We start from the raw sequence: 576,716 nt of genomic DNA on the forward strand, positions 1-576,716 counted from the left end.
AGGTGGGAGGGAAGAAACTGCAAAAGGCATTTTGCCATTGTTTATTAGAAAATTTCAGCTTAATCCGTTGCCTATATGGTACATGCATTTCATTTAACTTTGCTATACTGTATATATTGTATATATACTGGACAAATGAGGCCTGATTTTATAATATCTAGTCTAGATATTAAAGAGGTTGCCAATGCAAAAAAAAAAAAACCTAGAGTAGAGAGTGTGTTCAAAGAAGAATCAAAGATCTTGAAAAGAGAGAGGTATTCTTGAAAGTGTTTGCCATCTATTGTCCTAGGACCCCAGGTTGACAGGTATAAATATTGAAGGAAAAAAACTAGAAAACAGAAATAGTGTCTCAATGCAATGCTCTCAACTTTTATTATGTTTAATATGCTTGTTCTTGAAATCAATATAATAAAGATGGAGAAAATTTGTCCTTCTTATTCTGCTTCCCAGAATATTTGTGAAACGGAGTGAGATTCCTTAAAATAAGAAATGTTAGCATTGAGGCTTCTACAACAAAAGTTGCATAAAGGAACCAAATAATGAGAAGTTAAATGCAAGGCACCTTTCCCTTCCTCTTTTCTCAAGCCACCCTCCATCCCAGAGAGTCGTGGTCTCACAGACATAGCGTTGGAGGCCTATGGGTCCCTCTGCTAGAAACTGGGACAGGCACGTCTCCTAAATCATTCCTAGGCAGTAGGCTCTCCCAAGCCCTTGTCCTGACAAGTCTGCGTAAGACCTTTAAAAGCAAGCTCTGATTGCAGAGTGTGTCAAAAATAACCCCATTTCAAAGACTGGATGCCTTACTTATCACTAGGGTGGGTGTCATGCTGTGGATGCTTTCTACCTCATGAAAAAATACATTAATTATCTGGCTTTTAGAACGTTCTTACTTGGATAAGAAATCTCCATACTACACATTTACCATCATTGTCTAGTGAGCACAAAATTTCTAGACACATTTCCTTGGTCCCCAGACATTCTGGCTTATGCAATATGAATCAATGGTCGGCTGGTGTCCCACTAAAACTGTCCCAGGTTATTCTCACATCTAAGTGGAAAAAAATTAATTATTCCAATCAGTAAAAGACTCAAACAAGACAAAATGAGTATCAGACATGAAGAATACTTAGTAGTCTGAGCATTTTTATATGAAATATATAAATGATATGAAATATAATAGAGCAAATGCTCATGCACCTACCACGGACTTAAATAAAGCATCTAAGTACCTACCACAAACTTTAATAAAGCATAAAGCATTCCAGGGGAAGTTCCTTGGTACCACTCCCAGCAGCATCCCTTCCCCTCCTTCCTAAGTTATCTCCTCCTCTCTGAGTTTGGTGGTTCTCATTCCCATGCATTTGTTTATATTTTTAGTGCACATGCTTGCAGATTTAAATTATCCTACTATATGCATTCTTCAACAATTTTCTTTTTCTGTTCAACACTAGTTTGTAATATTCATCCATGTTCAAACATAGTCCTGGCTTATTTCTTTTCACCGCTGTGTAGCATTCCAGCATATGAATATAGTAACACAACTTATTTCTTTGTTTTATCACATACCACATTATTTACATATCTATTCTCCTATTGCTAGATGTTTAGGTTATTTCCAACAGTTTGCTATTACCACCAAAGCCACTTTAGACATTCCTCTTATGTCTCCTTGGGCACACACACAGTTTCCCTGGGGTATAAACCTAAGAGGGGAATTCCTGGATCATCATGCTATATACCTTCAGCATTGCTAGGTATTGCACAACTGTTTCAAAAGACATTAAACCTATTTCCACTTTTTTTACATGAAGCCTCACTCTGTCACTCAGGCTGGAGTGCAATGGTGCGATCTCGGCTCACTGCAACCTCTGCCTCCCAAGTTCAAATGATCCTCCTGCCTCAGCCTCCTGAGTAGCTGGGATTACAAACACACACCACCATGCCCAGCTAATTTTTGTATTTTTAGTAGAGATGGGTTTCACCATGTTGGGCAGGCTGGTCTCGAACTCCTGACCTCAAGTAATCCCCCACCTCGGTTTCCCAAAGTGCTGGGATTACTAGTGTGAGCCACAGCACCCGGCCTAGGTGAATATCTTTATCCTCTTATTTCATGACTGGTCAGTGGTTTGGAGCTGTCATTAGTTAAGTTCAATAGTCCTTTAAATTTTGCCCTTTGAGACAGAATTCTTGTTTCTTCTTTTGACTCATACGGGACTCAAAGCTTTCTTGTCTCCCCCATTTTTCTCACTTCATTCTTCACACTAAAATGCTCCCACCACTTCCCTCTCCCCTTTATAGATCTTAACAGCTCTCCACATTAAAATGCCTCCTGTTCTTTTTGCAGTAGTGAATTTCATAGATAATAAACCTAAGATACACAAAAATGTAACTTTTTAAATTTTCCTATAACTAAGCTTAATTTCTGACAATCAGCCTACATGTTTTCCAAACCAGAAAATAAAACAAAATTAGTGTCCTGGTAAATGTGGTTAAATTAGTTATTACTAAGTTATTTCAGAAGTTGTTAGCCAAATTTAGAGTTCTGCTTTTCCCTCTCCTTCTTCTACGGAAAAAAAATTTATGTTTGGAGGTAGAGGGTAGTTATTGGCATTACTGACCAACAACACTGAATTTACTAAAGTGGAGGCCATTTTTAACCTTGACAAGACCTATTTTGGTAGACTGATCACAAAAGTTCTGCCTGCAGAGACTGCAAGAGAGACAAGGAAATTATCTGGAGATGGTAAATATAGTCAACTATTTTAGGAGTTTACCATTACAGAGGGAAAAAATGGGCAGTATCTGAGGTAGAATGTGGCAGCAAAGTATAAAATGTGAGACATTATAGAAAAGAAAGGAAAACTGATGATGAGTGTGGGGTGGGAACAGACAGAACCCAGGAGTTCAAACAGTTCATCCCTAGTAACAGGAGGAAGGCAGGATATGCAGACACAGATGCAGATGGTCTGGCACAGGTAGCACCGTTGTTAGGGTCAGAGTGCTGGAAGGAGTGCGTGGGAAAGATGGAAGGTGGTGGTTAGTTGGTGAGATGCCTGTAATTGTGATTATGAAAAGTACCCAATTATTGGTAAAGACAAGTCCTAAGGCATGATCACTAAAGCAATCAACTGGGGGAGAGTGAAACACAGGAGCACTGAAGAAAAGAAGAGGTAGTCCGTGTGGTTATTAAAATCACCAGAAATTGAAAGGAGTGGCAATGAAGACTGAGGACCTAAACATGTCAAGATGTGAGGTGAAACATAAGTGACCCAGAAGCTGACAAGTGACCACAACAAGGAGGAGCAATCAATGAGTTAGTTTACCACCATACCACCACGGGTTTCCAGGGTCTGAATACATTCCACCCCTTGTGAACTGCCTTCTCTCTCTGAGTATGGCATCTCAGACACAGGCCCCCTTCTCTGAAATGGATACATTTGCAATGGTGAGGTCTCCAGTCAGGCAGCCCACTTCAATTGTCTTCATTGCTATTCCCTCTTTGACATCTGAAGCAGGCCTAGGTTCTGTTGAGGCACACAGCCTCTACTCAGTCTTTCTCTCAGGAAGCCAGCTTGCCTTGCCTTCCTTGGAGTCCCTAGCTCTTGAGGCATGCAATTAAGTTAGGTAATGCACATAAATTACTTAACACAGAGCAAGCGATTTAGTCATCTCTCAGTGTTTGTTATTTTTAGTCTCCCATCTAGAAATTATCCTTCTTGAAAGATTCTTAGCATAGTGGTCAAATGAGGTCTGCAATCAGATTGCTCAGGTTCCAGACCCCACTCCACTTTTCTCACTGTGAAATGTCAGCAATTTATTTAACTGCACCTCAGTTTCCTCCTCTGTAACTGGAGCTACTAATAGTAACTACTTCTCTTTTGCTTTAAGAATTATGTGAGTTAATGCATGTGAAGCACTTAGAAATGTGCTTGGGGCCGAGCGCAGTGGCCAACGCCTGTAATCCAGCATTTGGGGAGGCCGAGGTGGACAGATGACGAGGTCAGGAGATTGAGACTATCCTGGCTAACACAGTGAAACCCTGTCTCTACTAAAAATACAAAAAAAATTAGCCGGGCGTGGTGGCAGGTGCCTGTAGTCCCAGCTACTCAGGAGGCTGAGGCAGGAGAATGGGTGAACCCAGGAGGTGGAGCTTCCAGTGAGCGGAGATCGTGCCACTGCACTCCAGCCTGGGCGACAGAGCGAGGTTCCATCTCAAAAAAAAAAAAAAAAGGGAAATGTGCTTGGGACATCATCTGTAACCAATGAAACCTAGCAATGATAATGGACATGATTATTATAATTACTGTAAATCTTTTCATAAAGTCTGTGTGAGGATTGATACTGCCCAAACCATGTCCTGTTCCTCAAAGCTTTGTGTTCCGTCTGCTTTTGAGTTATCTGGGCCCTCAGTGAGTTGTGTGGCTTTCATGGGAGTAGAAACTTTGCTCTCAGCCACCTCTTCTGCAGCACTGGGATCTGGCTCCACTTCCTCTAGTGTCCATACACATCTGTGTTCTCCCCACCCCTTTCATACAGCCCCAGCTGAGTTTTTAAATCTTCAACCTACTACTTTAAAAGTTTGATTTTCCATCCTATCATTGGTGAGGCCAACAGCGTCTGTTCTATCAGTGAATACTCCTTCCCTTTTCCTTCATTCCCAGTGCTCTGGTTTTGGCACCATGAAGAGAACCTAAGTTTTTAAACTGCACCTTCCAATGTCATTCTAAGTGGCTGTGAACCATGGCAGTAGAAAGTATGCCTATACCTGAGGGCTGCTAGCTCACCTCTTCATTCTGACTGTCTTCATGGCAGGTACAATGCCGACACATGGTTGTGTGCTAGACCTCACTCATCACTAAGATGCTCAAAATCAACAAATCGCTACCATGGTCCAGTTCTTCTGTTATATACAGGTTCCCACGCTGCCGCAAATCTCACTGAATTCCGCTTGTCTACCTAATAGTTTCTAAGACTTTATCTGATACAGTTGGCCATCCATATCCATGTGTTCCACATGCATGAATTCATCCAACCACAGATTGAAAATATTTGGGAAAAAATGGATGGTTGCTTCTGTACTGAACATGCACAAACTTTGTTTCTTGACACTATTACCTAAACGAGACAGTATAATAAGTATTTACATAGCATTTATACTGTACTAGGTATTATTTATAATTATAGAGTTGATTTAAAGTTATACAGGAGGTGGGGCAAGAAGCAGCGGTTCACACATATAACCCTAGCGCTTTGGGAGGCTTAGGAAGGTGAATTGCTTGAGGCCAGGAGTTTGAGACCAACCGGAGCAACACAGCAAAACCTATCTCCACAAAAAAAAATTTTTAAATAAGCCCGGTGTAGTGGTACATGCCTGTAGTCTTAGCTACTTGGAAGGCTAAGGCAGGAGGATTCCTTAAGTCCAGGAGTTCAAATCTGCAGTGAGCTGTGAATGCCACTGCACTCCAGCCTGGACAACAGAGGGAGACTCTGTCTCTTAAAAAATACATAAATATAATAAAAGTATTTTTTAAAAATAAAGTATATGGGAGGATTTCAATAAGTTATATATAAATACTGCACCATTTTGTATAATGAACTTGAGCATTCATGGATTTTGGTATTCACGGGGAGTTCCTGGAACCAAACCCCCATAGATAATGGGGGACAACTATATATCTGAACATTGTAATTAAATATTTGTGCCTTGCAAACATAATGGTGATTATAAAGTAATTACTTTTCAGAGACACATATTTGGGTCTAATGTATAACATCTGATATAGCTTTATATAGTTCCTCAAATAAGTAAATTTCTAATTGAAGAGTTTGGTGATATTTTTTCTTCCTAAAATATAACATACTACAGCCCTAAGTACAAGATAAAGATGTGAACTGAGTAGGCTATAAAGTTCCTTTCAGTTGTAACCTTTCTGTGATTCTAAACATAGGTACATTTTATGAATAATTTTTTAAATTCACCTTTTTTGCTAAAAATTATAAACAAGTCTTATATATTTTGCAAAATAATTGAGCATCATCTAATCTATATTGGATGTGCTTTAATAATTTGGTAAAAATATGGCCAGGCATGGTGGCTCACGCCTGTAATCTCAGCACTTTGGAAGGCCGAGGCGGGCAGATCACAAGGTCAGGAGTTCGAGGTCAGGAGTTTGAGACCAGCCTGGCCAGCATGGTGAAACCCCGTCTCTACTAAAAATACAAAAAAAAATTAGCTGAGCATGGTGGCACATGCCTGTAGTCCCAGCTACTCAAGAGGCTGAGGCAGGAGAATCGCTTGAACCCGGGAGGTAGAGGTTGGAGTGAGCCGAGATCACGCCACTGCACTCCAGCCTGGGTGATAGAGTGAGACTCTGTCTCAAAACAAAAATTGGTAAAAATACAATCATATGGTGACAAAATGAGCTAATTATTAATGTACACTAGTAAGTTAAGACACCATAAACAAGAAAAATAAGAGTGCTTTACTAAATTCTACATACTCTAAATTTTATGTCTAAAAATATTTAATTATTTTATTATTAATAGTGAATGCAGCTTACAAATTATTATTAAAGTAAAATTGGTGTTTGATGAGTACAACGGTAATATATCAATAGTTACTATATCCGTAATGTTCTTTTCCACCTCTGGTGCAATGTGAGCTCTTTGGAACATGGCCTTATCAGCTGCTGATTCTGGGACTCACTTGGCCCTGTGAGCATCCCTCTGGACTCTGGCCAAACAGCCTGAGGGAACTTTTGTTCTCAGTGGGCATTAGATATACGGAAAAAGATAAAAAAAGACAGCCATCTTACCACAACTATTCTGAAAATTCACTTGACTCACTTTTTAAAGTACAAAGACTATGATGTTGTTTTGTAATTGGGCTGACGGGTAAAGATGTTCTCAAAGATACCTGCAGGATATTTACAAAATTTTTTCCACAGTAAATCTTGTATGGGATGATTCCTTCATGTATGCAAAAGTGGTCACTCACAAGGAAGAACTTCCCAGAGAGTAGAGTCAGGGATCATGGAAAACAGTGGATTAAAAAAGTCCTTCTCAGGCAGCAGCATTGGGTCTAATTGTGGAACTGTGCCCAATGTCAGGGCAGACAGGACTCCTCAGGCATTCCCTGCAGGGTGTCACCAAGTGCTGGATCAATGACTGCTGTGTGATTCTCACTCTTTCCTTTTCTCAGTGGAAGTGCCCTATACCTACTATATCACTGTGTAATGTGTGGCTAGAATACAAAAACCTTGTCCTTTTGATTCAGAAGTTGGCCACACCCTGCCCTGTTGGAAAAATGACTGCAGTTCATCCTGAGATGCTCAACTTGAAGTGGCAGCCAGTAACAAGATGGGACTTTTGGGCTCTTGCCCATGGGGAGGGTGTCTTCTCTAAGTGGGAAGAAGGGGGAAATGGATATTTGGTATCCAGAAGGGTGAATTTGACTCAGATGGCTAGTTAACCACCACACCCATCTTCTCTCCTTCCTGGGCCCTCAGCAAGACAATATTCCTCAGTCTCAGACACAGTTGGATTTTTGCAACCCAAAAGAATATGAGTGACTCCCTTACTTGGCCCATAAAAACTTTTTCACAAAATCCTCCATCCCCTCTTCTCACATCTGCTGACTGGATGTCAACATCCAGGGCAAACAAGGAAACCAGGGGGAGAAGATAGCAATAAACAGCTAGAAAATAGTAGCACTGAAATTCAAACTCAAATTTCACGTTTGATAGATGGTCTTTAAACTAATTGCCTAATTAGCATATCTACTTGGCTGCCTAATAGACAACTCGAATTTGTCCAGATATGTCCAAAACATAGCTTGTAAATATCCTACCTGATCTTCACCCCTAGCCTTCTTCCACCTTGATTAACAGTCCCACTATTCAGAGTTACTCTGGCCTAAAACCTAAGAGTCTTCTTTAATCCCTCTTTCCCTCATGCCCACATAAGTGCAACAGAAAATCCAAGTTGTTCCTCAAAACTGGCACTAATCTCAAATGTTATCCTAAATCCGATCACTGTTCATCACCTCCTTTACAACCCCCCTCACCCACAGCACTATCACCTCTGAACCACTACAAGGCATCCTAAGAGCTTCCACTCCCCCACACCTGCTCTAATAGCCTCTTTACACAAAAAAGTCAGAATGACCTTCTTGATGCATAATTCAGATCATGTTTCCCCTGCTTAAAACCAACCAATGTCTTCCCATTTTGCAAACAACACAGCCCAAACTCAGCACAACCTTCAAAGCCCCCAGGGACTGGCCAAGCCCTCTTCAACTGCACCTTCTACTACATGACCTTAGTATGTTTGAGGAAAAGCAAGAAGGCCAAGGTGATTAGAGAATGGGAAGTGACTACTACCCACTAGTCATGACTCTCTAATCAACTTGGCCTTCTTGCTGCTTCTCAAACATGCCAAGATCATTGCCATCTATGTCAGTCAGGAATGCAACAGGACAATTCAAAAAGGGATTGTTTACAAAGATGTGAGCAGCAAAACCAATAAGGAATGGTTAGTCTCCCAGGGCTAGCAACAGTGGAAAGCCATTTTAATTGCTAGAACTAAAAATAATTAATATTGTTCATTTATGTGCTTATAGCCTGTGTCTACAACTAATTCAACAAGTGAGAATTTCTCTGTCTTAATTACAATTGCATCTTTCCCCCTTCCCTGACCAGTGCCTAGCATAATGCTTAGTGAGTGGTAGATGCTCTGTAAATGTAGACCAGGCTGAAAGAACCGCTACACAATAGCTTCTTCTATCTTATGCTCTTCTAGCCCAATTCAAATCTATTCAACACTCAATTGTAGGATGTCCTTCTCAGTCCCTAAGCCAATGGGAAATATCCACTCTACTGGTGCCTTCTCTGACTGTGTCCTGGTCTTTAATTGGTGCTAATGTGTGTGTGTGTGTATATATATATATATACAATATATAATTATATATATTTTTATATAAATTATATGTAATTTATTATATATAATTTTATATTTATATTTTTATATACATATTTTATATATTTATAATTATATATTACATATATAATATATAATATGCTATACATAATATATATTATATAATGTGTAATATATAATATATAATAAATATATAATATATAATATATTATATATAATAATATATAATATATTATATATTATATATAATACATTATATGTTATATTATATATTATATAATATAATATATTATATATTATATAATATTATATATTATATAATATATAATATATTATAATATATAATATTATATATTATATAATATACATAATATATAATTTTTATATAATTTTTATATAATTATATGTAATTTTTATATAATTTTATATAATTCTATATAATTATATATAATTTTATACAATTATAAAATATATAATTATATATAAATATATATTATAATTTATATTTTTTTAATGTAAAGTGACAGAATAGCTTCATGAGGCCACTGTTCTTCAGATAGAGATCAGTTATTCTAAACACATAAGTCACCTTGTTTTAGACACTTCCCAAATTCACTCCTATAATAAACAATCGGGAATGAGTACACCTAAAACTCAAGCTGGACTTAAGAAATTAGACTATACCTGTGATTTCTAATATGATCCATAACTTGATAAAGATCTCAGTTTCTGGTTTAATTTTATATGAATAGAAACAAGGATTCCTAAAGGGCTTTGAATAACGTGCTCTGAGAATTAAAAGATAAATTATCTAAGGGATATGATTATATCTTCTTCTGGGGTTCTAAGAAAATTTTTCCGTCTTTATAGAAGGGTGTTTGGTTTACCAAGAGTAAAATTTTGATAGCAAGCAAAAGTTGTTTATCTTGAAATAGCGCACACAATGACCACATCTTTGAGAGAAGAAGATTGCCTGCTAATACCTTACCGAGTCTACTAAAAGATGTACCATATTAAATCAATAGATAGTGACTCATCTACAATGGAGTATGAATTACAGCAAATGACTGACAGGCCCACTCTTCTAATCTCCCAGTTGTGTTTATGTGATAGTCTAAATCACATCAGCCAACTATGGCCCTTTGGTCAAATTTATTTATTTACAAATAAAAAACTTTATTTGTAAATAAAGTTTTATTGGGGCCAGGCGTACTGGCTCACACCTGTAATCCCAGCACTTTGGGAGGCGGAGGCAGGCAGATCACCTGAGGTCTGTAGTTCGAGACCAGCCTGGCCAACACGGTAAAACCCCATTTCTACAAAAAATACAAAAATTATCCAGGCGTGGTGGCTCGTGCCTGTAGTCCCAGCTACTGGAGAGGTGGAGGTTGCAGTGAGCCGAGATTATGCCACTGCACTCCAGCCTGGGTGACAGAGTGAGATCCTGACTCAAAAAAAACAAAACAAAAAATAAATAAATAAGTTTTATTGGAACACAGTTATGAGATCATTCATTTAAATATGTGTTGTCTCTGGCTGCTTTTGCACTACAACAGCAAGCAGAGTTGAGAAGTTGTGGAAGAGAACATATGGCCCAGAAAACCTAAAATATTTTTTATCTAGCCCTTTATAGAAACAGTTTAGCTTTCTAAAACAGAAAACAATTAGTCACTATTCCTAATGCTTGGGATGGGGATAAGGACGAGCAGGGTCTGACAGCAGACGTTCCCAGGATGATATGATATGTGGAATACATGGTATGCAAAAATACAGCCTATATTTTTAGGCCATCTCTTGACTGTATCAAAGAAGTTCTTAAACTAATATGCAAGATTAATTGATGCTCTGTCAGACATTTTTGAAGTCCCCTACTGGTTATTTTTGTGGTCACTTAGAGGCCTGGAAATACTGATTCAAATTCCATGTTAACCATTTTGCTATCCTTACCAGGCTCACAGGTAATTGTTAGTACGTCCTTCTCAGCCCCTGAGCCAATGGGAAGTATTAGGCTGACTTGGTGCCAGCAGCACATTATCAACTCTACTGGTAAGGAGAGTGTGGTCTATTCCACCAGGTGGCCTTCCAACATTCCACCTAGTGGTAGACTATCCACCCCAAGGGAATTATGCAGTGGCCACGACTAAAGGCAGGCTGCAAACATGACAGCCACAAAAACAAGGTTGGATTTGCTTGGTGGCACCCCATGTTATGTGGCCCATGCATCTACCTATCTCTTCCTCCTTGTCTACTTCTTTCATGGGCCCTCAATGTTAAAACCAGAAAAGGCAGGTGGTTCTTGTCAAATTCTGTCATCAATAGGATCAGCTTATCTTCTTCACTATTATGATTTTATTCAATCATAGGAGATACCGGGTGTGTTTTCTTATGAAGCTCAAAAATTACTTAAATGATGTGTTTATTCTTTCAACAAATATGCATTAACCTTCCAACTATGTAGCAAACACTTTCCCAGGCACAAGGAATAGAGTGCTAAAGAAGACTAAGTCCCTGCCTTCAGGAATCCTTCATTCTAATAAGTATATTCTAGTCTTGCTCATTGAGAAAGATGTATATTGTGTTTTTAAGCAAATAAACCAATAAATATAACTTTTAAGAAGGGATACGTGTCATGGAGAAAATAAAGCAGGGTCTAGGGTTATATAATTGTAGGGATGAGTTAATTTTAGTAAGGTTAGTCACAGAAGGTATCTCTGTAAAGATTGACTTGAGAAACCAAGGTGAATACGGATAGAAAGAATAAGAAATGCAGCTGAAGAGGTGGACAGGGTCATGGGAAGGAGTTTGAATTTTATTTTAAAGGTGTGGAGAAGCCAGCAGAGGATTGAGGCAGGAGAATAACATCATCTGACTTGATGTCTAAAAGTAAAACTATGGTTGCTGCATGGAAAATAGAAAGTAAGCAGCAAGAGTGAATGCAGTTAGATCTGCTTAGGAAGCTGTTCTAATTGTGGCTGGGAATGCAGGGGTGGTGATGAAGATTACTAGCAGTTGGATTCCATATACATTCTGGAGATAGTTCCAGATAAATTCAATGTGGGATAAGGAAAAGAAAGGAGTCAAGGATGACTCCTAGGTTTCTGATCTGAGAGCTGTGTAAGTGGTTAAGTGGCCACATTTCAGCCACGTCTTCTCAGAAGACCTTGTCCCACATCTTTGTCCCTATTCCCACGTACTGGCTCAGTGCACAGCACTCAGTGATGACAACCACCACCCACGATGGGCTTAGGGGACGGTGCACATTCACACAGTGTGGGTGGCAGTTTGTCTAAAAACCCAAGTATCTCTCCACTCAGGGAAATTTTTTTCTTCACGGAACCAGCTTCCTCTCCTTTCTTCATTCAACTCTTATTCACCTTTCAGGCCTGATTCAATTTTTATCTTTAATTTTTTTATTCTTCATTTTTTGTTTTTTTGTTTTGTTTTGTTTTGTTTTGTTTGAGATAGAGTCTCACTCTTTCGCCCAGGCTGGAATGAAGTGGGGCAATCTCAGCTCACTGCAACCTCTGCCCCACTGGTTCAAGTGATTCTCCTGCCTCAGCCTCCCAAGTAGATGGGATTACAGGTGCCTACCACCACGCCAGGCTAATTTTTGTATTTTTAGTATAGATGGGGTTTCCCCATGTTGGCCTGGCTGGTCTCAAACTCCTGACCTCAGGTGACCTGCCCACCTCGGCCTCCCAAAGTGCTGGGATTATAGAGCCACCATGCCTGGCCTCTGATTCAATTTTTAATTCATGTCTTCCCTACCACCACTACCTCGAACTAGGCTAGCCCCCATGCACACCCCAGTAAACATCCTAAAAGGCAGTCAGGTGCACTGGCTAGGAGTATCAGTTGGCAAACGTTTTTTGTAAAGTGTCAGCCAGGTAGTAAATATTTTAGACTTTATAGGACATAAAACAATTTCTATCACATATTGTTTTTTACAATGCTTTATAAATGTAAAAACTATTCTTGGCTCACCAGCTATGCAAAAACAGGCCCAGATTAGGCTGGAAGGCCATAGTTTACCAACCCTTGGTTAAGAGTATGGCTCACACAGACTGTGTGGGATTGAATCCTGGCTCTGCATCTACTTAGTTGTGAGGCCTCAGACAAGCCTCAACCTCTCTATGCCTTGGCTTCCTGATGGGAGACAATTCACCATGGATTCCTCTCATTTCTGCACATCTTTGTCATGAACTATTTTTTCGAAGATATTTATATAGAGAACAGCCTTGGAAGAGAGAGTGCTTCCCTCTGCAGTAAAGAGCAGCCTTGTTTACGGTCAAGTATAACAATGATAATATCTCCCTCTAAGAAAAAGAGTGGGTCTGCTTCAGCCCATCATAAAAGATTTGGGTTCCCTGATCTCAGTACTCCTCAGCTGTGATACAGACCCACTGTATGCACATCTGGAAACCTGAAGTCCATGAGGTCTATGCCACCCAATATGTCTTCGGTAATAAAGTCCTTTGTCTCTGACACAGGAGTCTCATGATTTTTGCCAGCTTCCATCTAACTGATTAGGTTATAACTAGGGTAAAATCTCAGATCCTTCAAAGTTCCTGACATTACTTCATAAATAATACATTTATAGGCAAAACAGGGAGATCCTGACTCTGCCAAAAAATTTTTCAATTTTTTTAATTTAAAATAATAATGATATATTTATAGAGTTCAAAAAAATAAATATGTGATAGAGATTGTATATGTCCTATAAAGTCTAAAATATTTACTCCCTGGCTGACATAGGATTATGGTATAGATTAAATAAGCAAATACAGGCTGGGTGTGGTGGCTGATGCTTGTAATTCGAGCACTTTGGGAGGACAAGGCAGGTGGATTGCTTGAGTTCAGGAGTTTGAGACCAGCCTGGGCAACATGGCAAAACCCCATCTCTACAAAAATTACAAATTTGCTGGGTGTAGTGGTACATGCCTGTAGTCCCAACTACTTGGGGAGGCTGAAGTGGAAGGATTGCTTGAGCCCCGAAGTCGAGGCTGCAGTGAGCTGAGATCACGCCACAGCACTCTAGCCTGGGTGACAAAGCAAGACCCAGTCTGAAAAAAAAAAAAAAATTAGGCCAGGGACGGTGGCTAACGCCTGTAATCCCAGCACTTTGGGAGGCCGAGGCAGGCAGATCACGAGGTCAAGAGATCGAGACCATCCTGGTAAACATGGTGAAACCCTGTCTCTACTAAAAATACAAAAATTAGCTGAGCATGGTGGTGTGTGCCTGTAGCCCCAGCTACTCAGGAGGCTAAGGCAGGAGAATCGCTTGAACCCGGGAGGCAGAGGTTGCAGTGAGCAGAGATCGTGCCACTGCACTCCAGCTTAGTGACAGAACGAGACTCCATCTCAAAAACAAAAAATTAAATAAGCAGATAAAGTTTGCACTTTGAACTGTTCTTGGCACAGTTTCTAAATTATGTAAATTTCAGCTATTATTAATATTATGACTCTTTGTTCTTGTTCTTCATAGCAAATTATCACAATTCCAATTTATATACTCATTGTTGTAATGTTTGGTTTATTGCCTTACTCCTCACTAAATTATAGACTCTATGAGGCCACCAAGAGGGCACCTAGTAGGTATTCAAAGTACTTATCAAATGAAATAATAAAGTGTCTTCTAACTTTTCTTCCATAATTTCAACTATCTGTCTTTCTGCACTAAGTTCTGGGAAATTCATTGGCACCATATTTCAGCTTATAAAGTTATTTTTCCTCCATGTCCAGTCTACTTACAAACTTAAAGTTTATTTTTTCATACTGTTTTGGTAACTTGTTCTTTTTTTTTCTTTATTCTTTTGAGACAGTCTCATTCTGTCACCCAGCTGGAGTGCAGTGGCGTGATCTCTGCTCATTGCAGCCTCCACCTCCTGGGTTCAAGCAATTCTCCTGCCTCAGCCTCCTGAATAGCTAGGACTACAGGTGTGCAACACCCAGCTAATGTTTGTGTTTTTAGTAGAGATGGGGTTTCATCATATTGGCCAGGCTGGTCTCGAACTCCTGACCTTAAGTGATCCTTAAGTCATCCGCCTGCCCTGGCCTCCCAAAATGCTGGGATTATGAGTATGAGCCACCAGCGCTTGGCCCAGAGTAGCCTAGAAATGTTTTGTGAGTGCAACATAATCTCAATCATTTCTAGAAATACTGAAAATTTAAGTTATCTAATTTTCTAAATTATCTGTTTTCTCAGTAACTATTTACTAATTATTCTTCATTCTTCTTCTTCATGCTAATGTCTGATGATTTTTAATTATCTATTCAAGTTTATAAATAAGAAGTGTTTTTAGCTAGTGTTCTAAAGTCACTGTGTCCTTTGCAGTGTGAATACCTAGCTGAGAGCAGAGCACTGGCCATGGTGAGTGGACAGCAAAGTGCAGCCAGGAAAATCACCTTTCATGCTTCTTGGGGAACTTGCTTTCAGAATGTGAGAGACTGTGTCCATTTTGGTGGCTAGAACCTGAACTATCTCTCTTCGAGATTATACTCTGACATTCCGTCTCCCAAGGGAGGCACTCCCCACTTTCTGGTCTTTAATAACAAGGCTGTCTCTAGCTATAGCCTAGAAGAGGAATACCCATTTGGGCACTCTCTGGGCCTGACCTTATTCCAGCCATTTTGGAACTAATGACCCCACCCTCTGCCCCATAATCTACTCTTCTCCACTGCTTCTTCCCCCCACAGCTACTAACGACTCTAGTCTTGAGGATTTTTTCAAGGTTCTTTCAAAAAAACTCAATTTTCCAATAGTCTCTTCCTCTACTATATTGCTTTTTAGGATCTTTACCTTTGCCAAAGATCGAATCCCATGCTTTATGTCTCCCAGAAATCCCTCATTGTTTCTGGTTTGCGGATGGCAATGTGAATGTTTTCCAGTGCTGCTACAGATCTTGCTCTTTAACTGCATGGCATTTTGAAAGGAGCGGAGATAAAAGTGTGTACTGAGTAGACACCCATCTTGAAACAGAATGGCTGTTTAGCATTTAAACATGCTAAAGTCTCTCCTGGTTTTTTTTTTTTTTAATTATTTTTGCCTTTCAAAATAGGTGATCACACACACCTTCTCCATTTTCTCATTTTCCATCTTACTCCAGCACAGTCAGGCTCTGTCTCCAGAAGTCCATCAAAAGTATTATTGCCAAGGTCTTAAGAACCTTCTTGCCACTAAAGCCAATGGATACTTTTAAGTCCACGTATTTCTTGTAGCATTTGACAACGTAACCATCATTACTTTCATGAAATGCTCTCATCCCTCAGTTTCTCTGATAACGAACATTCCAGATTTTTCCTCCCACCTTTCCCACAGTACTTTCTCACCTACTCTCATCTTCTTTCTCAGGGGTTCCAAAATTCTTCTTGTTTTGTTTTACTGTTTGTTTGTTTTTGTTTCATTCTCTTCACTCCCTGAGTCATCCACTCAATGGCTTCAATTCTCTCTATATGCTGATGCCTCTTGGACTCTCAGACATACCTTCAGGCTAAAGCTTGTTCTTGAGAACATCAAACTACCATTTGGATATCCCATTGGCACCTCAGATTCAGCTCATCCAAAACTGAATTTATCACCTCCCTGGCATTAAATCTATTTTGTCTGGTTTCTTATTTCATCAAATACCCCCCCAGTTGCCAAGTCCGAATCTCTTCCCATATTCCCCACAACACTTCCCCACACATTTATCCCCTTAATATTTTTCAAGCCTTCCTGCCTCCTTCCATTCTTTCTGAATTGGACATTGTTGATTCCACACCCAGCATCTATCTCCTCTTCATTCTTCCTAATAAAACCCAGTTCTGGTGTCTGCCTCTTCCCCATGCAGCCCACATGCCTCCAAGGACATTGATCTCAACCTCAGCTTCAGGAATTAGCCTGATTGGCTAAGAATAAGCCATTCTCCTGGGCAGTGGTCAGTTTAGGAACTGGGTTGGAATGTACTTTGGCCAATAAGAGTCAGGGAGAGGCTGGAAGAGAATTCTGACTTGTAGGATATTTCTCATTCTTCTGGGAATGCTTCAAGAATGGACCTCTCAATTCCTCTAGACATTTCATGTGTAGAATATAGAGTTTGGACTTGATGTAATAATTTTGCAGCCAAATCCTAAGAAAAAAGCAATGAATAAAAGAAAAACTAGGGTCTGGGAGCAGCAATGTCTGTGATGTGCTCTAGGAGAGGCAGGGAGAGCAGGCCAGACCAAAGAGTGTGGTCTGGGCTGCAGATGTCACATGGCCTGTACTTTGGACTGTGATGCATACCTATGCTTGCTATGTCACATTCCCTGTGGACTTCATGACTGGGGCTATGGGATACCACCTGGAATAGTTCATCAGGGAAAAGGATCTGAGGCCTGTGGAGGAGAAGAAGAGCATCTCAGAGCAATGGGAGGATCACAAGCTCGGTGAGCTGCTTGGCAAGGAGCACACCCAGGTGATGAGCCTTAAGGGCCAGCTGGAATTTTCCCTGAAGCTGTCCTTAGCAGAAACCGCCCAGAAAAGAATTAATGGAGGACACAAGACCCTTTGGTCTTACTGTGGGCCATGACTGGTCCTGCCACTGTGTCCACCCAGCCCCAGAATTCACCTCTGATCTGCTTTGTTGCTTACCCTGGCCCCTCCCACACCTCACAGCCACACACACACTGGCTGCTCCTTGATGGCAGGCAGACCCAGCAGCCGCTGAGGGCCAGTGAAAAGGAAGGCCCTAGAGGGTTCTGGCTGAAAACTGCATCTGTTGTATAGTGGCCACAAATGTTCAGGCTTCCAAGCCTATGGGTGCACTGCGGGGAAGAGTGTTATGAAATGCACACTGACTGTCAGTCTCTGTGGGAAAGCAGTTTGGCCTCGAGCAAGAATGGATGGGATGTGGGTGTTGCCTTGAGAAGGGATCGTTACTTGTCTATTTTCAGTTTGCAATGGGAAGAATTCAAAAATCTATCTGGCCAGGCATGGTGGCTCATGCCTGTAACCCTAACACTTGGGACAGTTGAGGAGAGAGGATTGCTTGAGCCCAGGAGTTTGAGGCCAGCCTGGGCAACACAGCGAGACAGACCTCATCTCTAGAAAAAATTCAAGAATAGGCCAGGCGCGGTGGCTCACGCCTGTAATCCCAGCACTTTGGGAGGCTGAGGCGGGTGGATCGCCTGAGGTCAGGAGTTCAAGACTAGCCTGGCAAACATAGTGAAACCCCGTCTCTACTAAAAATATTTTTTTAAAGATTAGCTGGGCGTGGTGGCAGGTGCCTATAATCCCAGCTACTAGGGAGGCTGAGGCAGGAAAATCGCTTGAACCTAGGAGGCAGAGGTTGCAGTGAGCCGAGATCATGCCATTGCACTCCAGCCTCGGCAACAAGAGTGAAACTCCATCTCAAAAAAAAAAAAAAAAAAAAAAATACAAGAATAGGCAAGTATGGTGGCACATCCCTATGTAGTCTCAGCTACTAGAGAGACGGAGGCGGGAGTATCACCTAAGCCCTTGGGAGGCCAAGGCAGCAGTGAGCCATGATGGCACCATTGCACTCCAGCCTGGACGACAGAGGGAGACTCTCTCAAAAAAAAAAAAAAAAAACTACCTGGCTCCCTTCACTAGTTTGCCAAAAAAATTAAATTGAATTACTCCGAACTTACTACATAAACCGTCTTTCAGTATGTGTCTCGTCAAAGTCGGTAAAATGATACTTATATAATGATGTACTTTGTCTTTAGAAGCAGAGTAAGAATGACCTGCAAAATAGCTTTTAAAAAAATACTGATTTCTATCACTCAGTTTTCTCAAAGAAATGTACATTTTAAACTCACTGACAATTTCAAGATTAATTATCTTCCTGAAGGGAGATAACAATAGACAGCAATTATAGCTAGAAGTTGCAAAACAAAGAATTTATGATTTTCAATTATTGTTGTATGTGTGTGGTTATTGTTTTACCTTTTATTTAACAATAAGTTGTGTTTAACATAATCTGATTCTTTCCTTTGACACTTTAAAGATCTATCAAGTACTTTTGTCACTGCTTTTGCCTTGGTTTTTGCTTTTGGATTGCCTATTCCTGATTAACAGAAGCTTGATGTCTCTGGTTTGGAAGTGAATCAGAATGCTGTTGTTTAATAATGGGACGCTGAGCAGTTGACACTTTGCTGGGCTAACATCTTTTCAACGAAATGATTACATCTACTGCACATCAATCACTTGACATAACCAAAATAAAACCAGCTAAATAAAAAAAAAATTTTTAAAGAATGACCTAGACTTTTTCTCTTGTGGTCAAACAGATTGCAACTGTGAAGAAGTGGGTCAATGACAATCAACATGTACCTGAGTATGGCTTATATAATAAATAATCTCATCTTTATGCAAGAATGTGGTGGTGGCTCATGCGGAACAACAAAAACCTGAATAACGGGTTCTTGTGAGGGCCTGGTTTCCAGGGCTGGACAATAGGAGAATCATTTAGGATAGACTTTAGTTTAGATTAGGACAAAATCCTGGACCAAAAGACTGAAAAGATCGTTTAGGTACTTGAACAGTATCCTGGAACCGAAGAAACTGAATGTGAAAATTTATTATTAAAAAGTCAAAACCAAACCAGTAACAACTGATTCTAAAGCCAGTCTTTCAATCAATTCTATGTATCTATGATTACCTAACAAACACAAGGTCCTTGCCAGTAGACTAGAATCATCATTGTCTCTAGAACTGTGTTCATATTGAATTCTAGAAGGCTGTATTCAGCCTGTACTGATTAATCACATAAAATGCAACTAGAAAGTCAGAATGGGGTGAGGCAGAGGCTTACTGCCTTTTATAACATATGCCACGCTGTATGCATCCTTCATAGAGTTGGATTTAAATATATACACGCAAGCATGCAAACAAGAGACCCCAAGGTTATTCTCAAAATCTGGAGGTGGGAAGGGTGCGAGCCAACTGGCAACCATCTAGAAGACAGTCAGCTATTCACAATTAAGGACACTCTCTCATTCATAAATTCTCACCCCCACCCCAGAAAAAGTTTACATTGTATATACCATATTGTTTATAACTATTACTCTTTTTATGCCCTTTGGGGGGCCTAATACATTTTTTAAATTAAACATAATGTTTAAGTAACTATGTCTAAATAACAAATAATACATGCAATTTTAGATAAGATGGTGTCACAAAATTACCAAAGTTTCTTGTTAGGAATAAATAAAGTACATTTAATGGACAAACATTTACTGAGTATCCACAATGTGCAAAGCACTGTGTAAGGCCATCCCAGGTGTGAAGAAACATCAAATAAGACAGACATGGCACCGGGCACAGTGGCTCATGCCTGTAATCCCAGCACTTTGGGAGGTCGAGGTGGACAGATTACCTGAGATCAGGAGTTCGAGACCAGCTTGGCCAACATGGTGAAACCCCGTCTCTACTAAAAATACAAAAATTAGCCGGGTGTGGTGGCAGGCACCTGTAATCTCAGCTACTCGGGAGGCTGAGGCAGGAGAATCGCTTGAACCCAGGAGGCAGAGGTTGCAGTGAGCCAAGATCGCCCCATTGTACTCCAGCCTGGGTGACAAAAGCGAAACTCCGTTTCCAAAAAGCAAAAGAAAAAAAAAAAAAACAGACATGGTCCTTGCCTTCATGGCCCAAGTGCCACCTTCCTGGGGAAGTTCTTGATCTTATTAGGAACTATAATTAGGAAATGAAATCAAGATTTTAAAAATATATAGGAACTTCATGGATGCATTTATTTTGTACTGAAATTATATGTGCAGAATCAAGACAATAAATTTTCTTGCCCTAATAAATAAAAAATGTGGTAAAACAGGCCAATAAGATTTTAAAGATTTGAAGCTGATGCTCCTAACATTAGAAGTTACAAAGTATTAGAGGTTGAAGCTCATGTTTTTTTCCTTTATTTCCAGCCAGTGTACATCAATGTGCTTGATCATAGCTAAAATGTTCCACGTGTAACTCTTGCTTTTCTACGTCACCCCAGCCAGAGAAATCAAGAATGACAGATGGAGATACAGATGGTAACTGAACCAACTTTGTCTCTGAACCGCTTTATTATCCTGTGGCTTTGGGCAACTTACTTAATCATCTCTGTGCCTGTTTCCTCATCCACAAAATATGAACAACAAGAATGATTAAGAGTAAAGCCCCTGACCAGGTGCAGTGGCTAACGCCTGTAATCCCAACACTTTGGGAGGCCAAGGCGGGTGGATCACCCGAGGTCAGGAGTTCAAGACCAGCCTGACCAACATGGAGAAACCCCATCTCTACTAAAAAACACAAAATTAGCCGGGCGTGGTGGCACACATCTGTAGTCCCAGCTACTCGGGAGGATGAGGCAGGAGAATCACTTGAACCCAGGAGGCGGAGGTTGCAGTGAGCCGAGATCGCACCATTGCACTCTAGCCTGGGCAACAAGAGCGAAACTCCATCTCACAAAAAAAAAAAAAAAGAGTAAAGCACCTAATCAAAACTACATTTAGAGACCCTCTCATGCCAGTCAGAATGGCAATTATTAAAAAGTGAAGAAACAACAGGTGCTGGTGAGGTCGCAGAGAAAAAGGAATGCTTTTACACTGTTGGTGGGAGTATAAATTAGTTCAACCATTGTAAAAGACAGTACAGCAATTACTTAGAGATCTAGAAGCAGAAATACCATTTGACCCAGCAATGCCATTACTGTGTATATACCCAAAGGAATACAGATGATTCCATTATTATATAAAGATACATGCATGAGTATGTTCATTGCTGCACTATTCACAATAGCAAAGATATGAAACCAACCCAAATGCCCATCAATGATAGGCTGGAGAAAGAAAATGTGGTACATATACACTATGGAATACTATGCAGCCATACAAAGGAATGAGATCATGTCCTTTGCAGGGAGATGGATGGAGCAGGGAGCCGTTATCCTCAGCAAATTAACACAGGAACAGAAAACCAAACACTGCATGTTCTCACTTATAAGTGGGAGCTGAACAATGAGAACACATGGGCACATTGGGGGAACAACACACACTGGGGCCTGTCAGTGGGGCAGGGGGAGGGAGAGCATCAGGAAGAATAGCTAGTGGATGCTCAGCTTAATTCCTGGGTGATGGGTTGATTTGTGCAGCAAACCACTATGGCACATGTATACCTATGTAACAAACCTGCACATCCTGCACATGTACCTTGGAGCTTAAAAGTTGAAGAAAAAAAAGAAAAAGAAAAAGAAATGAGTAAAGTCCCTGACACATGCTGAAGTACTCAAGAGGGAAATAATCATCATATCTAGAATTTGCTCTAAACTATTAAAGAAAAAAAGGCACTTGGAGGTAGAGGAGGAGCAACAGATGAAACAAGAATAGACATCAATTGGTAATTGTTAAAGCTGGGTGATTAGGAACATGGGCATTCAAGTTTTGAATGTATTTGAAATTTTCCATAATAAAAAGTTAAAATAAATATATACACTTAAAATAGCACATAAAATTACTATAACAACAAGCCTGACAATCTGGACCACACCATCTTCACTCATTATAGAACTGCTTTCATTGAGAATCATAAGAAACCAAGTCTACTTGTTTGAGCAATGTTGTCAGGGATGCTGTGTATCCTATCACACTGGCTTCCATGGGGATCCACAGAAAAATACTTTTTAGGTCTTTATGCCAGGACAAGCTGGTGTAGTTACTCATTTCTGAGTTAGGCACTCTGTGAATCTTACGTTTCTCTTTACTCTACAATCCACCTTAGCAACTACTCCAGACCCTAGTTCTAGAGATCACCAATGCCCATTCAATCCACAATTTTACTGCAGTTTGATTGTGACCTTGCCCTATGTATCTCCATCTGGCTGTTTATTTGTATCCTCTAAAACATCCTTTGTGTCCAGGGGCAGTGGCTCATGCCTGTAAATCTGCACTTTGAGAGGCCAAGGCAGGTGGATCACTTGATGCGAGGAGCTCCAGACCAGCCTGGCCAACATAACAAAACCCTGTCTCTACTAAAAATACAAAAATTAGCCAGGCACAGTGGTGCGTGTCTGTCATCCCAGCTACCAGGGAGGCTGAGGCACAAGGATCGCCTGAACCCAGGAGGCAGAGGTTGCAGTGAGCCGAGATCGCACCACTGCACTCCAGCCGGGGTAACAGAGTGAGACTCTGTCAAAAAAAAAAAAAAAAAATCCTTCTTTATAATGAACTGGTAAATGAGTTTCCCTGAGTTCTGTGAACAGCTCCTGCAAATTAATCATACCTAAAAACAGGGCCAGGGGAACTTCAACTTGGAGTGGATCAGCCAGAAGTTCCAGAGCCTGGACTTGCGACTGGTATCTGAAGGAGGGGGCAGTTTGGGGACAGAGCCCCCAACCTATGGAAGCTAAAGCAACCTCCAGGCAGATAGTGTCAGATTTCAATTGAATTACAGGACACCTAGAGCTAGTGTCTGCTACTTGGCATGTGGGGAAAAAACCCCACTCATTTGGTCACGAACTTGATGGCTATTGTGGAGTGAAAGAATAGAAAAAAAACTCAGTATTTTTTTTTCGTCTCACAAAGGGGAAGTTGGAATAATCCTTGTGGTGTTGAAATGGAATTTTAGGTATCAATAGAAACTCATAGTTTTTACTGGATAAATAGATACCAGTGGGTGTGGGTGTGAGTGTGTGTATTATATAAATATCTATATATTATATAGGTAGAGATACACACATATATACATACATATACATATATCTCCTACTTCAGAATTAGTTTCCTATTGGTACTGTAACAAATTACCACAAACTTAGTAGTTTAAAACAAAACAAATTTATTCTTTTACAGTTCTGGAGGACAGAAGTCTAAAATCAAGGACCTCAGAAGAGAATCTGTTCTCCTTCTCTTTGATTCTTCCCTCTCTCTCATAAGAACCCTGTGATTATACCAGGCCCACCCAGATAAACCAGGGTAATTATCTCAGGACCCTTAACTTCATCCACAAAGTTCCTTTTGAATGTAAGGTAATATATTCACAGGTTCCAGGATTAAGACATGGGCAGCCACTTTTCTATGTACCACAAATAAATATATATATATAATATATAAATATACATTTATATATATTTATATATATTATATATATTTATATATATATTATATATATTTATATGTAAATACACACACATACCTGTATATACACACATACATATATTCCCTAGTCCTCACTCTTCTAGGCTGAGAAGGCCTAGAAGCCATGGTACTCACTGGCAATGAGCACACTACTTCCCCAGCTCCTTATTTCTAAATACCATACTCCATCAACAGGAACCAGAGCTCCTCAGAGACATGGTTGATTTTAGAACGGGGGCACGGAAAACATAAGGTTAGCCAGAATATCTTTTTCTGACAGGAAATGAGAAAAGGCTAACCACCATGGGGACATGGAAAAAGAACACAGGAACCAGCTTGAAAGGTCTTCCCCTGGTCAAATCTTGTACAATTTAAACATCAAAATAAACAGCATTCATAACAGACTATAACCCATAGGATAAAATAAGAATCCATGAATTCATAGTATTATAAATAAATAAATAAATGGGAGAGAAAGGGAAAGCTCTTACAGTAAAATGACTAATAAATGTAGCAGGAATGATGGTATCAGAAACTCACCACAAAAGTAATAAGTTACAAGCAAGAATTGTCAGGGGATGCTTAAACTAGTAGATGAAAGTTTAATGAGACAATGGATATTTATATAGTGTCAAGGCATCTCCCACAAGATACTTATTCATGACAATGGAAAAAAATCATAACTTTATGGTGAGGAACCTGGCAGACACCACCCTAATGAAATGGTCACTGTTAACATCACCAATAGCAGGATATATCAACATCATATGCCTCATGATATGACACAACATGGCTTCATTGGTAATGCTGGCAAAACCGCAGAACCTGCACACCCAAACTAAGGGAGACCCTATAAAATTACAGGCCTGTTGTCTTAAAAAATGTCAAGGTCATGAAAGATAAGTTTTTTGGATTTAAAGAGATTCAAGAGGTGGCTGGCAAGATGGCTGAATAGGAATAGCTCGTCTGCAGCTCCCAGCAAGATCAGTGCAGAAGGTGGGTGATTTCTGCATTTCCAACTGAGGTACCCAGCTCATCTCATTGGGACTGGTTAGACAGTGGATGCAGCCCAGAGAGGGCTAGCCAAATCAGGGTGGGGCATCACCTCACCTGAGAAGCACAAGGGGTCAGGGAACTCCCTCCCATAGCCAAGGAAAGCCTTGAGGGACTGTGCCATGAGGAATGGTGCATTCCAGCCCAGATACTACACTTTTCGTATGATCTTTGCAACCCACAGACCAGGAGATTCCCTCAGGTGCCTACACCACCAGGGCCCTGGGTTTCAAGCACAAAACTCAGCAGCCATCTGGGGAGATACCGAGCTAGCTGCAGGAGTTTTTTTTCATACCCAGTGACACCTGGAACCCCAGCAAGACAGAACCGTTCACTCCCCTGGAAAAAGGGTTGAAGCCAGAGAGCCGAGTGGTCTAGCTCAGCAGATCCTACCCCCACAGAGCCCAGCAAGCTAAGATCCACTGGCTTGAAATTCTCGCTGCCAGTACATCAGTCTGAAGTCAATCCAGGATGCTCAAGGTTGGTGGGGGGAGGGGCATCCGCCATTACTGAGGCTTCAGTAGGTGGTTTACCCCTCACACTGTGAACAAAGCTACAGGGAAGTTCAAACTGGGCGAAGCCCACTGCAGCTTGGCAAAGCTGCTGTAGCCAGAATGCCTCTCTAGATTCCTCCTCCCTGCACAGGGCATCTCTGAAAGAAAGGCAGCAGCCCCAGTCAGGGGCTCATAGATAAAACTCCCATCATCCTGGGACAGAGCACCTGGGGGAAGGGGTGGCTGTGGGTGCAGCTTCAGCAGACTGGAACGTTCCTGCCTGCTGGCTCTGAAGAGAGCAGGGATCTCCCAGAACAGTGCTCAAGCTCTGCTAAGGGACAGACTACCTCCTCAAGTGGATCCCTGACCCCTGTGCCTCTTGACTGGGAGATACCTCCCAGCAGGGGTCAACAGACACCTGATACAGGAGAGCTCCAGCTGGCATCTGGTGGGTGCCCCTCTGGGACAAAGCTTCCACAGGAAGGAACAGGGAGCAATCTTTGCTGTTCTGCAGCCTCCGCTGCTGATACGCAGGCAAACAGGGTCTGGAGTGGACCTCCAGAAAACTCGAACAGACCTGCAGTAGATGGGCATGACTGTTAGAAGGAAAACTAACAAACAGAAAGGAATAAGATCAATATCAAGAAAAAGGATGTCCACACCAAAACCCCATCTGAAGGTCACCAACATCAAAGATGAAACATAGGTAAATCCACGAAGATGAGGAAAAAACCAGAGCAAAAAGGCTGAAAATTCCAAAAACCAGAATGCCTCTTCTCCTCCAAAGGATAACAACTCCTCACCAGCAAGGGAACAAAACTGGAAGAATGAGTTTGATGAACTGAGAGAAGTAGGCTTCAGAAAGTGGGTAATAACAAACTCCTCTGAGCTAAAAGAGCATGTTCTAACCCAATGCAAGGAAGTTAAGAAACTTGAAGGGTACAGGAATTGCTAATTAGAATAACCAGTTTAAAGAAAAACATACATTACCTGATGGAGCCGAAAAACACAGCATGAGAACTTAGTGAAGCATACACAAGTATCAACAGCCAAGTCAATCAAGCAGAAGAAAGGATATCAGAGATTCAAGATCAACTTAATGAAATAAAGAGTGAAGACAAGATTAGAGAAAAAAATGAAAAGGAACGAACAAAGCCTCCAAGAAATATGGGATTATATGAAAAGACCAAACCTACGTTTGATTGGTGTACTTTAAAGTGACGGGGAGAATGGAATCAAGCTGGAAAACAGTCTTCAGGGTATAATCCAGGAGAACTTCCCCAACCTAGCAAGACAGGCCAACATTCAAATTCAGGAAATACAGAGAACACCACTAAGAAACTCCTCGAGAAGAGAAACCCCAAGACACATAATCGTCAGATTTACCAAGGTTGAAATGAAGAAAAAAAATGAGAAACCCTAAAAGCCAGAAGAGAGTGGGGGCCAATATTCAACATTCTTAAAATAATTTTCAACCCAGAATTTCATATTCAGCCAAACTAAGATTCAGAAGTGAAGGAGAAATAAAATCCTTTGCAGACAAGGAAATGCTGAGAGATTTTGTCACCACCAGGCCTGCCTTACAAGAACTCCTGAAGGAAGCACTAAACATGGAAAGGAACAACCGGTACCAGTCACTGCAAAAACATGTAAAATTGTAAAGACCATCCACACTATGAAGAAACTGCATCAACTAACAGGCAAAATAACCAGCAAGCATCACAATGGCAGGATGAAATTCACACATAACAATATTAACCTTAAATGTAAATGGGCTAAATGCCTCAATTTAAAAGACACAGACTGGCAAATTGGATGAAAAGTCAAGACCCATCGGTATGCTGTATACAGGAGACCCATCTCACATGCAAAGACACACATAGGCTCAAAATAAAGAGATGGAGGAGTATTTACTAAGCAAATGGAAAGCAAAAAAAAGCAGAGGTTGCAATCCTAGTTTCTGATAAAACAGACTTTAAACCAACAAAGATCAAAAGAGACAAAGAAGGGCATTACATAATGGTAAAGGGATTCATGCAACAAAAAGAGCTAACTATCCTAAACATATATGCACCCAATAGAAGAGCACCCAGATTCATAAAGCAAGTCCTTAGAGACCTACAAAGAGACTTACACTCCCACACAATAATAGTGGGAGACTTTAACACCCCACGGTCAATATTAGACAGATCAATGAGATAGAAAATTAACAAGCATATCCAGGACTTGAACTCAGCTCTGGACCAAGCAGACCTAATAGACATCTACAGCTCTCCACCACAAATCAAGAGAATATACATTCTTCTCAGCACCACATAGCACTTATTCTAAAATTGACCACACAATTGGAAGTAAAACACTCCTCAGCAAATGCAAAAGAACTAAAATCATAACAGTCTCTCAGACCACAGCGCAACCAAAGTAGAACTCAGGATTAAGAAACTCACTCAAAACCACTCAACTACATGGAAACTGAACAACCTGCTACTGAATGACTACTGGGTAAATAATGAAATTAAGGCAGAAATAAATAAGTTATTTGAAACCAATGAGAACAAAAACACAACATACCAGAATCTCTGGAACACAGCTAAAACAGTGTTTAGAGGGAAATTTATAGCACTAAATGCCCACAGGAGAAAGTAGGAAAGATCTAAAATCAACACATTAACATCAAAATTAAAAGAACTGGAGAAGCAAGAGCAAACAAATTCAAAAGCTAGCAGAAGACAAGAAATAACTAAGATCAGAGCAGAACTGAAGGAGATAGAGACATAAAAAACCCTTCAAAAAATCAATAAATCAAGAAGCTAATTTTCTGAAAAGATTAACGAAATAGAATGCTAGCCAGACTAATAAAGAAGAAAAGAGAGAAGAATCAAATAGACACAATAAAAAATAATAATGGGGATATCACCACTGATCCCACAGAAATACAAAGAATACTATAAACACCTCTACGCAAATAAACTAGAAAATCTAGAAGAAACTGATAAATTCCTGGACATATACACTCTCCCAAGACTAAACCAGGAAGAAGTTGAATCCCTAAATGCATCAATAACAAGTTCTTAAATTGAGGCAGTAATTAGTAGCCTGCCAAACAAAAAAGCCCAGGACAAGACAGATTCACAGCAGAATTCTACCTGAGGTAAAAAGAGTAGCTGGTACCATTCCTTCTGAAACTCTTTCAAACAATAGAAAAAGAGGGACACCACCCTAACTAATTTTATGAGGCCAGCACCATCCTGGTAACAAAACCTGGCAGAGACACAACAAAAAAAGAAAATTCCAGGTCAATATCCCTGATGAACATAGATGCAAAAATCCTCAATAAAATACTGGCAAACCAAATCCAGCAGCATATCAAAAACCTTATTCACCACGATCAAGTTGGCTTCATCCCTGGGATGCAATGTTGCTTCAACACGTGCAATTCAATAAATGTAATCTATCACATAAATAGAACCAATGACAAAAACCACGATTACCTCAACAGATGCAGAAAAGGCCTTTGGTAAAATTCAACACCACTTCATGCTAAAAACTCTCAATAAACTAGATATTGATGGAACATGTCTCAAAATAATAAGAGCTATTTATGACAAACCCACAGCCAAGATCATACTGACCACGCAAAAGCTGGAAGCATTCTCTTTGAAAACCGGCACAAGACAAGGATGCCCTCTCCCATGCCTCCTATTCAACATACTATTGGAAGTTCTGGCCAGGGCAATCAGGCAAGAGAAAGAAATGAAGTGTATTCAAATAGAAAAAGAGCAAGTCAAATTGTGTCTGTTTGCAGATGACATGATTGTGTATTTAGAAAACCCCATCATCTCAGCACAAAATCTCCTTAAGCTAATAAGAAAGTTCAGCAAAGTCTCAGGATATGAAATCAATGTGCAAAAATCACAAGCATTCCTATACACCAATAATAGACAGAGAGCCAAATCATAAGTGAACTCCCATTCACAATTGCTACAAACAGAATAAAATACCTAGGAATACAACTTACAAGGGATGTGAAGGACTTCTTCAAGGAGAACTACAAACCACTGCTCAAGGAAATAAGAAAGGACACAAACAAATGAGAAAACATTCCATGCTCATGGATAGGAAGAATCAATATCATGAAAATCGCCATACTGCCCAAAGTAATTTATGGATTCAATGCTATCCCCATCAAGCTACCATTGACTTTCTTCACAGAATTGGAAAAAACTACTTTAAATTTCATATGGAACCAAAAGAGAGCCCACATAGCTAAGACAATCCTAAGCAAAAAGAGCAAAGCTAGAGGCATCAAGCTACCTGACCTCAAACTATACTACAAGGCTACAGTAACCAAAACAGCATGGTACTTGTGCCAAAACAGATATATAGACCAATGCAACAGAACAAAGACCTCAGAAATGACACCACACATCTACAACAATCTGAACTTTGACAAACCTGACACAAACAAACAATGGGAAAAGGATTCCCTATTTTATAAATGGTGTTGAGAAAACTGGCTAGCCACGTGCAGAAAACTGCAACTGGACCCCTTCCTTACACCTTATAAAAAAATCAACTCAAGATGGATTAAAGACTTAAACATGGCTGGATGCAGTAGCTCACGCCTGTAATCCCAGCACTTTGAGAGGCCGAGGCAGGCGGATCATGAGGTCAGGAGATCGAGACCATCCTGGCGGACATGGTGAAACCCTGTCTCAACTAAAAATACAAAAAATTAGCCAGGCGTACTGGCGGGCACCTGTAGTCCCAGCTACTTGGGAGGTTGAGGCAGGAGAATGGCGTGAACCTGGGAGGTGGAGCTTGCAGCGAGATGAGATCGTGCCACTGCACTCCAGCCTGGGCGACAGAGCAAGACTCCATCTCAAAAAAAAAAAAAAAGACTTTAACATAAGACCTAAAACCATAAAAACCCTAGAAGGAAACCTAGGCAATATCATTCAGGACATAGGCATGGGCAAAGACTTCATGACTAAAACACCAAAAGTGATGGCAACAAAAGCCAAAACTGACAAATGGGATCTAAGTAAACTAAAGAGCATCTGCACACCAAAAGAAACTATCATCAGAGTGAACAGGCAACCTACAGAATGGGAGAAAAATTTTGCAGTCTATCCATCTGACAAATGGCTAATATCCAGAATCTACAAAGAACTTAAACAAATTTACAAGAAAAAAACAAACAACCCCATCAAAAAGTGGGCAAAGTAGTCTGTTTGAACAGACACTTCCCCAAAAAAAGACATTTATGCAGCCAACAAGCATATGAAAAAATGTTCATCATCACTGGTCATTAGAGAAATGCAAATCAAAACCACAATGAGATAGCATCTCATGCCAGTTACAATGGTGATCATTAAAAAGTCAGGAAATGGCCGGGTGCGGTGGCTCAAGCCTGTAATCCCAGCACTTTGGGAGGCTGATGCAGGCAGATCACGAGGTCAGGAGATTGAGACCATCCTGCCTAACACGGTGAAACCCCGTCTTTACTAAAAATACAAAAAATTAGCCAGGCATGGTGGCAGGTGCCTGTAGTCCCAGCTACTCGGGAGGCTGAGGCAGGAGAATGGCATGAACCTGGTAGCCAGAGCTTGCAGTGAGCGCAGATCATGCCACTGCACTCCAGCCTGGGTGACAGAGCGAGACTCTATCTCAAAAAAAATGAAATAAAATAAAATCAGGAAACAACAGATAATGGAGAGGATGTGGAGAAATAGGAACACTTTTACACTGTTGGTGAAAGTGTAAATTACTTCAACCATTGTGGAAGACAGTGTGACAATTCCTCAAGGATCTACAACCAGAAATACCATTTGACCCAGCAATCCCATTACTGGGTATATGCCCAAAAAATTATACATTATCCTACTATAAACACAGATACACAGTATGTTTATTACAGCACTATTCACAATAGCAAAGTCTTGGAACCAATCCAAATGCCCATCAATGATAGTCTGGATAAAGAAAATGTGGCGATATTCAGAGAAGGACTGTGTGGTAGATAGAGCTCCCTCTCCCCTCTCCCCTCTCCCCTCTCCCCTCCCCCCTCCCCCCTCTCCCCTCTCCCCTCTTTCCACGGTCTCCCTCTGATGCCGAGCCGAAGCTGGACGGTACTGCTGCCATCTCAGCTCACTGCAACCTCCCTGCCCGATTCTCCTGCCTCAGCCTGCCGAGTGCCTGCGATTGCAGGCGTGCGCCGCCACGCCTGACTGTTTTTCGTATTTTTTTGGTGGAGATGGGGTTTCGATGTGTCGGCTGGGCTGGTCTCCAGCTCCTAACCGCGAGTGATCCGCCAGCCTCGGCCTCCCGAGGTGCCGGGATTGCAGACGGAGTCTCGTTAACTCAGTGCTCAATGGCGCCCAGGCTGGAGTGCAGTGGCGTGATCTCGGCTCGCTACAACCACCTCCCAGCCGCCTGCCTTGGCCTCCCTAAGTGCCGAGATTGCAGCCTCTGCCTGGCAGCCACCCCGTCTGGGAAGTGAGGAGCGTCTCCGCCTGACTGCCCATCGTCTGGGATGTGAGGAGCCCCTCTGCCTGGCTGCCCAGTCTGGAAAGTGAGGAGCGTCTCTGCCCGGCCGCCATCCCATCTAGGAAGTGAGGAGCGCCTCTTCCCGGCCGCCATCACATCTGGGAAGTGAGGAGCGTCTCTGCCCGGCCGCCCATCGTCTGAGATGTGGGGAGCACCTCTGCCCTGCCGCCCCGTCTGGGATGTGAGGAGTGTCTCTGCCCGGCCGCCCTGTCTGAGAAGTGAGGAGACCCTCTGCCTGGCAACCGCCCCGTCTGAGAAGTGAGGAGCCCCTCCGCCCGGCAGCCACCCCGTCTGAGAAGTGAGGAGCGTCCTCCCTCCTCGTCTGGGAGGGAGGTGGGGGGGTCAGCCCCCTGCCCGGCCAGCCGCCCCGTCCGGGAGGTGAGGGGCACCTCTGCCCGGCCGCCCCTACCGGGAAGTGAGGAGCCCCTCTGCCCGGCCAGCCGCCTCGTCCGGGAGGGAGGTGGGGGGGTCAGCCCCCCGCCTGGCCAGCCGCCCCGTCCGGGAGGCGAGGGGTGCCTCTGCCCGGCCGCCCCTACTGGGAAGTGAGGAGCCCCTCTGCCCGGCCAGCCGCCCCGTCCGGGAGGGAGGTGGGGGGTCAGCCCCCCGCACGGCCAGCCGCCCCGTCCGGGAGGGAGGTGGGGGGGTCAGCCCCCCGCCCGGCCAGCCGCCCCGTCCGGGAGGGAGGTGGGGGGATCAGCCCCCCGCCCGGCCAGCCGCCCTGTCCGGGAGGTGAGGGGCGCCTCTGCCCGGCCGCCCCTACCGGGAAGTGAGGAGCCCCTCTGCCCGGCCAGCCGCCCCCTCCGGGAGGGAGGTGGGGGGGTCAGCCCCCCGCCGGGCCAGCCGCCCCGTCGGGGAAGTGAGGGGCGCCTCTGCCCGGCCGCCCCTACTGGGAAATGAGGAGCCCCTCTGCCCGGCCAGCCGCCCTGTCCGGGAGGGAGGTGGGGGGTCAGCCCCCCGCCCGGCCAGCCGCCCTGTCCGGGAGGGAGGTGGGGGGTCAGCCCCCCGCCCAGCCAGCCGCCCCGTCCGGGAGGTGAGGGGCGCTTCTGCCCGGCCGCCCCTACTGGGAAGTGAGGAGCTCCTCTGCCCGGCCACCACCCCATCTGGGAGGTGTACTCAACAGCTCATTGAGAACGGGCCATGAAGACAATGGCGGTTTTGTGGACTAGAAAGGGGGGAAAGGTGGGGAAAAGATTGAGAAATCGGATGGTTGCTGTGTCTGTGTAGAAAGAGGTAGACATGGGAGACTTTTCATTTTGTTCTGTACTAAGAAAAATTCTTCTGCCTTGGGATCCTGTTGATCTGTGACCTTACCCCCAACCCTGTGCTCTCTGAAACATGTGCTGTATCCACTCAGGGTTGAATGGATTAAGGGCGGTGCAAGATGTGCTTTGTTAAACAGATGCTTGAAGGCAGCATGTTCGTTAAGAGTCATCACCACTCCTTAATCTCAAGTACCCAGGGACACAAACACTGCGGAAGGCCGCAGGGTCCTCTGCCTAGGAAAACCAGAGAACTTTTTTCACTTGTTTATCTGCTGACCTTCCCTCCACTATTGTCCTGTGACCCTGCCAAATCCCCCTCTGCGAGAAACACCCAAGAATGATCAATAAAAAAGAAAAAAAAAAAAAAAAGAAAATGTGGCACAGATACACCATGGAATACTATGCAGCCATAAAAAAGGATGAGTTCATGTCCTTTGCAGGGACATGGATGAAGCTGGAAACCATCATTCTCAGCAAACTGACACAGGAACAGAAAACCAAACACCGCATGTTCTCACTCATAAGTGGGAGTTGAACACTGAGAACACATGGACACAGGGAGGGGAACATCACACACTGGGGCCTGTCAGGGAGTAGGGGGCTAGGCGAGGGATAGCATTAGGAGAAATACTTAATGTAGATGAGAGGTTGATGGGTGCAGCAAACCACCATGGCAAGTGTATACAACAAACCTGCATTTTCTGTACATGTATCCCAGAACTTAAAGTGTAATAATAATAATTTTAAAAAAGGGTCAGGCGCTGTGGCTCACCCCTGTAATCGCAGCACTTTGGGAGGCCGAGGTGGATGGATCACAAGGTCAGGAGATCGAGACCATCCTGGCTAACACAGTGAAACCCCCTCTCTACTAAAAATATAAAAATACAAAAAATTAGTGAGGCGTGGTGGCGGGTGCCTGTAGTCCCAGCTACTCGAAAGGCTGAGGCAGGAGAATGGCGTGAACCCAGGAGGCGGAGCTTGCAGTGAGCTGAGATTGCACCACTGCACTCCAGCCTGGGCAACAGACAGAGTGAGACTCCATCTAAAAAAAAAAAAAAAAAAAAAAAAAAAGGGATTAAAGAGATGATAACTAAATGCATTGAACCCTGGAGCAGAAAGATATTTTTCCCTTTATTATAATGGACATTGGTGGGACAATAAGTGGAATTTCAGATTTGTAGATTAGATAACAGTATCCATGTTGATTTTCTGATTTTGATTGCTGTATGATTACATTGAATAATGTTTTGAGGAAACACACTGAAGTGTTTAGGGATAAATAAGCATGATGTCTGCAATTTACTCTCAATGGCTTAGAAAAAATAATTATGTCTATACATAGAGAAAGAATGATAAAGCAAATTCAGTAATTAATCTGGAAAAAGGATATACATTTTTGTAACTTCTGTTTTAAATCTGAAGGACCAAGTAAAATGGTGGATTACAGAGTGGAAAGAAAGCCCTTCCATTTGTGAGTGCCTAACAGCAGGTTGTGCCTGGGCCCGCCTCTGTCGGCCCCTTAATCTGCCCCAAACATTCAGACATTAGTGTTACCAAAACACCAGGGTTTTGGTCTAAGTCCTGCTGCTCTCCACACAGAAAGCCAATCAGTATTGCCAAGACACACAGAAAGACAATGAGTATTGCCAAGGAAGAAAACTTTAACTGGGTGCTGCAGCCAAGGAGATGGAAGCTCAATCACAAATCCATTTTTCTGATTGACTAAAATTAGGGATTTATATAGCAGGGAAGAAATGTAACAATGTGTAAGAAAACAGGAACTAGTGAGGGGCAAGGAAGCAATCATGATGATTGAGGGGTCCAAATGTCATTGTCAGGATGTGGTGATCTGGTAAGTTTCAGTTTTGATACTTTTTTTGAGAGGCCTGAAGGTCATTTCCTGAGGAAGCGTCTCAGATAAAACAAAGTAAGTTTCAAGCTTTAAGACCAGAAGGTCAATTTCTATGTTTATCCAAAAAACTGTCTTTGGCACTATTAAGTTGATGTCAGTCCAGGCCCCCTTTTTATTTATCAATTCCTCAGTCATGGGGAATCTGGTCGTTAATCTTTCTGACTGTTTCGTGCTGAGGAGGGGTGTCCTGGGCACCTCTATAACACAGGTGACCTCATGGCCACCCAGGAATCAAAGGTTAATCTAATACTATAGTTAATCTAATACTATAGTTTTCTTCTGAAACAATCTTTCTCTCTCCAGGCCCCCTGACAATTCCACCAAAGGCAAATCACAGCAGGACCAATCTACCTGCAAAATAAGCTTCAGTCCCATAGACTTGGCCTGATTACCCACACAAAGTGCAGCAAGAATCATTGTCTACATAGGCGCTCCTAAACTGGCTTTGTTGGAACATCTCAGAAGGCCATTTCAAACAAGGCCCACAGAAAGTAACCAGTTCCTCCAACTGTGTCCCATTATAAAAGAAAACACGTTGTTATTAACCATATTCCCAATTAATATTCACAAATAGTTTACAAATTCAGGAGAAATTAAACAATGCCTCAAATTCTGTTTATAAAAGTATACTCTACTCAATATACTTAAAGTATACTTACAGGCTATAAATAGCTCAAAAGAAAAAAATTTTCCAGACTCTGAAAAACAAAACAAAAAGAATAAGCAATATTTCAAAGGAAAATAGCCATACAAAATTATTTCTGTCATCCATTAATTCAGTCCACGCAATTAACTCCTGCTCTGCTTCATATTGGGTTAGCAATCTTTACGAACACATCAGCCTTTCAATTAATGCCCTGAAAGTTTTCTCTCAAATCCAATGGCACACCCAAAGTTATCAGAAACCTCCATTCAAGAGTCCTTTTTGTGAACTACTCCAAAGAAACAAGCCCTGGACTGTAGCTGATATATCAATTTTTTGAAAAGGATCAAAGCAAACATCAATTGTGGATGACAAAAGTCTTAAGATAGCCATAATCAAAGACACAGTTGACAAGGAAATTTGGTTATTTCTGTGGCATACAATTTGACATGATAACCATAATTATTACTGACAAAATATGTTAAGACATATCAGAATTTCAGGAACATGATACAATCCTGGAACACATATTAACAACATATCTGTATAAATATAACCCAAAGAAAGTTAAATACCACCTCACATTTGACAATGCTTCCTATATAATTCTAACATAACAAGTACGCCTACTGTCTCTCTTGGACTTCAGGGAACATGAATATCCGAACAGGTAGTGTAAGTTCAAAAAGTCTGAATTTAGAACTTGAAATTTTGCTATTGGAAAATCTGTCAAATATAAAAGGTTTAACACACGTGATATCTCAAAATAGGATCACAAGTTACTATAAAATAGTCATTCATTTAGCCAAAATTATAATACAAAAACATCTTCTATTTGATAAAAAGGAGATTCAGTTTCCCAAACAATAAGCCCTAATAAAGACAGCATGAGACCAACTAAACCTGTCTCTCCCGACTCCATTTTCTTCCTGCAGTTCACTCAAAAGGTAAATGAAATCTGTTATCTCTTATTAATATTACACAAACATTTTGTTCAAAAGAGAAAACCAAAATTTTACCCTTGTATGGTATATAATTAACACTAAAGCTAAGTTTAATAAAACTTTATAAACAAATGTATCTGATTTTAATCAGTTTGACTATAAGGTAAGATTTCCCTAAACCTTTTATAATGTTTTACAACTTTCTATTAAAGAGCACATCAATGTTCCAGGAAAACCCTGTTATTCTGACACACGGTCCCAGACACTGGCTTTGCATCACTGGCTTTTGATATTAATGTTTAATTTATAGAAACACCTTAAACTAATCTTATCCCTCAAAATATGCCCTTACGATCTAACGGGTCCAACTCTTCCACAATACTCCCTGGGCTTAGAGGGATTGAATCATTTTAATTTCTGGCCCCATGTCTCACGAAAACTGGTTATTTGGTCAATCACCTTCTCCTGGTACTTAAGATGAGGCTTCAACTTGTGTCAATGCTCAAGATTTAGCAGAGGTCAATGATTTTTTCAGACCCAGGAGTCAAAGCTCTGTAACTTAACAGCACACAGATTAGTTAATAGGAAATTTACGCAACAGAAAGTCATATCATTCCTTCTACTGTTACAAATTAAAACAATGTGATTTGTTGTTTAGGAGTTACTGCCTGCAGCACTTCAAACCACTGTATTAAAGTAGTTAGGTTACACATTGCATAGGCCTAATTGCTAGTATTCTAGTGACAAAACTGTGACCAAAAGCATCATAAAGTGATAGGTTCTATACCAAACTTACCAAAGTAAGACAGCTAACTTTTCTATTTTAAAAAAATGGTAAGCACAAATATCAGTTTTGAAAATTCAGTAAGAATAAATACTCTTCCTTCACTTAAATATTATACAACAAAACAGGGACAAAGTAAGAACGAGCACACAATAATTTCTTCTCAGCTATTTTAAAAGAGCATCATCACACATTTCCCAAGATTGGTTTCTAGATACAGTACTGATAACTGATTAGGTAATTTTCATAACCAAAAATCTTCAGATTAGCGCAACCCTTATATACACTGTGTTTCCAAGTACACACAGGAAGGCCCATCAGGGATAAATGGCTTGGGATCACCAATCAGTAGAAAGTCTCACATCTTTTATTACTACTTAATCCAAGTGAATGTTACTTAATTTTAATAATGTTCAACACAACTAAAGTAGTTTGAGAGAAATCCCAATCAACATAATTTCCTTAAAGATAAGGCCAATTTTTCCTGAACCTTAAAACTTTGTATCCATATCGGTTTTTCCTCATTAAAGGGTAAGATCTGAAACCAACTCAAGTTATTGATTGAAGAGAATTACCTTGGAAATAAACACCATTTAAATATTTCTGCTCTCATCTACTTTCCAAATAACGAAATGTATAATGTACTATTTCTGTTCAGAACTTAAGTCTTTTGTTTTACTTTTTCCAGGAACCTTAAAGCTCTTGTAGCTCTCTAGATCATTAGTGGTAAGAAGAAACAAGAAAATTTTAAATGGCTGGTGTGCTCTACCAATTTTTCCAGGCTTGACAACTGCAGCTTAGGAATTCTAGATAAACAGAACAAATAATGAATTGTTACAAATGCATAGGAAACAAAATGGCTATTCATAAAGCCAAATAAAAGCATTCCATTAGAAACTAAAAAAATCAATGGTTTTATACATGTATATATAAGTAAAACCCAAAAAAAAAAAAAAGAGCAAATAAATGAAAATCAGAAGCGAAGACAAACAAGAAACCAACCCCAAGTTTTTCTCCTACTCAGTTTACCTTGGAAGCTAAAGTGTTACCTAGAGCCAAATAAACCCCCCCCACACACACACACACAAGGTAGATATTTTGTTCCAGGTATGTAAATTAATGTCTTTAAGTCCACCAATACCACTGTACATTTTGTACATTAAGAAATTCACTTTAGGCACATGACCAGTAAGTATTTTAGTGCTAGTACTATCTATACAGTGTAAAACAAAGCAATGCAAACATATATGTGAAATTCGGCTCCATGTTAAACCTGGCTCCATGTTAAATCTTGCTTCATGCTTAACTATATTAAAAAAGAATTGCCAAACTGCAAATGTATTTCTTCATAATATTTATTTTATTTTCATCAAAACTAAGTGCTTTAAACAACAGCATTTAACTGAGCTTTAAACTAAGAGCATTTAAACAAATGTTTAAATGCTATGTTAATTAGCCAAATTTCTCCAATTTTCTATCAGGTTTTAAAGAATATTATCTAAACTTTTTCAACTTTCTATCTTCTCTGTATGTGCACAAATATAGACATACAGAGAAGTAGTAAGAAAACGGTGTATGACTTACACAGACCACCTATATGACATGTTTGGACTTTCTGTTTTGTCCTAAATTTTTTTTTTTTTTTTGAGACGGAGTCTTGCTCTGTCGCCCAGGCTGGAGTGCAGTGGTGCGATCTTAGCTCACTGCAAGCTCCACCTCCCGGGTTCACGCCTTCTCCCGCCTCAGCCTCCCAGCTAGCTGAGACTACAGGCACACGCCACAACACCTGGCTAATTTTGTTATTGTATTTTTAGTACAGACAGCGTTTCACTGTGTTAGCCTGGATGGTCTCGATCTCCTGATCTTGTAATCCACCCGCCTTGGCCTCCCAAAGTGCTGGGATTACAGGCATAAGCCACTGCACCCGGCCAATTATTTTTTTTAATAACCAGTCATTTTATTTTAGGACAAAAATTCACCATACAAGATCCTTTCTCATACAAAATTCTTCTCTTTTCTTTATAACTTTCCTTACCAAACATACATCTTCATATCTGTAACTTTCTTCACATCTCTCTCCCCCATTTACTGGTTCTTTACTACCTTATTTTATAAATAACTTTTTGCAAGTCCATAATTTGAATTAACCTTTAGATAACTTTCGAATTAGACAAAATTATTCTTTTTCTAACAACACATCTTTATGGCACATCTTATATAAGGAATTATATATTAACTATAATTGTGATCATTAGTAACCTTAAATTTTATTGAAAATGTCCTTGAAATATCCGATATCAGCACTTTGTAGAGGAGAACAATTACACAATTTTTAGAAATTGTGTAAAGATCTCTTAGGAGATTTAGAAAGATCTCTTAGGAGATCTTTTCTTCAAATGTTGTCTGCGGTAAATTTTTCTACTCCAGTAGGAAACTTGCCCATTTTATACCATTGCACAATGTCCAGATTTATGGACATTTTCTCTAGTCAGCTCATTAAGAGAGAGAGATTTTTTCTTCAGGTTGGAAAACTCTTCCTCCCAATAGATGTGTACACTGTTACAAGTAACCGTAAACCCCAGTGTTAACTGGATCACTTAAAGGGAATTTACTGACTCACCGATAACTGATCAGAGTTCCAGCTTCATTCCTCCGGGGCTGCCTGGGTTCTGCTTTTTTCCTCTTAACAATTTTGTCCTCAGGCTGCTTTCTACCATAGCGGCAGATGTCTGCCAACAGCAATCAGGGCTGTATGTTTCTTCAATCACATCCAAAGAAAGAGAAAATATTATCACTAAACCAAAATACTAAACGGAAGTCTCAAACCTTCTGACTGTACATCTTAGGTCACACACCACCCCTGAACCAATCCTACAAACACCATAGGTGATACACACTGTCAAAGACAAAGAGTAGATGTCCACAATAAGCTGTTCTTTCTCGTTTATAACACTTCTTTCACCTAGTAATAATCAGCTACCATTTACTCGATGCATACTGTGTGCTGCCTCTTCAATCTTTTGGCCATTTAAACTACAGGAAACTGGGTTATCTTCAGGTTACCTTAGTTATGGGAGTGTATGGAAAACATTAATGGGAAGGTGAAAGCGCAGCAAACCACTTCAGCAGTTAACAGAAAGGCTCTCAGAGCACTGGACCGCCAATCAGGAAACAGCAGCAGCTCTGGGATTCGACCACAGATTCTCTGGCGTGCTCTTGGGGAAAGGGTGGCCTCGGGCCCCCTACTCTACAGAGTCTCCTCCCACGGCTGCCCAGCTCCCTGGCCGACTATCTTGCCTCCACCACATCACCATCAGTACCGAGCGGCTGTAGGGCAGAGCTGTCCAGGGACCTCCTCACAGCCTCCAGAGTCAAGAAATGCCTCCTCAGGGAAGCCCTCTACCGCATCCCTGACCTGTGAGTCACGGAGCTCCCGGGCACCATGCTAGCCACAAATGCCTAAGGAGCCCCCCGGAACCAGCTGTGGGTCCCGCAGGCACTCGCAGGCTAGCGGACACCTTTGGAGGACTGAGGGACCTGTCCTGCAATCCAATGCTCTCCTCACTCTCACAAGATTTTACAGACGTGGAAACCGAGGCCCGAGGCCCCAAGGGGTAATCGGCCCGCGTTCCCATGCCAATAACCGGCAGTGGCGGGACCCACACCTACTCCGTGACCTGCAGGCCCAGGGGTCAAGCCCCAGGTAGAACGTCTACACGGACTCCGCCTTTAGCGCCGTGCGGGGAACCTTCTCCCGGACGCAGACACGGAAGCGGAAGTGCTGCCGAGCTGTAGCTATGGAGACGTGGGGGGCGGGCCGCCCGGAGAGCGCGACCTTTGACCTGCAGTAGAGCCTACGTCAGAGGCTGGCGCAAACAGAAGTGCAGCGGTGGCGGCGGCTGGTTGCGGGCCGGCGGCGGGCTGGCGGAGATGGAGGTAACTCAGGTCGGGCCCACTGCCTCCCATCAAGCCTTCCGCGCCGCGATTTGGGATGTGGGAGTGGGCCCGATGGGAGGGCGCAGTAGTCTCCCTCTTGGTGCCCCGAAGCCCGCGCTGCCGTCGCCTCCCCATCTTTCGTAAACTCCATCCCTGGGGGTTACCTGCCCCGTAGAGCCCGTTTGTGTACGAATTGCCACGGCGACCGCCTCCGTCCGCCCTCATTCTCTGTCTCACGAGGCTTTCCACCACTTGATTCCATAGAAGGTTTTTCCCTGTAAGGGTTCTACGCGTTCCGTGTGGAATTAGGAAAAGAGTTCTTCTGACACCTGGGTTTGATTTTATTTTGCAGGATCTTGTTCAAGATGGGGTGGCTTCACCAGCTACCCCTGGGACCGGGAAATCTAAGGTGAAGAGAATACTTGAATAGCGGGCTTCCTGAAGAGTGGAAGGGTGATGAATTGGAAAACTTTGGCATGGGGAAGGGGGGCGCTGATTTTTTTTTAAAATAGCCTTGCTCCAAGGGATCTCAATTTTAGTGTGCGCAGTCGCCCATTTCCTGTTTCTCCCCCGCCCACCCCGATATAGAAAGACTTTTTGTTTACTTCCTGCTCCTGGTTAGCACTGCTGGGAGATCCTGCTATTTTTCGAACATAAAGCAGTCTAAGAAGGTTTATATAGTGGTGTAGTGGAAGGAGCAGTGACATAGGGTAGGAATCAAGGGATTCTGATCTGTGGGCTCCAGTTTCTACATTGCCAAAGAGTTTAATTAGTCCAGTTTTATGGCCCTGTACAATGTTTAACATTCAGTCATTCTAAATGATAGTGGTTTATTGCTAAGGTTTATTGTGTGCATGCTAAATTTCTGGCGCTTGCCTAACCACTCAGTTCCTTCGTTTAAGCTTCATAATAACCATGAGATAGGTACTGTTGTTACCCTCCTTTTACAGATGAGAAACCTGAGACCACAGGCTTAAGCAATTTTCTCAAGTGGTAAAGCTCAATTTTTTAATTAAAGCCTGAATGTTACCCGGTTCATCTTGCTGCTGTAATTATGCTTAAATTTTCTTGTGACCAAAGACTTGCAGCCTTGAATACAATGAAATAATTTTACAGCTCCAAGGAATTTTAAGTAGCATTAGCTCCAACCTACTGATTTTACAATTAAATCAAAAGCTACCAATGTCAACATGTAACATTAGCTATAAGAGGATATGGCCTGGTTTTTACGTTTCATAGTAGTTGCATAACTAATTTTTAGTAGTTGCATAGCAATTACAGAATTGACGTTGCATTTGCTGATTTTAAAAAATGTGGCCGGGCGCGGTGGGTCACGCCTGTAATCCCAACACTTTGGGAGGCCGAGGCGGGCGGATCACCTGAGGTCAGGAGTTTGAGACCAGCCTGGCCAACATGGTGAAACCCCGTCTCTACTAAAAATACAAAAATTAGCCGGGCGTGGTAGCGGGCGCCTATGATCCCAGCTATTTGGGAGGCTGAGGCAGGAGAATTGCTTGAACCTGGGAGGCAGAGGTTGCAGTGAGCCAAGATCGTGTCATGCACTCCGGCCTGGGCAATAGAGCGAGACTCTGTCGCAAAAAAAAAAAAAATGTGGAACAAAGTATGCGGTTGGCATAAAGATTTATTTTGTAGAATGTTTTTGTTTTCTAGCAGACATTGTTTCTTTTTTGTGGTATACTAGAAACATGAGTTATAACAAGTTGGTAACATGACCACATCTTTCAGCTGGAAACATTGCCCAAAGAAGACCTCATCAAGTTTGCCAAGAAACAGATGATGCTAATACAGAAAGCTAAATCAAGGTGTACAGGTATTGGGTTGAAAATACTCATCTTGATCACAGTCTCTTTAATCGTGGTTTAAAATGGTAGTTTTTAAAATAATGCATTGGCTTGTTTTTGTTTTGTTTTCCAGTGATTCCAAGTATACCTTAGTGTAGTAGAATCTGTCATTTAACATTCTAAAAATTTACCTCTGATTTCTAAATTATTCCCACATCTCTAAACCACAGTGACTTTTGAGTTGTTAAAGTCAGGGAGGAGGATTTTTAAAGTTTGTGTAAGTTAAGTGTGTTTTTCCTTCATGTAGACTTTAGATTCTTCTGAGTTCTGAGTAAAGCGTTTTTTCAAGAGAAGTCAGTTGAAATGTTAGAGACAGAAGATAAGCCCAAAGAGATGGAAAGCTTCCTCAATTAAAATAATAAAAGACTTCCATTTATAGATATTGAAGTATGTTTATCTGCTGAAGTTGATTGATTCCCTATTCAGTTTTCTTTTTATTCCAGAAGGAAAAAGATCTTAGCATCCTTTTTTTTTAGTATATGTACATGAGCTCTTGAATTTCCAGTGACTTATAAATATTAACTGCTTAGCCTAAAAGCTAAGACTTATTTTCTATTAGAAAAGATAAAAGTGTGTCTTGGGAGTTTGGATCACCTTGCAATGAAGAGAATAATTTATTTGGAAAGAAGTTCTAGGCCTGAGATCTATGTATTTGCTAATGAAACACTTAGATTAACGTTTCTTTTCTCTCTTTTTTTTTTTTTTTCCAAGACGGAGTCTCGCTCTTCTTGGCCAGGCTGGAGTGCAGTGGCGCAATCTCGGCTTACTGCAACCTCCCCTTCCCGGGTTCAAGCGATTCTCCTGCCTCGGCCTCCCGAGTAACTGGGACTGCAGGCACCCACCACCATGCCTGGCTAATTTTTTTATTTTTAGTAGAGACGAGGTTTCACCATGTTGGCCAGGCTGTTCTCGATAACGTTTATTCTTAATATGTGATTGTTGCTTTAAGGTTATATAGTAAGATGTACTTACAGGTGAAATAATATGATGTCTGGGGTATGCTTGAAAATTATCAGATGGATAAGAAAAGCAGTGAAGGAGGAAGTGAGTACAGGTTGGGAGGAAACAAAATTGGCCATGTAATGCTGAAGTATAGTGATGAGTGCAGAGATTAATCATACTATTCTGCTTAAATATATTCTAATTTGCAGATTTTTGGGGGGTTTTGTGAGAATGTACTTATCAGTTTCCCAGTAATTATGTTCTTTATTTCTGAACCAGAGTCCTTTATTTTTTAATTGTTTAGAATTGGAGAAAGAAATTGAAGAACTCAAATCAAAACCTGTTACTGAAGGAACTGGTGATATTATTAAGGTAATTATTACGTTGGGAAATGTCTAAAGAGAAATAAAATTTCCCTGAGGATTGTCAGTCTGCTAGAGGCTATCTGGCTTTCTGTCTCTGTTCTACTTCCTCTCTGCCTTGGTTGTTTTTACCTATCTGATTCACTGTAAAAAGAGTGGGTTAATGACCTCTGGGTCTCTTTCTGTTCTGAAATTATTATTCTACTCTCTTCCCACGTATTTTCTTTTTTCTTTCTTTCTTTTTTTTTTTTTTTTTATTTTTTTTGAGATGGAGTCTCACTCTGTCACCAGGCTGAAGTACAGTGGTGCGATCTTGGCTCACTGTAACCTCTGCCTCCCGAGTTCAAGCGATTCTCCTGCCTCAGCCTTCCAAATAGCTGGGACTACAGGCGCACGCCACCACGCCCAGTTAATTTTTATATTTTAAGTAGAGACGGGATTTCACCATGTTGGCCAAGATGATCTTGCTCTCTTGACCTCACCATCCGCCCGCCTCAGCCTCCCAAAGTGCTGGGATTACAGGCGTGAGCCACCACGCCCAGCCCATATTTTCTAATTATGGTTGTTACTTCATTCTCTGCTCTTCCCCAGCCCCCTGAAAACCTGGCCATGCTCAGGACTTAAGTGATTTTAGGTGTACAGTATATAATCTATAGATAGATCCATATCCCTGGACATGTCTACTGACCCAGATCTCACAGTTGTGTTTCCCTCTCACACATTTCACTTATCTCATCAAACTCAACCAAATTGCTTCCCTTGGTTAGACCAGTGGCACCACAGTTTTTTATACCTTTTGACTTTAGAGACACTTTAACTTCTCTGTTTCCTTTATTCTCTATATGTGTCAGTCACCAGAGATCTATCATAGCTTTAAGATATTGTTCCAGTTTATCTTTTTTCTCTCTATTTCTATGGCTTTATGTTAAACACATCAAATACTTAACCTATTTCAATAAAAACCTCACTGGGTTCTTTTTCTCTTTTTAGTCTTATATAATACTGCCAGATAACAAAATATTGTTTTTATTCCCCGTTTAAAAACCTGAGTTGCAGGCCAAATGCAATGGCTCACACCTGTAATCCCAGCACTTTGGGAGGCCAAGGTGGGAGGATCACTTGAGGTCAGGAGTTTGAGATCAGCCTAGCCAGCATGGTGAAACCCTGTCTGTACTAAAAATACAACATTTAGCTGGGCGTGATTGCCCACACCTGAAATCCCAACTACTCAGGAGGCTGAGGCACAAGGATTGCTTGAACCCAGGAGGCAGAAGTTGCAATGAGTTGAGATCGAGCCACTGTACTCCAGCCTGGGCAACACAGCAAGACTCCGTTTGAAAAAAAAAAAAAAATCTGAGTTGCTTATTCTTATTTCCACTCCCTTAATGCTAACAAATGCTTTTTCATTCCCTCACTTTCATTCCCCGCCTTAGGCCAAGCTTCTGTAAAGTTTCTTTTACATCTCAGAGCTCTGAAATACTATTTTCACTGCTTTTGCATAATATCCGTTGGTTATATATTTATTTATTTTTATTTATTTATTTATTTTGAGACAGAGTCTCCCCTTGTCGCCCAGGCTGGAGTGCAGTGGCACAATCTCGGCTCACCGCAAGCTCCGCCTCCTGGGTTGACGCCATTCTCCTGCCTCAGCCTCCCGAGTAGCTGGGACTACAGGCACCCGCCACCATGCCTGGCTAATTTTTTGTATTTCTAGTAGAGACAGGGTTTCACCACGTTAGCCAGGATGGTCTCGATCTCCTGACCTCGTGATCCACCTGCCTCGTCCTCCCGAAGTGCTGGGATTACGGGCGTGAGCCACTGCGCCCAGCCTGGTTATGTATTATCTTATTTTCTCATCAGTGGCTCCCCACTTGTGAGCAGTGAACTATTGAGGGACTCCCAGAGAGTTATTACAAGGGGTCTTTAAATCCATATGCATGTCACACAGTATCATTTTGTTCTTTATTTAGTTACAGTGTATGAAGCCAGAATGATGTGCACAAGTGTCATTTCATTTTATGATGTACTGTTTCATTTAAGTATTACTGAGTTCACAGTAGTCTTCTTTGTATATTTAGTCACTATATGTTTTCTTAATCCATGATAGCCACAGTACAACTATATGGTAATTAAGGAAGAAGGTCGATAACACCCAGACTGCCTGAGTCAGGCTTTCAAATCCTTGTTCATCTACTGACCAGCTGTGTGACCTTGACTAAGTTTCTTAAATTCTTTCTCTATGATTCAGTTTTGTCATCTGTAGAACAGCGATAATAATACTTTCTGTTTGTAGGATTGAGGTACAAACAGGATTGATGTAGAAATGTAGGATTGATAAGGTAATATATCTACTGCACATAGAACTGGGTTGGTCACATAAGTACCCAATAATTGTTAGTTATCATTGTTATTACTACCATGTATTATTTCTGGGGGATTTTTTTTTTCTTGAGATAGGGTTTCTCCCTATCGCCCAGGCTGGAGTGCAGTGGCGTGATCTCCGCTCACTGCAACCTCTAGAGTGTTAGAAAACACTCTAGAAAGTTTTTTATCCGTTAACTCTTATAATACTTTTTACAGAATTGCATTTCAGAATAAGAACATTTAAATATCTACCTGCTGTTTCCTCCTTATCACTCATCAATGTATTCTCCCACTGTCAAAACTACTCCTAAAGACAAGATTAGAAAATTTCAGCCAGGCTCGGTGGCTCACATCTGTAATCCCAGCACTTTGGGAGGCTGAGGCGGACAGATCACCTGAGGTCAGGAATTGGAGACCAGCCTGGCCAACTTGGTGAAACCCCATCTCTACTCAAAATACAAAAATTAACCAGGCATGGTGGCACGTGCTTATAGCCCAAGCTACTCGGTAGCTGAGGCAGAAGAATCGCTTGAACCGAGGAGGCAGAGGTTGCAGTGAGCTGAGATAGTGCCACTGCACTACAGCCTGAGCAACAGAGTGAGACTCCGTCTCAAGAAAAAAAAAAAATTCTCCAAGTTAGCCAACTTTACCTTTAAGGTTTTTTTTCTTTTCCTTCTTTTTTTTTCCTGATCCATTATATTTATACGTATTCATGGGGTACATGTGAAATTTTGTTAAATGCATAGAATATATAATCATTAAATCAGAGTATTTAGTATCCACACCCAGGTATTTATCATATATATGTGTTGGGTACATTTCAAGTCTTCTGGCTATTTTGAAAAATATTTATCTTTCCCTGTCTTAGATTTTACTTAACATAATGACCTCCAGCTCCATCCATATTCCTGGAAATGGCGTGATCTTATTCTTTTTTATGGGCATATAGTATTCCATTGTGTATATACACCACATTTATCCATTCATCCTTTGATGGGCACTTAAGTTGATTTCATGTATTTGCTATTGTGAGTAGTGCTGCAATAAACACAGGAGTGCATATATCCCTTTGTTATATTGATTTCTTTTCAATGACTACCAATATTGGGGTTTTTGGATTGTATGGTAGCTCTATTTTTAGTTTGAGAAATCCCCTACTGTTTTCTTTTTTTTGAGACGGAGTCTTGCTCTGTCGCCCAGGCTGTAGTGCAGTGGCACGATCTTGGCTCACTGCAAGCTCTGCCTTCCAGGTTCACACCATTCTTCTGCCTCAGCATCCTGAGTAGCTGGGACTACAGGTGCTGGCCACCAAGCCTGGCTAATTTTTTGTATTTTTTAGTAGAGATGGGGTTTCACCATATTAGCCAGGATGGTCTCGATCCCCTGACCACTTTGGGAGCCAGCCTCGGCCTCCCAAAGTGTTGGGATTACAGGCATGAGCCACCGCTCCTGGCCTGAGAAATCCCCAACTGTTTTGTATAGTGACTATACTTACCTACACTTCCACCAACAGTGTAGAAGAGTTCTTTCTCCACATTGTCATCAATATCTGTTACTTTTTTTCTTCTTAATAGCCATTCCTTATTGTGGTTTTGATTTGCATATCCCTGATGATTAGTGATATTGAGTATTTTATCATATACTACTTGGCCATTTCTTTGTCTTTTAAGAAATGTCTATTCATGTCCCTTGCCTGTTTTTTAATGGGGTTATTTTTTAATGTTGTGTTGTTTGAGTTCCTTGTATACTCTGGATATTAGTCCCATATTGGATGAGTAGATTGCAAATATTTTGTCCCATTTAAGAGGTTGTCTTCTTCATGCTGTTGATTGTTTCTTTTGCTATGCAGAAGCTTTTTAGCCTATAATCTCAGCATTAAGGGAAGCCATGGCAGGAGGATCACTTGAGCCGAGCAGTTTGAGACCAGCCTGAGAAACATAGCAAGATCCGTTTCTACAAAAAAATATAAATTAGCCAGACATGGTGGAACATGCCTGTAGTCCCATCTTCTTGGGATGCTGAGATAGGAAGATCACTTGATCCCAGGAGGTTGAGGCTGCTGTGAGCCATAATCACACTTACTGCACTCCAGCCTGGGTGACAGAGGGAGCCCTTACATAAAAAAAAAAAAAAAAAAAAAATTTAAGATGCCTTTCAGTTTAATGTAGTCCTATTTGTCTGTTTTTGTTGCCTGGGCTTTTGAGATCTTGGCCATAAAATCTTTGCCTAGACCAATGTCTTGATGCATTTGCCCTGTGTTTTCTTCTTCTAGTTTTACACTTTTGGGTCTTACATATAAGTCTTTAATCTATTTTTGTTGATATTTGTATCAACTAAATGGTGAGAGATAGGGACTCACTTTCATTCTTCTGCATATAGTTACCTGGATTTCCTGGCACCATTTGTTGAAGAGGGTGTCGTTTGCCCAGTGTGTGTTCTTAATGGCATTGTCGAAGATCGGTTGTCTATAAATATGAGGATTTAATTTTGGGTTCTCTATTTTGTTCCATTGGTCTGTATGCTTGTTTATATACCAATACTTTGTTGCTTTGGTTTCTATAGCCTCGTAATATGTTTTGAAGTCAAGTAGAATGATGCCGCCGCTTTATTTTTTAACTCAGAATTTCTTTAGCTTTTCTGGCTTTTTTTTTTGGTTTCATGAAAACATTAGGATTCTTTTTTCTGTTTCTTTGAAAAATGGTGTTGGTATTTTAATAGGGATTTCATTGAACTGTACATTAGTTTGGATAGTATGATCATTTTAACAATATTCTGTGAGCATGAAATGTCTTCCTGCTTATTTGTGTTCTCTTCAGTTTCTTTCATCTGTGTTTTTGTAGTTTTCATTATAGAGATCTTACACTTCTTTGGCTTTTGTTTGAGCTACTGTAAAAGGTGTTGCCTTCTTGATTTCCTTTTTTAGCTATTTTATTGTTGGTATATAGAAATGCTACTGGTTTTTGTATGTTGAGTTTGTATCCAGCAACCTTACTGAATTTATCAGCTCTAAGAGTTTTTTGATAGTCTTTTGTCATCTGTAGAGAGGGACAGTTTAACTTCCATGTTTCCAGTTTGGATGTCGTTTATTTCTTTCTCTTGCCTAATTGTTCTGGCTAGGACTGTCAGTCCCATGTTGAATAGTAGTGGTGAAAGTAGGCATCTTTGTCTTCAGTTCTTAGAGGAAAGATTTTCAGCTTTTCCCCATTTTTGTGTGATGTTAATGTGAGTTTGTCATATGTGGCCTTTATTATTTTGAGGTATAATCCTTCTGTGCCTAGTTTGCTAAGAGTTTTTATCCTGAAGGGTGTTGAATTTTATGAATTCCTTTTTCTGCGTCTAGTGAGATGACATACGACTTTTGCCCTTTATTCTGTTGATGTGATATGTCACATTGATTTGCATATATTGAACCATCCTTGCATCCCTCGAATAAATTCATTTGATCATGGTGTATTATCTTTTCAATGTGCTGTTAGATTTGGTTTGCTAGTATTTTGCTGAGGATTTTTGCATTGGTGTTCATCAGGGATATTGGTTGTTGCTTTCTTTTTTTTTTTTTTTTTTTTTTTTTTTGCTGTGTCCTTGTCTGGTTTTGGTATCAGGGTAGCACCAGCTTTCTAGAATGAGTTAGGGAAAATTGCCACCTCTTCAGTATTTTGGAGTAGTTTCAGGAGGATTGGTATTAGGTCTTTATACATTTGGTAGAATTCAGTGTGCATCCATCTGGTTCTGGGCTTTTCTTTGTGGGGAGACTTTTTATTACTGATTCGTTCTTGCTACTCATTATTAATTTGTTCAGGTTTTCTATTTTTTCCTGGATTTTTCTTTGATAGGTTGTATGTTTCCAGAAATTTATCCATTTCCTCTAGGTTTTCCAGTTTGTGAGTGCATAGCTGTTCATAATATTCTCTGATGGTCTATTTATTTCTATGAGAACGGTTGTAATGTCTCCTTTTTCATTTCTGATTTTATTTAGGTCTTCTTTTTTGTTGTTGTTAGCCTAACTAGTAGTTTATCAATTTTGTTTATCTTTTTGAAGAACAAGCTTTTCATTTTGTTGATCCTCTGCCTTTTTTAAAAGTCTCTATTTCATTTAGTTCTGCTTTGATCTTTATTAGTCGTTTCCTTCTGCTAATTTTGGGTTTGGCTTGTTCTTTCTGGTTCATTGAGGTAAATCATTAGATTGTTTGAAATCTTTTTACTTTTTGGATGTAGGCGTTTATTGCCATGAACTTACCTATTCATGTCCTGCTTTTGTTGTATCACACAGGTTTTGTGATACAAAAAATCACATAGGTTTTGTGATACAAAAGCACTGCTTTTGTTGTATCACATAGGTTTTGGTATGTTGTAGTTTCCATTTTCATTTGTTCCAAGAAATTTTTTGATTTTCATTTTAATTTCCTTATTGACCCATGGTCATTTGAGACCATGTTACTTAATTTTCATGTATTTCTGTCACTTCCAAAGTTCCCCTTGGTACTGATTTCTAATATTCCATTGTAGTTCGAGAACATACTTGATATGATTTTGATTTTTAAAAATTTGTTGAGAATGATTTTGTGGCCTAACATATGGTCTTTTCTGAAGAATGAATGTTTCATGTGCTGTTGAGAAAAATATGTATTCTGCAGCTGTTGGATAAAATGTTCTATAAACATCTGTTAGGTCCATTTGGTCTAAAGTCCGGTTTAAATGCAATGTTTCTTTGTTAATTTTCTGTCTAGATGATCTGTCTAATGCTGAGAGTGGGGTGAGTTTGCCCAGTACTATTGCACTGGAGTCTCTCTCTCTCTAGATCTAGTAATAACTTGCTTTAGGAATCTGGGTGCTCCAGTGTCAGGTTCATATATGTTTAGAATTGTTACATCTTTTTGCTGGTTTGATTCCTTTGCCATTAGATAATGACCTTCTTTGTCTTTTTTTTTTTTTTTTTTTTTTACTATTTTTGACTTAAAGTCTGTTTTATCTAAGTATAGCTACTCAGGAGCCTGAGGCAGAAGAATCGCTTGAACCCGGAATGCAGAGGTTGTAGTGAGCGGAGATCACGCCGCTGCCAGGCTGGAGTGCAGTGGCGCAATCTCGGCTCACTGCAGTCTCTGCCTCCTGGGTTCAAGTGATCCTGCCTTAGCCTCCCAAGTAGCTAGGATTACAGCTGTCTGCCACCATGCCCAGCTAATTTTTTGTATTTTTGGTAGAGATGGGGTTTCACCATGTTGGCCAGGCTGGTCTTGAGCTCCTGACCTCAGGTGATCCACCCGTCTCAGCTTCCCAAAGTGCTGGGATTACAAGCATGAGCCACCGTGCCTGGCCACTAAATAGATTTTCTAATCCTTTTGTTCTCTCTGCTCATTTGGTTTCTATTTGCATGGAATATCTTTTTCCATGCTTTAACTTTCAGTCTGTATGTCTCTTTACAGGGAAAGTGCATTTTTTGTGGGCAGCACGTAGTCGGATTATGTTTTTTATCCTTTTAGCCAGCCTGTATCTTTTAAGAGGAGAGCTTAACTCCATTGACATGCAGTTATTAATTATATGTGAGCCTTTTTTCTGTCATATTAATGGTTTTCTGGTTGCTTTATATATTCTTTGTTCCTTTCTCTTATTGTTTGTTATACTGGTTTGCTGTCTTTTTATGGTAGTACCATTTGAGTCCTTTCTCTTCCTTATTTGTGTGTTGCTTTACCACTGAGTTTTCTATTTGTGTGTGTTTTTATGATCATAAATATCATCCCTTCACTTTCAGGTTTAGGACTTCTTGAACATTTCTTGTAGGTCTGGTCTAGTGATAATGAATTCCCTCAGCTTTTGCTTGTCTGGAGAAGACTTTATTTCTCCTTCACTTATGAAGGATAATTTTGCCGATTATAGTATCTTTGTGATATGGTTTGGATTTGTGTCCCTGCCCAAATTTCATGTCAAATTGTAATCTTCAGTGTTGGAGGCGAGGCCTAGTGGGAAGTGACTGGATCATGGGGATGAACATGAACTTCCTCCTTGCTTTTCTCATGATAGTGAGTGACTTCTCACGAGATGTGGTTGTTTAAAAGTGTGTAGCATTTTCGCCTTCACTCTCTTCCTCCTGCTCTGACCCTGTAAGATGTGCCTCCTTCCTCTTTGCCTTCTGCCATGATTGTAAGTTTCCTGAGGCCTCCCCAGCCATGCTTCCTATGCAGCTTGAAGAACCATGAGCCAATTTAATCTCTTTTCTTTATAAATTACCCAGGCTCAGATAGTTCTTTACAGCAGTGCAAGATCAGACTAATACACTTTGGCTGGGAGTTTTTCCTTCAGCATTTCGAATATATCATTCTCTTATCTCCAATGAATATATTATTCTCTTTTCTCTTCTCTTTTCTCTGGGTCTGTAAGCTTCCTACTGAGAAACCTGCTGTAAGTCTGATGGGGGTTCCTTTATAGGTGACTAGATGCTTTTCTCTTTGCTGAATTTTTTTTTTCCTCTTTGCTGTTTTTAGAATTCTCTTTGTCTTTGATTTATGGCAGTGGACTATAAATATGCCATGGAGAATACCTTTTTGCATTGTATTTGTTTGGGGATACCTGGGCCTCCTATATCTGGATGTCTACCTCTCTTGCTAGACTTGGTGAGTTTTCATGTATTATTTCACTATTTCACTAAATAGGTTTTCTGGTATTTTTTGGTTTTGTTTTGTTTTCGAGGCATAGTTTCACTCTTGTGGCCCAGGCTGGAGTGCAGTGGCGCAATCTCGGCTCACTGCACCCTCCACCTCCTGGGTTCAAGTGATCCTGCCTCAGCCTCCCAAGTAGCTGGGATTACAGCCATCTGCCACCATGCCCAGCTAATTTTTTGTATTTTTAGTAGAGACGAGGTTTCACCATGTTGGCCAGGCTGGTCTTGAGCTCAGGACCTCAGGTGATCCACCTGCCTCAGCTTCCCAAAGTTCTGGGATTACAAGCATGAGCCACTGTGCCTGGCCACTAAATAGGTTTTCTTTTTTTTTTCTTTTTTTTTTTTTGAGACAGAGTCTTGCTCGTTCGCCCAGGCCGGACTGCAGTGGCCTATCTCGGCTCACTGCAAGCTCCGCCTCCCGGGTTCACACCCTTCTCCTGCCTCAGCCTCCCAAGTAGCTGGGACTACAGGCACCCACCACCGCCCCCAGCTAATTTTTTTTTGTATTTTAGTAGAGACGGGGTTTCACCCTGTTAGCCAGGATGGTCTTGATCTCCTGACCTCGTGATCCGCCCGCCTCGGCCTCCCAAAGTGCTGGGATTACAGGCGTGAGCCACCGCACCCGGCCACTAAATAGGTTTTCTAATCCTTTTGTTCTCTCTTTGCTTTGAGATACCCCAGTAATTCAAATAAATATTTGGAGGCCGGGCGCAGTGGCTCACGCCTGTAATCCCAGCACTTTGGGAGGCCGAGGCGGGCAGATCATGAGGTCAGGAGATCGAGACCACCCCGGCTAACACAGTGAAACCCCGTCTCTACTAAAAAATACAAAAAAATTAGCTGGGTGTGGTGGCAGGCGCCTGTAGTCCCAGCTACTCGGGAGGCTGAGGCAGGAGAATGGCGTGAACCCGGGAGGCAGAGCTTGCAGTGAGCCGAGATCGTGCCACTGCACTTCAGCCTGGGGGGCAGAGTGAGACTCAGTCTCAAAAAAAAAAAAATAAAAATAAATAAATATTTGGTCACTTTATGGAGTTGCATATGTCACAAAGACTTCGCTTCTTTTTTTTTTTTTTTTTTTTTTTTTGAGACAGAGTCTTGCTCTGTCGCCCAGGCTGGAGTGCAATGACGTGATCTCGGCTCACTGCAACCTCTACCTCCTGGGTTCAAGCGATTTTCCTGCCTCAAGCTCGTGAGTAGCTGGGATTACAGATGCCCATCACCACGCCCAGCTAATTTCTGTAATTTAATAGAGACAGGGTTTCACCGTGTTGGCCAGGCTGGTCTTGAACTCATGACCTCAGATGATCCACCTGCCTTGGCCTCCCAAAGTGCTGGGATTACAGGCATGAGCCACTGCATCTGGCCGACTTTGCTCATTTTTAAAAATTCTTTTACCCTTATTTTTTTTTTTGACTATATCAGAAAAAAAAGACCTGTCTTTAAGTTCTGACATTCTTTTGCTTGATCTAGTCCATTGTTGCAGCTTTTGAATGTATTTTGTTTTTTATTCTATGAATTCTTCAGTTCTAGAATTTCTATGTGGTTCTTTTTTTCTGATATCTATTCTCTGGTAAATTTGTCATTCATATCCTGAATTGTTTTTCTGATTTCTTTGTATTGTTTTTTGGAAACTTTTTGTATCTCACTGAGCTCCTTTAGTATCAAAATTTTGAATTCTTTTTCCAGGATCTTATGAATTTCTTTTAGATTGAGATCTGTTGCTAGAGAATTATTGTGTTCCTTTGGAGATGTCATATTTCCATGCTTTTTAATGTTTTCTATGTCCTTTACCTTGATATCTGTGCATCTGGTGTAATAGTCACTTTTTCCAGTTTTTTTAATTTACTTTTGTAGGGAAGAACTTTTTCCTGAAGATGTATCTTTAGTATTGCTTGGGTAGAGCACAGTGGCTTTGATTCTAGGTGGGTGCAATAGCGTAGGATCAGTATGACTTATTTGGCTGTAAACAGCATCAGTGGTGTCTGTGATTTCATCAGTGACTTAGGGTGCAGTTGTTAGTGGAGGCTGTGGTAAAGTTTTGCTGGGGCCTGGAATGCCAAGTATGCCAGTCTTCAGGTCGCAGTGGTGGTAGTTGTGGATTGAGCATGCCTGTCCCTGGGCCCCAGAGTGTGTCTGCTGGCACCAGTGTTAGCAGGCCAATTCTTGAGCCTCCAGGTAGCTTGATCAGGTGCTGGGAATGGCAGCAGTGGGCCAGGCTGTTGGGTGGGTTCTTGAGCCCCTGGGCAGTGGATGTAGCATGGGAAATGGCAACAGCAGTGGTGGGACAACCCTCTGGGTCCTAACTGATCAGCATTGGTTTTGGCAGTGACTGTGATTTGTTGATTGGGCCAGTCTCCATATCCACAGGTGGTGCATGGCAATGAGTGCCAGCTGTGGTGGTAGCAGCAGGTTAAGTGGGCCCTATCTCAGGCCCCAGGTTGAGTGCGCAGGTGCCACTGGTAATGGACTGGGCTGGACAATACCTAGTCCCCTGGACATTGCTCTCAGGTACTGGTAGGGGCTGGAGCCAGGACAGGCTGTGTGCCCTTAGGTTCCTCGGTGGTGCGTAAAGATGCCGGCTGTGGTTTATAAGGGTGGGGTGAGTGTCCCAGGCCACCAGCAGAATGTTCAGGTGGAGACAGCAGCATGTTGTGTCGCTGCTACTGAGGAGAGTGAAGTTGCTTCCCCTGGGAGCAGCCATAGGTAGGCAGCATCACCTGTGCGTCGGCCCACAGCGGTCTTTAGCTACAGCAGCTGCAGGCAGTGGAATTTGTCCTCAGGGTTCATGAGAATGCTCAGCCACCCCTCTGCATGGTTAGAAGGGGCAAGATTGCCACCCGTGCTGCCACCTCAGCCCAGGTTGCCGGGCAAGACATAATCCAGTGGAGTGGAGGCCATGGCACTGTGCTGCCACTTTTCAAAACTCAGGGGCTTGTGGGGACAGCGTGAGCTCTCTGGAGCAATGCCTTCATGCAGCTTTCAGGAAACTCCCTTTGTGAGTCTTGGGACCCACAGGGGTCAAGGGACCCTTCTATGGCTAGGATTGTAGAAGTCTGCAACAGGAATGTGGACAGCTGAGAGTCTCTCACTTAGCCTTTCTGAGCATTGGGGAATTTCTCTCTTCTCCCAGCCAACTGTAGCTGAGCAGGCTGCCTTGCTTCCTTCTCTTTCCTTATGTTTTAGGCCATTTTTGCATTGCTATGAAGAAATACCAGAGGTCTATGGGAAAAATGGAAGGATGGAAGGAAGGAGGGAGGGAGGGAGACGGGAGGGATGGAGACCTGAGACTGGGTAATTAATAAGAAAAGAGTTTTAATTGGTTCATCGTTCTGCAGGCTGTTCAGGAAGCATAGTTTTGACATCTGCTTGACTTCTAGGGAGGCCTCCAGGAGCTTTTATGGCAGAAGGCAAAGGGGAAGCAGGCACGTCACATGGCGAAAGCAGGAGCAAGTGAGAGAGCACTGTGGGAAGAGGTGCCACACACTTTAAACAACCAAATCTTGTGAACTCAGAGTGAGAGCTCACTTTTCACCAAGGGAATGGCCCAAGCCATTCATGAGGAATCCACCCCCATGATCCAAACACCTCCCACCAGACCCCACTGCCAACATTGGGGATTACATTTCAACATGAGATTTGGGTGGGGACAAATTTCCAAACTATATCACCTTAAGGTGTTTTCCGTCACTTCTCTGTTGAATTTGTGTTCTCTCTGGGATGATCTATATGTATGTAATTATCTACTCACTATTTTGGTTCATAGTGGAGGAGGTAAGTAAGAGATGCCTCTAATCAGCCACCTTTTGAAGCCCTCTCCTAACCTTGATCTCAGAGTATTGATTTTTTGAAAACTTTTTATTTCAATAGCTTTTGGGGTACAAGAGGTTTTTTGTTACATGGATGAATTATATAGTGGTGAAGTCTGAGATTTTAGTGCACCCATCACCAGAGTAGTGAACATTATACCTAATGTGTAGTTTTTTATCCCTAGCTCCCCTTCCACCCTCCCTCTTTTGAGTCTCTAACATCCATTATATCACTCTGTATGGCTTTGCATACTCATCGCTTAGCTCCTACTTATAAGTGGGAATATATATGGTTTTTGGTTTTACTTCACTTAGAATAATGGCCTCTAGCTCCATCCAAGTTGCCTAAAAACACATTATTTCATTCCTTTTTATGGCTGAGTAGTATTCTATAAGTCATTTTGGATTGCTGGATTGAATAATAGATCTATGTTTAGCTCTTTAAGGTATCTCCATACTGTTTTCCATAGAAGTTGTACTAATTTGCATTCCCACCAGCGGTGTATAAGTGTTCCCTTTTCCCCACATCCACGCAAACATCTGTTGTTTTTGACTTTTTTTGAAACGTCGTCTCTCTCTGTCGCCCAGGCCGGGGTGCAGTGGCACAATCTCGGCTCACCGCAACCTCTGCTTCCCAGGTTCAAGCTGTTCTCCCTCAGTCTCCTGTGTAGCTGGGATTAAGGTGGTATCTCACTGTGGCTTTAAGTTGCATTTCCCTGATGATTATGATGTTGAGCATTTTTTAATATGTTTGTTGGCCATTTTTATATATCCTTTTCAGAAATGTCTATTCATGTCCTTTGCCCACTTTTTAATGGGATTATTTGGGGTTTTTTATTGCTGATTTGTTGAGTCCTTGTAGATTCTGGATACTAGTCCTTTGTCAGATGCGTAGTTTGCAAATACTTTCTCCCATTGTGTGAGTGGTCTCTACTCTGTTGATTATTTCTTTTGCTGTGCAGAAGCTAATTAAAAAGTTTAGTTTTTATTTCGGTAGCTTTTGGGGTATAAGCAATTAAACCAAAAAGTTTAATTAGGTCCCATTTATTTGTTTTTGTTTTTGTTACATTTGCTTTTGAGGTATTAGTCATGAATTCTTTGCCTAGGCCAGGTTATTGATTTAATATTAAAACATGTTATCCTGACCACTCAAGTCTGAGAAGGTAACAATTTAAGAAAATTATTTTGGGAGTGATGTTAACAGGTGTTCATCCCTTACTCAACTGCTACAAGTAAGTTCTCTATTTTAGAAGACTCATATAGCAATATAATAATATGTTCTCTACATTTCTGGAAAACTGAAAAGGCTTTCTTGCTAAGTTATATCACTTTTTTGGGAAAGTACACTGGAAAAACCTATAGCTTTTAATAGAAACTTTTATGTTCTTTATATAACGTGTTAAAATGTATGTCCTTACGAGTTTAAATTATGACTAAAACTTCTGGTAGACATCTTCTAGTGCATTAAAATACAATCTTAGTTTCATTGCAAACCTCACACGTTTGACTTTTAAAGAAGGACTAAGGAACCATATTTCTCATGTCAAAATTTGAGGTGCACAGTATTACAGTTAATATTTATGCTGCTTCTAAATGCAAGAAGCATGAAAAGATTTCATGTTAAGATACTTGAATTTCTAGTCCATATCACTGTTAATAATTTCTCTTTTAAGCTGAAATCAAATTTGTATTTCCTAAGAAATTCTGTCCATTCTGTGCTTCTCGTTTTTAAGGTTTTTTTTTTTAATAGTTGTTTGCATTTAGCCTGTATATATAGATCTCCTAAAATTAATTTATTTAGACTTCCGATACTTACCAATCAGAAGTTTATATTGCAATACTTATATATAATGTGAAAAAACTAATTTTAAAATTCAGGTTGTTTTAACCAAAGTCATATGCACATAATTTTTTATACTAAATTCTAAATAACTTATAATACCCAATAACTTCTGAAAATTATCTCTGTATTTCTAAATAATACACCTATACTGCTGTTACTTGATTTATCAGTTCTAAAACTTCCTGTTACAACAGATGAAAATCTAGCTGTCTTTCACCACCCCTTCTACTTTCCAAATGATCAAACAGATTAAATAATCTTTGTTTTATCTTTATTCCTGGTACCTGGCTTCTGTCTTCCTGTACTTGTGGGCAGGCTTTTTGTGATGATCCTATGAACCTCTACACTGCTTACTTCTATTGGCCCCCTGTTCTTTGCTAGGTCACATGTCATTCACTCTCTGGGTTGACCGTCTCATTTTGGTAGAGCACATTCTTCTGTAACTTCCTAAGAATAAATACATGTAGGTAAATTTTTGTATTGTCTTGTATTTAAATATTCCTTTATTCTACTCTCATGTTTGAATGATAGCTGTAACTTGATATAGAACTCTGAATTTTTCTACATCTGTTTTGGTTTTGTTTTCTTAAATAATAAAGTTTTAAAATTAGTATTATTTCATCTAAGAAGTTTAGACATAGCAGTTCTCAGGCTGGTGCAGTCTTCCAGTGATGTCATCAGGACCCAGACACTCTTCATCCCTGTGCTCCTGCATCCTCATCCTGTTGATCTGAAAAATCAGGGGTTTTAGGTTTTAGCTTTTATACTGTCTGTAGAAAAGGCAGGCAAGAAAGAATGTGTTGATTATGGAAGTTGAAGGAGACAGTCTATAGAGTATGCCACAAAACTTTCTAGAATGCTCATCTAGATTTATATTTGCAATAGAGTTTTTCCTTTTTCTCAGTAGAGTTTTTCCTTTTGTCTAAGAAAAAATGTCATTCACTTTTAATTTTTCCATCATTGTATTAAAATTTCTATTTGATGTTAAATATTTCGTTTCAAAGAGCTCATTCTTGATATATGAATATTCTTTTTTCATCTTATTTAAAGATTCAACAAGTTCTATAATCTTTCTGAGCCAATAAATTTATGCTGTCTTGGACTTTACTTCTGCCTCCTTTGCATTGTCTCCATTTCCTTCCAATTTAATTATTTGTGATATAATCATATGTGAACCCCCCCAAAAGCTAGGATCTTTAAAATAATAGGACATCTTACGGTGTAATCCTCACCCCCTTGCTACTCCACCCCCCCAGTTTCCCACACCCCAGGAAACCATAATCCTAAGTCCCATGTTCATCATTCCTTTTCCTTTTATAAAGTTTTATTGCATTTATAAGTATCATTTTATAATTTTTTTCATTTTAGTTTTTAACTTCACTAAAAGGGTATCATGTTGTTTGTAATGTATTAGGACTTTTTGCACTTAATATTTTTCTAAAGCTCATCTGTATCATTGCATGCCACCATGCTGCTATAGAGTATGACACTGTATTACAATAACAGTTCACTCATGAACTAGACTGTTAATAGAATAGTTTATGAATGACAAGGAGGAAAACTAGGTTCCCTCAATAAAAATCTCAGGGAGACAATTTTCACTCAGTCTTGGGTAGCACTTTGTAATAACTAGAGCATATAAATCTGCTGCATACTGCCCAGAATACAGTCACCTCTGATCATGAGATTCAAACAGAGGCTGGTTCAGCATGAACTAGACTGCTAATGGATGTTGGGGTTGTGCCAAGATTTATGCGCTGTACGTCTCCTTTATAAATGTGCAAAGGATTCTTAATAAGTAAACGGGTGGAATCTTTGCATCAAAAGTTACATGAAGGTTCAACCTCAGGAGATAGTGCCAAACCACTATTAAGTATTTGAAATAACTTCTGCCAGCAATATACAAGGAATGCTATGGAACCATATCCTCTCCAGCACTAGGTATTGTCATACATTTTTATTTTTGCCAATCAAATAGGTGTGAAATGATAGATCATGTGGTCTGGATTGAGAGTATTCTTTTTGTCTATAACATCCATTTTCTTCTTTTTTTTTTTTTTTTAAGATGAAGTCTTGCTCTGTCGCCAGCCTGGAGTGCAGTGGCATGATCTCAGCTCACTGCAACCTCTGCCTTCCAGGTTCAAGCGATTCCTCTGTCCCAGCCTCCCAAATAGCTGGGATTACAGGCACATGCCACCACGCCCAGCTAATTTTTTGTATTTTAATAGAGACAGGATTTCACCATGTTGGCCAACACAGTCTTGATCTCCTGACCTCGTGACCCGCCCACCTCAGCCTCCCAAAGTGCTGGGATTACAGGCATCAGCCACCACACCCGGCCAACATCCATTTTCTTAATGGGCCAGTGGGTTTCTTATTGGTTTGTAGAATTTTTTAAAATACATATTTGTTGTTATTTTTGTTGTTTGTGTAGTAAATATCTTCTCCCAGCTTATGGTTTCTTTTTTATTTATTTATTTATTTTTTGAGACAGAGTCTCACTCTGTCACCCAGGCTGGAGTGCAATGGGGCAATCCTGGCTTATTGCAAGCTCCATCTCCCGGGTTCACGCCATTCTTCTGCCTCAGCCTCCCGAGTAGCTGGGAGTACAGGCGCCCACCACCACACCCGACTAATTTTTTGTATTTTTAGTAGAGATGGGGTTTCACTATGTTAGCCAGGATGGTCTCAATCTCCTGACCTCATGATCCGCCCGCCTCAACCTCCCAAAATGCTGGGATTACAGACATGAGCTACCTGCACCCGGCCAGCTTATGGTTTCTTGAGTTTAAAGCTGTGTTTTTGACATTTAAATCTTAATCCATCTGGAGTTTATTTGTTTATAATATGGTATGAAGTCTTTTTTAATATCAATTAACTTTTTCAACCTTAATTATTGAATAGTCTTTCTCCATTAATCTAATATTATGGTTAAAAATATGTTTGCGTTTGTCTGAACTTGTTTTCTATTCCATTGGTTGTCTGTGCCTTTGCCGATACTATATTGTCTTTATTATTTTTCTATAGCCTTATAGTAAATCATGATATCTAGGAGAGTAAGTCCTCTCTTTGTTCTCTTCAAAAGTATCCTGGCTATTCTTGGTTTTTTACTTTCCCATATACGTTTAGAATTTTGTCATATTCCATGAAAAACTTCATTGCGATTAATTGGAATTGCGTGGAATCTGTAGTTATAATTTCCCCTGTGGAACGCCTTCACACATCTTTTGGTAAAGTTTTTCCTAGACTCTTGATATTCTTTGATACCATTGTAAATGCTGTCTTCTTTGTAATTATATTTTCTAAATATTTGCTACTAGTATCCAAAAATGGAACTGACTTTGTATATTAATCCTATATCTACTTTGTGAAACTCTGTTGTTTCTAATTACCTATGGATTCTTCTAGATTTTTTATATAAACAGTCATACCATCTGAAAAACCATTTCTTTTTTAATCTTTATGCCTCATGTCTTTTTTTTTTATTTATTTTTGAGACACAGCCTCGCCTGTTACCTAGGCTCAAACATGATCCTCCCACTTGCATCTCCCAAAGTGTTGGGATTGCAGGCATGAGCCACCACTCCTGGCCACCTCCTGTCTTTTTAAAGCTTTATTTTACAGGCTAGGGTATTTAATACAATGTTAATTAGCAATAGTGATAGTGTACTAATGTTTTATTTAGGATTTTTGCATTTAGATTTGTCATAAAATGGGTCTTTGATTTTTCCTTTCTGTAAGTACTTGGATATTGGTTTAAAGTTATGCTGATTTTATAGAATAACTTGGGGATTATTCTTGCTTTTTATTTTGTCTGAACGAGTTTGTATGAAATTGGGATGATCTGTCCCTTGAAAATTTGATAGAACTCACCTTAAAAACCATCTATTCCTCCTGTTTTCTTTGGTGGACAATTTTTAACTATTTGATTTTTAAATATAGTATTATGCTTCTTAAATTTTTTGTGAGTCAGTAAAGCTTTATTTTTAAAGGAATTGTTATCCATTTCCATTGAGTTTTCATTATTATTGACAAATAGTTATTCATAATAATTTTCTTTTTCTTTTTTTTTTTGACACATAGTCTTGCTCTGTCACCCAGGCTGGAGTACAGTGGAGTGATCTTGGCTCGCTGCAACCCCCACCTCCTGGGTTCAAGCAATTCTCCTGCCTTAGCCTCCAGGGTAGCTGGGACTACAGGCACCCACCACCACACCCAGCTAATTTTCTTTGTATTTTTTAGTAGAGACAGAGTTTCACCATGTTGCCCAGGCTGGTCTTGAACTCCTGACCTCAAGTGATCTGCCCACCTCTGCCTCCCAAAGTGCTAGGATTACAGGCGTGAGCCACCATCCCCGACTTACGTAGATGTGCTTCCTTTTACACTGTATTATTTTTTGGAACTTCTGTCTTTTGATCAGTTTTACTAAAAGGTGTCTATTTTGATAGCTGTGTTAAAAGAGCTGACTCTTGGCTTATTGATTTTTTTTCCCATCTCATTAATTTCCTCTTTAATTTCTGCAGAGAATAACCTGTCTCTGAGGGAGGAAGGACATAGATATTTCTTGCTTACTCTCTGACTGGTCCCTATTCAGATTGTTGACCAATCACCAATTTTTGAGCCCCACACATGACACCTCCCTCCACAATATCTGTTGCCTCCAATTCTGAGTATTTCAGTTCTGCAGAATATTTGCCAGGTTCTCATGTGTTTCCTTGTGCAGGTCCTTAGGTTATAGCTTTCTTCCTGCTTCTAATTCAGTTCATCCTCCTCCGTAATTCAGTTTTCCAAAGATGTGTTGAAATTTCTCTTATCCTTATATCTTTTCTCCTTTTCTCTTTGCTCAATGTGTTCTACCTTTTAAAATCTCTTATTCTCACTTCAGTGTGTTTTGAAAAGGTCAGGAGATAATTACGCATGTGGTCAATCCACCATTTTTTAACCCCAGGCAAATAAATCTTGTTCTAAAACAGGCATTAACTGAACGTCTGGATGCTCTTCTTCTGGAAAAAGCAGAAACTGAGCAACGGTGTCTTTCTCTGAAAAAGGAAAATATAAAAATGAAGCAAGAGGTTGAGGTAAGTCAATATTTTAGTGTTCTTTTCTTTTTTATTAACATATAGTGTAGTCATTAATTTTAGAGGTAAGACTTTAAAAAGCATCTAATCTGATTAATATTTTATAATATAAACAAAGAAACCGAGATTGAGATTTTAAAGGAAAAATAACTGAATCACCTAACTATACAGCAACAGAGGTGACATTTACTTTTGTTGCATTATCTTTTTATAGCTATAATGCCATCTTTACTAAAAGCGAAAAAAAGTAAGTTGATTTTCACACACGACTAAATACCATTATCTCTTTAGTTCTACGGTATTCAGAGGCATTTCTTGCCTATTTCTTGCCTATTAGGTCTGGGCTAGTTTGAGTAATAGATTTAATATTGTACATATATATTGTCATACTTTAGATAGGCAGCACCTAAGGAGAGTTATTGGAATATTAGTATCATGTTTCTCCAAATTCATTTCTGCTCATTTACTTTTCTCTCTACTTAGCTTGTGGCTAATATTTTTCCTAAGGTCAGAGGCTCCTTTTGTCTTACTTAAATAATTTATGTGTGCTTATTTTTTGTAATAGGATTCTGTAACAAAGATGGGAGATGCACATAAGGAGTTGGAACAATCACATATAAACTATGTGAAAGAAATTGAAAATTTGAAAAATGAGTTGATGGCAGTACGTTCCAATTACAGTGAAGACAAAGCTAACTTACAAAAGCAACTGGAAGAAGCAATGAATACGCAATTAGAACTTTCAGAACAACTTAAATTTCAGAACAACTCTGAAGATAATGTTAAAAAACTACAAGAAGAGATTGAGAAAATTAGGCCAGGCTTTGAGGAGCAAATTTTATATCTGCAAAAGCAATTAGACGCTACCACTGATGAAAAGAAGGAAACAGTTACTCAACTCCAAAATATCATTGAGGCTAATTCTCAGCATTACCAAAAAAATATTAATAGTTTGCAGGAAGAGCTTTTACAGTTGAAAGCTATACACCAAGAAGAGGTGAAAGAATTGATGTGCCAGATTGAAGCATCAGCTAAGGAACATGAAGCAGAGATAAATAAGTTGAACGAGCTAAAAGAGAACTTAGTAAAACAATGTGAGGCAAGTGAAAAGAACATCCAGAAGAAGTATGAATGTGAGTTAGAAAATTTAAGGAAAGCCACCTCAAATGCAAACCAAGACAATCAGATATGTTCTATTCTCTTGCAAGAAAATACATTTGTAGAACAAGTAGTAAATGAAAAAGTCAAACACTTAGAAGATACCTTAAAAGAACTTGAATCTCAACACAGTATCTTAAAAGATGAGGTAACTTATATGAATAATCTTAAGTTAAAACTTGAAATGGATGCTCAACATATAAAGGATGAGTTTTTTCATGAACGGGAAGACTTAGAGTTTAAAATTAATGAATTATTACTAGCTAAAGAAGAACAGGGCTGTGTAATTGAAAAATTAAAATCTGAGCTAGCAGGTTTAAATAAACAGTTTTGCTATACTGTAGAACAGCATAACAAAGAAGTACGGAGTCTTAAGGAACAACATCAAAAAGAAATATCAGAACTAAATGAGACATTTTTGTCAGATTCAGAAAAAGAAAAATTAACATTAATGTTTGAAATACAGGGTCTTAAGGAACAGTGTGAAAACCTACAGCAAGAAAAGCAAGAAGCAATTTTAAATTATGAGAGTTTACGAGAGATTATGGAAATTTTACAAACAGAACTGGGGGAATCTGCTGGAAAAATAAGTCAAGAGTTTGAATCAATGAAGCAACAGCAAGCATCTGATGTTCATGAACTGCAGCAGAAGCTCAGAACTGCTTTTACTGAAAAAGATGCCCTTCTCGAAACTGTGAATCGCCTCCAGGGAGAAAATGAAAAGTTACTATCTCAACAAGAATTGGTACCAGAACTTGAAAATACCATAAAGAACCTTCAAGAAAAGAATGGAGTATACTTACTTAGTCTCAGTCAAAGAGATACCATGTTAAAAGAATTAGAAGGAAAGATAAATTCTCTTACTGAGGAAAAAGATGATTTTATAAATAAACTGAAAAATTCCCATGAAGAAATGGATAATTTCCGTAAGAAATGTGAAAGGGAAGAAAGATTGATTCTTGAACTTGGGAAGAAAGTAGAGCAAACAACCCAGTACAACAGTGAACTAGAACAAAAGGTAAATGAATTAACAGGAGGACTAGAGGAGACTTTAAAAGAAAAGGATCAAAATGACCAAAAACTAGAAAAACTTATGGTTCAAATGAAAGTTCTCTCTGAAGACAAAGAAGTATTGTCAGCTGAAGTGAAGTCTCTTTATGAGGAAAACAATAAACTCAGTTCAGAAAAAAGACAGTTGAGTAGGGATTTGGAGGGTTTTTTGTCTCAAAAAGAAGATGTTATCCTTAAAGAACATATTACTGAATTAGAAAAGAAACTTCAGTTAATGGTTGAAGAGCAAGATAATTTAAATAAACTGCTTGAAAATGAGCAAGTTCAGAAGTTATTTGTTAAAACTCAGTTGTTTGGTTTTCTTAAAGAAATGGGGTCAGAAGTTTCAGAAGACAGTGAAGAGAAAGATGTTGTTAATGTCCTACAGGCAGTCAGTGAATCCTTGGCAAAAATAAATGAGGAAAAATGCAACCTGGCTTTTCAGCGTGATGAAAAAGTATTAGAGTTAGAAAAAGAGATTAAGTGCCTTCAAGAAGAGAGTGTAGTTCAGTGTGAAGAACTTAAGTCTTTATTGAGAGACTATGAGCAAGAGAAAGTTCTCTTAAGGAAAGAGTTAGAAGAAATACAGTCAGAAAAAGAGGCCCTGCAGTCTGATCTTCTAGAAATGAAGAATGCTAATGAAAAAACAAGGCTTGAAAATCAGAATCTTTTAATTCAAGTTGAAGAAGTATCTCAAACATGTAGCAAAAGTGAAATCCATAATGAAAAAGAAAAATGTTTTATAAAGGAACATGAAAACCTAAAGCCACTACTAGAACAAAAAGAATTACGAGATAGGAGAGCAGAGTTGATACTATTAAAGGTACCATTCATTTGAATTCTATTGTTTCAAATAAATTCTTAGTTCAACTCTAAAATATATACGTTAAACATTTTTACACCTTGACGTCAAAAGTAAATTTTTACCATTTAAGCTCAAGTGGCAACTTTCTGAAAAGTGCATTAGACATTTCCATGTTGTATGTCCAGTTTATTACATTTATTTTTGGGGAGTTTTAGATACTTTTAAAATCTTGAGTTTATAGAAGATTAAATGATTAGGGGTTTAAATGTCTTGATCAGAAGTTTATTAGTCACTAGCAAAACAACTAAACATGAAAAAACTTGAGTTTCATTCTCGTGTGATATGCTTAGTTATTTTTTGTAAAGAGCACTTTTAAGTAAGAGAGCTGTGGTGGTATTGCTAAAATTTTAGGGTTTTCTTTAAAAATTAAAGATTAAAAATCGTTTAATCTTTTCCTTATTACACATGTATTTAATGTATCAGGTTGTTTATCTTGGCCTTGGTTACTATTTTTTTTTTAATAGTAAATGCCATATGCATAGTAAGGTCAGTATTAATTTTCTGGTCTAACAAGGGAAAATCTGTTGACCAAATTGGTTTCTGTAGGAATTCTCTTTGATAGTGATTTTCTTATGCTTAACATGATGGCCAGTTCATTATGGAAAATGAATTCTGATTCTGGTTTTTGTTTTGTTTTGTGTTTTTTTTTCCCCTGTAAAATCTAGGATTCCTTAGCGAAATCACCTTCTGTAAAAAATGATCCTCTGTCTTCAGTAAAAGAGTTGGAAGAAAAAATAGGTAACTATGCTTTTGCAGATGTTGTCACAATTAATTAGACAGATTCTTGTTAGTGTTAGAATAGATTGGGAAATATAGTAGCCAAATAATGAGTTGTTAAAAACACAGTTCGTAGCTGTCTTTTCCTCGAGCTCACATTCTTGCCCCTCTAACACCTGTTTGCCTTCTCTTTCAAAAGTGTTACTTTCTATTGTTTAACCCAAGCAAGATTGGTGTGATTTATAAATGGCTTCCTGATTTATTTTGGGTTTTTCATTCATTTAGCAAATTTTATTTAAATGCCCAACTATTCTAGACCCTGGTGATAGAAAAGTGGTTGAGGTACAGACCATGTGCTCAAAGATCTCACTGTTGTTTGAGGTGTGGACAAGATACAGTACTAACAGCATAGGAACTTAACACTGTTTTGAGTTTAAAAAAAAAAAAAAAAAAAGCAGCGTAGAATAGGGTTTTCAGCCAAGTCTTGAAGAATGAGAAATTTTACACAGGAAGAAAGGTATTCTAGGAAGAAGGAAGAGCAGGTGCTTGTAGGTTGATATATAGTACTAGGAAGTTCCTGGAGAGGTAGGAGCCTGATCATAAACACACTAGTATGATTGATATGCAGAGGAGTTAGGACTTTATCTTATCCATTTATTCCTCACAGTAACATTATAGGATAGCTCTTTTATTCCCATATAAGAATCAGGAAATGAAGACTTAGAAGTATGTAATGTGCCAATGATCCCTGAATTTAGTGCCCTATTAGATTAGGGTAAGGGAAGTTGAAGAGTTTAGAATGACTCCCAGTTGTCTATAATGGGTGATTGGGGCAGATTGGGATGTTCAGTTTTAGAAGTAAGTTTAAATACCAGTCCAAGTAAAGATGTTAGAATGCTATGCAAATCTGGAGTTAAGGGGAGAGAGCTAAGCTAGAGATAAAATACTTGTAGTTAAAGAGTGGTCATTAAAAGCCAGGAGAGGCCGAGTGCGGTGGCTCACGCCTGTAATCCCAGCACTTTGGGAGGCCTAAGCGGACGGATCATGAGGTCAGGAGATTGAGACCATCCTGGCTAACACGGTGAAACCCCGTCTCTACTAAAAATAAAAAAAAAAAAAATTAGCCGGGCGTTGTGGCGGGCGCTTGTAGTCACAGCTACTCGGGAGGCTGAGGCAGGAATATGGCATGAACCCGGGAGGCAGAGCTTGCAGTGAGCCGAGATCATGCCACTGCACTCCAGCCTGGGCGACAGAGCGAGACTCCGTCTCAAAAAAATAAATAAATAAAGCCGGGAGATTCAAATTACCAAGGGAGGATAGCCAAAAGATGGAGACCAGAGACATTTTTCCATTCATGTAAACATAGAGAAGATAGAGACAACACAGGAAATTGAGAAGGAACAGCTAGTAAGGTAGGAAAACCTGGAACATAAAATGTCTTGAAAGCTAAGGCAAGTGACATGGAAGTGAAAGAAGTGCTTCAAGAGGGAAAAAGCCACTGCTAGTACTGCTGATGTATCAAATAAGATGAGTACTGAGACCTGACCACTGCGTTAAGCAACATAGAGGTCAGTGTCCATGACATGCTGGAACCAGAGCTTGATTGCAGTTGGTTCTAGAAAAAAATGGGGGAGGCAGTGTTTGAGAGCATATATAGACAACTCTTTTCAAGGGATTTGCTATAGGGAGAAAAAAAGCGATGGGACAAAACCAGAGGGACCGGGTGGTTTAATTTTTTTATTTTAGAGGGGCAGTGTGGTTTAATTTTTTATTTTATGGGAAGAGTAACAGCATGTTTAAGATGTTCACCTGTCCCCTACCCTCTTTAACTGCTTTCACTATTTGTTCCTGGCCTTAATTTCGTGATGATAATTTTTCTTGTTGCATGTTTATAAAATACTAGGAAAAAATCGACTAGAAAGGGGAAAATTATTGCTGCAGAAGAAGGAGGGAGAATTGTTGCTCTGATGCTTGAGTAGGTAATGAGACGCAGGATGAAATGCAGATGTGGAACAATTGGCCTTTGCTCCGCACACAGACACTTCACTATGGCAGCGAGAGGGAAGGCACCGGTGCAAGTAAATTAATAGGCCAGGACAGAAATTCAGATCATAACTGAATTTTTAGAAACAAATACCAAGAAGTCCTGAACTCAGGAGTTCAAGCTAAAGAAGTTAACAGAGAGATCAATATTGGATAGGTAAAACATATTACAGGTTTAGTTGTGAAAATCAGACCCAGCAGCCAAGAGGAGGAGTGCACTTATGGAGCATAAATGTTGATCTGCATCTGATATCTCTGATACTTGATCCTAATTTGCACACTATCACCTAAAGTCCTAGCATACCTGCATTTCCAGGAAATCTAATGAGAAAGAAGTTCTGAAAGCCTTTAATTCCTAGAAACATGAAACGGCTAGAAAAAAGTAGACTATTTTGGAGGATTAAAGACAATGGAAACTTTTTACATTGTTTGTCTCACATAATGAATAAAATTCCACTTTAAAAAATGATATTACTGTTTTTACTGCTTATTTTAATATCAAATTACCAATTTTGTGCTCCCAAATAATCTAGGGCTAAAATAAGCAAGTAATTTGAATTTTTTCCTTTTGAGTTCGTATGTAATCCATTTATTTTCTATTTTTAGAAAATCTGGAAAAAGAATGCAAAGAAAAGGAGGAGAAAATAAATAAGATAAAATTAGTTGCCGTAAAGGCAAAGAAAGAACTAGATTCCAGCAGAAAAGAGGTGAGCTGACTTTAAAAATGTAAGATTCAGGAATCTTACATTTTTAAAAATCAAGAGTTTTTCTATCCATTAAAAAAAAACAAAAACCTCTTTAATTTTACTTGTGTTTAAAACAGACCCAGACTGTGAAGGAAGAACTTGAATCTCTTCGATCAGAAAAGGACCAGTTATCTGCTTCCATGAGAGATCTCATTCAAGGAGCAGAAAGCTATAAGGTAAAAAATAGTCATTTTAATAACAAGTTATAAAAGTTGTAATAATAACTTCTAAGTTAAGAAATGTAGTGGAAATGTAAAACTATTGTCAACAAAACAATCACCTTGTATTTTTTAGTAAATCTTTATTCTGTTTTGGGGTGCAATGTAATAGAATCCTAATATCAAGATTTTAAAGTGGTTAAGCTTTAAATAGCGGCTTGCTTTTTTTTTTTTTTTTTTTTGGATGAAGTTTCTCTCTGTCGCCCAGGCTGGAGTGCAGTGGCTCAATCTTGGCTCACTGCACCCTCTGCCCCCAGGTTCCAGCAATTCTCCTGCCACAGGCTCCCGAGTAGCTGGGACTACAGGTGCGCGCCACCATGCCCGGCTAGTTTTTGTGTTTTTAGTAGAGACGGGGTTTCACCATGCTGGCCAGGCTGGTCTTGAACTCCTGACCTCGTGATCCACCTACCTCGGCCTCCCAAAGTGCTAGGATTACAGGCATGCGCCACCACACCTGGCCTAAATAGTGCCTTTAAATTGTTGTTTATAAAAGTAAAATTTTGTTTTGGGATTTCCTAATAAAATCAGTAACAAAAAGATAACCTATTCCTACTGTGATTATTTAATATTGTTCTGGCCAAGTGAATAAACCTGAAGCTTAAACAAGGTGAAGCATTGTTATTTGGAGGCAATATGCTTGTTTACCTTAGTAACATGAAAATGTATTATTAAAAAGATAAGAATTAAAAATTAAAGTATGTTTACCTTAGTAACATGAAAATGTATTATTAAAAAGATAAGAATTAAAAATTAAAGTACAACAAAATCACTGAATGCAAGATAAACATCACTACATTTCTTCAGGTATTCGTTCAGCAAATGTTATGTGGCAGACTGACTTCTGAGTTCTGGGGCAGGTTGGAGGTCAACCAAATAGACTTGAGTTCCTATCCTCTTAGGACTTAAAAAAATCCCAATGGCAATAACAGGCAAACATACAAAAATAGAAGATACATACTGTGTAGAAAAGTAAGGTGGGTAGGGAGAAGAGAGTGAGTGGTAATCAGGCGGGATTTGATGAAAAAAAATATCCCACAGCAGCCATAAAATCCAATCTTAGGAAGCACTTAAATGAGAAGTTTTGGCACTTAATGAAGAAAACTGCAAAACTTATATAGGATGACTATTATTTGAACTATCAGTTCTGAGATTGGTTTATAAATTCTAAGAGAAATTCATTGAAAATTGTAGATTTTTTTTGGCTGGATCTTGACAGAATTCTAAGTTTTAAGTAAAAACTAGCAAGAGTAGCTAAATTTTTTTTTAAATGAAAAGAAAAAAGTGACATCCTACTCAAAGAGACACTGAAACTTATCACAGAGTTACAGTAATGTGGTAGAATTCTGATGCAAGAATGGTACAGATTAATGTAGCAGAAGAGATAGATACTTCTGCATAACAACAAACAGGTGCCAGGCTCTCTTCTAAGCACTTTACATATCTCAATACACTTAATTCTCAAAACAACCCCCAAGTATATTAGCATCAACACTTTACAAGTGAGGACTCTGAGGCATAAATAGATGAAGGAACTCAAAGTCACAGACTCCGATTTCTTAAGAGACCTCAGGGTCACAGAACAAGTAACAGAGCAGAGCTGAAATTTTAATTCAGGGAGTCTCGTTCCAGATCTATTGTTTCACCAACTAAGCTATACCATCTCAGTAAAGTTTGAAACAGAAACCAATGAAGAAAGAAATTCCTTGTAAGGAATTAGGTTTTTATTTCACTCCACATACCAAAATTTATTCTGGATGGATTAAAAAATTTTGTGAAAAATATTTTTTAAAAACCTAGAATGAAATACTTGATCCTTTAACTGACTTCTGCATACAAAAGACTTTTTCAAACTTTAGATACTAAATTTCGACCAGGTGCAGTTGCTCACGCCTGTAATTCTAGCACTTTGGGAGGCCAAGGTGGGTGAGTCACTTGAGGCCAGGAGTTTGAGATCAGCCTGGCCAACACAGCGAAACCCTGTCTCTACAAAATATACAAAATTTAGCTGAGCATGGTGGCACACACCTGTAGTCCTAGCTACTCTAATGGCCGAGGCACGAGAATCACTTGAACCTGGAAGGTGGCAGTTGCAGTGAGCGGAGATTGTACCACTGCACCCCTACCTAAAGTATTTTAACAAATTACAAAGGAAAAGATTGATAGATTTAACTATTTGAAATTGATATGCCTGGTCTACCTCTGGAAGAAATTAATAGATTATAGGGTCTCTTAAAATGTAAAGAAGCAAGTTCCTTGTGTAACTTGCTCTTATGAAGAAGCCCATATATAAATTTTAAATGGGTTTTTTAATGGATTTGTAAGATCTTTATATATAAACATACTAATTCTTTGTCATGTATAAATTTAAATTTTCAAATTTCATTACCATATTTTCATATGTAATATAAACTTACGTATAAAAATGTGACAGGATTTAAGGTAGAACCAGAGGTGCTGAAATGTTTAAGAATGTTGATCGCTTTTAAAAACACATGTACCTACGCTCTATTAGGTTCTTCAGGATGCATCATTTAAAGATACTGAGTAATTTTTGGAGCTTGTTAATTTGGCTAGTTTTTTCAGTGTTCATATCACTTGTAATAACTTGTATCAGTTTATTAAAAGATCTGAACACACAGGAGTCCTAGAGGGACAATAATTTGTAATTATTCAGATGTTTAGAAGTGTCTACCCTACATAAGGAAAGTAGACTCTTGTATGCATGGCATTCATTTTTGTTCCAAGACTCTCCTTAGGAATAATACTTGATTAAAATCAGAATTTCCCAAAGGGAGCCATTATTTATTATGCCTTGGCATAGCAATTCAGTTTTTACAGCTATTGACAGCAGTTGGAACCAGAATGAGTAAAAATGAAGAAGGCCAGATAGAGACTAAGAGGATAAATATCTCTGATTTCTAGAGGAGCCTACCCAAATACTAAACAAGCACAGGATCTTCTTTCTATGGAAAAGAAAAGACCCTAGTGATACCTCAACCCTGTATGCATGTGTGCCAAGAAGTAGCAGACTCAGATAAATAAACATAGAAAAACATACTTTGGGAGGCCGTGGCTTGAGGATTGCCTGAGGTCAGGAGTTGGAGACCAGTCTGGCCACATGGTGAAACCCCATCTCTAATAAAAAATACAAAAAAAATTAGCTGGACGTGGTGGCTGAGGTAGAATTGCTTGAACCAGGGAGGTGGAGGCTGCAGTGAGCTGAGATCACGCCACTGCACTCCAGACTAGCGACAGAGCGAGACAACGTCTCAAAAAAAAATAAAAAATAAGCCAGATTCTAGATTCCCAAGTCTTGTCTTCTGCCACTGAAATCACTAAATGGACAGACTATGAAATCAAAATTCAGATTGTAACAGTCAGCCACCAGTTGAGTCAAATAATTGACCATGTGTAAATGAGAATTAGAAACAAAAGTGCGTTAGTCAAGGATCCGATCTGGGAAGCAAGAGCCAGGCATGGTGGCTCACACCTGTTATCCTAGCACTTTGGGAGACCTAGGCAGGCAGATTGCCTGAGCTCAGGAGTTTGAGACCAGCCTGGGCTACATGGTGAAACCCTGTCTCTACTAAAACTGCAAATATTAGTTGGCTGTAGTGGCACACACCTATAGTCCCAGCTACTTGGGAGGCTGAGGGAGGAGAATCGCTTGAACCCAGGAGACAGAGGTTACAGTGAGCTGAGGTTGCGCCACTGCACTCCAGCCTGGGCGACAGAGCAAGACCCCGTCTCAAAAAAAAGATTTCGCAAGCACGATCCAAAAGAGCATAAATGCCACACAAGACCCAGCAGAGGCCGGGCTCAGTGGCTCATGCCTGTAATTCCAACACTTTGGGAGGCTTGAGGCATGCGGATCATCTGAGGTCAATTCAAGACCAGCCTGGCCAACATGGTGAAACCCCATCTCTACTAAAAATACAAAAATTAGCCAGGTGTGGTGGCACATGCCTGTAATCCCAACTACCCCGGAGGCTGAGGCAGGAGAATCATTGGAACTCGGGAGGCGAAGGCTGCGGTGAGCCAAGGTCGCGCCACTGCACTCCAGCCTGGCGACAGAGCGAGACTCCATCTCAAAAAAAAAAAAAAAAACGAAAAACCCCACCAGAGAAGCCTGCGGAGGTGAGCCAAGGACACAAGAGGTCCAGGTCCACAGGCAGGCACTGCCAGGCTTCACAGTCCTCTTGGTTAATGTCGTTTCTCTGTTATGCATAATATCTCAGTGGAACTTCCAAATATAAACTTTGCAAGAAAACATGAACAATGTGCTAGCAATAAAACCATAATTAGATACCACCTCACATCAGTCAGGATGGCTACTATTAAAAAGTCAAAAAAATAACAGGTGCTGGTAAGGTTGCAGAGAAAAAGGAACACTTACGCTTTTGGTGGGAGTGTAAATTAGTTCAGCCATTGTGGAAAACAGATTCCTCAAAGACCTAAAAACAGAAATACCATTTGACCCAGCAATCCCATTACTGGGTATATACCCAAAGGAATGTGAGTCATTGTGTCATAAAGACACATGTTACATGTATGTTCTCTGCAGCACTATTCATGATAGCAAAGACGTGGAATCAATCGAAAGGCCTGTCAGTGGTAGACTGGATAAAGAAAATTGGTATATATACACCATGGAATACTACACAGCCATAAAAAAATATGAGATTATGTCCTTTGCAGGGACATGTATGAAGCTGGAAGCCACTATCCTTAGCAAACTAATGGAGGAACGGAAAACTAAATACCACATGTTCTCACTTATAAGTGGGAGCTAAATGATGAGAACACATGGACACATACAGAGGAACAGCAGACACTGGGGCCTAACAGAAGGTGGAGGGGTAGGAGGAGGGAGAGGATCAGGAAAAATAACTAATGGGTACTAGGCTTAATACTTGGATGGTGAAATAATCTGTACAACAAACCCCTGTGACACAAGTTTGCCTACATAACTAACCTGCACATGGACCCCTGAACTTAAAAGTTAAAAATTTTTTTAAAAACACCATTTTGCTAGTAATTTTGCAGGCACATTTATGGGAAGAATAGAAGTTTTCCAGAAACAAAGGCAAAAACAGGATTTATAAGGAAAGAGAGAGAGAGAAAAACATAAAGAACTACATGCAGTCTCGAAACTGAATCTCATTTACATATTTTGGTGGATAACCTAATTAGCTTGTGTGTGGCAAAAAAGTCTGATCATTCTGTCCTTCAGTAGGCCAACTAGGAATATCAAAGAAAATTCAGTTGTCTTTGGATTCTTCAGGAAATATTGAAAGTGTCACTGCAGAGTGTGAGAGACTAAATCTATGAATGTCTTCCAGTGTTCTTTCATTAGCACCTTTACCTTATATTAGGTCAGGCCTGGAATATTTCTCTCATTAGAATTCTTCAGGTGGAGTTAGGTATCCAGGTTAAACTTTTTATCCTCTGTCCTTAAATTGTGTTTATTAAATGTTGTATCTATCCTTAAATTGTGTTTACACTTCAGAAGTTCATTTTTGTTAATGAGTAGAATATTTAACCTTGGAGCTATTATATTGTTTATATTTAAAATTTTCTTCTTCTTTCATATATTTCCCCCACTCTCCAATACTAAAAGTTACCCAAAATGTGCTAATTTTATTACCTAATGCCAGTTAGGTATTCTGTTCAACTTGGGTAAATATTTTAAGCATCCAGAATGGACTCATGAATCTTAAGGTGGCTTGATGATGAAGTCTGACCTGTTGAATGCAAAATAATATACCAAAGTTAAATCCTTCTTTTATTGAAGAATCTTTTATTAGAATATGAAAAGCAGTCAGAGCAACTGGATGTGGAAAAAGAACGTGCTAATAATTTTGAGCATCGTATTGAAGACCTTACAAGACAATTAAGAAATTCGACTTTGCAGGTAATTTTTTAATCCAAAAATGAAAACTATAACAGATATATTTTAATCTCAATACTTTTTGCATAAAAAATATAGTCAGAAACAGAATTTATTCCCCCCCCCCTACTTTACCCTCCTTCCCACTTAGGAGAGAAGAATAAGACGAAACAGCTAGCAACTATCTTGCTTATTATTCTAATCTCAGTTCCCCTAGAGGGTTGCTTGTTTGTTTGGGGGTTTGTTTGTTTTTCGTTTCTGCTCTTTGCTCTGCCAGTGCACCTGGTCTCTTGTAAGGTTTACCATATTAGTATTTCAATGACAGATTTTAAAACTGATTCTTAATATTATCGTTCTGTAGCATGGACTTGGAAATCTTCATTTGTCACACTATGCCAATATTCTCATTAATGTACCTGTTCATTCTTCCTCTGCTGTATATGTTTTTTGCATGTTTATAGTAATGAATCATTTGTCATTTCAGTGTGAAACAATAAATTCTGATAATGAAGATCTCCTGGCTCGTATTGAGACACTACAGTCTAATGCCAAATTATTAGAAGTACAGATTTTAGAAGTCCAGAGAGCCAAAGCAATGGTAGACAAAGAATTAGAAGCTGAAAAACTTCAGAAAGAACAGAAGATAAAGGTAAAAACAATCCTATGAGATTGATTCACATATATATGATGCATTTACCAAAATATTATTTAAATGAAGGGAAGACTTACTAAGAGTAGCATTTATGAATACAGCAGAGTTCATTAATTCCTTAATACCAACCATAAATTTGAGAATCCATGCTGTGATTTGGGGTGTATATATTTTAAACATTGAAATATTACCAAACTTTTTGTATTTTAGCATGTCAGATTTATTTTATTTTATTTTTTTGAGACGGAGTCTCGCTCTGTCACCCAGGCTGGAGTGCAGTGGCACAATCTCAGCTCACCGCAAGCTCCACCTCCTGGGTTCATGCCATTCTCCTGCCTCAGCCTCCCGAGTAGCTGGGATTACAGGCACTCACCACCATGCCCAGCTAATTTTCCGTGTGTGTTTTTAGTGGAGACGGGGTTTCACTGTGTTAGCCAGCATGGTCTCAATCTCCTGACCTTGTGATCCACCCGCCTCGGCCTCCCAAAGTGCTGGGATTACAGGTGTGAGACACCACGCCCGGCCGTCAGATTTATTTTAAAGCCCCTTAAAAATACCTTTTTAATGTTGGTTGGGTGGTGTGGGTTGTTTTTATTTTTAATTTCAGGAACATGCCACTACTGTAAATGAACTTGAAGAACTTCAGGTACAACTTCAAAAGGAAAAGAAACAGCTTCAGAAAACCATGCAAGAATTAGAGCTGGTTAAAAAGGTAAAATAAAACACTAGGATCAAAATTGATGTAATATTCACATTGTTCTGTTTTGTTGTTCTGTTTGTTCTGTTGTCTCTGCAATCTCACTCTGTGGCCCAGGCTGGAGTGCAGTGGCATGATCTCGGCTCACTGCAACCTCCGCCTCCCGAGTTCAAGCAGTTCTTGTGCCTCAGCCTCCCAAGTAGCCGAGATTCCACGCATGCGTCACCACACCCGGCTAATTTTTTGTATTTTGGGTAGAGATGGAGTTTCACCAATTTGGTTAGGCTCGTCTGGAACTCCTGACCTCAAATGATCCGCCCATCTCAGCCTCCCAAAGTGCTAGGATTACAGGTGTGAGCCACCGCACTCAGCCTGCATTGTTAAACTATTCTATACATGTTGAAAAGGAATATTTTAGAATGTTACTTGTGGTACTAAAATAATGCTTTATAAATTATTTGCTCAAAAAATTGAAAATTTAACTTCTCTAAGTACCAGTCCTTTCAGAAGAATCTAGGCTCCTGAGTTACAAGATTTTGGTTTGACAGTTCATTTTGTATACATGATTGTTGTATGACACATTAAGATTTAATTAATGTCAAAGCTTGAAATTTGTATTATACTTAAAACTTTGGCTGACTTTACTCCCGCAAAGATGAGGCTAAAAAGAAATGTACTGTAAGAGCCACTTGACATATTAGTATTTTATAAATAAGAGCTCTGCAAGCTACAGCTGCTAGTTGTAGTTAGTTATAATGAAATAAAATGAAACTAAGAAAGTTGGGTTAAACTATTAGAAAATATTTTGTGAAATTAAAAAGTAGAAAATATCCAACTCCTCATTTCTTTGTTACAGTGTAAACGATTTCAGTATTACAGAAAAGCACCCATTTATTGCTGTGGCATCATTTTAGCAATTTTACAAATGAAAAAAAAAATTTACAAATGAACTCATCTACTATTGTGTAAATCTTTTACTTATAAAATGTGCAGGATGCCCAACAAACCACATTGATGAATATGGAAATAGCTGATTATGAACGTTTGATGAAAGAACTAAATCAAAAGTTAACTAATAAAAACAACAAGATAGAAGATTTGGAGCAAGAAATAAAAATTCAAAAACAGAAACAAGAAACCCTACAAGAAGAAATAAGTGAGTTAAAGAAAATTCACTTTACTTTTTAATTATTTCATCATAACAACTTGATTTGGTGGGGGGCATTACTTGTTTATTTCACCAGTCTTTCACTGTCAGTCAGGTGTTTAACACGGTGATAAATGTTACTGGGGACCCAGAATGGGTGTAAAACTGTTTGCCATTAAGATGTTTGTAGTCCACATTTATTCACTTTAACATTTCTTAAGTACCTTGCTGTTTCCTGGTCTGGGTTAACTAAGATTGTCTGTGGGTTGTAATTGTTACAGCCGGGAGTTGGGTACAGTAGAGTTTATGGCACTGTTGTTACTACTGTCACATATGTTTGAAGTATTCCATAATAAAAAGCTAAAACAGGCTTAAAGACAAGCCAATACAAAGAAGACATATTTGTGTATTTAAATTCACTGATAAAAATTGTTAAATCTTTTTCTGCTGAAATTATTTCTTGTGCTAGCTTCATTACAGTCTTCAGTACAACAATATGAAGAAAAAAACACCAAAATCAAGCAATTGCTTGTGAAAACCAAAAAGGAACTGGCAGATTCAAAGCAAGCAGTACGTTAATTTTTCAGTGTCATATTTAGTACTTATTCATAATTTATTTATGAGTAACATTAAAAAAAATCTAACCAAGATTCTCATTCTATAGGAAACTGATCACTTAATACTTCAGGCATCTTTAAAAGGTGAGCTGGAGGCAAGCCAGCAGCAAGTAGAAGTCTATAAAGTAAGGGTTTTACTTTTTAAGATTAAAAAAATGTTTTTTCATGTAGAAGTGAGGTACCATTTAGAGATTTTATTAATTATCCGATAACGATATCTAGAAAGATTCCTCAACATTTTGAGGAAGTTACAACAATAAATCAAGTCTGGCATATAACTGGAGTATATTGTTTAGCTCAAGCTAGATTATTTTCATGTATTTGGAAATTCGTAATATACTATAGAATAGTGCAAAATAAAATAAGCCTGCATCTGAACTTAATGCTATTGCAGTCACAAGGAACAGTTTATAAAATGATTTTATACGTTTGCTATGTTTGTGTATATTTTTATATATATAATGTCTTGAAGTATTTAAACATTGTATGTTAAATATGTAGTCTGGGATTTTCTTTTTTTTGAATTGATGTTGGTTTAAGAAAAGATAACTTAGAAAATGTTCTACTTGTCTCTACTTTTTCAATAATAATACATAAAAATATTTCACTACTTAATTATGCCTTATTTGTACTTATGTCTCAAACCTAAAGTTTGTATTTTAAGGAAAACCTCTTTAACTAGTGAAGATAGGATTTGCTAAAGCTAAATTTAAAGATTTACCCCCAGATACAGCTGGCTGAAATAACATCAGAGAGGCACAAAATCCACGAGCACCTGAAAACCTCTGCGGAACAGCACCAGCGTACGCTAAGTGCATACCAGCAGAGAGTGACAGCACTACAGGAAGAGAGCCGTGCTGCCAAGGTGCGTTCTTCAGGGCAGCCACAGCAAGCCACTGGGATTTTATTATCAGCAAGTCATTGGTTTACTCCAGGGCTGTGCTCTGCCTTTTTAGTATTTTCCTGTTAAGAGCACTTACTAGATTAAGACCTGTTCAGTTAATCTGGCTTTAACCCCAATCCCATGCCAACCCTAATCGTTAAGTTGGATCACTTTTTTTGCCAAAAGGAAAAACATGATGTTTTTTCCATTTCAACCTTGTTTTGCAATTTATGTGTCACTTATTTATAAAACTTTTTTTATTAGAAACGTGTTACAGTTCTTAGGGCTAAATGATTATAAAATAACATTTTAATAGCATGGCTGTGGGGGCCTACTTTCTTGTCATCATCCAAAACAGAGACAGTGCAGTGGTTGTGTTAGATGGAGGTCTTATTTAAGCAATCATGGCAACACTGTTGTGGGAGTTTACAGATCACTTCAAGAAAGTGGAAGACCTAGAACTTAACACTTAACCACCCTGTTTTGAAAACTGAAGTTCAAATAACTTAATTTCTGAGTTAATTTTTCTCAAATTTATAAAAAGAGGGGATATCATAAGAGAAAATGTTTATAAAGTTCCAAAAGCACATAGTGTCACTATAAAATGTATGGTTAGTAAATTAATCTACCAGGGTAGAAGACATGGTAGAAACGGATCTCTTATCAGAAAATATGTATTATTGAGAGGCCTTTAAAAAGTGTAAGGCCTCCCAACATGAAGACCTGATAAATGTTGGAGGCAATGGATATTCTAATTACCCTGATTTGCTTATTAGACATTGTATGCATCCATCAAAATACCACATGCACCCCATAAATATGTACAATTATGTATCAATTAAAAAGAAAATTTTTTAAGTGTAAAGCCAACAGAAGTATGCTTTTTAGCAAGGTTAATCAAGAAACCAAAAAGAATGTCAGCCATTTTTCTCATTTTCAAAAACAGGTTTTTATCTCAATTTGTTAATCTCTGAAAGAAAATAGAAGGACCCTGTTAAAATAGAAAACGTTTCTCTCTTTTAAATGTTATAGGCAGAACAAGCTACTATAACCTCTGAATTTGAGAGCTACAAAGTCCGAGTTCATAATGTTCTAAAACAACAGAAAAATAAATCTATGTCTCAGACTGAAACTGAGGGCGCTAAACAAGAAAGGTAAAGTCTAAATTAAATATGCAGAGTTTTCCTCCCACAATGCAGGTTCTTCACCAAGTAGATTGAAAATCCTATTATGATTTTTTTTTTTTTTTTTTTTTTTTTTGAGACAGACTTTCGGTCTTGTTGCCCAGGCTGGAGTGCAGTGGTGCAATCTCAGCTCACTGCCACTTCGCTTCCCGGGTTCAAGCGATTCTCCTGCTTCAACCTCCTGAGTAGCTGGGATTACAGGCGTGTACCATCATACCCAGCTAATTTTTGTATTTTTTATTAGAGACAGGGTTTCACCATGTTGGCCAGGCCGGTCTCAAACTCCTGACCTCAGATGATCCACCCGCCTCAGCCTCTCAGAGTGCTGGAATTATAGACGTGAGCCACAGCACCCAGCCTAAAATTCTATTATGATTTTTAACTGTGAAATTATGTATATTGTTACCAAAGAGAACGGAATTTCTTGGCTTCACTGTGTCTGCAGACAGTAACAGGGAAACTTCATTACAAAGAACACTGTTGCAACCTCTAAAATTAGATGTTAAAGTGCACAGTGAAGCCAGGATATGAGATAATAGGCTAACAGTTCAATCTTAATAAGATCTTGTCGTGGTAGAAATAACAGGCATTAAAATTACATTATGATTTATTTTTCCAATTTTGAAAATTTAGAAGTAAAAATTAAAATGCTAAGTACACTTATTTGCCATTTAGTTAAACAGAAGTTGCTTTAAAATGTTTCACTTATTTCAAAAATTTTAAATTTAGTACTGAATTTTGGTCTAGAATTAAACTTTTCTTATTTATGACCATTTCAGTTCTATTTGAATGGTATATTGTTTATGCTGCTTTAAAACTAGCATACAGATCCTGTTTGTACTGGGAGTAAGAGAGAGAGAGGGCATTCCATGGCATCTGTGTTGAGTGGTTCAGTATTCAAAGCAGTTTTACATCTGGCTCTTACTGTTCTAAACAAGACTAATTATTCTGAAATTTGTGTATGTTTATGTTTCTGTTACTTTCATTTAGGAATCTATTAAATATAGAGACTGTAGATTGAAACATGGTATTTTCTTTCCAGTAGCTCATTATATAAAGGGGAAATTAGATACTGATACATTTCATAAATATAAATGTTACCATTTTCAAGAGCCATTTTTGACCATGCCTAAATTTTGAGTTCACATTACATGAATGTAAATGTTTTGTGTTCCTTCTACTTTCTTATAAATACATTTTTTAAAAAAAGAAACTAATAGTGTATTGTACTCATTGTGGCAGAATCAGGATTTTAACTATCTCCACCTAGTGTTTTTTCCAAGTCTAAAAAGACCTGCTCTTCTTCAGGGATTATCTTTCACTGTAACTTGGTCTGACATACCATTCTTATAACAACAATTTAAGAACTGTGTGAGTGCGCCAGGCATGGCGGTTCACACCTGTAATCCCAGCACTTTGGGAGTCCAAGGCTGGCGGATCACCTGAGGTCAGGAGTTCAAGACCAACCTGACCAACATGGTGAAACGCTGTCTCTACTAAAAATAAAAAATTAGCTGAGCGTGGTGGTGGGTGCCTGTAGTCCTAGCTACTTGGGAGGCTGAGGCAGGAGGATCACTTGAACCTGGGAGGCGGAAGCTGCAGTGAGCCAAGATTGAGCCACTGCACTCCAGCCTGGGCAACAGAGCCAGACTCCATCTCAAAAAAAAAAAATAGTGTGAGGTTTTTTCTTTAACTGACATAGTCCTGTAACATAAATAGGCTATTTTGATGCCCCTTTTTGAATATGAAATTTTAAATTTTAGAGAAATTTTTTGTAAATCTGTAGTGCCTAAGATTTTAAATCTGGCTATAATATCTTTTGTATTATATTTAATCCTAGTCTTGAATTCTTCTATTATATTTCGTTTAGAATCATCCAAGAGTATGGCATTGAAAGGTTAAATGGTTAAACTATATTTAAAACCACAAAATCAAATTCACCTTTTTCAAAAAATTTTAAAACTGTGTATTTCTGTTTTAGGGAACATCTGGAAATGCTGATTGACCAGCTAAAAATCAAATTACAAGATAGCCAAAATAACTTACAGATTAATGTATCTGAACTTCAAACATTGCAGTCTGAACATGATACACTGCTAGAAAGGCACAACAAGATGCTGCAGGAAACTGTGTCCAAAGAGGCAGAACTCCGGGAAAAGTAAGACTGTTAGCAGCACTAACGCTGTACCAGACAGCAATGTATTTCTCTGTTGAAACTTCTAATATGTTGATCCTTGAGATAAATGCAGATTAGAAAATAAAAAATAGACATTTCTAAAGGCTTGGAAACTTTGCTTTATCTACCTTAGAGCTTCGCCTTTTACATTGCTTTTGTATTTTGCATTTTTAAGAACAATTAATGTCTATCTGCTCATCCAGTATTCTGTGTCTCCTACAGCCTTCTTGGCTAGGATGTTTCTCTAAAAAAACAAACAAAAACATACTACTTTCCAACCCAAGTATCAAATCATAAGCATTTTTTTTTTCTAGAAGAAAACACCCAAATAGTTGCTAACTGAAAAAGAATATGCAACTTATCTTTGCAATTCTGTCTTCAATTTGTCATATTTTGTTCACTGTAATACTTTAAATAGACATTAGAAGTATTGGCAAAATAAATAGATTATTGTGAACAAGAAGTTTTCAACTCCTGTGATAAAGAAATTGGGTAGTAGGAGTATTAGGCTGAGGAAAAGAATTCTTCATTGAGCATCTTTTATCAAGGGTGTTAAGATAATTTTATCACAGATTTGCTTATATAATATATACCTAATCTTATGCTAATCTGAAAAATGAAAGCAGGTTTAGCTTTTTGTGGCTTCTGTCTGTTAACAGTGTAATTTGCATGTTAATCATGTAAACCAAAAGTTTCAGGGAAGATGTACCAGTTTTCTAACTGCCTATCACCAGGGTTTACCATGAGATTATCTTATATATAGTGATGTTTGCTTGATATTCTCCAACACTTATTCTTTTGGAAAGTTATTGCAAATTACATTGCTAACACAAATAAAGTACTGTTGATTCCTCTAAAGTAATTCAGTCTTTCAGTAAGTGTTTTTTGAGCACCTACTATGTGCCAGTCACTTTTCATAGCATTTTGAGGTATCTTTAGGAGTCTTTCCTCTTCTTCAGAAATATTAAAAACTAATGGTATTGTTACTGTCTGTGCCCAAGTATGAGGAAATAGCCTTCTCTTTATGTAGTCTCCACTTTTAAAAAATGTTTTAATATTCATACTTTATCTATAGCAGATTGTGAAAATGGTTCCAGAGGAATGTGATAATTAGGCTAATTAATATCTGTATTACGCAGAGACTACAGTTAATATAAACACCTCTGTAACAACTGAGACAGAACAGTGAACTTCCATCAGCACAATCATTCTGATTCCAGATGGGGGGTTTAAGCATTTAGCTTTCAAATTGGTAAATTCATAAATATCAGTGATACTGCCTGAGAATAGACACTTTACCCACCTCTAATTTTTATCCTGCTTAGACTATTTTTGTAACCTCTGATGGTTCTTCCTTTGCTTTCTTGGTAGATATTGTTTGAAAAAAATGCTTGCAGAGAAATTTGTATACACTAGTATTTTCTAGATTCATTAATCAGTATGAACTTAGTAATTAAGATTTCTTTTCTGAAACATGGTATTTTATTGCATTTCTCCTTTCAGCCACTAAACCCTGTTTGAAACCTTGTATGGTGCGCATATGTGTAGCAGGTAGAAAAAATATCTTGGAAAAGTACAGACTAAACTGTTAACAACGTTTATCTACCTGTGGAATTGGGATTTTATCCTGCCAGGCATGAGAGTAATTAATAAGGGGCTTTTACTTTTTTCTCTGATGGCTTTTGTATTTTTTATATTTTTATGAGAGAATTCTGTGGATCCCCTGTATAAAAGGAAATTTATTTATTTATTATTTTTTTTTTTTTTACCAAAGCCAAACATATAAAACATGAAAACTACAGGTAAACCATTAAAAGTGATGGTTCCCAAATTGTAGGCCCACTGGTTAGTTTCAGGCTGAGTACATAAAAATCACATTGAAAACTACTAAAAGTAGGGAATTCCTAGAACCACTACTGAGATCCTGATTCAGTGGGTGTAACATGAAAATTAGACATCTCTGTTTTCAACAAGGTACTCCAGTGATTCTCATGTGCAGTGAGATTTGAAATAGCTATAGTAAGCCAAGTCTGTGTTTGTTGTGGTTTATGTTAATCAACTCAAAAATGGATACTTTCCTCTAAAGTTTTCTGAGTAAATCAGAAGAGTGTGAGTTTTTTTTTTTTTTAATGTTTTCAGGGTAGTAGATAAAAGGGAGATTAATCTTACATTCATGTGAGTTACCACATACGATGATGTGAAGAAGTGGACTAATTAAAAGTATAATTATTTTATGCTTTAAATATAATCCTATTTTCTGATGAACCATGAAAGAAGTTCCTAGTCTGGACAACACAACACAGTTTCTTAACTGGGGTTCTTCATCTGAAATGTGTAACACAGATTATTTGAACTAGATGACAGCCAGTGTCAGTTCTCATCAAGTTATTTCACAATGAGTACAGTGTAGGTATGTAGGAGAGAAGTTGATTCATACCTTCAGTAGAGGTCTTAGAGCTAATTCTCTTGCAGAACCCAGTTGAGAAAGGCTAGGTCAGCATATAAAGTTGAAAGATCTTCTGTAACTAAGTTTCTCATCTTTCAGATTGTGTTCAATACAGTCAGAGAACATGATGATGAAATCTGAACATACACAGATTGTGAGTCAGCTAACATCCCAGAACGAGGTCCTTCGAAATAGCTTCCGAGATCAAGTGCGACATTTGCAGGAAGAACACAGAAAGACAGTGGAGACATTACAGCAGCAGCTCTCCAAGATGGAAGCACAGCTCTTCCAGCTTAAGAATGAACCGACCACAAGAAGTATGTATGTACACATGGAAATATTAGTTGTTCATGTTTTCATGCATTTGTCTCTTAAATACATTCTTCACAAATTCATAAGAAAGAAAATTTACTAGGTGTCACCAGTGTCAAATCTGTGATTAATGAATTTTGGATTTGCTTACTAGAAAGATAATTGAACCATCTGAATCCTTCCCTCTTCATTATACTTACAGAAGTCTGTATAACCTCTGAGAATGCTGACTTTGATGTATTCCTTACCCTCAATGGAAAGGAGTATTTCTTTTTCTCTGACTTAAATATCCTCTGTCAGTCTCATGACATGTCTTTTTTTTGAGACGGAGTCTCGCTGTGTCGCCCAGGCTGGAGTGCAGTGGCGCGATCTCGGCTCACTGCAAGCTCCACCTCCTGAGTTCAGGCCATTTTCCTGCCTCAGCTTTCCGAGCAGCTGGGACTACAGGTGCCTACCACCAGGCCGGCTAATTTTTTGTATTTTTAGTAGAAACGCAGTTTCACTGTGTTAGCCAGGATAGTCTCGATCTCCTGACCTCGTGATCCACACGCCTCAGCCTCCCAAAATGCTGGGATTACAGGCATGAGCCACTGCGCCTGGCCAACACATGTCTTAATTCTAGTATTCACCAGATTTCTTTCGTGTTCTCCGTTGTTAGACATCAAATTTGTCTACTTTTTAAATAGAAACATTAGATAGAGCAAGGAACTTAGAAACAAGCGGCACTGAATGTGTTAGAACTGCATAACCAATATAGCTTGTTTGCTTTCACATTTACAACTAGTTGGAGTTTTAGTTCAGCCGCACCCAGTATCTTCCATTCTGCTTCCAGGAAGAAATGGAAAAATGTCAGCCATGATGATGCAGTATTTTAGTAGCAAGTTGATGGTGTTTTGGTTTCCCATGGGACATATTGTCACTGGAGCATTAGCCGCTATCGCTCACTTATTAGGGTAAAAAAGCAACTTCAGAAGAATTTAACATATGCCAACGAATCAACAAAGGAAGTAATCAGCCAGGGCAAAGGTCGCACAAGAGATTGTAATCTAGCAATCAGCAGTCAGCTTACCAGAAACCCAGGAAAAAGCTTCAAAAAGGGCAGTCAGGACTAAGGCAACTTAATGAAATGCAAAATAAATGAAATCTGAAGTTTAAAAATCTAGATTACAATTCTGGTTTCTAACTCAGTTATGAGACCTTGGGCAAAGTCATTAAATTTCTCTGAACTTCAGATTTTGGGGAGTCAATAAACCAATACATGTCAAAGGGCCTGATAAACTTGACAGTTTAGACCAGGCGTGGTGTCTCACCCCTGCAATCTCAGCACTTTGGGAGGCCAAGGCGGGTGGATCACATGAGGCCATGAGTTTGAGACCAGTCTGAACAACATGGTGAAATCCCATCTCTATTAAAAATACAAAAATTATCTGGGCAGGATGGCATGCACCCGGAAGTCCCAGCTACTTGTGGGGCTGAGGTGGGAGGATGGCTTGAGCCTGGGAGGCAGAGGTTGCTGTGAGCCAAGATCGTGCCACTGCACTCCAACCTGTGTGACAGAGTGAGACCCTGTCTCAGAAAAAATAAAAAACACTATACAGTTTATCAGCAAACAGGAAAGTCTTGCTAGACAATGTAATTGATTAGTTCCGTGCCCTGGATTCTGGGCTCTTACTGTATGAGCACTGTAGGTGTGAGCAGCAACAATTAAGAAGCTGCAGAGGTAAAGGTATAAGGGCAGTGATTGAGGATGTCTGCCAAGCAGATTTCAGCAAGTGTGTTTCAAGAAGTATGCAGCAATCTGAAATACCTAATCCTGAAAAATTGCTAGAATCTAGTCTTTTAATTTTGGCCAGTATTTAGCAGTAGTTTGGCCCTCTACTCTAAATTAATAAAAAATAAGTAGTACTATATTATGAGCTGTGTTATCTAACAGTTTATCTTAGCTAGTAGCAATTAATTTATAGCTTCTATTAAAATGAGTAACGTATTTAAAAGTTTGATTACTAAGTTTTTGTTTGTTTGTTTTGTTTTTGAGCTGGAGTCTCACTCTGTCGCCAGGCTGGAGTGCAGTGGCGTGATCTTGACTCACTGCAACCTCCGCCTCCTGGTTTCCAGCAATTCTCTGCCTCAGCCTCCCCAGCAGCTGGGATTACAGGCACCTGCCACCGTGCCTGGCTAATTTTTGTATTTTTAGTAGAGATAGGGTTTCACCATCTTGGCCAGGCTGGTCTTGAACTTGCTGACCTCGTGATCTACCCACCTTAGCCTCCCAAACTGCTAGGATTACAGATTTGAGCCACCACGCCCGGCCTTGATGACTAAATTTTAAGAAATGCTTTAGCAATTCTTCATACACCTTTCACTTATCTTATAGTTACTTAATTCCTCTACTCTTATCATTTGATATTTTCATTTTATTGTGTATCTCTGTAAGGCCAAATCAATAGATTTTGAACAATCTCACACTTAACCTTTAAAAAAAATCTAATAGGCCCAGTTTCCTCTCAACAATCTTTGAAGAACCTTCGAGAAAGGAGAAACACAGACCTCCCGCTTCTAGACATGCACGCTGTAACCCGGGAAGAGGGAGAAGGCATGGAGACAACTGATACGGAGTCTGTGTCTTCCGCCAGCACATACACACAGTCTTTAGAGCAGCTGCTTAACTCTCCCGAAACTAAACTTGGTATGTTACTCTGTCTAAATATGTTTTTCTTATTTAATTTCACTGTCTTATTTAATTACTATTGCTTTAAGTTACATATGCTTTTTGGGGGTGCTCCAATAAAATTTCTTTCAATATTCCACTACCTGTTTGTATTAGGGTTCTCTAGAGGGACAGGGCTAATTGGATGGTTGGATGGATGGATGGGATGGATGGATGGATGCTTATTAAGTATTACCTTACACGATCACTAGGCCATCTGCAGACTGAGGAGCAACGAGAGCCAGTCCAAGTTCCAAAACTGAAGAACTAGGAGTGTGATGTTCAAGGGCAGGAAGCATCCAGCACAGGAGAAAGATGTAGGTTGGGAGGCTAGGCCAGTCTCGCCTTTTCAGGTTTTTCTGCCTGCTTTATATTCGCTGGCAGCTGATTAGATGGTACCTACCAGATAAAGGGTGGGTCTGCCTTCCCCAGCCCACTGACTCAAATGTTAATCTCCTTTGGCAACACCCTCACAGACAACACTCAGGATTAATACTTTGCATCCTTTAATCCAATCAATTTGACACCTAGTATTAACCATCACACTGTCCAAATGGAAAAATTATTAAACAAATCTTTTTTAAAATAAAATGCTAGCTCTTGCCCTAGGCTTGAACCATAAATAAGTGGTGGGAAGTTTATAGTCACAAATAGGTGGTGGGTATTAGACAGCAGGATGAACTATCCTCTCACCCTTCCAAGAAACTGACAGTTTCAGTTTATTCCTCTTGATGAAGTAATGCTAAATTTTTGTAGTGATGTTTTGGTATATTTTATTACCTGTAATTAATATTACTGTTCAGAATTTAGGGGGAATCTGTCATCTTCCTGAAACTTCAGAATCACCTGGAGTAAGGGTCATTTGTATTCATGGTCACTGACCACGTGGGGTAGAAGCTACAAGTCATGGTTCCTTCAGGCAAAGTTAATAGCGGTGACATGGAGGCATCATGATAGAGCAGCAGACTCCAGAAGCCAATTTGACTTTGTGATTTCTGCAAAAATTACCTGTCAACTGTGAGCCTGTTTCATCGTCTGTCAAGTTTGAATAATGATACCTACCCCACCTGATAGAAGATTCTTATGAGGGAACATGATACGTGACCAGTAAATGTTAATGCTTTCCTTATACGTGAAATGATATAAAATATTGGAATATTAATAGATGGGAAGAAGATGTGTAATAAAACTGTCTATAAACACAATTCTGACAAATTTCAGAACTGGGACTCATAGGGCTTGTATTCAGTTAGATGACATGCTTTACAATAGAGATACTGTTTTATTTGTGTCACCTATAACATATAATCTGTTGATTGAGGTATGCTGAATAGATGAATGGCAAAGAAAGCAGACCTATAAAATATCACATAGTAAGATATTTATATTTAGATTTTTCTTATTTAGAGTCTTCATCTGTAATGTATGATTTTGAAAATTAATTCTTGGAACAACATCTTGCAGAGCCTCCATTATGGCATGCTGAATTTACCAAAGAAGAATTGGTTCAGAAGCTCAGTTCCACCACAAAAAGTGCAGATCACTTAAACGGCCTGCTTCGGGAAACAGAAGCAACCAATGCAATCCTTATGGAGCAAATTAAGGTGAGATCAGAAAACCTGGCCACCGTGAAAACTGCCAGTTTGGTTTTCTTGACCCTCCATACACATGCACGATCTCAGCTCACTGCATGAGCCACCGCATCCTGCCAAAATACTTCTTTTACACCTATTACATAAAGATTATTTCTTAATTCCTACTTTTTCTAAGAAACCGTAATAGATTTAGAAACTAGAGAGATGTTCACAAAGCATTGTTCACATATGCTTAAATAAAACTTAAATGGGTGTGAGTCTTTGAATTCTAAAGATAACCAGTGAATTTAAATTATTCAACTGATATTTATAGTACTGAACTACTAAACAGTTTTCAGGTGGAGATGGCAAAGTGGCATGGGAAGTTTTTCCTGTTTAAAGTAGACACCAGAAACATCTAGGAATGTTGCAGGACAGTTGAGGATTACTCAAATGAGGTATTTCCACCCTGGCTCACTGATAAATCACCCCTCAGAATATAGTCATACTGCTTATTGAGGAGTTCTTATGACCCAGGCCCTGGACTTTACATACATTATTTAATCTCATCACTGGTTGGGAGAAAAATTGAAGCTGGTAAATGGTGGAACAAAATTTAAACTCATAGCTGTCTGAAAAGTACATGCATTTTCCCTGTACTTTGCTGCTCCTAATAGATCTGTCCTGCACTGTGCAAGGCCACTAGCTATCCTTGTCAGATTATTTTAAAGCTGAATTCAGTTATTTTCAGTAAATTGTATATATCATGACATTCCACCATTAAATACTTCAGTATGCATCTCTATAAAATAACATTTTCCGACTAATAAAAACATTATCATAGCTAACAAATCACTAACTAGCCCAGTAAACCTAAATGACTTATTTAAGTGTTATATTTTCTTTTTTTTTTTTTTGAGATAGAGTCTCGCTCTGTCACCAGGTTTGGGGTGCAGTGGTGCAATCTCAGCTCACTGCAATCTCCGCCTCCCAGGTTCAAGCAATTCCCCTGCCTCAGCCTCCCGAGTAGCTGGGACTGCAGGCACGCACCACCATGCCTGGCTAATTTTTTTTATTTTACTAGAGACACGGTTTCACCATGTTGGCCAGGACGGTCTGAATCTCCTGACCTCGTGATCTGCCTGCCTCAGCCTCCCAAAGTGTTGGGATTACAGGCATGAGCCACCAAGCCTGGCCAAATGTTATATTTCCATAAATTTATACTCTCTTCATGATTTCTTAGTCTTCTTTATTGTCACTTTTTTAAGTGGTCCTAGGTTTGAGGACAAAGTTCGCTAACTTTCTTGCCTAACCTAAAATGAAAATATACTAAAAGCTATGGCTTGGTTTCAACCTGAAAATCTTCCTCAAAGACTTGAACATGATATTACCTTTTTTATATCGTTCTTTGCCTCATTTCTCTGATAGTGTTTTACATTGTCTTATATTCCTGAATTTTCACTGTGTCTGAACTTTTGATTAAGTGCCGTTCACTGTGGACGTCTTAACTGCCTGGGACTTCAGGAACAGGGTAGGGGCAGGGGGTTAGTGGAGGCTCCCGATATTCCCCTCAGCCCATTTTCAGAGCCCCATGCCATACTGGCTTAGTTTCTATCGAAAGTGGAAGGCAGAGGGAACATGTTGGTACCAACCCATGGCTCCAGTTAGTTGCTCCTCATGGAGACGTTCCATCAGTTCCCCAGCTTTCACCTCCATTTCCATGATACCCTGTGCTTCTGAGACAAGAACTCCAGTATTTACACAGGATGCATCCTCTCCTCTTGTCAGTGATACTTGGTAAGCTGCTGGACTGACTCATTTCCACCTCTTCATCTGTTTCTCGTGAGAATTTCTTGATGTGTCTCATCTACTTTTTCTCCTCTTGTATTAGCTTGTTGCTTTTCTACTTCACCCCTCTTCCTTCCAACCCCAAATAGCTTAGGACAATGGAGTCATATAGCCCAACACTTGGTTCATATGCAGCAATCCACTTTCTAGGCAAATGCAGCTTTGAAACTATCTCATAGTTGGAGTTCCGGTTTTCGTGTCAAATGGATTTTATATGGTGACGTCATAAACTCCTTTGAAATGCATACAGCTGCTGTAGTTAACTGAATTCCTTCCTTTATTGCCATATGGAGGGAAGGGGGAAATTTGGGGGGAAGAGAAGAAAAATACATGAGTTCAGTCTGCCATATTTAATCAGAAGCTCCTAAAGCCCATTTTTAACTCATTTCTCTAACACCAGCTTCTCAAAAGTGAAATAAGAAGATTGGAAAGGAATCAAGAGCGAGAGAAGTCTGCAGCTAACCTGGAATACTTGAAGAACGTCTTGCTGCAGTTCATTTTCTTGAAACCAGGTAGTGAAAGAGAGAGACTTCTTCCTGTTATAAATACGATGTTGCAGCTCAGCCCTGAAGAAAAGGGAAAACTTGCTGCGGTTGCTCAAGGTGGGTAAAAGGAGAGTCTCAGAACTTCTGACTTCTAACTTAAACTAAACAGCCTGGTGGTTGAGAAGTTGTCTGTATGTGTAACTTTTCAATTTTGCTCATTTGAATTGGGTCTGTCATATGAGTAGGCCGTGACTAGATTTGAAAAGCTGACTTTTTAACATCTTGAGGCAACTGTAGTACATTTATATAATTTTAACGTTCAGCAAAATACAATAAGTGCTTAGCTTGATCTTCTAGCTCTTTGAAAATTGGATTTTTATCCTGGTGTTGAGTTCTGGTGTTCAGCTGAACGTGGTTTTGTTTTAAATTCTACTTTTTAAAAAATGTTTATTAGCTTGTTCCTTTTCTACTTCACCCCTCTTCCTTCCTCCAACCCCAAATAGCCTAAGACAATGGAGTCATATAGCCCAACACTTGGTCTATATACAGCAGTCCACTTTCTAGGCAAATGCAATTTTAAAACTGTGCCATAGGCCAGGTGCTGGTGGTTCACGCCTATAATCCCACCACTTTGGGAGGCCAAGGCAGGCGGATCACAAGATCAAGATACCGAGACCATCCTGGCCAACATGGTGAAATCTCGTCTCTACTAAAAATACAAAAATTAGCTGGACGTGGTGGCATGCGCCTGTAGTCCCAGCTACTCAGGAGGCTGAGGCAGGAGAATTGCTCAAACGCAGGAGGCGGAGGTTGCAGTGAGCTGTCACGCCACTGTACTCCAGCCTGACGGCAGAGCGAGACTGCATCTCAAAAAAAAAAAAAAAAACTATGATGTAGTTAGAGTTGGTTTCCATGTCAGATGGATTTAATACTGTGATGTCATTAACCTCTTTGAAATGCTTCATATACAACTGCTATAGTTAACTGAATTCAAGCTGCATCTTAAGAATTATGGTTTCATTTTTGTTTTAGTTTTAAATTACTTTTATTTTTGACATTTACAAGCATACAAGGAAGACACTATAATCTCTCTTGAGTTGTCACCCATCTCTAACAGTTTTCAACTCGGACAATCTTTTGGCGTAAATAGGGGAGAGTTATAGACTTAAATCCCACACATCATTTCTTTCCCCAGTGAATAATTCAATGTTTATTGGATTTCTCTGTCACCTATACCTAGTTTATGTTCATTTTGCCTATGTTATTGTGAATGTCTTTTTATAGTATCCTAAATAGGGCTCATATATTGCATTTGGTTGATGTTCCTTAAGCTTTATTTTGTTGTTGTGTTTTTGTTTGTTTGAGACGTAGTGTTGCTCTGTCACCCTGGCTCGAGTGCAGTGGTCCAATCATGGCTCACTGCAACCTCCGCCTCCCGGATTCAAGCGATTCTCCTGCCTCAGCCTCCCCAGCAGCTGGGACTACAGATGCACGCCAGCTAATTTTTCTATTTTTAGTAGAGACGAGGTTTCACCATGTTGGCTAGGATGGTCTCAATCTCCTGACCTTGTGATCTGCCCGCCTTGGCCTCCCAAAGTGCTGGGATTACAGGTGTGAGCCACCACGCCCGGCCATTTTGTTGTTTTTTCATCTATAACAATTATATATATAAATATATTTTTAATGTGCCACTTATTAATTGAAGAAAGTGGTCATTTATGCTATAGCAGTCCTATATTTGGGTTTTAATCATTACAGGGTAACACTGAACTTGTTCCAATTGCCTATAAATAGGAAGATCCAGGTGCAATTGGGTGGGATGGTGGACAAAAACACATCATAGATGGTATTGTGTGCTTTCTAAGACATCAGGAGGCCCAGAATGTCCAGACATCTTACTTTTGACTGATTGACCTTATCTAGTTGGTGCTCTTTAACATGTTCCCCATCCCCTGTAAATCCTAATAACTAAACTGATAGGAGTCATCCTCAAAATTGAGCAGGCATATGAATCATCTGGTATACTTACTAAAATTCCAATTGCTGGTCCCCAATTTCTGACCCAAGATTCTGCATTTTTAGCAATTTGTTGCTGATACTTCTGGTCTGGGGCCCATACCTTGAGAAACCCTGGTCTAGAGGCCTGATAAGATTCAGGCTTAATTTTTTTTACAGACATACTTCATAAGTAGTATTGATAGTTTCTTTGAATCTGGTTTTTTATAATCTTTCTAATGATGAAGGAGGAATGTTCTCAATACTGACAGTAATCTCAGTTCTTCAAACTATAGGATAGGTTTCTATAGCCACAATAGTATTTTCGTCACAAGGGCCCAAATAAGAATACATCATGTATATTTTTAGTAGTTATTCAAATTACAAATTCACTGTCTTTAATTTATTCTAACAAAAGTAAACCTAATTTTATGGTTATAAAAAAGAAGAAATCTAGTCACCTAAGAGTAAAACTGCCCCTATAAAAAAACAAGACAGAAATCTCAAAATTATAACTAATTTTATAGTTATAAAATTAACCAGGACTTTAAGAACGTTTGCATTTTAAAATTAAAGTTTTCAAAAGTTTTCAATACAACAATGATATTGTTGAGTATCTCAAAATACTCAGCATGTCTAACAGGCCTCTTTTAAAAGCTCAGCATGTTTAATGTAGATGTTGCTAACGTCCAGGTGGCTCCTGTAAGTTAAGGGTCCATTGATTTAGAAGTTCTAAAAGAGACTAACCTAAGGGATACCAATAACAGATATTTTTAAAGAATTTCATAGAGGAGATATGCATTAGAAACCCAGAACTCTAAGATGTGCATTTGTTAAGTCCTGTAAACAGACAGGAAAACACATTTAAATTAGTTTGCCCTTTAAAGATTATTTACTACTTGTCTCTTATCAATGTGAGTACATAAAAAAGACCTTATTACAATTAAAAACAATGATGGTTTAGCAGCAGATTTAGATACCTTACATTCTCTCTTTAAGAGAGAGAATGTAAGGCCTGGTGCAGTGGCTCACACCTGTAATCCAGCACTTTGGGAGGCTGAGGAGGGTAGATCACCTGAGGTCAGGAGTTCGAGACCAGCCTGGCCAACATGGTGAAACCCCGTCTCTACTCAGAATACAAAAATTAGCTGGGCGTGGTGGCGCATGCCTGTAATCCCAGCTACTTGGGAGGCTGAGGTAGGAGAATCGCTTGAACCCAGGAGGCAGAGGTTGCAGTGAGCCGAGATGGTGCCATTGCACTCCAGCCCGAGCAACAAGAGCAAAACCCTGTCTCAAAAAAAAAAAAAGAATGTAAACTACAAGATGGTTCAAAAGAAATTACACAGAATTCAGCATGGGAGAAACAAAAAACAATAGTGGGAAAAGACATCAAACATGTTTTTACTAATCGAAGTTCTAAAAGGAGAGACAAGAATACAGCACAGATAATATATGAAGAGAATGGCTGGAAATCTTTCAGAACTGTTGAAGGATATCTATCGACAGATTGAAAACCCCAATAAAATCTCAAACAGTATTAAAAAAAAAAAAAGAAGAAATCTACTTCTAGTCACATAAGAGTAAAACTGCCCCTAAAAAAGACAGACAGAAATCTCAAAAGCAGCCAGAGAAAGAAGACACATTGCCTCACAATAGACTTCTCAACAGCATTGGTGTAATACTATCTCATGTACTAAAAGAAATAACTGCCAACCTTTTATATTTTCCAAGATCTCTTCTGGAAAACAAAAACTTTAAGAATCTGCCTTCACTGAAAATTCTTAATGATGTACTTCAAGCAAAAAGAAAATTTCCTAGGTAAAAGGTCTAAGATGCAAGAAAGAAAGACATGCAAAGGAAACTTACCACCATATTACAGATATGGACTGTCAGTCTGACTGGTCACACTAGGGGCATTTTGTTACCAAGGCCTTGAAAATAATAACCAACACTGCATACATGAGGGATGCCAGAAGAAAGGTCTGAGAGCCACTCTTCCTGGCACTGAAGGAAACAGGGCCCATCAGAGCAAACAAGTACCTTTTGCCTCTTTCATCTCCTTGGAAGCAAATGTTTATAATCTCTGGTTTTGTGTAAAGTTTATAACAGTGTTTTTCATTCAGGTTGCTACCTATTAGTGGATGGTGAAATTAATTTGGTGGGTCACATTCAGAATATTTTTTTAAAATCAAAAGAATACAAGCTGGGCTCAGTGACTCACACCTGTAAGCCCAACAGTTTGGGAAGACCAGGCAGGAGGATTGCTTGAGAACAGGAGTTCAGAATCAGCCTGAGCAACATGGTGAGACCCTATGTCTGCAAAAATTTTAAAATATGCCAGATCTGGTGGCATGTGTCCATAGTCCTAGCTACTCAGGAGGCTAAGGCAGCAGGATTGTTATAAGGAGTTTGAGGCTGCAGTCAAACTTCTGGTCGAAATCCTGGTCATGCCACTGCATTTCAGCCTGGGCAACAGAGTAAAACCCCATCTTTAAAAAAAAATTAAGAAATAAAAATAATATGTCAAACATTAGAATATGTTGCATCTAGTAAGGGTAAGCAATTTCTTGAAACTCTACATATATACATGAGTGTTGGTAAATACCTGACTGTATCATCAGCTCTAGATATAAAATGTTTATGATGTTGGCTGTAAGTTAATGAGGAATAGTTTTCCTTTCTGTGGGTTTGGGTGTATTTGGGAAACATTAGCTTAGGGGGTAAAGTAGGTTACCCAACTCGGAAAAGCAGCATCAAAGTCCTTATAATAAACACATATTAGGGGCCCAACTTAAATTTCAAGCAGATGTCATGAGCTGCTCAGAGTAGCGTGTTACAACTCTGTGTTATAAGGTAAAATGACTTAGAGTGTAACAGTAGTCCCCAAACAATGTCAAATAGACACTGGTAAGTATAGATTGCTCCTCTCCTTGCATCACAAATGTTAATTCACCTTGCCCCCACACGCATTAAAACTCAGCATATTTCACAAATTGAGTGTTTCATTTCTATTTGAGATAGACTTACGGTAAGTCAGTTTTGCTCCCCAAATAAGTTAGCCATATAGTACTTCTATATGCAAAATTTGAATCTCAATTTTACTACTCAAGCAGGAAGTAAAAGTCATTTTTCTGTATCTTCTTTGCTCCCAGACTGCGTTACAGTTTACAGATCTGAATATTGTCACTTGTACACCATACATACACAGAGGTCTAAAATTCTCTACAAGTAAATAAAGATGAAAAAAAAGCCCAGCAACCCAATAGGAAAATAGGCCAAGCCTGTTATAGGCTTTTTGATCATCTCCAGACTGGCAGGAAGAGAATGCATACTCACACTGTAAGTGCCTGATTTGATTTGCAGAGGATATAGAACCTTATCAGAAAACAACCTTCCAAGGCAAGAGCAAATGCATCCTATCTCAGCACAGCTTTTCTCCAATTCTTATTTACCTAAGGAGATGAATAGCTGCCAGGAACATTGTTTGCACAAGGGCAGGAGCCTGCCAGACCTGAGAACACAGCAAAATTTTTATTTTGTCAAAAATCTTATATTCAGCTTACACCATTCATTTCAGGGGAACATACAACAGTCTGCATTTCAGTTTAGGGAAATGTTTACAGTCGTCTGGTTCTCTTTATTCTTGGGAACAAGGTTACCTCACTTGAAATACATAACCAGTGCCAAGTTGTCCATCCCTAAGCAATATCGCTTCCTCCTACTTTCTAGAAGTTCTTCAGATTGTGGAAGACAGACTTCTCAGAATTCTTTGCCCTCATTCCCTCCTCCAGAAATTCATGCTTTTGTATAATCTCTTCCCCTTGAGAGCCAGTAGGCTAACCTAATGAGTTATTTTTAACCAGTAGACTACAGCAAAAATGATAGATTACAAGAGATTGTGGTTTCTATCTTGCCAGCGGACTCTGTCTTCTCTGCTTGCACACTTTGTTGAAGCAAGCTACCATCCCAGAGGCAAGGAACACAGGCCATCAGTTTAGCGGCCTTGAGGAACTAAATTCTTCCAACTACCACATAAGTTTGGAATTAGATTCTTCTCCAGTCCAGCCTTCAGATGAGACCCCAGCCATGCCAACATCTTGATTGCAGCCCTGTGAGAGACCTTGAAATAGAACCATTTCTGATCTCCTGACCCACAGAAACTGTGAAATAAATATGTGTTAAGGTACTAAGTTTGTAGTAATTTGTTACGCAGCAGATTGTAAATAACACGCAGATAAAACCAGACAGAACAGAAAAATAAAATGGCTTTAACTCTAGAAAATTTCCCCATGTAAAATTTTGAAAATGCTACTCTGCCTAAGGTCAAACTGTCATACATATATACGTATGAAAACACAGAAAGGTGTCTGGAAGGATAATACCAAATTAAATCTTTATCCAAGAGGAATGAAAACCAGTATTCACACAAAAACCTATGCACAAACCTTGTGAATATATGAAAAACCAGTGAATTATGCACTTTAAAAAGGTGAATTATGTGGTATATGAATTATATCTCCAAAACATTTAATTAAAAACCTGTACACAATTATTCATAGAAACTTTCTTTAAAATTGCTAAAAACGAGGAAGATCTGAGTTATCCTTCAAATGGCAAATGAATAAACTGGTACAGCCATGCAATTGAATACTGCTCAGCAATAAAAAAGAGTGCACTGCCAGTACAGCAACATGGATAATTCTCAAATGCCTTATGCCAGTTGACAGAGGTCAGACTCAAAATACTATGTACAGTGTGATTCTACTTATATGACACTCTGAAAAAAGCAGAACTATAAGGACAGAAAACAGGTTAGTGGTTGCTAAGGAGTGGGAGAAGCAGCCAGGGAGAACTTTGAGGAGGTAAAAATGTGTCAGGCCTTTGTCGGTGGTGGTACGTAACTGTGCATTTGTCAAGACTCAGTGCTATACACTGAAAAGGGCAGGTTTTACTATAAGTAAGTTGTACCTCAATAAACATGATTTTTAAATGATTAAAACTTTGGTTTTTGTTTGTTTTGGTTCAGTTTTAAGGTTTACCATAAATCTATTGGTTTTAGATTCTAAGTTGTATATAAGCTTCTGTTTTAAAAGAATTTTTTTTTAAATCCTCTTATCGTCAACAATACTTAGTTGTGCTGGAAATTTTATTTTGGAATTGTTTAATGGAGAAAAATAATGTTCAAGAACAGACATTGATTCATAACATCAAAGTATATTGTGAGAAGACGGTATTTCAGAATAGAGGAAGAATTTCTTATGTGCTGGTAGGATTGTTTGTAAATAATCATTTCTGCATGATTTTCATAGCTGGATTTCTTTAATAAAGCCATTTAAAGGTTAAGTTCTAGATTGCTTCATGTTGCTTATCAATGTTTTAAAGTTAAAATATAAAATTAGCTGTTAAGTTGGCTCAACCGGAAATTCAGTATATCCTTTAAAAAGAGAAATTTAGTAAGTAATATGTCTAAAGAATGACATATGGATGGGTACAGTGGCTCGTGACTGTAATCCCAACAATGTGAGGCTGAAGTGGGAGGATCACTTGAGCCCAGGAATTTGAGACCAGCCTGGAAAACAGTGAGACCCGCATCTCTACAAAAAAACAAAAAATTACCCAGGCATGGTGGCACACACCTTGTGGTCCCAGTTACTTGGGAGACTGAGGTGGGAGAATCACTTGAGCCTGGGAGATCAAGGCTGCATTGAAGTCTCATCACGCCACTGCACTCCAGCCTGGGTGACAGAGCAAGACCCTGTCTCAAAAAAAAAGAACGCCCCCCCCCCCAAAAAAAAGGCATGTAATCAGTAAAAAACACATTATTTGCTTATATTGTAGAGTGGTTCTAAAATATAGATTTTTACATTGAGAAATTTTAATACTCTCTTTTTTCTTTTTTTTTTTGTTTTACTTTCCAAAGGTGAGGAAGAAAATGCTTCCCGTTCTTCTGGATGGGCATCCTATCTTCATAGTTGGTCTGGACTTCGATAGGTTGATGGAAGGAATATTTTTATTAACCAAATAGAATCTATTTACAAAAATGGTTCATGTATATTACCACCATTCTTTTGTCAAAAGTGTGTATATATGTTTGCATCTACATATATTTGTACTATATGACAGATGTATTTTAAAAGTTTCATCTTGAAGTAAAAGTACAACAGCTTGAAGTGTTGATACCAGGCCACAGCTCTCTAACTCATGTGATCTCCCATGCATGCTGCCAGAATAAAACCACCAGGAATGAATTCACTCCCCACTTCTCTGGAACCTCAGGACCCGCCCATTTCTCGGCAGTACTGTGAATTTTGAAGTTAAACTAAATTTTGGTACCATACCAACTGGAATTTAGGCTTTAAAAATAATGTTTCAAGGCCAGGTGTGGTGATTCATGCCTAAAATCCCACTACTTTGGGAGGCTGAGGCTGGAGAATCGCTTGAGGCTAGTGAGCTGTGATTGTACCACTGCACTCCAGCTCGGGGAACAGAGCGAGACCTTGTCTCTAAAAATAATAATAGTAATAAAAATAACGTTTTATGACTATTTATTGCAAGGTCAGATTTACAGATTGTTATAAATTGTTGAGAAACTTGTGATTAGAATATGAAGGAAAAAGCTTTGTTGGTAAAAGTGACATGTTAAGGGGCTATGAAGTAAATATGCTGCAGTGAATTATGCTAAGTTAAAATATAGTTTAGTTATTTGCTTTAAAATAAACTCTTCTTTTTTTCTTTATACTATCTCAAAACTCATTATGTTGTCAGAGCCCTAGAGCTGGCTAGTGTAACACTGACTATGAATAGGTGGGCCCACCACTTGAGTTGAGGTGATTTCATGGTGTCTTTCCAGGCTCTTGATAGGTTGTCACTGCATGCAAGCCATGAATCTGTTTTGAGAATCCTCTCCATTTTCCCAAATAAAAACCTATCCCAACAGTGACTATATCACTCAGCATTGGATCTAAATATAAAACTGGTGCTTTCAGTGTTTTTGGCAGATAGTGTTCCATAAGCTTTCCATCAGAAGGGATTTTAGACACCTTAGAGGTCCGTGCTACATCTTCACAGTTCCTCTGAATGACCTTAGTTGGTAGTGTTACTTGCCTTTGACACCTCTGCATATGTTTTAATGACTAGATCCAAACTGTGTTGTTCTTAAATCAAAAATTGGATAATTTTTAATATTTATGTGTTAATCACACAGTATGCTCTCTGAAGTTCTCTTAAGCCTTCAGTTTATACTCTTAATTTTCTTTCTGAGCTGGGGAACTGACTTTGCACTTTGGTTACACAGAACATTGGTTTCCAATTTAGTTTAACTGAAATTTGCTGCTGATATGTTGAGTTTGTTCTTTAAAATATATCTCATATATCTCGTCTTTCCTCCTGTCTTAGAAGAACAGACCTAACTAGTGAATGTATGAATGAAAATGCATCTATTTCAGAGCTGACATGAAGAGTTTAGTTTTTTTACTTTATAAACTGTGAATATGAGTATGCCAGCTGCATACGATGTAACTAACCATATTTAAATATATTTCACTTTCTCTTTGACTTTAGACCTTTTGAAGTCTGTATAAACTTGTTTTGAAATATAGTCTCTACTTAAGAATGTCATAACAAAATACTTTTTTGCATGATAAAAAATTTCTTTGATTACAAAAGGCATATTCTTTCATGGTTTCTGCAATGAGAGGAAGTGTAATGATTATTTTAATATTTCTATTAAATATGTTTAACTGTATATTTTTATGGCTGCTCTTTTATGTTAGACACTATCTCTTTGGGGTTGTTAATTGGTTTCTGAAAGGGAACTTCAAACTCCTTTACTACTGACCTTACACGATTGGTCCCTATTAGGTTGTCGAGAGAACATCGACCAACTCTTTGATACCCACCAGGTAGACCGTAGTACCTGCCATGTCTGACACCCTGCATCCAGCTAAAACCAGAAACAGCGCTGGGCCTCCCTGTGGACAAGACATTGATTTGACCAGAAGCAGATGTCTGACTAAGGCTGCCAACCAAAGGGTGGCCTTAGATGAAGGGCTTTGTTCAGTTAGGGGCAGAGGTCATTAATTTTTTTTATTTTATTTATTTATTTTTTTTTTTTTGAGAGAGTCTTGCTCTGTCGCCCAGGCTGGAGTGCAATGGCACGATCTCGGCTCACTGCAAGCTCTGCCTCCCAGGTTCACGCCATTCTCCTGCCTCAGCCTCCTAAGTAGCTGGGACTACAGGCGCCCGCCACCACACCTGGCTAATTTTTTGTATTTTTAGTAGAGACGGGGTTTCACCGTGTTAGCCAGGATGGTCTCGATCTCCTGGAGGTAATTAATTTATTTGGATGTTTGGACTAGGAGATGGGGAGAGACAGAGCAGAAAGAGAAACACAGATGCCGCAAGGAGGAACAGAGCTAACCCTGCATAGGACTGGATACAGAAGCCAGACCAAGAGAGGCATCTAGTGAGAAGCAGCTCTTCAGCCCTGGGCCTGGTGCACACATCACTCCTTGGTTTCTAAGAACCAAATTTGGCCCAGCACAGTGGCTCATGCCTGTAATCCCAGCACCTTGGGAGACCAAAGCAGGTAGATCATGAGGTCAAGAGATCAAGACCATCCTGGCCAACATGGTGAAACCCCGTCTCTACTAAAAACACAAAAAAAAATCAGCTGGGCACGGTGGTGTGCACCTGTAGTTCTAGCTACTTGGGAGGCTGAGGCAGGAAAATCACTTGAACCCGGGAGGCAGAGTCCAGTGAGCCGAGATCACACTACTGCACTCCAGCCTGGCGACAGAGTGAGACTCCGTCAAAAAATAAAAATAAAGCCAAATTCATACAGTCCCTGAGGAGTGGGAACTGATGCACATCTCTTGTATACAATAAGCTATGCTTGTGCTCTGAACAGTGTAAGATTGAGAATTGTATTCCTTTAAAGAAAGTTTGGCAGAACTGTAACTGAATTACTAACAAGGCACTGAGAAGGCATACCGTACTTTGTATGGTATTTGGCGAATGGCATAACACATCAAAAAATTGGTTGTATCATATGATTAAATTGCAATGTGATGATTTCAACTTGGTGGAAGACTTCTACTTCGTCTTGGTATCTGAAAATCCCCTTTGCTTCAAACTTAATACACACCAAGGAAAACAACCTGATACCATTTTGCAAGTGTCTTTGAGCTAATGGTTTTTCATGGGTATTAAAAAGCATTGGGTTATTTATGTATAATTACGTAGAAAGAAAATGTTTGTTCCATTCAAGATACAGTTACACGAAAAGGCATCTAGTTGTGACCTTCAAATTATTACTTATATACCTATAGAAAATTCCTATAAATAGGCTGGGCGCGATGGCTCACACCTGTCATCCCGGCAGTTAGGGAGGCCAGGGTGGGCAGATCACCTGAGGTCAGGAGTCCAAGACCAGCCTGGCCAATATGGTGAAAACTTGTCTCTACGAAAAATACAAAAATTAGCCAGGCATGTTGGCCCATGCCTGTAGTCCCAGCTACTCAGCAGGCTGAGGTAGGAGAATCGCTTGAACTCGGGAGGGGAGGCTGCAGTGAGCCAAGATCACACACCACTGCACTCCAGCCTGGGCAACAAAGTGAGACCCCCATCTCAAATAAGGAAAGAAAATTCCTATGAAGAAACACTATACCTCTGAGTTTCAATAATAGAGATGATTAACCCAGTTTCCCTGCAAGGATGTGCTCACTGTGAACAGATGTAGTGGTTACCACTCCAGATGTCTGCCTAGCATTTGAGACAACAGTCTCTGTCACCCCTGCCTCTCTCTGGGAACTTCTGCCCCACCACCATACAGAGGGGCAGTAGGCCCAGCCATAATCAACTGAAACAGATACAGAGTTATGACCTGAGCCTAGGCAATTAGGTTTTCTCAGGAATATGGATCTGGGACTAAAGAACTCAGCATCTTCCTGTGACTGGAATTGTAGCATGTAAGTACAGAAGCTTTGGAGTGCCCAGAAAGAGCAGAGAAAGCCAGCCAAGAGAGTGCCAGGTTTAAGTTGACAGAAGAGGTCAACAAAATGGTGAAGTGAGTGTTCTGGGGACCTGAGAATCAAGGGACTGGATTCTGTACAATGTCTCTGCATCGTCATAGTAAACTTCCTACACGTACTTTGAAAGTAAATATCAGATAATTTGGAGCACAGTATAATGGTAAAGTATAAACTGTGAACTTACACAAGGACACCACAATTTCCGCCTCACTGACGAACAACTTGGGGCATGTTCTTCTTGACTGCTCTGAGCCCCCATTTCTTTATCTGTAAAAAGGAAATAAATTACATAGTTGTGAGTTATTGGATGACATCATAAAACCCAGCACAGAGGGCCGGACGCGGTGGCTCACGCCTGTAATCCCAGCACTTTGGGAGGCCACGGTGGGCGTATCACGAGGTCAGGAGATCGGGACCATCCTGGCTAACACGGTGAAACCCCATCTCTACTAAAAATACAAAAAATCAGCCAGGTGTAGTGGCGGGTGCCTGTAGTCCCAGCTACTTGGGAGGCTGAGGCAGGAGAATGGCGTGAACCCAGGAGGCAGAGCTTGCAGTGAGCCAAGATTGCACCACTGCACTCCAGCCTGGGCAACAGAACAATACCCCATCTCAAAAACAAACAAAACAAAAACAGCACAGAGTAGGCATGCCAGCATTCTCTCCCTTCTCAGCCTACAAAAAGATTTATCAATTTACCTCATTTTCTTCTGTTCCTTGTTCTGACCTCAGTGCATGACCCATAGCACCAAGTGTTACTGTCGTTTATGAGTGAACAGTTGAGTTAATAAGGAAATAAATTGAATGTTTTCTAGCATTTTGACCTTAACTTATTTTTTAAAACTTTGTACCTCCCAGAGCTGGGAAGAGATTCCAGATTTCCCGACTTAGTCCAGAATCATGACTAATGCTGGACTTCGTCTATAGCTCTTATTGAAATGTCAGAAAACATTTTTTCCCCAAAAACTATTAACTGATAAATTTATAGCATCAAACTGCATTTTTTAAAGGAGGCTTTTTGTTTTTTCTTTTTTGAGAGAGAGTCTTGCTCTGTCGCCCAGGCTGGAGTGCCTTGGCATAGTGTCAGTTCTCTGCAATCTCTGCCTCCCAGTCTCAGGTGATTCTCCTGCCTCAGCCTCCCAAGTAGCTGGGACTACAGGTGTGCACCACCACATCCGGTTGATTTTTGTTTGTTTGTTTTTGGTAGAGACGGGGTTTTGCCATGTTACCTAGGCTGATCTTGAACTCCTGGACTCAAGTGATCCACCCACCTCGGCCTCCCAAAGTGCTGAGATTTCAGGTGTTAGCCACCACACCTGGCTAAAAGAGACTTTTTTTTTTTTTTTTTTGAGACGAGTGTCGCTCTGTCGCCAGGCTGGAGTGCAGTGGGATAGTCTCACCTCACTGCAACCTCCACCTCCTGGGTTCAAGTGATTCTCCTGCCTCAGCCTCCCGAGTAGCTGGGACTACAGGCACGCGCCACCACGCCCGGCTAATTTTTTGTATTTTTAGTAGAGATGGAGTTTCACTGTGTTAGCCAGGATGATCTCGATCTCCTGACCTCATGATCTGTCCGCCTTGGCCTCCCAAAGTGCTGGGATTACAGGCGTGAGCCACCGCACCCAGCCCATGCGCAGCTAATTTTTTTTTTTTTTTTTTTTTTTTTTTGATTTTAGTAGAGACAAGGTTTCACCATGTTGCCCAGGCTGGTCTTGAACTCCTGAGTGCAGGCAATCCGCCCACCTCACCCTCCCAAAGTGCTAGGATTACAGGTGTTTGGTTTTTTGTTTGGTTTTCAAGCAACCTTTCTAAATTTTGCTATGCTCACTCTTTCTTCACATGTTGGTACTGGCTAGATACAGATTTTGCTTTCCTATTGGAGACTTTTGAGAGCTGGCTATCCCCTCTTGCTCCTTTTCTTTTTTCTCTTCCCTACTTCCAAGTTTCTTGCTCTTTTTCTTACCCCATAAGTTACCAGAAATTCATACCCCCTCGAGAGGGCTTTTTGTTTGAACTTCAGTCTTTGGTTTCATCAACTTTTCTAAGGAAATTGATCTGTTAATCAAAGTTGGCTTGCTTGACTTCAGAATATCTGTATTATTCAGTGATGTGTTTTTCTGGTTGCTTTGTTTGAGGATAGTGTAAATATCACCCATTGCATAGCTATGGCAGTGACATAAATCTAGCAGCGTAAGATCGAGAAAAGCTAGAAGTCCCACCACAGATTGTATTTCAGTGAAAGGGATTCTTTTTAACTGCTTATAAAACTAAAGAAAACTTATAAACATGGAAAACAATTATTAAACCCACCATATGCTCATACTGATATTAAATGGTGTGCCAGATTCTAGAAAGAGTTACCTTTTGGTAAGAGCACTGCTTGTTAACTATAGTTGATTGCTTTAGATGTCTAGTGTGTACACAAAAGCATGAATTTTATTCCTTATAACCAAAGTAGAAACCTACTCTCAGCAATTTGACAAAAGGTTTACATTACTTATTTTAGTGTAGTTTAAGATTACAGTAAGATGCAATTCCCAAAGAGTGAAATATAAGGCTGGGCGTGGTGATCACGCCTGTAATCCTAACACTTTGGGAGGTTGAGGCGGGTGGATCACCTGAGGTCAGGAGTTCAAGACCAGCCTGGCCAACATGACGAAACCCCGTCTCTACTAAAAAATACAACAATTAGCCAGATGTGGTGGTGCGCACCTGTAATCCCAGCTACTAGGGAGGCTGAGGCAGGAGAATCACTTGAACCTGGGCGGGGCAGAGGCTGGAATGAGCTGAGATCATGCCATTGCACTCCAGCCTGGGCGCACTCTCAAAAAAAAAAAAAAGTGCAATATAACTTTTCACAAAATATGGAACTGTGGTAGTCTAGAACAATGTCTCAGTATACCTCCTACACGAAGTATAATAGTAAATATCTGTATTTGGTGGCATAATATGTTCTTAGTATAAACCAAAAACACATGCTGAGCATTGGACATTGTCCAATGTTTAATTCATATGATTCATTCTGAGTTTCTGACTGAGATCATTCTTTCAGACTATGTGTATTTCTCCTGGGATCCATAAAATATGCAGCCCTAACATGATTTCATTTTTGTTTCCTTTCCTGGAAAAGGAGAAATCATTCAGATCAGCTTTCATATTGCCTTATAGACGATGACTTCAAAATAGTTTGAAAGGGACTCCTTTGTTCTAGAACTGCTCTAACACAGTAGCCACTAGCCACATGTGGCTATTGAAAGATTGAAATGTGGTTATTCCAAATCAGGATGTACAGTAAATATAAAATACACACCAGATTTCAAAGGCTTACATGAAAAAAGTAATGTGAAATGTCTCACTAGTAGTTTTTATAGTGATTACATGTTGAAATTTTAACATTGTGAACATATTAGTTTAAATAAAATGTATTGTGAAAATTAATTTCATGTTTCTATTTACTTTTGATAAAAGTACTACTAGAGGCTGGGTGTGGTGGCTCACTCCTGTAATCCCAGCACTTTGGGAGGCTGAGGTGGGAGGATCACGAGGTCAGGAGACCGAGACCATCCTGGCTAACACGGTGAAACCCCGTCTCTACTAAAAACACAAAAAATTAGCCAGGAGTGGTGGCAGGCACCTGTAGTCCCAGCTACTAGGGAGGCTGAGGCAGGAGAATGGCACGAACCCGGGAGGCGGAGCTTGCAGTGAGCTGAGATCGTGCCACGGCACTCCAGCCTGGGCTTCAGAGCGAGAATCCGTCTCCGAAAAAGAAACACTACTAGCACATTTTTAAATTACTTGTAGTGATCTCATTTGTAACACATTACATTTCAATCGTATACTGCTTTTCTAAAGAGTCACTGCTAAGCCCTGAAATTAACTCCAAATACCTCCCTGGAATACAGTGCCAAGGCAGGGGCTTCCTTGAACTTCAACCTCTAAAAGTAAGCAAGAATTGAGAAATATCTTCTGCTTTGAAAAATATTCACTCCCCAACCCTAATACATCAATTAAATATTATTTGGGGGCTAACTAAGCTCCTATTTTAAAATGTAAATTGAAGAAATTAGGCCAGAGTCATTCCCATCTTAGTGCCAATCATATAATCAGATAATTACATTGCTCTTTCCCTAAAGCCTGTTTAGTTTTTTTGTTTGCTGGTTTTGTTGTTGTTGGGTTTTAAAATTTGTTTTTGTTGTTGTTGTTGTTGTTTTGAGATGGATACTCACTGTGTCACCCAGGCTAGAGTGCAGTGGCATGATCTCTGCTCAGTGCAACCTCCAACTCCTGGGTTCAAGCGATTCTCCTGCCTCAGTCTCCTGAGTAGCTGGGACTATAGGTGCATGCCACCACGCCCGTCTAATTTTTTTGGTTTTTGGGGGGTTTTTTGTTTTTTTTTGTTTGTTTTGAGACAGTCTCGCTGTTTCCCAGGCTGGAGTGCAGTGGCACGATCTCGGCTCACTGCAACCTCCACTTCCGAGGTTCAAGCAATTCTCCTGCCTCAGCCTCCCAAGTAGCTGGGACTACAGGTGCATGCCATTATGCCTGGCTAATTTTTTGTATTTTTAGCAGAGATGGGGTTTCGCCATGTTGGCCAAACTGGTCTCAAACTTCTGGCCTCAGGTGATCCAGCCGTCTCAGATCAAAGTGCTGGGATTCCAGGCATGAGCCACCACTCACAGCTCGCTAAGGCCTTCTGCCAAGACAAATTAGCTCTTAGAGAACCACAGGATTCCTCTTGTAATGTATTACAAACTAAAGTCTTACCTACTCTTGAAGAGTAGAAAACATGAAAAAGTTCTGTGTTAGCCCTTAGAATAATTAAAAATTCATAAGCTCTGAAATAAATACAGGTAATAAAATTATTGCATATGACAAAACAAAAGTTTAAATTGGCGTTTGTAAACTCCGCATGAAAGCCAGGTTTCTCACTACTAGAAAAAGAAAAAAAGTTATGAATAAGCCAAGAATTCCAGAATGAATCCTGTGGTGCCAAATATATGTTAACTACAAGGAATAAGAGTGACCTTACATTGGAAACACCTTAACCATGGGCCAAGGTTAAAGATATAACAGCATTCTCACACCCCTTGCACAGCTACCCCCAATGTTAACATAACTGTTAACAAATTATCAAAACTAAGAAATTCGTCTTGGTATAGTATCACTAACTAAACTCCAGACCTCAGTCAGGTTTTCCCAGTCTTTCCTTCAGTGTCCTTCCTCTGTTTCAGGATTCAATCCACGATCCTTGACACTTGGTACTTTGTCGGATGTCCCACTGTATGTGTTTGTTTGATGTTTTCCCATGATTAGGGATAGACACTGCAAGACTCAGAGCTACTTTACAAAGAAGCCTCTAGGGAGCTCCCCAGAAAAGACAAGGGAGACAACACAATGACACTAGAGGAAATTTTAGCCTCTGACATCCATGACTATATAGCAAAGAGTAAACAAAGCCTAACTCCTAGCCAGAGAAACAAAATCTCATACTAAAGCCTTATTTAACTCAGTTCCTTTCACCCAGTACATCATATACAGCCTCAAACAAAAAATTACAAAGCATACTAAAAGAAAAGAAACCCCACACTTTGAAGAGACAGAGCAAGCATCAGAACCAGACTCAGATATGAAAGAAATATTGGAAGTATCCAACCAGGAATTTAAAATAACTAAGATTAACATGCTAGGGGCTCTAATGTAAAAACGGCATAACATGCAAGAACAGATGGGTAATGTAAGCAAAGAGATAAAAACACTAAGAAGAAATAAAAATGAAATACTAGAAATAAAAAACACCCTAACAGAAATGAAGAATGCCTTTGATGGGTTCATCAAAAGAATGGATATGGCCAATGAAAGAATCAGTGAGCTCGAAGAGATGTCAATAGATACTTCAAAAGCTGACACACAATCAGAAAAAAGAATGAAAAAGAAAAAACAGAAGAAGAGTCAAGAACTGTGAGACAATTACAAAAGGTGGAACATGGAGACTTTTTGGAAATATCAGAAAGAGAAGAAAAAGAGAAAGAAAGCCAGGCGTGGTGGCTTACGTCTATAATCCCCGCACTTTGGGAGGCTGAGGCGGGCAGATCACAAGGTCAGGAGATCGAGACCATCCTGGCTAACACAGTGAAACCCTGTCTCTACTAAAAATACAAAAAATTAGCGGGGCGTGGTGGCAGGCGCCTGTAGTCCCAGCTACTCAGGAGACTGAGGCAGGAGAATGGCATGAACCTGGCAGGAGGAGCTTGCATTGAGCTGAGATCATGCCACTGCACTCCAGCCTGGGCAACAGAGCAAGACTCCGTCTCAAAAAAAAAAAAAAAAAAAAAAAAAAGAGAAAGAAACAGAAGAAACATTTGAAGCAACAGTGACTGAAAATTTCCCCAAATTAATGATAGATAAAGCTATGGTCTGAATGTTTGTGTCTCCTCAAAAGTTATATTGGAACTTAATCCTCAATATGATAGTACTGAGGTGGGGCTTTTGGGAGTCAATCAGGTTATGAGGGCTCTATCCTCAGGACAGAGATTAGTGCACTTATGAAAGAAGCCCCAGGGAATTAGCTAGCCCCTGACACCATGTGAGGACAAAGCCAGAATGTGCCATCTATGAGGAAGCAGGGCCTCACCAGACACTGCTAGTGCCTTGGTCTTGGACATCACAGCCCCTAGAACTGTGAGAAATAAATTTCTGTTGTTTATAAACTCTCCAGTTCATGATATTTTTGTCACAGCAGCCCAAATGAACTAAGGTAGACATAAAGGAACAGATCCAGGAAGCTCAAAAAACACCATTTAGGATAAATAACAAAAATGCTACATCGAGGTATATCTTTTCTTTTTTTTCTAAGGTGGAGTTTCGCTCTTGTTGCCCAGGCTAGAGTGCAATGGTGCAATCTCAGCTCACTGCAGCCTCTGCCTCCTGGGTTCAAGCGATTATCCTGCCTCAGCCTCCCAAGTAGCTGGGATTACAGGCCTCCGCCACTAAGCCCAGCTAATTTTTTGTATTTTTAGTAGAGATGGGGTTTCACCATGTTGGCCAGGCTGGTCTCGAACTCCTGGCCTCAGGTGATCTGCCCGCCTTGGCCTCCCAAAGTGCTGGGATTACAGGCATGAGCCACTGGGCCTGCCTAAGTATATCTTATCTAGACACAGATCTCACTCCTTTCACAAAAATTAACTCAAAATGGATCATACACCTAAATGTAACATGCAACACTACAGAATTCCTAGAAGATAACATAGGAGAAAACTTAGGTGACCTTAGATTTGGTGATGACTTTTTAGATATAACATCAAAAACACGACTCATAAAAGAAAAAATTGGTAAGTTGGACTTCACTAAAATTAAATTTTTCTGCTCACAAAGGACACTGTTAAGAGAATGAAAAGGTAAGCCATTAAATGGGAAAAAAATCTTTGCAAAAAATAGTTCTTTATATATGATATATATTAATATATATCATATATAATATTATATGATATATAATAATATATATCATATATAATATTATATATGATATATATTCTGAAAAAGGCAAAACCATAGAAACAGTAAGAAGTTCAGTGGTTGCCAGGAGTTAGGAGTTGGGGGCGGGGAGGGTAGATAAATGGTGAAGAACAGCTGATTTTTAGGGTAGTGAAACTATTCTGTTTGATTCTGTTATGATGAATACATGTCATTATACATTTGTCAAAACCCGTAGACTATACAACACCAAGAATGAACTCTAATGTAATCCACAAAGGACTATTGTTAATAAAGTTTTAATAATGGCTCATCAACTATAACAAATGTACTATACTAATGCAAGATGTTAATAATAAGGGAAACGGGGGTGGGAGGGTTTGGGGTAAGAGGGCATATGGGAATTCTCTTCTGTTTGCTCACTTTTCTGATAAGCTGAAATTGTTCAAACAATAAAATGTATTATTAATAGTTTTCAAAATTTCACTCGATGGGCTACATAGCAGAATGCAGATGACAATGATAGAAGTTTGTGAACTTGACGACAGATTAGAAATGGTAGACCTAAATCCTACCAAATCAATAATTACATTAAATGTAAATGGTCTAAATATACCAACTGTAATGCAGAGATTGTCAGACTACATTAAACAGACAAGACCTGAGTACATGCTATTTATACGAAAATCACTTTCAATATAAAGACTTAATTGATTAAAAGAATGGGCTGGGCTTGGTGGCTCACACCTGTAACCCCAGCACTTTGGGAGGCCGAGGCAGGCAGATCACAAGGTCAGGAGACTGACATCATCCTGGCTAACACAGTGAAACCCTGTCGCTACTAAAAATACAAAAAATTAGCCAGGCATAATGGCACGCACCTGTAGTCCCAGCTACTTGGGAGGCTGAGGCAGGAGAATCGCTTGAACCTCGGAGGTGGAGGTTGCACTGAGCTGAGATCGTGCCACTGCACTCCAGCCTGGGTGACAGAGTGAGACTTCATATCAAAAATATATATATAGAAAAATAAAATTAAAAGTGGAAAAATGCAAATACTAATCAAAGGAAATTAGGCTGGGTGTGGTGGCTTACACCTGTAACTCTAGCACTTTGGGAGGCCAAGGCAGGAAGACTTCTTGAGGCTAGGAGTTCCGGACCAGCCTGGGCAACAGAATGAGATCCCTTCTCTACAAATGAAAAAAAAAAATTTAAATAGCCCAGCATGGTGGCATGCATGGTATAATGTACCCTAGCTACTTGGGAGGCTAAGGTGGGAGGATCACTTGAGCTCAGTAGTTTGAGGTTACAGCAAGCTATGATCACACCACTGCACTCCAGCCTGGGCAACAGAATGAGACCCTGTATCTAAAAAAATAAGCAAAAGAAAAAGGAAATGAGAGTGTCTATATTAATATCAAAGCAGACTTCAAACAAAGATGATTACCATGAATAAAGAAGGATATTACATAATTATTAAAGGGTCAATTCAACAAGAAGACATAACAATCATAAATGTGTAAATGTAATTCCATAGTAAAAGGAATCAGGAGGCTTGAGAGATGCTTATTTCAGGTCTGGGGTAAGGAATGTACAAAGTGAACCAGGACTAATGAAGTTATATTAAAACTCCAAAAGACGAAAAGAGTCATTTAAAAGACTAATGGAGTCATATGAAAAGGTCCCAGGAGCTAACAGAAAGGACTCCCCTTGGCCAAATCTGGAACATTTTGACAGTTTGAGCATCAATAAGAATAATGAACCATAATTGACTAGAAGACATTTAAAGCATAAAAATTCTTGAGTCCATAATCATACTCAATAAAGATGAAAACAAACCATCTTATTCATCACTGATGGGGGTGGCTGTTATTCAAGTTCTTATTCTAAAACTTGGTAATTAAAGGTAAATAAAGAATAATGTATTCTTTCTCTGCAGTGGAACTAAGTTTTAGATACAAAATAACCCCAGTGGATGAGGGAAAGTTCTTTAGAGGTAAGAATGACAGTTAATAAATGTAGAAAAAAGAAGATAATTTAATCATCATTTTGCAACTTCTAATTAAGTAACTGATGTGAGAAAGAATCATTACTGCACGCTAAAACCATTAAGGGAAAGATGTCAAAGATCTCAGTGTTTCAACCCATAGAATACTTTCCAGTGGCAAGAAGGTAAATCGATAGTTAACCCTATAATCTTAGAATCTCTAATAGTGGGTACACTAGATATTATGTGAAGAAAATGGCATCAGGCTGGGCGTGGTGGCTCATGCCTGTAATCCCAGCACTTTGGGAGGCAGAGGTGGGTGGATTACCTAAGGTCAGGAGTTCGAGACCAGCCTGGCCAATATGGTGAAACCCCATCTCTACTAAAAATACAAAAACTTTCTGGGCGTGGTGGCGAGCACCTGTAATCCCAGCTACGTGGGAGGCTGAGGAAGGAGAATCACTTGAACCCAGGAGGTGGAGGTTGCAGTGAGCCGAGATCGTGCCACTGCACTCCAGCCTGGGTGACAAGAGTGAAACTCCATAAGAAAGAAAGAAAAAGAAAGAAAAGAAAGAAAGAAAGAAAGAAAGAAAGAAAGAAAGAAAGAAAGAAAGAAAGAAAATGATATCGATGGTGAAGAATTGTTGTCCAACATGTTTAATATAATTGTGTTCAAGCCTAAAATTCTGCTTTACTGGAAATAAAAGAGAATACAGTTAAAGGACACCATGAGGAAACAATCAGATAAATACAGTAAGTGAGAACATTGACCCAACTTCTATAAGTCAACTGGCTAGGTCTCTCCAATAAGTTCAAAGTCAAGAAAAAAAAAGGGGGGGCCAGGTACTACACTTGATTTTTAAAAAGCTTAGAGACAAACAATGAAATGCAATCTATGCTCCTTAATTAGAACCCTATTTAAACAAACCAGCTCTCAAAGACATTTTTTGGGGTCAAAAAGGGAAAGGTGAATATAGTCTGGTTATTAGACAACATTTAGAAAGCACTGTTACTTGTGTTAGGTGTGAAAATTGTGTGATTATATTGTGAAAGAATTCGTTCTTTAAAAAAGATGCATTCTAAAGTATTTAGGGGTGAAAAGTTTAAAGTAATTTACTTCAAACTACAGTGAAAAAAATTTAAACACTGCAAAATATTAACTGCTAAATCTAGATAGTGGCTTTATAATATTCACAGATGAGCATATTTCCTTTAAATTTCTATGTGCTTAAAATTTTTCATGTTAAGTAATATATGTATTACATTGGGATGCATATAACTATGATTGACAGAAAATAACACTAAAAGTGCAAGATCACTGATTCTATCTAGGAAGTAGGATTATAGGGACTTCAATTTTCAAGTTAGCTTTTTTTTTTTGAGACGGAGTCTTGCTCTATCACCCAGGCTAGAGTGCACTGGCGCAATCTCAGCTCCCTGCAAGCTCCACCTCCCGGGTTCACACCATTCTCCTGCCTCAGCTGGGACTACAGGCACTCGCCACCATACCCGGCTAATTTTTTTTGTATTTTTAGTAGACACAGGGCTTCACCGTGTTAGCCAGGATGGTCTCGATCTCCTGACCTCGTGATCTGCCCGCCTCAGCCTCCCAAAGTGCTGGGATTACAGGGTGTGAGTCACCGCACCTGGCCCAGTATTTGTCCTTTTTATGATTTGCTTCTTTCACTTAGTGTAACGTTCTCAAGGTTGATCCATTTTGCAGCATAAGTCAGAATTTCCTTCCTTTTTTTTTTTGAGATGGAGTCTTGCTCTTGTTGCCCAGACTGGACTGCAATGGCATGATCTTGGCTCACTGCAACCTCCACCTACTGGGTTCAAGTGATTCTCCTGCCTCAGCCTCCGGAGTAGCTTGAACTATAGGCGCCAGCCACCATGCCCAGCTAATTTTTGTATTTTCAGTAGAGATGGGGTTTTACCATGTTGGCCAGGTTGGTCTCGAACTCCTGACCTCAGGTGATCTGTCTGCCTTGGCCTCCCAAAGTGCTGGTGTTACAGGCATGAGCCACCACGCCCAGCCAGAATTTCCTTTTTAAGGGTGAATAGATAAATATTCCATTGTATGAATGTACCACATTTTATTTATCCATTTATCCATTTCTGGACATTTGGGTGGTTTCCACCTTTCATCTATTGTGAATAATGCTACTATGAATGTGCACATGCAAATATCTCTTCAAGACCTTGCTTTCACTTCTTTGGGATATAGATCCAGAAGTGGAATTGCTAGATCACATGGCAACTGTATCTTGAATTTTTTAAAGAACTGCCTTACTGCTTTCCACAGGAGCTGCACCATTTTACATTCCCTCCAACAGTGCACAAGGGTTCCAATTTCTCCACATCCTTACTAACATTATTTTCTGTTTTTTTGATAGTAGCCATCTGAAAGGGTACGAGGTATATCTCACCATGGTTTTGATTTGCATTTCCCTAATGATTAGTGATGTTGAGCATTTTTTCATATACTTATTGGCTATTCTTATTTAACAGCTGCAGAGTATTCCTGGTAGAAACCGTAATTTACTTAAACAATGTCCTGGATAAATAAACTTTCTCAGTTCTTAAAAACAAAACTGCAATGACTCTCCTTGTACATTCGTCTGTTTTCAATTTTTTTTTTTTTTTTTTTGAGACGGAGTCTCACTCTGTCACCCAGGCTGGAGTGCAGTGGCACGATCTCAGCTTAGGGGAGGAGACCACCCCTCATATTGTCTTATGCCCAATTTCTGCCTCTAAAGAAAGAAAAAGTAAAAACTAAAAGGCAGAAATGAAATCCACAAGCAGACAGCCCGGCGCCACACCCTAGGCCTGGTAGTTAAAGATCGACCTCTGACCTAATCGGTTATGTTATCTATAGATTACAGACACTGTATAGAAAAGCACTGTGAAAATCCCTATCCTGTTTTGTTCCGGTCTAATTACTGGTGCATGCAGCCCCCAGTTACATACCCCCTGCTTGCTCAATCGATCACGACCCTCTCACGTACACCCCCTTAGAGTTGTGAGCCCTTAAAAAGGACAGGAATTGCTCACTCGGGGCGCTTGGCCCTTGAGACAGGAGCCTTGCTGATGCCCCCGGCCAGATAAACCCCTTCCTTCAACTCGGTGTCTGAGGAGTTTTGTCTGCGGCTCATCCTGCTACAGGCTCATTGCAAGTTCCGCCTCCTGGATTCACGCCATTCTCCTGCCTCAGCCTCCCAAGTATCTGGGACTACAGGCGCACACCATCATGCCCAGCATTTTTTTTTTTTTTTTAGTAGAGACGGGGTTTCACCGTGTTAGCCAGGACGGTCTCAATCTCCCGACCTCGTGATCTGTCTGCCTTGGCCTCCCAAAGTGCTGGAATTACAGGCCTGAGCCACCGCGCGGCCGTTTTCAATTTTTAAAAACTTTTTTATTACAGAAATGTTCACATATACACTAAAGTAGACAAGCTAATATAAAGAATGTAATGTATTTATGAGGTAGTTTCAAGTTATCAACCCACATTCCCCACCCCTACATTTTAAAGTAAATTTCAGTGATATCATTTAGTGTACAGATAGTTGCCTAGGGATCTTTAAAATTTGTTCTTTCTTTTTTTTTTTTTTTTTTTTTTTGAATCGGGGTCTCACCCTGTCACCCAGGCTGCAGTGCAGTGGTCCAATTATAGCTGGCTGGAACTACAGGTGCACGCCACCATGCCCAGCTAATTTTTAAATTTTTTTTTTTTTTGTAGAGACAAGGCAGGGGGGTCTCCCTTTTCTTCCCAGGCTGGTCTTGGACTCCTAACCTCAAGGGATCCTCCTGCTTCGACCTCCAAAAGTGCTGGGATTACAGGTGTGAGACACCATGCCCAAATTTGTACATTCTTTTGGTGTACATATAAGAATACATTTGTAAGATAAATTCCAAAATATGAATATCTTGGGTCAAGGAAGAGCTGAATTTTACATTGATAGCTATTGCCCACTTGTTCTTTACAAAGCGTGTATGGATTTATACTCCTATCAACAATAAATTAGCCAGGCATGCTGACGTGCACTCGTAAACCCTGCTATTCAAAAGGATAGTTGAAGTCCAAGAGTTCAAGACCAGTGTGGGTAACATAGAGAGGCCTCCTCTAGGGGAGGAAAAAAGGGTTTCCCTATATCCTCATCAAAACAATATATAGTCAAACTTTTCATCTTTGCATTTGTGAAAAATCGTATTTTATTTTTGTTTTATGATACTTTAAGAAATCATTTGTATTTTTCTGTAGAAACCTGTTTTTCTCTGAGTTGAACATTTTTGTACTGATTTTTTTAATAATTAGAACTTTTTTAATAATTTAGAACTTTTTGTCATACATTTTACAAATATTTTTCTTGGTTGGGGTTTGTTATATTTATTTGCTATGCAGAAAATTTAGATTTCTATGTAGTTACATTTATCAATTTTTATTTATTTATTTAGAGACAGAGTCTCGCTCTGTCGCCCAGGCTGGAGTGCAATGGCACGATCTCGGCTCACTGCAACCTCTGTCTCCCAGGTTCAAGTAATTCTCCTGCCTCAGCCTCCCAAGTAGCTGGGATTACAGGAACCCCGCCACCACAACCGGTGAAATTTTTGTATTTTTAGTAGAGATGGGGTTTCACCATGTTGGTCAGGCTAGTCTCAAACTCCTGACCAACATGATCCACTCACCTCAGCCTCTCCAAGTGCTGGGATTACACGCGTGAGTCACCGTGCCCGGCCTACATTTATCAATTTTTAATTTTATGGTTTATATGCTCTTTGAAAAGTCTCTCACCACTCCAACCTTACTTTTGTTTTTTTCCCTTGTTTTCTTCTGGTATTTTCATAACCTCTCTCTTTTTTTTTTTTTTTCTAGAACACTTAACTATTTGCTTTGTTTGGAATTTACTTTCATATGAGGACATCAAATAGATCCAGTGTTTTCCTCCGACATGCCTCGACTGGCAGGAGACCAAAGTTTTCATTCTATTACTAGAGAGTAGGTATAGTTACAGAATCAGGTATCCTGAGAGAGATCATTTATGCCCAGGATGAATAACCTGTCTTATCTATTAGATCCTTTGGAGATTTCACTTTTTTTTTTTTTTTTTTGGGACGGAGCCTGTTACCTAGGCTGGAGTGCAGTGGCGCGATCTCCCAGCTCACCACAACCTCCGCCTCCCAAGTTCAAGCGATTCTCCTGCCTCAGCCTCCCGAGTAGCTGGGATTACAGGCATGTGCCACCACCACGCCCAGCTAATTTTGTATTTTTAGTAGAGACGGGGTTTCTCCATGTTGGTCAGGCTGGTCTCGAACTCCTGACCTCAGGTGATCCGCCTGCCTCAGCCTCCCAAAGTGCTGGGATTACAGGCGTGAGCCACTGCGCCGGCCCCAAAATTTCAGGTTTTCATAGATGGAATGGGTGAAGAAAATGAGAGCTAGCAAGTTAGAACAGGATGCAGAGGCAAGACTGGAAACTCTCCAAGAAAGGTTAACTTTTCTTAACTCACAAGTTAAACAAAGCCTGCAGGCTCCATGCGGAGCTCAGGCACCCAGCGGTGACCGATCCAGACCAGGTCCTCCCGGAAGCCTGGCCTGCCCGACAGAGCCTTACCACAGAGCCCCCTCAGGCGTCCTCGCCAGGACGGGGCGGAACCCTGTGTAGGTCCCACCTCCGGGACGAAGGCCGCTGCCAGGGCCGCGCAGCCACGCGAGTGGAATCAGAGGAGCCTCGAGGCAAGGAGAGCCGGGCCCCGCTCCCTGCGCCCGTCACCGCCATCCTTGTTGTAGGGAACTCGGCCCCCGAGCCGCCGCCGCACTCCGTGGGCTCCCAATGAGCCCCTACCCCCGCCACCCGCTGCGTTTGCGCTAGCCTCCTAGACTAGCCTGGGGTGTTGAGATGGGGGCGGGCCCGAGCCACGGGTTGGGGCGGGGTCTGACGCGCGCCCCGCCCCGCAACGCCCCGCCCCCCCGCGCCTACCTCTCCAGTCCGCGCCCTTCGGCGCCCGTCCCGCCAGTCCCCGCCCCTCCTTGCCCAGCAGCTCCCGCCCCTCCCCCGCCTTCCCGCGCGGTTCGCCTCGCCTTCCCCCGCCTCCCGCGCCCCCGCGCGACCCGCCCCTGGCCTTCCTCCCCTTCCTGCTCCGGGCCCGCCAGTAGCCGGCCGCGGCGGCGAGGGACTAGGACGCGGCTAGAGCGGCGCCGGGAGACGAGGGGCTGAGAGACGGCGGCGGCCGAAAGCGGAGAGATGCTGGGCGTGGCGGCCGGGATGACCCACAGGTACGGGCCGCGCCGCGCGGCGCCCGCCACGTCCGCCCTGCAGCTGCCGGCGGGCCTTCGGGCCGGGCCGGGCCGGGCCGGGCCTGGCGCGGGCGGGCGGCCGGGCTTTCCCCGCGGCCTCCCCCGGGCGGCCCGGAGCCCCGACCCCCAGCGCTCGGGTGGCGGCGTGGCTGCGTGCGGGCCCGCGGAGGAGACGGCTGCTGTTCACTCCCGGGTGTCCGCGGTGGCACAGGCGCTGACGCCGCCCCGCTGCTCCGAGAGTTCCATAAGACAAATCAGTATTTGCCGAGCTAATCATTTATCTTCTAGCAGTAGGGATCAGCGGGTCGCAGACGTCTTGGTCTCAGGACCCCTCTTGGGACTACAGGACCTGGAATGGTGGCTATCTCCATAGACTGTACTAGAAAGGAAAACCGAGTAACTCATTGAATAAATCCGTGGTATGTTAGCGTACATACCACATTTTTATGCAACATAGGGTTTTGCTAAAACAAAAGAGTTCGTGGGACGACTGGCGTCCTTTACAGTTTGCGAATCTCTTGAGTTGTCTGACTTAGTAGAGACAACTACGTTCTCCCATCTGCTTTGCAGTTCAGTCTGTTGCGGTATGTTTTCATATGAAGAAAATCTGATCTTACACAGATGTGTAGTTGGAAAAGTGAGTACTGACTTAATAGCTGTTTCAGATAATTATGGGTATTCTTTATTACTACACCAAAACTACGTAAGTGGAAGTTTCTCAAAGGCTGGTTTGGACGTGGAATCTGAAGCTACTGTCAGCGGACTTTTCACACAGTTTCGTTAAAATTCCTTGGTCTGTCTTGCAGTTTGAATGCAGCTGAAGCTCCTGTCAATGGCCTTTGCACACAGTTACGTTAAAATTCCTTGGTCTGTCTTGCAGTTTGAATGCAGCTGTTACCCATTGTAACACCATATATTTGTCGTTTGGAAGATATTGGCTCACTGAGTTTGGCAGATCTCAAGCTGACGCATTTCACTAATAGCGCCGAATAACATTCGTTACCATCGCTGTTGATTTCATTGGGAAAGTCTTTATGTTAAAAGCCGTCAGATACAAGGTGGTGTTTACAAGTTTTCCAAAATTCTAATTTTCGGTTGAAAGCTTGCTTTTTATCATTGGGAGCAAAATATTGTCAATTGTTTTCCTCAAAGTGACAGACTCACTTTGTTCAGTTTCAAGGAAATGTCCGGCAATACAGGTTTAAATAACCCTAGTTTGTCAAGTGTTCTTTCCCGTAAAAATGGTATTTCATGACACAAGCAAGTTAATTCAGCTCATCGCTCTATTACAGAAGTGCACACCTGCCATTTGGTCACAAGTAACAAAAAAGAGTCAAAGCTCAAGATTTGATAACAATAATTTGTACTCCTTCATCATGGACTTTTTTCCTTAAAAAAAAGTATTGACTAGTAAGTTGATATAAAATTTAAAGTATTTGTGAGATATTAAGAATAACGGATATGTAGTGTAATAAAGGAGATAATAGTTTCCTTTTAAGACCTTCAAACCTCTCTGGTCCAGTGTCTCTCCGCATCCTATCCCCTTCCCATCCTGAATTTACCATTAGTAATTTACTTTTTGGAGGGAGAGTAATAAGTTCATTCAAATTATTGTGCATCCGTAACCATCATACATGTCCAGAAATCTTTATCTTACAAAACTGAAACTCTGTACTTATTAAACAATAATTCTCCATTCCCCTCCTCCCGCCAGTCCCTGGCAGCCATCATTTTAATTTCTGTCTATGACTTTGACTACTGCTGGTACCTCATATCTCATGTAAGTGGAATCATACACTATTTGTTGTGCATGTCATAGTTTGTTCCTTTTTGTTGCTCAGTAGTGCTCCATGGTATGGATGTACAGCAGTTTAACTGTTCACATGTTTGAAGGACATTCAGGCTGTTAGTTTTGGGCTATTAAGAAAGCTACTACGAACAAATAGACAGGTGTTTGTTGCTGTTTTTGAGACAGTGTCTTGCTTAGTCACCCAGACTGGAGTGGAATGCAGTAGCATGATCATGACTTACTGCACCCTAGACGTCCCAGGCTGAAGCAATCCTTCCACCTCAGTCCCCCGAGTAGTTGGGACTACAGACACACGCCACCATGCCTGGATACTTTTTGTATTTTTTTGGTAGAGACAGGGTTTCGCCATGTTGTCCAGGCTAGTCTGGGGGTCCCAAACTCCTGGGTTCCAGCAGTCCACCCACCTCAGCCTCCCAAAGTGCTGGAATTTTAGAGCCACTGTGCTCAGCCTGTCTAAGTTTTATGTGAATGTAACTTTTCCTTTTCTGGGATAAATGTCCAAGAGTGTGCAATTGTCAGGTTGTACAGAAATCTATGTTTAGTTTTTTGAGAAACTGACAGTTTTTTTCCAGCATGACTGTACCATTTCACTTAAAAAGTGAAATTGACATTATTTTCCTGTGAGTACATAAAGGTAAAGAATTCAGAGACAGTACCACGGCCCTCTTTAGTGCTAAGCGGCCAGCAGTTGTACCGACTGTTGTTTTTGCACTATCTGTGTGTCAACACAGTGCACAATGCTACAGTGACTTCTTAGGAATATCTTAGTATGATGAAAATAGTTTTGATCTCTCGGATCCCTTAAAAAGGTCTTGGAGACCCTCAGGAGTTCAAGGCCATACTTTAAGAACCACTGTTAAAGACATAATCCTAAATGATGAAGGATATGCAGGTATTGGGGATATTTAAAAAGGAACAAATACAAGGTTTCTCTTAAAATTGCTCTTGAATGCTTGTGGTAGTGTGTGCCTTGTAGTTTAGGCTAGTTTTAGTAGGATGTAATAACTAAGACTTGGACCACCATGGAAGAAGCAACTTTCTGCCTTGCAGGATTTTCCCTGATAAGAAAATGGCCAGTGCCATTATGAAGAGGGAAAATGCCATGGGCCTAAGTGTATTCACACTTTTCAGTGTTCTGTGCCTGTTTGTATGGTGAGAAAATCGAACTGTTGATTTTTAAGAAAGCTAAGGAAAGTTTGGTGGTACAAAAGATCATTTCAGTTCTGGTGGTTCCGTTTTTTGCAGGCTTAGAGAAAACTGTCCATCAGGATTGTGCTGTCTTGATTTTATTTGATCATTCCCACCCTTTTTTCCCTTTGCTGTAGCCCCTTGACCTGTCTCCTGGGCAGTTCTTTCCTTTGCTAAATGTGAGTACAACAAGTAGGCTTTCCTTTCCTCCTAGAGAGGGGGACCTTGGAGCCCCTCCACTGGGTCAGAGAAACTTCCATAGCTTTAGCAGATCAGTAACAGGAGAGCCGAGCTTTACTCTGAAAGCCTCTATTTTCAATAATGTTGTGTTTGCTCTTTGGATAATCATTTAAATAAATAAACCTCAGTATAGGTCATGTTCTTACCTAGGTTTGCACTTAAATAGAAGGAAAAACATCTCAAACCATTTTGTTAGTTTTATAGTTCTCGTAACTACACTTTAAGCTGTGGTTTTCCACCCACAGGGATGTCGTCTATATTATATGCTGGACTGTTGCCACATTGTCTTCCAAACACTTTAATTTTAAGACACTTGAGAAGCAGGAGCTGCACTACCTGTTGCCATATACTGTGCATTCTTCAGCAACAGAGGTTTTCTTTTCACTCTTTCTGATATAATCTCATCTCTTTTATTTGATCATATCACACATTTCCACCCTGGAGCTTACTGCAGGAATGAGTAAGGGAGTCATTTTCCTGCATCTTTTTTCACGTTGGAGCACGTTTTGGAGCTTGATGAGTCTTCAGTGACATTTAACAGTGGGGCGGGACAGCTGCAGATAAAGCAAGTGCTGAAGAGTGCATTCTGTGAGAGGTAGGAAGAAAGGTGAAGGCAGTAGTTCAGCTGCTGGGAGTATGTGCTTGGCAGTGAGAGGCACGGGACTCAGCATCAGCACACCAGGAATCCAGGGCTTTCAGGATGTCTGAGTAGCAGGCAAGGTAAAGCAAGATAACAGACAACATGCATTTACAAATAATGTTTACACATACTTTCCCTTTCTACAAAAATGGAATCATAGTCATACTATTCTGCAATTGCTTTTTTTAGTATTAAAAAAGTTACGGAAAACATGCAAAACAAAATTTACTATTTTAACCATTTTTAAGTGTACAGTTCTGTGGCATTATGTACATTGACGTTGCTGTGCAACCATCACTACCCTTCCTTCCAAGAACTTTTTCATCTTCCCAAACTGAAACTCTGTGACCTGTAAATACCAACTCCCCATTTCTTGCAATTGCTTTTTTACTTCAACAAGCTGTCTTAGAGTGGTGTATCTGGGTTTACCTTATGTTTTTTAACCTTAGTTTTAATGGCTGCATAGTATTTCACAGTGTACATGTGATATGATTTGTACATCCAGTCCTTGACTAGTGGTTATTTGGGTTCTATTTTTTAATTATCACAAACACTTTGAACATCTCTGCCAGAGTGTTTTTTGTTTTGTTTTGTTTTTGAGACAAGGTCTCACTCTGTCACCCAGGCTGGAGTAAAGTGGTGCAATCATGGCTCACTGCAGCCTCAACCTCCTGGGGTCAGGTGATCCTTTCGCCTTAGACTTCTGAGTAGCTGGGACAACAGGTACATGCCACTATGCCCGGCTAATATTTTGTATTTTTTGTAGTGACAGGGTTTCCCCCATCTTGCCCAGCCTAGTGTTGAATTCCTGGCCTCAAGCGATCCGCCTTCCTCGGCCTCTCAAAGTTCTGGGATTACAGGCGCGAGCCACTGCACCCAGCTACCAGAGTTTTCATAGCTTTCTGAGTGTAGAGTTAGTATGTGCATGAGTGTTTGGGTCCATGTTCTAGTCCTAGTTCTGTCCCTTCATGGCTCTTTGACTTTGGCCCTGTCAGCGTCTTTAAGCCTCAGATTCTTAATTTATAAAATAATCCCACCTATCTCAGAGGTTGTTGTGATAACTAAATATGAAGGCAAATGCAAATATTTCTGAAAGCATACCGATGAAATTTTTAGTGATTGTTGCTTCTGGAGAGGGAGTCTAGGCACCTGAGAATCCAGGATGAGAGGGACATTTTTTTGTTGTATAGCTTTTTGTACTGTTTTGATTTTTAAAATCATGTGTATGTTTTCATTTTTAAACCATTTAACACCATGCCAGGAACATAGTAGATGCTCAATGAAGTCATCGTTTCCCATCATCCTGGTTCTTTTCCCCCGGACTTATACTGCTGCTAATGGCACCTAACATGGTTGCTTTTGTTTCTTCCTGTCCTTCCCTCCCTATAGCCACCTTCTTGCTGAGTTCTTACCTTCGAATTTTCTCTTGAATCCATTGTTTTCTTTTTTCACTCCTTTCTTACTGATTTCCTTTTCACCCTGGTTCTGAAAATCTTTCAAATGAACATAAGATGATAGTATTAAGACTGGGAAAGACTTGAGAGAATGCAGAGCCAGTGTCCTGTGGACTGTAAACTTATTCCAACTGGCTGGAAAAAAAAAATCTATGCACATACTAAGTGTTTGAAGTGGAACAAATAATGTTTTGTGAATGTTTCTAATTTTCATTTAAATGGTGATAAAGTACAGATTCCTTTTTTTTTGAGACGGAGTCTTGCTCTGTTGCCCAGGCTGGAGTGCAGTGGCATGATCTTGGCTCACTGCAAGCTCCACCTCCCGGGTTCACGTCATTCTCCTGCCTCAGCTTCCCAAGTAGCTAGGACTACAGGCGCCTGCCACAACACCTGGCTAATTTTTTGTATTTTTAGTAAAGACGGAGTTTCACCGTGTTAGCCAGGATGGTCTCGACCTCCTGACCTTGTGATCTGCCCGCCTCGGCCTCCCAAAGTGCTGGGATTACAGACTTGAGCCACCGCGCCTGGCTGATAAAGTACAGATTCTTTTAAAGGGTTTGTGGAATTCGTGGTAGTATTTATATAGTGCATGCTTTATCTGTTAACGTGCTAAAAAGACAATCATGGTGATATGAAGATCTAAGAAAATTTATTTAACCTTTAAAAAGTGGGTTTATGTGTGAAAAAGTTGGAAGCTACTGAACTCATGCACTTTAGTGGGTCCCCTGCATTAGCCCTTTATTTAAATACACTGCGTCTTTATTTTACAGGACAGGATTTGCCTAGAAGGTAAAATAGTTTATTCGAGGCCGAAAGTCAGTTAACAGCAGGGTTAGGAATACAGCCCAAGATGTGGTTGTATTGTGGGGTCTCCTCTGCTATATTACGTTGGTTTGCTCTGTTACTTTATTCACATTGCATTGTTACAGTTTGTTGTATGTATATATTTTATCTTTTTGTCTACAGTATATAGTAAATACCTTGAGGACCAAGACCTATAGCTGAGCCCATTAACATAGTACATTTGGAAATGTCTGAATGAATTATGGATATTGGCCCAGAATTGTTCTCTTACAGGTGTCCTGGATGTCAGTCTCTTTCAAGTGATTCCTTTTGAAGAACACTTCAAAAGTGTTGTTGAAGACCTGGTATTCCTAGCCACATGTGCTGGTGCTTGCAACTTTTTCCTCCCCAGAGAGATCCCTTCCTATTGACGGGCTTCCTTACCAATGCATCAGCTGAGTGACAAATGTTACCAGCTACTTAAACAGATATGTTTATTTCTCATTGGTAAATGTAGTTGTTGTTTTGTTTTTGTTTGCTTACTTTTAAAGCTGGGCACATTGCTGTCCATTTTAAAATTTGCCTTGTTAATACAGTGAGGAAGGGAGGGAGAATGGACATTGGGTAGGCAGTTGCAGCTTTTGCCACAGCTAGCTGTTTCTCCTTCTCAGTGCAGTAGATTCAACAGGATTTGTTTTTCTGTGCAGGTACAGTGCAGGTGCACCTGACTGATCTGTCATCCCTGTTGGTTTCAGATTTTTCTAAAGAACTACTTTGGTCACATGTTTTCAAAATATTGAGAAGCTGCTTATTGCCTGTCAAGTAGGTCCAAACTCCAGCGCCTGGAATTTAAGGCTGTTTGTGATCTGGCCCAACCCATCTTCATAGCCTTGTCACACACTGTTTCCTTAGCCTTTGTCTCTCTAACCCACTGCCTTTTTCTGAAAATGATGATTTCCTGCCTCGGTGCTGTTCATGCCCTTCTCTGGGCCTGGAAAATCATCATCTTTTGTGTTTTCTTGGCAGCTGGGACAAAATTGCCACTTCTCTCATAAAATAACGAATTCCTGGAGCATTAATTTAGCCCCCGCTGTGTAGTAGGGAATTAGGGATTCAGAGCTTTTTCTGTTTTCCCAAAGCATTTTGAATTCTTTTTTGGTAATTACCAATTTCTGTTTTGTTTTATAGTTTTTTGTATATATGTCTAAGCTTTTCTGCCAAAGTGTAATCTCTGGAAGTAAAGGAATGTCTTAATCAAATTTGTTAAATATCCAAAGAAAAACAAGCTGGACAGTAGGCTTTATTTCTCCTTTTATTTGTTAGTGAATCGAAAAGTTCAGGGCTAGCTCTGTTTAGTGTCTTTGACGTTGTTTGAATAAATTCACGAAACTTTGAGTAAGACAGGATCATTTTCTTTGGTTTAGCTTGACTCTACAGTGTATTACAGACTGCTGGCAGAGACCCAACATCATGAAACATTTAGGAGAAATTCAGATGATATTTAGGCATCCTTGTTTAGTTTCCTCCTAGGCCACTCTTTTGGAAACTCGGTTAGTCATAACCACCTTCTCTTAATTACCTACTTCCACACAAATACCTTAAGGATATTGTTTTATATAATCTTACCATCACAGCCACACCATGAAGTAGGACCTTTATATCTATTTTACAGATAAGAAAACCAAGCTCAAGAGGTTAAGAACTCACCAAGTCATACAATTAGTGACAGCTGGGGTTCATACGGAAGTGCCCTGTAGAGCCCTGTGTCTCCTCACTTCATGTCACTGGTCAAGAAGAGGTCACAGCTGCTAATTGTTTTTCCAAGTCTCAAGGCTTTTTCTTGGCATGTCCAGACAACCTATCCAGTTTTACTCCCTACTACCCTTACGCTTATATCATCTTATTGCCAACCATACCACAGTCCTTCTTTCTGAACTTGATTTTTGTTACTCTGCTAGGAGTAGCCTTTCCTTTTTTAAGGGGGTAGGAGTTCCCAAGTCTTACAACTCAAGTCCCAGCTTAAACTCCTCTGTCTTGAAGATGACTTCCTTGGCTGCTTCAACACCTATTAGGCTTTCTTTTCTTGACCTCCTGGAGAATGCATTGGGTAAGATGCAGTTCTTTACCCAAATTTAATGTGTCTGTATTTGTGTGCAACACACAAACTTCATTATTTTTATTTGAACTCTTGGCTGTGCTTGCATATGTGAAAGTGATATTTACAAATTTTGGAACACATCTTTCAATACAGTTTGTGTCCATTATATACACTGTACTATGCTATAGGGCATGGAGTATACAGCTGTAATAGAGTGAAGGACACATTGTCTAATATTGTAGCTTTGTGTGTACAAGTCCCATAAGAGACTGTTTAAAAAAGTCTTTTAGAAATTTCACTGGGCATGGTGGCTCACACCTGTAATCTCAGCACTTTGGGAGGCTGAGGTGAGAGGATCGCTTGAGCCCAGGAGTTCAAGATGAGCCTGGGCAACATAGTGGTACCTCATCTCTACAAAAAAATTTAAAATTAGCTGGGCATGGTGGCACGTGCCCGTAGTCCTGTGGCAGGCTAGGTCTCACTAATGCAGGCCTCCATAACAACTGTTTCAATACTGACTGAGTGGTTAAGTGAAATAGTAAAAGCTAAACAAGTCAGTGCCCTTATCAAAGGCTGGAGTGTAACAGAAACCTACCAAGAGTTTTGCCTAGGCCTTTCCTGGGCCTTAAAGCATGACAAAATAACAAGAATTCTTAACAGGACCCTTTTAGGATTAAACAAATTTTATTGTGGGTCTGAAGAAACTCCCCAAACCTCTGTGATTTAGTAGGAGACAAGGGTAATCACCTCAGCACCTGGACCCATTTAGATGAAGTAAATTTACTGAGGATCCAGAAGAAGGTCTCCAGCACTCAGACCTTAGTTATAGATTAAAAGAAGTTAATCACTTACATCTTCAGGTGAATGCACACTTACACGTAGACATATAGCTTAGAAGGTAGATAAGCTCTGGAAAACTGCAATTTTGAGTTGGTCTGGTGATAATTTCCAGGCCTTCTCCCTGTAACTGGTTGCAGAAATAAAAACTCTCTTCCTCCCCTGTTCATCTGCATCTCGTTATTGGGCCACGAGAAATAGCAGCCCAACCCTCAGTTTGGTCCAGGAACAGTCCCAGCTACTCAGGAGGCTGAGGTGGGAGGATCACTTGAGCCTGGGAGGTTGAGTCTTGCCACTGCACTCCAGCCTGGGCAACACAGCAAGACTCTTTCTTTCTCTGTCTTTCTCTCCCTCTCTCTTTTCTGTCTTCTCTCTTTCCCTGTCTCTCTCAAAAAAGTAAAAAGAAATTTAAAGGAGGAAGTGGTAATTTGTTACTAGTTATTATAGATTAGTTGTTACTTATTGAAGACATTAGGACCAGTCAAATATTATTGGATTCTTAGCAGGTAGAGGTGTATTGGTCATCGTAGGGTTCAACCAGAGGCCTGGCTTATTTGGAATGTTGTAGGGAAAATTCAAGAATCAGGGAGAACAGTGCTCTCAAAACATGGGCTGCAGACTTCTCATGGCATGGGGTTCATGCTAAAAATGCTGATTGCTCAGCCTCATCCCATACTTCTTGAGGAATGTATGTCATGAAATCTATGCTTTTTAATTTTTTATTATGGAGGATTTCAAACATATACAAAAATACAGAGAATAATATGTCTCTGTGTGTTTCTGCTCAGCTTCAACAATTATTATTTTATTTATTTATTTTTGAGGCGATGTTTTTGCTCTGTTGTCCAGGCTGGAGTGCACTGGTGCTCTTGGTTCATTGCAACCTCTGCCTCTTGGGTTCAAGCGATTCTCCTGCCTCAGCCTCCCAAGTAGCTGCGATTACAGGTGCCTACCACCATGCCTGGCTAATTTTTGTATTTTTAGTAGAGACGGGTTTTCACCATGTGGGCCAGGCTGGTCTCAAACTCTTAACCTCAGGTCATCCACCCACTTTGGCCTCCCAAAGTGCTAGGATTACAGGTGTGAGCCACCACACTGGGCCAGCCTCAATAATTATTAACTGATGGTAAATCTTTGACTGAAGGCCAATATTTTTTCACTCTTCTCTCCCCTGTGTCATATCGTAGAGATTTTAATATGTATCCTTAAAAGATAAGGACTCTTCAAAAAACTGTTTAAACATAACCTCAGCATCACACCTGAAAAAGATGAGTAGTAATTCCTTGATATCATCAACTACACAGTGTTTAAATTTCTGTTTATCCCAAACATCAATTTTATTTTGTGGTTTTTCTAAATTGAGATCTGAATAAGGTTCACAAATTTGATAGGTTGATAAGTCTTTTAGTCTCTTTTAACATATAAGTACACCTTTCATCTTTTTCTTTTCTCTTGTGATTTTGTTGTTGCTGTTGTTGAAGAAATTGCGTGGTTATCTTGAAGAATTTCCTGCCATCTGGATTTACCAGCTTATATCCTCAGGGTATATGGTTTAACATCCTCATATATATAGTTTTGTTGCCCAGGCAGGAGTGCAGTGGCTTGATGTCGGCTCACTGCAACCTCCGCCTCCCGGGTTCAAGCGATTCTCCTGCTTCAGCCTCCCAAGTAGCTGGGATTACAGGCATCCACCACCTCGCCTAGCTAATTTTTTGTATTTTTAATAGAGACGCGGTTTCACCATGTTGGCCTGGCTGGTCTTGAACTCCTGACCTCGGTGATCCACCTGCCTCGCCTCGGCTTCCCAAAGTGCAGGGATTACAGGCCTGAGTCACCGTGCCGGTGCATCCTCTATTATATTAATATATTCTATAAATTGGTAGTTGGATCTAAAAAAGCAGTTCTCAGTTCTTGGTCTTGGGACCACTTTACTCTCTTAAAAATTATTGAAGACTGCTGTGTCTTTTGGAAATAGGTAACTTGTTTGATCTTAAGGGCTCATAGCTGGAGGAGAACTTGCCTCAGGATGAATGGTGCCTTGAGTCTTACCCATATCTGATTCAGATGCACCTCTTTCGTAATAAATGGGAAAATGACAGAACTATTTTACCTCACAGGCTGTACAAAAACAGGGACAGGCTGGTTTGGCCTCTGGACCCCACTATGCAGACTTTCAATCTGGATGATTATTAATGCATTGAGGGTTTCAAAGATGGAAATATTCTAATTGTTATTGAAGACATTGCAGGTCCTAGCTGCTGTACTTCTAAAAAGAGAAGCCCTCCTTAACTATTTAGTAATCTGATGATACAATCTGACAGATTACACATCACTCTTATGTTGTTAGCATGTAATCCTGTCTAGTCTCCTACTTAATAATATGTGTATTGCCTTAGCATATATCACTTTAGTATAATACTGGTTATAGAATCTGTGCTCCAAAAGTACATTGTCTGTGGTATCTAGATAGTCCTTAACTTTTGGATGCTTTAGGTTTACAGAGTACTAAATTAGGGTTGAGGTGTCACTTTCTGATTTGGACTAGTGATTGTTTTCCCTTGCTCTCGGGCTGCCGCCTTTTTTTTTTTTTTTTTTTTTTTTTTTTAGGAGACAGAGTCTTACTCTGTCCTCGAGGCTGGAGTGTGTGCAGTGGATCGATCATAGCTCACTGTAAACCTTGAACTCCTGGGCTTCAGGGTTCCTCCTGCCTCAGCCTCCCAAAATGCTGGGATTACAGGTGTGAGCCACGGTGCCTGGGCCGCCCTCCTACTCTGTAAGTGCATGTTGCTCTTGTACTATGAGCCCCTCTGGTTAGGATGGCCTCTGCACTTCTTGGAAGTCCACTGGAATGGTGATAACTTCCCACTCATATTAAGTGATCCCTGTTCATTGGCTGATTGGCATTCCATCATTAATGTTTGGGTCATTTATAGCTAAACCAGCAGAGCCTAGTGGATCATTCTCTAGCCAGCCTGTCTAATTTGAGTGATCTTTTTTTTTTTTTTAAAGACAATGGTATAAATAGTTTTATGTTAAATATCATACAGACTTTGAAATGTTCAATGAAAGATAGAAGGAAGATAATCTCTAAAGGGCAAAGTAAGTTGGTTATGGAGACTTCCATAAAGCACCTGTAAATCATTTGGGTGTCAATACTGTGCATGTTTTATAATGGAGAATAAAGTTTCCTTAATGATGCTTGTGTTTGAAGTATAACGTTTTGCTTTTCAGTAATGGTCTCCCTGACTATAATTGTGTCTATAACTTTAGTCTGTTACGGAAAAAATGAAATGGCTGATAGATAAGAGTTCTGATTTCATTATGAGGTAAGAAGAAGGGTTGATGGAGTTCACTGGGGGAGTTGTGGTTTGAAGTTGTTTAATGTAAATTTTGAATAAAGGTTTTACCTTGCGCTTTGGATTGCAAAGGTGCAGTTAGACTTTGACTTCAACACAAAACTGGTGTGCTTCCACACTTACTGATAGTGGTGTTAAACTTTTAAGTTGCTGGGAAATAGGCCAAGTCCTGTTGTGAATTGGGTGGTGGATAGTCAGGCAGGACATCCTTAGGGATTGCCCTGCTGTACCCTTCATCACCAAGGGATGGTGTAGGGCAGAGGTGGAATTGATGAGGTTGAGGGTGTCTTTCTCTTCAAACCCTTAGAACATGATGCTTAGTGTCTCCAGCATAGATCACTTTGCTAACAGCTGGCTCCAAGAGGGTGGACACTCTCTTGGGTGGGGTAGTTCTCTCATAGCTGGGCCCACAACCCAGATGCAGAAAGAGACAGGTAAAAATGACAGGTGCTAAGCCCATAATTAGCCAAGAGGGACCGTTGGCAGTTTGACTTATGTCTTCTATCCAGTTGAGATTTGTTCTTTGAGTGTCCTAGAAGCTAAAGCATAGGAATATAGGTTAAAATTTAGCCTGGTTCCTCAGGCTTGTGTTGAACGCCTCTTTCTGTTATTCTAATGGGAAGTTTCAGAACAAAACAATTATTCATTCTCCACTTTCAAATTTTTCCTTGATAGAGTGTGTGGAGGAAATGGTGCCCAAAATACCAGCGTTTAAGGTCATTGCCTACATTAGAATATATCGGTTCTCTTGGGTTTTACTGGATTGCTGTCAGAATACTTCTTTCTTTAGAATACAATACGGACTTTGTCATATTGAAGCATGTTTTAGGGTCTATATAGTAGTCTTAATTAGAATCTGGAGATGGAGTAATTCATCCGTCAAATGAGCAGCCTTTTGTTTTAGGAGTGTGGGTAGTGATATTTTTGCAATAGCCATGAAACCTTTGTAAACATGGCTAGAGACTGGTTTTCTCTTTTTAAAAATGGGTACAAGAAAGTAGGAGCTTTGTGACTAGCCCCATGAAATCTGGAAAGCTGTGTTCGCACTTAGCCCATTTCAGGTCATTGAATGTGTTTACATGACTGAGGATAATGATGAAAAAATGTGGTTAAAGATTTTAAAATGATGGATATCTAGGACACTAGGTTACCTGGTTAATAAGATGATGAGAATTACAATGATATAACTTTGAGGTGGGTGTAAGGGTAATTTCTGAAACAATTTTAACAATGTTTGGGTTTTGTTTTTTTTTTTTTCAATGCTGGCTAACCCACATCAGGAATTGAGAACTTTTTTGTCTTTTGGGCATTTGCCAGATCTATACAAAGCATGAAACATCTACAGATGTCTGTTTAACACAATTTCTTTATACTTCGTAATGGAATGTTTTAACCCTGAGCATGTGGTATATACTGTATGAAATGTACTTTGTTTTAGACCTGAGTTTTCCAGTATTCGTCAGGTGCTTTCCCTTTGGGAGTGGTATTCATGATGACAGAGGACATTGGTGAAGTGTAGAATGTGATGCTTAATTTTAATACAGAACTGTCTATTGAGTTTGATGAAAAACAAAACAAGTTCCAGCAATTCCTCAAAATTTCAGAGGTCTGTTCCATGCTCTCCCCACCAGCCCCCCTGGCAAAGGGTCATTTTGGGACCGTGAGAACAGACAAAAACCACATCTCTGATAATTTGCTCATTCATTTAGAATGCTTTCTATGACGGAAGTTACGGCGATAGGTTTTGGAATGTGGAGGGTGATGGGAACTCCAAGGATATAAGGCATGGGAACTCTAAGAACATAAGGCTTGGGAACTTTTTAGAAATGAAGTTTTGTTTTGCACTGTCATGCTTTCCAGGATAAAGCATTACTGGAGATTAGCTGAACAAATGAGATGAAAGCCAAAATATGCAGTTGGATATTTTAGATAAATTTTGATAAGACGTTACTTTCTAAGAATATAGCACTTTACAAAAAGCTACCTATGCTTTTTGAGATACTTAAAAATCTCATGCTCATGGGACAGTGCATTGCATATAGTAGCCATTCAGTGAATACTTGTCAAATGAATAAATAATGATGCACAGTATATTTTATTTGGTATATATGGCTTTTTGTTTGGTTTAGTGAAGTATATTTGTGGGTAGTTGCTAATAAGTAACCTTTCAGTTGACTTGACATTAAATTAGACATGGATTATTTCAATAATAATGTACAAGTAAAGTGTTTCTTTTTTTTTTTTTTTTTTTTTTTTTTTTTTTTTGAGATGCAGTGTCGCTCTGTCACCCAGACTGGAGTGTAGTGGCATGATCTCGGCTCACTGCAACCTCTGCCTCCCGGGTTCAAGCAATTCTCCTGCCTCGCCCTCCCTAGTAGCTGGGACTACAGGCGTGTACCACCATGCCCAGCTAATTTTTGTGTTTTTAGTAGAGACAGGGTTTCCCCATGTTGGCCAGGATGGTAAGTACAGTGTTTGCTTTCTCCATTAGGAGGCAATGCAGGAACAAGTTATTTGATATGGGAAGAGGCTATATTTTAGATAAATGAAGCTTCCAGATTACTGGATTAAATTTTTTAGCTGAAACATTAATTTTTTTCTTATGAATTTCCTCAACTTTCCATATTAATATATAACTTCAATTCCAAGTGGAATTCTTTTGGTAAAATGGACAGAATTATTATGAAGTTCGTTGAGAGGAATAAACAGGCAAGAATAGCAAAAAGCTAATTATTAAGAAGAAAGACAAATGGATAAAACCTGTTAGTAAAATAATTTGTCAGTATGTGTCAAGTTTAAAATGATTTGTAACTTGTAATTTGTAATTTCTACTTTTGTTAATCAAATCTAAGAACGTGTGGAGAAAACTGGGTGTGAGTAGATTTTGGTAGCATTATTTATACTACCAGAAAGTTTGAAACTATGTAGATAATAAAAGGATCACTTAAAATGCCTGATGATATCCTAGAGTTTAGTGAAATTATATAATATTTATCATATTTATTAAAGCTTTGTAATATTTTAATGTCATGATATATTATTCAGAAAAACAGGATGTGAAACTATAAATATGGTATGATTAGAACTTTATAATGTTTAAACATAAAATGACTAGGAAAAATACAAAGTGTTTTTTTAAAAATAAACAGCTGGCCGGGCGCGGTGGCTCACCCCTGTAATCCCAGCACTTTGGGAGGTTTAGGTAGGAGGATCATGAGGTCAGGAGATCGAGACCATCCTGACTAACACGGTGAAACCCCATCTCTACTATAAATACAAAAAAAAAATTAGCCGGGCGCGGTGGCAGGTGCCTGTAGTCCCAGCTACTCAGGAGGCTGAGGCAGGAGAATAGCGTGAACCTGGGAGGCGGAGCTTGCAGTGAGCCAAGATCACGCCACTGCACTCCAGCCTGGGTGACAGAGCGAGACTCCATCTCAAAAAAATAATAATAATAAAAAAATAAAAAATAAAGCCCAGGCACGGTGGCTCACGCCTGTAATCCCAGCACTTTGGGAGGCCGAGGCAGGCGGATCACAAGGTCAGGAGATCGAGACCATCCTAGCTAACACAGTGAAACCCCATCTCTACTAAAAATACAAAAAATTAGTCGGGCGTGGTGGCGGGTGCCTGTAGTCCCAGTTACTTGGGAGGCTGAGGCAGGGGAATGGCGTGAACCTGGGAGGCAGAGCGTGAAGTGAGCTGAGATTGTGCCACTGTACTCCAGCCTGGGCGGCAGAGAGAGACTCCGTCTCAAAAAAAAAAAAAAAAAAAAAAAACCCAGCTTTAGGCCAGGTGCAGTGGCTCATGCCTGTAATCCCAGCACTTTGGGAGGCCGAGGTGGGAGGATTGCTTGAGGCCAGAAGTTTGAGACCAGCCTGGGCAACATAACAAGACCTCATCTCTACAAAAAAAAATTGTTTTCTAATTCAGCTGGGCGTGGTGGCACACACTTGTAGTCCCAGCTGATTGGGAGGCTGAGGTGCGAGGATCACTTGAGCCCAGGAAGTTGGGTGCAGTGAGCTGTGAGTGCACCACTGCACTCCAGCCTGGGCGACAGAGCAAGAGCCTACCTCAAGAAACAAAAACAAACCCACACACAGCTTCGTTGAAGTATAATTTAAATACTATAAAATTCACTTGTTGCAAGTGTATAAGGCTTTTATGTATTTATACAGTTGCACAATCATTACAACAATGCTGTTTGAGAATATTTTCATCACTCCAAAGTTCACTCATACTATATATATAAATATATATTTTATATAATAGATTTGATTTATAATATAAATATATAATGTATTATGTATTATATATTTATATATAACTGTATATTTTATATTTATATATTTAACTATAATATAATTATATAGTTAAGTATATATAGTATATATAATATATAGTTAACACACTCTATATACATATATATGCGCACACACACACACACACACACACACACACACGAGACCTCTGTAATTCTCACAAATCCTGGACGTTCAGATTGAAAATGATCCAAAATGTATATATGTATATATACGTGTATATGTACATATATGTATATATGTACATATACACGTATATATACATATATACACATATATACGTATATATACACATATATACATATATACACTGTATACATACACTAGTATATATGTATATAGTATATGTATAATGTATATGATATACAATATACATATATACCTATGTATATTGTATATGATATACAATATACATATATACCTATGTATATATGTATATGATATACAATATACATATATACACATATACTGTATATATACTATGTAGTATATATTTATACATATGTATATATGTGTATATACATGTATATGTGTGTATATGTATATATGTGTATGTGTGTATGTATATGTGTGTGTGTGTGTGTGTGTATATATATATATATATATATATATATATATATATATGGAGGAACCATGCCTCAGATCATTTTCAATCTGAACGTCCAGGATTTGTGAGAAGTACAGAGGTCTCTAGTTTGTGTATATGTGTGTGTATGTGTGTATATATACATATGTATATTGAGAGAGTTAACTATATATTATATATACTATATATACTTAACTATATAATTATAGTTAAACATATAAATATAAAATATACAGTTATATAAATATATAATACATAATACATTAGTTATATATACTATATATACTACATATACTATACGTATAGTATATATATAAAACTATATATACTATACGTATAGTATATATATAACTATACGTATAGTATATATATAAAACTATATATACTATACGTATAGTATATACTATACTATATACTATATATACTTAACTATAATTGTATATAGTTAAAAATATAAATATAAAATATACAGTTAAATATATTAATATATAATAGTAATACATTACAGTTACATATAATATATAAATAAAATATATATATCTTATATATATTTATATATATACACTATGAGTGAACTTTGGGGTGTATATATATATATTTTGGGTGTGTGTGTGTGTGTGTATGTGTGTTTTTGGAGACAGGGTGTTGCTCTGTCGGCCATACTGCATGATCACCACTCACTGCAGCCTTGACCTCCCAGGCTGAAGCAATCCTCCCAAGTAGCTGGGACTACAGGCATGTGCCACCATGACAAGCTAATTTTTACATTTTTTTGTAGAGATAAGGTTGCACCATGTTGCCCAGGCTAGTCTGGAACTCCTGGCCTCAAGCAATCCTTTCAGCTTGGCCTCCCAAAGTGCTGGAATTACAGACATGAGCCACTGTGCCTAGTCCAATTTAACTATAAACACCAGAAATTTCTTCAGTACTTAGTTTCTGAGGCATAGAGATAGATTGGGGAAAATGAAGGATATTAATCTGAGAATCCTTTGTCACGGCCATATCCAATGAAAAATAAACGAAGTTTAATCAGGATGGCTCTGAAGAAGGTACCAGTGCATGAGAAATCACTGTGGACAGTGATGGGATGTTAAAGAGAAAAGCATAAAAAGAGTCATAATTCATGTGGGCCTCCTCCTTACATAAGAGAATATGCTGCCACTTTCTAGCATGGTCTTCCATGCTCTCTCCTGGACACAATTTGTAGGGTTCAAGGTTTCCTTCTCTCACTGCCCAGATGCAGCCTGGGTGCAGATAAATATCTTTTGAGGGAGAGAGTTAGTACTTGTCTGGGGCTCACTGCCGTTTGTGTGCTTTTAACTGTTGGTCCTTTTTAAAATCATTGCTCCACGATTGAAGCAAATGACCTTTAACTGTTATATAAACTTGGAGAGCCAGTTGAGGACAGTGCTTTATGCTTGGCAGGAGTAAGTGCAGGTCATAATAGAAGCTTTTTAGCAGTGGATTCTGGGCTAAAGTTTCTCTAGGAAAGGCCCAGGATCACACAATCCCAAAATACTAGAGTTAGAAGAGACTTTAGAGAACTATCCAGCTCTCTTTCATTAGAAATAATGATAGTTTTGCATTGACATTCCTATTTTGTGGTCTTCTCTCTGCTTGGAAGGAAAATCCCTTGCTTTGCAAAACACTCTTATTAGTGCCATAAACTACTAAGGAACAGGAAATTCCAAATTGCATGCTAGTACAGACCCAGACGAGCCTTCCCAGAATCTCTGGGGAACTGGCTTCAGGCCATGCACCCCCAGAACTGCTGTGATGACTCTGTCGGATATTAGAGTATATGGAGGAGCCATGCCTGAGATCATTTTCAATCTGAACATCCAGGATTTGTGAGAATTACAGAGGTCTCTGGTGTATGGGGAAAACTGGGATTACTTTTCTACCATACAGAGAACTTCGAATGATAGGGACAAACATTTGTGTAGTGTTTGATGATATAGATAGGCATGATTATCCTCATTCTCTTTTATTTTTTTAGATAAGCAAACCAAGACTCAGGAAATACTTGTTTACTCACATAGTTGGTTGGTAAAATGACAAAGCTGATATTGAGACCTGGGCCCTGGAATTTCCGATCCTATGCATTTTCTGTAGCATTACATTTTCTCTGGGAAATCCATTCAATGGTGGGGAACACCTTGTTATTCTGAAGCCAAGGAAATTGCCAGGAGAGGATAGAAGAGGTGGAGGAGGAATGACAGCTCTTGGTGGGGTCAGTGGTATTGAGATCCTGTGGAAAATCTAGGAGATGCTGCTACTTATTTCCTGTGTATTCACTTGATACCTATTGCCCTTTACATCTTCTTCAGTATGAGCCAGACTAACCCATGGCTCCACTTCATCCCAGACTCTAGAGCCTACACTCTATTCCCGAGGACTGGTCACCTTCTCCCCCTGTACTTGGCATGGTGTCCCATTGGGGTAGTGCTACTGAAGGACAGTCTCTGAAGAAGAGTATCTTCCTTATTCTTGGGGTAGAAGCTCTTAACATAGATGGGGTGATAAAATGCAAGAGATTTATAACGGCTTGCCATTAGAGCTAGAGTATATTATTTATCACCATTGATTATTTTGCCAAATGTTTTTGTTTAAAAAGCTTCTTAGTTTCTGGATGCCTCAGGGTAATTTGTCACCTGCACCATTCAATATCCGTGCCATTACAGCTGAGAGGAGTGTGCTGGCCTCTAATGTTCAGAGCGCAGCTGGCAACCAGCCTGACAAAAGTACATGACATGACGCTCTCAGGAGGCGGCCAGACACCCTGGTCACTAGGGGAGGTGTGCTCTTTAGGTAAGGGACACACAAACCATTGTTGAATAGCTCCTGTGTGCAGAGCGGGACCAGGAGCATAATCGTTATCTGGAAGCTTATTGAAGATGTAGAATCTTGGGCCCTATCTATATCAGACCTACCAAATCCGGATCTGTGTTGTAGTGAGATCCTCTGGGAGTTCATGTGCATTAAAGTTTGAGAAACACAGGAATAGTGGACAGTGCTGGCTGCCTATCAGCATCCATTTCCTTTGTCTTTCCTAATAACGAGATGCACATTTTCTTCGGTTACTTCCCCTTCACCCTTAGCCATGAGAATCCATTCTTTAAGTAGGTGAGAGCATGGTTTTCCCGTGGTGACTGTTTATGGTCTAGAGGTATCCACATGATCTGGGTTGGCTCAGTCATAAGGAAAGACTTTATTTTTTGAGGGGGGAGGGGGAAGCATTTTCCTTCACATCCAGAATGAGAGAGCAAATAATGAAGCATAGCTGTGACCGTATTTCCACTGGCAGCCATTCTGTGACCTTGAGGGGATCAATCTTGAGGTGAGTCTGACACTGAAGTTGTCAGAGCAGAAAGACAGAAGGAACCTGCATTTTTGGTTCTGGCACTCACCTGCTGGTCATAGGATCCAGGCCTGGATCTCTCTCTGCCTCTCATCTCATAGTTCTGTGTGATAATAAATTTTCCCATGGTTTATGCCAGTTTGACTTTGGGTTTTCTGATTTCCTGCCGCTGGAAGCATCCTAGTCTGCTTCGGTAATGAGCACTCTGAGCACAAGGTGCTGTGTGCGTGGTCCTCTTGTGAAAGGCCTACATTCTCAGGTGCTCCTAGGCTTTTCTCCTAGTCTTGTGAATTGTGCTTTTACCCTGTGGTGATTATTCCACTGTTCACACGAAAGTTGGTGGAGGGAGAGGAAAGCTATAAGGGCAGAGTAGAGTTGGGAGGCTGTCCTGAGGGAAGGCAGGCTTGCACTCAGAAGTGCTGTGTGCTGGACTGTGGGGTGAGCCAGGCTGCAGTTGGCTGGCTGTGGAGCCCACTGGCTGGAGTGCTGGTCCATGCTTTGCTCCTCATTTGGTGTTTGAACCTCAGTTTCCTTATCTGTAAAATAGAATCCTAATGAAATAGTGGAGGTAGATTGGAAATGCTTTGAAAACTTGACTCTTTTTTGCCCGGTTTAATTATCCTGGGTTTTTTTTTTCCTTTTTTGCTATAGCAAAATATAAATAACACAAAATTTACCATCATAATCATTTTTTTTAATATTATTTTATTTTTATTGCTCATTCTTGGGTGTTTCTCACAGAGGGGGATTTGGCAGGGTCATAGGACACTAGTGGAGGGAAGGTCAGCAGACAAACAAGTGAACAAAGGTCTCTGGTTTTCCTAGGCAGAGTGTTTGTGTCCCTGGGTACTTGAGATTAGGGAGTGGTGATGACTCTTAACGAGCATGCTGCCTTCAAGCATCTGTTTAACAAAGCACATCTTGCACCGCCCTTAATCCTTTTAACCCTGAGTGGACACAGCACATGTTTCAGAGAGCACAGGGTTGGGGGTAAGGTCATAGATCAACAGGATCCCAAGGCAGAAGAATTTTTCTTAGTACAGAACAAAATGAAAAGTCTCCCGTGTCTACTTCTTTCTACACAGACACGGCAACCATCCGATTTCTCAATCTTTTCCCCACCTTGCCCCCCTTTCTACTCCAGAAAACCGCCATCGTCATCATGGCCCATTCTCAATGAGCTGTTGGGTACACCTCCCAGACGGGGTGGTGGCCGGGCAGAGGGGCTCCTCACTTCCCAGTAGGGGCGGCCGGGCAGAGGCGCCCCTCAGCTCCCGGACCGGGTGGCTGGCCAGGCGGGGGGCTGACCCCCCCATCTCCCTCCCGGACGGGGCGGCTGGCCGGGTGGGCGGCTGACCCCCCCACCTCCCTCCCAGACGGGGCGGCTGGCCGGGCATGGGGCTGAGCCCCCCACCTCCCTCCCGGACGGGGCGGCTGGCCAGGCGGGGGGATGACCCCCCCACCTCCCTCCCGGATGGAGCGGCTGGCCGGGCGGAGGGCTGAGCCCCCCCACCTCCCTCCCAGACGAGGCGGCTGGCCGGGCAGAGGGGCTCCTCACTTCCCAGTAGGGGCGTCCGGGCAGAGGCGCCCCTCACCTCCCGGACGGGGCGGCTGGCCAGGCGGGGGGCTGAGCCCCCCACCTCCCTCCCGGACGGGGCGGCTGGCCGGGTGGGGGGCTGACCCCCCCACCTCCTTCCCGGACGGGACGGCTGGCCGGGTGGGGGGCTGACCCCCCCACCTCCCTCCCGGACGGGGCAGCTGGCTGGACAGAGGGGCTCCTCACTTCCAGTAGGGGCGGCCGGGCAGAGGCGCCCCTCAGCTCCCAGACCGGGTGGCTGGCCAGGCGGGGGGCTGACCCCCCCATCTCCCTCCCGGATGGGGCGGCTGGCCGGGCGGGGGGCTGACCCCCCCACCTCCTTCCCGGACGGGGCAGCTGGCCGGGCGGGGGGCTGAGCCCCCCACCTCCCTCCCGGACGGGGCGGCTGGCCGGGTGGGGGGCTGACCCCCCCACCTCCCTCCCGGACGGGGCGGCTGGCCGGGCAGAGGGGCTCCTCACTTCCCAGTAGGGGCGGCCGGGCAGAGGCGCCCCTCACCTCCCGGACGGGGCGGCTGACCGGGCGGGGGGCTGAGCCCCCCCACCTCCCTCCCGGACGGGGCGGCTGGCCGGGTTGGGGGGCTGACCCTCCCCACCTCCCTCCCAGATGGAGTGGCTGGCTGGGCGGGGGGCTGACCCCCCCACCTCCCTCCCAGACGGGACGGCTGGCCGGGTGGGGGGCTGACCCCCCCACCTCCCTCCCGGACGGGGCGGCTGGCTGGGCAGAGGGGCTCCTGGCTGGGCAGAGGGGCTCCTCACTTCCCAGTAGGGGCGGCCGGGCAGAGGCACCCCTCACCTCCCGGACGGGGCGGCTGGCCGGGCGGGGGGCTGACCCCCACCTCCCTCCCGGACGGGGTGGCTGCCGGGCAGAGACGCTCCTCACTTCCCAGACAGGGTGGCAGCCAGGCGGAGGGGCTCCTCACTTCTCAGACGGGGCGGTTGCCAGGCGGAGGGTCTCCTTACTTCTCAGACGGGGCGGCCGGGCAGAGACGCTCCTCACCTCCCAGACGGGGTCGCGGCCGGGCCGAGGCACTCCTCACATCCCAGACGGGGCGGCGGGGCAGAGGCACTCCCCACATCTCAGACGATGGGCTGCCGGGCAGAGACGCTCCTCACTTCCTAGATGGGATGGCGGCTGGGACGAGGCGCTCCTCACTTCCCAGGTGGGATGGCGGCCGGGCAGAGACACTCCTCACTTTCCAGACTGGGCAGCCAGGCAGAGGGGCTCCTCACATCCCAGACGATGGGCAGCCAGGCAGAGAACGCTCCTCACTTCCCAGACGGGGTGGCGGCCGGGCAGAGGCTGCAATCTCGGCACTTTGGGGGGCCAAGGCAGGCGGCTGGGAGGTGGAGGCCGTAGCGAGCCGAGATCACGCCACTGCACTCCAGCCTGGGCACCATTGAGCACTGAGTGAATGAGACTCCGTCTGTAATCCCGGCACCTCGGGAGGCCGAGGCTGGCGGATCACTCGTGGCTAGGAGCTGGAGACCAGTCCGGCTAACACAGCGAAACCCCGTCCCCACCAAAAAAACACGAAAACCAGTCAGGCGTAGCGGCGTGCGCCTGCAATCGCAGGCACTCGGCAGGCTGAGGCAGGAGAATCAGGCAGGGAGGCTGCAGCGAGCCGAGATGGCAGCAGTACAGTCCACCTTCGGCCCGGCATGAGAGGGAGACCGTGGAAAGGAGAGGGAGAGGGAGACGGGAGAGGGAGAGGGAGACAGAAGAGGGAGAGGGAGACGGGAGAGGGAGAGGGAGACGGGAGAGGGAGAGGGAGACTGGAGAGGGAGCCATCATAATATTTTTAAGTGTATAATTCAGTGACAGTAACTTCACATTCACAATGCGATTAAACAATAACTCCCATTCTGCCTTGCCCCCAGCCCCTAGTAACTTCTGTTCTACTTTTTGTCTCTATGAATTTGCCTACTCTAGGTACGTCATATAAGTAGAATCATATATTTTTATCCTTTTGTGTCTTGCTAATTTTACTTGGCATAATGTCCCCAAGGTTCATCCATGTTGTAGCTGTATCAGAATTGTGTTCCTTTTTATGGCTGAATAATATTCCATTGTATGTATATACTGTACTTGTTTATCCATTTATCTGTTGATGGACACTTGGGTGATTTTCACCTTTTGGCTATTGTGAGTAATGTCACTTATGAACACTTGAGTACTGTGAGCACTGGTGTACAAATATCTGTTTGAGTCCCTGCTTTTAATTCTTTTGGGCATATACCTAGGAGTGGAGTTGCTGGATCATATGGTAATTCTGTGTTTACCTTTTAGGACCTGTCAAACTGTTGAAAACTTAACTCTTATGTTATTTATATTTTCAGACATAGATTGGAAGATGGACTTATGCTTTTTCTCTTTCTCTCCTTTCCTTCCCTCCCTTCCTTTGTTGGAGGCTGAAAGAATGAGGGTCGGTGATCAACTCAGTATACCACTGGAGGCTATATGAGTAAACAGCAAACTGTTCTCATGAATGCAGAATGTTAGCAAGCTGACAACTGCGTCTGCCGCCCAGAAGGAATGCTGAGGGCAGTCACGCCCCAGGCACAGTGTTGCTTGTGATTAGGCAAATCTGAAGCCTGTTAGCAATAATGTGAACCTGTGATCAGTCAAGCAGCTGACCAATCGTTACCTACTCCTCCCTGCTCTTTCTACCCAATAAATACAAAGGCTGTAGAAGCTCAGGGCTGCCTTTGCTCACTAGAAGCAAGGATCCCCCTGACCCCTTCTTTAAAACAGTTTCTTTTTTGTTTTCATTTCTGCGTTCATCCCCCTTCGTTCAGTCCTGTAGTAACTGTCACTACCTACCTACCTTTGTTCCTTCCTTCTCCCCTACCCTTGACATACAGGGTCTCACTGTGTCTCCCAGGCTAGAGTGCAGTAGAGCCATCACAGCTCACTGCAGCCTCAACCTCCTGAGCTTAAGCGATCCTCCCACCTCAGCCTCCTGAGTAGCTGGGACCACAGGCGCACACTACCATGCCTGGCTAATTTTTCATTTTTTGTAGAGACGGTGTCTCTCTATGTTGCCCAGACTGGTCTTGAACTCCTGGGCTCAAGTGTTGCTCCTGCCTCAGCCTCCCAAAATGTTGAGATTACAAGTGTGAGCCAACATGCCCAGCCTTTTTTTCTTAAGACTAGAGTTTTTCATTGGTTGAGAGGACTTGGTAATTTTAACATGGAACTTCTGAACTGACCATTTTATAAGATATCGAACATACGATCAGATTCATATTTTACCCTCATTAATCAAAAAATAGTAGGAACTTTTTTTTTTTTGAGAGACCTAGTCTTGCTCTGTTGCCCTGGCTAGAGTGCAGTGGCGCAATCTGGGCTCACTGCAACCTCTACCTCCCATGTTCAAGCAGTTCTTCTGCCTCAGCCTCCCTAGTAGCTGGGACTACAGGTACGTGCCACCACGCCCAGCTAATTTTTGTATTTTTGATAGAGATGGGGTTTCACCATGTTGCCCAGGCTGGTCTCAAACTCCTGACCTCAGGTGATCCACCTGCCTCAGCCTCCCAAAGTGCTAGAATTACAGGCATAGGCCACCACGCCCAGTTGGAATTTTCTGTAAAGTTTCAAAGATTTAAGTGAACGTGATTCTTGAAGTTGTTGATTTCAAGGTACCCAACTTTGTGTGTGAGAACAAATTGGTTTATTTCTACTAATAAGTACAATGTTATCTTTATGATCTGTGAAAAACAAAAGGCTGAATGTATGAAGGGGAAATTATGGATATAAAATACAAGATCTCACAGTTCTATTAATACTTTCTAGCAAACAGACTATTTAATACCTAAAAATTGTAAGTATAGGACTACGAAGAAAGCCATTATGAGAATTCCTGTTACAGTATCTCTGAAACATACTAGAAGGTAATTATAGATTTAAAATGGATTGCCCTTTCTTTCCTTGAAATTGTAGGATCGGTTATATCAGCCCACCTGAAGATTTGTGCATTTTTTTCTTTTTTTTTTTTTGAGACGGAGTCTTGTTCTGTCGCCCAGGCTGGAGTGCAGTGGCACAATCTTGGCTCACTGCAAGCTCCACCTCGTGGGTTCACGCCATTCTCCTGCCTCAAACTCCCAAGTAGCTGGGACTACAGGTGCCTGCCACCATGCCTGGCTAATTTTTTAGTAGAGATGGGGTTTCACTGTGTTAGCCAGGATGGTCTCGATCTTCTGACCTCGTGATCCGCCTGCCTCAGCCTCCCAAAGTGCTGGGATTACAGGTGTGAGCCACCACACCAGGACGATTTGTGCGTTTTTATAGTACTCTAAATGCCTTTGTTGCACTGGCATTTCTCATCTTTTGTTAGATGTGAATAAATTGACAGTCTATAGAGTGCATTGGAGACAAATATCCTTTTACATCAACTGCGAGAAAACTTTTAAGAATATATTTATTTATTTATTTTTAATTTTTTTTTTTTGAGATGGAGTCTTACTCTGTCACCCAGGCTGGAATGCAGTGGTGCGATCTCAGCTCACTGCAACCTCCGCCTCCTGGGTTCAAGCAATTCTCTTGCCTCAGCCTCTCGAGTAGCTGGGCCTACAGTTGTATGCCACCACACCTGGCTAATTTTTTTGTTTTTGGTAGAGACGGGGTTTCACCATGTTGGCCAGGCTGGTCCCAAACTCCTGACCTCAGGTGATCCACCCGCCTTGGTCTCCCAAAGTGCTGGGATTACAGGCGTGAGCCACTGTGCCCGGCCAAGAACATATTTAAATGTACAAAAATAACTCTTCAGAAACTGCCAAGGCGCCGGGGGCAGCTTCTGATTCCCACCATTAGGACAGGCTGAGCAAGGAGCTAAATATCACTTCCACGAAATTATTCTGTATGGGATAATTTATATACCCTTAGACACTGGCTTTAATTCAGAGTTTGCACATAAAGTTCTCTGTAGAAGGCTATGAAGATACATAATCACAATATCCCTTGACATCCATGGATGTGAGAAATGCTAGCCTGGAAAATGTGAGAATTGGTTCCTGAGAATTTTTAAATGTCCTCAGCGACATTAAAACACTTCAAAATAACTTGTAAAAATGTGTTGTTCTAGAGTGATTTGCATTACATGTAATTTTAAAAGTTTATTAGTCTGTAAATATGAGTTGATTTTAATTGCCTGTGATACATAATTACTTATGTTCCATAAGGAATAAGAAAATAAGACTTTCTCATTGCGGTCTTATAATCAGCTCTCTTAATTTTTAAAAACTATTACTTTTAGTTTGCAGCACAATGCTAGGTTTATATTAGAAACTATAATTATGAAGAAGCATGATAAAATCTAATCTCTTTATAGGATCACATTCTTCACATTTAAAAGACATTTTTCTATTACCCTCTCCCTCAAATGAAACCTCTGTGAAACTGGAAATATTCTGTCTTCGATGTGCTTGTTATAGAATCTCTATCAGTCTTCAACATACATTTGTGAGAAGTGTGTGGCGTGTGTAGGTATGTGGGTGTGTGTCCTTTCATAATATTTTTAGTGAGTTGATCAACATTTAAACTGGCAAACAATTATAAACTGGTTTGACACTAAAGCAGCCTTAAAAACTGTTATCTGAAAGTCACTCTGAGCACAAATATTTATTCCATGGACTGTCGTAGGTGCTGGGGAGTCAGCAGTGAACAAGTAGAGCCCACCTGCCAGCCCCACCACCTCCCATGGAGTCCTGGGTTCTCCCCACGTTGGAGCATCCTTTGCTCCCTCATTTCCTGCCTGAGGAAGAGGTGGTGGAGAATGCCTTCCTGGTGCCTTTCCTGCGGGGAGTTGTTCAACTGTGTATTCTCAGGGCCAGCAGATGATGGGCCACAGGGTGGGTGTCCACAGGTATTTTTTGAGTGGATGATGAGGTTGCTGTCACCTCTCAACTGGACTGTTTTATTAGCTTCCTAACGAGTTTCCCTCACTGCCCCTCACCAGCTCCAGTCTATTCTTAACACAGCAGCCAAAGTGATCTTGTTAAAATTTACTAAGTCAGATCCTGTCAGTCTGGTTCAAAGCCCTCCAGTGGATCTCCATTTTACCCTAAGGAAAAGCCGTAGTCTTTAGAGAGACCCATGAGGCCTCACAGTGTTTGGCCCCCTGCTGCCCTCTGATCTCATCTCCTACTGTTCTTCCCCTCATTCATTCCCCTTTATCCACGTCTGTCCCCTAGGTGTTTCTCAAACTCACCAGTCGGGCTTCCATCCCAGAGGCTTTCACCAGCTGTTCCTACCCAAAGACTGTGGCAGAGCTCACTCCTTCACCTCCTCTGGGAGGTCCTCCGTAACTGTCCTATCAAAAATTGCCCTGACACTCCTGATTGCCCCCTCCCTGCTTGCTTTTCTCCTGACACTTAGAATATAAATGTCTCTTTGTTCACTGCTAAACACAAACACACACACAGAGCTTCGATGGGTGGATAGATGGATTTTAATTTTGTTGTCATGTCTGTCCTTACTATAAGCCTCACCATGGCAAGAGTTTTTCTGTTTTGTTCATCGTATCCACAACAGCTGGAAGAGTGCCTGTTAGTGCACCCAGTTAATATTTGTCAAATTAATTTTAAAAACTCTTAACCAGCATTTCTGCCTGAAGTATACTTTTAGTAGGGTCAGAATGATGCCTTCTGTGTGTCTGTGTGTGCTTTGATAAATAACCATTGGTTTTGCCACACTGTAGCTCAATGCTAATTGGTCTGATTCTGTTACCAATGGGTCAGAAGAAAGGTTGAGCCCCTGTCTTTCCTGATAAACCCAGTAGCTCAGTGAAAAAAATCAGCTGCATTTGTCATTTGGCTGCAAAGTGCAAACACCAGTACAGACCTTACTCTCAGTTGTGTTGGTATTTGTCACTTATCTGCTGTTGGAATCTCTCACTCTGTGGGTATTTTGTTTGAGAAATCTCCAAACTGCTTTCCACAGTGGCTGAACTAATTTCCATTCCCACCAGCAGTGTATAGTGTTCCTTTTCTCTGCAGCCTCACCAGCATCTGTTATTTTCTGACTGTGCTTAATCTGTTTGAATCTCTGTTTAACACAGTGTATCTTCATAAGTGGCCTATGAAGTAGGTACTATTATTAGCCCATCTGACAGATAAGAAACCCAAGGTTTAGAAAGGCTAAGCAGTGTGATCAAGGTCATGTGGTAAATTAATAATAATTTGTATTGAGGCAGAACCAATGCAGTGTATGTGTGTGTGTGTTAGGGGTGGGGGTGTATGCATCTATGTGTGTGTAGAGGGAGAAAGATATACCTCATTTTATTGCACTTCACAGATATTGCATATTTTACAAATTGAAGGATTGTAAAACCCTACGTCAAGCAAGTCTGTTGGTGCCATTTTTCCAACAGCATGTGCTCACTTCATGTCTGTGTGTCACACTTTGGTAATTCTCACAATATTTCAAACTTCTTTGTTATGATTATATGTTGTGGTTCTCTGTGATCAGCAGTGTTTTTTTTTTTGTTTTTTTTTTTTGAGGCGGAGTCTCATTCTGTTGCCAGGCTGGAGTGCAGTGGCGTGATGTTGGCTCAACTGCAACTTCTGCCTCCTGGGTTCAAGCAACTCTCATGCCTCAGCCTCCTGAGTAGCTGGGACTACAGGCTCATGCCACCATGCCCAGCTAATTTTTGTACTTTGTAGTAGAGACAGGGTTTCACCATGTTGGCCAGAATGGTCTCAATCTCTTGACCTCGTGATCCACCCACCTTGGCCTCCCAAAGTGCTGGGATTACAGGCGTGAGCCACCATGCCCGGCCAGTGATCAGCAGTCTTTTATGTTACCATTGTAATTGTTTTGAGATACCACAAAAATGCACCCAAATAAGATATCACACTCAATTGATAAATGTTGTATGTGTTCTAACTGCTATACTTACTGGCCATTTGCCGATCTCTCACCCTCTCCTTGGGCCTCCCTATTCCCTGAGACACAACAATATTGAAATTAGACCAATTAATAACCCTATAATAATCTTTTAAGTGTTACAGTGAAAGGAAGAATCACACATCTCTCACTTTAAATCAAAAGCGAGAAACAAGTAAGCTTAGTGAGGAAGGCATGTTGAAAGCCAAGATAGGCTGAAAGCTAAGCCTCTTGCACCAGTTAGCCAAGTTGGGAATACAAAGGAAAAGTTCTTGAAAAAGTGCTACTTGAAAAAGTGAAAACACAAATGATAAGACAGCAAAACAGCTTTATTGCTGATACATGGAAAGTTTTAGTGGTTTGAATGGGACATAAAACCAGCCACAACATTCCCTTAAGTCAAAACCTAATCCAAAGCAAGGCCCTAACTCTTCAATTCTGTGAAGGTGGAGAGAGGTGAGGAAGCTGCAGAAGAAAAGTTGGAAAGTTAGTAGAAGTTCATTCATGAAGCTTGAGGAAAGATCTCCGAAACATAAAAGTGCAAGGTGAAGCAGCAGGTGCTGATGTAGAAGGTGCACCAAGTTATCCAGAAGATCTAGCTAAGATAATTAATGAAGGTGGCTACACCAAACAACAGATTGTCAGTGTAGACAAAATAGCCTTCTGTTGGGAGAAGATGCCATCTAGGACTCAAGGCTGGAGAGGGGAAGTGAATGCCTGGCTTCACGGTTTCAAAGCCTCAAAGGGCAGGTTGACTCTCTTGTTAGGAGATAATGTACCTAGTGACTTTAAATTGAAGCCAGTGCTCATTTACTATTCCAAAAAAGCCAGAGCCCTTAAGAATTATGCTAAATCTACTCTGCCTCTGCTCTATAAATGGAACACTGAAGTCTGGATGACCACATATGTGTGTGCAGCATGGTTTCCTGAATATTTTAAGCCCACTGTTGAGACCTGCTCAGAAAAAAGGATTCCTTTTAAAACATTGTTCATTGACAATGCATCTGATCACCTAAGAACTCTGATGGAGAGATGTATAAGGAGATTAATGTTATTTCCATGCCTATTAACACAGCATCCATTCTGCAGCGCAGGGATCAAGGAGTAACTTCATTCTTATTATTTAAGAAATAAATTGCCTAGGCTATATAGCTGCTGCAGATGGTGATTCCTCTAATGGATCTGGGCAAGTAAAATGAAAACCTTCTGAAAAAGATTCACCATTCTTCTTGCCATTAAGAACATTCATGATTTATGGCAGGTGGTCAAAATACCAACATTAGTAGGAGTTTGGAAGAAGTTGATTCCAGCCTTCATGGATGACTTTCAGGGGCTCAAGACTTCAGTGGAAGAAGTAACTGCAGATGTGGTGGAAATCACAAGATAACTAGAATTAGAAGTGGAGTCTTAAGTTGTGACTTGAATTATTGCAATTTCATGATAAAACTTGAACAGATGAGGGGTTGCTTCTCATGGATGAACAAAGAAAGTGATTTCTTGAAATGTAGTCTACTCCTGATGAACTTCCTGTGAACATTATTGAAATGATAACAAAGGATTTAGAATAATACATAAACTTAGTAAAGCAATGGCAGGGTTTGAGAGAATTGACTTCAATTTCGAATGTTCTAGTGGCCAGGCGCATAGCTCATGCCTGTAAATCCAGCACTTTGGGAGGCCAAGGTGGGAGGATTGCTTGAGCACAGGAATTTGAGATGTGCCTGGGCAATACAGCGAGATCCTGTCTCTACAAAAATAAAAATAATTAGCCAGGTGTGGTGGTGCACTATAATCCCAGCTACTTGGGAGGCTGAGGTGGAAGGATTGCTTAAGCCCAGGAGTTCAAGGCTACAGTGAGCTATGATCACACCTGGGTGACAGGCCAAGACCCTGTCTCAAAAAAAAAAAGGAAAAGGAAAGAAACATTGTTTGCCACAAGGAGGTTTTCTTCAATTGCCACAGCCACCCCAGGCTTCAGCAGCCACCATCCTGATCAGTCAGCAGTCGTCAACATCAAGGAAGACCCTGCAAAAGATAATGACTCGCTGAAGGCTCAGATGATTGCTAGCATTTTTGAGAAATAAAGTATTTTAAAATTAAGGTCTGTACTTCTTTTTAGACATAATACTCTTGCACACTTTAGACATAATGCTCTTGCACACTTAATAGACTACAGTGTAGTGTGAACATAATTTTATATGCGCTGAGAAACCAAAAAACTCGTGACTCGCTTTATTGTGATACGCACTCCATTGTGGTGGTCTGAAACTGAACCCTTAGTAGCTCCGAGGTATGCCTGTATAGAGATAGATAAAGAGATAGACTTATTTTGAGGAATAGGCTTGCAGGATTTTGGAGGCTGGCAAGTTTAAAATCCACAGAGACCCAATCCACTTGAGACCCAGGGAGGAGCCGGTGTTGCACTTCAAGTCTGAAGGCTGTCTAATGGCACAATTCAAACTCAGTTGTACTCCCCAGTTGCTTTTACCATTATGCTGTGCCTCTTATATAAACCCGTTAGCTCAGTGCTTGGCACGTCGTACGATTTAGTATACAATTAAGTTCCACAAGAATGTTTGAAATGGAAGGTACGTAAGATTGCTGCAGCTATGTTGTCATGTTAGGGCTGAAGCTGGAATGGGAGTTGTCAAAGAGGGAAAGACAACACTGTAAAAAAAAAAAAAGTGTGGGTAACACTGTGTAGCCTAAGGGAACTTGTCTATTATAAACGTCCAAAATAAGCACTTTGTACTTTAGTCACTGTACCCCAAGGTTACAGGGAAGGAAAGGGCCAGCGCTCTGCCCTAGCTCTTTAAGAGAAACCCATAGTTCCAGGAAATGTTTGTGCTGGACAAAATCTCTGAGCTTTCTCCAAGTCGGTTTCTGTCAAAACTGAGAACTGCTCCATAACTGAGTTGACCTCTGGAATACTTGATTCTCTCAACTCAACTTTGTTACTTATGGCTGTTGTTAAAAGCCAGGAGGTAACTTTTTCCTTACTTGGATACCGTCTTCGTTCCACAGAGTTTTTTAAATGGAATGTATGGAAAGGTTGCTAACAGCTATGTTGTCATGTTAGGACATAGCCAAGATGATACAATTTCTGGGAAGTTTATTACAGTGGCTACTGTAAAATTTGGTAGCACAAAGGTCTCTAATAAAATTTGGGAGGCACATAATTTAGTCATCTACTAATCATAGATGGTGTTAAGTAACTCTTTTCTATCTTAGTTGGAGTAAGAAATAAAGTAACTTAAACTGCATTATGAATTAGAGTTATAATTCTATCTTGAAAGACAACTGAATATTAAAGTGAATGCTTAAGGAGGGAATGAACTTGTTTAAAAGGTAAGCAGGGAAATCATGACCTTTTAAACCATTCTTTGGAAATGTAAATTTTAAATATAAAATTGTTTTCCTTAATCTTATCTGATCATTAATTGACTTTTGAGACACAGTCCTTATGGTCTGTTTTATATATTGTGATCCTGTCTTAGTGCATTCCTGCTGCTATAACAAAATACCACAGACTGGGTAATTTTTAAATAACAGAAACTTACATTTCACAGTTTTCGAGGCTGGGAAGTCCTAAATGAAGGCACCAGCAGGTTGTGTCTGGTGAGGGCTGCCATCTTCTCCAGGATGGCACCTTGAAGGCTGTGGCTTCACATGACAGGAGGTGACAAAAGGACGTGGAAGTTCCCACCAGCCCTTCACAAAGCACTATTCTCATCTGTGACACAGAGCCCTCCATGCCTATCACCTCCTAAAGGCCTCACTTAATACTGTTGCATTGGGGATTAAGTTTCAACATGAATTTTGGAGGGGACACAGACATTGACACCATAGCAACTCCTTTTTGAGTTTTGTGTTTTGCTGTCAGTTTTATTTTCTGTGTTGCTAGCTCTGTTTCATGTCTCTGTGAAGTAAAATGAAGCAGGCTCCATCACTTACTGTGTTGTCTGGGCAGGTTAGGCCACTTCTCTGCTTTGCTTTCCTCATCAGCAAAGTGGGGATTACAGTCTTCCCTACTTTCCTTTCTGCAAGTATTAAATGTGGTTCCTGGCATATCACGCAGAGCAGTGCAAGACTCAGTAAGGCTGTAATTCATGTTAGCTGCTTTGATGAGGGTGATGCATTGATGCAATCCCCAGAAGAAGAATTAAGGAATCCAGCTGTGAGTGTCTTCTATGTCAGCAGTTCTCATCTACTCTTCAGATCACTTTTAAGATATATATTATTTATACCCTCATTTATATAGATGAGGAAACTGATTCTCAGAGGGTAAATTGCCCAGGGCCACACAGTAGGTGGCAGAGCTGTTAGAGTTTCAAATTTGAGTCTGTAAAATCCAAACCCTACTCTTTCCAGTGTATCATGCTGCTGTTGTCGTAAAATGCCAACATAAAATTTACCATCTTAACCATTTTTTTTTTTTTGAGATGGAGTTTCGCTCTTGTCACCCAGGCTGGAGTGCAGTGGCATGATCTCAGCTTACTGCAACCTCTGCCTCCTGGGTTCAAGCGATTCTCCTGCCTCGGCCTCCCGAGTAGCTGAGATTACAGATGCCCAGCACCATGCCCAGCTAATTTTTGTATTTTTAGTAGAGATGGGGTTTCGCCATGTTGGCCAGGCTGGTCTCAAACTCCTGACCTCAGGTGATGCTCCCGCCTCAGCCTCCCAAAGTGCTGGGATTACAGGTGTGAGCTACTGCACCTGGCCCATCGTAACGCTTTTTAAGTGTGTAGTTCAGTGGTGGTAAGTATGTTTATATTGTTGTGAAATAGCTCTCCAGAACTTTTTCATCTTGCAGAACTGAAACTCTATATCCATTGAATAGCAACTCCTGCTTTATCCCCAGCTCCTGGCAACCACTGTTCTACTTTCAATGTCTATAAATTTGAATACAGCAGATTCTCAAATAATGTTGTTTTATTCAACATGATTTTGTTATAATGTTGATGAGAACAAAAAATTGATTCCCAGTTGGGGCCAGTGTCTGTGTGGGGTTTACGTGTTTCTCCCATGTCTGCTTGGGTTTTCTCCTGGTACTACAGTTTCCTCCCGTATCCCAAAGATGTACATGTTAGGTTAATTGATGTTAAAATCGTCGCAGTGTGAGTGGGTGTGGCTGCATGCCCTGTGACGGGATGGAGTCTCGTCCAGGGTTGGTTCCCATCTTGCTCCCTGAGCTGCTGGGATAGGCTCCAGCCACCTGCAACCCTGAACTGGAATAAGCAGGGTGGAAAATGAATGAATAAATGGACACACATTATTGTAAAATAAAAATTTGTAAAGTATATGATCATCATACAATAAATGATGATCAATAAAACATGACAGTAAACGATGTGGTACAAAAGCACTCAATGAAGATGCCCTATTTTCCTTTTTTTTGTTTGTTTTTTGTTTTTTGAGATGGAGTCTCGCTCTGTCATCCAGGCTGGAGTGCAATGTCGTGATCTTGGCTTACTGCAACCTCTGCTTCCTGGGTTCAAGCGATTCTCCTGCTTCAGCCTCCCAAGTAGCTGGAATTACAGGCATGCATCACCATGCCTGGCTAATTTTTGTATTTTTAGTAGAGGCGGGGTTTCTCCATGCCGTTCAGGCTGGTTTTGAACTCCTGACCTCAAATGATCCTCCCACCTCGGCCTCCCAAAATGCTAGGATTACAGGCGTGAGCCACCTCACCCAGCCTGCCCTATGTTCTTGTTTGTTTCCAAATAACGTGGTGGCAGGAGGTGCTACTTGCAATTTTCACTTTGCAAACACTGATTCATTGATTTAACCACCATTTTGACCTCTGTCACTCACTGATTCACCAAAAATTGGGTAAATGGTTATTTTTATTCATCTGTCTTAAATGTCTGTATAGCTCGTATTTATTTCAGTGCTTAATATTAGAAGTGTTTTGGGTATTTCGAAGTTTGGTGATATTTTTGTGACCAGAAATATGCCATAGGAACTTAACTCTTGTTTGTATCAATTAGCCTGTAGAAAAATTGGTTTCATTATATGTCCCTTCACTTAAAGTCATAGTTTCTGAGAACCAATTATTAATATTGAAGATTTCCTGTACTTTAGATACCTCCTATAGGTGGAATCATGCAATATTTGTTCTTTTGTGACTGGCTTTCTATTTCACTTCACATAATGTCCTCAAGCTTCATCCATGTTGTAGCTTATAACAAGATTTCCTTCGGGTTCATAGTATTCTATTGTTATGTATACCACATTTTATTTATCTATTAATCTGTTAGTGGGCACTTGAGTTCTTCCACATTTTGGCTATTGTGAATAGTGCTACTATGAACATGGGTTACAAATACCTCTTCAATACCCTGCTTTAGATTGTTCTGGATATTTACTCAGAAGTAGGATTGCTGGATCAAATGGTAGTTCTATTTTTAGTTTTTGAAGAACCACCTTACTGTTTTCCATAGTACCCACACCATTTTACACCAACAACACACAAAGGTTCCAATTTCTCCACATCCCCACCTACATTTGTTATTCTTTGTTGTTTTGTTTTGTTTTAATAGTAGCCATTGTAATGGGTGTGAGGTGATGTTTCATTGTGATTTTGATTTGCATTTCTGATGATTAGTGATGTTGAACACCTTTTTATATGCTTGTAAGCTATTTGTATGTCATCTTTGGAAAAAAGTCTGTTAAATTCTTTGCCCATGTTGTAACCAGGCTATTTGATTTTTTTTGGCGTTGTTCTTTTTTTTTGAGATGGAGTCTCACTCTGTTGCCCAGGTTAGAGTGCAGTGGCACAATCTCAGCTCACTGCAACCTCCGCCTCCCAGGTTCCAGCAATTCTCCTACCTCAGCCTCCCGGGAAGCTGAGACTACAGGCACGCACCACCATGCCCAGCCAATTTTTTGCATTTTTAGTAGAGATGGGGTTTCACTGTGTTGGCCAGGCTGGTCTCGAACTCTTGACCTCATGATCTGCCTACCTCATCCTCCCAAAGTGCTGAGATTACAGGCGTGAGCCACCGCACCTGGCCGTGTTGTTGTTCTTCAGGTACAGCAGTTCTTCATGTATTCTGGATATTAAAGCCTCATCCATTCATGATTTGCAAATATTTTCTCCTGTTTCATATTTTGCCTTTTCACTCTGATTGGGTCCTTTGATGCACGAAAGTTTTAAAGTTTGATATAGTTCCATTTGTCTGTTTTTGCTTTTGTTGCCTGTGCTTTTAGTTTTGGATTGGGAAACCATTGCCTAGTCCAATGTCATGCCTTTCTCCTTGTATTTTCTTCTAGGAGTTTTATACTTTGGGGACTTATGTTTAGGTTTTTAATCCATTTTGAGTTAATTTTTGTATATAATTCATTCTTTTGAATGTGGATGTCCAGTTTTCCTAGCATCATTTGTTGAAGAAACTGTTCTTTCCCATCTTGCTGAGGTTTTTGTTGTTTGTTGTTTTTGAGACAGGGTCTCTCTGTGTCATCCATGCTGAAGTGCAGTGGTATAATCCTACTTCACTATGGCATGAACACCTAGGCTCAAGGAATCCTCCTACCTTAGCCTGCCAAGTAGCTATTATAGCATTACAAACACTCACCGCCATATCTGGCTTTTTTTTTTTTTTTTCTATTTTTAGTGATGAGGTCTTGCTATGTTGCCCAGGCTGATCTTGAACTCCTGGCCTCAGGTGATCCTCCCACCTTGGCCTCCCAATGTGCTGGGATTATAGACATGAGCCACTGTGCTCAGCCATCATGCTGTTTTTTAAGGGTAGAGGAGGGAGAGTGAAGAGAAGGGATATTTATTTTGGGAGAAAAATAATGCAAAAGTATTTTTTAGCTTGTTTGCCACTACATAAATGGAGAAAAGTATACAAAAATCTTTGATAGGATAATATATTTACAGGAATTATGGAGAACTTATTTGACAGATATAGAGGAGTTTATTATTAATATTTGTTTGTATGGGGAAAGGAAATCAAGACATTATAGTAATACTAGGCCGGGAATGGTGGCTCACGCCTGTAATCCCAGCACTTTGGGAGGCCAAGGCGGACAGATCACTTGAGGTTAGGAGTTCAAGACCAGTCTGGTCAACATGGTGAAACCCCATCTCTATTAAAAATACAAACATTAGCCAGCATGGTGGCGCGTGCCTGTAATCCCAGCTACTCGGGTGGCTGAAGTAGGAGAATCTCTTGAACCCAGGAGGTGGAGGTTGCAGTGAGCCGAGATCTCACCACTGCATTCCAGCCTGGGCGGCAGAGCAAGACTCCATCTCAAAAAAATAAATAAAGTAATACTATATTCTCTTTGGCTATGAAGAGACCAGCTTTCCAGAAACCCAGGGTTTCTGGAATCCAGAAGTTGCTGGCAGGTTGGTGGTGGGGGAGGAAACCTTTTTAATGCCAAACTAATGAGTCTGAACTCCCACAAGCAAACAAACAGAAGATTAAAAAAGCTGAACTCTAAGGGGTTGTCTCCTGTATACTGTGATGGCCTGATTCACAGAGGGAGTGGCCGCATCTCAGAGGGAACGTGGCCATCCTGGGAGGCGGTGGAGAAGAGCAGGAGGAGTTAGCAAGGGAGAGCCCTGGAGGTCCGCAGTGCTGAGAGTGGTTGTGAGCAGCGACCTTGAGGAAGACCAGACTGAAGGTACTGGCTCTGCAGTCCTGCCCTGGAGGGGAAAGGGAGGCCAAGACCGCTCCTCCATCCCCTAAGTGTTAGCCGTCAGCTAGCTAATCCCAGCCTCTGGGAGCTCTTAATAGCTAACTGAAGAAAAATAACATAGCTTTTGGTCTAATGTGGTAACATTTCTCAAAGTTGCTAAAAACATTTCAAATGTCTGAATCTTCTTTTAAAATCTCTGAGCATTAATCAGTTACAGAAATCTTATTTGTATCTTTATTTCCTTTCCTTTCTGCATCAGATATTATTACGTATACTGTTTATTGGGAGGGATGTAAATATTATGCACCCTTCCCTCAAGAAGCTTAGAGTGCAGTAGAGAAGACAGAGTGTTTATAAATAATGGTAAATATTTATGATACCAGTGGTAATAGTAGTAATCATAAGATATAAGGTTGTCTTTCTAGATAACCATTTGAGGTTATCTGGAGGGAGAAGGAAGATCTTTTTAAGGGTGGAGAAATTGAGAGCTAAAGATTGTGTAAACTTTACAGGTGTGAGTCTTCCACACATTGCATCTGACATATAAATAGCAAGAGGCTCCATGAAAATGACTCTGTTAGTCATGTTAGTGTGAACAGTGATCGTGGATGTTTTGAGCCACAGTCCACTACTGTTCCCAGTGTGCTGGACATTCTCCTTGAGCTATTTGCAAACAGGAAATATACCTCTTTGAAAATAAACATTGGCGTACATAATTGCACGGAATCCTGTTACTCATCTAAGGTGGGACAATAAATAGCCTTAAAAAATGTTGTAATACCTTACATTGGAATAGCATTTTATTGTGAACAAGGCAGTCTGTTTTATGAATAGTACAAAAGCTTACTAATGCTGTGATAGAAGTAGGAATGAGTGTTTTAGACGGTGAATCTTAAACGTTTAATCTTTTCTTTCGTTGAAGACTCTCACTTTTCAGTTTCTGACAATTTAGCACATAATTCTGTATGATAAGAAAATACAGATGGGGACATGGGCTTAATGCTATTGAGGAAAACTGTTCAATGTAGGGACAGGCACCTGAGAAACTGTCTTCAAATGTGTCTCATTGAGCCCCAGCTGCTCTTCCAGAGCTCAACTGGACCTGACAACAGCTGTCTCTAAGCCAGGAACCATGGGCCCTTATATTTTAAAAAGGATGGGTAAGGGGATGTTCTGTTGGAAAATATGCATTTAGTGTAGCAATGCCAAAACTGTAATAATATACATGAATGCATGTTGAGCTTATGTCTAAATACTGGTTGTGTCATGAGTGGCCTATTATAAAGCCACTAGAAAAGTTATTTTGAAAGAGGATTTGAGGGACTGGGCTTTTTTTTTTATCATGGAATTTATATCCTAATCCTGACTTTGTGTACATGTCTGTTGTGTCTTACTGTTCTCTCCCTTCCTTAAACTTCCCTTCACTGAAATACAACTTACATACAATAAGCTACTTGTATTCAATTTTACAATATAAGTTCTGACCCATGAGTTTGTTACCACAGTCAAGAAAATGAGCATAACCCTTTGTAATCCTTCTCTCCCTTGGTCTCTGGGACTCTTGCTTTTTTTTTTTTTTTTTTTTTTTTTTTTTTTTGAGGCAGAGTCTTGCTCTATTGCCCAGGCTGGAGTGCAGTGGCACAGTCTCAGCTCACTGCAACCTCTGCCTCCCAGATTCATGTGATTCTCCTGCCTCAGCCTCCTGAGTATCTGGGATTACAGGCAGGAGGATTACCCCACCCAGCTAATTTTTTGTATTTTTAGTACAGACAGGGTTTCACTATGTTGGCCAGGTGGGTCTCGAACTCCTGACCTTGTGTTCCACCCGCCTCGGCCTCCCAAAGTGCTGGGATTACATGCATGAGCCACTACGCCCGGCCTGACTCTTTTGCTCTTGATGTGTATAGGAGGAATAAGCTACAGAAAGGTGTAGGGGACGGTAGGCAACGATTACACATTGAAGTCAGGTGGTCTTGGAAGTGTAGGAAAACATTTTGAGAAACACTGTCTTAGATAATTCTCTAACATTCTGGAACTGGCCGCTGAATCTGCCTCCCCACCCTTCTGTCATCCAGGTCTCTCTTGTCCTAGAACCCACATAAATTGCAGTAGTAAACTTGTATTGTGTGTTAGCTTTGTTGCTGTTCCGCAGCTTCCTGGGCCACATCAGACTGAGTGTATGCTTGTCGGTGCTTCCCAAACTGGTGAAGAATAAGGATTTTAAAAAATACTTTCTAGTCTATTGTTAAGTGACACTTCTGTAAAAGACAATTAAAATGGGATGCTAGAAAAATAAAAAAAGTCATATGAATGCAAGTCCCAGTTGTTTCTCTTTATATTCAGCAGATATAAAATTTCTATGTCACATTGGTAAGTTTCTAAATACTTACTCTCAATTTCTGCACTTATTTTATTGCAGAGTGATTACAAAATTTTGTGATTCGTGGGCCACACTGAGCAATACTGATCAGCAGTCCTGCTTCTCCCGTTTTCTTTTCTTTTCTTTTTTTTTTTTTTTTTCTACTGGGTACAGTGATCTTTTGGCCATGCTTTTAGAGTTTCCCACTTAGAATGTTCTGCAGCTTTTAACCAGTTATTTTGGCCTAAGAAATGAAAGGAAACTAACAGTTGCTCTTGAATACTTAACGATACACCAGCTGATGGGCAAAGCATTTTTATTTTTTATTTCTAGGTGATCCTCAAAACAACCCTGCAAAGTAAGTGGTATTAGCCCCACTGCAGGGATGAATTACCTCACTTGTAATCATGTATTATTTAACAAATATTGCTGCGTGCCTGGTAGAGACTAGGTGTATGCTTGGCTCTAGGGATACAGCAGGAAGCAGAGCAGACAGAACTCTCTGTCTTCATGGTGCTTATGTCCTTGTTGGGGATGGTAGAGACACACCATAAACAAATAAAGCATATAGCGTATTAGATGGTGATCAACAGTATGGAGGAATAAGCTAGAGAAAGGGTGTAGGGGACAGTAGGCAACGATTACACATTGAAGTCAGTTGATCTTGGAAGTCTTCTCTGAGGTGACCTTGGGCCAAGATCAGGCTCAGGAAGAGAAGACTTGGAGCAGCAGAGGTGAGGTCCTGCAGTTTTGAGGAACTCACTGAGGTTAGGGACTCTTCTCATGCCATTCAGCTAGGGAATGGCTGATAATAAATGTGGTTTTTATCTATTATGCTTTATAGTCTTCACTCACTCTCCATGTTCTTGGTTTAAAAGATGCCTGAATCCCCTCTCCCCCCCACCAAAAAAAACTGGAAATCAGTCTGGGAATGGGAAGGTGGAATTTATGTGTGGATTTTGCTTTTGATGATTAGGTCTGGATATTTTTCAAGGCTTTAAGTATCTTTTTCCTAAGGGTATGAAGTACATGAGTTTTGTAATGGAGTTTCCATTTTTAAGTGGATGAAATTTCTCTAGGGGACATGAAAAGCTAGACAAGATCAGGGAAGGGGCTTTCAAAAAAGAAGAGATTAAAGCTTTGGGAAAAAGGCATTGCTTTTGTTTAAGCACTTTGAAGTTAAGGATGTGTAGGTTATTCCCTGCTTATGAATGACCTGGTGCTTAGAGACAGCTCTCCTTGTATTTGACAGCAGCATTTGCTGGGGCTTTTTTCTCATCTGGCTGCTCTCCACTACCCAAGACTTACCTTCTGCAAACTCCAAGAGCTCTGACCCAAACCTTTCACTCGAGGTCATGGCTCCCAAACCTCCCACTGCTTCTGTGCTCTCTCACCTCCTCCACCAGCCTTCAGTTGGGTTAGAGAGGAGGAGGAGTAGGGATGATGACTGTTTATAACTAGTAAGTATTCTAGTCTCATTTGAGCTTGTGCACTACATAAAATTAGTAGGCAGGTATTACTATACCTGTTTTACAGATGAGAAATGTGAAGCTCACAGATGTTAAATAATTTGTCCAAGGTCATCATTCCCGGTAAACCAGAGTAAAGACCTGAAGCAAAAACTCTTTGGTTTTCCTGTCCCTGATTGCTGCTACCCCATCTCCTTTTTCAGCTACGTTTTTTTGGTGAAGGAAGCTTTTGGAGATTGGTCATGGTTTTATTTTTATGGAATTTACTATATGGCTTTTATGGAAAATGTGTTCCAGGGTTGGAAACTTAATATAGATCCTACTTCAGATTTTTGGTCATTGGGTTGGGGACTAACTAAATATCATGTTGATTTTTACCGTGCCTTGCTATTTTTTAGGTTGAAATTTAATAATTCATATACGTGTCCTTTGAAATTTGGCAGGATACTCTTCTTTTGAAGTATTACCTGCTGTTTCTCATTGTAGGTTATATTTCTTAGTAACACGCCTCAACACTCTTGGGGTTCTCAATCTTACAAATAACTTCTCTCACCCTTTTTTTTTCCTAGCTAGTTTGTTTAATCATTTGTAACTTCCCCTCCAAGGTTGGGGAGGATGGAGGTGGGGTTTTTCAGCCTGGGGTTACATGGTTTTTGATCCTCTTACAAACATAGTTGTATGTTCGTTAGAATGTGAGCTAACCATTCTTCAAAAAAATGCAAAAGAGTTAGCCAACGTGGTGTTGATGGCCGTGAAACCTGAGTCCTCTCAGTTAGCTGAAATAGTAGAGATTTGCTGCCCTTACGGCTCACAGAGCTGCAGCCTAGCAGGTGCTGTTACTTCTTTGTTTAAAGCGTGTTAGCCATCCAGATGTTTCTAGCTCTTCCTTTCTCTTTCATCAGAGAACATTCTTCTTGAAATTTAATGTGGAGGCCCTTTTGCTCTGGTGCATTTTCTTACTCCAAATTCCTGCATTTGTCACCTCTTAGTCACAGTCAGGCTATTGGGCTAAGTGGTCTGGGTGAACACTGATGTTAGAGGTGCAGGGTTTGCTGCAGCCCACCTCTTGTTCTCCAGCTTCCTTCTAGGCATCGTTTATTTTTATTCTTTAAAGTATTTTATGTTTTGATTTGTTATAACTATTGCAGAAATCAATCCTGAGTCATCAGGGTTGTTTAGTCTTTCTCCTTTTGTGCGTTTGTGTGTGTGTGGTAATATTCATTTTGGCTATTTGGATGGCATGTGATACAGCATTTTTTATTTTGTAGCCAAAACCAAACCAAGAGGTTGCCAACAGGACAGAAAAAAGCAGCAAGATAATATTAATAGGCACGTGTGCTTGCACCTAATCAGGAAGCAGGCAGCTGGGGCCAGGATTTGAAGTCTTCTTTCTATACCTGGGAGTGGGGAAAGGCCTGGTCTTCATGTCAGTGTTAGTCTGGAAGTAGTGACAGAGACTTAGCAGTTACTGGGTTTTCCTACTCATTTTAGTACTGTTCTTGATAAGGTTTTAGTATTTATGTATGTGAAAATAACTTTTGAAGTCTTTAAGCTCATCACCTTGACTGAATGAGAGCTAATAGGTTTTATTCATTCCTGCAAAAGGAATAGAATAGAACTTGTCATAGTGGGTCAGTACCAGTTATGGGTCAACTAAGCAAGTTTTGTTTTGTTTTGTTTTGTTTTGTTTTGTTGAGACAGGGTCTGTATTGCCCAGGCTGGTCTTGATCCTGGGCTCAAGCAATCCTCCTGCCTCAGCCTTCTGAGTAGCTGGAATTACAGGCATGCACCTCATTGGCTAACAAGTTGTTTTTCTTTTTGAGATGGAGTCTCGCCCTCTCGCCCAGGCTGGAGTGCAGTGGCATGATCTTGGCTCACTGCGACCTCTGCCTCCCGGGTTCAAGCGATTCTTCTGCCTCAGCCTCCCAAGTAGCTGGGATTACAAGCACGTGCCACCACACCCGGCTAATTTTTGTATTTTTAGTAGAGACAGGGTTTCACCATATTGGCCAGGCTGGTCTCAAACTCCTGACCTCATGATCTGCCTGCCTCGGCCTCCCAGACTGCTGGATTTACAGGTGTGAGCCACCGTGCCTGGCCACAAGTTAAAGTGCCCTTTAGAGTGAGCCTTATGCCTCACATTACAGTGGCTAAGAAGCTAAGGGACGAAGTTCCCAGTCTCAGAGTTTATAATCTAGTAGGGAAGAGTAAATAAGTCTCAGATTTATCTTGATACATGGCAACATTTGGTAAATATCCTAAAAAGAGGTACAGAGCAATCAGGATTCAAGGACAGGGAGAACTCCCTGAGGTAGGAGGGAACGTGCCAACAGGAGTTTCTGGTCATCCCAAACAGGGATGCTCATGGCTGCCACAGCTTCACATTTCCTTATACCATTGTTTGATCTTCACTAGTATGTCCAAATTCCTTGAAAATGGGTTTTAAACTTCCAGAAAACAGTACGATCTCTCAGAACTGTGAGTGCACTCAACATGTTTTATGATTGACCTTTTCTTGTGTCTCCCTTGAACTATAAGCTCATTTGAAACTAGTTAACTGAGTCTTATTGCTGTTGCCTGAGAAGCTAGCACAGTGCCTGACACACTGCTAAGTCAGTGCTCTTTCGAGTTACTCCCTGAGAATTCCCTTTCCCTCTCCCACTTCGTGAACCACAGCTAATACAGACTCACTTCCGTGATGAACCCGGTAAGGCCTAGGCCTTTCTTGCTGCTGCTGCATTTCGCAGCGCTTTGCAGATGCTGCCTCTGCTGTGTCATGACAGAATATTGCAATATGTTTTGTGTGTACATCGCAGTCTAGGAAGTTACTCTGGGCTCTGCCTTATTTATCCTTATGTGCCCCGTACCTATAGCAGTTAGTGATATGGTAGTCATTGGGTAAATATTCACTGAAATGAAAATGGAAGTTTTCAATGTGTATGTATTTGTTTTCTACTTACCCCTATTTTAATGGTACAAAGTGGGTAAGGGTTGGTTAACACTTGCATTTGCTCAAAAGTTAATTTTTACAATAACTAAATGTTTTTACATTCTTAAAATGTATTTTACATTCTTAACAAACATGAATCTATATTGTAGTACTTTATTTTTTAAGAGAGAGAGAAAAAAGGTGCTTCAGATGTTCTTACAAAGCTGTTTAGCATTTCTGGGAACTTAATAAAGTATTTTGGCTCAGCAGTTAAAAAATGAAAATCTATTTTTTCTGAGAAATAAAGTCTTGCCCATCTGTTCTCTCCTCTTACCGTGTGACTGTTAAATGCTATTCTGAGATTGTATGTTTTGTTTTGTTTTGTTTTGTTTTGTTTTGTTTTTTGAGACGGAGTCTTGTCTTGTTCTGTCGCCCGATCTAGAGTGCAGTGGCACAGTCTCGGCTCACTGCAACCTTCACCTCCCAGGTTCAAGTGATTCTCCTGCCTCAGCCTCCCGAGTAGCTGGGATTATAGATGTCCGCCACCGCGCCTGGCTAATTTTTGTATTTTTTAGTAGAGATGGGGTTTCACCATCTTGGCCAGGCTGGTCTCGAACTCCTGACCTCGTGATCCACTCGCCTTGGCCTCCCAAAGTGCTGGGATTACAGGCATGAGCCACCGCGCCCAGCCTGTATGTTTTGATACTATAGAGAGGTATACAATAAAATTGCCTGTTAGTCACCATTTCTAATTATGGTTCATTTTATCATTCGATTATTTTTAAGAGCTTATTAGCATGTGTATATGTAAAGATGTGTTTCATATATTTTTAATCTGTACATCCTTTCATATTTTGTTATACTCTCTTTAAATGCAAGCACTTATTTTGAAATAGTTTTAAATGTTATAATATCTCCACCATATGAAATAAGGAATATCTGCACTTTCCTCCACCCCCTTCTCTGAGATTACTGCAGCCAGAAGGTTAATGCCTTAGCTGAACTCTTAAAAGCATTTCCGTTATCATAAGCTTAAGAAATGTTTGTCTTAGTTCATGGAATGTAAATAATTTTTTTTTTTTTTTTTCTGGAGACGGAGTCTCCCACTGTGGCCCAGGCTAGAATGCAGTGGCGCAATCTCAGCTCACTGCAAGCTCCACCTCCCAGGTTCACGCCTCAGCCTCCCAAGTAGCTGGGACTACAGGTGCCCACCACCACACCTGGCTAATTTTTTTGTATTTTTAGTAGAGATGGGGTTTCACTGTGTTAGCCAGGATGGTCTCAATCTCCTGACCTCGTGATCTGTCTGCCTCAGCCTCCCAAAGTGCTGGGATTACAGGCATGAGCCATTGCTCCTGGTCATGAAATGTAAATAATTTTTAAATCTAGTTTACAAAGAAAAATGATGATGTAGGAATATCATTTTTTTGTTCCTCAAGAATAAATTTAGTCTTAAATTTCAGGTTAGCATCCTGGATTCATTATCCTATATCACTTTTTGGTATGCATTCATGGGATTTTGTAGGCAGTTTCATGCCAAAGTGTTGTGTTTTCCAAAGTCCAATTTTTTTTGACTGGTTTTACTAACATTCATTTTGAGATGATTCTGAATTTTGTAACAAAAACAACTTATATTTGAATTTTCACCTTTATAATTTAAAAAAATCTATTCTGTAGCCCTGAGATTTGGACAAAATGGTAATTATGTTATTTTATGGATATTAAAGCTGAATATAAAGAATTTTTATCGAACCAAGATGTCACAGCTCTTATAGTAAGTGGCATGATTAAGACTATAATTTTACTTGTACTCAGTGTACCTTCTACCACTATATAATGTTTCCAAGCATATGAACTTATTACTAGTCTGTATCTATGGTTTTCAGTGATGTTAAATATGTTTTTTAAAATTTTATTAATATGTAATACACAAGAGTGCAAAAATCTTAAGTGCGCAACTTAGGAATTTTCGCAAAGCAAAAGCATGGTCAAATGATTTGGACTATGAATTAATATTAAAATACAATGAATTTAATATTGGATGTCTAGAGTCTCTTGATTCCAGAGAAATACATTTATTTTTAAACTTGTGTTACACTTCCCTGAATACTCATTTGAAGTGTTTCTGATTTCCTCATTTGCTCATTTGTTTGACAGTATTCACAGCGAGCCTGCCCTCTGCCAGGCATGACTGGCATGGGGCACAGCTGTGAACAGGAATCATCACTTGTAACTTGAGGTCAGACTTAAAGGACACAGGCAAATTCCTGTGGAGCAAGAGGGCCTTCCGGAGAACTTCCCAGAGGAAGCAACCTCTTGACCGAGTCCGAGTCTGAATGGGAATCATCCCAAGAAGAGTTCAGGGAGGAAGGCAAGAGGCACCAGGCCAGGAGGGCTGTTGAGATGTGACAGGCAGATCCGCAGGGCTGCAGCCTGTGCAGTGAGGGCTGGAGCTGGGGGATGCCGGGTGGGAGCAAGGACAGCCAGGTCCGTTTTTACTGGCACTGTAGTTTCCTTGATTATCAACAACAGGAATAGACTCAGGCAAACAGAAGCTTCAAAGAAATTTACTGGAAAAATACTGGGGTTGCTCCCAGAATTGAAGAATGGGCTGAACTTACAGGTCTCTGAGAAGGGCAAACAACTAGGGCTTTCCCGGTGTCTCTGCAGAACTTGTGGGATGTCTCTATAGAGCAGTGCTCTGAGTTGACTTCCTCTGACTGCAGGGTGTTAGTCTCTACTCAGATTTCTAGTCTTTGAGAAATAGTATCTGATTAACTTAGTTCAAGTCCATTGTCCAAATGGACCAGGACCAGTCATTGTGGCCAGAGGATAGGAAGAAGCACCATGCCTAGTCAATCAAGGTAGGTGACTGTTAGGTGGTTAGGACAACTAGATCTGTTACCTGAAACAGAGAGTGGACGACATGGGTACCCATGTGGATGACATGACCACCCAGAAGGCAGTGTTACGGTAGCTCAGAGAAGAGGTGGTTTGGGAACAGTGATTAGGAAAGAGGGATGTTCAGAGGCCAGTTAGAAGGCTGTTGCATTAATCCACATAGGAGGTGATGGTGCCAGAAGTAGATGCAGCCTGTACAGATATAAAGTAGTAAATAGATTCAGAAACAGTTAAGAGGCAGAGAAGAAAGGACTTTGCAGCTGGACATTGGGAGGTGTGTGAGGATGATTAAGTTGTTGAAGATGACTCTCAGGTTTCTCGCTTGGACTAGAACCATTGTGTGCATAGTGGTCCCTTGCATGGAGGAGAGAGAGTTTCAGGAGGGGGATGGGGCTTTCATTCAGTTATGAAGTAATAAGTTGGAGTATCTAAGCAGACCACATTTAATTTAAGAACACTTGGGTATGAACAACACTTCCCCATTAAATTACTTGTGGGGTTCCAGCTCTGCCATCAGGGCCCTCTCACTCCCGCATCGTGGCCTCTGCCAAGGTTGTTACTCTCTTTTTGTGTCCCTGGGCTGCTGAAATCTTCTCACCGTATTGCCATGGAATTTGTAACGTGCTTCCTTCTGCTCCCCTACCTTAGGCAGGTTTGGGTCTGAGTGGGTTTTGGAATGAGTATTGTTAAAGGAAGTTAAAATGAAGACCAGGCCTGTGAAATCTCTGAGCACACAAAACCAGTTAGGCCTTATATGTTACCTCAGCCTTGCTTAAATTGCAGACATAAGCAGAACAAGTAGAGTCATTTTGATAAATGTTTATGTTAGAAGTAAAACTTAACCCCAGCCAGTAGTAAGCTGCCAACTAACATATGACTAAGTGACTAGGGGCTTTCCAACAAGGTACCTAAAAAAAGGCAATTGTGTAATTTCAAATCAATCAAATAATTTCTTTATTTTGCTTCTGCGTTTCCCAGTAAATACTTGTCTCTGACTTTTTGTCATTGGGACACTAAAACTTTTTTCGTCTGGTGTTCCCCAATTCACGAATTGCTTCTTACTCAAATAAACTCTTTAAAATTGTATTGTTCCTCAGATTTTTCTTTTATAGTAACTTTCCCAAACTCAGAAAGGCCCCCAGAGCTTAGGGGCTTTTAGGACTAAGTGCTGCTATTTAGGGCTCTTTCTTAGATGTTATTATGTTTAGAAGAGGCTTGCTATAGGCTGGGCACGGTGGCTCATGCCTGTAATCCTAGCACTTTGGGAGGCCGAGGCAGGCAGATCACCTGAGGTCAGGAGTTCAAGACCAGCCTGACCAACGTGGTGAAACCCCATCTCTACTAAAAATACAAAATTACTTGAGAGTGGTGGCGCATGCCTGTAATCCCAGCTACTAGGGAGGCTGAGGCAAGAGAATTGCTTGAACCCAGGAGGCAGAGGTTGCAGTGAGCCAAGATTGTGCCATTGGACTCCAGCCTGGGCAACAAGAGTGAAACTCCATCTCAAAAAAAAAAAACAAAACAAACAAAAAAAACTTGCTATATGATGACACTGTTTTCTTGATATAGTCAGAGTTTGAAAATATTTCAAATTGGGGACTTCTTTGATTAAAATGTAAAGTTTATAAATGAATTTAGTTACAGTGCTTTAATTTTAATAGTATTCAATGTTGTGTAATATTAATGAGTTAAGTCAAACCCTGACAAGTGGTTCCCTTAGGTACTTTAGTGAGTACTTTTAGCATTAATGCTTAATGGCCTCAGAAATCCTCTGGGTCTGTCGTCCTCAGCGGATCTGAAACTGTTCCCTAAGGAGCAAGTGGGAACTTGTGGAGCATTTTTAGTTTATCTCGATGGTTTCAGGAAAGGGGTACCATAGGCACTAAATGGACTGAGGCCAGAGATGCTGAATGTCATGAAGTATGCATCCACAGGACTTTGATGCTGGTTAAAAACGTAAGAAAGAAAAACACCTTTGTATAATGATGAACATAGAACCTAACTGTGTTTAGGTTGACATCATCAGGTTTAGGTTGATATCTGTTTCAGATATCATCGGCTGGGCGCAGTGGCTCACACATGTAATCCCAGCACTTTGGGAGGCCAAGGTCGGTGGATCACTTGAGTCCAGGAGTTCGAGACCAGCCTGGCCACATGATGAAACCCCATTTCTACTAAAAATATGAAAATTTGCTAGGTGTGGTGGCATGTGCCTGCAGTCCCAGCTACTTGGGAGGCTAAGGTGGAAGGATTGTTTGAATCCAGGAGGCAGAGGTTGCAGTGAGCCAAGATCATACCACTGCCTGGGCACTCAAGCCTGGGCAACAGAACAAGATGTTGTCTCAAAATAAAAATAAAAAAGATACCATCATGAAGTACTTTTCAACAGTTTCAATAAGCACTAAGTTTTCTGGGAATGCCATGAAATTATAAATTGAGTGAAGGATGAAATTTGCTTGGACTTTATGCTTTATTTTCATAGGTGGTACTAACATTACCACCTATGAACATTTTGCCCTTAATTGTTCTTTTATATTCTATTTAGAAACTCAAATCCTTTAAGACAATGGTTAGAATATATTAAAAAGGGGTGTTTTTTGTTGTTTTTTTTGTTTTGTTTTGTTTTTGAGATGAAGTTTCATTCTTATTGCCCAGGCTGGAGTGCAGTGGCGTGATCTCAGCTCACTCCAACCTCTGCCTCCCGAGTTCAAGCAATGCCTCAGCCTCATGAGTAGCTGGGATTACAGGCGCGCACCACCACGCCTGGCTAATGTTTGTATTTTTTTTTTTTTAGTAGAGAGGGGTCTCACCATGTTGGGCAGGCTGGTCTCGAACTCCTGACCTCAGATGATCTGCCTGCCTAGGCCTCCCAAAGTGCTGGGACCACAGGCGTAAGCCACCACGCCTGGCCCAAAGGGTTTTGTTTTTAAATGAGAGATGGTTAGTAAACTAATGTTTTCCCGAGTGACATAGGGCATATACATAGAGATGAGTATGATGAACATTTGGGGTTATAAATGACTTTCATAACAAGGACCTATGAAGAGTATATAAAGGTGGAGACACTGATTAGCACTTGATAGATTGGGTAAATCAAGTTAGGTGAAATTATCCCAGATTTTTTTAAAGTCCCAGGAGGAAAAGATACGCAAGTGTATTGGGCATTGAACAAATTTTTTAAAAAAAGATCTATGTCCATTCAGAATAGTCTGTGGAAAGCATTTATCCTGTTATTTTGTTGTTGCTGTTTCTTTTTTTTTTTTTTTTTTTTTTTTTTTTTGAGATGGAGTCTTACTCTCGCTCAGGCTGGAGTGCGGTGGTGTGATCTCGGCTCACTGCAACCTCTGCCTCCTGGGTTCAAGCGATTGTCCTGCCTCAGCCTCCCGGGTAACTGGGACCACAGGCGCCCACCACCACGCCTGGCTAACTTGTATTTTTTAGTAGAGATGAGGTTTCACCATGTTGGCCAGGCTGATTTTGAACTCCTGACCTCAAGTGATCTGACCGCCTCGGCTTCCCAAAGTGCTGAGATTACAGGCGTGAACCACTGCACCTGGCTGTTGTTGCTGTTTCTGTGTGAGACTGATAAAGGACAAAAAGAAGATGGCAAGGGATGGATGGAAAAGGCTGGTTCTTCTCTCAGGGTTCCCAGACCATAGCTGGAGATAACCCAGGGTTGTAGCTCCATCTGCTGGAGAGAAGCAAACCCACTCTTACATAGTCTATAAATGAAAGTGATCTCTCCACAATCATAGTGAGCCAGCCCGTGTTTGCTAAGCACTTGCTGTGCACTGTGTAACACTTTGTCAGGCTTAGGGTAACAGAGGAAAAACATAGACATGTTCCCTGTTCCCACCATGCTTAGCTCTGAGAGGCCTTCTGCTGTCAAGAAGACTTATTTTAGCTGGTGTGCTTTTGCATTCTAGGTTTCCCCCTAGACTTTTCCTTGGGTGACTTTTAAAGCCACGTAACCTCATTGTGAGCTTCCTGTTCCTTATTAGAGGTAAGGAATAACAGTGCCCCTCCTATAGGCCTCAGTTTAGCTAAACTTTATTAAGTATCTAGTGTGTCTGCTAGGCAGAGGCCCAAGGAGCATAAAGATGAGTAGGAATCTAGTCCCTGCCCTCCACGAGGTTAGAAACAGGAGCTCATAAAATGATCCTCTCAGAGTAAATGAGAATGTATAATGGGATCCCTGAGGAGGAGTGCGGGATCCAGGCAGGAGAGTCGACTAGGAAGGTATGGACAGGTTTTCTGAGTTGTTTGAGGACGTGAGCATTAGCGAAGGGAAGCCCTTCCCAGCCGAGGTCAGCGTGAGCAGCAGCATGGAGATGAGGGCCTGTGTGGTATGTGTATGTCCCTCTTAGGCTATGTAAAGTGAGCGGCAGGAAGTGTCCAGGGATGAGGGTTTGGGGACATAGATGGAGCCAGGTAGGGCCTGGAGCAGTAGCTCACGCTTGTAATCCCAGCACTTCGGGAGGCCAAGATGGGCAGATCATTTGAGGTCAGGAGTTCGACACCAGCCTGGCAACATGGTGAAACCCTGTCTCTACCAAAAATACAAAAATTAGCCGAGCATGGTGGCACGTGCCTGTTGACCCAGCTACTTGGGAGGCTGAGGCAGGAAAATGACTTGAACGTAGGAAGTGGAGGCTGCAATGAGCTGAGATCACTCCATTGCCCTCCAGCCTGGGCAACAGAGCATGACTCCGTCTCAAAAAAAAAAAAAAAAAAAAAAAAAGGCGGGGCCAGGCGATACAGGGTTTTGTGTGTTACCTTAGGGGATGCTGACTGTCCTCAGTGCAGTAGAGAATTTAAGCAGGGTAATGATAGCAGGTTCCTTAGACCGCTTGCTGGCTGTGTCTGTTGGATTTGATTGAAGGGGACCAGGCTGGAGACAGGGACTCCATCTAGGAGGCTGCGGCATGCCTGCTTGGATAACGTCGCCATGCCTGAGAGAGGGCACATTAAGATGAAGAATTGGATTTACGCATGGTGGGGAGGGGAGTTTATTTTAGGCATCATGAGTTTGAGTTGCCTGTGACGATATCTGTATGGAGACATCGGCAGACAATTCGATGTATGATTGCGAAGTTTAAGAAGGTCCAGCCAGTGCCACTAACAGGGAGGAAGTAGTTGAGCCATGAGATTTGTTGAAGTCATCAGGGAGAATGTGCGCAATGAGAGGAGCAGAAAGCCAAGGTCAGGCTGGGGAGTAGCCATACCTACAGCCAGGCAGAGGCTCTTGCAAAAGAGATGGTGATGGGATGACAAGAGGGATAAAAGTGCGGTGGTCTGGAAGCCAAGGGAATAGAAAATTCCCAGGAAAGCATCATTTAAAAATGTCAAATGTAAGATAAGGACTGAAAAATGCCTTCTGGATTTGGCTTTTAAGAGCTGTGACTGTAAGAGGTGTTTCCAGATTGCAGTAGGTTGATGAGTAAATAGGAGTTGAGATAACTTTTAGAAAATGGTGTCTGAGGCCGGGCGTGGTGGCTCATGCCTGTAATCCCAGCACTTTGGGAGGCCGAGGCGGGCGAATCATGAGGTCAGGAGATCGAGACCATCCTGGCTAACACGGTGAAACCCCATCTTACTAAAAATACAAAAAATTAGCCGGGTGTTGTGGAGGGCGCCTGTAGTCCCAGCTACTCCGGGGGCTGAGGCAGGAGAATGGCGTGAACCCAGGAGGCGGAGCTTGCAGTGAGCTGAGATTGCGCCACTGCACTCCAGCCTGGACGACAGAGCGAGACTCCGTCTCAAAACACAAAAACAAACAAAAAAACAAACAAACAAAAAAAGAAAATGGTGTCTGAAAAGAGAGAGCTGTGATGGTAGCTGGAGAGTGACTCAAGATAGACTCATTTTAACGTAGCAGAAACTGGAGCCTATTTACAAACTCTTCGGGGGAAAGAGCCCATAAAGAAGGAAAGTGGCTGTCTGGATGTGAGTTTATGGACTGACATCAAACAGACCTTTATGGGACTGAAGGCCTGAAGAGTAAGCATATGGGTGGGAGGTAGTTGAAAGAGAACCTTCCAGATAAACTGTTTTCTTCATGAATAAGTAATAAAGTAATATCTGCTGAGAGAAGAAAGGGATGAGGTCGATTACGAGAAGACCTTCAAGCATGGTAAGTCCTTATGCGAGTGGTGCATGGCTTCAAGAGGAGGGTTGATGGGACCCATCCATGAGTAGAGAAGTTAACAACAATGCCAGTCTGCCCAGGATGTTCTGCTGGGACTCAGAAAAACATCCAGTTTCCTTCCTTTAGATTTTAACTGCAGCATCACGAGCTGCCTTCCTAGAGGGAATTTTGTATTTTGGGGCTGTAGCTCAGAAGACTTCCATTCTCTTTTCCCTCTCCCAAGAGAGATCGCAGCTGCTTCCCGGGGTTTATGTCCATGACATAGGACTGTCCCTGCTGGGAATGGGGGAGGGAACTGCTTCCCACTCCAAAGCAGCCTTTTCACTTCCAGCTTCCATCTGCCTTCCACTCCCACCTCCCGAAATAAAGTAAATAAATCAAAGCCAGAAAAACATTCTGGCTGGAATTTTATTACATTCAGTATTGTGTGAGAGCTCCCAAACTAGCTGGGACCGTTGGATTTCAGAGTACGTGAAGGTGAAGCCTGTGAGGTTCCCCCAGGAGTGCTGGGCAGAACCCTGAGCTTTAGAACTCCCTCTGCCTTTAGCTTGTCTTGGATGTGCTCTTCCACTCTTTCAAGCACTAAACCCTTCCCTGTAAATAGTCACCTGCCAGGGTGCCCTCAGGTTATAGCTTGTCACCAGCTCTAAGAGTGGCTAGTACCCAGTCTCAGTGTTGGATAACAAGCAAAAGTGATGAGTTGTTTTCTTGGGGTTTTGTGTGTGTGTGTGTGTGTGTGTGTGTGTGTGTTTGGTTTGTTGTGGTGGTATGTTTTTGTTTTTGTTTTTTCAGAGACATGGTCTCCCTATGTTGCCTAGTCTGGGCCTGAACTCCTGGGCTCAAGTGATCTCCTATGTCGGCCTCCCAAAGCACTGAGATTACAGGCAAGTGTAAGCCACTGCACCTGGCCATTTTCTTGTTTTTAAAGATTAACCTCAGGCCCTAGTTATGTTACCATCCTAGAAATGCAGTTATCCTAAAAATGATTCCTCTATAATAAAGAAATTGGGTAAAGGAGCTTTCTTACTGTATTTTCAGTGAATTCAGGCAAGGACACCTTCATTCATGGAAGGGGAAGGCTGAATTAATTGCTCTCAAGTTCTTTCTTAGCTTCAACTAAATTAGATCCCTTTATTCTTCAGTGGAAACTTGGCACTGAGGAGTCCCAGGAGGTGACTCAGTCGGATATGTGAGGCCTTAGCACCACTGGCCTTGCTTCTTCTGCACTGTGTTTGTCAGGGATATCTGGGACAGAAAGAATAATTTCCGCTGCTGGGGCAGCCAGAGCCTGGCGTGCCCGTCTCTAAGCTGGCCTGCACCTTGCCACCGGAAGATGTAGTGTAGAGTAGCTGCTTGACCCCAGAGTAGCATTCAGAGGGCACATAAAGAAGCTCCGTTAATTCAAACATGTAGTTATTATAGAGATCCAGAGGGCCAGAGGCTATCATTTTTTTAAAGTTACCTCTTTCTATGATGATCAGTTATTCATTTTTCTAAATATTTGTCTGCATGTTATATGTGCTTTCAGTAAGTTTTTGGGTGAATTTCTTAACTTCATAAAGTATATAAAACAACTTAGCAGGATATGAGTTATGACATTTAGGGGTGTTGTCCTATTGCTTCAGAACAGTGGGGTTATCGTGTAACACACCATGTCACATGATTTGACTAAATACAGAAAAAAAAAAAACCCTGAACTTGGTTTCATTGGCTCAAATATAGTTCAAGACAACAGAGACAAAGCTAAGATGAGGAAGTTCTGTACAGTTTAGGAAATAGAGGCTTTCAAAGATAATTCGCAGTGATGTGAAACTGGCCTCCCAAGCCCTGATAAGTAAGTTAAATAAGAGTAGGAGCCAGGAGGGAGGTTCTTTACTCTTGAATTAAGAGAAGGGGAGCTGGAGGTGGCTCAGGTAGAGTGCGTAGGTTTGCAGAACTGGGCCTGTGTGTGTAAAGTGACTAAGGCAAAGGAGTGGAAGTTTGAGAGAAGAAATGGACATGATTGCCTAAATCAGCCAAACACGGGGTATTGTCGTATTTCTGGATTTGTTTTCCTTATGACCTACCTTTCTCAGTTATTTAAGAAGCAAATCTAAAGGATATTTGTTGAAACTCTCTATGCAGAAAGGGTCTTGGGTGAGTTGTAGTAACCTTCAGCCATGCTGATTAAAATTTTCTCCCTGCTGCAGAGGTTATGATTGTGGTTCTTATATCTTGTAGTTGTGTATTTAATTATTGAAATATGTGAAAACTTTGTTTTATTGGTTTCAAAGTAGGGTGGGTGTGGAAGGGAAACTGTGCCTTTTGTTTGCAAAGAAAAATTTAAAAACAATTGATAAACAGTATTTAGTGTCATATGGTTTATATCCTGCAGAGCCTTCTATAAAAGACCTTAGTAATGCTTTTGGCATTTTATTACATTAATTTTTTAAAACATTATTTCTGCTGCCTAGGGTCTTTGGTGGGGAAATGTACTATTTAGCAATATGTTTAGTGAACTTTTGTCCTGTCATGGTAAGAAGAAAGCAGCTATAACTAAGTAAGGAGTTACTCTTATCCATTAACATGTAAAATGCTGTTTAAAAAAAAAAAAACTGGTCATTTTTTTAAGTTTTATTTTTAATTGGCACATTTATTTATGGAGTACAATGTGATGTTTTGGTTCATATGTACATTGTACAATGACCAAATCAGGGTAATTAGCCTATCAATCATCTCAAATATCACTTTTTTGTGGTAACAACACTTAAAATCCTCTTGAGGTATTTTGAGATATACAATACAGTATTATTAATTATAATCACCTTGCTGTACAATAGATCACCAGAACTTACTCTTCCTAATTTTGTACCTGTTGACAAACTCTTAGTTTCATTGATTCTGTTGTTTTTCTAGTCTCTTTTTCATTTACTTCTGTTCTGATCTTTGTTATTTCCTTCCTCCTGCTAACATTGGGCCTAGTTTGTTATTTTTCTAGTTCCATGAGGTGTAATGTTAGGCTGTTATTTGAGATCTTTCTTTTTTGAAGTAGGTGTCTATTGCTGTAAACTTCCCTGTTAGCACTAACTTTTGCTGCATCCCATAAGTTTCAGTATGTTGTATTTCCATCTTCATTTGTCACAAGATTTTTTTATATATCTCCTTTATTTTCTTCTTTAATTTCCCCTTTAATTTTTTCTTTATCTCGATAGTTGTTTAGGAGCATATTGTTTAATTTCCACATATTTGTTCATTTTCCATGTCCTCCTGTTACTGTAGAAACTATTCTAGTTTCATACCATTGTGATCAGAAAAGATACGTGATGTAATTTCAGCCTTCTTGACCTGTCCTGGAGAATGTTCCATGTGCACTTGAGAAGAATATGTATTCTGTTGCTGTTGGGTGGAATTTCCCCCAGCAGGCCACTCTTAACGGAACTGTAATGCCTCAGACCTACATTTGGAAAACATTTATTCAGGGGTGATTATTTACCCACAAAAGAATCTTTTGCTTTACTACATGACTTGCCTTATACAGTGGACTTCCTAGAGATTTAAATGTATTTGCAAAAGCATTGATTTTACAGTTAACCTTCAAGAACATTAAGAGTGATACCGATTGCATGTGTAAGGCAGTCTCTTATATAGATGTATGTTGTGTGTATGTACACGTGTGTATATATGTACATTCACATACATAATCAGGAAATAAGGAATAGTTATAATGAACAGGAGAACACAAGTATTTTTCATGGATAAGAAAGAAAACATTAAAAAGAGGATAATCATTTTAATTTGGTCTTTTAGTTGATAAAAAGGGTACATGCTTTTTAGTTTGCAAACAACAAGGCACTTTGCATAGCTGATAGAATGAAAATAGAATAAAGTATTCTGAATGAACACAAACACTTGGTGGTAGTTTAAAAAATATACAAAAATAACTAAACATCAGGCCATCACAGGTAGTGTCAAGTTTTTGAGGCTAACCAAAAAGCGGGGAACCCCCTTCAATTCTAAGAGATGACACCATGGAGGTAGTGACTTTTGAGTTGGGCTTTGAAGAATTTGACAAATGATGGAAAAGAGTGTTGTTCTAGGCACAGTTGGCAACAGCTCGAGCAAAGGTTTGCAGGTCAGTGTTACTTCTCTCTTCAGAGTCCTCCATTGCTTTTCCATCTCACCTAGAATAACATCCAGTTTTTATTCTGGGCTGCAAGTGCTTTCTGGATCTACCCCCTGCCCTATTCCTTTCTGTGCTGTGTTTTCCGCTTTAGCCTGGAAGATTTGTTAAAACAGGGGCTTTGTTTCCTCTTGTTCACCTCTGTATTCCCAGTGCCCAGAGCAGTAAGTGCTCAGTAAATAAATGTTGAATGAATGAAAGAAATTCAAAAATTATCTACTGTGCTGGAATGTTTGAAGGATAAGAATGGCAGGGAGGGAGGGTGTATGTGGAGTATTGGTCTTGAGGGCAGTGTAAAGTTTGGGGATATTAGGGAAGCATCTGTGATGTTGCAGTGAAGTGTTCGCTAATACTACAGTGTAGAGAATGGATTAGAAGGACTAAAGAGCAAGATAGCAATACCATACGAAAGGATGTGTCAGTGGGTCTTTCATTCAGTTGACATTTGAGTGGTTGCCCCATGCTAAGCACTGTGTTAGGTTCTGGGGACACAAAGGTGACTGAGAAATGGTTTCCATGGGTAATGCCAGATGTGTGAACATCCTGTAGCAAAGGACTGAGCAAATGATGTGGTGGGGCCTGAACCTGGGCATTGTCAGAGGCGTGGGAAGGAGTCTGAAGTCTCATTGATAGTTTCTTGATGTCAGTAGTTCTGCAAGTTCCCAGAAAAAAGAGGAAGCCTTCAGTGAAACTTTTTAAAAAAAAAAAATTGATTGATTCACAAGGTCTTGCTCTGTCACCCAGGCTACAGTACAGTGGCACGATCATGGCTCACTGCAGCCTTGACCTCCTGGGCTCAAGAAATTCTCCTGCTCCCGCCTCCCAAATAGCTGTGACTACAGGCACACACCACCATGCCTGGCTAATTTTTTAAATTTTTATAAAAACAGAGTCTCGCTGTGTTGCCCAGGCTTGTCTTGAACTCCTGGCCTCAAGAGATCTTCCTGCCTTGGCCTCTCAACATGCTGAGATTACAGACTTGAGCCACCATGCTTGGCCTTTTAAGGGAACTTTTAAAAATGTTTTTAGTTTTTTTTTTTTTTTTTTTTTGAGACAGAGTCTCGCCCTGTCATCCAGGCTGGAGTGCAGTGGCGTCATCACAGCTCACTGCAACCTCCGCCTCCCAGGTTCAAGTGATTCTTCTGTCTCAGCCTCCCGAGTAGCTGGAATTACAGGCACGCACCACCATGCCCGGCTAATTTTTGTATTTTTGGTAGAGACGAAGTTTCACCACGTTGGCCAGGCTGGTCTTGAACTCCTGACCTCAGGTGATCCACATGCCTTGGCCTCCCAAAGTGCTTGGATTACAGGCGTGAGCCATGACGCCCAGCCTAGTTTTGTGTTTTTAATGCGGGGACTTACAGTGATTTTAAATTGGGTCTTGCCCAAAAGTTAGCCATATGTTGATTGACCCATTAGTTCCAGGAGAAAGAGGTATACAGGAGCAGTGTTTTAGCTCTGAGTCGGTGTGTCACTTATGAGGCGCAGTTTGTCAGAATAGTTACAGGATGAAATGTTGATGTCCTGTAGAGTGCTTGATTAAAATAAGTGAAGTGGCAGGTGGGGAGGTATTTTATACCCCAAATGTTGCCACAAATGTATGATAATATTGTTGGGAGAAAAGGATACTTTATCAGCCCAGATGGGACATATAATACAGAATCTAAAAAAATTGAAAAACAACTTTTACCAATTTTTGTGTGTGGGAGGGGGGTGTGTGGAGAACAGGCAGAGATTCCCTTATAGGGCTTTAAAATGTGCTATGCTAAAAGAAGGTTTGTTTGCAGCCTGGGAAGACATTAGACTACCGAGTTCTTTGGGTTCAGCTGTTTATGGTCTTTCTTGTCACTTATTTAACAGTTTGAGACCATAAGGAGCATATACTTTTCTCACTTGTTCTTTATTCATTGAGCCTATTTATCCTTGAAATGCTGTGGTGTAAGTTGAAAGACCTTGGGTTTAAATTTTACTTCTGCCATTTGTGTGATTTTGAACAAATTATTTAATATCTGAGTTGCAGATTCCTCATCTGTAAATGGCAATAGTATTTAATCTGTGAGTAGTGTATGTAAAAGGATCCTAGCTTGATATTTGATGGGATCTAGGTGAACAAGAAATGTTCCCCTTTTTATTGTATTAATAGTAAAATGTATATAACATTCAGTTGTGGAGGACACTTGGGTTGTTTCCATACCTTGGATATTGTGAATAATGCTGCTGTAAACATGGGTGTACACATACCTGTTTGCATCCTTGTTTTCAATTCTTTTGGATATATACCCAGAACTGGAATTGCTGGGTCATGTGGTAATTCTATGTTTAACTTTTTGAGGGACTTCCAATCATTCTCTACTTTTGTTTTTTAGTTTACTCTGCATCATTTATGCATATCTCCTTTAAGATCCAGAATTACTAGAGTTCAGGGTTTGAAAGCAACTAAATTCACTTTAGTGCCTGATAGTCTCATGGTTTTTCTCTACTTCCAAACATATCTAAACCTTATCCAAGCCTCCCACTGTGTGACTTCTACTGTGAAAAAAGCCATTCTTCTCTTTCTTTTGCTTTTTTCTTTCTTAAATCTTCTCCCCTTCGATTGCCTTTTCTTTCCCTCACTAATTCTTTCCTTCTCACCGCCTGCCTTCTATAAAGGAATGCTGGGGAAAAGGTCTTGCCGGAGTTACTTCTCCATCCCCACTCTCAAGCCTACCCAGACCTGGAGTTGCTGTCTTTGTGAAAAGGGACATAGACACAGAATGATATCCAGATGCTATATTACGTCAATTTACAATAAACTTTAATTTAAGCCAGACTTTCAGAACAATTAGCACCTGTATAATACTAAAAAATGCCAAGTATCTGGGAAAGGTTGGGTGGGGAAGGAGAAAATAGTATCATCCATGGGGATGATTCAACTCTTAGGGCTGCGAGCCTAGCACACTGCTAGCAACAGCTGGGAAGAGATCATAAAGTGAATTTTCCACAGATAAACCAGCCAGAAATAACACCAGACTGCCAAGTCAGATGTGATTTCTTAGTCATAAAAGGTACTTTTCATTCCTGTAATCCTGATTGGCCTGGTCAGTAATTAAAAGTCAACATTCAGTTTTATTTTACTTATTTCTAGGACCATTGTAGAATCCTTCAGTCATTACATATCTGGTGAGACCCTAGTGGTAAGTAAAGGATATCCATGCACTTGAGGGGAAGGAAGTGTTCACACATGAAATAGCTAGAATAGTAACAAAGCTCCCTTTAAATTCAGACAATAGCAGTGAGCTACTGGTAACAGCCCAAAGGAGAAAATGAGCAGCAGCCAGAATTTTGAGATTAATTTTAATAATTTATTAATGAATGCACCAGCAGAGAAGAGGTGGGAAGGATATGGTCGACAAGTGGTAGGAGTAAAAAATTCAGCTGTGGGGAAGGGGTAGTTTTTGCTTAGAAAGTTCACCACAGACCCCTGCCCTCTAAGTTATGGTGAATTCTGTGGAAGTGATTAGAGTGGAGAAAAAGGAACAAAGAGGGTTGGAATCCAGACGTTCCATGACTAACCCCTAGATGACTAAACCAGCTACTGAATGCACCCACAGAAAGGGAAGTGACATTTACTGAGAACACATTTAGTGTTGCTGAATGCTTAAAATGCTTTCTTTGTGTTCTCAGTCCTTACCAGTCTGTGAGGGGGGTTTATTTTGTCTACATTACAGATGAAGAATCTCACCTGCAAATGAAGAAAGTTGCCTGGCCGACAGGAGATCGTTTGAAATGAAAGGATTCCAGGGTTTCTTTCTACTGAGCGTATTCAATAAGCAGGGCTTATTATACTATCTAGAATGGTGCTATCCTGTAGAAATACAATGTAAGCAGCATGTGTAGTTTTAAGATTTTCTAGTAGCCATTTAAAACAGGAAAAAAGAGATAGGGAAGATTAATTTTAATAATATGTTTAATTTAACCCAGTATATCAAACTCTCTTCATGTCCAAGCTATATACATATCATGTCATCAGCATTTTAAAGTTACCAGGAGAATTCAGTGGGTAGTTTAAAGTCCATCTGAATTCAGACTAGCCACATTTCAAGTTGCTACATGTGACTACTGGCTACCAAAGTAGACAGCATAGCTCTAAAAAAAAGGTAGACAGACTCATCCTAAAAAAAATCGAATGTAGAGGCCCTGCTTTGAAGTCATTGAGAGGAATTATGGTGGGGCAAGAAAGCAGCTTCACCTGAGATGGAAAGCTCTGTGGAAGGAAGGTACCACACATAAAAGCAGGGCTGCTCTTGAAAGGAAAGAATGTGACCATATCATGCAAGGACATTACTGACTGAAGGGCTATTTATGGAGAGCACTAAGGTCATACTGACCTTTATCACCACTGCCAGTCGTGACCACAGGAAGGCTCTGTGGTGTTGACTGCTAGATGCTGAACCGTATTTGGGTGGGGGTTGCGAGGATGCTGTGTCTTGGCAAATCTACTAACCATTAGGGGTGGAAACCACAGCCTTTAATGTATGTGTGGATGTCATTCCCAAAGAATCTTTTCTTCCAGTGCCTTTTTCAGATGAGGAGGTGTGATGTGTGCTTGAGGAAGTAAGCATGAACAAACTACCTTATATGGGAATTCCCAGACCTCAGCTCCACCCAGACCAAGATAAATGATGGTTTCAGACTGCTATTCCAGCAAAACAGGGACCATCCTATGTTTATAATATTCAGTCATTTCTTCCATGCTTTCTTACTTTAAAAAATGTTCTTGAAATTTTCCCTTGGTCTTCTTTCTTCTTGTGATTCTGCCTACTTTGTTGTTGCCTTTGTCCCACTTAACTGTTTTCTTCAGTTTTTCCCATTGTACTTGGTTTATTTTGTTGTTGTTGTTGTTTTGTAGTCAACTGTGTACTAGGGATCAGTGTACCCCCCAGGTCCTGTTCTTGGCTCTCAGCTCTGGGACTTTCATTCAGTTCCTTCATCTGAAAAATGAAAAACATTAGAATTAGAGTCCTTTATAATCTTTTAGGGCCCTCATTTTGCAGCTCGTTTGGAGCCTCTTTTTTTTATTGTGGTAAAAAACACATAAAATCTACCATCTTAATCATTTTTAAACTCAACAGTTCAACAGTGTTAAGTACACAAGAAGTTGCACCTATAATAAAATGTGAAATAAGATCTAGAGGCTTGAGGAGAACCTGAGGTTATCTGTGGAGGGTGGAAGGCTTATGCTGAAGTGGCCCCCTGAGAGCAGAGATCAGGAGTAAGGGACAATCTCCTAGTATTCACTTGCAGAAGTGACTTAAAGCTGCTAAAAGGGTGTGTGTCGGGGCTTTGGCATTCTGCCGCAGACATAGAAAGACCTGATACTGTTTTGACTTCATGTGTCCCTGTAGCCATTCAGCGGCCAACATTTGTATAGTACTTTATCTTTCTCAGCTTATTTCTAATTAGCGATAATTAATACTCTTAGTATTAATACGAGTTAATTTGTAATTCTTACAAAAGAGTGTGAGATAAATGAGCATGTGCTGTCTTTAATTTCCAAAGGAGGAAATGAAAGGGTCCGTGGAAGATGAGCTGTAGCTGTGAAAGGGGCAGAAAAGCCAGAGGGTGGCTCAGGAGTCTGGTGTTATATATGATAACATTTTAAAAATAAGAGGTGGGGAAAATGGGAGCACACTTTTTGGAAGATTAACATAAATGTAAAATGATTTACAGAACAGATCAATGGAATTCAGTTAGGTCTCAGATTTTACTTTCCCCATTAGGGATGTATGTAAAGAAAGGGCATGTTGGCCGGGCATGGCACATGCCTGTAATCCTAGCACTTTGGGAGGCCAAGATGGGCAGATCACCTGAGGTCAGGAGTTTGAGACCAGCCTGATCAACATGGAGAAGCCTCATCTCAACTAAAAATACAAAATTAGCCAGGCGTGGTGGTGCATGCCTGTAATCCCAGCTACTCAGGAGGCTGAAGCAGGAGAATCGCTTGAACCTGGGAGGCAGAGGTTGCTGTGAACCGAGATCACGCCATTGCACAGCCTGGACAAGAGCAAAACTCCGTCTCAAATAAAAATAAAAATAAAAATAAAAAGGAGGGGGGCATGTTGAGGAAATAGGAACTTGAAGTACTTGGGATGCTTCATTAATTTCCCTACGAAACATCTTTTTTTTTTTTTTTTTGAGTCTTGCTCTGTTGCTGGGGTGCAGTGGCATGATCTTGGCTCATTGCAACTTCTGCCTCCTGGGTTCAAACGATTCTCCTGCCTCAGCCTCCCGAGAAGCTGGGATTACAGGCACGTACCACCACACCCAGCTGATTTTTGTATTTTTAGTAGAAGTGGAGTTTCCCCTTATCGGCCAGGCTGATCTCGAACTCCTGACCTCAGGTGATCTGCCTGCCTCAGCCTCCAAAAGTGCTGAGATTACAGATGTGAGCCACCGTGCTTGGTCAAAACATCTTAATTTGACCTTTTTTTTTTATTCACAGACCACTTTGAGACTCAACACTTAATGACATTCATAGAAGAAAATGCACAAAGGCACATGCATAGAAAGTTTTTGTATAACTTCCAGGAATTCATGCCCCCAGTCCAGCCACAGCAACACGTGATTGTAATGATGATTGCATTTCTGAAGACTTTTAAAAAGCATTTTTTTGGATAGAAGAGTTAAAATGTTGTGAATTCTTGATAAATTGAATAAGCAACAAATACACTAGCAGTCACTAGAGGGTGATGTTTTCTAGCATACAACATCAAGTTCTTTCTGGCAGGTTGCCATTGTAGGTTACTGTGTATGTGCTTGCTTGTGCGTATGTCTGTGTGAAAGAGACAGAGGCACACACACAGACTGTCTCTACCTGCATAACTAAAAGAATTTCTTTGTGCATGTTTCTTTTTTCTCCTTTTCACTTATCTATAATACAAGCAAAAATGCTTTTTTTTTTTTTTTTTTTTTTGGCGACAGAGTCTTGCATGTTGCCCAGGCTGGAGTGCAATGATGCAGTCTCAGCTCACTGCAACCTCTGCCTCCTAGGTTCAAGTGATTCTCCTGCCTCAGCCTCCCGAATAGCTGGGATTACAGGCGCCCGCTGCCACACCCGGCTATTTTTTGTATTTTTTAGTAGAGACGGGGTTTCACTATGTTGGCAACGCTGGTCTTGAACTCCTGACCTGGTGATCCGCCTGCCTCGGCCTCCCAAAGTGGTGGGATTACAGGTGTGAGCCACCACACCTGGCCAGAAATGCTATTTTTTTAAAGCCTTCTCCCACCTGTTCTACAGATGAATTCTGAATGTTTTCTAATATATCCTTGTTTCTCATCATCCTAGGAATAGCTACCAATTATGAGCACCCACTGTGGTTGGCTGTGCACTGGGTGGCTTATGAACTTTACCCCTCATCCCTACAACTGCAGCGTGGGCTATTTCATAGATTAGGACCTGATGTGTAAGTAGCTGGCTCAAAGCCCTCCATCTAGTAAGTTTGCCAGTATATCATCAGTTCATAGTAAACTAAAAAAATGTCTACTTTATCCAAACTTTTTTGTTTATAAATGAATTTTTGTCACCTGGTATGTCTTAGATGTGATTTGAGACTTTTTGTTGTTGTTGGCAAAGCTTTAATAAAATTAACATAAACTGTGACTTTGTATAGGCTAGGAGGAAGGAGAGACTGAGGAGTACTATATTTGGAAGGAAAGCTGAAGGTAGGGCAGCCGGATGGTTAGCTTTGCAGATACCAGGCCAGTGAGAAGAAAACAGCTAGTTCGATATTTTGCTTAGGATTAAGCCCTGATGGTTGGATACTAGCCATCTGGGGGGTGGCGGGGGGTAATCCTTTTGGGAGAACGGACGGAGTGTGGGAATGAGGCCCTGGCCAGGCAGATGTGTGCCAGTCTGACACTGTTTATTTCTTCTGTTGTTTATGCCAGTTCAGGCAACACGGAAGCTGTGTCTGTTTCTCCTGTCATTGTAAACGTAGCCCTGGTCTTTCAAAAAGCTGTGGTTGTGTGGGTCTTTAAGGTATTCCTTCAGTAATTGTGGTGGCCACTATTTCATTTAAGGAGTTAGCATCTTATAAAGAAAAATCTGTTTTCTCAAGGCTCTATAGTAATGGTATTTTGTTTAAGTTTGTCCAATATGGTATTTAGTTCTTCCTATTAAGGAGGAGTCTCTAAACTTCAGTCTGTGGGCCAAATCTACCTCCTGTTTCTGTTTAATTATTTTATTGGGGGGGTGATATTTATCCCCTCAAGCATTTATTCTTTATGTTACAAACAATCCAATTATATTATTTTAGTTATTTTTAAATGTCCAATCTAATTATTATTGACTGTAGTCACCCTGTTGTGCTATCAAATACTAGGTCTTATTCATTCTTTCTAACTAATGTTTTTGTACCCATTAACCATTCCCTTCCCATTCCCCATCTCACCACTACCCTTCACAGCCTCTGGTAACCATCTTTCTACTCTCTGTGTCCATGAGTTAAATTGTTTTGATTTTTAGATCCTAAAAATAAGTGAGAACAAATGATGTTTATCTTTCTGTGCCTGGCTTATTTCACTTGACATAATGATCTCCAGTTCCATCCATGTTGTTGCAAATGGCTGGATCTCATTCTTTTTTATGGCTGAATAATACTCCATTGTGTATAAGTACCACATTTTTTCTTTATCCACTCGTCTGTTGATGGACATTTAGGTTGCTTCCAAATCTTGGCTATTGTGATCAGTGCTGCAGATATCTCTTCGATATACTGATTTCCTTTCTTTAGTGTATATCCCCAGCAGTGGGAGTGCTGGATCCTATGGTAGCTCTATTCTTAGTTTTTTGAAGAGCCTCCATACTGTTCTTCACAGTGATTGTACTCATTTACATTTCCACCAGCAGGGTACAAGGGTTCCCTTTTCTCTACATCCTCACCAGTATTTGTTATTGCCTGTCTTTTGGTTGTAAGCCATTTTAACTGGGGCGAGATGAGATCTCATTGTACTTTTGATTTGCATTTCTCTGATGATCAGTGGTATTGAGTACCTTTTCATAGGCCTGTTTGCCATTTGTACGTTTTCTTTTGAGAAATATCTTTTTATATATTTTGCCCATTTTCTGATCAGATTATTATATTTGATTTTTTTACTATAGAGTTGTTTAAGCCCCTTATATATTCTGGTTATTAATCCCTTGTCAGATGGTTAGTTTGCAGATATCTTCTCCCATTCTGTGGTTGTCTTTTCACTTTGTTGACTGTTTTCCTTTGCTGTACAGAAGCTGTATTTGTTGTTTTTGTTGTTGTTGTCGTTTGAGATGGAGTCTCACTCACTCTGTCGCCAAGGCTGGAGTGCTGTGACGCAATCTCTGCTCACTGCAACCTCCGCCTTTTGGGCTCAAGCGATTCTCCTGCCCCAGCCTACCGAGTAGCTGGGGCTACAGGCACCTGCCACCACGCCCGGCTGATTTTTTGTATTTTTAGTAGAGATGGGGTTTCACCATTTTGGCCAGGCTGGTCTTGAACTCCTTACCTCAGGTGATCTGCCCATCTCGGCCTCCCAAAGTGTTGGGATTACAGGCATGAGCCACCACGCCTGGCCTTGCAGAAGCTTTTTAACTTAATGTGATCCCATTTGTGCATTTTTGCTTTGGTTGCCTGTGCTTGTGGGGTATTATTCAATAAATTTTTGCCCAGACCAATATCTTTGAGAGTTTGCCAGACATTTCCTTATACTAGTTTCATAGTTTAAGATCTTAGATTTAAGTCTTTAATTCATTTTGATTTGATTTTTGTTTATGGTGAGAGGTAGGGGTCTAGTTTCAGTCTTCTGCATTATGGATATTCAGTTTTCCCAGCACCATTTGTTGAAGAGACTGTCTTTTCCTCAGTGTACGTTCTTGGCACCTTTGTGGAAAATGACTTCACTGTAGGTGTGTGGATTTTGTTTCTGGGTTCTCTATTCTGTTCCATTGGTCTATATGTGTGTTTTTATGCCAATACCATGCTGTTTTGGTTACTATAGCTCTCCAGTATAATTGGAAATCCGGTAATGTGATTCCCCCAGTTTTGTTCTTTTTGCTTAAGATAGCTTTGGCTATTCAGCTGTTTTGTGAATCCACATAAATTTTAGAATTGTTCGTTCTTTTCTTCTCTTCTCTTCTCTTTTTTCTTCACTTTTCTTTCACAGAGTCTTACTCTGTCACCCAGGCTGGAGTGCACTGATGCAGTCTCTGCTCACTGCAACTTCTGCCTCCAGGGTTCAAGTGATTCTCCTGCCTCAAGCCTCCTGAGTAGCTGGGATTACAGGCACCCGCCATCATGCTGTTCTGTGCGGGAGATGCCTGAGGGGGGAAGAAAAACACACACACAATACCTTTAAGGGTAAACAAGCTTTATCCCACGTAAATGGCAATGCAGATATAATAAACAAATGATATAATAAACAAATTGCAATGAAAAGGGGAGAAGGGAAAAGATATATATATATATATATTTTTTTTTTTTTTTTTACACTCACCAAACTATGGAGGATTCATCACCAGACCGGGAAGAAACAGCCTGGACTCCAGAGTCAGACACTTGTCCGTGCACAGCGAGGGAAGGTCTCATGAAGTTTCGGTGCAGTCTGGGACTCTAGCTGTTTTCTTAACAAGTTGTTTGGCATGAGACCCAGTCAAGATTGCCCTTCGTGACTGGGCTTAAGGAACACAAAAAGGTCACAACTTGTTTTTGCGATTGTCTATTGTTTTTTAATAACTAACGTGTAAGAATAGATTGAAATAGAGATTTCTCCGAAACAGCGCTGGATGAATGCCTCAAGGGGCTCACTCAACCTGTTTCAGGACTTAGTGACCATTGTTTGTGTCCATGTTCAACTGAGTTCAAATTTAATATTTAATTTTTCCTCCACACACATGCCCGGCTAATTTTTGTATTTTTGGTAGAGACAGGGTTTCACCATGTTGGCCAGGCTGGTCTCGAACTCCTGAACTCAGGTGATCCACCCACCTTGGCCTCCCAGAGTGCTGGGATTATAGGTGTGAGCCACTGCACCCAGCCTAGAATTGTTTATTCTATTTCTGTGAAGAATGTCATTGGTATTTTGATAAGGATTTTATTGAATCTATAAATTGCTTTGAGTAGTATGGACATATTAACAATATTGATTCTTTCAACCCATGGAATGTGTTTCCATTTTTTGGTGTTCTATTCAATTTTCTTTATCAGTGTTTTATAGTTTTCATTATAGAGATGTTTCACTTCTTTGGTTAAATTAATTCCTGGGTATTTTATTTTATTTGTGTCTATTGTAAATGGGAGTACTTTTTAAATTCCTTTTTCAGGTCATTCACTATTGGCATATAGTAATGGTACTGACTTTTGTATGTTGATTTTGTGTACTCCAACTTTACTGAATTTATCAACTCTTAATAGTTTTTTGGTGAAGTCCTTAGGTTTTTCCAAATATAAAATCGTATCATCTGCAAACAAGGATAATTTGAAGACTTCTTTCCAATTTGGATGCCCTTTATTTCTCTTCTCTGATCGCCCTAGCTAGCACTTCCAGTATTGTGTTGATAACAGTGGTGAAAGTGGGCATCCTTGTCGTGTTCCAGATTTTAGAGCAAAGGCTTTCAGTTTTTCCCCGCAGTATGATACTAGCTGTAGGTCTGTCATACATGGCTTTTATTATGTTGAGGTATGCTTTTATACCCAGTTTTTTGAGGGTTTTTTAAAATCATGAAGTGATGTCAAATTTTATCAAATGCTTTTTCAGCATCAGTTGAAATGATCATAAGGTTTTTATCCTTCATTCTGTTGATATGATGTATCACATTGATTTATCACACTGATTGATTTGCATGTGTTGAACCATCCTTGCATCCTAGGGATAAATCCCACTTGATTATAATGAATGATTGTGTTGTTGAATTCTGTTTTGTAGTATTTTGTTGAAGAACTTTGCATCAAAATTCATCAGAGATATTGACCTGTAGTTTTCTTTTATTATTATTTTTGTTATTGAGACAGGGTCTTGCTGTGTCACCCAGGCTGGAGTGAGTAGTTCAATCATGGTTCACTGAAACCTCAACCTACTGAGTTCAAGCAATCCTCCCATCTCATCCTCCTGAGCAGCTGGGAGTATAGGCATGTGCCACCATGCCTGGCTAATTTTTTGTATTTTTTGCAGGGACGTATTTGTATTTTTAGGGTTTCATCATGGTACCCAGCCAGGCTGGTCTGGAACACCTGGTTTCAAATGATCTGCTTGCCTTGGCCTCCCAAAATGCTGAGATTTACAGGCACGAGCCACTCGCCTGGCCAGGTTTTCTTTTTTTCGATGTGTCTTTTTCTGGTTTTGTTATCAGGGTAACACTGGCCTTGTAGAATGAGTTTGGAAGTATTCTCCTCTCCTCTATTTTTCAGAATAGTTTCAGTAGGATTAGTATTAGTTCTTCTTTAAATGTCTGGTATAATTCAGCAGTGAAGCCGTCAGGTCCTGGCCTTTTCTTTACTGGGAGACTTTTTATTATGGCTTTGATCTCGTTACTTGTTATTGGTCTGTTCAGGTTTTGGATTTCTTCATGGTTCAATCTTGGTAGGTTGTATGTATCTAGGAATTTTTCCATTCCTTCTAGATTTTCCGATTTATTGGCATATAGTTGCTCATAGTAGCCACTAATGATCCTTTGAATTTCTGCAGTATCAGTTGTAATGTCTCCTTTTCATCTCCTTTTTTTTTTTTTTTTTTTTTCCACTTGAGACGGAGTCTTGCTCTGTCACCTAGGCTGGAGTCATCTTGGCTCACTACAACCTCCGCCTCCTGGGTTCAAGTGATTCTCCTGCCTCAGCCTCCTGACTAGCTGGGATTACATTTGACAGAGTTTTACCTCTTGGTCAGGCTGGTCTTGAGCTCCTGACCTCAAATGATCCGCCTGCTTTGGCCTCCCAAAGCACTGTGAGCCACCATGCCTGGCCTCCTTTTAATCTCTGATTTTATTTATTTAGGTCCTCTATTTTTCTCAGTCTGACTAAAGGTTTATCAATTTTGTTTAACTTTTCAAAAAAACTTTTTATTGAACTTTATTATTTCTTTTCTTCTATTATTAATTTTGGATTTGGTTTGCTCTTGCCTTTCTAGTTCCTTAAGATGCATTGTTAGGTTATTTATTTGAAGGGTTTTTTGTTGTTGATGTAGACATTTAGAGCTATAAACCTCCCTATTAGTACTGCTTTCCCTATATCTCATAGGTTTTGGTATGTTATGTTTCCATTATCATGTGTTTCAAGAAATTTTTCATTTTCCTTAATTTCTTCACTGGCCCACTAGTCATTCAGGAGCATATTGTTTCATTTCCATGTATTTATATAGTTTCCAAAATTCCTCTTGTTATTTATTTCTAGCTTTATTCTGGCCTCCTATTTTTTTTACAGCATGTGAGCTAAGAATATTTTGACCTTTTTTAATGGTTGAGAAAAAAATAAAAGGATGATATGAAAATTATATGAAATTCAAATTTCAGTGTTCATAACTTAAGTTTTCTTGGGACACAGCCACATTTACTTCTTTACTATTGTTTGTGGCTGCTTTTGAACCACGAGGGCAGGGTTGACTAGTCACCACAAAGACTTTATAGCCTGCAAGGCCTAAAATATTTACTATCTGGCCTTTTACAGAAGTTTGATGATTCGTGCCATAGAGGAGTTGTAGCAATTTTTGAAAACTTAACATTTTCAAATTTTAGACGGTTACTGCATTCAGATCTTTTATCCTTAGCCTCTCAAATTAAATTTTGTTCTAATAGAAATGACTGGATATTAACATATTTTAATTACCTTAAAACAAGTCTTGCTCCTCATCCCCCTTCCTCAAGGTGGGTTTCTTGTAACTAGCATTAGTTAGCTTCCGTTCTTTCTGTCCTGGAAGAGCACTAGAGAGTTGTCTAAGACCACCCCCACTGCCCCTGCTCCTCTGAGTTGGATGAAGGATGAAGCAGGGGACCAGCAGGAGTAGATCTGTTGGACAGACAGTAAGGCAGCGTCTCAACTGTACAGAGCACTTGGTAGTCTGAAATTTGATCTCTGCCAGGTGAGAGCAATTTGCCTGCAGGAAGGATTGATGGGTCAGGGATTAATGCCACATAGTTCCTTTTTCACTGGAATCCAGTTGTCTGATGATTCCCCACCTTGTGAGTCTGAACAGGATACTGAAGCTTGCTCCCTCTTGAGAATCTGGAAGGGCCAGATGACTGCCTTCCTAGCCTCACCTGCAGCTGCAGCTGAGGCACAGGAATGTGTCTTGGGCTCTGGCCATTAGGTACACCTGTATTGGACTGTGACCTGAGAGCTAGAGATGCAAAGAAATAGAGATTGCCTGGAATCATTTCTGGAGAGCACGGTTGTAACAGCACTCATGACACCCATTGTTTAGGGGCAGCAATAGAACCCGGTGTGAGCAGCACAGCCCAGTACCCAGCATTGGTCCATGTGGTACACTGTGTCCAAAGGTGTAGGGCTGGGGACAGACTTCCCCTGCTGGGCAAGGTGTTGTTATAAGCTCGGTTCTTTGTTAATCCTGCAGAGTCTGTGAGCATTCAAATATCATTTATTAAATATCTCTTCTACTTAAAATTAACCCAAGGTGGTTTCTGTTGCTTGCATCTTAGAAACCTACATGTGTCAAGCTAAAGAGCTCACTCAAAATACCTAATTTTTTATAAAATTTTTTAAAAATTTCCATATTTTGAAACTTACTGAAATTTATTCCTTTCAGCATTTTATGCTGTCCCCATTTTCCTCTTTATTCATTCCAAAAATGTCTGCCCAGTACCTACTACATGCCCAGCACATGGCTTCACATAAGCAGAAACACAAGCAGAAGAATGTATCAGTGTTTGGACTTAGTGATGCCCCACTTAGAGAATGCCATCCAGTGTAGTCTTCATCCTTATAACCAAGTTCATTTTATCTGTGTATTGTGGGCCATATTAGACTACAGTGAGGGACCCAAGAGCAACTTGGAAAGAAAAGAAGTCAGATTATCCTCTGAGAGTGAAACTTCAAACTTGACACAGGAGTAGAGCTCTGTAGTCTCCTAAAGGGGATGGAGTGGCTCTGGATGTGTATGTAAAGAAAGGACATGACCATCTGAAAGGCCCGGTGAGCATGGAAGCAGCAGTTGTATGGGCAGTCACAGAGGTGAAGCTGGCAACCAGGCCTGGGGGCCAGGCAGCGTGGCCCTTGGGCCCAAGTACCAGGTTCCTGCTGCCAGCTCTGCCCCCAATTTGGGGGAGGTGAATCTGGCTGTTGTAGTCACTGAGTATTCGGACTGTATAACTGTTTTTATGAATTCAGGCACACCAGACAACCTTCTAATTATAACTTAGGTTTTCATTTGACCTGTGTCTAGGAGAGAACACATTACTTATGAAAGCTAGATATTTTAGTTTGCAAGTTGGAGTTGTGGTTTTGCACGTCAGTTCTAAAAGTTGGTGAATGAGGATGCTTGAGTGGCAGATCTACCTTAGGTGTGCTGACAACATTCATTGCTCAGCTTCAGAAGCTGAAGGTCAGACTTTACATTTTTAAAAATTCACCAAGGTGGGATTCTTCACCAAGGTGAAGCCAGCTGGATTCACCAGCAAACTCTGTCACTGAACCGAGGACTTTTTTTGGAAGGGGGGGCGGATTTCAGTATATGTGCATGTGTGTATACGTTAGTAAGAAAAAATCACAATTTGTAAGGTACTTTTACAATTTTATTAGCACTATCATGTTTGTATGAAGCTTCTGAACTGAATTCAACCATTCAAGAAGCATTTCTTAGGTACCTACTGTTGCCAGGCTTGAAGAGCTCACATTTCAGTGAGGAAGAGCAACCAGCGTATAAACAACACACAATACAGCAAGTGCAACAAAATAGATTTGTCTAAAGTTCAGTAGGATCCCAGAGGAGAAAACAGCTTCCACTGCCTCCCTGGGGAGTTCTGGAAGCCTCCACCAAATGGGAATATTGTGGGAGTCCTATGTGAGGAGAGAGGCTGGAGGTTCATCCACATAGAGAAATGGTAGATCCTGGAAACACAAGAGCGTGCTGAGTCTAGGGAAGTGGTTGGGAAATTAAAATATAGCACAATTAGTTGTTAGAAGGGGAAAAGTGATTGGAATGAGGCCACACAGGTGAGTATGCAGTAAAGGGTATGTCTCATGTACCATGCTGCTGTGGTCTGAATGTGTCTCCCCAAAATTCATATGTTGAACTTCTAACCCCAAAGTGAGGGTATTAGGAGGTGGAGCCTTTGGAGAGATGATTAGGTCACGAGAACAGAGCTTTCATGAATGAGATTAGTGCCCTTATAAAATAGGCCCAAGGGAGCCTGCTTGCCCCTTCCTGCATGTGAGGACACAGTGAGAGGGTGCCATCTATGAGCATGGAGAGCTTAGCTTGGACAGCCAGCTGATGAGGGACACATCGAATCAAGATACATGACATGGTGAGTGCTGCACAATATTGAGCTGTTCCCCCTCCAAATGAAACACAAATAGAACATAATTGAGCACACCAGTTGTCTGGTATCTTCATCACATAAATAGTACATGTGTGCACATATAGAAGTGATTTTTACACAAGGGTGTATTTTTGTGCATCTAGTAGGATTCACTATGGTTTCATTTTTAGGTATTTCTCTCTAACCTGGATATAACCAGAAAAGAGGTATTGATCTCTCTAATAAATTTGCCTATTAAAAGTACTAAGTTTTACAAGTGAAATTATTAATACCATGGGCGGAGTTCCATTTTACTGTATTCTTTTTGCTTATTTACTTCTGGGTCTTAAAGTCAATTCACAGGTCCTCATTTACCTGTTAAGTTAATTGTGCCTGAAACCCAGTCTTTCCCATCTGTTTTTACTAGTCTTATAGTTTATATCCCTTAACTTTTCTCGTCTTCCTTTGAGTGGGCTCCTAGCATAATGTTTTATGTCTTCTGTTTTATTAGGCATTATTTGGAAATGGATATGATTTTAATATTGGTTATGTATCAAGTAGGGGCTCCTTGGGCTTTCACTGTGGGTAACATTCATGTGATATTGGTCTCAGAGTTAATGCCCCTTTCTTTTGTCCTCTGAAAATTGTGTGCCTGTAACATCTTCAGGAGCCACATGGTGGCAGGCGCAGTGCTTAGAAACTTTGTGGACTTACATACTCAGAGTGTTTGCTTTGCATCTTCATCTTTCCTTCTTTTAAAAATAATGAAGATATTGAAATTAATAAAAGGAACCTCCAAATATCTACCACCCACCTCAAGAAATAACACCTTACAGAGTTGAGGTCTCTTGGTTCAGTTTCCTCTTCCAATCACATTCCCTCCTCCTGTTTTCCTCCACGAAGAAACCCTTTCCTTAATGGAGTTTGGCTCACTTTTGTGCATATCTTTATACTTTCATTACACATTTATGTATTATTAACATTGCATGGGATTCCTTCTTTCATTTAGATTTTACTTGGTATATACTGTTTGTGTTACTGTGCAAGTTGCCTTTTTCACTCACTTTTTTTTTTTTTTTTTTTTTGAGACGGTGTCTCGCTCTGTCACTCAGGCTGGAGTGCAATGGCGTGATCTCGGCTCACTGAAACCTCCGCCTCCCGGGTTCAAGCTATTCTCCTGCCTCAGCCTCCCGAGTAGCTGGGACTATAGGCGCCCACCACCACACCCAGCTAATTTTTATATTTTTAATAGAGACGAGGTTTCACCATGTTGGCCATGATGGTCTCGATCTCTTGACCTCATGATCTACCCTCCTCGGCCTCCCAAAGTGCTGGAATTACAGGCGTGAGCCACCGCGCCCGGCCCACTCACATTTTTAAAACATTTATTTGTGTAGATGTGTGCTTCAGTGAATTTTCTTTTACAGCTATACAGCATTTCATTGAAGCCATCACTATTTTAGAAATCTGTTTTCTTGATCTTGAGAGAAGCAGGGTAGTAGAGTGATCATAGATGGGGCCCCTGATGCCCATTCCAGTCCCCATTCTGTCACTCACCAGTTGGGAGCCCAGTTTCTACTTCCGAGAAATAGGGATACCGCTCATTTCACAGGGTGTTAGGGGGATCAAATGAAATAGTATGTGAAGCATTAACACCATGGTTATTACCATCATTACTGCCACTAGAACGAGATGACAGTAATGCAGACTCAGGGCAGGACTAATTTTGTGCTATATTTTAACTTGCAGTTGGACAGAGGGCACTCTGAAAGAAGTAGGGACAATAGCTTGGAGACAGCTGAGGTGGCGTCTTTCTGAAGACTTCTGTTTTCTCTAACATAGGTGGGGTTATCTCCCAAGAGTAATAGAAAAAGTGGGTGGGATCGGTGATTCGAGAGTACTGAGGGTTTGAAGTGTTCTCATTTGGGGCATGATCTGGCTAAATACATGCAAAATAATTTCCTGTGTTGGTGTGTGTGCTAATCTTGTTTGATTTTTTTCTTAGCAACCTGTTTACCTGGCAAAGCATAAAGGCTTCTCCTCTGGAGTCTTCTCTTCCCTCCCCCATGGCAGGTGTTGCTGCCTGGAGCTGCTTCCACAACTGGTTGTCTCCAGGATTGCACCCCTCCCCACCGGGAATTCTAACCTCGTGTGGCTTATCACCTGTCACATAAACCCATCAGCCTGGCTCTCACTCTTCAAAAGCTGACTCTAAACTGCCCGGCTCCCCGCAGTCATTGCTCCTACTGTTTCCAGAGTGAGGCGCCCACTGTTCCCTGGCTCACTTCTCCACCTTCCCGTGCCTTTGCATTCTCCTCTCCATCTAGAATATTCTCTCCTCCCTTTTCCTGGTGCCATTCTTTCACAATGTAACATATCCCTTAATGTATTTCATATGATCTTGGGCAATCTATTTAACATCCTCAGATATGATACTTCAGATCTCTCATTAGAGGAAGCACCCAGAAAACCCAGGAGTCCTGACCTGATGCCTTCTGCTGTGCTGTCGGTGCATCACACTGCACACATATACAGCAGTGTATGACCTTCTGGCTTTAAGGAAGTTATGCTTGTTTTCATCCCCACGGTTGAAGTTTTTTTTTAACTTAAAAATATTTTATTGGCCAGGCGCGGTGGCTAATGCCTGTAATCCCAGCACTTTGGGAGGCCGAGGTGGGCGGATCACGAGGTCAGGAGGTGAAGACTATCCTGGCTAACATGGTGAAACCCTGTCTCTACTAAAAATACAAAAAAATTTGCCAGGTGTGGTGGCAGGCGCCTGTAGTCCCAGCTACTTGGGAGGCTGAGGCAGGAGAATGGCGTGAACCTGGGAGGTGGAGCTTGCAGTGAGCCCAGATCGTGCCACTGCACTCCAGACTGGGCGACAAAGTGAGACTCTGTTACAAAAAATATATGTGCGTGCGTGTGTGTGTGTGTGTGTGTGTGTGTGTATTATTATAAAACTATTCTTTTTTATTTTCTAAAAATAGAGATGGGGTCTCACTATGTTGGTCAGGGTGGTCTCAACTCCTGGCCTCAAGCAGTTCTTCTGCCTTGGCCTCCCAAAGTGCTGGAATTACAGGTGTGAGCCACTGCACCTAGCCTGAAAATTTTCATTCTAATATAAAAATAGAAGAAACAATCCTCTTATACTCATCACCCACACTTCTTGCCATATTTGCTTCACATATTCTTTTTTGTTTTCTTTTCTTTCTTAATTATTTAAAAGCAAATCCCAGACATCAGGTCATTTCATCCCAAAATACCTCAGGGCTGGTCCCTGAGGAGATGGACATTTTCTTTTATAAGCTGGTCTCTGAGAAGATGGACATGCTATTACCATATCTAACAAACGAGTGATAATTCTTTATCACCATCCAGTACCCCACCCATAATCAAATGTCCTCACTTGTCCCAAGAGTAGCATTTTACATTTGTTTTATTTAAACCAAGATCTAAACAAAGGCCATAGTTTAATAATACATTTGATTGATAAGTCTGTTAAGTCTCTCTTAATCTGCAGGAAAACCCCTTCTCTGTTTTTCCTCCAGTCATTGACAGAGATACCAGCTCTGTTGTCATGTAGAATTAAAGTTTTGAATTTTTAAAATAAACCTTATTTTGGAATAATTTTAGATTTATAGAAAAGTTGCAGAGGTCAGGAGCTCAGATAATCCTCACATAGTCCTCACCTAGCTTCCCCTCTTGTCAGCACCTTCCATTATCTTCATCATGTCTTTTTTCTATGCCATCAATCAGTCGAGGATACCACATTGTGTTTAGCCATGGTTGAATTTTTAAATGATTTCTGATTATAAGTTCTCATCTACTGCTGAGAAAAATAACCATTTTCTGACTAGCAGGCAGTACACCGTTATGGTTTAAAACCAGGCTGAGGCCAGGTTTCAGTTTTTCACTCAATTACTTAATAACTGTATAGTAAGTTACACTTTCTATGTCTGTCTCATCACCTTTGAAATGGGAATAATAATAGTACTGTTTCATTGGATTATTGTAAAAACTAAATTTGGTAAGTGTATGCAAAGTGCTTATCACAGTTCTGGGTGCATAAGAAGCACTCAATACATCTAGCTCTTGACCAAGGTGCTATTTCCTAAATTATATTGAGCCCCGGGGAAGGAATAATCAGAGCCTTTATTTCTTCCCCAAGGCTCTGATTTAAAAAATAACCTATCAATGTTTTTTTTCACTTTCCTTAGAAATAGTGCACTTGCTTTGGTTCTATATAGTGGTCTCATTACATTTTGAGGTATTTCACTTCTATTTTGGGAATTTTTGTTCAGTAGAACATAGTTCCCTAGTGTGTTTTGATCAATCAAAAATATTGGCTCTAGGCTGGGTGCAGTAGCTCACGCCTGTAATCCCAGCTCTGTGGGAGGCCGGGGCGTGGGGATCGCTTGAGCTCAGGAGTTCGAGACCAGCCTGGGCAACGTGGCAAAACCCTGTCTCTACAAAAATACAGAAATTAGCTGGGCGTGGTGGCGTGAGCCTGTAGTCTCAGCTACTAGGAGGCTGAGGTGGGAGGATTGCTTGAGCCAGGGAGGCAGAAGTTGCTGTGAACCATGATCTAAAATATATATATATACACACATATATATAAAATATATACACACATATATAAAATATACACACATATAAAAATATATATACATATATAAAATATATATACATATATAATATATATACACACATATATATACACACACACACATATATACACACACACACACATATGTACATATATATATGCCCTAAGAGTGAGTTTTTTCTCTTGGCAGGGGTTCTTGAGATCAGGATTGGAGGATTAAAACTTCAGGCCTTTCTTTTATTAGTCTCACAGAGTGACTGGTTTGATTTGTGTTTTAGAATTAGAATCACCTTCTTTACCAGACTTCCTTTGCATGAAGCAGTAGGAGCAAGTGGCTGCTTGACCGGCTTGAGCTCTAAAGTGTGTTTGTGGTATGAAGTGTTCTCAGAGGAACCGAAATCGGTGTGGTCACACATCATCATTGCCTCTTCATACACCCACGCCCTCCTGAAGTTTGCTGTTTGTATTGCTTCCAGTGCGTGTTGCTGTTCCACAGTACCCTTGGTTTCAGCGTAGTTGCTATGATGAAGAAAACCTGTTAGAATCTGCCTTTTTTTTTTTCCCAGAACTGTTGGAAACATTGAATAATTCCATGTACTCTAAAAGGAAATAAAGTCTTTTGGGTAATTTGGACCCAAAGACTCCTAAGGAATCTAGGAATTCAGTTACATAGAAGGTCACTTCTTTCACTAGCTTTTGCCTCCAAACCTGCAGGAGAAAACCAGCTGAAAAGGAATACTCATATGAGTGGGGACTGCACCTGAGCACCTCACGAGGCTCCTTTCAGAACCCTCAAACCGACCATTCACAATATTCACGTGGACTAGGTCTGGGTCATTTGGAGGGAGAGAAGGTGTGGGCTGGCTGAGGTGTCTGGGTGGTTTCTAGTCAGTGTTTACACTCCGGGGCTTGCGCTGCGGCTCCTGCGCCTGTCATGCACCCAGTTTCCCAGAAGCTTCCGGGGTTAGGTTGTCAGTGTTGAGAGGCAGTGCTAGTTCAGACTTGACCTTGTGATGGTCTGTGGGGCAGAATGTTTTAGGCCCTGGGACAGTGCAGTTTAATGACTGAAACAGGAATGTTTGAGTCAAATCAACTTGGGTTGGATCCACACACTCTTATTTGTTGTATTGTTTGGTCAAGTCGTTTAACTGCTTTAAGACTCAGTTTCCCCATCTGTAAATGGGTATAATCACAATACATGCCTCATAGGGTTGAGATGGAGGTTAATAACACATAATGTGCTGGGTAGGTACTCCAACGTCAGTTGTTAGTAATAATTATATTACATAAATAGTTGAGAGACTGAGCTTTACAATACAAGCAAACATTTTTATGTCCTAGCTTTTTTCTTTTGTGAACTCGTAAAAGTCTTTATTATTAGAGTCAAAGTAGGTTTAAAATGCTTACGTTTCTGTGGACAAGATTAAGGCAACATGAAGTACATCTGGCTCATGCTGTAGTTCACCAGGTCTGTTTGTTGCTATGTCCACAAAAGAATGTGGGGAGAAACGTTAGCAGTGTGGGTGCTTCCTGCCTCCCTCCCTGGCCCTCTGTGTCCAGTCTGCCCTTCTGCCCTCCCTTCCTACACATCTCTGTGTCCACTCTCCTTGCTGTTCTCTCTGTCACCACCCTGGCTAGCTCAAGCTGCTGTCTGTTCCATGGACTGCCATGTGGCTCTGCACAGCTCTGCTGGTCCTTACCCTGGGGCCTTTGCTGCCTCAGAGAGAGGGGTCCTCAGCAAACAGGTGGGATCTTGTCAGTACCCTGCTTAAGACACGGGCGGCCCTTCGCTCTCAGGGTGAAGAACACCAGGTCCTTCGAAACATGCCACCACCCATGTCTCTTGTCTCATTTCACCTCCCAGCCCTCCCCTCAGCCACAGGGTCAGGCCCTCTTGCTTTTGAGCCTGGTTTCTTGGATCAGATCCAGTGTTTCTGTCTCAGGAAGCTTGCCCCTGCTGTCCTGCTCCCCTCCCTGCTGTCGGCATCCACTCTGCACCCTACTTTCTACTACTTGACATGTTTTAAATTGTGATTATGTGGTTGATACCACTGTCCCCTACTCGACTGCAGGCTCCACGAGGCCACTGAGTCTCTGCTGCTAAGAGCAGACCCCAGCCTAGGTTAGATGCTCACTAAAGGTGTGTGAGGTGCACAGCTGGGTTGGGGGCACACCAGGCACCCATGTCACAGACTCTCCGCATGTGACTTTTGCTTTTTTCTCATCCACTTTAAACCTGTGTTCCCGGTTTGGAAGGCCCATGCCTCTGCCAGTCTCATCCCCTTGACAGGTCCTCACCATGCTCAGGCGTCTCCTCCATGTGAACTGCCCTGAACTTGCTCTCTCACCACCCAGACCCTGCCTAGGCTTCCAGTCTCTGCCAACCAGAGATGTCCTGGTAGACACTCTTCCAGATGCTGGGGAGGGTGTGGACACATACAATGTATGTACATATGTGGTCTTTTCATGTGAAATAGAATCTCTTAGCTTGTATCCTATGGTCTTTTTTTCATTCAGTGGTAGATCATGAACACACATTTTTATGCCAAATACATGTTTACATTATCATTTTCAGTTGCCATCAGTCACTCTGGCATAGTAACACTACATAGGAAATAAAAGTTTTTGAAAAACTTTTGTCTTTAGGGCTAGATACCCTTAAATTTCTAAATTAGATTTGTGTCATTGAATTGAACTTTTATATCGGAGTTAGGAAAAATAATAAATAAAGGGATAATACAGATATCAGAAACGTGGCCACACAGCTTGTTATGTGTGTTGTTGCCTTTAAGATTAGACTTCACACAAAACCTGGGGAGTATTTTGATAACCTGGTAAAAACAATTTTGAAGTGAAAGTTGATGTGTTGACAATATTGGCTATAGTCATGAACCTATATTGGGGTGGGGCAGGAATTGTGGTTTATTTTTTAAGACACACCCCTTGAATTCCAGGGCAGGGAGAAGAACCGTTTTTGTTCTTTCTGGTCTTCAGAATATCGGAACTGTTAGCTTGCAAGTAACTGTTACATTTCTCCTCTCACACAGAAGTATTTAACCTATTGGATTTTTTTGTAATGACGGTTTAGTTTAGAAATATGCTGAGCAGATATAGATACGCTAGAATCTATAGCGTATAGTTGTATGTATAGTTGGTGGTCAGGCAGAACAGATAGAAACAATATCTAAAAAGTGATTTCAATACATATATATGTATCTAGTTTTAAGTCAAATTATGGGAAAATCTGGATTTGTGGAAAGCTCTCATTTGTACTAGAATTCCTTTTAAAAATAAGTTCATTTAGGGAAAGAAAAATTATTCTATGTGCTAAAGTTTTAGCTTTATATGTAGTTTTCCAGAAGCAAGTTTACTACATTGAGTGAGATACCCTCTATTTTGCCCTCAGGGAGGAAAAGTGCAGTCCTGCTGCAAGCTTCTGTCTGTGTTCCTTCCCTGAAAGGTCAGCGCTCTCTTGAGGAGGACCCTCTGTTCTCTTTGGGTGGGGTGGGGGGTATGGTGGGGCCAGGGTGATCAGCATGCCTTTTTGTGGTCCTTATCTACTCTAGAGCTCTTATCCTCAAGCAGCTTTGTGACCAAAGAAAAGGTGTTCATGGAGAAGGATCTGGGGAGCCCAGAGGCTGTTCAGGGTTCTCCTCCACACCCCAAAGGCCTGGCACACTGATGCCTTTGGGAAATTGCTGAATGTGCAGAGCCTGCCCATGTGTACCTGCTTTATTCAGGAATGAGATTTCTGACTATATGAAGAAGGAGAAAAGTGTGCTTAGTCAGGGAGTCATGTTGCACAGGTCCTGTCTGAAAACCAGGTAATGTTAGCCTGCAGAGAAGACCATGGAGGTCACCTAATTCAGCCACTTCTGATCCAAGTGGAACAATGGAGGACTGTGATAGTTAAATGACTTCCTGTGTACTTATAAGGTAGTCACAGCAAGGGAGTTTCCAAACGTGGAACTGTCAGCTAAATGTCTACTGGTCACCTCTTGTATCCTTCCACTAACCTACCTTGTACTCTCCCTTGGCCCCTTGAAAACGTGGGATTGGATAGGTTACTTAGAATTTCATTCTAAATTATTTGGAAATATACCTGGAAAATTTGCATATTGTATCAGTGGCTTTTGAGAACATTTGTTAATGGTCTAAATTGAAGACTGTCGATGGCCCCATGTTGCTGGTTGTGGAAGAGGCTGCTGTATGAGAATGACACAGGCAAGTTTGCATGGGCTTTTTTTTTTTTTTTTTTTTTTTTTTTTTGGATATAGGGGTCTTACTCTGTCACCCAGGCTGGAGTGCAGTGGTGTGACCATAGCTCACTGCAGCCTCGACCTTCCAGGCTCAAGTGATCATGATCCCCCCATCTCAGTCTCCCTCGTAGTTGGGACTACAGGCACTCGCCACCACGCCCAGCTAATTTTGTATTACTTGCAAAGATAAGGTCTCACTGTGTTGCCCAGGCTGGTCTCAAACTCCTGGGCTCAAGCTGTCTGTTCACCTCGGCCTCCCACATTGCTGGGATCCCAGGCGTGAGCCACCACACTGGCCTCACATGAGCTTTAATGACAGCTCAGCCTGTCCACTCAGATGTGTCAGAGGTCCAGGAAGCCTGATTAAGGAGAAAGTTCAGAGGGGCTTGTAGACAGTTGCAATATTATCTGCTTGTGAGTGGGACCATATTTTCATGATTTTTTTTTTCCACACAGTGAACAGTTTTTGTGGACAGTTGCTTCTGCCTTCTCATACTCTCTGCTCCAGTTAGCTTGACCTTGAGCCTACTCGCAATGGTACATCGTTGAACCCTTTTCTGCAGCAGATATATAGCCCTGTTCTTCCTTCAAATTTATAGCCTAGAGCACTCTTGAGAGGCCTCACTTAGGAAGACAGCTTGGCTGGCAAATAAATGTTTGCCAGATGAATGTGTGTTGGACATAGTATGGAGGGATATTCTTGCTTTATTAGATAAAATTTGATTTTCCCTGTAAATGATTATTTATGAGATAAAACATAAACTAAAAATGATTCATTTCCATCAAGTGCAAAGTTAGCTGCAAAACATAACATTCTTCTTTTATGTCACACAGGGAAATTAATGGCCTGGAAATGTACAGCTGCTCAACCAGTTTACGAGCCATTAGTACCTAGTGTACTGGCAGTGAGCCCCAGTTGGCCACGGAAACCAGCTTGAAGCTTTCTTAACTCTGTATAGGAGAAATAATTGATGATTCAGTAACATTAATGATCATATTTACAGCTTGATGTTTAATTGGGTTTCTTCACCCTCTTATATCTGAAGGGGTTAATTGCAACAGGATGCTAAAAGCTGGACTACGACAAGTTTAGGCAAAAATCCAGGCTAATTTTTTATTCTTATCACAAATGGAAAATGTTTATACTTGTGGAAGGTACTGTTCAACTCCACAAATATGAAAGCTTCAGAGTTTTAGTCTCACCAAGAAAGTAAATTTTTCCAAAACTGTAGAACAAGTGTGTCTTTTAAAATCTCATTTAGGTAACATTGAGTGTTACATGCAGAAATGAAAAAGCTTCAAAACTCTGGAGATTTCTTCTCAAACATGACATTGTAAAATGATTAGGCTCTCAAAATTAATTGGTTGAACAACTAAAACATAAAGCTTGTTTAACAAACATGACTGTCTTCCATGTCCCTGGCCCTATAGATGCAGCGGTAAGTGGGATATGGGGTTTAGAAAGGTTTCTCGGAAGAGATGATCCTTGTAGTGAGTCGTAGTGGGATGATCAGGAGCTAGTCCTGCCAGTGATCCTTCTTCCAGTCTTACCAAGCCATATGTGCAAAGGCTAGAAAGTGAGAGGAAGCACAGTCTGTCTGGGAAACTCCTGGAGTCCAGTCCTCTCAGCTGGGATGGGGGTGTGAGATCTGCTGGAGTCAAAGTACAGATTCAAGGAGAACCCAACAGTTTGGAAAAAAGGACAGAAAGTTGTAAGTAGGGCCAGACCAATTGTTAAGGCAAATGTCTTATTCCCAGTTTTTGTGAACTGTTGTTCCTTGAGAACCACTGGGCATGTGGGGGAAAGCCCCAGGAGTTTTATGAGGTAGTAAGTTCCCCATCACTGCAAGTGTCCATGAAGAGACAAACTCCCAGGTCATAGATATTGTATAGGGATGAGGCCATGGGGAAAATGACGGTGGGGAATTCTGCATTGAATGAGAGTCTGGACTGACCTTCAAAGATTTTTTTAGAGTGCTAAAATGAAAAATATCTCTATTTGGAAACCCGCAGAAAATGCATTTATACAGGCCTCCCTCTGTACTGTCAAAATCATGCTAAGACAGTTATTTGAAATTTGAAACCCTTTTAAATAGGGCCTGATCTGAGAATTCAGGCATAATTAATAATTCCATTTCCATGGGAAAGTACATTTGAAAGGAAAAATAGATGGGGACTCCTGCCTGTCTTTGTCACGGCCCTGCTGTGTGTCCTGGGTGTTTGCCCATCTGACCCCCTTCCCTGTGCTGATGTGCTGCTGTCTGAAGGGTGCTGGGGAGGGAAAGCAGTCCTCTCTCTCTCTCTCTCTCTTCAGTGAAAAGATCCTGGTTAGGCGGGGCACGGTGGCTCACGCCTGTAATCCCAGCCCGTTGGGAGGCTGAGGCGGGCAGTTCACAAGGTCAGGAGATCAAGACCATCTTGGCCAACATGGTGAAACCCCATCTCTACTAAAATACAAAAAATTAGCCAGGCGTGGTTGCGCGTGCCTATAATCCCAGCTACTTGGGAGGCTGAGGCAGGGGAATCGCTTGAACTCGGGAGGTGGAGGTTGCAGGGAGGCAGAGGTTGCAGTGAGCTGAGATCGTGCCACTGCACTCCAGCCTGGCGACAGAGCAAGACTCCGTCTCAAAAAAAAAAAAAAAAAAAGATCCTGGTTAAAAAGGCCTTCCCCAAAGGCCCAGAATTTAATTTTACTCAGCTGTGGCAGTTTCATCAGAACATAAGCATTGATTTGCTGAAGTTCCTGTTTGTCAGTACAGCCTTTTTAAAAGTCAGAGGGCAAGAATTGTTTCAGCTCATTTGTTTTATGGCTTGGTAACTGTCCCTGTTACTGCTCTCCCCCGCCCCGTCTAACCCCCTGCACATCCTTTTAACACTAGTCTCATCAAATGCAGGATTCATCCTACACAGTTAGGTGTTTCCTGTCTGGTTAACCTTTAGTAGTCACCAAGTTCTTTTCCCTTGTCAGCAAGCTGCATTAATTTTTAAAAACTCTTTTAAAAATAAGCAATTATTTACATTTCCTATGGAGACAGGTCATATTTAATGTTGGGATTTCTGTATTTACAATGAATATACAATTGATTTGTGTTTTATTCATTAGGCGTCTATTCTGTGTTGATGGTGGGGGAAAACAAGGAAGATTAGTGGTTGTTTCTGTTCTTTTTTTTTTTTTTAACTTGTCTTGATTTTTAAAAACGAAGGCTGGGCACGGTGGCACACGCCTGTAATCCCAGCAATTTGGGAGGCCGAGGCAGTTGGATCACTTGAGGCTTGGAGTTCGAGACCAGCCTGGCCAACATGGCAAAACCCCATCTCTACTAAAAATTCAAAAATTAGCTGGGCGTGGTGGCGCAAACCTGTAATCCCAGCTACTGGGGAGGCTGAGGCACGAGAATCGCTTGAACCCGGGAGGCGGAGGTTACAGTGAGCCGAGATTATGCCACTGCACTCTAGCCTGGGTGACAGAGGGAGACTCTGTCTCAAAAGACAAAACAAAACAAAACAAAAAGACAGAATTGGATACTTCAGGAGTTCTAAATTGAAATGTTTCTATTACTGTAAACTAAATTGTTTGGTATTTAAATCTTCTAAATTCTATTTGTTTTTGAGTGGCAATATATTCAAAGTTCAGAAGGTGTAGAGTGGTGTGTAGTGGAAATGCTTCCTTCTGCTCCTGTCTCCCCAGGTCCCTCAGAAGCAGCCAGTATTACCGGTTTTTGTGTACCCTTCCGGAGACAGATGTAACTGTCAACTGATTTTTTAAAACGTGTTTCATCACTCATTAAATCTAGTGTAGTGACAAAAATGGTAAATTTTTTCCCTGCATCTTTAAAAACATATGCTGTGTTTGAATGGCAATTATGAAAAGTCATTTGTTTTTCCTGGGGCCGTGGACCTAGCGTAACAAATGGTAGCCCTCAGGGGAACTAGCATCTGTGTCCTAAGTGAAGGAATAAGATGTAGACTTCCCTTTCCTATGGGTTGCCTTAATTTTTGTATATATAGAGCAGATTCTCTCAGAGATGGGAATAACTCTCTAACTCTTAGTGTAAAAATATTATCAGACCCATTTCTCTGTGTTCTTGTCGAGAAGGTTCTAAAAGGAAAAGAGGCTGGTATAAATTGCCCAGAGAAAAATTCCTAGAACCATTTAGTCAAACTACTGGCTAAGAGCTTGCTGGGAGGTAGCCTGTGTTTGTGGTGTCGTCCTGTGTTCCCAGTGGGACTGAAGTGGATTGGAGGGCCGTGCTGTGCCTGCTGTTGGGTAGCATCACTTTGAGCTGGATGACGAAGGACTTTCCCCAAACCTGTCCTCTGTTGTCCACATCCCCACACCCAAAACCTTCCTAACATTGTCACTTTCCGAGGCCAAATGTACAGATAAATACAGGGTATATAGGACCCATTCCACCTTAAAGCCAACAGCATTGTGTCAGCCGGGGTGGCCTGTCCTACGAGAGGGTATTATTCACAGCCAGTAATTACAATGAATGAAGGAAGAAACCATCTCCCTTTCAGTTATGAATTCTTCAGTAATATTTAATGAGGGGTGGGTGGACCAAAGACACTTCCTTCCCTTCTGAAGAGGATTTAGAGTGGAGTGGTAAGGGGGAGGAATTGGACTGCTTCCCTTTAGAATTCTGCCCCTCCTCTCCTTTTTAAGGAAAATGTCCCTAAGGAGCTCACTATAACCAGGCGGTTCTTTAAACTGACAACTGCCTGTGAAGTGTTGATGGATTTCCTGGCAAATAAAACAGCAGGACCCTTCTTTAGCGACTACCTTACTGGAGCTTTTTAGCCCAATTTTAGTTCAGAGTGGTCCTGGCAAGGTTTTTAAAGGAATTGGTGTGATTATTCATAACAATTAAATTTTGCTTATTAATAAACAAGTAAGTAACCTGCCTTCTTGGTCACCGACTCCCCCCTCCCCAAGGTGCGAGGCCCAGAGATAAGGCAAGTTTTGCCTTGCTGAGGAGGGTGTGTACCAGTGAGAAACAGGAAGCTGTGCTTCAGCAGCTTGGCCTGCCTGGAGGTTTCTAAGGCTGAGTCAGGTGTGCTGAGGTCCCTCGGCAAGGGACGCTGCTTTCCCCTGGCAGCCACACTGCTGAGCATAAATGCTTTAAAGTGTCAGCAATTGATGTGTGGAGAGAAGTATGACTGCATTACAGCTTAAAGAGCTTTCACATTCAGGTCTCTACAGGAGAAGACGAGATCGCCCCGATAGTTTGAGAGTAAATGGGTTACCAGAGGAAGAGCTAAGGTGAGTGCAAAGTCATGGTTGGCTAAAGGTCAAGACATCTAATCTAGTAAGTGCAGTGGGGATTCATGCCTAAGTGGATGCAGTGTTGGGAAGTACTCATTGAAAAGTAACCTCTTAGTCTGTAATTAAAAACTGAACACAATATCAAGATTGTACTGATTGGAACTGTGCAAAACCAGAATACTTTTGCCTATTTCTTCACAAATCCTTTAAGTTGTTTTACCCCTTCTCCAAACCTACAGTGTTGTTATGTCTTTAAAAATTATATAATCACCAGAAATATTTTAAATTGAAAACAACTGATTTTTCCACTTAGTTTAAAGAGAGTTTTCTTTGGCTGATTGGAACATGTTTTTGTCTGTGTTTTGATGAAGGTGGGTAGTTTGTGGTGGTTTGGGGTTGGGGGAGGGGTGCCATGGAGATTGTTACTGAAATGGTGTAACAAAGGAATGCAGTGGAACTATTGAATGTAGCCTAGGAAGGAAGGACATCAAAAATCTGGAAACTTTTTAACTAAAAAGGTTAGAGTTCTTGGCTTTCAAAGTGAATTTCCCTAAAACAACACAATTTTATTTTTTTGTTGCAACTACTGAAAATTTCTTAGATTTGAGGTTCTGAAAGCCTCTACAGCGTTAAGCCTATGTGTTAAAATACTGCGTTAACTGAAGGGTTTAGATTTTCCCTGTTCCTGGGATGTTCCTGTTTTACTGATGACAGAAGGCTGCAGTAAAGAGAGACTTCCTTTTTTTAAATTACATTTACTGGTTAGTACTTTAATTTGGAGGTCTTGATTTAAGTGTTTGAATATTCTGATTAGATGGCGGGAAGGTTATCTATACTTTGTGTACTATTGTTCTTTTTCCTACAAACTAACTTCCAGAGTTTATTTTAAATTCTCTATTTAAATGTAACAAGGACAAATTGACAAGCTTCAACTTCTCTATTAAATTTGTATTTGTCACAGACAGCTATACTACAGTAACTGTAATTTGCTAAAGAAACATTTATTTTAAAATTGTTGACTCACCAATTTTTAAAGAGGGTAGCATTAAAGGACTATTATTGACACTAACATTATTAGAACTTATCGCCTACTATGTCAGGTGTCTCTTAGCTACATTTAATGTATTAACTTTGAATTGACTGGATTAAACAATTTAAAAGTCTCAGAGTTTAAATTGTTAAGAAGTTTGCATGTGAGGTTAGTGAAAATATTGAGCTCTATATTGCTAACCAGATAGACAATTGGAAGTGACCTCTGAAACCAACATTTATTGGTAGACTCCAGTCTACAATGGATCCAAGAGTGAAGTTACCAAAAACAGTTTTAATTTCAGATTTCGGGGTTTGGAGGAATTTCCTTTTTTAAAAAAATTAAGTTATATAAAAAAAATTCTAAACCAACCTTTTCTTTATTTTCAGACAATAGCCAAAGTACTCATGAGTAAAATAACGTATATGCCAAGGAAGTAGTTATTTACATAGTTATAATGCTCTTTCAAACAACTAGATTTTTTTTTTTTTTTTTTTTTTTTTTGCTTAGAATTTAATTAAAAGAGGAAGAATAATTCTTAAGTATTGCCTGTTCTAGTTGTTTAAAGAGAAATATTTTGTCACCCATTCTGGTGATGTAGTTATCTGGTCATAGAAGGGACTTGTATTTCTGCCACTTTTGTCTCCTAATGTAGAGAAAATGATCATTTTCCTTATTCAGAAGTATAGGTTAGCCAAGAAAGGTAAACCATTGTCTGTTTATGCCTGGATTTTTTTTTTTAATCAGCTTAGGTATATTTTTTTTTTACCCTAGTTATACTAAGCCTATTTTCAGGATTAAATGAGGTTTCTGAGCTAATAGGAATCAAAGAGAGTAAGGACTTTGAAGTTAGGTACACCAGAGTTTCAGTACCACTCAGTTGGACAAGTTATATAATTTTTTTAAGTCTTGGTTTATTCTTTTTTAAAAAAAATAAGGATAAAAATAACTACTATTATTGAACATTATTTACTCTCTCACAGAACTCAAACCACCAATTCAGTGAGGCAGGTGGCATTGTTATCTTGCGAATAGTGCCATACAGTTAATTCATTGTTTAATTTTTATTGAGTGCCTACTATTTGCAAAGTAAAGATACAGTAAGGAATAAGACACAGGCCTCGCCACAGGAACACCCACCTAGGTTTGGGCATATTGAATATGACCACAGATTTTCTCTCCATGAACAATTATTTGATTTTGAATATATGTGCTATCAAACATCTTTCATACTGTCTCAAATATTGCATAAGACCCATTCCAGCTCTCAGTCCTTCTTACTCACGTGTTCATTTCTTATGTTTGGGGACTTAACAGAAAAACTTTCAGAGACTAAAATTGGCCATGGCCACTGCCAGAAAACATTTTTTCCTCTTAAAGTTTAAATAAAAGGCTGTGCTCTGAAACACGAGATGCATGTGTTTAAAGAGCACTGTAATACACATGAAAATAGTTCTGGCGTCAAACTTGAAATTGTTCAAAACCGAAGCAGGTAAAAGGTGGCATGACAAACACTGGGCTTCCTAGACTTTTGTTTTAAAGTATTAAATGTGACTTGAAACTGACTTTATTCACATACTTTGTACAGTGGAGCATTACCCACTGTGTTTGTGGTTACAGTTAGAGTGAAGTGACACAAGTGACATGCTTGTTCCAGTGGGTCGAAAGCCCCAGACCTTCACAAGCCATTGATCCTTTTTTCCCTGAAGTTTTTGGTGTCCCAAAATAACATCTAAGATATACCCATGTACCTATACTTACTCCTTTAGCTATTCTATCTTTTAAATTATGTTGCATTCAAACATAGTTGTTTTTTGACAATACCTGAATGACAAACACACCTGAGAAATTCCTGCCCTTTAAAAATTCTCAAAGTTACTTTTTCTCTGCCTCAGATAGAAGGGATCTATAAATAACTGATTAGAAACAGTACAAAATTGAAGTTTCTCCTGGTTGGGTTCAAAACAGCTTAATATAGGGGCTGGTGGCTGGATGCAGTGGCTGACGCCTATAATCCCAGTACTTTGGGAGGCCGAGGCAGGTGGATCACTTGAGGTCAGAAGTTCAAGACCAGTCTGGCCAACGTGGTGAAACCCCATCTCTACTAAAAATACAAAGATTAGCTGGACGTGGTGGCAGGCGCCTGTAGTCCCAGCTACTGTGGAGGCTGAGGCAGGAGAATCGCTTGAACCCAGGAGACAGAGGTTGCAGTGAGCCGAGATCGCGCCACTGCACTCTAGCCTGGGTGACCAAGCAAGACTATGTCTCTAAATAAATAAATAAATAACAATATAGGGGCTGGTAGGCCGGGCGTGGTGGCTCACGCCTATAATCCCAGCACTTTGGGAGGCTGAGGCAGGCGGATCACCTGAGCTCAGGAGTTCAAGACCACTCTGGGCAACATGGGGAAACCCAGCCTCTACTAAAATACAAAAAATTAGCCGGGTGTGGTGGCGCACACCTATGGTCCCAGCTAGTGAGGATGCTGAGGCACGAGAATTGTTTGAGCCTGGAAGGCAGAGGTTGCAGTGAGCCGAGATCATGCCGTTGCACTGCAGCTTGGGCTACTGAGTGAGACTCTCTCAAACAAACAAACAAAAAATATATATAGGGGCAGGTGAACTTATGGCCCTCAGGCCAAATCTGGCCTGCTGCCTTTTTGTGTATGGCCCATGAGCTTGGGATGGATTTTACATTTTTGAATGGTTGAAAAAATAATAAAAATATTTTTCACATGTGAAATATATGAAATTCAAATTTCAGTGTCCACAAATGAAGTTTTACTGGAACACAGCCATGCTTATTTGTATGTGTTGCCTGTGGTGGTTTTGTGCTACGCTGGCAAAGTTGAGTTGTGACACAGACCAATGTGGCCCACAAAGACAAAAACTATTTACCTTCAGGCCCTTCACAGAAAACCTGGGCTGACCCCTGGTCTAGTGCTGAGATAAGAACTCCTAGAGCTTTCCCTTTTCCCTGTTCCTTCGGCCATGCTTCTGCCCTCCTCACTCTCTCACCTCCCAGTTAGGTTTATCTTGCCTGGATAAAATCAGGGCTACGTCAGCCATTTGAAAAGAATATGAATCCCCCCCCAAAAAAATGCAGTTTGAAATTTGTATCCCTAATAGTTTAGGAGTAAAGTGAAAATGGGAAGTTGCCACACAGCAGCAGTGAGCTCTTCGCTTCTTAGACCTCCTTTCCTCCTTTCCTGCAGCGTTGACCTTGAAGTAGTCCCTTCTCCTGATTCCTGGATGGATCAGGTTAACCAAGAATGGAAGTGCAAAGAAATGTAACCTTTACTTTCTGGTTATAGAATAAACCTTCCAAGCTCATATTTTTATAGATATAGCATATAAAATCGTTTTTAAGTGGTGGGAATGTCCTTGCTTTGGTTTGAGAGTGAAAACTCAGATCATGTGTTCCTGACTAGTACATAACCATTAATTGAACCCCTGTTATAGGCCAGGCACTGCATTAAGTAAGGGCTTTTGTGTGTGTGGGCCCACCATGTCTCATGATCCCGTAAGGGAGAAAGAACTGAAGGCTATAAAGGTGGTCATTGTTATGAAACCAGTTTCTGTCCTTGATTCAAATAAGTTAGTGCTTAGAATTCAGTCAACGTTGGAGTAGCTCAGCCTAGGCTGTGTGTTTCTTGCATACCTCTTTTGCAGTTTGCTGATCACTTTTTGGCCCAACTTTTAACTGAAAAATTATGTTTGTATTTTAGTTTTAGAAATGTAGTCTGTTAGACAATAGGGATAAAATTGCAGTTTTGCCATTATCTTATTATCTGATATTATCTGTTCTTATTATTTGGTGGTTCAGTGAGGGTACATTTAGTCTTCCCAACAATGGGCAAACACATGGGACAATTAATAAGAAATATTTTTCTCTTTGCTATAGGAAAGAGAAAAACCACTTGCTAGTGTTGCTTTTTAAAAGTTCATAGTGCTTTCTCCTATATGTTTGATTGTAACCTACAAGTACTTATATTGTAATAACTGGTTTTACAGACCCCCTCTTCACCCACTCTCACCTCCCTCCCCCATATAATAGAGAGGGGATTCTTCAAGGCAAGAGACTTTACCATATTTCCTGTGCATCTAGCACGTACTGCAGTTCAGAATCTGTTTCTCATTGAATGAGTAAAGGAATGAGAAACTAAACTGGCCTAAAGGTACCTCTTTTATTCTAGATTAAACTCTTTACACTCTACTTTTTAAGTCTTAGTTATTAACTTTTTATTTATGTACAGTATCACACTGAGAGAAGCCTAAGAGACGGACGTATCTATCAGAGTATAGATCATGATTATTTTGCTTTTCTCTTTCAGTAGTTTTGGAAAGCTTAGTTTCCAAAGGGAAATGTATTTTTCAGTCATCTAAAATATTTCTGCATATAGTCATGTGCTGCATAAAACGTTTCAGTCAACGAGAGACTACAAACATGACAGTGGTCTCTTAAGGTTACAAGGAAGTTGCCCTATGCAGATGTACCATTTTAATCTTTTAAACCGTATTTTTACTATACTATAATATTTTTAGCTATTTTATATATACACTTAACCGTTGTGTTACAGTTGCCTACAGTATTCAATACAGTCCTGTGCTGTACAGGTTTGTGGCCTTGGAGCAACAGGCTATACCACGTAGCCTAGGCATGTAATAGGCTGTACTGTCTAGGTTTGTGTATGTTTATGTGAACATTTGTATATTTATGATGTTCACACATGACTAAATCACCTGATGATGCATTTCTCAGATCATATCCTTGTCATTAAGCAATGTATGACTAGTAGAGGGAGTTTATGCTGAAATTAAAAATAGCAGTGTTGATGCTTAAAAATCAGGTCTGTTAAAGGAATGATAAGAAGTAAAAAGTTATTGAATAATGATCCCTTTCTGGTTTGTTTGTTTGTTTTTTTTTTGCACTGCTATAGGAGACATTTAGGAACGAACCAACGTCAACTTTAACAGAATCAATCTGTAATTTTGTTGTCAGTACGCATCAAATTATCTAAATTATTTATTGTGACAATTAAATCCCAAAATATCAATAATTTGGTTGCTTTCCTGTTGGTTTTTAAAAAAGCAAACAAAATCTTGAAGTCTCAGGTATAAATTACTTATAAAAGTCAGAAAAGATAGTTGTCCAAAACTTGTGCTTTACCTACCTGACTTTGGATAGATGTTATTAAAAGGAAACAGTACTATTTATTCTACATGTATGTATCTTAGAGACACAGCAACTGATTATATGTCTGTGCTACTCATTGGCTATTCTGTGACTAAAACTTTGGACGTGAATATTTTCTTATTTTAAAAAAATCTTCTTTTAGAAGTAATTATTAAACATGTTTCACATAAATATGAACCTCCTTAAGTTTTTTTAAATGGTTATATCTGTTTCCTAGGGCTGCCATCACCAAGTACCATAAACTGTGTAGCTTCAAAGTACAGAAATTTGTTGTCGTAGATTTCTGGATACCAGAAGTCAGAAACCAGCGTGTCAGCAGGGCCATGCCCCCTCTGACCCCTGAAGGGAGATGCTTCCTTTCCTCTCCAAGCACCAGGCTTTGCCTGCAGTGCTGAGTGTTCTTGACTTGCAGGTGCCTTGCTCCTGTTTCTGCCCTTGTGGTCATAAGGCCATCTTCTCAGTGTGTCTGTCTTCACCACAGCTCTGGTCACTTTCCCTTGACTTCTTGAAGTTTGACAGCAGTAATACTTTCTTCTTAAAATTGTCTCCTCCATTGTCTCCTCAGCCCTGCCTTTTCCTAGTTTTCCTACTGGTTACTTCTTTTCAGTTTTTCCTTTGTCTTTCAGTGTCTCCCATGGCTCTTGAGTATGTATGGCTCAGATACCATCCATGTGCAGTCACTGTCAAATCAGGCCAAGAGTCATTTCTAGCTCTCACTTAATGACTAGCACCAGTTTAAACTAGGGATTTCCAGTTAATATTTGTGAATCGATAAATGAATGAAATGAGCTATGAAAGCAGTTTATTGGATCATTTATTGAAGAGGCAGTGAAATCAATGTTGCCTGGGCTGCAGTGAGCCTTCGCCTCCCAGGCTCAAGCAATTCTCCCACCTCAGCCTCCCGAGTAGCTAGAATTACAGGCGCACCACCACGCCCGGCTAATTTTTGTATTTTTAGTAGAGACGGGGTTTCACCATGTTGGCCAGGCTGGTCTCGAACTCCTGACCTCAGGTGATCCACCCTCCTTGGCTCCCAAATCGCTGGGATTACAGGCGTGAGCCACCACACCCAGCCTCAGTGCATTAATTTTTGAAGAGAAATATGACAGTAATGAGTTTTATGAAGGTTCTTGTTTTTTCTGAGACAGGGTCTTGCTCTATCACCCAGGCTGGAGTGCAGTGGCACGATCTTTGCTCCCTGGCTAAAGTGATCCTCAGCCTTCCGAGTAGCTGAGACTGCATTGAAATATTTTTTTAAAAAACAGAATACTTCTTTGACCATCTGTGCTTAAAGCAATATCAGTAGGTTTGGTGTCCATCATAAGCAGCTGTGCAATTCAACAGAAACGTATTGCCATCACCTTTGTCTATCTCTGTTGCCATCTGCTATTATAGCTGTTTAAAGGAAGACTGTTGTGTGGTATTGGGAGGAAATGGTACATTTTATTGTCAGAATTCTAATTGATCGGGGTAATGAGAATGAAAAAATGGCAGTGTTATAGGGAAGAAGTATTCGTATGCGTGGAACTAGAAACGGATCACAACTTACATGTTGGCTTCTAATTTGTAATGTTTCAACCATGTTCGGATGGAAAGAAGATGTATAGGATTGTTTCCAAAAAAGTTTCTTCTCTATGAATGAACTTAGGATGGTCTTCAGAGATACATATAAAGAAAGAGAGGAGACAGAGACTGAAATTGACTGCTTCAACTGTAGTGAGTTAACTTTCACTCGTAATAGAAATAGCTAGAGGTTGGATTATTTCAAAAAGCCAGTCAGTGTTTTTAGAGCTTCTGATTCTCACAAGAACAGATGAAAAAATGCGAGTATCAGTTATAGAGAAGACTTTCCATTTGAGACTCTCAGAAAAGGTGTGGGTGGTTTCTGTGTTTGTTTGACATTGCATCCTTTAATGAGCTTGTTTAGCATGTGAGGAAGTGGAACTTTACCTTGGGCCTCTCTGAAGCCCAGTTTCCTCCAAATATAAAAAGAAAGGCTTGGTCCATTCAGAAGCTTTAAAGAGTCATTTTTTTCCCAGACAGGATTTCCCTGTGGATTGTGGTATGTGAAACAAAGTCAGTGATTCTCCATAGAGGTGATGTGAGGAGAGAAGGCTATGTGGCCTAGACTGCAGATTCCTTTCCTGAGGCCCTTCCTTTGTCCCATGGCAGCTGCAGAGGCGTCTTGGTTTAGGAGATCAAGATTTGAAAACCAGGTGAAGGCCAGGCACTGTCGCTCATGCCTGTAATCCCAGCACTTTGGGAGGCCAAGCCGGGTGGATCACTTGAGTCCAGGAGTTCAAGACCAGACTGGGCAACATGGTGAAACCATATTTCCACAAAGAAATACAAAAATTAGCCAAGCGTGGTGGCGTGCACCTGTAGTCCTGGCAACTTGGGAGGCTGAGGCTGGAGGATTGCTTGAGCCTGGGAGGTTAGGCTATAGTGAGGTGAGATCATACCATTGTACTCCAGCCTGGGCAACAGAGTGAGACCCTGTCTCAAAAAAAAAAAAAAAAAAAAAGAGAAAAGAAAAAGAAAACCAGAAGACAGCCTGCCTCACTTAAAAGTGTGATTTTAAAAACAGTGAAATTCAGGCATCCCTGTAGTGAGCCTCCTTCGAAATTCACTGCGCTGCTATAGGAAATCAGAGCTTAATTATGTCACACTTACATGCTGAAGAACTCAGGGATCCAATGATACAATGTAGGGAATTTGTTTCAAAATATTTTATGGTTGATGAGTAGATAAATTGATCACGACTTGATGACTGTTGGAGTTGGATAATGGTTCAGAGGGATTCGTTATACTCACTCATTTAATGTATGTTTGAAATCTTCAGTAATCAAAGGTTTTAAATTTTTTGAAATACGTATCATGACGAATGGCACAGTTTTAACGTTTCCCTTATGTGTAACTAACACATTATACTTTTTCATTTATTTAGGGCTTATCTGATGAGTGGTTGTGTTCCATCCAAACATCTATCCCGGTAGTCAGGAATATAACAAAGCCCCTGAGGCTCCCTCTGCTGTCAGCTACCTGTGTGTCTGTTGGGATATAAGCCACACCAGGATTTCACCACCCATGGCTCTAGCATGAGTAATTTGGAGGTTGAGTGGGATGAGGAGGAAAAAAGTAGGATTCTTTACCTTAATCTAGGCTGTCGTTCTATGGTAATCATTAAGCTTTCATATTTTGTGTTGGAAAAAAACAGTATTTCTTAATGTTAGAAAGTGAAAATGATAATGTAGGGGTAAAAGATTAGATTCAGAAAAATGATCATCTCAAGTTACTGCTTTTACATCTGTGGAGCAGGGATGGAATTGTTTGATTTTTCAGACAATTAAAATTTATTATGACAGGATGAAGTTGGCTTACAGAGTGTGGGACACTTAATGAGTCAGCTTCTAGCCTCTGGCTTAAGAATGGGGTAGACTAGCCTCTGGCTTAAAGAATGGGGTAGACTGACTTGGACTCTCATTTAACTGAAGATTTTATTTTCTATACCTTTACTTGATAATATATACCTCCGCCCTTCCCTTCCTAGTTTTGAGTGTAAATACACTTGTTTTAAGTTGCTGAGTGAGAGTGGGTGAGGAGTCTGGGTATAGCCCACTGGCCTGGGTCCAGTGTCTTGAATAACTACTTAGTAATTGACTTCTGCAAGTCAGTTATTTTTAGGAGCTTTGAGTTTCTCCCTTTGCTAGTTGAATATGATCTGTAAAAGAAGTGAATGTTCTTATATTAACAGATTTAGACCTACTCAAGGAGGATTTATTGTGTTTCATTTTAAATATCAAATGATTGTATGCTGTGGAACAAAAGGGACTCTGTCTTGGATGCTAATCTACCGTGTTGCCTTTTTTTTTTTTTTTCTAAGACATCTGTTATAGCATGCCATGTTGACTTCTGATTACCCTCCTTTGAGACCTTTGAATGGCTCCTGATTACTACTTTACTTACTGTCCCTAGTGGAAGAACATGTCAACCTGGATGTTGTCACACAGACTCCAGGCTGTGATGCGCACGGCATCCATGTTCTGGAGGGTTGTCTGCACACGTGCCCTTTCTTCATGGTCTGTAAGCCCTGGGTCTGGGAGCAGTGGTGCAGAGATCTACCTGTTTTGTGGCTGACCAAGACCACACTTCTGTCTGTAAGTTCCCTCAGTAAATCACCCAATACCAACAAAATAGATTTGTCTTTCTCCTTCTTTAGTTTCTCAGCTCCTTCACATTTGGAACCGCTTTGCATATATGCCTCCTTCACAGAATAGGTACTTTCGTGTTTGTTTGTTTTTTGAGATGCAGTTTCGCTCTTGTCACCCAGGCTGGAGTGCAGTGGTGCGATCTTGGCTCACTGTAACCTCCGCCTCCTGGGTCCAAGCAGTTCTCCTGCCTTAGCCTCCTGAGTAGCTGGGAGTACAGGCGCCTGCCACCATGCTTGGCTAATGTTTCCATTTTTAGTAGTGATGAGGTTTCCCATTTTGGCCAGGCTGGTCTCGAACTCCTGACCTCAGGTGATCCACCTGCCTTGGCCTCCCAAAGTGCTGGAATTGCAGGCTTGAGTCACCGTGCCCAGCTGATACTTTTCCTTTTTACTCTTTGGGAAGCCACACATGTTTGAAAAGCAGAAAGTTAATTGCTTTTTACTTCCTAAGTACCTCGTGTCAGTGATTTCATCTGCTAAATTCAGCCATCTTCTCTGCCTTGAAAGACACCATGTTAAAAGTTAAGTGCTGATGCTGCATAGGATGTAGGGTCCAGGTGTCTCAAGGTCAGGCAACGCGCATTCTCAGAGCGTGATGAACAGTGAAGGAAAACTCAAGGGAGGATATGCCCAGAGTCCTGATGTTCTGGACACCTTGTTCTTTATCAGGCAGTGCTAGATCTTATTGCACAAAATGGTATTTGGGGCCAAATGAATGGTAAGCGAGCCAAAGAGAAGCCTCTCTGCCTCCTCAGCTTTGAAAATGTTAAGAGGGAATGCAGATACTGCTATAGAATCAACATGTGAGTAGTGGCACTTCAGCAACTTCTACAGAGCTGTACATGAGTGCCTGGGATTGTGGCCTCAGAGAACTGGAATACTGGCTCAGGCTACTTAAATGTAGATGAAAATATTAAACCAAAAGGAAGGTAAATTGACCTTGAAAAGTCCGTTTATATAAGCAGTTTACTTAGAGGCAATCTGTACCTGCATAGCGAGTGTACACATTGATTTCTGAATGAGAAAGCACTGACATTGCCTTATGAGCCATTATGATATTGTTCTTCTGATTATGTTTGTGCTCAGGTTAATAAAGTGTACCAGGTGACTCCCTTGTCCCCTTCCCCCTCCACTCCAGGAAGCATCCATGTATCCCCTGCTCTGCTCTGAAATAGAACATTTAATGTTCATCATGACGGCAGTGGAAGATTTGGTTTTGCCTTTTGAATTGCTTCCTGCTCTTCTGTCCCTTTGTTTTTGCCAGCATCTTAATTCTTACTAATTGATTTGGTGAGGTTATTTTTATGTATTCTTTTAACACAGAATTATTTTTTGTGTTTCAGAGCAGTTTTATTTCAAAGGATAAAACTGTCTCTTGAAATAGTCATGTGGTGCTTTGTCTGTAATAGGTTAGAATATTGCCATCCATAGAAGAGTAAAAATGACTGCTGCTTTTAAATAGGCTTAAATTATTGACTTTTTATACAACCAGCATAGGCGCTGTCATTAGAGCGTCAGACCTCTTATATTCAGTCCGAACATAGTCCAGATAGTCACCATATTTATTAGTTTATTTGAACCACTCTCAATTTCACCATTTGATTTGCTTTCCTAATAGGTTCTAAACTCTTTGAAGCTCAGTTATTTTGTTCTGTTTTCTCAGCCTATGAATTTGGCCTCTTGCCAAGTTAGTTTTGATTACATTTTTGCTTTTTTATTTATGAGCTGCCATAAAAGAGATTGTTCTGTCTTATGCTTTACTAATAGTTGGTTAAAGGTTTGACTTAAAAGACTTGGTTGGCCCAGAGTCATACAAGTGCATGTTTGCCATTCTGAACTGAAATCCCTGGTGACAGTGCTGTTTATAAAAGGATTAGAGCAGGGAGTTTTGTTGCCCTAAAATCAGGAAATTTAAGTTTTATTTTATATTATTTAAGTAATTAAATGATAAGAAATTTACACACAGGTGTGTGTGTGTGTCCATCCTTGTGCCTCAATTACAAAATTTCCTGAAATAATCTCCCTGAGCCCCATTGTGGTGTTTCTCCCACCAAGCTTTTCTTGTGATTCTCTCTTGCACACCACCGTTCTTTAGAAGTAGTATTTCTTGGAGCTTTGTGGTTGAGATGGGGACTGGATGCTGGCTGTGGCCTCTTTGTGGCTCCAAAGGAAAGAGGAGGGAGGACTGTCCTCAAAGACTCTTACAAGGGTAGAGAGGGAGGAAGCAGGCTGGGCAAAGCTCAAGGAAGTCCATGCAATAACTGACCTGTGTCAGGTTGGGGTCTCCTTCTAGCAGGATGTCTGTAGGGGGAGGGAAGAAGGACTGCAGGGCTCTCTGGTGTGCCAGCTGCCAGCTCTCATGCAGCACTCAGTTTTCAGTGACTCTCATGTTAATTCAGCATGCCAGCTGTTCAATTTAATGTCTATACCAATGGGGAATGGGAGAGAGGTAGATAATGAGGAAAGAGAAGAAATAATGAGGTAATATGTCATCTCCTAAAAGCTCATTTTGTAACAGAAATTGTCCAGACTGTTACTGCATTACATTTTAGATTTTTCTCAATCCCCTCAGAAAACAAAGAAGCTCGTACAGAACATTGCCCCTACCACTAGCATGAGGCAAATCTTTCAGCCCTCCCAAGGCTGGCTTTCAGGCTCCTGAAGCTGTGCCTTCTGAATGTGACACCTTGTCCTGGCCACATCTCTGGAGAGACGCAACACACGTCAGTGTTAAGTGGTACACATGGTCCTTTTCACCACAAATGTCCTGAAATCGAGGGACTATTTAGAAAACAGGCGGCTGCTTCATTCTATTGTGGGAGTGATGTGACAGGAAGGGGGGCTCAGGAATGACCATGACAGGAAAGCATGTGGAGCACTCACAGTAAAGCTTCACAGAAGCCCTCATGGGCAGGCGCAGCAGAGCGCAGCGACTGCCCAAGGAGCTGCTGTCCTAGCACCCTCCCAGTCATCTTCAAGAAGAACAAAAGTTCACTGATCGCCTCAGTTCCTTTATTCTCCTCTTGTTCTTGAGGACTGACCAATGGGTGTGTGTCCCTGTTTGCCTCTTTGCTGGGGTCACAGAGGAACCCAGGAGCTCACACTGAGTGGCCCCCAGACATGTCACTGGGGCCAGAAAGTGCCATGAGGATGGGGGTCTACACTGGGGTGTGGGGTGGCCATGTCTTCTGGCCCTGACTTGAACAATGAGTCCATGTGTGGCCTCTAGTTTACATAAATAAAGAATGGCTGTGGCTGGGCACGGTGACTCACGCCTGTAACCCCAGCACTTTGGGAGGCCCAGGCAGGTGGATCACCTGAGGTCAGGAGTTCGAGACCAGCCTAGCCAACATGGTGAAACCCCATCTCTAAAAATACAAAAATTAACTGGGTGTGGTGGCAGGTGCCTGTAATCCCAGCTACTCAGGGGGCCAAAGCAGGAGAATCGCTTGAACTCGGAAGGCAGAGGTGGCAGTGAGCTGAGATTGCACCATCACACTCCAGCCTGGGGGGAAAGAGCAAGACTTCATCTAAAAAAAAAAAAAAAAAAAAAAAAGAATGGTTGTAATCCCAGCACTTCAGGAGGCCAAGGCGGGTGGAATTCAAGACCAGCCTGGTCAAGATGGTGAAACCCCGTCTCTACTAAAAATACAAAAATTAGTCAGGCATGGTGATGGGTGCCTGTAATCCCAGCTACTTGGGAGGCTGAGGCAGAGAATTGCTTGAACCCGGGAGGGGGAGGTTTCGGTGAACTGAGACCGCACCACTACACTCCAGCCTGGGTGACAGAGCAAGACTCCATCTCAAAAAAAAAAGAATGAGGTAGACAGACTTGGACTCCCGTTTAACTGACAGGTTTATTATTCTGTACCTTTACTTGATAACACACTCCTCCCCCCGTCTGTTCTTAGTTTTGAATGTAAATACAGTTGTTTAAATCGTCTGTTCCTAGTTTTGAATGTAAATACAGTTGTTTAAATTCCTAAGTGACATCTTGGAGAAAGAGCCCAAAAGGTCTAAGTACCATCAGCTGCAGAGTCCTCACATAGGCTGCCTCTGTCGGCCTAGGTCCAACCAGGAGAGAAAACCCACACGCTAATTTGAACAGGAAAGGTTTAATATAAAGATAGAATTACTAACTCTAACAAGGTTTTGGAGTAATAAGGAATTGGCTAGTAAGAGGAGAGAAAGCAAAAGAGTATAGGAATAGCCGCTGTAAGGAGCAGCCACGGACCCTAGAGCTGAGTTAGAGTGCCAAGGGAGGAGCCCTACTCCGTGCCCGGGGTCACACTACCAGGGCATGCTGCATGCAGAAAAGTCACTGGCACAGATTGCTGGAAATCCTCCTTTCAAATACCAGGGAAGGCTGTTCCCAGTGAGTTCCCTCACCCAAGGCACCCCCTACATAGCTGACTGCCAAGGGGTGGGTGCTGCTGGCTGCATGCACCGTCAGGGTCCAAGGCACTCTGCTGTAAAACTTTTGAGGGGCCAGTGCCAGGGAAGCTGGTGCTAGCCACCATGCCCTGCAGGAGCTAGACACCGAAGAAGCCAGAGTGCTGCAGGAGCTTTGCCCAGGGAGCAGGCAGGACTGGGAAGCAAACCTCTTCCTCCTGCAGTGTCTCTCCAGCACCCTCTACTGACAAGGTCTCAGTGCTGCTCATAGAGGACAAAGATTCACAGAGGCAGCAGTAACTGCATCACCAGCACCTAGGAATACCCCAGTGATGCCTCCTACAGGACACAAGGGGGTCTGTCTAAGTGGGTAACTGCCATATTTTTATATATTATTGCTAGATTTATAGAATACCACTTTTTGAGAAGAGGTAAGGAATGGAATAAAGAGCTTCCTACTTAGCCCTGTGAACTGCTTTCAAAAACCATAGCTTCATTCCGTGACAGAGAATGGAGAGCTCTGTGTGGGGAGAGAGGAAGGTTGAGCACAGGAGCCTGCAGAACAAGAGGAGTGACTGAGGCCCCTGGGAGATGGTGCTAGCCTGGCTGTAGCTGGGCAGTGTTACATGAGCACCAGCTTACAGTGGTTGACCTCCTGACCTTATACTATTTCCACATCTTTTTTCATTGTACTTATGGCAAAATCTAAGTTATGGTAGCTGAAATAATCCCTTGCCTTTCTGTGTACATTTCACAAAATTTAAAGTTAATGAAAGAAAAGAAACCTTTTTAAATTCAGCAAAATATGTGTGTGTGTGTGTGTGTGTGTGTGTGTGTGTGTGTGTGTGTGTGTGTGTGTGTATTTTAGTTCCTCTGCTTCATCCTGGTCAGTACTTTCAAATGCTGTTTAATGCAGTAAAATCTACACAAAACATGTTCTGTGTCAAAAAGAAAATAACGGGCAGTGAAAGATATGTACATTTGAATTTGAAAGGGTTCATTGTTTTCACTTGACTCAAGTGAAATGTTTTTTATCCTGTTCTATTCTGAAATTCTCATGGTTTTCTTTTACCTTATCGTTGAGGGAAGTAAACCCCGCGTTAAGCTTAGTCACAAAATAAAAACTCCCACGGACTTCCCTCCCAGTGTAGCTGAAGGTTAATGTCCAGGGAGATAGCCTTGACTGAGTCAGAACTAAAATAAGGGTGTTATTTAGAGCCAGATGCTCTGGTGCTACAGCCACTACAGCCGTGTCAAGAGCTCCTGACACACTGGAGGCTGTCACTGGTGATCTGGGCGTTCTCCTAAGTCAGCATTCCTAGCTAAAAATACTGCCATTCTGTATTGGAAACACAGCTTCCTCTAATTTGTCTGTTTTGACCAGAACACAATGTTATCTTTTTAAAAAGCTGTTTAGGTGTGAGAATGTATGTTAATGGATCACAATACGAATAAAAATAAAAGAATGAAAAGATAAGTGATTTGAAATATAAAGGAACTAGTACAGAGACATTTTCTAGTTAAAGTTTCTAAATGGTCAGAGAAAAATCACCTAACCTATGAGAGAAAATTTTAAGATTTTTTTTTTTTTTTTTTTTTTTGAGACAGTATCTCGCTGTGTCTCCCAGGCCGGAATGCAGTGGCGTGATCACAGCTCAATCATAGCTCACAGGCTCAAGCGATCCTCCTACCTCAGCCTCCTTAGTAGCGCCTACAGGTGCATGCCACCGTGCCCGGCTAATTTTTCTGTAGAGATGGTGTGTCACCACGTTGCCCAGGCTGGTCTCCAGCTCCTGAGCTCAAGTGATCCTCCTGCCTCAGCCTCCCAAAGTGCTGGGATTACAGGCATGAGGCACCATGCCCAGCCCAAGAATGTTTTTAAATTGACTAAACACTGCTTATTTGAGGGACCATGGGAGAAAAAAAAATTGCGAGGTGGCTTATAGATTTCAAACTATAGTGATTCTGGTGGATCGAGCTGTCTTTCTTGAGGAGAGAAAGTTACGCCAAAGGCCACGAGCTAGACTGAGCTGTCTGGGTGTCTGGGTAGGGACGCAGCTCACCAGGGCTTGCCCTCTTTAGATGCCCTCTGCAGGCAGTCTAGGGACTTCTCTCAAGATGTCCAGTTTGATTAATTGCATGATGACAGTGTGCTTGGTGCCATGAGGGGTATAAAGATTCAACAGAGGCTGGGCGTGGTGGTTCACGCCTGTAATCCCAGCACTTTGGGAGGCCAGGGCGAGCGGATCACCTGAGGTCAGGAGTTCGAGACCAGCCTGTCCAACATGGTGAAACCCCGTCTCTACCACTAAAAATACAAAAATTAGCCTGGTGTGGTAGCACATGCCTGTAATTCCAGCTACTCAGGAGGCTGAGGCACGAGAATCACTTGAACCCAGGAGATCGAGGTTGCAGTGAGTCAAAATTGCACCACTGCACTCCAGCCTGGCGACAGAGTGAGACTCTGTCTCAAGAAAACTAAGCACAGGCTGGGCACGGTGGCTCACGCCTGTAATCCCAGCACTTTGAGAGGCCGAGGCGGGTGGATCATGAAGTCAGGAGATCAACACCATCCTGGCTAACATGGTGAAACCCCGTCTTTACTAAAAACACAAAAAATTAGCCGGGCATGTTGATAGGCACCTGTAGTCCCAGCTACTCGGGAGGCTGAGGCAGGAGAATGGTGTGAACCCGGGAGGCGGAGCCTGCAATGACCGTGGATCACGCTACTGCACTCCAGCGTGGGTGACAGAGCGAGACTCCGTCTCAAAAAAAAAAAAATGTCTACTTAAGGGCCTCCTGGTGTTCTTGAGGAGATGAGGAGCACCTTTGCAATACGGAACACAGCTTTATATCCAATGAAAATCTTACCCACTCACTGCATGGGTCACACAGTGGGTGCTATGGCTGCTGAACAGAAGATCGATAAGGCCTGGAATGTCAAGAAAGCTTCCTGGAGAAGATCTTGAGCAGGTACTTGAGGACTGGGCAGGTTTCTGATAAGCAGAAAGTTCAGGAGAAAAAAAAGGGACAGTGGTATTCATCCAGAAAATCGTATGTCCTTTATATGTTTCACCCAGTGCTAGAAATGTTGATCATCACTTTTAAAGATAATTCTAAAGTCACCTTGCAACAACCCTGTATTTATTTAAGATCATATATCATATATGTGTACATGTTTTTGTTTTGTTTTTTTGAGACTAAGTCTCGCTCTATCGCCCAGGCTGGAGCGCAGTTGCGCCATCTCGGCTCATTGCAACCTCCACCTCCCGGGTTCAAGTGATTCTCCTGCTTCAGCTTCCTGAGTAGCTGGGATTACAGGCACCTGCCACCACACCCGGCTAATTTTTGTATTTTTAGTAGAGACAGGGTTTCACCATGTTGGTCAGGCTGATCTTGAACTCCTAACCTCATGATTCACCCACTTTGGCCTCCCAAAGTGCTGGGATTACAGATGTGAGTCACCGTGCCCAGCCGTGTACATGTATTTTAAAAAGAATAGAGCTCAAAATGTTAAAGTACTTGTTTCTAGTTGGCAGGAATATGAGTGATTCTTCTCTGCCTTTCATACATTTTCTGCAATAAGCTATATTGCTGTTGGGCTGATAAAAGTTGACAAATTCAGCTTACCAAACCAAAACAGTACAGTTCAGTGATCCCATCCCAAAGCACTTACACATCCATGTGCACGGGCTTACAGAAACTGAGGCTTGCCATTGTTCAGTCATTTGTTAGTGTTCTGCTTTTAATGATTGCACCTTTTTGCTGCCCATTCTGTTTTCCCATCCAGTCTCGTGTCTTTCCATGATGGGTTTCCTGTGTGATGGGAGTGTCTCCATTATCATAGGGACAGGATGGCTTGTTGCAGGGAGTAAGAGCGTCACAAGAGTGTCTGAGGCACTCAGGGAGTGTCATGGAGAAAGGAGAGAGTGCTGGGAGGAGCTTGATTTCAGTGTTTCTCCTTTCCCTTCCCCAGGCTCCGTGTCCTTTACAAAGTCCTTTGTGGGTAGATATTTGTTGGTTGGTTCATGTTAGCAACTTTTCTAGAGATCATCCAGGGAGAGGTGCTTCTTAAGAAACAAGCCACCACATAGGCCGTCAAGACTTTTAAAACTGGTTAGGATTGAGTAACTGAACTATTTATTTGCAGTACTTTCTGCCTGTTGTGGGCAGTGTCTCTGAGGCCACACAGCGCTTTCAGACCTGCCTTGTGTTGCAGAACCCCATGGACACTGAGGTTGAGCGTGGGGCCATTCCTGCCTTCTCTGGGCTGTCCCTCAGTACACCTCTGCCTGGGGCTCCTGAGTGGCCACTCTCTTTTGCCTGTGGGCTTTGGGAATAAAACTAAGATAGTTTTCCCTCAGATACTAGAGGAGGAATTTTTTATTGATACATAATAATTGTACATATTTATGGGGTGCATGTGTTACTTTGATGCATGCATGTAATGCATAAGGATCAAATTGGGGTAACTAGCATATCCATCACTTCAAACATTTATCATTTCCTTGGGTTTAGAACTTTCACAATCCTCTTCTAGCTTTTTGAACATGCGCAATAAATTATTGTTAACATTAGTCACCCTGCAGTGCTGAGGAACCCAAGAACTATTCCTGTTACTCAGCTGTAATGTTGAGTCCCTTAACCTCTCCCTCTCTCCCCTCCCAGCCACCCTTCCCACCCTCTAATAACCAACTCTACGTTCTAATTCTGTGAGTTCAATTGTATTTTTGCTTTCACATATGAGTGAGAACATCTGGCATGTGTCTTTCTGTGCCTGACTTATTTCACTTAACATAATGTACCCCGGGCTCATCATGATGCCACGACTGACAGGATCTAATTCTTTTTTTGTGGCTGGATGATATTCCATCTGAAACGATGTATTTTAGATGATTTTAAGACTTAAATGGGTGCCTGCTAGTTTTCTTCCAGAAATATTTCAACCTGATATCAAATGGCATTTCACTCATTTTCCTTTTAAGGGAAATAAATACAGTTAAGATATCATAAAGTTTGGGATGCTAGAAACCTATCTGCAACACCGAAGAGAGTCTCTAACTCTTTAGATTAAGTTTCATTTCAGAGGGAGTTTCTTGAAGACAATTAGATGGAAATAGCCTTCTCACAATTACAACCTCATTGTAATTTCTGGACTTTGATTCCAGTGTTTGGGATGGTTTGGGCCCCTGGGATGGGGTTGATGGTGCATAGGGAGAGAATTTGTTTTGTTCATTTCATTATTGTTAGGTGATAATCTTTTAGTGACTCTTCAGTTATTTTTAGCATATGTAACAAAGCCACGGTAGCTCTGCCTTACTTTGATAATAATCCCAATAAGCAATGCTAATACAAACATGTAAAAAATGTGCTATTTTCTTTATTTTAAACTAGCTTGAGAAAATGTACATTATTTCTTTATCACTGTCTTGCTTCTGTGGTAATGAATAATTTCTTTTTGCCTGTGCATTCAAGAATTAGGAAAAAAAATTGACAAGGCAAAATGGCATATTAAGTACAAATCCGTATCTTTTTCTGGCCAAACTTTGTCTGTTTTCTCACTGTCTGTTGAAAGAAAATCCAGTGCATTTGTTCTAGAAGCTACAAAATGGGAAGGAACTTCCCAGTTTCGTTATCTTTACTTGCATGTCATGATTGTTTTGTTTTTAGTAGTCTGGGGGAAATTAGATTGTATTTTCCATTTGAGCAGGATAGAGGATGATAGTAGAAACAGTTCATTTTGGCATATGATAATTTCACCAGGCCACCCCAACAATTCAAATACCCCATTATGACCTGGAAGCCTTTGAATGCAGTTGGAGAAGCTTCATCTAGTAGTTGTTATTGCCAAGTGCTCCGTTTAGCCATCAGTTATGCAAATCTATTTGTGGAATAGAATGAAGCATTTACTAAGCACTCCTCTTTTTCTATATTGGAGTCCTGTATTTTAGAGGCAATTGGTTAAAATGTCTAGTTTGGCTTTTAAATCCTACAGATATTTGGTAATGATGTACATAAGTCCATCATTACTACTTAAGAGGAGTAATTTTAAGCTACTAGTGTTTTTTAAAAGCTGCTTTTTAAAAAAATGTTGGCTGCTATTTTCATGACTTTATTCAGGCCTTAATTATTTGAGCTGCTGAAAATAGCTATAATTTTTTGTATGATATCTCCAAGTAGCTTATTTGTATTTGGCCATGGCTTATGTCAGAGGTGGAGTTAGTTTTGACTAAAATCATGAAGTTAGCAGACAGTTGGAATCTGAAGCTTTACAGCCTTCTTTACAGGACACTACTGTGTGCCAACTTTGCATCACTGTGCAGTGAGTGGGGGCCCTTAACCAAGCTATTGGACTCATGCAGCCAGGGTCCCAGATTTGCTGCAGTAGGTCAATCATTCCATAAGTGAAACACGCAGTAGATGATCAGAAAATGACAAATTCATCAACTGTTTTCATAAAGTAGAAATCACTCTGCTCTGGGTGGATTTAAGGAACATGTGGGGTTCAGACCTGTCCTGTAGGATCTCCCAAAGACCCAACTTAGCCATGAGGGCTGATTAGAGTATAGAACCTCTTAAGAAATGCCCTGGATTTGTTGGCAAGATGGCAAATAGGAACAGCTCCGGTCTGCAGCTCCCAGCAAGATTGGTGCGGAAGGCAGGTGATTTCTGCATTTCCACCTGAGGTACCCAGTTCATCTCATTGGGACTGGTTGGACAGTGGGTGCAGCCCAAGGAGGATGAGCCAAAGCAGGGTGGGGCGTTGCCTCACCCAGGAAGCGCAAGGGGTTGGGGAACTCCCTCGCCTAGCCAAGGGAAGCCATTAGGGACTGTACCATGCACCCCGGCCCAGATGCTGCGCTTTTCCCACGGTCTTCACAACCCACAGACCAGGAGATTCCCTCCGAAGCCTACACCACCAGGGCCCTGGGTTTCCAGCACAAAACTGGGCGGCCTTTAGGGCAGACACCGAGCTAGCCAGTTTTTTTTTTTTCATACCCCAGTGGTAGCGTTTGAGTTTTTTTCGTGCCCCAGTGGTGCCAGGAATGCCAACAAGACAGAAACATTCACTCCCCTGGAAAGGGGGCTGAAGCCAGGGAGCCAAGAGGTCTGGCTTGGTGGGTCCCACCCCCACGGAGCCAAGCAAGCTAAGATCCACTGGATTGAAATTCTTGTGCTAGTATAGCAGACTGAGCTCGACCTGGGATGCTCGAGCTTGGTTGGGGGAGGGGCGTCTGCCATTGCTAAGGCTTGAGTAGATGGTTTTACCCTCACAGTGTAAACAAAGCCGCTGGGAAGTTAGAACTGGGTGGAGCCCACTGCATTTCAGCAAGGTTGCTACCCGCAGACTGCCTCTCTAGATTCCCTCCTCTCTGGGTAGGGCATCTCTGAAAAAAAGGCAGCAACACCAGTCAGGGACTTACAGATAAAACCGTCACCTCCCGGGACAGAGCACCTAGGGGAAGGGGTGGTTGTGGGCACAGCTTCAGCTGTCCCTAACTGGCAGCTCTGAAGAGAGCAGCATATCTCCCAGCACAGCGTTCAAGCTCTGATAAGGGACAGTCTGCCTCCTCAAGTGGGTCCCTGACCCCCATGTATCCTAACTGGGAGACACCTCCTAGTAGGGGCCAACAGATACCTCATACAGGAGAGCTCTGGCTGGCATCTGGTGGGTGCCCCTCTGGAATGAGGCATCCAGAGGAAGGAACAACAGCCTGCAGCCCCCACCAGTGATACCCAGGCAAACAGGGTCTGGAGCAGACCTCCAGCAGACTCCAGCAGACCTGCAGCAGAGGGGCCTGACTGTTAGAAGGAAAACTAACAAACAGAAAGGCATAGCATCAACATCAACAAAAATGACGTCCACTCAGAGACCCCATCCAAAGGTCACCAACTTCAAAGACCAAAGGTACATAAATCCACGAAGATGGGGAGAAACCAGCACAAAAAGGCTGAAAATTCCAAAAACCAGAACACCTCTTCTCCTCCAAAGGATCACAACTCCTTGCCAGCAAGGGAGCAAAACTGAAAGGAGAATGAGTTTGACGAATGACAGGAGTAGGCTTCAGAAGGTAGGTAATAACAAACTCCTCCGAGCTAAAGGAACATGTGCTAACCCAATGCAAGGAAGTTAAGAACGCTGAAAAAAGGTTAGATGAATTGCTAACTAGAATAACCAGTTTAGAGAAGAACATAAATGGTCTGATGGAGCTGAAAAACACAGTACAAGAACTTCATGAAGCACACACAAGTATCAACAGCTGAGTCGATCAAGCAGAAGAAAGGATATCAGAGATTGAAGATCAACTCAATGAAATAAAGCGTGAAGACAAGATTAGAGGGAAAAAAGTGAAAAGAAATGAACAAAGCCTCCAAGAAATATGGGACTATGTGAAAAGACCAGATCTTTGTTTGATTGGTATACCTGAAAGTGACGGGGAGAATGGAACCAAGTTGGAAAACATTCCTCAGGATATTATCTAGGAGAACTTCCCCAACCTAGCAAGGCAGGCCAACATTCAAATTAAGGAAATGGGACACCAGAAAGATACTCCTTGAGAAAAGCAACGCCAGGACACATAATTTTCAGATCACCAAGGTTGAAATGAAGGAAAAAATGTTTAGGGCAACCAGAGAGAAAGGTTGGGTTACCCATAAAGGGAAGCCCATCAGACTAACAGCAGATCTCGGCAGAAACCCTACAAGCCAGAAGAGAGTGGGGGCCAATATTCAACATTCTTAAAGGAAAGAATTTTCAATCCAGAATTTCATATCCAGCCAAACAAAGCTTCATAAGCGAAGGAGAAGTAAAATCCTTCACAGACAAGGAAATGCTGAGACAGTTTGTCACCACCAGGCCTGCCTTACAAGAACTCCTGAAGGAAGCACTAAACATGGAAAGGAACAACCGGTACGAGCCACTGCAAAAACTTACCAAATTGTAAAGACTATCAATGCTGTGAAGAAACTGCATCAACTAACGGGCCAAAATAACAGCTAGCATCATATTGGCAGGATGAAATTCACACATAACAATATTAACCTTAAATGTAAACAGGCTAAATGCCCTAATTAAAAGACACAGACTGGCAAATTGGATGAAGAGTCAAGACCCATCAGTGTGCTGTATTCAGGAGACCCATCCCACATGGAGAGACACACATAGGCTCAAAATAAAGGGATGGAGGAAAATTTACCAAGCAAATGGAAAGCAAAAAAAAAAAAAAAAACCCAGGGGTTGCAATCCTAGTCTCTGATAAAACAGCCTTTAAACTACAGAGATCAAGAGACAAAGAAGGGCATTACATAATGGTAGAGGGATCAGTGCAACAAGAAGAGCTAACTATCCTAAATATATATGCACCCAATACAGGAGCACCCAGATTCATAACGCATGTTCTTAGAGACCTACAAAGAGACTTAGACTCCCACACAATAATAGTGGGAGACTTTAACACCCCACTGTCAATATTAGATCAATGAGACAGAAAGTTAACAAGGATATCCAGGACTTGAACTTAGCTCTGGACCAAGCGGACCTAATAGAACTCTTCACCACAAATCAACAGAATATACACTCTTCTCAGCACCACATAGCACTTATTCTAAAATTGATCACATAATTGGAAGTAAAACACTCCTCAGCAAATGCAAAAGAATGGAAATCATAATGGTCTCTCAGACCACAGTGCAATCAAAGTAGAACTCAGGACTAAGAAACTCACTCAAAACCACACAACTATGTTGAAACTGAACAACCTGCTCCTGAATGACTACTGGGTAAATAACGAAATGAGGGCAGAAATAAAGATGTTATTTGAAACCAATGAGAACAAAGACACAACGTACTAGAATCTCTGGGACACATTTAAAGCAGTGTGTAGAGGGAAATTTATAGCACTAAATGCCCACAAGAGAAAGCAGGAAAGATCTAAAATCGACATCCTAACATCACAATTAAAAGAACTAGAGAAGCAAGAGCAAACAAATTCAAAAGCTAGCAGAAGACAAGAAGTAACTAAGATCAGAGCAGAAAAGGAGATAGATACACGAAAAACCCTTTAAAAAATAAATGAATCCAGGAGCTGGGGTTTTGTTTTGTTTTATTTTGTTTTGTTTTGAGACGGAGTCTGGCTCTGTCGCCAGGCTGGAGTGCAGTGGTGTGATCTCGGCTCACTGCAAGCTCCGCCTCCCGAGTTCATGCCATTCTCCTGCCTCAGCCTCCCGAGTAGCTGGGACTACAGGCACCTGCCAACACACCCGGCTAATTTTTTGTATTTTTAGTAGAGACAGGGTTTCACCGTGCTAGCCAGGATGGTCTCGATCTCCTGATCTCGTGATCCGCCCGCCTCGGCCTCCCAAAGTGCTGGGATTACAGGCGTGAGTCACCACGCCCGGCCCAGGAGCTGGTTTTTTGAAAAGATCAACAAAATAGATAGACCACTAGTGAGAATAATAAAGAAGAAAAGAGAGAAGAATCAAATAGATGCAATAAAAAATGATAAAGGGGATATCACCACTGATCCCACAAAAATACAAACTACCATCAGAGAATACTGTAAACACCTCTACACAAATAAACCAGAAAATCTAGAAGAAATGGATAAATCGCTGGACATGTACACCCTCCCAAGACTAAACCAAGAAGAAGTCAAATCCCTGAATAGACCAATAACAAGTTCTGAAATTGAGGCAGCAATTAATAGCCTACCAACCAAAAAAAGTCCAGGACTGGATGGATTCACAGCTGAATTCTACCAGAGATACAAAGAGGAGCTGGTACCATTCCTTCTGAAACTATTCCAAACAATAGAAAAAAAGGGACTCCTCCCTAACTCATTTTATGAGGCCAGCATCATCCTGATACCAAAACCTGGCAGAGACACAACAAAAAAAGAAAATTTCAGGCCAGTATCCCTGATGAACATCAATGCGAAAATCCTCAATAAAATACTAGCAAACCGAATCCAGCAGCATATCAAAAAGCTTATCCATCTCAGTCAAGTCGGCTTCATCCCTGGGATACAAGGCTCATTCAACATATGCAAATCAATAAATGTAATCCATCACATAAACAGAACCAATGACAAAAACCACGATTATCTCAATAGATGCACAAAAGGCCTCGACAAAATTCAACAGTGCTTCATACTAAAAACTCTCAATAAACTAGGCATTGATGGAATGTATCTCAAAATAATAAAGAGCTATTTATGGCAAACCCACAGCCAATAGCATACTGAATGGGCAAAAACTGGAAGCAATCCCTTTAAAAAACCAGCACAAGACAAGGATGCCCTCTCTTACCACTCCTATTCAACATAGTATTAGAAGTTCTGGCCAGGGCAATCAGGCAAGAGAAATAAATAAAGGGTATTCACTTAGGAAAAGAGCAAGTCAAATTGTCTCTATTTGCAGATGACATGATTGTATGTTTAGAAAACCCCATCGTGTCAGCCCAGAATCTCCTTAAGCTGATAAGCAAATTCAGCAAATTCTCCAGATACAAAATCAATGTGCAAAAATCACAGGCATTCCTATACACCAATAACAGACAAACGGAGAGCCAAATCATGAGTAAACTCCCATTCACAGTTGTTACTAAGAGAATAAAATACCTAGGAATAAAACTTACAAGGGATGTGAAGGACCTCTTCAAGGAGAACTACAAACCACTGCTCAAGGAAATAAGAGAGGACACAAACAAATGGAAACATATTCCATGCTCATGGATAGGAAGAATCAATTTTGGGCTATACTGCCCAAACTAATTTATAGATTCAGTGCTGTCCCCATCAAGCTACTATTGACTTTCTTCACAGAATTGGAAAAAACTACTTTGAATTTCACATGGAACCAAAAAAGAGCCTGCATAGCCAAGACAATCCTAACCAAAAAGAACAAAGCTGGAGGCATCACGCTACCTGACTTCAAAGTATACTACAAGGCTACTTTGTTACTACAAGGCTGTTTTGTTACTACAAAAACAGCATGGTACTTATACCAAAACAGATATATAGACCAATGGAACAGAACAGAAGCCTCAGAAATAACGCCACACATCTACAACCATCTGATCTTTGACAAACCTGACAAAAACAAGCAATGGGGAAAGGTTTCCCTATTTAATAAATGGTGTTGGGAAAACTGGCTAGCCATATGCAGAAAGCTGAAACTAGATCCCTTCCTTATACCTTATACAAAAATTAACTGAAGATGGATTAAAGATTTAAATGTAAGACATAAAACCATGAAAACCCTAGAAGAAAACCTAGGCAATACCATTCAGGACATAGGCATGGGCAAGGACTTCATGTCTAAAACACCAACAGCAATGGCAGCAAAAGCCAAAATTGACAAACAGGATCTGACTAAACTAAAGAGCTTCTGCACAGCAGAAGAAACAATCATCAGAGTGAACAGACAACCTACAGAATGGGAGAAAATTTTTGCAATCTACTCATCTGACAAAGGGCTAATATCCAGAATCTATAAAGAACTAAAACAAATTTACAAGAAAAAAAAAAAACCCATCAAAAAGTGGGCAAAGGATATGAACAGACACTTCTCAAAAGAAGATATTTATGCAGCCAACAGACATGAAAAACAGCTCATCATCACTGATCATTAGAGAAATGCAAATCAAAACCACAATGAGATACCATCTCACACCAGTTAGAATAGCGATCATTAAAAAGTCAGGAAACAACAGATGCTGGAGTGGATGTGGAGAAATAGGAACACTTTTACACTGTTGGTGGGAGTGTATATTAGTTCAACCCTTGTGGAAGACAGTGTGCCGATTCCTCAAGGATCTAGAACTAGAAATACCATTTGACCCAGCAATCCCATTACTGGGTATATACCCAAAGGATTATAAATCATTCTATAAAGACACATGCACATGTATGTTTATTGCAACACTGTTCACAATAGCAAAGACTTGGAACCACACCAGATGCCTATCAATCATAGACTGGATAAAGAAAATGTAGCATATATACACCATAGGATATTATGCAGCCATAAAAAAGGATGAGTTCATGTCCTTTGCAGGGACATGGATGACGCTGGAAACCATCATTCTCAGCAAACTAACACAAGAACAAAAAACCAAACACTGCATGTTCTCATAAATGGGAGTTGAACAGTGAGAACACATGGACACAGGGAGGGGAACATCACACACCGGGGCCTGTCGGTGGGTGGGGGATAGGGAAGGGATAACATTAGAAGAAATACCTAATGTAGATGACAGGTTGATGGGTGCAGCAAACCACCATGGCACATGTATACCTATGTAACAAACCTGCACGTTCTGCACATGTACCTACCTCGAACTTGAAGTATAATAAAATAAATACTTTCAACATTAAAAAAAAGAAAAACGCCCTTAGGGAATTGAGGACCTCGCACAATCCTAATTCTTCACCAAAAGCCACCTAGCAGACCTGCTATTCAGACGAATCTGACTTTTTTGGTATTTTCAAACAACAGCCTCCTACCCTACTTCAATGGCTATTCTGATGCCACTGCCGTGGCAGTAGTAGTTTCAGTCAAATTTGTTTGCATTTCTTAGAGTGACATTATTAATTCCTGAAAATGATTTAACAGTATCAAAATGCCTGAATATAAAAGTTGAGCTATGGTGTTTATTCGGAATTGAACCACTCCCTTGTCCTCTTGAAAAAATAACATATTTCTTTTAGCTTTACTCTGTTGTAGTAATAATAAGATAAGTGACTGCAGGTAGTCTTTTTGGGAGAATTGTGTGCCGCCTAAACTTTCTATTCTTTTTTTTTTTTTTTCTTTCGAGACGGAGTTTTGCTTTTGTTGCCCAGGCTTGAGTGCAGTTGCACAATCTCGGCTCACTGCAGCCTCTGCCTCCTAGGTTCAGGCGATTCTCCTGCCTCAGCCTCCTGAGTAGCTGGGATTTCAGGTGCCCACCACCACGCCAGCTAATGTTTTGTGTTTTTCGTAGAGACAGGGTTTCATCATGTTGGCCAGGCTCCTGGCCAAATCTCAAACTCCTGACCTCAGGTGATCCACCCGCCTCGGCCTCCCAAAGTGCAGGGATTACAGGCGTGAGCCACTGCACCTGACCACCACCTAAACTTTCCATGGCCACACTGTTACAGATCCTTATTCACGACATACAAACAACCTTCTTCACTCAGCACTGGGCACCAAACTATGTACTGTATAGTCATAGAAGCAGAGGCTATGACTTTTATTTATTTATTCATTCATTCATTCATTCATTCATTCAGCAGATTGTAGTATCTTCTACTGATGGTGGGCTGGATACTTCTTAGGCACCACATTGGGCCTATTGCATCATGGGCTCATAGTAAAAGTTCCATATGTCCAGGAATGATGTAAAGCCAACAATGGAATAATGCAAGCAACTATTTTTCTAGAAGAAATAGACTTTACCAGAATGCCAAAATGGGCTGCTAAAGGAAGGGCAGCCCATCAGTGCTGTCACCAGCTCCTGAAACCCCGGGGCCTGTTTACTCCCACCATTGCAGTGGAGGACATGTCTGAGCCTCCTGCTTGGCTTTAACCCCCACATTAGTTCCTTTGTTGTTTCAGCGTAAGTAGCTTGGGTAATGTGCAGAGAATTTCTTTGCCTTGTATTATTTATGCTGAGAATCAACTGGTTGGGTCGTCAGTTCCTAGGGAGAGGCTAATGGGAAGGTGATCTATAGAGTGTGATAGAAGACAATCTAGCTTTCTTGCTGCATCTTTTCTTCCTTCAGAACGTCAGCTTCTCTTTTCCCTCCCAACTCCCAGTAGGATATTCCTGATTGAAAGAAAGGCCAAGAGGAGAGAATGAGATCTAGCAAAATTGTAAACAAAGGAACAGAGCCACAAACCTGTTTTACATTCATATAAAATGTTACATTGATTGATTAAACAGTTTAAAAATATCTTCATAGTATATGGTACCTTTGATCATAAAACCAGGTCATGTTAAGGTGACCTCTATTGAAGAGTTCTATTTAGGGTTACTGTGTGCCAACCACCCTCATTAAAATAGTCACAGATGTAAGTAGAGGAAACCAGATAAAAGGAAAGATCTCTATCTGCTTCCCCGTAGTAATCCTTACATAGCATAACTTGAGTTAAGAACAGCCAGATGGAAGAGATAATGGGGCAAGGTGTGGGGAAACAGAGCAGAGCTTCTCTCCTCTGGAAGCGCCACCCTCCCAGCACCTCCATATGTTCAGCAACCCAGAAGTTCCCCTAAACTCTGTCCTATTGAGTTTTTATGGAGGCTTCTTTTCATAGGCATGATTGATTTGATCATTGACCACAGCTCCTCTCCCTTCCAAGGGGTTGGGGCTGGAGCTGAAAGTTGCAGCCTTCTTATTGCATGGTTGATTCTCCAGCAGCCACCCCCACACCTGTCACATTAGCCTACAAAAGACACTTACCACTTCAGAGAGTCCAAGAGTTTTAGGAGTCCTGTGCCAGGAAATGGGGGCGGAGACCAAGAATAGATTTATTATTAAAAGTCACAATATCACAGGCAGTTTCTTTAAAACCTAAGCATTCACTTACCATACAACTCAGCAATTTTACTGTTGGGCATTTATCCCAGAGAAATAAAAATATATTCAATACAGAAATTTCTATAGTTTCATTCACAGTGCCACAAATTGGAAGGAAAGTACTTAAATGCCCTTCAGCGGGTGAACAGTGAAACAAACTATGCATCCATGTCATGGAATACTACTTGGCAGTAAACAAGAGCAAACTGTGGACATGTGGAGCAACTTGGATTGGTCTCAGGGCATTGTGCTGAATGAAAAGCCTTAAGATGTCATATGAACGATTCCATTTGGTAACATTCTTTAAATAACAGAATCATATAAATGAAAAACACATGAGTGGTTGCCAGAGGTTAGGAGTGTTGGAGTGTGCAGAGGTATGTGATGGTCAGAGATAACATGAAAGAGAAGTCTGTGGTGATGGAATAGTCCTGTAACTTGATAGAGGCTGTTGTTACAGGAAGCTGCCCATGTGATGAAATGACAGAGACCCGCACACATGCATTGCTGCAATGTCAGGTTCCTGGTTTTGCTCCTGTACTGTAGTCACGTAAGATGTGAGCACTGGGGAGACTGTGAGGGAGAATTCTGAGCAGAAGGCTCACGTGGCTTCCTGCCTCCTACCATGCCACCCCCACCGGATGCATTAAATTTGTGGTCTGAGTCAGCCTGCCTGTGTCCTCATCCGTCTGTCTGTCTGTCTCTTTCTTTCCCTCCCTCCCTGCCTCCTCACTGTTTCACATGGTCATTGTAAAAAAGAAACCTAAAAAATTAGGAAATGTAGATAAATTGAAAGGAAAGATTTTAAACCATGAGGTTGTTCCTTTCTTATTTAAATATGGTGGTTCCCTTGTTTCATGAGCCATAGGCTTGGGGCCTGGGCAGGATCTGTAGCCCACAGCCTTTGAGTTCTTGACCTATCCTCTGAGATTTTTAGGGTTCAAAGTAGAAAGACTTGGTCCCCTGCTTCCAGTCCTGTCTGGTACCCACTCCCTCATCTTTTCTGGCTAACCATTGTGCTTCCCAGTAATTATGTTTAACATTTTCTCACACAGGGATTAACAACATAGGCTCTGGACTCAGAGTGCCTAGGTTTAAATCTTGACTCCACCACCTCCTTAGTAGTTATTCAGTCTCTTTGTGCCTCAGTTTCTTCATTTGTAACTAACACCTATCTCAGAAGCCGTGGGAAGGATTAAGGGATGTGATAGGAAGCACTCACTGACTCTTGGATATCATTATTTATGGTTGTTACTTGGTGTCTCTGGCTGCATTTTGTTTGTCGCTGCTGGTTCCGTGACTGTCCATCAGTGTGCCTTGTGCCTGTTCTGTAGATTTTATTTCACAGTCTCTCGGTTTTGGTGGGTGGCACGCTGCCCTGAGAGGACAGGGACGTGAGAAAGATTCTGAGCCCTTTAGTTGTCTCTAGTGCTACATCATGATTGTCATCATTGCTGTAAACCAAAAAGTATATGAGACAAGTCTTACTCAATTTAGAACATGTATTTTGCCAAAGTTAATGACGCACCCATGACCCAGCCTCAGAAGGTCCTGACAACACGCGCCCCGGAGTGGTCGGGGTACAGCTTGCTTTTATACATTTCAGGGAGACATGAGACATCAATCAATATATGTAAGATGTACATTGGTTCAGTCCAGTAAGGCAGAACAATTCGAAGTAGGGGGTTTCCAGGCCAGAAGTAGATAAGAGACAAAAAGTTGCATTCTTTTGAGTCCTTGATCAGCCTTCCGATGAATACACAATTGTGTCTGGCTCAGTGAACCTACATTTTTACGTGAACAATAGGGTAGAGGAAGCAATCAGTTATGCATTTGTCTCAGGTGAGCCTCAAAGGGATGACTTTGAGTTGTGTCTGTCCTTTTTCCATAAGGAGTTTTCTTGCGGGCAAATGGTGAGGGAGGGATGTAGGTTGTTATCTTTGTAGCAATCTTATTTAGCAATAAAACAGGAGGCAAGTTTGCCTGACGTAGTTTCCAGCTTGACTTTTTCCTTGGCTTAGTGATTTAGTTTCCTTTCGCATTGCTAACTCAATCACAGGAGACAGGAGTGTGGACTGAATATAGCAAGAATGCCAAAATATGTAACAGCTTCCTTAGTCATGATAGAGACTGAGAAACATTGGCTCACCTAAGCTTTGAGGTTAGCTGGAGTCCAGTAGAAGAGTTATAACTAAACACCGGCCCTTGTCTGTTTCCACTTGTGCCCATTCATTGAAGCTGAGATTGGACTGAGTACATTTGTGACTATGTACCAGTAGCAAAGGTGATAGAAGTCAAACATAGCTCTTAGTTTTAGGGGCTCATGGCCTCCTGGGGAAGGGACCCATCGGGCATAGCTGGCAGTCATGGCCAGGGTTGTGGAAGCCCAGGTCCGGGCAGGGTTCACATGCTCCTCAGAGTGTGCCAGCAGCCTCAGCCTCAGGGAGAGCTTGTCAGGGGATGTTTTACAAGGTCTCCAAAAGCCTCTTATGCCCTCCAGAGTGAAAAGCACGGCATTGTTGATGAAGTCTTGTGGCAAATATGCAAGGCACGTGTGGGTATTTCTTTCTCTTGGAGGCTTACAGGGTAGCCCCGGTATCCTGGTGCAGTGTTTATAGCATAGTCCACTGGGACTGCCGCTCTGACAAAGACTGTGTCACTACTTTGTGGAATGTTTTTTAGAACTTCCAGAATGCCTCAGTAAATCCTGACTGCCATGTAACTGTGTACTGTGCTGCTGAGCTCTTAACATGAAGCAGCAGCAGTGACCCTGGCGGGCCAGGCTGACGTGCGTGGGAACAGGGGGAGTGACCCTGGCTGGGAAGCAGGGAGGCCTGGATATTGTTTCTCCTGGCTCTGTGTCTTGCCATTCTCGTCCCTGTGCTCAGAGCTCTCAAGCACCCACGATGGCCTTCTCAGGCCGAGCGCGCCCCTGCGTTATCCCAGAGAACGAAGAAATCCCCCGAGCAGCCCTTAACAGTGTCCACGAGGCCAATGGGACCGAGGACGAGAGGGCTGTTTCCAAACTGCAGCGCAGGCACAGTGACGTGAAAGTCTACAAGGAGTTCTGTGACTTTTACGCGAAATTGTGAGTGTCTCCTCTCCTGGAGTGCCCTCTTGCAGGTCCAGCGTTCTTGGCTGGCTGTTCAGGAGCCATCCTGAGCTGGCCCATACAATTTTATTGACTGGACTTTGGGTGGGAGTTTTCCAGGGTGGTAGGGCTCCGAGGGGCTCGCAGCGCAGCATGCTTAGGGAGACAGGAGACTGCCTTGTCGGTAAGACATGCAGCGACACGCAGATGGGAGGGAGGTGCTGCCCTCACTGTGAGAGCCTGGCGGCCCCGTCTTCAGACGCAGATGGGAGGGAGGTGCTGCCCTCACTGTGAGAGCCTGGCGGCCCCGTCTTCAGGAGATTCCTGATCACTTGGTAACTGCATTTTCATCATGTCGTCCGCAAGGGAGGCTTAGTGTTGTCATTGTCAGTAATTACGTTAGAAAAATTCTGCAGTCTAAAACGGCCCAAAGATAAGGGGCAGATGGGTTGGAACAGTGAAAAAAACAAATTACAGACTGTTGGTAAAGATAAATATTTTTGTTTTGTGTAATAATCAACAATTTGAAGTAAGCTAACTGGGTTTCTTAATTGAATGAATAAATATATATATCGTAAAAGTAGCAACTCAATACACATATAGAACATACTGTTAACTCTAAAAAGCTAGGCTAATTTATATTATTAAATAGGTTTTAGCAAACACATTTTTTTAAGAAAATGCAGAGTAGCCATCAGACCAGCTCAAGATTATTGACCTCATTCAAAGTTGTGAGCTTAGAATTACTGCGTATCCCCAATTTGTCAAGTAAGAGTTAATGAGAATTTAACTGACCCGGTTCTCTACTTCCATAATCCGTGCTCTGTGGTACAGATGTCACTTATCTTCACAACTCACAGAGAGCTCTGTTTGACAGTAACTGGGGAATTGTAATAATAAAGTAACCCACATTTTAACTGCTTGGTGAACTCTCAAGAAGATTTTTGGATTTATACATTGCTGCATTTTAGGACCAAACAATTTGTTTTGCATACTTGAATAATGGAAAGCAAGATATCAGTTGTGCTGTGTGAGGTTGATTTGTGGAAGTAGATCAGCTTCATCAGTCATGCCTGGCCTGACTTTTACATATAAATATCTATCTATAGATAGATAGATAGATAGATACTCCCCCACTTACATATTTCTTGTCATCAACACTTTTTAGTGAAAATCTTTTTCTGAAAAATTAGCTAATTAATTATAACTAATCTGATGGTAGCTATAACTATCACTAATGACTTTTTTAAAGTAATTTCTGTCATCTGTAGTATTAAATATAAAATCAACATTTAAAAAAAACAACAACAGGCATTGTGCCAGAGGGTCAAAGGCAAAAGAGGAAAGGGAAGCCTGACTGGTTCAGGGGGCAGCAAGGTGATGGTTCTGTTTCCTTTTTCCCCCTGCTTGTGATGAAAAGGAATACTTCTTGCAAAATATATATTATATTACCTCTAAAACTAGCGGATTTTTCCTGTGTGTAGGAAGTAACTGTGTGCTTGTTTTTATGATGTATCTACCTATTTCCTAATTCTACTTGAGTATTTGAACTTAAGTAGAAACAATCTATAGTATAATGAGTTTAAACTGGTCAGTGATAATCAAACATTTTAATCTAAGGGCCTCTTAACACTCTTAAAAACTATTAAGGTCCCCAAAGAACTTTCATTTATCAGTATTTACCATATGAGAAATTGAAACTGGGAACAATTTAAAATACTTATTAATTCATTTAAAAACAACACTAAGCTTATTATGTGTTAATAATAGTAAATGTTAATATTAATGTTTTCATGAAAAATAACTGTTTTCCAAAATGGAAGAGGCTTAGAGGAAAGGATGGCATTGTGTTACATTTTTGCAAATCTTGTTAATAAAAGTTTCTCAGATTTGTTTCTGCATTCAACCTATTACAGTCTATTGTTTTAGATGAAATATATGAAGAAAACATGGCCTCCCACAGAGATGTAGTTGGAAAAGAGAGGACTTTTCTGCCTCCTGAAAGGGTCATGGTGACGCTGACATTTTGAAAACGACTGATTTAGGTGATAATGATCCAGGACATTCTAGAATATTCTTTTTGGGCTTTTTTAGAGTCCCATTAAGATTGTTGAGGTTTGGTGAATCTTTTGAGAGGGTTTAGAATTAACAACAGAGCCATATATTTGAGCAGCATCTTACGGTTTCCAAATAGTTTAAAATACTTTTTCCTCAGAACAATAATGAGAACAGCACTGAGAATGACCAGACAGATGTGGAGCTTACCGTGCTCCTTCATCCAGGAATACCTGTGGACTTTGGTCAGAAAGAGGGAAGAAGCACAAACCCCTCCAGAGTTTTGTAAAACTGCCACAATCATCTGGCTTACGGCAAAGCTGGGCGATGATGAGAATTTTACAGATTTTTTCCCCAACCCACAGTAACTTTGAAATGACAAAATGGAAATTCATTTTAACATGAGGCTTAGGCCAGGTTTACTGAGCAGTGAAGCTGCTTCCCTTTCTCCCTTCCTTCCTTTTTTTTGTGACATTTTAATTCTGCATTCAAACCTGTTAAATAAAGTTGAGCTTTGACTGGTCTGAAGTGATGAACATGGTGTGTCTGCACGCAGTTATTTATGGAAGGCTACAAAACAGGATGACTGTTTTGTGAAACATTTTGGGGAGGAAGGCAAAGGGAAAGTTGTCTTCCAGAGGTGTGGAGGGGAGTGAAGCAAGTAAGTGGAACCACTTTTGCTAAGGAAACAGCAAAACTTGGAAACCAGTAGGGGCAAGGCAGTTAGTTACTCTGTTTATAGAATGGAGACTGTCTACCTGTCTGTCTCACTAGTTGGTTGTGAAAATTTAGGAGAACATTGGTAATAACTTCATGAAGTACATTGATTAAATATCTGGAAGGTCAGAAGCTGTACCAGGGAACTAGACACACAGGTGTGGAGCTCATGCTGTGGGTAGGCCTGTGAAAATAAACTTGCCAAAAATTGAAGGACCACTTGGCATGGGGGACCTTCTCCATTTCTAGGACTTTTAAGAAATAAATAGGTCTTCACGTGAAATCCTCATCTAATTGTATGCCTGTCAAAGCCATGTTGCTTTTCTTTTCCTTTTTCTTTTTTGAAATGGAGTTTTGTTCTTGTTGTCCAGGCTGGAGTGCAGTGGCGAGATCTTGGCTCACTGCAACCTCCGCCTCTGAGGTTTAAGTGATTCTCCTGCCTCAGCCTCCCAAGTAGCTGGGACTACAGGCATGTGCCACCACACCCGGCTAATTTTGAATTTTTACTAGAGACGAGGTTTTACCATGTTGGTCAGGCTGGTCTCGAACTCCTGACCTCAAGTAATCCACTGTCCTCGGCCTCTCAAAGTCCTGGGATTACAGGTGTGAGTCACCGCAGCCGTCTGCCATGTTGCTTTCCTTCTTCCAAACTGCACACTGGTTAGAGCCTGAGATTATTTATTGAATGCCTTCTGTGTTTTAAGGTGTAGTGAGGCTACTGATGGGGGGATTTCCCACGTCACCAGCCGCAGCAGTGGTTACTTGACAACCTGGTGTCACTTTCCTAACCTATGATACATGGTGGTATCCCTGTCATGTCCTTTCAAGTGTTTGAAATTCGTGGTGTAATCTGTTTTGATTGACAGTGTGATTTTATGAGCAGGGAACCTGGATTTCTAGTCCTGTGCCTTCCTTTAACTAATTAGCCTTGTGATGTTGGTCTGATCCTTCCATCTCTGTGAACCTGTTTTGCCATCTGTAAAATGATCTTTATTATGTAAAATTCTGTGATTTTAAGATACATTTTATAATACTGGTAATCAGGTTCGTCTTACCGATTAGGTAACAGGACTGGGGCATCTTGGCTGGTTTTAAGGCTACTTAAGCAGTTGTTTTCCACAGGATTTAATCAAAGGGATAACCCGTGTCTAGGTTATATGACATGGCATTTAGTTGACATGCATTTTAGATTCTGTTCTCAGAAGGGAAAGAAACTGGCCTTGAGATGTTGACTTTTGGATATTTTAATTAAGCTACTTATTAAGCTATAAACCCAATTCCTTGAGAGCAGCTTGTAACTTTCATCTCTGTCTCAGGTGCCTAACACGTAGTAGGCACGCACTCATAGTATATTCAGCAAGAAGAATGCCAAAAATGTTAGAATCAAAGTGGGACACCCTTACAGAGCCTCAGATGCTACGGTAAAGAGGCTGAAGAGTCCGAGTTCAGAGCATGTAAGGAACAAGCAAGAAATTGAGCTTTTTAGATAAAATAGGGTTTTTGTGATCAGATAGAATTTGCTGCTCGGTTCTTAGTGTTGTTTGATCTTCGATCTAAGAAGTGGCTGACGGTCTGCAACCTGCTGTTCTTTGCGTGTTACAGCAACATGGCCAACGCCCTGGCCAGCGCCACTTGCGAGCGCTGCAAGGGCGGCTTTGCGCCCGCTGAGAAGATCGTGAACAGTAATGGGGAGCTGTACCATGAGCAGTGTTTCGTGTGCGCTCAGTGCTTCCAGCAGTTCCCAGAAGGACTCTTCTATGAGGTGAGTTGCACTGGACAAAAGCAGGGAGGTGCCATTCCCCGCCCTCCTGCTTCCTGCCCTTCTTTCCTGAGGCCTCCTCCTTCATGTTCAGTTTCATGATGAAAGACTGAATTGAAGTGCCAGATGCATGCCAGGTATTTGATAGCTGTGAGGTCAGAGGTGGCATCTCTATGGCCCATATGGGCAGTGGAGTGATTGGGACACCCTCACAGACCCTGCATTTGTATTGCTCAGTTCATCGTCCTATTTCAGAACCCAGAGTCCCTTATGACAGAGCCTTTCAGACCTAAGCAGCTCAGCTCCACATACAAAATTCTTTCCGAGTCTTCAGCCACACTCAGGCCCCCTACACACCTCACCCACTCCTGTCTCTGTGTCTTTCCCCCTTCTCGGAGGACCACTGGACCTGCTCTAAAGGAGAGCGTGCAGTGTACGTCACCCCCTCCACAACTTCCCAGCCTCGAGCCAGGAGCGTCCATGCATTTATTTTCTAAGGGAAAAAAAATAAGTATTTTAGGGAACTATACTGTCTACATTTAGCTCTCCTGGGTGTCTATGTTCTTTTCCAAATATTTGTTTTTCTTGATCCTCGGGTGTTAGCATATGGTCTGCACTTCCTTTGTAGTGTATTTGGTATTCTCAACATTACCGAAACCCCTTTCTCGTTGTTTTTTATTGTTTTGTTTTGTTTGAGACAAAGCCTCATTGTATAGCCCAGGCTAGAGTGTAGTGGCATAATTATAGCTCATTGCAGCCTTGAACTGCTAAGCTCAAGTGATCCTCCAGCCTCAGCCTCCTGAGTAGCTGGGGCTACAGGCACGTGCCACCATGCCCGACTAATTTTATTTTTCATAGAAACGGAGTCTCCCTATGTTGCCCAGGCTGGTCTCAAACTCCTGGGCTCAGGTGATCCTCGGCCTCCCAAAGTGCTAGGATTACAGGCATGAACCACCATGTCTGGCCTACTGAAACTCCTTTCTCACAGTAAACATGTATTTTGGGGGATAATCTAGAGATGCTGACCCCAGGCTATAAATGACGGTGAGAGTGAGGTGTATGTGTGTGTTAGATCAAATAGGTAATTTACTTTTACCACCTTACTTCTTACATATTTGTATGTATATGCACATCTATATATGATAATATATGTATATAGAATTATTTTATAGCTGGAGATGGCTGCTCTTTGATTTCTTCTTTTGCCTAGCAGATTTTTATGTTTCCCTGTTATATAAACCATGCTTGAGCAAGGAAAGGTAGTTGACAAAGATCATTGGTAAGTCCATTGTATGCCACTCAGGCAGCATTTTCCCATAGAAACAAACATGAGAGTAGGGTTCCCAGGCCAGCCCACAGAAAAGCTGTTTACCCCATCATGGGTACATGAAATACAGGGCTAGCAAGTATGTAATAATGTCAACTCGGAAACAGCTTTAAGGGTTTGGGTTAGGGAATGCTATTTTATTCACTAGCACACATTTTTTTAAGCTCCTATTGTGTCCCCAAAACACACATTCCCAACAACAAAAACCTTAGCAGTGGAAAGAAGTTTTCGTTTTCTCTTTTCTTCTAGTTCTTTTTTTTTTTTTTTAACTTTATTTCTTTAGGCTTCCAAACATGCTCTATGTATCTTCTTACAGTTCTTCCTGTTCTTCCTGACTCCTTCCCTGGGCAGTGGGAATCTTTTGGGCAAGGATGATGGATTTAGGGATGGGCAAATGACAGTTGTGAAGATGGACAGGAGCAGGAGAGGCCAATGTACCACAGCAGAAGAGGGCAGGAGAGGAGCTCCAGAGGTGTGAATGGAGGCATCAGGCATAGAGACCCCCTACCGAGGCTATAGGTAGACTGTGATTAGCTGGTGAGGAGAAGGAATAGGAAATCCCTAGGTGCTGTGGCAGCAAGAAGAGAGGGCGTTTGCTGGTGGTAGTGGTGGTGAGCCATGACTCAATTCAGGTAAAGGGACCTGAGGACCTGCTTCTACCTCGGCACCGTGGAGGCTTGCCGGGACTATGGCAAGGAAGGAGGTGAGACTCCCAAGGCACATTGAAGGGAATTCTGGAAAGCTGGCTTGGAGAGAGCATGGTCTTCTCACTATATGAATCCCTTCTGTATCCCTCCCTTCTTTTTTTTTTCTCCTGTAGTCCAGAGAGGTTGAAATGTCTGATAACATAGCAGGTTTGCGACATGAAAGAGATGAGAACCTAGCTGGTCTCCTAGTATCCAATACAATATTCTTTCCCTTACATATTCTTTTTAAATATAAGATATTTTTATTGAAATGGGTGATTATGACAAAGGCCTTAGGAGAGCTCGGTCCAGGGGAGCAATAGAGAAGAACTCAGAGAAAAAGACAGGCTTTGTTTTCCCAAACATTTTCCTTATATCCCTGGCTTGCTGTTTCCCCTGTGAGCACCCTGGAGCTCCAGCCCTCCGTCACCTTCTTTCTCCCATTTTGCCTGTGACTTAGGAACGAACATGATGGTTAAGCTACCTTCATTAAGCAGCATGACCGCTTCCTGAGCTCCTGCTGCCGCATTTAGGCCCTGTCAGCTGTGAGGCCACTGGTGCTGAGTCAGAGGGAAAAGCTCAGAACAGCCTTGAGCAGCGAAGAGTAAAGTGTGACTCATCTCATCCTGCCCACCCTCACACTGGACTATAAATACCCTCCCTGGGTCTGTGTGCTGTTATTCCAAAAGATGCGATGAATACCCAGAACTAGGCTATTCATGGGCTGTTGCCCAGTTCAAGCTCTGTTGGGTCCTGAGGAAGATTACTATTTTGGCTACATTGTTTATCATTAAAACCAGCCCAGGGATGTGTAAACCTGCATCTGGAGAATAAGACATTTCTTTTTGGTTAAATGATATTAGAGAAAAAAACTATCCAAGACTGCTAACAAATAATCTTCACTTTCAATTATATCCAGCAATAAGTTGTTTTCCAGAAAAGAAAGCTTGGAAACTTACCCAGTTTGCCTTCCATTTGGGACATGACTGATGTGCTTCAGTCTTTGTATAATAAATGCATCTTCGCCACTCTATATCTTTGTTATTGCTTTTGTCTCATTATCACAACAACTTCCTTCCCTGATTTCCACAGCCTCTATTTTTTCTTTTCTCTAGAAGACTAGTTAGGAAGACTTAGAGGTGGGGTCTGTGCACTCGCTTCCCCTTGAAAATGTGATTTACTTTTATGGTAGAACTTTCTGGTACTTTGAATTAAATAGGACATTCTTCCCTTTGGCCACAGAGGCAAGTATAGAATGAGATCCTTGTTTCCTAACCACTTACCAGAACATATATCTGAAGAAATGAGCACCAGTATTTCTGTCTCAACTACAGTTTCTCTTTTTTTTTCTTTCTTTTCTTTTTCTTAAGACAGGGTCTTACCGTGTTACCCAGGCTGGAGTGCAGTGGCACAATCATGGCTCACTGCAGCCTTGACTTCCTGGGCTCAAGCAATCCTCCCACCTCAGCCTCCCTAGTAGCTAGGACTACAGGCACACACCACCACAGCCAGATAATTAAAAAAATTTTTTTTGCAGAAACAGGGTCTTGCCCTGTTGCCCAGGCTGGTCTCGAACTCCTGAGCTCAAGTGATTAGATGCCATTTACCCAGGGAAATACCCTTTCAACCCAGAGGCCCTAACGCTAACTATAGTGGTTCCTAAATCTTTGTGACATCCAGCATTATCTCCAGTAAAAGAAGTATTTTAATTTTTCCCATAAGAAAATACTTTCGGGAGTGGTGAAGCCAACAGTTACAAGAGTGATTTAAGTCCAGGAAGTACTGCAGAGTGGGATGGACTGAACCAAGGACTAGGGACCTGGTGTGCAGCTGATTAACCCTGACTTAGTACATGCTCAGGGCTGGGTTCTTTGTTGGTGCTTCACATTTCTCTCTCCTTAGTTTGGATTTCACAAATGTGTCCCTTTTTTCCCATCACAAAATGCATTAACAGTAAAGACCCATTTTTTTAATTTTTAATTTTAATTTTTATTTTTTTTGAGACAGAGTTTCACTCTTGTTGCCCAGGATGGAGTGCAAATGTGCGATCTTGGCTCACCGCAACCTCCACCTTGCGGCCTCAAGTGCTTCTCCTGCCTCAGGCTCCCAAGTAGCTGGGATTACAGGCAGGCGGCACCATGCCCAGCTAATTTTGTATTTTTAGTAGAGACGGGGTTTCTCCATGTTGGTCAGGCTGGTCTCAAACTCCCGACCTCAGGTGATCCGCTCGCCTCGTCCTCCTAAAGTGCTGGGATTACAGGAGTGAGCCACTACGCCTGGCCAGGAAAGACCCGTTTATGATGAGTAGTCTTGTAGCAAGATGTTTTACAAAGAGGTTTCTTCACTCATTTACTCTGATTATTCAGGAAGGCAGAAATTGAAATGGAAGACACTTCCAACCAGCACATCTGTTTATCTGTGGATCCACTCACTTCAAGGCAGTTTATAACAAACCAGTATAAAGTACCAAATGAAGATTTGCAACTTTGCACTTGACTGGAAATGAGACTTCCAGCTGGTTTCCGGTTCTGAGCTTACTTGAAAGCAGCTCAGAATAATTGTTTCTTCCCCTAAAGGGAATATTTACAGAACTCCAAAACTTAAAACAGTTAGAGCCATTCTTGGAGCTCATCTTCCCCCACACAGAGCAACCCATTTCCACAAGCGGTGGGACCCCAGGGTTCTTAAGGCATTTTGTTTATAAACAATTTGGACCATACTAATTTGGACCATTAATAATTCTAACAGGCTTATTGTATTCATTGTTTAAATCAGTTTGGGGATGTAATGTGTAGTTACCTAGAAAGGCTATATTTATAGAAATTTAATTCTTCCCAATTTATGATTCTTGATTTTTAAAAAATTTTATATCGTAGAGTTTTACTTTGGATCAACTTCTGGCCTTTCTCTCAGGCTCAAAAGTTGAGCTATACTATGTTTGATCATTTCTACACACTGTAGAAAAGAGGCAGCTCATTATAGCAGAAGTTCTCCACCTGGAATTAACAGTAGTTGTGACACTGGTGAAGCATAGCCCAGAGTGCAAGAGATTTGCAGGATGAATGGCGGCAAGGAAATCTATTTCTAAGTCCTCCTATTCTGGTTTTGAAGGACTCAATTTCTGGATCCTTTTCTCTTTGCCTGAAAACATATTTATATTCACAGTAGTACTTGTCTCACATTGCAAAAGAAAGAGATCCCAAATCTTACTATCATTAATTGCTCCAGGATACCCATCAAAAAGGATTAGTTAGGGAGTGCTGAAACCCATAAGGCTTAGTCTTTCCCTGCCTTATGTATTTTCTCGTTAAGGAGAAGCTTGGCTTTAGGAACTGTGTTGGATATTCTGTATTCAGGTACAGATATGCACGCCCCTTAACCACAGGGAAATGTCTGAGAAAGGTGTCATTAGGCAAGTTCATTGTTGTGCAAACATCAGAGAATGTATTTAACAAACCTAAATGTCATAGCCTACAACACATCTAGTCTATATGGTATGGCCTGTCCCTCCTAGGCTACAAACCTGTACAGCATGTTACTATGCAGAATACTGCAGGCAGTTGTAACACAATGGTGAGTATTGTGTATCTAAAAGTATCCAAACAGAAAAAGTACAGTAAATATACCATATACCATGGTAGTATATATGGTCCATTGTTGACAGAAATGTTATCCGGCGGGTGACTGCATATGCTGAATTTAGAGACGTAGGAAGTAGTTACAACAGCTTTCCTTTTTTATTTATTTATTTATTTATTTTTATTTTTTATTTATTTATTTTTTTTGAGACGGAGTTCCGCTCTGTCGCCCAGGCTGGAGTGCAGTGGTGTGATCTTGGCTCACTGCAACCTCCGCCTCCTAGATTCAAGCGATTCTCCTGCCTCAGCCTCCTCAGTAGCTAGGAATCCAGGCGCATGCCACCACGCCTGGCTAATTTTTGTATTTTTAGTAGAGACAGGTTTCACCATGTTGGTCAGGCTGTTATCGAACTCCTGATCTCATTATCTGCCCACCTCGGCCTTCCAAAGTGCTGAGATTACAGGCGTGAGCCACTGCGCCCAGCCAACAGCTTTCCTTTTAGGACTTAGCCTTTTTCATCCCCTGACTAATTTCAGAAGAATTTATCCATTTTAAGGGAAAGCTCTGGGAGAGCAAAGCAAAGAGCATTGGTAAGAAATTGTGAATGAGGTGGATAGAAAACACAAACCATTTTCCCTCTGCTTGCACACCACAACAATCAACACAAGTTCTTCTGTGACCAAACGTGTGGGAATTTTTCACCACACGCCAAGCAAGCAATCAGTTCTGCAGTGGACACCAGCTGGGCATTCTTCAATTCAATTCCCACACTATCTATCTGGAGACCACAGATTGAGGGGCAGCCCCAGGACTGTCTTCTCCTTCTGATGCCAATTGAAAGCCCCAGATTGCTTCACCTGTCCTTCTGGCTGACATGCTCTGTAAATTGGGAATCCCACAGCCTCCTCTTCTGGTTCTATTAATTTGCTAGAGCAACTCACAGAGCTCAGGGAAACACTTTTACTGGTTTATTATTAGTATTATGTTTATTTGTTTGTTTTGAGACAAAGTCAAGCTCTGTCACCTAAACTGGAGTGCAGTGGAACAATCACAGTTCACTGCAGTCTCCATCTCGTGGACTCAGGCAGTCTTCCTGCCTCAGCCTCCCCAGTAGCTGGGACTATAGGCACATGCTACCATGCCTGGCTCTACCAGTTTATTATAAACAATATTACCAGCCAGGCACGGTAGAGCACACCTGTAATCCTAGCACTTTGAGAGACTCAGGTGGGAGGATTGCTTGAAGCCAGGAGTTCAAGAGCAGCCTGGACAATATAGTGAGATCCTGTCTCTACAAAAAATAACAAAATTAGCCAGGCATGATGGCACACACAGTCCCAGCTACTTGGGAGGCTGAGGTGGGAAGATCATTTGAGCCTAGGAGTTGGAGGCTACAGTGAGCTATAATCATGCCACTGCACTCCAGCCTGAAAAAACAGGGCAAGACCGTTTCTGAAAAAATAATAATAATAATAATAAAATAAATTTTTTAAAAGGATATTACAAAGGATACAGCTGAAGAGATACGTAGGGTGAGGTATATAGGGGAAGGTGGTTAGAGCTTCCACACCTTCTCTGGCTGCACCACCCTCTGGGAAACTACACTGTGTTCAGCTATCCAGAAGCTGTCTGCACCCTGTCCTTTTAAATTTTTACGGAGGCTTCATTATGTAGGCATGATGAATTAAACACTTGGCCACTGGTGATCAACTTAACCTTCAGCTCCTCTCTGCCTTTCCTGAAGGCTGGAGGGTGGGGCTGAAAACCCCAACCATCCGATTCTGCCTTGGTCTTTCTGGTAACCAGTCCCATCCTAAATCTACCTAGGGGCTGCCAGTCAGGAGGCACCTCATTAACATATACAAAGACATCACTTTTAAGATTCCAAGGATTTTAGGAGCTGTATGCCAAGAAACTGGGAGGAAGACCAAATATGTATTTCACAATGTCACAGTGAGGGTATGCCCATGAGCTAGAACAAACAGACCAAAGCAGTATCGCTTTTTGACTCTTGGGAGGCCCTAAGAGGTTAAGCAACTTGCCCAAGGCCACACAATGAGTCTTTCAGCCAGATTTTGAACGCAGGCAGTCTGGATCCATGGTCAGTGTTCTTGACTCCTACCTGTCTTGTTAAAAGATGTTTCCAAATTATAGTTAATCCTAATTTTATTTTATCATATACAGTGATTATATTTTCAACCTTTTTAATATATATATATATATACTGCTGGGCTACTTTTTTGTGTTTTTATGCAATATACATCTTTCTCTTTCATTTAATACAGAATAAAAGTTGATCATTTCTAACTAAATTAATGGAGTTATTTATGAGTTTTTTACACAGTCGTCTTATGATATCCACAGAGGATTGGTTCCAAGACACCCCCTGCACCCCACTCCCACCTCACCCTCAGAGCTTACCAAAATCTTTGAATGCTCAAGTCCCTGATATAAAATGGTATACTTACTTGCATATAACCTATGCACATCCTCCTGTATACTTTTCATTATCTCTAGATTACTTAAACAATAGCTAATAAAATGTAAATGCTATGTACATAGTTGTTATACTATGTTTTTAAATTTGTATTATTTTTATTTTTCTATTGGTATTTTTTGTTGTTTGGGGTTTTTTCTTCCACATATTTTTTTATCCTTGGTTGATCGAATCCAAGGATGCAGACCCAGCAGATACAGAAGGCTGTTTTGTGGTCATTTTGTTTTTTTTGTTTCTAATTGACGTAATAATTACACACATGGGGCACAGTGTGATGTTTCAATACATGTATACATTGTGTAAAAATCAAATCAGGGTATTTAACGTATCCATCACCTTGTACATTTCTAATTTCTTTGTCGTAAGAACATATAAAATACCCCTTTTCTAGCTATTTTGAAATAGCTATTTTGAAATATTTTGAAATGCAATATATTATTAACCAAAGTCACTCTACTGTGCAATAGAACACTAGAACTTATTCGTCCTAACTGTAACTTGGTACCCATTGACCATCTTCTCCCCATCCCCTCCACTCCATTCTCCCCAGCCTCCAGCAACCTCTATTTTACTCTCTATTTCTATGAAATCAGCCTCTTTAGATTCCACATATGAGTGAGATCATGTAGTATTTGTCCTTCTGTGCTTATTTCACTTAATGTAATGTCCTACAGGTTCATCCATGTCGCCACAGATGACAGGATCTCATTCTTTTTTATGGCCAAAGAGTACTCCGCTGGGTATATGTACCATATTTTTTTAATCCATTCATCCGCTGATGGAAAGTTAGGTTGCTTCCAAATCTTGGCTATTGTGAATAGTGCTGCAGTAAACATGAGAGTGCAGATATCTCTTCCACATACTGATTCCATTTCCTTTGGATATATTCCCAGTAGTGAGATTGCTGGATCATATGGTAGTTCCATTAATTACTGCTAAAAGCTAAACATCAGATTTTTATACATATAGATGGCATACATTCATCAGAAATATATCGTGCTTCATAAATACTTATACTTTTGGCTGCACATTATAATGTAGTATGGCATAGTATTGAGTAATAGCATATCAATTTATTCTCTTCTGTTAATAAACTTTAAAAACCAAATACATTAATCTGGGCAAGGTAGTGTGTGCCTGTAATCCCAGCTACTCAAGAGGCTGATGTAGAAGGATCACTTGAGCCCAAGCGTTCAAGACAAGCCTGAACAACATAGCAAGAACTAGTCTAAAAACAAAAAGATACATTAAATATATTACAGCTTATTCATTTGAATTAAAAAGTGAAAGCTGGACATAGTAGCTCACACCTGTAATCCCAGCACTTTGGGAGGCCAAAGGCGGGAGGATCACTTGAGGTCAGGAGTTCGAGACCAGCCTGGCCAACATGGTGAAACCCCATCTCTACTAAGAATACAAAAATTAGCTGGACGTGGTGGTGGGTGCCTGTAATCCCAGCTACTCAGGAGGCTGAGGCAGGAGAATCGCTTGAACCCAAGAGGCAGAGGTTACAGTGAGCCAAGACTGTACCACTGCACTCCAGACTGGGCAACAGAGCGAGACTCTGGGAAAAAAAAAAGTTATTTTTTCTAGGAGAAAATCTGCTTTGGTTGGTTCAACAGTAAGAACTGACTTTGCCAGTTAAGCTATGGTAGATATGTTCACTAAATTGGATGAACTAAATCTATAGCCATAATTTGAGGAAATTGAGTTGACAACTGATACATTAAAAATGGATATCATTAAAAATGGATTTTAGTAATCAAACAGTTTATGACTTTTGGCATATAACTTGTAAGGAGCTCGAAGACTCAAGGGGAGACATTACTATAACATTTCTCACAAGTTAGTAATGTGAAAAAGGCTTCTTAGCATTTCTATATTAAAAAAAAAAGGAACACCCAAAATAGAAAATAGACCTAGAATTAATATTGAAGCTGAGTCTTCTAGTGGAAAGCCATATTGATGCATGAGATACATGAAATAATTGTGGGAGGAAAGGGCAGCCCTACTCATTTCACTATCACTAAGATATGCTTTTCAAGTAAACATAGTATAAAAAATTAATATTTGTGTCTTGCTTGTCCTATACTAATCATTCTAATGATAATACAGAAGAAAATAAATGTTAACCTTTACAGCCTTATGGATTCAGAAAGCACATTTTAAAATTTCATGTTATATATATTTTTTAATTGCAGAAAAGTATGATAGGGTGATCAGTTAAAGACAAGTACAAAAATATACTAGGATAAAATTGGAGCACATAAAACGAAAACAGTTCAAGAAATGAAAGATGTAAAAATCTTGGCTGTTAAGAGAATGTTTTTTAATGGATTTTGGTCATTTTAAAATGTGCTAGGGCTGAGCGTACTGGCTAACGCCTGTGGTCCCAGTGCTTTGAGAGACTGAGGTAGGAGGATTGCTTTGGGCCAGGAGTCCAAGAACTAGCCTAGGCAACATAGCAAGACTCCCATTTAAAAAAATAATAAAATACAATGTGCTAGAATATTTGCCCTTTGTAAATATTTGAGGTTACAGTGAGAATTACAGATATCGACCTGAAAAATGTGGGAGGAGAGTTGTATGTATGTGCATATTTTCTGGAGGGAGAGGTGATCCATAGCTTTCATCAGATTCATTAAAGGCAGGGTATTTGAGCCAGAAAACAATTCAGCACAGTCAGAGGCCAGGTCACCAGTCCCTGTAGGTGTACTGTTCACTCCAGCCTCTACTTATTCCGTATGTCTTTCCTGTACCAACATGTAGATGTATGGATGGTGCAAAAGAGTATCTGCTTTTTAAAATCCCAGTAGAGTTATAAATTCTTAGAGTAGAACTCTTAGTTTAGAAACATCTTTCCTGTATATCTTCATCAAATATATTTCTCCTGTGATTGTTTCGTGTTTGTAAGTTGGTGGTACCCTCTCTTTCAGTTTGAAGGAAGAAAGTACTGTGAACATGACTTTCAGATGCTCTTTGCCCCTTGCTGTCATCAGTGTGGTAAGTTTTACTGCTAAATGTCAAGTAAAGAGTAAGTTTCCGGCCAGGCGCGGTGGCTCACACCTGTAATCCTAGCACTTTGGGAGGCGGAGGGAGGAGGATCACCTGAGGTCAGGAATTCGAGACCAGCCTGGCCAACATAGGGAAACCCCGTCTCTACTAAAAATACAAAAATTAGCTGGGCATGGTGGCAGGTGCCGGTAATCCCAGTTATTCAAGAGGCTGAGGCAGGAGAATCGCTTGAACCCAGGGGGCAGAGGTTACAGTGAGCTGAGATTGCACCACTTCACTCCAGCCTGGGCAACAGCAAAACTCCATCTTGGGGAAAAAAGTAAGTTTCCACATTACTTCAGTCATTTCACACTGGTGAAGTATCGATGGTAAAAATGGTTTTTAGTGCTCATTATGAATAACTGTTGGATACTTCATCACTCCTCTTCCCTATTGTTAACATAGAACAATCTGGAGGAGTATCAAAACCTAGAGATCATTGATTTTTATGGACATTTAAGGTAGAGGTATTTTGGGATGAACTAGGACTCCTATCGGGTGGCGTTTGGGAGTGTTCTTTTCCTGTGTTAACACAACCTTTACCTACTTGCTTTTGGTTTTGCCCGGAAAGAGGCAGGGAAGATATCAGTGAGGTGCTTCAGAAGCTTAGGGATGCTTAAGCGTTGCTTGCACGGCGCATAAGTGATGGACTTGCTTGCACGTTGGCCACTTCACTGGTTGCTAATACCTCTGCCAGGTTTCCAGAGATTGAAGAAACTGGGTAGAATGTTCTAAAGGTTTAATGAAAGAATAAATTAAGTATGGGTTATAAGAAACTGTGCTGTAGATTTCAGTTGTCTATGTTGACAATGACCAGAAATAACCAAAAGGCATTCAAGAGAGCCTAGTAGCTCGTTTGGAAAGGAAAACTAGATTCAGAGATGACACAAAACAGCCCAAAAATGTGGCTGTTGAATCAAAAACAAAAATTCGATGAAATAAACTTTTTTTCTAATGTGCTTACTCTGGTAGACACATAAAAAGTTCTTCTACTGGCCACGTGTAGTGGCTCACGCCTATAATCCTAGCACTTTGGGAGGCCAAGATGGGCCGATCACCTGAGGTCGGGAATTCGACCAACATGGAGAAACCCCGTCTCTACCGAAAATACAAAATAGCTGGGCGTGGTGGTAGGCGCCTGTAATCCCAGCTACTTGGGAGGCTGAGGCAGGAGAATCGCTTGAACCCGGGAGGCAGAGGTTGCAGTGAGTGGAGATGGTGCCATTGCACTCCAGCCTGGACAACAAGAGCGAAACTGTCTCAAAAAAAAAAAAAAAAAAAGTTCCTCTATTGAGAAAGGCTTCAACGGTTTTTTTCCTCACTGTTTTTCCTTAATTGCTCTCTCAGTAAATAAAGTGCCATGCTTGTTACTTAGGATGTTACTTAGTAACATCCTTTGTGTGTTGCTTTCCCACAGGTGAATTCATCATTGGCCGAGTTATCAAAGCCATGAATAACAGCTGGCATCCGGAGTGCTTCCGCTGTGACCTCTGCCAGGAAGTTCTGGCAGATATCGGGTTTGTCAAGAATGCTGGGAGGTAGGTGGATTTTCATCCTTGTCAGATGTGGGTGGACAGTGTGACTGTGACAAGATCATGTGTATTCTCCATGTGGGATGTAAGGCAGTTCTGTAGGACACTGAATTGAGGGCATGGGAACTCAGACACTGCAGCGTGTTGACTGAGTGCTGCTGCTGGGAGTGGACCCTTGTGTTGCTGTTCACAGGGCATAACTGCTCCATGCATGGCTGAACTACCAATGGGGGATGTACCTACATGGAGTTTCTTAAAAATCAGTCAGATATTAGGGTTGGAACACATTTTTCATGTGGCTTGATTCTGCCCCGTGAAGCACAGGAGTGATTTTTTTAAGAAATGGTTTGTTTAATTTCTTTTCAGAGATAAGGGAGGCATATTTCTTTTTAACCATTAGAAAGAACCTAAAATTTTAAATTTAAGTTTTGACTCTGTTTAGACACCTGTGTCGCCCCTGTCATAATCGTGAGAAAGCCAGAGGCCTTGGGAAATACATCTGCCAGAAATGCCATGCTATCATCGATGAGCAGCCTCTGATATTCAAGAACGACCCCTACCATCCAGACCATTTCAACTGCGCCAACTGCGGGTACTGGAATTGTTTCTTTTTTATTACACAAGCAGTGGGAATGAAAGATTACATTTATCTATATTTCTGTTACTCCAGCAAACCAAATTGTTTTTCTCCCATTTTTAGTCTAGAAAATTTTAAACCTATAGAAGAGTAAAGAGAATGATATAATGAAACCTGTATACACTTAATTTCGTTTCACCAGTTGACATTTTGCCATGCTTGTGTGTATACAGTCCACATTCTCGTTTCACCCTCCTATGTATGTGTGCACGTGTGCCTGTATACGCATACCTCTAAAATTTCTCATGAGTCCCAGTATGCGTCTCCTGAGAATAAGAGCATTTTCCTATGGAACCACGATACTTTTTGTAAATTTTTTTTTGCCTTGAGACAGGGTCTCTCTCGCTCTATTGCCCAGGCTGAAGTGCAGTGGGCAATCATAGCTCACTGCAGCCTCACCCTCCTGGGCTCAAGCAGTCCTCCCACTTCAGCCTCCAGAGTAGCTGAGACCACAGGCACACACCACCCTTCCTGACTAATTTTTTTAAATTTTTTGTAGAGATGGAGCCTTGCTGCGTTGCCCAGGCTGGTCTCAAACTCCTGGGCTCAAGCAATCTACTCATCTCAGCCTCCCAAAGTGCTGGGACTATAGGCATGAGCCACTGCACCTGGCCAGAACCACAATACTCTTATTATGCCTAAGAAAATTAGCAATAATCTTATAATATCAACTATCAGTCCATATTAAAAATATTCCCAGTAGCCCCAGAAATATTTGTCATCACTATGTTTTTCCAATCGAAGATCTAAAAACAAAAAAAGGTCTTATCTCTGTACATGCATAACTTTTACAGTTGTAATAATTAGGTATTATCTTAAAAGATGTTGTTATATTTATTTAATTTGGCTTGGTTTATATCTAAAAGAAATATATTTAATTTTTTGTCTTCAATAAGTTATGATAAATTGTTAGGCTATGAATTTTTCTCAGTTTGCTGCCTAGTATAAAAATTTAGTGGATAAAGATTCTTGGCCGGGCGTGGTGGCTCACGCCTGTAATCTCAGCACTTTGGGAGGCCGAGGCGGGCAGATCACGAGGTCAGGAGATCGAGACCATCCTGGCTAACACGGTGAAACCCCGTCTCTACTAAAAAATACAAAAAAAATTAGCCGGGCACGGTGGCGGGTGCCTATAGTCCCAGCTACTTGGGAGGCTGAGGCAGGAGAATGGCAGGAACCCGGAAGGCGGAGGTTGCAGTGAGCTGAGATTGCGCCACTGCACTTGAACCTGGGAGACAGAGCGAGACTCCATCTCAAAAAAAAAAATAAAAAAATATTCTTTACTGTAGTTAATGTGAACTTACTTGCTAAATTATAGTAGGGATGGAGAAGAAACAGTAAGCCAAATACTAAGAAAACAGTTTGGGCCAGGTGCAGTGGCACACGCCTGTAATCCCAGCACTTTGGGAGGCCGAGGCAGGTGGATCACGAGGTCAGGAGATCGAGACCATCCTGGCTAACATGGTGAAACCCCATCTCTACTAAAAATAAAAAAATTAGCCAGGCGTGGTGGTGGGTGCCTGTAGTCCCAGCTACTCGGGAGGCTGAGGCAGGAGAATGGCGTGAACCTGGGAGGTGGAGCTTGCAGTGAGTGTGGATCGCGCCACTGCACTCCAGCCTGGGCAGCAAAGCAAGACTCATCTCAAAAAAAAAAAAAAAAGAGAAAGAAAGAAAACAGTTTGGTTGTATAAGTTCAGCCATCTCATCTTTTGTGATTGAATTATCAGTTTGTGCCTTATCTCGTTTTCTTGCCTGTCCTTCCTCTTGGGGATTCACCTCTGTCCACTTTTCATTAGCATCTCTCCTACAGAATTACATAAAAGGGATGAAATTCAAACAAGTCCGTTTGACTAATTGGGACCATCTCATACCAAATGTTTATTGATGCAGGAGACTGAAAATAATATTTAATTTGAGCATTTGGAGAAGGAAAATTCTGGGCATTTTGTTGTTTATGAAAATAAACCTATTAACCTATAACTCTTTTCAACAGCTTGTGACAATTTAAATAATTGTTAGTAAATGGAACTAGTCTCCCAACTTCTCAGCTTGCTTGGAAAGGTCGTGTGTTAGTCTATTTTATGCGCCTGTAACAGAATACCACAAACTGGGTAATTTGTAACCAACAGAAGTTTATTTGGCTCATGGTTCTGGAGGCTGGGAAGTCCAAGATCAAGGGGCTGGCATCTGGTGAGGACCTTCTTCTGCATCATTACATAGCAGAGGGCATCACATGGTGGGGGAAGAGGAGGGGGGAAGGAAGAGAAGGAAGGAGGCTGAACTCGTCCTTTTATAAGGAACCCACCCCCTCAGTAACAGCGTTAATCCATCTGTGAGGGCAGAGCCTTCGTGATGTAATCACCCCTTAGAGGTCCTACCTCTCAACACCTCAGAATTGGGGATCATGAACTTTGGGGACACAGTCACACCATAGCAGATAGTATTACTGAGTCTACCCTCAGCACTGTGATTATTCCCTGTAGCTTTTAAAGGAAGACAAATGGACTAAAATGTAATGTGATAATATAAGAAGGAAATTATGAATATGACTGGTGTGGTGGTATGTATCTGACCTAGTCTTGCATCTTATCCTTTTAAGATACAGATGTTTTGGTAGGAGTCTGAAACCTGTTCAGGCCTATTAATTCAGGTTATTCTGATCACCTCTAAAGGGGAAAAAAGAAATTTGCAGGGATTGTCATAGTAATATCTTTAAAAACCTTCTAAAAAGTGTGCTAGCCCCATCGGTTGGCCATTTTTCTCTCTTAGTATTAAGCTGTGTGTCTTTCTCACGGACAGGAAGGAGCTGACTGCCGATGCACGGGAGCTGAAAGGGGAGCTATACTGCCTGCCATGCCATGATAAAATGGGGGTCCCCATCTGTGGCGCTTGCCGACGGCCCATCGAAGGGCGCGTGGTGAACGCCATGGGCAAGCAGTGGCATGTGGAGGTGAGTTCTAAATGGCAAAGGGTAACCAATCCTTTCAAATCTCCATGATTAAGGGGTAACCAATACTTTCAAATCTCCCATGATTCAGGGGTAACCAGTACTTTCAAATCTTCATGATTCAGGTGTCCTGGCAAGATTAGGAGACTCTAAAGATTAAACGTGGACATTTTAAAGACAATTGACTTTGCTGACAGCTAAGAATATAGACTGTACACTGCTTTTGTGAATGTCTCAGTAATGATACAGGATGTGCACTTTTGCTCCTAAAGCCTTCTTGAAGCAGGAAGTGCCATGGTCTGTATCCAGCAGCAGCTCCTCCTTTATAGGTGCTACTGAGATGCTCACCTCTATTCTCTTTTTGGGCTATTTTAATAGGCTATGTCTTAAAGTAACCTTCAAAGACAGACACCTGAATTACAACTGCAGAAGTATTATGTTATGGGGCCACCTATGGCCAAATGAAATGGCTGTCTCAAACTTTCCTTCATCTTCTCTGAAAATAGGTTAACTCTGGTGTTTACTTTATTAGATATAAAATATGGCAATTCAAAAATGACCTATAGCAATTTTTTTTCAGCATTTTGTTTGTGCCAAGTGTGAGAAACCCTTTCTTGGACATCGCCATTATGAGAGGAAAGGCCTGGCGTATTGTGAAACTCACTATAACCAGGTATTGACCTTAGTCACTGGATGCTAGATAGACTTTTATGAACCTAAGCTTATCAGTAGTTTAGCTACAAGGAAATCCCTTGGAAGATGTACATTGTTCAATAGAGATTTGTTTTTAACTTTTTATTTGGGAAATAATTTCAGACTCAGAAGCTAACTATAAAAATACAAAGAATACCTGTATGTCTTTCATTCAAGTCCACAGTTTGCTTTATCATTTCCCACGCTCAGTCTTCCTGTGTAAAACACATACTTACATAAATATTATATACAAGTACGATGGCTGTTTCTAAAGCATTTGCCAATAAGTTCATCATACTCCTTTACCCCTAAATACTTCAGTGTATATTTCCCAAGAATATGGAACTCTCTAACATAATTGTAGTTATCAATATTGATACCATACTTTAACCCATTTATTCCAGTTTTGTCACTTGAGTCAGTAATATCCTCACAGCATTTTTTCCACTCCCAGACTGGACCCAGCCTAGGGCTGTGATGTTTCTTTAGCCTTCTTAAATCTGGAACGTTTCCAGAGTCTTTTAAAATTTTTGATGACATTGACATTTTGGAGGGATGCAGAGGGCCCCTAACCCCTTTTTAATAGACTACTTTCCACTTGGGTTCACCTGGTGCTTCTCTGTGCTTAGATGAGGTTATACACAGCAGGTTGTGGCCTCATACAGTGGCAGGGCATCTTCTCAGAACCTTGCCCCTGGAGCATTTGATACCTCTCCTGCACTGGTGATCTCCCAGGCATGGTGCTGGCTGATAACATCACTGTGAATTACAATTTCCTTCCCTCCTTTGTAAGAAAGAAGCAATCTGTGGGCAATCATTTTATGACCACGGAAATGTCCTGTTCCTCATCAACCCGCCCTAGATTTCGCACACCTTGATGATTCTTGTCTCTGCGCCAGCTGCAAACGACACTTCTCCAGCCCCATGCCCTCCACCCATAGTCTGGTCCTCAGCGCTCTGCCTGAGCAAGAACCCACCTCCTCTCCCGTCTATAGGTTTATTCATTTATCTATTTCTTATCCATATGGACTCACAGATTTCTATATTTTGCATCACTTATTTGGGTGTTCAAACTGTCATCCGGAAAGTTTTTCTTTTAATTGATGAGAGTGAATTACTTTCATTGTAAGAAGTAAAAACTTGTCAAAGAACTTTTACTAATTTTCTCTAGTAGTGATAAATCCTCAATTTAGATAGCCAGCTATTTTTAAATGTTCAATGTTCTAAAAATTCTAACACATCTTGAACTTCGACCACCTTTTTTTATTTGCAGCTATTTGGTGATGTTTGCTTCCACTGCAATCGTGTTATAGAAGGTGATGGTAAGTATCTGTGTGAGTTTTAGATTGGTGCCACTTTGACACAAAAACACTTGGGTAATGTGGAAATTCAGGTTGGTGATTGCTATGGTTTGAAATGTGATCGTTATCAGTTACTTTTTCTCTATCTTTGGCGTATTTTCCAAGTAATCTGTAGCAGTAAGATGATAATATCAAAGAGTTGGATTTGTTACTGATTTATGACACTACTTTCGGCCACTGCTGCAGTGTTGTATGCCAGCAATCATGGGAACTGTCCCTGGTGGACCCTAAGACCTGTTTCTGTGTCCAGTTTCAGGAAGCTCTAGAACAACGTTTATTAGGAAGAGTTTAATCTGCTATCGTAGTTAGGAAGAGGCACTTTAACCTGCACATGCTAAAAGCTGGCAGTTATCAGCAAGCATATCTAGGACTTACCACCCTTGTACTGTGGTAATTAGGCTGGGCTGATTGATTGGAACAGAAAGGAAGCAGCTGTGTTTGCTAAGAGTCGCTAACACAATTCTGCCAGAGACTTCCTGGCAAAGTTTTGAACAATCCTGTTTTCAGCATGATTCATGGCTCCCTGCAGACATCACCTAATTCAGGAAATACTTTTGAAACATTGTTCATGTGCAGTTTGTGAAAACAATCCAGGAAAACAATCTTTAGTGCCATTGAAAATAAAACTTACCTCCCTCCTCTGTGAAATAGATGCCAGGTGAAAGAAGCTGCAAAGGAAACTGTCTTCTTATCATCAGCTCTGGAAAAAAGACTCCTACAGGGGCAAATAAGTTAATGTCTGGATTTTTGAAAATTATTTACCTAGTTCATATTTCCATGTTGGGCCAACAGCAGTAGGGACAGAAACAGCAAGCTCACCTAAACAACATGATGCATGGACAGTTGCCACATGTGCCCAGGCCAAGGGGGCACAGTTGCTGGTGTAAGACATGGCACACATCATTTATAACTTCACAGGATACTTAAGGATGGGGGAAGATTAAAGTCAGCCCTCCATATCCAGGGGCTGGATCCAAACATCCGTGGATTCAACCAACTATGGATCAAAAATATTTAGAGAAAAATAACAATATAACAGTACAAATAGTACAGTATAATGACTATTTACATATCATTTACATTGTACTAAGCATTATAATTAACCTAGAGATGATTTAAAGTATACGAGATGGGACCAGGCTCAGTGGCTCACCCCTGTAATCCCAACACTTTGGGAGGCCGAGGCGGGCAGATCAACTGAGGTCAAGAGTTCAAGACCAGTCTGGCCAACATGGTGAAACCCCATCTCTACTAAAAATACAAAAACTTGGCTGGGTGTGGTGGTGCATGCCTATAATCCCAGCTACTCGGGAGGCTGAGACAGGAGAATCACCTGAACCCGGGAGGCAGAGGTTGCTGTGAGCCAAGATCACACCATTGCACTCCAGCCTGGGCGACAAGAGCAAAACTTCGTCTCAAAAATAAATAAATAAATGTATACAAGACAATGTACATAGGTTATATGCATTTTATATCAGGGACTTGAGCGTCTGAGATTTGGGTATCCTCACAGCATCCTAGAAACAGTATCCTGCACATACTGAGCAACAACTGTATACATAAAGGTTGAGGGCCGGGTGTGGTGGCTTATACCTGTAATCCCAGCACTTAAGGAGGCTGAGACAGGAGAATTTCTTGAGGCCAGGAGTTCGATACCAGCCTGGGCAACATAGCAAGACCTCCATCTGTACAAAATAAAAATAAAAAATTAGCCAGATGTGGTAGCACACACCTATGGTCCCAGCTACACAGGAGAACGAGATGAGAAGATTGCTTGAGCCCAGGAGTTCGAGCTGTGATCACACCACTGCAATACAGCCTGGACAACAGAGCAAGACCCTGTCTGAAAAACAAAGGAAAAGAAGCTCTCAAGAAAGAGGTTCTTGGCTGGGCATGGTGGCTCATGCCTATAATCTCAGCATTTTGGGAGACCGAGGCAGGTAGATTGCTTGAGCCCAGGAGTTCAAGACCGTCCTGGGAAACATGGCAAGACCGTGTCTCTATAAAAAATACAAAAATTAGCCAGGTACAGGCCGGGCGCAGTGGCTCACGCTTGTAATCCCAGCACTTTGGGAGGCCAAGACGGGCGGATCACAAGGTCAAGAGATTGAGACCATCTTGGCCAACATGGTGAAATCCCATCTCTATTAAATACAAAAATTAGCTGGGCATGGTGGGACGCGCCTGTAGTCCCAGCTACTCGGGAAAATGAGGCAGGAGAATCGCTTGAACCCAGGAGGCGGAGGTTGCAGTGAACCGTGATTGCGCCACTGCACTCCAGCCTGGCAACAGAGCGAGACTCCGTCTCAAAAAAAAAAAAAAAAAAAATTAGCCAGGTGTAGTGGCATGCACCTGTAGTCCCAGCTACTCAGGAGGCTGAGGTGGGAGGATCACTTGAGCCTGGGAGGTTGGGGCTACAGTGAGCCAAGATTGTGCCACTGTACTCCAGCCTGGGCTATAGAGCAAGACCCTGTCTCATTTTTAAAAAAAAAAGGTTCTTGAGAACCTCCACCAAGTGCCACAGACACAGTCGTAGTTCTGTTTTAGAGTTGAAATTCTAAGCTGCCCTGCTCCCCATACTGATGTATTTCCATGTGACCAGATCTCTTTCCTCTTTCTCCAGTGGTCTCTGCTCTTAATAAGGCCTGGTGTGTGAACTGCTTTGCCTGTTCTACCTGCAACACTAAATTAACACTCAAGTAAGTGTACGGTTTTGTCCAGTGTGAATCCTAAGACTGAAAACTTTGGGGAGACACTTAAAAAAATTCCTAGAATTTAGAAAAAGAGAATTATTTGATTTCTTATTTCCTCTTTCTGTTCAGGCCTTCTGAAAGTAAAGGTTCTTCCTTTAATTGTTCCCTGTTCTTTCTTCTATTCCTTCTTTGTCCTACTCAAAGGGATAAGTTTGTTGAAATTGACCTAAAGCCAGTCTGCAAACACTGTTATGAGAAAATGCCAGAAGAATTTAAGAGGCGACTTGCCAAACGGGAGAGAGAAGCAAAGGATAAGGACAAGCAGAAAAAGAAAAAGCCAGTCTGTTTGTAAACTTTTCTATCCCTGTGTCATCATTTTCACTGCTTTCTCCTTTGGTTAGTCCTTTGGAATATGTTTTTGTTCTGTTTCTGTCTTTTGCTTTCTTCCCCCCTTGCAACTTTTGGGCATGTATTTGTAGTCATCAGAGATTGAAATACAAGTATTTGTCCTATGTAGAATTGGTCCTTTTGCATAACTGCTAAAATTACAAAAATTAAATGAATACACTCCATACTTAATACAGTTTTGTGGTCATGTATTTCACTTACTCTGTAGACTCACTCACCTCATTTTTTAAACACCATATAGTATACATTTCTTTCATTTTTTTTTTAATGGATTTAAAGGGAAGAATTCTAATCTCTTAATAGACCCTGGAAAACGTTTTAAAGGATTTTTGTCTGATTAACTGTAGCTTTTAAAATCCTGGTTTTTGGTTTCCTTGCCACGATCATTTAATTGATAAATTATAAGTGTTGTTTGATATTTTTAAAAATGCATATATTCTAAGTTATGTATTAAATTATTTCAGCATGGCGGGGCATGGTGGCTCACGCCTGTAATCCCAGCACTTTAGGAAGGCAGAGTGGAAGGATTGCCTGAGCCCAGGATTTTGAGACCAGCCTGGACTACATGCCTAGACCCCATCCGTCAAAAAAAAAAAAAAAACAAATTAGCCAGGCGTGGTGGCCCATACCTATAGTCCCAGCTACTCAGGAGGCTGAGGCTGCTGCAGTGAGCCATGACTGCCACTGCACTCCAGCTTGGGCGACAGAGTGAGACTCTGTCTCAAAAAAAAAAAATCTTTCAGCATGTTTCATATCTAAGCAAAGTCCATCTGATTTACGTAAGACATCTTCTTCTGTGATGTTCGAATGTGCATTCATAGAATACCCATATGCTACTGTTTATGAATTCATTTCCTCAATGTCTTCAAACTCTTTTTTTATTCCTGATTTTTATGAGAAGTATTTCAATCTTTGAGATTCTCTTGAATTACCAGCATGATTGTTCCAGTTTTCCCTCATAGTTACCATTGTGTTTGGAGCTCTAAAAATATTTTGTTCCAGTTTACATGTTTCCTTCTATAAAGAGGAATTAAATGTAAATGTAAGATTAAAACAATGAGGCCGGGCATGGTGGCTCACGCCTGTGATCCCAGCACTTTGAGATGCCAAGGCAGCAGATCACTTGAGATCAGCCTGGGCAACATGGTGAAGCCCCGTCTCTACTAAAAATACAAAAAAATTAGCCAGGCATGGTGGCGGGTGCCTGTAATCCCAGCTACTCGCGAGGCTGAGACAGGAGAATCGCTTGAACCTGAGAGGCGGAGGTTGCAGTGAGCCGAGATCGTGCCACTGCATTCCACCCTGGGCGACAGAGTGAGACTCTGTCTCAAAAAAAAATAAAATAAAAAAGATTAAAACTGGAAAGCTTGCTAAGGTAGACTGTCTGAAAACAGGAATAATTTTTTTCTTTTATCAAAAAATGGCAGTTTTAATAGCTTTTGCTCTAAGATGACCTTGGAAGAAAAGCCGTAAAGTAAATCCCAGTGTAGTGTTTTAAAATAGAAGATTTTTCATTTTAGATATGTGTTTAGGAATTTCCTTTGTTACTAACATTGTCCTTTAAAATGATCTTGAAGCAAAGTCTAGTTTAATATAATGTTTAAATGCAGTAAAAATATCAGCAGATTTTATAATTTTTGTCATAGATAGCAATATACCACTAGATTTATTTCACAAATGCTACCTGAATATAATTTCACAGACAGTGAACAAGTTACCAAGTGGTGTATTTACTCAATTCAAAATTAAACACTCTGGATTTCAACAGTAATAAGCTCCTGTAATTACCTGTTGGAAATGCATTACAGATGATCAGGAGGCTATCTGAAAAGTTGTCTTCTCCAGGACCATTTTAAAAATAAATTGATAATGTGTGTTGCTCTAGCTTTTCAAAAGAATAGTTGAGTTCTTCAAATAGCTACAACTTACAATGCAACCACAGGTGATCTGGTTACATTTATGTTAAGAGTTATTAAAAACTTTCTTCCAACCTTTCTGTCAGATAACCAAAATAACTCCTTATAATTTAAAATTAATTAAACCTCACGGCTACCTAATTTAAAGTACTAAGTAAGATCATATTGCCTCCAATAAAGAAATCATTCACATTATAAAAATATGATTCTTTCCTTTAGATAAATTTATCTTTAAGGTATTCTAAAATGTGATTACCATCCTAGGCAATACGGCAGGACCCTGTCTCTACAAAAAAAAATTTTTTAAGTTAGCCAGGCGTAGTAGTATGCACTTGTGTCCCAGCTATTCAGGAGGCTGAGGTGGGAGGATGGCTTGAGTCCAGGAGTTGGAGGCTGCAGGGAGCTGTGATCACCACTGCACTCCAGCCTGAGTGACAGTCGAGGCTCTGTTTCCAAAAAAAAAAAAAAAAAAGTGATTGACTGTACTTAAGTAAATTATATTTACATTAGATTTCCTGTTTACTTAGTACTGAATAAAATATAATCTACAGTCTACATTACACAGATGGATGTATAGAACCAATTTATAAGGACTTTTTTTAAATGATACTGAATTTTTATATATATATCACAATAAGAATTGAGGTTAGAATTATGGTTTTTTTACTAACATGAATATAATATCATCACCTAGTTGCCTTCGTTTAGTTCAGTACAATTACTTCACATCATTTATGTATCTTTGTTGAATATGTTTCCACTAACTTCTTTTTTTATATAATTTTTATCTTTAGGAATAAGTTTGTGGAGTTTGACATGAAGCCAGTCTGTAAGAAGTGCTATGAGAAATTTCCACTGGAGCTGAAGAAAAGACTTAAGAAACTAGCTGAGACCTTAGGAAGGAAATAAGTTCCTTTATTTTTTCTTTTCTATGCAAGATAAGAGATTACCAACATTACTTGTCTTGATCTACCCATATTTAAAGCTATATCTCAAAGCAGTTGAGAGAGAAGAGGACCTATATGAATGGTTTTATGTCATTTTTTTAATTAAAAAAGAAAAATTCATATAATCGTGTTTAAAACACAAATGAAGTCAGTATTTGCCTTTGTTAACCCTTATCCATTTGTTGACATGTAGACTGTTTACAAAAAAAAAACACATGGTTAAATGTTAAATTTTAATTAAGGCCCCCAAAAATTAAATATAACTTTTTAAAATGAAAGGAGTCACCTTTTACATGACTCAGGTGAAAAAACAGTATAAACATTAATTTACTTTGTGTTCAAAAGAAAATTCCAACTGCTGTTGGGGAAGGACACAGAAAAGAAAAATAACCACCCAAGAAAAACAAAAACAAGAAAAACAAATCTTATACAATCTTAGTATATTTATCAAACTAGTAGCTAGAAAGTGAATATGCACATTACTAAGACAAAAAACAAGTGTAATTCAGAACTACTTGATTTTTTTTAGTTAAATGCAGTAATTATTATGCTTAGTTTTATAACCTGCTCTCCTTGTGAACTCTTCCTTCAAATGATTACTTAACGCAGTAGTAATAGCTAGTAGGATGTCCTTTAAATTTTTGTGCAAAAAAAATTTATACCAGGTATTTGGAAATATACTTTACAATATTGGAAAATGAAGTATTTTTAATGTATTACAGCAATTATGTTTCTAAGCTTAATGTTAAGCATGTAGTCTTAGAATAGGACATGAAATTAAATTGTATGTAGCTTGGAATATATTGCTTCAGAAAACTGAATGTGTATGTCGGTCATATTGCCTTTATAACCATGCTAATATCTATGCTTTATACATACTCAAACTTGCCTTGCCTTAAAAAAATACATACTACATACTTAAATCAGGAATTCTAGCCATCTCACAGAATACCAACTAAAACTAAGTGCATTGAGATCTGAGATTGGTAAACCCAGATTCATTTACCACAGCTGTAATTAAGTTTTTAGAAACTCTATTCTCTTCTTTTTGGGGAAATCCATTGAAGTTAATTTCTGTTATCTTATTAGAAGAAAATGATGTTGATATGTGTTTCAGATTTTCCATTTCAAATCTTATAATTAATTTGATTTATTTACTGTAAGTAGGAGGTATAAATGACACTCTTAAATTGGAAGGAGGGGTGTTTTAGTGTCTGTTTTAGGTCAAAATTAGTGATTTTATTTTTATCAAAAGTTTTATCCTGAAGTTTCAGGACCACTCTTCCTTAATAAACTTGTTAATGGAAAGCGAGCTTTATGAACATTTAAAAATGTTGCTGCTGCTTTGTTACTTAAAAAGAAAGTTGCCAAGAGAGACTTCTTAGGGAAAATATTTGGGTTTTTTTTCCAAACATTGCTGAAATATTGTTTTGCCATTTTTAAAAAGTCTCAGGTTATTACCACTCTGCCATTAAATATTTGTATGCCTGCATTTTTAAAAATTCTGTGCATGTACTTTATGGAGTACATTTTATTTTTGTTTTCAGATACCCTACAACCATTTTTTTTTAGTAATCTTTTAGAATTAAAATTATCATAAATGATTGAAAATAATCATCACATAGTTTAAGATTGTATATGTTCAGTAGTTTAAAACAATCTTTGCATTTGACAGTAAGAATCAAAGTCCCTTCAGTGTGCCTTTGTCAGCTAATATGTGACCAGCAATGACAACCTTGGGAGTATTTATTAAATATTATATGCTATGAATATAGGCAACATAGGACAGGGTTTGCAGTATAGCGTCTTGATGCTAAATTCTCATATACCTCTACTAGAGAAATATGGAGGAGAAAAACAAGCATTTACATATATTCTTCGTCACTTTGAAGATGCATGGCCTGAACTCGACTGCTTGTGTTTGTTTACGTATCAGGCATAGCCAGGCATCTCCTGCAGCCAGAGGTTCCATTGCTGTCTTTGCTCAGTCCTCTTTTAAAATATGAATTAGTGGACAGGCACGGTGCCTCACACCTGTAATCCCAGCACTTTGGGAGGTCGAGGCAGGTGGATCACGAGGTCAGGAGATCAAGACCATCCTGGCTACCACTGAAACCCCATCTCTACTACAAAAAAATTAGCCGGGCGTGGTGGCGGGCACCTGCAGTCCCAGCTACTCGGGAGGCTGAGGCAGGAGAATGGTGGGAACCCGGGAGGCAGAGCTTGCAGTGAGCCAAGATCGCACCACTGCACTCCAGCCTGGGCAACAGAGCAAGACTCTGTCTCAAAAAAAATAAATAAATTATGAATGAGTATTTTCTAGAAATTCAACTTGCTAAGCCTGTAATACTTAAGGGTAGTTTATCTAGATACAGTACTTTCTTCCCTGATAAGTAGTATCATTGGAGCCCTTAGGTATAGGAGAAGAGGAAGAAGTTTAAAAAGTGTAAGTGGGCCGGGCGTGGTGGCTCATGCCTGTAATCCCAGCACTTTGGGAGGCCGAGGGGGGCGGATCACGAGGTCAGGAGATTCCATACTATCCTGGCTAACAAGGTGAAACCCCGTCTCTACTAAAAATACAAAAAAAAACATTAGCCAGGCGTGGTGGCAGGCGCTTGTAGTCCCAGCTACTCGGGAGGCTGAGGTAGGAGAATGGCTTGAACCCAGGAGGTGGAGCTTGCAGTGAGCCGAGATCGCGCCACTGCACTCCAGCCTGGGCGACAGAGCAAGACTCCGTCTCAAAAAAAAAAAAAAAAAAGTGTAAGTGGATTAAAAGAGAAACTTGGTCTAGTTCATAATATTTTTAATAGGGCTTTCCCTGGCTGCTGGAAAACTTAGGCCAGTAAGCATCTCTTTGTTTAAAGTCCTACAAGACAATTTGAAATAATTCATTGTTCATGCCAAAATTCTAAGTACTGTTTTTCTTAGCAAGTGTAATATAATCGGGAAAAATGGGTACAAGTAGAACATTCTTTGGATCATATTCAAAGCCTTATTAGCACTGCACCTGAATAATAGGTCATTTTGCCTCACTCATTTGCCAAAGTAGCCATTTCTAAGTTAAGGAAGTTTTTAGGTAGGCTCATAGCCTTGTATTTCGTTTTAGAGTGTAAGCTCAATGGCAGGGATACTATATCGGTAATTGTGTTTTCATATAGCAACCACCACAGTATATTCTTGGTGCTTAATAAATGTTTATAATTGTTAACAATAACCTGTTGTATATTGTTTATTTTGAATGGTATATATATGAAATACATATGAAAATTGAAGTATTCATGAATATATAATAGAAACAAGTAAATGAATAAAATGACCTGGTTACTATAGATAAGCCAAATTTTGAACCATCTAGAACAATGGTGTAGTCTTCCCTCTACTCAATGTAAATGCTGGGTTTTTTAATTATTATTATTCTTAAGAAAGGAGATACAGGCCAGGCACAGTGGCTCACACCTGTAATCCCAGCACTTTGGGAGGCCGAGGCCAGTGGATCACTTGAGGTCAGGAGTTTGAGACCAGTCTGGCCAACACAGTGAAACCTCATCTCTATTAAAAATACAAAAATTAATAGGGCGTGGTGGTGTGCACCTGTAGTCCCAGCTACTTGGGAGGCTGAGGCAGTAGAATCACTTGAATCCAGGGGGCAGAGGTTGCAGTGCAATGGTGTGCTGGGATTACAGGCAATGAGCCACTGTGCCCTGCCCTCAGCTGGAGTGCAATGGTGCAATTAAGTTCTTTCTTTTCCAACTCAAAATTTGTCTGCATCTTTACCCAAATATCCAGATCTGATACTCTAGGCTTGGGCTAATATAGTGGGGTGGAGGAGGCTTGGGTTAAGGTTTAGAGTTCCAAGGGCTGAACCGGAATAAATGGTGTATTTATCAAGGGAAGAGCAAGGCAAAACCAGCAAGTCCAAACCATGGAGGCCTCAACCGAGGTGAGGGGAAAAGTTAGGGAGCCTTAGGAAAGCTCTGAGGAGGGACCCCAATTAGGCAGACGGTAGTTAGGGTATGAGGTTTGTGAGATCAGGACTGGAATTGCTGCAAGAGACCCTATGATTGGGTGGCAGCAGCACGTTGTGGAGATGAGCCTGCTTCCTCAGCCTCTTCCTCTTGTCAGAACCCTTTGCCTCTCCCTACACACGCACACACACATGCATGCACCATGCTACAGAAACCTTTCTCAGTCTTGCCATTCTCTCAAATTATGCGTTGGTCTTCCCTTCATCTTCAGATTCTTTAAAGAGTAATCAAAGTTCCCACTTCTAGCATGATGAAGTGAGGAGGTCAACAAATCTTTCCAAAATGTAACTGTATAGCTGGACAAACCATTTAGCATTCTGTTACTTTACCAAAGGCACAGCACAAATGGGGATGTGTTTAAGAATGAAAGCTGGCCAGGCGCGGTGGCTCACGCCTGTAACCCCAGCACTTTTGGGAGGCTGAAGCAGAAGGACCACTTGAGCTCAGGAGTTCAAAAACAGCCTGGGCAACTTGGTAAGACCCCCGTCTCTACAAAAAAAAAAAAAAAAATCAAAAAAGGCATGGTGTTGCACACTTGTGGTCCCAGCTACATGGGAGGCTAAGGCGGGAGAATCATTTGAGCCCAGGAGATTGAGGCTGCAGTGAGCTGTGATCACACCACTGCACTCCAACCTGGGCAACAGAGTGAGACAGATCCTGTCTCAAAAAAAAAAGAAAGCCTTGGATAAGACCAGCCTGTGTCCGTGGCATCTTTGCCCAGGCTGCTACCCCCATTTACCCCAGCTGTTGATAACACACACAGCGGCCCCCAGCAGGGCAGCCTGTGGAAATAAGCTCCCCTGCCACCTCGCTGCAGGGGCTGGAGGCAAGAGTGAGGAAGGTTTTGATTTGCAGCATGGCTAGTTAAGGTGGTGATATCAGTGACCAGGAGGAAGAAAGGCCACTGACTCCTAGCCCGAGGCTCTGGGCCTTTGGAGACGAGCAAATGATCTGCAGATTAGTCATGGATGTAAGAGGGAGCTCAGTAAACTCTTCACACTACCCTAATGGACTGAAGGCTTATAGCTGGCAGAGACTAGAGCAAGCCCAAGCCATGTCCATATGCCCAGGGCACACAGCCTGTGTGTGTGCCGGTGCCAGTGTTAGGAAGTAAAAGCCGGAACACCCTTGCAAATGGCCCGGGGCGTGCCTCCTCCCCATTGCACATAGATCCAGCAGCAGATGGTGGAAACCGTATTGGCTTTAACTGATGTTTGACTGACGAACTATGCAAACAAGAAGCGACCTCTAAGAAGCCATTCTGAAAAATTAAAGCAAACAAACGCCAACAATAAAACTGAACAATGACCTGAGTGAGTGCACACTGTGGAGGAGACAGGCTTCCTGCATGGAGTCCAGCCAGGAGACAGTACAGAATGCATGGAGCAGCTATTGGAAGACAGTGAAAACTAAATAGTTGCAGGCAGCTTTCCCAAGAAGACAAGAACTTGAAGTACCACCAAACCAGTGGTGAGATAACCATGTTTCCCCTATGGCATCCCGTGACTAACCTGGCAGTGGGCACCAGGGTGCAGATAGAAAGAGCTCCAGAAGATGCCTCTATTTCTGGCTCAAGTAACGGGAAAAGGGTCTCCTAACATTCTGAGGGAATCCAGAAGTTCGTTCCTCCCCGTTTTTCTTTTCCCTGTTCTCTCATACCTCAGCCCACAAGCAGTCCCACAGTGGCACTGGCACCAGCCCCAAGAGGAGCCCAGGAGCCAAGACGCAGGAGGGAACCTTCTCCAACTGACAGAGCTGTGGTCCCAAGAGGGCAGAAACAATCCATGTTGCTTCTCTTCCAATTCAGTCCTCCCACTGCTTGGCTTCAGATGTAGAAATGCATGGTAGAGCCAGATACCGAAAGCCTGTTTTCTGCTTGGAAGACTAAAAAGAGAAGCCTCAGCAAATGAAAGCAACAGGGTAATTGCTGAGAGAGAGTTAATCAGTGAAGCAACCCCATTAACCTGTCTATAAACCCCAGGGCTCATTCTTGAGCTGCTCCTGCATAGATCTGGTCCTGTTCAACACACCAAAGACTGACAGCTGAACTGAGAGACCATCACCCACAGACACAACTGGCCACTGGGTGGTGCACAAGTCAGACAGAACTGAATAGTCCTGTGAAGACTTTGGACACTGAACTGACTTTGGAACCAGACTGCAGAATGGAGGGGTGGGAACTTGTGGCTTGAACCTAATCAGGTAGATTGCCTGGCCAAAATGAAAATACCTATCATCTCCATAGGATTTAATTTCATTCAATGATTTTTTTTTTTTAGTAAATTTGCAATGTTTTACAGCCATCCCCAAAATCTAATTCCAAAATATCTCTATCACCCCAACAAGAGACTCCATTCAGGTTGGCAGTCACATGCACTCCCAGATTTCCCCTCTGCCCAGCCCTTGGCAATCACTAGTCTACTTTCTGTGTCTTTGAGTTTGCCTACTCTGGATATTTCATATAAATGAAATGATATATGAGGTTTTGTGATTGGCACCTTTCATTTAGAATAATGTTTTCAAGGCTGATTCATGTCGTAGTATGCATTGGTAACTTCATTATTTTTTATGCAAAAGTAATATTCTATTGTATGGCTATACCACATTTTTCTTTGAGACAGAGATCTCACTATGTCGCCCAGGCTGGAGTTTAGTGGCTCTTCACAGGCCTGATCACAGCTCCTGCATGGATCAAGGAGCATCACTGCAGCTGCAAACTGCAGCTGCAAACTGCAGCTTCAAACTCTCGGGCTCAAGCGACCCTCCTGCTTCAACCTCCCCAGTAGCTGGGACTACAGGCACGTGTGTCTGTGCCCAATAATACCACATTTTAAAAATCCGTCTTCAGTAGATGGAAATTTGGATTGTTTCCACCTTTTACTAATAAAAATAGTACTGCTATAAACATTCATGTATAGGTTTTCTTTTGTTTTTGTTTTTTCTTTTTTTGTAGAGATGGGGGTCTCACTGTGTTGCCCAGGCTGATCTCAAATTCCTGGACTCAAGTGATCCTCCCATCAAAAGCTCCCAAAGTGCTGGGATTACAGGCGTGAGCCACCATGCCTGGCCTGTATACAAGTTTTTGTGTAGACATGTTTACATCCAATTAATGAACACAGGATGTCTTTCCATTGATTTAGCTGCTCTTTAATTTCTTTCAACAGTGTTGTGTAGTTTCCAGTCTACAAGTCTTACACGTTTGGGTTAAATTTATTCATAATTATTTTATTATTTTTGATAATATTATAAATGGAATTGTTTACTTAATTTTACTTGAATTGTTCCTTGCTAGTGTATAAGTAGACAACTCATTTTTTTTTAATTGACCTTGTATGGTACAATCTCTTTGAACTCATTTATTATCACTGATGGTTTAGGTCTTTTTTTTTTTTGAGGTTTCATTAGGGTTTTCTGTATATAAGATCATGTCATCTAGAATAGAGATAGTTTTATTTATTCTATTCCTATTTCGATACTTTTTGTTTGCATTTCTTGCCTAATTGCCCTGGCTAGAACATCCAGTACAGTGTTGAATAAAAGTGAAGAAAGAAGGCATCCTTGTAAGTCAATTTTTTTTTTTTTTTTTTTTTTTTTTTTGACACGTAGTCTCGCACTTTGGCCCAGGCTGGAGTGCAATGGCACGATCCTGGCTCACGGCAACTTCCGCCTCCCAGGTTCAAGTAATTCTCCTGCCTCAGCCTCCTGAGTAGCTGGTATTACAGGCGTCTGCCACCATGCCTGGCTTACTTTTTGTATTTTTATTAGAGATGGGGTTTCACTACTTTGGCCAGGCTGGTCTCGAACTCCTGACCTCGTGATCCGCCCACCTTGGCCTCCCAAAGTTCTGGGATTACAAAGCACTTTGTAAGCCACTGTGCCCGGCCGTAAGTCAGTTTTTATACCCCTTCTTTCATCCTTGATTTTAGTAGAGTCTTTCTTTTTTCTTGGTCAATCTCAAAAAACAAAAGCTTTATGAATTTAAAAACGTTTTTCAGGCCGGGCACGGTGGCTCACTCCTGTAATCCCAGCACTTTGAGAGGCTGAGGCAGGCTGATCACGAGGTCAGGAGATCGAGACTATCCTGGCTAACATGATGAAACACCATCTGTACTAAAAAAATACAAAAAAAAAAAAATTAGCCAGGTGTGGTGGCGGGTGCCTGTAGTCCCAGCTACTCACGAGGCTGAGGCAGGAGAATGGCATGAAACCGGGAGGCGGAGCTTGCACTGAGCCGAGATCGCGCCACTGCACTCCAGCCTGGGCGACAGAGCGAGACTCTGTCTCAAAAAAAAAAATTTTTTTTTCAAAACAGCAACTTTTGCCTTTGTTGATTTTCTCTACTCTTTAAAAATGAGTTTTAAAAAATTTAATAGTGATTAAAAAAAAGATTTACCAACTTAATTTTTTTTTTTTTTGAGCCAGAGTTTCGCTCTTGTTGCTCAGGCTAGAGTGTACTGGTACGATCTCGACTCACTGCAACCTTCACCTCCAGGGTTCAAACCATTCTCCTGCCACAGCCTCCTGAGTAGCTGGGATTACAGGCATGCACCACCACGCCCCGCTAATTTTGTATTTTTAGTAGAGATGGAGTTTCTCCATGTTGGTCAGGCTGGTCTCCAACTCCCCACCACAGGTGAATGCCCGCCTCGGCCTCCCAAAGTGCTAGGATTACAGGTGTGAGCCACCGCACCCAGCCCAACTTAACCTTTTTTTTTTTTTTTTTTCGGATGGAGTCTGTCACCCAGGCTGGAGTGCAGTGGCGTGATCTCAGCTCACTGCAAGCTTGCCTCCCGGGTTCACGCCATTCTCATGCCTCAGCCTCCCGAGTAGCTGGGACTAGAGGTGCCCGCCACCACGCCCAGCTAATTTTTTTTTTTTTTTTTTTTTTTTTTTTTTTTGTATTTTTTTAGTAGAGATGGGGTTTCACATTGTTAGCCAGGATGGTCTTGATCTCCTGACCTCATGATCGGCCCACCTCGACCTCCCAAAGTGCTGGGATTACAGGTGTGAGCCACCGCACCCGGCCCAACTTAACCATTTTCAAGTGTGCAATGCAGTAGCCTTATGTTGCTGTGCAATGTATCTCCAGAAAGTTTTCATCTTTTATTTCTATTTATTTATTTATTATTTTGAGACATGATCTTGCTGTCACCTGGGATGGAATGCAGTGGTGCGATTATGGGTCTCTGCAACTTCGAACTCTTTTTTTTTTTTGTGTGCCCCTCGCAGCCGCGGCTTTCTGCCCACGCCCTCGCCGCCGCGGCTTTTTGCCCCCCCGCCGCCACGGCTTTTTGCCCCCCGCCGCTTTTTTTGTACCCCGCCGCTTTTTGCACCCCCCGCCGCCGCGGCTTTTTCCTCGCCGTGGCTTTTTCCCCCCTGCCCCCGCGGCTTTTTACCCGCCTCGGCTTTTTCCTCGCCGTGGCTTTTTGCACCCCGCCGCCGCGGTTTTTTCCCCACCGCGGCTTTTGAGCCCCCGCCGCCGCGACTTTTTGCCCGCCGCGACTTTTTGCCCGCCGCGACTTTTTGCCCGCCGCGACTTTTTGCCCGCCTCGGCTTTTTGCCCCCCCGCCGCTGCGGCTTTTTCCCCCCTGACTCCGCGGCTTTTTACCCGCCGCGGCTTTTTACCCGCCGCGGCTTTCTGCCCACCCCGCCGCCGCGACTTTTTGCTCCCACCCCGCCTCGGCTTTTTGCCCGCCGCGGCTTTGTGCCCCCTCGCCGCTGCAGCTTTTTGCACCCCGCCGCTTTTTGCCCCCCCCACCGCCGCGAACTTCGAACTCTTGGGCTCAATCAATCCTCCTGCCTCAGCCTCCCAAGTAGCTGTGGACTACAGGTGCACACCACTGAGCTGGGTTAATTTTTTTTTTTTTTTTGTAGAGAGAGAGTCTTGCTTTGTTACCTAAGCTGTTCTTAAACTCCTGACTTCAAGCAATCCTCCCACCTCGGCCTCCCAAAGTGTTGGGATTACAGGCGCGAGCCACCACTTGGCCCAACTTTATCTTTTAAAACTTGAACATCTATACCCAGGAAACAACAACTCTCCATTTCCTCCTCCCCCTAGTTTCTGGTGGCCACCATTTGATTTGCTGTTTCTGTGAATTTGACTACTTTAGATACCTCATATAAGTGGAAGCATACAGTATTTGTATTTTTGCGACTGGCTTATTCCACTTAGCATGATGTCCTCAAGGTTCTTCCATGTTATAGCATGTAACAGAATTCATTTCCTTTTTAAGGCTGAGTAATACTCCATTATTTGTATACACCACATTTTGTTTATCCACTCATCTGTTGATGGACATTTAGGCTGCTTCTGCGTGTTGGCTATTGTGAACAATACTGCTATAAATACAGGTGTGCAAATACCTCTTACAGACCCTGTTCTCGGCCGGGCGCGGTGGCTCACGCCTGTAATCCCAGCACTTTGGGAGGCCGAGGCAGGCGGATCACGAGGTCAGGAGATTGAGACCATCCTGGCTAACATGGTGAAACCCCGTCTCTACTAAAAATACAAAAAAATTAGCCGGGCAGGGTGGCGGGCGCCTGTAGTCCCAGCTACTCCGGAGGCTGAGGCAGGAGAATGGCGTGAACCCGGGAGGCAGAGGTTGCAGTGAGCCGAGATCGCGCCACTGCAGTCCGGCCTGGGCGAAAGAGTGAGACTCCGTCTCAAAAAAAAAAAAAAAAAAAAAGACCCTGTTCTCAATTCTTTTGGATATATGTCCAGAAGTGCATACGGCAATTCTATTTTTACTTTTCTGAGACCCCATCAAATTGTTTTTGGTAGTAGCTACACCATTTTACATTGCACAAAGGCTCCAATTTCTGTGCATCCTCTTTAACACTTGTGATTTTCTGCTTTTTTGATAGTAGACATCCTAATGGGTGTAAGATAATATTTCCTTGTGATTTTGATTTGCATTTCTCTAATGATGATTAGGAATGTTGAGCATTTTTTGTTTTGTTTTTGTTTTTGTTTTTGTTTTTGTTTTGAGACACAGTCTCCCTCTGTCACTCAGGCTGGAGTACAGTGTTGGGATCTTGGCTCACTGAAACCTCTGCCTCCTAAGTTCAAGTTATTCTGTGCCTCTGCCTCCCAAGTAGCTGGGATTACAGGTGCCTGCCACTATGCCTGGCTAATTTTTGTATTTTTTTTTGAAGGTTTCAAAATGTACTTTATTTCTTCAATAATGCCATATCTTAATGGGTACACAGTGTTTTAACTTGGCATCAATTATGAGCTGCTTTTTAAACAATTCATTATTACACCAGCTGGGATGATTACTGATCTCTCCATTCCTTTGGGGTGACTCTGCCAACAGGGCACAGGTTCCATTCTATTCTGATTTGTGTTGCTACATATGTCCATAAAGCAATACAGAAAGTGGCTCCACTAGCTAATACAGCATTATCGTATTGTCATGAAAATCAGGTGTACTTTTCTGGTGGCTCTGCCTTGCCATTGTTTGCTGAATGCTTTGATCTTGGAGATGACTTAGTGCATTTTTTGAGCAAGCGAAACATCGTGAAGGTGAAGATCGAACTGTGGGAATGCAGCTGCTGCTTTGGTGCAAATTCCAATTTTTGTATTTTTAATAAAGATGGGGTTTTGCCACGTTGGCCAGGCTGGTCTCGAGCTACTGACCTCAAGTGATCCACCGTGCCTTGGCCTCCCAAAATGCTGGAATTACAGGCATGAGCCACCGCACCCAGCCTAAGCATCTTTTCTCACGCTTTTTATACATTTCTGTATCAACTTTAGAAAAATGTCTAGTCCAGCCTTTTGCTCACTTATGTTTGTTGTTGTTGAGGTCTCTATTGTTTTTCTAGTTTCTATTTCACTGATTTCAGCTTTGACCTTTTTGTCCTTCCTTCTGCTTGCCTTAAGCATGGTTTGCTCTTTTTTTCCCCAGGCTATTGATTTGAGGTTATTTTTTTTAAGTCCACTGATATTCAAGGTAATTATTGATAGGTAAGGATTACCACTGTCATTTAAAAAATTGTTTTCCTGGCTGGGCGCAGTGGCTCACGCCTGTAATCCCAGCACTTTGGGAGGCCGAGGCGGGCGAATCACCTGAGGTCGGGAGTTCCAGACCAGCCTGACCAACATGAAGAAACCCGTCTCTACTAAAAATACAAAATTAGCCAGGCGTGGTGGCACATGCCTATAACCCCAGCTACTCAGGAGGCTGAGGTAGGAGAATCGCTTGAACCCGGTGCGGGGAGGTTGTCGTGAGCCAAGATCATGCCATTGCACTCCAGCCTGGGCAACAAGAGTGAAACTCCATCTCAAAAAAAAAAAAAAAAAGTTTTCCAGATGGGCACAGTGGCTCATGCCTGTAATTCCAGCATTTTGGGAGGCCGAGGTGGGCAGATCACTTGAGGCCAGGAGTTCGAGACCAGCCTGGCCAACATGGTGAAATCCTGTCTCTACTAAAAATACAAAATTAGTCCCATGAGGTGGTGCACACCTGTGGTCCCAGCTACCCGGGAGGCTGAGGCACAAGGATTGCTTGAACCTGGGAGGCAGAGGTTGCAGTGAGCCAAGAGTGCGCCACTGCACTCTACCAGCCTGGGTGACAGAGTGAGACGGTGTCTCAAAAAAAAACTGTTTTCTAGTTGTTTTATAGAGCCTTTGTTCCTTTCTTCCCCTCTTACTGTCTTCCTTTATGATTCAATGACTTTCTGTAGTGGTATGCTTTGATTACTTGCTTTTTAGGGGTCATTCTTTTTTAAATATAGTCTTTACAGGTATACATTTCCTTCTTAATGTTGCTTTAGCTGTATCCCATAAGTTTTCGTATGTTGTATCTTCATTTATCCATCTCAAATTTCTCTAATTTTCTAATTTCACATATCGTGATTTCTTCTCATTTCCTGTGTACTTTCTAATTTCCCCTGTGATTTCTTTTTTCTTTTCTTTTTTTTTTCTTTGAGTCAGAGTCTCGCTCTGTCACCCAGGCTGGAGTACAGTGGCACGATCTCAGCTCACTGCAAGCTCCGCCTCCTGGGTTCACGCCATTCTCCTGCCTCAGCCTCCCGAGTAGCTGGGACTATAGGTGTCTGCCACCACGCCTGGCTAATTTTTTTTTTTTTGTATTTTTAGTAGAGAGGGGGTTTCACCATGTTAGCCAGGATGGTCTTGATCTCCTGACCTCGTGATCCGCCCGCCTCAGCCTCTCTAAGTGTTGGGATTACAGGCATGAGCCACTGCACCCAGTTTCCCTTGTGATTTCTTTTTTGACTCATTGGTTATTTAGAAGTGTGTTGTTTAATGTCCAAATGTTTGTGAATTTCTCAAATTTCTGTTGTTGATTTCTAATTTCATTCCATTCTGGTCAGAACACATACGCTTTATGATTTCAATTCTTTTAAATTTATTGAGGGTTTAGGAGTACAAAAGGCTTATTGAAAAAAGAATCATTGAAGTTTTTCTTATGCTCTAGCATATGGGTTATGCTAAAGAGTGTTCCAAGTGCACTTAAGAAGAATGTGTATTTTGATATTGTTCGGTGGAATTTTCTATAGATGTCTATTTGGTCTAGCTTGTTTAAACCATTGTTGAAGTCTTGTATTTTCTTGATGATCCCTGTCTAGTGGATCTATCCATTATTGTTTTTAAAAATACATTTGATGGTTGAAAGCAAAAATTAGGCCAGGCGTGGTGGCTCACACCTATAATCCCAGCACTTTCGGATGCCAAGGCAGGCAGATCACTTGAGGTCGGGAGTTTCAGACCAGCCTGACCAACATGGAGAAACCCCGTCTCTACTAAAAATACAAAAATTAACCAGGCGTGGTGGCGCATGCCTGTAATCCCAGCTACTTGGGAGGCTGAGGCAGGAGAAGCACTTCAACCTGGGACAGGAGGTTGCAGTGACCCGAGATTGCGCCATTGCACTCCAGCCTAGGCAACAATAGCAAAACTCTGTCTCAAAAAAAGAAAAAAAAAAGAAAGAAAGAAAAGAAAGCAAAAGAAAAATTTTAACGTTAGTGGAGTTTACAATGCATGTAAATGTAATAGAAAACATCTATAATATAAAGAGGGAAAGGTAAAAATACCTATCCAACTGTAAGATTTCTACATTCCACTTAAGTGGTAATATGTTCATTCTGTGAAAAATTGTAAGTGTATTATAATCCCTAGAGTCACCATTTAAAAAACTATTCAAAGAGATATATTCAAAACCAATATATGAATTAAAACAGAGTGCTAAAAATCATTTAAATAACCAAAAAGGAGGCGAAAAGTGGTAAGCAGAAGGATAAAAAATGGAGCAAAAAAAGAAGTAATAAGATGGGGCTGGGCCCAGTGGCTCACACCTGTAATCCCAAAACTTTGGGAAGCTGAGGTGGGTGAATCACTTGAGGCCAGGAGTTTGAGATCAGCCTGGCCAACATGGTGAAACCCTGTCTTTACTAAAAATAGAAAAATCAGCTGGGCGTGGTGGTACACGCCTGTAATCCTGACTACTTGGGAGGCTGAGGTACAAGAATCACTTGAGGCTGGGAGGTGGAGGTTGCTGCGAGCTGAGATGGCGCCACTGCACTCCAGCCTGGGTGACAGGGCAAGACTCTGTCTCAAAAACAATAAAATAAAATAAGATGGTAGACATATATCCAAACACATAAATAATTACAGTAAACATAAATGGACTAAACCTAAATCTTAAAAGACATTGTCAGAATGGATAAAAGCAGTGCCCAGCCATATGCTATTTACAAGAAACTTGCTTTATTTTTTTAAATTTTTTTCATTTTTTAAAAAATGTTTTGCATTTATTTATTTATGTATTAGAGACAAGGTTTTGCTCTGTTGCCCAGACTGGAGTGTAATGGAATGATCATAGCTCACTGCAGCTTCCAACTCCTGGACTCAAGCAATCCTACTGCCTCAGCTTCCCCTGTAGCTAAGACTACAGGCATGTACCATCATATCTGACTAGTTTTTTGTTTTGTTTTGTTTTTTATAGAGACAGGGGCTCACCAAGTTGCCCAGGCTAGTCTCAAACTCCTGGCCTCAAGCATTCCTCCCACCTCAGCCTTCCAAAGCACTGGAATTACAAGCAATAGCCACCATACCCAGCCAAAACTTCCTTTAAATATTATATATGTAGGTTAAAAATAAAGAATAGAGGCCGGGCAGAGTGGCTCACGCCTGTAATCCCAGCACTTTGGGAGGCCGAGGCGGGTGGATCGCTTGAGGTCAGGAGTTCTACACCAGCCTGGCTAACATGGCGAAACCCCATCTCTACCAAAAACACAAAAATTAGTCAGGTGTAGTGGTGTTGTCTGTAGTCCCAATTACTCAGAAGGCAGAGGCAGGAGAATCACTTGAATCTGAGAGGTGGAGGTTGCAGTGAGCTGAGATCACGCCACTGTACTCCAGCCCAGGTGACAGAGCAAGACTCCATCTCTAAAAAAAAAAAAAAAGAAAGGAAAAGATATACCATGGAAATATTAATCAAAAGAGTTGGTGTGGCTATGTTGATATCATACACAGCAAATTCCAGAGCAATGAAAACCATTAGGGACAAAAAAGGATCATACATCATGATAAAATAGTTAATTCACCAAGGAGACATAACAATCCTAAATATGTTTGCGTCTTAACACCACAGCTTCAAAATTCTCAAAGCAAATAGACAAACCCAAAATTATATCTGGAGACTTCAATACTCCTGTCTCAATCATTGATAGAACTATTAGAAAATCAGCAAAGAAGGCCAGGCACAGTGGCTCACGCCTGTAATCCCAACATTTTGGTAGGCCAAGGCAGGCAGATCACACGGTCAGGAGATCGAGACCATCCTGGCTAACACAGTGAAACCCCATCTCTACTAAAAATACAAAAAATTAGCCGGGCGTGGTGGCGCGTGCCTGTAGTCCCAGCTACTTGGGAGGCTGATGCAGGACAATGGCGTGAACCTGGGAGACGGAGCTTGCAGTGAGTCGAGATCGTGCCACTGCACTCCAGCCTGGGCGACAGAGCAAGACTCAGCCTCAAAAAAACAAAATGAAACAAAACAAAACAGAAAAAGAAAATCAGCAAAGAAGAGGAGAATTAAACAGCACCACTAGCCAACTAGATCTAATTGAACTTTGAGGAAGACTCTACCCATAAACAGCAGACTATACATTATTTCCAAGTGCACATAGAACCATTCACCAAGATAGACTATATCCTGGGTCATAAAACAAACCTTAACAAACTTAAATGAAGTGAAATCATGCCAGGTATATTCTCTGACCATAACAAAAGTAGACCAGGAATCAATAAGACAAACAATAGGAGAATCCCTGAACACTTATAAATTAAACAATAGACTTCTAAATTAATCTATGTATCAAAGAGAATGTCTGAAGGGAAATTAGAAAATATCAATATCCCTCATGAAATTAGATGCGAAAACCCTAAAAAAATTGCAAATTGAATCAAGTAGTTTATAAAATGTTAATACATATTCAGTCATGAAAAGCCACAAGGTCGGGCACAGTAGCTTATGCCTGTAATCCCAGCATTTTGGGAGGCTGAGGCAGGCGGATCACTTGAGGCCAGGAGTTAGAGACCAGCCTGGCCAATATGGCGAAACCCCATTTCTACTGAAAATACAAAAATTATCTGGGTGTGGTAGCACACACCTGTAGTCCCAGATACTAAGGAGGCTGAGGCTTGAGAATCACTTGAAACCAGCAGGCGAAGGTTGCCGTGAGCCAAGATCATGCCACTGCACTCCAGCCTGAGCGCCAGAGCAGGACCCTGTTTCAAAAAACAAAACAAAGCAACAAAAGAAATGCTAGTAGGCAAATTCATGAAGACAAAAAGTACAGTTAGGGTTACCAGGGGCTTGTGGAGTGGGGAGTGGCGAGTAATTGTTTATTAGGCACAGAGTTTCTATTTGAGATGATCAAAAAGTTTTGGAAATGGATATTGATGATGGTTACACAACATGGTGAACAAACTTAATGTTACCGAATTGTACACTTAAAAACAGTTAAAATGGTAAGTTTTAAGCTATGTGTATTATGTGTATTTTACCACAATAAACAAACAAATGCATCACAACCAAATAGGGTTTATCCTGGGACTTTCAAGGATAGTATAACATATATATATATATATATATATATTTTTTTTTTTTTTTTTTTTTTTTTTTGAGACAAAGTCTCATTCTTGCCCCCAGGCTGGAACGCAATGGCGTGATCTCGGCTCACTGCAACCTCCGCCTCCCAGGTTCAAGCGATGCTCCTACCTCTGCTTCCTGAGTAGCTGGGATAACAGGTGCCTGCCACCATGCCCAGCTAATTTTTGTATTTTTGGTAGAGACAGGGTTTCACCATGTTGGCCAGGCTGGTCTTGAACTCCTGACCTCAGGTGATCCACCCGCCTCAGCCTCCCAAAGTGCTGGGATTACAGGCATGAGCCACCGCTCCCGGCTGGATGGTGTAACATTTTAAAATCAATCAATGTAGTCATATTAACAGTGTAAAGAAGAAAAATTACATGATCATATCAATTGATGTAGAAAAAGCATCTGACATAATTCAATGTCCATTCATGATAAAATCTGTCAGCAAACTAGGAATAGGAAATTTCCTCCATCTGATAAAGGTATCTATAAATATCTGTGGCTGGCCGGGCAGAGCTGATAAAGGCATCTATAAATATCTGTGGCGAGCCAGGCTCTAGCCTGTAATCCCAGCTGTTTGGGAAGTCAAGACAGGAGGATCGCTTGAGCCAGGGAGTTTGAGACCAACCTGGACAACATAATGATACCTCATCTCTACTAAAAATTAAAAAATAAAAAACAAAATAGGCAGGCATGGTGGTTAATGACCTACTTAACAGTGAAACTCTTTTCCCTTAAGATCAAAAAGACTTTTATCATTAAGTAGGAGAGAGTATCCTCTCACACCAGTCTTATTCAGTATTGTACTAGAAGTTTGAGATGTTGAAATAAGGCAAAAAAATAAATAAATAAATAAACATCATACAGATTGGAAAGAAAGATCTAAAACTGTCCCTCTTCGCAGATAACATTACTGTCTGTGTGTAAAATCTCAAAGAATTTACAATTAATCCCCTAGAACAGGTAAGTTTAGCAATGTCACAGGATACAAGGTTGTATTTCTCTATACCAGCAATGTACAATTTAAAGCTGAAATCTAAAAAAAAAATAGCATTTACATTAGCTTTATAAAAACAGAAGTTATAACTTAACAAAACATGTACAGGATGTATACACTCAAAACCACAAAATACTGATGCAACTGAAGAAGATCTAAATAAATGGAGAGACATACCATTCCTGTGAACTGGAAGACACAGTAAAGGTGACAATTCTCCCCATATTGATCTATAGATCAAACACATTTCCAACCAAGTTCTTAGCAGATTTTTTCATATAGATAATTAAATTAGAGAATGTAGGTGGAAAATCAAAGGAACTAGAATGTGATAACAATTTTGACAAAGAAGTATAAACTTGGAGGGATCACACTACCATCTTTAAACCTTATTATAAAGCTATAGTAGGCCAGGCGCAGTGGCTCACACCTGTAATCCCAGAACTTTGGGAGGCCAAGGTGGGTGGATCATTTGAGGTCAGAAGTTTGAGACCAGCCTGGCCAACATGGTGAAACCCTGTCTCTACCAAAAAATACAAAAATTAGATGGGCATGGTGGTGCCCACCTGTAGTCCCAGCTACTCAGTGGGAGAATTGCTTGAACCTGGGAGGCAGAGGCTGCAGTGAGCCTAGATTGCACCACTGCACTTTAGCCTGGGCAACAGAATGAGACCCTGTCTCCAAAAAAAAAAAGCTATCATAATCAAGAAAGCGAGGTATGTGAAAAGAGATAGATACATAAATCAATGAAAAAAAATATAGTCCAGATATAAATCCACACTAATATGGGCATTCGATATTTACAAAGATGCTACAGCAATCTTTGTAAATTGATTTTACAAACATATGAGAAAATATGTAAACATATGAGTGTAAAACATAGAAAATCTTACTGACCTGGGGTCAGGCAAAGAGTTCTTAGACATGACACCAAAAGGATGAGTTATAATAGAAAATAATGGCTAAGTTGAGCTTTATTAAAATTAAAGGCTGGGTGCGGTGGCTCACGCCTATAGTCCTAGCACTTTGGGAGGCCAAGGAGGGCGAATCATGAGGTCAGGAGATCAAGATCATCCTAGCTAACACGGTGAAACCCCGTCTCTACTAAAAATACAAAAAAATTAGTCAGGCATGGTGGCACGCGCCTGTAGTCCCAGCTACTCGGGAGGCTGAAGCAAGAGAATCGCTTGAACCCGGGAGGTGGAGGTTGCAGTGAGTCGAGATTGCGCCACTGCACTCCAGCCTGGTGACAGAGCAAGACCCCGTCTCAAAAAAACAAACAAACAAACAAACAAACACAAAAAACCAAACAGGCAGCCAGCCCACAGGCTATAGTTTGTTGACCCTTGTCCTAGAAAAATTAAAACTATGTCCATTGAAAAACCTCTATACAAACGTTTACAGAAGCTCTATTCATAATCACCAAAAACTGGCAACAACCCAAATGTCCTACAAATGGTAAATGTATGAGTGGTATATCCATACTGTGGAATATTATTCAGCAATGAAAACAAAAACTATTTCTACAAGCAGCAACTTTGGATGAATTTCCAGGGCATTATGCTGAGTGAAAGAAGCCTGTATCAAAAGGTTACATAACATATAATTCCATTTATATGGTATATAGTGTGTAATCAGTGGTAAGGGGGTGAGTGGAAGATATAACTATAAAGTAATAACATGAATGAGTTTTTAGAATGTTGGAATTGCTATGTATCCTTACCGTGGTAGTGGTTACATGAATCTGGACATAGGTGTCTTAAAATTTGTAGAACTGGCTGGGCAGGTGGTTCACACATGTAATCCCAGAATTTTGGGAGGCCGAAGTGGGTGGATCACCTGAGGTCAGGAGCTTGAGACCAGCCTGGCCAACATGGCGAAACTCTGTCTCTACTAAAAATACAAAAATTAGCTGGGCATGGTGGTGCATGCCTGCTAACCCAGTTACTCAGGAGGCTGAGGCAGGAGAATCGCTTGAACCCAGGAGGTGGAGGTTGCAGTGAGCTGAGATTGAACCACTGCACTCCAGCCTGGGCGACACAGCGAGACTCCATCTCAAAAAAAAAAAAAAAATTGTAGAACTATACACTCCCTGGCTGGGTGTGGTGGCTCACACCTGTAATCCCAGCACTGTGGGAAGCCAAGGCAGGTGGATCACAAGGTCAAGAGATCAATACCATCCTGGCCAACATGGTGAAACCCCGTCTTTACTAAAAATACAAAAATTAGCTGGGCGTGGTGGTGCGTGCCTGTAATCTCAGCTACTCAGGAGGCTGAGGCAGTAGAATTGCTTGAACCCGGGAGGTGGAGGTTGCAGTGAGCTGGGATTATGCCACTGCACTCCAGCCTGGCAACAGAGTGAGACTCCGTCTCAAAAAAAAAGAAGAAGAAAAAAAAAAAAGAACTATACACCCCCCAAATGGGCAACTTTTCTATACGATTATATACTGAAAATAACTGTATCAATTATATATATTTTTTAAAGTGATCACCACTTTGTGCACCTTTTTCCTTACCACCTAGTTCCTCCTTTTCCATGGGCAGGTGGGGTTTGGTCTGTACCACTTTTTTCAAAAGTGAGCTTTTAGAGGAGAAGGCAGAGCAGATGTCTGAATAGAACCCTCCAGCAAGCATCATCCCAACCCTCTGCCCTGCAGGAACACCAAATGGAACAACTATCTACATAAAAAAGCACCTTTATAAGACACAAAGATCAGATGAGTGATCACAGTACCTGGTTTTTAACATTATATCAAGGAAAGAGGCACTGAAGAGGGAAGGAAAGACAGTCTTGAATTGCTGATGCCACCTTTCCCCCATATCCCCAGTAGTAGCAGCAGCCTCATGACAAGAGAGAATCTGTGTGATTTGGGGAGGGAGAGTGCAGTGATTGTGAGACTTTGCCTTGGAACTCAGTGCCTCTCTGTAACATCGGAAAGCAACACAGGGCAGAATTCATCAGGTAGCTTTGGAGGAAGCATTTAGACCAGCCATAGCCAGAAGGGAATTATCCATCCTAGTTGTCAGAACCTGAACTCCAGCAAGCCTTGCCACCATGGGCCAAAGTGCCCTGGTGTCCTAGGGCACTAAACTTAAAAGGCAGTCCAGGCCACAAGGACTACAATTTCTTATCAATTTTGGTGCTATGCTTTTTTGGGCTCAGAGCCAGTGAATTCTGGGTGCACATAACCTAATGAGACAACAGATGGGGTGGCTGAGAGCCCAGCACCCCAGGTAGTACAGCTGGGGTAGCATGGCTGTGGGAGAGACTCTTTTCTTTTCTTTTTTTTTTTTTTTTTTTTTTTTTTGAGACAGGGTCTTGGTCTGTCACCCAAACTGGAATGCAGTGATACAGTCATGGCTCCCTGCAGCCTTGACCTCCCAGGCTCAAGTGATCCTCTCACCTCAGCCTCCCAAGTATCTGGGACTACAGACATGTCCCACAATGCCTGGCTAATTTATTTTTCTCTGTAGAGACAGGGGTCTCACTATGCTGCCCAGGCTGCTCTCAAACTCCCGGGCTAAAGCAATCCTCCAGCCTCGGTGGCCCAAAGTGCTGGGATTACAACTATGGGCCACCATGGCTGGCCAAGACTTTTTTCTTCTGTGGGGAGAGTAAAGAGGACTCTATCTTGCAACTTGGATACCAGCTCAGCCACAGTAAAATAGGACACCAGGCAGAGTTCTGAGGCCCCCATTTAGGCCCTAGCTCCCAGATGACATTTCTGGACACACCCTGGGCTGGAAGGGAACCCACTGCCTTGAAGGGAAGAACCCAGTCCTGGCAGAATTCATCAACTGCTGACTAAAGAGCACTTGGGCCTTGAGTAAACATCAGTGGTTGCCAGGCCGTACCCACTGTGGGCCTTGGGTGAGACGCAGTGCCATGCTGGCCTCAGGTGTGACCCAGTGCATTCCCAGCTGTGGTGGCCATGGGGAGAGGCTCCTTCTGCTTGATGAAAGGAGAGGGAAGAGTAAAGGGGACTTTGTCTTGCAGCTTGGGTACCAGCTTGGCCACACTGAGATAGAGCACCAGGTGGGCTCCTGGGGTCCCTGATTCTAGGCCTTGGCTCCTGTCTGGCATTTTTGGACTTGCTCTAGGCGAGAGGCAGCCCTTTGTCCTCAAAGAAGAGACCCAGCCTGGCAGCAATCACCAGAAGCTGGTTGAAGAGCTCTTGGGGCTTGAGTGAATGCTGGCAGTAGCCAAGTAGTACTCACTGTGGGCCTGGGGTTGTGGTGGCCACAGGGAGAGGTTCCTTCTGCTTGAGGAAAGGAGAGAGAGGAGTGGAAGGACTTTGTCTTGTGGCATGGGTGCCAGGTCAGCAGCAGTAGAATAGAGCACCAGATAGATTCCTAAGTTTTCCAACCCCAGGCCCTGACTCCCAGATGGGATGATATCTCTGGACATACTTGGAAATAGGGGGAATGAACTTCCCTGAGAGGAAGACTGTAAGCCTGGCTGGATTCACGACCTGCTGAGAGTAGAGCCTGTGCGCTGTGAGGGAACAACAACGGTAACCAGGCAGCGGTTGCCATAGGCCTTGGGTGAGACCCAGTGTTGTGCTAGCTTTGGGTCTGACCCAGTGCAGTCCCAGTGGTGGTGGCCACAGGGGTTCATATGTCACCCCTCCCCAAGGTCTAGTCAGCTCAGCATGGACAGAGAGAGAGACTCTATTTGGGGGAAGGCAAGGAAAGAGAACAAGAGTCTCTGCCAGGTAATCTAGGGAATTCTCCCAGATCTTACCCAAGACCACTGGGGTAGTACCTCTTCAAGTCTGCAGGAGTCACAGCATTATTGGGCTTGGGGTGCACCCTAATGCAGATACAGCTGCAGTCATCAAAATCTTAGATCACAACACTCAATTCCCTTTGAATACTTGGAAAGCCTTCCCAAGAAGGACAGGAACAAATAAGCCAGACTGCAAAAACTATAATAAATTATCTAACCAGGCCGGGCATGGTGTCTCATGCCTGTAATCCCAGGATTTTGTGAGGCCAAGGTGGGTGGATTGCTTGAGCTCAGGAGTTCAAGACCAGCCTGGGAAACAAGTGAAACCCCATCTCTACCAAAAATGCAAAAATTAGCTGGGTGTGGTGGCACATGCCTGTGGTCCTAGCTACTTGGGAGGTTCAGGTGGGAGGATTGCTAGAACCCAGCAAGTCAAGGGTGCATTGAGCTGCAATCTCATCACTGCACACCAGCCTGGGTGACAGAGTGAGACCCTGTCTCAAAAAAAATTAATTAAAAAATGAATATCTAAACTTTCAATGCTCAAACACTGACGATCATCCACAAACATTAAGACCATCCGGGAAAATGTGACCTTACCAAACTAACTAAATAAGGCACCAGTGGCCAATCCCAGACTGACAGAGATATGTGATCTTTCAGACACAGAATTCAAAATGGCTGTTCTGGGGAGGCTCAGTGAAATTCTAGATAACACAGAGAAGGAATTCAGAATCCTATCAGATGAATTTAACAAAGAGACTGAAATTATTAAAGAGAATCAAACAGAAATTCTGGAGCTGAAAAATTTAATTGACATCCTGAAGAATGCATCAGAGTTTCTCAACAGCAGAATTGATCAAGTAGAAGAAAGAATTAGTGAGTTTGAAGACAAGCTATTTGAAAATATACAATCAGAAGAGACAAAAGAAAAAAGAAAAAAGAGGGTGAAGCATGCCTACAAGATTTAGAAAATAGTCTCAAAAGGGCAAACCTAAAAGTTACAGGCCTTAAAGAGGAGATAAAAAGAGAGATCATGGTAGAAAGTGTACTCAAAGGGGTAATAACAGAGAATTTTCTTTTTCTTTTTCTTTTTCTTTTTTTTTGAGATGGAGTTTCACTCTTGTTGCCTAGGCTGGAGTGCAATAGCACAATCTCTGCTCACCGCAACCTCTGCCTCCTGGGTTCAAGTGATTCTCCTGTCTCAGCCTCCCAAGTAGCTGGGATTACAGGCATGCACCACCATGCTGGGCTAATTTTGTATTTTAGGTAGAGATGGGGTTTCTCCATGTTGGTCAGGCTGGTCTCAAACTCTCAACCTCAGGTGATCCGTCTGCCTCAGCCTCCTAAAGTGCTGGGATTCCAGGTGTGAGCCACCACGCCCAGCCAATAACAGAGAACTTTCTTCACTTAGAGAAATATATCAATATTCAAGTACAAGAAGGTTATAGAACACCAAGTAGCTTTAACCCAAATAAGACTGCCTCAATACATTTAATAATTAAACTCCTAAAGGTCAAGGATAAAGAAGAAATACTAAAAGTGGCAAGAAAAAAGAAACAAATAACATACAAAGGAGCTCCAATACATCTGGCAGCAGACTTCTCAGTGGAAACCGTGCAGGCCAGGAGAGAGTGACATGACATATTTAAAGAGCTGAAAAGCAGCAACAGCAACAACTACCACAACAAACCCACGTTTATCCTAGAATAGTATTATCCAGTGAAAAAATCCTTCAAACATGAAGGAGAAATAAAGACTGTCTCAAACAAACAGAAGCTGAGGAACTTCATCAACAATAGACCTGTCCTACAAGAAATGCTAAAGGGAGTTCTTCAATCTGAAAGAAAAGGACATTAATGAGCAATAAGAAATCATCTGAAGGTTAAAAAAAACACCTCATTGGTAATAGTAAGTACACACATAAACATAGAATATGATTACGCTGTAATTGTGGTGTGTAAACTATTCATACCTCGAGTAGAAAGACTAAAAGATGAGGGCAGGGCACAGTGGCTCACGCCTGTAATCCCAGCACTTTGGGAGGCCGAGGCGGGTGGATCACGAGGTCAGGAGTTCGAGACCAGCCTGGCCAACATGGTGAAACCCTGTCTCTACTAAAAATACAAAAATTAGCTGGGCGTGGAGGCACGCACCTGTAATCCCAGTTACTCAGGAGGCTGAGGCAGGAGAATCGCTTGAACCCAGGAGGCGGAGGTTGCAGTGAGCCAAGATCATGCCATTGCACTCCAGCCTGGGCGGCAGGGCAAGACTCCATCTCAAAAAAAAAAAAAAAAAAAAGACTAAAAGATGAACCTATCAAAAAATAACAACGTTTTTTCAAGATATAGACAATATAATAAGATATAAAAACAAAAAACAAAATGTTAAAAAGTGGGGAGATGAAGGTAAAGTGTAGAATTTTTATTAGTTTTCTCTTTGCTGATTTGTTTTTACAGTGTTATGTTTTCATCAGTTTAAAATAATAAATTATAAGATGATATTTGCAAGCCTTGTGGTAACTTCAAATAAAAAAACCTAAAACAGATACAGAAAAAATAAAAAGCAAGAAATTAAAACATACCACCAGAGAAAATCACCTTCACAAGAAGGAAGGAAGGAAGGAAGGAAGGAAGGAAGGAAGGAAGGAAGGAAGGAAGGAAGGAAGGAAGGAGGGAGGGAGGGAGGGAGGGGAGGGGAGGGGAGGGGAGGGGAGGGAGGAAGGAAGGAAGGTAGGTAGGTAAGAAGGACTACAAAACCACCAGGAAACAAGTATCAAAATTGAAGTAGTTAAGTGCTCACTTTTCAGTAATAATATTGAATATAAATGGACTAAACTCTCCAATCAAAAGACACAGTGGCAGAATAGATTTAAAAAAAAAAAAAGACCCAACAACCTGTTGCGTACAAGAAACACACTTCACCTATAAAGATACACATAGATTGAAAATAAAGGGATTGGGAAAGGATATTTTATGCAAATGGAAGCCAAAAGAGAGCCAACGTAACTATACTACATCATACCAAATAGATTTCAAGACAAAAACTATAAAAAATACAAAGAAGATCATTATATAATGAAAAAAGGGTCCATTCATCAAGAGACTATAACAATTACAAATATGTATGCATCCAATACTAGAGCACCCAGATATATAAAGCAAGGAGGGAGGGGAGGAGAGGAGAGGGGAGGGGAGGGGAGGGGAGGGGAGGGGAGGAAAGGGAAGGGAATGGAAGGGAAGCTACAGGCCAATCTCTTGATAAACGTTGATGCAAAAATCCTCAACAACATACTAGCAAGCAAATTCACCAATACGTTAAAAAAGATCATTTATCATGACCAAGTGGGATTTATCCCAGGGATACAAGAATGGCTCAGTGTATGCAAAGCAATCAATGTAATACATCATATCAACAAAATAAAGGACAGAAATGATATGACTACTTCAATAGATGCTGAAAAAACATTTGATAATATTCAACATCTTGGCCAGGCACAGTGAGTGTCTTATGCCTGTAATCCCAGCACGCTGGGGGGCCAAGGTGAGAGAATCAGTTGAGGCCAACAGTTTGAAACCAGTCTGGCCAATATAGCAAGACTCCACCTTCACTAAAAATAAAAAATTAATCAAGTGTGGTGGCATGCCCCTGTAGTCCCAGCTACTCAGGAGGCTGAGATGGGAAAATCAATGTATTTTGTGATTTAAAAAAAAACTCTCAAAAAACTGCATATAGACAGAACATACTTCAACATAATAAAAACCATATATAACAGACCCACAGCTAGTATCATACTCAATGGAGAAAAACTGAAAGCCTTTCCTCTAAGACCTGGAACAAGAGAAGGATACCCACTTTCACCGCTGTTATTCAACAAGTACTGGAAGTCCTAGCTAGAGAAATTAGAGAAGAGAAAGAAATCAGAGAAGAGAAAGAAATCAGAGAAGAGAAAGAAACAAAGGGCATTCAAATCAGAAAGAAGTCAAATTATTCTTGTTTGCAGATGATATGATCTTATATTTTAAAAATCTAATGACCTGCTCCCCCAAAAAAACTATTAGAACTGAAAAACAAATTCAGTAAAATTGGAGGATAAAAAACAAACATATAAAAATCAGTAGCATTTCTATATGCCAACAGCAGAAAATCTGAAAAATCAAGAGAGTAATCCTATTTACAATAGCTGCAAATAAAATAAAATACCTAGGAATTAACTTAACCAAAAAGGTGAAAGACCTCTATAATGAAAACAATAAAATACTGATGAAAGAAATTGAAGAGGACACCAATAAATAGAGGAATATTCCATGTTCATGGATTGGAAGAATCAATATTTTTTAAATGTCCATGCTACCCAAAGCAATCTACAGATTCAATTGAATCCCTATTAAATACCAATGACATTCTTCAAAGAAATAGAAAAAATAATCCTAAAATTTATATGAAGCCACAAAAGACCCAGAATAGCCAAAGCTATCATGAGCAAAAAGAACAAAACTGGAGGAATCACATTACCTGACTTCAAATTATACTACAGAGCTACAGTAATTGAACAGCATGGTACTGGCATAAAAACAGATGCATAGACCACTAGAACAGAACAGAAAACCCAGAAACAAACCCACACAGTAGAGTGGACTCGTTATAACAATGGTGTCAAGAATATACATTGGGGAAAGGGCAGTCTCTTCAATAAATGGTGCTGGGAAAGCTGAATATCCATACGCAAAAGAAACTAGACTTCTCTCTAACCATATACAAAAATCAAATCAAAATGGACTAAACACTTAAAATTAAGACCTCAAACTATGAAATTACTACAAGAAAATATTGGGAGAACTCTTCAGGACATTGGTCTGGGCAAAGATTTCCTGAGTAATACCTCAAAAGCACAGGCAAGCAAAGCAAAAATGGACAAATGGGATCACATTAAGTTAAAAAGCTCCTGCACCCCAAGGGAAAAAACATCAACTAAGTGAAGGGACAGCCCACAGAAGGGGAGAAATTATCTGCAAACTATCTATCTGACAAGGGATTAATAACCAAAACATAGGGCACGTGCAGTAGCTCATGCCTGTAATCCCAGCACTTTGGGAGGCTGAGGTGGGAGGATCACCTGAGGTCAGGAGTTTGAGACCAGCCTGGCCACCATGGTGAAACTCCGTCTCTACTAAAAATAACAAAAATTAGCTGGGCATGGTGGTGCGTGCCTGCTGTCACCCAAGCTGCAGTGCAGTGGTGTGATCTAAGCTCACTGCAACCTCTTCCTCCCGGGTTCATGCGATTTTCCTGCCTCACCCTCCTGAGTAGCTGAGATTACAGGTGAACGCCACCATGCCCGACTAATTTTTGTATTTTCAGTAGAGACAGGGTTTCACCATGTTGGTCAGACTGGTCTTGAACTCCTGACCTCAGGTGATCTGCCTGCCTCAGCCTCCCAAAATGCTGGGATTACAGGCATGAGCCACTGGGCCCGGCCTATTCATGAATGTTTTAAATGCCGCCTAGAATGGTGAATCTTTTCCAGATTTACTTTGATCAGATCCATCAGAGGAATCCCTATCTATGGCAGCTGTAACATTACTAAATGCATTTTAAAAAAAAAATTTAAGGTGGACAGGAAGGAGGATTTATTGGTGAGTATTGAAAGGGGGCACCACAGTGGAAGCCCTCATGAGTGCAGGGCCTGCCACTTGCCCAGAGGACCACGACTAGGGATGTACTTGACCCCACAGCCATCTGGGATGAGCTGCTTCTCAGCCACCATGTCTTCAAATTCATCCGCATTGAACTTGATGGTGCCCCCACTTCTTTGAGATGTGGATCTTCTGTCCGCCAGGGAACTGGAACTTGGCCCTATGCAGGGCTTCAATCGCATGCTCCTTGTTCTGCAGCTTGGTGCGGATGGACATGATAACTTGGCCAATGTGAACCCTGGCCACAGTGCCCGGGGGCTTTCCAAAGGCACTTCGCATACGCGGAGCCTGTCAGCCCCAGCACAGGACAACATCTTGTTGATGAAGATGACATGGAAGGGGTGGAGCTGCACTCGGATATGAAAGCCGTCTTTGCCACAACTTTTTACCATGTACTTATTGGCACAAATTCAAGCAGCCTCCAGGGCTTCAGAGGAGAGCCGCCCATATTCACATGTCACCATGTGGCCACAGAGTGGAAACTCACCCACTTTTGCCTTCTTCTGACCCAGGTCAAAGATGAGAATGATGGTATCAGGGACACCTCAGCAGAACTGAGGCTTTGGGTACGGCTTGTTCTTACAATACCGGTAACAACGGACGGGGCGGCGGCCCATGGCGATACCAGGATCTTCAGTGGCGCACTTAAGAGAAAGAGGAATGCATTTCTTAAAACTTAAACCGGAGGTCAGGAGTTTGAGACCAGCCTGCCCAACACGGTGAAACCCCATCTCTACTAAAAAAAATACAAAACTTAGCTGGGCGTGGTGGCGAGCGCCTGTAATCCCAGCTACTCGGGAGGCTGAGGCAGGAGAATCGCTTGAACCTGGGAGGTGGAGGTTGCAGTGAGCCAAAATTGCGCCACTGCACTCCAGCTGGTCGACAAGAGCGAAACTCCATCTCAAAACAAAAACAAAAACAAAAACAAAAAAACAAAAAACTTAAAAGTCAAGATTGCTCCATGATCCACGGGCTGCAGAATGGACACTGTGTTAGCTGGCAGGAAAACATTAATCTACTTGTACATCTCCATCAGAGCTCTTGAGTGACTAGGTGCATTGTCAATGAGCAGCAGAATTTGAAAGGAATCATTTTTCTGGACAAATGGCCTAGCTTTTGGCTTATCTTGGTTTTTGATATGCCTTCCTCACTAAGCTTAATCATTTCTAGCTTTGATTTAAAGTGAGAGACATGCAACTCTTCCTTTCATGTGAACACTTAGAAGCCCTTGTAGGGTTATTAAGGTGCCTAATTTCAGTATTGCTGTCTCTAGGTGAACAGGGAACTCCGAGAAGAGGGAGAGAGACTGGGAATGGTGGGTCAGTGAAGCAGTCAGATAGAACACACGCATTCATCAATTAAGTTTGCTGTCTTGTATGAGCATGGCTTGCGGTACCCCAAAACAATTACAATAAGTAACATCAAAGATCACTGATCACAGATCAATATAACAGATATTATAATAATGAAAAAATTTGAAATATTGTGAGAATTGCTAAAATGTGATACAGAGACATGAAGTGAGTACATGCTGTTGGAAAAATGGTGCTGAGGCTGGCACGGTGGCTCATGCCTGTTATCCCAGCACTTTGGGAGGCTGAGGCGGGCAGATCATTTGAGGTCAGGAGTTCGAGACCAGCCTGGCCAACATGGTGAAACCCCATTTCTACTAAAAATACAAAAAAATTTAGCTGGGAGTGGTGGCACACACCTGTAATCCCAGCTACTAGGGAGGCTAAGGCAGGAGAATCATTTGAACCTGGGAGACGGAGTGTTCCCCAACCAAACTGAGGGTCGGGCTGCTATTTCTCATGGCCCAATAACGAGATGCAGATGAACTCGGGAGGAAGAGAGTTTTTATTTCTGCAACCAGTTACAGCAAGAAGGCCTGGAAATTATCGCCAGACCAACTCAAAATTACAAAGTTTTCCAGAGCTTATCTACCTTCTAAGCTATATGTCTACGTATAAGTGCATTCATCTAAAGACGTAAGTGATTAACTTCTTTTAATATATAACTAAGGTCTGAGTCCTGAAGACCTCCCTCCGGAGCCTCAGTAAATTTACTTAATCTAATTGGTCTAGATGTTGGGGTGATTTTTTTTTTTTTTTTGAGACGGAGTCTCACTCTGTCCCCCAGGCTGGAGTGCAGTGGCGCAATCTCAGCTCACTGCAAGCTCCCCCTCGGTGCCGGGGTGATTACCCTTATCTTGCCTCCCGCTAAGTCACGGAGGTTTGGGGAGTTCTTTCAGACCCCCAATAAACTTGTCTGTGGAGACCTGGGGAGTTTCTTCAGACCCGCAATAAAACTGGTTTAATCCTAAATGGGTCCTGTTGAGAACTCCTTCATTATGGGCTGGGTGCGGTGGCTCATGCCTGTAATCCAAACACTTTGGGAAGCTAAGGTGGGTGGATCACGAGGTCAAGAGATCGAGACCAGCCTGGCCAACATGGTGAAAGCCCGTCTCTACTAAAAATACAAAAATTAGCCGGGTGTGGTCATGCATGCCTGTAATCCCAGCTACTCAGGAGGCTGAGGCAGGAGAATCACTTGAACCTGGGAGGCAGAGGTTGCAGCAAGCCAAGATCCTGCTGCTGCACTCTAGCCTGGGTGACAGAGGAAGACTCCATCTCAAAAAAAAAAAAAAAAATTCCTTCATTATTTTGTCATGCTTTAAGGCCCAGGACAGGCTTAGGCAAAAGTTTTGATGGCCTTTTGTTACATCCCAGCCTTTGTATAAGGGCACTGGCTTTTAGTATTTAACTTCATTCAGTCATTACTGAAACAGTTGTTATGGAAGTCTGCATTAGTGAGACCTGGCCTGCCACACGAGGTTGCAGTGAGCTGAGATCGTGCCACTGTACTCCAGCCTGGGTGGCAGTGTGAGACTCTGTCTCAAAAAAGAAAAATGATGCAGAAAGATTTGTTTGACACAGGGTGGGCATAAACTTTCAATTTGTAAAAAACATAGTATCTGTGAAGTACAATAAAATGTAGTGCAATAAAATGAGGTATGCTTGGACAGCAAAACATCATGTTGTACCTAGTAAATGTATACAATTTTCATTTGTGAATTATACCTCAATAAAGCTGGACAAATGAACTGTATTTGCAACATGGTAGGAATATATGACATCGGACACTAATGCAAATGGAATTTTCAGTGCCTTGGTGAAAATGTTATACCACTGAACAAAAAAAATGTAGTGTAAAATGAAGTAAAATGTGAAAATCCCTAATAAATGCAGAAATATGAACTGCTTATCCAAAAGAGAAAAGTCTTTTGAGTTCCTCAAGAAGATTCTCTCTTTGGATGCTGGGCGCGGTGGATGCCGGGCATCTGTATCCGAGCACTTTGGGAGGCCGAGGCAGATGGATCACTGGAGGCCAGGAGTTCAAGACCAGCCTGTCCAACATGGTGAAACCCCGTCTCTACTAAAAATACAACAATAACCCGGGTGTGATGGCATGTACCTGTAATCCCAGCTACTCAGGAGGCTGAGGCACAAGAATTGCTTGAACCTGGGAGGCAGAGGTTGCAGTGAGCCGAGATTGCGCCACTGCAGTCCAACCTGGACCACAGAGTGAAACTCCGTCTCGAAAAAAAAAAAAAAGAAAGAAAGAAAAAGAAGGTTCTCTCTTTGGGCACTCCTTTTCGATATATTCAACATAAATGGATTAATGATACCATTTTTACTAGGTGAGTATGTTTGGGCAAGTTGCTTCAGTGCTCATTCTCTTGGTTTCCTTTTTTTTTTTTTTTTTTTTTTTTTTGAGACAGGGTCTTTCTCTGTCACCTAAGCTGGAGTGCAGTGGAGTGAACATAGCTCACTGCAGCCTCCAACACCTAGCCTCAAGAGATCCTCCTGCTTCAGTCTCCCAAATAGCTGGGACTACTGGCATGCACCACCATGCCTGGCTAGTTTTTAATTTCTTTTTTTTTGTAAGCACAGGGTGTTGCTATGTTGCTCAGGCTGGTCTTGAACTACTGGGCTCAAGTGATCCTTCACCTCAGCCTCCCAAAGTTTTGTATTACAGGCATGAGCCATGGTGCCTGGCTGTGTTTTGCTTTCCTTATCTGTAAAAACTGAGGATAATAACAGTACCCTTACAAAGTTGGTGGAAGAATGATATTAGTTAATACAAATGAAGTGCTAACAGAAAGAGCTTTGGAACACAGCAAGTACTTGTCAGCTATGGCTATTGTTATCAACACACTTTTCAAGGCAAACTTGTGGTTTCACCTATCACCTGAGACATATGACTTCTAAGTCCATCAGATCTTCTCTTTTGGTTTTTATTTTTAAATTAATTAAATATTATTATTATTATTTTTTGAGACAGAGTCTGCTCTGTCGCCCAGGCTGGAGTGCACTGGCACGATCTCAGCTCACTGCAACCTCCACCTCCCAGGTTCAAGCAATTCTGGTGCCTCAGCCATCCAAAGAAGCTGGGATTACAGGCGTGCACCACCATACCCAGTTAATTTTTGCATTTTTAGTAGAGATAGGGTTTCACCACGTTGGCCAGGCTGGTCTTGAACTCCTGGCCTCAAGCAATCCGCCCATCTGGGCCTCCCAGTATGCTGGGATTACAGGCGTGAGCCATCGTGCCTGGCCCTCTTTTCGTTTTAGAGATAGGAATCTCATTCTCTTCCAGAGGCTGGAGTGCAAAGGCATGAACATAACTCATTGCAGTCTCCAATCCTGGGCTAAAGGGATGTTTCCCCCTCTGCCTTTGGAGTAGCTGGGCCTCAGAACCGTGCCACAACTACTGACTTCCATTAAGACCTTTGTCCTACCATTTCATCTTCCTACTAGGCTAACCCCACATGGATATATAAATGGTACCTCAAGTGAAAGAAATCAACTACCTAAAATAGGATTTTCCACTCCAAACTAGATTTTCTTTACATGTCATTTGTGTTAATGTGGGTCACACACACTGGTAAGCTCAGAATCATATTTTTCTTTTCTTTTATTCACATCCAATATGGTTGAAATAAAACAAAACAAAATGCTGTTTTTCCTTTTTTAGAAAGGCAATACTTGTTCATTATATCAAAATTTAGAAAATATGGAAAAACAAAAAGGATAAAAAATTATCCACAACCAAAATAGCCCAAATTTCCAGTTAAAAATGTCAACGCATTTGATATTTGTCCACATAATTAAGACTGTAATGTTTACACAAATGTGAGCTTTTAAAATCTAAAAGGTTCTCACTATTAAAAATGTTTTGTTAAATTTTGTTTTAAAAGTAAGATTTTAATATCCAAATTCCCAAAATAGACATTTTTGAAGATTTGGAAAATACAGACGGCTCAAAATCTTGACATTATTACTGTTAAATTTTAGTATGTTCTGTTATTCTGCTAGTGAAATATATATATAGATTTGGGGGGGCTATTCCTTTTCCTTTTTTTTTTTTTGAGACAAGGGTCTCACTCTGGTGCCCAGGATGGAATGCAGTGGGGCTATCACAGTTCATTGTAACCTGGAACTCCTGGACTCGAGGGATCCTCCCGCCTCGACCTCCCAAAGTGCTGGGGCTACCAGCTTGAGCCACTGTGCCAGGCGAATGGCTATTCCTATATACACAGTTGACCCTTGAATAACATGGGTTTGAACTGCCTGGGTCCACTTATAAGCCCACAGAAAACACAGTATTGAAGGGGCCTGCATATAGAGAGGTCTGACTTTTCCTCTAAGTGTTCCACCCGCAGGACTGACTGCGGGATTTGAGAATGCGCGGACTTCTTCTTTTTTTTTTTTTTTTTTTGGAAGTCTTACTCTCGCCCAGGCTGGAGTGCAGTGGCGCCATCTCAGCTCACTGTAATCCTCGCCTCTCAGTTTCAAGCGATTCTCGTGCCTCAGCCTCCCGAGTAGCTGGGATTACAGGGGCCCACCTCCACGCCCAGGTAATTTTTTGTATTTTTAGTAGAGATGAGCTTTCGCCATGTTGGCCAGGCTGGTCTCGAACTCCTGACCTCAGGTGATCCCCCCGCCTCGGCCTCCCAAAGTGCTGGGATTACAGGCGTGAACCACAGCGCCCGGCGGAATGCGTGGATTTTGGCATAAGACGGTGGTTCTGGAACCAATCCCCCGCCGAGATGACTGTTTAAAAAATTGTAATTGTCCAAAACTTAATATTTGTGGCCTTTTTCATTATGCAGTTCTAAATCTCCCCCTTTTTTTTTTTTTTTTTTTTTAAATTCAGACGGAGTCTCCCTCTGTCGCCCAGGCGGCGCAATCTCGGCTCACTGCAACCTCCGCCTCCCGGGTTCAAGCGATTCTCCTGCCTTAGCCTCCCGAGTAGCTGGGACTACAGGCGCCCGCCACCACGGCCGGCTAATTTTTTGTATTTTTAGTAGAGACGGGGTTTCACTGTGCTAGCCAGGATAGTCTCGATTTCCTGACCTCATGATCCGCCCGCCGTGGCCTCTCAAAGTGCTGGGATTACAGGCGTGAGCCACCACACCCGGCCCTCATTTAATAAGATATGAATCTAAAAATGTATGCTTTAGTATTCACACATGTCCGATGCAACGTATTTAACCAGTCATCTCCAGAAACTTTGCTCCAATTTACACGTTCACCAAATTGGCCTGAGTGCTTTTTTCTTCCAATGCATTGCGCACTTATAATTTAGAACAAGTGAACAAAAACGCTTAAGAGCCCTTCACGCAAATTGTTATCTGCTGGAAATCTACGCCCTAGGCTGTGGACACTGGCGGCCGAAATCTGATCCCGGCTTGCCAAGACACACCCTCAGAGCACACGGCGCTGCCAAGAGCCTGGCCGAGTGCAGCTCGAGCGCCGACGTCGCCAACGTGGCGCACAGTGATGACGCAGTACGCAAGTGCGTCGGTTTGTCCTCCGCCGGCTACGCAGCTGCGTCACTGGTTTGCAGTCGCTTTCCTCTTGGAAGTGGCGACTGCTGCGGGGCTGAGCGCTGGTCTCACGCGCCTCCGGAGCTAGGTTGGCGGCGCGATGAGGCGCAGCAAGGCCGACGTGGAGCGGTACATCGCCTCGGTGCAGGGCTCCACCCCGTCGCCTCGACAGGTGAGTGGGTCTCGAAGAGACCAACGGCCTCGACCTGGCCGGGCGGCGGCCTCGCGCGGCTCAGGCATCATGGCTTCCGATGGGCGCTGCTCCCTGGCGCGCTCTGTTGAGGCGCCCGCCGGCTGGCGCAGTCCTGTGGGCGGCGTGGCGCTGGCAAGCGCAGGAAGAGTCCTGGGGGGACCGCGGTGGGCGGGAGACCGTTGGCGCCGGCGCTTCCTCTTTCTCCCGGCTTGTTCCCGACGGTGCTCGCTCGTGGGCCCGCCCTGGCCCGGGCTTTCTGGCCTATTGCGCGCCGCGTAGTACCCGCGCGGCCTAGTTTTCGGGGGGCTTGGGCACCCGGGTGCTGTATCGGCGGGTTTCTTCCCATCTCCTGGACATTTACTTTATATGCTGCGGCGGAGGTCCTACCTCCTTGGCTTGGAGGAACCCAGTGGGGACTGACGCAGCTCCGGGTGAGCTTTGGTAGCTGTGTCGAGTGACAAGGTAGGCATCTCAGCGCGGACATTTGCAATGGCCCGACGGCGCAAATGACACGGAGAGTCCCCTTGTTTTGAGTATGAGGTGTTTGTCGCTGTCCCTTTGTAAGGGTCCAACTCCACCCCACTCCTCATACTCACCTCCCTCGCCCCCCTCCCCGCCTGGAATACTTTGGTAGCTGCCTTCGCTTAAAAAAAAAAAAAATTCTAAAGTTCTTACAAATCGTTAGTATGGCTTACAATTTTTAACCTTTTCCACAAATGTTTTTAGGGTATTTTTCCTCTTTACAGGTAAATAATGTGATCTATTTTGGATTCAGTAAGACTTTAGTAATTGGATCTAAAGAGTGACGGAAGAAGCTATTAAAGGTGGATGTGCGCAGAATCTTGAGTCAGTTTGCTTTGGCTTGAATAATCACAGCACTGTCGTTTATAAGCTGGGTATTTGGGGCCAATTACACTCTTCATCCATAGATGGAGTTGTAACATTAATAGAATTTGGTAGGATGATCCATTTTAAACATTTAGGGTATTGCTTGACACATAGCACTAAATGTTAGCTACAAGTCACTTTTTATTGTTGATGTTAAAAGGATATTGGCGGGGCGCGGTGACTCACGCCTGTAATCCCACCACTTTGGGAGGCCGAGGAGGGCGGATTGCCTGAGGTCAGGAGTTCGAGACCAGCCTGGCTAACATGTTGAAACCTCGTCTCTACTAAAAATACAAAAAAAGTTAGCCGGGCGTGGTGGCGCATGCCTGTAGTCCCAGCTACCCGGGAGGCTGAGGCAGGAGAGTCGCTTGAACCCGGGAGGCGGAGGTTCCAGTGAGCCGAGATGGCGCTACTGCACTCCAGCCTGGGCGACAGAGGGAGACTCCAAAAAAACAAAAACAAAAACAACCCGGAAACTCACGGATGACCATGATTATAATAGTAGCATAATTGTGTCTCTTATCGTAACTAAGCATAGGTTATCTTATTTTGCGCTTCCAGCAGCCCCGTGGATATTGAGACCTGTAGAGATTTAAGATACTTGTTCAGGGTCAAATAGATAGTGCAGCAGAATTTTGGCAGTGGGTCTGATTTAGTTTCTCTTGGGAACAGTGGAGTAAGTTACAGTCTATTCCTCCAGAGAAGGAGGATAGATATCTACTTGTACATTGTAATTTCAAACTGCTAGCATAGTATAAATATGAATGTGATGATAGAGTCTAAAACAGACCTTAATTGAGGGTTCCTGTAACTCCTGAAATTAAAGACTTTAATTTTTGTGTTATTTTATTTTTTTTGAGGTGGGGTCTCACTCTGTCACCCAGTTGGATGCAGTGGCGGTATCTCGACTCACAGCACCTTCCGCCTCCCCAGCTCAAGCGATGCTCCCACCTCAGTCTCCCGAGTAGTTGGGACCACAGGTGTACCCACCACACCCGCTGTTTTGTTTTGTTTTGTTTTGTATTTTTGGTAGAGACTGGGTTTCACCATGTTGCCCAGGCTGTTCTTGAACTCCTGGGCTCAAGTGATTTCCCCGCCTCCACTTCCCGAAGTGTTGGGATTACAGGCGTGAGCCACTGCACCGGCCATTATTTTATTTTTGAGACAAGGTCTCTTTCTATCTCCCAGGCTGGAGTGCTGTGGCGGGATCGTGGCTCACTGCAGCGTTGACGTCCTGGGCTCAATCCATCCTCCCACCTTAGCCTCCTGGGTAGCTGAGACTACAGGCATGCCAGCTACAGGCATGCGCCACCATGCCCGGCTTTTTTCTTTAATGTAGAGACGGGGTCTTACCATGTTACCCAGGCTGGTCTCCAACTCCTGGGCTCAAGTGATCCTCCCGCCTTGGCCCCAAGTGCTGAGATTACAGGTGTGAGCCACTCTGCTCAGCCTGATTTTGTTTTTTTTTTAAACAAGCTTAAAAAAAAAAAAAAAGCAAGTTTAGAGCCTTTCTGAGATTCTTAGTGGGGACCTTGGCTTCCAAAAGATTAAAAACCACTGGTCTAGACAGAAGTTAGAATGTTCTTTCAACTACATAACTTTTCCATTAAATAAAGTGGAGTGGTGGCAAAATTTTGAGGATTGGTTATTATGACCACCTCTCTTACACTTACAGAGTCTTCCCCCCCCCCCCCCAAATTGAAAGTCATTTACATTAGAACCTGGGGATTTCAGCGGAATATGGATTAACTAGTGAGTAACTTTGGAACATGTGAAGCTATTCTGTGAAGTTAGGTTTGAGTGAAATGACAAAACAGGGTGCTTTGGATAGAAGGTAAAGAATGGAGGGAGAAGAGGCAGTGGCTGTGAAGAGTATAAAGAGGTTAGTATTCTCCCCTAGTTTGGCAGAGGCTGGCCATCTGTGAACTGCCCATGCTTTCTAGAATGTCTGAGTTTTGAAGTGTGATGATGCGTCTGTATATCATATCTTTCTAGTCTTCCATTGTGCTTTCATTTGTTAGTCTCCTCTTGTTTTGCCATTTTTCTACTCCCTCACATGTGCTTCTGCTCTTCTTAAAAATATTCTTCGTCTGTAATCCGAGCACTTTGGGAGGCCGAGAGACCAGCCTGACCAATATGGTGAAAATCCGTCTCTATTAAAAATACAAAAATGAGCCGGACGTGGTGGCAGCGCCTGTAGTCCCACCTACTCGGTAGGCTGAGACAGGAGAATTGCTTGAACCCTGGAGGCAGAGGTTGTGGTGAGCAGATTGCGCCACTGCACTCCAGCCTGTGTGACAGAGCGAGACTCTTGTCTCCAAAAAAGAAAAAAAGAAAAAAATATACTTCTTTTTCTAGTTTTTCTTTTTCCAGATGGCTTCTGTTTAGTTTTTCTATGTTCTGTCAAGTTGATTTCTTATTCTGCAGCTGATTCCTGCTTCTCAAAGGCTACTTGACAGCTCTTATTTTTATTTATTTATTTTTTAGAATATGGTCTTGCTGTGTTGCCCAGGCTGCCATCAAATTTTTGGGCATAAATGATCCTCCTACCTCTGTTTCCTGAGTACTTAGGACTACAGGCAGGCACCTTTGACAGCTGTTAGTTGTTTTTTCTGCCCTTTACATCTATATTTCATACTTCTGAGTAACACACGTATATACTTTTGTTATTTTTAATTTCCTTTCTCCCATTTTAGACATTTTCTTTTCTGTTTTTTTTTTTGAGATGGAGTCTCGCTCTATCGTCCAGGCTGGAGTGCAGTAGCGCGATCTCGGCTCACTGCAAACTTTGCCTCCCGGGTTCATGCCATTCTCCTGCCCCAGCCTGTAGCTGGGACTACGGGCACCCGCCACAACACCCGGCGAATTTTTTAGTATTTTTAGTAGAGACGGGGTTTCACCGTGTTAGCCAGGATAGTCTCGATCTCCTGACCTCATGATCCGCCCGCCTCAGCCTCCCAAAGTGCCGGGGTTACAGGCGTGAGCCACCGCACCGGGCCCCATTTTAGACATTCTGTACTGGCTATTATGCTCCTCCAAAACTGTCCTCAGACACTTTGGTTTGCCCCTCATTCTTTCAGTACTGTTATTGCAGTTTTTGTTTAAATGAATATTTAACATTTATATAAATATAAGGTAAATATTTTTGCGTTTGAATTGCCCTTGTTGTGCAGTTTTGTTTTTCCTGGACTGAATAATTGCTTTATTTTTTGGTTTGCTTGTATGTTGTGTTACTACTTGCTTACTTAAACTCAGCAATTTACACCCTCAAATGTGGTCAAACTGGTCACGTAATCCCATCAATTGCAGCTTAAAACATTGATTGATTGATTGATTGTCTGTCTACCTGGAATACCCTTACTAACTGACTTCTCCAACCAGGATTGGTTTTTCTTCCTCTTTGCTACACAGCTGCTTGGGACTTCCCTTTATCATCAGTTTGAGAATTCCCTTCATCTTTTTTCTGAGTTAGACCCTTTGTTTCTTATATCTCATGTCCTCTTCATTTACTTTCTTTGTTTTGGTGTAGCATAGTCTCACTTGCTTTGAGGAAAAGTAGATGAGAGGTTTTTTTGTTTGTTTGTTTTTATTTTGGGACAGAGTCTTGCTCTGTTGCCCAGGCTGGAGTGCAGTGGCATGGTCTCAGCTCACTGCAACCTCCGCCTCCCGGGTTCAAGCGATTCTCCTGCCTCAGCCTCCTGAGTAGCGGGATTACAGGTGTGTGCCACCACGCCCGGCTAATTTTTTCTATTTTTAGTAGAGATGGGATTTCACCATGTTGGTCAGGCTGGTCTTGAAACTAATGGTATGTCTTTAAAACGTCTTTACTTAATTTAGTTGATCATTTGGTTATCGAATTCTGAGTTTGAAATAATTTTTTTTCGCAATTTTGAAAGCATTGCTCCATTTTCTAGAAGTTCTGTTGTTAGGAGTCCCATGAGATTCTTGTTCTTGGTAACTTAAAGGTTTTCTGGAAGTGTCCTTTCAATTGGGAAACTCATTTCTTTCAGTTCTGTAGCATTTCTTGTATTATTTCTTAGACCATTTCTTACCCTTTTTTTAATGATGTTTACCTGAAAGCTGGAGTTTCTCTAATTTTTCTCTTATTCTCCTCTTTTGTTTGTTCTGCCTTTTGAGAGATTTCCTTACCCTTATGTTCCAGGGGAAGAAGATTGGGGAACTCATGGTTCAGTATCTAGACTTTTCCTCATTGTCCTGTATAATCACGGCCTTCACCCTTGTTGGGACTCCACAGATTTGGAGCTGATCAGATGGGTTTGTTGAGAACAGCTGATCAGATGGGTTTTTGGAGGATTTTAGGGGGAGGGAGATTCATTTGACTGTGCAAGATGGGCGACAGAGTGAGACTCCATCTGAATTAAAAAAAAAAGAGAAATTTAGAACTGCATAATGAAAAAGTAGGCCACAAATACTAAGTTTTGGACAATTACAATTACATCTATATCTTACTGTGCAAGATAGAGATGACGTGGCATCTCTTAGGGTCTTACTGTTCCTGTTTTCAGCCCTGCATCAGTTCTTGATATTTGGCAGCTTAAGTGAATTCAGGTATTTGCTTATAGTGACATCTGCTGTCATGTAAAGAAGTACTGCTTGAATCAGATATTGTCCTGTTTACATAACATGGGCTGTGCTCCTTCCTAGCTGTATATCTTTAAACAAGGCATTTACCTGCTTGAGCTTCAGTTCCCTTGTAAAGTGAGCAGGTTAGAGGCAAAAGATCATATAGAAGAATAATTTGTAAAGTTGTTTAATTATCTTAAGATTGTCTACTTTAATAACATAGTTGGAAGCAAAGAAGGTAATGGAATTATTTTTCTATTATGTTTTGGCATTGTACCTTGAATCTATTTCTTCATTTTGAAAAGGGGGAACTGGCCGGGCTCGGTGGCTGACGCCTGTAATCCCAGCACTTTGGGAGGTGGAGGAAGTCAGATCACAAGGTCAAGAGATCGAGACCATCTTGGCCAACATGGTGAAACCCCATTTCTACTAAAAATACAAAAATTAGCTGGGCATGGTGGCGTGCGCCTATAGTCCCAGCTTGTACCCGGGAGGCAGAGGTTGCAGTGAGCTGAGATCGAGCCACCGCACTCCAGCCTGGCGACAGAGCAAGACTCCATCTCAAAAAAAAAAAAAAAGGAAGGGGGGAACAAGCCTTGTTCCTTTACGTGCTGTCCTGATTGCTGTGTATTATTTTTGTTAAGATTGCTATAGTTCTTTTTTTTTTTGAGACGGAGTCTTGCTCTGTCGCCAGTGCTGGGATTGCAGGTGTTAGCCTGGCATTGAGCAACGTTTTGTAATTTAAGCATACAAGTCTCTCACCTCCTTTTTTACATTTATTCCCAGGCATTTTTTTCTTTTAGATGCGATTGTAAATGGAATTGCTTTCTTAATTTCCTTTTCTGATTGTTTGTTGCTGGTACAGTAGTCCCTTCTTATCCACAGTATTGCCTTACGTGGTTTTACTTAGCTGCGTCACCCGTGGTCCAAAAATATTGAATGGAAGATTATATAAATAAACATTTCATGAGTTTTAAATTGCAAACAGTTCTGAATAACATGATAAAAATCTCACGGCCTCCTGCTCCGTCCTACCCAGGACACGAGTCATCCCTTTGTCCAACATATTCATGCTGTATGTGCTCGCCACCCGCTAGTTACATACTAGCCGTCTCAGTTATCAGATCAGTTGTTGGAGTATTGCAGCGCTTGTGTTCAAGTAACCCTTATTTTATTTAAAATGGCACCAAAGAGCAAGAGTAGCGATGCTGGCAGTTCACATATGCCAGAGAAAAGCCATATAGTGCTTCCTTTAAGTGAAGAGGTGAGTTTTTGACTTAGGAAAGAAAAAAGATCATATACTGGAGTTGCTAAGATCTATGGTAAGAACAAGTCTTTTGTCCATGAAATTGTGAAGAAGGAAAAAGAAATTTGTGCTAGTTTTGTTGTGACACCCCAAACTGCAAAAGTTACAGCCACAGTGTGTGATAAGTGCTTAGTTGAGATGGACAAGACATTAAATTTGTGGGTGGAGGACACAAACAGGAAACATGTTTCGATTGATGGCAACCTGGTTTGGTACTATTCATCGTTTTGGACATTCACTGGGGTCTTGGAATTTCAAAAATAAGATGTTTGAGTAGCTGTATACTCTTTATCACATGGATGGAACATACTCTGGTTGTATCAGCATTTTTTTTTTTTTTTTTTTTGAGATGGAATCATTCTGTTGCCCATGCTGGAGTGCAGTGGTGCGATCTTGGCCCACTGCAGCCTCTGCCTCCCGGATTCAAGCGATTCTTTGCCTCAGCCTCCCAAGCAGCAGGGATTACAGGGGTGTGCCACCATGCCCAGCTAATTTTTGTATTTTTAGTAGAAAGGAGGTTTCTGCATGTTGGCCAGGCTGGTCTCGAACTCTTGGCTTCAGGTGATCCGCCCGCCTCAGTCTCCGAAAGTGCTGGGATTACAGGTGTGAGCCACCGCACCCAGCCTGGTGTGCATCAGCATTTTGGACTTTGGAGTTTATGTAACCAAGGAGCCAGGCTGTGGACCTTGTTTATTATTTGAAGAATTCAATATTTATTTCTGCCTTTTTGACTCCTTGACTGTAAAATACTGATCTGATCTGTAGAGAGAACAGTACATGGACCAGGGAATCCTCAGTGCCTTAATAGATCCTAAGTACTTACTTATTCTTTCCCATAGAGGCTTACACATGGTAGGAAAAGAGATTTCTGGAATACCTTTCCTCCCCAAAGAAAGCTGGTTTCTTTTGTTTGTTAAGTGAGAGAGTGGTACCACAGGGTTTCCAAGATTTCCAAGTCTGATGAAAATTCTTAACTTCTGTTGTCTGCTTGTCTTGCTTTCTTGAATTTATTTTTTGTATGTTATGTATTTATTATTTAGAGAGAGGATCTCCCTGTGTCACCCACGCTGGAGTGCAGTGTCACAGTCATAACTCACGGCAGTGTCAACCTCCTGGGCTCAAGTGATTCTCTTTCCTTGGCCTCCTGAGTAGCTAGGAACACAGGCATGCTCCACTATGCCTGGCTATTTTTTCCCCCCTGGAGACAGGATCTTGTTGTGTTGCACAGGCTGGTTTCAAACTCTTGGCCTCAAAGCTAGCCTCCCACCTTGGTCTCTGAAAGTGCTAGAATTAAAGGTGTGACCAACTGCACCCAGCTTATTTATGATGATGATGATGATGATGATGATGATGATGATGATGTTTGGGAGATGGAGTCTCGCTCTGTCGCCCAGGCTGGAGTGCAATGGCATGATCTCAGCTCACTGCAACCTCTGGCTCACTACAACCTCCACCTCCTGGGTTCAACTGATTCTCGTGCCTTAGCCTCCCGAGTAGCTGGGATTACAGGCACCCACCATCATGCCTGGCTAATTTTTGTATTTTTGTCAAGACGGGGTTTCACCATGTTAGCCAGGCTGGTCTCAAGCTCCTGACCTCAGGTGATCCGCCCACTTCGGCCTCCCAAAGTGCTGGGATTACAGGCATGAGCCGCTGCACCCAGCTCTATTTTTTGTTTTGTGATAGGAAATTATAAAACATGGAATTATGCATTTGTCAGCCTTTAAAAAAACTTTTAAGTGAATGAAAATGGCATATTTGAACATCAACTTAGGACAGATTTTTACTACTTTTGAAAAAATGTTGGAAAATATTTCTGTATGAAAAGTAAAACAACTTTTAATTTTTTTTAGAAGTCAATAAAAGGATTCTATTTTGCAAAGCTGTATTATGAAGCTAAAGAATATGATCTTGCTAAAAAGTAAGTACAAACTGTAACATGTATTTGTTTTTTTTTAAATCAATGCCTTTTCTCATTTTCTTCTTTGAAATAGGTAAAAATATGTTCTTAGTAGTTCTTCCTAAGTGTATTCTAGAATAAGGGATTTATCACTCAGACTGATGCTAAGGACCAGCCTAGATTCCATTGAGATTGAAACTGTAATTAGTGTTTTCTGCATGCTGCTGCTTTATACCAAGGGCAAGAAATTGTTTGGCTTCAAATACTTTTTCTAAAAATTGTCTTCTGTTGGAGTAAAAGAGGACCATGCGTATATCTTAATTTGTTTTTGGTTAGATATCTGATACCTTAATCAGATGGAAAATAGCAATGAATAAAAAATTAAACTGTAATTGTAAGGCAGGAGAATAGCTTGTATAAAAGATCTTTAATTGACACAATATGTGATGCTCTAAGGCTCTATCCTAGGGATAAGAAGCTTGGTGATTCTGATTTCCTGACTGGGAGTGGATTAAAGCAGGAAATTAAGAGGGAGGCAGGCTTTTTTTTTTTTTTTTACGCAGTATCTGTCTCTCTTGCTCAGGCTGGAGTGCAGCAGCTGGCTCCATCTTTGCTCACTGTAACCTCTGCCTTCTGGGCTCAAGAGATCTTCCCACCTCAGCGCCCCAAGTAGCTGGGGATACAGATGCGCACCACCACACCTGGCTAAGGTTTGCATTTTTTGGTAGAGACAGGTGTCACTATGTTGCCCAGGCTAGTCTTGAACTTCTGAGCACAGCAGTCTGCCTGCCTCGGCCTCCCATAGTGTTGGGACTACAGGTGTGTGTTACTGCTCCCAGCTGGGAGGCAGGCTTTTAAAGGCATCCAAAGGAAGATGGAAATGCTGGTAAGAAAGGAAAATGGTGGTACATAAATTATGTAACTAGCAGCACTGTGACTGTTAACTCTTGTACCTTTTTACTGTGAGACTTTAATCCCTTAGTTTGGGTCTGGCCTAATTTCTCTGATCGTAATACTGTCAAGGAACCTAGAGGATATTTACTTATTTTAGTTGTTACTTGATTTGAGAAATGGAAATTTCCTGTATTTGGTACTGTAATTAGTAATTTTTCTTCTGTTCGATTTTAGCTGGATATAGTACTGTTAGAAATTACTTTCTTGCTTAAAGGGTAAATGTATTTCCCTTTGTTGTTTGGGAAATTGTTGCTGTTTAGTATTTTGCATTATGATAACTTTAATAATGTTTATTATAATCACTTCTAATTTATTCGCAAAACTGTTAGTGCTTTATTAAAATGTGATCAGGAAGAAAAAGCAATTTATATGTTCATTTCTTGTGTGTGGATAACACTGGAGAAAAATTTGGTAAATGTGACATTTAATGGTAAAATGAGTATGTGGTCAACTCTATGTACGTGTTTTTAAGTATTATCTATTTCTATGAGTACTTCTGAGTTATCTGTATGAATAGTGGTAGTTTTGAGTAACAATATAAACGAGTTTAGTGGTTGCTTTGGTTTAAGATGTATTCTTCGGTTAGCATTTAAAAGTACAGTTCTAAGTTTAATTTACTTTTGTATTACTTTTAAAAAACAGATACATATGTACTTACATTAATGTGCAAGAGAGGGATCCCAAAGCTCACAGATTTCTGGGTCTTCTTTATGAATTGGAAGAAAACACAGACAAAGCCGTTGAATGTTACAGGGTAAGTTACAGGATTCAAATATAGCCTTTGCATAGCCAAACACATGATGCCCAGAGAAATTTATATAAGTAAGTCAAATATATTTTATGAATATCATAAAACAGGCATTGGTATCATAGTACAATTACGTGACACAGCTTAGAACAGATTTAGAATTGTTTAACGCCTATAAATTGTAAGTCTAACACGGTCAGAAATGGTGTTCTTTTGTGTTTTTTGCATTCAAATGACACAAATATAATTTTTATTTGATTCATTTCCAGAGAATTCCAAGACACTTTTATTTTAACACCTTTGAAGTAACATGTTTTCTCTAGAAGTAGAATTTTTTAAGGGTTGGAGTGATAATTTTTTAACCTTTATATATAAGTATATATACTCCTACATACATACATACAATTTATTTACTAATCTTTAATTTCTTTTCTGATATTAGCGTTCAGTGGAATTAAACCCAACACAAAAAGATCTTGTGTTGAAGATTGCAGAATTGCTTTGTAAAAATGATGTTACTGATGGAAGAGCAAAATACTGGGTTGAAAGAGCAGCTAAACTTTTCCCAGGAAGTCCTGCAGTTTATAAACTAAAGGTAAACAAACAAAACATAAAGGGAGAAAACTTAAGACATAACCATTTCTAATATTTGGAGTTTAAATTACTTTTCAATAGCAAACCTTAAGCCCAGGTGTTTATGTTTCCTTTAAAAATTTTCTTTTAAAAAGTGTGTTAAAACCTTTCTGAGCATCTACTGTCTTATTAGGCATTGTTATACTTTATAAGTGACATCTCATTTACCCTTCTGGAATAATTAATATTTTAGGGATTTTACAGTTTAGTAGCTGTAAACTAAGTAGAGCTAAGATTTACATTAAGTTCCATCTGGTATACAATTTTTGCTTCATTAAGTGAAAATTACCTACAGGATGACAATTTAGGGATATTTTAAAGAAGTGTTTTCTAATAACTATTGTCTGAAAGTAGAAGGGATTGCATTTTGAGATAGTAAGGTTTTCAAGCAAAAGACAAAAGGTGGTTTCTCTAGTATATAAGACGTAATTACTAAAAATGGTAGGAAGTTCTTGCTAGTGTGTTGACTGGTCCTGATATTCTTTATAGAGTTGTAGTCATGCTATTTACTTCTCTTCACTATGCCTGACCTCTGGCAACCATTAATCTGTTCTCCGTCTTTATACTTTGGTGATTTCAAAATGTTATGTAAATGTCATCATGAAGTATGTGACTTTTTTTCTTCTTTCATTTTTTTCGAGACGGAGTCTCGCTCTATTGCCCAGGTTAGAGTTCACTGGCGCAATCTTGGCTCACTGCCACCTCCGCCTCCCAGGTTCAAGCGATTCTCCTGCCTCAGCCTTCCGGGTAGCTGGGACTACAGGCACATGTTACCATGTCCCGCTTATTTTTGTATTTTTAGTAGAAACGGGGTTTCACCATGTTGGCCTGGCTGGTCTCGAACTCCTGACCTCATGTGATCTGCCTGACCCAGCCTCCCAAAGTGCTAGGATTACAGGCATGAGCCACTGCACCCAGCCAAGCACATGACGTTTTGAGGTTGGCTTCTTCAGTCAGCATAATACCATTTGTGATCCATATTAAGTTTTGTATATCCATAGTTGGTTCCTTTACTTCTGAGTAGTATTTCATGGTCCACAATTTAACCATTCTTTTTTTTTTTTTTTTTTTTTTTTTTGAGACAGGGTCTTGCTCTGTCGCCCATGCTGGAGTGCAGTGGTGCTACCTCGGCTCACTGCAACTTCTGCCTCCCGGGTTCTCAGGTGATCCACCCACTTCGGCCTCCCAAAGTGCTGGGATTACAGGTGTGAGCCACTGTGCCCAGCCTTAACCATTCACTTTTGAGGGGCATTTTGGTTATTTCTAGGCTTTGGCTATTGTTCAGCTGCTATGAGCAATCATGTACAGATTTTTGAAGCTGAAAAAGCATTGAAGATGCTTCCAAAGATAAATATTACTGATGTTTTTCTCCCCAGTAATAAGCAGCTGGATTTTAAATATTAGTCTAAAACGTGAGGTCTAATTGTGCAGATTTCTTTACTCTCTTAGGTGTTATGCCTCAAACATAATTCCCATATTGGGCGTGGCAATCCAGTTACTCCGGTGTCAGTAGTGTTAAAGAACATATGTAATGATAGGAGATTCTGTTCTTGCAGTGTAACGAGTTAGATACTTTGAAGCATTCTTTAAAGATTTTCTTTAATAACTTGAAGGCACTGTTACACCTTTCCTGTATCAGATTTTTTTTTTTTGGAATTGAAATCCATGAGATTTATAACTGTCATGCAAAGTAATTCCATTTCTCCTAAAATTTAAGGCTTGCTAAGGTAAACAGTTTCTGACATTTGTTTAATGAATGAGAGTATTACTGTTGAGAAGGCTTTTTCTCTCAAGTATGAGATAGAACTTTTTAAAAGCATTCACAGTGGTTTTTAAAAAATTTTTTAACATAGAGTCAAAGACTAGGGCTTTTGCAATAGGGAGAGGCCAGGGTATCATCCATCTCATCCAGAAGAGGAGAAATTGATAAAGGAGAGAGGGGAATGAAATACAGAGTACTAATGGGTGGCTTGGTCTTGAGAGTTGGGGAAAGACGAGTTTAAGTAGGTAAGGTAAAATGGAATTTATATGTGATAGCATCAGGTTTCTCAGTGAAGGATGAATCTAGGTTATAAGTTGAAAGTGAGGGTCAAAGGAAGGTATGGGGAAGTTGAGGAAATAGGAGGTGTGAAGTGTCGGAGTGGAGAAAGTGAGTATTAGTACTAAAATGGTATTTTGTTTTAGGCAGCACCAGTTTGATGGTTGAGATAATGAAAATGAAATCACTTAGCTTGGGGTTATGATTTGCCAAATGTAAGCACACAGAAACCAGTTGGGAGGGTTCTGAGGAAAAGAGGGAATTAGTTGAAGGGATCTGTAAGCAAACAGTAATTATGTATATAAGGGATTATAGCATTTTTTGCCTGACAGAAGAAAGTGTGTATATTTATATGTGTTTACAGGTGTTTAAAACTTGATGATGTTATTGTCTTGAAGGGAACTTGTCATGTGGTGAAGTATATTTCTGAAAGTAAGGGTATGTAGGCCCTCAGTGAGGTAGAAGAATAAGAAGGGTGGTATGGTGGTTTCGGTGGTATGACCAAAATACAGATTTTGAAGACCTGTGTCAGTGGCAAGTGGATGGTTGAGGTTGGAGTAGAGGATAACATCACTGGAGATGAGGTGATTAAGGAACTGAGTAGTCAGCCTGGGCAACACGGCAAGACCCCATCTCTACAGAACGTTAAAAAAAAATTAGCCGGGCACGGTGGTGCATGCCTGTGGTCCTAGCTTCTTGAGAGGCTGATGGAAGAGCATCGCAAATGAGAAGTGAGTGGCCACAAACCCTACTTCCTTTCCTTGTGTGTAAGTTCAGAGAGAAAAAGCCATCATGGTAGTGGGGGTTATCCTGAGAAGATACTGTCTTCATTTAAGGTCAGGAGGTGATGAAGGTAACAGAACAGTGGGAGGAGAGGGGATGCGGGATTGAGTCAGATTTAAGGAGATACAGAGCAGTTTGAACATAAGGACCTTGTTGCTGAGGATTGACTGGGGAGGTCTAGGCTTCTGGTGGTGACTCAGATGGACAGGAATGTGTGGCATTAGTCCTGGTAGTCTCCGAAGAGAGTATGAGCTACTGCAGTAATCACAGATGCTTTTCTTCACATACAGTTCTTGAGGCTTAGTTTCTGGGTTGTAAGCAACTCTCAGAAGGGATGAATAAGCTATATAGGATGGTGTTTTTGGTGGCATCATCATAAAACTAGACATAGTGGAATGGTGCTCTTTGGGAGCATGACTTGTTTAAAATTGCACAAGTGTTACTCTAATAATTTTTCTTTTTCCCCTCTAAATAGGAACAGCTTCTAGATTGTGAAGGTGAAGATGGATGGAATAAACTTTTTGACTTGATTCAGTCAGAACTTTATGTAAGACCTGATGACGTCCATGTGAACATCCGGCTAGTGGAGGTGTATCGCTCAACTAAAAGATTGAAGGATGCTGTGGCCCACTGCCATGAGGCAGAGAGGAACATAGCTTTGCGTTCAAGTTTAGAATGGAATTCGTGTGTTGTACAGACCCTTAAGGTAGATAAAAGCTATTGGGTCTTTACATTTCTATGTAGGCAATTAGCATACATCTTTTTGTACTAAAGCAGCAGTGCCCCGCAGGACTTAAAATTTCTTTTATTTATGTAGAACAGTTATAAAATGAAATTTTTACCAGGATCAGTTAAATTTATAATGGGAAGATTGGGGAGATAACTATGATAAATGTATATATTTTTGGTGTTTTATAAGGTCGATATAAAAATCAATATGGTTTCACAAACGTGGTTGGAGTGAGAAAAAGAATTTGTAGGCTTAAAATGGTTAATTTCTTAACATTTGATTAAGTTTTGTAACTTACTATTCATTCCACAAAATAGGAATATCTGGAGTCTTTACAGTGTTTGGAGTCTGATAAAAGTGACTGGCGAGCAACCAATGCAGACTTACTGCTGGCCTATGCTAATCTTATGCTTCTTACGCTTTCCACTAGAGATGTGCAGGAAAGTAGAGAATTACTGGAAAGGTACGTTGACTTTGAGAAGAATGCTTTAGTATAAATTGCACTTTTTCTTTTTGCAGTAAGTTCATTGCTCTAAACTTCTTCACTGAATCATTATTTGTATAATGTACCTAGGAGTTATAGTTAATACAGTGAACCACTAGGAGGCAATCTTATTTTTCTTCTTTTACGGGGAAGTTCTAATTGGTTTTATATGACTTTCCTTTTTAGAGAACTCTTATAGTTCAAGCTTGATTAAAATTAGCCTTATGGTTAAATACTCAGTTTTGTCATAGTCAAGCTTAAAATGAATGTTCTAACTGCTATTTCATATTTTATTTTTTATAATAGTATAATCTTGAGTGAAAATTAAAGTTCATCTGTCATCAGATGGCTAGGTTCACATGTACTAGTATAAGCACTTAGCATCACTGGTAGTTCAGAAAATACTGTTTTAGCTAAGAAACAAAATAACTCAACTATGTGATTTACCTTTTTTCCTAAATTTTGATTTTGAAAACCAGTGTCTCCATTTTGAAAATAAATTCCATTGAACAGAAACATCACTTGGATTTGTATAAAGATGTTAGTTTAGAGCAGGGGTTGATTAGAACTTGTGAGCCAAATATGGCCCCTGCCTAATTTTGTTAATATTTATTGGAATACAGCATGCCTCTGTTTATGTATTGTCTGTGGCTGCTTACATACTACAAGGTTGGAGTTGAGTGGTTGCAGCAGAGATTGTATGCCTGTAAAGCCAGATTAGTATTCTCCTCCTTTTTGTAGAAAAAGTTTACTGATTGCTAGTTTAGGCTGTCCATGTGGAAGTTAATTTATTTCCCCATCTGGTATAAGGAAAAGTTCATTTCACTGAGTGCAGGGAGTAGGTAATTTTCTTGAAAAAGTACATAGTGTCCTAAATTGGTAGGGTAAGAGCAGTATCTAAAAGAACTAACATAACTTTAAGATTATTTTAGAAAACATGTACGATGTTTTATTTTGTATTCTTTGTATACTCAAAATTTTGGTCACAAGTTCCTTTTACATTTTTGTTAAGGACATCAAAGATCTTTGTATGTGGGTTCCTTTTTTTCTTTTTTTTTTTTTTTTTTTTTGAGATGGAGTCTTGCTCTGTCACCAGGCTGGAGTGCAGTGGCACGACCTTGGCTCACTGTAACCTCCGCCTCCCTGGTTCAGGCGATTCTCCTGCCTCAGCCTCCCGAGTAGCTGGGACTACAGGCGCACACCACCATGCCCAGGTAATTTTTGTATTTTTAGTAGAGACGGGGTTCAGGATGGTCTCAAGCTCTTTTTTTTTTTTTTTTTTTGAGACTGAGTCTTGCTCTCGCCAGGCTGGCATGCAGTGGTGCAGTCTCGGCTCACTGCAACCTTTGCCTCCTGGGTTCAAGTGATTCTCCTCTCTCTGCCTCCTGAATAGGTGGGACTACAGGTGCCCGCCACCACACCTGGCTAATTTTTTTTTTTTTTTTTTTTTTGAGACAGAGTCTCGCTCTGTCACCCAGGCTGGAGTACTGTGGGGCAATCTCGGCTCACTGCGAGCTCTGCCTCCCAGGTTCATGCCATTCTTCTGCCTCAGCCTCCTGAGTAGCTGGGACTACAGGCGCCCACCACCACGCTCGGCTAATTTTTTTGTATTTTTAGTAGAGACGGGGTTTCACCGTGTTAGCCAGGATGGTCTCAATCTCCTGACCTCGTGATCTGCCCTCCTCGGCCTCCCAAAGTGTTGGGATTACAGGCGTGAGCCACCGCGCCCAGCCCACACCTGGCTAATTTTTGTATTTTTAGTAGAAACAGGGTTTCATCATGTTGGCCAGGATGGTCTCGATCTTTTTTTTTTGAGACGGAGTCTCGCTCTGTCGCCCAGGCTGGAGTGCAGTGGCGCCATCTCGGCTCACTGCAAGCTCTGTTTCCAGGGTTCACGCCATTCTCCTGCCTCAGCCTCCCAAGTAGCTGGGCCTACAGGTGCCCACCACCACACCCAGCTAATTTTTTGTATTTTTAGTAGAGATGGGGTTTCACCGTGTTAGCCAGGATGGTCTTGATCTCCTGACCTTGTGATCTGCCCGCCTCGGCCTCCCAAAGTGCTGGGATTACAGGCGTGAGCCACCGCGCCCGGCTGGTCCTGATCTCTTGACCTCTTGATCCGTCTACCTTGGCCTCCCAAAGTACTGGAAGGTCTCAATCTCTTGACCTTCCAGTACCCTGTGATCCGCTTGCCTTGGCCTTCCAAAGTGCTGGGATTGCAGGTCTGAGCCACTGCACCCGGCTGTAGGTGGGCTATTTCTATCAGTGTTTATTACATTAGAAATTAAAACAAAATGTAATCCATTAAAAATATAAGAAGCTCTATTGTGTGTTAATAATAATAGCTTTTTTTTTTTTTTGAGACGGACTTTTGCTCTTGTTGCCCAGTCTAGAGTGCAACAGTGTGATCTTGCATCACTGCAACCTCTGCTTCCCAGGTTCAAGCAATTCTCCTGCCTCAGCCTCCCAAGTACCTGGAATTACAGGTGCCTACCACCACGCCTGGCTAATTTTTTGTATTTTTAATAGAGAAGGGGTTTCACCATGTTGGCAAGGCTGGTCTTGAACTCCTGACCTCAGGTGATCCACCCGCCTCGGCCTCCCAAAGTGCTGGAATTACTTGTGTGAGCCACCGCACAGGGCCAATAATAGTATTTTTTATGAAAAATAATTATTTTCCAACAGCAAAAAAGTAGTCAGAAAAGTGTCATTGCTTTTGCATTTTTGTGAATCTTTTTAATGTCTCGCTTAATAGAACATAGCTAGATTCTCATTTACTTCCTCTTTCAGTCTGTAAAACTATTACATGTCATGAAGCCTCTAGAAAACTCAGCTCAGCGGGGCGCGGTGGCTCAGCCCTGTAATCCCAGCACTTTGGGAGGCCGAGGCGGGTGGATCACGAAGTCAGGAGATCGAGACCATCCCAGCTAACAATGGTTAAACCTTGTCTCTACTAAAAATAGAAAAAATTAGCCGGGCATGTTGGCACACACTTATAGTCCCAGCTGCTCGGGAGGCTGAGGCAGAAGAATCGCTTGAACCTGGGAGTCAGAGGTTGCAGTAAGCCAAGATTGTGCCACTGCACTCCAGCCTTGTGACAGAGTGAGATTCTGTCTCCAAAAACAAAAACAAAAAAACTCAGCTCTACATACATGAGAAAATGAGTATGTAAAATATACATTTTTTTTTAGTATTATTGTAAAAGTAATTTTAACTTCATGGATCCCCTGAAGGGGTTTTTGAGCACCCTCAGAGATCTTTAGACCTCACTTGCTCTGGTTGCTTTATTGTAAGCCACTTTAAAATCTTGCTTCACGTTTAAGTGTTTGCTTTTTGCTTTTACTTTTCTTCCAAAGTGAGGATTTGGAGAAACATTAGGATTTAGAAGAACTAATTTAGCATATAGATTACAAATAGTAGGCCAGGCATAGTGGCTCATGCCTGTAATCCCGGCACATTGGTAAGCTGAGGTGGGTGGATTGTGAGGTCAGGAGTTCAAGACCAGCCTGGCCAACGTAGTGAAACCCTGTCTCTACTAGAAATATAAGAAAAGTTTAGCGGGGCATGGTGGCAGGTGCCTGTAATCCCAGCTACTCAGAAGGCTGATTCAGGAGAATCACTTGAACCTGGGAGGTGGAGGTTGCAGTGAGCTTAGATCGTGCCATTGCACTCCAGCCCAGGCGATAGTGAGAGACTCCGTCTCAAAAAAAAAAATAAAATAAATAAAGGCAGACTATTTTAAACGCTGTAATGATCTATATAGTGAAAAGAGCAATTACTGTATTGATACTCAAATACCTGTCAGTTATTTACTTATAATTTGGAAATGGTATGTCTAATTTGAGAAATTACAACTGTTAATTAAATAATGAAATTATATGATCAGGAAGAAACTACAAAATAGTCTCCCAACTTTATCCTGGTTTATTTTGAAATGTGCACCTATAATCACTAATCTTATATTTATCCTGTGATTGGAGGGCTGGAAATAACTGGGAATATCATTTGAGAGGTTAAGCATGAAGTATAGGAAGTATGCAGGATAAAAAAAAGCATTAGGTGATTCATAATTTATAACACGGGGAGTAATAATTATTAGTTGAATGTGGAAGATGAAGCTTGAAATAAAATTTTTATTTTGTTTTGAATTAAATAAACCATGATTATTCACAGTGCAGTAAGTGTGTATTATCTGTTTGATATTTTCATATTACAGTTTTGATAGTGCTCTTCAGTCTGTGAAATCTTTGGGTGGAAATGATGAACTGTCAGCTACTTTCTTAGAAATGAAAGGACATTTCTACATGCATGCTGGTTCTCTGCTTTTGAAGATGGGTCAGCATAGTAGTAATGTTCAATGGCGAGCTCTCTCTGAGCTGGCTGCATTGTGCTATCTCATAGCATTTCAGGTAAGTCTTCCACTTGGAGCAGTTGACATTTCACTGAGTCTTGATGTGTTTGAAATGAAGGTGTGCTCTGGTATGTAATGACAATATGTGAACAAACCTGTGGAATTAAAGTTAAAATGAAATAGTCAACTTGATACAGTGGAAAATAACTAAGCATACACAATACTGGTGAGGCTGGTGAAACAGGGATGTTGAATGCACTCTTGTCGAAAGCCTGCATTGCCATGATTTGTTTGTAGACAAATTTGAAGAGTTTGATCTTTTTACTCTGCCATTTTTGGGAACATGATAAAGATGTAATCTCGTATTATGGGTAAAGCTTGATTCAAAAAGATGTGTTACTTGGACAAAATCCTAATAAGTAGATGTAGGGCAATGGCTTTATAGCCTATGATAGAAGAATATGATTGCAATTTAACATGTTAATTGAAACACATGTATATAACATTTATGACTGTATTGTGTATATGTAACAGTATATCTATTAATGTTTGAAAACATAAAACCTTTTCTTATTTTTTATTTTTTTATTTTTTTTGAGACCAAGTCTCTCTGTCGCCAGGCTGGAGTGCAGTGGCGTGATCTCGGCTCACTGCAGCCTCCACCTCCTGGGTTCAAGTGATTCTCCTGCCTCAGCCTCCCGAGTAGCTGGGACTACAGGCCCGTGCTACCACACCCAGCTAATTTTTTGTATTTTTAATAGAGATGAGGTTTCACCATGTTGGCCAGGATGGTCGCAATCTCTTGACCTCGTGATCTACCTGCCTTGTTCTCCCAAAGTGCTGGGATTACAGGCGCAAGCCAGTGCGCCTGGCCTTTTTTTTTTTTTTTTTTTTTTTTTTGAGATGGAGTCTCGCTCTGTCGCCGAGGCTGGAGTGCAGTGGCACGATCTCGGCTCCCTGCAAGCTCCACCTCCCGAGTTCACGCCATTTTCCTGCCTCAGCCTCCCGAGTAGCTGGGACTACAGGCACCTGCCAGCATGCCCAGCTAATTTTTTTTTGTACTTTTAGTATAAGAGACGGGGTTTCACTGTGTTAGCCAGGATGGTCTCAATCTCCTGACCTAGTCATCCACCTGCCTCGGCCTCCCAAAGTGCTGGGATTACAGGCGTGAGCCACCACACCCAGCCTTTTTTTTTTTTTTTTTTTTTTTTAATGAGCTTGCATAACTTTTGAAAGGGAAAGAAATAAGCAGTCTTCCAAAAAAGCATTAAACCAGGCTTAGAAAAATGATTGTTAATTTTAGGGAAGGATTTTTTGCTTGGGGAGGGAAAAAAAGGATTCATTACTTTTAGAGAAGGCGCCTCCTTCTAATATAAATCTTTTTTTCTTTTTGAGACGGGGTTTTGCTCTTGTTGCCCAGGCTGGAGTGCAGTGGCACGATCTGGCTCACTGCAACCTCTGCCTCCCGGGTTCAAGCGATTGTCCTGCTTCAGCCTCCCGAGTAGCTGGGATTACAGGCACGCGCCACCACGCCCGTCTAATTTTGTATTTTTAGTAGAGACGGGGTTTCTCCATGTTGGTCAGGCTGATCTCGAACTCCTGACCTCAGGTGATCTTCGCGCCTCAGCCTCTCCCAAGTGCTGGGATTACAGGCAGTGAGCCACCATGCCCTGCCTAATATAAATCTTTTTATTTTTGTTTGAGACGGAGTCTCGCTCTGTCACCAGGCTGGAGTGCAGTGGCGCAATCTCAGCTCACTGCAACCTGTGCCTCCTGGGTTCAAGTGATTCTCCTGCTTCAGCCTGTCACGTATCTGGGATTACAGGCACACACCACCATGCCTGGCTAATTTTTTGTATTTTTTAATAGAGATGGGGTTTCACCATGTTAGCCAGGATGGTCTCGATCTTCTGACCTCGCGATCCACCCGACTTGGCCTCTCAAAGTGCTGGGATTACAGGCATAAGCCACCGAGCCCGGCCTGTAAATCTTTTAAAAACACCGTTGATAGACAGTTCACATGTTAAGTGCTAATATTTGCTCAGTAGAAACTTCTGTGTTCATAAGGAATTGGATTAGTGAAAATTCATGGATTTAGTGAGGTTCACTAGGTAATACCAACATTAAAAGGTTCTTATAGAAATTCTCAAGTAACTGATAGTTCTTATTTTTATTTTTTTTTTTGAGACGGAGTCTCACTCTGTTGCCCAGGCTGGAGCATAGTGGCATGACCTCGGCTCACTGCAGGCTCCGCCTCCTGGGTTCACGCCATTCTCCTGCCTCAGCCTCCCGAGTAGCTGGGACTACAGGCACCCACCACCACGCCCAGCTAATTTTTTTGTATTTTCAGTAGAGATGGGGTTTCACCATGTTAGCCAGGATGGTCTCGATCTCCTGACCTCATGATCCGCCCACCTTGGCCTCCCAAAGTGCTGGCATTATAGGCGTGAGCCACCGCGCCCTGCCAATAGTTCTTATTTTTAATGGAAACTTTAAAATTTATCTGTCTATGTGTCTATTAGAGTCTTGCTGTGTCACCCGGGCTGGAGTGCAGTTGCGTAATCATAGCTCACTGTAACGTTGAACTGGGCTCGAGCTTCCCAGAGTGCTGGGATTGTAGGAGTGAGCTACTATGCACAGCCTAAAATTTTTTGATATGTAGTTTTGGGAGGCAGAGTCTCACTCTTGCTCTGGCTGGAGTGCAGTGGCATGATCATAGCTCACTGCATCCTCGAACTCCTGGGCTCAAGTGATCCTCTCCTGCTTCAGCCTCAGCTCAGTAGCTGGGACTACAGGTGCCTGCCACCATGCCTGGCTACATTGTTAAATTTTTTGTAAAGACAAGGTCTTGCTATGTTTCCCAGGCTGGTTAGTCTTGAACTCCTGGCTTAAAGTGATCCTTCTGCCTTGCCCTCCCAAAGTGCTGGGATTACAGGTATGAGCCACCACACCTGACTGTGAACTTCTAATAATAAAAAGTTAGTTTCCCTCTTAATCCATTCACTCAGGTCTCCTTTCCTAGATGACAGCTACTGTTAGGAGTTTCTTGGGTGTTCAGAAATATTTTTTGCATATGCAAATGTGCAATACATTCTTTCTCTGCTTTTAAAAAATATTGTGCCTCAATGTGGGTGTGCTTTACCTGTGGTTCTAGTAAGTACATCTGCATTGCAGCTAGGTAGTTAACAAAGTGTCTTGAAACCTTTTAGTTAAGATGAGGAAATAGCCAGGCGTGGTGGCTCACACCTATAATCTTAGCACTTTGGGAGGCTGAGGCGGGCGGATCACTTGAGGTCAGGAGTTTGAGACCATCCTGACCAACATGGTCAAACCCCATCTCTACTAAAAATAGAAAAATTAGCCACGCATGGTGGCGGGTGCCTGTAGTCCCAGCTACTTGAGAGGCCGAGACAGGAGAATTGCTTGAAACCAGGAGGCGGAGGTTGCAGTGAGCCGAGATCGTGCCACTGCAGCACTGCAGCCTGGCAACAGAGCGAGACTCCATCTCAAAAAAAAAAGAAAAAAGGAAATAGTGAATTGAGATGATTTGATTGAGTGGATTCACAACTAATTAACTGGTCACAAATTCAACTGTTGAATAATTTTGTAAAAGAGGCCGGGTTTATGAATTGAGGTCAGTTTGAAAACAAAAAGAATGATGTCAACATTTTGTTTCTTACTTTGTGTGCTCTTTTCAACATATAGATGACAAACTTTGACATGATGTTTAGAAAACTTGTGAGTAAAAGGATAGGCGATACGAATATTTCTAAAATTCAAAATCAGAAGCTTTTAGGTTCATAAATCATATATTTTGAAAAATGAGCATGTTTGGAAAGAATTATATATACATGGTTTAAAATTCTGGTGGCTCTTAAGAATATGCTATGAAGACTCCTTTCTGTTCCCTAGTTATTTACTTTCTCCACCCCCAAAGAAACTAATGTTATTGCTTTCTTGTGTGTTCTTCAGGAAATGTTTTATGCATCTCCAAGTAAACACACATATATCCCCTGTCTTTAAAAGAAGGAGGAAAACATTTGAACATTGCATTTACTTTATTTCCATTAACTGTATCTTGGAGATGTTTCCATGTCAGTATATATAAAGGGCATTCTCATTAGTTTGGATGCTTGCATATTATTCCATTGTATGGATGTACTGTAGTTTTGGAGTTTTTAAAACCAGGGTCCTAAAGCCAGGACATTAGCTTGCTTTTACTTTTTTTTTTTAATGCTACTTCAAGTAATTTAGCAATGATTAACTTGTGCCATGAATTCCTGAAAGAATTGCAGTATCAAAGTATATCTGTGCATTTATAATTTTTAGAGCTGTTGCCAAATATCTAACCCTAAAGAGGTTGTATCAAATTACATTTCCACCACCAATTAAGAAAGTGGTGATAGAATTAAAAGCCGATGCTCTAGTCACCCATATAGTTACTTTTGGCATGTTTCTAGTAAGCGGGCATTGCCTATGACTGGACGTTTTCAGTGATGGACATTCATTACTTTTCAAGATAGCCCAGTGCATCTTTAGGTGGTTTGGCTCTTGGTACTTCCTTATATAGAATAAAAATATTCTTCAAGCCTTCTACCTGTTGGTCTTGTTTCTTCTTTTGATGATTTCTTTTATAAAATAATTTTAATATTTGAAGGCAGCTGTCACGTCTTCCCTTCGCCATTCTATTCATCATGCTTTTTTTTTTTTTCCATAGGTTATTGCATTAGGATCTCTTTAATTTCCTGGTTGTCCCATTTATTCTAGTGCTATCCCCTATTATCCATACTCTGAAAATGTGTTATCTACAATGTGGCATTTCCAAGTGTCATTTCACCTGTACTTTTTAAAGTAGGGTGTCATATCTACTCAAATAGGACAACATCTGCTGTTGTCCTATTTATGCAGGGTAGAAAAGTAATGTAATTAAATTTTCCATTTCTCTGAATGTAACATGAATGTGCTTTTAGTAGAAACTAATTTCTCAGAGTTGCTCTGTGTATGCTTTTTTTTTTTTTTTTTTTTCCTTTTTTTGAGATAGGGTCTCACTCTGTCGCCCAAGCTGGAGCACAGTGGCTTGATCATGGCTCACTGCAGCCTTGACCTCCTGGATTTAAGTGATCCTCCTGCCTCAGCCTCCTGAGTAGCTGGGACCACAGGTGTGGGCCACCATGCCTGGCTAATTAAAAAAAACTTTTTTTAGAGATAGGGTCTCACCGTGTTGTTCAGGCTGGTCTTGAACTCTGGGCTCAAGCGATCCCCCCACCTTGGCCTTCCAAAGTGCTGGGATTACAGGTGTGAGCCACCATGTCTGGCCCCTCTTTTTTTTTTTTTTTTTTGCGATGGAGCCTCGCTCTTTCACCCAGGCTGGAGTGCAATGGCGCAGTCTCAGCGCACTACAACCTCTGCCTCCCAGGTTCAAACTATCCTTGTGCCTCAGCCTCCCATGTAGCTGGAATTAACAGGTGTGTGCCACCACGCCTGGCTCTTTGTTTTTTTTTATTATTTTTAGTAGAGACTGGGTTTCACCATGTTGGCCAGGCTGGTCTCGAACTCCTGACCTCAAGTGATCAGCCCACCTTGGCCTCCCAGAGTGTTGGGATTACAGGTGTGAGCCACCACGCCTGTACCTGGCCTATCTTTCATAGGTTATATAAGTTCCTTGGTTCCCAGTTTTTGCAGTCTTTTCCACTTCAGTTTAATTAACGGTTAACTGTTTATTCATTATCAAAAAGAGTACAGTGTAATAGATAAGACCATGTTACTATTAGAAGTATGGGTATCATCAAATTAAGATTTTTGATTCTAAAATTATTAGGTTCCAAGACCAAAGATTAAATTAATAAAAGGTGAAGCTGGACAAAATCTGCTGGAAATGATGGCCTGTGACCGACTGAGCCAATCAGGTAATAGTAATATTAAACTAATTTAATTTAAAAAGAAAAAGGAATTTCTGTTAAGGCATATCTTATGATAAAATCTTCATCTGTCCAGGAGATAATTTGTCAAAATTATTTCTGTTTGCCATATCAGTTAAGAGCAATAGGTATGGAAGAGATGCGAAAAATAGCACATTCTTTAAAAAAAAAAAAGAATATTTGATATTGTTTATTCCTAGATGGAGAGGATTTCTTAACTCTTTCTTTATCTGGCTGCTAGAGCCTCTATCCTGAATATTTAGTCACTTCCTGAACTAAGTATAATTATTGGTTTGCCAACCATTTAACACCAGCTGATTCTAAAAACACTGCTGTGGGGATATAAAGATGAAGAAGATACGGATCTGTCTTAAAGAGCTGAGAGCATAGTGAGGAAGATAGAAGATATATACTTACCTTATATTAGGCTCTTCGAATTTGTGGATTTTTTCCCCCATTTTTGGCTTGGGATGAATCCTAAAGGTCTGTTGCATATTACCTGTGATTTTGCTAAGATACAAACTTTAAGGTAGTTAGGTGGCCATTGAATCAAGCAGTGAACTGAAGAAACATAATGCTTTCTATAAGGAGCAGTTTTGATATAAAATTGGTTGAATTTTGTAAAGAGCAAGATGTAATATTAAATCAAAGTTATTGTAAGCTTTGGTGTATAGTTAGGTTGTTGGCCAGAGCTCACATTGCTCTTTTATTCCATAGCCCACTTTTTTTGTGGGAGTTAGGCTTTCAGTCCTTAAAGTGACTTTCTACTTTTTTCCTTTTCTCTTTTCCTTCTACCCTTGCAGGGCTCTCATAAGTGCCTTTGCATGGTGTCACAGTTAGATGAAAATTGCCTGTATTTTTTTTAATGTCTTTGATCTGGGCATCCCGAGGGTGCCTCTGTAAGTGTGCTGAGACACAACTGTGTAGTGGTAACCAAACCTAATTGCCCAGCAGAATTAACTCGGAGGGTTTTTAAAAAAAGTTCAATTGAAATATAATTCATGTACCATACGCTTCACCCATTTAAAGTGTACAGTTCAGTGGCTTTTACTGTGTTCGTAGAGTATTACCACTGTCACCACAGTCAGTTTTAGAAGATTTTCATCACTCCATGAGGGATTCCTTACCTGTTAGCAGTTACTCCCCATTTTACCCAAACCTCTCAGCCTTGGCAACCGCTCATCTGTCTCTGTAGGTTTGCCTCTTCTGAACATTTCACATAAATGGAATCATATAGTATGTGGTCTTTTGTGACTGGCTTCTTTCAATTTAGCAAGGTTTTCAAGGTTCATCTGTGTTATAGCATGTATCAGTATTTTATCCGAGACTATGATTTTTTGATTGCTTACTGTAAACCTATGGCATAAAAAACTCTGGGAACGAGGCCTGGAAATAATTCTTTTTTTTTTTTTTTCCTGAGACAGTCTTACTCTGTCGCCCAGGCTGGAGTGCAGTGGCGTGATCTCGGCTCACTGCAAGCTCCGCCTCCTGGGTTCACGCCATTCTCCTCCCTCAGCCTCCCCAGTAGCTGGGACTACAGGCGCCCGCCACCAGGGCCGGCTAATTTTTTTTTGTGTGTGTGTGTTTTTAGTAGAGATGGAGTTTCACTGTGTTAGCCAGGATCGTCTTGATCTCCTGACCTCATTATCCACCCAGCTTGGCCTCCCAAAGTGCTGGGATTACAAGCATGAGCCACCGTGCCCAGCTGGAAATAATTCTTAAAAGCTGTTTAAAGGAGGATTCTGATCAGCCAGGTTCAGAAATCAGTGTATCAGATCAGAGAATAAGAGCTTGTCCCGGTTCTCCTATGGCCACTTAAATCCAGACCTTTTCATCTAAAATGCAAATACGTTTGGCATTTTTCATACACATTCCTGTCTTTTTTCCCCCTTCTGCTGTCTTATGTAGATACTGAGAATATTAAACCTGTACTCTTTTCATTTGCTACATAAGCACCCGTTTTGTTGTCCAGCTGTATTTTTTGGGTTGGAGGGTTAGGTCTGCAGTAATCATGTTATTTCCCCTTTGGGTATACAAATGAGACAACGTGAGCAAATACAATCTGTATTTTTAAAGTGATGGAAATAACTTAAATTTTTTTTTCAGGGCACATGTTGCTAAACTTAAGTCGTGGCAAGCAAGATTTTTTAAGAGAGATTGTTGAAACTTTTGCCAACAAAAGCGGGCAGTCTGCATTATATGATGCTCTGTTTTCTAGTCAGTCACCTAAGGATACATCTTTTCTTGGTAGCGATGATATTGGAAACATTGATGTACGAGAACCAGAGCTTGAAGATTTGGCTAGATACGATGTTGGTAAGTTATATGTTTCAGAGGAAATGGTCTCCGTCTTAATTCTTATAAATTGCCCATAATCTTATTACCCAGAAATAACGACTTAATATTTTCCTGTATTCCTTTTGTGTGTGGGTTGGGCTGGGGGGAGTTTGAATGTGGTGCTGTGGGGGTGGCATGTATTTTTTGTTGTTGTTGTTGTTTTTGAGACCAAGTTTTGCTCTTGTCGCCCATGCTGGAGTGAAGTGGTGCGATATCGGCTCACTGTAACCTCTGCCTCCCGGGTTCAAGTGATTCTGCTGCCTCAGTCTCCCAAGTAGCGGGATTACAAATGCCCGCCACCACACCCGGCTAATTTTTTGTATTTTTAGTAGAGACGGGGTTTCATCATGTTGGTCAGGCTGGTCTCAAACTCCTGACCTCAGGTGATCCACCTGCCTTGGCCTCCCAAAGTGCTGGGATTACAGGTGTGAGCCACCGCGACCAGCCTTGTTGTATTTTGAGACAGGGTCTCGCTGTGTCACCTGGGCTGGAGTGTAGTGGCATGATCGTAGGTCACTGATACCTTGAACTTCTGGGCTCAAGGGATTCTCTTGCCTCAGCCTCCTGAGTAGCTGGTACCATAGGTACATGCCACTCGGCCCAGATAATTTTTTTTTTTTAATTGGTAGAGACAGGGGCTCCCTTTGTTGTCCAGGCTAGTCTCGAACTCCTAGGCTCAAGTGATCCTCCTGCCTAAGGCCCCCCAAAGTGTTGGGATTAGGCCTGGCACAGTGGCTCATATCTGTAATCCCAGCACTTTGGGAGGCCGAGGCAGGCAGATCACCTGAGATCAGGAGTTCGAGACCATTCTGGCCAACATGGTGAAACCCCGTCTCTACTAAAAATACAAAAATTATCCGGGGGTGGTGGCATGTGCCTGTAGTCCCTACTCAGGAGGCTGAGGCAGGAGAATCGCTTCAACCCGGGAGGCGGAGGTTGCAGTGAGCCAAGATCACACTGCTGCACGACAGCCTGGGCGACAGAGCGAGACTTCGTCTCAGAAGCAAAAAGTGTTGGAATTATAGGCATGAGCCACTGCATCTGGCCATATTTTTCATCTAAATGGTTGTTTATGTATGATTTATCTTGCTTCCTTCATGAATTCTCTCCCATAGTCTGTGTATTAAAACTATAAATATCACTTTTATTGGCAATATAATCTTTTTTATGAAGTAGTCATAATTTGCTTGCTACTTTCTGTTATTGGGCATCCAAGTTTTCTCAACTTTTCCACTGTTAATAATCATACTCTGATAAAAACTTCAACAAAAAGTGTCTTCATTGCAAGTTATTTCCATAGAGATACCTAAAAACAGAATTACTGAGACAAGGGACATGAACATCTTTAAGTCTTGCAAATTGCCAAAATGACAGAAAGATTATACCTCTTTATGCTTCCAGAAGCACATAACCTTTTCTTTTCTTTGAGACAGTGTCTCGCTCTGTCACCCAGGCTGGAGCGCAGTGGCGCAATCTCGGCTCACTGCAACTTCCGCCTGCCAGGTTCAAGCAATTGTCTTGCCTCAGCCTCCCAAGTAGCTGGGACTATAGGCACGTGACACCGTGCTCGGCTAATTTTTTGTATTTTTGGTAGAGATGGAGTTTCACCATGCTGGCCAGGCTGGTCTCGAACTCCTGACTGCGCATAACCTTTTCAATATTGACTTTCTTGTAGAAAAACAGATTTCTTTACTGTACCGATGGATTAATATAGTGGTGTTCCATTGCTTTAATGACTTAAAGGAAAACCCATTGTTTTGGGGTTTCTTATTCGGTTAGGTGTTCTTTATTTGGCTTTTGTCAGTTGATTTTGGTTTATTGAGTTGTAGTCAGTGTCATTTTTTAAGATGGACTTAAACATTCTTCATCACTACTATTTTTATTAAAATTTCTAGAAATAATCAAGTGAGAATGCATTTAATAAGAACATGAGATTTTGCCTAACATAGAATTCCCTCTAGCTTTGATATAGAAAAGCAGTTATATAATTCAGATATATATAATGTGAATTGTTTATGTTGGCAAAACTAATGGCACAAAGAAAAATTTCAAACCCTTAAGCCAATTTTTAAATTTTATTTCAGGTGCTATTCGAGCACATAATGGTAGTCTTCAGCACCTTACTTGGCTTGGCTTACAGTGGAATTCATTGCCTGCTTTACCTGGAATCCGAAAATGGCTAAAACAGCTTTTCCATCATTTGCCCCAGGAAACCTCAAGGCTTGAAACAAATGCGCCTGAATCAATATGTATTTTAGATCTTGAAGTAAGCAAAGATTTTAACAAAGTAAATATTCTGAATTTTGTTTAATTTTTTTTTCTAACTTAACTTTTCCTTAAATAAAACAGGTATTTCTCCTTGGAGTAGTATATACCAGCCACTTACAATTAAAGGAGAAATGTAATTCTCACCACAGCTCCTATCAGCCGTTATGCCTGCCCCTTCCTGTGTGTAAACAGCTTTGTACAGAAAGACAAAAATCTTGGTGGGATGCGGTTTGTACTCTGATTCACAGAAAAGCAGTGTAAGTAGTAAAACAAAAATATTGCTTTCACTTAGTGTGTAGGTTTTACCAGGGATTTAATCCTCATGTGAAGATTTAATTTGTCATGTGGCCCATTAACATATATGTATGTAAGCACTGAACTGTGTATTTAGAAAGCAATTTTAGTAAATTGAACTATTTTTTAGACCTGGAAACGCAGCAAAATTGAGACTTCTAGTTCAGCATGAAATAAACACTCTAAGAGCCCAGGAAAAACATGGCCTTCAACCTGCTCTGCTTGTACATTGGGCAAAATGCCTTCAGAAAACGGTGAGTTTTAAAGTATAAGCATTTTTAAAGAACATTACCTTAATTTTTTAAAATCATGAACTTTTTTATTGAAAGTTTTTTTGTTCTGGAAACAGCAGCTTGGTCATATTATGACAGATGTGTTTTTTATTGCTGCAAAATAGTTAATGTAGTTAAATATAAGCACTTAGAGGAGCAATGCCTGGCACACAGTGAATGTTACATATTAGCTGAGCTGTTACTGTTATTCCTTAATAATTAAGTTCTGATAATTATTCAGCCTGAAAATTAAAAAAAAATTTAGCACAAGGCTTTGTAGGTAAGACCATTATAGATCTTTCTAAATACTTAAGGTGTGTTTTGTGTCACCATTAGGTGTAGATGGTCAGCCTTTTGAACAAACTGACACTACAGAAGAGGCAGGTTTCAGCTATCTAAAAATGGCAACTGTTAAAAAGTAGTTTGGATTGCTATGTTAGGGTGGTATCATTAGAAGCGTTTAAAAGTTGAGTGTAGAGGCCGGGTGCGGTGGCTCACACCTGTAATCCCAGCACGTTAGGAGGCCGAGGCGGGCAGATCACAAGGTCAGGAGATCGAGATCATTCCTGGCTAACACGGTGAAACCTCGTCTCTACTAAAAATACAAAAAAAAAAAAAAAAAAAAAAAAAAATTAGCCGGGCGTGGTGGCGGGCGTCTGTAGTCCCAGCTACTTGGGAGGCTGAGGCAAGAGAATGGTGTGAACCCAGGAGGCGGAGCTTGCAGTGAGCCGAGATCGCGCCACTGCACTCCAGCCTGGGCTACAGAGCAAGACTCTGTCTCAAAAAAAAAAAAGTTGAGTGTAGAATGATCACTGGTGTTAAGGTGGTTTAGTTATTACAGTATTTGGAAGTTGAACAAACGACTATTGAGATACCATTTGGTTTTGACTTGAAATTTTAGCCAGTTCTTTCAACTTGTAAATGAACTTTAGATCTAATCATGCGTGTTCCTTAAAGTTGTGTGCTTTTAACTTTCTTTTTTAGGGCAGCGGTCTTAATTCTTTTTATGATCAACGAGAATACATAGGGAGAAGTGTTCATTATTGGAAGAAAGTTTTGCCATTCTTGAAGATAATAAAAAAGAAGAACAGTATTCCTGAACCTATTGATCCTCTGTTTAAACATTTTCATAGTGTAGACATTCAGGTAACAGAGTTCCTTTATGAATTTATTGGAGACGGGAATTTCCAGTTTATAAACAAAGACATGGAGCTATACACTGCTTAAATTAATTGCCTTGTTATTTAATAGTAATCTCGTTTTCTAAATTCACTAGCTCTCACACATAAGATATGACAGAGAAGAGTAATGAGATGTTTGTCTCTTAAGATCATATAAAATCTTTGGAAAATCATTTGGGTTTTATATTCTGAGTATAAACAATTTGACTAAAAACTATTCTGTGTGTTTAGGCATCAGAAATTGTTGAATATGAAGAAGACGCACACATAACTTTTGCTATATTGGATGTAGTAAATGGAAATATAGAAGATGCTATGACTGCTTTTGAATCTATACAAAGTGTTGTTTCTTATTGGAATCTTGCACTGGTAAGTAGATGCGGTACTTGAGCTAAAAGTTTTATTTATTTATTTATTATTTTTTTAAAAGACGGGGTTTCTCTGTTGGCCGGGCTAGAGTGCAGTGGTACAATCTTGGCTCACTGCAACCTCTGCTTCCCAGGCTCAAGCGATTCTTGTGCCTCAGCTCCCGAGTAGCTGGGATTACAGGCATGAGCCACCATGCGTGGCCAAGCTAAAAGTTTTTTGTTTTAAAAACCTAATGATTTCATAAAAGCACTATTTGTATAGATTTTTCACAGGAAGGCAGAAGACATTGAAAATGATGCCCTTTCTCCTGAAGAACAAGAAGAATGCAAAAATTATCTGAGAAAGACCAGGGACTACCTAATAAAGATTATAGATGACAGTGATTCAAATCTTTCAGTGGTCAAGAAAGTAAGTAGCAGGTTGTTGTATGTACGTTCTTACTGATAACCCACTGGTCAATGTTTTTGCGTTGGTCTTATATTTTGGTAATTTCAAAAATACTCAGTAATATTTGTTATTAATGCACAGAAGGGATGTGTGTGTCTAAATGCTTATATTTGCTTGCTTTGTCTTAGGTTTGGTGTGTCTTTTTAAACTTGGGAATCTAGGTATATGCTCTTAAAAAGTACTTCTTGGGGAATTAGACAAGATTTCTAAGATAAGACATTGATTTTGTTATCTTAGCAGTGTAATCAAAACAAATATTATAACCTCAGGACTAAATCTTAATGAACTTTGCTGAAATTGAAAGTTGTCGCTGACAACTTAAGAGCATTTCTTCTCATCCTCATCAGCCATTGTGAACGCCCTTGTTTTCTTGCTGTCAGCTGTTTGAGATTGTCATGATGATGTTAAATTATGTTCAGTCTTCTGAGTGTTTTGTTGATTAATTTGTGTTACTACTCCTTTATTAGGATTTATGTTGTCTGGTGTATTGTAGCATCTGTATTTCTGTCACCATTGAAAATCAGTTAGAAAACATCAGTAACTTATTTTGTTCACTTGGAAAAGCTTTCCAAGTTAATATTCCTCTACAACTATCAGGGTTAACAGAAGTAATAGAAAGAGCATGGACTTTAGAATCAGAAGATGTTAGATTGTACAACACTTTTCTGTGTTCATGAAGAAAAAAATAGAATAAAGACAAAAAATAATAATACAAAACAACAAAAACAAAGAAAAAAGATAATTAAAAAACACTTTCACGTGTATTATTATTTAAAGTGTAAAGTGCTTATTAAAGTGACAAAAATGTAAATAAGATAAAATATATCATTTTAGAGTTTTTACTTTTGGAATTTTTTGCAAATGAAAGCCCTCAATTAATGTCTTTTATTTTTAGTTGCCTGTGCCCCTGGAGTCTGTAAAAGAGATGCTTAAGTCAGTCATGCAGGAACTCGAAGCCTATAGTGAAGGAGGTCCTCTCTATACAAATGGTTCTTTGCGAAATGCAGATTCAGAAATAAAACATTCTACACCGTCTCATACCAGATATTCACTATCACCAAGTAAAAGTTACAAGGTAAACAGGAAAGAATGGAGTCATTTCATTGTGAAATTGTTTCTGTTCTAAGTGTTTTAAATGCTCTTTTGTTATTTTTATTTTTTTTTAGTATTCTCCCAAAACACCACCTCGATGGGCAGAAGATCAGAATTCTTTACTGAAAATGATTTGCCAACAAGTAGAGGCCATTAAGGTAAGTCACTTAATTTCTCTAGCTGTACTTTTTATGCCAAGATTCCTTCCCTGGCCACTCTCTCACTTTTTTTCTGAAGCTGGTCAGAATGTCCCCTTGCCATCCAAATAGTATGGCAAGGGGACATTTTGGTCTTTTTTTTTTTTTAAGACAGGGTCTTGTTCTGTTGTGCAGGCTGGAGTACAGTGGTATGATCACAGCTTACTGTGGCTTCGACCTCCTAGCTCAAGAGAGGCTCTTGGCTCAGCCTGCCACGAAGCCAGGACTACAGACAGTCATACGCCACCAGGCCCAGCTAATTGTTGTATTTTTTGTAGAGATGGGATTTTGCCATGTTGCCCAGGGTGGCCTTGAACTCCTGGCTCAAAGAATCCTCCTGCTTCAGCCACCCAAAGTGCTGGGATTGCAGGTATGAGCCACTGTGCCCAGCCTACATACCTTGGTCTTGACCCTTTACCATATTTTGTTTTGTTTTGTTTTGTTTTGAGATGGAGTCTCACTCTGTTGCCCAGTCTAGAGTGCAATGGTGCGATCTTGGCTCACTGCAACCTCCACCTCCCAGGTTCAAGCGACTCTCCTGCCTCAGCCTCCCGAGTAGCTGGGATTACAGGCACCCGCCACCAGGCCCAGCTAATTTTTGTATTTTTAGTAGACACAGAGTTTCACCATGTTGGCCAAGCTGTTTTTGAACTGCTGACCTCAGGTGATCTGCCCGCCTTGGCCTCCCACAGTGCTGAGATTACAGGTGTAAACCCCCGCACCCAGCCCTTTACCGTATTTTTGAAAGTACTTTATGTGTCTCTCTCCTCATCTTCCACAAAATTTGAGACCTTCAAAGGTAGAAACTGTTTTATTTAAAATATAAGAGTTCGTGGCACAGAGAAGTTTCCTGAGTGATTGAACTGCTACAATGTACTAATCATACTCTGGTCTATGAGTTCATTCCCAGATTAGCTGTGGATCACATGTGTTTCAAATGTATAGCTAGGAATTGAAAAGTGGTCTGAGCTTCAAAAAGTCTTACTATATTTTAATACTTCCATATGAATTTGACTTAATTATGTAAGGAAATAGTTATGTATATATATCTTATTTTAACAATAGGGTTCAAAGGAGCTTGACTTTTTTGGAATTGGAAATAAAAGTAGGTTCTTTCATGTTTATCAGGCAAGAACTAAATTACTCATACTGCTAAGGTTACATCAAGGATATGCTGATGTGTGGCGATTATTACAGTGTGATCAGCAGTATTTGCAACTTAAGAGAATACTGTTCGGTGGGGAAGACATTTTTGAATTTGCACAAAAGTTTTGAATGTTAATTCTGTGTAGTCGTGGCCTATGACAATTACATACAATTTTGACTTAACATACAGGTTTCCGGCTCCCAACATTGTATTCTGTGGAAGTATCGTGGAGCACTAATCCATGAGCTTGAAAAGCTTGGTACTAGTACTGACTCTGCCATTAATTAATGATCTTGGGCCAGTCACTTCCATTGTGACTGTTTGGCTTCTTATCTTTAAAATGAGAGAATTATTGAAGCCAGTTCTCATCACACTGAATGTTAAAAATTACAGTTACAGCAGTGATTGCAAATTCAAAGCTCTGGTGCGGATACCAACAGTGACCATAAAGTTTTCTAGGTGATTCCACTAGTTTCTTATTGGATGTGTATGTGTAGCATCTGGACTAGGCACTGTAGATGGATGAGTGGGGGAAATTTTATTTAGCTTGAAAATTGAGATAGTTTTGGACCTCATGGTTAGGTCTTTCTGGGAAATTTTTAATTGAAACACTTCTAGAAAAAGAAAGCAGACATGCTAGATCTGTCCCTGACCTCACTTGTTAGAACTGATCGGATTCCTGGGCTGATACAGAGAAGTTTGAAACTTTTCAAAATTTACCTGTTTTCTGATACCACTACAGTTTCTTTGGAAAAAGAATTTCCTGTTAAGTGTCTGTTTTGTAAGGGGACATTTTGTAGGTTCTAGGGTGTTGGGTATGGTGCTGTCATTTAGTTTTCTTCAGCAGAGATCAGGTAGCCACATAGCTACACTAGACGGCATTGGATCTGTCTGCCATCTTGTCAAGGCAGCAGAGTTGTGTTAAGAAAACATTTTTGGAGTCAGATCTGGTTCACATTCCAGCTGTTATTCCCTGCATCCGTTTCTCTCATTTTAAGATAGGAGCTAATATTGTTTACCTAACAGTGTAGATGGTATAAAAATTAAGAGTTTAAGTGCATTGGACATACTATTATATACATAATAAATTCTCTGCAGCTACTACTTTTTTCCCTTTCCTGGTGGAGCATTTGAACATCACCTTGAGAATTAGTTGTATTTTGTTTCAGCACGGGGTTAAGTGAAAAGCTAATTTGGGGAGGTAACGCGGAATGTCAGGTAGTCCAGATTGCAGTGTAGAAAGAACACACTGAAAGGATGGTCAGTGTAATGTTAGAGGACTGTGAAAGTTGAGGAAAGAAGTTTAGTTTGTAGGTACTTGTTTTTTTGAGCAGGGAATTGTCTTGGCTGGAGGTGAACGTCAGAAAGGTTAATGCAGGCAAGTGTAGAATGGAAATGAAGGTGTGATCATTTAGGAGGTTATTTGTTTAGGTGAGAGAGTTAATAAATTAGGTTTTGTATTAGTAAATGAAAATGGGAGCAGATAAATTTTTAACAAATTAAGAATCATATTTTAAAATCAGCACCAGGTACCTAGAACTCACTGGCAAATAGAAACTTTCAAAAGATATAATCAGGTCCGGGCGTGGTGGGTCACACCTATAATCCCAGCACTTTGGGAGGCTGAGGTGGTGGATCACTTGAGGTCAGGAGTTCAAGACTAGCCTGGCAAACATGGGGAAACCCCATCTCTACTATTACACAAAAAATTAGCCGGGCGTGCTGGCTGACGCCTGTAATCCGAGCTACTCAGGGCGCTGAAGTGGGAGAATTGCTTGAGCCCAGGAGGTGGAGGTTGCGGTGAGCCAAGATTGTGCCATTGCACTCCAGCCTGGACGACAGATTGAGACACCATCTCAAAAAAAAAAAAAAAAATCAGTTATTTTAATTTAAAAGAGTAAGTTTCCCCAGCACTGTTTCTGGCATGATATAATTAAATGTTTAAAATTATTTGATTTTTTTTTTCTTCCAATAGAAAGAAATGCAGGAGTTGAAACTAAATAGCAGTAACTCAGCATCCCCTCATCGTTGGCCCACAGAGAATTATGGACCAGACTCGGTGCCTGATGGATATCAGGGGTCACAGACATTTCATGGGGCTCCACTAACAGGTGAGCTGGCAAGTGGATAATCGCATATTTTAGTAAAACTACTTTACTTCCCTCTTTTAAGTAGATAACATGTGAAATCACCTTGTTTATATATGTTTGTTAATATACATGTCAACATCTGTTTATATGTGACTTCAAAAGCTGTATTTGGTGTTACGGACATTTTTATAATCCCAAGCAGAGAAAACGAGCCGTATGTGATCACGTGTATATAAAGGCTTAAAGAACACTTAATCCACACCTCAGATGAGCTGAGATGAGATTATTCCTTAAACTGAAAAATGTTAATGAATAGAGTTATGCACTAAGAAATGCTTCATTAAGAACCTACACCTCTGGGGAATTATTTTGATGATAATGATGAGAGGCAGGACGTTATATAGGAAATCTTACTTAATTTGAAATATGGTTATATAAAGAAAGAAAAGGAGTTTGGACCTGAATCATACTGGGTTTTTAAGTTCTGCTCTATCACTTACTATAATAGCTGTGTAAGTTAACCTGTCTGAAATGTGGAGATAATACTTGCCTTACATAATTACTATGAGCATTTGTGTATGTGCAGGTGGGCGTGGGTGTGTATCAGACATTTATCAGAGTATACAGTAAACAGTTAATGAACTAAGGTTACTAATAGTGTTTACTGTGGGTTGGCTATGTGCAAAAGTGCTTTGTGAATGTAATTTTATTTAATTACAGTAACTTAGAATGGCCGGTACCATTATTAATCCCTTTTTTATAAATAAGGAAATGAATAAAGAAAGGTTAGGTAACTTACTCATTATTATACAGCTAGTTATTGATAGAGCCGAGATTCACACTCCAGTGGTGTAACTCCAAAGCACTTGCCAGTATAATACATTGCTCCCAGGCAGCCAGAAATAACAAAATTGTTCCTTTTACGTACGACAGACTTCTGAAATGGTAGTAGTAGTAGTGCCCTTTTTTTTTCTCTTGTTAGCCCAGGAAAGATTTAGAATAAAATGTAGTTTAGATGAGCACATTTGTGTGGTGGTTCATATAGTTAAGGCAGCCCCACTAGCCTTTTGTGATAGTATCTTCTCAACACAAGCAAAATAACAGAAAATCTTTGTGAAGTCAAGCTTATTAAATGTCATAAGTCATAGATAAGTATATGAAATGTCTAACGTTCAAACCTTGTTTTCTTAAAACCTTACACATCATATAGGTCCTTGTAAGAGGATAAACAAACCGGCTAGCCTTTCCTGGGGCTTTTTTAGTGATGTGTGCAGTCAGTTATTTGGTGCCTTGTGGGTCATGATTTCCATTTCTTCTGTGTACAGGCATAAAAGATCTTCTGTTCTTATACAAGCATGTAAATCCAACATTCTCATTGTCTCATTTTATTCTTGCAATGACCCTGTGAAATGTGTAGAAGCAGCACATCCTCATTTTACAATTGAGAAACATGGAGACTCCAAATGGATTATTTACAGGTTCACAAAACAGCTTTGTGGCACTGAAAGGGCGAGAGCCAAGATCTCCTGATTTCTGTTCCTGTGTTCATAGATTCTTTTTGCTTAATAAAAGTAAACATATGTCAAGATGGTCCTTGTTTTTTTAAAATAAGATGATTAAAATTAAAGATTAATGAGCTCATAGGAGATACTCAGAAGTACTGAACAGGGTGAAGAAAACTAAAAGCTAACCACCTTATTAACATTTCTTATATTTGAGAGCATTTCCTTCTGGTTCTTTCTCTATACATATAGTATTTTTTATGAGATTGTTACCATGTTACTATGTTGTGTGTAGATGAGCTAGCCTGTTTTTTAAATGTTACTTTAGTTCTGAGCATTTTTAAACTTAAATGTTTTTTGAACATTAAGGAGTTCATGGTATCCCATCACATGGAAGTACTGTAAATTCTGTTCCTTTATTTATGTTGTTTCTGGTTTATGCCATTACAAATTCTAGGACACTGTCCTAGTTTTGTAGGGTATTCCAAATATTCAGTTTATGCTCTTACCGCTAGTATCTGATGGTGCCATTTTCGCACTTTTGCTAATGCTGACTTACTAGTTTATAAAATCCTTTGCCAATTTGTAGGAACAAAAGTGATATCAATTTTTAAGTTTTTTTAATACTAGTCATGCTCAACAATTCATGCAAATGGCTGTTGGTAGTTTTGCCATCTTCAGCGTGGGTACCTTCCAGTTGTTTGGTTTCTTGGTAAAACTCACACAAAACAGATGGAGAAGAGTTTGTATATCAACATGAATGTTAATGTGATTTTTTTAAAGCCAGCGAACACATTTATGTTCCTTGTGATCTCCTTTGCATGAATTTGTCAGGTAATTTTTTTGACCTGAACATTCTCATAATAGCTTCAGTTTGCACAATGTAACCTCATCATTTTACGGATTTTTCAAGGCTCACTTCAAAAACATGTTCCTTGAGGCCTATTAACATTTCTTTCCTAAATTGTCTATTCATATGGTGCTTTTAAAAGTTAGATTACTTTTAGTAGATTTATTAGAGCCGCACAGTTTAGAGTCAGTAGTCAATTAAAGTCCCTACTTAAACTTCAGACTAAGATTTTTTTTTTATTTAAAATTTTATTTTTTCTTTTTGCTTTCATGCAGACAGACATCTTGCAAGACTTTAAGATTCTTGGGCCATTTGTGTCAGGTTGTTCTGTGTTCTGTGCCTGCTTCTTCCCCATAGTAATTTCAAAATAGCTATCCTCACCTCTGTAAGGTTTCCAAAATCAAACTTGGGCTTCTGGCTAGCCTTTTCTAGGTCTTGATTTTTCAGTGCTTTCCAGAGGCAATTGTTTGGAACCTCTTGGCACAGTTTCTGTTTCTTTTTCCATGTACAGGCATAAAAGGTCTTTTGGTTGTTTTCTGGTAAAACTATCATAAAACAGTTCAAGCAAATGACTATTGGTAGTTTTGCCATTAACATGGGTGCCTTCTAGTCGTTTTGTTTCCTGGTAAAACACACAAAACAGAGGGAGCAGACAGTTTGTACATCAGCATGAGTGTTGATGTGCTTTTTATTTTAAGCCAGGGAACACATTTTATGTTACTTATGACATCCTGTCCATGAATTTGTCAGGTGATTTTTGAGCTGAACATTCTCAGTAATAGCTTTAGTTTACAAAATACAACCTAGTCTTTCTGCAGATTTTCTAGGCCCACTTCAAATGCATTGACCATCAGATGGCATCTTGGTTCCTTACGTCCTTTCTGTGACTGAATGTCCATAATTCCACATCATACTGATCTTTCTCAGAAAAGGCAACAGTTACTTTCTTCTTTATTCCTTTTTTAATGCTTGTGAGGTAGTTGTTCTTGTTGATCACAGCGATGCTATTCTCTTATTCTTCATGTCATATTTAGCAGTTTTTTTTCTAGTTTGTCATTTGATAATCTTGATTGGTGTATTTTGATGTACAGAAATTTAAAATTTATGTAGTTAAATCTTTCTTTAATTTCTATTGCCTTTGTATTTATAGCTCTTGCCTAGATAGTCTTAACTGTAGTATAGACTTTAACAGTGTTTTCTTTATTTTCTTTTTGTTTTTTTAGTTGCAACTACTGGCCCTTCAGTATATTATAGTCAGTCACCAGCATATAATTCCCAGTATCTTCTCAGACCAGCAGCTAATGTTACTCCCACAAAGGTAACAAAGGAATAATTTATACATTTATAATTATTTCCTTTTTAAATTGTTTAGGGTTCCTTCAGATAAATTCAAGAAAGCAGTTCAGTATTAAAACTTTTATGTCCCTTAAAATGTAGATATTTTAAATTTATCTCCAAATACAGAAATTATACTTCTTAGTCACCTTATTTTTGTGTTATAATAAGTGTGAATATTTAGAATATTTTAAAAATGGGAGTGGTGGTGGTGGATCCTTCATCGTTCTGTTTTAACAGAAATAGAACTGTAATGCCCTTGCTGACCCACTATGTGGTAAGTACTTTCAGGCCTGATACAGCTATATATGTAACAATTGATTGAAGACTCAATATTACAGTGGTAGTTGAAAGTGACAGCTTTGAGGACAGAGTGTTGGGGTGCATTTAGACCCTTGCTCTCCTGCTTATTTTGACCACAGGCAAGTTTCTTAACCTCTCAATGCATCAGTTGCCTCACATGTAAAATGAGGATAATAATAATACCTTAATTCATAGGGTTTTTGAGGATATTAAAATGAGATAATAATGTAAAGTGCTTAGAACAGTGCCCAGCTGGCGCATTAATAAATGCTCAATAAATGTTATCATCATCATCATCATCATCATTGTTAACATCATTTGATAAATTAGGAATGAAGAAGGTATTTATTTTATGACTTTAGCTGTAGATTTTAAGATGCTATACATAATTTTCATTATATGCCAAGTATATATGCAAGTATCTTTGTAGTAATGTGGTTTTCTCTTAACCTACTTATGCCTAGTGCTCCATTATTGGAACACTAAGCTTATGGGACTTATTTATATCCTACTGCTCAAGGTCATTGCCAAGAGAAAATTTGCAGCCTCTGGCATAAACGGGTTAATGATGTGTACTACATCCCCTAATGAGATCTACTTCACTTCATATTCATGTTTGAAGTTTGTGAGAATTGGTTTGCATTTAGTTATCTGTAGTTTTGTAGACAATCTACAAAATGTTTTAACTTTCTGTCTTTTAGGGCCCAGTCTATGGCATGAATAGGCTTCCACCCCAACAGCATATTTATGCCTATCCTCAACAGATGCACACACCGCCAGTGCAAAGCTCATCTGCTTGTATGTTCTCTCAGGAGATGTATGGTCCTCCTGCATTGCGTTTTGAGTCTCCTGCAACAGGAATTCTATCGCCCAGGGGTGATGATTACTTTAATTACAATGTTCAACAGACAAGCACAAATCCACCTTTGCCAGAACCAGGATATTTCACAAAACCTCCGATTGCAGCTCATGCTTCAAGATCTGCAGAATCTAAGACTATAGAATTTGGGAAAACTAATTTTGTTCAGCCCATGCCGGGTGAAGGATTAAGGCCATCTTTGCCAACACAAGCACACACAACACAGCCAACTCCTTTTAAATTTAACTCAAATTTCAAATCAAATGATGGTGACTTCACGTTTTCCTCACCACAGGTTGTGACACAGCCCCCTCCTGCAGCTTACAGTAACAGTGAAAGCCTTTTAGGTCTCCTGACTTCAGATAAACCCTTGCAAGGAGATGGCTATAGTGGAGCCAAACCAATTCCTGGTGGTCAAACCATTGGGCCTCGAAATACATTCAATTTTGGAAGCAAAAATGTGTCTGGAATTTCATTTACAGAAAACATGGGGTCGAGTCAGCAAAAGAATTCTGGTTTTCGGCGAAGTGATGACATGTTTACTTTCCATGGTCCAGGGAAATCAGTATTTGGAACACCCACTTTAGAGACAGCAAACAAGAATCATGAGACAGATGGAGGAAGTGCCCATGGGGATGATGATGATGACGGTCCTCACTTTGAGCCTGTAGTACCTCTTCCTGATAAGATTGAAGTAAAAACTGGCGAGGAAGATGAAGAAGAATTCTTTTGCAACCGGGCGAAATTGTTTCGTTTCGATGTAGAATCCAAAGAATGGAAAGAACGTGGGATTGGCAATGTAAAAATACTGAGGCATAAAACATCTGGTAAAATTCGCCTTCTAATGAGACGAGAGCAAGTATTGAAAATCTGTGCAAATCATTACATCAGTCCAGATATGAAATTGACACCAAATGCTGGATCAGACAGATCTTTTGTATGGCATGCCCTTGATTATGCAGATGAGTTGCCAAAACCAGAACAACTTGCTATTAGGTTCAAAACTCCTGAGGAAGCAGCACTTTTTAAATGCAAGTTTGAAGAAGCCCAGAGCATTTTAAAAGCCCCAGGAACAAATGTAGCCACAGCGTCAAATCAGGCTGTCAGAATTGTAAAAGAACCCACAAGTCATGATAACAAGGATATTTGCAAATCTGATGCTGGAAACCTGAATTTTGAATTTCAGTTTGCAAAGAAAGAAGGGTCTTGGTGGCATTGTAACAGCTGCTCATTAAAGAATGCTTCAACTGCTAAGAAATGTGTATCATGCCAAAATCTAAACCCAAGCAATAAAGAGCTCGTTGGCCCACCATTAGCTGAAACTGTTTTTACTCCTAAAACCAGCCCAGAGAATGTTCAAGATCGATTTGCATTGGTGACTCCAAAGAAAGAAGGTCACTGGGATTGTAGTATTTGTTTAGTAAGAAATGAACCTACTGTATCTAGGTGCATTGCGTGTCAGAATACAAAATCTGCTAACAAAAGTGGATCTTCATTTGTTCATCAAGCTTCATTTAAATTTGGCCAGGGAGATCTTCCTAAACCTATTAACAGTGATTTCAGATCTGTTTTTTCTACAAAGGAAGGACAGTGGGATTGCAGTGCATGTTTGGTACAAAATGAGGGGAGCTCTACAAAATGTGCTGCTTGTCAGAATCCGAGAAAACAGAGTCTACCTGCTACTTCTATTCCAACACCTGCCTCTTTTAAGTTTGGTACTTCAGAGACAAGTAAAACTCTAAAAAGTGGATTTGAAGACATGTTTGCTAAGAAGGAAGGACAGTGGGATTGCAGTTCATGCTTAGTGCGAAATGAAGCAAATGCTACAAGATGTGTTGCTTGTCAGAATCCGGATAAACCAAGTCCATCTACTTCTGTTCCAGCTCCTGCCTCTTTTAAGTTTGGTACTTCAGAGACAAGCAAGGCTCCAAAGAGCGGATTTGAGGGAATGTTCACTAAGAAGGAAGGACAGTGGGATTGCAGTGTGTGCTTAGTAAGAAATGAAGCCAGTGCTACCAAATGTGTTGCTTGTCAGAATCCAGGTAAACAAAATCAAACTACTTCTGCAGTTTCAACACCTGCCTCTTCAGAGACAAGCAGGGCTCCAAAGAGCGGATTTGAGGGAATGTTCACTAAGAAGGAGGGACAGTGGGATTGCAGTGTGTGCTTAGTAAGAAATGAAGCCAGTGCTACCAAATGTATTGCATGTCAGAATCCAGGTAAACAAAATCAAACTACTTCTGCAGTTTCAACACCTGCCTCTTCAGAGACAAGCAAGGCTCCAAAGAGCGGATTTGAGGGAATGTTCACTAAGAAGGAAGGACAGTGGGATTGCAGTGTGTGCTTAGTAAGAAATGAAGCCAGTGCTACCAAATGTATTGCTTGTCAGTGTCCAAGTAAACAAAATCAAACAACTGCAATTTCAACACCTGCCTCTTCGGAGATAAGCAAGGCTCCAAAGAGTGGATTTGAAGGAATGTTCATCAGGAAAGGACAGTGGGATTGTAGTGTTTGCTGTGTACAAAATGAGAGTTCTTCCTTAAAATGTGTGGCTTGTGATGCCTCTAAACCAACTCATAAACCTATTGCAGAAGCTCCTTCAGCTTTCACACTGGGCTCAGAAATGAAGTTGCATGACTCTCCTGGAAGTCAGGTGGGAACAGGATTTAAAAGTAATTTCTCAGAAAAAGCTTCTAAGTTTGGCAATACAGAGCAAGGATTCAAATTTGGGCATGTGGATCAAGAAAATTCACCTTCATTTATGTTTCAGGGTTCTTCTAATACAGAATTTAAGTCAACCAAAGAAGGATTTTCCATCCCTGTGTCTGCTGATGGATTTAAATTTGGCATTTCGGAACCAGGAAATCAAGAAAAGAAAAGTGAAAAGCCTCTTGAAAATGATACTGGCTTCCAGGCTCAGGATATTAGTGGCCAGAAGAATGGCAGTGGTGTGATTTTTGGCCAAACAAGTAGCACTTTTACATTTGCAGATCTTGCAAAATCAACTTCAGGAGAAGGATTTCAGTTTGGCAAAAAAGACCCCAATTTCAAGGGATTTTCAGGTGCTGGAGAAAAATTATTCTCATCACAATACGGTAAAATGGCCAATAAAGCAAACACTTCTGGTGACTTTGAGAAAGATGATGATGCCTATAAGACTGAGGACAGCGATGACATCCATTTTGAACCAGTAGTTCAAATGCCCGAAAAAGTAGAACTTGTAACAGGAGAAGAAGATGAAAAAGTTCTGTATTCACAGCGGGTAAAACTATTTAGATTTGATGCTGAGGTAAGTCAGTGGAAAGAAAGGGGCTTGGGGAACTTAAAAATTCTCAAAAACGAGGTCAATGGCAAACTAAGAATGCTGATGCGAAGAGAACAAGTACTAAAAGTGTGTGCTAATCATTGGATAACGACTACAATGAACCTGAAGCCTCTCTCTGGATCAGATAGAGCATGGATGTGGTTAGCCAGTGATTTCTCTGATGGTGATGCCAAACTAGAGCAGTTGGCAGCAAAATTTAAAACACCAGAGCTGGCTGAAGAATTCAAGCAGAAATTTGAGGAATGCCAGCGGCTTCTGTTAGACATACCACTTCAAACTCCCCATAAACTTGTAGATACTGGCAGAGCTGCCAAGTTAATACAGAGAGCTGAAGAAATGAAGAGTGGACTGAAAGATTTCAAAACATTTTTGACAAATGATCAAACAAAAGTCACTGAGGAAGAAAATAAGGGTTCAGGTACAGGTGCGGCCGGTGCCTCAGACACAACAATAAAACCCAATCCTGAAAACACTGGGCCCACATTAGAATGGGATAACTATGATTTAAGGGAAGATGCTTTGGATGATAGTGTTAGTAGTAGCTCAGTACATGCTTCTCCATTGGCAAGTAGCCCTGTGAGAAAAAATCTTTTCCGTTTTGGTGAGTCAACAACAGGATTTAACTTCAGTTTTAAATCTGCTTTGAGTCCATCTAAGTCTCCTGCCAAGTTGAATCAGAGTGGGACTTCAGTTGGCACTGATGAAGAATCTGATGTTACTCAAGAAGAAGAGAGAGATGGACAGTACTTTGAACCTGTTGTTCCTTTACCTGATCTAGTTGAAGTATCCAGTGGTGAGGAAAATGAACAAGTTGTTTTTAGTCACAGGGCAAAACTCTACAGATATGATAAAGATGTTGGTCAATGGAAAGAAAGGGGCATTGGTGATATAAAGATTTTACAGAATTATGATAATAAGCAAGTTCGTATAGTGATGAGAAGGGACCAAGTATTAAAACTTTGTGCCAATCACAGAATAACTCCAGACATGACTTTGCAAAATATGAAAGGAACAGAAAGAGTATGGTTGTGGACTGCATATGATTTTGCAGATGGAGAAAGAAAAGTAGAGCATTTAGCTGTTCGTTTTAAACTACAGGATGTTGCAGACTCGTTTAAGAAAATTTTTGATGAAGCAAAAACAGCCCAGGAAAAAGAGTCTTTGATAACACCTCATGTTTCTCGGTCAAGCACTCCCAGAGAGTCACCATGTGGCAAAATTGCTGTAGCTGTATTAGAAGAAACCACAAGAGAGAGGACAGATGTTACTCAGGGTGATGATGTAGCAGATGCAGCTTCAGAAGTTGAAGTGTCTAGCACATCTGAAACAACAACAAAAGCAGTGGTTTCTCCTCCAAAGTTTGTATTTGGTTCAGAGTCTGTTAAAAGCATTTTTAGTAGTGAAAAATCAAAACCATTTGCATTCGGCAACAGTTCAGCCACTGGGTCTTTGTTTGGATTTAGTTTTAATGCACCTTTGAAAAGTAACAATAGTGAAACTAGTTCAGTAGCCCAGAGTGGATCTGAAAGCAACGTGGAACCTAACAAATGTGAACTGTCAAAGAACTCTGATATCGAACAGTCTTCAGATAGCAAAGTCAAAAATCTCTCTGCTTCCTTTCCAACGGAAGAATCTTCAATCAACTACACATTTAAAACACCAGAAAAGGGTAGGTACTTTGTTGTTAAAGTTAAGCACAATTTTTCTTTCTTTTAATGTTTAGCTTGATGCAGACTCTGTGGGATACTAATGTTGGGGTATAAACGATGCTTTGTGAACACCCCCAAAATATTTGAGCAATTTTTTTCTCCCTTAATAAGTTCACGGTGAGGTTTCAAAGGGCAAGAGAACTTAGTTAAAGACATTTCAGTAACTGGAAGATACTTCTATCATGCTAGGGCAGAGCAAAAGAACTCGGTACAGTGTACGGACTCATGCTTGAATCATGCGCATTAACATGAGTCTTTTTTTAAAGTGTTCATTTTCATTTGTTCTGTTTCTTTTGTCACTCAGAAAACATGATATTGAGGCTGGGCACGGTGGCTCACTCCTAGAATGCCAGCACTTTGGGAGGTTGAGGAGGGCAGATCACTTGAGCTCAAGAGTTCGAGACCAGCCTGGCCAACATGGTGAAACCCTGTTTCTACTGAAAATACAAAAATGAGCCGGGCGTGGTGGTGCGTGCCTATAATTAGCAGCTACTCAGGAGGTTGAGGCAGGAGGATCGCTTGAGCACAGGAGATGGAGGTAGCAGTGAGCTGAAATCATGCCACTGCACTCCAGCCTGACTGTGAGTGACTGAGTGAGACTTTGTCTCCAAAAAAAAAAAAAAAAAAAACATGATATTGAGATGTTCTCATTTTATGTGTTGTATGTCAGTCTTGCTCATGTATTAAATGAGCAAAGAATGAAACTACAGGGATAAATGAATATGTAAGACAGTCAGATTGGTGGTATAAATTGAGGGATTCTGGCTTTTTATGTTTTAAAAGCATATTCATTTTGTTTCCTAAAATGTTAAAAAACGAAATATTCTTTATTTTCTAGGATTTAATTTTAGCCTTTTTAAATCTAATCCCATGGCCTTTTGGACTAGCACCCCTTCCTCACAGCCTGAGAGCAAAGGTATAGAACTAGCATTCTCAGTATGAGATAACAGCAGTTTTTAGCAGCTGGTAGCCCTTAGCAAAGTATTAATAACTGTGGCTGTATGAAATGAAGTACTTACCACTACAACATGCATGTTAAAGAATGCCAGTTTAAGCAAAGTACCTTTTGACTGGTGGCATGACACCCTTGTTGGTTTGTTTTTTAAAATGTACTGGGATGCTGATTTGTAATGTACTTCATTGCTCTGCTATTTCAGGTCTGCTCAATGAAGACCTATGTTTTATCTAATGTTTATCTTTAGCCACTAACGTCTGCCAGTATTCACATGTAGTGGCAACGGCATGTATACAGTATGGAAGAGTGTCCCTGTAGGGCTGTTCTTTTGTGCATGGTTTAGAAAAATGTTGTATTTGAAAATGGACCCCGTTTTTCACAGCCAGCATTCTACAGCTTGCATATTATGTATGTTGCACAGATCATTTTTAGAAGTGTGGCTTCTAGAGTGGAACGAGAAGTGGGATCTGTTGAAGGCCTTCAAGAGCAGGTTAGGGAAGTGAAATCTCACCCTTAGTGACCAGTAACACATCTTAGCCATGCCAAACAAGTACAATGATAAAGTAACAATCTCTGATTTTTTTTTAAGTATACCAGTTTTATTACCAGCTAAGGTAGCTCTTAATCTTTTATTTTAAAGATACGGTCTTTGAGAAATGTGAAAAGTGTTAACTTAAAAGTGGATGTATACTTGCGTACAGTTTCTGTGAGCTCTAGGTTAGGAATCCCTGACCTAAGAACGAATGTGCCTATACACTACTGTAGAACATAGAGCCTTATTCTGTTTTGAATCTGATAATGTCATTGTCCCAAGGGACCTTAGAAATGAAGACTTTAGACATGAGTAAACTGAGGCCAAGAGAGGCTATCTGATTTACCCAAGGGGTCTTTACTGAGTAATAGCAGAAGTGGAACAAGAATCTGTATCTTACGGTGTACTGTTATTCCTCCTAGCTAGGAAATGATACTAAGTTTTTGTTTATAATGAAGGAGAGGGACAAATTTCACATTGTAAAAGGAAGGGCACTGGTTCTGCAGAGCAGTGTCATCCAATAGAAAGAAAATATAACCTGTGTATGTAATTTCAAATTGTCATTTGGTGCAGTGGCTTGTGCCTGTAATCCCAGTTACTTGGGAGGCTGAGGCAGAGGGATCACTTGAGCTCACAAGTTCCAGGCTTCAGTGAACTGTGATCACATCACTGCACTCCAGCTCTGGGTGACAAAGGAAGACCGCATCTCAAATAAATACATAAATAAATTTTCTAGTAGCCATATTAAAAAGAATAAAAAGAAACAGTTAAAAAGGGAAACAGATGAAAGTAACTTTATCGATAGATTTGATTTAACTCGTTATGTCCAAAATATCATTTTAACTTCTAATTAATATAAAAATTAATGATATTTTACATTATTGTTTTTCACCAAGTCTTCAAAATCCAGTGTGTGTGTTTACACTTACTGTTAGCATGTCTTCATTTGGACTAGCCACCTTGTGAGGTTTTAATAGAATGTGGCTAGGCTACCATATTGGACACCATAGCTCTCAGAATGTTTCCCTATCACTAGTTGGTATACATGGCATGCTTCATAACTGGCTTACTTTATTAAACTCCTTTAGCCAGAAGTTCAGAACAGGTTGTATATAGAAGTTTTTTCTCTTTCTAATTTTTTGCCCTTTGCATTGATGGTGGCTAGGGATGGGTTGTTTTCAGCCATATGAATGGTCTTAGATTTTATAGTGTTAGCTACCTATAGAGTCACAGTTTTTATTTAATTTTACCTAGTATCATGCTTGAACATAGGCAAACTAGATGCAACTCTAGTCACCTTTCATTCTTGGCAATTGTTAACTTTCCTTACAGGAACTAATCACAGTTGGCTTTGGATTAGTTTCATATGTATAGTAATACTTGCTTATGTTTTAAGATTTTTTTCAATTGCTGCAAATGCATGGATATTTTGGTAAACTATTGTATGCTAAGTATAGTTAGGCAACACTTCAAAATTTTTAACCTTTATAAATTCTAGAAATTTATAGTAATTCTTTTCAATGACTATTAAGTAAACACAAATTTTTTTTTGTTTTCTTTGGTTTTAAATAGATTCTGTGTTCACTTAGGGTTTTTGGTAGAACACTAAATCAGGATGCTAATTCTAGTTCATGATTATCATGCATCTCTGCATCAAAGTATATGTGTTTTTTATCAGTATGCTGTTTTAACCTATAGATAGGTTCCATGGTTTTTATTTTCAGGTAGAGTATTAACGTCAATACTTAATACCTTATCTTTGTCAATTTTTTTGACTGGTGTTACAGCAAAAGAGAACAAAAAACCTGAAGATTCTCCCTCAGATGATGATGTTCTCATTGTATATGAACTAACTCCAACCGCTGAGCAGAAAGCCCTTGCAACCAAACTTAAACTTCCTCCAACTTTCTTCTGCTACAAGAATAGACCAGATTATGTTAGTGAAGAAGAGGAGGATGGTAAAACTTTTGTTATTTCAAAAATCCTCTGTTCCCGCTAATCTTAGTAAAATTGGGAGTATGGTTTAATTATTTTAAGCCTGCCTCTTAGAACTTATCACTAATATCCTTGCAGGTAGATATTTACCCTAAATGTATGTGTAAATGGTCAATGGATATAATGATCAAAAGGACTGCAGTCATTAAGCAAGCATTTTTTGGATGGCTAATGTGCCAGGCACGTGTTTTGAGGGGATTTAAAATAATTATAATTTTGCTGGAGTCTTAAAGATGTGGAAGAGAGAGAGAAGGCAGACAAGGTTCCAGTGGAAAACTTTGTATACGGGAACAGTTTTTAAGCTGGACAGTTAAATAAAAGTCTCAATAGAATCAGTTGGACAGTGGTATATAGTATTGGGTTATGGGACAAGGAGATCGGAAGATGAACTAAAATGAGAGCAGCTCAAACAAGATGAGAGGCTGAGCTAAAGCTCTAGCAGAAAGAGAGGTATTAAAGATATAAAATTGGCTGCAATTCAAATGTGGAGAGTGAGAAATGGTGAAGTTGGAGGTAGTCCCTAAGCAAGGAAAACCCCCCAAAATTAACTAGAAATTATTTTAATCAATTGTATTTTAAGATGAAGATTTCGAAACAGCTGTCAAGAAACTTAATGGAAAACTATATTTGGAAGGCTCAAAAAAATGTAGACCCTTGGAAGAAAATACAGCAGGTATGTTAAGTGTAAAGGACATTTATAATGCTTTTAACAAGTCTTCTATTTAGAAGGAATAACCTAGTCTGATAATTTCTATAATTATCGATTTTACTATGCCCATGGTGATTTTAAAAACTTAAAACTAACAGGTGAAAATATTCTTTTCTGGGTGGTCCTTGTTTTTCATTAGTATGTACAGGTCTTGTTACCTGGGTCTGTGGATTATATTGATGACTACCATTGTTGTAGAGAAGTTGGGCTTCATCTAATTTCGTTTGCTTTGTGTTGTACTGATTTTTCAGATAATGAGAAAGAATGTATTATTGTTTGGGAAAAGAAACCAACAGTTGAAGAGAAGGCAAAAGCAGATACGTTAAAACTTCCACCTACATTTTTTTGTGGAGTCTGTAGTGATACTGATGAAGACAATGGAAATGGGGAAGACTTTCAATCAGAGCTTCAAAAAGTTCAGGAAGCTCAAGTAAGAACATCTCTAATAAATTTTCCTTCTAGTTCCATTGCCTTTGTTGATGCAGTAAACTTTAGAATGTTCTTATTTATTTATTTTTGAGACAGAATTTTACTCTTGTTGCCCAGGCTGGAGTGCAATGGTATGCTCGTGGCTCAATGCAGCCTTCATCTCCCAGGTTCAAGTGAATCTCCTTCCTCAGCCTCCCGAGTAGTTGGGATTACAGGTGCCTGCCACCACGCCTGGCTAATTTTTGTATTTTTAGTAGAGACGGGATTTCGCCATGTTGGGCAGGCTGGTCTGGAACTCCGGACCTCAGGTGATGCGCCTGACCTAGAATGTTCTTACCAAATAATAATAATGGGTTGTGGCTACTAAATGGGTTTAAGGGTCTAGACTAATCAGCTATGGCCAGGAAAGAAGGAATTTTAATTTTGTTCTACACAGGGGCTGTATGCCAAAAGCTACAAAACACTGATGAAATAAAAAATCTAAATTAATGGAAAGGTATATACTGTTTATGGATTGGAAAACTCAAAATAACTAGAATATCAGTTTTCCGAAATTGATCTATAGATTTAACACAACACCAGTCAAAACCCCTCCAGGAATTTTTTTTTTTTTTTTTTTTGGGGGGATGGAGTTTCGCTCTGTCACCAGGCTGGAGTGCAGTGGGGCGATCTCTGCTCGCTACAACCTCTGCCTCCCAGGTTCAAGTGATTCTCCTGCCTCAGCCTCCCAAGCAGCTGGGACTACAGGCATGTGCCACCACGCCCAGCTAATTTTTGTATTTTTTTAGTAGAGACAGGGTTTCACCATGTTGACCAGGATGGTCTCAATCTCTTGACCTCGTGATCCACCCACCTTGGCCTCCCAAAGTGCTGGGATTACAGGCGTGAGCCACCGCGCCTGGCCAGGAATTCTTTATGGATGTACACAAGTGAATTCTAAAATTTCTATGGTAAGAAAAGATTGTACATTTGTTACAGTTGATGAATCTACATTGACACATCATCACCTAATGTTTTTACCTTTTTGTCAAAAATTTTTAACTATTGATACAATCGTGATTTTTATTAAATCTGTGAATGACATTGCATTTTCAGATGTTCAGAAAACTAACTTTGCATTCCAGCGTAAACCTCACTTGGTCATGGTATAATTTTGTTATGTGGTTGCATTCAATTTGCATAAATCTTGTTATAAATTTTTGGGTTTATATTTATCAGGATACTAGTAGGTTTCTGATACTGTCTTTGGTTTCCATGTAAGAGTAATGCTGGTTGGGCTCAATGATATGTGTGTGTAGTCCCAGCTATTTGGGAGGCTGAGTAGGAGGATTGCTCGGGAGTCCAGGAGTTCCAGGCTGCAGTGCGCTATGATTGTGCCTGTGTATAGCCACTGCTCTCCAGCCTGGACAACAACATAGTGAGACCGCCTCTTTAAAAAATGGTAATACTGGTATCATAAAATGAATTGAGAAGTATTTTCTGTATTGCTGTTTTCTGGAAGAGACTTGGTTGTTGACTTGGTGCCATTTTCCCTTTAAATGTTGAGCAGTTTTTACCAATGAAACCACGTCTGGAGTTTTCTTAAGTTTTAAAAAATACTATTGATTTCTCTTCTTTATTATTTCCTTCTTGCCTTGGATTTTGCACTTTTTTTCTAGTTTCTTTTTTTTTTTTTGGCTTTTGAGACAGCCTCGCTCTGTCTCCCAGGCTGGAGTGCAGTGGCATGATCTCAGCTCACTGCAACCTCTGCCTCCTGGGTTCAAGCAATTCTCATGTCTCAGCCACCCGAGTAGCTGCGATTATAGGCGTGGCTAATTTTTGTATTTTTAGTAGAGACGGGGTTTCACCATGTTGGTAAGTCTGGTCTCGAACTCCTGACTTCAAGTGATCCTCCTGACTTGGCCTCCCAAAGTGCTGGGATTGCAGGCATGAGCCTCTGGGCCCGGCCTAGTTTCTTAATTTAAAAAAAGCTTAAATTATGAATTTAAGATCATTCTTTATTTCTAGTATAAGTATTTAATTCTATAAGTTTCCTTCTAAGCACTTCCTAGCTGCAACTGGCAAGTTTTAATATGTGATATTTTCTCTTTCATGCAGTTTGAAATATTTTATTTTCCTTGAGACGTTCTTTTTGATCTGTACGTTAGATGCTACTGTGCCATTTCCAAATATTTGGTGATTTTCCTTCTGTATATCATTCTCTTATTGATTTCTAGTTTAATTCCTTTATGGTTTATGAAAATATTTTGAATAATTTCAGTTCTCTTAAATGTTGTGAGGTCTGTCTTGGTGAATGTCTTCTGTGCACTTGAGAAGAAAGTAGAGTCTCTTTTTTTGTTGACATTGTGCCATTGGCAGTTCCAGTTTTTTTGGGCTGCTGTAGCACCCAGGCTGGGTTACAGGAGTGGCAGAAAAACTCCATGTGGATCTTAACCTCCAGATTATCTCTCTGGTCCCAAGATCCTTATTCTTCCTGTTTTTATCCACCTTTCTAAGGCTTCTTAGAGGTGCTCTGTATGTTTCAGTGTAGGCATTTAGTTATAGGTTTTGAGGAGAGATAGGGTGAAGTGTGTTTATTCTATCTTCTCCAGAAGCCCAAGTTCTCAATTCCCTTTGAAATAGATATATAATCTGTTTTGTAAATTAGCATTTAAGTGGCATAGTATTTTGTGACTTCCTCTTTGCAGAAATCTCAGACAGAAGAAATAACTAGCACAACTGACAGTGTATATACAGGTGGGACTGAAGTGATGGTACCTTCTTTCTGTAAATCTGAAGAACCTGATTCTATTACCAAATCCATTAGTTCACCATCTGTTTCCTCTGAAACTATGGACAAACCTGTAGATTTGTCAACTAGAAAGGAAATTGATACAGATTCTACAAGCCAAGGTAAATCTTGATATATGTTTATCATGTGTTACATAAGGGACACCTTATATTTGAGAAGATAGACTTTTAAAGGCTGATCCTGAAAACTCCCTTTAAAACACATTTTGATATGTATAAAGGGGCATCTTACTAGTAGTAATAATAATAACCAGAAAAATTATACTGTCTTTGCCAACAAATAAACATGTTTTTATTGATAGAGTTGTGGTTATTAGGGAATACAAAGCATTATGATTCTGACCTATTTTCCTGAGTTTAAAAGACAATAGTGTTGTTACATGTAATTTCCTTTGTGATAGTGTTTTCATTTAAATATTGTTTGAATTATATTATCACTCAAGCATATTCAAAGTGTTTTAATTATGAAGGAATTGTAGAAATATAATAGGGATTTAAGAAAGTTTTATGGTACTACTTAAATGTTTCTTTTTCTCTAATACTTTTAAAGCTTGTTAAATCAATTATTCAGTTACAGTAACATATTTGGTATTGCTTTCTCTCTTTTTCATTTCGATTTTGGGGAGGGAAGTGTGAAGTTTAAGTTGTATTGCTTTGTGTACCTTACCTACTTTTTAAAAATAGCCTTCAGTGTCACAAATATTACATTTATAGGCATTTGAGAGTCTTAATGTGCTAAAAGAGGAAGACGACTTCATACCTAAAACCTCATACATTTTCATATGAGGAAAATAAGGCATGGGGCTTTCAGAGATCATGCAGCTTCACATAAGCAGAATTAAGAGAAGACCCCAAAAGTCCTTATGACGAAGTGTAAATGAGACATTTGGTTTTTATGAGCTTATTTATAGTACAGAACACAAAAAGTTTTTATACAGATGTTTCCTAAAACCCTGCCTTTGACTGAATGCTTGCTTTAGAGTATAGTAGGCTCCATAGAGCAGAAACTGTAGTTTAATATCTGGCTTAATATAGATAGCTCTCCTTCTCATTTATAAAAAATAATTTTTGGCATGCATTTGGTGTAGTATTGTAGTATTCTTTGTGAATAGCACCTGTAAAATTAGTAATACTGAAGTAGCTCAGAATTGGATGTATTTTGTAACTTGACAGAATTTAAATAACTCCCCTCATCCCAGAGTATACAAGTCTCTACTGTTCTCTCTAGGTCCTGGGTAAAGCTTTGATATTCAGCACAAATTAAATAGTAAATTGTTCTTTTTTTCTTTTGCCAGGGGAAAGCAAGATAGTTTCATTTGGATTTGGAAGTAGCACAGGGCTCTCATTTGCAGACTTGGCTTCCAGTAATTCTGGAGATTTTGCTTTTGGTTCTAAAGGTAAGATCAAGAGGAGAGACTTTTAATGACATTGTTACAGAATCAAGCACAACTGAAAAACTAGTTTTTTGTTGCAGTATATAACTAAGTTAGAAGTTTCTTCCCTTACCCCCCCGTTTGTTTTAGTGTTTTAATAATGAAGGGCTTCTACACTTTATTTTTTGGCGTCAATATAATCATAAGAATTTTCTCAATTTTATATAAGCCATGCTGATAGTCCTCCCCATTCTGAAATGCAGAACCATTTTTGAGCTTTGGAATGACTCTGACTTTGATCCTTATTCTTTTAACTATACTTTCATATTTGATTTGTTAATATTTCAGGATTTGTGAGTTTATACTTTTTAAGGATATGATTTTGTAGTTTTCTTTTTTGTACTGTCTTTGGATTTCAGTATTAGGGTTGTGCTAATTTATTGTGCTAAGTTTATAATTGGTGTGCTTGCCCATCTTCTTTAGTGGAGTTTCTATTTTTAATCCATTTTGGTAACATTTCTAGAAAAGAATCCATTTCCCTGATTGTATCCGGTTTACTAGTGTAAGGCCATTCATTATATTTTCTCATTCTTGTAATATCTTTCACATTGCTCTTTATAGACCCCTTAAATAGTTCTAGTAAAAGGTGTTTGATTTATGGAATACATTTTATTGAGGATATGTGCTTCAATGATTAATGCAGTTCAGAATTCTGTTCTTTCCTCCTCTATATTTGCACTTTTTTCACAGCTCCTGCCACCTAGAAACACATAAAACTTTTAGAAATTACCTTCAGATGTGATGTTATGTTGGAATTCGTGGCTTCACTGATGTCGTTTATTTTTGTTTTAATTTATGAAATAGCCTGAAATCAAAGGGTAATGTGTCAGTAAATAAGCAATATAGTAGGTATACTTACACACAAAAATCCCAAAAAAATAGATAGGCTCCTTGTTACTCAGTGTAGCCTTTTTGAAGTATTATGTCAATATTGGACACTAAAGTGAAAAGTAGGCAGTACTCACATATCGGGAGCAAACCATGCCTAAATAAGCCTTATGCATTAACATTCACTTCTCACTACCACTTGTCATTTTTATTCACCAAGCTCTTGTGTATTGAATGCTTACTTTAGTTAATTTAGATTGTGCTTGTTAAAAATAGTATTTGAAACTGTAAATGCCTTGCAGTCAGTTTTGTTTGTATCCACAGGTTTTCATAGGGAATCTTTATGCTTTTGTAAATTTCCAGATAATTTAGAGTTTCAATCTTATTTTCTCTAATGTCTCAAAGCTTGCCAAATTAATTATTCACTTACAGTAACATTACTGTAGGCCCAGTTATGACCTGTGAGACCCAGATATTGATATATTACAAATATTTTTACAAGTGGGTGATTCTAATGTGTTCCCAGGGTAGAGAACCACTATTTTGAAATAATTTTGAATTCTTCTGCCACATGTCCCTTGGGGTTATTTTTTAAATTTTTGCTTTTGGCAAAAAAGTTGCTGAACAATTTTGTTTTTGTTTTTGTTTTTGAGACAGGATGACACTCTGTTGCCCAGGCTGGAGTGCAGTGGCATGAACACAGCTCACTGCTGCCTTGACCTCCTGGGCTCTAAAGCAATCCTTCCACCTCAGCTTCCCAAGTAGCTGGGACCACAGGTGTGTACCACCATGCCTAGCTAATTTTTACATTTTTTGTAGAGACAGGGGTCTCACTATGTTACCCAGGCTGGTCTCAAACTCCTGGGCTCAAGCAGTCCTGCCACCTTGGCCTTGCACAGTGCTGGGATTGTAGGCATGAGCCACTGCACCTGGCCCTGAACAGTTATTTTTGAGCCCCCAAGTTGGTATCTCATCCAGTTCAGTGGTTACTGTTCTCAGGAAGTTCCCATGCAACCTGTGGCTTTTGTTCTCAGATCATTCCTTTGCAATACAATTATTTCATGTCCTTAAGAATTTTTGTCTTTCTGTCTCTTTTTTTTGAGACGATCATTCTGTTGCCCAGGCTGGAGTGCAGTGGCGCAGATCTCAGTTTACTGCAACCTCTGCTTGCTAGGTTCAAGTGATCTCCTGCCTCAGCCTCCTGAGTAGCTGGGATTACAGGCATGCGCTGCAACACCCCGCTAATTCTTTTAGTATTTTTAGTAGAGATGGGGTTTCGCCATGTTGGCCAGGCTTGTCTCGAACTCCTGACCTCAGGTGACCAGCCCGCCTCGTCCTCCTAAAGTGCTGGGATTACAGGTATGAGCCACCACACCCGGCCCTCTCTCCTCTTTAAAAACATTTTTTTTTCCCCTCCATTAAATCTGTCTGAAAGAGAGTTGATTTTTTATTGTGTTCTTTAAGGTACTGAGTTATGTATCCTGTGACATTTTTTCTTTTTCATGAGAGTTTTTAGCAGAAGGTGTAGGGTTCTTTAAGACAGTGATTCAGCAAGTGATAAAAAGTTGAGAGGTGTTTCTTTCCTCTAAGATAGTGGGGACTTGGTCATCTAAATTGAGGTATGGGATGGAGAAGTTTCTAGTTTTCACCTTGTTGCAGGTATGCGAGAGTGAGACCATCATTGTTCCCCCATACAGAAGTAGGATGCTTAACAATCTAATACCCTTTGGGCAGTTGAAGTCAGTGAGATTCTCCCAAGGCTGCTATCCACCAGCCCAGCCAAGAAATCTACATTCCAGCATTAGCTTCTTCAGGAAGAAGTAGAGATGCAGAAATTATAAACATGTTTAGGCCATTGTGGCTAATTTGGAAGTAGCAGGTTTGGCCTGCTGAGCTAAGTTTACAAAATTTCAAGGTGGGTACTTGAAATTTTAGAAGTAGGTAAAAAGAACCTACTTCTTTACTGGAAGTCCTTGTGTAGTTTAGTATTAGGAAGTTTATCCAAGGCAGTGACAGTCTTATCTTTGTATCGCTAAGCATAACAATAATAAATGTACTCTGTACTCAACGGTATGAGTTGAATTTACTAGCTTTTTTTTTCCCTTTTTTTTTTTTTTTTTGGTGACAGAGTCTTGCTCTGTCACGCAGGCTGGAGTACAATGGCACGATCTCTGCTTATTGCAACCTCCGCCTCCCAAGTTCAAGCGATTCTCCTGCCTTAGCTTCCTGAGTAGCTGGGATTACAGGCACCCGCCACCACGCCCGGCTAATTTTTTTTTTTTTTTTTTTTTTAAAGACAGAGTCTTGCTCTGTTGTCCAGGCTGGAGTGCAGTGGGGCGGTATCTGATCACTGCAACCTCTGCCTCTCAAGTTAAAGTGATTCTCCTGCCCCAGCCTCCTGAGTAGCTGGGATCACAGTAACCCATGACCACACACTGCTAACTTTTTTTTTTTTTTTTTTTAAAGACAGAATCTTGCTCTGTTGCCCAGGCTGGAGTGCAGTGGGGCGATCTCAGCTCACTGCAACTTCTGCCCCCCAGGTTGAAGCGATTCTTCTGCCTCAGCCTCCCAAGTAGCTGGGACCACAGGCGCATATCACCACTCCCGGCTTTTCTTTTCTTTCTTTCTTTCTTTTTTTTTTTGAGACGGAGTTTCACTCTTGTTGCCCAGGCTGGAGTGCAATGGTGCCATCTTGGCTCACCGCAACCTCCGCCTCCTGGGTTCAAGCGATTCTCCTGCCCCAGCCTCCCGAGTAGCTGGGATTACAGGCATATGCCACCATGCCTGGTTAATTTTGTATTTTTAGTAGAGACGGGGTTTCTCCATGTTGGTCAGGCTGGTCTTGAACTCCTGACCTTAGGAGATGCGCTCACCTCGGCCTCACAAAGTGCTGGGATTACAGGCGTGAGCCACTGCGCCCAGCCTAATTTTTGTATTATTAGTAGAGATGGGGTTTCACCATGTTGGCCAGGCTGGTCTCGAACCCCTGACCTCAGGTGACCTCGGCCTCCCAAAGTGCTGGGATTACAGGCGTGAGGAATTTACTAGAATAATATAATTTTAAACATTTAAAATTGATGTACATATTACATCATCAGGAATTAGAGGGATTGATAAAATAAGAGGGGGATGAAAAATGTAAAAAATAGATACTAGTGTTTAAATATCCTGATTTATTCATCAGATAAAAATTTCCAATGGGCAAATACTGGAGCAGCTGTGTTTGGAACACAGTCAGTCGGAACCCAGTCAGCCGGTAAAGTTGGTGAAGATGAAGATGGTAGTGATGAAGAAGTAGTTCATAATGAAGATATCCATTTTGAACCAATAGTGTCACTACCAGAGGTAAATGTTAAGGAATTAACCTTTTACTAATAACTTATTTTTCATTTTTTTTTTTTTTCTTTTTTATTGATCATTCTTGGGTGTTTCTCGCAGAGGGGGATTTGGCAGGGTCACAGGACAATAGTGGAGGGAAGGTCAGCAGATAAACAAGTGAACAAAGTTCTCTGGTTTTCCTAGGCAGAGGACCCTGCGGCCTTCCGCAGTGTTTGTGTCCCTGGGTACTTGAGATTAAGGAGTGGTGATGACTCTTAACGAACATGCTGCCTTCAAGCATCTGTTTAACAAAGCACATCTTGCACCGCCCTTAATCCATTCAACCCTGAGTGGATACAGCACATGTTTCAGAGAGCACAGGGTTGGGGGTAAGGTCACAGATCAACAGGATCCCAAGGCAGAAGAATTTTTCTTAGTACAGAACAAAATGAAAAGTCTCCCATGTCTACCTCTTTCTACACAGACACAGCAACCATCCGATTTCTCAATCTTTTCCCCACCTTTCCCCCCTTTCTATTCCACAAAACCGCCATTGTCTTCATGGCCCGTTCTCAATGAGCTGTTGGGTACACCTCCCAGACGGGGTGGTGGTCGGGCAGAGGGGCTCCTCACTTCCCAGTAGGGGCGGCCGGGCAGAAGCGCCCCTCACCTCCCGGACGGGGCGGCTGGCCGGGCGGGGGGCTGACCCCCCCCCCCACCTCCCTCCCGGACAGGGCGGCTGGCCGGGCGGGGGGCTGACCCCCCACCTCCCTCCCGGACAGGGCGGCTGGCCGGGCAGAGGGGCTCCTCACTTCCCAGAAGGGGCGGCCGGGCAGAGGCGCCCCTCACTTCCCCGACGGGGCGGCTGGCCCGGCGGGGGGCTGACCCCCCCACCTCCCTCCCGGAGGGGGCGGCTGGCTGGGCAGAGGGGCTCCTCACTTCCCTGTAGGGGCGGCCGGGCAGAGGCGCCCCTCACCTCCCGGACAGGGCGGCTGGCTGGGCGGGGGGCTGATCCCCCCACCTCCCTCCCGGACGGGGCGGCTGGCCGGGCGGGGGGCTGACCCCCCCACCTCCCTCCCGGACGGGGCGGCTGGCCGGGCGGGGGGCTGACCCCCCCACCTCCCTCCCGGACGGGGCGGCTGGCCGGGCGGGGGGCTGACCCCCCCACCTCCCTCCCGGACGGGGCGGCTGGCCGGGCGGGGGGCTGGCCCCCCCACCTCCCTCCCGGACGGGGCGGCTGGCCGGGCGGGGGGCTGGCCCCCCCACCTCCCTCCCGGACAGGGCGGCTGGCCGGGCAGAGGGGCTCCTCACTTCCCAGAAGGGGCGGCCGGGCAGAGGTGCCCCTCACCTCCCGGATGGGGCGGCTGGCCAGGCGGGGGGCTAACCCCCCCACCTCCCTCCCGGACGGGGCGGCTGGCCGGGCCGGGGGCTGACCCCCCCACCTCCCTCCCAGACAGAGCGGCTGGCCGGGCAGAGGGGCTCCTCACTTCCCAGTAGGGGCGGCCGGGCAGAGGCGCCCCCCCCACCTCCTGGACAGGGCGGCTGGCCGGGCAGGGGGCTGATCCCCCCACCTCCCTCCCGGACGGGGCGGCTGGCCAGGCGGGGGGCTGATCCCCCCACCTCCCTCCCAGACGGGGCGGCTGGCCGGGCGGGGGGCTGACCCCCCCACCTCCCTCCCGGATGGGGCGGCTGGCCGGGAGGGGGGCTGACCCCCCCACCTCCCTCCCGGACGGGGCGGCTGGCCGGGCAGAGGGGCTCCTCACTTCCCAGTAGGGGCGGCCGGGCAGAGGCACCCCTCGCCTCCCGGACGGGGCGGCTGGCCAGGCGGGGGGCTGACCCCCCCACCTCCCTCCCAGACGAGGCGGCTGGCCGGGCAGAGGGGCTCCTCACTTCCCGGTAGGGGCAGCCGGGCAGAGGTGCCCCTCACCTCCCGGACGGGGCGGCTGGCCAGGCGGGGGGCTGACCCCCCCACCTCCCTCCCAGATGAGGAGGGAGGACGCTCCTCACTTTTCAGACGGGGTGGCTGCCGGGCGGAGGGGCTCCTCACTTCTCAGACGGGGCGGTTGCCAGGCAGAGGGTCTCCTCACTTCTCAGACAGGGCGGCCGGGCAGAGACACTCCTCACATCCCGGACGGGGCGGCAGGGCAGAGGTGCTCCCCACATCTCAGATGATGGGCGGCCGGGCAGAGACGCTCCTCACTTCCCAGATGTGATGGCGGCCGGGAAGAGGCGCTCCTCACTTCCTAGATGGGATGGCGGCCAGGCAGAGACGCTCCTCACTTTCCAGACTGGGCAGCCAGGCAGAGGGGCTCCTCACATCCCAGACGATGGGCAGTCAGGCGGAGACGCTCCTCACTTCCCAGACGGGGTGGCTGCCAGGCAGAGGCTGCAATCTCGGCACTTAGGGAGGCCAAGGCAGGCGGCTGGGAGGTGGTTGTAGCGAGCCGAGATCACGCCACTGCACTCCAGCCTGGGCGCCATTGAGCACTGAGTTAACGAGACTCCGTCTGCAATCCCGGCACCTCGGGAGGCTGAGGCTGGCGGATCACTCGCGGTTAGGAGCTGGAGACCAGCCCAGCTGACACATCGAAACCCCGTCTCCACCAAAAAAATTCGAAAACCAGTCAGGCGTGGCGGCGCACGCCTGCAATCGCAGGCACTCGGCAGGCTGAGGCAGGAGAATCGGGCAGGGAGGTTGCAGTGAGCTGAGATGGCAGCAGTACCGTCCAGCTTCGGCTCGGCATCAGAGGGAGACCGTGGAAAGAGGGGAGAGGGGAGAGGGGAGACGGGGGAGGGGGGAGGGGAGAGGGGAGAGGGGAGAGGGAGCTCTATCTACCACACAGTCCTTCTCTGAATCCCTTATTTTTCATTTTTAAGTTTTACCCTGGCTTGATCTGTCACAGGGTATAATTGTTTGCATTTAAGAATGTTTACTGTTTGAAATGGAAGCTCTATTTATTAGATGTCTAGCCTTTAAGTATAAATTATCTTTTTACAGTTTTTACATAAATATTGGTTTGTAAATTCTATATGTAATTATTGGTAAGAAATAATTTTTTCTTATGTTTCTAGAATATCATGTTTGTTTTTATAACATGATTCTGGGGAAAAATTAACCTCATACTCACCAAAGTCCTTTCAATAAATGTTAACCTTGTATGTTTTTTGGACAAGAACATTGTTCTAGGAAAATTACTTTGTCATTTTTTAACCTCAGTCAGTAGCTAATATTTCTCTTCAGTAGCAAACACTTTTGAAACCTCTCTGTCCTATAAAGAAAAGCATTTAATTTCCAAAGGGAAAATGAATATTATATAAAAGAAAATGTTTAATGATAGATCAGGTCTTTACTCCCTCAGCCAAATCAGATATATTCCTAGCCCTAAGATATATAACCAGTTATCACATTAACAAATTCTCTTCGTCATCACAAAGAAAATGCCTTAAAAGAATTTGGATCTTTGAAATTTGTCATGGAATTTATTATAAGCAGCAGCTTATAGAGAATTTCATCTCCTATTATAGGTAGAAGTAAAATCTGGAGAAGAAGATGAAGAAATTTTGTTTAAAGAGAGAGCCAAACTTTATAGATGGGATCGGGATGTCAGTCAGTGGAAGGAGCGTGGTGTTGGAGATATAAAGATTCTTTGGCATACAATGAAGAATTATTACCGGATCCTAATGAGAAGAGACCAGGTTTTTAAAGTGTGTGCAAACCACGTTATTACTAAAACAATGGAATTAAAGCCCTTAAATGTTTCAAATAATGCTTTAGTTTGGACTGCCTCAGATTATGCTGGTGAGTTTTTACATTCAAATGCTACTTTTCATTTTTTGGACTTTTCTAAAATCTATAACAAACAAAACAACTTATAACAGTTATTTTAATACTAAGGTCACTGCTTCCCCTTTCCCTCCCTACCAGATGGAGAAGCAAAAGTAGAACAGCTTGCAGTGAGATTTAAAACTAAAGAAGTAGCTGATTGTTTCAAGAAAACATTTGAAGAATGTCAGCAGAACTTAATGAAACTCCAGAAAGGACATGTATCACTGGCAGCAGAATTATCAAAGGAGACCAATCCTGTGGTGTTTTTTGATGTTTGTGCGGACGGTGAACCTCTAGGGCGGATAACTATGGAATTATTTTCAAACATTGTTCCTCGGACTGCTGAGAACTTCAGAGCACTATGCACTGGAGAGAAAGGCTTTGGTTTCAAGAATTCCATTTTTCACAGAGTAATTCCAGATTTTGTTTGCCAAGTAGGTATTATTAAGTACATACCACAATTGAGGTCTTGAAGAGTGCACCACACTAATGGAAAATTTGAGTGTTTTTCCTTGACCTCATCCTGTAGTTTCGTTAAAGATTTCTTTAGGTTTTCCACACATGGGATCACATGGCATCACTACCCATTCCCTGCAGGAGCCTAAAACTTTCAACCTAAAATAATTGAGGCTGGGCACAATGACTCATACCTGTAATTCCAGCACTTTAGGAGGCCAAGGCAGGCAGATTGCTTGAGCCCCGGAATTTGAGACCAGCCTGGGCAACATGGCAAAAATCTCGTCTGGACAAAAAAATACAAAAATTAGCCAGGTGTGGTGGTGTGCGTCTGTGGTCCCAGCTACAAGGAAGCTGAGGTGGGAGCATCCAGGAGGCCAAGGCTGCAGTGAGCTAGGTTTGCACCACTGCACTCCATCCTGGGTGACAGAGTGAGACAGCCTGTCATTTAAAAAAAAAAAACAAAAACAAATTTTCAGTACTTGAGATCTAGTAGAGACTAAGGGATGGGAAAAACCTTTTCATTTTTCATCTTCTTTCCAACAATATGAATTTCTTAGTTTTCAAACTATACTCAGGAAAGCTGGGCTTTAGGATTTATCATGTAGTGATGAGTTCTGTGTGTATTTTAATATTTTACTCAGGATTCCTATTAATTGAAAGAAATTTTTAACTTTTTTATTATAAATCTTTTTTTCAGGGAGGAGATATCACCAAACATGATGGAACAGGTGGACAGTCCATTTATGGAGACAAATTTGAAGATGAAAATTTTGATGTGAAACATACTGGTCCTGGTTTACTATCCATGGCCAATCAAGGCCAGAATACCAATAATTCTCAATTTTTTATAACACTGAAGAAAGCAGAACTTTTGGACTTTAAGCATGTAGTATTTGGGTTTGTTAAGGATGGCATGGATACTGTGAAAAAGATTGAATCATTTGGTTCTCCCAAAGGGTCTGTTTGTCGAAGAATAACTATCACAGAATGTGGACAGATATAAAATCATTGTTTTTCATAGAAAATTTCATCTGTAAAAGCAGTTGGATTGAAGCTTAGCTATTACAATTTGATAGTTATGTTCAGCTTTTGAAAATGGACGTTTCCGATATACAAATGTAAAATTGCAGCTTATAGCTGTTGTCACTTTTTAATGTGTTATAATTGACCTTGCATGGTGTGAAATAAAAGTTTAAACACTGGTGTATTTCAGGTGTACTTGTGTTTATGTACTCCTGACGTATTTGTATTAAAATGGAATAATACTAATCTTGTTAAAAGCAATAGACCTCAAACTATTGAAGGAATATGATATATGCAATTTAATTTTAATTCCTTTTCAGATATTTGAACTTCCTGCATGGATATACTTACCATTTGAATAAAGGGACCACAACTTGGATAATTTAATTTTAGATTTGAAATATATTTGGTAATCTTAACTATTGGTGTACTCATTTATGCATAGAGACTCGTTTATGAATGGGTAGAGCCACAGAACGTATAGAGTTAACCAAAGTGCTCTTCTCTAGAATCTTTACACTCCTGTGTGGTTACAAGTTAACTTTGTAAGTAGCCTACCTTCCTTCCTTAAAATATCTAGCTTCCTGTGCCCTTTCATAGATATTCGATTAATTTTTACATTTTAAACAAGTTGACTATTTCCTTTAGGGGTTTTGTTTCAAACTTTTCTGTCATCTGTCTCTACTACCTCAGAAACTGCAGCTTGGTTCTGATGATAGAAATTGAATTTTTCCTTGTAGTTGTGATAAAGTATGAATATTTTTAGAAAGTCTATACCATGTTCTTTCGTTAAAGATTTGCTTTATACAAGATTGTTGCAGTACCTTTTTCTGGTAAATTTTGTAGCAGAAATAAAATGACAATTCCTAAGAGCCACTGACATTCAAAAAATTCATTACTTATGCTTCGGATTCATTCTAGTCTAAAGTAAGGAAGACAATTTAAAGGCAGTAAATTCAAACTGCCGCATAATTTCCAGAGCTCCTAGTTTCTCAAGTTTGATACACACCAAAAATGTATTTGGAAATGGCTTGTATCAAATGTTAGGCAAATTGCTAAAGAAAAGAGGATGTTCTTATTGGCCTACTCAATATGGAACTACAAAGAATCCAGGTAGAACACAAAATTTTGTATATTGCAATTATGAATATTGACTGTCTTCCACCCATCTGTGTTCTTTCTGGTGAAATTACCTCATTTTATTTAGTGAGGAAAGACAGGTTTATTCCCTGTTACATGGGGATTTGGAAATTGGGTATCCTAAAGCAAGTAACTGTTCAACCACCAGTCAAAAGAGGGGAGGGATGTTGTGCGAGTAATGAGTGATGGTATACCATCACCATTCCACTCGGCCACAAAGCCAGATACTTGAAATAAACCTACTCCAAATGTATCAGTTCAGTCTTGAACCATGGATTACATATGTTTACACTAAATATTTCAAATTGGCTTATTTGGAAATCTGTGTAATATAAACTGATGTAAAGTGTGTTGTAACTTTTCAGCTGAGACAGTTGATGCCTTCGTCATGATTTTAGAATACTTAATGCAAGTGCTTTTTAAGAGACTTTTTACAGATTTGTATGCTTTCCTAAAGCACTAAAGTTACAAATTAAAAAGCTTTAAAAACTTTGACCAAAAATTTGACAAAATGACATGTAAACTGACTTTTCCCATATTAGTATTCCAAAGATGCTTAAAAGTGGCTTGTGGCATTTATGAGAAAGTCTTTGTGTCACATTTCAGGAAAGGACTTTGATTTCTCTTTGCTATTTAATCACTGATGTGGTCTAAACCCACGATAATATGTATCTTTCCTTTTAAACTGGATTTTATGTTGTCTCATTAAAATCTGCTTAAAGATAGAATAAAATTCATTATTTGTACATCTTAAGTGGTACTTTATGGCAAAAAGTATGGCCTAAGTAATTTTCAGATAATAACTGCCGAAGTATAGATTTTATAAAACTTGGGCATTTGGGAACTTTAATCCAGAGAATTTAGGAGTTGTTAGTCCAGAGATGCAGCTGACAGTCACAATTTAGAAAGTAAAAGATTACACCACTGTAATTTTATGAATGAGAAAATGAAGTGGTTGTACAGTTCCCCTCAGTCAGTTTTGTTTAACATAGGTTTTCAGGTTGATGTATACTATGTACTATGGTTAGCACTGTTGTAGGTATTGGCAAAAGCTTTTTTCTTTTCAAAAAAAAAGTTTTTTTCCCAGGGTGCTTACATTCTAACTATTCTTTTTAATACCCTGTTACACCCCATATGGAACACAGGGAAAGTGAGGTAATCTGCAATGTCTATGCTCAGCTTTCCCTTTCTTTTTTTTTTCTTTTTTTTTTTTTTAACTTTAAGAGATGGGAGTCTTGCTATGTTACCCAAGATAGATGTAACTCTCAGGCTCAAAGCAATGCTCCCGCCTCAGCCTCCCTAGCAGCCGGGACTACACGCGCGCCACCACTCCCGGCTCAGATATACTCTTGGTTTTTCTTTTATATGGCAGTTAGCAAAGGTCACTTCTGATGGAACGACCGGTCTATGTGGTGAGCGCAAACGCACACCAAACTTAACAGGTTAAATGGAGCTGGAGCGGAGCGCTGCAGGCAGGTGCGGGGCTTCGGTGCCCCTCAACCCGTGGCACCCAGGCAGCCGGGGCAGGACTATCGCGGGGAGATGCAATACTACTCAGTTACGAGGTGTGTAGTGCTAGCACGGGAAACTTGGAGGCCGCGCGGACAAGCCGGGCTGCAGTCTCGGGGTCGCCCCGCCCTGCCCCGCCCCGCCCCGCCCTTTCCCTGCCCCGCCCCGCCCTTTCCCTGCCCCGCCCCGCCCTTTCCCTGCCGCCGTGCGTGCCTTGGGGGGCGGGGCCTGGCACGTCGTGACGCACTGCGGCCGCGTTGCGCCGCGGGTTTGATGAACGCGGTTCCCGGGGAGACCGGTGCGGTTGCTGTGTGCTATGGAGCCGAGGGTCGTCAAGCCACCGGGGCAGGATTTAGTAGTGGAGAGTCTGAAAAGCCGCTACGGACTCGGGGGCAGCTGCCCCGACGAGGTGAAGCAGCCGCCTGAGGTCCGCGGGTGGGCTCCTGCTGCTGGGGGGCGGCCCGCTCCGTGCCCCGCGCAGTCGGCCTGGGGGCGCGCAGCGGCTCTGGTCCCGGCCCCGGCACTCCCGCCGTGGCTGCGGCTTGGGCCTCGTGGAAGCAGGCGGGAGGGGCGGGCGTTGCGCTGCAGGGGCGCGGGGGTGCGGGGGTGCCGCTTCACCTATGCCTCTGTGTTCATGGTATACTGGGCATGGTGTGGTGTTGGAGAAAGTGCTATTCAGCTTTTTTTTGCAGTGATGTGAGTGGAGTTGTGAAAACAATTGAATTGCTTTTTAAAAGCGGCTTATTTCGAAATAATTTCGGACTTACTCAAAAGTTGCTACAGTATTACCAAGAATTCCCTTGTACCCTCACTTGCATTCACAAATTAATATTTTGCCACATTGGCTTTACCATTCGTTCTCTCCCCTTCCCTCCCTACAAACGCATTTTTTCCCTTTGAACTATTTGAGGGTGATTTGCAGGCGTCATGCCCCTTTACCTCTAAATAGAAATAACTTGTGTATTTTTCCTAAGCATAAGGACGTTGTCTTTTAATAACCACAGTAATATTTTCAGGAAATTTAGAATTGGTATAATATTTGGTAATCTAGAGTTCATATGAAATTTCAGCAATTATCTCGATAATACCTTTTATAGGAAAATTTTTTCCTAGTGCAGATCCGACCCAAGAACGAGCATTGATTGCATTTGATTGTCCTTTTTGTTGCCTTTAATCTGGAACGGGTTCACAGCCTTTGTTTTCTGTAAGGTTGTTTTTTTTTTTTGAGAAGTGTAAGAATTATTTATTGGATTGTTTCTCCGTTTGGGTTTATCTTATAGATGCTTCTTCGTTAGATTGATTATGCATTTTTGGCAGGAGCATGAGATGAGTGATGTGTGGCCTGCTGTGGGGAGGAACATGACGTTGGTTTGTCACATTATTGATGATATTAGTTTTGATCACTTGGTTAAGATGGTGTCTACAAGATTTCTCCACTCTAACCTTTGTAATTAATACATAATTTGTGGGGAAATATTTTGAGACAGTAAATTGATTCTTAGTATACAAATTAAATATCTTTTCTTTTTTTTTTAGTATGATTTTTCAAATTTTTATCAGTCTAAGAGAAGAACTCTAACCTCCCCAGGTAAGCCAGTATTTTGTATATTTGGGGGTTTCAAAAATTTAATTTGAGGCTGGGCGCGGTGGCTCACGCCTGTAATCCCAGCACTTTGGGAGGCCGAGGCAGGCGAATCACCTGAGGTCAGGAGTTCGAGACCAGCCAGGCCAACATAGTGAAATCCCGTCTCTACTAAAGATACAAAAAATTAGCCGAGCATGGTGGCGGGCGCCTGTAATCCCAACTGCTGGGAAGGCTGAGGCAGGAGAATCGGTTGAACCCGGGAGGCAGAGGTTGCAGTGAGCCGAGATGGAGCCACTACACTCCAGCCTGGGCAACAAGAGCGAAACTCAGTCTCAAAAAAGAAAAAAATAGGCTGCGCGCGGTGGCTCACGCCTGTAATCCCAGCACTTTGGGAGGCGAGGCGGGCGGATCACGAGGTCAGGAGATCGAGACCATCCTAGCTAACACGGTGAAACCCTGTCTCTACTAAAAAAAATACAAAAAATTAGCCGGGTGTGGTGGCGGGCTTCTGTAGTCCCGGCTACTCAGGAGGCTGAGGCAGGAGAATGGGGTGAACCCGGGAGACGGAGCTTGCAGTGAGCCGAGATTGCGCCGCTACACTCCAGCCTGGGCGAAAGAGCAAGACTCCGTCTCAAAGAAAAAAAAAGAAAAAAAAATTTGAGAGAGAAGATTTTAAAAATAGTATTATTTAGACTTATGGGCAGTGCCAGATATTTTGTGATATATTGTTGTGGTAATCTTTCATGGTTTCTTTGTCGTTGACAGGTGATTTGGATATCTACTCTGGAGATAAAGTTGGTTCATCGTTAAAATATTCTGATGAAAGCAAGCATTGTAGAACACCATTGGGCGGCTTATTCAAGCACGTAAATGTGAATTGGTAAAGTACCCTGAAACTTTACTGTTGCTACCCCCTCAGTATCTCAAAAAACAGAAAGAGAAAAGGGCAGGTTATATTTTTGCTCTTTCCTGAGGACAAGTATAAGGCAGTCTGGAGCCTGCTAAATAGTTGAAGCGAGTCACTTATTAATTTTTACTGAGAATCTCTGTAATAAAAGCATAGACCTAGCATTATATTTAGTGGCATAATGGAAAGTTATTTATATAATGTAAAAGATGAAAAAATATATTTTTATGGTTATTCATTCAGGACCCAAATGAAGACTCTGCTCCCTTTCTTTAAAAATTTTTTTTTAGAAAAGGAACTATGGGCCAGGTGCGGTGGCTCACGCCTGTAATCCCAGCACTTTGGGAGGCCGAGGCGGGTGGATCACCTGAGGTCAGGAGTTCGAGACCACCCTGGCCAACATGGTAAAATCCCGTTTCTACTGAAAAATAGAAAAATTAGCCAGGCTTGGTGGTGTGCGTCTGGAATCTCAGCGACTTGAGAGGCAGAGGCAGGAGAATCACTTGAACCCGGGAGGTGGAGGTTGCAGTGAGCTAAGATTGTGCCATTGCACTCCAGCCTGGGTGACGAGCAAAACTGTCCTGAAGAAAGAGAAAACGAACTACAAAAAAAACTGCCATACAGGTTTTGTTAGGCAGCAGCATTTTACTATCTCTGGTGTGTCTGGTATTGTATGCATTGTATTTAGGTGATTGAGAGAGATTGAAGAAGGCGGTCTGGGGAGATGGTAACTACAGGGTATGTAGGATACAGTGCTGGGTTAAAAGAAGTTGCCGTTCTGTAAGGAAGATACTATTTACTATGGGGAAAAAATATAAAAACCGTGGAAGCTAAGGTAAAATAAAGATCTAAGTTGGATATTATTTAATGCTAAAAATATGTGGCAGAAAGAAATGCTATGGGTATCAAGAAGGAGTAAGCATTTTGAAATAAAGATGTATCCATATATAACATGAAATGTTGAGATAATTGTGGAGAGAAAAAATAATTATGCCTAAAGTATCTGTGTGTTACAGAATTAGTATTTGGGAGCTTGACTTTTTTTAATACAGTTTTCTCTTTACTTAAATAAGTTAATCTGTGTAACACACTTTGAACTGTTTTGGGTAAATAATAAGTACTCAAATGTTACCTATTATCATTATTATTACTATTTCATGTTGCACTCACAAAATCTAGTTGATCTAGATTTAGGATTTAGACATGAGCTACGTTGAATGTAGGGTAAGGAAAGTGAAAATTGCTTTTAAGGTAATAATTATAAATTTATGGAAATTATTTTCTTTTTAACTGAGTTTTATCATTTTTTAAATAATGACCTGGGTATAATTCTAAACTATAAAGGTTTTGGACTATGAAGGTTTTCATAACATTGGACCCCTAGTTGTGATCTGGTCTGAAACTATGCTGTCCAGCACAGTAGCAACAGGCCACATGTACCTATTGAGTACTTGAAATGGGGCTGGTCTGAATTGAGATATGCTGTAAGTGTCATATACACACTGGCTTTCTAAGACTTAGCATAGATAACAAAAATTAGCCAGGCATGGTGGCGGGTGCCTGTAGTCCCAGCTACTCGGGAGGCTGAGACAGGAGAATTGCTTGGACCCGGAGGCAGAGGTTGCAGTGAGCCGAGATCGCGCCACTGCACTGCAACCTGGGTGACAGAGTGAGACTCCGTCTCAAAAAATAAATAAATAGGCATGGATAAAATAATGTAAAATATCTTAATTTTGTGTGGGTGTATGTGGGTTTGCAGGGGGCGAGTCTGTTGCCCAGGCTGTGAGTGCAGTAGCATAATTGTAACTCACTGTAGCCTCCAACTCCTGGGCTCAAACGATCCTCTCACCTCAGGCTCCTGAGTAGCTGGGACTACAGACGTGCACCACTACTCCCGGCTAATTTATTTAATTTAATTTTTTTTTTTTTTTTTGTAGAGACAGAGTCTCACTGTGTTGTCCAGGCTGATCTTGAACTCCTGGGCTCAAGAGATACTCCCACTTCGGCCTCCCAAAGTGCTGAGATCACAGGCATGAGCCACCATGCCTGTTCTATCCTAATAATTTTTAACATTGATTACATGTTGAAATGATAAACTTTTAGATATATTATATTAACTAATATTTTTAAAATTTATTTTTTAACATGCTACTAGAAAATTTTAAATTACCTATATGACTTGTGTTATATTGCTTTTGAACAATACTATTCCAAAAATTTCAACTCAGATTGTCTTTTTGGAGACAACACCTGGAATTCTAGTTCTGCTCCACTTTCTACTCGTTATGTCACCCATCAGTTATTTGACTTACTTAGGTTTAGTTTCCTTATGTATATTATTTTAGCTAAAACTACCTTATAGATAACAGATTATTGGGAGTCAAAATAAAGTGTTCCTTAGCTGTAGAGTATACCACAGGTAGGTATATGTCATTTTAAATTAAGTCTATTTAATGTGTAGAAAAAGATGCTTGTAGTGGGTTATCAATGATCAGTGACTGTTAGTTTTTACATTTTTTCATTTTACATGTTTACATTTTGCAGTTTAAAAAATGTTTTTACATTTTTTCTCAGTTATGCTGTTAATATTTGAAAAGCAGTTTTATCTTTTTAAAGTGCTATAGTAAACTTCTAGATTGCTGTGATACAATTATTTTTTTAAAGCCTAGATGATGAACTGGATTCTTTCCATGAATTGAAGGAACAGGAAACAGAAGAAGAGTTAATTGAAAATGATTATAGAGTTAGTACCTCGAAAATAACCAAGCAGTCTTTTAAAGAAATAGAAAAAGGTAAAATAAATATTTTAGAACAATCAATTCAGTAGTAACTTTGTCAAGTAGAGTAAATGAAGCTTCCCTCCTAGTAATAACACTGGCCCCCAAGAGTTTGCATATTTCTGTGTTCTGAACTTCTGTAAGCTAGGAGATAGTTACTGTGCTTATTATTAAACTAAAGGAGCAGAGAAAATTAAACTTCATTATTTTTCAGTAATATTCCTGTACCCTCAAAATTTATCAAAATAAATTAATAACTGAGTAGATGATTGTGGTAGTATTTGACTACAATATTTTGAGAAAATACTCCAGATTATTTGAAGTATGGATTTCTGGGCACTGAACTGCCAGCAGTTTTCTGTGTATCTGGCTGCATTTCATAGTTGTGGCGGGATTTCAAGGAATGAGACAACCAGAAATGGCACCCTTCACCCTCTGGGCTACAAGACTTTGAGTTGCCCTGTTGATAATACTGGTGCTGGTATTATGGTCTACACACAACAACATTCATTTTCCTCTTTTCCCTCTCCTTCGTTTTCCTTTGTCCCATTATTCTCATCATTTGAGGAAGATGAAAAATAATTCTGTCGGGACTTGTGTTTCCTGCTATATGGGCGATTTTCCCAGTGGAAAACATGGGATAAGGTATAAAGAAAATGTTGCTTGTATTCCATTAAAAGTAATGGCAACAGCCACAATGACTTTTGCACCAACCTCATATTTGAAAGTAGACAAAATTAAGAAATGCTCAGGCCAGGGATTGGTGAGTCGGGAACCTAGACAGGCAAGTAGAGCTCTGTGAATGTGCCTTTCGCTTTTAGGGCATTTGCTGAACTGAGTGAAGCGAAGCTTTTCATTTTAAAAAATTCATACTATGTTTTATTTTTGCTTCTCCGTTGTCTGTTCAAAATGGAGTATAATGGAAGACACACCCCCCTCCTTTTTTAAAGCTGGGGCTTCCATGAGTCTAGTGCAAGTTAAAACCACTGAGCGTCGGCCAGGCGCAGTGGCTCACGCCTGTAATCCCAGCACTTTGGGAGGCCGAGGCGGGTGGATCACGAGGTCAGGAGATCGAGACCATCCTGGCTAACACGGTGAAACCCTGTCTCTACTAAAAATACAAAAAATTAGCCAGGCATGGTAGCACGTGCCTGTAGTACCAGTTACTCGGGAGGCTGAGGCAGGAGAATCACTTGAACCCGGGAAGCGGAGGTTGCAGTGAGCTGAGATTGTGCCACTGCACTCCAGTCTGGGCGACAGAGAGACTCTGTCTCAAAAAAAAAAAAAAAAAGCAAGGCCGGGCACGGTGGCTCGTGCCTGTAATCCCAGCACTTTGGGAGGCAGAGGTGGGCGGATCACGAGGTCAGGAGATCCAGACCATCCTGGCTAACACGGTGAAACCCTGTCTCTACTAAAAAAAAATACAAAAAAATTAGCCGGGCTTGGTGGCTGGCCCCTGTAGTCCCAGCTACTCGGGAGGCGGAGCTTACAGTGAGCCGAGGTCGCGCCACTGCACTCCAGCCTGGGCGACAGAGTGAGACTCCGTCTCAAAAAACAAAACAAAACAACAACAACAAAAAACACTGAGCGAGAGCATTTTATACTCTAATTGTTAAAAGAAAATAAATTCTGACAGTATAGTGCTGGCAAGGATATCAAGCAAGAGGAACTCACCTACTGCTGTTGGGAGAGTAAATTGATACAGCCACTTTAGAAAACAATTTGGCATCACTAGTAAAGTTGAATCTGCACATATACCCTATGATCTAGCAATTTTGCTACTACTTATATACCCTCAGGAAACTTTTTTTTTTTTTTTTGAGACGGAGTCTTGCTCTGTCGCCCAGGCTGGAGTGCAGTGGCGCGATCTGGGCTCACTGCAAGCTCCGCCTCCCGGATTCACGCCATTCTCCTGCCTCAGCCTCCCGAGTAGCTGGGACTACAGGCACCCGCCATCACGCTCGGGTAATTTTTTTTTTTTTGTATTTTTAGTAAAGACGGGGTTTCACCGTGTTAGCCAGGATGGTCTCAATCTCCTGACCTCATGATCCGCCCGCCTCGGCCTCCCAAAGTGCTGGGATTATAGGCGTGAGCCACCGCGCCCTGCCACCCTCAGGAAACTCTTAAACTTGTACACCAGAAGCCACGTAGGAGACTGTAGCATCTGTATAGCCAAATCAGCTCAAATTTCCACCTATAGGAGGATGCTGTATACAGTGTTTGCAAAATAGGATATACAGTGAAGATTTGTGAACCTGTTTAAAAGAAGAGGTTATAGAAATTATGTTAATATAATTACATATAAAATATAAAAGCAGGCAAAACAAGCAAGGACTTTTAAAATTAAGTAGTGGAGATTAAACAGCAAAGCAAAGCAGCATGTAACACTTATTTGCATTAGTGGTAAATTTGGTTTAGGGGAGAGAGGGGAACATGATTAGGGGCTTCTGAGGTTGCTTTCCATTTCTTGGCAATTAGTGTCTTTATATCCTTTAAAATATTTTATTTTGAAATCATTTCAGACTTACAGAAAAGTTGCAAAGATAGTGCAATCAATTGCTGTATACCCTTCACCCAAATTTTCGATGTTACCACTTTACCATATTTGCTATATTTTTCTTTGTCTCTCTTGAAACTTTTTAATGTTATATTTTGTACTTAAAGCATCTCTTCCTAAAGGTTACTCTGAGAATATTTGAAACAATAAGTTAATAAAGTTTATAATGCAAATGTTATTTTCTTTGCAGTTGCCTTGCCAACTAATAGGACCTCATCGAGACCTCGGACTGAGTGTTGTAGTGATGCAGGTGACTCTCCTTTGAAACCTGTCAGCTGTCCAAAATCTAAAGCATCAGACAAGCGGAGTTTACTTCCACATCAGATCAGTCAGATATATGACGAATTATTTCAGATACATCTGAAATTGCAGGTAAGAACTAAATACTGAATCGAGAATTCAGAAATATTTATGTTCTAAGAACCAAGCATTTACGAAATTTGAATATAATATATTTCATTTTAATTACTTTAGATAAGTTTGTCAAGACAAGGACGGAAGGGGACAAACTCAAATTATAGGGACTAATGAAGGGAAAAATACAGTGGCTGAGAGAAAATAGAGACAGTGGCGTTTTTATTTGTAGGTGTGTGTTTCAGACTGTCTTGTATTTTATTTGATTTCCATCCCATCCTTACTTAAGTAATAAAATCTGATAAAGTATGGTTTTTGATGTAGATGCTCTAGCTTTATTGTTTTAAGTACTTATATATAAAAAGTCTTCTTGTCAACTCTCATCAAAACTGAACTCTTAACATTTGCTTATTATCTGCCTTTCGGGTTTTTTGTTTCTAAAGTGTTTTTTTTTTTTGTTTTTTTTTTTTTGCGATGGAATCTTGCTGTATCACCCAGGCTGGAGTGCTGTGGTGTGATCTTGGCTCACTGCAGCCTCCGCCTCCTGGGTTCCAGTGATTCTCCTGCCTCAGCCTCCTGAGTAGCTGGGATTACAGGTGCACCCCATCCCGCCCAGCCAATTTTTTGTATTTTTAGTAGAGATGGGGTTTCACCATGTTGGCTAGGCTGGTCTTGAACTTCTGACCTCAGGTGATCTGCCCCCACTTGGCCTCCCAAAGTGCTGGGATTACAGGCGTGAGCCACAGTGCCCAGCCTAAAGAGTATAATTTATGTATTAAGCATCCACGAGAAGTAGAGAAGGAAGCAGAAGTGTATGTAATGCGCAGTATCTGTTTGAAATTCTTCCCATTGGAAACACATGAAATAGTTAAGCATTTCTTTAAAACCAGTATTTCGTTTTGTCAAAATAATTCAGATTGTAATTACCATAGCATTTTAGAAAAAGATTATTTTAGCCTAAAATCACCAGGAAAAGTTTAGGGAGAGACTTAATCTGGTCTTTGACTGAGAAAGATAATAGTGGAAAGGGCATTCCAGGTGTAAGGAATTGGAAATGAGAGGTGTTCTGAAAAGCAGTGGTTGTCCAATTGTGCATTTATTAGCCTTTCTGGAAGAAAGAAAATAATGAAAACTCAGGCTGGGTATTTTACAAGTTTTTAAGCAAAGGAATGTCAGAGTAAAAAGTCAGGTTTTAGGAAGATTCCTTTGATAACACTTTATAGGATAAAAAAGAATAGGCAAGATTGCAAGGATATATCTATCATTTGTAGCAAACAAAGATGTTTAATAAGAAAAAAATGAAGTACAATGGATTAACTGGTTTAATCAGTCTATAGTTTATTTTTATTTATTTATTTTTTTTTTTGAGACGGAGTCTCACTCTGTGCCCAGGCTGGAGTGCAGTGGCGCAATCTCGGCTCACTGCAAGCTCCGCCTCCTGGGTTCATGCCATTTTCCTGCCTCAGCCTCCCGAGTAGCTGGGACTACAGGCACCTGCCACCACGCCCGGCTAATTTTTTTTTTGTATTTTTAGTAGAGATGGGGTTTCACTGTGTTAGCCAGGATGGTCTCGATCTCCTGACCTCGTGATCCGCCCGCCTCTGCCTCCCAAAGTGCTGGGATTACAGGCGTGAGCCACCGCGCCTGGCCAAATCAGTCTATAGTTTAATCTGACTTTAAAATTTACTTTGTAAGTACAGCCACTGTGGAAAACACTTTGGAGATTCCTTAAACTATAAGTAGAACTACCGTATGATCCAGCAATCCCACTCCTGGGTATATCCCCGAAAAAAGAAAACAGTGTATCGAAGAGATACCTGCACTCCCATGTTCATTGCAGCTCTGTTCATAATAACCGAAATATGGAGTCAGTCTAAGCGTCCATTGGCAGATAAAGAAAATGTATCTATACACAATGGAATATTATTCAGCCATAAAAAGAATGAAATCTTATCATTGACAGCAGCATAGATAGAATTGGAGGTCATTATATTAAGAGAAATAAGCCAGGCACAGAAGGACAGACATTGCATGTTCTCACTCGTGTGGGGTGGGAACTAAAGAAGTGGGTCTCATAGAAATAGAGATGGAATGGTGGTTACCAGAGGCTGGGAGGGGAAGGGTAGCAGGGGTGAAGAGAGGTTAGTTAATGGGTACAAAAATACAGTTAGATAGGAGTAAGTTTCAGTATTTACTAGTACAATAGGGAAATTATAGTTAATGATAATTTATTGTATATTTTAAAGTGGCTAGAGAAGAATTGTAATGTTCTCAACACAAAGAAAGAATAAATGTTTGAGGTAATAGATATCCCCATCACCTTGGTGGGGATGTTAAGTAGGCTGTTTGGACTTGACTTTGGAGCCTGTGAGAAAGATCTGAGCAGTTGTAGGTTGGGAACAATTAGCATATACTTGGTAATTTTAGCCATTGAGTGGATATAATTAAGCAGAAAGAGTATAAGGAATGAGAAGGAAAATTGCTCCAGCCCAAATCATAAGGAATATTAGTAATTAAGTGACAGTAGAGGAAGCAGAGCCTATAAAGGAGCCTGAGAAGCCATGGCCAGAGAGAGTTGGTGGAAAACTAGGAGAATGGTGTCATGGAAAACAATGAAGGAGAGCATTTTAAGTTGGAGGAAAGAGACGGCAGTATAAAATGCTATTGAGAGAATCAATAAAATAAGGACTGAAAAGTGACCTTTAGATTTAGTAATAGGTAAGTCATTTCAATAGAGGAATATGGGCTGAAGCCAGTCTTAAGTGAGTTGAGGAGTGATTCTGAAATGAGAGACCTCAGCAAATGTAGATGGTTGTAAAGGGGAGGAGGTGAGTGGGTGGGGCCAAGAGAGATTTTAGTTCAGATGGGGTGGGAGAGATTCAAAATAATAGAGGGATAATCACCAGAGTAGTCTTCACAGGATGGCTTAAGGCAATATGATCCTGAGCCTGCCTTTTTAATGAGGGAAGGAGAAGCATGTATATATGTATTTTATGAGAAAGAGATTGATGTTTTCTTCTGCTGTCTTCTGTTTTTTCCCTGTGAAGTTAGAGACCAGGCTATTCACAAAGAGTGGAATATAGGACATGATGTATTCCAAATTAGTAGAATGGAGAAGGCTCAAAATAGACACTTTGGAGAATGAGGGAGAGAGAGCTGGCTGTGAACATATAAAAAGATTTTTGGACTGCATTGAGAATCTAGTACAGGATTGAGACCATGAATTCTCAATGGGGCCACTTTTCACGGTGTGTGATTTTTTTTTTTTTTTCTCCAGTGGTACTTAGCTGAGTAGCATGGGACCAGGGAAGATGGTCAGTGTGCTAATCTAGACCTCGTTCTTTCAGCCCAAGGTGATAGACAAGATGAGGGAGTGGAGGGTATAGGTAAAATAGTGGACTATGATGTGGAAGCAGAGCATGGAATTTAAGCTGGATCGGGAACTAAATCTGCATAGTGCTGATCCATTTTGGACCCTAAATTCTCTTGCATCATCACAGTGGACTCTTACTATAGTGTCATATCATTTAAAATCAAGATATAATTTCTGTGCAAGTTTACTTGCTATACTAGTCTAGCTACTGTAATCCAGATTGTCCTTAGGTACCCCTGTATTCCTGAAAACCACTTGGTTAAACCACAGTGTCAGCCAATAGGAATATAATTTGCAGAATTTGTGACTTTTCAAGAGCATTAAAGTCTGGCATTTTGATACAGTGTGAAACTGCAGCACAACAGAAATTTGCTGAAGAACTTCAAAAGCGAGAACGTTTTTTACTTGAAAGAGAACAACTGCTTTTCAGACATGAAAATGCCTTGAGTAAAATTAAAGGTGTTGAAGAAGAGGTTCTTACAAGATTTCAAATTATAAAAGAGGTAACTATATAGCCTTTGATTTTAGAGTGGTATATTTCTTCTTTTCTTCTTAGATTCACTAGTTACTAACATTTTGGCACATTTGCTTATTTCTCCTTCCCTTCCTCCTCCTCTCCACGCCTACACACACACACACACACACACACACACACACACTTTTTCTGATCCATTTGAAAGCAGTTTGTAAAAATCATGATTCTGTCCCTAAATACCTCAGTATGTATCTCCTAAGAATAAAGACATTCTCCAGACCATTAGCATATCAGGAAATTAATGCTAACTAAATAACTTATTTATAGTCCATGTTTACTTTCTCAATTGGTCTTCAGTATGTCTTTTATTGTTTGTGGGGCGGGGGGGTTGTTTGTTTGATCAAGCAACTAGACAAGATTCATGCGTTATATTTGGTTGTTATATCTTTTTGGTTTCTTTGAATCTAGAGCACTCAACCTCACCATCTTTGAAGAATTCAGGCCAGCATCCTTATATGTCACATTGTGGATTTGCCTGATTGCTTCGTAATGATAATATGTAGACAAAATATTTTTGGCAAGGATATTGTATAGGTGGTATAATATACCTTGCTTCATATCAAGACATATATTACTGTACATATAACTTACTTGGAGTAAAATTCATTGTTGTACAGTTCTATGAGTTTTGAAAAATGCATTCAGTTTTGTAATCACAACCATCAACAAGATCAAGAGTAGTTCAGCTTGCCAGCAGTTCCCTTACGCTCTCTTGTAGCTATCCCTTTCCTCCAGCCTCAGCCCTTGGCAACCACTGACCTATTTTCTGTCCCAGTACATCTGCCTTTTCCAGAATGTCATGTTAATAGCATCATTTTATGATTTTTCTTTATCTTTGGTTTTCAGTAGCAGTTTATTTGCAGTGTTTCTTGACATGCTTTTCTTTCAGTTTGTTCTGTTTGTGGTTAACTGAGCTTCTTCAATTTGGAAATTTCTGTCTTTTGCCAAATTTGGGGAATCTTCAGCCAATATTTCATCAAATATTTTTTCCACTTTCTTTCTTGTCTTCTCTTGGATCTCCAGTGACTCCTTTTGCTATTTCCCCACAGATTTCTGAGGCTCCGTTCCTTTTTTTCCCATTATTTTCTTCAGTGTTCTTCAGATAGTTTCTTGATCCATCTTAAAGTTCATTATTTCTTTTTTAATCTCCATGTTGCTATTGAGCCCATCTAGTGAAATTTTTATTTTTGATATTTAAAAATTCTAAAATTTCAAGTTGTTTAAAAAATTTATTTTTGTTTTTCTCATAAGCATTTCTGTCTTTATATTTACGTCTATATATATTTACTTTTACCTCATGGAGCATAGTTTAAAAACTATATATCACCTGTATCATCTCAAGATAGGGATCTGTTGATTATCTTTTTTCTTGAGGCTTAGTCACATTGTTTGGTTCTTTGTATGTTCAGTGATTTTTAGGGTATATTCAAGACCTTCTGGTTAATGCATAGATTTTGGCTTCTATTGTTACCCTCTGGAGAATATTATTGATTTTAAAGCATTCAGCAATTAGATTTAGGCCTCACTTTTTTTGTTGTTGTTGTTTTGTTTTGAGATAGTCTCGCTCTGTCATCCAGGCTGGAGTACAGTGGCACAATCTCGGCTCACTACAACCTCCACTTCCTGAGTTCAAGCGATTCTCCTGCCTTAACCTCCTGAGTAGCTGGGAATACTGGCGCCCACCACCATGCCCGGCTAATTTTTGTATTTTTAGTAGGGACGGGGTTTCACCATGTTGGTCAGGCTGGTCTTGAATTCCTGACCTCAAGCAATCCACCTGCCTCGCCCTCCCAAAGTGCTGGGATCACAGGCGTGCCTGGCCAGGCCTCAGTTTTTTCTCACCTCCTCTGGGCAGTGGTTCTCATCTCAGTTTAGCTTTCAAAGCCTTTGCAATGTTGCTGTGGAGTTGTCTTGTGCCTGTGCCTCTTAAAGGTTGGTCTGAGATTTGGGCAACAGTTTAAAATCCTAATGCATTTCTCAAAGCTTTTGCTATGCTGCTCTGGGTGTTTTTTGTGCAGGTAAAGAGGCATTGAAGTGTTAGCCAAGACTTAGGTAATAGTTTTAAACTGAGCTCCATTCTCCAAGCGTTTGCTCTACTGCTTTTGGTCTGTCCTGTGCCCGCCTGAGCGGCTCAAAGTTGAGCCCAATTTGTACAGGTTCGTAAACACCAGAGTGAGAGGATCCTCTTTTTGAGTCTCTCTTCTGTGGGATTCTCCCCACACTCTGGCTCATAGAGGACCCTCTTCCTGATTATCTTGCCAGGAAGACTGGTTTTCTCTCATTCTTTAGTGGACATTTTTTAGAGCTTTAGTGGAAATTAAAAAAAAAAATTTTTTTAAATTGTTTTAGAGACAGAGTCTTGCTGTGTTGCCCAGGCTGGAGCGCAGTGGCTATGCACAGACGTCATCATAGCTCACTGCACCCTCAAGTCATCTTCTTCCCTCAGCCTCCTGAGTGCCTGGGACTACAGATGTGCACCACTGTGCCCAGCTAGTGGAAGTTTTTGTTCTACTTCTCCATGTCTGGGACCCACCCTGAGGCAAAATGTTGAGAGAAGAGGAAAAACAAAAATGCAGGAAACTTTACCCTTGAGGGTTGCTTCTACAAGTTTTCTCTCCCATCACAATGTCCTCCCCTTTTTTCTTTTCACAGTTGTCAGTTAGTTGTTTTATGGTTTATTTAGGGCTTTTAGCTATAATCAGTGGGAGAGAGAAGAGTGTATTGAGCTTATCCTGCTGTGCTAGAAATGGAATGCATATGTTTTTAGTATCTTTTAGATATGGAAAAAGTTGGACAATGAAAATATTAGTTTTAAAAATAACTATTTGTGACTATATCCTAAGTTATTTAAGGAATCAATATAGTAATAAAGTCATACAAAGATTAACTTCTTAGAATATTGGATTTTTTTCACAGGGCTAAAGAATGCTTAGATTCTCTGATCTCTCCATTTTAGTCTTATTCTTGATTCTCTTTAGATTTGTGTATCTATTTTTATTAAGTATAAGGATAATTGCCTTATTTTCATCGTATTTATATCACTACTTGGAAGAAGGGAATTAATTCAATTTTTTGATTTCCTGTAGAAACTTGTTTTAAAACTTTATAAGTAAGTTGAAAGTGAAAGGTGAAACTATTAAGTATTCACATTTAAAATCTAAAACATGCTATCCCATTTAAATGTAATTAGAGGGGAAGTTGATTTGAATTATTTATAAAACTGATTAAGAAGAGTCAAATAGTTTGGGGCTAAGAAATTTTATTATGTATCTAACATATTTTGAGATGAAAAGCAGGCCTCAAAAATTTTAGCTGCTTTATGAGGACAAGAAATTAGTTGGTTTTATGAAAGATTTCTTTCATTTCTCAAAGGTAATGTAAATTATACACTTTATAAAGCCATAAATAGCTTATCTCTTGAAGAGTATCAGAAATTCTTTACTGTTTTATTATTCCATGATGTCAAAGAAAATGTTTCCATGAGTTTGTGTGAGTGGATTTTTCTGAGCAGAAGCAGAAAATAGACTCATTGCTACTTTGTAAATGCGAATATGTTTTAATAAGTATGTTGTAAATGCCTTTGATGTTTTGTTGTTATCTTGGTAGATTGCATGGTTTTTATAAATTACTTGCCACACTAGTCACTTGTGTTTAAATACACTGATTAAAGTTTTTGTGATTGAAGGAGTTCTTACTTGTAATTAATTCACATTCCATAGTATTAGTAATATACAGTCCTTACAAGTTTTAGATGAGAGTTTTTTTTTTCTCCTCCTAGCAGCGTGATGCAGAAGTTGAACACTTAACCGAAGTTCTTAAGGAAAAGAATAAAGAAACCAAGAGACTGAGGTCCTCTTTTGATGCATTGAAAGAATTGAATGATACCTTAAAAAAACAGGTAAGACCTGTTTTAATATATACTGAACATAAGACATTCTAAGAAGTATATTTTATATATAACAAATTAAAGTCAGCCTTAGAACACGTTTCAGCTAGAGAAAATTTGGATTACATTTGTTAGCTTTATTTTAAAATACTTCCAAATGTAAATAAAATATTCTTTAGCTCTTTGGTCTCTTCTCTTTATTTGTTCTGGCAACCAACTGACAAACAAAAGAAAAAAAGACAAGCAAAAGAAAAAACCTGATAACCTGAGAACTGATTACATTTTTAGGTACTGATCTCTGGCTTTAATACTTATTATTTATCACTACTTATTTAACATTCATTTATTTTAGAGTATCTATTATATCCTAGGCATCATGCTAGACTCAGACCTTCACATTGCTCATGTTCTCATGGTTATAAACTGGTATCACATTGCAGTATACTTATTTATATAAGTATTGCAGGCCGGGCGCGGTGGCTCACGCCTGTAATCCCAGTACTTTGGGAGGCTGAGGTGGGCGGATCACGAGGTCAGGAGTTCGAGACCATCCTGGCTAACACAGTGAAACCCCGTCTCTACCAAAAATACAAAAAAAAAATAGCTGGGCGTGATGGCGGGCGCCTGTAGTCCCAGCTACTCGGGAGGCTGAGGCAGGAGAATGTCGTGAACCCAGGAGGCGGAGCTTGCAGTGAGCCGAGATTGTGCCACTGCACTCCAGCCTGGGCGACAGAGCGAGACTGTCTCAAAAAAAAAAAAAAAATTGTAATTTAGATTAATATATAATACCAGAGTTGCATAACATAAATAGTTTTGTGAGTTATGTCTATTTTTTTCCTTCCATCTGCCAGTTTTTGGCAGAAAGATGTGAAAGTAAAGGAGTATGTTAAAGAGAGACAAGAGAATGATTATGTATATATTAGATTGTGTGGGGAGTAGATGTTGGAGCAGAAATTGGAGTAAACCCCGTCACTTTGAAAATGAAAGCATTGGGCTGGGAATCTGTATGGATTATGTAACTTAAGCCTCAGACTCTCCTAGAGTTCCTTTGCCAGCTGTCCTTTTCTGTTTCTGCTTTTGTTTCCCTTTAATCTCTACTTGTTGTGATCCTCCTCCTTGGCAGTGATACATAGGTACCCTGTTTCTCACCTGATCTAATTCTTTAGCTTCCTCATTTCTTTTATGGCTGTTACTATTAGACTATGAATTTGACAGCCTGTTGTCTGTTTGGAATCCCACTTTATCCATGGAGAGATTGCTCTTTCTCATTACAGTCTCATTCTACCACTCTCTTGTGAGGATTTTAAAAATTCCTAGCATAGATAAACTGTTGCCCATACCTATCTCTTAGGTTTCTGTAATCCTTAATAATTTTGCATGTAGTTGCATGAGTGTGTGGTAATTGGGGTGGATATGTGGATTATTAAATATTTGGACCTATTGATAATTGGATTTATGAGCTAATGTGTACAAACTGAAAAAATTTGGCAGAATGCTTTTTTATGGTTTCTGTGTTAAGATTAGATCAGAGGTCAGCACGCTTTTTCTGTTAAGGACTAGATAGTAAGTACTTTGGGCTTTGTAGGCCATGTGGTCTCTCTTTCAGTGGCCCAGCTCTGCCATCGTAATGCGAAAACAGCCATAGGCAATAAGTAACGAGCGTGGCTGTGTTCCAAAACGACTGTATTCATAAAAACAAGCAATGGGCGTATTTAGCCAGCTCCTGGCTAGATGAATAACATGTACTTTGAAATTGCTGAAGAAAAAGATATGTTATTTCTGTGACTGACTTACATAGTAATTTATGCTAACACTGGATATACATTTTCTAATAATTTAAAAGCATTTCTCATTAAGTCTAGCCAAGCTGAGGAGGCAAGGATTAATGTTCAAGCCTCATCATAGGGAGATAGTCCCAGTGAACACCCCAGGATCTCAGTTGAAAGGAGCAGCATTGTGCCTTGGGACTGGGTGAATTAGAGGGAGACAGAACTTTCCTAAACTGAAACCTGGCCTTGATTAAGTGCAGTTCCTGATCAGATTAAACTCCTCAGTTTAAATGCCTAGCAGAGGAAAATATGTCTTTCATTCTATACAAAATTAATAAGCATGTCAAAAGACAGAATTGCATAACTGAGAATGAAGAAAAAAACCCCAGAGAATATAAGCATACTTGCGAGTGATCCAGATATTGGAGTTTAACAGGCAATGACTTTAAAATAATGATTAATATGTTCAAGAAAGTAGAAAAATAGATTGACAACTTCATTAGAGAATTCCTAGCATAGGTCCATTTTTGCCTGTATAATAAGTCTATGGAAAGGAATTAAATTGAAATTTGAAAACTAAAAAATACATCAATTGAACTTAAGAACTCCATTCATTGAATGGGGTTTTAAAATTATTTTTAATTGACATAATTATGCATAATTATGGGGTACAGTGATATTTGATACAGTAATGTGTAATGATCACAGTAATTAGCTAATCCATCAGCTCAAACATTTATCATCTCTTTGTATTGGAAATATTCAAAATCCTCTATCTATGTGAAAATATACCATAAATTGTTGATTGTAGTTACCCTGTAGTGCTATAAAGCTAGAACTTATTCCTCCTATCTGGTTCTTCTTTTTGTTTTGTTTTGTTTTTTTGAGATGAGTCTCATTCTGATGCCCAGGCAGGAGTGCAGTGGCATGATCTCGGCTCACTGCAACCTCTGCCTTCTGGACTCAAGCGATTCTCCTGCCTCAGCCTCCCGAGTATCTGGGATTACAGGCGCCCACCACCACACCTGGCTAATTTTTGTATCTTTAGTAGAGATGGGGTTTCACCATGTTGGCCAGGGTGGTCTCAAACCAAGTGATCCACCTGCCTCGGCCTCCCGAAGTGCTCGGATTACAGGCCTGAGCCACTGTACCCAGCCCCTCCTATCCAGTTCTAATTTTGTGTTTGTTAACCCACTTCTCCACATTCCTTCCTTTCCACAGCCATCCCAACCTCTAGTAACCAATATTATATTCTGTACTTCTGTGAGATCAACTTGTTTTTTAGCTTCCACATGAGTAAGAACATCTGGTATTTATCATTCTGTACTTGGGTTATTTCACTTAACATAAGTGTGTGGTAACGTCTTTCAGGTTCATCCATGTTGCTGCAAATGACAAGATTTTGTTCTTTTTCATAGCTGAACAGTATTTCATTGTGTATGTATAAAGAAAATGTGGTTATAAAGAAAATGTATAACCACATTTTCTTTATAAATTTATCTATTGATGGACACATAGGTTGGCTACTTTCCATACTTTGGCTATTGCAAATACTGCTGCAGTAAACATGGGAGTGCAGATATCTCTTCAATATACTGATTTTCTCTCCTGTGAATATATACCCAGAAGTGGTATTGCAGGATCATATGGTAGTTGTGTTTTTGTTTTTTTGGGAACCTGAATACTTGTGTTTTTCGTAATGGCTGTGCTAATTTATATCCCCACCAACAATGTAAAAGAGTTTCCCTTCTCCACATCCTCACCAACGTTTATTACTTTTTGTCTTTTTCATAGCCTTTCTAACTGGGATGAGATTGATACCTGATCATGGTTTTGATTTGCATTAACCTGATGATTAGTGATATTGAGCATTTTTTCATATACCTGTTGGCTGTTTGTATGCCTTTGTTTGAGAAATGTCTAGTCAGATTATTTACCCATTTTTTATTTGGATTATTATTTTTTTGCTGTTGAGTTCCTTGTATTGTCTGGATTTTCACCCTAGTTGGATGAATAGTTTGCATATATTTTCTCCTATTCTGCAGGTTGTATCATTATTCTTTTTATTGTTTCCAATCTCATTTGTCTGTTTTTGCTTTTGTTGCTTGTGCTTTTGAGGTCTTATCCATAGTATCTTTGCCCAGGCGATTGTCCTGAACTATTTCCCATTTTTTCCTCTAGTAGTTTCATAGTTTTGGGTCTTATATTTCCAAGTCTTTAATCCATTTTGGGTTGATTTTTGTCTGTGATGGGAGATGGGGGTCTAGTTTTATTCTTAGGCATATGGATATCCATTTCCCGCATGATTTGTTGAGGAGACTGTCATCTCCCTTATTAATGTTGTTGGCACCTTTGTAGAAAATCAGTTGGTTGTAAATGTGTGGATTTATTTCTGAGTTCTCTATGCTGTTCCATTAGTCTGCGCGTCTGTTTTTATGCCAATACTATGCTATTCTGGTTACTATAGTTTTGTAGTATATTTTGAGTTTAGGTAGTGTAATGCTTCCAGTTTTGTTGTTTTCGCACAGGATCGCTTTCGCTTATTTGGGGTCTTTCATGATTTCATACACAGTTTAGAATTTTTTTCTATTTCTGTGAAGGATGTTGTTGGTATTTTAATAAACATTATGTTGAATCTGTAGATGACTTTGGTTATTTTGACAGTATTAATTGTTCCAGTCCATGAACATGAAATGTCTTTTGTGTGTGTGTGTGTGTGTGTGTGTGTGTGTGATCTTCAGTTTCATTCATCAGTGTTTTATAGTTTTCATCGTGGAAATCTTTCACTTCCTTGGTTAAATTTATTCCCAGCTATTTTATTTTATTTTTGTAGCCATTGTAAACAGGGTAGATTTCTTTCTTTCTTTTTCAGTTAGTTTGTTGTTAGTGTTTGGAAATGCTACTGATTTTTGTATGTTGATTTTGTGTCCTTCAACTTTACCAAATTTATCAGTTCTGAGAAATTTTTGGTGGAGTCTTTCGGTTTCTTTGCATTGAAGATCATGTCATCCAAAGAAGGACGATTTGACTCATTTCCAATTTTTGTTTGTTTGTTTGTTTGTTTGTGATGGAGTCTCACTCTGCCGCCCAGGCTGGAGTGCAGCGGCACGATATCTGCTCACTGCAACCTCCACCTCCTGGGTTCACACAATTCTCCTGCCTCAGCCTCCCGGGTAGCTGGGATTACAGGCATGTGCCACCACATCTGGCCAATTTTTGTACTTTTAGTAGAGACGGGGTTTTGCTGTATTGGCCAGGCTGGTCTTGAACTCCTGGCCTCAGGTGATCCGCCTGCCTCGGCCTCCCATATTGCTGAGATTACAGGCATGAGTCACCACACCCAGGCTGTTATTTCCAATTTGGATGTCTTTTATTTCTTTTTCTTGCTTAATTACTCTGGCTAGTACTTCTAGTACCATGTTCAACAAGAGTGGTGAGAATGAGCATCCTTGTCTTGTTCTAGTTCTTAGAGGAAAAATTTTCAGCTTTTCCCTGTTCAGTATGATGTTAATTGTGTGTTTGTTATATATAGCTTTTAATGTGTTGAAGTACATTCCTTCTGTACCTAATTTTTTGAGAGTTTTTACTGTGAAGAGATGTTGTTGAATTTTATCAAATACTTTTTCTGTGTCTATTGAAATGATCGTAAGGTTTTTATATTTCATTCTGTTATACTCTTCATTCTGTTAAAACGTGATTATCACATTTTTTTATTTGCATATTTGAGCCTTCCTGTGTCCCTGGGATAAATGTCACTTGGTTATGGTATATTATCTTTTTGGTGTGTTGTTGAATTTGGTTTGCTAATATTTTGTTGAGGATTTTTGCATCTATGTTCATCAGGAATATTGGCCTGGAGTTTTCTTGTTGTGTCTTGGTTTGGTTTTGGTATCATGGTAGTGCTGGCTTTGTACAATGAGTTTGGAAGAATTCTCTACCCTTCAGTTTTTTGGGATAGTTTGAGAATTGGTATTTGTTCTTTAAAAGTTTTAATTCAGCAGTGAAGCCATTTAGTGAATTTAAAAGTACAGTTCAGCAGTGAAGCCATTTAGTTCGGGCTTTTCTTTGTTGGGAAACTTTTTACTACAATTCAATCTTGTTACTTATGATTGGTCTGTTCTAGTTTTCTGTTTCTTCTTGGTTCAGTCTTACGTTATATATGCCTAGGAGTTTATCCATTTCCTCTAGGTTTTCCGGTTTGTTGGCATATAGTTGTTTCATAATGATCTCTGTAGTCTCTAGTGATCCTTGTATTTCTGTGGTACCGCTTGTAATGTCTCCCTTTTTGTTTCCGATTTTATCTATTTGGGTCTTTTCTCCTTTTTTCTTTTTTTTTTCTTTTTTCTTTCCTTCTTCCCTTCTTCCCCTCCCTCTGCCTTCCCTACCCCCCAACCCTGCCTTCCTTTTCTGTTTCCTTCCCTTCCTTCCCTTGCTACTATTCTCTCCCTTTTCTTTCTTTCTCTCTTTTTTTTTTTTGACTGTCTCCCTCTGTCTCCCAGGCTGAAGTGCAGTGGCATGACCACGGCTTACTACATGTAGCCTTAACCTCCAGGGCTTAAACCACGCTTCTGCTTCAGCCTCCTTAGTAGCTGGGACTGCAGGCATGCACCACCACCTCTAGTTAATTTTTTAATTTTGTTGTAGAGATGAGGTCTTATTGTGTTGCTGAGGCTGGTCTTGAACTGGGCTCAAGTGATCCTCCTGCCTCACCCTCCCAAAGTGCTGGGATTACAGGTGTGAGCTACTGCACTCAGCCTCTTCTTTTTTCTTAGTCTAGCTCATGGTTTGTTGGTTTTTTTATTTTTTTAAAAACCCACTTTTCATTTTTTAAGAAAATTATTTTAGATTCAGAGGGTACATGTGCAGCTTTGTTACATGGATATATTGTGTAACAGTGAGGTCTGGGCTTCTAAAATGTACTCTTCACTCAAATAGTGAACATTGTACCCAGCAGGTTAATTTTCAACCCCTACCCCTCTCCCCTCTTCCCTTTTGGAGTCCCTAGTATCTGTTATTTCCATCTTTATGTCCATATGTGTGTACCCATTGTTTATCTTTGACTTATAAATGAGAACATACAGTATTTAATTTTCTGTTTCTAAGTTATTTCACTTAGGATTAATGACCTCCAGCTCCATCCATGTTGCTGCAGAAGACATGATTTCATTCTTTACTATGGCCACATAGTATTCTATTCATGGTGTATATATATCACAAATTTTATTGTAAGATACCATAAGTAATATAATGAAAAAAAATTGGATACCCAGGAATAAATCTAAAGAGAGATGTGCAAGACATCTCTACTTGAAAACTACAAAACATTATTAAAAGAAAATAAAACCTAAATAAATTGAAGATATGTTCATGGATAGGAAGACTCAATATTCTTCCTATCCATATATAGGAAGTCAGTTCTTCCATATATATATACATATCAGTATATACACAGACACATATACACATAGTCCCAGTAATGCAATCCCAGTTATAGCTCATTGTACTGCATACTTAGGATTTTATACTTTTCTTTATATGTGTTATAGTTCAAATAACAGTGTACTTATTAATAAAAACATTTTCACTAAAATATATGTATATGCTTTTAAGACATCTGGAGTCTTGTACATTTTTCATAAAGTGAAGTAAATGATCTTACAAACCATTAATATTTTAGGGAAAAACAACAACTTCAGTTGTGATCTAAGTTAATCATGAATGCTGTCTCTGTTTTGTTACATTGGTTAGTAATATCAACCAGATTAGATAGTAGATTGGGAAACCCTTAGTATGAAACCAGTTGAAGGTGTATATTGAAATATCTAACTTTTTCTACCCTTTAGTTAAATGAAGCAAGTGAAGAAAACAGGAAGATAGACATTCAGGCTAAAAGAGTTCAAGCTCGTTTAGATAATTTACAGGTAAGTTGCCTGTTCTTCTCTACAGACAGAAGTATGTTTTTAGATGATTGCCTTTGAGTTTACTCATTTCGATACAATTGTTCTTTAATTCATGCATATATACTGTTGCAGAGGAAGTATGAGTTTATGACAATACAGAGATTGAAAGGAAGTTCCCATGCTGTTCATGAAATGAAAAGTTTAAAACAAGAAAAAGCACCAGTTTCAAAAACTTACAAGGTAAGTTTGAATTATGATTTGATATGATTGAAAATTTCTCGGCTGGGTACGGTGGCTCACACCTGTAATCCCAGCACTTTGGGAGGCTGAGATGGGCGGATCACGATGTCAGGAGATCGAGACCATCCTGGCCAACATGGTGAAACCCCGTTTCTACTAAAAATACAGAAAATTAGCCAGGCATGGTGGCACACGCCTGTAGTCCCAGCTACTCGAGAGGCTGAGGCAGGAGAATTGCTGGAACCTGGGAGGCGGAGGTTGCAGTGAGCCGAGATTGCACCACTGCACTCCAGCCTAGGCGACAGAGTGAGGCTCTGTCTCAAAAAAAAAAAAAAATTTCTCCAGTGGAAAGCCAGGAAGATTTCTCTTGTGCTTTAATCTTTTCTCTTTGATTTAGCAAACATTCTTTTTGGAATGTTTGCTATGGAAGGGATTCACCATAATAATTTTTTAATAGGGAAATATCTCAAGAATATTTAAAATATACTTTCATTTGCAAAAACAAAACTATTATATTTCAGCAGTGTTTCAGGTACGTATCATTGACACATCATTAATGGCTTTATTGCTTAGTATGTTTTGACACTCCACAAGCATTTGCTATTATATTTCAGTCAAGACTACAACCCATCCCTGAATGGATTTCCATATATCTTTTTTTCCCTAAGAATTTTTAAAATTTGAGATATAAATTACATATGGTAACATAATGCAGAAATCCTTTAGTGTAAAGTTTGATTAATTTTGATAAATATTTCATGTTGTCTATAACCAAATACAGAATACTTCCATTATCCTAGAATATAGAACTTTCCACTATCCTAGAAAGTTCTCTAATACCCTTTCCTGGTCATTCTTTTCTGCCAGAAGTTTTGCAGAAATTAGTTTTGCCTGTTTGAGACATTTGGTCAGTGGAATTGTATTGTGTGTACTTGTTTGTGTAAGGCTTTTCTCAGCATAATTATGAGTGTATCAGTAGTTTGTTCCTTACTATTGCTCAATAGTATTTCATTGTATGACTGTATCAGAGTTTGTTCCTTCATTCTTCTGTTGATAGACACCTGGGCTTTTTCTAGTTTTTGTCTACAATAAATAAAGCTGCTACGAATATTGGTGTACAGAGTTTTTATGGATGTGTGTTTTCATTTCTTTTGGATATATACCAGGACTACAATTTCTGGGTCATAAGGTAGATAAAGGTAGATGTATGTTTTTAAGAAACTGACAGTTTTCCAAATTGGTTGTACTGTTTTGTGTACAAATGGGAGTGTAATGATACACTCCCATTAACAGTGTATCAAAGTTTTGGTTGCTCCACAACCTTGTCAACATTTGGTGTTTTCAGTTTTGTTCATTTTGACCCTTCCAGTGGGTGTGTAGTAGCATCTTATTATGGGCTTTGATCATTTTGATATTTTGATAAATTTTCTAGTTCTTTATAAATTGAGAAAATTGGAGTAAATTGAAAAGGTACAGATTTTATATTCAGGGACTGAAGATAATCGAAGTTTTCATCTAAAGGGAGTTAGTTTCTATTTGAAAAAAATTGAGAAAGTGAAAAATTGCTCTTCAGAATAATGTGGTAATGCTACTATTTATCATTTTGTCTTTAGTCATTCTGATTTTGTGGATTGCCATCGGCTTAATGTTGCCTTTTTATTAATTTGCTTTTATATTTCTCTGTCTTTGAATTTTTTTGTTTTTTTTATTTTTTAATTTATTAATATTTTTAATTTTTTTTTTTTTTGAGATGGGGTCTCACTCTGTCACCCAGGCTGGAGTGCAGTGGTGCAACCTTTGCCTTCTGGGTTCAAGCCTCCCGAAGAGATGGGATTACAGGCGCCCACCACCACGCCTGGCTAATTTTTATATTTTTAGTAGAGACAGCGTTTCACCATGTTGGCTAGGCTGGTTTCAATCTCCTGACCTCTGGTGATCCACCTGCCTCTGCCTCCCAAAGTGCTGGGATTATAGGCATGAGCCACCACACCTGGCCTGCAGATTTAAAAAAAAATAAAATTTAACATAGTTCCCTGCTTAAGGTGGATATCTGTAGTGGTATCTTATTAAAAAAAATTGAATTAAATTAGAAATGTGTTTTGTAATAATACTTAGTCTAATTAAATTTATAAATTACTTTGTTATTTTACTTTTCATTTTGGTAGGCTGTCAGAGGACAAGATTTCTAGGAAAAAAATGTTCATATGTGTATTGAATGATATACTGGAAAGACAGTAACAATTTTTGTGAGAAGAGAAAGATAAGTTTCATAGTGGAAATTCTTTAGCTCTGGAAACCTTTAATTTTTTTTAGAGTCTTTTAATTGTGGTGATTCATGCTCTTGAGTTAAGGCTAATTTTACTTTTTTTCCATCTTATCAAACTTGGATAAAGAATTTTTATGAAAAGTTTTTCTTTTAGTAATAAGGTACAGTTATTTCAACTTCCTGATTATGACTTTTCTTGCCTTCTCTCAGTTGTCATTTAACATGTTTTTAATATTAGTTGGAGAGGTTTTTGGTTTTTTTTTTTTTTTTTTTTGAGATGGAGTCTTGCTCTTTTGCCCAGATTGGTGTGCAGTGGTGTGATCTCGGCTCACTGCAGCCTCCACCTCCTGGGTTCAGGTGATTCTCCTCCCTCAGCCTTCCGAGTAGCTGGGATTACAGGCATGCACCACCATGCCCAGCTAATTTTTGTATTTTTAGTAAAGACAGGTTTTGCCATGTTGGACAGGCTGGTCTCGAACTCCTAGGGAACTTCAGGTGATCCACCCACCTCAGCCTCCCAAAGTGGTGGGATTACAGGCTTGAGCCACTGCGCCAGGCAGGTTGGGGAGGTTTGATTTGGAATTCTTTTGTTTGTTTGGAGAAGCTCTGTCCTTAACACATTTTAGTGAATTACTTTAGTCAAATTATTCTTATTACTTAACAAATTTAAGGTTTGTCTTTGAAGTTTTATGAAGTTGTGAACTGAAATAAATGATTTAATTTTTGACATATAGGTACCACTTAATGGGCAAGTTTATGAACTTTTAACTGTCTTCATGGACTGGATTTCGGATCATCATCTTAGCAAAGTGAAACATGAAGAATCTGGAATGGATGGTAAAAAACCACAACTCAAATTTGCTTCCCAGAGAAATGATATTCAGGAGAAGTGTGTAAAGGTTTGTTTTTTAATTTGAAATATGTGATTCAGAATATATGAAGATTAAAAAAGGAAAAGCCAGGGCCAGGCACAGTGGCTCACGTCTATAATCCCATCACTTTGGGAGTTCGAGCTGGGCAGATCACCTGAGGTCAGGAGTTTAAGACCAGCCTGGGCAACGTGGTGCAACCCCGTCTCTACTAGAAATACAAAAAATAGGTGGGCATTTTGGCACGTGCCTGTAATCTCAGCGACTTGGGAGGCTGAGGCAGGAGAAACGCTTGAATCTGGGAGGTGGAGGTTGCAGTGAGCCAAGATTGCAGCACTGCACTCCAGCCTGGGCAACAGAGCAAGACTCTGTTTCAGAAGAAAAAAACAACAAATTTGAGGGGCTGCCTCTGATGAGGCCCTTCTTCCTGGTCTCCTGCAGAGTCCAGAGGTGATGCAGGGTATCACATGGCTAGGGGGCTGAGTGTGCTAGCTGAGGTCTGTCTCCCTTTTATAAAGCCACCAGTCCAGTTCCCATGATAATCCATTAATCCATGAACCCTTGGATGAATTAATCCTTTCATGAGGGCATCCCTCATAACCCAGTCACCTCTTTTTTAAAAAGCTTTTGTGTTAGAGATGGGGTCTCCTTGTGTCACCTAGGCTGGAGTGCAGTGGCCCAGTCGTTGCTTACTGCAGCCTCCAAACTCCTAGCCTCAAGTAGTCTTCCTGCCTCATCCCTTTGAGTAGGGTCTACAGGTATACACCACCTTGCCAGCTAATTTTTAAAAAAAATTTTTGTAGAGATCAGACCTGGCTTCATTGCACAGGATGATCTTGAACTCTTAGCTTCAAGCATTCCTCCTGCCTTGGCCTCCCAAAGTGTTGTCATTACAGATGTGGGCCACTGTGCCCAGACCCAGTCACTTCTTAAAGGCCCCACTTATCAATACTGTCATATTGGGAATTAAGTTTCAACATGACTTTTGGAGGAAACAAACGTTCAAACCATAGCACATGGCAAAAGGGAATTAAAATTGTTAATCAGCTGACCTTAAAATAGGGAGATTATCCAGGATTATGTGGGTGGTCCTGGTAATCACACAAGCTTTTTAAACCAGAAGGATTCAGAAGAGTAGGTCAGAGACTCAACCCCCTCTTGCTGGCTTTTGAAGATGGAGAAAGAGGGCCATGAGACATGGAATTCAGATAATCTTTTTTCTTTTTTTTTTTGAGGCGGAGTTTTGCTCTGTTGCCAGGCTGGAGTGCAGTGGTGCCATCTTGGCTCACTGCAGCCTCCACCTCCCGGGTTCAAGTGATTCTCCTGCCTCAGTCTCCCAAGTAGCTGAGACTACAGGTGTGTGCCACCACGCCAAGCTAATTTTTGTATTTTTAGTAGAGACGGGGTTGCACCGTGTTGGCCAGGATAGTCTTGATCTCTCGACCTCGTGATCCGCCTGCCTCGGCCTCCCAAAGTGCTGGGATTACAGGCATGAGCCACCGTGCCCAGCCATCAGATATCTTCTGGAAGCTGGGAATTGCCCTCAGCTGACAGTCACAAAGGACATACAAATCTCAGTGCTCTAACTGCAGCAAACTGGATTCCACATGCAACTTGAATAAGCAAGGAAATGGATCCTCCCTTAGCCTCCAGAAAGGAACACAGCTCTGTATATACATTGATTTTGGCTGGCTGAGACCCATTTTAGACTTCTGAACCTACAGAAGTGTAAAATAATGCATTTGTGTTGTTTAAATGTTAAGTTTGTGGTATTTGTTATGGCAGCAATAGGACACAAATACACCTTTGTTTAGAATTTTGTCTCTTAGTACTTACATCAATTATTTCCCTAAATCTAGCCTTATTTTAGAAGTAACTGCCAATTAGGAAGGCCTGCCGTATTAAAGTTCTGCAGAGAAATTTTATTTGTTAGAACTAGATGAGGGCTGGGCACGGTGGCTCATACCTGTAATCCTTGCACTTCAGGAGGTTGAAGTGGGAGGATTGCTTGAGCCTAGGGGTTTGAGATCAGCTTCGGCAACGTGGCGACACCCCATCTCTACAAAAAATACAAAAGTTAGCCAGGCCTGGTGGCACGCGCCTATAACCCCAGTTCCCTGGGAGGCTGAGGTAGTAGGATCACCTGAACCTGGGGAGGTCGAGGCTGCAGTGAGCCGTGATTGTACCACTATACTCCAGCCTGGGCAACAGAGTGAGACCCTGTCTGAAGAAAAATAATGGAATCGGGATCATGTAATACTGTGTTTTTATATTAGTCTAATAACACAAGAGAATAATATTTAGCACATGTATTTCTCAGGATTCTTTTTAACATCTGTAAATAAAAAGTTGTCTGTTGACATGTTCAGGATTTACAGTTTCTATTAAGCCTAGATCCTTTCAGTTAAAATATTGTTTTCAGCTTAATTACTATATAATAATAAAGGTAGAACAATTTTAAGGTGTATAAATAAGCTTTTAAATATAATAATAGAAGAGTAAGTAGTACCAGATTAACTAATTAAATACTTGTGGCCATCGCAAGCAGGTATTCACATCTCTTTAGGAAGATGTAAAATTTGTAATTTTAAATAATGTAACCTTATCTTAAAATCTTTTTTGTTATCGGACTCTATTAACCACTTGGGCAAGCATTTTATTTATTCTAAGAATACTAGTATAACACAAAATATTTTAGCAAAGTAATCTCTTCAGAAATTACCTTTGGAAACTTCTGACAGTTTTTTTTTTTTGTATATTTGATCACAGTTATAATTTACTTAAGGATGGATTTAATATTTAAAAACACCTAAAGCCATTGAGGAGTAAATTTGATATACTGGGTATACCTTATAAGACTGATTTTCTTGTGTGATTCAGTAACATAAGGGTGGAATATTATCAAAGAAATTGAGATACAAAAATTCAGTACAACCTGAGGTGGAAGGTACTATGTGTTACAAGTAAAGATTGTAAAATTTGGCTATAAGACTAACGTCATCAACATGTTGGAGTAGGAAGTTTCAGGCCCTTATTCCTCCGTGGAAACACCAAGTTAATTGCAATATAATGACAAGGACGTGTTAGTGAGAATTATAGAGACCAGTTGAGAAGCTGCAGCACTCAGGCTAAAACATTAAAAAGAAGGGACTCCTTCAAAAGGAGTGGAAAAGTTTGTGGCATTTTGCATGTGTGTTCCCCTGCCAGTATAGTGCAGTGCAACCAGGAGGAAATTTCCTATCCCCTACCGTCTCCCTTGGGACAGAAACAAAATAATGGACTGCATGTTCAGTATTTTGGCTTATCCAAAGTCTGCCCACAGGACTGGTCTGCATCTCACCTCACTCAGAGTGCTGAAGGGAATGGTAGCATAGTTTGGAAGCTGCAGGAAACGGAAGTGATTGCTGCAGCACATAAGAGCTGCGGAGATCTGCACTTCTGCTGGAAGAGGTCTGAGGGACACAGCGATTATGGGTTTCTGAGAGGAAACAGCGATAAGTTGCTAGGGAAATTAAGACTGTCAGAAACACACATAGAAGCCCAGAGAAGACACATGTCTCAGAAGAATTTGGATGGTCCCAAAACCTCTAACTGGGCTGATTCATGAATGTGTTTCCCTGTATGAAGCCAGTTGTAAAGACTCAGATAGGTATTTGTTTTCTGTTTTTTCAAATGCCCAAATACCCATTAAAAAAGGATCAGAAGGCATACAAAGGAACAGGGACATTGATCAAATCAAAGAAGAAAACAAAGCTTCAGAAACTCACCCTAAAGAAATGCAGATCTCTGAACTTTGTGATATATGATTTAAAAACTGTAACCGATAATTTAAAAATGGAAAGAGAACACAAAAAACTAAGCAAAGTCAGGAAAATGATGCAAGAACAAAGTGACAGTATAAACTAGAAGATACAAATTATAAGAAAGAACCAAATAAATTCTGGAGCTGAAAAATACAATATCTGAACTGTAAAAGTCAACAGCAGACTTGATTACGCAGAAGACATCAACACACTTGAAGACAGATAATCTAAAATTGAGTCAGAGGCTGGGCACAGTGGCTTACACCTGTAATCTCAGTGCTTTGGGAGGCCAAGGCAGGAGGGTCACTTGAAGCCAGGTGTTCAAGACCAGCCTGGTCAACATGGTGCGACCCCGTGCCTACAAAAAGTTCTACCAAAATAATAAAATTATGTCAGAGGAGCAAAGAGAAAAAAACGAAGAAAAGTGACGACAGTCTAAGGGACTTATGGGAGATCATCAAGTGAACCACTATATGTGTAATGTAAGTCTTGGAATGAGAAGAGAGAAGGAGAAGGAGGAGAGAGCTTGTTTGTAGAAATAATGGCTGAAAACATCCCAAACTTTCCTTTTTTTGAGGAAAGAAATGGGCATACAAGTTCAAGAAACTCAAGGAACTCCAGAGAGGACAATTCCAAAGACACCCCCTCTAACATACATTATAATCAAATTGTCAAAAGTAAAATACAAAGAGAATCTTTTAAATTGACAAGAGAAAAGCAGTTGGTCACGTTCAAGGGAGTTCTATAAGAATTTCAGCAGATTTCTCAGCAGAAACCTTGCAGGCCAACAGGCAGTGGGATGATACATTCAAAGTGCAAAAAAAAAAAAAAAAAACAAACAAAAAACAAAACTGTTAACCAAGAGTACTATATCCAGCTAAACCGTCCTTAAGACTTTCTCAGATAAACAGTCGTTGAGGGAGTTCAGTAACCATTACACCTGCCCTATAAAAATTACTAAAGAGAGTCCTTCAAGTTGAAATGAAAGCACACTACACAGCAACATGAAGCCATATAAAAGTATAACATTCTGTGTTAAAGGCAAATAAATGGACAAATATAGTAAGTAGCCTATATTATTGTAATCCTGGTATATAAGTTGATTTTTAATTCTTGCATAGAATGTAACAGACAAAAGTATTAAAAAAAAACAACTGTAAGTCTATGTTAGGGGTTAATACAACATATAAAGATATAATTTGTGGCCGGGTGCGGTGGCTCACGCCTGTAATCCCAGCACTTTAGGAGGCTAAGGTAGGTGGATCACCTGAGGTCAGGAGTTTGAGACCAGCCTGGCCAACATGGTGAAACCCCATCTCTACTAAAAGTATAAAAATTAGCCAGGCATGGTCATATGTGCCTGTAATCCCAGCTACTTTTGAGGCCGAGGCAGGAGAATTTCTTGAACCTGGGAGGCAGAGGTTGCAGTGAGCTGATATCATGCCATTGCACTCCAGCCTGGGCAACAGGGTGAGACTCCGTCTCAAAAAAAATAGAATTTGTGACATCAGTAACATAAAGTGGGAATGTGGAGCCATAATGGTGCAGAGTTATTGTATTCAGTTGGCATTATTGATGTAAAATAGTTATAACTTTAAGATGTTTTATGTAATTGATTGCAAAGAAAATACTTACAGAATATACACAAAAGCAAATGAAAAGGGAATCTAAGTGTGTAACACACACAAAAATCAGTGAAACCCAAAGGCAGTAAGAGAGGAAAGGAGGGACAAAAAAGCTACAAAACATACAGAAAAAAATTAACAAAATGGTAATAGTATGTCCTTCCTGGCCGGGTGTGGTGCCTCATGCCTCCAATCCCAGTACTTTGGGAGGCTGAGGCAGGTGGATTATCTGAGGTCAGAAGTTCAAGACCAGCCTGGTCAACATGGTGAAACCCCATCTCTACTAAAAATACAAAAATTAGCCGGGCGTAGTGGTGGGTGCCTATAATCCCAGCTACTCCAGAGGCTGAGACGGGAGAATTGCTTGAACCCAGGAGGTGAGATTGTGCCACTGCGCTCCAGCATGGGCAACAAGAGCGAAACTTTGTCTCAAAAAAAAAAAAAAAAGTATGTCCTTCCTTTATCAGTAATTACTTTAAATGCAAATGGATGAAATAAAAAAACTAACTAGAGTGGCTGATTGGATTTAAACAGCCAGCACCCAACTGTATGCTGTCTACAAGGGACTCATTTTAGATCTAAAGACACGTATCAGCTGAAAATGAAAGGATGGAAAAAGACAATCCTTGTCAATGGTCTCCAGAAAAGACTAGTAGTAGTAATACTAATACAAGACAAAATATACTTTACGTCAAAAACTGTTACAAGAGACAAAGGACACTATATAAATGATAAAAAGGTAAATTCACCAAGAAGATACAAATGAGAAATATTTATGCCCTGAAACATCAGACTTCTAAAATATTATAAAGCAAACATTGACAGAATTGAAGAAATAGTAACATAATACCACTAGGAAACTTCAATAACCCACTTTCAGAAACAGATAGAATAACCAGACAGAATATAAGTAAGGAAATAGAGGGCTTGAACAACATAATAAATTAACTCGATCTGTCAGACATATGCAGAACACTCGTACCCAACAACAGCACATGATACATTCTTCTCTTCTCAAGTGTACATGGAACATCCTCCAGATAAACTACGTGTTTGGCCACAAAACAAGTCTTAATACATTTTCAAAGATTGACATCATTACAAAATTTCTGATCACAATGAAGTGAAACCTCAAACCAAGGAAGGATAACTATAAAATCCACAAATATGTGAAAATTTAAAAACTCACTCTACAGCAACCATTGGGTCAAAGAAGAAATCCCAAGGAAAATTGGCAAATACCTTGAAACAAAAAAATACATCATACCAAAATTTATAGGATGCAGTGTTAAGAGGGAAGTTTGTAGCTGTAGATGCTTACATTAAAAAGGAAGAGAGATCAAAATCAAAATCGACAGCCTGGCTGTGATTTGGTTCTTTGAAAGTATCAACAAAATTGACAAACCGCTAGCTAGATGAAGGGAGAAAGAAGACTGGAATAACTCAAATTAGAAAGGAAGAAGGGATCTTGCAAGCAATGCCACAGAAATAACAAGGATTATAAGACAATGTTATCAACAATTGCATGCCAACAGACAGCATCACATAGAAGAAATGAATAAGTTCCTATAAAAACACAGCTTTCCAAGACTGAATCCTGAGGAAATAGAAAATCTGAAAAGTCCAATGATTAGTATCACTAATTACAAAAAAACCCAAACCTCCCAACAATGAAAAGCCAGAGAGCTTCACTTTAGAATTCTACCAAACATTTGAAGAAGAATTAACACCCATCCTCCTCATATTCTTTGAAAAAATTGAAAGGGAGGTAACACTTCCACACTTACTCTGTGGGGCCTACATTACCCTGATACCAAAGCTAGACAAAGATGCAATAAAAAACTATTGACTAATACCTTGATAAATATTGATGCAAAAATCCTCAACAAAATAGTACCAAACTGAATTCAACAGTACAGTCGTGTTGCTTAACAATAGGACCACATTCTGAGAAATGTATTGTTAGGTGACTTTTTGTGCAAACATTGTAGAGTGTATTTACGTATCCCTAGGTGATATAGCCTACTACCAGCCTAGGCTATATTAGGTAGCCTGTTGTTCCTAGGCTGTGATCCTGTACAGCATCTGCTATGCTGAATATCTTAGGCAGTTGTAACACAATGTGAAGTATTTGTGTATCTAAACATAGAAAATGTTCAATAAAGATACAATATAACAGATAAAAAAGGGTGCACCTGGGCCAGGCTCAGTGGCTCATGCCTGTAATCCCAGCACTTTGGGAGGCCAAGGCAGGCGATTACCTGAGGTCAGGAGTTCGAGACCAGCCTGGCCAATGTGAAACTCCGTTTTTACTAAAAATACAGAAATTAGCTGGGCATGGTGGCGGGCATCTGTAATCCCAGCTACTCGGGATGCTGAGGCAAGAGAATTGCTTTAACACGGGAGGCAGAGGTTGCAGTGAGCCAAGATCGCGCCACTGCACTCCAGCCTGGGCCACAGAGTGAGACTGTCTCAAAAAAAAAAAAAAAAGGGAGGGGTGGGGGGTACACCTGAATAGAGCACTTAACCATGAATGGAGCTTGTACGACTAGAAGTTGCTGTGGGAGAGTCAGTGAGTGAGTAGTGAGTGAGTGTGAAAGTCTAAGACATGCAGGCTACAGTAAATTTTATAAACAGTATGCACTTAGACTATACTAAATTTAGAAAAAAAAATTTTCTTCATTAACAAATTAAGCTTAGCTTACTGTAATCTTTTTACTTTATAAACTTTTTAGTTTTTTTAACTTTTTGACTCTGTAATATTAACACTTCACTTAAAACATAAATACATTGTACAGGTATACAAAAATATGTATATTTTCTTTATATCCTGTAAGTTTTTTTCTATTTAAAAAATTTTTATTTTATTTTTTACTTTCTCGACTATTCTGTTAAAAACTAAGACACAAACGCACATGTTAGCTTAGGCTTACACAGGGTCAAGATAATCAATATCAGTGTCTTCCACCTCTACATTTTGTTCCACGGGAAGGTCTTCGGGGCAATAACACACATATAGCAATCAGCTCCTATGATAACAATGCCTTTTCCTGGAAGACCTGCTGAAGGACCTGCCTGAGGCTGTTTTACATTTAACTTTTTTTTTTTAAATAACTGTAAGGAGTACATCTAAAATAATGATAAAAAGTATAGTGTAGCAAATATGTAACCAGTAACATAGTCATTTATTATCTTTATCAAGTGGTATGTACTGTACATAACAAATGTATGTGTTATACTTTTATTCTACTGGCAGCACAGTAGTTTTTTTTTTACACCAGCATTGTCACAAACACATGAATAATTTACTGCCCTATGACATTATAACAGCTACAACATCACTAGGTGATAGGAATTTTTAGCTGCATTATAATCTCATGGGACCAGCATTGTTATATGTGGTCAGTTGACCGAAATGTTATGCAGTGCGTGACTGTGTAAGATTAAAAATTGGTAAAGAATGAAATTGAGTTGTTTCAGAGGGAACTCTTTCATATGGAACTAGACATATGTATGGAAGATACAACACACAGAATTACCTGTAAAGTATTCCTGCCAGAAAACAAGTTACATAGCAACACAAGGAATCATGCAAAATAAATTAGGAATGTGAGATAGTTAACTGACCTAGACTCTTCAACAAGTTAATAGCGTAAATAATAGGGAGGTGGGAGAATGTAAAGTGTCCAAAACTTAGAGAGACTTAGGAGACACAAAAACCAAGAGCACCAAGCAGGCCTGATTGTATCTTATTTTTGTTCTGGTGGTGGGTTTTTTGTTTGTTTGTTTGTTTGGTAACAGCTTTATTGAGATATAATTCACATATACATAGTAGCATTTTAACTGTGCAATTCAGTGTTTTTTTTTCTTTATTCACAGAGTTGTGCAACCATCGCCTTAATCAGTTTTAGAACATTTTATCTCCTCTCTCCAAAAAAAAACCCAACCCATTAGCAGTTGCCCAAACCTTTATTCAGCACTTCCAGTCCTAGGCAACCACTAATCTGCTTTCTGTCTTTATAGATTTTCCTATCTGGACTTTTCGTATAAACAGATTCATACAATACGTAGTGTTCCATGGCTGACTCGTTTATTATGTTTTTGAAATTCACTCATGTTGTCACATGTGTCAATACTTCATTCCTTTTTATTACCAAATAATCTATAATATAGATATAACATTTTATTTACCCATATCACTTGATAGACTTTTGGGTTGTTTCCATTTGTTGGCTGTTATGAATGGTGTTGCTATGAACATTTATCCACAAATTTTTGTATGCACATATTTTTTCATTTTTCTTGACTACATACCTAAGAGTGGAACTGCTAAAGTGCCAGACTGTTTGTCAAAGTGGTTCAACAGTTGTTGAGTCCTGCCAGCAGTCTGCAGAAGTTTCGATTTCTTTGTATCATGGTCAAAACATACGGATTTAAAATTTTTGTCATCTCAGTGAGTATGAAGTGGTCAATCATTATGGTTTTCATTCATGTTTCCCTGATGACTAATGTTGAACATCATTTCATGTGCTTGTTGGCCGTTTGGATATCTTCTATTGGTAAGTGTCTATTTAAATCCATTGAGCATTTTTAATTGAGTTATCTTTTTTATTACTGAGTTTTTTGTAGGAGGTTTTGTTTTTAAATATTCAAGATGGATGTACCTTATCCAGTATGTGATTTGAAAATATTTTCTCCATTCAGTAGTTGCCTGTTGACTTTCTGGATAGTATCCTTTGAAGCATAAAGGTTTTAAATTTTTATAAAGTCCAATTTATGCTTTTTTCTTTGCTTGTATGTTTTGCATCATGTTTAAGAAAACTTTGCCAAATCCAGATCCACAAAGATTTATCTGTATGTTTTCTTTCAAGAGTTTAATACCTTTACCTCTTAACATGTTTAGGCCTTTGATGCATTTTGAGTTAGTTTTCATATATAGTGTTAAGAGGAGTGTAACCTCATTTTTTACCTATAGGTACCCATTTGTTTCAGCATCATTAGTTGAAAAATCTATTCCTTCCCTATTGAATTGTTTCGGTACCATGTTGAAAATAAATACAGTGTAAATAAGAGGGTCCATATCTGGATTCTCAGTTCCGTTCCATTGTTCTATTTGTCTATCCTTATGCCGGTGTCACACTCGATTCATTACTGTAGCTTTGTAGTAAATTTTGAAAACAAAGTGTGAGTCTTCCAACTTTGTCCTTCTTTTCCAAATATGTTCTGGGTCAATGGCATTTTCATATGAATTTCAGGGGCAGCCTTTCAATTTCTGCAAAGAAACCAGCTGGGATTTTGATTAAGGACTGCATTGAATCTGTGGATTAATTTGAGAAGTCTTGGCATCTTAACAACATTGTCTGCTAATCCATGAACAAGATGTCTTTCCATTTTATTTAGATCTTTTTAATTTCTTTCAGCTATATTTTCTCGTTTTCAGGGTATAAGTTTTGTACTTATTTTGAAAAGTTAGTTTCACAGTATTTTTATTCTTTTTGATGATGTCAAAAATAGAATCATGTTCTTAAATTCATTTTTGGATTGTACATTGCTAATATATGGTTACACAATTAAAGGCAAGTCAAGACAGGGATACCACCTACTGTCACCTCTATTATTTAACATTATTCTAAAGCAAAATGATGAGAATTTGGAATGAAATGTTTAGCATTGAAAGGCAGACCTATTTTCATCACTTTAAAATAATAATGTAAAGGAAAGGAAACCAACCAAAAAATTATTAGAACTCATGATTTCAGTAAAGTATCCAGTTGCTAAAAAGCAAAAAATCTTCCAAATACATCAATATGTAATTTAAAGAAAAGAATGTATTACAATACCAAATTTACAAAGCTAGTAAAATAAATAAAAGAGAAAATGTGCAAAACAAAATGTAGAAAACTACAAATTTTATTTAATGATATGAAAACTTAATTGGATAATCAAGGGATTTCGCATGTGCTGGATAGGAAGATTTATTATGACATCAGTTCTTACTAAATCAAAAAGTTAAATGTAACAATAAAAATGATTTTGGCTGGGCGCAGTGGCTCCCGCCTGTAATCCCAGCACTTTGGGAGGCCAAGGTGGGCGGATCACGAGGTCAGCAGACGGAGACCATCCTGGCTAACACAGTGAAACCCCGTCTCTACTAAAAATACAAAAAATTAGCCAGGCGTGGTGGCAGGAGCTTGTAGTCCCAGCTACTCGGGAGGCTAAGGCAGGAGAATGGCGTGAACCCAGGAGGCGGAGCTTGCAGTGAGCTGAGATTGTCCCACTGCACTCCAGCCTGGGCGACAGAGAGAGAATATGTCTTAAAAAAAAAAAAAAAAAAAAAAAAAAAATTAAAAAAATTTAAAGATTACATTACATACTTTTGGATCACTGTTCCTGAAAAAAATTCATCAGAGATTCCATTCCCGTTCCCATATGTAAACATATATTAAAACCACAGTGATTAGAACATTGTGGTAGTAGTATAGGAGCACACAAATTGATGGAACAGAACGTGACCACAAAAATAGATCCAAACTTGTAAATAGATTTCACATATGATAAAGGTAGCATGTTAAATCAATGGAGGAAAATAGGAATTATTTCATAAATGTATCAAGACTACTGGTTTACCATTAAAAAAAAGAAGGTGGTTCTATACCATACTTCTTAACACCAAAATATATTGTAGATAAATATTTGGATGTTATCGTGAAACCATAGAAAACCCAAAAATATAACATTAAATATTTATCAAATACGAGAACAAGGAAGGTTTTTAATGTTTACACAAATGGTAAAAATAACAAAATGAAGACTATAGATTTAATGACGTAAAAACATAAAACTTTTATATGTCAAAGAATACTACTTATCCTAAAATTGATATGGAATTTGAAGGCACAATGAAAAGCTAAAACAACCATAAAAAGAACAAAGTTAGAGAGAGCTCTCATACTTTCTGATTTCAAAACTTAGTACAAAGCTATAGTAATCTAAACTGTGATACTGACATAAGACATGTAGACCAATGGGATAGAATGGAGAGCCCAATATAAGCCCTCACATATAGTCCAATGATTTTTGACAAGCGTACAGAGACCACTCAGTGGAGGAAGGACAGTCTTTTCAACAAATGGTGTTGAAAAACTGGATACCCTCATGCAACAAAATGAGTATGAGCCTTACCTTATACGATATGTAAAATTTAACTCGGCTGGGCGTGGTGGTTCACACTTGTAATTCCAGCACTTTGGGAGGCTGAGGTGGACAGATCACCAGGTCAGGAGTTCGAGACCAGCCTGGCCAACATAGTGAAACCCTATCTGTACTAAAAATACCAAAAATTAGCCAGTCATGGTGGCAGGCACCTGTAATCCCAGGTACTCGAGATGCTGAGGCAGGAGAATTGCTTGAACCCAGGAGGTGGAGGTTGCAGTGAGCCGAGATCACGCCATTGCACTCCAGCCCGGGTAACAGTGTGAGACTCCGTCTCAAAAAGAAAAAAAATTAACTCAAAATGGGTCAAAGGCTTAAATGTAAGAATTAAAACTATAAAACTCTTAGAAGAAGACACAGAGGAAAATTTTCATGATATTAGATTTGGCAGTGATTATATGGCTAAGACATCAAAAGCACAAGCAATAAAAGCAAAAATAAACTGAACTTCATCAAAATTAAAAATGTTTGTGCATCAACAGATTGAAATGGTAATCTCCAGAATGGGAGGAAATATTAGCAAATTGTGTATCTGACAAGCGATTGCTACCCACAATATATAAGGAACTCCTTCAACTCAGCAAAAAACAAAACCAAAAAGACCGTATTTTTTAAAAAGCAAGCAAAGAACCTAAATAGCTATTTCTCCAAAGATAAAGAAATGGCCCCTAAGCTCATAAAAAGATGCTTAACATCACTACTCTCTAAGGAAATACAAAACCACAGTAAGATACCACTTAACACCTATTAGAATGTTTATTTTAAAAAAATAAACAGGGCTGTACATGGTGGCCCATGCCTGTAATGCCAGCACTTTGGGAGGCCAAGGCAGGCGGGTCACTTGAGGTCAGGAGCTTGAGACCAGCCTGGCCAACATGGGGAAACCCCATCTTTACTAAAAATATAAAAATTAGCCCAGTGTGGTGATGCACACCTGTAGTCCCAGCTACTTGGGAGGCTGAGGCATGGGAATCGCTTGAACCTGGGAGGCGGAGGTTGCAGTGAGCCAAGATCGTGCCACCACACTACAGCCTGGGAGACAAATTGAGACTGTGTCAATACATACATATGTACATATGTACATACGTACATGCAAGTGTTGGCAAGGATGTCAGAAAGTGGAATCCTTGTTTACTGGTGATAGGAATGTAAAATGCAGCTGCTGTGGAAGACAGTATGGTGATTCTTCAAAAACTTAAAACATAGAATTACCTTATGCAGTTTTACTTCTGGATATATATTCAAAATAATTGAAAGCAGAGGCTTGAACAGATATTTAAACACCAAGTTTATAGCAAGATTATATATAATAAAAAGAAGGTGGACACAAGGTAAATGCTCATCCATGGATGAGTGGATAAACAAGATGTGGTATATACATACACAAGACTATTATTCAGGCATGAAATTGAGACATGCTACAGCATGAATGAACCCTGAAGCCATTGTAAATGAAATAAGCTAGACACCAGATGACAAATATGAGATGATTCTACTTCCGTGCATGCAGTACCTAGAATAGTCAAATTTATAGAGACAAAGTAGAATGGTGGTTACCAAGGGCTGGGGGAAGAGAATGGAGAGTTATTATTTAATGGATACAGAATTTCATTTTGGCATTTTGCAAAAGTTTTGGGGATGGATAGTGATGATGGTTACACAACAGTGTGATTACACTTAATGCCATTGGTAAATTTTAAGTTATGTATATTTTACCATAATAAAGATTTTCCAACAAAGTGTCAATTAGGATACATTTTCACCAGGATTCTGCATTCTAAGACAGGCCACCCTAAATTTTAGTGTACTCACTTTGCAGAAGTTAGGCAATTTGACAGAAACCAAAGGCATGGCTCACGCCTGTAATCCCAGCACTTTGGGAGGCCGAGGCGGGCAGATCACCTGATGTCAGGAGTTCAAGACCAACCTGGCCAATGTGGTGAAACTCTGTCTCTACTAAAAAATACAAAAACTAGCCGGGTGTGGTGGTGGGCACATGTAATCCCAGCTACTTGGGAGGCTGAGGCAGGAGAGTTGCTTGAACCCAGGAGGCAGAGGTTGCAGTGATCTGAGATCATGCCATTGCACTCCAGCCTGGGCAACAAGAGCAAAACTCCATCTCAAAAAAAACAAACAACAAAAAAAACCAAAGCTTGTGAAGGAAGCCAGAAAGTGTTCTTCATTGTGACATTTTGGCCAGGACAACTTGGCCAGGTGCGGTGGCTCACGCCTGTAGTCCCAGCACTTTGGGATGCCGAGGCAGGCAGATCACTTGAGGCCAGGAGTTCAAGACCAGCCTGACCAACATGGAGAAACTCTGTCTCTACTAAAAATACAAAAATTAGCCAGGCATGGTGGTGCATAACTGTAATCCCAGCTACTCATGGGGCTGAGGCACCAGAATCGCTTAAACCCCGGAGGCAGAAGTTTCAGTGAGCCAAGATCATGCTGCTTACTGCACTCCAGCCTGAGTTATAGAGCGGGACTCTGTCTCAAAAAAAAAAGAAAAAAAATCTGACAATGTCAAATCATCACTGTAAGAAAGCAAAAGGCAATGTATCTGATGTAAATATCACCTGATGATCTTAAACGTTGAAAGGACAAATTGTAAAAAGTGATTTTGCAAAGAGTTCACAGTTCCCTACTACTGCCACCCTATGAATGAGGACCATTGTTACTTTTTTAGTAGGACAAAATATGCCAAATCTTTTGAAACATTCAAAAGATAAGAAAAAGTACTTTTTTATTATGTTTGGATTAAGAATATAAATACTGTCGGAAAAGGCTTGGTATTTAGAGGGGATAAAGATATAAATGAAGTGAAATTTTTTCATGAAAAAATGAAATGGCTAGGAAAAGACAGTGTTTGCTGTGAAGAAACTGAAAGTCAGATATCTAAGAGAAACTTGACTTTCCAATTTTAGCACACATCAGAATCTGTTGCAGGACTTGTTGAAACTCAGGTTCCTAGGTTCTATCCCTGGAATCTGATTTAGTAGATCTGATGTGGCACAGAATTTTTCTTTCTTTCTTTCTTTCTTTTTTTTTTTTTTGAAACGAAGTTTCACTCTTGTTGCCCAGGCTGGAGCGCAATGGCATGATCTCGGCCCACTGCAACTACTGCCTCCTGGGTTCAAGCGATTCTCCTGCCTCAGCCTCCCGAGTAGCTGGGATTGCAGGCACCGGCCACCATGCCCGGCTAATTTTTGTATATTTAGTAGAGATGGGGTTTCACCATGTTGACCAGGCTGGTCTTGAACGTCTGACCTCAGGTGATCCACCCTCCTCGGCCTCCCGAAGTGCTGGGATTACAAGCGTGAGCCACCACGCACAGCTTTTTTTCTCTTTTTTGAAGTGGAGTCTCACTCTGTCGCCCAGGCTGCAGTGCAGTGCTGCCATCTCAGCTCCCTGCAACCTCCGCCTCCTGGGTTCAAGCAGTTCTTCTGCCTCAGCCTCCCTAGTAGCTGGGATTACAGGTGTACGCCACCACACCTGGCTAATTTTTATATTAGTAGAGACGGGGTTTCACCATGTTGGCCTGGCTGGTCTCAAACTCCTGACCTCAAGTGATCCGCCTGCCTCAGCCTCCCAAAGTGCTGAGATTACAGGCGTGACCCACCACACCTGGCCAGAATTTGTATTTCTTTCTTTTTTTTTTTTTTTTGAGACAGAGTTTCACTCTTGTTGCCCAGGCTGAAGTGCAATGGTGCGATCTCGGCTCACCGCAACCTCTGCCTCCCAAGTTCAAGCGATTCTCCTGCCTCGGCCTCCCAAGTAGCTGGGATTACAGGCATGCGCCACCACACCCAGCTAATTTTGTATTTTTAGTAGAGACGGGGTTTCTCATTGTTGGTCAGGCTGGTCTGGAACTCCTGACCCAGAATTTGTATTTCCAACATGTTCCCAAGTGATGCTCTTTCTGTAGTTTTAGGGACCACAATTTGAGAACCACTGGTATAGATAAATTATATCCTAAGATAAGAAAATATATGGAAAAGCCTTGTAGAAGTGACTGCTAAAAGTTAAGCTTTGAAGGATGAGTAGGTATTTGTGAGACAGACACCTAGTAGTTGAAGGAGGAGACACGAGCTGCCTTAGTCATGACGTGTATCTATTACAGGGTATGGGTGAGGTATGATGTGAGGAAAGTTGCAGTGAGCTGGAAGTGGAGTCACCTGCTGTTCTAGAACTATACTGGCAAGTTTGAATGTCATCCCACAGATAAGAGGGAGACAGGAAATGGTTTTAAGCAAGGGATCTATATTTTACCATGGAGAAACCTTAAATGCACATTGCTAAGTGAAAGAAGCCAGCCTGAAAAGGCTACATACTATATGATTCCAACTATAATGACATTTTGGTAAAAGCAAAAACTGGAGTAAAGAGATCAGTAGCTGCCAGGGGTTCTGAGAAAGAGGAGAAGAGCACAGGCAATGTTTAGGACAGTGAAATTATTTCCTGTGATACATGGTGGATACATGTCATTATATGTTGTCAAATTCTGTAGACTATACAACAGAGTGAATCCTAATGTAAACTATAGACTTTAGTTAATCATAGTATGTCAGTGTTAACAACTGTAACAAATGCACCACACTAGTAAAGATGTTAATAATGGAAGGTACTGGCAGGTGGGAGTAGGACAGGGGGCATGTAAGCATTCTCCACTTCCTACTCAATACACTCAGAAACCTAAAACTGCTCTTTAAAAACAAGGTCTGTTAGTTTAAAAGTAAACAGGAAGTAGAGATAGAGTAGGCAAGTTTTCAAAGAGCTTGGCAGGAACCTCAAAGAAGACAATGCCAGATGAATTTAGTGAAGTCTGGTTTTTCTTAAGCTATGGGAATGTTTATAGTCCATGACAAAGGTCAGCAAACCTTTTTTGTAAAAGGACAAATGGTAAATATTTTAGGTTTTGCAGGCCAAAAAGCAAAGTGAAAGATACCAGTACTTACATAATAAGAAATGAAACAAATTTTCACAAATTTTTTTGTTGACAAAATCAAAATTTAATGTGGAGTAAACTTTTTTTTTTTTTTTTTGAGACGGAGTCTTGCTTTGTCGCCCAGGCTGGAGTGCAGTGGCGTGATCTCGGCTCACTGCAAGCTCTGCCTCCAAGGTTCACGCCATTCTCCTGCCTCAGCCTCCCGAGTATCTGGGACTACAGGCGCCTGCCACCACGCCCAGCTAATTTTTTTTTTTGGTATTTTTAGTAGAGACGGGGTTTCACTGTGTTAGCCAGGATGGTCTCGATCTCCTGATCTCATGATCCGCCTGCCTCGGCCTCTCAAAGTGCTGGGATTACAGGCGTGAGCCACCATGCCCAGCCAATGTGGAGTAAACTTTTTGCAGTAGATCGAATAATAAGGAAACTAGAATTTGAGGGTATCATTTTACTTAATTGGGGTTCCAAGTGTTTCCTGTCATCAGAATCAATTGCATATTTTTATCTGTTAATGCTGATCTGTAATGAGAGTTTACATATTTCATCTTTGAAATTTTTTTTTTTTTTGAGACAGAGTCTCGCTCTGTCACACGAGCTGGAGTGCAGTGGCACAATCTCGGCTCACTGCAACCTCTGCCTCCCAAGTTCAAGCAATTCTCTTGCCTCAGCCTCCCAAGTAGCTGGGATTACAGGTGCCCACCACTCCCAGCTAATTTTTGCATTTTTAATAGAGATAGATGGGGGTTTCACCATGTTGGCCAGGCTGGTATTGAACAGCTGACCTTAGGTGATCCACGCGCCTTGGCCTCCCAAAGTGCTGGAATTACAGGCATGAGCCACCATGCCTGGCCTGAAAATGTCTTTTTATACACTAAGTATTGTCAAATAGTTGACATCAATCCATGAGCATATGATTTTGTTTCATTGTGGTAAAATATGCATAGCTTAATATTTATCATTTTAGCCATTTATAAATGTACAATTTAGTGGCATTAAGTATATTCCCAATGCTGTACAACCATCATCGCTATCAATTTCAAGAATTTTTCATTATCTGAAACAATTCTGTACCCGTTTAACAATATCTTCCCATTCCTCCCTCCCCCGTAGACCCTGGTAGTCTCTCGTCTACTTTCTATCTCTATGAATTTGCATATTCTAAGTATCTCATATAAGTGGCACCACAGACAGGCATATGACTTTGTCACTTGAAAAGCATTTACAGAATTCTGTTTGATTCTTCTCTTGATATTTCTTTTTGTATATCACTATTGGAGATTAATCACTTCCAATTGAAGGTCAGTTGGCAGCTCCTCAATTGCAGTCAAATGGATCTTGAAATAAGCAGATTGTTTTGCACTTGCATTGAGATTCAAATAATGCTGCTAGAACTGTAGTTTGGAGTCAGAAAACATATCTGCTGCAAATCTGTGTTGGAATGGAGATCTCATCTCTTTTTAAAATATCTGACAACAAAGGAAGTTTATGCAGCTTAACATTATGATTCAAACATTAGTTGTTGAAATGACTACTGTAGTGTAAGTTTCATATATAGGCACTGTTTTGACTTGTAATTTCAGGTTGACCTCTAGTAAGAAAAATGAACAATGTGCAGCAAAAGGTAATTTCCAAAACTGTTCAATGATTGAGTGCTGTTCTTATTCAGAAAATATTCATCTCAGGCGTGAGCTCAAAAATTAAAAAAAATTCATTGCCATGTGTTAGGGCCAGTAAGGATATTAATCCTCTATTTCTAATAAAAAAATTCATGGAACTGTTGATGGTTAAGTCCCCCAGAGCAAATGAAATTCACCACTGATAACAGCGATATGATAACACATGATATATTCAAATATTTTTCACAAAGTATTGGCTTACAGATGGTATAATGAATAACCATAGTTTAAATACCTTACATATCACAAGATTTGTAAATCTATTCAAGTAAGTCTTTTTCTGGTCCACCCATATAATTTCTCAAACTGTGACGAAAACATAAAAAATTTATTATCTTAATAATTTTTAAGTATATAGTTCATTAGTATATTCACATTGTCCTTCAACAGCTCTCCAGAAATATTTTATCTTGCAAAACTAAAACTCAGTACCAATTGTCTCTGTTTTGTGCTGTTACAACAGAATATCTGAGACTGCACAATCTGTAAACAACAGAAATTTATTTCTCACAGTCCTGGCAGCTGGATGTCCAAGCATCTGATAGGGGCTTTCTTGCTGCATCCTCACATGGCACAGGGCAGAAGAGCAAAAACAGGATGAACGTTGTGTGCCCACAGGGTGGAAGAGCAGGAGAAAGGGAGCCCAGTCCCACACGCCTTTATTATAATGCCATTAATCCATTCATTAGGGCAGAGGTCTCCTGACGTAAACACTTCCCAATAGATCCTCACCTCTCAACACTGATGTTTTGGGCATTAAGTTTCCAACACATAAATTTCGAGGAACATATTCAAACCATAGCGCTTATTAAATAACAACTCTCCATTTCACCTACCCCCACCCCTGATGACCACCATTCAATTTTCTGCTTCAATGAATTTGACATTAGATTTCTCATATGGGTGGAATCATAATAGTATTTGCCTTTTTGTGACTGGCTTATTTCACTTAGCATAATATCCATAAGGTTCATCCATGTTGTAGCATGTGACAGGATTTCCTTCCTTTTTAAGGTGGAACAATATTTGTTTATGCATGAATACCACATATTGCTTATCTATTCATTCATTGATGGATATTTGGGCAGCTACCATCTCATGGCTATTGTGAATAGTGCTGATATGAATATGGACTTGCAAATATCCTTTCAAGACCCTGTTTTCAATCCCTTTGGACATATACCCAGAAGTGGGATTGCTAGATCATTTGATAGTTCTATTTTCAATTTTTGAAGAATTGCTATACTGTTCACCATAGTAAATTAATGCTTTAGGGATTTTGGTAGAGATGACATTGAATCTGTAGATCACTTTGGGTAGCATGGACACCTTGATAATACCATGTTTTCTATCTCATGAACATGAAATTTCATTCTATTTATTTGTGTCTTTTAATTTTTTTATCACTGTTTTGTGGTTTTTAGTGTATAAGTTTTTTACCTCCTTGCTTAGATTTATTCCTAAGTATTTTTATTCATTTTGATGCTATTTGTAAGTGGAACTGTTTTCCTAATTTCCTGTTTGGATTGTTCATTGTTAGTGTATGGAAACACAACTGATTTTTAGTATTGATTTTGTATTCAGCAACTTTGCTGAATTTATGTATTCTTTTTTTTTTTAATTGTGGAATCTTTAGGACTTTTGACATATAAGGTCATGCCATCTGAGAAGAGAGATGATTTTACTTCTCCAATTTGGATACTTTTTATTTCTTTTTCTTGCCCAGTTTCACTGGCTGGTACTATAGTGAACAGAAGTGGTGAGGGCGTGCTTGTCTTGTTCCTGATTTTGGAGGAAAGGCTTTCATTCTTTTACCTTCATAGTGTGATCTGTGGGCTTTTTATATATAGCCTTTATTATATCGAGGTGGTTTCCCTCTATTAAGTTTGTTGAGTATTTTTATCATGAAAGGGCGTTGAATCTTGTTCAGTGCTTTTTCTTTGTCAATTGAAATAATCGTGTGGGTTTTGTCCTTCATTTTGTTAAAATGGTGTATTACACCAGTTTTTAAAAATGTTGAACCGTCCTTGCATTGCGAGAATTAATCTCACTTAGTCATGGCGTATAATCCCTTTTAATATACCGCCATGCACTGTATAATGATGTTTAAGACAATGGTAGACCGTATATATGATGGTGGTCCCATAATATTATAATGGAGCAAAGAAAAAAAGAATATAAAAAGAAAACAGATTATAATGGAGCTGAAAATTTCCTGTCACTTTGTGACATCATAGCTGTCATAATATTGTAGCAGAACACATTACTCACATGTTTGTGGTGATGCTGACGTAAACAAACCTGTGCTGCCAGTTACGTAAAAGAATAGCACACACAGCTATGTACAGTACATAATACTTGATCATAAACAACCATGTTACTGGTTTATGTATTTACTATTTATTGTTATTTTAGAGTGTATCTCTGTCATTAACTGATGCATGTCTTTATTAAAAAGTTGGGGGGAGAAGTTTATATAAAATTTTACTGAGATTATGACTGTAAGAGAGTATATGGCTACTAAATTTTATTCCATAAAAATACTATTTAGACATTTCTCAACTTATGAGGTGTCTATAATTTTTTCGATTTTTTTTTTTTTTTAAAGACACCAGAGTGGTCAGATGGTAGGAAGACAGGAGTCAAGGGGAAAGCACTGGGCAGACCCTTTATTGTGGTTTCCACATGAAAGGCAATGCAGGGCAGGGTGAATAAATAGGATTGGTTAGTTTGAATAATTTTGGCGGTACTAAGCTCTAGGGGTGGTCCCTAGTGACTCTGGTAAGATTACTGCAGAGAATATTGCCTCCTGGGATACAAGGGCCAGATAGAAGGGGTCTGGCTCTGAATTGGTTAATTTGTCTATCAGAGGCATACTCTAGGCCGAGCACTTTGCTGTATCTAAGAATTGGCTGGTCCAGGGAGGGGCAATCTCTCCCCAACTGGAAAGGTTTTTTAAGACATCCAAAACATAATAATATACAGAAAATTTTACAAAATACATATATGTATATACACACAATACACTCATAATCATTAGTCCGGAGAATCTTTATACAGTTGACATAACCATTTTCCTGATTGCTATACAATTATTTCCAGGTTTTACTCTTATAAACAGTGTAGCAATAAATATCTTTGTACATGGCTTTTGGAGGGATCTTCTTAAATCGATTTTCTTAGGCTGGTATCTCAGAAGTGGGAGTATTCTGTTAGAGCCTTAAAATATGTCTTTATGGTCCTGAAATCATTTAGCAAAATGATATACTTTTGAAGCAAAATTCATAGACATCCTTAAACAGTTAAATGTTTTTATAAATTAGCACATTAAGATATGCATGCAATGTAGACATATAAACAAGTAAATATTACTCCAGTTTCTGAAATCCAGCATTTTAAAAAATCCTTTAATATATCTTTTTCAGTATAAATTTATATAGATATAGTTTATATAAATGAGATTTTTATTCCATTTGCTTCCTTGTAAACACCTTTTTTCACCCCAGAATATGCCATGGCAATAAATATAAATCTAGATTATCATTTTTAATGGTTACATATATACTATAAATTTATTTAATCATTTAAGGTTCATAGAGTATCTTTGTGTAGGTTAATCTCCTTAAACTAGATGTGCTGTTATTGCTGGATGAAAGAAAATGCATATATAAAAACTAAAATACATATTGCCAAATTGTATTGCATATAGTTTTAAAGTGAAGGTTTTTTGTTGGAGAACTCTTTTGTTTTGTTTTGTTTTTAAAGATAATTTTGGAAAATTGTGGTAATTGATTTAAGACATTTAAAAATACTGTGCCTTTGTATTTATTTTCCATCATTTTATCTTTAGCTTTTGCCTCTAATGACAGAGCAGCTACAGTGGATGCCATTTGTGAATATCAAACTTCACGAGCCTTTTGTAAAATTTATATATTGGTCCCTAAGGCAGCTAGATGCTGGAGCACAGGTAATTGGTTAATAGGAATTTATCTATAAGTAATACTCCACCTAATATTACTTCTTGATCTTGTTTCACAATATCTGTTTTGAATATATTCTCTGTATTTCAGCATAATCTTCCCTATCTATGTCTTGCTGGGATTTTGATAGGAATTGTGTTAAACCTGTATATTAATTTGAGAATAATTGACATCTTTCCTTTGTTGAGTCTTACAACTTATGAACATAAAATGTCTGTCCACTTATTTAGAACTTTGATTTATCAATGTTGCATAGTTTTCAGCATAAAATTGCTGCATTCTTGTTTACCTTTTTGGCTGAGTATTTAAATTTTTTGAGCAATTTTAGTTGGTATTGTCTTTTTACTGTTGATGTTTACATGTTCATTGATAATATATAGAAGTAAAATTGTTTTTTGTTTATTTTGTATCCTGTGACCCTGACCTTACTAGTTTTAGGAGTTTTCTTGAAGATTCCTCAGGATTTTTACATAGAAAATCATGTTATCTGCAAATGAAAACAGTGTTGTGTTTTTTTTTTTTCTTTTTGATATGTATGCCTTTAATTTCCTTTTCCTACCTTATTGCATTAGCTAGAGTTTCCAGCAGTATGTCGAATATGATGGTGAGAGTAGTCATCCTTGCCTTGTTTCTCCTCTTAGGAGGAAAATTCATTCTGCCATTACTAAGTATAATATTAGCTGTAGTATTTTCATAGATACTTTCAATCAAGTTCCCCTGTATTCCTATTTTTCTGAGTTTTTTAAAAATCATGAATCGTGCTGAATTTTTTTAGATACTTTTTCTGCATTGATTGATACATGATCTTTTTCATCTTTAACTTGTTAATATGAATTACATTGACTTTGAAATATTAAAGTCTCTGAAATAAAACCCACTTGGTTGTGGTGTTTAATTCTTTTTATATGTTTTTATATTAACAAATTCTATTTGCTAATATTTTGTTAAGGACTTTTGTTTCTATATTCATGAGAAATATTTGTCTATAGTTTTGAACTCTCTTTGGTTTTGTATCAGGGCAATATTAGGTTCATAAAATGAATTGGGAAGGGTCTTACCCTTTATATTTTCTGGGACATATTATGTAGACTAAGTGTTCATTCTTTAAACATTTGGTAGAATTCTCCAGTGAAACTATGTGGATGAGATTTCTTTTGGGGGAGGTTTTAAATTATGAATTTAAGTTCTTTAATAGTTACAGGGCTGTTCTAGTTATGTAATTCATATCGATGATTTGTAGTAGTTTGTGCTTTTTGAGGGACTGAACCATTCAAATGTATGCACATTTATGTGTGTAGAGTTTTTCATAGTATTCTCTTATCCTTTTGATGTTTTCAGTATCTGTAGTGGTAGCATTATTTCCTTCTTGATATGGATAATTTGTGTTTTCTTTCTTTAGTTCATCTCTTTTGCTAGAAGTTTCTCTGTTTCTCCATTTTATTGATCTTTCAAAGGATCATCTGTTTGTTTCATTTCTTTTTTTCTTTTTATTTTTTTGAGACAGAGCCTCACTCACTCTCTTACCTAGGCTGGAGTTCACTGGCACAGTCTCGGCTCATTGCAACCTCCGCCTCCCAGGCTCAAGTGATTCTCCTGCATCAGCCTCCCAAGTAGCTGGGATTACAGATGCCCACCACCACACCTGGCTAATTTTTGTGTTTTTTGTGTGTGTTTTTTTTTTTTTTTAGTAGAGATGGGGTTTCACCATGTTGACCTCAAGTGATCTGCCCACTTCAGCCTCCCAAAGTACTGGGATTACAGGTGTGAGCCACCGTGTCTGGCTCAACCCTTGAGTTCTTTAGAAGTTTGTTGTGTTTCTGTTATTCTGTTTTTCTAGTTTAGTTGTATTGTTGAGGTTGTTTTATGGCTGAGAATATGTATTCTGTTGTTTGGTAGAGTGTTGCATAAATGTCAATTTGATCCTGTTGGTTGATGGTGTTTGTGAGTTGTTCTATATCCTTGCTGATACTTTGTCCTGTTCTATCAAGTGTGGAGAGATAGATGGATGTTGAAGTCTCCAGCTATAATTGTAGATTTATATGTTATAACCTTCATCTGTTTTGCCTCACATATTTTGTAACTGTGTTCTTGTAAATTTATGATTATGTCTTGGTGGATTTGCCCTTTTTATCATTTTATAATGTCCTTCTCTATCTCTGAACATTTGCATTGCCTCTGAAATCTCTGTCTGATACTAATATAGAGACTTCTGGCTTCATTTGATTCATGTTCTAAAAATATATCTTTTCCCAGTCTTTTTCTTTTGACCTGCTTATATCTAGAATGAGTTTTTTTAATTAAATAGCATGTAGCTGGATTTAGAAAAAATAAACTTTGTCAAGCTCTGTTTTAATTGGTGTTTTAGGCCATTTACATGTAATGTACTTATTGATATGTTAGGGCTTAAGCTGTAACTTTATTTTTTTAACTACTAGGTGGTTCTTTTTGTTTCTCTTTTTCATTTCTTTGGTTCATTTTTCTGCTTTCTTATGGGTTACTTGAACATTTTTTAGAATTTTATTTTCCTTTATAGTGTATTGAGTGTATCTCTTTGTATAACTTTTCTAATAGTTCTTCTTGGTATTACATTTGTTTTAATTTAGGATCTTTAAGATGGAGAGTACCCCTCCAATGATTAGAAGTCATAGAAGTTGGAAGTAAAGGGTTTTTCTTGTTTGTTTGTTTGTTTGTTTGTTTGTTTTTGAGACAGAGTCTCACTCTGTTGCTCAGGCAGGAGTGCAGTGGTGATCATAGATCACTGCAGCCTCCAGCTCCTGGGCTCAAGCAATCCTTCTGCCTCAGCCTCCTATGTAGTTAGGATTACAGACGTTCGCCACCACACCTGGCTAATTAAAAAGTTTTTTTTTTTTTTTCTGATAGAGGCAGTGTCTTGCTTTGTTGCCCAGGCTGGTCTCTAACTCTTGGCCTGAAGTGATCCTCCTGCCTTGGCTCCCCAGATTGTTGGAATTACAGACATGAGCCAACCCATCTGGCTGAAATAAAGAATTTATTACTTTTAGGTCCTGGGAGTTACATGGCAAACCTGGAGTCCACATACTTGGAAGTCAGGAAGCACAGGCAGGGAGAGAGAGCGAGAGAGAGAGAAAGGGACCTGTGGGCAAGTACCCTTATTGGATTCCAGGATGTTACCCATACAGGTTTTTCACAGGCTGTTTTGTTTGTTGAGTTTAAAGCAAGCAGACATGAGTTCTAGGAGGTAGTCACTGTGGCATATTCACACAGTCCGTAGTGAGGTGTGAGGGTCTGTGAGACAAGTTGTGCGGGCTTCATCTAGCTATTCCATAGGGAAGTGGTCATTAGGGAGGAGTTGTCTAAGGCAGATATCTGAATCAAACATATTTAGGAACTGGGGGAGGGGATGGGGATTTAGAACTGGAAACGGTGTTAAAAGTGACTGATCCCTGCTTCTAGGGTGAAAAAGTCCAACTTATATTTAAAATGAATGCCAGGGCAACATAAAATTATAAGCATTCACTACAACATTATGTATAACTTATTCAGTCTATTGGTATGGTCATTTTACCGGTTTGAATAAAGCACAGAAACTTTACTTCCCTTTTTATCCCTTAACCTTTTCTATATACGCTTAGAACCACATTAGAGAATGTTACCATTTTTGCTTCAACCATCAAACAGAATTTATAAAAAGAAGAGAAGGAAAGTTTATTGTATTTACCCATATTTTTGTTTACTATGTTCTTCTCTCCTTCCAGATGTGCCACAGTTCCCTCTTTCATTATATCCTATCTATCTGTTTAGAGGACTTCTTTATCTGTTCTTTAGAGTAGTTATTTTTCTTTTTCTTTTGAGACAGGGTCTCACTGTGCTGCCCAGGCTAGAGTGCAGTGGCATGATCTTGGCTCACTGCAACCTCCGTCTGCTGGGTTCAAACCATGCTCCTGCCTCACCCTCCCAAGTAGCTGGGATTACAGGCGCCCACCACCATGCCTGTCTACTTTTTGTATTTTTAGTAGAGATGGGGTTTCGCCATGTTGGCCAGGCTGGTCTGGAACTCCTGACCTCAAGTGATCCACCTGCTGTGGCCTCCCAAAGTGCTGGGATTACAGGCATAAGCCACCGCACCTGGCCTAGAGTAGGTTTGCTGATGACACAAACTCTTAGCTTTTCTTAACATATTTTGATTTCCTTTCAATTACTGAAGGATATTTTCACCGGGTATCAGATTCTAGTGTGACAGTTCTTTACTTTCAGTACTTGAAAAATGTGCCAATTCTTTCTGCCCTCCATGGTTTCTGATAAGAAATCTGTCATTTGAGTTATTTTCCCCATATATGTAAGGTGTCATTTCTCTCACACACATTTGTCTTTAGTTTTTATAAGTTTCACTATGATGGGTCTTGGTGTTGATCTCTTTATTTTAGCCTGTTCGGTGTTTGTTTAGTTTCTTCAGTCTCTGGGCACGTTTTTTGCCAAGTCCAGGAAGTTTTCAGTCATTATTTCTTCAAGTTCATGGTGTGTGTGTGTGTGTGTGTGTGTGTGTGTATGTGTTTCTTTCTTTTTTTTTTTTTTTTGAGACAGGGTCTTGCTCTGTTGCCCAGGCTGGAGTGCAGTGGCACAATCACGGCTCACTGCAGCCTCACCCTCCTGGGCTCAAGCTGGGACCACGGTCATGTACTACCTTACCTGGTTAATTTTTTTTTGTTTTGTAGAGATAGGGTCTCCCTATGTTGCCCAGGCTGGTCTTGAACTCCCAGGCTCAAGCGATCTTCCATCTTGGCCTCCCAATGTGCCGGGAGTGCAACCGTGAGCCACCGCCCCCAGTTTCTTCAAGTGCTTTTTCAGCCCTACCTGATTTTTCCTTTCCTGGACTCTAATGACGTGATTTTAGATGTTTTGCTATTCCTTGAAGTTCTGGTTGTTGTTGTTATTTTTCCAGGTTGTTTGCAGTTGTTCAGGTTGGGTGTTTTCTGTTCTTTTATTTTCCAGTTATTCTTTCCTCCATCCTCTCCATTCTGTTATTGAGACTGTTATTGTATTTCCAGTTCTGAAATATTCACTTGGTTCTTTTTCTATGTCTTCTTTGGTAAGACTTTCTGTGTCTTCGATGAGATTTTCTAAAAGCGTATGCAGGTGTTCCTTTTGTCATGGCTACTTTAGAATCTTTGTCAGACAATTCTAACATTCTGTCCTGTCGGTGTTGGCAGCTGTTGATTGTCTTTTCTTCATTCAGTTTGAAATCTTTCTGGTCCTTGGGATGGTGGGTGATTTTAAATTGAAAACTAGACATTTTGGGTCTAGATTTGTTTCAGCAAAAGTTTTAACATACTTAGGTGAAGCTTCAGCAACAACCCAGAGTGCTATTTTTGGAGTTTTTTTCTCTTTTCCTTCAATTAAAGGCAAATACTATCCACATTTTTTTTTTTTTTTTTTTTTGAGACAGAGTCTTGCTCTGTCATCCAGGCTGGAGAGCAGTGGCATGATCTCGGCTCACTGCAACCTCCGACTCCCAGGTTCAAGCGATTCTCCTGCCTCACCCTCCTGAATAGCTGGGATTACAGGTGCACGCCACCAAGCCCAGTTAATTTTTGTATTTTTAGTAGAGACGGGGTTTCACCATGTTGGCCAGAATGGTCTTGATCTCCTGACCTTGTGATCCACCTGCCTTGGCTTCCCAAAGTGCTGGGATTACAGGCGTGAGCCACTGTGCCTGGCCCACATTTTTTTTTCAAGTTTATTTTTTCATTATAAAAGTGTAATAGTAAAGCATTAGAGATAATTTTAAAAACAAAAAAAGTTTACCTTAATCCTGTCATTTAACACACTTATTGTAAGTAGAGTTTTGAACATTTTTTTCTATTTTTTACACAAAGGTTTAAAAACATGTATTTTTTTTCTAATAATATAAAAATTGTACTGACAATATATTTAAATTAGATTGCACTGCTTGTGTGTCTGACCACTCAACCATTTGGCCTTTGTCACCTGTAAAACCTCAATAGATTTGTTTTTAATTTTAGATGCAGAAATTTAAAAGCTAAAACTTATCCACATTGCAGGATCAATACTGAGTTAGGAACCAGTTGGTCACAAATTTCCATGCAGATAGGGGAAACTGCTATAAAAACTCAGTCACATGAGATTGGAGAATTGGGTCATAATAAAGGAAATTTTAAGTTTTTACCAAATCTGGGTTAAGCATTCTGATCTGCAACAGTTTGAAATGCTTTCCTTTCATTTGATTTTTTTTTTTTTTTTTGAGATGGAGTCTCGCTCTGTCACCCAGGCTGGAGTGCAGTGGTGCGACCTCAGCTCACTGCAAGCTCCGCCTCCCGTGTTCACACCATTCTCCTGTCTCAGCCTCCCAAGTAGCTGGGACTACGGGCACCCGCCACCACGCCTGGCTAATTTTTTGTATTTTTAGTAGAGATGGGGTTTCACCATGTTAGCCAGGATGGTCTCGATCTCCTGACCTCATGATCTGCCCGCCTCGGCTTCCCAAAGTATTGGGATTACAGGCGTGAGCCACCGCGCCCAGCCTCATTTTATTCTTAATAGATATATCAAATACCATCAGATCATATATTATTTTAGAGGTAGTTTCATGCTACTATTTCTATTTTGCTCATTTTTTTTTGTTTTATTCTCCATGAGAATTATCTATGATTCTAACCCAGTATTTTACTGTTTTGAAATTGCTAAAAGTTTTTGGAGTCACTATGACTTTTGTAATCAGAGTTAGCTGAAGGGACTGAGGCTCTAGATAATCATTTCTTAAGCGAACACAGAAGGATGTGCCTGATAAGCTGGTTTTCATTGATGGTGGAGCAATCAGCAACTGAGAGAGTAGGTAGTCCACCTCTGTTCCCTTGATATTTCTCTGTGTCAGAAATATAGCATGATCTTATGTTCTTACATGTTTTAGAAAAATGTACAGTCATAAATAATTTTTTAAGTTGATAAAATTGTCACTTTCCAATTTTACATATTTTCAACTTTAAATTAGCCACAGATTTCACTTACTTTTAATACATATATTTGATTTAATATTTAAAATAGTTATTGGCCAGGCACAGTGGCTCATGATCCTGTAATCCCAGCATTTTGGGAGGTCAAGGTAGGAGGATCACTTGAGCCCAAGAGTTCGAGACCAGCCTCAGCAACTTAGTGAGACCCATCTCTACCGAAAAAAAAAAACAAACCTGGGTGTGGTAATGAGTGCCTGTAGTCCCAGCTTCTTGGGAGGCTGAGGTAGGAGGATTGCTTGAGCCCAGGAGTTTGAGGCTGCAGTGAGCCATGATTGTGCTACTGCATTCCAACCTGGGCAACAGAGCAAGACTGTGTCTCAAAAAAAAAGATATATTCTGAACATGAATAAATATACTAAGATTGTACATATTTTTAACAGCACTCGACTATGACATCAACATTGAGGAGATTGGGTGAAGACATTTTTAAAGGAGTGGTAACTAAAGGAATTCAGGATAGTTCTCCACAGCATTCTGTGGAGAATAAACCAAAGACAGCTGCTTTCTTTAAGAGCTCCAATTTGCCATTGAGATTTTTATCAACCTTAATTGTTCTCAAAACAGTCACTCAAGGTAAGCTTTCAATTGTACTTACGGTTAATTTTGAGAAACAGTAGAGAATATCATATATTAAAGCAATTCTTTTATCAAATATGTTGTACATTTTCAGAATGAGGTTTTGAATTGTTTTATAATGGTTACACATTATAAAAAGCTACTTTTATTTGCTGAATTTGAGAAATTGAAGTCTTTAGTTGGATTGTTGCCTCTCCCAAGAGGCCTTTGATTGTCTTAGGTCATATTCCCATAACAACCTTTGCCTACATCTATTTGTATTTGTCACATCAAATTGAAATTGCTAGTTAATTATTTTCCACTAGCGAATGTGTTGGTAAACTAGTCCATGGGCAAAATCTGGCCTACCACCTGTTTTGTAAATGAATTTTTCTCCCACAACCATGCTCATTTGTTGTATATTGTCTATGACTCTTTGCCCTACAGTGACAGAGTTGAGTAGTTGGCAGCAGAGACTGTATGGCCCCCCAAAGCCTATAATACTGTCATCTGGCCCTTTACAGAAAATGTTTTTCAGTGCTTGCACTAGCTTGTAAGTTTCCCAAAGAAAAAACTTGTTTATAATGACCCTGCACCTAGCGTAGTGCTTCATATATAATAGTGAATAAGGAAATGGATGAATTAGAAATCCTTCAAAGCTGGCCCTAATTAATATGTGTTTAATATTTAGCTATAACAGGTTATATTATTAAATGTGATAATTTTTGTTAAAGTGAGTTATGCCAGTGTAGTCAGGCAATAAATATACCATCTTTCTGTCTTCCCTGTTTGTTAAATTGTTTGTTAAGCTCAGATTGTTGTTTTTATTAATGGGCAATGACAGTCATTTAATTTGACTTCTTTCTTTGAAGTGTGTTTTATTTAGTTACTCCCGATGGTATGGAATTGATGAAAAAGTAAAAAACCATATAACTGCCTTCTTAATTATTTTGCCTCCTTATGGTTATGGTTCTCAAGATTACAATAGACTAGGTGGTTAGTGTGTGAAAGGTCACTTACGAGAAGCAGGGATTAGCTCAAAATAAAGTTCACCACAGACCTATCTCCAAATCTTAAAAAAAAATACACACACGCTTACATACCCACAGGTAAATGGATTCTAAATAAGAATTTTAGCTGACACATCATAGCCACACATTAAAGCATAGATTCACTAAAGATCAAATAATATTAGTATCAAGAATTTGAAGCCAATTTAATATAAGAAAAATTATTAATCATTTATCATTTAACTAAGATGTTTGAAATAATATATCAACATACATTATTATATCATTTAATAACATGTAATGTTCATTTCTGATAATATGCTAAGAAAAGCAAAAATGCAATAAGGGATATTTATGTGAAATAGAAGGGAATTAGGTGCTCTCTGTCACCACTTGTGTGCAGCAGTTTTGGACATCTGTAATGAGCCATGAAAAAATGAAGTATGAATATTGGGAAGGAGTAGAGAAGACCGTTAATTTGTGGAGACTCTGTATTAATCGAGGGCTTTCAAAGAAATATAACAGGGCATAAGAATATGGATAAATAATGGATGGATGAATAGGTTGATGAAGATTATTGCTGAAGTTAAATGTCAGAAATAAAGAACTTTTATTCTTCCTGCCTATGAAGACGAAGTGTTTTAAAAATAAGATGTCCCATATGGCTTAATGTATAATACCAGTTAAAATTCTAATATAGTTTGCGTAAGTTGAGGAAGTGATAGGGAAATTTATGTGGAAAAATTTGCAACAAATGCGATGATTTAAAACAAGTAAAACAGCAACACTGGGGCAGAGGCTTAGCCAACTTTAAAACAATCCTAATATGTAGTGATACAAAATGAGTAATAATTTATTTAATAAATCAAAATAGGACAAAGGGAATAGGAAGTCCAGAAATGAATCAAAATTGGCACTTCATATTATGTATTGAATTAATGACTTTGCTTCCCTGTGCAAGTCATTTTTTTAAGAACATAGAATCTTAAATCATATGATACAGATGATAGAATTAGTAGACAAGACTTCACTGCAGTTAGTATAACTATATCCCTGTGTTCAAGAAGGTAAAGGAAGACATGAGCCTGGTAAGGGGATACGTGGAAGAGACGGGATAAAAAGACTTCAATCAGATTCTGGAAATGAAAAACCCAGTGCCTGAAATTTAAAAATACACTGCAGAGAATTAGACACTGCAGACAAACGACTAGTGAACTGGAATACATAGCAATAGAAACTGTCCAAAATGAATTACACAGAGAAAAAAAATCTACAAAAAAGAAAACAGAACATCAGTGAGTTTTGAGACAAAATCGTATATTCTGATATTATGTACTTAGAGTCTATGAAGAGGGGAGACAAAAACTATTTCAAGACATAATGGCTCCAAATTTTTGAAATATGTTGAAAACTATAAACACACAAATCCAAGGAGCATGTCCAACTGAGCTCATGGTCACTCCTATTCCCTTTTCCTTAGCCTCCTCTAGATACATGTGTGCCACCCCTTTCCTCCACACCCTGGCCACTGGACTTCAGGAATACTGCCTCCCATGGTGACTCTCCATGACCTTTTCAGTGGCTTCATCACCTCTCCCTAGACCACAGACAGGCCCTGACACATCTCCCTGGCTTCACTCTCTAGTCTCCCTTCACACTTGTTGTGAACGATTCTTTCTCACAAGGTTCCTGCCTAACAGATACCCTTTAAAGCTGCAGGCTCCTCAGCCTGGTGGCCTCAAAAAAGAAAAAGAAAAAAAAAAATCTGACACTAATCACTGTGGAACAAGGAAGAGACACAAGAGTTCTCCCTTTCCTTATAGTCTGGCCTCTCCCAGCCTAGGCACAAGGGTTTCTTATGAGCCCAAACCTGTGGGGTTCCAGTGTTCATCTACTACCTGGGGCCAAGGTACATGCTGCTGCCATCAAGAAAGAAGCCTGAATGCTGATGAGTCTCAGGGAGAAGAGCACTTTCTGACTGCAGGTGTTCTCTCCAGTAGCTGCAGGCAGGTGGGGTGTGCCTGCACACAAGACCTGGGGCTAGGAGGGGTCAACAGGATGCATGGGCCAGTGAATACAAGTGTAAAAGGGGCCTTTGTCCTGGCCAAATCCCAGCACATGCCAGCACCTAGGAAGAAATGTCAGAGCCAGATGGTCCTCGGAACTACTGTCAGACACTGTCATGATACAGCTATTTATCCTTTATCGTTAAATATACTGAAAAAAATTCTGGGAGAACTAAACATTTAAACATAAGAAAAACTCTTAAATCCTAAGAGTAGACTTAACTCTAGTAAGAAGATGTTTCCTATTTATAAAATAGGAACATCAGTTTCAAATTTGATAAATTTAGTAAAAAATGAGAAAGTAGGCAAATGTGTTGGGTAATAGGCAGATGCATTGGATAATACACATAATATTAACTGCTTAATCCAGATATATATAGATCTATGAAGATAATACCTGGTTATATTGAATAGACTGTTCATATAAGAATCAGCATATATAATACTTGGCGATTTTTTTTTGTTTTGTTTTGTTTTGTTTTGTTTTGTTTTGTTTTTGGAGACAGAGTTTCACCCTGTCGCCCAGGCTGGAATGCAGTGGCACGATCTTGGCTCACTGCAGCCTCCGCCTCCCAGGTTCAAGCGATTCTCCTGCCTCAGCCTCCTGAGTAGCTGGGATTACAGGCACGCACCACCACACCCTGCTAATTTTTTCTATCTTTAGTAGACATGGGGTTTCACCATGTTGGCCAGGCTGGTCTCGAACTCCTGACCTCATGATCTGCCCGCCTCTGCCTCCCAAAGTGCTGGGATTACAGGTGTGAGCCACTGCGCCTGACCAGTTGGTGAGTTTTGACACCACAGTGCTGTCTAGGGAAAACTCTTTAACTGTGTTTTTTCTCTACTCCCACATGACAATAATCATCCACACAGAAGAAGACTTCTGTGACAAAATGTGTGGAGGTTTTTCCCCACATACCAAGCAGCAGACACAAGCTGCTCCAATTCACTTCTGACACGATCCACCTGGAGATAGTGTCAGATCCCACAAGTTGGGCACTCAAGTCTCCAAGGCTGCCTCATGCCACACCAGTTGCAAGTCCGGCCCTCTGGAACTTCTGACCAACTGGCTTCAAATTGGGGTTCCTGCAACCCCCTCTTTGGGTTTAATTTGCTGGAGTAGCTCATAGAACTCAGGGAAACACTTAACCAGTTTATTATAAAGGATATTGCAAATGATGTAGATGAGGAGAGAGACAGAGCAAGGTATAGGGGAAGGGGCATGGAACTTCTGTCCCCTCCCTGGAGCACCACGCTCCAGAAATCTCCATATGTCCAGCCATCTGGAAGCTCTCTCAACCCATTTCTCTGGGGTGTTTTGTTTTTTGTTGTTTGTTTGTTTGTTTTTGAGATGGAGTTTTGCTCTTGTTGCCCAGGCTGGAGTGCAATGGCGTGATCTCGGCTTGCTGCAACCTCTGCCTCCCAGGTTCAAGCAATTCTCCTGCCTCAGCCTCCCGAGTAGCTGGGCTTACAGGTGCCTGCCACCATGCCCAGCTAATTTTTGTACTTTTAGTAGAGACGGGGTTTCACCACGTTGGCCAGGCTGGTGTTGAACTCCTGAATTCAGGTGACCCGCCCACCTCAGCCTCCCAAAAGTGCTGATATTACAGGCGTGAGCCACCGCGCCCGGCCTTTCTCTTGGGTTTTTATGGAGGCTTCCTGACATCACAATTCTGTCCACCAGGATACAGGGCAGGACTCTCTCTGGGGAGGGTGTTAAGACCCACAATCAGAAAGTCCAGGAAAGATTAGAGTCCTGGCTTGGGCCAAGTGAAAGGAGGGCAGGAGAAGGTCAGAGACCTTCCCCTGAGGCCTAACACACCCAACATCATAACGAAGACTAATGAGATGAAAACCTATATATATATATATATATATATATATATATATATATGATAACACCACAGATACTAAGCTCTTTATACCTTATCTCTGAATACTGTTATCCTCATATTAGTGATGAGGTTTACAAAGGTAGATAATTGTGCCAAAACGATACAATCTGCATTTGACAGAGCCTAATTTAGCCTCTACCAATTGCTGAAGCCTACCTTCTTAAGCCTATTTTATGACTACCTAAGAGCATGTACTTCCTGAGATAACCAAAGAAATAAACACCTACATAGCACTTACTATGTTATAGGCCGAGCACTTTATATATATTAACTCATTTAATCCTCACAACAGTTCATGAGATGTCAATGTTATTATTGTAATTTTACAAATGAGGAAATTGAGGCATAAAAAAGTTTAGCTGCACACTTAGTCAGTATGTGATGCTCAATCTCTGAAATAAAATTTAACTGTAAGATACAACTCTTCTTTATGGAAAGAAAGGAACACTTGTACACTGTTTGTGGGAGTGTAAATTAGTTCAGCCATTGTGGAAGACAGTGTGGCATTTCCTCAAAGACCTAAAGACAAATGCCATTCAACCCAACAATCCCATTACTGGGTATATACCCAAACTAATAGAAATTGTTCTATTATAAGGACACATGCATGTGTTGTGTTCATTGCAGCACTGTTCACAATAGCAAAGTCACGGAATCAACCCAAATGCCCATCGAAGATAACCTGGATAAAGAAAATGTGGTACATATACACTATGGAATACTATGCAGCCATTAAAAAGAATGAGATTATGTCCTTTGCAGGGACATGGATGGAGCTGGAGGCCATTATCCTTAACAGACTAATGCAGGAACAGAAAATCAAATAACACATGTTCTCATTTATAAGTGGGAGCTAAATGATGAGAACACATGGATACATAAGGGGAACAACACACACTGGGGCCTATCAGAGGGTGGGAGGAGGGACAGGATCAGGAAAAATAACTAATGGGTACTAGTCTTAATACCTGGGTGATGAAATAATCTGTACAACAAACTCCTATGACACAAGTGTACCTGTGTAACAAACCTGCACATGTACCCCTGAACTAAAATAAAATTAAAAAACCTAACCATTACAGAAGTAAAATGATCAAATATAATGTGTCACTGAGAGGATATAGGCACAATTTTGTTTGTATCAAAGTTAATATTTTTGAAGTGCATTCTGCTCACAAACATCACCAAAATACATCATAACCTTTCGTGAGATCTACTGCAAGAAATAATTGCAAAAGTAAAAATGTTCCAAGGTGTTAATATGCTGTTTGTAATAATGAGAAAAGATAAATAGCTGATAGACCCACAATCGGAATAGTGAAGAAAATGAACATCAACCGAGTTCTTGGACTTTGCTGGCATTGTTTTAGTCATTGTACTTGATTGTTTCAAATTTATTCCCTGCAATAACTATGAGGTAGGTCGTGGTGTCGTTTTTACAGAAGAGCAAACTGAGGGTCAGTCTAATATAATTGACCCAGATTTTTCTAGAAATATTGGGCCCTTAACCATATCATGAGCATAGTACAACATTATATGTCATTAACAATAAGTATGGAGATACAGAAATCTATGTGTATTTTAATTAATAAAACCTTCAATATATGTGTACCAATTTAATCTAGAAATTGTTAAAAGAAGTTGTAGGAATTTTATCTGATAGAATTATTTGGTTTACTGATAGCTTTCTTTTTTTTTTTTTTGAGAGATGGAATCTCACGCTGTCACTCAGGCTTGAATGCAGTGGTGCAAGCATAGCTCACCACAACCTTGAACTCCTGGGCTCAAGCAGTCCTCTTGCCTCAGGCTTCCAAGTAGCTGGGACTACAGGCATGCACTACGATGCCCATCTAATTTTTTATTTTTTGTAGAGATGAGCTCTTGCCATGTTGCCCAAGCTGGTCTCAAACTCCTGGGCTGAAGCTGTCTTCCCCCCTTGGCCCCTCAAAGCAGTGGAGTTACAGGCACCAGCCATCCCCAGCCAACTGTCTTCTATATGCAATATATATATAATATATATATAATATATATACTATATAATATCTAATATCTAATATATATTATATATATACTATATAATATCTAACATATATTATATTATATATTATCTAACATATATATTATATATAATAGATTATATATATAATATATAATATATACTATATATATAATATATAGTATATATTATATATACTATATAATATCTAACATATAATATCTAACATATATTATATTATATATTATATAATATAATATATATATGTTAGATATTATATGTTAGATATTATATAATATATATTATATTATAAATATATATTATATAATATATATATTTATAATATATAATATATTATATTATATATTATATAATATATAATAAATATATATATTTTATATATAATAAATATATATAATATATATATGTAGAAAATGTGTACATTAGGACTAGGACATTTGTCCTGTCCTACTTGGCACTTGGCTCTCAAAGCAGATTTATGTATTTTTAAATTGTGAGCTTATACTTTAGGTCTAGAGAAATGTAGGGAATTGTTGCTGTTCTCAGTTAATAGGAAGGTTTGATTTGGTAGGAAGCCAGTATAATGTAGTAGTTACTTCAACTCTATAGTCAGACAACTAAGGTTTGAATCTTAGCTTCACTACTAGCTGTGTGGTATTTGGAAGGTCTTTTTTGTTTGTTTGTTTTACTATTTCCACTACAATTATTTTTTAATGAGAGAATTGATGTAAAGGTTTAGCAAGTCTGGCATAAAGTCTTTAGCTACTATTGTTATCAATAGACATTATTACTTATTATAAAACTTCTAAGAGTTGGTTTTACTTGAGATCAGAATTGAAGTCTGTTAGACTACATTAGTTGTTTATTCCTGCTTAATAAACTTCCAGAGACTTAGTGGCTTAGCTCAACCACCATTTTATTTACCAGCTCACAATTCTTTGGGTTGGTAATTTGGGTTCAGCTCATCTGGATATTTGGCTGGGCTCGGCTGGGCTTGGTTCTGCTGTTCTTTCTTGGCCTCTCTCCAGGGGCCTGTTTATAGGTGAAGAGTATCTAGCTGAGCCTCAGGCTTCTAATTCACACAGCATCATTTCTGCTACATTTTATTGATTAAGTTACAAGTTTAGCCCAGATTCAAAGGGTGGGCAGTAGAGTTCACCTTTTGATGGCAGTTTCTGCAAAAGACTTTCTTAATCATTTTTAAATTTATCATATAAACAAAATAATGGAAAACCATATTTCATACTGATTAAGATCAGTAGTTTGAAGTTTGACTTTTGTTAGGGAATAAAAAGGTTACATTTGATTGCCAGGACATTGTTAAAAGACTCAATAATATAGCATTTATAAAAAGAAATCAACTTTGATATAATTGATAACTAAAATTTTAAAAATACTCTTTTAGAAGTTAAATTGCTCTTGTATTTAGAAAATCTGAAATATTCAATAAATTAAAATGAAGACAAAATGAGGACATAATTTTGATTTATCCCTAAAAGATAAGGTCACTTGTGAAAAAGAAACCAAATACAGTTTTTCTAATCCTCAAGGACAATTTTTTAAAGTTTGCAAACTTAAAAGAATACCATATAGTAGTCAGCCTATTTTTAAAAACTGTATAGTATTCAACCTGTTTAATCTTGTCAAATTATATACTAAGAATAATGTGTGTCAAATACAGTAGGTGGCACTGTGATAAAACTTTTGTTCCTATAAAGAGTTGCGTTCAGGCTTCATCTGTGTATACTCTTCTACCTGTGGTGTTGCTAAAAAAAAAAAGGATGTTTCTAAATAAGGCAAGTCTGAACAGAATCACAGAATCTAGCAACTTTGTTTAACTTAATACACATTTATTTACAATGTTTTTTTAAACCACAAAATTAAGTACAGTAATGTTGGTGTTCCTTGAACTAAATTCTACCATTGGTAAAAATGGAGTGTACTATAATTGATCCAGAGGCACAGATCTTACTTTCTCAAAATAGTTTCATATGTATTTTCATTTCACACAAGTTATTCTAAACTTCTCATTCTTAATAACCAGGGTTTTAAATTACTTATTATGTAAGCTGAAACAGCAAAGAAGAAATGCAACATGAAGCTACAAAAGAGTAAATTTTAATACGGTGATTCTGTTGTACTTTCAGTATTTCATGGTGCTCTTGAGTCTTCTCCTTTAAACAGAAATCTCAGTATAAAAATTATTACTTGGATAGCATGAACGGTTTTTTTTCCCTCTGAATAGCATTTTGAAAGGAGAGTTTTAGAAAACTTGATTATTGTACATTAAAAGCACAAGGTAAGACTGCTGTAAGAGTAGGGACTTGGGTTGTGTAGTGTACTGAAGTGTAATGATGCAAGTATCTTACTACTTCATTTGCAATGATTCTGCTTAAATTAGTGCTTCCCAATCCTGGCCTTGCAGGTTTCTCAGTCATCTGTGGGACTTCTTTAAGAAAGTTTCAGGGATTCTGATTCAGGAGTCGTCACAGCGCTGGCCTGGGTAAAATCTTGCTGCCATTCTTAATGGCAGATGTATCATGAAAACTGACACATCAGAGCATATTCAGTCTTCTGAAATTATCTTTTGTTTCAGCTTTACTAGGAAACAAATCCTTATTTAAAATCCATTTAGCATGTTTGTATAAATTACATTTTGAAGTAGGTAAACATTTAGGAAGCAGCAACAAAACATAATCTTAGAAAGCTATTATAGAGATAGAAATACTAAGTTTTTGGAAGCATGTAGTAGTTATCAAATATGGAAAAATAAACATTCGTGATACTAATAGGCATTGTTTTTCTTCCTTAGTATTAAAAAATGTGGCTTGTTATTTTGGTGTTAAAACATGAAAATTCTAAATGAAATTTACCACATCATAATGTCTCCTCTCTCCTTCCCCATGTGAGTTCTGACAAATTAGTTAGAATCTAAATTTAGACTATGATCTCTTATTTAATTTTTGTTTGTCTTTTGAGTTTGTTAAAGTAACGACATTGCTTTTTTACCTTCTGTTTCTGATTGACACCTAGACTAGCAAAACTGCAGTTGATTGTACATAACTATTTTCCAGCTGATTACCTGGCTCAGGCATTTGATTCTCTTTGTTTGGACTTGAAGACAGAAGAAGGAAAAACCTTGTTTTTGGAGTATCAGGCTGTTCCAGTAATATTAAGTCATCTAAGAATATCCAGTAAAGGACTCCTGTCTAATGTTATTGATAGTTTGCTCCAGATGACGGTGGAATCTAGTAAGTTTTTAAGTTCTATATGTGTAAAGAAAGCAGGATGATTTTTCTGTCTTTATCTTGTCTGCATGTATAACTCCACATATCAGATACTATTGCTTTTTTTTTTTTTTTTTTTTGAGATGGAGTCTTGCTTTGTTGCCAAGCTGGAGTGCAGTGGCACAATCTCAGCTCACTGCAACCTCTGACTCCCTGGTTCAAGCAATTCTCCTGCCTCAGCCTCCCGAGTAGCTGGGATTACAGGCACACGCCACCACGCCCAGCTAATTTTTATATTTTTAGTAGAGACGGGGTTTCACCATGTTGGCCAGGATGGTCTGTATCTCCTGACCTCGTGATCTGGCAGCCTCGGCCTCCCAAAGCACTGGGATTACAGGCGTGAGCCACTGCGCCCGGACTATTGCATTTTTAAATGCTTAAAAATATTTTTGATGCTATTTAATTGAGTCATTAATAACATCACTAAAAAATTAGGTAACTTCTCCAGGGATTCCCCAGCTAAACACAAGTAGAACTGAGACTTAAAGCCACATCTCTGACTCTAGACCTAAGGCTTGTTCTACCAAAGCACTGTAACTAGGTTTTCCAGGTTTATTTTCTTCTCCTGTCCCAAAATGTCCTATATTGTCTGATATATTTTATCAACGTTTTTAGCTATTTGTAACAGTTAAAATATTGGACTTATAGTTCATGACTAGCTACCTAGATTAGTAATCTTGGAGTTGTGTATTTCAGTTTACTAATGTAAGGAGTAGAATGAAAAGTGAAAAGTTAGTGAACTGAGGGATCCAGTATTACTTAAGTGCCTAGATTCCCAACTTGTTTCACAGGGATTTTTCTTTTAATGAGAAAAACAAAAATCATACCAGATGCAAATGTGTATTCATTAGAAAGAAATCTTTCTGAATATGACAGAGATGACATCTTTCTCGTTGTCAAAGGAAAACAAAATATAATTTTATGAAATAGTTGACCTGCTTGGGTGAAATGACACTGTGGTACTGCAAATGCAAATTTGAATAAAGTCTATTAGAGGAGATAGTCAACAGTCAGTCACATTTGTTTACCATTGTTCAGGTTACTCTCAAATTCAGCCAGGTGCAGTGGCTCATGCCTGTAATCCCAGCACTTTGGGAGGCCAAGGCGGGCAGATCACTGGAGATCAGGAGTTCAAGGCCAGCCTGGCCAACACGGTGAAACCCCGTCTGTACTAAAAATATAAAAATTAGCCGGGCATGGTGGTGTGCGCCTGTAATGCCAGCTACTCAGGACGCTGAGGCAGGAGAATCACTTGAACCCAGGAGGTGGAGGTTGCAGTGAGCCAAGATTGTGCCACTGTACTCCAGCCTGGGTGACTGAGTAAGTCTCCGTCTCAAAAACAAACAAACAAACAAAAAAAAACACCAACGCTGTGCCCTTGTTGTTCAAATCAAGTAAATAAGCAGTATCTAATGGTGATCACTACTAAAGCCGTATTGTGTTTAGTGATGCGAAAATTTTGGAAGTTTGGAAATGGGTGAATCTTTGATGATGTCTGACTGAAGAGCATTTACTTGCTTGAATTTTAATGTAAATTCAGTACTTGTTGGTCAGCCAGTACAATTTATTAGAGCGAGGAAAGATTGATCAAAGTGTAGCAAATACTTCTTTAGCTGTTGGTTTTTCATTTTTCTAGGTTTGAGATTGGAAACCCATTTTACCATATATTTAATTTTCTCATGCTTTTTTTTTCTTTTTTTTTAAATTTTAGATTTAGGGGGTACATGTGCAGGTGTGTTACGTGGATTTATTGTGTGATGCTGAGGTTTGGGCTTCAACTGAACTCGTCATTTAGGATAATGGCATCCAGCTGCATCCATGTTGCTGCAAAGAACATTATTTCATTATTTTTTTATGGTTGCATAGTATTCCATGGTGTATATGTACCACATTTTCTTTATCTGATCCACCATTGATGGGCACCTAGGTTGATTCCACATCTTTGCTATTTTGAATACAGCTGCTGCAATAAGCATGAGAGTGCAGGTATCTTTTTGGTAGAACAATTTCATTTCCTTTGGGTATATACCCAGTAATAGGATTGCTGAATCGAATGGCAGTTCTATTTGACTTTAGTAATAGCCATTCTGACTAGTGTGAGATGGCATCTCATTGTGGTTTTGGTTTGCATTTCAAAGATGATTAGTGATGTTGAGCATTTTTAAATATATTTGTTGGCTACTTGTATGTCTTCTTTTGAGAAGTATCTGTTCATGTCCTTTGCCCACTTTTTAATGGGGTTGCTTTTTCTCATTGATTTGTTTGAGCTCCTTGTAGATTCTGGATATTAGTCCTTTGTTGGATGCAGAATTTGCAAATATTTTCTCCCATTCTATAGGTTGTCTGTTTACTCTGTTGATAGTTTCTTTTGCTATGCTGAAGCTCTTTAGTTTAAGTAGGTCCCAATTGTCAATTTTTATTTTTATTGCATTTGCTTTTGAGGAGTTTGTCATAAATTTTTTGCCTAGGCCAATGTCCAGAAGAGTATTTCCTAGATTTTCTTCTAGGATTTTTATAATTTGACATCTTTCATTTAAGTCTTTGTTCCATCTTGAGTTAATTTTTGTATATTGTGATTTTCTTTGTTGAAAATCAGTTGGTTGTAGGTATGTGGTTTTATTTCTGGTTTCTCTATTCTGTTCCATTGGTCTATGTGTCTTTTTATATACCAGTACCATGGTGTTTGGTTACTATAGCCTTGTAGTATAGTTTGAAGTCAGATAACATGATGCTTCCAGCTTTCTTCTTTTTACTTAAGTTTGTTTTGGCTGTTTGGGCTCTTTCTTGGTTCCATATGAATTTTCAATTTTTTTTTTTCTAATTCTGTGAAGAATAATGTTGGTAATTTGATAGGAATTGTGTTGAATCCATAGATTGCTTTAGGCAATATAACCATTTAAATGATCTTAATTCTTCCAATCCTTGAGCATGGAATGTTTTTCCATCTGTTTATGTCATCTGTGATTTCCTTTAGAATAGTGTTTTATAGTTCTCCTTGTAGAGATATTTCACCTTCCTGGTTAGATGTATTCCTAAGTATCTTGTGTGTGTGTGGCTGTTGTAAATAGGATTGTGCCCTTGATTTGGTTTTCAGCTTGAATGTTATTGGTGTATAGAAATGCTTCTGATTTTTTTTTCTTAAATATGTTGTTTTGATGTAAGCTGCTGATTTTTGTACGTTGAATTTGTATCTTCAAACTTCACTGAAGTCATGTTTCAGGTCTGGGAGTCTTTTGGCAAGATCTTTAGGGTTTTCTAGGTATAGAATCCTATTGTCAGTGAACAGAGATATTTGTCTTCCTCTTTGGATGCCTTTTATTTCTTTCTCTTGGCCAATTGCTCTTGCTAGGACTTTAGTACTTTGTTGAAGGAGTGGTGAAAGTGGACATACCTGTTTTGTTCCAGATTTTGGGGGAAACCCTTTCAACTTTTCCCCATTAAATATGATATTGACTGTAGTTTTGTCATAAATGACTCTTATTATTTCAATGCCTAGGTTGTTGAGGTTTTTTTTTTTTTTACCTAAAGAGATGTTGGATTTTATCTCATGTTTTTTCTGCATCTAGGGGTTTTTGTTTTTAATTCTCTTTTTACATTTACTGATTTGCGTATATTGAATCATCCTTGCATCTGAGGAATAAAGTCCACTTGATCGTGGTGGATTACCTTTTTGATGTGCTACTAGGTTCCGTTTGCCAGTATTTTGTTGAGGATTTTTGCTTCTGTGTTGATCAGGGATATTGGCCTATAGTTTTCTACTTTTGTTGTGTCTTTGCCAGATTTTGGCATCAGTATGATACTGGGTTTTGGAATGAGTTAGGGAGGAGTTCCTCCTCCTTGATATTTTGGAATAGTTTCAATAGAATTGGTATCAGCTCTTCTTTGTTCATCTGGTAGAATTTGGCTGTGAATCCATCTGGTCCAGGACTTTTTTTTGTTTTTTTTTTTTTTTTGGTTGGTAAGGTAAGGATTCAATTTTGATTCAGTTTTGGAGCTCAATACTGGTCTGTTCAGGGTTTCAATTTCTTCCTGATTCAATCTTGGGAGATTGTATATTTCTGGGTAATTATCCATTTCCTCTAGATTTTCTAGTTTATGTGCATAGAGATGTTCATAGTAGTCTCTGAGGATTTTTTTTTAAATTTATTTCTGTGGGATTAGTTGTAATGTCACCTTTATCATTTCTGATTGTGTTTATTGGGATCATCTCTCTTTTTTTCTTTGTTGATCTAGCTAGTGGTTTATTGATCTTGTTTATCCTTTCAAAAAAACACTTTTTCATTTCGTCGATCCTTATATAGTTCTTTTAGTCTCAACTTCATTTAGTTCTGCTCTGTTTTTATTATTTCTTCAGCTAGCTTTGGATTTAATTTGTTCTTGTTTTTCTAGTTCCTGTAGGTGTGACATTAGGTTGTTAATTTGAGCTTTTTCTTTTTTATGTAGACATTTAGCACTATAAACTTTCTTCCTTTTTTTTTTTTTTTTTTTTTTGAGATGGAGTCTCGCTCTGTCACCCAGGCTGGAGTGCAGTGGCATGATCTTGGCTCACTGCAACCTCCGCCTCCTGGGTTCAAACGATTCTTCTGCCTCAGCCTCCTGAGTAGCTGGGACTACAGGTGCACACCGCCACACCCAGCTAATTTTTGCATTTTTAGTAGAGACAGGGTTTCACCATATTGGCCAGACTGGTCTCGAACTCCTGACCTCCAGTGATCCGCCCACCTCGGCCTCCCAAAGTGCTGGGATTACAGGCGTGAGCCACCGCGCCCAGCCTAAACTTTCTTCTTAGCACTGTTTTTACTGTATCCTACAGGTTTTGGTATGTTATATCTCGATTTTCACTGTTTCAAAGAATTTTTTTTTATTTCTGCCTTAATTTTGTTGTTTACCCAAAAGTCATTCGGGAGTAAATTCTTTAGTTTTCATGTGTTTATATGTTTTTGAGAGTTCTTCTTTGTATTGGTTTCTATTTTTATTCCACTATGGCCCAAGAGGATTCTTGGTATGATTTCAGTTTTTTTTATTTTTTTTATTTGTTGAGACTTTCCTGAGCATGTGGTCAGTCATAGAGTATGTTTCACATGCAGATGAGAAGAATATATATTCTGTGGTTGTGGGAATGACCCATGCCACTTAAAAAAAAAAAAAACAGGAAAAAGTTGCTGCAAAAGAAATCTCAATGGAATAAGCAAATGGATTATCTTACCTTACTATATGGGCATTGGTGACCAGCTTTGTGAGGTGCCATGTTTCAAAGCGTTGTGTTTACAGTGCTCTAGGGAATGCAGAGCTTCCTCAGGGGTCTTCACAGGCTGGGAGGTGGTGTCAGTGGGCCTAACTCCAAGTGCCTGTGACTGGTTCCCATTGCATATGATGGAGGATTTTGGATTTTCCGATTAGGGATGCTCAACCTGTATAATGTGATTACAGTTAATAACAAGTATATTACATACTTGAAAATTGCTAACAGAGTACATTTTAAATGTTATCACCACAACAAAGCAAATATGTGAGGTAATGGATATGTTATTTGGTTTGATTTAGCCATTCCACAATGTTTACATACTACATGATATTGAAATATATTGTACGTGGTAAAGATATATAATTTTCATTTAATTAAAAAACCAACAAATATCCCAGAAAAATATATCTTTGCTATCAAAAGATACATAACTATTTTGTATCTTTTTTCTACATACGGTTTTCTTGATGTTGGCCACCTTTTGTTTTTTTTACGTGGTTAGATACTAGTGCATATACAGTTGCATATTTGCAGGTAGGCTATGTTTATCTGTTTAAAATGCAAGAAAATCCTAGGAAATATTACAAGGACATACTTGAGTTGTTCTGTTTAAATTCTGTGTTTCAATTTGGGTAAAAAGTAAGATAACAAAGAATCATCAAAAACTTTGGACTATACTCCAGGCATTAAACTTGTTCTACACGTCTAGAACTTACTTTTGAACATATCCATGTTGTTTAGTTGCAATATTAGGTTGTTAATTTGATATCTTTCTATCTGATGCAGGTACTATTTTTCATTGACAAGTTTTTCTTGATTTGAACAACATAATTTCTTCCCTTTTTGCTGTTTTAAATTTATTCAATCGTTCTATTATGTTTTTTATTATTTAGGAGATTAAAGGAAGGATAATTTCAATGAAATTATAGATGCAATATTTCTAACAAAGCACCAACCTAATCCTACATACATATCATCTGTTTTCTCAGTTACAAGCTTTCACATGGAAAAATTCCCTTTAGGAAATACAATGGGAAGGTTTATTTTTAATAACTGAAGAATATACAACTATAGCAAAGGGTGTGCTGTACTTTAGATGTGTGGTGTTTTCAAAAAACATCAGAGAAGCCAGTGTAGCTGAAGCAGAGTTAGTGAGGGCAGAGAAGTAGAAGAACCAGGAAACAAGCTGGGGTCCTCATTGGGAAGAGCTTTGTTGGGCATCATCAAGACTTGGGGATTTTTATGTAGTAAAACTCCTAGATCTTTTTCTTTCTATTCTGGTTTGTTGACTTTAGTGTTAGGAGCTTTTAAATATATTTCTACATAACCTTTGTTTTTAATTATTGCTTAATATTTTGTTATGTTTATCATCATTATTTATTAAGGCAATTGAGTTTTATGAAATCGGATAAGAAAAGTGATTCTTTGGCATTCTTTCCCAGCACAAAAGAGCTTTGAAGTTGTTCTTGGTCAGCCACTTCACGGATATGTGGCACAGGGACCTAATGAACTGGCAGTTCCTTCCGTAACTTCTGAAGTCTACTTAATAGTCAATTAATGAGCGCTTTTAGCCATATATTTGCTGCTGGTCTCTGAATGCTGCCAGATTTCCAGCTCTATTAAAAGTTACATAATCACTTTAATGATTGGTTTGCATCCCCTTGTTTGACACTGTTAACAGAATCTCTGTTTCTAAGATGAAAGGCTGGTCTTTCTCATGTGTAACACTAGACAGTAATAGATGATGCGTTACTCTAGTGTGTAACAACACTAGTGAGCCCTTCTTGGTCAACTTTTAAGTTTGTGTTATATAGCATATTTTGAGGAAACCCATTCTCATATTTTGTGAAAAAAAAACAAAACATTGCATATGATGGGGGATAAAATCTAACCCACCAATTAGTGTGGTAGAAGAAGCTAAGAAAGCAAATAATTAAATATCCAGATGATGAACACGCTATTTTTATTTATTTATTAAAAAAAGATTAAAGTTCTCTAGCTATTTAACTTAAGGAATTATTTTTAACAAAATTGTATTTATTGTTTAAAAGGTAACACATTCAAGGCCAGGTGTGGTGGCCTATGCCTGTAATTTCAGCACTTTGGGAGGCTTAGGAGGGAGGACTGCTTGATCCCAGGAGTTTGAGACCAGCCTGGGCAACATAGTAAGGCCCATCTCTACAAAAAAAATTAAAAAATTAGCCAGGCACGGTGGCTCACGCCTGTAATCCCAGCACTTTGGGAGGCCAAGGCGGGCAGATCACGAGGTTAGGAGATCGAGACCAGCCTGGCTAACATGGTGAAACCCTGTCTCTACTAAAAATACAAAAAGTTAGCCAGGCGTGGTGGCACATGCCTGTAGTCCCAGCTACTCGGGAGGCTGAGGCAGGAGAATCACTTGCACCCAGGAGGCGGAGGTTGCAGTGAGTTGAGAGCGTGCCTCTGCACTCCAGCCTGGGCGACAGAGTGAGACTCCATCTCAAAAAAAAAAAAAAAAAAAAATTAGCTTGGCATAATGGTGTGCACTTGTAGTCCCAGCTACTTGGGAGGCTTTGGTGGGAGAATCGCTTGAGCCCTGGAGTTCAACGTTGTACTGAGCTATTAACATGCCACTGCACACCAGCTTGGGCAAGAGTGAGGCCCTGTTTTAAGAAAATAAATAAATAGTAACACATTCACATATCTCATAATTTCAAAAGTACAAAAGTGAAAAGTCTGCCTTCAGTTACTGTTTCCCTCCCTGGAGGGAACAACTGCAGACACACACACAAATACATACACATTTTTACTTTTTCCTTTTTATCACAGGAATGCTAGTAAGTTTTATATATATTTTATATAGATATATATTATAATCAGCATTATATCTTGAAGATCTTATATAAATGCATAATTTCTTCAATTAAAATTCATTCATTTAAGCAGACCACGATTGATGGATATTTTGGCTGTTTCTAGTCTTTGGCTAATATAAACAGTGCTTCTGTGAATAACCGTATACAAAACTTAAGTGTGTACATGTGGGAGCTTATTTGGTAGTAGTGATTTCGAATTCTCTGTCAGTTAATTGATATATCTCCATTTCATTAGGATCAGTTTCTAGAGATTCATCTCTTTGTCTTTTGGGGAAAATATTTCCTTGTTTCTTCTTTTTCCTTGACATTCTCTGTTGATGTTTTTGTGCCATAGACAAAATAATTACCTCTCTAAGTCTTCATGGTCTGGACTCATTCTGGAGAAGACCCTCACCAATCAGCCCTGACAGAAATTCTGGGATCTTTCAAACCTTCATGCCAGTCCTATCCACTTTCTTTGTTCTTAATAGTCCCTAGGCATCTAGAATATTTCAGGTCCCTTCAGCTTCTGAGACCATGGAGACTGAAGCCATTTCCTCAGGCAGTCCCCATTTAAGGTGAGTGGTTGGACACACGGTACTCCCCTATCCATTCCCAGGTAGAAGCTAAAGAACTGGGGTTTTTGCCTGCTTACTCCGTGATGAGCCAGAGGTAGAGGGCGGGGTGGCTATAGTGATCAACACCCCAAATTGCCATGAGTGGCCAGAGTTTGTTGGGTTCTGTCAGTGCTTCAAGACAGGGTAGACATAAACCAGTTTTCTGGGTAGTTCCTAGAAAACTTTGGACATTAGACACATAGGGTACCTCTTTCTCTTCCTGGGGAGAAGCTAGGAGCTGGGGGGATTTTGTTCCTGTCTTATGGAGCTGTGCCAGAGGATTATGGTAGTAGGGTATCTGAATTGACTTACTGGCTTTGATGTGACTGGTTTCACACCTACTGGGATGCAGGAGCCTCTTAAAGTTTCTGGATTTCACAGAAAGGGAATTTGGCCATGGGGATTGTTGTGGAATCAGTTTGCTTGTTGGAAGAAGGAAGGTCCAGGAGTCCTCTTCTGCCATCTTGATGATGTCATCCCTTCTGCCTCCCTTTTATAAGGATACTTGTGATTGTAGTTAGACCCTGTGAAGTGATCCAGGATCATTACCTCCATCTCAGTATCTCTAATTTAATCACATCTGCAAAGCGTTTGTCTTATAAGCTAACATTCACAGGTTCCCATGAAGGGGATGTGGACATCTTTTGGGGGAACCATCATTCAGCCTACCACACTAGTCTTTCATTTTTCTCTCCTCATCAATTTGAGAATTATCTTGGTACCAGTTTACATGTGTATCTGCTGCATTTAGGATATTCCATGTACAGGTACAAGCATTTGACCACTTCCTTATGTTTTACAGTGCAGTTATCCTCAAGTATTGACACATTGAAATGATTAAAATAGGCCAGGCATGGTGGCTCATGCCTGTAATCCCAGCACTTTGGGAGGCTGAGGCAGGTGGATCACGAGGTCAGGAGTTTGAGACCAGCCTGGCCAAGATGGTGAAACCCCGTCTCTACTAAAAATACAAACATTAGCTGGACGCGGTGACAGGCGCCTATAATCCCAGTTACTCGGGAGACTGAGGCAGGAGAATTGCTTGAACCCGGGAGGTGGAGTTTGCAGTGAGCCGAGATCACGCCACGACACTCCAGCCTGGGCGATAGAGTAAGACTGTCTGAAAAAAAAAAAAAAAAAAAAAAAAGGAAAGAACTGAGTAAAATATTACCTTATTATAAATTCCCTTTTCCTCCCCTGTATTATAAATAGTGCATTATATTGATTAAAAAGATACATGTAAATAGATTATATTGTTATATTGTTTATGGTTATTTTTAGGATAATTAAAGGGGAATTATAAAATATTTATTATGAAAAGATTCTACTGAGTCACTGGGTTGAGAACTGTTCCACTAGCTCAGCTATGTTTTTATATATATGTATAATTTATATAAATAGACAGGAAACCTGGGGCTCTGAGAAATTAAGTGACTTATTTAATGTCACAGGGCTAGGGCCAGGGCAGTGATGAGAGGAATAACTAAGTCTTTTAGAAGAAGAGGTGGACACAAGAGAGAAGCTCCCTGCTGGAAGCTAGAACTCCAGAACTGAGAGATTCCAGAGTGGGAATTACTGGCAGCACTAATGTGTCTTTAGGAATTGAAAAAGCAAGCTAGAAGGAAAAAAATAAAAGTCTTGAAATTCTCTCAGGAATGAGAAGTAGAAGGAACAACATGGTTCAAAACTGGAAAAATGGCAGACTAGGAAGTTTACCTGGGGAGTTGTTATGAATATGGATTACCCTGCTCCAAGAGTGCCTTTGTCCTTGGACTAGCACTCCCCTCCCCAAGCCTTGGGCAAGTTCCTACTCATCTTTCAAGAAATAGCTCATCTTGAGTGCATTTCACACCATTCCTCCTTCCAAAAAGGAATGAGGGTGGACTTGAAAAAAAATACTGAAGAGGAAAATTCATTTTGGTGTTTATCAAAGACTACCTAAGTCTATTCATACTATTGCTTTTTTTTGTTTGTTTTTAAATATTTCTTTACCCTTATCCAGTTTGAGGGATGGGCAACTGAAGGTTTTTGGTTGGTATTGAATGTTGCTGTGTTTGTTCCAGCTTTTGAGTCATCAGAACTGGAATGAAAGCCTTACTAACTAGACATCATACATTTTTGTCCCATGTAATAAATAGCATGTTACTATCTGGGAGCTGAGGTGAGTTTTCTTTAAAAAATAATTTTATTCTGATTACCCTTGCCTTAGAATTCTGAAAAGACTAAAATAGCTCTTATCTGAGGAACTTGGATTCTGAGCATTTAAACTGGAAAAATGTTCTAGTCAGTTATCGACAGGCTGATGACTAACATGTGGACATAATCATTACCAAAGAGTGTGCTAACTTGTTGACAGCATGTACTTTTAAAAATGTATAACCGCTATAGGAAATGTTGGCAGATAAATAATTATCTTGAGAGATTTCAGTATTGACTTTTAAATTAATAAAAATTACGTTTATTTTCTTAAGTTACCCGCGATAGATTTTTGTCAGATATCATATTAGTATAGTATTGGTGCAGGGAGTCCATGGTGCCCCTTTTTCCTTATTACTGGAAGTAACTTGTAGCTGAGATTGGTTATGTCTTCAGGTAATCTTTCTCAAATTGAAGATTTAAATACTTTCCACCAAGCTTATTAACTATAAATTTATGTAAAATATTGTGACTCAACAAAAGCACTGAAAAATTTGTTTCAAGAAATAACTTAGACCCTTGCAGCAGAGACTGTGGGTTGGCTCCCCCATCATCATTCTCACCTCTTTCTACCTCACCTGTCTCTCTTCTGGAGACTGTAACACCTAAAAACTTTCTCCTCCAGCCTTTCATTGCTGGCAGGGTAGCTACATGCTTGACACACATGAGGCCAGTAAGATGGAAACTAGAAGTCTGCTGAGAGTTTCTGGGAAACCTTTTGCTTTTCTTCTGAAGAAGAACAGATATAATTGGCACTCATTCCCATACTGTCCTCCTTTTTTGCTTTGTTATGTAGAGCCTTTGACCATGACACATAAAAATAAATACTAAGAACATTTTCATGAGAAAACTTGAAGGAAAAAAAGCTAAGGATTTTTGGGCAGAAACAAAGAATCTGGGTTTCTGATGACGTTGTCTTGCACCTGAATTGGTTCCATGAAGTGCCTACCTTTTGTGAAAGAAAAAAATGAAATTTTTTTCTATTTGATTAAGCTATAAGTTGGATTTTCTCTACGTTCCCAGCTGAATTAACACAGTCTATACTTCATACTTGGAGTGGGTTTTATTTTACTTTATAAAAATTTTGTTTCCTTGAAGAAATTTTTTTTTTTCATAATATTGTACATGCTCAAGCAGAGCAAAATTCAAACATCAGCAAAATGGCTGACTAGGATGTTGCAGGTGCTTGTTTCCCCATAGAAACATCAAATAAATAGCTACAGACTGACTAAAATAACTTTGTAGGAACTATGGAAACCAGTCAAAGATCTGTAGCAACCCAGCGAATGCCAAATCAAGAAAAAGCCACATGCAAAATGATAGGACATTCTGTGATAATTTTACTCACCCTTACCCTACTCTATCTCTGGCACAGTGCAGCACAAAGAGAAGTAAATGGCCCAGTTCTCCATTCCCTTCCTCAGGAGAGAAGGATTCAAGCAGGACTAGTTTGAGGCATTCTTGCCTATCAATGGGTTGCCCAAGAGACTGGTTTCAGACTCGCCTCGTTCAGGGCACATACAGGGAATGCGGCATGGTTTGAATCTCAGGAAGAAGGCCAAGGAAGGCAGTGGTGGGCACCATAGCACATGAAAACTGCAGGGAGACTACAGACCTGTGGATGTGTAGGAGGAAGAGGTTATGCACAGAGGAATACCATACAAGATCTAAGGCCTTCAGAAGAAGCTTGGGTGAGATTCTGGGAAATTAAGACATTTACAGGCAGCCAGAGGAAACAAGAAAAAAAAAAAAAAAAACAGCATACACAGGCCCAGACAGGATGCATGCCCAGACAAGACCTGAGATGACCTTAAGCACACTCCCTACACCGTTCCCAAGGCTCAGGTGCTTGATAAGTAGTGAAGGTCTTTCATGTCAGTCTTCAAAGACTGGGAGGGGTGGTTTTTTCAAATGTCAGATTTTCAGCAAAAAAATCATAGAACACGCAAAGAAAGGATGAAACCTGGCTCATCCAAAGGAACAAAATAAATCTTCAGAAACTATCCTGTAAAGACACACAAATTAATTGGATTTGCTCAGAAAAGACTTTAAAACAACTATCTTAAATATGCTCAATGAGCTAATGAGAAATAATGAAATCAGGGAAATGATACATGAACAAAATTTCTCAGCTATCTTAAATATGCTCAATGAGTTAATGAGAAATAATGAAATCAGGGAAATGATACATGAACAAAATTTCTGTCAACAAAGAAACAAATTATTTAAAAGAACCAAATTCTGGAACTGGAAAATACAGTAGCTGAATTGAAAAATTTACTAGAAGGGTTCAACAGCAGACTTGAACAGGCAAAAGAAAGAATCAGTGAACTTGAAGGCAAGTTATTTGAAATGATCAAGTCCGAGGAGCAAAATCAAAGAAAAAAGAAGTGAACAGAGTCTGAAGGACTTATGCAGTACCATCAGGCAGACCAGTTGATGCATTACTGGAGTCCAGAAGGAGAAAAAAGAGAAAGGGTGGAAAGATAATTTAGAGAAATAATAGCTGAAAACCTATCAAATTTGAGGAAAGACACGGCTCTACAAATCAAAGAAACTCAAGGAATCCACATTTGATAAACCCAGAGTCCGACATCAAGACACATTATCATGAAACTGTCAAAAGTAAAAGACAAAGAGTATCTGCAAAGCAACAAAAGTAAATGTGGTATGTACATATGGTAGAATATTATTCAGTCTAAGAAATGAAGTTCTGATACATGCTACAGAATGGATGAACCTGGAAGACATTATGCTAAATGAAATAAGCCAGGCACAAAAGGATATATCTTGTATGATTCCTCTTATATGAGGTGCCTGGAGTAGAGAAATAAGTAGATTGGTGATTGTCAGGTGTTGGGGAAGAGGGAAATGGGAAAATTAAAGTTATTGTTTAATGTGTGCAGTTTCAGAAGAAGATGGGAAAAACTCTGGAGATGGATGGTTGCACAGTAATGTGAATTTACTTAATACCACAGAACTGAAAACTTAAAAATGGTTAAAATGATAAGTGTTATGCATATTTAACACCAATTTAAAGAACAAATATAAATAAACTTCTAGAACTCAAAAAATTGAAATGAACCTCATTATTTAGAAATAGCCGTCATTAATGTTAGGTGAACATTATTTTAGACACGTTCCTATGGTTGTGTTCACATGAAAAGATGGATGAATGGATAGATAGAAGGAAATACTTTTACAGAAATGGCATGCATTATACATGTTATTTAATGAAATAGTATTCAACAGGAAAAATAAAATGGATTAGAGTCATAAATTTTTAAAATTATAAGTTCCTGGCCAGGCGTGGTATCTCATGCCTGTAATCCCAGCACTTTGGGAGGCTGAGGTGGGCAGATCTCTTGAGGTCAGGAGTTCAAGCCCAGCCTGGCCAACATGATGAAACCCCAACTCTACTAAAAAAAAAAAATATATATATATATATATATATATATATATAAATTAATTGGGCATGATGGTGTGTGCCTGTAATCCCAGTTACTCGGGAGGCAAGGCAGGAGAATCCCTTGAACCCAGAGGGAGGAGGCTTCAGTGAGCCGAGATCATGCCACTGCACTCCAGCCTGGGCAACAAAGCAAGACTTCAGCTCCAAAACAAATAAAAGTTCCTTCTGTTAAAAAAGCGAGATAAAAAACATTGTCCCATTTTTTGTACATTGTTTATGTTGGTAAAATATTCATAACATAAAATTTACCATTTTAACCATTTTTTAATTGTATACCCTATTTAAATACTGTGTTCTACACAGAATTGATTGACTTCCAGCCTGAAAGATGAAATACATACTGCTAATGTATTGCACTTTTCATCTTCCCCACCTCCATTTTCTGATTTTTTAAAAGTGATATTGCTATTTTTTAGTCATAGTTTATATTTTTACCTTTTGTTTTGTGACTACCATTTCCACATTTGCTACGTAACTAGCTTTATTTTCTCTAGTTTTACAGTTAATTATATTCAGTGATCAAGACTAGTCCTTTTACTGTGGCTTCTCCATGTCTTTTTTCTTAATTTTGAATGATCTTTTAATTCCCCTCTCTCACACGTACTTTGCCCTACTTCCTTCCACCAATTTAAAGAGGTACTTCCTGTTTGAGAATGCCTGAGGCTTTTATACTTAACCAGATCTTGACTGAGTGGTTTTTAATCTCTTTTGCTTTTGTTCAGAACTTAGTAAATAAACATTGCTTTGTTGTCTTCAGACATTCATTGTTGCCTCAGAGAATTCAGAGAAGAGTCTGATCATTTTCTCTTCTTCCCTCCTTCTCCTCCTCCCCCCACCATAGCATTCTGCCATTGGCGCCCAAAATTTATGTCCTTCTCATACGCAGAATACATTCATTCCATTCCAGTACCCCAAAATTCTTAACTCGTTCCACCACCACATACACATACCTCGGTAAATTATGTTTAGACCATGCTTTTGTTGGACTATTACTGTGAAAGTAATGAGTTTGGTTACCCTACTTTTACTACATAGTTATATGCAAAAGGCACATAACCATTGTCTCCAGTGCTCCATTCCTAGCATATACCACTTAGTCTGTTTTATCCTACTATAGCAGAATACCTGAGACTGGGTAAGTTAAAATGAACAGAATTTTAATGGCGTATATTCTAGAGGCTGGGAAATCCAGTATCAAGATGCCGGCATCTTGCGAGGGCTTCTTGTTGCATCATCACCTGGCAGAAGACGAGGGCAAGAGAGAGCAAGAGGGGGCTGCACTCACACATGGCGGTGGAGCCTCATGGCCTTATCTTCTTAAAGGTCCCCACTCTTAATACTATTACAATGGCAGTTAAATTTCAACATGAGTTCTACAGAGGACAAGCATTCAAACTACAGCATTCTGCCTGCAGTCCCCCCACATCTCATGTCCTCATAAACAAAATAATTTATTTCATCTAAATAGCCCCACAAGTCTTAACTTGTAATAGCTTCAACGTAAAAGTCCAGAGTCTCATCTAAATTAAATGTGAGACTAGTCTTTTTTTAAATGAATCTTTTCCCTTTTTGCTTTTATGCTCCAAAGGTTCTTCCTTATCTAGTGACTGTGTAAACTGTCATTAATAGTCAAGTGAAATTCACAAATTTGGAGGCTCTTTGATTTGTTTTTTGTTTTTTTAATTTACTACTTAAGCAGAATTTCCTGTTGCTAATTATAGTATTTAAACTGAACTTATTGTTATGAACTTACTGAAGAAATAGCTTTCCTCTTTTCTTTCAAACATGGGATTTCTTCTAGATTTTGCCTAATAGGAATTTAATATTAGGGTAAATAATCTTTTGTTTGCCTTGTTGAATAAGAGCCGGTGGATGTTTTAATTTTTCAAATGATGATATTTTCACTCAAAAATTTAAGTATGAAAAGAATGAAAATCTAAATGAATATTTATAAATGCCTCACATAGTTCTGATTTTAATTTGTTTTTAATTTCCTTTTTCGCTACTCCCTAGTAGTAAAGCACTGTTGATTTGTTTTGCAGAATCCTTGCAGCCTTTCCTGGAAGCCTGTAGCAACTCTTCATTTTTTCGTACTTGCTCTGTGCTGCTTCGAGCCCCTAAGCTTGATCTTCAAATACTAGAAAAACTCAGTATTATTTTACAGAAACTTTCCAAAATCAAGTAAGAATTTCTTATTTCTAACATTTTTTATTGAAAAATACCTTACTGTGATCATTTAGACCAGGGGTGTTTAATCTTTTGGCTTCCCTGGGCCACACTGGATGAAGAAGAATTGCCTTGTGCCACACATAAAATACACTAACACTAACGATAGCTGATGTGCTAAAAACAAAACAAAACCTCATAGTGTTTTCAGAAAGCTTACAAATTTGTGTTGGGCCACATTCAAAGCCATCCTGGGCCGCATGCAGCCCATGGGCTGCAGGTTGGACAAGCTTGATTTAGACCTTTCTGAATCCCATGCTACTTAAGCTTTGATTATTAAAAAAAAATTTCCATTATACAGATGTAGAAAATTAAGATTCATAAATACTAATGCTGATCTAAGACCACATATTTAGTGACAGACTAGAATTAGAGTTCTGATCTCAGAACATCTAGTTGTTTCTATAGCTCATTTCAGATAAATGAACTTTAAATGCTTCATATAAAAGTAAGAGCAGTTTTTAGCAACCAAGTAATAATATCAGAATAAATTCTTGCATACTGGTATTCTGTAATACCACAGGTGAAAATAAAAAGATAAAAGTATTTTGCAAATCCTTATTGATGTACTAAAGTGAATTTAGGGAATGAGAATGAAGCAAGCAGAAGAGATTTGAAATTACTTTGGTAACAGGGTTTATTTTAGTAAACTCTTATGGACTGCCTACTGCCACTAATTTGGATTTTTTTATGAGAATCATGGGCTTTCTGTTTCCTCATCTTTCTCCTGACTCAGAAACTTGTATAACCAGTTACTAAACTATAAATAAGGACATCGATTTTAAGTTGTATTTTCCGTGATTCTTGGTATGCTCTAGTGTTTCCTTTGAGGCAAATCTGGACACCTTCTATCTCAACTCATTTGTATAACAGTAACATTTTTATTTTGATTTAGGTTCAACTCTTCTCCTCCTGGCCTCATCCCCTCATCCATGATTCCCGTGGTAGAGAATTTAGATTTTACCAGGCTTCCATATGCTTGAGTAGTAAATGCAATGCATCTTGAAATTATTTGTAGATAGGGATTAAGAGATCCATATGTTCTATTTGGTAACATGCCTAGTAGAGGATTGTAATAAATTATTGTCAAATTATAACCTTATAATTTGACTGACCAAGTTACTAGCGCTGAATTTATCAATTTACTGTCTTCCTTTTCTTGCAGACTATACCGTGATTCTCTTGATTTCAGTAAATTCCTAGTAAGGCCTATTGCAGTTACCTTATGGTGCCATGAAGCTGCAATAACATTACTTAGATTTAATTCTTTTTTACTTCTTAATTCATGGGATTTTTTTTTTTTTTTTAAAGGTAGTCCCAAAGTGCAAGCATAACCTTGGGCCAAAATGTTTTACTATTCGTGATGTGTTTGTAGCTTAGGTTCATTTTAGACTTAGATAAAAAAACAAAGCTTGAACAAGAAGACTGGGAATAGTTGATGCTCAAGCAAATCTTAAAATAAATCTTTAAGACCACAAAAGATGTAAATCCTTTTGTATTAGGATAGTACATAAGAGTTTGTATTAGGACAAACTCTCTCAAGAGAGTTTCTCAAATAACTAGACAAGGAAATAAGAAACAAAGCTAGACAAGGAAATAAGAAACAAAGCTAGACAAGGAAATAAGAAACAAATTCTTAATGATTGAAATGAAATTACTGACAGGTTATTAGAAAGAGGATGGTTGAACAAGTATTCTATAGCCAAGTCAAAAGATAAACCAATATTCTGCCACTTTAAAAAGGCCTGCTTACTCAAAATAGGATGATCAAATGTTTGTCTGTTTTGCTAGCTGTGAAAAAAAAAATTCTCACGCTCTCTAATAGTGAATAGGGTGCAATTTTCAGGGTTGTAAAATGGTTCCAGGCTGGGCACAGTGGTTCACATCTGTAGTCTCAGCACTTTGGGAGGCCAAGGAAGGAGGATCGCCTGAGCCCAGAAGTTCAAGACCAGCCTTAGCAACATAGTGACACCCTGTCTCTACAAAAAATAAACAATATTAGCCAGGTTTGGTGATGTGCGCCTGTAGTCCTAGCTACTTGGGAGGCTGAGATGGGAGGATTGCTTGAGCTGGGGAGGTTGAGGCTGCAGTAAGCTGTGTTCATGCCACTGCACTCCACCTGGGTGCCAGAATAAGACCTTATCTCAAAAGAAAAAAAAGTTTTCTTTTTTCCCCAGTGGTTTTCTGCTTCAGGTTTATCTCATAAAACCTATTTTGTTTGTTTCAGCATTCTAATCTTTTATTGCCTATTTTCTCCACTGTTTTTAAAAACAGATGCCATTTCCTCATGTTTACACATAAATTATCTGTCAGTGTCATTGCAGATAAACTCTCTAAGTATGTGTAATTAAATAATGTATTCATTTTTTTTTTACAGGAGTAATAAGAAGCTCTTTGAACTTTTTACGATTCATCTGATGCTTCAAGAAATACAAAGGACAACAAACCCAGAGCATGCATTTCTCTGTATTAATCTAAATTCAACTCTGTTCAATCTGGGTTTAACAAAATGTAACTCCCTGGTCTCCAGTGCAAGCCATTAGACTGGCTAATTTTTTAATATAGTATATGTGGTGCTTATTTATAAACATGTAGAAATTACCAAAGTAACTACAATTCTACCAAGTAAAGTTATCAGTAGCATCATTTATCATGAAAAATAAATAATTTTTTTGAACTGTAAAAATGAAATCTGTAGAAGGTATTGGAACTTTTGGAATGTTTCAGTTCAGGTAAGGTAGTACTAATGTACAAGATGGCGTTTCTAGAATGTATGACGCTGAAGTGACTTTTTGTAAAAATATATTAGGAAAATTATTTCTTAAAATTATGTGATTATTTGGAATAAAATTGGTGCTTATGTGAGAACAGGGTTAAATAATACTGTCTTTCTATTTTCCTAATATATTAGAATCCTTGCTTTTGAAAGCAAAAATGTATATCTTTAAACTATCATCTTGATACCATAACTTTTCTATATACTGTATCCTAGATTAACAGATGTTGATTTTTTTTTTATTGTGCTCTTTGTGGGATAGAAAAAGTTTTTTATTATGCTGTTCACAGGTTTAAAAACTTTTGTTTTCAAAATAATTATTACTGGAGCATGTATATACAAGGCAAGACATTTTTTAAACATTGAAAGGTAAACAAAAATAATCGTCCTGTTACCAGAAATATCTCTTGGTATAGCCAAAGATGAGTAAAGTGGCCACAGGTCTGGGTGAAGTAAAGGTGGTAAAACTTGGGACTTAGGACAGGATACTGAGAAACATTGTTTTAAAGAGTCATAAAATCATATATGATCAGTGTATAATCTCAGTTTCAGGAGTTAGAAGAAATTTTCAAGAAACTATTGGGCCTCTTCAAAAAAATACCAGAAAATGTGCCATTTTTGAAGTAGAAACAGAAAGCCATAATGAAAGAACAGGCCAAGGTGAGAATGGTGGAACCATAGAAACTTAAAAATGCAGAAGGCCAGGCGCGGTGGCTTACGCCTGTAATCCCAGCACTCTAGGAGGCTGAGGTGGGCGGATCACCTAAGGTCAGGAGTTCAAGACCAGCCTTGCCAACATGGTGAAACCCCGTCTCTACAAAAAAAAAACAGAATTAGCCAGGCGGTGATGGGCACCTGTGATCCTAGCTACTCGGGAGGCTGAGGCAGGAGAATCACTTCAACCTGGGAGGCAGAGGTTCCAGTGAGCCGAGATCACGCCATTGCACTCCAGCCTGGGCAACAAAGTGAGATTCTGTCTCAAAAAAATAAAAATAAATAAATAAATAAAAAACGCAGAAGCCAAAGTGCACATTAGAAACAAAAAATAACTTCATAAAATAGGATTAGCATGACAAGAACAAACAAAAAGGTGTCTCGGAACTCAGAGTATATAGAGATAGTACTCATGAGAGTGGATGGCAGATACTAGGACAGAGCCTGGCACTTCTGCATGGCAGCATTTGGTGTCTCTGAAGAAAAGAACAGAACAAGTGGAGTGGAAGCAATATTCAGAAATATAGTTGAATAAAGATTCTGGTGGCCAAAGAAAGAACTGCATGTACAGATTGAAAGGGCTCATCATGTTCCAGAAAAACCTATGAGAAAAGGGTTCTGTAATTAGATGCATCCTGGCCAAATGGTAAGTTACAAGGATAAAAGCACAAACAAAAGCCAGTTACTTACAAGAAAGGAAAAACCAGACTAGCCTTATAGAATGCTGGAAGGTAATAGGGAGCTCTAGAGGAGAAGACTTTTAATCCAAGAATTTCTCCCTAGTGAAGATGCCTTTCATAAGTGAAGACAATGGAATGACAGCTTCAGACATTCAAGCGTTGAGAAATTATACCACTTATGTACTATTCTGGAGAAAGAAATGACTTAAAGATTAATCAACTAAGAGATGAAAGAAAACAGTTTATTAAATCAACCTCATATCAAAAGCACTGAACACTGAAACAACTTAAACATTAAATAATTATAACTGTTTATAAGATGGATTGAGATGTTAAATTCCTGAAAAGGATAAATAATGGAAAAAGCAGCCCCCTCGCTCTTCCTTCCTCCATCATCATGATGTGTACAGTTGACTCCATTTCTCACCCTGTCTTCTCACAATTGTGTCTTTCAGGGTCAAGTGATTTCAGGCCAAGAAACAAAAGCAAAATTGTCTCATTCCCCAGTGCATTCAGATGAAAACTGATAATAAAATCAGGTACAGTTCCAAGAGGAGACACTGGAGAGGAACCACGCTGGGTTTGTAAGGAATTGCAAATGAGATGGCACACATATTTATGCTGTATCAAGGTCACTGTCATCTTACCATATCAGACTGAAAATGTCACCACCATCTGGACAGTCAGATATGTTTTATTGGGAAAATGGTTTTTCTCTTTGTGTATATGCTCTGCAGTAGTAGGGTGGTTTAGTAACAAATATGTGAGACCTTTTATTTGAAAAAAATTGTTTTTAAATAATGGGAAAAGCAATATGTTAGTAGTAAGTATCTGGGTAAGTCTATCTTAGCCTTTGTTAACAAAAACTAAGAATTGATGGGGCCTTGAGATTGAGGTAGAGATGAAAGAGGAGCTGTTAACTACAATGTTCTACATTATCAGAAAGAGTTGAAGTGTTAATTTCACTGTTAGAAAAATGTAAGATAAAGAATCCTTTTGGAAAATATCAAGGAAACTATTAAAAATAGCATAAATATTCTCAAAACACTGAAAAAGAAATGAAATATATAGATATAGCAAAAAATAGAATGACAGGAATGTGAACAAAAATATTTAGGATAAAGAAGTTTTAAAAATTATAAGTTCTTTATGGTCATGTTCTAATAAATTTGAAAATCTGAATGAAATGGACTATTCTCTAGGAAAAGATCAAAATTGGCTTAAGAAATCTGCACTAGCAAACCATAGCAGTCTTTTATTTATTTATTTATTTAATTTTCTGTAGAGACAGGGTTTTGCCATGTTGCCCGGACTGGTCTTGAACTCCTGAGCTCGAGCAGTCTTCCTGCCTCAGCCTTCCAGAATGCTGGGATTACAAGCATGAACCAGTGTGCCTAGCCTACAGTCTTTTATAAAATTATCAAAGAATTATTTTTTAAAATGGCTGCAAGTCCAGGTGTTTTACAAGTGGATTGTTTTAAAATTTCAACATGAAATATTTAAAGTTATTTAAACTGTCCCAGAAGGTAGAAAAATCATCCAAATTCATTTTATGCAGTTAGCATGAATCTGGTATCAAACAGTTGGCAAAATGAGAAAGAATAAGATTTAAAAGTCTCAAAGAATTATGGAGAAATTAATACCAACTGCATATGACAGAAACATTAATCCATGATTAAGTAGGATAACATACATTCCAGAAATACAAGATTAACTTTCTAATAGAAAAATATATTTTGGCCAGGCTAAGTTTTTAGTGTATTATTATTATTTAATCCTCATAATAACTTTGTGAGATGGGTCTTTTAATTGTTACCATTTTATAGATCAAAAAAGAAATGGGGTTAGGGAGATCTGAGTGACTAAGCCGCTATCATTGTTGTGACTAGAGCTCTGTTAGTTGAAGGGGAGTGAGAGGGAATTTGCAATACTAGATTTTTACCCATATTAGAGTTGTGACTAGAGTCCTTGAGTTTACCTCCTCTCTTCCAACCTTCAAATTTATTGGAATAACAGAAGAAATTTTCTAGAGTAAACAATGTAAAATAGAAAATTTTTATTTTCAGCAGGGTGGTGGACTATATCTATTCTCCAGGTGCAGTGCAACTAAAAATGTTAAGAGAACATAAGCATGTGGTTGAGCTGGTGGCAAAGTAAAACAGTTCCTTGGAGGCCAGACATGATAAGAAACAAATCCAAAGCAAAAGAAAAAATTTTAAAAAACAGAAATCAATGAAATTGAAAACAGGAAGTCAACACAACCAAAAGCTATTTCTTTGAAAAGATAATAAAATTAATAAGCTTCCAGCCAGGCTAACTTAAAAAAAAAACAACAACAAACAAAAACAAACAAACAAACAAAAAACGAGAGAAGGCACAGATTGCTAATACCAAAAATGATAGAGGGGACAGTACTGTAGATTCCATGTTCATAGATAGGAAGACTCAATATTGTTAAGATGTCTGTTCTTCCCAACTTGATCTATAGATACAATGGAAATCCTATTCAAAATCCTAACAAGTTATTTTGTGAGTACCAACTAAGTTTCTCCCATGAATTATGAACTTTCTTAATGGCATCCAGAAGGCTAAACTTCCTAGGTTTTCATAGCTAGAGAGGAGCCAGGGAGGAGACATCAAGGCCTGGCTTCAAAGCTTCAAAGGACAGGCTGACTCTCTTGTTAGAGTTTAATGGAGCTGGTGACTTTGAAGGCAATGCTCATTTGCCATTCTGAAAATCCTAGGGCCCTTAAGAATTATGCTAAATCTCCCCTGCCTGTACTCTATAAATGGAAGAACAAAGCCTGGATGACAGCACATCTGTTTACAGCATCATTTCCTGAATACTTTAAGCCTGCTGTTGAGACCTACTGCTCAGATAAAAAAAAGACTCCTCTGAAAACATTACCACTTACTAACAGTGCACCCAGTGACCAAAGAGCTCTACCATGGACATGTACAAGATTAATGTTTCCATGCCTGATAACATACATCCATTCTGCAGCCTGTGAACCAAAACGTAATTTCAACTTTCAAGTCGATTTGCTTCTCCATATATACTTTATAATTCATGGGAGAAGTTCAAAATATCAACATTAAGAGGAATTTGGAAAGAGTTGATTCCAATACTCACGAATGACTTTGAGGGGTTTAAGACTTCAGTGGAGGAAGTAACTGCCGATGTGGTGGGAATTGCAAATGAACTAGAATCAGATGTGGAGCCTAAGATGGCATGGTCTTCCAATAGAAGGCTGTTTCATCTACCTTGAAAATATGTTGTGTAGAGTAGCCACTTCATCAGTGGTCTTACCTCAGTCTTGTGGAGAACTTGCTGCAGCTTCTACACCAGCACTTGTTGCTTCAACTTGCACTTTTATGTTATGGAGATGATTTCTTTCCTAAAACCTCATGAACCAACCTCTGCTAGCTTCAACCTTTCCTTCTGCAGCTTCCTCAGCCTTCATAGAATTGAAGAGAGTTAGGGCCTTGCTATGGATTAGGCTTTGGCTTAAAGGAATATTGTGGCCGATTTGTATCAAGACCACTAAAACTCTCCTTATCAGCAATAAGGCTGCTGTGTTTTCTTATCATTTGTGTGTTGTCTGGAGTAGCACTTTTAATTTCCTTTAAGAACTTTTCCTTTGCTTTCACAACTTCGTAGTTTGGCACAAGAGGCCTAGCCTTCAGCTTTTCTTGGCTTTGGACATGCTAAACCCAACCATTCCTAGCTTTTCATTTAAAGTGAGAGATGTGAGACTCTTCCTTTCACTTGGACACTTAGAGGGCATTTTAAGGTTATTAATTGGCCTAATTTCAGTATTGTTATGTCTCAGGAAATGAAGAGAGATCCAAGGAGAGGGAGAGATGGGGGATCAGCCAGTCAGTGGAGCAGTCATAACACACAAATTCATCAATTAAGTTTGCTGTCTTACATGGGTGTGGTTCTTGGCATCCTGAAACAATTACAATAGTAACATCAGAGATTATTGGCCAGGCACAATGGCTCACTCTTGTAACCCCAGCACTTTGGGAAGCTGAGGCTAGAGGATTGCTTGAGGCCAGGAGTTTGAGACCAGCCTGGGCAACATAGCAAGACCCTGTTTCTACAAAAAGAGTAAAAACAGAAATAAACCAGCCAGTCATAGTGGCAGGCGCTTGTAGTCCTAGCAACTCGAGAAGCTGAGGCAGGAGGGTCACATGAGCCCAGGAGTTGGAGGCTGCAGTGAGCTATGATCACACCAATGCACTCCAGTCTGGGCAACAGAGTGAGACCCTGTCTCAAAAAAAAAAAAAAGAAAAAATAGATTACTGATTACAGATCACCATGACAGATATAATAACATAATAGTAACAGAAAAGTTTGAAAAATGCAAATTACCAAAATGTGAGCTCATGGTTTTGGAGAAAATGGTTCCAATAGACTCACCAGATGCAGGGTTGCCACAAATCTTCAATTTGTAAAAAACGCAATATCTGTGAACCACAGTAAAGTTGAAGTGCAACAAAATTAGGTATGCCTGTATGGAAACGCAGAGCTCACACCCTTCTGATGAACAGACAGAAGTGTCAGATCCTTTTCTATGCTAGCAAAGGATTTTAAGGGTTTGGAATTCTCTTAAAAGTGTAAAGCTCTTAAGAGGGCGTTACTTGGCAAAGCAGTGCTTTATCTCATTCTCTTGTTTGCCTGTTCAAACTTCCCACCCATTGTAGACCCACTTGCTGTGTTATTGCAGGTTAAGCCCCCAAGACCCTTTTCTCTCACCTTTTCTGTTCACTTCCCATCCCCTTTCCTTTTCAGGTCATCCTCCATGCCCTTCTGATGTCCACACGTCTCTTCATTTTCTTCTCAGGCCTCCTCTTTCTCTCACCATCTAAGTTATTGAAATTCTTGAAATCCTAAGCAGGCCTGGCACTGAGAGGTAAGCACCTGAGAGTGTCAGTCTTCCCTAGATAAATGGAACTGTGTGCAGATCTGGGACTGCTGGAAGGGTGTGAGGTAGGGATTTAAGGATGGCGCAAGTAGGGTGGGGCTAAAAAAGACCTTGTCTTCTTTATATAGGAGCATCGAGATTAAAGGGTGTGAGGTAGGGGTTTAAGGATGGCGCAAGTCAGGTGGGGCTAAAAAAGACCTTGTCTTCTTTATATAGGAGCATCGAGATTAAACACTGAATTCAGCAGTGTTCAATTCATTTCTTATTTTCCACTGTATTTCATTTCAACCCATCCTCTATATTTTGTGAGCCTAAAGCCTTTAGATATGTGTAGAGGAAGGTGTGATACAGCTTTCAACTTCTTGAAATTTGCCCAAGAAATACTTTGTATCATGAGGTCTGCAGTTATTTATACAAATCCCTGAAAATATTTCATGGCAAATCTGTAGCACCCAGTTGAGATGAGACCAAACTGGAAAAAACTCTGTGGCTGTGGTTATTGTCAGTTCTGTAAGATGAAGATGGGACCAGTGACAAGAATGTGCACTATTTACTGAGCACTCACCTGCACAGGGCCATGTGCTTTTCAGACATTGCCTCTTTCAGTCTTGAGCACAATGCCAGTTGTGCCATCCCCTGACATATAGATGAGATGAAGATCCAGACATAACCAGCAAGGGCAGGGCTGGGATGCGATCCATGTGTGCCTGGTTCCCAGGGTTCGCATGTTTGCAGTGTTCTCTCCATAACGGTTTGCCTTAATGAAGAGAGGATTCAGGATGTCCAGTTTCAGCCTCACTGGCTGGGCTGGAATCTTCCATTGACCCTTCCACTCTACATCCCTCCCTGGCCTGGGATGCTCACTCGAGTGGGCTTCTTGCTGGGCTTGGCCAGTGGGGGTTGCCATCAGGAGACAACAGGGCATCTGCTTCTCCAGGGCATCCCCCAGGGCACAGTGCTTTGTGACTCAAGGGTCTGCCCCTCATGGTTTCCCTAAACCTCACTCCTCTCTTTGTAAACAGCCCCTTTATAAATTACACACCTTGAGGGTGTCATCTGCTTTCTGTCAGGAGCAGGACTGACTCACTAGCATCACTCCTAAATAATGTGAACTTGTTTTGATTTTTTGTTTGAGGCAGAGTCTCTCACAGTGTTCCTAGGCTGGAGTGCAGTGGCATGGTCTTGGCTCATTCTGGGCTCAAGCAATCCTTTCACCTTAGCCATCTCAGTAGCTGGGACTATAGGCATGCGCCACCATGCTCGGCTAATTTTTAAAATATTTGTAGAGATGGGATCTTGCTATGTTGCGAGGCTGGTCTTGAACTCCAGGGCTCAAGTGATCCTTCTGCCTCGGCTTCCTAAAGTGTTGGGATTACAGGTATGAGCCACTGCACCTGCCCAATGATGTGAACTTTTAGTAAGTCACTTCAGTTATCTGGGCCCAACTTGCTTTACCTGTCAGGCAGGGACCATGGTGCCTGGTCTCCCAGATTGTGAATGTCAAAGAAAACAGGTAGAGAGGCACTTTGGAAGATAAACACTCCTCAGAATGGGAGCTAGCAGTGTAATTCCACAAGGCACAGAATGGGCATTCACTGCATAGCCTGACTGGAAGTGGAGCATCCTTTGTGAGAAAAGGAAACCTCTGAGACAGTGAGTATGTTTCCATTCTGAAAAGCTTGATGCAATCAAAATAGAAGAAAGAGCACCGCTGAAGAGAATAAGAGAAGAGATCTTTGTTTTGTTTTTGCTTGTTTCTTTGTGGTAGTGACAGCGTATTTCATGTAGGAACCTGTGACAAAGCTCCACATAATAAACATCAGAAAGTCAAGGATGATGGTTTTGGCCAAGGAGCAAATGACACATGCCACAGCTCTCCTGGCAGGTCCCCTTTTCGAGATTGTGTCCTCCCGGATAGGACTCTCAAGCAGCTGCAACAGGCATCTTCCAGCTGGGAAAGGCCACTTGACCTCTTTTTCTCTTTCGAAAGCCAGGCAGCTGTGAGTCCAGGCTTGTCACTCCTGGGTGCAGGCTCAGGAATTGAAGGTGGGTCTGCCAAGCCACACACCCTCGTTGAAACACCTCTGCTCTGTGGCCAGGTTTTTCAGCCCCTCCCCACTCCCCATCAGCAGTGGCTTCTGGAATTTCCCTGTCTGTAGAATGAGAATAGTTACATCAAAATTTCTTCCCAAGGAGCTAATTGGAATATTGTAATACAAATATTTGCAGAGAATTAATACTGAGAGATGCTAAAGGAGAATTAACTCATGTAATTACTAATCAGTGTCTCTTTTCCAGGTACTCTGTAAGGGAGCTGAAACTTCCAGCCTTTCTTTCTATTCACAAACCCACCTTTACCCGCCCCCAATGCTGGACTTTGGTTTTTCATATTGCTTTTGCAGAACTTTAAAACATTTGAACCTTTCCCTGATGAGTTTTTGTCCTGAGGGGCCAGTGCAGTTTTCTTGCCACTTTGTTTTCCTCTCATATAACTTTTCCCTGTCAATAAGGCATTTAGGCTGAGAGAAAAAGTTATTGAGCATGTGCATCCAAATTTGAGATGATTGTTATTTCATTACCTAATGACTTTAACTTCTTTGATACTGTGTTTGTCTTATGAATATAATGGCTTTCTCACTTTAATGAAAAGTTATACAATAAAATTGAAAAGTAAGTACTGTATCTGTAAAAATTAATTCCTTTCTAAATGTAAAGAATTAATGGGACCAGACTTTTTATTTTTTATTTGTACAAATCTATGGGATACATGAGAAATTTTGTTACATGTGTATAATGTGTGGTGATCAAGTCACCACACGGGTATTTGGGGTGTCCACCCGAGTACAACACATCTTTGTTAAGTATAGTCACCCCAGTCAGCTGTTGAACATTGAATTTTTTCCTTCTAACTTACTGTATGTTTGTACACTTTAACCCAGTTCTCCTTATCCTCTTCCTTCCACCACGCATGATTCCCAGTCTCTGGTATCTGTCTTTCCCTCTCTACCACTATGTGATCAAATTTTTTAGCTTCCACATATAAGTGGAAACATGTGACATTTGTCTTTTTTGCTTGGCTGTTTTCACTTAAAATAATGACCTCTGGTTTTATCCATGTTGCTGCAAATGACATGACTTCATTCTTTTTGTGGCTGAATAGTGTTTCATTGTGTATATGTACCACATTTCCTTTATCCATTCGTCCGCTGATGGGCACTTAGTTTGATTCCATATCTTTGCTATTGTGAATAGTGCTGCAATAAACATGGGGGTGATATATATCAGTATATCATATTGATTTCTTTTCCTTTGGGTAGATACCCAGTAGAGGGATTGCAGGATCCAGTGGTAATTCTAATTTTAGTTTTTTGAGAAATCTTACTTTTCCATAGTGGCTGTTTAAATTCTCACCAACAGTGGGTAAGAATTCTTTTTATCTACATCCTTGCCAACATCTGTTATTTTTTGTCTTTAATAATAGCTCTTCTGACTGGGGTAAGATGATATCTAATTGTGATTTTGATTTTCATTCTGATGTTGGGCATGTTTTCATGTATCTGTTGGTTACCTGTATGTCTTCTTTTGAACAATGTCTATTCATGTCCTTTGCCCACTTTATTTATTTTTTTTGAGACGGAGTCTCTCTCTGTCACCCAGGCTGGAGTGCAGTGGTGCAATCTCAGCTCACTGCACGCTCCGCCTCTTGGGTTCACGCCGTTCTCCTGCCTCAGCCTCCCAAGTAGCTGGGACTACAGGCGCCCGCCACCACGCCCGGCTAATTTTTGTATTTTTAATAGAGACGGCTTTCACTGCATTAGCCAGGATGGTCTCGATCTCCTGACCTCATGATCCATCTGCCTCGGCCTCCCAAAGTGCTGGGATTACAGGTGTGAGCCACCATGCCCGGCCACCTTTGCCCACTTTTTAATGGGATTTAAAAAAATTTTTTTAACTGTGGAGCTGTTTGAGTTCCTTGTGTATTCAGAATATTAGTCCCCTGTTGGATGAATAGTTTGCACATATTTTCTACTATTCATTAGGTTGTCTCTTCACTCTGTTGATCATTTCCTTTTCTGTGTCAAGTATTTTTAGTTTATTATAATCCTATTTGTCTATTTTTGTTTTGTTGCCTGTGCTTTTGAGGTCTCAGTCATAAATTCTTTCCCTGAGAGTTTTCCCTAGGCTTTCTTTTGCTGTTTTTTATAGTTTCATGTCCTATGTGTAAATCTCTAATCTATTTTTAGTTTATTTTTGTATATGATGAGAGATAGGGGTCCATTTTCATCCCTCTGCATCTGGTTAACCAATTTTCTCAGTACCATTTATTGAAGAGGGTGAACTTTCCCCAGTGTTTAGTTCTTTTTGGCTTTGTCGAAGATCACTTGGCCATAAATATGTGTCTTTATTTCTGGTTTCTTTATTTTGTTCCATTGGTCTACGTGTCCGTTTTTATAACAGTACCATGCTGTTTTGGTTACTATATCCTTGTAATATGTTTTGAAGTGAGTCATTGTGACGCCTGAAGCTTTTGTCTTTTCGTTCAGGATGACTTTGAGCTCTTTTTCTGTTTCCATATGAATTTTAGGATTGCTTTTTTGATTCTGTGAAAAGTGATGTTGGTGTTTTGATGGGGATTGCATTGAATCTGTAGATTGCTTTGGGCAACGTGGTTATTTTAATGATACTAATTTCTCTTATCCATGAGCATGGGACCTTTTTCCATTTTATTTGTGTCCTCTTCAATTTCTTTCATCAGTGTTTTATAGTTTTCCTTATAGAGATTTTCCACTTCCTTGGTTAAATTTATTCCTAGGTATTTTATTTTATTTTTGTAGCTATTGTAAATGGAATTGCCTTCTTGATTTCTTTCCCAGCTAGATCACTATGGGTATAGAAATGCTACTGATTTTTATATGTTGGTTTTGTATCCTGCAACTTTACTCAATTTATTTATTAGATAAAAGAGATTTTGGTGGAGTATTAAGGTAGATACAAGGCCATAGCATCAGCAAGGAGGGCCAATTTAATTTCCTCTTTTCCATTCTGGATGCTTTTTATTTCTTTCTCTTGCCTGAGTGCTCTAGCTAGGATTTCCAGTACTACATTGAATAGCAGTGGTAAACTGGGGCATCCTTGTCTTATTTCAGTTCTTAGAGGAAAGGCTTTTAGCTTTTCTTCATTCAGTATGATGTTAGCTGTGGGCTTGTCATAGCCTTTCTTATTTTGAGGTAAGTTTCTTCTATGCCTAGTTTGTTGAGAGTTTTTATCCTGGAGTGATGTTGAATTTTTTCAAATGCTTTTTCTGCATCTGTTGAGATGATCATATGGTTTTTTTCCTTCATTTTGTTGATGTGATGTGTCACATTTATTGATTTGTATATGTTGAACTATCCTTGCATCCCTGGCATAAATCCCATTTGATAATGGTGTATTATGTTTTTAATGTGCTGTTGGATTTGGTTTGCTTGTATTTTGTGGAGGACTTTTGCATATATGTTCATTCACCAGGGATATTGGCCTGTAGTTTTCTTTTCTTGTTATGTCTTTGTCTGGTTTTGGTATTAGGGTAATGCTGGCTTCATAGAATAAGTTAAGGAGAATTCTCTTCTCTTCAATTTTTTGGAATAGTTTGAGGAGCGTTGGTGTTATTTCTTTGTATGTTTGGTAGGATTCAGTTTGAATCCATTTAGTCCTGGGCTTTTTTTGTTGGGTAATTTTTTTATTACTGATTCAATCTTGGTAGGTTTTATGTTTCTGGGAATTTATCCATTTTCTCTGTGTTTTCTAATTTGTGAGCAAATAGTTGTCCATAATAGTCTCTGATGATATTTTTGTAATTCTGTGGTATCGCTTGTAATATCTTCTTTTTCATTTCTGATTTTATTTGGGTCTTCTTTCCTTGATTAATTTAGCTAACTGTGTATCGATTTTTTTATCTTTTGGGAGAATCAATTTTTCATGTTGTTGAGTCTTTGTATTTTTTTAAGTCCCTACTTTATTTAGTCCTGCTCTGATCTTTATTATTTCTTTTTGTCTATTTTTGGGCTTGGTTTGTTCTTGCTTTTCTATTTCCTTGAGGTATATTGTTTGATTGTTACTTTGTACTCTTTCTACTTTTTTTGATGTAGGCGTTTATTGCTGTAAACTTCCCCCTTTGCACTGCTTTTGTTGTACCCCATCAGTTTTGCTTTATTGTTTCTTCATTTTTATTTCTTTCAGTTTTTTAAATTTTCATATTAATTTCTTTTTTATCCAGTGGTTATTCAGAAGCATGCTGTTTAATTTCCATGTTTTTGTATAGTTTCCAAAGTTCCTCATGGTATTGATTTCTAGTTTTATCCATTGTGGTCTGAGAAAATACTTGATATGATTTTGGTTTGTTAAGTTTTGTTGAGACTTGTTTTGTGGCCTAACATATGGTCTATCCTGGAGAATGTTCCATGTGCTGATGAAAGAATGTATATTCTGTAGTCAGATAGAATGTTCTGTAAAGATCTGTTAGGACCAATTGCTCTAAAGTTTAGTTTAAATCCAATGCTTTTTGATTTTCTGTCGAGGTGATCTATCTAATGCTGAGTGGGAGAGATGAAGTCTCTGACTGTTAGTGTATTGCATCTATCTCTCCTTAGATCTAATAATATTTGCTTTATTAATATGAGTGCTCCAATATTCTAGACATATATATTTAGAATAATTATATCCTCTTGCTGGATTGATCCCTTTATCATTATATAATAACCTTTTTTCTTTTCTTTTTTTTTTCACTGTTTTTGACTTAAAGTCTATTTTATCTCATCAGTACAGCTACACCTGCTTAATTTTGGTTTTCATTTGTATGAAATATGTACATCACTTTACTTTCAGATGTGTCTTTACTGGTAAGGTGAGTTTCTTGTAAGAGGCGTATAGTTAGATCATGTTTTTTAATCCATTCAGCTATTCTATATCTTTTAAGTGGAGAATTAAATCTGTTTGTGTTCACAGTTATTGATATGTGAGGTTTTGTTGTCTTTTCTGGTTGTTTCATATATTCTTTGTTCCTTTCTTTTTCTCTTATTGATTGTTGTTGTGGTTGGTGGGTTTCTATAGTGGTACCATTTCTCTTCCTATTTTATGTGATTGCTTTACCAGTGAGTTTTATACTTTCATTTGTTTCCATGATGGTAAATGTTATTTTGCTTCCAGGCTTAAAATTCCCTTGAGCATTTATTGTGGGGGGAGTCTAGTGGTAATGAATTCCCTCAGCATTTGCTTGTCTAGGAAAGACTAGTTCTCTTTCATTTATGAAGGATAATTTTGCTGGATATAGTATTCTTGGCTGACATTTTTTTTTTTTTTTTTCTCTCAGCACTTTGAGTATATCATACCATTCTCTTCTGGCCTATAAAGTTTCTGCTGAGAAACTCACTCTTAGGCTGATGGGGTTTTCTTTTTTTCTTTTCTTTTTTTTTTTTTTTTGTGATGGGGTCTCACTCTGTCACCTAGGCCAGAGTGCAGTGCAGTGGCATGATATGGGCTTACTGCAGCCTCTGCCTCCCAGGCTTAAGCAATCCTCCAACCTCAGCCTCCTTAGTAGCTGGGACCACGGGCACAAGCCCCATGTCTGGCTAATGTTTTGTGTTTTTGGTAGAGATGGGGTTTTGCCATGTTGCCCAGGCTGGTCTTGTACTCCTGAGTACGAGTGATCTACCCATCTCAGCCTCCCAAAGTGCTGGGATTACAGGCATGAGCCACTGCACCTGGTCAGGGGTTTTCTTGATAGGTAACTGTATGCTTTTCTCTTGCTCTTTTTAGGATTCACCCTTTATCTTTGACTTTAGACAGCTGGACTATAATGTGTCATGGCGAAAACGCTTGCAGAATGTATCTTCCTGGAGATCACTGAGTCTCCTGTATTTGAATGTCTAAATCTCTAGACTTAGGAAGTTTTCATCTATTATTTTATTAATTAAATTTTCTAACCTTTTCTCTGTCTCTTTACTCTCAGGGATACTAATAACTCGAATATTTGATCACTTTGTGTTTTCCCAAGTGTCATGAAGGCTTTACTCATTCTGTTTTATTCTTTTTCTTTTTGTCCGACTGGATTATTTCAAAAATGCTATCTTCAAGTTCTGAGATTCTTTATTCTCCCTTATGCAATCTATTTTTGAAGCTTTCAAATGTATTATATATTTCCTTCAATGAATTCTTCAGTTCTGGAATTTCTGTTTGGTTCTTTAAAAAAAATCTATCTCTTTGGTAAATTTTTCATTCATATCCCGTATTGTTTTTCTGATTTCTTTGTATTGTTTTTCAGAGTTCTCTTGTATATCACTGAGCTCCTTTAAAATCAATATTTCAAATTTTTTATCTGGGATTTCAGAAATTTATTTTTGATTAAGATGTATTGCTTGAGAATTCTGATGTTCCTTTAGAGGCGTCACATTTCCTTAATTTTTCATGTTTCATTTGTCCTTAAGTGGATCTCTGCACATCTGGTGTAACTGTTGCTTCTTCTTGTTTTTGAAATTTCTTTCATAGAAGAAGACTTTTTCCTAAAGATATATCTATGGTTTTGGTTGAGTAGGGTACTTTGGCTTTGATTCTGGATGCACATAGTAATGTAGTCTCTGTATGATTTTTTAGGCTGTAAGTAGTGTTGGTGGCATCCATGATTTCCCCACTGGGTTAGGGTGAAGTTATTAGTGGAGGCTGTGGTGAAGTTGTACTAGGGATTGGGATGCCAAATGGGCCAGTCTTCAGGCCCTAGTGATGACAGCAATGGGCTAAGTGTGCCTGTTTGTGCCCAGGGCTGTATAGCTGGCATCTCTGTTGGCAGTTATTTGGCAGGCTGATTTCTGGGCCTCCAGGTGGCTTGTTCAGTTGCTGGTAGTGGCAGCAATGGATTGGGTGTGTAGGTGGGTTTTGGGGCCTTTGGGCAGCTGGCATAGCATGAGCAATGGCAGTAGCAGTAGCAGGACGATTCTCTGGGTCCCAAGTGGTGTGCATTGATGTTGGTGGTTGCTGTGATGGACTGGGTAAGACAACCTCTTGGCCTTCAGGTGACACTTGCAAGGAGGTACCAGGTGATGTGATGGTGGCTGGGAGTTTAGGCCCAACCATAGGCCCCAGAAAGATGCTCAGGTACCCAAGGTGGTGGATTGAATTGCACAGTTCCCAGGACCCCAGAATATGTGCCCTGTCTGAAAGAGGGGGCAAAGCTGGGCTGTGCAGGTTTGTGCTCAGGCCCCTTGGTGAGAGCAGGCACCACCATTGGTGGCCAGGATAAGGTGATCCTCAGGCCCCAGGCAGAGTGCTCAGGTAAGGGATGATGGCAGCTGTGCTAAAGTGCTACCACTGGACAGAGTGTGGCTGTGCTCTGTGGCCACAGCCTGGGCTGGTAGGTGAGAATGTATGTCCTTCCCACAGTCCCAGTGGGGCTTGCTTTCCAGCCTTGACAGTGTTAGCCCATGCCTGTCTCACCCTCCCACCCTGGCTGCAGGAGGCCCCATTTCAGCTGGTGAGCAAGTCCCAGTGGCAACTTACACCCTTTCAGCATCCTAATTTCTGTCCCAGCAGCACTCACTTCCTGGCATCAGCAACTGCAACCCTTTCCTTGTTTGTTTCTTAGCCCTGGCTGTGGAAGTGCTTGCAGCTCACTCCCCATTCCCAGCAGCAACAATCTGGGTTTCTGTAACACCTCAGTCCCAGTGCCTCTGGGCCCCAGGACAGCATGCAATCTACCCAAGGCTAGGTTTGAAAACGGTGTCTTGCTGTAGTTGCTTAGGTCTCAGAAAGGTGTGGGATCCAGTGCAAACTCCATCTCTGGAGCAGTTCCATCCCATGGTCTCCCAGCAGCTCCCTATGTTAGTTTCAGTGGTTGGGAGGGTTGAGGGGTCTCTCATGGCCAGGATTACATGAGTTCATGCTGGGGATCTGGGCCACTGGAAGTCTCTTATTCACCCCTTCCCTGAATTGGAAAGTCACTCCCAGCTCCTAGTTGATCCTGGCTAGGCAGGCTGCTTGTCTCCCTTCTCCTTCCCTGCTTTTGGTGTTTCCTGCCACTTCTCTGTTGAATTCCAGTGTTCTCTCTTGGATAATGTATTCAAAGTGTGACTGTCTACACACTGTTTTTGTTCTAAGTGGAAGAGGCTGGCATGAAATGCTTCTAGTAGCCATCTTTGTCTGTGCTATTTCTAATACTACATTGCTGTACCTAGGTAAATTCCTCTGGGAAAGTTGAGACCCATGTTCACAAAATAAAGAAAGAGGCCACAAGGATGAAAGAGGCCACAAGGATAAAAGAAGGGTCACCTAATTCCTCATGGTTATTTCATTTATTTATTTGGTTGCCTTTAAACCTACATTCATGGCTCAAAATCATTATGCAAACTGGGATTCTCATATTACTATTGATTTTAATTTTCCTTTATATTTTCCTTTTTTAAACTTCCTGTCTGTTACTTGTCAAATCTCAGTAGAAGTACACCTTCTAACAGAATAATACTGGCCCTGCATTTTGAGATGATAGCAAATGTTTACAGAACAGACAAAATCAAACTTAACAATAGACTTCAAGTAGACCTAGCCTGAGAGCCACTCTCTCCAAACTTCCCATTTGTTCAAACATGGCTAAAGGGTTTTGACACTGACTCCTAGTCACCATCAAATCCCTCCAATGTGAGACCAGACCAGCCACCTAGGACAGGTCTATCCTGGCACAAAGGAATAATCAAAACCTAACTATGAGATGACTCACTGGGGATGCTTTCTGATAAAGATCTTGATCAAATGGGGGAAATGTGGAAGTTGTCAGAATTATAAAGGAGTCACTTGTGCTTAAAAAAAAAAAAAAAAACTGACAAATAGAGTCATGGAAGGCCAGGAAAGAAGGGTTCTCCCTGCATAAATCACTGATAACAAGAGCCATCACAAGACTGAAAAAACGAAAACCTTGCACAAAGGCCATGACAATCTTAAACACACACAAAGACTCCTGCAAGGACCTCTGCCCAGCAACTCCCTGTCCAACCCTGGACTGGCACCACCCTTATTATTGATCCTTGTAGCCAAGGATAATTGTCTCAAAATAATTATGCAATCCTCCTTATTTTCCTCTAAGAACCGTTGTCTTCCTTTACCTCTTCAAAAACACGCATAGTTTACTATGGCACATATATTCCCATTGCAATGCCCTGTTCCCCAATACATATCATCATTTTCTTTCTTTTAGAGAGCCTCTCTCTGTTATCTAGATTGACAGAGATGATGGAGTAGAGCTGCCCCAGTTAAGGTATTCCAACAGGCAGAGGCCCCAGTTGACCCACATTCAACTGAGCCCAACCTAAGTCAGCTGACTGACCCCCTACTAACTCCCGAGCTATGATAATAAATGACTGTTGCTTTAAGCCATTGAATTTTAAGACAGACAGACAGTTTGTTACACAGAAATAGATAAGTGATACAATGCCTTATGAGCTAATGATGGCAACTTGGAAAGCAATGCTCCAGGTGGTTTTTACATGATCTCTTTGTAATGTTTGCTTCTGCCTAGTGAATGTCCCAGGCCATAACATTTTAGGCACTTTGTTTATAGCTGGTTGCAATCCTACAGTCTCATCATACATAGGGCAATAACCAGGAACAGAGCAATCAGAACCTTCCCCACTCACCCCCCGACCCACCACCCCAAATACAAAGAGAGCTCACATTACGGTAGTCTATAAATCTTATTAATGTGTTTATTGAGATTATAAAATATAATAAGTTATATATATACAGAATTAGACAAAAATAATATTGACAATTAAGACTTCACTGTCTAAGGGCTACAGACCTACCCTGGGGTGTTTTCTAAATGTTTTAAAGTATTGCAGAATTATGAATATCTCCACACAAAAATGGCAGGATGGAGTCCCAGCTTTGGTCAGTGAGAATTATTATGATCTCATTGTTCTGAATCCCATAACATCATAGGCTAAAGCTTGTCAGAGTAAATCCCATGTTTCCAAATAAGTAAATGACAAGGGAATTTGTAACTATATAAGGAATAGCTCCCTAAAAATGGCAGGTGGAGAGCCAATGGAACATGAGCTGACACTGGCTGGCCTTACAGCCCCAGAATTCTAATAGTGTGAAATGAGGCCAAAGCACCAGGAGCAGAGAACAGCCACCCCACTCTTTCGCTGAAAACATTCTGAGGAGGGTGCAAGCTGTTATCCTGGAATGGCACACTCATCACAAGTGACATTTGCAGTCTAATTAAGGGGAGACTCATCATCATCATCATCACAAGGCAGGGGGAAGGGGGCACCACAGGATTTCAAAGAGGAATTAAAAGGATAATTAAGCTCTGCCGTGGAGTATTTAGCTTGCAGGGTAAACCAAATAGGTTCGAAAAACAGCAGCAAACAGACACAGTAAATGATGATATTAAATATTCAGGACCTCATTATGATCCTCTCACAGTATGTACTACATTCGTTGGTGGGAAATTGCTTGTTGGTGTTAAAGATATGACTGATTTTCCCCCTAAAGCATTTTTTCAGTCATGCAACTTGTAATTTTTACAACCTCGCTTTATAAGTCAGAGACTTTGTTTTAATGTAGTAATAAACACAGACCTGCCATCAGGGAGTTCAGCAGTGAACTCTAACCCCTGGTGTGATCACTAGCCTGGCTCCTGAGCTCTTGGCAGTTACAGGGATAGTACAATAATATGCCAAGAACAATGCCAGTTTATTAACTTTCTGCCTATAAATGTTATGTCAAACCATTGCAGTTATTGTGAAAATGCCAAGTCTGAGTTTTTCTGTTTTTATTCCCATTTAAATGGACAAACCACACTGTGTTGACTTCCATAGAGCACCTCAAAGGCCTGGCATTTCCTATAGCTCCACTTTCTTTTTGCTCACCTGAACCCTACCTGCCCCAATTATAGAATCACTAACTAACATCTCATTGGCAGACGAGAAACTGAGGCTGAGAGAGGAAAAGACAAGGCCCAAGGTGGCACAACTAGAAGCCAGCTCCCTGGACATCAAGCCCAGGCTCTCATTTGCACTGCAGAACTCCACTTTCCCTGACTGGCTCAGAAGGCTGAGTCTGAAACTCTCATGCCATGAGGCTAATCCACAAGTCTTAGATGCTCTTGAAATCTAGAATTATGCGTGGCTGAACTCTTAGGAAGTCATCATTTCTCTAATTACAGTTGACTACTCATATATGTTTGAAGCAAAAACACAGCCTGACACATTATAATTTAAATTGCTGTGTCCTTCAGCATTGCTGCCCCTAAAAGGTCAAATCTGCCTAAGACTGAAGTGGAAGGCCATTCACATGTAGTGCAAACCACAGGGTTCCCAGGCCAAAGATTAATGCAGTAAATGAAATTGGCTACTGCACACATCCAATTGCTTGGACAAACACATGCCTTGCATATTGGTTTTGTATAGAGTGAGCTCTTCCATTATTGACTGTAAAGCCTGTAAGAATATGGATGACCTCAAGGATAGGTAAAAAGTTATCCTAATGAAACCACATAGGGTATTAACAGACTTGTACTAAACCTGAAATAATACCTGGAGCAGGGTGTCTGCATTTTGTTGCCATTTTATCAAAATGTTTGAGCTGCTTCTTCACTAGGATGCCATCCTTCATCATCCCAGTAGGGAGTCATCTCCCGCTTAGAACTTCTATTAACGTTTTCTAAGCGCCCCTTCATTCAGCTTGTTTGATGTCTTCCAGTGAAGTGGTTTGTAAACATACGTTCCTTCTGTCTTCTACTGGAGTGCAAACTCCTTAAAGACAGGGACCAGATTCTTCACTTCTGTCATTCCCACAGGGTTTGATTCATTTGAGTCCTCAACATTGTCTCATTGTTCAATGAGTTAATGGTGGGCTGGTGGGCTGGCTGTATGAGTGAGTAGATATTTACTCTGCCTGGTGAGGTACAGGCGAGCATCTGAAAGTATCCCAGCTCTAGTCCTTTATCTTTGGTTAAATTGGAAGACAGGCCTTATTTCGTCTGGCTCCTTGAACATCCTAAGGCATACGGTGACATATCACAAAAGCCTTGATTCTTGGCAGTCTTTTGGCACCACTCACAGCTCCAGAGCCCTCGTTGGATCCTTGGCTTGTCCTGGGAGGACAGCCCACAGGCATGCTTTTCAGGATGCAGCATGTGGCTGGGAGGCAGGTGGCACAACCCCCGCCCACTCCAGTATGTCTGCACACAAGGACTCCACAGCATCCAGCCGCTCAATCTGCACCAGTTTTGTGAGTAGCTCAGGGATGCTGTAGCCTGCCGTGCTGATGCGGTCAAAGAGTTGCATGCCGTCTGTCATGCCCCCAATCTCATCCCTCTTCAGGCCGAAGCTCTCGGCGAGGTGGCGCCACGTTTTCACAACAGCCTTCTCAGAGTTGTACGTGGAGCTGAGCATTCGGCTAGTCTTCTCGAGGCAATCAAATGGCAGCTCCGTGGGGCTAAGACCTACAGACACCAATGGCCACAGTTAGATGTTGCAAGTCACAGTCAATAGAAGGTCAACACTATGAAAAATTATTTAAATGAAATAAAAATTATTTGAAAAAAAATTTTTTTAAATTATAAAACATGCAGAAAGCCACCTAAAACAAATGCATAACTTAAGGCAAACGACACCTAGAACGCTGCCAGCCACAAGAGAGGGCTGTGCATGTACCCTGACCCCGGTAATAGCCCCTTCCCCACTAGGAAAATGACTGCTATATTGACAATGATAATAATTCCCTCATGACCATTTTTAGCAGTTCTCAAAGACTTCAAGACAAGTTATCCTTAGTTGGGTAACCCTGTCTCCCAGGGGGCTGGGCTGAGGAGGGGGTCAAAGGGACAGTATCATGTCTCCTTAGGAAACAGTAGTCAACTTTGTGATGGGTGCTCTCAATGATAGCCCCAGATTGGGGTTATCTGAACCAAGTCACTGCTAACTCAGTGGTCTGATGGTTCTTGGGCTTCACTGTACATTAGACTCACCTAGGAGCATTTAAAAACTTGATATTGCTGTTTCTGGAAGATAAGAGTAGATATAATTTTCCCTAATCCTCCCACTAAGTACAGCTAAAAGCCCTGGACATTCTGTGTAAAACAAATACAAGAAGTCTGAAAAGTGGAGAAAAGAAGACAGACCAACTAGGGACCTCGATACCTTAGGATGGTGATGGTGGTAAGTTCCCTGGGTTTTCTTTTGCCTCATCAATTCCAGACATGGGGCAGAAAAGTCCAAAAATCCGGAAATAATAGCAACCACAGACAAAAACAGCCCCAACAAAAGTCTTCTGTCTCTAGTCAGAGCACTAGGAAAAGAGCAGCCTAGCAAGCATAAAACATTTAGACAATAATTGCTCTATTCCAGCCAAACACCACAGAAAAACTGTGTCCCCACTCTATCCAGGGTAGCAAAGACTGAGTGGGGAGCCTAGAATTCCACCCTCACCAGGCTGTAACACTGTGCCAGGTGGTGTCAGGAAAGGCCATGTAGGGAGCTGGGGCTTTCTCATCAACCAGCTGGTAACAACTCCCCTGCCCCCGTGGTGACCATGTCAGTAGCCATACTCCCAAACCCCAAGTAGCAGTAAAAAGGAATCCCCCTTGAGTGTTAGTGAAGGTTGAGTGGGGAATTTGGATGTCTACCTTCACCTAACAGTAGCAAGACAGCACCCTCATTCTCCTGCCACAGGGCTATCAAAAGGAGCCAGCTAAAATAGAAGGCTTAAATAAGACCCGGAGTTTCATATCAGGACATAAAACTACACAGGTTTCAAAGTGAATTCACTCATCATACCAAGAACCAAGAAGATGTCAAATGAGTAAAAAAAGAAAATCAATAGCTGCTAACACTGAGATGACAGATGCTAGATAATCTGAAAAAGGTTTTAAAGAATTCATAATAAAAGTGCTTCAACAAGCAATTATGAACATGCTTAAATGCAAAAATAGAAATCCTCAGGAAAAATAATAGAAAATGTAAAAAAGAAATGAAAATATTAGAACTACAAAAGTACAATAACCACAATAAAAAGCTCAGTAGATGTGCTCAATGACAGAGTAAGACAGAGGAAAGAATCAGTGAGATGGATAATGGAAACTAGAAGTGGAAATTACTCAATCAGAGAAAATAAACTGAAAAACACAGAGCCTTAGGGAACTGTGGAGTTATAACAGAAGAGCTAACATTTGTGTCAAGAAGTTTCAGAAGGAGAGGAGAAGAGAGTGGGACTAGATAAATACTCAAATAAATGACGGTTTAGAACTCTCCAAATTTGTAAAGAGACGTAAGTCTACAGATTCAAGAAGATAAGCAAATCCCAAACAGGATAAACCCAAATATATTCATGTCAAGATACATCATAAATGAACTTCTGAAAACTAAAGACAAAGTCTTAGAAACAGCCAAAGAAAAACAACACCTGACCTAGAGAGGGAAAAGAATTAGAATGACAGTAGACTTATAATCAGAAACCTGGAGACCAGAGAGAAGTAGCACAGTATTTCCAAGTACTGAAAGAAGAGAACTTTCAACCCAGAGTTGCATACCAGGTTGCAGTGAGCTGAGTGAAAATATCCTTCAGGAAAGCATGAGAATATCAAGACATTCCAAGCCAAAGAAAAATTAAGAATTTTTCACCAGCAGACCTACCCTAAAAGAAGCAAAAGGAAATTCTATAAACTGAAAGGAAATAGTAAAAGAATGAAACTTGAGACATCAGAAAAGAACATAGTGAGCAAAAATATGGGCACATACAATAGACTTTCCTTCTCTTTTTAAGTTTTCTGAATTACGTTAGGCAGTTGAAGCAATTTATGTGGTTCTAAATATATGTAGAGAAAATATTTACAACTACTATAAACAGAGAAGGTAAAGGGACATAGAGAAAGGTAAGGTTTTTATACTTCATTCAAACTGGCAAAATAATAACACCAGTAAGGCTGGGCACGGTGGCTCACACCTATAATCCAAGCACTTTGGGAGGCCAAGGTGGGCAGTTCACCTGAGGTCAGGAGTTCAAGACTAGCCTGGCCAACATGGTGAAACCCCGTCTCTACTAAAAACACAAAAAACACATTGGCGTGGTAGTGCACACCTGTAATCCCAGCTACTCGGGAGGCTGAGGCAGGAGAATCGCTTGAACCTGGGAGGCGGAGGTTGCAGTGAGCTGAGATCGTGCCACTGCTCTCCAACCTGGGTGGCAGAGTAAAACTCCATGTCAAAAATAATATTAATAATAATAATAACACCAGTAGACTGATAAGTTATATGTGTCAATGCAATGTCTAGAGAAACTACTAAAATAACTATGGAAAGAGATAAAATCAAAACGTATCACTCAAAAAACACCAAAATCGAATTCTGAAATATGTTCAAGTGACCCACAGTAAAGCAGGAATAAAAAAACACAGAAATGAAAAACAGAGACAACAAACAGTAAACAAAATATAAAATAGCAGACTTAAGCCCTAACAATGACTACATTTAATGTAAATGGTTTAAATACCAACTAAAGGCTGGGCGTGGTGGCTCATGCCTGTAATCCCAGCACTTTGGGAGGCCAAGGCAGATGGATTAGCTGAGGTCAGGAGTTCTAGACCAGCCTGGTCAACACGGTGAAACCCTGTTTCTACTAAATATACAAAATTAGCTGGTGTGGTGGCACATGCCTGTGATCCCAACTACTTGGGAGGCTGAGGCAGGAGAACCACTTGAACCTGGGAGGCAGAGGTTGCAGTGAGCCAAGATCATGCCATTGCACTCCAGCCTGGGCAACAGGAGTGGAAACTCCAAAAAAAAAGAAAAAAAAAAAAAAAAAAACCCAAACCAAACCAAAACAAAAAAACTAAAAGGTAGAGCTTGGTAGAGTAGACTTAAAAATTTTCCCAGTTATATGCTGCCTAGAAGAAACTCACTTCAATATAATGAGAGAGACGTTGGAAGTAAAGGATGGAAAAATACATATCATGCAAACTTCAATAACAAGAAGGCAGAGTGGCTATAACATCAGTTAAAGTAGACTTCAGAGGAAAAAATTACCAGAAAGTGACATTTAATAATGATTAAAGGGTCAATCCAAGAAGACATAGCAATCCTAAATGAATATGCACCAAACAACAGAGCTCCAAAATATGTGAAACAAAAACTGATAGACCTGAAAGAAGAGATAAGTCCACAATTATAGTTGAAGACTTTAACATTCCTCCCTCAGTAAATGATAGAACAATTAGAAAAAAAATCAAGAATATAGAACTTACCAACATCATCAACCAACACGATCTAATCAACATTTATAGAACACTCCATTCAACAACAGCAGAATACACATTGTTCATAATTATTGGCCTTAAACCTCAACAAATTAAAAGAATTGAAATTATACAAAGGATATTCCCCTACCACAATAGAATCAGAATATAAATATATAACAGAAAAATCTTCACACACTTGAAAACCAGACAACAGTCTTCTAAATAATCCACAGGTCAAAGAGGAAGTCTCAAAGACAATTTAAAAATGAATGAAAATAAAAATACAAGATGTCAATATTTGTGAGACATAGCTAAAGTAGTACTGAGAGTGAAATTTATAGGACAGATACATACAAAGGAGGAAAACTCAAGTTAACAATCTAAGCTCCCATTTCAAGCACTTAGAAAAAGATTAACAAAATAAACCAAATGTACATAGAAGGAAATAAGTAATTTAGAAATAAGAGCAGTAATCAATGAAATTGAAAACTAAAGTAAAAGAGATAAATATGAAAAGAGACAGTTATTTGAAAAGATCAATATAAGTGACAAGGAAAAAATAGAGAAGACACAAATTACCAATATCAAGAATGAAGCAGGAGATATCACTATACACACCATAGATATCAAACAGATAATAAGATAAAACTTGCAACTTTAACTCTACACATATAAATTTGATAACTTAGATGAAAATAAACAATTCCTCAAAAAACATAAACTATCACAACTTACCCAACATAAAATAGATCATTTGAACAGATTTATAACTATTAAGGAAGCTGAATTTGTAACTGTAAAAATATCTAGCCAAACGCGGTGGCTCATGCCTGTAATCCCAGCACTTTGGGAGGCCGAGGTGGGTATATTGCTTGAGGTCAGGAGTTCAAGACCAGTCTGGCCAAGATGGTGAAACCTCATTTCTACTAAAATACAAAAATTAGGGCTGGGCACGGTGGCTCAAGCCTGTAATCCCAGCACTTTGGGAGGCCAAAGCAGGTGGATCATGAGGTCAGGAGTTCAAGACCAGCCTGGCCAACATGGTGAAACCCCATATCTACTAAAAATACAAAAATTAGCTGGGCATGGTGGCATGCACATGTAATCCCAGCTACCCAGGAGGCTGAGAAAGGAGAATCGCTTAAACCTGGGAGGTGGAGGTTGCCAGCCTGGGACAGAGTGAGACTCCGTCTCAAAAAAAAAAAAAAAAAAAAAAAAAAAAATTAGCTGGGCCATGGTGGCATGTGCCTATAATCCCAGCTACTTGGGAGGCTGAGGCAAGAGAATCACTTGAACTTGAGAGGCAGAGGTTGCAGTGAACGAGGATTGTGCCACTGCACTCCAGCCTGGGTGACATAGCGAGACTCCATCTCAAAAAAAAAAAAAAAAAAAAAAAAAAAAAAAAAAACCTCCCCAAAAGAAATCTCTAGGTCCTCATGATTTCACTGAAGAATTCTACAAAATGTTTAAGAAAGAATAGCAATTCTACACGATCTTTTCTAGACATAGAAAAGGAAGAAACACTTCCTAACTTATTCTATGAGGGTAGTATAAACTGGATACCAAAACCAGACAAAGACAAAAAACAAACCACAAACCAAAGACCAAGATCTCTCATGAATATAAATGCAAAATCCTTAACAAAATATTAGCAAATAGAATGCAACCATAAAAAAGAATTGTACCACATCAGGTATGGCTTATTCCAGGGAGGTAAGGCTGGTTCAATATTTAAAAATTATTGTAATCCACTCAAAAAATTAATGTCAACAATTTATAAAAAGCCTAGAGCTAATATTATACTTAATGGTGAAAAATGGAATGCTTTTAAGATCAGAAATAAGGCAAGGATTTCTGCTTCTGCTTCATCATTTATATTCATTGTAGTGCTGGAAGGTATAGCCAGTGCAATAAAATGAGAAAAGGAAAGAAACGGTACACAGATTGGAAAGGAAGAAATAAAACGGTCCCATTTGCAGATGTGATTATCTATGTAGAAAATCCCAAGGCATCTACAAGAAAACTCCCAGATCGTATAAGTGAATTCAGCAAGGTCACAGGATACAGGATAAACATACAAAAATCAATTGTATTTCTATATAACCAACAATGAATGTATGGCTACTGAATTTAAATTGTCGTTTACAGTGGCTCAAAAAATAAATGATATGGTGTAAATCTAACAAAATATGCACAGAACTCGTATTTCGGAAACTACACAATGCAGATGAAAAAAAATTAAAGTTGTGCTAAATAAATGAAGAAATATACCATGCCCATGGCTCAGAAGACTCGACATAATAAAGATGTCAAATCTTCCCAGATTGATACACAGTTTTGTTGCAACTCATTAAAATCCCAGCAAGGCATTTTGTACATATAGGGAAGATTATTATAAAACTTATATGGAAAGGCAAAGGAACTAGAATAGCTAAAAGATTTTTGAAAAAAAAATAAAGGAAAATGGGAGCAGTCCATTTGATTTCAGGACTTATATGTTATTACATAATTTATACAAGAATCAAGACCTTGTGGTATTATCAGAGGGACAGACATGTAGATAAATGCAACAGAACAGCAACCCCAGAAAATAGACCTATACAAATATGCCAAACTGATTTTTGACAAAGTTTGAAAAGCAATTCAATGGAGGAAAGATAATTTTTCAAAAAAAAAACGGTGCTGGAGCAATTGGACATCCATAGACAAAAAAATGAACTTTGACCCAAGTTTCATATCTTCTATAAAAATCAACTCAAACTTAAATGCAAAATATAAAACTGTGAACTTAAATGTAAAACATAAAAACTATGTGGACTTAGAATGTAAAACATTAAGCTATAAAACTTCTAGAAAAAATTGTGGGAGCATATCTCTGGGATCTAGGACTAGGCAAGAGAGATCTTAGATTTGACACAAAAGCATCATCCATAAAAAGAAAACTTTATAATTAGTTTCATAAATTTGACTCATAAAAATTTAAAACATCATTTTATGAAAGACCCTGTTAAGAGACTGAAAAGATAAGCTAAACTATAGGATGGAGAAAACACTTATAAAACCACATATCCATCATAGGACTAGTGTCTAGAATATATTTTTAAAAACCCTCAAAACTCGACAGCAAAAAAATCATACAATACCATTGAAAAATGGGCAAAAGACATGAAGAAACATTCATTTTACTGAAGAGGACACACAGATGAAAAAAACACAAGAAAACATATTTAAACAATAGGAACATGCAAATGAAGACCACAATAAGATATCATAACACACTTCTCAGAATAGCTAAAACAAAACATAGTAACACCACCAAATGCTGGCAAGGATATGGAGAAACTAGAACGTTCCCACACTGCTAGTAGGAATGTAAAATGGTACAATAACTTTAGAAAACAGTTTGGCAGTTTTTTAAAATAATCAACCATGCAACTATCATACAACCCAACAAATGTACTCCTGGGTCTTTATCCCAGATAAATCACGACTGATGTCCACACAAAAACCTATACACAAATATTTATAGCACCTTTATTCATAATAGCCCTTAAGTGGAAATAACCCCGATGTCCTTCAACAAGTGAATGGTTAAACCAACTCTGGTCCATTTATGCCACAGACTACTACTCAGCAAGAGAGAGGAATGGACTATTGATACATGCAACAACCTGGATGGACCTCCAGTGAATTATGCTGAGTGAAAAAAGCCATTCACCACGGTTACATACCTTGTGATTCCACTTTTATAACACTCTTGAAATGACAAAATTATAGGAATGGAGAACAGATTACTGGTTTCCAGGGGCCTAGGTGAGGGTGGGGTGGGTGGAAATTGGCTGTGGCTATAAAAGGCAACAGGAGGAGTTTTTGTATGGGAGCTGAGTCGATATCACTGGGTCAATATCAGTGTCCTGGTTGTGACTTCTGTGTATAGTTTTGCAAGATGTTATCGTTAGGAGAAACTGGGTAAAGGGCATGTAGGATCTCTCTGTATTATCTCTTACCACTGCATGGTAAGAAGCATCTCAAAATAAAAAGTTTAATTAAAAACAAAACAAAACAAAAAACAAAGAGACACAGATGCCTGGGATTCACCCCTGACTAATTACATCAGGGTGTTGGGGCAGATTGGGTGAGCTGGATGGGCAGGGATGGTGTTAAGACCTGCAGGTGACTCTAATGTTCATCAGAGCTGGGCATGGAGCACAGGTTCTCAGCCCTGGCTGAGGTTTGAAAACCTCTGTCCCAGGGGTGTGAACTCAACATTTTTTGGAACAGAGAAGAGCTTCCTGGTGGATGGAAGGTGAGTCCTAGACCATCCTCCCCTGGGCAGCTGACAGCCCCAGGCCATGCCAGGTGAGATCAGGCAGGCTGACCTGGGGCATGTGTTTATGGAGAGATGCCACATTTCAGCGGCAGCCAAGAATTCTTGGCCCTGGAACTCACCCACAGTATAGTTATTTCTGGCCAACAAAGCACTGGATCAGAAAGCCTGCCAGGGCACAGAGGGCTGCATTTGGCCTACGGTGGGGTGTGGGGGTCAGAGGAGGGGTAATGGGGGCATTGGTGAGCTGCCCAGCATGCACCAGGCTCCACTCCCGCTGCCCGGCCAGATCAAGGAGTCCACGGAGGGAGGCCAGAGAGGCCAGCAGCAGGAAAACCCCTGACCTCAGCCATGAGGGGTTTATCTTTGGGGTTAATAAGAAGGTAATTTAGAAAGTGGATTTTGCAGGAACTGGAAGCTGAAGATTATGATTTCAGATTGCAGCACTGACGGTCCTATCCTGTTGCCTCTTAACCTACCCACACTCAAGCCCAGGTTATGGGGAGACAGCCTGACTTAGCTCAGAAGGCCGCTGGGAGGGGAGGCTGGAGGCTCCCAGGGCTATCAGACATCGGGGATGCTCGAGGGCAGGGAGAGGGCAGCTAAGTCTAGGATAAATGACTGATCATGTTTCCCAGATGATGATGCCAGTGTGGACACGGTCACTGGGGATACGGGAGGTCTGAGGCTCCATGGCTGCTGCTCACCCACCCTGCGTTTCCCTACAGTGGGTGCCTGCACCAGGCTGTCTCCCGCCCCATGAGGGGAAGGCCCATGGAAGCACTGGGAGATGCCTTCCAATATCTGGGAGCAAGATTCTGTTTCCCCACACCTGAAATAGGTTCCAGCGGCCATTCTGACCAAAGTGCGGCAACTGGATGGGCAGCTTCCCTCAGTTCCCCTCACAGGAGCCTCCGGGCTCTGGGCCCAGCCCTTCATGTCGGTGGGGTGGGCACCACCTCTCCCAGGCTTTTTTTCAGCTTACCTTCCACGACTCCACACACGTTGGCATACACATCGAGGATCTTTTTCCTCCGGCTTTGAATCTGTGAAAAAGAGTCGAGAATTTTCATCTCCAGAAAGGGGCAACAGTAGAAAGGAGGCAAATCCTCCATGTCAGCAGGGGCAGGCAGCAGCTACGCCCAACACCAGAGACGCTGCACACAGCCCCCGTGTCAGCAGCCCAGCCCTGACGCACAGGGAGGAGGGCCTTCTTCAGGTTTTCCTATTCAAACATCTTTGGGGTCTACCATGGGTGCTTCTTAGGCTCAGCTGGGTGGTCAGACTCGTAAGATACTTGGGGACACCCCTGGCATCAGTCTGTTTGAAAAGATGACCATGGGGACCCCCACTTGCCCTCAGGACATCTGTGCTGCAGCAGAGCCGTGCGGGGCTCCCATCCCGGATCACGTGGCTGGTGCCAGGAGACCAGGCCCACGGTGCACAGGTGCTCAGTGGCCCTGGCTGAAGAGTCCCGGGGCCACGGCCACCTATCTCTCTTGTAACAACCCCACAGGCTTCCAGGGTCTCTGCAAGTGGCAGCGCCATTACAGAGGTCACTGAATTCAGGGCAGGCAGAGCTTGGCATCCTATCAGGACCAGGCCGGAGCCAGGATCCCAACTGGGCATTTTTGCCATCAGTGATGTTGCCTAGCAACACAGCTGTCCTGCGGCTGGGGCCTGCAGCCAGGGGCACAGGCTAGAGGGACGACCACAGGCCAGGTCCACAGGGAGCCCAAGAGGGCTCTGGCCACCTTTGCCCTCACCCCTGCCCTGCTCCTGGCCACAGCACATTACAGGGCGGTAGGTGATAAAACCCTGGGGACAGTTTCTACATGTGAACCTGTTTTTATATTTTTAAAAATGCATAGAAGAAAAACGTTGTGTGTGTGTCTGTCTAGAAAATTGTCTGGTTAGATAAAACCCAGTATATTTACAAGGGTCTTTTTCTGCCCTCTGGCATTCCAAGTGATTTTACCTTTTTTCTCTTTGCTTATTATTTTTCATTTTTGTGTATGAAGCTATATAATAAAAACAAAGTGGCTGGGTGTGGTAGCTCACACCTGTAATCCTAGTGCTTTGGAAGGCCGAGGCGGGTGGATTGCCTGAACTCAGGAGTTTGAGACCAGCCTGGGCAACGCAGTGAAACCTCGTCTCTACTAAAATACGAAAAAAATTAGCTGGGTGTGGCAGCATGCACCTGTAGTCCTAGCTACTTGGGAGGCTGAGACAGGAGAATTGCTTGAACCCAGGAGGCGGAGGTTGTAGTGAGCCGAGATCGCACCACTGCACTCCAGGCTGGGTGACAGAGCAAGACTCTCATCTCCAAAAAAAAAAAAAAAACTCAAAAAAGAAAGGGTTTTTTTCCCTTTTGACTATCTTGCTGTGAACTTGTCACTGTCCAGGTCTCCTATCTTGGACTTTTGGGAGAAACACCCCGTCTTGCAGGAGAGCTGATTCAATAAGAAAGTTTTAGTCTTGCGGCTGTGAGGGAGCCACATCTCACAGCTCATCATGGCATCTGCAGGAGCCTCACCCCGGCTGACTTGTTGCTGGTGGCAGACTTCTCCCTGGCCAGGTGAACCAGCGACAGCAGGCACAGCTCCGGGGAGCCCTGCTTGTCAGGGGCGGGCTCCTCATCACTGTCGACGCTCCGGCTCAGCAGCTGCTCATTCTCGGATGAGGCATCGTTCTCGCTGCAAAAACAAGAGCGATGGTCATTAGCAGTGCCTGGGGGGCTGCAGCCCTGACAAGTTCTGTGGTGAACTCATCCATTGCCCAGCTGTGGACAGTGGGGGGCAATGACTTGTTTTTCAGGTGTTTACTGGGCACCTTGTGGGCACGGGACCAGGGGACATGAGACGAGACCTACACCGGTGGCTTCCTGCTTCTTTCCAAACAAACAAGTCCGTGGTGGGTGACCTGCAGGCGTCTAAGGGGCTGGGGCTGCCACTGCAGGTGGGAGGCATCCACGGGCCTCTCCTTCCCTGCTACCTGACACACAGTGGATGCTCCGTGAAGGTTCATTGAATATGTCCTAGATCTCTGTATTTAATCCCAGTAAGCACCAAGTTCAACTGGTGTCTTCATGTTAAGCAAACAGATTGATGCGGCTGGCACTGAATCCATGCTGGCTCTCTGGAGTCATTGAAAAGGGAGCTGAATGGAGCCTTGTGCCTGGAAAGCCCCCTCTTGACGAGGGGGGTGACCTGGCTGACCTGTGTGCATTGCAGGGGGTGGCACAGCAAGCCCCAGCGGGTGAGCTGGGTGGGCGGTCGGACGCACCAAGCCTGGGTTCATGCCGCCCTGTGGCTCACAGCCCACAAAGAACCCAGGGTCTGCCCTAGGCACATGTGGGTTGGAGCTTAAACTCTCTTAAAACCATTCCAAGTATATGAAAAACAATATTGTTTTTTAGAGGCACCCTGCTTGCTTCCTGTGGTTTGGCTGAAGACCTTTTTTTCTTAAAAAAAGGATTATATTTGTTAGTAACTAGGTTACAGCAGTGAAGCCCATATGCAAACACAACCCTAGAGACAGGGTAATACAAAGACAATGAGAACCATCATGAAGCCCCAGTGGGACCCACTTCCTCATCAGGCTTCAGGGCCTCACAAGGAGGTGGCAGGACCCATCCCTGTCCCCACTCGGGAGAAGGTGAGGTGGAGCAGGTGAGGTGGCACCCCAGTTCCTGTCTCTGAGACCTAAGGACAAACAGCAGGGACAAAAGCTCAGTGCCTTGCTGTCTTTTAACGTACAAGCGTCAGGGTTCAATTTGTATTTAATATTCGTGTATAAAAGAAGTATATATTTTTTCCTAATAGGGCCTCCAAATTTTCCCAGTCTTCAACTGCAACTCAAGTCATGGGGCACGTCTCTGCCTTTTTGATTTCTGGGAATAAGAAAAGCCTGAATATCAGAAGGGAGAGGCTGAGACAGAATGAGATAAGGCTGGGCTGGAGGCTGAGGAGCAAATTCAGTCTCTAGGGAGGCCCTATTTAAGAGTTCCATGCAGGGTGACCAGGTCCTGCCCTTGGTCCTGGGAGCAGCAGCTTGGATCTGGCACACAGGATCTCCACACAGATGCTGGATCGATTGGAATGGCTTTGCAAGGTGAATCATAGGAAGATCATGGGGTGGGGGCAGGAGAGGAGGGCTTAACCTCTGCTCTTCCTGTAACCAGTTTGGTGACCTTCTGGTGGCCTCTGTGCCCCATCTGCCAAGGGAGGCACTGTTGCGGGGGTGTCCTTCCAGGCGCAGCCTGCAGTGGCTGTCGGGCAGAGGCCTGGCAGGGGGGTCCGAGCACATTGCCTGGCTGGGAGCTGATGCTGTGGGGTTGATTTTTGGAAGCTACGCAGGACCAAGTCCAAATGACCATCCCACTGGATGAATAAAATATTGACTTCCCTGTACCCTCGATTTTAGAGCAGGGGCTGGTTCCACACCTTCATGTGTGGTAAACGCGGGAAAGGCTTCACCTGCCAAATCTCCTCCTCCAGAGGCCTCTTTACACCATGTGGCTCCTTGGGAGCCTGGACTCGGACCCCAGCCCTGCTGTTCACTAGTGTGTGACCTTGGGCGAGTGACAACTTCCATACCTCAGTGTGGTATCCTATAAACAGGGATGATACAAGCACCTTGCTCCTGGGCTGTGGAGGGAGGATGTGTTCACAGCCCTAGCCCGGCACTTGGTGGGCAGTAGGCACCAAATGCTGTTAGCCATCATCACCACGGTTGTTACCAGCATTACAGTGGCAGCAGTACTGGCACCAGCACGGGTGTGTTGGCCGCAACAGGCATGCATCCTTGGCTTTATGTTCTGCCCTCCCAGTCTGGAGAAGGGGCATGAGGAAGTCGGATGTTAAGGAGGAAGGCCCAGGGAATTTGGCAGGATGCAGGGACAGGGGCCTGACCCGAGAGCAGCAGGCAGCTGTTTCCACAGGCTCCTCACACCACCTGACCCCTGCCAGTCAGCAAAGAGGTGGTGGGGACTGTCTGTCGCCGAACGTCCCCATAGTGTCCCCGGCTAGCCTGTCAGTTCACTCGGCTGCACCCTGGTTCCCCTCCCTGCTCAGGATCCACAGGACCCCAGCTTCAGCTTGGTGCTGGGGGCTTCCACATACCTCTTGGTGGGCTTTGCTGGAGTTGCTGTCAACTTCTCAAATTCATCCTTCTCAGAGAACATCACCACGTTGTCTGCAGGGAAACGGAGAGGTTGGGGAGATAGCAGTTAGAATTGGCTCACGGCTCTGTGCTCAGCCCAACCCTGCTCTTCCTGTTGGGCAGAGCTGCCCAGTGTCTGCGTGGCACCACCCCACGGTAAACACAGCATGGTTCAGCATGTGAGAGCAGAAGCAGCGAGGAGGCTGCTTCTGGGAACGCCCTCCACCCAGAGATGGGCACCGTGCACATGGTGTGTGGAAGCCCTGGTTCACAGACCTGGGGCCTCTTTCTTCTCCTCGTCCTTGCTCACTTGGGCCTCCACGCTCTTCCCCGGGTGGCTGGTGCAACAGGCTGGGGAGAGAGGAGGGAGTGAGCAGCCAGGCTCTCCGACAGGGGGAGTTGACGGAGAGTCCAGGAGGCAGGGCACCGGCGCATGGGGGCCGTCACCTGGGGCAGAGGGCTTTGTCTTCAGGATGTAGAACATGATGATGAGGACGATGGCGATGGCCATGATGAAGATGGTGGACATTGCAATGATCAGGGCAGTGGCCAGGTGTCCTTGGCCTGAGAGTTCTGTGGGTGGAGAGAAGGCATGAATGACCCAGAGCTCAGGATCCCTGCTGGTCTTCCCTCCAGGACTCCGGCCCCTGGAAGCAATGGCCCTGCCCCTGGGAACAGGGAACCCTGAAATCTGAGGTGCTTGCTTAGACTGAGAACCAAATCCTCCGCACTGGTTTTGGCTGCCAGACCAGGACTGCCCACAGCCCTGCTCGCTGCCCTCAGACTGGCCTCTCCAGACTTCTCTGGGGTCACCTGATTATTCCTAGGGAGTTTGCTCTTGCTTCTACTGCTTTGGCAACCTGAGGGCAGGGTTTGGTGTGGAGAGGAAGAAAGGCCAGTGAACAAGAGTGTCTGGAAGGCAGCACAATTCAAGTTTGGGCATTTCCAAACAAAAGTCAGGATGCGAAAGTCAGCTCTGGATTCCAGGTTTGGCTCCATCTTGCGCCTCATGCAATTTCAACCTAAGTGTCATTGTAAGAGCCCCAGGGCACAGGGGGTGCCTTGGCTGGGCCACCTATTCCACCTGCACTGCCACCTCCACCAGGCAGTCCCTCAGTCACCCCGGGGGATTTTGCTCAGTTCCCAGGTTAATGTTGACCCTGGATGCATAAAATGCCCTGAAGCTCGTTCTCATTCTCTAAAATAACCAAACAGGACTCTGATTCTCTTGAACTAAGATCCAGATTTGCCACCACCCAAATAGACAGGAGACCAGCATCTGAAGCTCCCAAATCATCTCAGGGGAGGTAGTGCCAGAGCTGAGAACCCCGCATGTGGGTGCTGAGCCTCCCCTGTGGGTGCATCTGCAGGAAAACCAGCCTCCCAGCATCATCTGGGGAATACCTGTAATAGCGTTAGCATGCCAGGTCTGGATGACATAAGTGTTTTAATATTCTCCGTGTTTTGAGCTACTCCCCCTGGGGCCTGTGCAAATGAGATTCATATATCCTCGCCCAGCAGTCCTGCCTTTTGCTCTGCATTAGCGCGTGGGAGGCCCAGTGATGAGGCTGACGAGCTGGGTGCTCTGAGGGCTCTGGAGGGTACCTCACGGCTCGCTGAGACCTGGGCCTGAAACATGCTTCAATAATAGGCTGGCACTAAACCAGTGAGAGAGAAAGGCCAAGCCAGCTGGAGGGCTGACTCTGAGAGACATATTAAACTTTGGGGTCCTCCTCAATCCCTTCTTCCCTGGTTAGGGAGAATGAAATGTACATTCTGCAAGTTAATATTAAAGTGCTATGGTCAGCAGGTTTATATGAAAACCAGTGATAGAATTGCTGTTAACTCCTGGCCAAACCAAAGCCCAGGACGCCTGGTCTCTCCTCCTGGCCGGACTTGCAGCTGCCTGTGCTGCCCACCTGCCGCTCTGCCCCCGCCTTCACCACCAGCACCTCCCAGCGGGCCCAGGACACCCATAGAGGGATCAACTCTGATTGCAGATATAATGACTTCCTGCACGGGGGGCAACATGTCATTCAATTACATCAGGGAGGTGAGGCCAGGTGGGGAAGCGCACCATAATCATCACTCATGATCATTTCCTCTCCTCTTCTGAGCTTTCATCCGAGCACCACCTAACTCCAGGTGATCGATACCTGAGCACCCTCCTCACCTTTGTGGGCGTGCTGGAAGGGAGACAGGGTGCTGCTGCCCGAGGTGCCAGGGAAGTTGGCAGAAGCTCCTGAAGTGGCTCCCACACCTGCAAGGAAAATAGAGTCCCTCAAATGATCCAGAGAAGCTCCACCTTCAAAGACGCTGCCACAGAGCTCATGGATCTGGATTCATGATCATGAATGGGCTTGAGGCAGTGATGGCTGAGGGGAGCTAAATATTTGTATTTCTTAGACTGTTTAACGAACCCTAAAGAGTCATCGTTATTGTTCTTTTTTTTTTTTTTTTTTTTGTGAGATGGAGTCTTGCTCTGTTGCCCAGGCTACAGTGCAGTGGCATGATCTCGGCTCACTGCAAGCTCTGCCTCCCCGGTTGACACCATTCTCCTGTCTCAGCCTCCCAAGTAACTGGGACTACAGGCACCCGCCACCACACCTGGCTAATTTTTTTTGTATTTTTAGTAGAGACGGGGTTTCACCATGTTAGCCAGGATGGTCTCGATCTCCTGACCTTGTAATCTGCCCGCCTCGGCCTCCCAAAGTGCTGGGATTACAGGCATGAGCCACCGCGCCCGGCTGGTTATTGTTCTTTAAATGAAAACACTCATGTGATAAGTCTGCTAAAACTAAACAGTGTGGGTTGGGGAGTTTTGCAGGCCTCACCAACTCAATTTTCCTATGCGTGGAGACAAAGTATATGAAATCCATAAAAATAAGCAACATAGAGTGTGTACATGAAAGTACTATTAGGGTGATACAATACTTGACTAATTCCTTCAATTACATAGAGTAGGAATGTGTTAATACTTTTTCCAGTCGTAAAAGTAATATATGCTCACTATTAAAAATCTGGAAAAGGGGGCCAGGCATGGTGGCTCACGCCTGTAATCCCAGCACTTTGGGATTGTTGTTCAGCATCAGTTTGAAATAATAGCTTCTTGATTTATACATATAAATATTGTTGTGGGAAGGAGGCTGGTGATAAAAGTGTATGCGATAGCTATCTTTACGTAGTATGGGTATGAGTTCTTCTTGTTAGAAGGACAAGAGGTGGCGGATCACGAGGTCAGGAGATCAAGATCATCCTGGCTAACACAGGGAAACCCCGTCTCTACTAAAAATACAAAAAATTAGCCGGGCGTGGTGGTGGGCGCCTGTAGTCCCAGCTACTCGGGAGGCTGAGGCAGGAGAATGGCGTGAATCCGGGAGACGGAGCTTGCAGTGAGCCGAGATTGCGCCACTGCACTCCAGCCTGGGTGACACAGTGCGACTCCGTCTCAAAAAAAAAAAAAAAAATCTAGAAAAGGGGCCGGGCACGGTGGCTCATGCCTATAATCCCAGCACTTTGGGAGGCCAAGGTGGGTGGATCACTTGAGGTCAGGAGTTCAAGACTAGCCTGGCCAACATGGTGAAACCGCATCTATACTGAATACAAAAAATTAGCCAGGCATGATGGCGCATGCCTGTAATCCCAGCTACTTAGGAGGCTGAGGTAGGAGAATCGCTTGAACCCGGGAGGTGGAGGTAGCAGTGAGCCGAGATCACACCACTGCACTCTAGCCTGGGCAACAAACTTGAAACTTCGTCTCAAAAAAATAAAAATAAAAATAAAATAAAAATAAAAATCTGGAAAAATAAGAACACAAGAAAGGAGGAAAAGAACTACCCATGGCCTCCTTGGCTAAGTGGACTTTTGCTGTATTTCTGCCTAGGATTTTTCCTCAGACATGTTTTTACATGGTTGTGACCAAAGAGTTTCAGAGCAAGGTGTGCTTTGCCTTCCCTTAAAGCTATGCTTCCTACAACTCCCCTTCTATGGAAAAAGTGTCACTTAGCGGGGATAAAATGGAAGCTGATTTTGCTCTCAGTCAAATCACTAAGACGCAACCATTCAGCCAAAACAAAAACATTCCACCACAGAAGAGACCACGTCCTGTTCCAGACCTCCTAAAAGAAGATCAACCTTCTTTTGGGCCAGACTTCAGTTTTGCAAATAATAAAGCCAACGTGCTTCAAATGCATCTCCCACTCTCTCGCTTTTGTCTCTACCAGTTCTGGAGAAATCCGTGAAGTGCACTTGGTCTACAGAAAAGCAGCCCCTGAGTCAAGGACAAGGCCAGCTGCCATCCCCAAATCAAGGTACCTCCCCAGCCTGGCCCAGCCCAGAGGAATGGCCCAGCACTGTGCCTGGTCAGCCCATGCAGCAAGGCTTCTGGGAGAAGCAAGCTTCCTAGTTGGACTGTTTTTCTGTTTTGTTTGAGACAAGGTCTCACTCTGTCACCCAGGCTGGAGTGCAGTGGCACGATCTTGGCTCACTGCAACCTCTGCCTCCTGGGCTCAAGTGATCCTCCCACCTCAGCCTCCTGAGATGCTGGGAGTACAGGTGTGTGCCACCACACCTACTTTTTGTATTTTTTATAGAGAAAAATGCACGTTGGCCAGGCTGGTCTTGAACTCCTGACCTCAAGTGATCCACCTGCCTTAGCCTCCCAAAGTGCTGGGATTACAGGTGTGAGCCTGTAACCCATGCCTGGGCTGGCTGTTTTCTTTAGTAGGAAGTTCTCAGGAGAAACGCACACTCTTGTTCTGTGAGTGGGGGCAGCCCAGGAGCTAGTGACCAGCTGAGCTATCCACTCGTGTCTGCTCTAAATGGAGCAGGGCCACAGGAGAATGGGCTGGATGCTTCTCTGTCCTCACACCTTGTAAAGCAAATTGGAAGCTTGGCCAATGAAACACTGGGCTTGGGAGGGACCAGGGCAGCTATGTCATAGGGTATGTAAGAAACATCACCTGTCCACTGAGGGGCAAATGATGTTTCCTTGTGTTTCTGGATGACGAATGGAGGCTTTTTTCCTCCTGGGCCTCAAACTTATGATAAATCTTTGCTTTCTTAATTTAGCCTCTTACTTGGCCTCAGAACCAGTGTTCTTATTAGGGAAAGAGCTGCCCAGGCACGGTGGCTCATGCCTATAATCCCAGCACTTTGGGAGGCCGAGGCGGGAGGATCACCTAAGAGGAGTTTGAGACCACCCTGGCCAACATGGTGAAACCCCAACTCTACTAAAAGTACAAAAATTAGCTGGGCCTGGTGGCAGGTGCCTGTAATCCCAGCTACTGGGGAGGCTGAGGCAGGAGAATCGCTGGAACCCGGGAGGCGGCGGTTGCAGTGAGTCGAGACCACACCATTGCACTCCATGCTGGGCAACAAGAGCGAAACTCCATCTCAAAAAAAAGTAAAAAATAAATAAAAATAAAAAAAGAGCTGGTGGAGAAGTGCGTGCCCCTGGCTGAAAGCCACAAGCCCATGTCAAACAACAGAGCGTTCCCCCTCACAGACCTTACTGAAGTTGCTCTGGAAGTCTCCAGCGTGATAAGGAGGCTTCAGATTGTGTGCCCATTTCTGTTTGCTGGGGGGTAGCCTCCCACACTTCATGAGGTGAGTGAGCATAGGGGCATCATGGCATAGTTTCCAGCATGACCTAATTTCCTTTATAAGAGCAAACAAGAGATTGAAAAGAAGCTGATCTATCTGTTCAGTAAGGCGCTCAAGGGAGCTTAAGATACACTGTCAGAGCAAAAGAACAGCCATGGGCTGTCTGTGAATGTTTGTCATCTTCGCCTCTTCTTGTCCCTTCCTGTCGGGGCTCGCAGGCTGCTTCAGGTGACAGGGTTGGGGATGGGGACACAAATATGCCCAGGCCTGTGGTCTAGAGTGGGGCAATAAACGCAGCCTAGAGAGCACACAGACTTGTGGGATGCCTCTGCAGCCCTGCAGGGCTGGTTACACAATGACGTCCCCAAACAATGCCTGCAGATGTGACATCTTCCTGCACCCACAGGCACCCACCTGCCCTCGGCCGGCTGTGCCTCTATCCTGATCACCGGATGGTTCCCTCCAAACACCTCCAGCTGGCACCAACTAAACAGTCCCCAACTGTGCCAGGCTGCAGGTGTAGGCTGGGTGCTCCCTGGTGTGCAGGGATCCCTGAGTTGGTGAGAGAAATGCTTGCTCTGAGCACGTGTGTGCAGCCGAGGAGGTGGGGGCAAGGTGGGTGGGATGGTGGACCCTGACATTTCTCCAGAGCTCAGCCTCCCATGTCAGGACTGAAGCTGAAAGCCAGCACCCAATCAGCCAGACCCCACAAGCCCCCTCACGTTCCAAAGTTCCCAGGGCCACTAGAGCATCTGCAGGGAGACACTTCTCACAAGACTGGTCAGGAGAATCACAGTCACTAGATCATTGCCCAAGGAGCAGGAGGACATGGGGATTCAGACTTGCCCACAGGCCACCCAGGCCACCAAAGGGCAGCAGCTCACTTCCTGACAATGGGCCTCTTCCCTGCGCTCGGAGCTCGGCAACAAGGAATGGAGTTGCCCTTTCAGCAGAAGGGAGAGGAGCAAAGACCCTCAAACCACAGATAAAGGCAAGGGTGTGACAGAATTTCCAGAGTCACAGCTCCATGGCCGACAGGCGAGGGAGGGTGCTTGTGGCAAACAAGGAAATGGATCTGCCCCAAGCACAGCTGTTTCCTAAAAGCAACGCGCGGCTCGTGTGGAAGCCAAAGGAGTGGATCTCATAGAAGTGGAGCAGAACAGAGGTGGGGAAGGAAAGGCTGGTTAACAAATACAAAAGTCCAGCCGGGCAGTAGGAGTTGTTCTGAGCTCTGGCACACTGCAGGGTGACTACAGCAGACAATAATGCATTGTATATTTCTCACAGCTACAAGAGAGGATTTGCAATGTTCCCAACACAAAGAAGTGATAAACGTTTGAGGTCATGGATATCATAATTACCCTGATCAGATCATGACACTTTGTATACACGTATGGAAATTTCACTCTGTACCCCATAAACATGTGCAATTATTATGTGTCAATTGAAAGAAGAACAAGCATCTAGCTTACTTGGTCTGTTTTGTCCACAATTCAGTGCCTCTGCCCCCGGGCAAGACAGAAGGTGTGCTAAGACTAGAGGGGGGTCAAACGGGAGGCGGTGGGCCTTGCCATCCCTGGCTGCAGGGCTGACCTCATGAGGGTGAGGTCAGCCCCCCACACAAGTGTCTCACCTCTGCTTGCTGCCACTGTCACTACACATATAACCCACAAGAACAGGTGAGCAGATCCGGTCCCAAAGTGCCAACCTTGGGCAGCAATGGGTGTGGTTTGAGGGCGGCTAATGAAGGCACCTGCAGAGCCTGAAGCAGAGGTTGGATAATCAGCCCTGGGTGGGTCTGCTGGTTTTCAGGCGAGTCAGAAGAATTGCCATGGAAAACAACACCTACTCTGCATTACCCCTAAATGCTTGAAAAAAATCCATCCCAGAGTCATACAAGCATGCATTTTTATATTATTAGCACATCAGCATCATGTTGAATGCACGTGATGTCTAAAAGAGGTTTGGGCAAAACCCAGAATATTAAAAGGAAAAGAGAGCAGTCTGGGCTGATCCTCTTCCCACCATGTCCACTCCTTCCACTGTCACCAGCTGGGGGTCCACAGACAAACCAGGGTGGGGCGCGAGCCCTGGTGGAGATGCAGCCCTGGTGCAGCCCCCAGGATAGGCACCGGCACCCCCTGCACCTGCACCCAAGTTCTCCTGGGCCAGGGTCTATGCCTGTCTACTGAGGATTAACTCTGCACTAACCAAGTATACAGTGTCTGGAGGTTTCACCCCGGTCCACTGTGTGCTGTGTGTTTCGGTTCATCTGCCTCTTGGGATGCTTGTTAAGTGCAAGGTGCTCCAGGTGGGTTTCTGTTGGGTGGCCAACTGCGGGTCCATCTCCCCTCGTACACTTCCGTGTGCACCTGAGTTTCGAATAAGCAAGGCTGGGGTGTTTGATAAAAGCTGGTATGAACTGCAGTTCCACAAAACAGGCAAAAATGTCCTCACAAGGCCTATATTAAAGTGAAAATGAGCGGGGACTGGTTCTGCCTAGCTCGCGTGGAGTTCGAGGCAGTGGTGACTCCGGGGAGGGTCCTGCCGGGCACTGTGTTCCCCTTCCCCAGGAATGCTCAGTGAGCCAGAAGCACATGGCTGGAGGGAGCTACGCCTCCATTCACAGCCACAATAGCTCATATGGGGGTCTTTGAGGTCTGTTAATCCACACAATTTACAATCTCACCAGTATGCATTAGAGGCTGGCTGGGATTCTCTGCAGAGGGTAAAAGATCGCATTTTCAGGAATGATCTGTTTGTTGATTCTTAGAGCTGTCAACAAGGGGTCCCAGACTGTGGCACTGGCTGTGTACCCCCAGTGGCAGATTCTGAACTGTGGGCAGACTCGCAGAGACTCTCTAGCTGCTCAAAGTAGGGTCCCCTGGGAACCTGCTAGAAATGCTGAGTCTCGGGCCCACTGGGACCCGCTGTGTCAGAATCCATTGCTCAGCGGGTCCCTGGAGATGTGTGTGCAGTCAGGTCTGAGAGGCTCTGAGCCAGGAGCAGCTGAGCGCCGGTGTCTGGGAGGCTGGGAGGCCCGCTTCACACCTGAGGGGCAGTGCTTGCTGTTTAGTATCACGGAAGAGCATCCGGGCACAAGAGACGGAAACCACGGGAGTACGCAGAGTAGCAGAGATTTCTCCAAAAGGCCAGCCTGCTCTGGATTTGCCCGAGGGGACTTCGTCACTGATGATAAGAAAACAGCTGCCAGGCTATTGCGTTCTTTCATTAACCCTCTGACCGCTTTTTATTTATTTACTTATTTAGAGACAGAGTTTCGCTCTTGTTGCCCAGGCTGGAGTGCAATGGCGCAATCTCAGTTCACCGCAACCTCCATCTCCCAGGTTCAAGTGATTCTCCTGCCTCAGCCTCCCGAGTAGCTGGGATTACAGGCATGCACCACCACGCCCAGCTAATTTTGTATTTTTAGTAGAGACGGGTTTTCTCCATGTTGGCCAGGCTGATCTTGAACTCCCAACCTTAGATGATCCGCCTGCTTAGGCCTCCCAAAGTGCTGAGATTTCAGGTGTGAGCCACTGCACCCGGCCCTGACCGCTGTTTCTAGGGAGGGATTTCTGCTGCCCAGTGTCCCAGGCCCTGGGGTGCCTTCTCGGGTTTGAACTGTAGCCGGGCCAGAGCCGGCAGTGTAGGTCAGCGAGGCTCCGTAGGGCACCTGCCCTCTCCCCGCACTACGAAGCTGCCTCATGGGGAGCCCTTCTGCCCAGTGGCTCCCGGCACCCTGAGTGCGTAGCTGACTTCCCAGCCCTGGATCTCTCCGCCTGGAGCTTCAGGCCATCTCTGGGTTAGCTATCTTGGTCTGGATGTCCCACAGTCCCCTCAAATTCCACACACACAGCCTTCACCCTCCCTCTACCTCCCCACCAAGCACCCTCTTGCCTCTGCCTTCTGCAGCTGAGCAAGTGGCACCATGTCCACATGGCCAGTCACAGAGACACCTGAGTCCTCATCTGAATCTCTTTCCCCTTCTGTGTGCTGTCCACACCGCCAGTCAGTGAGGGAAGTGCAGGCCAGCTCACGTGCCGTGGAGCCATGGTGCCTGCTGGGCTGGGATGCTTCATCTCTGGTCAGTGCCTGGCGCCTGGCACTGGAGTAAGCACTCCACATGCATTGCCCACGTCATCACATCTTTCCTCCCAACAATCATGTCCCCATTTTGCAGATGAGGACACTTTCCCAGGGGTGATAACTTGTAATGAAACCCAAGCCTGATGCTGGACCCTATCTTCCTCTCTGTTACGCCAGGGCAACGCGTTGACCTCCCTGCCCCCACTGTCATTAAATCACAGATCCCTTTATGCAGGATGGTGCAGGGAAAAAAGAAAACCAGAAAGCTCTGGTCACCCAAAGTACATCTTGCTCTTTAATTTAACTGAAAAATAACCGAAGGCCTTTTCATCTCTTTTCACCGGGCTACAGGGCTCCACAGTATTGCAGTCACTGAGTACAGGCTCAGAGCTGGGGGCGAGTATGTTCTAATCCAAGGTGACAACCAACCCACAGCCAGGACTGATCTGCAATCTGACGCCTGTCCTCTTTGGTTTCCCTCTCATTACTTGGCAACCCCAGAAACTGGAATGATTTTATTCCATTTTAAAGGAAAATATATGTTGCTTTTTCATTTCTCCTCAGGGTTATTTGAGGGGCTGCATCACATTAATTAACGCCCTGGGGCACTCATGATGTGCTTCTGGGAGGATTTGGTGGGCAAAATTGCGCCTGAGCCACACAGGAGCCTGGGCAGTGGGCACCACTGGGAGCTGCCCGGGGCAGGAGAGGACATGAGGCTCTGGGAGGTGAGATAACTCGTCTAACTCAGGCAGTGAAGTTCCAGAGCAGGCTCATAACCTACCGTAGGGTTCCCAAACTTGTTAAAAATGTACATTCTCTGGCTCACCCAGACCTGGTGAATCGGGGGTGGGCCAAGCAATTCAAGTCATAAGAAACCCCCAGGGTGCTCCCCTGGGAATCACCCCCCTGAAACCCTCTGCTTCACAGAGGTGCAGAGAAGCTGCCATCTCTTTAAGGATAGGAGGTAATTGCGTTGCACAGGTGCCTAGGCATAGGGTTAGAGCCTGGGAGGTGTGGGGCAGAGCTGTGGGCACTCCTAGGCTGGGGAGACCCTGACACTGACCTGGGCTCACTCCTGGCTGGTGTCTACCCTGCAGCTGCGACCCATTGTCTGCTGTAGCTCTCCTAGGTGGGTGTCATCCTCAGCCAGGGGCCCTCGGCAAGTCTGACGGTGGTTTGCGTAATCCACCATTTGTTGCTGCAGAGTACCAAGGATGTGCACTTTGTTTGGCGAGGGCCCAGGTAAATCAAGAAAACAGAGGGGAGGGAGAGGTGCTCTTGACCACAACTATGGGTTTGACAAAGACAGGGCCTGCTGGACCTGGGCAGCCAGTTGGCAACTTCGGGCTCCTGATGAAATGTTTGCTGCCCAGGGTGGGGCTGCTGATGGCAGTCCTGTGTGTGTGGGTCTTAGTGACTCCATGGGGCTTTCTAGCTCTGACGTTTTTGCTGACTGCTGGGCAGGTGCTCTGAGTAAAGAGATCTCTGGATTGAGACCAGGGCAGGCCCAGGGGTGGAGGGCATCACTCTGTTTGGCATTCACACCGAGGCCCTAACCCAGAGGGCTCCATCCACCCCAAGGCCTATCTGGCCGCATCTCCCCATTTCCCAGATGGGTAAGCCGAGGCCTGGGGCCTTGCCCAAGGGGCCTCTAATGAGAACACAGCAGGACTGTCTATTTCTCTGCTGACCTCCTTCAGGGCTGGATTCTAAGGCCCTACCCCAAGGCCTTCCTCGGAGCCCGCTTTCAGTAAAGCAGGCAAGGGCTGGGGGTGGGAGTGGGGTGCGCCCATCTTTAAAATCTTGAGGACTCAGGGGACTTTGCTTGCTTTCCACATGTGATAGACCTCATTGCTGGACTTAGAGAGGCGCCCCTGCCGTGACTCAAGTCTGTTCTGGCTGCCAGACATTGAACATTGAAGGCTGTGCCATGTGAGAACTCTCGAACAGAAAAGCCCCTGAGGAGGGCTGCTCCTCTCCCAGGTTCCACAGGCAAAGATGCTTTTCTGAATAGGTGGGGAGTGTCTGACATCTTTCCAGACTGGTTCTTCACCCCAGAATGATCTGGCCTTGAATCAGCCTAGATCCCCACAGAGGACATGTGGGCCATGGCAGCTGGCTTCACCATGAGTCAGGCTGGCAGCCGAGCTGCGGCCTCCTCTAATTTGTGAATTAATTAGCATATGGCTGGCCAGGAAAATGGCTTTGAAGACGAGCAAACACATTGGTGCTGGGCTCATGCATTGCTCCTCCTGCAGCACAGCCCACAGCACAGAACCCTCCTCCTGGCTTGACCAAAAGGAGAGAGGAGATGCTGCGCCCCATTCCTGCTCCTCCCCTTCTTTCCAGCGTGATAAGATGCAGGCTCTCCTTCTCCTGGACAACACTATTATGAGACATGGGGGTAGTGGCGCCTTATGGAGAGCAAAGAGAGGCAGGGTCCCAGGGTCAGCTCCTCCTCCACCCTTGAAGGAGCCAGAGGGTGGCAAGTGCTCCTGCAGCCCGGCACCAGACACCCAGCTTCCTCCCAGCTGCTTGTCCTACCTGCCTTCGTCTCTCCCCAGACCACACATCTAAGAGTCTACACAGCACATTCCTCTGAGGCAGAGGTACCTGGCCCTTCCTCATAAACAGATGCCCATGAAAGCCAGAAAGGATAGCAGGAAAGAAACACCCCAAGGCAGGATTATAAACTCCTGAGACTGTTTACATGTGCTTTGTGGAATCTGTTTCATTAATTGTGATCACATTTATATTTTCCTTGGCCTCACTATCACCTAGCACTTTGTAGTACTTTGCAAAATAGTAGTACTTTGCCTCTGTGATCTCCTTTGTTTTTACAATAACCGTGAGAGATGGGAAGGTCAGATGTTAGTACCCCCATATTACCGATGAGAAAACCGAGGCTCATGGAGGTTAAGTGACTTGTCAGGTAGCTGGTGGCCGACCTGCACTAGAACCTCAGCCTCTGACTCAAGGCTCAGATGTGGCAAACCTCCCTCCCTTCATAGACCTGCCTGGACAGGCCACAGGGGCACTTTCACTAATGCTGTTACTGTGATTCACCTTGTCCAGGTGCCAGGATCGGCTCTTTCCTACACCCTCTGTAGTGAAAGAGATCCGTGCTGAACAAATACCGTGCTGGTGGAAGGACAAAGACACTCACATTCCTTGGTGTTGGGGGGCGCCAGGAGGCAGGAGTAGCAGACCATGCCATAGATGTTCCTCGGTCTGTTCTCCAGCATGTAGTAGCTACGGGGGAGAGACAAGACAAAACAGAGACAGGTGAGCTGGACAGCACACAGGCAGGGACTGGTGCAGAGAGCACGGTGGCCAGTCTGCAGGCCCACGATCAAGTCGGGCATGAGGCCACGCCCAGTCAGTCACCTGCTCTGTCCACTCAGTTTCCTTGGGGTTTCAGCCTGTCTTGAAATGGAGCATTCTTTTAACAATATTGAGCTGCCAACGTGGGCCTTTCTTTTAATCTCAGCCCCTTTCTGGTTCCTCTCTCTGCTGGCTGTGTTTAGTGTGTGTGCCATCACATCATCCACCAGAAATATCCCTGTGCCCCCACATGTAGGGCCTGCTTAGCCCCCCAGGGGTCACACCAACCAAGGCCAGACCTTCCTGGAGGAGGAACATGCCCTCTGTGAGCACCCTCCCCAGAGCCTGCAGCCTAGTGGGATTATAGGCATCAGTGTGCCTCTGGGACCCTTGGAACTCCCAAGCCATCTTTACTGCTGCTGAATGCCACCAGAGTGCAGCTGCAGGAGACAGATGGTTGTGCTGTCCAGAGAGGTCAATGCAGGTGGCCCTCATGATAGCTGGCAACACAACCAGGTTGTAAGTGCCTCCTTCTCAGAAAGCACTTGACAGAAGACACCCTTGGAAGTGCAAGCCTTTACGCTGGGGCTGCACACACAGTGCAAGGGACAAATCATTCACAGTAGCTCCGTTTGAAGTCCTTCAGCTCCCAGTGATGTTCCATTATGTCTTTCAGCTCCCCGATGTCACAGTGCCAGCCCCGTGGCTATATGACTGCTCAGGTCCTGCTCTCAGGGGTCTGCCCTGTGGCTGTGCTCCCTGCAGCTGTCCCGCTCCCAGGCACAGCCCCTGCTGGCACCACCCTCTCCTTGGGGCTCCCAGCTCGGGCGCCTTCCCTCTGCAGGCTCTAGCTCCTATCCTAGCCTGGGCCCATTTTCCATAAACAAATGCTCAGCGGAGAGCATGGAGCCATTTGTCACACTGTGAGAAGTCGATTAAATAACGTGAGCGGTGCCAACACTTTCCCTATTGCGATTCAAGAACTGGGATGAGAAGGAATATTTCCATGGCTGCTTTCTAATCTCTTTTTTACTAGCCAGGCCCCATGGAGGCCCCTGCTGACGGTAGTGCTAAGCAGCAGCCTGGCACGGGGGTCTGTGGGCTCCTGCCTTCCTGAGCCTGGACTGTTACCAGTAATGTTAGGACCATAATTGCCTGCCCTCCCTCAAAGCCCTTTATCCTCAGATCCCTGTGTATCTTGTAAACATTAATTAACCAATCTCAAAACACCTCCCAGAGAAGCCACGACAGCCAGTTTTACAGCTAAGCCTCTCGCAAATCTACCTTCTGCCCTCCAGAAGCCACTTCTTTCTATGAGGCAGGCCAAGGCACGTGTCTGCCACGTGGCCTTGTGAGTTCACGGGCATGTGGGCCAGACCAGGTCAACCTGCAGCTTTCTAACGTCCCTGGCCCACGCTGACACTTCTGAGAAACATCTCAGGCTCCTAGGTGGCCACCTGCTCCCCATCTCACCTCCTCTGTGCCTCACTTCCTCGCCCTTGCCTCCTCCACCTTTTCTCACTCTACCTCCACACATTCTCTCTCCCACCTAGGGGGATTGGTCCCGCTCCTGGGCTGGGAGGCCCTCCAGGGCAAGCCTTGTTCACGTCTCTATTCCTTGGACCTTGTGCTAGGTACTAAGGAAGGATGATTGTCTGTAAACATTGGCTGAATGAATGAATGACACCAAGTTCTTCTCCGTGGAACTTTGATGCTGAGGTGGACAGAGGCCCCAAAAGGCCTCTCTGCCCATCCTGGTTCACACCCCAGGTGCCGGGCTTGGTCTCTGTCGTGGGTAAAGCTCCAAGGCTACACGGTGGATGCAGAACACCCGGCTTTATGATGGGTGCCCAATGGGGCCACTACATTTTGAGCATGGGGAGGGTGGTGGCTCTGTCCCACGACTGTGTCTTTGACTTGTCCTGGGCACGAGACACCTTCTGTCACAGGCTGGCCACCCTCATCTGTGGGGGTCATGTGTATGGGTCAAGCTATGCAACCTATCAAGTCACTCAGTTAAGGAATATTGAAAGGTGATACACATTTTTTTTTTTTCCCCCTGAAACAGAGTCTCCTTCTGTTGCCCATGCTGGAGTACAGAGAAGCAATCTTGGCTCACCGCAACTTCGCCTCCCAGGTGCAAACAATTCTCCTGCCTCAGCCTCCCAAGTAGCTGGGATTACAGGCATGCACCACGACGCCTGGCTAATTTTTGTATTTTAATAGAGATGGGGTTTCACCTGTTGGCCAGGCTGGTCTCAAACTCCTGACCTCAAGTGATCCACCTGCCTTGGCATCCCAAAGTATTGGGATTACAGGCGTGAACCACCGAGCCTGACCGGTGATAAACTTTTAAAAAAACATTGGCTCCAAGAGGCTGTTATGAAACTGTCCTTCCTCACCCAGTGAGTGTTCAGTGCCTCCTGACAAGGAGAAGCCACCGTTTTCTAGCACGTATTGCTGCATGCAACATTTCTAAATGTTAGGTTCTCTCTGTAGGACTAGGCTAAACTCCTCACCGCCTGGCTTACACCTGGGTCTCTCATCCTGAGCTGCACAGCAACAAAGAACATGTGGCTGTCTTTTTCTGCCTGGGCTTGTCACCAACCCGAAATCAGGTGTTCATTTAGGGATCTCTGGCCCAGCTACAGAGTGTCCGGTCCCTTCGTCTTTCTGGAAAGGTCTAATTTCCTACTTTTTGATCCATATTTGTCTTTCTCCCTAGTCCCCCAACCCCTGTTCTACATGGGTTGATTCAGGTGTATAGCCCAGGACAAGAGTCAGTTTAAATGGGTCCCCTGGGGTCTGCTGTTTAAGGACTGACTTTCTCTCAGTCTGTAGGTGTAGATTTTCCCAGGGAGTTCCTTTCTTCAGGACTCTCATGCCTGTAAGGGACGCCGCAGATTCCCAGATGTTCATTTTCCTCCAACCGTGTTGGTGTGCAGAACCAGCGCAGAGTCGCTGTGTCCTGCCCCCTGCCCCCGCCATCCAGAATCGCGGGGTGGTGGAGCTCCTCCAGGGTGAGCCCTGGAGAGGTGAGGAAGCGTAACCTCTCTCTCCCCCTTTCCTCCTGTTTTGGTTCCCAGGTCTTCCCACACAACCTCTCCCAACAGGAAAGCCTCGGGTGCTGCTCATTGTTCAGCAAGTGTCCTGGCCACACTGTGGGGAGGGCGGAGCATCAGGAGGAGCACCTGCCAAACCGCAGGCAGGGGCCTGGGCCCGGGAGAGACTGGGACAAGGCAATCTGCATCCATAGCCTGACAGCCACTCGGATTCAGGAATGAACGCAGCCTTTCATGGAGCTAGTCACACCGGCCTGCCAAGACTCCTGTGATCCTCCTCTGTGACACAGCGTGACAGCCTCGTAAGAGGAAGTGGGGCCTCCAGGGTCCTACCCTGGGGAAGCCTTGTCTGCAGTAGAGGGGGCAGCATGAGCCCCTGAGAGGGGCTGGGATTCGGAGGTGAGGCGGGGGCCTTCAATTTTGGTGGGCGTTGGGACTGGCAGTGAGGCTTTGAGCAGACACAGCACATCATGGAGCCAACCTGGAAACTGTCCCCATCGTCTGCACCCCTGCGGAGCAGTGCGAAGGCACTCTGAGGCACGTGCTGAGGGTGTCTCTGCACAGGGTCCCTTGCCTGCCCAGCAGGTGTGCTGGGCCTTGCTATGTCCTGGGTGCTATGTCCTGGGTGGGCAGGTCACTGTCCCATGGAGTAGGGCGGGAGGCATCATGATTCCAGCACTGGAAAGAATGTTTAAAAGCCCAGAGAGCAGCCTGCCCACTAATTCTGCAGATGGCTGTCCACATTCGCCTGAATCCTTCTAGAGGCAGGGAGCTCACCACCCTTCCAGTGTCCAACTTCTTTAGTAATTACACACTTTCTGGTAAATGTATCAGAACCAAGCACGTTGTCTTCAGGCCACAGAGTCAGCCCTGGCCTTCGGGTACTGATGGACACCTTCTTGGGTCTGAACCGTAGCCAGGCCAGAGCCAGCAGCATAGGTCAGTGAGGTTCCGTGGTGCACCCACCCTCTCCCTGCAGTAGGAATTTGCCTCATGGGGAACACTTCTACTACAGCGGCTCCCAGCACCCTGAGTGCATAGCTGACTTCCCAGCTCTGGATCTCTGCCTGGAGGTTCAGGCCATCTCTGGGTTAGCTATCTAGGTCTGGATGTCCCATAGTCCCCTCAAATTCCACACACACAACCTCTATCCTCCCTCCACCTCCCCACCAAGCACCCTCTTGCTCCTGTCTTCTGCAGCTGACAAATGGCACTATTTCCACATGGCCAGTCACGGAGACACCTGAGTATCCTCTTCTGAATCTCTTTCCCCTTCTGAGTGCCATCTGCACCCCTGGTCAGTGCTGTCTTTCAGGGGGCTCTCAGATTCTTCCTCTCCTCCACCCCCGGTGCCTCTGCTCCAGCCCTCTCCCTGCCCACAGCATCCCTGGCTCAGCAGTCTGCGTGTTGACCTGCATCAGCTTCAAGCGGAAGGCTCAAGTCTTCAGCAGTGGTTTCCAGGGCCTGGTTCCATCTGCTCCCTGCCCTCCTGCCCAGCTTGTCCACACCCCCAGGTGTACAACTCTTGCTCTGGCCACAGGGACCCAATCAGAGCCCCAGGCACTGCCCAGCTGCTCAGCCCTCTGAACTCTGGCGTCAGCATCTCCACTTGCAGGCCTCTGTCCTAGTCCTATTTCTTAGCCTAACTCATCCAGGCATCACCTCCACAAATCTCCCAAGACCTCTGCTGACACTACCTCCCCAGCCATGAGGTGAGAGGTCCTTCTGCAACTCCTAGGACACTCTGAGTGTGCCTTATGCACTAAGCTGTGGTCACCTCCCCCGTCCCCACCGGCCTCATCACTGCCATCACCTCCCTTGTCCCCACCAGCCTCATCACTGCCATCACCTCTCCCACCTGTACCAGCTGTACCAGGGACACCACCACTGCTTTTATTTTTAATCTCTATTTGTAGCCCTTGCAAAGCATGATGTGTTGTGGCCACTAGGGGGAGGAAGCAGCAATGATCATGGCTCAGGATTTTCTGGGGATTTAGAGTCTGTATTTTCCTGGTCCCTGGCAGAATTTGCTGAGGTGTCATGCCTGGAAAAAGGAAGATTTTATCTTTCTCTCTTTCAGGCTAATTGCATTTTCAGCTTTTTGAAGACTTCTGATGCATAATCATTTTGGTGGGATTATAGGTATCATATGACTCAAATATTTTTATTAGTAACTTCCCCAGAGCGTTCCCAGGATACTAAAAATGCTGCTTTTGCATGAAATTTTAGTTTTCTTTTTCCCAAAGTGTTTCACATGTGCTACTGCACTGTAAGTATTCAAGCAATTTGTTTCCTTTTGGTGGTCAGAAGATATTATGATGGTTAATGGCCACTTAGGAGACACAGAGGCAGAGCCTGATGGGCTGCCTGTCCACCGGAGGGGCCAGGACTCTCCGTCCTGGATGCTGCTCCTTGTGGGACGGGACCAAGGACAGGTGTGCGGCTGCACCGAGGCCTGCAGTATCCATGACCCCCTGTTCCCAAGGTCCTTGCCCGTAGCCCCTCGAGGTTTTCTGCAGAAAGCATGCCAGGGTTTGCCAGGAGGGCCTGTGCTTACCCAGGGAGGCAAGGGCCACACTCAGCGTCATTCTCCATGTCCCCTGGTGTCAGCACGGTGGCCCGGAAGAAGCCCTCACAGTCTTTGTGACGCCTGCATATCTGGTAGCCTCCTTTGGAAAACTTCTCCGCCGGGCAGGGGACGCAGCCGTAGTCCTCGTCTTTGGTGCCGTAGCCACAGGACTGTCCAGGGAAAGAGGACAGGGGACACAGGTGAGTGCAGCAGCCAAACCATACGGACTCGGCCCACGGTCCTTGGGCAGTGACGTGCCCGCTGTCTCCAGAAGCTACTCTTGCCGGGCCTTGGTTTCCTGACTTGTCCTAACTGCAAAGCCCCCCAGGAACCAGCTCATGCTCTGGGCTTGCCCCTCTCCTCGCCACTCTCAGGCTCCAGATGCTGCCCCTTTTCTGAGCCTCCCTGAGATGAATTCAGCGAGCTGCTGGAATGCCCAGGCAGTGCAGGTAGCACTTGGCATCTGACTTTCCTCAGCTTGCTACAAGAACCAGACACTGAAACCCCGGAGGTTTCCCTTAGTGCTGAACAGAACACCCAGGCTTAGCTTGCCCAGAGGCGGAGGGAGATGCAGCACTCAGGGAAAAATGTACTAGTACTGGAGAATATTTCAATCCTGCTTCCAATCAGATGATCTGACGCTCATTTAATCAGGGTAGAGTGGGAAAGTGATCCTTTAAAAACATTTCAGAACTCCTGAAAAATCTGTTTACGAATGCTTAGCTGGTGAGTGCCATTCCTGGGCTCATGGCAGCTCTTTCCATCAATCTCAACGTCCAGGGAGTGTGACCGGCTGGTTTGATATACCCTGGCATCCCCTCACACAGCAATGCAGGCTCAGGGCAACAATGCCACAAGCAGGAGGCCTCCCCTGAGAGCGCACCAGGCCCCAGGAGGGCTGGGTCCTTACCAGGTAGGGCTCCTCTCCCGGCCCACACGGGGGGCACTCCTGGCACAGCCCCGTAGTCTGGTTGTAGTACTCGTTCTCACCGCAGTTTGAGTATTCCGCTCGGGCTGAGCACATCAGAGACACCTGCCAACAAAGGGGGGTGTCGTGGCCTCCGTACCTCCTTAGAAACACGTGTGACTCCTGCAAGACCCCAAGGTTGACATAGGAAGGGGGTGCCCTGCGGTGGGGGCTCTGCTGGGGGCTCGGTCTGGGAAGGTGCTCGTTTGTGAGTGCTCACTGCTGCTAAGTCTCCAGTGGCTCCTGGTTGATCACCTGGGCACGGCCAGCCCCCACTAGAACCACCCTGCCTCACCCCTGCTGGCCAAGCCTCATCCCACCATCAAGGCCTGCTCTGAATTCTCCTCATCAACGCACTTGCCAAGGTCATGGAGGAGGCGCCCCTGTCCCCCACTGAGCCTCTAATACAGTGGCTCCTCAGAACACCGGCGTGTCCAGGAGGATGGGGGTGGGGGTCTGAGTCTTCCAAGTCTTTCTCAGCTGCGCGGCCCCCAAGCATGAGCTCATCACATAGACACAGGGCTGTGTGTATCACACCACAAACAAGCAATCAAGAACGTTTATATCCATGAGACCCTATGAAGGGAGCTACCAACGAAATCAATTGTAACTTCAGCCTGGGGCAGAGTTCTGTGCTTTGCAGGCCTGGTTTCATTTCACCCTCAGAAGAACCCTGTGGAGGAGGGACTGTGATCAGCATTCCCGTTTTACAGCTGAAGAGGCCAAGAAACAGTCCAACCATCATGAGGATGAGGGTGCTGTGGGGGTGAGGGGCTCAGACCACTTACCACCAGGACGGGGAGCCAGGGCGTCTGCGTGCAGTCCCCCACATGGGCCATCCTCTCCCAAGGGCTCACCTGAAAGACATGCGTCATTAGCTGGGCACTGGCGGTAGCACCCCAGCCGGGGGTCTGGCTACCTTTATTTAACCCCACTGGATATAAGGTGCCTTCCAGCAAACAGAGGGGAAACTATACATCCTAAAAGAAAAGCAGCCATGAAGCTGAAGCTGTACCCATGCCACTTGGGCTGACTCTGGGGCCTTCCCAGCCTCGCAGCCATGCCTGGGAGGGAGCCTGAGAGGAGGCTGGGAGCACATGGAGGGCCCACGGTTAAACCCGAGGTTAGTGATTGTGTTTCTCGTGCTCAGAGGGTTTGGAGAAACCTAGTCTTACGTGAGCTTTAAGTCTGGAGTCCTCCAAGCCAGTCCTGGCCTTTGGGCTCCAGGACTTAGGAGGACCCCTGGAGAGACTGCCAGGAATTAGATTCTGGTCTTTGCCCCTCTGGATGCTCTCCCAGCCCCAGCTTAGTGTTCCTCCCTCTCTAAGAACAGGTTGTCCATCAAAGTGGACAAGTCCAATAACCTAACTTTACAGTTGAGATAGTGGGAGCCCAGAGAGGTTAAGTGACTTGCCCCAGGTCACACAGCTACTTAAGGGATTGAGCATGGCTGCAGCTGTTCAGGTGTTCAGATACTTTTCACCAACTATTAATATTACACGAATGCACTCCCTTGAAGGAGGAGGTGGGTTTTTTTTTCTTTTTTTTTTTGCTTGTTTTTTCACTTTCTGAATGGAGACCTGTGTTTCTGACTCAAAGCAATTTTACTTGATAGTCTGGGTATTAATTAGCCTGGCTAATTACAAAGAGAGATAATGTGCTCTAGTGATCGCCTAAATTCCCCAGTGGCTGCACTCTGGTTCACTGTCCTCTTGCCACAACAAAACAGCAAGTACTCTTCTAGATGCTGGGTTGTGTGAGGAACCTTCCAGAATCAACCACTGACTCAGACCAGAAGACCAGCTGGGCCATGGAACCCAAACTCCCCAAGACCTTTCACCCTCAGAATTCTCTTGTCCTTAGCAAGCCATCATTGGTCATGAAAACCAATTAATTCCCAATACCACACACAAAAATACCGTGATGAACATACGCCATGATGCATAGGAACCTTCCCTCCCTTCCTCCTTTTCTTTCTTTCTTTTGGAAAAGTCCTGCAACAGCCTAAAGGCATTAGGGAGAAAAGTAGCGAAAGATTATTTATTGGAAATAAATTAAGTAGGAGAGGCTGGGCGTGGTGGCTCACACCTGTAATCCCAACACTTTGGGAGGCCGAGACAGGCGGATCACGAGGTCAGGAGATCCAGACCATCCTGGCTAACAAGGCGAAACCCCGTCTCTACTAAAAATACAAAAAAATTACCCGGGCATGGTGGTGGGCGCCTGTAGTCCCAGCTACTCGGGAGGCTGAGGCAGGAGAATGGCATGAACCCGGGAGGCGGAGCTTGCAGTGAGCCGAGATTGTGCCACTGCACTCCAGCCTGGGCGACAGAGTGAGACTCAGTCTCAAAAAAAAAAAAAAAAAAAAAAAGAAAGAAAGAAATTAAGTTGGAGAAGGAGGTGAGAGCTGTGTAAGTCAGCAGCCAGGGAACGGTGGAGAAGAGCAAAAGACCAGGGGCCCTGTCAGTGGGGACTGACATGGACAATCTTCTTTTCCAAATCCCCCAGGACTTAAGGGCTTGTTCACTGAGATTTCTGGAAAGAGAATGGTCCTTTAGGAGATGCACCCAATGCCAAGTACGTATGTGTTTTTAACACATAAACCGTGGGGAAAACATTCAAACCATAGCAGCATGGAAATGTCTCTTCCCATCCGAGGCAGACAAGGCTGCTGCTTAACTTATGGAACTAATCAGTTAATTGGCTGCTAGGGAGCTTCCAGTCTGCAGGTCTTCCAGAGATCCCTGGGGAGCACGCCTGTCCTGCCTCCCGAGTACAACAGCACATGCCCTCGCTCCCGTACGAAGAGGGTGGGCAGGATCCTGGCAGGGCCTTAAGCTGGTACGCTTGTTTATCATTGCAACAAATAAACACCCACAAAAAATCCAAAGGAACTTCAGTTTCCTGAAACACCAAGCAGGGCTGTAACACCTGTTGTTGGGTGAGAAAGAAATGATAGAGAAAAATGCCTCCGGGTGTATTTGTAAAGTTTCTAAATGCATGAAAGCAGGTCTGGAGCGATGCCTGCTGAACTTCCAGCAAAGATTTTTTTGGCAGTAACTGAAATCGGGTGGGGGTGACCAAGGACTGAGGGAGCATTCTGGGGAACATTCACTTTTTATTTTATGCAGGTCTGTATTGTCTGAGTGGTCTAGAAGAGAGAGTATGAATTCTGTGATAAAGGAAAAATCGTGTGTCCCTGGCTGCTCTAAGAATAGGCGGGGGAAGGGGGTCCCAGGGGAGATCCCAGAGAACAGACCTGACTGGGGTCACTGGCAAAGCACAGCAGTGGTCCTGGGTCTTTCCTTGGGTCTCGGCTGTTGGCCCAGTCACCTTGGAGGTGTCTCACTTGGTGGAGACCTCCAGGTGGCTTTGGGGAAGGAAGAGTTCTGTTTCCAGACCCTCTTGATGAGGTTCAAAAACTGCCTTTCCCCACACACTGCCTGCACTTCAGTGTTGCATTTACCGTTTGGAAAACACTAAATGGACTGAGGCAAGATTGAGGAGCCAGCCACCCCAGTGGTGAACTCGCTGGGTGTTTTCCTTCTAGCAACAGAGCAAGCTGGGGCAGGCAGCGACGGGAGATCGGGGTGGCGGGGAGGCAAGGGCGACCTGCAGCCTGCCAGGTGGGGGAGGGTTGGGTGCAAGCAAAGGCCTGAAGGGGAACTGATAGGAGCCTGTTCCCCCTCCCAGCAGCCCTGGACTTGGCTTCAGGATGGTGGGGTTAGCAGAGATAGGTTTCCACTGAGTCTGTGGATAGGGCCAGAGGCTCTCAGCAGGGCTGGAGGCCTTCCAAGAACCATATGAATGGTTTCTAATTTAATTGACTTCTAATTATAGCTGAGCCTCGGAGGGCTTCCCTGAATAACTGAGAAGGGCTGGGCCTGCCGCACCTTAGTGTCAACCAGGAGCACTTATCGAAAGGCGCAATTAAAACGTTCCCAGGTAAACCCAAGCAGAGAGAAAAGAAAAACGAATAGATACACAAAGCAGAACTAAAAGTCTGTTGCCTTAGATGTGTTTCATTATTGTTACCAATTCTCTGAGAGGGTGAGTGGGGTCTGGGGGAGGGGAGCACAGGGCAGCCTGTGGTTTGGATCCCACTTCTCAGACTGCAGATACAGGCAGGAGGTGGGCCACTGGGCGCTGGGGGGCTGATGGCTCCCAGTCGTGATCTCCTGTTTGTTTTACTTTGGGGATCCCCAATCTCCATCAGTGCCTGGCAATGCTGCTGGGGTATGAGACCAAGGACCTGACTGAGGTGGGGCTCCAGCCTCGTGCACACTGAGCTCCCATATTTGTGACAGTGATGGGGAGAGGGAGCACCTGTCTTAGTCTGCTTTGTGCTGCTAGAACAGAATACCACGGACTGGCTAATGAACTGAAGTTTATTTGGGGTTCTGGGTCTGGGAAGTCCAAGAGCGCGTGGCTGCATCCGGTGAGAGCCTTCTTTCCATGTCATAATATGGCAGAGGGCATCACATGGTGATAAGAGAGTGCAAGCAGGGCCAATTCACTGTTATAACCAGCCCACTCTCGAGATAACGAACCCACTCCCGCGATGATGACATTAAGTCATTCATGAGGGCAGAGCCTCACGACCTCATCACCTCCCCACCTTTCAAACCTGTTCACTGGGGATTAAGGGATTAAGTTTTTAACACATAAACTGTGGGGAAAACATTCAAACCAAAGCAGCGTGGAAATGTCTCTTCCCACCCGAGGCAGACAAGGCTGCTGCTTAACTTGTGGAACTAACCAGTTAATTGGCTAGTGATCCAGTTCAGGGGTTGTGAAGCCAGTAGCCACCCAGCAGGTTCTGTGAACACACTCTTTTGGAGTCAAGCCTCACCTGTTGGTTACCTAGTGCCTGTAGGCATTTCATGATATAAGAGACCCCATGACCAGGTAAGTCTAGAATATCTCAAATCTGGCCCTTTACGGAAAAGGTCTGCCCACTCCTGCCTGAATTAACAGCTTCTCTTCCCCGACCTGCTCTCTCTTTCTCTGCCTTTGGCCCTTCCTTCCTCAATTCCCATCTAGAATGATGACACAGCTGTAATCACATCAGCTTATGACTACTGAGCTCAGACCCCAGCCAGGCACTACCATGGCTTAATCCTCACCATTGCCACTTTGTTGCTCAAAGTGGGGCCCCTGGACCAGCAGCATTAGCATCAGCTGGGAGCTCATTAGAAATGCAGAATCTCAGCCCCGCCCAGACCTGCTGTCTGGGATCTGCTTTTCAACCAGATCTGCAGGTGGTCTGTGTGCACATTAAAGTTTGAGAAGCACTGGTCTAGACGATCTCCTAGCAACATCTTGCTGAGGTGGGGAGAGAATGTTTAATGTTTAATTAATGTTTAATTCCTTCTGGGAGCCCAGGAAGAAAGCCTTGGCTGGGTCTCTCCCTCTTTAAGTTCTGGCCTTCTTCCAAAGAACAAATGCCGTCATTAGCACCCCTTTTCACACACACACACACACGCAGACTCTGCACTAGACACTGATTCCCTTAATCTTGTTAGAGTTCATTCATTTGTTCAACAAAGAGCTGCGGAGCTGCTACTATGTGGCAATCTTATAGGCCCTAAGGACGGTGCCAGACAGATAGCGTCCCTGCTCTATTGGGCCTTTATCTGTCCAGGGAGCCAGACATGGAAGACATCATTATATACAAGTTTGGCCCCCTTTCCTAGCCGCCCTCCCCTAGACTCAGTCTCCTCTCTGAGCTGCTCGCCTCTTGGAATGGCCTTCACCCTTGGTGGTGTGGCTTTGACTGTCTATACTTGTCATCACGGCTGCCTCCAGAGCACAGACAGTGCCCACTGCAGGAAGAAGGTGGCCGTCCTCCCTACTGGTCACCACCTTTAGGAGAAGCAGAGTCACTGCCTCGGCTGGCAGATGGTCCAGCCTCCGGGACTTCCCATTCTTCCACCCAGTTGGGCCCCCCTTGACTGTGACGGTGCTACCTCTTCCAAAAGCTTCTCCCTGAAAGGGCCACACCTCATATCTGTGGGAAGCAGCTGAGGCCAGGTGGCTGTGGGAAGCCTTGGCAGGCCTGATGGTTCGGAGTTACCTTTTAAAGTCTGTAGGACGGATGTCCTTTTTGTCTGTGGCCCCTCCAGCGTGCTTACCTGGCCTGGCCCAGCAGGGCTTGCCACGCCTGGGTTGACCGCATCACGGACAGGGCGGGGAGAGGCTGTGGCTGGCCCACTCAGCTCCATGGGCACAAGCTCTTCCATGGCGGGAGGCAAGGTGCTGGCAACGGCCTGTGTCTGGGAGGCAGCCACAGAGCTGGCTGCGGCTCCCTGCCCACCCAGCGCTACTCTCCTTCCCCGGCCTCCCACGCTCTCCTTCCTCCAGGAAGACCCAAGGGGAGGCTGCCGGTGGCCTCCTCCCCACACCCAGCAGGATTCAGTACTCCTCCGCCTCCCTGAAGCCCCCACTTCCCATCAACCCAGACAGACCTCCCTTCCCTGTAGGGAGCCCGCAAGGTCACCATCAGAGCAGCTGAAAACACTTCCATTTGATGTGATTTACAGCTCTGAATCTTCCCTGTCTCAGCTGAGGAGTGCTAATTAATATTAGATTGGGAGGAGAGGGATGCATTCTCTTTCCACTTCTGCTTTAGTCGGATCTGTTTCACCGGAGCAGGAGGAAAGCAGAGAAGGTAGCCTGGGAGTCCCTCCTGCCCCATGCAGCACTTAGTGTCCTGCTGGCCTTGCCAGCCTGAAGCCCTCAGTGATTTCTGACCCATTTCCATTTTGCACTGGGTCCCACAAATTAAATAGCCGGTCCTGTTCCCAGCCTCTCTGGCCAGGCAGGGGAGGCCCCCCCGCATTGCTGTGCCAGGGAACAGACACGCAGAGCACAGGCCAAACGTCTTGTCAAGACCACAGGCACCGTCCTTCCCAAGGCTGGAGTGGAGGGTGACGCTGAAACAGAAGTGACTGGCAACAGAGCACACTGGCGGGCCCCAGAGTTTCAAACAGCATCACATGGGGGTTTATAAGCAGCCACTCTTCTTTATCACTGCACTGAAAATCTTTCATTTGCAAACTCCCTGGTGAAGATTTCAGGGCTATGAGGGGCAAACTGACCTTTGGCAGCCCCTCAAAGGTGGTGGGCTGTGTCCCTGCATTCTCTCAAGCCCTAAGTCTCTCAAGGGTGTTGCCCACCCCAAACATATGGGTGTGAGTGTGTGCATACACGTGAGTGTATGTATATCTGTGAGCACCTATGTGTGAGTGTATGTATTGTATATGTGAGGATGTGTGTATGCATGTGTATATGTGAGTGTGTGCATAAGAGTATGTGTATGTGTGTGTATGAATGTATGCATGTGTAAGTGTAGGTGAGTGTGTGTGTGAGTGTGTGAATGTTATGTGTGTGTATGCTTATGTGTAAGTGTATTTGTATATGAGTGTATGTGTGTGAGTGTATGTGTATGTTTGTGTGTATGTGTATGTTTATATGTGTGAGTATAAGTGTATGCGATGTGTATGTGTGTGAGTGTATGTGTGTGTGTATGTGTGTGTGTATCTGTGTATGAGTGTATGCATATGAATGTATGTGTGTGAATGTATGTGTGTGTATGTGGCAAACCCAGACAGGCCCCATGCACAGTGGACCTGCGGGGAGAGGCACAGATGAGGGCAAACCAAATGGCCCTGAGCCCTCGGGTGGGGCCTTCTCAAAAGACGTGGACAGAGGTAGGTTTGAGTTGAAAGTTTAAAATCCAAGTTCCCAAGTTTCCTTTGTTAATTTGAATTGAGATAATACTCAGAAAACAGATATTCTTGCACACGTAGAATAATAAATATAATGCATGAAACACTTATTTACTTCTAGATTTTCTTTTGAAGGATCACTACTAATACAAATAAGCATGTCCAATTCTTCAGAACTCTCTGTGCATCACTGAATCTTCAGCAGAACCCACAGAGGCAGGAAGAGCATGGAAAATCAGTATTTTGGACACATCTGTTCACGTCTCATCTTTCTATTTGACTCAACTTTTTCCGCTAGTCTTTATTTTCCTACATATAAACCAGTGACGATGATAATTTCTGAAGTGCAGTAAACAGTTGTGGCCTAAAAACATTTCTGAACACCAACATGGTTATTGCTGCTTGTCAGACTAGGTTTGGGCTTCTCAGAATGCTAATTATGTTATGAAGCAGGTGTGTGTGCACTTGTACACAGAACTGGGGCTGGCGTCCCAAAGAGGAAGGAAGCTCTCTCTGCATTTCCCACAGTTTGTGGTGCCCGGGTGCTCTGCACTCTTGGAGGATTGCTCACGAAAATAACGTGGCTTGCAAATATCCATGCAGAAGTTCAGAGGGAGAGCACTTATCCTCATCCCAATGTCCTGCTGTAAAGATATGTGTTCACAATTTCATTTCTGTTTCATTGAATGCCTCAGAGCTGAAAGGATCTTGTCGAACTGACAAGCTTGGAGAAGTTTTGAAAAAAAAATCCCTACTTTTTTGCCTTATCAAAATTGAGGGAAAGCATTTTCAGGGTGAAATCAGAAAAGTTATCATAACTAACACATTGCTTTAAATTACAAAATGCAAGTTTTTCTAGGACTTCTTCCCCCCACCCTCCCCCCACCCCCCAGAGTCTTGCTCTGTAGCCCAGGCTGGCAGTGGCATGATCTTGGCTCACTGCAACCTCCACCTCCTGGGTTCAAGCAATTCTCCTGCCTCAGCCTCTCGAGTAGCTGCGACTACAGGCACCCGCCACCACATCCAGCTAATTTTTGTATTTTTATTAGAGACGGGGTTTCACCATGTTGGTCAGGCTGGTCTCGAACTCCTGACCTCATGATCTGCCCACCTCAGCCTCCCAAAGTGCTGGGATTACAGGCATGAGCCACCGTGCCTGGCCACTCTAGGACTCTTATATAAGCATAGTAACATGAAGTTTTGTTGAAACATGATAGGAGCCACTCTTCAGCACTTTAATACACATGCCACTCATCCTTCCATTTGTCGTTGTTGTTTTTGAGATGGAGTCTTGCTCTGTCACCCAGGCTACAGTGTAGTGGCACGATCTCAGCTCACTGCAACCTCTGCAACCTCCGCCTCCCAGGTTCCAGGGATTCTCCTGCCTCAGCCTCTGTAGTAGCTGGGACTACAGGCGTGCGCCACCACACTTGGCTAATTTTTGTATTTTTAGTAGAGATGGGGTTTCACCATGTTGGCAAGGCTGGTCTTGAACTCCTGACTTCAAGTGTCTAGTGCAGAGTATGTGTATGTGAAAATGGGTGCTAATGACAGATTACCAGGTGGGGAGGTCAGGAGGACTGTCCCAAGTCCCAAGAAGAGATGATGTCTAAGAGTTAGCCAGGAATCACAATGGAAAAGTAGAGAGAGAGGGAACAGTGTGGGTGAGGGCTGGGAGGAGGAGAACATGTCCCGTGAGGAAATGCAGTCACAGTGTATCCCCTGTAAGGCCATTGCTATACCCTCTTCTCTCAGCAATAGATGAATGAGTTATTCGCTTAACTGCATTCTGATAAAACCAAGAACTCTTTCTTGTTTTCTGTTAATGGGCTACTGTGCTGGGTCCTCCCTCAGCTCTTGTCCTCATTTCTTTGCTCTCATCAGCTCAGAGATATTTGGAAAGCAATACTTTCAGCCTGCCCTGCCTCCCCCAGACCCAGCCATTCCTGTTGGATCTGGACTCCACTAGAGAACAGAAAGTTGGCACCTTAAAATATTTGTGGTGTGATGGAGACGAGGCCTCCTGCATGAACGTGTCTCAGTGACACTGATTCTGCTTCACAACAAAAGCAAAACAAGAACGTAATCCTTAATCATTGAAAGACACGCTACTAGAATCCCAAGCTATGTCAGCCAGACAGAAGACATCAATTTGACTGAGACGATAGCCTCTAAGTTAAGGAAGTTGAAGAATATGAACCATTTATTGGCACCGGGATCAATAGAGTCTAAAATAGTACAGAGCTGCCGCAGGCAATGACGTGAAGAGGCGGAAAAGATGACTGCCATTATTACCTGTCCCGAGGGCCTGCAGAGGGCTTGCTGCTCCTCTCAGGCTGGCTATTGTAGGTAATGCAGAAGGTGCCCACATGGGTGGTGGAGGCTGAGCCTCCCAGGATGGCTCGGATGGTCTGAAGGGGAAGGTGCAGGGAGGGAGGACGTTTGGGGGCTGGCAAAGCACATGTGGCTCCTCCATGGCCGAGCCTGCCCACGTGCCTCCTACTCCGCAGCCCTTGCCTCCCACTCCCCACCTCAGCTGCCCCTTTGAAGTCACTACGAGCCCAGGGAGTAGTGGGAATCTCAGTGCGTGGCCCATGTACTCTGGGCTCCCCTGGGCCATGCCTGAGCCCCAGATCGGGCGGAGGTGAGGGCAGCCAGGCTCTCTGCTCCTCCTCTGTATCAAGCATCCAGTGCCGTCGTCACACAATGTGAATGTGGAGTCACGTGCAGAATAACAAAGAAGTAGCTTCTGAGCGAAGACCAAGCGCAATTACAACACGTCACACCACGCGATGACGTGGGTCTGAACGGGGCAGGCTTCCAGGGGCAACAGTGCAAAATGATGAGAGTGGTGTTCTCAGACTCTGCATGTTCCCCAAGAACCTACAAGTTGATGTCCTGATTAGTGGCACAGATTTTTGTACTCTTATTGCTAAGATGATAGTTTTAAAAATAATCACGTTTATTGAGTTGTAATTAACTCGCAATAAGCTTCACATTTTCCAGTTACAGGTGGGAGACTTTGATAACGTGTATACACCCCCTGTGGCTTGATACAGAGCCCATCTCTTCCAGAGCATCTCTTGCGCCCTTGATCATCAATCTGCCCCACGCTGGGCTGTCACCGGTCGTCACTATAAATTTAAACCGATTTTGCCTGTTCTAGATCTTCATATACATGGAATCGGGCAGCTGGTTTCTTTCATTGAATATAATACCTGTGATGCGTCTGCGTTGTGAGAATTAGGACTTTAGTCCTTTTTATTGCCGAATCGTATTCCACTGCATTCGTAAACCACGATGTTTCTCCATTTGCCCATTCCATTTGTTTTTGCTAAGACTACATTTGCAAAATGGTTTTTGGTTGTTTTCTGGGCCTGGGCAGTCCTGACCTTGCTTTTGATGTCGGTGACTCAAACGTGAGGCAGGTTCCCAAAGGGGCTGCCCCTGGCTTTTGTCTGAATCTGCTCTGGCCAGAGGAGAGTCCTGGTAGCTCACAGCCTTCCTCCCAGTCACCAGGGCAAGGCGGAGGCACTGAGCTTCCAAACAGCTTCCCCTGAGCTGTTCCCTTTGAGGGGCTTCCTGGTGACCCTTCCTGACCAGCTGGCAGCTGCCATGGGTAACTTACACTCAGCTCTGAGGGTCCTCTGCACCAGCTCAGGGCATGGCCAACAGGGAAGAGTAGAAGGAGAAGAAAAACGATCTCCTTGGCCCAGAGGCACCCAGGGACTAGTTCTCAACAAGTCACTTCCAAAAGATGGTGTCTTACAACAACCTGACTGCCATTATAAATAATCACCCTCAACCCAAGCCTTCTCTCCTAGGATGTGTATTATGCTCGCACACAGAATTGGCTCAGAGGAGAAGCAAGCAGCCCATGTGTGAGGCCCTCACTACCCAAGGGCACTTCTGCCCTGGTCCCAGCAGCCTCTTTCCAGCCTCAGTGAACGTGTATGCCCAAGGAGGCCAGTGCCCGACAGCAGGTGGGAGCTTATCAGGTCACAGCCGACAAAGCTCTGCGGCACAGAGAGGCCTGTCCATGCCACGGTTCCCTGCTGGCCGGGGAAGGTGGCTGCCTTTCAGGTGCCCCTTGTGTGATGGAAACTCCACAGGTGCCTCAGAGAAAGTTCGCTGGGCTTCTTCCGGAACCTGTGTTTGGAAGTGGACCTGCAGGTGTGTGTGCTGGGGGCAGAGGCCCCATCTCTCAGCCTGCTGAGCATATTCGTGAAGGGCCTATCCAGCGCCAGACTTGTCACTAAACCTCCCCAGCATTGCAAGGGAGGCACTCACTACTCCCCACATAACACATGGAGTCAATGGCGGCTCAGAGAGGGTGAGCGACTTGCTAAGGTCACACAGACAGAGGTGGGAGAGCCGAGGCACAATGCCGGATCTACTCAACTTTCGACACTTCTACACAGCTTTGGGAACAGAGGTCTGGGAGTCAAGAGAAAGGCTGGCGATGGCTGAGGCTGAGGGGAGGAAGGGCTCCAAGTGAGTCAAGGGGCCTGGGCGTGGATCCATGGACTTGGTTTCATCCCACCCCTGTGGACCTGTGGCAGTTGGAAAGTTCCCGGGGAGGCCAGGTGAACCACGATGAACCATGGCGACGGCAGGGGCCAGCGTCCCCGTCTCCCTCCCGTTCTAGAAGACATAAATGGTGTCTTCATTTTGTGAGTCTGCGCTGAGTGAGGCCATGAGGCGGGCGATTCCGCCACCTGCTTTCCACGCCAGAGGCCTTTCAAGATGGCGGGAGCCCTGCGGTTCCAGCGCGTTCCTGTTCCCGCCTCTCCTTTTACCGTGAAGCCAGCTTAGCTCCCAGGCACAACCCTGGCCATCTGGACTCTCATGAAGGTTCATGCCCTGAGAACTTCAGGAGGAGGGGTGCTAAGAAAACTCAACAGCAGCAACAAAAACATTTTCAGGCCCCCAGTCTTTTAAGTTTGAGCGGGTAGGATTTTTGTTTGTTTGTTTGTTTGTTTTGAACCATTCAATAGATGGATTTTCTCCCTGCTCCTAATCCTGGGATTAGACCATGCCTTCCCGGCCCCTTCGCTGACGTGGAGGTAACCCGGAACAGGTGGCGTTTCACCAGGCAGGTGACCCGGATGGTGCAGGGCTATAAATAACCATTAAATGTCCCTTTCAGAGTGGGCTTTTTTTCCCTCCCTTACATTCGAGTCCCAGCATGAAGCAAATAACTCATAAATTTGGATCCTTCCTGTCAAACTCAGGGTCTTGTTCTACCGGTTTGAAAGAGAATTCGTTTTTTCGTCATTCTCTTTTCAAGTACAGTAACGGGAAGGCCTTGAGAAGGGCAAGCTTAGCAAAGGCACCTATAGAGCACCTGAGACGGATCTGCTCCGACTCCAAAGGGCTCTGCTGCACCCTGGGAGAAACAGAGGGGAGGCTTTCTATCCCTCAGAGCTTGGGGATCAGAGTAAAACCTTTCATTTCTGGCTCACCTCATTCTTTATATAGTTAAATTATGTATTAATGGGATACAGATTAAACTGCAATCACACCGTATTCATCTCTCTACCCTGTGCCTTTTTTCCAAGGTGAAAGAGCTGACGTTACTACTGAAGCCCTGGACAAACTTTTTGAAAAAGAGATTGCTGGGGCAGGTGGTGACTAGTCCGAATTATCCAGAACCAGTGTGACATGGGGCAGTCACCACGGGCTTGGGAGGACTCACTTCCGAGCACAACAAAATGTCCAGAGCGAAGACTCCGCGTATTTTCCGTGGCCTGGTGTGTTGCGTAACAGCAGCCATCCTTTCTTGGCTCTTTCTTGGTGGCTGGTGTCTGCTCTCCAGTTTGGGGGAGATGAATCCATGGGGCTGAGCACCCCTCCTTTCTCCAGGATGCTCTGTGTTGCTCCGCAGCACAACCCAGGCTGGGGCAGAGGGCTGGATGCCAGCCCGGGGCTGAGCAGAGACTAGAATTCCTCTGAGCCTATAACCTTGCATACCATTTCCACCCACTGCACCTCAGTTACGTTGCTTCCAAAACAGGGAGACAGGTTTTCCTGCTCACTCATTTCTCAGAGGGTAAACTGAGGTGAATGCATGTGGAAGTGTTTTGAATGTAAAAGTCTTGATGTAGATTGTGGTTTCTCAGGAATGTACACAGGCAATTGCTATCCAGCCACGTAGGAGCAAACACTCTGTTCCTGTTTCTGTCTCTGTTCGGCAGGAATGGTATATTCTTTTTTTTGAGACAGAGTCTCGCTCTGTCGGCCAGGCTGGAGTGCAGTGGCACGATCTCGGCTCACCGCAACCTCTGCCTCCTGGGCTCAGGCAATTCTCCTGCCTCAGTCTCCCAAGTAGCTGGGATTACAGGGCTGTACCAACATGCCTGGCAAATTTTTGTATTTTTAGTAGAGACGGGGTTTCACCATGTTGGCGGGGCTGGCCCTGAACTCCTGACCTCAGGTAATCCACCCGCCTTGGCCTCCCAAAGTGCTGGGATTACAGGCGTGAACCACCGTGCCTGGCCCAGGAATGGTATATTCTTTCAGATAATTTAAAATAGTTTGACTATGGCTGCGGCAACAATGGCCATGGAGCCAATGCTGTTGCCTCTAACCTCATGGGGCTGTTAATCTGGCTGTGGGTGAAGCAGGCTCTCCTGGATTGATAATGGGCTCCTTCACAAGCAGACCTGGCCCACATTCCTGCCCTCAGCAGACCTTACGAAGCCCTGCTGGGCTAAGTGCCAGGGTGGGGGATAGGGTGGGCAAAGGCAGCAAAACAAGGAGAGGCCCTGGGTCCTGGTGTCTGGGCCTGGGAGGGAGGGGCTGCAGCACCCCCACCGTGCAGAGGAGGGAGCTGTGGCACAGAGCCGGTCCCAGACCTTCCTGAGGTCACAGAGTCAAGGGAGAAGGCTGAGCCAGAGAGCTGACCGCAGAGGCCAAGCTTCTAATCCCAGGCCAGGAGCTACGGTCGCCGCCATCTGCAGGTCCCAGAGGAACTGATGCCGGGGAGGTGCTTTGAGCCCTTTGACATGAGCAGAAGGCCTAGGGTGTCCCTGCTTGGATGTTTCCCGTGGTGCAAAGGGCAAGGTTTCAATGATCACCATATTATACCAGCCTGGTGATTTGAAAAAGTTGCTCCCTGCTGTCTGGCTTGCATTGTACAGTCTGGTGCTTTCTGCCCTTGAATGTGCAAAGGAGTTGTGACTATGCATGTGGGTGCTGCCTGTCCGTGAGGCAGCTCAGGAAGCTCAATCCTGTGTGGGGAGCAACAGCTATAGGGCACTCAGCCAAGCCCAGCTTGGGTGGGGGCGAGCTCCCCGTCCTGGGGCACTGTATATTCCAGGGGCCAATGGGATGCTATGCCACTGAGTCCAAGCATGTAATCTTTAAAGACATCTTTTATTAGGTGTTTCATTACACATTTCACTACTCCAGCAGTTCCAAGGCCATTTATTTATTTATCCCCATGCCAAGAGCCCCCAAGCAACGCCAAGGCATTTGGAACTAGAGTATGCTGGTACTAAAATAAAATTAAAACCTGTTTTAAAGCCTTGAGACTTACTAATTTATTAAATTACTAAAAGGGGCAATGTCTCTGGGTCTTAAGAGGAGCCAGCAGAGGGCTGAACAGGATGGATAAGCTGGGCTTGTTGGCACTGTCTGCATTTTAAATGCCAGCCACCAAGAACACCAGGAAAAAGGACTGGAAATGAATGGAAAATAAAAATGCAGCTAACTTTCTAAAAATTTGAGATCTATTTATTTCTAAATGCCATGGATCCCAAATGGATAAACAAAGTATGGCATATGCACACAATGGAATATTACTCAGCCTTAAAAAGGAAAGACTTTCTGACACATGCTACAGTATGCATGAGCCTTGAGGACATTTTGCTAAGTAAGATAAGCCAGTCACGAAAGGACAAATATCATGTGATCCCACTTGTATGAGGTCCCCAGAGTAGTCAGATTCACAGAGACGGAAAGTAGAATGTGGGTTGCCAGGGGCACATGTTACTTTGTCATGAAGATGCCTATTCTATCCTATGCTTCCATTTGACCCTTCCTCAAAATAAAAGACAGTTCAAGCAAACTAATGACTTGATTGCATTTTCTGACTCCATTCTCTGCACTAGTACTGGCAGCATTAGTCCTCAGACATGAAGGAATCTGACATTAGGGAGGGCTGCCAAGTTTCTGGTGACTCCAAGGACACACCAGCCCCTCCTCCTGGCAGTCCTCCACACCCTGTGAGATGTGCTCGGAGTGTGTCCCAGCAGCTGTGAGGAGCTGTCAGGTACAAAATGCACCAGGGCATGACTGGGTATACTCAGCCTCCCCCGACTTTATCACAGGCTCTTCAGATACACCCCAAACTCATGTCAGTACCTACGGGTGACAGTGACGGGAGTAGCACCTGGGACAACACATATCTGAGTGTGTTCAGCATTGCCCTGTGCCTGCACACCATGGGGCTTGGTAAAGACTTGCAGAGCTGAATTATGCACAAAGACAACCCCTTGGGGACTGGTGTCAGGAATATTGGCAGCACCAAACAATTCTTAAAAAGTTGGCTCTCTGGCCAAACACATATTTTACATACTAAAAAGTGGAATTATATTAGTCCATTCTCCCATTCTCACACTGCTATAAAGACTGGGTAACTTATAAAGAAAGAAGGTTTAATTGACTCACAGTTCCACATGGCTGGCAGGCCTCAGGAAACTTACAGTCATAGCAGAAGGCAAAGGGGAAGCAAAACACATCTTACACAGTGGCAAGAGAAAGACAGTGAAGAGGGAAGTGCCAGATACATATCAAACAACCAGATCTCATGAGAACTCACTCACTATCATGAGAACATCATGGGGGAAAGCGCCCCATGATCCAATCACCTCCCACCATGTTTCTCCCTTGACATGTGGGAATTACAATTTGAGATGAGATTTGGGTGGGGACACAGAGCCAAACCTTATTCTGCCCCTGGTCCCTCCCAAATCTCTTTTTTTTTTTTCACATTTCAAAACCAATCATGCCTTCCCAACAGTCTCCCAAAGTCTTACTGACTCCAGCATTAACCCAAAAGTCCAAAGTCTCATCTGAGACAAGGCAAATCCCTTCTGCCTATAAGCCTGTAAAATCAAAAGCAAGTTAGTTACTTCCAAGATACAATGGAGATACAGCCATTGAGTTTCCATTCCAAATGGGAAAAATTGGCCAAAACAAAGGGGCCATAGGCCCCATGCAAAAGTCTGAAACCTGGCCGGGCAGTCATTAAATCTTAAAGCTCCAAAATCTTCCTTGACTCCATGTCTCACATCCAGGGCATGCTGATGCAAGGGGTGGGCTCCCATGGCTTTGGACAGCTCTGCCTCTGTGGCTCTGCAGGGTACAGCTCCTGTAACTGCTTTCATGGGCTGGTGTTGAGTGCCTGTGGATTTTCCAAGTGCATGGTGCAAGCTGTCGGTGGATCTACCATTCTCGGGTCTGGAAAATGGTGGTGCTCTTCTCACAGCTCCACTAGGCAGTGCCCCAGTGGGGACTCTGTGTGGGGGCTCCAACTGCATTGCCTTGGTAGAGGTTCTCCATGAGGGCTTCACCCCTGCAGTAGACTTCTGCCTGGACATCCAGGCATTTTCATACATACTCTGAAATCCAGGTGGAGACTCCCAAAGCTCAATTCTTGTCTTCTGCACCCCCGCAGTCCCAACACCAAGTGGAAGTTGCCAAGGCTTGGGACTTGCACCCTCTGAAGCAATGGCCTGAGCTGTACCTTGGTCCCTTTTAGCTGCAGCTGGAGCTGGAGTGGCTGGGATGCAGGATGCCAAGTCCTGGGGCTGCACAGGGCCCATGAAACCATTTTTCCCTCCCAGGCCTCCGGGTCTGTGGTGGCAGAGGCTGGTGTGAAGATCACTGACATGCCCTGGAGACATTTCCTCCACTGTCTTGACTATTAACATTCAACTCCTTGTTACTTATGCAAATTTCTGCAGCCAGTTTGAATTCCTCCCCAGAAAATGGGTTTTTCTTTTCTACCATATAGTTAGGTTGCAAATTTTCCAAACCTTTATGCTCTGCTTCCTTTTTAAACATAAGTTCCAATTTCAAACCATCTTTCTGTGAATGCACATGACTGAATGCTTTCAGAAAAAGCCAGGTCACATCTTGAATGCTTGGCTATAGAAATTTCTTCTGCCAGATGCCCTAAATCATCTCTCTCAATTTCAAAGTTCCACGGATCTCTAGAGCAGGGGCAAAATGCCACCAGTCTCTTTGCTAAAGCATAGCAAGAGTGACCTTTGCTTCAGTTCCCAATAAGTCCCTCATGTCCATCTGAGACCACCTAAGCCTGGACTTCATTGTCTATATCACTATTGGCATTTTGGTCAAAATCATTCAACAAGTCTGTAGGAAGTTCCAAACGTTCCCATGTCTTCCTGTCTTCTTCTGAGCTTTCCAAACTATTTCAACCTCTGTCTGTTACTCAGTTCCAAAGTTGCTTCCAAATTTTCAGGTTGTCTTTATAGCAGTACCCCAATCTACCAGTACCAATTCTCTGTATTAGTCCGTTCTCACACTGCTATAAAGATACTACCTGAGACTGGGTAATTTATAAAGAAAGGAGATTTAATTGATTCACAGTTCTGAATGGCTGGGAGGCCTCAGGAAACTCACAGTCATCACAGAAGGCAAAGGGGAAGCAAGGCACGTCTCACATGGTGGCAGGAGAGAGAGAGAGAGTGAAGTGGGGAGTGCCAGACACTTATCAAACAACCAAATATCGTGAGAACTAACTCAATATCATGAGAACAACATGGGGAAAACTGCTCCCATGATCCAACCACCTCCCACCAGGTCTCTCCCTGGACATGTGGGGATTACAGCTTGAGATGAGATTTGGCTGGGGACACAGAGACAAATCATCATATACTAAAAAGTAGAGTTGGCCGGGCATGGTGGCTCATGCGTATAATCCCAGCACTTTGGGATGCCGAGGCAGGATGATCACTTGAGGCCAGGAGTTCAAGACCAGTCTGACAAGATAGTGAGACCCCCATCACTAAAAAACTTTAAAAAATTAGTTAAAAACACATACATGTTTTTAGGCAGAGTCTCACTCTGTCACCCAGGCTGGAGTGCAGTGGTACAATCATGGCTTCACTGCAGTCTCGACCTCCGGAGCTCAAGTGATTCTCTCACCTCAGCCTCCTGAGTAGCTGGATCTACAGGCTTGAAACACCATGCCTGGGTAATTTTTTTTGTAGTTTTTTGTAGAGATGGGATTTCCCCATGTTGCCCACACTGGTGGTGTACTCCTGAGCTCAAGTGTTCCACCTGCCTTGCCCTCCCAAAGTGCTAGGATTACAGGTGTGAGCCACCAAGCCTGGCTAACATAGGCTATTTTTAATAAAAGCAATAATACAAGTATTAATTATTCCAAAGAGAAAAGCAATGCATTAATATTCACATGCACAATATCTGATAATTTTGCTTTTCAGTCAGTGGGAAGATATGGCTTGGGCATCTTATGCTGACAAACAGCTGTGTTTGACCTGAGCCTCCAGTTGGCTCTGAATAATATTGCCTACTGCATCCCACAACTCTATGGGGACATCCACTTCCTGCTGCCATCAGGTCTTAGAAAACAGCCTCCAAACCAGTGCATGACTTGCAATTAATTGCATCATAAAATTTTTTTTCCTAAAAATGTGATGAGATTTCTCCCTCTTGCTCATAAAACATAATCATCTGAGGTTGGAGGATTGGTTTGGGGCTGCAGGAACTAATCATCCAACCAGAGAGGCCACTGAACCCCAGTCCTGTGTGCCATATGGAACATGCATGTCCTTATTTCTTCTCAAACTCCAAAGAGAAAGAGTGACTCAGTTAAGATGATGATGTATGTAGCCAATGATTTATCATGGGCTAGGTCTTCATGGTGCCTTAGAAGCAGATGTGACTGGAAAATAACCTCCGAGTAATATGTCCCTTCCAAATCAAAGATTCTATGAGCTCATGGAGGCCAATGCCCTCATTTCCTGAGGTTTTTGAAGTAACAAATGTATATGGGAGTAGGGGGAACTGTGGAGATTGGGTGCAGCAAACTGGACAAATCAATTGTCAGATGGTTTATTCACTGAGTGCAGCCTGGGCATGGTGCCATGGGGAGGGGCACTTATGACCCCAGGAGGGGCCTGCTGGCTGAAGAGTGAATGCAGCACACATAGGGACATGTTCAGCCCTACAAGGCAGAACAGATGACAGCCATCTAAGATGTCATGTCTTTTTTCTCTTTCCCTCCCTCCCTACCTCCCTCCCTCCCTTCCTTCCTTCCTCCCTCCCTCCTCCCTCCCTCCCTCCATTCCTTTTCATTTTCTTTCTTTCTTTTTTTTCTTTTTTTGACAGGCGGGTCTCAGTCAAGCATAGCTCACTGCAGCATCAAATTTTTGGGCTCGAATGATCCTCCCGCCTCAGCCTCAAGAGTAGCCGGGAGTACAGGTGCATGCCACTGCCTCTGGCTAATTTAGATGTGATGTCTTTATGTAGAGCATGTTGTATTTCTGTTTATAAGGGCCGATGGTGTTTAACAGCACATGAGCCAGACAAGGCCAGATCAACCAGGGAAGCACAAGAGATTGTTTATTCGTTGATATTCTGACATGATGTAGCTGAAAGCTGGACAGTGTGTGACTTCATCCTGAACACCACAAAGCTCCAAGTCTGCATTCTGGACGTGACACACAGCCATATGCTGTCCCCTCTGCTCTGTTGGAGCTGCCCTCAGCCTTCTCCACATCCCTGCCCTTGCTCCCTTCATGAGTCCAGTTCTCCAGGAATCAGACCTTGGGCTGGAGATGTAAGTGCAAGATATTTATCAGAAAGCTTTGGAATCAACACTGTTGGCAGAAGGGGCAATACATTCTCAGCACAGGGATGGCCCTACAGAGCTGTCCTGAACTGGAGCAAGGGACCCAGGCCTTCACACATCCACATTAACCAGGCCCCCAGGAAGGGGTGTGACCTTGCATGAGGCAGGCTTCTTCACCCAAGGGCAGCTGCCAGTTGGGGGACTCAGCTGCAGCCTTTGTCTGCCGTCCATTGTCCAGCATCTGGGAGCACTGATGCTTCTGTATTGAAGGGGCCACTTGTGAGGCATGCCTCTCATAATCCAGTTATTTCTTGCACTTGCTCACCAGGCTGATAACTACCTGCCCTGGGAGTTTCTCAGCATCCTGAGAGGATTCTATGTAGCTTGAAGCCTTTTTTCAGAAACCCATCTTTCCCCTTCTCCTGGTTATATGAGCTCAGTTTCCCCTATAGCAGCTGTGTCTTGAAGGGTCTCAATATCGGTCTTCTGCATTTGTCCAGGCCAATGCCATGTAATTCCAATGACCACACTACTGTACAGGTATTGAAGAAACTCTGAACTTAGCAAATGGTCACAAAGAACTGAACCATCAGTTATTTCTGTTAGCTGGGCAGCATTGTGTCCAAGGTCATACAGGAATTCGACCAGAAAGGCCAGGATGTCTTATGTGATTATTGTACTAGCACGTAGTGAACTCCAGGAAAATTGAAATGAATTTAATATAAAGCACAGCTTGATGGGAGGGGCTTATTCTTGTCAAAATTTAGATGTGTGTTTAAATTTATTGTTCCAAATCCTATACACAATCCTGTATAGATATTGGCACAGGGATAAAGGTGATATGGTTTACAGGGAAGGGCACTGGATCAGGATGGGGCCTTGGGTAAGACACTTCACTAAAGCCTGCAATTTCTTTAACTGTAAAATGAGGGTCTTATACTAGATCATTCTAAAGGTTCTTCCATTTCTGCGAGTCCACAAGGTTCTCTTAGATCTATGATATGCAGTGAAAGCTCTTGGCAACACTATATCAGAACCAATGCCTGTGTTATGGACTATCTTCTCAAATCACAGTTATATTCCAATTAATTCGGCAGACATTATGATCTTCCCAAGGTCTCTTGAGGTATTGAATGGTGTACAATGATGAGGAAGACATAGACTTTCCCTTGACACTCTTACAGTCTAATAAGAGGGCTTAGATCCAAGACAAAAGACCATGCAGGCAGGACCAAGAATATTTTCACAAAGAAGCAAAAGCATGTTTTTTTTTTTCTCTTGTTACTGCTTTGTTTTTTCATTTGTTTGTTTGACGGAAGGTCAAAAGGGAGAAATCACATTGCTAGTTAGGCACATTGAAGAAGGTTAAAATGGTGGCATTTGATATCATCTCAAGGACCTGAAAGAGGGGAGAGAATTTCAGGTATGAGCACCATGTGTGGAAGGGCCAAGGTGGGGAGGTACAGGTGCTGGGGCAGCTTGTTGATTGATTTGGTTTAAATAATGGGTTGATGTGAAGGGGACTGGGAGATTGGGTAGAAGGTAGTTTGGTGACTAATTGCAAAATACTTTAAATATCAGGATTTTGTTTCCTTTAAGTACACAAGATAGGAGAGGAGGGTTTCTGAATAATGAGGACATGATGAAATTTTTAAAATACTCTATTATGCAGATTAGGAAGGTTCAATTGATCTGACTTTAATTCACGGCTTCTCTCTTCTACAGCCTCCAATACATTGTAAAGCCCTTCTGGTGAATTTTTCATTTCAGATATACTTTTCACTTCTAGGATTTCCTTTTTAAAAAATACTCTCACTTGCTCTGCTGAGATTCTCCATCTGTTCACTCATTAAATCCAACTTTTTCTTTAAATCCTTGAACATATTAATATGAGTTATTCTAAAGTCTTAGTTAATTCCAACATCTGGATTATCCTGGGGCCTGTTTCTATTGAATTCATTATTTTTGGACTATGGGTCACATTTTCCTATTTCTTCGTATGTGTGGTAATGTTTTATCATATGCCAGACATCGTAATGATATGTGAAATCTACTTTAAATAGCACTGAGTTTTACTCTGGGCAAGTGTCAAATTACTGGAAGATCCTCCCAAACTTGTCAGTCTTGACTTTTTTCTTTATTAGGGTTGGTCTATTTATGTTTCTGCTTTTAGTTCCAAGGCATTATCCTGATTCCTGAAGTATAGACTTTCTGAGGTCTTTTTAAAAAATGTTTAATTTTTGTGTGTATGTAGTAGGTGTACATATTTATGTGGTACATGAGATATTTTGATATAGGCATGCAGTGCGTAATAACCACATCATGAAAAGTGGGGTATCCATCCCCTCAAGCATTTATCCTTTGTGTTACAAATAATCCATCTGTGCTCTTGGAGTCTCTACTGAAAGCTCAAAGTGGTGGCTGAGGTTTCTGCATTCTGGCTAAGCCGATGCTTCAGAATTGCTTATCCCTGTGAGGCATCTGAGCTCTGCTGTCCACAACAGGTGTTCTCTGTTGTCTGCTAGCTTGTGCCGAGTCTTGGCCAAGACCCACCGGTAAACTTCATGCTGATTTCTGGGACTTTCTTCTGTGCAGTACTCTCTTCTCTGGTATCCTGTTCCACAAATTGTAGATACTTTATCTCTAAACTCTGCCTCTTCATCTCATTAAGACATCCTCTCTGCTTGGCCTCACTACAGTCTACAAATTCCCTCTGGCTAGGAAGCCAGGGTGAATGGTTATATTTTACTTTTCTTAAGGCTCACGGTCCTGTGCTGTTTGTTGTCCAATGCCTGATGACAGTTGCAGTTACCTCCCATACTTGTCCAGTTCTATAGTTGTTTTTGGTAGACCAGGACACAACCAGATTATTTTCTAGGAAGACTAATTTGGTGGTGTCATTGTCGGATGGATGTGACTGATGAGACACTGGAGGTAGCTATGTGAACAAGGACCTAAGGTAGGCTGGTGGTGACGGAAACAATAAAGAAGCACCAGAAAACTGGCAGGTGGAGAGGCCAGTTAGGCAGAAGAAAATGGTTCTGAGGCTTTGAGCCTTTCCTCTGCTCTTTAACACCATGTATGTGCCCAAGGGTCAAGTGAAGTTGAACCAGACAGGTCAGAGGGATCAAGAATATGGATATCCTTTGAAATAATGTTTTTCTACATATTATAAGTGAGACACTAAAGATTACCAAGATCCTAAAACTTCTTTGGTTGCTCCTGAAAAGCATGATAAGTCTTCTAGGGTCAGACAAAGAGAATTAAAGGAGCCCCTCTCTCTGTATAAGCCTATCCCCTCTATGATTTCTTGCTATGGTCTCTCAGATAACCCAGTGAGGAAAAGTAACGCACCTTATCCACCAATTCCCTCACCACCTTCTTATAAAATCCTGCAGTTATGGCAACCTAGATAGCATAGATGGCATTTCCATGTTATGTCCTAGATCATTTTCTCTTTAGAACAGGAGATCCTGTTCCAGAGACCAGCAGCAGATTGTGGTGTGTGGGCAGATAGCTATACATCAAGACCTATACCCCAAGATATATGGGCTGCCATTTTCCCATCTTAATGTATATGTTTATTATTTGAATAGCTCATTACTTAAAGGAATTTCACAGACATTCTGCAGCCTACCTGCCCTCTCTCGCCCTGCAAACTTTGGATAGGTGTGGTGGTCTCTATCCCATTATGTGGCCACCAGTCCTGAAACTATCCTTGGAAAAGGCTCCCCACCCACTCTCCTTGGCAAAATTGTGAGCCACATGCTTTGCTCTTTTCATCTTAGTCAACGCTCATCCCACCCAGCCCTGTGCCTGGTATGTATGGTCCCTGAATTCTGTGTCTCTGTCTGCTTTCCTCTGTCCCATTCCCTCAGTGACCTTTATTCAAGCAGCTGTCACTGGGAAGATAATCTTTTTTTTTTTTTTTGAGACAGAGTCTCGCTCTATTGACCAGGCTGGAGTGCAATGGCGTGATCTCGGCTCACTGCAACCTCCACCTCCCAGGTTCAAGCGATTCTCCTGTCTCAGCCTCCTGAGTAGCTAGTATTAGAGGCGCCCGCCACCATGGCCGGCTAATTTTTGTATATATGTATTTTTAATTGAGACGGGATTTCACCACGTTGGCCAGGCTGGCCTTGAACTCCTGACCTCAGGTGATCCGTCTGCCTCAGCCTCCCAAAGTGCTGGGATTACATGCGTGAGCCACCAGACCTGGCCAGGAAGATAATCTTACACAGGAACTCCCACCAGGCTATGAGTGACTGGCACATCTCCCTGAGGGAAGTGCTCACAACTAATTTTAATAATAGCATTAAAGGGTAGTGATTATAAGAACAGGACCCTAATGTCTGATTTCCTGGGTTCAAATTTGGGCTTAATTTACTAGCTATGCAACTTTGGGCAAGTAATCTAAATGTCTCTGTGCCTTGGTTGTCTCATCAGTAAAATTATGATATTAATAGAACCGAGGTCAGAATGTGAGGATTAATGAGATAAATTAAATGAGATGATGTGTATAAAGTATTTACAACAGTAAGTGCTAATGAATGCAAGGTAATATAATTATTTTCCAATTATGGAAGAATTGTAAAATAAAAGAAAAATATAAAGAAAATCATAACCCATTAATTTTGGGTTTTGGCATTTTCTTTCAGTCCCTTATTTGTAGAGACATATATATCTTCTAAAATGAAATTAGGCCAGGTGCAGTGGCTCACACCTGTAATCCTAGCACTTTGGGAGGCCACGGTGGGCAGATCACCTGAGGTCAGGGGTTTGAGACCTGCCTGGCCAACATGGCGGGTGGCACATGCCTGTAATCCCAGCTACCCGGGAGACTGAAGCAGGAGAATCTTGAGCCCAGGAGGCGGAGGCTGCAGTGAGCCGAGATCACCCCACTGCACTATAGCCTGGGCAACAGAGTGAGACTCCGTCTCAAAAAATAAATAAATACAATAACATAAAATAAAATTAGAGGTAGGGCGCGGTGGCTCATGCCTGTAATCCCAGCACTTTGGGAGGCCGAGGCAGGCAGACCACGAGGTCAGGAGATTGAGACCATCCTGGCTAACACGGCGAAATACTGTCTGTACTAAAAAAAATATAAAAAATTAGCCGGGCATGGTGGCAGGCGCCTGTAGTCCCAGCTACTCGGGAGGCTGAGGCAGAAGAATGGCGGGAACCCAGGAGGTGGAGCTTGCAGTGAGCTGAGATCGTGCCACTGCACTCCAGCCTGGGCAACAGGGCAAGACTCTGTCTCAAAAAAATAAAAAAATAAAATAAAATTAGATTAAAACACTGTTCAGGCTACTTGTGGTTTGACTGTTTCATTCCCTATTGTCTTAATTATTCTTAACAACAGCCTTTTTAATGGATTGAAAGTATCCCATCAAATGAACAAGCCATAATTAAATCAACCAATCCCCTAATATTTGCCCTTCAGGCTGGTTCCCAATTTTCACTATCATAAATACAGTTGCAATGAACATTTTTGTGCCTGGCTGGAGATACCCTTTTTATACATTCTGAAGAGTAGAAGTTAAAGGGCATGAGAGTGTTATGATGCCTGTAGAGGTGTCCTCTAAAACTTGGAGATGACTTTGGTTTGGTTTCAGGTAGGAACTCCATTTGGTTTAGAATACTGGCATTCCTGATGCCACTCAAATCCCTCCATGTCCTCCACTAGCACTGCACCAAGAGTCTCTCACGTCAGCAGGTTCTGATGTTTATCAGTCCATTCTGGGTAGCCAAGAAACTACACGTGGCATTGAAATCTGGCAAGGCACAAGGCTCCCTTGGGTGCTTTTCTGGTTAGATGGTTGACTGACAGTGAAATTTCCCTCATAGATGCTTGATTGTGGGCAGTTCCTTCCATCTGCTCAGCCACCTTCTTATGCCACCAGAATTTGCTGAAAATATTTGGGTTATGATTCATTTTGCATATCCCTCCTTGTCCTGGACTTTTACGATTAGGATCCCAAGTTTTGAAGCTCAGCAGGAAAGGTGAAAGCTCTCTCTCTCTTTTTTTTTTTTTTTTTTTTGAGACAGAGTTTTCTTCTTGTTGCCCAGGCTAGAGTGCAACGGCACGACCTCAGCACACCGCAACCTCCGCCTCCCAGGTTCAAGCGGTTCTCCTGTCTCAGCCTCCCGAGTAGCTGGGATTACAGGCACCTACCACCACAGCCCGCTAATTTTTTGTATTTTTAGTAGAGATGGGGTTTCTCCACGTTGGTCAGACTGGTGTCAAACTCCCGACCTCAGGTGATCTGCCTGCCTCGGCCTCCCAAAGTGCTGGAATTACAGGCGTGAGCTGCCACGCCCAGCCAAGGCAAAGGCTGTCTAACTGTGGGACTTGCATTTCTACACTTTCCCCAGGCCTCAATTCCTTGAAATCTAAGTGAGGTAACTGGCCTGGGTGCCACTGACAACCAGTTCCAGCCCTCACACTGCATCTCCACCAAATTTCTGGTGGGCTCCCAGGTGGCTGTTCACCTTCGCTTCATGAGACAGATGAAAGCCTGGAAACAGCAACGCCTGTTGTTTATGGGCAGAGATGACCCTGTTTGAACTCTCATGTGGAAGCCAAAGGTCTTAGTCACTGGTTTAGGAAGTCGGGGACAGGTAATGACATCTGTTTGGGCATATCTAATCACTGTTTTGGTTTCTAATGACAGTCCTTCAAATAGAGGGCTATAAATCAAGTGCCCCGGGCTCATGGAGGCCCCCCAGGGGGCTGGATGGTTCTATCAGGTTCTGCCTGCCATCTGATTTCTTCACCCTCCTCCACTGCAGAGATCCTCAGGCTCCATGCTTCTGATCCACAGCCACACACCTGGATAAACGTGGGTTAAGTGTAGGTGCCTCCAACTGCATTTACAACATAATTGATGTGGCCTTACAAACTATTTGATGTCCAAACCCCATCCTTCACCGGGCCTACCAGGTGAGGCTAGTGGAGGTGAGAAGCCTCACAATCCATGTTTTTTAATGCATCCGAGTTATTCCAAAGCAAAGGGTATTTCTTTCCCCTTTTGCTCCTCTAATTGATGCAGCTGTTGCCTAGCCTCATCTGCATTAAGCTAAATATTATGTTTTTGTAACGTTTTTGATCTTCATTAATTATAGCGCAGGAAAGCTGACAAAAGCAACCTGTCTCTTTAATATAAACAAGATTAATTGCACAGTTCCTGCAGAAAATGAACTACCAGCAGTTTAACAAAAAATGTTTGTCTTTAAGCAGCCCTTTGGATTAAAAAAAAATCAAAACTGTTACAGGAAGTGCCAAAGCTGCCAAATTACCATGCCCGTGAGCCTCACCCTCATTATCAGACTAAACGAACGCACACACCCCTGCACTTTCATCCTCCTCCAGGCCCAGGAGAGAGAAAGGCGGGAGAGAAAAAAAGGGCCTTTATACAAAGAAGTGTCTCTGAAGTCTGGAATGCACCCTGGCTGTTTGAAGACAAGATTTATACCTGACACCTTTCCTTAAGCTCACTGTTGAGACTCGCCTGTTTTCAAATCAACCGCAGACTGGCTGCTTGAGGTACTTCAGCTCGTAACGACCACATAATCTAAGATAAATACACAGGGAATTGCTATCACTTTCATTAATAACCATGAAATAGTTATTCCTTCAGCAGGAAAAAAAACCAAAAACCAAAAAACAAAAAAAAACCCCAGGGCAGTGCCTTCCAGGGGCTGAGGCAGAAGGTTCACAAGGGTGGGTTTGTTCAGGCAGGGGGCAGAACAGGGGGGCACGGCAAGACCCTGGACCCAGGACGCACAGTAGAGAGGGCAGAAGGACGGTAGGAGGGCACCCCATGGCCGCCCTATTGCTCGGGACAGCTAGCTCCCTTAGCAATGGCAGAGCCAGGAGTCAGTCTCTGTAGTTAAGAGGCCCAAGTCCAGCTCTCAGGCCTTTGCAGGTGACTTCTGTTGGAACACCCCTAGATATCTGGCCCAGGAGACCTAAAGCTCAAGAGCAAGGCTTCTGATTTTGTTGAATGTTGTGACTGGATGTGAATGAATTTTGTTGAATGTTACAGCCACTTGGAAGTGTCAGCCAGAGACAGTGGGCTCTCCAGGCTCATGGCTGGCTGGGAAAAGGCACCAAGTTTGGGGCAGGTGACAACGCAGTTCATGAGAGAACCTGGGAGCCACATCCACATCATGGAATGCCACTTCCCTGCAAGTCCTCAAGAAGTGGCCTCCATGGCTAGTGGCTGAGGCCATTGGAATTGGCACCCATGAATAATGGGACACTGTGCTCCCAAAATCACTCTTAGAAAGTGGGTTAGAGCCAGAAAAATGTGTATCAACACCAGCTCTCTGTGGCTTCCCGTGAATTCCTGACTCTGGAACAGCTAAAATCATGACTAATGGAGTGTATATGGGGCATGCTGGTGGCAGGTGGCCCGAGGGAAGCCAAGGCTTCAGTAAAGCTGATGGGGCCATTGCAAGGCCAAGTTTGTGCAGAGGGGCTGATGATGGCCTATGGAGCCCTGTCGTCCAGGATCTGGGAACTCTTACAGCCTGGTGGATGGAGAGATGACCTGGTGTTGGAGATCTGTTTTCCCAAAGAGCAAGGCATGCAGCAGAGAAATCAGAGCTCCCCAGTGTCTGTAATGCAGGGGACGCTGGGCTGTGACTTGGGGTTCTCCCTGATCCAACCCAGTTCAGGTCCTCCTGGGTCTTTCATGAGCAGAATATTGCATCTTTCAATGCTTTGTTTCTCTGTGATGCTTAAAACCTGTGCCAAGATGACTCAGGTTGTCAGGTTTCCAAGGGACCTGGTTCTCACAGCAGTCATGGGGCTGAGGGGAGCTGGGGCCTCACACACCCTTGGGGCTCCAGCCAGGCCAGTGACGGATGTGGCGTGCGCCCTGGGACTCAGCTCTGGATGCCCGGTGAATGGCTGCTGGAGCCGTGGGCAGTGGAGATTTCGCCTTTCCCCAGCTTATGAGAGCCAAATGTCTACAGGGGATTCAGGAGCTTGATGAGGAGTGCTGGCTGAAAATGAGAAAGATATGTCTTCTGAGACACCAGCTTTTCCACAGGTCTCTCAAGAAACTCAAGCCTTCTCTAAAAATACTCACACATACATACAAGCACACACATATCCAAGTGAAACCAACACCTGCCCTACACGACATTCTCCATCCTAGACCATGTTACACAGTGCTATACTACATGGTCCCTTTCCATTGAAAACATGCTAGTCTGCAGCCACTCAGTCAACGTCATGATGCACTAACGCGGCCACGGTGGCTCTGAGAAAGCAGTGCCCTCCAAAGAGGGAAGCTGGGTGCTGGCCTGTCCACCCTGCACACCCTGTGGCTGGGTCCACTGATAGTACAGGGTGCTAAGAGGAGCGGGGTGGGGATCCCAGCCCTGGCTCAGTCTGGCCTGGGTGTCCTGGCAACCACCAGTTCTCCCCGGGGCTGCAGTTTCTCTATTTGTCCACAAGAGCCTCAAACTGAGGATCCCCCAAGGTTTTAACTCTGTGTTTTTAGGAGCTGATTTGACACTTTCCTAGGAGATTGTCTGAACAAAAAAAGTGCTCACTGCCTCAGAATGTTTAGTGGAGGGTGGTCTATGTTCTCAAGACGCTCTTGCTGATGAATGCCTCTATGTGTTCACCTGTGGCACTCCCCCCAAAAACAGGATACCAGAATTTCTCAGAGCAGGCAAAGAATAAGTATAATCTGGAATGTTTGGAAGGTGGGGGCATGAGGAGCCAGGGCAGGGTGCACACCTGTCTCTGCTGCCCCGTCAGCCAGCAGAAAAGTAGACAACAACTTCCACCACGCTGGCTCAGTCACTGGTAGGTTTTTACATTTTTTTTCATATTTTCCTGATTGTAAAAACAGTACTAATTGTAAAGAAGCTTTCAAATATGTAAAAGCATAAAGAAGAAAACTAAAAATCACTGCTGGTCCTACCATATGGAAACATTATTGAAATTTTGATATATTTCCTTTTATTATGTATAGATATATAGATATATCATTAGGAGTCATATCGTATATTGAGTTTTGTATCCTGTTTGCTTAATGATTTAATGAGCCTCTTCATTTGAAATATTCTTCAGGAACATGGCTATATAGTATTCCACCATGTGGATGTACCAAGAGTATCCCCTAAGGCTGGACATTCAACTTTATTTCAAAGTTTTTCACTATTATAATGAACGCCACAACGTACATAAAAGACACAGTGGATAGACTTCTAATTATTTCCTTAGAATACAGTCCCAGTGGTAGAATTGTTGGGTCAGAGGCCAGGCGTATAAATGAGTGGTGGGTGAGCACGCATGGATGCAGAAATGCTCGGCCACCTCCCGACCAGCACTGGAGCAGACCCTGCAGAGTGGCCCCCGCTGCAGAGCCTCTGGGCCTGGCCGTGACTGGGTTTTGGAGGCCCAGACAGAAAAAGAAGAATGACCATAATTTTTAATGAAAGGGTAAAGAAACAGATTCAGGAAAGGGAACAGTTGCCAGCCCTTTCCCTCCTAAATAATTAAGAGGGGGAGACACACTGCAGCCTGGGGGCCTCTGCCCCCAGGACCCACCAGTCTAGGCTGGCCTCCCCTCACTCACTCAAGGGCATCTGGCACACCCACCACCAGTGGAGGCAGGCAGGGAGGAGCCAGCATTGGAGCACAGCTTCTCTGGGACCAGCCACCCTCCTTGGCTGCCCTGCCCTGCTCACAGCCAGGCCCTCTTCAGAGGGAGGTAGAGCTCCTGGTTCCCGCTGCCTACATCAGATTTACGTGCTGAAGGTTGAACTGCTCTTTTGGTTATGGACGTTCTGCAAAAACAGACATTTACATTAAAAAAGCACTCACTGGCAGATGGTGTTATTGTTACGTTTTCTTTTCTGAAACTCTATGGTCAGAACACATTCATTCTGATGCAAGGGGCCTTGGGCTCAGCTCAGCCTTGGGTGGGTGCGGAAAAGCCTGGGGAGGCTTCCTGGAAGAGGTGAGAAGTGATCAGGCCCATGTTTTGGGTCTTTTAACCTGCTGCTGCTCTCTCGTGACCTGAGCCTGGGGAGGGAGACCCTTGCTTCACACTAATGGCCCCTGTGCTGGAAATGAATGGAAGCAGTGAGTCCATAGCAAGCATAACTGGGCCAACTCTCATTTTTCCAAGTTAATATTTGTAAGAAAAACTCTAGCTGTGTTCAGGGAAATCAAAGAGGGGAAGCGCAGCTGTAAGATAAGTCATGAGCTGTTTCTCCCAACACCTCTCCGAGAATCTAACAGTTTGGATAAAATCCTGGAGAGACTTTTTTCCCTGTGTAAATCACAGAAGGAAATCCACAAAGATGTCCAAGTGAGACTGTGAACTCTGGTAGGGTAGCATGTGGCGCCCTGTCTAGGCAGCCCCTCAGCCTTTCCTTAGGGTTCCCTGATGGCAGATGGCGCATTGCAGATCGCGCTGAGATGCTCGGACGCTCTCACAGCCTTTCACACATGTGAACCAAAGTTCATTCGCAGGAAAATCTTATGAAATAGGTAGGTTGTGTTGTCCCTGTCTTACAGATAATGAAATGGAGGATTAAAGAGTTTGGGATAATTGTCAAAGCTCAAATAACCAATAAGTGATGAAAAAGGAACACAATCGGCCAGGCGCGGTGGCTCACGCCTGTAATCCCAGCACTTTGGGAAGCCGAGGCTGGCGGATCACGAGGTCAGGAGATCGAGACCACCCTGGCGAACACAGTGAAACCCCGTCTCTACTAAAAATACAAAAAAAATTAGCCGGGCTTGGTGGCGGGCCCCTGTAGTCCCAGCTACTCGGGAGGCTGAGGCAGGAGAATGGCGTGAACCCAGGGAGGCGGAGCTTGCAGAGAGCCGAGATCGCTCCACTGCCCTCCAGCCTGGGCGACAGAGCGAGACTCTGTCTCAAAAAAAAAAAAAAAAAAAAAAAGAGAAAGGAATGCAATTCAAGGGCCTCCCATGCCAAGGCCAACTCTTCCTGGCATGACACCATCGCACACACACCCTTTTCAAAACCAACCGCAGTACCATTCTGTCCAAGAGACTGAGCAGAGTGACGCTGAATTAAAAGCACAAATCCAAAGATCCTCACTCTTCAGTGGTTTTGTCAAAGATCTACAAACAAGAGATCTGCAGACAATCCCAGTGTTGTTCTAGGATAAGGAGAGAGCTACAGAGATGCCAAGGACAGGAGGGCTGACTGTGCACTTGTCTTACCCTTGCCAGGGACATCTGCGCCAGCGATCAATTGAACTGAACAAAATCTGGTGGCTCTGCGTCACTGAAGGTCACTCACTGTCACTTGTAAGTCCCCAGTCCAGCCCTGCAGAGGCCGCAAACTGCGTACACCCCTAGCTTCAACCACTTGACTGTGTGCACGAGTCCAACAACAGAGACACATTCCAGTTTTGGGAAAATACATCTGAAGTTTTACATGATGTATTCTTATCTGAAACTCTGTGGCCAACGTAAAAGGGCTACGTAAGCAAAAATGATCATGCACCACAAACTGTTAAACTGTTCATAGCAACTATGAGAAAAGAATTCAATTTGCTTTCAAGAGCCCTTCAAAATCTGTTTCTAGGATGCCTAGAGCCGACGTTCTAAAATTCAAGAAGATTCGAATTGTAAAAACTGCACAAGGACATTTAAAAAAAATTAAGCTTTCTATTTGAAAGTGGATTCACGTGCACTTGTAAGAGATAACACAGAGAGATCCCATGTCCCCGTTACCCAATGTACCCCAATGGTTTCGTCTGGTAAAATTACAGGATGATGGCACCTGCACAGTAGTCAGGTGTGGACAGCAATATAGTCAAGACAGAAGACAATTACAAGAGGGGTTTTAGAGACTCCATTTTATAAAACTCCATGATCTGCAAGAGCCAGGAGCCCTTTCAACAGAAGAATGAACCTGAGAGCTCTGCAGAATGTTGCGGCCAATTCTGGGCAATTCCCAGGCTGTGGGTATCACAGGACTGCCTGGCCTGGGGCCTGCAACCTGCAAAGACGGACCCTTCCACCTGTAGACTCTGCCTTCTTGTGGGAAGATAAGGCAGAAAGAGGAAAGTGTGAGCTGGCTGGAGAGACACCCACACACTCAGAAGCAGATGACCATAGACTGAGGAGCCAGTAGGGTCGGCTCTGGCTGGAGCATGGGCCAATCCTGGACTCACTTCTTGGACCATTTTCCTCAACCATCAGCTGAGGCAGCTGAGCCTGGCACTGTCCAGGACTATGGCCTCTGTGGCTGCTGAGCCTGAACTGTGGCCACTGCCCCTGAAGCACTGAGTTTCTCATGTTAATGAATTCTACTCAATTTAAATTTAAACAGACACGTATGGCTGTGGCTACCCCGCTAGGCAGCACAGAAGATAGTCTTTCAGATCCCTCCCACCTCCTGAAATGTTCTAATTAAAAACATCCAGGCTTGTATAGATGGGGCACATTTTTTATTTACTCCTGGGGAAACTGAGACTCTGAGAGATCCAGGACTTTTCTGAGGTCCACCGGTGACCTGTGCTACAGCCAGAAGCCCCTGCCAGGTCATCTGGACTCCAGTTCAAGTCTCAGTCTCTGCCACATGATGCCACGGCTCCAAAGCAGTCCCACTAACAGGGAACTGTGACGAAAAGAGATCAGGTCATGGAGCTGTTCATCTTTCCCTAAACTGAAAAGGAAACCCAAAATATGAGAAATAAAAGTCCCTACTCTAAGAGGAAATCAGGTACTTTGGGGGAAAAAAACCCCAACAAACTCCAAAAGCCCAACCAAACCACAATCACCAGTGACTGAAATGAGGATAATCTTTTAACAACAAAGGGCAGCTGTTTAAAGAACTAGGTTTCTCTGAGCAAATGGAGCAGCAAATAGCACTCCAATTCCAGAAAGAAGACGTGCTGAAGGCGTGTCCACAGGAGAGCATCCCAGTGCTGGAATCCACACTCTCCGTTACGCCACACTCAGTGCTCACTAAGTGACAGCAGGCAGCAGCCCTTAGTTTGCTTCTACCCAGAGAGCTGAGGTTCCTAATCAGAAGACCTTCCAGAGAGCCACAGACCCCAAATGTTTGGAAATAATTCCACAAACCGTGTAGCATGACAAAAACATACTTAATAACAGCACGTCTGGAATAAGGAACAGTTCATTCATTCTAATTAAATCCTATAAAGTTCAGCTTAACATTTAAATTTTTTTTTTAATGATCTAAGACTCTCTTCAATAGCACAATCTGCCTCTTTTACATGAACATTCTAAAAACTTACTTTAATATTCCTCCAAACATTTTTTAATTATGCCACCCACTTAGAAAAGTGTGTGTGCACGCAAGCATGTGTGTGTCTGTGTGTGTGTGTGTGTGAAGGGTAATGGTATTTATTTTTTGAGTGTCCAAAGTGTCATGATTATATCTTTTAATGACAACAAATGGGCCAGGCGCGGTGGCTCACGCTTGTAATCCCAGCACTTTGGGAGGCCGAGGCAGGCGGATCATGAGGTCAGGAGATCGAGACCATCCTGGCTAACATGGTGAAACCCCATCTCTACTAAAAATACAAAAACAAAATTAGCTGGGCGTGGTGGTGGGTGCCTGTAGTCCCAGCTACTCGGGAGGCTGAGGCAGGAGAATGGCATGAACCCGGGAGGCCGAGGTCACGCCACTGCACTCCAGCCTGGGAGACAGAGCGAGATTTCGTCTCAAAAAAAAAAAAAAAAAAAAAGATAATAAATGACCCAGTTGTTCCCAGACACAGGTCTTTTGGGGAGAGAAAAACATTACAGACAGGAAGATCCTTAGAAGGTTTTTACCCCATCAGGATTTTCTCCTCCTGGGCTCTACTGGCTTTGGGTCTTTTCCTCTTACCTTTGGGTGTCTGTGTGCCTCCTTCCTTCTCATTTGGGTGACTGCTGCAGTGGGAGAGCTGGGCACCTTCCCTGGGTGTGTAGTAATTGGGGTTTGATGTAGGAGAGGTGTGACTGCTCTGTGCATTGATGTGGTGGTGGGGGGCTGGGGTTTTAGCACATCACAGGAAATTCAAGATGGGCCTTTTGATGTGCAGCACCCTCTCTTCCCCTCCTGCATCATGTACTCTCCCTCCACCTTTCCCTTCTGTGCTCCCCCCTCTCCCCCCAGGCAAAGAAGTATTTCCTGAAAACTGGAAAAACCAGGTACTATCAACCTCAAATCAGTGCCAATTAAATTCGGTTATAAAATTCAGGCCTTGTCCCTCATCTTTGAGTGACACCTTCCCTTTTACAACTGGGGCTGTTAATACCACAATTAAAACATTCAATATCACCATATCCTTGGATCTAAAGCAGTTTATAGCCTTGAAGTTCTGTTAAGAAAGTCATTAACACATCAAGGTGTTTTGATAAGACCAACTTTGAAGCAAGCCTCTCCTCCTGGTCTTTTATTGCCCCTGTCATCTTAAGTATCAAATTCCAAGAATGCAAAGACCTATCTGCCTAGCATGTTGTTGCCTACTCAAGTTCTGTCTTTGTTATTTCTATTATCAATATTTTAAAGTCAGATGATCTTTGCAATTAACACATGAACTTTGGGTGAAGGGTTGAGATTTACTATGCTGAGACTGGCATTAAGTCCCTTCAAAGCCTTAAGAAATGCAGTGGCATTGGAGGCCAGCCGCAGGCTCCTCTGGAGTGACTCCTCACAGGGCACAGGAAGGCCTATGCCTCATCTCACGGGCCCCGGTGCAGTTATGTGGGGTCAGAGCCCGTGGTCTCAGCCATACCCTGTGCTCTTTCAACCTGAAGACTATGAGGAAGAGGTCATCTTCTGTGTGGACAACAGTCATCAGAGAGTTCTACGGTGCCCAAGTGCATTCAAATAGTAAGGAAACCCTACTGTCTTCAGGAACACTACTGTGTTTGGCTATAGGGGTTCTGAGAAAATGAGCTTCAGCTGTGTTGGCTCTGCCTGTAGAGAAGGGCTTCCCAAGCTACTGAGCCCACATGCAGGGCTCCCTGCTGGCAGAGGCCAAGTGCCAGCCCTGGAAGGGAGCACAGTGGAGGGAGGGTTGATTGCCTGGGGACCACTATTCTTGGCTAAACTGCTGAGTAGGACAAACAACTCCACAAACATGATGAAGTGAAAGGGAGACAGAGAGGGACCCTCTTTACTGGGGTTTGTCCCAAAGACCAGCCAATTGTGTGTGGGTTTGTTTGTTTGTTTGTTTGTTTGAGATGGAGTCTCACTCTGTTGCCCAGGCTGGAGTGCTGTGGCACAGTCTTGGCTCACTGAAACCTCTGCTTCCCAGGTTCAAGCAATTCTTCTGCCTCAGCCTCCCAAGTAGCTGGGATTACAGGCACCCGCTACCATGCCAGGCTAATTTTTGTATTTTTAGTAGAGACGGAGTTTTGTCATGTTGGCTAGGCTGGTTTTGAACTCCTGCCCTCAACTGATCCACCTGCCTTGGCCTCCCAAAGTGCTCAGATTACAGGCATGAGCCACTGCACCCGGCCAAATTATGTTTTTGAGATCAAGTCCCTGGGATAATCAGTTGCAGGTTCATATTTCACAGGGAAAAACAGAAAAAAATGAAGAATATCAAAGGCTAGAATTTTTTTTACTTCAATAGTTCATGTTCTCCCTGAGGCTGCAGCAAATGTGCTGTAGAAAATGGTTTGAGGGCTTGTGGGCTAAGAGCAGGAGCAGAAGAAGGGGAAGCCTGCTGTTCTCCAGGCCTTTAAAGTTCGTGTTTACGGGTCTCCTACTTGTCTTTTTATCCTTTTATTATCAAACAGGTTTACAACAGTCTTGTGCACAACAAGTGACTTCCTAATTTTTCTGCCAAAACGGGGTGGCTATAAAACTTAAAAGAGCAGGGGGCTGTCCATGCCTGACAGAGTGTGTCTTTGTAGGAAAATGTAAGGTGATTTTAATCCTTTAATTGCTTCAATTTTACTTCATAAACCAATTTCTTTTCCCCTTATCCCTCAAAGCTTCCAATAACACAATCTATTGGGAAAAACTAGACGGTGGATTTCTGCTTGTTTGAGAGCTTCATATGTGGATATTTTTTAAAAGGAAAGTAAGAACCCACCAAGATAAATTTCTCTTCAGGTAACAATGTTATTGAGAGCAGTGACTTCACAGAAACAAAAGATGGAAAACCCTCAAGATTAGTGAGTCTAAGACCTGTCAAATCCGGCTTTGCGGAGCCGGAGGGCCCCAGCCACAGGGGTAGAAAACAGCTCATGCACACAGAACAGGATGCGTGGAGAGATCATAGAGAGATGTGTTATTGAGCATAGGACATGCGCCCACTGTCCCAAGAATGCCTCAGTCCCAGGCCCTGGGATGGAGCTGAGTGCTGCACAGGGATAATATCACCTGATTTTCACAGCAACCACCTGGGGAAGGCACCGTCATTGTTCTCACTTTAGTGGAAACTGTCTCTTCTCAAAGTGGGGTCCACATACCAGCTGCATCAGCATCGCCAGAGAGCCTGTTGGAAATGAAGAACCTGGAGCCCCCTAGATCTACTAAATCAGAGCTGACCCAGACATACTTCAACATTTAAGATGGAATGGTTTAGCTCATAGGTCCCCAAGCCTTTTTTTGTTTTTTGGATTATGCATCCCTAATAGAAAAATAATTGTACATGCATCCTTTTGACTGTTGAAGCTTTGCAAACCAGGGATGTAGCATTTTCTGTTCATTATGGGGAGGTTTGTCCCCAGCAGTTCTAACCAGGATGAGGTAACACAGATCCCACAGAAACATTCTGGCTTGTTGAGAATTGGAGCAGAAGGGTGGTAGGCATGCTCAGAGGGCAAGCCAAGGCTGCATGGGTGACCAGTGTGTCTGTGGCGCCTCCTGATCACAGGCATGGTGTTCTCTTTTCTTCCTAGCTACCAGGGAAGAAGTGAGCTGGCACCTTCTTCTGCACTGCTGTGCACAGAATTTGTCCCCTTTACTCTGGGTAGCCCTGGGTTAAAGCTTGATGCTGATAACAAAAAGCCATCGAACACTAGGAAATAAGGTCATGTGGAAGGAAACTAGCTTTTCAGGGACTCAGGCCTGCCTGAGATGATGTCATCTCCAGGGGCGTGTACCTGAGCTTCACTCTGCTATGCACTATTTGGCCAAAGCCCAGTCACGGTAGGGTTACATGTTAGCTTGCAGATTTTAGCCTGATAAAAAAGACAACCACAAAGATTGTAAGACTTCACTGCTCTGTGGGACCTTAAGCAGTTTTGTTATCCTAACTTATTCCGTTCCTCAGAAGCTCCCGGAATCAGCAAGGCCACCTCAAGGGATCCCTCATTAAGGAGCTGAATGAGTCCCTGATGCACAGTCAGTTTACGTTGTGTGACAGTCATGGTTTTAGCTCCTTGAGAATTGGATTCAACAAGGCTGATGAAGAAAGAAGGCACCTCTGCTCTATGGCTGGTCTTCATCTCTAGCAGCTGGACCCTGGCTTTGACAACCTTCTTTTTTTTTTCCTGCTCTTCTCTCTGCCCTCAGCTCCAACCTCCACCCCACCTATTTTTAGACATGCACTTTGATTCTGTCTTTCCAAGACCTCATTTGAAATTACCCACTTTCTTGGTCTTGTTCTTGCTGCTATTGATCTGCATGTGCTGGCTAAGTTCGGGTGGTTGTATCTCCGGTGAGAGGAGAACGATTAATGAACTCACGAATCAAGCATTTTTCAAATGTTTATGGGGCCAGACACCATGCCAGGCCTCCAAAGGCATACAGGTCCTGGCCCCGAGGACTCAGTGAGGATGTTGGCATGAAGCAGACCTTTATCTGCTATTCAGGGAGGGCTGTAAAATGGGGGTCATTCTGTTTCAATTTCATTTTTATTCCCTTTATTTCTCAAACTAATTTTTCATTAAGTACAGGAATTTTGCTTTGGGTCATTTAAAGAAAAGATATTTATTAAGTGCTTACTAAAGGCACAGCACCATCTCAGTGCTGAAAGAAATATAAAAGAAGTGAAAGGAGTGTGAGCTGCAGTCCCAGGGGCTTCAGCAGCTAGCTGGAAAGACAGAAACATGTAAAAAAAGAAAACCCAAAATATTAATAACAACGCAAGGCAGTGTGCAATGAAGAGCTAACTTATGCAGGGATCCAAAAAGGGGTGAAAGAATCACTGAGTTAGAGAAGGCTTCAAGGAGAATCCAGAGTTCAATCTGGGTCATAAGAACATACAACTCAGATTTCTTTAAACACAGTTAAAAGTGGGGAAATTGCTAATGGAGGGTCTAGCCAGCCCAGCACAGGCTTTGGTGACGTCTGAGCCTTGGCTATCTGGATGACGTGATGAGTCTGGCTAAGAAGACACTTTCCCCTGTGGAAAATGACAGATGGGTAGTGTGGCCTCATCCTGCAGAATCTTGCTGCTTGAGCTTTGCACTGAGAGGGGAGCATCGCCTGGGAGCTCCTCAGAGCTGGAAAATCTCAGGCCCCTACCCGAGGCCCAGTGGGTCAGAATCTGCATTTTTAGCAGAACCCCAGGTGGTACGCATTTGAGTTAAAGAAGCTTCTTTACGACACCAGGAGACGTGAGATGTTTGGAGTCAGTGACAGGATGCAGGAAATATTTCAGGACTATTAATCTGCAAATGGTGTGTAAAGGTTAGCAAGAAGAGAACCTGGGAGCCCAGAGTTCACCTAGGAGTCTGTTTCAGAGGCTGAGATATGAAGTGAGGAGGATCCTGACATTGCCTTGGTTATACTGAGACACAAGGAGGGCAGGACACTGAGTGGAGATGGTCTGGGAGCTGGGGCCCCTGGACGGTGCCCAGAGAGGCTGACTGGGCAGGGAGGTGGACAGGATTGCAGGCAGGCCACACAGAGAATAACCAGGGCGGGGCAGGGGACCAAGGTCTAAGGTTGTGGGAATACTTCACTTCCTTCCTGCTCAGGGGATGGGAAGAAGGCCCTTTGGAGAAGACAGAAAAACCATAAGGTAGAAAGAATAAAAGCTAAGATGATGGTTACTTGCAGCTTTTTAAAAGCTATTTTACTAGAATTTCCATAAGTCTAGAATTTCACACCCTGAAGATAAGTTCGGAAAATACACTTTAATTTGTTTGTGGTGCCAATAAAAGCAGGCTCACTAAACAAATGTTTAACCGGGGGAATAGTCTACAGGACTGAACAAATACAAGTGATAGATTTGCTAATTCTTTTCTTTCCCTGTGGAAATAACTACTGTGCAGCAAAACAACCTAATTTGTGGAAGACTTCCAAAGATCACAGAAGGATCTGGATTGATGCTGTGTCCTGCTGTGGACCTGAGGGGACAGGGGATGATGCTGGTGGTGGGGAAATCACAGGGTCCGGCGAAACCGTGCTCGCTGGGGGATTCTTCACCCCCTCCGACTCAGTCCTGATGCCTGGACCACATCCTGGGCAGGCGGTCAGACCCTGATGGTGCTGGCTACATGTTTTCCGTCTCCAACTGGATTCCTTGTTCCATGAGGGTGGGAATCATCTTTATATTTTTATATCTTTATATTTCTGCGCCTTTCTTCCAGCATCTAGAGACTGGCTCTGAGGAGTTCAAAGAGTGGTCCCTGGGATGCACTGCATTACCCAGGAGCTCGTTAGAAATGCCAAATTTCAGGCCGCACCCGAGACCTCCAGTATCAAAATCTTCATTGTAACAAGACCCCCAGGTGATTTGCGTGCAAATCACATTTTCAGATTATGACTCCAGAAGGAGGACTCTCAACCCTGCCCGCACAGTAGCATCACCAGGGGAGACTTAAAACCAGGCATCAGTCTTTTTGAAACTCCCCAGGCATTCTAGCAGAGAGCTGAGTAAATGTTTAGTAAATAAATACCCAGAATGAATGAAGGTGTGAGGGTGTGAGGGCTAAGAGGAAGGGTATTAGAGATAGGATCAGCTCTCTCATTTTATGGAAGAAGAAACTGAGGCTGAGAGATTTAGAGCAATTTGCCCAAGGTTACACAGAAGTTAAAGAGGAGTTGGCATTAGAAGTCAGGTGTTGTGGTTTATAAAACGTACACAAACTCTTTGATACCACCTTCAAAAGGTGGAGCCTAATTCCTCTCCCTGTGTGAACGGGCTGGATTTTAGTGACTCGTTTCTAGCCAACAGAAAAAAGGGCAGAAGAGACGGTGCCATTACAGAGACCAGGTCACCAAAGGCATTGAGCTTCCTGCTGTGCCCTGGCTGCTGCTCAGTCACATAGGGGCAACAGAGGAGCAGCCGTGGGGAGCTCCCGTGGCCCAGAGCTGAGGCCTCCTGCCGCAGCCACTTGCGAGGCCTCTGGATGTGGGTCCTCCAGCCTGGCCTGGCCCGCAGATGTTGCAGCCCAGCCGACTGCAGCCTCAGGAGGGACACTGAGCCAGAACCACCCAGCGGAGCCGCTCCCTGATTCCTGACCCTCAAAATCTGTGGGATGGTCACATTTGTTGTTTTAAGCAGTTACATTTGGGGGTCATTTATTACACAGCACAGATGACTAATACGCCTTCCAGTCCTTTGCTGTTTCAGCCACACCCCTGTAAGAGACCAACTTCTGTTCCACAGAACTTCAATAGCCATGCCGGCCCAGTTCTCGACAAGCTTAGGGTTGAACACAGACAATGACGACCAAATCAAAACAGGGGCAGGGCACTGCATGGTGTGGTCTTCACTCCTTCCTCACAGGCCCTGGAGCCCTTGCCCAACCCTCCTGGCTGGCTTTCATGCCAACGTGCCAGACACTGCCCTTTCCAATCCTGCCTGCTGTGGGAGTGCCGGGGCAGGGCCAGGTCAGGCTGCAACGGGCCGAGGCAGCCTAGGAAAAAAGAGATTGTAGGTGACCTGGGTTCAGAAGCTGGTGCCTTGCCCTGCACGCCAAGTGTTGGTAAAACAAGTGTCTGCACAAGGGTGACGGGTGTCTTCCCCACTCTGCTTGCCTTGTAGCTATGGCTGTGATCAGAGAACTTGACGTGATCATTTGAAAAATAAGCAGCCCTCATCTGATTTGTCAGTCACAAAACAATGGCTCACAGCCCATGCAGATGCTGAGACTCAGAAGGGGGTGAGAACCGGGGGGCCTCCGGCAGGGGCGTTCACTCTTCCTCCAACCTCCCCAACCTTGGCTAGCTGGACTCTCCTCTTTGCCTTCTCGAACTTTCTTCTAGAGCTCTCTGAGCTGGGCATGCCCAGAACAAGGCAACCTGTGCTCCAAGTCCAAAGAATTTCTTAGGAAGAGGTCTCAGCAGGTGTTTATTATTTTATTTATTTTAATTAAATTTTTTTTTTTGAGATGGAGTTTCACTCTTGTCACCCAGGCTAGACTGCAGTGGCGCAATTTCAGCTCACCATAACCTCTGCCTCCCAGGTTCAAGCAACTCTCATGCGTCAGCCTCCCCATTAGCTGGGATTAATGGCACCCGCCACCATGTCCCACTAATTTTTTGTATTTTTAGTAGAGATGGGGTTTCACCATGTTGGCCAGGCTGGTGTTGAACTCCTGACATCAGGTGTTCTGCCTGCCTCGGCCTCCCAAAGTTCTGGGATTACAGGCATGAGCCACCGCACCTGGCCTCAGCATGTGTGTATAGTGCCACCTCCCTGCAAGTTGTGAGACAGACCATTAGAAGCTGACTCAGGGGGCTGGCTAGGGCAGGAGGGCGGTGCTGAGAGAGTGTCCGCCATCAGCCCCTGAGACCTGGGAGGTCTGGGCTCAGTGCAGTGCTGGCTGCCTCCTGCCTTCATTTCTCCTGCTTTCCAGTGCTTTCCAGTACCTGAGGATGCCAAGGGCCCGAACCCTGGCAGAATCTTTCTTTCTTGACTGCCATGGACATTTCCAGCCTGTGAGTGTGGCTCCTGGAATCCTCAATGACTTCTTCCCTCATCTGCAGGGTGCTGGCTGCCTCCGGAAGAACAGAAGGAGAAATGCACTTTCCAGGGGTCGTGTGTCCTAGAACCCATGCCACACATGGTGACCGCTGCCTGTTCCGACCTCCACACCGACTACAAAACCTGGAAATTTTTTGGTTGGAGCCACAAGCTTGGCTTCCATCTCACAATAACGAAAACATCATCAGAGTTCTCAAAGGCCCTTCAACTTTTGAATGCCCCACAGACTTTTGGTTTTATGTAAATAACAACACTTCTTGGGATTCAAGATGAGGCTCACAGGGTTTTCAGCACAAGGCTCTTACCCGTTTTAAACCAATTACGGAGCTGTAAGCATCACCTTTGTTCACAAAAGGCTCAACAATCCACTTCCAGGAGAGTAAGACCATCCTGTCCATTCATTCTCCAAATAGAAATAATAAGAAAAACAGAAATGCCACATATTGGTCAGGCGCGGTGGCTCACGCCTATAATCCCAGCACTTTGGGAGGCCGAGGCAGGTGGATCACGAGGTCAGGAGATCGAGACCATCCTGGCTAACACGGTGAAACCCCGTCTCTACTAAAAAATACAAAAAATTAGCTGGGTGTGGTGGCAGGCGCCTGTAGTCCCTGCTAGTTGGGAGGCTGAGGCAGGAGAATGGCGTGAACCCGGGAGGCGGAGCTTGCAGTGAGCTGAGATCACGCCACTGCACTATAGCCTGGGAGACAGAGCGAGGATCCGTCTCAAAAAAAAAAAAAAAGAAATGCCACATATTGACTGTGTATTTTGTGTTAGACACGATGGTACCCTGTTTATGAACATTATCTTAATGATTACACCATGAAAAGTAGACATGGCTGGGCGTGGTGGCTCACGCCTGTAATCCCAGCACTTTGGGAGGCCAAGGGGGGTGGATCACGAGGTCAGGAGTTGGAGACCAGCCTGACCAACATGATGAAACCCCATCTCTACTAAAAACACAAAAATTAGCTGGGCATGGTGGTGCATGCCTGTAATCCCAGCTACTTGGGAGGCTGAGGCAGGAGAATCGCTTGAACCTGGCAGGCGAATGTTTCAGTGAGCCGAGATAGCGCCACTGCACTCCAGCCTGGGTGACAGAGCAAGACTCCATCTCAAAAAAAAAAAAAAGATACTATTCCCATTTTACAGATAAAGAAACTGAAACTGAAACTGAGAGGGTAGAGGGAACTTGAAATAGCCAGCAAATGGCAGAGCTGGGGTCTAGCTCTTCCCACCACCCCGAGCTGCCTCACCAGGCCTGCCCACAACACTTGCAGTCTGCATGCTGGAGCTCTAGCCTTTCTGAGGTGTGCAGGGCTCTGGTGGAGATTCAGGAGTCAGAAGGAAGAGCCCATCAACCCCTGAGCCACTCAGGCAGCCATTCTGCAAGTCCCCTCAGCAAGCACTGCCTTTCTACCTGGCCCAGGAAACCACGGCTCCATTGTGGAATCTGCTTTTCCACGGAGCCTAGCCCCAAGTGCCACCTGGGGCGAGTGCAGCAGGGACCCTGTCTGAGGGTGCTGGGCAGGGTCCAAAGGGGAGCAAATGATGGTGCAGCACTCCAGGAGCTGCAGTCCAGCCTGTGTGGGAAGGGGCAAAGGAGAGAGAGGATCTGAACACAGGGATAGCAGCTGCGGCCTCAGGCAGAAAGGTGCAGAGTAAATCCCCTGCCGGCCACCATGCTCCTGCCTGGGTTCCCGCCCGTGTCTTCTATGGGTCAAATCTAGCTGGAGGCCGGGGGCAAGGGAGCTTGTGGGTGCAGGTCAGCCCTGGGCACAGCACCAGGGAGAGGGCTGGAGCATGGGCCGGCGAGACATGGATAGCGCCAGCACATGAGAGCAAGACCTGAGTCTACTTTAACCTGGGACCCTAGCCTGGGTCAACTCGCGGTAGCTTGGTGACCAGATAGATGCCGGAGTGAGAAGAGGTGGGTGGGTGGACTGTAGGCTCAGCTCATTCCTACCCCAGCACTGGAAGCAGGGCAGCAGCTTTTGGGAGGCAGCCAGCACCAACAAGCCTAAAATAGAGCTGGGGGAACAGGGGTGCGGTCTGGGAGCTAAGGAGCTTGAGAAGCCACTGGCCAGAGCCCTGTGGTGGTCGGAGGAAATGACATGAGGACACAAATTCATTGGTCCAGCAAGAGAAGGGTGGCACTGTCGGCCAGGCTCCGTGCGGCATCAGGATGTCTTGTGGTCACTCCTGAACGAGCTCGAGAAGTCAAGGCCACCCCTCAACTGCTGGACGGCGTTCTGTGGATGGTGGAAAGGGCAGGGCAAAGAGGAGGGTGACTGAATCATCTAGACAAGGGATTTCTTCTGCTTTAGGATAGTTTTAGATTTATAGAAAAGTTGTAAATTCAATACAGAGTGTTCCCGGGGACCCCACATCAGTTTTCCTTTTAGGATCTTACATTATGCAATACAGTGGTCATCCCTGATGAACAAATACTGGTGCAATACTGGTGAACTGAAGTTCATACATCTTCAGATGTCCTTAGTTTTCTCCTAACGTTCTTTTTCTGTTCCAGGATCCCATCCAGGATCCCACTTTACATTTAGTCATCATGCATCCTTAGGCTCTTCTTGGCTAACAAGACAATTTCTGACTTGCCTTGTTTTTGATGACTCAGAAGTTTTGAGGAGCACTGGACAGGTGTTTTGTAGAATCCTCCTCAACTGAGAGTTGTCAGATGTTTTTCTCGTGACAGACTGGGGCTATGGGTTTGAGAGGAAGACCACAGAGGCAATGTGCCATTCTCATCACATGAAGGGTCCATGCTACCAGCATGGCTCAGGATTGCTGATGCTGGCCTTGATCACTGGCATGAAGCAGTGACTGGCAGGATTCCCCAGTCTGAAGTGACTCCTTCCGGTGCTCCTTGGAAGGAAGTCTCCAGGCGGAGCGCACACTTAAGGGAGGGAGTTATCTGTTTCACCTCCTCAAGGGCACAGCATCTACATGAATTACCTGGAGTTCCTCTGCACGGGAGACCTGCCTCTTCTCTGTTATGTATTTGTCCATCAGTCCATTATTTATTTGTCAGTGTAAACACATGGGTATTTATTTTAAACTCTGGGTTATAATCCAATATTACATTATTTATTTTGTTGCTCAAATTGTCTCAGCTATGGTGACTGGGAGCTCTTTTAGTTGGTTTGTGTGTCCCTTAGACATACGACCATTTTTTTTCTTTTTCTTCTTTTTCTTTTCTTAGGACCTCTTTACTTTCTGGCACTACAAGGTGCTCCAGGCTCCTCTTGTATTTTCCCTGCCTCAGCTCTGGAGTCAGCCGCTTCTCCAAGGAGTCCTGGTTCCTTTCACTGGAGATTGGCAATAGAATCCCAGATCTGGGTGCACAGTGAGGACTGACAAATGCTAAGATGAAAAGGTGTCTGAGGGTGCCCCAAATACCTCTGACTTCCCAGTTTGGAAAGAACAAGCTCCCATTTAGAAAGACACCTGTGCTGTGATCAGGATGCCAATAAGGAGGCACTGATGATTCCAGTGGCCCCCACTGGCCCCGGCCTGGGTTTTCCTAGATGGCTAAGGCTAAAGGGTGCCAACAGGCCCTGCACCCCTGACCACCCCACGGACCATCAGCACTGCCCGTGCCGCCCAGAGATCTGGTGGCCTCTCAGCTTGGCTCCTGAGAAGCTTGCCTTTTCTTTTTTTTGAGACGGAGTCTCGCTCTGTCGCCCAGGCTGGAATGCAGTGGCGCGATCTCGGCTCACTGCATGCTCCACCTCCCGGGTTCACGCCATTCTCCTGCCTCAGCCTCCCAAGTAGCTGGGACTACAGGCGCCCGCCACCATGCCTGGCTAATTTTTTTTGTATTTTTAGTAGAGACGGGGTTTCACTGTGTTCGCCAGGATGGTCTCGATCTCCTGACCTCGTGATCCGCCAGCCTCGGCCTCCCAAAGTGCTGGGATTACAGGCGTAAGCCACCGAGCCTGGCCAGGAGCTCTCCTTTTTTGAGTGTTCCTGAAGTGGAAGACTGTTCCTGGGAGTGAGGAGGGACTGGGGACATCTGGACGTCCTCCCTCCTGGGACCCGGCTCTCACTAGGAGTCACTGTTGTTTCAAATGCTGACAAAGCCCTGGAGATTCCTCAGTGAACAGAAGGCCTCAGAGCTGAGGGTGGAAACAGGCCTCGTGTCTGAAGGAACCACAGCGACCTCAGGACAGTTCCTGCTGAGAGCTGCACCCTCTTTTCTTGTTCTACTTCTGGTTCACACACTTTTTAAGCCTTCATCAACCACAAGACATCATATTAAATGACACAGTAAAGAAACAGCCATTTGCTTATTCTCTTATCTACAGGCAGGATCTATGGACTCTGTGGATGCAGATGAAACTCCTCAGGGAGCTTCTATTCTCGTAGAGGAACTCCAGCCAACTTCATCCATAGAACAGGGCTGCGGTTCAAAGTCGTTCTTCCTTCTCCTGACAAATGGCACTGACATAGGGAAGAGCCCAGGGTAGGAAGACCAGCAAAGGGCCCCAGAGGGCAAGGCTACACAGGTCCCGCCCCTGTAATGCCAAGTACAGGGCCTGCTGAGCTACGGCCTTCACTGGGGATAGATGTGGATATCTTTTAGGAACTCATCATTGGTCTATGAAGCAGAAAAGGATCCAGGCAGGGCGTGGAAGTGTTTTAAGGGGTTAAATACACCATCCATGTCTAGAACATCTGATTACATCTCTGTGGTTTCCAATAATCACCATCTTATTAGGTGGCCAGGTCTCCTATTAAGTACAAAAAGCTCAGTAAAAAAACAAAAATATCAAACTTGGTCGACTCTGCGTGTCTTTGCTAATCTGTGGGCTTGTCATATTTGTTAGACGCCTCAAGAGTTTTGCAACGTATTTCTAGAGGGTAGAGCTCTGAGGGAGCCACGGGCTTAGGGAACACGCAGATCCTCCCAAGGAGGCTGAGGTTCAGAGCACCGAGGAAAAGTTTTTTTTTCTTGTTTAACAGTGATTTTTAATAAATAATTCATTTTAACTATTCATATTAAAATATTAGAGCGACCTAGTTAGAACCCGAGATGCAGTGAAGTTTGGTCAGAGGAAACAGGTTCTGTAGTGAGGCAGAACACCAGCAGACAATGCCCAACCCTGTGCGGGTTTTGGTATGGAGACAGTCTATTGGTAAGCTGGAGAAAAGACGGGAAAATCCATTCTGAAAGCAGGAGGGCACCAATGAAGTTGTTAGCACAGCTGCAAATCTGGTTAAATTAAACCCAACAGGCAAATAATCCACATACAGAGCAGAGGGAAGCAGATAATGTAAACTCCAACGAAGACCATTTGAAAGCTTTCCAAAAGGAAACCATTAACCCGGGAAAGTTCTCAGCAGGGGCAGGAGGGGGTGTAGTGTGTGAAGTACAGACATTGCATTTCCAATTAGGCATCTACTCAGTAAGCAGAGAGGTGCCAGCTTCAAAAACATTCAGTGTTGTGGAAAACCAGATTCACTGAAAATTCGGAAACGTGGAAACATCTGAGGATGCCAAGGCTGCCCCTCCTCTCACTGTGTTTCTCCATCCACTGCCCGAGTACTTGACCCTTACTTAAGGAACAGCTCTTTCTTGCTGTTGGGTAAGAGGAGAATCTGCACCTTAGAGCCCAGACATGCAGAATTAAAGGTGTCATCTGGTTGGGGAAGTTTAGTCAGATTTGCCTCTTCCATTTGGCGAAGCTCACTCCTCCAACACTCTTGTTTGCTGGGGCTGACCCTGGGCTGCCCCCTGCCCCACCACTTCCCCCAGCCTGGTCCAAGCCCCATCCCAAGCTTTGGTTGCTCTCTCTCTCTCTTTCTCTTTCTCTCTCTCTGTCTCTCTCTCTCTCTCTCACACACACACACACACACACACACACACACACACGCATGGCATACCCCAGGAGCTGAAGTGGGGGCTGGAGAAAGCAAGCTAGTAAGCTAGGGGCATGTCAGGTGGCGGCGGGGACTTGAAGACCCTGAGCCATGCTGCTGAGGTGCAGGGCTGTGGAGAAGAGAAGCCCCTCCTGCCTCCCTACCCAGGGTCAGATTAATCATGAAGGATGCAGACGGCAGGAATTGCAGAGGAGAGGAGGGCTTGAGCAGGTCCAGGCAGCAGTAGCCAACAGAGGAGGAGCCACTGAGGCGCATGTCACCAGCCAAATGGGTCCCTTGAATAGAGTTTCTTCACTTTGGCCATCTGACATGACATGCTTCCTGCTAGGCCCTGACAGCCAGCCTGGCTCTGACGGGTAGTACATGGGTAGGGGGGACACCTGGCATCACTGCTGGGGGGTGGGAAGCAGGGTGCTGTGGCTCTATTATCCTGGCTGAGATGAGGTGTGCAAGTGAGTCTCCTGGCCTCTGCTTCTTCACTTGAAAATCAGTGTGATGCATTCACCTCTCAAGCTTGCGGTATCAGTGATCATGGACACACTCACACTTAACAGATCGGCCATCGTCAAGTTCAAATGAATGGTGTGGGGTGGGGTGGGGTGGGGTGGGGGGGTGGGCAAGTCACTCACCACTTTCTCTGCTCTCAACCTGATACTTTACTATTTCAAGGTCTCCTGGTTGTTCTTTAACCCCAGCTCATTTCATTCTCTTCCCTATTTGCTTCACTGATTCCGGACAGTTCTGCAGTGAGAGAATCCCAGGGAGGCCCAGGTGAGTCACATCCCGAAACCTCTGTGAAGGTGAGGAGAGCAAAAGCCCCCTTGGGAGGCTCTGGAGAGCAAGGAGGAAACTGCCACTCATGCTCTGGTGGGCACGCCCTGCCGCTCACCTCAGCAGCAAGTCGTGATTTTAAACTAATACTTATTACTCACCAAGTTCTAGGTTCAAATATATATATATTCACATATATATAATACTTATGTGATATTATGTGTGTATGTATATATTTACATATATATAATATTTATGTGATATTACATGCATATGTATAAGTCGTTTAGTGGACACTGTTATGGATAAAGGTAAAACAGGAGTCTAGGGGTGGGAGCTGCTGTTTTATACAGTGTGGGGCCAGGGAGGGTTTCTCTGATAGGACAACGCGTTAGCATAGACCTGAAGGGAATGAGCAAGACACACAGACATCTTGGGCCAGCGCGTTTTGGGCAGAGGGAACAAATGCGGCAGCCCTGAGCTTGAATCAGTGTGGCCAGAGTGGGGTCACGGTGTCACTGGTGGGGAGGTGGCCAACCTGGCACCATACTCCATGGGGGCTGGCAGAGCCTGCTGTGTCCCCACACCAACCCCCGTGTAGCTGCCCCTTAACTGCAGGGTCCTGATGGTGTTTTGAAACCTGGCCAAATTGATAGATTGCTCCAAGGAAAGACAGGGACCTCTGATGGACTAGACCGTGGGGAATGACTGCCAGGCAGAGGTTGAGCTGACCCGTTAAACTCAGCCCGTGAGTGCATACAGAGCATGGGCAGGACTTCCAGTGTGCTCACGGCCCGCTCTAAGCACTCTGCCTGCCTTGGCTCTCAGAAATCCACATAATATTCCCATGAGGCAAGTATGTGACCTTCCCTCGGGGAACTGAAGTGACAGAAGTTACCCAGCAATGATGATCTGACGTTCCACCACCAGCACGGGAAGGGGCTGGCTCTGGGCCTGTGTCCACCTGAGGCTGGGCTCCTCCCCACCCTGCCGCCAGCATTCTTTCCAGAGCCGCGCCCGCCCCAGGTGGCTAGCCCATGCCAGTCCAACCCCACCAGGACCAGTCCAGCCCAACTTCAGGGAAGAAGAAAGGCTCCTGAGGTTGAAGTTGTCTGGCGCGTCTTAGGTCTGGTACGACTGCTATTGTGAGAAGAATGGCTGGCCAGGTCTGCTCTTGGCCTTGGGGATAGAAAGAGAAGCTTCCATTTTCCGCTGTAGCTCCCAGCATCCTGCAGCCCAAACAACACCTGTCCAGGATCCGGGGCTAGCCAGCAGGGCTGTCTGCTGAGGTGTCTCTGGGGAGTTCAGCCATGTTTAGCATTTCACACATCTGTCTATACCTAGACCTCTGCTCGATATATACTATCCCCACACCTGAGATAGTTATAACAAGGTTAGACTTCAAGCTAATTTGAAACAGTCCACATCATCCCAGCTCTCATTTCTGAACGAGCCCATGGAAACGACAGCAAGGCGAAGTCCATGAACTTACCAGGAGGCAGGTCTCAGGCAAGCCACCTCACCTCTCCAAGCCTTACTCTGCACATGTGTGAAGCAGTGATGACTGTCTCTATTTCACAGGACTGCTGTGCAGATTAAGACGGAAACGCTAAGGAAGCAACAAATGCCCAATAAATGTGGGTTTCTTCAACATTTATTGAATACCTACTGTGTGCAGCCACTGTGCTAGGTGCCAGAGAATGAACAGACGGATGCTTCCCGTCCTCAAAGAGGGCACAGTCAGTGCAACGGCAGGGACAGATGTTTAACAGCTCAGTCACAGCACCGTGCAATTTGGCTCTCTCTCCTATTTCCTCCTTTCAATGCTTTAGGCCATGAGAATAGGGGCCAGGTCTTCTATTTCTATTAGATCTCACAAAGCCTTGAGTAAGATCTAGAGTCCGTTGTCTTACGGCAAATGCAGTGGCCTCTCTAACAAAGAAATGTTTCAGGGTAAACAGGAAAGCAGCCACCTCAAACCCCATCCAGCCCACACTGGGAGAGCTGTTTACAGAGATGAACCCAGGGAGGTGGGTGGAAGCCTCAGACCCTCCCTGGTGGGAGGCTGTCCTGCCACCGAAGGCCTCCATCTCCAGAGGCTCCTGCTTTAACTGATGCCGTGGGAGGCATGCAGCCAGTCCTTTAAGAACTAGGGACATTGGCGTTTGCCAGTGTCTCAGTTCTGTTTATTCTGTAAACATAAGGAGGAGCTCAACATTCTGTTGTACTTCATTTTGCAATCTTCACAAAATAAATATTTGCCTTCAAAAGCAACAACTGTGATAATCATCAGGATAATATTCTCCAGCGCCATTTCCCTCGCACATGCCAGGCACAGAAGGCAAGTCAGAGTGCTGTGTGTGGTCTGTTTGGATAATAATTTTCATCTGGAAACTTCAATTTGGAAACCAACTGGCAGTAATTCTAGAGAAAGTCTGGTCTCCTGGTTTTTAGAATTGACTCAAAACCGAGTGTCCCGAGTCACCTAAGTCTCCTTGCTTTGGTTACGTCTGCCCATAAAATGAGAAGCAAAATTGCTTAGTGAGTGCTGGTGGGAAACTAGGACATTGGCGGGGTTCACAGTGGCCACAGAACAAGGACTGGCCACCCAGACAGGCCAGGTGCCTGCTGCATGTGCAGGGATGGTCTCTCTCTCTCCAAATCTCTCTAAGAATGAGCTAAAATTCAAAAAGAGTTCTGCTGAATGTAAATGGTACTTATTGGAGATTTTATTGCCCATAAAGAAATCCATCAACAGAAAACCACACTCTGCAAATCTACCGATGCACAGTTAGTTTGTGCTGCTTACAAGTCCCACTCTAAACTCAGCTGTCAGTGCCCTCCCTTGGCCACGCTTCTTGGAGATATAGGCTTTCTGCAGAGGATGCCGCATGTCAACAAACACATCCCCAAAGTGTACACTCTGATTTATCTTCTTCATTATGGACAGGAGGCTTTAGGAACAGCCATTTTGAGTCTTTATTAAGGACTAAATCTTAAAGAAAATGAACCTTGAGACTCCTCTAAAGTACCTTTTAGGGATGCTCAGCGCATTTCCGTATTTTTAAGGATTAGGATTTTTTTGGGCCAGAGGTAATGTTTATTACCCAAGGACACAGAGCCTCAATCCAAACAGTAAACCATAAAACCACATCTAACTGGGTAAATAAAATCAGCCAACTTAATAGACATCTGCATCCCACTGGAGCATTCCCCGTGGCCTTCCACTTTCCTGTATTCATCAGACCCCAACCAGACATCAAGTCAACAATCCCGCCCTTCCAGCTCCTCCCTCGTGATCCATCTGTCTGCCTTGACTGCCCTGGACTTCCCAGAGACAGGTATCTTCCTCCAGACTGACTTCCCTCCTAATCGACCTCCATCTTCCAGATACGAGGAAGGAAATCAAACTTTCCAGGTGCTGGTGGCTCCGTGCGGGACGGGGCAGGGAAGCCACCTTCTCTCCAACTCCAAAGGCCATATGGAGTCAACAGGAACAGGTCTGGCATGCTGGCCAAGGGCATCAGTGATCTCTGAACCCGTTCTCCAACAATTTTGCCAACTGAGCCATCAGGGAGCCACTGCGTCCCCACTCCATCTCACACCCGATGCTGGAAGGTGTCCCTCTCTCCAAGTGAGGAGGAAGCGAGTGCAGCTGGCCAGTGGCTCTGCGACTGTGGGAGTGTCCCAGCAGGGCTGCAAGGGGGGCGACGGCGATGTCTGTTGCTAAGTGTTCTTTCTCTGCACAACTTATTGAGTCTTGATAATCTACTTTCAGATTTTTGGAAGTGTAATCATGTGTTTCAAGTCAGGGTCTTCATAATTTTTCTCAGAATGGATCCCTTTGGCATGTGTTAACGGCCAAGGGAACAGGTGTTGGTGAAAATGGATCATTCCTCTCCTGCCACCCTTCCTGCTGCCTGCCCTTCCTGCCCTGCACCCCAGCCAAGCCAGCTCTCCCAGGAAGAGGCTACTTGGAGACCCAGCTCCTTAGAAGCTGATACGCAAAATACAGCAACCGGCGTGGCATGGGATGGGGTGGTGTGGGCACTGACTGTCCCAGAACAACACAGGGCATGAGCCACCATGGCTGAACTTCCGCCCTGACTTGACTTCTGTTTGCCTTTCCATCACCCTCAATGAGAGCCCAGCCCCCTTGCCACGGCCCGCTCAGGCTCCTGGTTCTCCTCTCCTCTCCTTCTGTTCAACCCTCCTTTCCCTCTGCTCCGGCAGCACGGCCTTCCTGCTGGTGCTGGGACATCTCCAGCTCACCCCACCCCAGGGCCTCCTTTCTTGCGGGTGTCCTGGTTCACTCCCTCACTTCATCCAGGTCTTTACTCAACTATTTCATTTCCCAAGAGGCCCCCACTACTACCCTGGGCACCTTCTTTCTACCTGCCCTGCTAGTTTGTTTTTTTTTTTTTTTCATGGCGCTGGATTTATGCATTATAGCTTCTCTCCCTGCAGCAGAATCTAAGCTCTGTGAGTGCAGGGATGTTCTCTCTCCTCACCCATGGGACCACTGTGTTACTCACTACATCCCAGCATGGTGCCTGGCATGTAGCAGATGCCCAGAAAACATTTGCTGAATGAATGAATGTGCGCTAAAACCAACTTGAAATCCTGCCTGCTTCCTCCTGTGCATGCAGGATTCTGTGCAAACATGGGATTGGAAATATGGCAAATGGAAGTTTTAAGAGAAGAGATTTGGTAACCATCTGAGAGTCGTCAAAACAGTGCATGCCCTCTCATTTTTTGCTTACAGTCTGGTTTTGCACGTCTTTCTTCTATCCTAAGAAAGTGCTTTCTCTCAGGATTAAGGTGTTGTTGGCAGAATCAACTCTTTTTTATTTTCAGGAGACTAATACTGTATCTTATTTCAGTATTTGGGCTCACCTTTTAGTTGCTTATATCTAGCTATTGAATGGTATCAGTTAACAACATCAGCCTTAAGCCCACCACTAAGCTTGGCTTCTGTGCTACACTGCGGGCCTCAGGGCTGTTAGTAAGAGTAACGTGACTGCTGTTGTTATTGCCCTCATTGCTGATTTCATCCGACTCACAGGTGAAGGCGCGCCTTCCTACTGTGTTTGGAGCAGTAGGTCTGATTGACTGTGAAGTGAGTTAAGCTGGCGTGAGCTCACAGGGTGGTGCAGCCAGGGCTACCGCCACAGGTGCATCTTCCTCTGTGGGGCTCCTTACGGCCCACCTGTTTTCCATAGTCCTCTGTTTTCTCAGAAATGGAAAACAAAGGCATCCTGGCTGGTTACATGTGCACGTAGGTGTATAAAATGGTGGGCATTTCCAGAGTGTGTCTGGGCAAGAGGATCTGGGCAAGGGAGCAGGGCCTCCAGCTTCACCCACATGTGTCTGCTCCTTCCTGGGGTCCAAACAGTGTGTTTGCCACCCTTGGGCATCCAGCATTTGAGAAATAACAGGTGTCTCTGCCCCCAGAGAGGGTAGCTTTGCAAACTAGGATTTGTTTGCTTATTGACTTAGGGGATGCTGATGTTTGAGCAGCCCCCTTGTCCCTAACTGTGTCATTGGAACAATTGGTGACCTTTCTCTGACAAGAAGGATGAAGGAGCCCATTCATTCATTCATTCATTGGACATATTTTCATGGAGTGCATGATGTCCTTGGGGTGTGCTATGACTGAAGACACTTCAGGTTGTAGGATCCCTTAATACATGATCTAATGAATGGCTGTTCCCTGCCAAGACCCAGGGCAAAGCTTTTTTCATAGCTTTGACTGTACAGGGTCAGCTATCCTTGGGTAATGCTTTGTGACACTCTAAGGGCAATGATGAAAAATTAAATATGGTCAAGCTCATTTGTCTCAGGGGCCAATGGGCTGTTGGGATGCCTGAGCCCCAAATGCCATTTTGAGTTTTTTTTTAGTTACTAGACTATCTTAGACTGAACCACCTACAATGGCCTATATTTGACAGTTTTTTTCACTATATAAAAACTACAAACACTCTAACTTTTATCAGGAGGGCTCACAAAGAACAAAACTGAGACTGTTTCCTCTTGATCCCTCGCCTCTGAGGACAGGATATGAGTGCGTCTGGGGCTGACACGACCCTGGGAAACTAAGATACAGGAGGGGGAGTGTTTGCTTACTCCACTCTTATTTTTATAATCCCTGGTGGCTGTCATTGCACCATCTCCTTGTGGGGGCAAATGTGTCAGTGTTGGAGGCAGAGGACACAGGTTCTAGTCTCAGCCCCTCCAATTATGAGTGACAGGCTCCACACGAGGCCTGGGCATACTGAGTGCTAACCTAGACCAGTTCTTGGTGTTCCCATAATCATTATGAGCTGTGGGACTTCGGGCAAGTCAGTGAACCTCTCTGAGCCTCAATTTCCTTATTGGGAAAATAGAGAAGACATTCATGACAACGCTTTGTAAAGTGCCATAGAAATGTACAGCAGAGGTTAAATGATTAGGCATCAGCTTATGTTTCCTTGCTTTATTTTTTAGGAAAATAGTAATCTTTGGGACTTAAAAAAAATTCCTTCCTGCAATATACGAATTCAGTAAGGACAGAATCGTAGGCACTGAGATGGAGGCGGCATGCTCACAGGAAAGGCTGGCTGGGGCTTTTGTCCCCTAATTGATCTAATGTGCTAAGTGGGCTTAATGTAAGTTAATTAATGATACTATTGGTGGGTGGAATACCTAGGCAGAGCCTCAAACAGCATCAAAGGAACGAGCAGGCAGGTGTCATCCAGGATAATTGAGGCATGCAGGCAGTCACTAGGCAGGCTAGGAGGAGGGTGAGGGGAAACTGAGCCCAGCTGAGGGGCTGAGCCACTTAAGCAGCAAGGCTGTCTGCCAAACACCATCCTGTTTACGGCTCCTGTATTTGAATTTCAGATTTGCTTGAGTCTTTGAAGCTGGGTTCCTGGGCATTTCCTTGAGAATAAATTCTATTCTTTGGAAACCACAAAACGCACTCACTTGGACCCAGAAAGGAGCGTCAGGTAACCCAGCTTCCGTCTGTGGGCCTATGAGACCTGAGGAACTTTGACTAGAAGAGGCTCCCCATTTAACAGAGGCAAGTAGGTTTTGCGCTCCGTGAGATGGGGTAAGACCAGGTCTGTCTGCACTCCGGAGCAATGCTGGGCTGCCGCCCAATGGCAGGCACTGGGCTAGGCAAGAGGGTACCATGACGCCTGAGAAACAAAGATGAGCCCCTGACACGTCTGTGCTTCACAAATGTGTATGCCCAACAAAATGAAAGTCCAGCTCACAAAAGCAAGAAATCAGGTAGTGGCCAGGGAGTGAAAATCAAGCATTTCAGGAAAATTGCATTGACTTTTTCCTCCCAAAGACTGGTCCTTCCAAGATTATCCTCCAACTGCTCCAACTGTGCTGTCACAAATTAATCCTCCCACAGCACAGCCTGGCCCACTTAGGGATGGGGAGGGGTACAGCGGAGACCCCCGCCAATCGCCACCAGGATCGCCAAACTTTCCCAGCCGTGAAGGGTACACGTGGACTGTCATCAGAACGAACGCTTATTTCCAAGCCTTGACCAGAGTCACTCTCTTTTTGGTGGCCTCTGTCAAAATGTATCTTTAAAGGTTTTCAGTGGCTATGACATACAAATCTCAGAGTATTAAGCCACGCAAGAAACATTCTCTATTTTAGATGCCTGGATCCCTTTCTTCCTTCAGTCTATTATGGCTCTTCACTTCTTTGTTACACTTTCACTCTTGCTTAGAAAGTGTCTCAAAAATGCCACTTGAGAGCCACAGAGCAGTGGCCTGGGGACTGGGGAAGAGGACGGTGGTGCTCCTGTCTCTCCGTACGTCTCCTCACATGCGTGTACCCCTGGCTGTGTGGGATTCCCCACTGACCGGCATCTGCCCTGCTTGTTGATTTTAACTGTCCCTCTTGTTGCTGACCCAGCACAACATGGGCAGGGAAACCCAGTGGGAACCTCGCCTGCTGACCTCCCTGCCCAGCCACCCGCTTCTCCCTGAGCTGACATCTCAAAGCTTGGCTGCTGCAGGAGGCTGGGAATCAGAGCCGACTCCTGTCTAGGAGCCCAACCCGCCCCATGGTCTGTCAGAGTGTTGAGAGGAACCTCTTGGCTGGAAATGAAAACCTCAATCATCACAAATAGGTACCCACTCCCCTCCTTCTCTCCCTCTCCCCGCTCCCCCGCCACCAACACAGAGGCCAGGATATGGGGGGCCTCAGACACAACTGGAAACCCCACTTGGAAGGTCTCTTAGGTCACAGCGGGTACGCAGAGTTGGAGGCAGGTACAGAGCCCAGCTAGAGTCCCTGCCGCGCCTGCCTTCCCCAGTGAGCCGGGCACAGGGGCAAACCTGAGAAACATACTTTTCACGCTCCCTGGAGGAAGCCGTTGCTTCAGTAGCCCAAATCTTAAAGCCTGTGAAGCACACACAGAATTTGTCTCCCTAACCAAATGTGCAACCAACAGCAAAACAGGGTTTCTGATGTTTTTCTAAAACAAAGGAACAATCTCAGGTCTTAGAACTGGTAGCGCAGACATACTGCAATCGGTAAAGCTTGTTCAAACGCAACCCAAAAATGACATGCATT

At 41.7% G+C, this 576,716-nt stretch overlaps 5 protein-coding genes, 3 long non-coding RNA genes and 3 pseudogenes across 43 annotated transcripts; 5 read left to right on the forward strand and 6 right to left on the reverse strand.

The window, feature by feature from the left end:
* Positions 1 to 15,304: 15,304 nt before the first annotated feature.
* LOC117979028 (small integral membrane protein 12-like) lies at positions 15,305 to 23,581 on the forward strand (annotated as a pseudogene).
* An 8,761-nt stretch (positions 23,582 to 32,342) lies between these two features.
* LOC117978971 (uncharacterized) lies at positions 32,343 to 41,510 on the reverse strand. Its single transcript, XR_004669588.3, has 3 exons — positions 41,350 to 41,510; positions 40,301 to 40,438; positions 32,343 to 38,486 (listed from the first exon to the last, which is right to left on the reverse strand). It is a non-coding gene; the product is annotated as an uncharacterized LOC117978971 (long non-coding RNA).
* On the forward strand, positions 41,485 to 103,679 carry GCC2 (GRIP and coiled-coil domain containing 2). 5 transcript variants are annotated; one of them, XM_055107479.2, is made up of 23 exons: positions 41,510 to 41,616; positions 41,969 to 42,025; positions 43,363 to 43,447; positions 44,725 to 44,792; positions 64,421 to 64,525; positions 65,091 to 67,556; positions 68,264 to 68,336; positions 70,965 to 71,065; positions 71,182 to 71,280; positions 77,117 to 77,236; positions 77,697 to 77,861; positions 78,472 to 78,576; positions 79,555 to 79,717; positions 80,178 to 80,278; positions 80,373 to 80,450; positions 81,053 to 81,190; positions 82,241 to 82,362; positions 84,374 to 84,550; positions 87,114 to 87,331; positions 89,818 to 90,012; positions 91,498 to 91,637; positions 93,856 to 94,057; positions 101,856 to 103,679. In XM_055107479.2, the coding sequence occupies exons 1-23, from the start codon at positions 41,611 to 41,613 to the stop codon at positions 101,924 to 101,926; spliced, it is 5,055 nt and encodes a 1,684-aa protein (XP_054963454.1). In that variant the 5' UTR covers positions 41,510 to 41,610; the 3' UTR covers positions 101,927 to 103,679. The 5 variants fall into 5 exon arrangements, with proteins under 5 accessions (XP_054963456.1, XP_054963454.1, XP_054963453.1 ...); XM_055107478.2 differs by having other exon boundaries at positions 41,519 to 41,625; XM_055107481.1 differs by lacking the exons at positions 43,363 to 43,447; positions 44,725 to 44,792 and having other exon boundaries at positions 41,485 to 41,616.
* On the reverse strand, positions 50,682 to 64,420 carry LOC134728634 (uncharacterized). Its single transcript, XR_010109243.1, has 2 exons — positions 63,811 to 64,420; positions 50,682 to 60,177 (listed from the first exon to the last, which is right to left on the reverse strand). It is a non-coding gene; the product is annotated as an uncharacterized LOC134728634 (long non-coding RNA).
* Positions 71,204 to 121,364, reverse strand: LOC129397118 (uncharacterized). The gene is made up of 4 exons (XR_010109242.1): positions 121,032 to 121,364; positions 106,151 to 106,233; positions 76,970 to 77,066; positions 71,204 to 75,776 (listed from the first exon to the last, which is right to left on the reverse strand). It is a non-coding gene; the product is annotated as an uncharacterized LOC129397118 (long non-coding RNA).
* A 12-nt stretch (positions 121,365 to 121,376) lies between these two features.
* On the forward strand, positions 121,377 to 276,585 carry LIMS1 (LIM zinc finger domain containing 1). Of its 15 annotated transcripts, none has more exons than XM_057301250.1 (11): positions 121,473 to 121,693; positions 248,938 to 249,097; positions 260,120 to 260,186; positions 261,655 to 261,775; positions 262,212 to 262,361; positions 265,206 to 265,356; positions 265,934 to 266,026; positions 267,320 to 267,368; positions 270,031 to 270,106; positions 270,305 to 270,440; positions 273,219 to 276,585. In XM_057301250.1, exons 1-11 carry the CDS (start codon positions 121,662 to 121,664, stop codon positions 273,222 to 273,224), a joined length of 1,041 nt encoding a protein of 346 aa, XP_057157233.1. In that variant the 5' UTR covers positions 121,473 to 121,661; the 3' UTR covers positions 273,225 to 276,585. The 15 variants fall into 15 exon arrangements, 14 of the variants coding, with proteins under 14 accessions (XP_034808277.1, XP_057157233.1, XP_034808274.1 ...); XM_034952379.3 differs by lacking the exon at positions 121,473 to 121,693 and adding an exon at positions 244,204 to 244,560; XM_034952386.3 differs by lacking the exon at positions 270,305 to 270,440 and having other exon boundaries at positions 121,377 to 121,693.
* Positions 276,586 to 283,042: 6,457 nt separating this feature from the next.
* On the reverse strand, positions 283,043 to 284,973 carry LOC112438849 (cytochrome c oxidase subunit 7B, mitochondrial-like; annotated as a pseudogene).
* Positions 284,974 to 301,869: 16,896 nt separating this feature from the next.
* On the reverse strand, positions 301,870 to 304,921 carry LOC100977843 (large ribosomal subunit protein uL16-like; annotated as a pseudogene).
* Positions 304,922 to 308,764: 3,843 nt separating this feature from the next.
* LOC100989340 (E3 SUMO-protein ligase RanBP2) lies at positions 308,765 to 374,402 on the forward strand. Of its 6 annotated transcripts, XM_055107465.2 has the most exons (30): positions 308,765 to 309,006; positions 317,659 to 317,726; positions 319,302 to 319,413; positions 319,850 to 320,002; positions 323,337 to 323,567; positions 323,909 to 324,054; positions 328,292 to 328,484; positions 334,245 to 334,332; positions 336,451 to 336,660; positions 338,766 to 338,947; positions 339,031 to 339,206; positions 339,374 to 339,497; positions 340,500 to 340,661; positions 340,928 to 341,065; positions 341,327 to 341,473; positions 342,408 to 342,587; positions 342,679 to 342,762; positions 345,924 to 346,059; positions 349,614 to 349,708; positions 350,730 to 355,881; positions 356,760 to 356,837; positions 359,196 to 359,366; positions 359,984 to 360,076; positions 360,364 to 360,542; positions 363,229 to 363,433; positions 364,627 to 364,728; positions 368,777 to 368,937; positions 372,436 to 372,709; positions 372,836 to 373,170; positions 373,893 to 374,402. In XM_055107465.2, the coding sequence occupies exons 1-30, from the start codon at positions 308,935 to 308,937 to the stop codon at positions 374,196 to 374,198; spliced, it is 9,753 nt and encodes a 3,250-aa protein (XP_054963440.1). In that variant the 5' UTR covers positions 308,765 to 308,934; the 3' UTR covers positions 374,199 to 374,402. The 6 variants fall into 6 exon arrangements, with proteins under 6 accessions (XP_054963440.1, XP_054963436.1, XP_054963438.1 ...); XM_055107461.2 differs by lacking the exon at positions 356,760 to 356,837; XM_055107463.2 differs by lacking the exon at positions 356,760 to 356,837 and having other exon boundaries at positions 353,658 to 355,881.
* Positions 374,403 to 377,024: 2,622 nt separating this feature from the next.
* CCDC138 (coiled-coil domain containing 138) lies at positions 377,025 to 473,325 on the forward strand. Of its 13 annotated transcripts, none has more exons than XM_034952403.4 (15): positions 377,025 to 377,276; positions 378,404 to 378,455; positions 379,218 to 379,332; positions 382,024 to 382,151; positions 384,884 to 385,065; positions 388,765 to 388,923; positions 392,734 to 392,853; positions 400,454 to 400,531; positions 400,643 to 400,750; positions 403,751 to 403,915; positions 426,997 to 427,113; positions 434,514 to 434,706; positions 444,751 to 444,927; positions 461,367 to 461,505; positions 463,928 to 464,431. In XM_034952403.4, exons 1-15 carry the CDS (start codon positions 377,184 to 377,186, stop codon positions 464,091 to 464,093), a joined length of 1,992 nt encoding a protein of 663 aa, XP_034808294.1. In that variant the 5' UTR covers positions 377,025 to 377,183; the 3' UTR covers positions 464,094 to 464,431. The 13 variants fall into 13 exon arrangements, with proteins under 13 accessions (XP_034808294.1, XP_034808295.1, XP_054963457.1 ...); XM_034952404.3 differs by having other exon boundaries at positions 377,098 to 377,276; positions 392,737 to 392,853; XM_055107482.3 differs by having other exon boundaries at positions 377,103 to 377,294.
* Positions 473,326 to 484,657: 11,332 nt separating this feature from the next.
* Positions 484,658 to 518,860, reverse strand: EDAR (ectodysplasin A receptor). The gene is made up of 11 exons (XM_034952415.4): positions 518,810 to 518,860; positions 517,965 to 518,087; positions 517,043 to 517,224; positions 511,266 to 511,351; positions 500,577 to 500,663; positions 498,851 to 498,976; positions 498,680 to 498,754; positions 498,364 to 498,436; positions 495,777 to 495,936; positions 494,226 to 494,286; positions 484,658 to 485,124 (listed from the first exon to the last, which is right to left on the reverse strand). The coding sequence occupies exons 1-11, from the start codon at positions 518,858 to 518,860 to the stop codon at positions 484,802 to 484,804; spliced, it is 1,347 nt and encodes a 448-aa protein (XP_034808306.2). The 3' UTR covers positions 484,658 to 484,801.
* Positions 518,861 to 576,716: the final 57,856 nt, after the last annotated feature.

The sequence above is a fragment of the Pan paniscus genome, chromosome 12 (assembly GCF_029289425.2).
Source record: "Pan paniscus chromosome 12, NHGRI_mPanPan1-v2.0_pri, whole genome shotgun sequence".
Lineage (NCBI taxonomy): Eukaryota > Metazoa > Chordata > Mammalia > Primates > Hominidae > Pan > Pan paniscus.

What these genes read in the sequence shown, in the direction of transcription:
- LIMS1 (XM_063594705.1), top strand. Translation starts at nt 244,379, where the DNA reads ATGGCCTTCTCAGGCCGAGCGCGCCCCTGCGTTATCCCAGAGAACGAA. An exon ending in GTGAAACTCACTATAACCAG is followed by an intron (nt 266,027 to 267,319) that starts GTATTGACCTTA and finishes TTTTATTTGCAG; the next exon opens with CTATTTGGTGATGTTTGCTT. An exon ending in AACACTAAATTAACACTCAA is followed by an intron (nt 270,107 to 270,304) that starts GTAAGTGTACGG and finishes TCCTACTCAAAG; the next exon opens with GGATAAGTTTGTTGAAATTG.
- LOC100989340 (XM_055107465.2), top strand. Translation starts at nt 308,935, where the DNA reads ATGAGGCGCAGCAAGGCCGACGTGGAGCGGTACATCGCCTCGGTGCAG. An exon ending in GTGTTGTACAGACCCTTAAG is followed by an intron (nt 323,568 to 323,908) that starts GTAGATAAAAGC and finishes TCCACAAAATAG; the next exon opens with GAATATCTGGAGTCTTTACA. An exon ending in CAATAGTGTCACTACCAGAG is followed by an intron (nt 368,938 to 372,435) that starts GTAAATGTTAAG and finishes CTCCTATTATAG; the next exon opens with GTAGAAGTAAAATCTGGAGA.
- EDAR (XM_034952415.4), bottom strand. Translation starts at nt 518,860, where the DNA reads ATGGCCCATGTGGGGGACTGCACGCAGACGCCCTGGCTCCCCGTCCTG. An exon ending in GCCCCCCAACACCAAGGAAT is followed by an intron (nt 500,664 to 511,265) that starts GTGAGTGTCTTT and finishes TTTTCCTTGCAG; the next exon opens with GTGTGGGAGCCACTTCAGGA. An exon ending in CCAGCAAAGCCCACCAAGAG is followed by an intron (nt 495,937 to 498,363) that starts GTATGTGGAAGC and finishes TTGTTTTTGCAG; the next exon opens with CGAGAACGATGCCTCATCCG.
- CCDC138 (XM_055107482.3), top strand. Translation starts at nt 377,184, where the DNA reads ATGGAGCCGAGGGTCGTCAAGCCACCGGGGCAGGATTTAGTAGTGGAG. An exon ending in TTTTAAAGAAATAGAAAAAG is followed by an intron (nt 382,152 to 384,883) that starts GTAAAATAAATA and finishes TTTTCTTTGCAG; the next exon opens with TTGCCTTGCCAACTAATAGG. An exon ending in GATTTCAAATTATAAAAGAG is followed by an intron (nt 388,924 to 392,733) that starts GTAACTATATAG and finishes TTCTCCTCCTAG; the next exon opens with CAGCGTGATGCAGAAGTTGA.
- GCC2 (XM_055107478.2), top strand. An exon ending in AAGAGAGCCGTGCTGCCAAG is followed by an intron (nt 81,191 to 82,240) that starts GTGCGTTCTTCA and finishes TAAATGTTATAG; the next exon opens with GCAGAACAAGCTACTATAAC. An exon ending in ACTTGCTGCGGTTGCTCAAG is followed by an intron (nt 94,058 to 101,855) that starts GTGGGTAAAAGG and finishes TACTTTCCAAAG; the next exon opens with GTGAGGAAGAAAATGCTTCC.